Raw genomic sequence first — 576,716 nt, 5'->3', positions numbered from 1 at the left:
TTGGGAGGCGAGTGCTCTGGACTGCGGGGCAGTTTGGAGTTTTCGATTTTGCCAGGCATACTCGGACAGAGTGTCCTTTGCGACCGCAGCTGCTGCAGGTAGCGTTGCGGGCCGGGCAGTGCTGCCGTGGGTGTTGGGGCTGGCCACAAAAATGGCACACTGGCGCTCCGTAGTGGGTGGGTGGCTGCGTGGCGCAGACCTGGGCAGTCGCTGGTCGGGGGCCCACGATGGGGTCGCTTGGTCCGCGGGGAGTGAGTTCAAACTGCGGAACACGACCTCCATAGTCGTAGCTAACTCTACAGTGTCCTCCAAGTTCTGGGCCCCTTTTTCAAGCACTCGCTGGCACACATAGTTGGACCTGAGCCCTGCAACGTATACATCACGTACAGCGAGTTCCATATGCTGGGAGGCTGTTACAGCCTGAAAATTGCAGTCCCGAGCAAGGGCTTTTAAATCGCGCAGAAAGTCTTCTAGCGACTGGCGGCGGGTCGTGAAAATTTGCCACGCGTAGACCTCGTTAATCAGCTGCACATACAGTCGGTCGAGCATAGCCAGGGCCTCAGTATATGAGGTGGTACAATTGAGTTGCGTAGGGGTACGATGGCTCACCCGTGCGTGCAGAAGGCTGAGTTTCTGCTCCTCTGTAGTCTCGAAGCCTGTGTAGGAAGATTTCCTTCGTCTCTGCAGCCTGGGGGTCGAGTTCTAGGGCTGAGGGCTGATTCCATAGTAGTTTTCTTCAAGTTTTCTAAGACTATTAAATTGATGTGACCATCAATTGACTAGAGACACGATTGGAAGTAAACTGTGGTTTTAATAGTCTTACAACTGAGCCTGCCTGCGGCCAGAGGAACTGAGAGAAGGCTTACGGCTGCAGCACTTTATACTTCCGTTAGTGGGAGGGGTCATGGGCGGAGCCAAGGGTGGAGCCCTGTACAAGCTCCTCATCTCCCCTATGGGCAGAGCCATGCAACTGCTCACATACAGAGCCCACAAGGACTTAATACATTGCAATGCAATACAATGTGAATTACAATGCAGTATAATTAACCACAGTGGGTGATATGCACTAATTACATTTAAATGGATGCAAATGCCGGTTTTGCATGTCCCCCGCCAGCGCGGGGCATAAACCTTGTTATCGCCACCAGTGAGGGTCACCGGAGCATGGCACCCAAACCTGCTTTGGGCGCAGAACTCGATTTTGGATGGATGCCCGATTCTCCGCCCGATTACGGTTTGAGTTTTGGCGTCACTCGGCAGAGAATTTAATAATAATAATCTTGTCTCAAGTATGCTTACATTAACAATGCAATGAAGTTACTGTGAAAAGCCCCTAGTCGCCACATTCCAGCGCCTGTTCGGGTACACGGAGGGAGAATTCAGAATGTCCCAAGTTACCTGACAGGATGTCTTTCGGGACTTGTGGGAGGAAACCAGAGCACTCGGAGGAAACCTATGTAGACACAGAGAGAAGGTGCAGACTCCGCACAGACAGAGACGTGCCAACCCGCGCATGCACGGTTTCCGTCTTCCCCTCCACTGCCCCGCAAGACGTGGCGGCTTGATCTTGCGGGGCGGCGGAGGGGAAAGAGTGTGTCTCTTAGAGACGCTGGTCCGACGATCGGTGGGCACCGATCGCGGGCCAGTCCCCTCCCGAGCACGGGCGTTGTGCTCGATCCCCTCTCCGCCCCCCACAGGCCCCAAAAGTACCTTTCGCGCAATGTTCACACCGGCAGCGACCATGTGTGAACATAGAACATAGAACGATACAGCGCAGTACAGGCCCTTCGGCCCTCGATGTTGCACCGACATGGAAAAAAATCTAAAGGCCATCTAACCTACACTGTGCCCTTATCATCCATATGCTTATCCAATAAATTTTTAAATGCCCTCAATGTTGGCGAGTTCACTACTGTTGCAGGTAGGGCATTCCACGGCCTCACCACTCTTTGCGTAAAAAACCCACCTCTGACCTCTGTCCTATATCTATTACCCCTCAATTTAAGGCTACGTCCCCTCGTGCTAGCCACCTCCATCCGCGGGAGAAGGCTCTCGCTGTCCACCCTATCTAACCCTCTGATCATTTTGTATGCCTCTATAGAACATAGAACGATACATGTGTGGTTGCCACCGGCGTGTACAGGTCGGGAACGTCAGGCCGCTCGGCCCATCCGACACGCCATTTTGGTGGGGGGGGGGGGTGGGAGAATCGCGGGGGGGGTGCCAGAACGGCCCTCCCGCGATTCTCCCACCCGGCCTGGGGAGCGGAGAATCGCGCCCTATGTTTTGTTCTGAATGTAAGTCATTACAATCTCCCTTATTTCACCTGGCCCTGAAGAGAATTAGGATGATAGGAACAACAAGCAGTAGGTCATTGAAGGAGCCTGTTCAGCCATTAATTTAGATCATGGACGAACTGTAACTCAATCCCATTGATCGCACTTTGTTTCTTAACTCTCAATACCTTCACTTAACAAAAATGTAACCATCCCAGTCTTGAAAATTTCCATTGACCCAGCAGCAACAACCTCTCGCGGAGAGAGAGTTTAATTTCCAATAACCTTGTGTGAAAGTCTTAGCGTGTCAATTTCTTTGCAGCAAATCGGCCATTGAACAATTTAACATGCGGGACAGTGTGAACTCACCATACCAGACTGCCATTAGGCTGAAGAGGTTACACTGTTGCACAGGTTGCCAGAGTTACTAGAGGTTGTGAAAGTTTCCACTGTTTGAGAATTGCTTAATAATTTAACTGTGGCACTAATTCCTACATTTGTTGCGGCTACCGTCTGCTGTCAGTACCGTAAATACACATCCATAATCCAACAGGGCATTTGTTATCTTTTTATTAATTATTTTTATCAATTCACTGTGTGTGTTGCTGGCTAGATCAGCATTAATTGCTCATCACCAGTTGCCATTGAGAGTCTGCTTATTCTGTTTGTCTATAGGCAGTCTGTCGGCTGCTATTAAGTACAAAACCCTGGTGTATACTATACAGCCACATGGTTCTACCCAGTTAAACTGTACCTTCTATTATTTGAACATAAAAATTCAAAGCAGTCAGATCAGTATGAGAATCAACCATGGCTTCAATCAAGGTCTGGTTTATCAGGCAGTTAAGTTAATTACATCCAGTAAATCTGCTGATAAAACAAGTATTGACAATTGTTATAACACTTGAATCCTCCTTTCATGAGCCCTATAAAAAAAATCCGATGCATAATTCCAGCTGTTAGGCTAAGTGATACTATCAACGCGCAATTATAAATAGCTTGCTAATGATCACCCCAAACTACAGAACCGGCAACAAAACATTGCTGATATTGGCCAGCAGATGGCTCTGTTTGTTAACTTTATTTGTATGCGTTATTTTGTCAAGGACGGGGCCCTGAACATAGCCAAAACCCTGTGGAGCTGACACTGCTCACATTCAGTTGAAGCTTGGCAGAATCATCTTCTGTGTACATTACACACTGGTAATATTTAAAGATTTCATAATCTTTGTTTTGAAATCTGGCTGTTAATGATTTTAAATATAAAATATTTCTGCCTACTGCAGATTATGAATTTGAGTTAGAAATTAATTAATTGGTAAGATGGATTTATTTCATAGGGCATTTCTGAAAGTGATTTCATAAGAAGGTGATTTACATTAATAAATTATAGAATCATATTATCAATTTTAAAAATGTTAACAAAAGGAAGTTATGGCGATGAGTGAAAACTGCCATTTTATTGCACCAAATGCTTTAAAACATAGACTAACGTGCCAGGTTGATGTGTTAAATGATAACGTCCTTTGCCAATGTACAGGTGTTTGCTCTATATGCGTGTGTGTAATGATTGTTCCCCATTGGGATGCATTTTGTAAAGCCTTTCATTTATATAGCACCTTTTATGATCACCAGATGAAAACGACCCAAACTCCATCAATATCCCCATAATCCTATCCATAATCTCCACCAGATCCATGACGGATAACAACAGATTATCTCCATATGGGGAGCTCCAATACTCCATAACCCCTCTCAATACCCCTCCAATCGCCTTGCCCCAAAGCCCTAAGGGCCATTGTCAACGCAAAAAGCGATGGAGACAACGGACACCCCGGCCTCGTTCCCTGTGGCAGACGGAATTACCCCGAGCTAATGTTATTCGTGTGAACACTCGCCGTGGGGGCTCTGTGCAACAACCTAATCCAATCCAATAATCCTTGCCCAAAACCAAAGCATCCCAACACTTCAAACAAATAATCCCACTCAACCCAATTAAATGTCTTCTCTGTGTCCATAGACTCTATCTCCTCCATTTCCTGATTTCCTCCCCCCCCCCCCCCCCCCCCCCCAAGGGTATCATAATCACATTTGACAGCCTCCTAAAGTTAGCCAGCAACTGCCGCCCTGTCACAAACCATGTTTGGTCTCATCTATCACCCGGAACACAATCCTCCATGTGCGTCACCGGTACCTTAGCCAACAACATTGCATCCACATTTAACAACGACATTGAACAATACAATCCACACTCCTGGTCCTTATCCTTCTTTAAAATAAGTGAAATTGATGCCTGCGTCAATGTGGGTGGATGCCCCGCCACGGGCCAACCAACCTGTCAAACATCTCCACTCAAAGGGGCCCCAGTTCTGTGACATAGTTTTATAGAATTCCCCGGGGAACCCGTTGGACCCTGGATGTTCCCACACTGTGTGAACCCACACACCCTAACATTTCCCCCAGCCCAATTGGGGCACCCAACCCCTGCACCTTCTCCTCCTCCACCACCGGAAAATTCAGGCCATCCAAAAACCACCTCGCGCCTGAGACTAGAAATCCAGAGACCCCAGTTTAATGTTCTGTGACCCCTAGAATCCCACCATGGCAGATGGCGAGCTTTCAATTCCATAAACATAGAACATAGAACATAGAACATAGAACAGTACAGCACAGAACAGGCCCTTCGGCCCTCAATGTTGTGCCGAGCCATGATCACCCTACTCAAACCCACGTATCCACCCTATACCCGTAACCCAACAACCCCCCCTTTAACCTTACTTTTTGTACAACACTACGGGCAATTTAGCATGGCCAATCCACCTAACCTGCACATCTTTGGACTGTGGGAGGAAACCGGAGCACCCGGAGGAAACCCACGCACACAGGGGGAGGACGTGCAGACTCCACACAGACAGTGACCCAGCCGGGAATCGAACCTGGGACCCTGGAGCTGTGAAGCATTTATGCTAACCACCATGCTACCCTGGAATTAAAAGTATAATGATGACCATGAATCAATTTTCATAAAAACCCATCTGCTTCACCTGGAGGATGGAATCTGCCATCCTTGCCTGGTCTGGCCTGCATGTGACTCCAGACCTGCAGCAATGTGGTTGACTCCTAACCACCCTGTGAAATAGCCGAGCACTCAGTTCGAGATTAATCAGGGGTGGGCAATAAATGCTCAGACAGTGATGCCCACATCCCATGAATGAATATAAAAAAGGGGCTTCTGATGGAGGTGCCCCCTCCCCCTACCCGCCTGAGACCTTAACCTGATTATTTTCACGTTCCCCCATCACCAGGAACCCCTCCTGCATCCTAAATATTGATTAAAGTTGCCAAAAAACACAATTTGTTGTACTAATTGTGTTTAAAAACCCCAGGAAATGTGCCAAATAAATGGTCAAAAGACATATGGGGCCATGACGCCAACCCTTGCTGGAAAATAAATGCCATTCGTGGGGCACAGGATATGCACTTCTGAGAGAGAAACCATACTCCTGATGTTGCCTAGCAACATGTTATGATGCAAGCAATTTAGGAAATGTGGCTGCTCAGTTGGGGCAAGGGCGGGTGGCTTATCCAAGGCCTCTTCCACACCAGGATAAACTTGTTGAGCGGTCGTGGCTGGCGGGAACCCAGCGGGAAGCCCATCCACAATATTTCAGACTCAGTCCCTGCCTAAAAACCCACCAGCAGAGGAGCGTAAAATACACGTCTCCTAAGGTAAAGCCATTGCAATTACCAACTTAAACAGCAGTCCAACACCAGATGGCACTATTGAAACACAGCCTGGAACATCACAACCATCCCAGACAAATAATAAAAATTCCCATGCTGGATAAACTCCGGTTTAGCTTTTCCAGCCAGTATGAAGAAACTCTTTACAGTCAGAGCCACTCTACATCTTGTGTAAGTTTTATGTAATGTTAATTCCCTGACTTTAACTGGTAATACAAAGCTGCCTATCAGTGTTCTCATAGTGCAGCAATAATTTGTTTTTACCTACTATAATAATCTTGACTATAAATAAGAGTTGTGTGCAGACAGTGGAAATCCTCAACAGTCATCGTCTCTTTAGAGTGAGGTTTGAACCCATGACCTTCTGACTCTGAGGTAAGAGTTACTGACATTTAGGTCGTGCAGAGATTGGCCTGGATTTCAATGTACGCAAGGAAATCATCTGCCCCCTCATAACCTTTGATTCTCTCGCTCATCAAAAATCTAACACAACCTTGAATAATAATAATAATCGCCTATTGCCACAAGTTAGCTTCAATGAAGTTACCACCCCGTCACCCCACGGCCCCCACACCACCCCGTCACCCCACGGCCCCCACACCACCACGTCACCCCACGGCCCCCACACCACCCCGTCACCCCACGGCCCCCACACCACCCCGTCACCCCACGGCCCCCGCACCACCCCCGTCACCCCACGGCCCCCACACCACCCCCGTCACCCCACGGCCCCCGCACCACCCCCGTCACCCCACGGCCCCCGCACCACCCCCGTCACCCCACGGCCCCCGCACCACCCCCGTCACCCCACGGCCCCCGCACCACCCCCGTCACCCCACGGCCCCCGCACCACCCCCGTCACCCCACGGCCCCCGCACCACCCCCGTCACCCCACGGCCCCCGCACCACCCCCGCACCCCACTACCCCCGCACTACCCCCGCACCCCACTACCCCCACACTACCCCCGCATCCCACTACCCCCGCACCCTACTACCCCCACACTACCCCCGCATCCCACTACCCCCGCACCCTACTACCCCCACACTACCCCCGCATCCCACTACCCCCGCACCCTACTACCCCCACACTACCCCCCCCCCCCCCCAACCCGTGTTCTAACCAAGCGTCCTGTCTTGAATCTTTGAGGATCACCCGGCAACGAGCCAGACCCTTCTGGTGTTCCCTGCTTCCGGCCACAAATAACGAGGCAGCAACGGACAGCGATGCGAGCCCCCAACGCCAGTCTGCAACACCCCGGAGTACCAGCTATCTCCAACACCCTCCACCTTCCCAGAGACACTCTCCTCTGTTGACCACTTTAGTGAAGAGCCTCCTGGAGCACTAGCTGGTGCTCACCACACACATGGAGTTGTACATCAGGCGGAGGATTAAGAGTCAACTACATTTTTATTTGCCTGGTGTTAAATAATGGTAAACCAGACGAGGATGGCGAATTTCCTTCCCTGAAGGACACTAATGAACCAGATGGGTTTTTACTGGCAATCTGGTGGTTACATGGTTACCATTACTAATATTAGTTTTTTTTTTAAATTCCAGATTTATTTATTTAATTAACTAAATTTAAATTTCCTGGTTGCCATGTTGGGACATGAAGCCATGCCTGTAGATCATTAGCCAGGTCTCTGGATTACTCGTCCAGTAACAGATTCACATGCTACTGAACCCGAGGCTTCTGTCATGTGAGAGTACCTTTTAAGAATTGGGTGTTTATCAAATAGCTGTAGTGGGTGTACCTTTTAAGAAATGGGTGTTTATCAAATAGCTGCAGTGATGTCAGAGTGTGGGTGGAGCTGGGTTTTGGTCTGTGGCTTTTTACTTTCTCCTTGAGCTAAAAGCTGGTGTGTGTCTGTTTTTTAGTGTTGTTTTCAGAGTTGGAGCTGCATCCAGACAAACGATGTTTAATTTTGATCTCTCTCTCTCTGCATGTAAAGAATGTCTTCAGATCAGTTGCTAATTGAAAAGTGATAACTGCTCTCAGTAGAGAATTTAAACCTGCTGTCTTTGTTAAAGAGGGTATTTGTCTTATGGATGTTGCTAGGAAATATTAAGGGTTACTTATAGAGTACTGTATTCTTTGGGGGGAGTATTTAAGTTGATAGTTGCTAAGATGGTCACTGTGTGTTTATAACATGTTAACTGGATTATGGAATAAACATTGTTTTGTTTTTAAAGTACTTTAGATCTCTGGTGCATCACACCTGTAGAGTGGGCCCTTGTGCTCCCTATAACCAAAATCTATTAAAAGTTGTGGGTCAGGTGAACTCCATGATATACTTTGGTGTTCTCTAAACCCTGGCCGATAACACTTCAACAGTCCATGCCCACCTCTAAAATTCCCTTCCTAGCTTCCTCTGCCTCTCTACCTCCTTCTTTCCACTAAAACTCAAATCTTCAACCTCGCCAACCTTTAATCACCTCGCCTGACATCGCCTTCTGTGGCTCAGCCTTGTATTATCTGATTTCATTTCTGTGCAGCTCCTGGGGACATTTATCTACATTATTGGACTAAATAAATGCAAGTTGTTGTATTATTTGATACTAGTCAGATACTACAGGGGGAATTTTAATTCCAAAAAGCAATGGCTTTGGGTGAGGTGGGGTTTGAACTGTTAAATGTCTGAATCCCAATTCCAGCCTGATTCCAACCCACCTATGTCTGGTTCTAACAGAGGTGGAATGGAATGGTGGGGGTGGATGGCAAAGCTGCTAGAAGGAAGAGGAATGGCACTTTGTTATGTTAAGGCTGTGTACCTTATTTGTATTCACTGTGTGAAATGTAACTCTGGCTGGATGGGTTTTCGGGACTGTGGGAAACCCGTCAGCTAAACCGAGGTGAGGGACTGGTGGAGAAGAGGTCAGTTGCTTTTCACTTTCCTGCTCGATCCAGTGCCTCTATTGGGCCAACTCTACGATTGGACAACCCCCCCCCCCCCCCCCCCCCACGATTGGGCAACCCCCCCACCCAAAACCCTTCCAATCTCCCCACGATCTCACCCATGAGGTCTCCGACCATTCCACCACACTACCACCCCCCCAGGTAGTGGGGCAGACCTCACTCGTCCTGTGGCACTCAGGCGGGTAACCTGTTGGTGACAACACACTCATTCCAGGGTTCCAGTGCTCTACCAGCCTCACCCAACTCATGGCAGGTCAAGAAAGTTTTAATTTTCCCCGGTGAATGAACTTTCTCCTTACTGAGCCACATGGTTCTGTCACCATGTTATGTCAATCTCTGCAGGCTGGTCTCCAGATTCCCAGTCTCTGGATAGCTCCATAGGTTGTGTTGGGATCGTGGTGATCAAAATTGTTCACCCGACCACCGTTGATCCTGACTCTGGACCATTTAAAACTCCTGGTGATGGTTTGTAAATGCTTAAACTAGTTTTCTTCACTAATAGTGCTATCAGTACTGCAATTTAGTACAAATTGAAAGCTGATTGAACATATGGGAATGTTTACATAATTCTTGGTATAACATCTCAGCCCTTACTTCCTGAATTGCAAATAGGATACATAATCCTAATTCAAGGTATTTCAAAGTGCAGGTCACCGACCCATGGGCAGGTGTCGGGAGGGTTATGGAGCAATTGGTTACTCTGTTACCATGGTGGCCCTGATCATGGGAGACACGCCCAATGGCTGCTGCCGCCTTTTAAATGAAAGGAAATGAGGTGGTGTGGAGTCGTCCAGCCAGAGAGGGTGGCAGAGAGCAGGTCACGTGCCCAACACACACACCTGACATCAAGCGCTCTCCATGCTTTTGGCGCCAAATTACGGAGCACATTTGCTTCCATTTTCAAACTGCTGGTAAGAGGAATGTGACGATCGATCATTTTCTGAAATGTAAGAGATGGCCAGAGACTCAAATAGACAGTGTACCATTGGACAGGATCTCATAACAGAATCTGCTGGAGAGAGCTGCACAGGAAAGTCCAGGGCAAGACAGAGCAGTGCTAGTGTTAGCTCTGTACAGAGCTCCAGGGATTCTGGTTAACAGCCTACAGAGAAGAAACTTAACTCAGGAACAAAACAATATAAAGATGATTTCTTGAGGTATGATTTTGTCAATTGCGCCAATGCAAATACGAATGCAAAGCCCATATGCAGGGAAATACTGGCAAATTGGAGAAGTTTCAGATTTTGAAAGAATGGGTGGGTGAAAATTTAATTTTGAGAGACCCCAGAGTCAGTTATTAACTTAGAGCTGACTCCAAATTAAAAGACTACACTGCTGTAGCTGACCTGCGATACTGCATTTAAAAACACGCCGAAAATCCATGAGACTGTCAGCATTCTGGAACAGCATCTCCCAGAATTATCCAGTGCTGAGTAAAACACACATTTTGTTGCTATTGTCCTTCACGACGACCTACATGTGTGAGGTTGGCGGGAGTGTGTCCCGGGGGGAATTTTTTTTTTGAAAAACACTGTCCTAATGTCATGATAGGGAAATATTAGGAACTTGGGCCCAAAAATATGGGTCCAAAATGTAGCAGGCAATTTAGGGGTTAAACAGACTGAAAGAAAAGACTCGAGTGATACACCCACAGCCTGCGTTACCGTGTCCCATTCAGACGTAGCCTTGTTAGTGGGAATACACAGGATGATCCACTCAAGATCCATTGTCATTCAAGACGACCTTATTTGACCAGCTACCAGCCCATCACAGCGTCTGATGACCTATTTGTCCATTAATGGGAGGGTCAGTTGCATATGAATGGCGTAGCTCTCTTCTTTTGTGTAAATGGGAGTGGGCAATCAGCCAGGTTCAATAAGTGATTCACATCTGTCCACCTCACAGGAGAACCTTTGTTTGAGGGGTGGGTGGAGCTTAGAGAGAAAAATTATTTTTTGGACAGTTACAGCAGAAGGCTGTGGAGGTCACCCAGAGAGGTCATGAAGGAAGCTGATCAATATTACAGATTTCTGAAAAGTGTTACAGCAGAGAATTGCTTCGTAAATACAAGAATTATGTTTGCCTATGTAAGCGGAAAGAGAGCTCTTATTTAGAGTGATGTTTAATGGGAACAAATGTTAAGGTTAAGAAACTGTATGTAATCAGTTAGTTTTAGAACTGTGAAGTAAAAGTTAAAATATTGTTTTCTTTTAATAAAGTTTGTTTATAAAATAACCAAACCCTATTTCTTATATTATCACTCCTGCAATGAATCGAACATTTTGTATGGTCTTAAAACTTAAAAGTTACATGTCTGGTTCAGTATTTTAGCCATTGTTGAGGGCTGACCAGGCGTCCGTAACACTAATGTATACTGCTATGTCGATAATTTTACAACGCACCTTTTAAAGACTGTAGATTGTTACCATTTTGTAGACTTGCATCATTATAGAACATCTGATTTACTAAGAGAAAAGCAAATTACTGCGGATGCTGGAACCTGAAACGAATGAGAAAATGCTGGAAAATCTCAGCAAGTCTGGCAGCATCAAAGCTTTGTCAAAGCTGAGCTTTGACAAAGAGTCATCGGATTTGAAACGTCAGTTCTTTTCTCTCCCTACAGATGCTGCCAGACTTGCTGAGATTTTCCAGCATTTTCCCTTTCGCATCTGATTTACTAAATCTGTAGTCGAGAGAAGCTGGAATAAAAAAGTGCAGAAAAAACTCAGCATCTGGGGAGAGACAGAGAGGAAAGGTGGAGAGTCCAATATGATTCTTTTTCGGAATTAGAGACACTGAGATTGTTCTCCTTAAAGTAGAGAGTGTTAAGGAAAGATTGAAAAGGGTTTTGACGGAGTAAATAAGGACAAACTGTTTCCACTGGCATGGAGTCACTGTCTGCACATTCTCCCCATCTGCGTGGGTTTCCTCTGGGTGCTCTGGTTTCTTCCCACAGTCCAAAGATGTGCAGGTTAGGTGGATTGTCCATGCTAAATTGTCCTTTATGGTCAAAATGGTTAGGTGGGGTTACGGGGCAGGGTGGACGTGTGGGTTTAAGTAGAGTGCTCTTTCCAAGGGCTGGCACAGACTCGAAGGGCTGAATGGCCTCCTTCTGCACTGCAAATTCTATGTGGGCAGATGGCCAGAGAACGCAGATATAAAATAATTGCCAAAAGTAGAGAGAGAACAAGAAATGCTTTAATGCAAGTTTTTATGATCTGGAATTAAGGTCTGCCACTCGAGTCTGCACAAATCAAAGCTCAATCTCCAGGAGACTGCTGAATGGAACCCTGGAGAACTTCATGCCCAGTGCTCGCCTGCATATGGCTCAGCGTCACGTGAGCCACTCAAACCACGTGCTGCGGTTCCCCTCAGCGAGGTCGCAGCGACATGACGTAAAAGGACTAGTCCAAATAAGTGTGGGGGGGATTTGTGCGCTCGGCAAATAGTTTTTACAAAGCCGCAACTCTGACCTGACACCTGCTTCCATAGTTTACCTTTTGTTTCATGTTTTAATTGTAGCTGAAGTAACTGACCACATTTCCCCCATTGTACCGTGATGTTTCACATTTAATAACAGGACCAACATCCCCATCTCACTGCAAATAGAAGAAACCCTGAGCCTGCGCACTGAGTGATAGATGGACAGAGGGAGAGAGGAGGGAGTAGCTGGAGGGGAGGAGAGAGGGCAGGAGGGAGCGGCCGGAGGGCAGGAGGGAGCGGCCGGAGGGGAGGAGAGAAGGCAGGAGGGAGCGGTTGGAGGGGAGGACGGAGTAACGGCGACCACAATCACAGCAGAGGATCGGCCGATTCCTGTCAAGGCGCCGCGCAGACTCTCGGGGAATCTCTTCATTTGTTCTTTCGGCTGCGGAGCTACTTTCTCCAAAAACTGGCGGCTGCTGGCTCACCTGTGCAGGCACACGGGGGAGGTAAGAGCGGCGTGGCTGGGCACCCTGGCATGGTCTGGGCAGCTGGGAACAGTCTTGGGCTGGCCACCCTGCCATGGTCTGGGCATCCTGGCATGGTTTAGACACCAGGGCATGGTCCATGGCTGGGCATCCTGGCATGGTCTGGGCAGCCAGGCACAGTCCTGGGCTGGGCACCCTGGCACGGTCTGTGGCTGGGCACCCTGGCACGGTCTGTGGCTGGGCACCCTGGCACGGTCTGTGGCTGGGCACCCTGGCACGGTCTGTGGCTGGGCACCCTGGCACGGTCTGTGGCTGGGCACCCTGGCACGGTCTGTGGCTGGGCACCCTGGCACGGTCTGTGGCTGGGCACCCTGGCACGGTCTGTGGCTGGGCACCCTGGCACGGTCCGTGGCTGGGTGCCCTGGCAGTTCAGGGTTCACTAATCTGACTGACTGTTCTGAATATACACATTTGAGCATAATTACCCAACACCTGTTCACCTTATTACCTTAAACTACTGTGAATTTTAACATCTGTTGTCAGAACCTATTCGATAGTAACAACTGGCACTGGTCGGGCTCACTAATGCTTTTCTACTGAATGCTTTCCACAAGAATAACTTGATTTCATGCTTTTTACCCCCTGACCCCCGCCAGAAACCATTTTCTTGTGAATACGAGGGATGTGGTAAAGGTTTCTCCAGAAAAGGTCACCTTGCAAGACACATCCTGACTCATAGAGGAGAAAAGCCATTCAGGTCAGTGTACACCATACATTCTTAACTTCAGTGTAAGCTCTTTGTTTTCATATCCTCTTGGTTCTTAGGGTAATTACAGGTAAGAATCAACCAAAGTTTATTACTTTTCTAACTTTTGGTTTTATTGCTAATAAAATACAAGTTTTACAGAGGAGATTAATAGGAATGTTTTAGTGCAGGGGTGGGCAAACTACGGGCCGCGGGCCGCATGCGGCCCGCCAAAGGTCTTTATGCAGCCCACCAAGATCAAGTCATAAAAAAATTGTATTCTTTTTGAAATTTAAAAAAAAAATTTTATAAGGGGGGGGGGCTGTTTGGTTACTAGTATAGGGTGGATACGTTGACTTGAGTAGGGTGATCATTGCTCGGCACAACATCGAGGGCCGAAGGGCCTGTTCTGTGCTGTACTGTTCTATGTTTTATATGAGGCGCCCAGAATCATAACCGGGTGAAGCGCCATTTTTGAAAAGTAGAGAAAAAGAGGGCTAAATGCAGGATGCCGCCGGGGGAAGCGCTGAGGTATATGCCGCACGCTAATTGATTACAACCGGGACTATTAATTAATATACTATGCGGCCCTTTAAAATTGTGAATTTCTGAATGTGGCCCTTGTACGGAAAAGTTTGCCCACCCCTGTTTTAGTGGCACAACATGGAACTCAGATTGGCCAGTTCTTCAAGAGCCTAAGTGGTTAGTAATTCATCAACATCTTGCGTGGTGTTCTTTTGGACTGTCACTCCGAACTAGCTGCAATGGCTGGTTTATATCATTCTTGCTGGTACAAAACACGTTTCTAATATTTAATACGAGCTCATACTACAACATCTGATGTTAGTAGCAGCTCTCACAGATATTCAAAGTCGCACAAACTGTCTTCAGCCTCCAAGACATTCTGCTTAATGACTTTTCAGATATGGCCAATTTTCCCACTGTAAAGCTTTGAACAGTCCATTTCAAATAACTAATCCATGTTTCTCGCCAATCTTTTTAGTTCCTTCTTCAATATCTTTAATTTTTTCCCATTGGCAATATGCCAGAAACTGATGTAAATACTGTATTCTGACATTTCAATTAAATGAGAAATAGAAGATTACATTTAAATATTATTAAGTGTAACTTGTGGCGGTGGTTGCATTACACCTGATAGTAATTCAGCTCCTCTATCTTGTTCTATAAGATCTTTACCGTAACACTTTGCCTGTCTTTTCTCTGTATCCCTTGATACCTTCACCTATTGAAAGTCTATCAGTCTCGGTCTTGAAAATTTCTAATGGCCCAGTATCCACAGCCACTTGGCAGAGGGGATTTCACATTTCTATTACCTTTTTATTTGTGTATGGGGTGGGGAAAACGTCCTTATTTTACATTTTAAATGGGCTGGCTCAAATTATAGCTGCGTGCCTCCCATATTCTAGATTACCCCATGAAGGAAAAATTTCTCCATGGCTGAGCTATTGAATTATTTTATAATTTTGAACATTCTGTATAGATCAGGCTTCTAAACTCAATAGGATGCAAGCCAGATTGCAAACTGTTTTCACAATTTAATGCTTTAAGTCTGATTATCATTCAGGTGAATCTGCACTGTGAGTTCTAAAAGGTCAGTATATCTTACCTGAGGTGTGGTGCCCAAAACTGATGTCAACACTCCAAGTGGGATTTGATGAAGGCCTTATACAATTGAAGCAGCACTTTCTAACTTTTGTATTCCAGTCTTCTTTAGATGAAGTTAGCATCCTTTTAGCCTTTTTGATTTATTTTTATTTGTCAGCTTTTAGCGATTTTGAATACTTGGGACATTTAAATCCATTTGCTTCTCCATAGTTCCTAGTCTGTCACCACAAGGGAAATGTTTTGATTTGTCTTGGATTAAAAGTGGATGACTAGCCACTTCCTAACATTGCACTCCTCTGCCACAATTTTTCAAACAGTTAGTCTGGCTACGTACCTTTGTAATTTTGTCACCAATACAACTTACTATGCCTTCCTAACTTTGTGTCATCTGCAAATGTAGATATACAATTTCATCCTCCCGGGTCGGGTACAGGTGATTAAAATGAATATGTTGCCGCGATTTTTGTTTATTTTTCAATGCCTGTCGATCTTCCTGCCAAAGGCATATTTTAGAGAGATTGAAGGAATGATTACCTCATTCATATGGGGAGGGAAGGTGGCTAGAGCTAGAAAGGTGCTGCTACAGAGGGGAAGGCAGGCAGGGGGTTTGGGTCTTCCGAACCTGATGTATTATTACTGGGCGGCGAATGTGGAGAAGGTGCGGAGCTGGGTCAGAGGGGTGGATTCCCAGTGGGTCAGAATGGAGGAGAGTTTGTGTAGGGGGCAGGATTGAAGGCACCAGCAACAGCGCCACTCCCGATGGCCCTGGGGAAATACCCGGGGAGTTCGGTAGTAATAGCATCGTTGAGAATTTGGAAGCAGTTTTGCCAGCAGTTCAGGTTGGGGTCAAGGGAAATGCTGATTCGGGGGAATCATAGATTTGAGCCAGGGAAGTGGGATGGGAATTTTTGGAGATGGGAGGAGAAAGGAATTAGGGCATTAAAGGATTTGTTTCTAGGGGGTCGGTTTGCAGGATTCAAGGAGCTGGGAGTGAAGTATGGGCTGGAGCAGGGGAAAATGTTTAGATACATTCATGTTCGAGATTTTGCCAAGAATGAGATACAGAGCTTGCCAGTGGAGCTGGCCTCCACGTTGCTGGAGGAGTTGCTGACTACAGGGGGACTGGAGAAGGGGGTAGTGTCGACTGTTTACGGGGTTACTTTGGAAGAGGAGAAGGCACCGCTGGAAGGGATCAAAGCAAAGTGGAAGGAAGAGTTGGGAGAGGTTATAGAGGTGGGGGTCTGGTGTGAGGTGCTCCGGAGAGTGACTACCTTCACCTCGTGCGCGAGGTTGAGCTGATGCAGCTGAAGTTGGTATATAGAGCATACCTCACAAAGGCAAGGATGAGCCGGCTCTTTGAGGGGGTAGAAGATGTGTGTGAACGTTGCGGGGGGACCCCCCGCAAACCATGTTCATACGTTTGGGTTCTGTCCAAAACTGGAGGATTACTGGAAGGAGGTTTTTAGGGTAATCTCTAAAGTGGTGTACGTGAAACTTGACCCGGGCCCTCTGGAGGCCATATTCGGGGTGTCTGATCAGCTGGGGTTAGAAGCAGGTGCAGAGGCAGATGTTGTAGCCTTCACCTCGTTGATATCCCAAAGGCGGATCCTGTTGGGGTGGAGGTCAACCTCTCCACCCTGTGCCCTGGCGTGGCGCGGGGACCTGCTGGAATTCTTAACTCTTGAGAAGGTGAAGTTTGAACTGAGGGGGAGGATGGAGGGGTTCTACAATTCATGCACTTTTAAGAACTGGATGACATAGAGCATTTGTTTGGGGGTTGGGGGGGGGGGGGGGGGGGAGTTCGAACTGTGTATGTTGATGGTGGCTATGGTTGATTGATTCCCGATTTCTTTTTTTAATTTGATATTTGTGTTGACATGTGGGTTGTTGGGAAGATGGGATTGTTATTGATCAGGGGATTGACATTGTATTTGTTACAGTTGATTGTTAGTGGGTGTAAATTTTGAAGAAAATATGGAAAGGGAGAATTAAAAAAATTCTTAAAAAATACAGTTTCATCCTCCAAGGCATTGATTATATATGATGAAAAGTTATTTCTCCTACATCCCAACCAATTCCTAATCCATGTTACATGGTTGTCTGAATTGCTTGTCCAAAAACTTATTAGATGCCTTTTGAAAGTCCATATAGGTGACATATTGACACTCCTCATCCACCCTTGTCCATAATCACCTAAAAAAAAAACCTCCTCTTCATTCAACTAGTGAAAAGCCATGCTGAAGAATGGATTTTCTTTCCAGTGAAGCGTGTCACTTCAGTTGTCATGATCTTTTGTTCATTTACCAGTTTCTCAAGGGAAATGAATAAATATAAATTGAAATGAATATTTCATTCCTCCATGCTGCAAAATTAAGATTGCACTTGGTTTCAATGATGTTTTATTCTTTCATTTATTTCTGGAGTTTCAATGAATCATTGTTACAAAGAGAGAAAGAGGAAATCAAATTTCTTAAGATCCTATTTCTAGAAAATCATGCCCTAGAACGTAAACACTGACACAACAATCCCTCATGGCTGTGGAGAGGATTGTTTCATCACTTTGTGATTTAAGCATCTTATTGGGGCAGTGCTTTGAGAAAATTTACACTGAGCAAGAGGAGTTAAGAGATGACTGAAGAGAGAGTTTTGAAAGTCTTGAATGTGGGGAGCTCAGTGAATGATTTTGGAAGAGAATCTCTACAGGACCACGTTGGCTAAAGGTTTTGCAGCAGAAAGAATGGTATGCACAATGAATCAGAGTCCAAGTCAGAACGTGTAAGGTAGAAGATGAAGCTTGGAGAGAGTGCAAAAATAGGGTAGACAAGTCTATGAAGTGCGTTTCACTCCAAGATCTCAAAATCAATGTATTGGGAGATTTGGAGACAGAAACAATGGCGAACTAAGCGAACAAGGTTTAGTATAAGATGAATGAATAAGGTGTGGTTAACTAAGGCTCAAGCTAAAGCTGATCAGACACATTGGTCTCTAACCCATGCTGAACAGAGCTTGCTTCAGATACTGCTGGAAAAATGTCCCTTTCTCAATCAGGAAAGCACCACAAAATGAATTCACTTCTAGATTTCTTTTAGTTTTGTTTGCACTTTGAAGCATCGCAAATAGATTGTTCTTTAACTTTATGCCTTGCAGATGTACAGATGAAAGATGCAATAAAACTTTCACGACAAAGGACAATTTGAAGAAACATATCTCAAGGAAGCATGACAATGCAGAGAAGCTTTATTTCGTATTTAATCTTCCATCTTTTTTTATTCATGGAATAATGATGTCATTTGGCAGGACCAGCATTTATTGCCCATCCTTAATTGATCATGAATAATTTGTAGTGAGCACACTTCAACTGCTCAACCCTTGTAGTGAAGGTACTCCTGCAATGCTGTTAGGAAGAGGTGATTTTGACCCAGCGACTATGATGGAACAGTGATATATTTCCAAGTCAGGATGGTGTGAAACTGGAAGAGAACCTGCAGGCGGTCTTCCTATCTGCCTGCTGCTCTTGTCCTTCTAGACAGTAGAGATTCGGGATTTGAGATTGCTGTCGAAGAAGCTTTACGGTAGTGCATCTTGTAGATGGTACACACTGCAGCTATAGTGGTGGTGAGGGAGTAAGTGTTTAAAGTGGCAGATGGGTTGCTTTGTCCTGGATGATGTAAATCTTCTTAAGTATTGTTGGAGCTGCACGTGAAAAGAGTATATCCCACCATGCTTCTAACTTGGGTCTTAGAATAGTGCAAAGGGTTTGGGGAGTTCAGAGATGAGGAGCCATTGCAGAATTCCCAGCCTGTGATCTGCTCTTGTAGTCACAGTATTTTTCTGACTGGTCCAGTCATTTTTCTAGTTAGTGATGACCACATGAAGTTGATGGTGGGTGATTTGGTAATGTTGTTGAATTCCTGCTCCACGCTGTTCTCTAACCACCGACTCCATCCCTCTTCCTGGTCACTGAGACTGAACTCAACTGTTTGCAACAAGTACCACCTTGTTGATTGATTTTGAGATTCCAAAAACATTTGCATTATCCCCAAGTCTGCCTATTTACAGCTGCTAACATTGCTCATCTCTGCCCTTGCCTAAGATCATCTGCTGTTGACACCCTCATCTATCCCCATATCTATACACTTGACTATTTCAGTGCTGTCATGGTTGGTCCCCACCACCTGGAGGTTCCCCTCCAAGTCACTCACCACCCTGACTTGGAAATATATCGCCGTTCGCTGGGGAAGCATCCCGGAACTCCCTCCCTAACAGCACAGCGGGTGTACCTACACCTCCAGGACTGCAGCAGTTCACCACCACTTTCTGAAGGGGAAGTAGGGATGGGCAATAAATGCTGGCCTAACCAGCGACACCCACATCTCGTAAATTAATTTTTAAAAATACAAAACTTAAGAACATACTGGTTTATGTTAAATTTGATACTTGACTATTGACAAATTTTGTATTTTGCCATGTAGTGTGATTTTGAAGGATGTGGTAGATCATTTAAGAAGCATCAGCAACTCAAAGTGCATCAGTATGAACACACAAAAGTGCCACCATTCAAGTAGGTATCATACTCTGCTTTAATCACACTTTTTATCATGGGAAAATATTAAAGTTATTTAATTGCATCTCAATTTTATATTAGATGCAATTATGAGGGCTGTGACAAAGGTTTCTGTCTACCAAGCAAGTTGAAACGTCATGAAAAGATTCATGCAGGTGTGTCCTACTTGTCAATCTTTCTTCAAATAGATATTGCATGAGGAGAATGGAACACTCAACTATTCCTAATATTCTGTTACTTTTGTCAATGTAAAACCTGTTTTTAAGTAAATGGGGCTGACCAGTCTGCTGAAGTGTTTCTAACCTGTTGATTACTGTGTATGACTAAAACTGCTGTAGGGTTTAATTCTGTTAGTTGTTCTAAGTCAGGAATTGCCTTTGCTAGAGCCTTTATGGTACAGGTATACAATGCGACAAAATAAATGGTTGCAACAATGTTGTTTTTAGTACCTTTCACCAGTAGTTCTTTGTTTTACTCTACTTGCCACCTACCTCTTCAAATAATGTGTAGGATTGTTGCTGTTTAAAAAGCGGCTCCCATATTTGCAAATAAAGGTGGATGTAACAAAAGGGTTCATAGAATAGATTCTCTACAGTAGGTGGCCATTTGGCCCATCGAGTCGGCACCGACCCTCTAAAAGAGCGCCCTATTCCCAGAACCCCACCTAACCTGTACATCCATGGACAGTAAAGGACAATTTTATTAGTCAATCCACCTAACCTGCACATCTTTGGATTGTAGGAGGAACCCAGATGAAACTGACACGGGAAGAATGTGCAAACTCCACAGTCACCAAGGCCGGAATTGAACCCAGGTCCCTAATGCTGTGAGGCAGCAGTGCTAGCCACCGAGCCGCCCTATTTGAAAAGTTTTGTTTTAATGCCCCTGATTTTCTGCAAAATAATAATGAGTGCAGGAGGTGGTTTGATCAGGAGGGGTAGTCGGGTCAGTGGCTGGTGAGGTGCGGAAGTCGGATGGTGTGGTTAGTCGGGTCTGATCAGGGGAGGGGTGTAGTGTGTCCTGGAGGGACATGTCGGGGGGGGGGGGGGGGGGGAGAGAGAGGGAGGTACTATTCAGGTGAGTTGTCGGAGACTTTCGCTGAATGTCCTAGGGAGCTGGAGAATCGTCCTGATGCAATCTCATTCTAATACAAAGTTAAAAATGTATTAATTCCAACCTGGAGGAATGCTGTGTGACCAGTTATTGTTACTTTGTAGTTTTCAATAGTCCAGGACATTTCAGTAACAGTGGTTTAGGATATAAAAAGTACTCTTCGTTTAGCATTACCATAACTACCTCACAAATCAGAATAGATGGTTAGAAAGTACAAAATATCCAATAAAAAGTGAAAAGGGAAATAATCCCTGGGCCAATCTTCGCAAGCTGGATAAATAACTTTGATCCTGGCATTTTAAATCAGTTTTAAATTCCTGGAAGGGAAAGAAAACTTGGAATGACTACTGAACCACTGTTTTAAAAGAAATCCAGGAAAAGAAAAGAATATTAAATAGTTTTACATGTATGTAAAGAGCAAGAGTGTAGTCAGGGAAAGGGTTGGCCCACTCAAGGACAGGGGAGGGAATCTATGCATGGAAAGAGGAAATGGGCGGGATACTGAATGATATCTGAAGGACTTGGTGGATGATGAGTCTGGGGATGGGTGTATAGATAGTCTGGGTCACATTGAGATCAAAAAGGAGACGTTAGGTGACTTGAAAAACATTAAGGTAGATAAGTTCCCAGGGCCTGGTGGGATCTACCCCAGAATACTGAGGGAGGCAAGGGAGGAAATTGTTGGGGCCTTTACAGAAATCATTGTATCCCCAGAGGACTGGAGAATAGCTAATATTAATCCTTTGTTTAAGAAGGCTAGCAAGCATAATCCAGGACATTACAGGGCGGTGAGCCTTAGGTCAGTGGTAGGGAAATTATTGGAAAGGATTCTTCAAGACAGGATTTACTCCCATTTGAAGCAAACTTATTAGCAGCATGGTTTTGTGAAGGGGAGGTTGTATCTCACTAACTTTTAAAAAAAAAAAAAATGTTTTTATTCTCCATTTTCACATTTTCCTCCAAAATTCACACGCCACCCACAAACAGTAAACGGTAACAAATACAAAATCAATCCCCTTAACAATAACAACGATCCCATCCTCCCACCACCCCAAACAACGGCCCACCTGTCAAGATATGCATCCAATAAAACAAACCCTCCCACGGTGGAAACAAAAAACAAAGGAAAGAAAAAGGAGTCCGGGACCGCCCATGGTCACCCTCGAGTCCACCCCCACACACACACACACACCGTCCAACCTCTGAAAGAGTACCGTACGTGATACCCAAGAGTTGTAAACTCCCCCTCCCTCCCCTCCAACTCCTCCCGCCCACTGCCTCTTGTAAAACTCCTCCCCCCAACCTCGCCCGGGTCCCTTTCCCTCTTGCCCGGCCCTAGGAAAACCCAGCAATCCCCTTTTAGCACACACACCCTGCATATCCACCTACACCCCAAAGAGCCCTCACTTCCAGTGCAAGTCCCATCACTTCCCTTGTCCAAATATACACAACAGTGGCTCCTTTAGCCCGTACACCCGCACCCAGTGAAACAAAAAAGAAAATACAGTCCTGAGGTTACATCGGTTACATTCTCAATTTCTCAGTTCTGCCAGTCCTTCTGCCTTCGCAAACTCCGCTGTTCCAAAATAAAAGTCCTTGAGCTTATAAATCACCCTCAGCTTCGCTGGATATACAATGCCGCACTTCACCTTGCTAATGTACAGTGCCCTCTTCACCCGGTTGAAAGCAGCCCGCCTCCTCGCCAGCTCCACCGTAAAAGTCCTGGTATACACGTATACCAGCTCCAGCCCACTGCACCATCTGCTTCTCCTTGGCCCAGCACAGGACCTTCTCCTTCACACTGTACCTACGGAAGCACAAAGTCACTACTCTTGGCGGCTCACCCGCCTTTGGTACAGGCCTCCACGACCGATGTGCCCGATCCAGTTCATATCGGGAGGGATCCTCCCCCTGCCCCAATAGCTTCGCCAGCATAGCGGCAAAATACTCCGCCGACCTCGGCCCTTCAACTCCTTCGGGCAGCCCCACAATCCTCAAATTCTGTCGCCTGGATCTGTTTTCCAGGTCTTCCAATTTTCCTGGCAGATCCTTGTTCACCTCCATCACCTTCCGCATCTCCTTCCCCATCGAGGTAAGTTGAGACCGTGCTGCAACACCGTCTCCTCCACTTCCTTCAGCGCCTCCCCTTGCGCCCGCACCTCCGCCACCACTATCGCCACCGCCGTCGTCACCGGGGAGATCACCTCCTCCACCTGCACACTCAAAACCTCCCTCGTCCCCTTCCTCATCGCCTCCAAGTGCTTTGAAAACTGCCTTTCGAATTCTGCCGCCATCACCGTGGTTATTTCTTCAGCCTTGAGCAATGTGGCCTCCCCTGGTGCTCCAGCCTCCTTTTTCCCTGGTGACCCCGTGGTGGCCTCTCCACTACGGGCCCTCAGCTGCTTTCTTAACGGCCGTGACCCGTGACATCTTCTTCTGTTGTGCCGCCTCTGCGCCTTCTCCGTGCCTTTGACGCCTCCGTAGCCGCTGGGACCGGGCTTAAAGCCCCAAAAATGCCGTTCCGAACGGGAGCCCTCCGTTGCGCGGGCGCCTCCCGCCCGCCGTGATCGGAAGTCCCCGTATCTCACTAACTTGATTGAGTTTTGTGAGGAAGTGACAAAGATGATTGAAGGTAGGGCAGAGGATGTTGTCTACATGCTCTTCAGTAAGGCCTTTGACAAGGTCCCTCATGATGTGGAGGTGCCGATGTTGGACTAGGGTTGGCACAGTAAGACATCTTGCAACACCAGGTTAAAGTCCAACAGGTTTATTTAGAATCACTAGTTTTCGGAGCGCAGTTCGTTCATCAGGGGAGTGATGACTCACTTGATGAAGGAGCTGCGCTCCGAAAGCTGGCGATTCCAAATAAACCTGTTGGACTTTAACCTGGTGTTGTAAGACTTCTTGCAAGGTCCCTCATAGCAGACTGGTACAGAAGGTGAACTCACACGGGATCAGATGTGAGCTGGGAAGATGGATACAGAACTGGCTCGTGGCTCGGACATAGAAGATAGAGTGTAGCAGTGGATGGGTGTTTTTCCTGAATGCAGGGTTGTGAATGGTAGTGTTCCACAGGGATCAATACTGGGACCGTTGCTGTTTGTAACTGGTTTGATTAGTAAGTTTGCGGATGACGGAAAGGTTGGTGGAATTGCGGATAGTGTTGAGGATTATCAGAGGATATAGAGGAATATAGATTGGTTGGAGACTTGGGTGTACAGGTCCATAGGTCACTGAAAGTGGCAACGCAGGTGGAGAAGGTAGTTAAGAAGGCATATGGCATGCTTGCCTTCATTGGCCGGGGCTTTGAGTATAAAAATTGGCAAGTGATGCTGCAGCTGTATAGAACCTTAGTTAGGCCACATCTGGAATACAGCGTTCAATTCTGGTTGCCACACTACCAGAAGGATTTGAGGCTTTGGAGAGGGTACAGAAGATGTTTACCAGGATGTTGCCTGGTATGGAGGGTATTAGCTATGAGGAGACGTTGGATAAACTCGGTTTGTTCTCACTGGAATGACGGAAGTTGAGGGGTGACCTGATAAAAGTCTACAAAATTATGAGGGTATAGAGTTAGACAGAGTAGATAGTCAGAACCTTTTTCCCCAGGGTGGGAGAGTCAATTACTAGGGGGCATAGGTTTAAAGTACAAGTTTAGAGATGTGCGAGTGAAGTTTTTAGAGGGTAGTTGGTGCCTGGAACTCTCTGCCAGAGGAGTCTGTGGAAGCAGGTATGATAGTGATGTTTAAGGGGTTTCTTGACATATGCATGAATAGGATGGGAATAGAGGGATATGAACCCCGGATGTGTAGGAGATTTTAGGTTCAATGGGCAGCATGGTCAATGCAGGCTTGGAGAGCCGAAGGGACTGTTCCAGTGCTGTACTTTTCTTTGTTCTTTGTAGTCCTTAAGAGTTGGGATTTTTAAAGTGTTTTCATTTTATTTATTGGGTAGAAGAATGCTGACTTATTTGCCAACATGCTTTTTCAGAGACTGGATTGATATCCTGGGAAGGCTCTTTTCCCAAGTATGTTACCTAAAAATTAAATAATTGAGAGTTGGGGCTTTTCCTTCAATGCCCTAAAATGCAAGAACTTAAATAATCTGGGCTACGATTAGAAGAGAATCCAAACATTTAACAGGTTTTCTTTCATTGCCGTGCTTTGAAAATTTGAGAAGTGCATCAGAAAAAGTGTCTCCCATTTTTCAGAACTTTGCATACCATATTGCTATACTGGCTAGTTAAATACCATCAGTTTGGCTTGTTAAAGATCACATTACTCAACTGACAGGTGTTAAACTAGTATGTTGAAATGCTGACAAACAAAAGCATTTAAATTACGAGTCCTTCAACAAGAGTTGATTGCTTTGGGCATATAATTTAATTGCCTCATTTTATTTGGATTTCTGGCTTGTATCTTTACACAGAGGGAAATGCTCTTTCTCCATGATTAATGAACATATTGATTGTAAATCCAAATCTGTTCTACCCACACAGGCAGCAGGTATTAATGGAAATATTGGCTTGGATTTGAAAACAAAATCAGCTTTTGGCGTCAGGCATGCAACCTTCAGACTTGAGTTGTATCTTTCTTCTCTTCTGTTATATTCCCCAGTGGCAGTTCTGTACAGAAATGAACAGATTTAAAATGCCATAATTAACATGCCACATTTCTCTGCAGGTTATGTATGCAAAGTGGAATGCTGCTCATTTATTGGAAAAACCTGGACAGAGTTGCTTTGCCACACACACGAGCAACACCGAGGTAACCACAGAAATGAGAATCAGCAGTAAAGTAATTGAATAATGTTGATATAAGTGGGAAAAAAAACACTTATTGCTTAATTCTGCCATGCGCTTGACGATGTGCAATGCATTCTGTTTGACAAGAAAAATAATGGTGAACTTGTATTGATTCTATAACTAAAAGATACTGGAATATCTCTGACATTCTTTGCTTTGTTCAAAAAAAGTCTAGCCTTGTGGGTTAAACCAGTTGGAATTAATTATTGAGGATTATTTTAAGTAACATGAAAAAATATATGCTTGAAATAGGTTTTTAGAAGTACTGTTTAGATTGAATAACAATCGTTAGCAGTCGTAATAATATAGATGACAGAAATGCACCACATCATTCGGATTCCAGTTCAACTGTTTTTCATCTAAATCTTATCTCATGTCCATATCCTTTTTGCCATTTCTGAAATTTACACATTTTCCGGTGGAAAATTTTAACATTACCATTGGAGTTTTGGAGTTTTAAGGAAACTGCCCAGACAAGTGTCTATTATATGACAAGTGTCTTATATAACATTAAGATATTGTATTTACCCCTCGGTTTTAGCTGATTAGTATATCTAATTTATTTTGACCACTTACTGAATAAAATGCATCCATAACCAATGTATTTATTTTGCTTTACTTTAAAAAGTTGGATCACATTTGCCCTGACAAACCCTCAACTCTGCAACAATAATGTTGTGACTTTTGCTTTTCTTAATAGTTCCAGGTTTAAGTAACTGAGCCAAGCATTTACCACAAACTATGAGATTTTAAAACGCTTTTAAAAGCTGCTGATGAGAAGATTATCAAATTATTTTAAGATTCAAGAAACAGAATATCAGTAGTTACAGATGTCAAATGTGGGACTGTCACCTGTCCTGATCAAATGCCCTCTTGCAGATGTCTGGTTGTGGAATAGATATAAATAAATAAAAACTTAACTTTATTTGTTCTTGGTAGATTTAATTTAGTTTTCTAGAAGAGCTATTCAGTAAGCTATTTACAAAAAAATGAGAGAAGTGCTTTAAAGTGGTAATTAACATTTGTATTAAATAGGATTGCAATGTAATTTTGTTACTAATATATTTTTGAATTTTGCTCAGAAACCTTGGTTTGCAACCAGTGCAATAAGAAATTTGTGCGCAAAGCTTTTTTACAAGCACACCTAAAAACTCACGCTCAAGAGAGGGAAGTCTTCCGATGTCCCAGAAAAGGCTGTCAGAGAACTTACACAACCCCATTTAATCTGCATAGCCATATTCTATCATATCATGAGGGACAACGAAATTTTGTTTGTGAACATCCTGGCTGCGGGAAAGAGTTTTCCATGAAAGTAAGCTTAATTTTGCTCCTAGTAACCTTTTCATCCAAACCTACTACACATAATTCCACATAGTCTACCTTTCTTTACTGTGAACATTGTTTATATTGTAATTACATTTTAAAATAATTATGAATTTTAGAGATCCAGTTCCCTACATCTGCAGAATGTAGTACACAGTGACTGACACAGAATGCTTCTTTGGGATAAATGTATAGCTGAATACATTGTGCATGTATTGATTCATGGACAAAATCATTCTTTTGAAAATTTAGACTAAATAGACTAATGTTATAAGATACTTAAAATATTACCATTTACTTGTGTTGTAGCAAAGCTTGGAACGGCACTCCGTTGTTCATGATCCTAAAAAACAGAAATTGAAGGTAACTCGTGAAATACGTTTTTGTTTTTATTTGTGTGTTTAATGTGAATATATTGTATGCCAAAAAGTAACGAGAAGTGCTGTGGGCAAAACATTCTTGGTTTAAGGACAACTGCTTTTATTGAGTGCATTTGGTTCTTTTTGTTTTACTTCTACAATAAGTGTGTTTAAAATGTAGTTTTCCAAAATTATCCGATTGTGGCACAAGTCGGATACTTGGCAAGTCTATTTTTCATGGATAGTTATTCAAAACTAAAGCTGCTAATTCTGGAAATATACAGCGGATACAACAGTAATAAAACAGAAAGGCAAGTTAACATTTTAAGTATACAGATTGAGTACATCTGTGGAGAGAGAAACGGAATTAACATTTCATGTAAAAAGTAATTAACCAGTATGCAAACTTTATTTCTCGCTCCACAGATATGGCATGATCTGTAGAATCTTTCCTGCATTTGGTATTACTATTAAAAATTTCCAGCATAAAAATTTTTTATTTTCCACATTTTCATCAAATATGCACCCAACAACAGATAACCAACAATATCAAATACAAAAATCATCGAATTTACAGTGCAGAAGAAGGCCATTTGGCCCATCGAGTCTGCACCAGCTCTTGGAAAGAGCACCCTACCCAAGCCCACACCTCCACCCTATCCCCATAACCCAGTAACCCCATCCAACACGAGGGCAATTTATCATGGCCAATCCACCTAACCTGCACATCTTTGGACTGTGGGAGAAACCGGAGCACCCGGAGGAAACCCACGCACACAAGGGGAGAATGTGCAGACTCCGCACCGACAGTGACTCAAGCTGGGAATTGAACCCTGGAGCTGTGAAGCAATTGTGCTAACCACTATGCTACCGTGCTGCCCACAATAGCAATCCCCTGATCAACAGCCACTTTATCCTACAAACCCAAATCTCCTCCCTACATCCCAAATACAAAACAAGAAGAAAAAGAGAATCCACGGTCATCCCATACATAATCTCCAATCACCAGTAACTCAATCCCCCCCCCCCCCCCCCACCTAATGTTCAATGGCATCCAATTCTTGAAAGGGCATGATAAACAATGCCCATGAATTGTAGAACTCTTCCATCCTTCCCCTCAGCTCGAACTTCACCTTCTCGAGCGTTAAAAATTCCGGCAGGTCCCCCCTCCACGCCGAGGCACAGGGCGGAGAATCTGACCTCCACCCCAACAGGATCTTTCTTCAGGCTATCAACGAGGCGAAGGCTAAGACATCTGCACCCGCCTCCAGCCCAGGCTGGTCCGATACCCTGAATATGGCATCTAGGGGCCCTGATTGATTTCCAGCATCTCTACTGTTTGTTTTTAACGTTTCAAATTATTCCTTCATCAAAATAGATAAAGAAACATAGAAAATCGGAGCAGGAGTAGGCCATTCTCTCTTGCGCCTGCTTAGCCATTCAGCTAGATCCTAGCTGATCTTCTATCTCAGTCCTATTTTCCCTTGATGTCTTTACTATCAATAAATCTATAGATCGCTGTCTTGAAATCTCAAAAGACTGAGCTTCCACAGCTCTGAGGAGGGAGAATTTCAAAGATTTACCACCCTTGGTGAAGAGAATCCTCTTCATCTTAGTCCTAAATGGCTTACTCCTTATTTTGAGACTGGGGAGGTAGATTGTGGTGCTTTGTCGCTGGATTAGTATAGAGGCTCAAGCTAATGCCCTGGGGACATGGATTGAAAACTCACCATGGCAGTCAGCTAGCTCAGTTGGCTGGATGGCTGGTTCATGATGTGGGGCAACGGAAAAGGCTGTTCAATTCCCCTACCGCTGAGGTTATTCACCATGACTCCGCCTTCTCAACCTTGCCCCTCACCTGAGGTCCCTAAGGTTAAATAACCACCAGTCAACTCTCAAAGGGAGAGCAGCCTATGGTGCTCTGGGACTGTGGCAACATTTACGTTTAATTCTAGACCCCCTACCCCCAGCCAGGAGAAGCATTCTTTCTGCATCTGCCTTGTTGAGACATGGAAGAATTTTGTCTGTTTTGATGAGATCACCTCATTCTTCGAAACTCTAAAGAATACAGCCCCAGTCTCCTCAACTCTCCCTATAGGATAATCCTGCCATCCCAAGGATCAGACTGTTGAACTATGGTAAACTCCAAACTAGATGCAATATTCCTGGTCAGCTTCACCAACGCTCTATCCAATTGCAGTAAAACATCTTTGTTTCAGAACTCAAATTCTCTTGCAATAAAGGCTAACATACAATTTGCCTTCCTAATTGCTTGCCGCACCTGCATGTTAGCTTTCAGTGACTCATGATCAAGAATACCCTGTTTCCTTTGGACATCAACATTTCCTAATCTCCACCACCAGCTCTGAATACTTCCAGCTGCACAGAGACACAAGGCAGGGATGCCCGCTGTCCCTGCTCCTGTTCGCCCTGGCAATCAAGCTGTTGGCGATAAAATTGAAAGGGAATGCGAAGAGGAGACAGAGAGCACAGAGTCTCACTATGCAGATGACCTGCTCCTCTATATCTCGGACCCACAAAACAGCATGGAAGCAATTGTGAAGCTACTGAGAGAGTCTGGCGTCTTCTCTGGCTACAAGCTCAACTTGGGCAAGAGTGAAGTCTTCCCTGTGAACCCGAAAGCGGGAGGGGCAGAGCTGGAGGGAATACCATTCAAGCAAGCCCAGTGCAAATTCCACTATCTGGGGATCCAGATTGGACACGGATCCACAAGTGGAACCTGACCAATCTGGCTGCGGAAGTTAAAAAGGACCTACCGAGATGAGGCAGACTCCCGCTCTCCCAAGCGAGAAGGGTGCAGACGAACAAGATGAACGTGCTGCATAGGTTCCTCTTCCTGTTCTGATCCATACCGATAGGCCGCCTTTAATTCAGTCAACAAAATAATATGGCGTTTGTGTGGGAGAGGAAGAACCCAAGGGCCCCCAAAAAGGTCCTACAAAGAAAGGGTCTGGCCCTCCTAACCCTACAGTACTACCACTGGGCAGCCACAGCAGAAAGAGTGAGGGGATGGGTGAAAAAACCATAAACTGAATGGGTGAGGATGAAGGAGAGTTCCTGTACTGGGACGATCCTCCGAGCCCGCCATGGCAGCCAAGCTCAAGACCAGTGGTCGTAGCCAAACTCCGAACCTGGAATCAAATGAGACCGCAGTACGGGATACCCGAAATGTGCACTATGGCCCTCATTTGTCGCAACCATAGGTTTGTACTAGCCATGTTGGATGCCACCTTTAAGAGGTGGAGACAGGATGGGGAGGGGGGGAAAGAGATGCTGACTGTTAGTGACTTCTATACTGAGGACAGACTAGTGACTTAAGAGGGAGTGATAGAAAAACTACAACTATCCAACGGGAATGAACTGTGACACCTAAAGGTAAAGAACTTACTCTGCAAGGCACAAACTCTGAGACACTCTGTTAGCGGAACTACTAGACGTGGGCAATCTGGGAAGGGGAACTGCAGGGTCCTCTATATTCTGGGCATGCCCCAGACCTGTCGGGTTCTGGACAGCCTTTGAAACAATGGCCAGGAGTGGAGCCAAGCCCAAAAGTGGCAGTCTTCGGGGTATCAGACCAGCCAGAACAATTTATGGGGCAGGGGTCCAATGCCCTTGCCTTTGCTTCCCTAATCACAAGTCGAAGAATCCTGCTCAGCTGGGGACCAGCAGCACCACTCAAAGCTCCAGACTGGCTGGCCGACCTCTTGGAATTTCTCCACCTGGGGAAAATCAAATTCACCATCTGAGGATTGGAGGAGGGCTTCCACAAGACATGGAAGCCATTCACCAACTTATTCCAGGACCTGTTTGAAGAAAACAGTCAATAGAACATAGAACGTACAGTGCAGAAGGAGGCCATTCGGCCCATCAAGACTGCACTGACCCACTTCCACCTTATCCCCCGGAACCCAATAATCCCATCTAACCTTTTTTGGTCACTAAGGGCAATTTATCATGTCCAATCCACCTAACCTCCACGTCGTTGGACTGTAGGAGGAAACCGGAGCACCCGGAGGAAACCCACGCAGACACGGGGAGAACGTGCAGACTCTGCACAGACAGTGCCCCTGCGGGGAATCGAAGCTGGGACCCTGGTGCTGTGAAGCCACAGTGCTATCCACCTGTGCCGCCCAAATAGAGCAAGGGGGGGGGGGGGGCGCATAGGGGCTACGAAGACACTAAAGAACAGGAAGAGGGAAGGGGGGGGGGAATAAATAGGGGGCCACCAAGAAGGCCCCCACCCCCCGAGAAGTCCATTCGAACCTGCAAACTAATGGAACCAGTTACAGGGCCCTGCTGAGGCCAGCACAAGCAAATAAGTAAAACCCTACCAAGATGTAAAATAGACCAAGATGCCAAGGGAACACCTAAAAGGGGGTATGGGGGGGGGAAGAGAGGAGAGGGAGGATGGGGCTAACCAACAGTGGGGGGGGGAAGGGTGAGGAAGGAACTATACATATGTAATTACACATGATCACTTTTTGTAAACAATGTTAACATCTGCAAAATTCCAATAAAAATATATATTTTTAAAAACACTTCCTAATCTTTCTCCATTTAAAAAATAGTTGGCATTTCTGTTTTTCCTACCAGTGGATAACGTCACATTTTCTCACGTTATCTCGCATTACATTCCACCTGCCATATTCTTGGCCACTCACTTAACCTGTCTAAATCCCTTTGAAACTACTTTGCATCCTCCTCACAACTCAGATTCCCACTTTTTGTGTCATGAGTAAACTTTGAAATATCACATTTGGTTCCCAGATCCAAAACGTTGATATAGTTCAACAACTGATCCCTGCGGTACCATACTAGTCACAGCCTGCCAACCTCTGAGAATGATATGAATACTCTGAATCTGTTTTTGGTGTGTAATCAATTCTCAATTCATGCAAGTATATTAACTCCATTCTATGCTCTTTAATTTTATTTACTAAACTCTTGAGGGACCTTCTTGAAAGCCTTTTGAAAATCCAAATACACGACATCCACTCATCCCTCTTATCTATTCTGCTCGTTAGATCCTCAAAAATGCTGCAGCTGGTTTGTGAAACTTGATTTCCTTTTCATAAACCCATGTCGAATCTTCCCAATCCTACTGCTATTTTCTGTGTCCATTTATCACATCCTTTAAATAGATTCTAGCATTTTCCCTACTACTGATGTCAGACTAATAGGTCTGTCGTCCCCCGTTTTCTCTCTCCCTTGCATTTGCTACCTTCCACCCTTCAGGAATCATTGCAGAATCTTTTAGAATTTTGGAATATGACCACCATTATCTCTGCAGCCACCTTTTTTAACATTCTGGGATAGAGGTCCATGTCCAGGAATTTATTACCGTTCAGTTCCTTTAATTTCTCCACCCAAACTGATTCTATGTCTTGATTTTCAGATCTAAGAAACTCACTACAGTAATATACTGATCTAATCCTTTTTATCAACCGTGTTACCCACCTCTTTTTCCTTTTTGCCATCCGCCCTAAATGTTGAATACTTTTCACATTTAGTTCCTAGCCCTGGTCACCCTGCAGCATGTCTCTGTAATGGCAATTAGATCACACTATTTTCATTCTATATGTACTGTCAATTCATCTACCTTGTTGCGAATACTGTGTGCATTCAAATAGAGTGCCTTTAATTTTGCCTTTTAAACATTTTTCTTTGTACTTTGACCTTATTTGATGCTGGCCTTTGTTTTCGCTGCATTCTAATTTCACGACTTTTGTTCTTACCAGTTCTAGCTTTGTTTCTCGCCTATCTGAAATCTGTCTTTGGTTCCCATTCCCCTGCCAAGCTAGTTTGAACCCTGCCAAATTTGGCAAAAATCTTGGTCCTGATACTGCTCAGGTTTAATCCATCCGTCTTGTACAGGTCCCACCTGCCCCAGAACTGGGCCCAGTGCCTCAGAAATCTAAAGCCTTCCCTCCTACACCATCTCTCCAGCCATGCATTTGTTTGCTCTAACTCCCTGCTTTTTAATCTCTCTTAGCTCTCCCAAATATGCCTTCAGGACCGTATCCCTCTTTCTACCTACGCCATTTGTTCCAATGTGGACCATGCGGGTTTCAAATATTTTGGGCCGAATTAAATAACCAAGGAAGCTCAATCAAACAACTGAGGAACAAATTAAAGGGCTACTGCTTTAAAAAAAAAAAAAAAAAAAATCACAAATGAAACTTTAAACACCAAAACATGTTGAGGTAAGGCACCCCAGTCACCATGGCACGGAAGACATGCCAGTGGACTTGTGTGCACCCTGTCCAGGGACATCTGGCCGCAAATGCAGCGGGGCAGACAGTGGGGTTGGATGACCCCCTTGGTCACCCATTGCCTGGACCTGTTTATAGTGAGGTTGGCCAGACGCATGAGCAGGTTCACGACGAGGTCCTCCTTCCTCGCCCCCTCTGTGTCAGGTGCCTGTAAATCAGGAGGGTGGGGCTGAGGTGCAAACAAAACTGTAACAATAGGTTTTTTTAAATAACTGAGCATGGTCCATAGACTCTGCAGGGCCAGGAAAAGGGCAGGCATCTAGGGAACCGATGAAGCCTATGATATGGGACTGCTGCATGCAACACCCTCCACCCCAGGTCCCTGATGTTAATGTGGAAGACTCATCTGTAGATGGATCTCCACTGTCGGACGGCCACAAGGCATGTCCAGGCAACGGGCGAAGACAAGGATGTGCAGCAGCAGCCCATACAGGAAACCCCTCTGCGCAATGCAGTAGGATACAGAGGGCATTTCTGGACTACAGCTTGGGCTGTGGAGCTTTGGCTCCCGAAGAGTTTTCGGAAATTCTGTCAGAGATGGTGTGCGCTCTGACAGGGGTCAGTCAGATGGGAGTCGCAGCACATTTGTGCTTCCTCGAGACCACGAGTACCATTAGGTCCAAGCACAACCGTTTTGAGGTCCGGATGGCCGTTTGCAAGGTTAACCCATCTTTCTTGCCTAGCTGTTGACTAATATGCATTTCTAACATTTTCCATGGTTAATAAGGTTGATGTTTTAATATTTTGTATCCTAAATGTGCAAGCTTAGTTGTCCATGAAAAGCTAGTCCCAGATGCAATTTCCATCTTTTCCTATGTTGCGTTTTGAAAACCATTACCTGTTGGAGGAAAAAGAATGCCAAACCCAAAAATTCAAAAAGATAAATGAAACAGCAGAGATACAATAAGTGTACAAGTGATAAAAATGATCTTGGAGTTGCAAAATTACATTATATTTATTACTGTACTGGGGATTTCAATAATCACTGATGAAATAAGGTTTATTTAACATGAATTATCCTGTCTTTTGTATGTGGCCTGCAGGGCTCTGTAATAAGTACTAGCGTGTCTGATGTATTTAGTTCTAATGTATGAAGCTACAAATATGAAGGAGTAGGCTTTTTGACCCCTATTTTTAAAAGGTGTCCCTTAGTTGCAGTCTCTCCCATAAAGGGGAAGCATCCACCTTATCAGGTCATGTTGTTATTATTATAATTAACATGTTTTATTATAATTAACATGTTGCATCTTGTATCCTACAGGGAAAACGACCTCGTCCTAAGCGTGGTCTTGCATCTCATCTTGCTGGATACACTTCCAAGAAACAGCCAGCTGCTGCCTCGAGTACTTTAACTGAAATGCTTGAAAAAGCCACAATGTCTGTATTGGAGAAAAAAGCTGAGCTGACTGAACCAGTAGTAGCCAATTAATGTCAATTATAGTATTAAGGAGACTGAACTCTGAAATTATAGTATTAAGGAGACTGAACTCTGAAAGAGTGTTGCTATGGGGTATTTCTAATTTCTTCATTAACTTGCCTCAACAGTGTAGTGAGATTATGTACAAGCTTCAGTCAAGCCATGGATACATCAGAGCTTTTCCAAAGTGAGAGCCTACTGTTGTTTGAGCTTGTGAGGAGCTCAAATCGAACTCATCATCACGTTTTTGTGTTGGGAAGAAACGTGAAGCAGCTCCTCTTCTTACAAATTATTTATTTTTTATACTTCAAGTTCTTCCTAGTCAGTTTTATACTAAATTGTATAAACAATCAGTACAGTTTTGTTATTTGACTAAAAGATTCAGAAATTATTTTTAACTTTTTCTTAGCCATAGTGCTGCCATTTATCCAAGTGACCTTTAATTTGTGAAGCCAGTCTGATCCTTATTCTGTCAACTCCACTTTTCCAAGAGGACATAGGAATTGATATTCCAAGTCAACTTTCTTTGTTGATCATGGGTCTGACATGTAATATCTCAGCAATGTAACTTCTATTAAATGAAGATTCAAAAAATGTTTTGTGAACACAGTTCAATTAACATTGCTTTGAAATCAGAGCATGCGCACCTTCTGCTTCAGTTTTTCACATTTTGTTTGTGCTCTCTGTTCTTTTTCAGACAGATGCCGTAGAATGCACGTAGCTGCTTTCCCTTCTCTAATGACCTTTGGCTTAAACACGTAGGTAGCTTTGTCAGGCATGGACTGAACAATTTGTTCCAGCAGTATTTCCTTAGATAAGAGATTAATAGATTAGAAAGAAAGCTTAAAGCTGTTCTCCATAATAGTACCTGTTTATTCAAATAAAAGTGTAAATTAGTATTCTAGCTAAATCTAATAGTACCACAAACAGAAAACATTGAATAGAAAATCCATGTAAAATGTCATTAAATAAACCTCTCCTCTCTCTGACATTTGTTTGGAGAAATCTGACCCATCAACTCTGCAAAAACAGCCATAACCAGTGCTGGAATTGTCAAATTCTGTCTTTCTTAAAGTCATTATCCATTTATGATAACCCAAGGAGGAAAGCTTAAATAAACCACATGTTCAGAATGTTTTTGTTTTGCTAGGATGGTTTAGGATCTGTGCAATTCAACTAGTGTAATGAAGATTGTAGCTTTGCTGCATCTTAAAGTTGGGCTTTCTGATTTGGGCCATGTCAAAGCAAACTAATTAACAATGACAACTAAGTCAATCCTGAAAAATTCTGCTCATGCATGTGATTGACCACTGACAGATTGATGAAAACTCAGTGGGGGCAGTCAAGCCTATTTTAACAAGCTACCATATCCTCAGCAGAAACAACTTTGGAGTTTTTCATCAATAAGCCACACTTATGGGAGGTGTAATTTGCTACAAATTGTAAAAATTATTCCTGCAGAAAAAAGCTGGATGGGGTTACTTATTTGCATTCTCCAAGTAGTAAAGAAAATCAGTCCTTCCATGCCCTAATCTTCAGTGGAGAGTTGACTTAATAGCTCTTTGCGTTTGTGATCAAATCAAGCATTTGATTGCTTCAAAAACAGTGGCAGGAATTTTCTCCCCCTGGTCAACTAAATTAACTGAAAATCTAAGAAAATGAACAGATTTTGTGGCTGATTGGGAGAACTACTGAAGCCATTCGCAACGTACATGTTAAAATCACAGCTGCAATTTAGAGTTCCAGCTTCAAATGGAGATGGCCTGAATTCAATTACATTTTATTTTACAAGAGAAAGAAGAAATAACTCCCTCACCAGACGGGCACCAACATGATAAATTCTGTAGTCTGCTACATTCGTGTAGTCACCATAACTCTCAAGTCCTTGCAATTTCAACTATAGCTCAGCAATGACAGTTACTATAATATGCTCTGTAAAATTACTACAGTATTTAAATTTAAAAAAAACAAGGGTAATAACATTCTTTGTCGAGCACCTTTATGTAATAAAACATCCCAGGGTTTTCATAGGAACATTACAGAACAAAATATGATACTGAGCCTCGTAAAAAGGTATTGGGTAGAATTTTTTGTAAAATATTTTTATTCTCCATTTTCTTTAAGTTGACATCCCGCCAACAAGCAGTAAACGGTAACAAATAAAAGTAAATTCCCTTAACAACAACGATCCCATCCTCCCATCACCCCAAACAACGACCACCCTGGCAATATAAGCATCAAATAAAACAAACCCTCCCATGATGGGACAAACAAAAGAGAAAAAAAAGGAATCAGGAATCGCCTATGGTCACCGTTGACCGATAAGAGTCCCCCTCCCCCTAACATTCAATGCCATCAATCCCCGAAAGAGTACTGTACATGAGCCCCACACATTGCAAGCCCTTCTCCCCACTCCCCGACTCCTCCCCTCCACTTCCTTTTACAAAAATTCTCCCCCAATTTACCACCCCGGTTAGACTCATCGGAACCTGTTCTGCCAGGCTCCGATGGCCACAGCCCCTCCCCCCACCTCACTCCCGTTCACTGGCCAGCTTAAATAGGCCAGCGTGGCGGCCCCCGCCTGGGTCTCTTTTCCCCCTTGCCCGGTCCCAGGAAAACCAAGAAATCCCCTTTAGCACACACACCCCCCATATACACCCAAGCCCCAAAGAACCATCAGTGCAAGCGAAAGTCCCATCTCTTCCCTTGTCCAAGTATATACAACATTGGCTCATTTGGCACGTACAACAACCACAGTGAAAACATACAGTTACATGAGGCTACATCAGTACATGACCACTTCTCAATTCAGCCACAGTCCTGCCTTCGCAAACTCCTGCGCTGCTTCCACTGTCCTGAAATAAAAGTCCTTGGATTTGTAGGTCACCCTCAACTTAGCTGGGCATACTATGCCGCACTGCACCTTACTGATGTACAGTGCCTTCTTCACCCGGCTGAAGGCAGCCCGCCTCCTCGCCAGCTCCACCATTTAGTCCTGATATGTGTATACCAGCTCCAGCCCACTGCACCACCCGCTTCTGCTTTGCCCAGCACAGGACCTTCTCCTTCACGCTGTTCCTACGACAACACAGAGTCACTACTCTTGGCAGGCTCACTCTCCTTTGGTACAGGCCTCCACGACTGATGAGCCCGATCCAGTTCATATCGGGAGGGATGATCCCCCTCCCCCAATAGCTTCGCCAACATAGTGGCAAAATACTCAGTCGGCCTCGGGCCTTCCACTCCTTCGGAAAGACCCGCAATCCTCAGATTCTGTCGCCTGGATCTGTTTTCCAAGTCGTTCATTTTGGCTCGCAGATCCTTGTTGATCTCTATCATCTTCCGCATTTCCTTCCCCATCGAGGTAATTTGATCACTGTGCTGCAATAATGTCTCTTCCACTTCCTTCAACGCCTCGCCTTGCTCCCGCACCTCTGCCACAGTGCTCAATGCCGCCGCCCTCACCGGGGCAATCGCCTCCTCCACCAGCACTTTCAATACCGTCCCCATCTCCTTCCTCATCGCCTCCATGTGTTTTGTAAACTGCCTTTCGAGTTCCGCGGCCATCACCGTAGTAATTTCTTCAGCCGTGGGCAATGCGGCCTCCCCTGGTACCCCAGCCTCCACTTTCCTTGCCGTCCCCGAGGTGACCATTCCACTCCCCGACGGACTTTCAGCTGCTTTTTTCACGGTCGTTTTTTTAAAACTTGTTTTCGACATTTCCCTTCACTGTGCCTTCTCCCTGCTTTTGTTGCCTCTGTAGCCCCTGGGACCGGGCGTTAAACCCCGAAAATGCCATTCCCGAATGGGAGCCCTTCAACGTGCGGCTGCCCCCCACCTGCCGTCACTCGAAGTCCCGTATTGGGTAGAATTTAATCAAGCTATTTGTGGCTAGGCCCACTTCATCGCAGGAGAGCCTCTTGGAGGCAGCGGCTCAACCTCCCCTGATTAAGTGAGGGTGGACACAGATTTACCAGCCACCGCTGGCAGATGTTAATTAGGTTTAGTAATGAGCCAATTGATACTCATTACCCCTGAGCCTACCACAGTTATCTGGTGGCTGAGGGATTAAACAGGAGTCGCACAGCCTCCCAGTGGCAGTTCCTCATTATTGGGCTTTGTGTCTGAACGAGGGACCTGATATCAGGGTGGGGATCCGCTGAAAGTCACTCCCCTGTCCTCGCCTCTGACTCTTTGCTCTCCCACCCAACCCATGATCCCCATCACACCCTCACCTTTGGCTTGGAGTCCAATAGCAGAAGGGTAGAGTCAGGTTATGCTCCCAAGTGTAAAATTTGAAAATGTGTAAAGTTACCCTAGTGCACATTGCAAACGCACCAAATATGGGCCTCCACAAATGTCAATTTGCATTTTCACTGGTGTGTTAGTTACTCAGTTCAGTAAGAATTTCACTTTGCTGTCTTCCAACTTGTGTATGGAAGATGGAAATCAAGTTGCCGACCTTGATGTCATTATTTTCTGAAAGCAAACAATATCAAATCACAAACTCTTATCCCTTCATAACATCTGAGCGACTTATTTAGTTTCAATGAAATAACGTGCAGTAAGACTCGAGACGGGTCATGCCATGCACAGCATTGCTGCAGAACATTTGCTCTCATGTCTATCTACATTTGAATTTCAAAACAATGTCCTGGAAATAGGTGAACTTCCCAAAGTTAGGTCACATTTATGCAAGTCTCTGGCACGGGTTTATTGCGATAAATGAAGGACCCATCTAAAGGTGATTAGGACTATATTTCTTTTTTTTTTTTAAACGCATTTTATTCAAACTTGTAAAGTAAACACCCCGGGAAACATTCTTCCCAACAATCAGCTATACAGTTTGTACACATTTTTCTCCTTTTTCACCCACCCCCCACCCCCCTGCGACAAACAGCTCCTCAAACACGGCCACAAAAGTCCCCCACCTTTTCTCAAACTCCCCTGCTGAGCCCCTTAACTCATACTTTATCTTCTCCAAATGCAGGAAATCATACAGGTCACCCAACCATGCTGCTACCCCCGGTGGCGATGCCAACCGCCACTCCAGCAAAATTCGTTGCCGTGTAATCAGACAGGCGAAGGCCAAGACATCAGCCTTCCTCCTCTCCATGAGCTCCGGCTTCTCTGAAACCCCAAATATCGCCACCAAAGGGTCCGGGTCCACTCCCTCCTCCACTATCCTGGCTAAGACTACGAACACTCCCGCCAGAATCTTCCCAATTTTTCACAACCCCAAAACATGTGCGCGTGATTCGCTGGCCCCCCGCCCACACATCTGCTACAACCTGAAAGAACCCACTCATTCTCGTCCGAGTCATATGCACCCTGTGCACCACCTAAAACTGTATCAGGCTCATCCTTGCACAAGAGGAGGTCCCGTTTACCCTTCGCAGTGCCTCACTCCATACTCACCAATTGATCTCCATTTCCAACTCCATTTCCCGTTTCTCCTTGATCTTCACCACCCGCTCGATTCTCCCTGCTCTCCCAGCCACTTATATATAAATCCCCAATTCTTCCCTCCCCTTCCACATCGGGAAGCAGCAGTTGCTCCAGCAGTGTGTATCCCGGCAATCTAGGGAAACCCCTTCCAGTCCCTAACCTGTAGATACCTGAACTCACTACCCCTCAGCAGCTCTGCTCTCTCCCTTAGCTCCTCCAGATTGGCAAACCCTTTAAGGACAAATCCCTCACCTTGACCAACCCCACTTCCCTCCACCTCTTGTATACACTATCCATCCCCCCGGCCCAAACCCATGATTTTCGCACAGCGGTGTTAGCACCGACATCCCTTCCACCCTAAAATGCCTCCTCAGCTGATTCCATATCTTCGCCGTGGACTGCACCACTGGGCTCCCTGAATACCTACTCGGAGCCATTGGCAACGCTGCCATCACCATAGCCCTCAAACTAGACCCCTTGCAAGATTCCTCCTCCATCTTAACCCACTCTACCCCTTCTCCTTCCCACCACCGCCGCACATTGTTCATATTCGCCGCCCAATAATAATGAAGCAAGTTTGGCAATGCCAACCCCCCTGCTGCCTCTGCCTCTGTAGCAGGGTCCTCCCCACCCTCGGCACCTTCCCCGCCCATACCAAGTCAGATGATTGTATCCACTTTCCGAAAAAAGGCCTTCGGTATAAAGATCGGGAGAGCCTGAAAGATAAACAAGAGCCTCGGCAGAATATTCATTTTCACCACTTGGACCCTCCCCACCAACGTTAAGTGCAGTGTATCCCACTTCTTAAGATCCTCCTCCCTGGCCTCCTCCACCAGCTTCGTTAAGTTCTACTTATGGAGCCCCATCCATTCCCTCACTACATGAATCCCCAAGTACCTAAACCTTTCCCTCGCTACCGTAAATGGCACCCCCCCCTAAATTAGCCCGCTATGCCAGCTCATTCACTGGGAATACCTCGCTTTTCCCTACATTCAGTTTGTATCCCGAGAACCCTCCAAACCTCCCCAATAGGCCCATAATCCTTCCCATACTCTCCAACGGATCTGAAACGTACAGGAAGAGGTCATCGGCATAGAGTGACACCCGATGCTCCCTCTGTCCCCTCATTATCCCCTGCCACTCTCCCGACCCCCTGAGAGCCATCGCTCTATGGCCAGCGCAAACAGCAGCGGCAACAGCGGGCATCCCTGCCTCGTACCCCTGTGTAAGTCAAAGCTTCGTGAGCTCATATCATTCGTCCTCACCCTCGCTCTTGGCACCACACACAGCAACTGCACCCATGCCACAAATCTCGGCCCAAACTAAAACCTTCCCAAAACTTTAAACAAGTACCGCCACTCCACCCGATCAAATGCTTTCTCCGCATCCATGAACACCACCACCTCCAGAGGCACCAGAGCTCTCGACGGATTCATCACCACATTCAACAGCCGTCTTATATTAATCACGAGTTGCCTGCCCTTCACGAAGCCTGTTTGATCTGCAACCACCCCCGGGACACAATCCTCCATCCTCCCAGCCAACAACATAGCCAACACTTTCACATCCGTGTTCAATAGTGATATGGGTCTATACGACCCACATTGCACCGGATCCTTCCTTTTTTTTGGGATTAGTGTGATTACTGCCTGCTTCATCATCTCCGGCAACTCCCCCTTCTCCAGTGCTTCAATAAAAGCCCCCAACAGATGTGGTGCCAGGTCCACCGCAAATTCCTTATAAAATTCTGCCGGGTACCCATCCGGCCCAGGATCCTTCCCCCGACTTCATACCCCTGATACTATCCAGCACCTCCCTCAGCCCCAGGGGCTCCTCCAACACCTGCCTCTTTGCTTCCTCCACCTGGGGAAATTCCAGCTTGTCCAGAAACCACCCCATGTCCCCCTCCTCTCTTGGGTCTGCCTCAAAGTCCCTGGTAATACTCTCAATGCCTCATTTATCTTCCCTGGCTCTGACACCATATCCCCAGCCCCAGTCCGGATCTTCAATATTTCCCTGGACGCAGCCTACCTCCGCAGCTGGTGCGCCAGTATGCGGCTCGCCTTCTCCCCATACTTGTATTGCACCTTTCTTGCCCTACGCAGTTGCCCTTCTGCCCTCCCCGTTGTCAGCCTGTCAAATTGCCCCAGCAACTTTTTCCTCCCCGCCAATCCCTCCACGGTGGGCACCCTTGAATATGCCCTGTCCACCTCCACTACTTCGCTCACTAGACGGTCATTTTCCACCCTCCTTTCCTTATTCGCACGAACCGTAAATGAGAATTTTTCCCGATCCACTGCCTTCGGTGCTTCCCAAAAAATGCCCGCTGACACCTCCCCATTCTGATTGAACTCCACATAATCCCTAATCGCCAACCGCACCTTATCACAAAAACCTCCATCCGCCAACAACCCAGAGTCAAACCTCCACCGCGGCCTCTGCTCTCGTCTCGTACTGAACTGCATAAGATAAAGATGCATGGCATTAAGGGTAAAGTAGTAGCATGGATAGAGGATTGGTTAATTAATAGAAAGCAAAGAGTTGGGATAAATGGCTGTTTCTCTGGTTGGCAATCAGTAGCTAGTGGTGTCCCTCAGGGATCCGTGTTGGGCCCACAATTGTTCACAATTTACATTGATGATTTGGAGTTGGGGACCAAGGGCAATGTGTCCAAGTTTGCAGATGACACTAAGATGAGTGGTAAAGCAAAAAGTGCAGAGGATACTGGAAGTCTGCAGAGGGATTTGGATAGGTTAAGTGAATGGGCTCGGGTCTGGCAGATGGAATACAATGTTGACAAATGTGAGGTTATCCATTTTGGTAGGAATAACAGCAAACGGGATTATTATTTAAACGATAAAATATTAAAGCATGCCGCTGTTCAGAGAGACTTGGGTGTGCTAGTGCATGAGTCACAGAAGGTTGGTTTACAAGTGCAACAGGTGATTAAGAAGGCAAATGGAATGTTGTCCTTCATTGCTAGAGGGATGGAGTTTAAGACTAGGGAGGTTATGTTGCAATTGTATAAGGTGTTAGTGCGGCCACACCTGGAGTATTGTGTTCAGTTTTGGTCTCCTTACTTGAGAAAGGACGTACTGGCACTGGAGGGTGTGCAGAGGAGATTCACTAGGTTAATCCCAGAGCTGAGGGGGTTGGATTATGAGGAGAGGTTGAGTAGACTGGGACTGTACTCGTTGGAATTTAGAAGGATGAGGGGGGATCTTATAGAAACATTTAAAATTATGAAGGGAATAGATAGGATAGATGCGGGCAGGTTGTTTCCACTGGCGGGTGACAGCAGAACTAGGGGGCATAGCCTCAAAATAAGGGGAAGTAGATTTAGGACTGAGTTTAGGAGGAACTTCTTCATCCAAAGGGTTGTGAATCTATGGAATTCCTTGCCCAGTGAAGCAGTTGAGGCTCCTTCATTACATGTTTTTAAGGTAAAGATAGATAGTTTTTTGAAGAATAAAGGGATTAAGGGTTATGGTGTTCGGGCCGGAAAGTGGAGCTGAGTCCACAAAAGATCAGCCATGATCTAATTGAATGGCGGAGCAGGCTCGAGGGGCCAGATGGCCTACTCCTGCTCCTAGTTCTTATGTTCTTATGAATATCTAGCCAGTGGGGTACATGGTCCGAGATAACCATCCCCGCATACTCTGCCCCCTCCACCCCAACCAAAATCTCCCGACTCACTACAAAATAATCAATCCTCAAATACACCTTATAGACGTGTGAAAAGAAGGAATACTCCCTTCCCCCTGGGTTCTGAAAGCGCCATGGATCCACCATACCCATCCTCTCTGTAAACCCCCCCCCCCCCCCCCAGCTCCCTTGCCATTCGTACCCTACCCATCGACCTGGGACTTGATCTATCCATCCTCGGCTCCAGGACACAGTTAAAATCTCCTTCCATGATCAACTGGTACGTGGCCAAATCCGGGATTGCTGTCAGAAACTCCCTCATAAAACCTACATCATCCCAATTTGGGGCATACACATTTACCAACACTACCCGTGCCCCTTCAAATACCCCACTCACAATCACATATCTCCCACCTTGATCCCTCACCTCCTTCGCAGTCACGAATCCCATTTTATTTGCTCATTAAAATCGCCACACCCCTCGATTTCAAATCAAACCCGAGTGAAAAACCTGCCCGACCCACCCCTTCCTTAAGCTAACCTGGTCCTTCACACGGAGGTGTGTCTCCTGCAAAAAGACAACTCCCGCTTTCAAGCTCCTGAGGTGCGCGAACACGCGCAACCTTTTAACCGGCCCATTCAGTTCCCGGATGTTCCACGTTACCAACTTTACTGGAGGCTTGCGCCTCCAATCCCCTCTACCGTCCGTCATCTTCCCCACTTAACTATTGCCCCTTTAATTCCACTCTGTACCTTTCATCGCCCTGGACAATGTCATCGCTCACTCCCTGCTGTGTCGCAGAAATCCCCCCCCGGCCACCCCTCTTGGCCTTCTCCCCCACCACCTCACTTCCATTCACCAGCATAACCTGCTAGCGCGGCTGCCCCTAACCAAAGGCACATCCTAATGACCTCCCCTTCCCCCCCCCCCCCCCCACTCCTCTTCTCAAAGAAGAAGGCCTCCTGCTGGTCTTACCCTCCCCCACCCAAACAAGGACTTCTCCTGAACTCCAGGTAGCCTTCTCCAAAAGCAAACAAACAGATGTTAAACACAAACAGTTTTAGGACTATATTTCATCTATTTTGTCATTTAAAGTGGACATTGATTTATTCAATACATGTTTAGTCTTTGTTAAGACATACCATTTTATCTGCTTTGTCCACAACAGTTCCTTTTCTCACAGTAATACGAACATGGTGCTTCTTCTCAATCCACTGCTGGATCTGCTTAATTTTTGTTTGCAGGTCGTGCTTTGCAATGTCTGCTGAGAAGGTCTGCTCCTTAATTTGACATGGTCCTGCATTCAGAAGGGGAGATCACCAAAAAAGATGATACTTAAATGTTTTTTATTTCCTTCAGCCATATAGAGTAGACCTCATACACAAAGTCTGTCTCTAAGCCCCTTTGCCTATCCATCTTCTAGTCTTTCCTTACAACCCATCTCTTTAAACCAAGCTTTGGTTTCCACTTAGTAACTCCTGCCTTGTCTTGGTGTTCATTTTTGGTTAGACTGTCAGGTCTTTTCTGAGTTAAAGGCACTATATAAATGCAAACTTATTTGTACAGATTATCCTCGCCTTAATTTAACATCCCAACCATCTGACGATTTGCTTGGTTAGAATATAAAAATTGGATGAGAAAGTCTTTCAGCCCTACAAAGCATACCTCCAGTATATTAATCCTTCCACCACAGCGCAAGGCTATTTATCGAACATCACCTTTTTCTACTTATGATATTCTATTTAAAAATTGACTTCAAATATTTCTCACTGGGCAAAGGTGTTATTTTGTAAATAAATTTAAATTTGTTTTCCACTAATTTCTATTGTTGTCCTTTGTTTCTTTCCTTGTTTACTTTGAGGTAATACTTTGGATTTGTTTATTCAAATATATATTATGACAATGGCATATTGTTATCTTTCTATTCAGAAGACCTGCCAAGAGTGGGCTTGAGCTATTTAATTATATCCATATTTGATAGTACTTGTCATGTTTTTGATAGGATTTTTCTCATTAGTTTGACAGCCTTGCTGTTCCAGTTCTCTACCCTGGCCACTGGGTGGCTTTATAGAGACTCTGGGGACCCAGCTGTCTTGTGGAAATGAATTGTTCAGCTTTGCCTTCCATTTTTTTGCATCATTTAGATTTCTTTAACTGGCATCAATATCTAATAACCGCTAACGCCTTTTTAAAAATCAATAGGCTTTTTTGTTGTTATCTGGTTATCAAGCCCTCTTGGATCACTACCAATACTTAATATTAATTAATTTTCAGGTGAGATTGTGAATCTAATGTGTACCAGTATCACCGTATGTGCCAAAAGCAGAAATTCTGTCCCCTTTATATTATGAAAAGAAATTTCTTCATGATCACACTAGAGTACAAACGGAAGAGACATAAATTGCCATAACTATTTTTTGGAAGATTTTTACAATCTTTTTGACAAAGAAAATCACATCGAAAGGTACATCAATTGCCATAACTATTTTTGGAATTTATGACAAAAGTTCACGTCAAGTATCTGCTGAAAATATTCCCCCAAAACTTGTATTCATATTGAATTCTATCATATTAAGATGTCTCAAAGCAATTGACACAAAATCTATTGAGGTGTAATGATCATTATATAAATAAACATACAACTTCCAGTGGCGGCTATGAAGGAGTAGGTTGCACATTTGGTGGCTCCCACTCGGGTCGGAACTTTTGACCTTTTCTCCCGATTTTTTGTTGGATCTGATTTGGAAAATTGATGTTGGATGCAACTGTGACGAGGAATCCTACATCAGTGCATGGAGAGGCGAACCCAGAAGTGCTCGCAAAGGAATAAATAGGCTTGGGCTGAGGCTGAGCGGGAGAAAGAAAAGCGGATGAACGGAGTTATGGCTCGACAAACCAGCAGTCGACGGAGCAGCTGATGCAGTTCATACAGGAGGGCTTCGCCAAGCAGAAACAGGAATGCTTGGTCCTGATTAAGGAACCGATTGCGCGGCTAGAACTCAGACTGGTGCTCAAGCCAGGGCGATCCAGAAAGTAGAGAAGGCACTGACTGAGCAGGAGGAACACCAAGCTGCAGTGGAGTTGTGTGATGAATATCATGTTCGCTGCAGAGTTTGGTTTGAAATAAGGCAACCGAATTAAAATACTTGTCGTATTAATTTCTAAGTGGAATAAAACCACTTCAGCTAAAGGTCATCCAGAAGTCACCATTTGCTGGGAGAAACTTCTAGCTGACTTCAAGGATCATTAGGACATTCCAAACAAATACAGGATAAGGAAATCCTTGCATTGACACACTAAATTCTTTAGATCACTCCCTACACCTCTAATTATTCAAACCATGAGGACAGAACATTCTTCAGATAAACAATACACAAATCCTTCCTTAACTATATAACTCGACACTTACAATAACACCCTCAAAGAAGAGTCTGTTTGACTATATATCTAAGAAACATGGCAACACTGAAAAGAGACAGATCTCTATACGAGTCCCTCTTTGCCAATATATCTTGAGACACCGGACATTCACGCAGACACTAACATCATTAAAACATATATTGATGATAATACATTATATTAGCCGTTTGGCTATAGGCAATTAACCAACAATAAGTGCTAAGACAACAAAGACAGTCCTTGACCGATTAAAAGGTTGTATGTATAAAAAGAGGGGCATTTTGGCAGAGAGGTACGCTTCTCACTCCGCTGCGGGAGTGTCGGTCAAAGCTCGGTTCTTCAAGCTTGCCTTGTCAAACAAAGACCACCATGGTTTTGTAAGTATGTTTCTGTTAAACTTCTTAGAAATGTATTAGAAATTGATAGGAGATACTTTAGGATTTTCCATGTTTTAGATATCTCATTCTCTTAAGAGAAGTTAGTGTGTTAGCAGATAACAAAGGACTGTTAACGGGTTTTTATATTATTAACAGATAACTAAAAACTTAATACATTTATATTTATAACTCTGCAATTCTGTATGTATCAATTGAGAGTATTTTACATTAAAAATACTTTGATTAAAATTATACTGTGTAGACTTTCAAAGTTAAAATCCTAGACACTCATTTAAGAAGTCTTAAATTACTAGGATCCTCATAGAATTTATAGTGCAGAAGGAGGCCATTCGGCCCATCGAGTCTGCACCGGCTCTTGGAAAGAGCATCCTACCCAAGGTCAACACCTCCACCCTATCCCCATAACCCAGTAACCCCACCCAACACTAAGGGCAATTTTGGACACTAAGGGCAATTTATCATGGCCAATCCACCTAACCTGAACATCTTTGGACTGTGGGAGGAAACTGGAGCACCCGGAGGAAACGCACGCACACACGGGGAGGATGTGCAGACTCCACACAGACAGTGACCCAAGGCAGAATCGAACCTGGGACCCTGGAGCTGTGAAGTCATTGTGCTGTCCACAATGCTACCGTGCTGCCCATTCATGTGCTGCCATATCCACGACGATATCTGAACTTTTCCCATAAAAAGTAACAGATCTTGTTATAACTGTCTGAGACCCGGAAAATAATTCTCCCTTCATGAGATCTATTTTGAATCTTAACAGAAAAACGGATTTCCCTCTTTTGGTGGGTTAACCTAGAGCATAGGTTTATAATAAATTATTATCAGGTCCCGAATAACCTAAATCCTTCACAGTTGGAGGTGGGGATGTTGAGAGACCAACAGAAAAGGCTTCAGGAGAAGGTGGAGGATCTAGAGAACAGGTCCCGTCGGCAGAACCTGAGAATCGTGGGTCTCCCGGAGGGAACCGAAGGAACGGTCGCAGGAGTATACATAGTGGGTATGTTTAAGAAGTTACTGGGGGAGGGGACTTTCACCTGAAGCTTGGTGGACAGAGCGCACAGAGTTCTCGCGAGGAAGCCGCGTGTAGGTGACCCCCGAGAGCAATGGTGGTGAGATTCCACATGTACTTGGACAAGGAGTGCATCCTACGGTGGGCCAGGCAAACATGGAGCTGTAAATGGGAGAACAGTATCCTGCGTTTATATCAGGGTCTGAGCGCGGATGTGGCCAGGAGAAGAGCAGGGTTCAATCAGCTAAAATCAACCCTTTTTAAGAAGAAGGTTAAGTTCGGACTGCTGTATCCGGCCCGTCTTTGGGTCACTCACGAAGAGCAACATTTCTACTTCGAGTCGCCCGAGGAAGCGATGGACTTTGCTTGAAGGAAAGGGCTGGTAGCGGACTGAGGTGTTTGGACTGAACTTTGCTGCAGTGTTCATGTTTTGAAAAGTTTTTGTTTTTGGACGTTATCTGTAATGCCTTCTGTATTGATTTGGGGACTGCGGATGAGCTGTGTGAGTTAAAGTTTGCATTTGCACTGATGGGGGATGGAGGTGTGAATGTTAGATGTTGGATCTTCTTTTCGATTTTCTTTGTGTTTCTTTTGGGCAATTGGGTTGGGATTGTTTTCATTTCCATGTGTGTGTCCGAGTGGGGGTGGAGGGAGGGAACAATAGGTGGGAAAATGTCTGGCGCCATGGGCGGGGGCCACCAAGCTATCTGGGTGAGCTAGCTCAAGGAAGCACAGTGGGTGGTGAGCAGATGTCATGCTTGTTGTAGGGGGCTGTTTATATAGTGCTGTTACTGGGGGGGGGGGGAAATGTTCTGCTGACGGGAGGGACTTTTGCTGTGGGGCAATAGGGAGGTCGGGAACAGAGGCTGCCTGGGGGCAGGCCTGTGGATGCATGGGGTGCGGGCTGGAGACTGGCCCAAGAAAGGTGATGGCGGAGTGGGGGCGAGAAGCCCCCAACCAGGCTGATCACATGGAACGTAAGAGGGCTAAATGGGTCGGTTAAGAGGCCACGCGTGTTCGCGCATTTGAGGGGACTGAAGGTGAACGTGGCAATGTTGCGTCTCGCACCTTAAGAGTAACTGACCAGGTCAGATTAAGGAAGAGATGGGTCGGGCAGGTTTTCCACTCGGGGCTGGAATAAGACGAGAGGGGTCGCGATCCTGATCAACAAACGAGTGTCATTCGAGGCGGGAAGAATAGTTGCGGATGTTGGGGGGTCGGTACATCATGGTCCGTGGGAAGCTGGAGGGGCTGCCGGTGGTGCCCATGAATGTGTACGCGCCAAATTCGGGATGATGTAGAGTTCATAAGGAGGATGTTGGAGAAGATACCGGACCTGGATTCACATAAGATGGTTATGGGGGGGGGGGGGGGGGAGGAAAGAGTACTTCAACACAATCAGAACAATCTTGCTTTTCTTTGGACAGTGCCAAAGATTTATTTTTCTGCTTATGCCTTGGGCCCCAATATTCTGACCTAGACAGGTTTTTATGGCAATGGTCACCATTACGGAGATTACCTTTCAATTTCAGATTTTTTTAAAAATTGTTTAAATTCCACCAGTTTGGGTGGTGAGATTTGAATCTGTGTCCCCAAAGCATTAGCTTGGGCTTCTGGATTAATATTCCAGTGACATCACCACTACTCCACTGTCTCTCCCAAAAGTCCAATATCATCATAAAACTCCAAGCTGTTAATGTCTAATCCGAAGGGTAGATATATAACAGGTGGTCTTCAGTTTTTAAGAAAAATCAATCACGGTATTTTGAATGTTCTTTTTGTCTAATGGGCGAGTGGTAGAAGGAAAAGATTATCAGAAAAGGTTGAGCTTGATAAATATCTAATTTGTCCGTCCACTTACCAGTGTTAGTTTTGTTTTTTTGTTTTTCTCTGAGTTTCATTTGTTCTTCATGAATCTGTTTTCCTGTCATTAATTTATACACCGGAGGGTCTGCATTTTCTCTGAGAGGTACAACCTTGACTCCACGTTCATCCATCATCCGGATAACATTTGCTCTGTGCAAATTTCCCAGATTCTCTCCATTTTCATCGATCACCTGAATGATGCGGTGCTGAATCTTTCTGCCAATACTCCCTAATGTTCTTCGTGCTCTTGGATCCTTTTTCTCTCGGTGCTGCACTGTTTCAGACTCCCCATTGCCCTCATCAGTTATAAAAGTTTTTACTGGTGTAATGCAGAGGCCTGTTTTCCAATAAGGTATGATGTGTCTGGATTGGGGTATCATTACCTTTATTGTGATTTGTACCAACAAAGTAGTAAAATGCCGTGAACTCTCAGTACAAAGATACCAACTAGCATAACCCGGTTTAGTTTGCAGTGTTTGGAGAGCAAGTTTTCTTATGCAGTGTACAGCCATCCTGAAAGAAAACGCAAACAGAAAAATAATCATTAGTTTGTGGATGAGTGGGTGATTGGAGTAGCTTTATTTTGCTACTTGAATGAAGTTATATAATAGATGTGCGTTACTGTATCCGCATTTTATTTTTCTGTTGAAATATCCAATACATCACAATATTTGCAAAGTTAAATTAATGCCAGAAACATAAGGAGCTTCCTTTCAAAATTTCTTAAAAATGACCACTCGCAAATATTTTGATTTTCTAAACTTTTATACGTTCACCAGAATTCTAAAAAGTCAAAACGTTTAGGTGGAAAAGTTACACTATCACAAGATAAATACAGTGGAATATTGGGGCCCAAGGCATATATATATGTTTGCATAAGCAGAAAAATAAATCTTTGGCACTGCCCAAAGAAAAGCAAGATTGTTCTGATTGTGTCCTTGCAGTGGTCACACTGTGCAATAACTGATTGCTGCATCTGCCTTTATAACAGTGACTGCATGTCAAAATATTTCATTTCAGCTGTTTGAGATAACATTAGAATGCAAAAGATATTGTATAAATGTTTTTTTTTCCAGTAGAATCTAGTAGTGTTTGATTGCTAATTGAGAGAGGAAATAGCAGTAGATTGGAAACAGGTCAGTATGATGCCATTATTAAAAGGCAAAGGGGCGAGGGAGATGTGCAAAACAAAACTCAGGTAACTACAGATTAGACTTAGTATCATCCGATATAAAATAAATATCAGTGGTTAGGTATAAACATGTAAATCAAATGGGTAATATAACTTAAGTAACAGTTAGCATGGATTCAGAGAGATCCTCGTTGACCCACCATCTTGCTTCTAGCCCCTTACGAACTTTTAAATTTTTCATGAGAATACTGTACAGCCTCAGTCTCCTCATGTTATCCTCATGGGACAGTCTCACCAGCCCAGTTATTAGACTGGTGAATCTCTATGGCAAGTATATCCTTCCTTAGGTAAGGAGATCAACACAGCACAAACCATTCCAGGTGAGGTCAAACCAAAGCTCTATATAATTGCAGCAAAGCGTCTTTATTCTTGTACTCAAATCCTCTTGCGATAATGGTCAACATACCATTTGCCTTCCTAATTGCTTCCTGCACTTGCATGTTACCCTCAAGGGACTTAGAAACAAGGACACCCAGGTCCCTTTGGAAGACTTCTCAACTCTCACCATTTAAGAAATACTCTGCAACTCTATTCCTCCTATGGATAACCTCACATTTAACCACATTATTTTCAATCTGCCATGTTCTTGCCACTCACTAAGCCTTGAAATCTCTTTGCATCATCCTCACAACACATATTCCCACCTAGTTTTATGTCATCTGCAAACTTGGAAATATTACATTTGGTCCCCACACCCACATCATTGGTAAGAATTGTGAACAGCTGCTTCTTAAGTAAACTGAAGTACGCCTTACAGCATGCACCGTGGCCTCAAAAGACATTTAATAAGTTCTTAAAGCTGGTTTGACTCCCTTCCATTAATATGTTAGTATTATACTAATCATATAGTGATGCTGCAAAACAGCTTCAGTGTTACAGGATTGCACTACATCCTAACAGCACTGTGGGTGTACCTATCCCACATGGACTGTAGCGGTTCAAAAAGGCAGCTCACCGCCACCTTCTAAAGGCCAAACAGGGATGGGCTATAAAAATGCTGGTCTAGCCAGCGAGGCCCACATCCCGTAAAAGAATAAAAATTAACTGCAGGCATCTTGCTTTCTGTTCAGCATTTGGTGTTAGACCCAAGAGTACTTGGGAGGAGGTATTTATAGTCTTATACCACTTTGAGTGCATGCAAAGCCAACTTAATACATTTAAAATTAATGTTTCGCAAAATCGCACAGATCAACTGCTGACAGAGCTTTGTGCCTACACTAAGCAGATCTATTTTGTCTAAGCTGTGAACACTTCAAGTGACTATATAATTCAAGGTTGCCTAATAGTGATGCTCTGAAAATCAAATTGGTTAAAATAATTTGATGTCCTTTAACCACCTTTTAAATTAACTGTAGATGGTAATAACTTCCAGCCAATCCATCCATGAATGTTCCAGGTAATAAATAAAATGCTTGTCATAGCTGTTAGATTTCTGTAGAATGGGTCTAAAATATTAATGTTCAGTGCTCAACTTTCAAGCGGTTATTGGATAGGCACATGGAGCACACCAGAATGACAGGGAGTGGGATAGCTTGATCTTGGTTTCGGACAAAGCTCAGCACAACATCGAGGGCCGAAGGGCCTGTTCTGTGCTGTACTGTTCTATGTTTAAGCTACTTCAGTATCATATCTACAAGACACTGATAATAGATTATTAATTTCAGTAGATTACAATTTTTCATCTCACAGAAATCATGAACTTTTATTTTAGCATACACTTCAATTTTAACATTTCCATCACTCTTTTCCAATATCAAAGAACAAAGAAAAATACAGCACAGGAACAGGCCCTTCAGCCCTCCAAGCCTGCGCCAACTATGCTGCCCGTCTATACTAAAATTTTCTACACTTTTGGGGTCCGTACCCCTCTATTCCCAAGTACTTGTCCCTCTCCATGTCTGCAACCTCCTATACCCCTACAAGTCTCTGGGGTTTCTGCACTCGTCCAGTTCAGGCCTCTTGTGGATTTCAACACTAATTGCTACATCATTGGCAGTCATGCCCTCTGCTGCCTAGGCCCCAAGCTCAGGAGTCACCTCGCTAAACCTCTCTTTCTCTCTCCCCCACTTCAGGCAGCCCTGTAAACTGGGCTCTTTTACCAAGCTTTCGGTCACCTTTCCTAATAGCTCCTTATGTGACCCAGTGAAAATTTTGTTTCGTACTTTTGTGAAAAGCCTTGGGAATTGTATTACATTAGACACTGTAGGTGTTACAGATTATTTACTGAAAAAATAATTTTCAGAGTTTCATTAAGACGGCATATGAAGGAACACCTTGCATTCTGACAGTGGACAGCAGCTACAGTAATAATGTCAAAGAGTAGATGCTCAATCGCTCGTTAAAACTAAAACAGCCAACATTTATCCCTCAACCAACACAACCAAAAATAGATTAACTGATCATTAGCTGCTAATGGGACCATGCTGTGCACAAGTTGGCTGTTACAAATGCCTGGATAACAGCAGTTACTGCACCTTAAATTGTTAATAATTGGGCCTTCACCAAGACAGCCTACTTTCAGTTCCATAACATTTCACTTCTCTACCCCTGCATCAGCTCCTCTGCTGTCAAAATCCTCATCCATGCCTCCACTACCTCTACAACTGATTATTCCAATACTTTCTGGTCAGCCTCTCATCTTCCACCCCCCATAAATCTGAATGTATCCAAACTCTTTTGCTCGTAGTCTCATTCATCCATCTCACCTATTTTGGCTCCTTGGCTCGCAATTTTTCAACTTGTCATTCTCGTTCCCAAATCTGACCATGGCCTTGACCCTCACCATTTCTACCTTCTTCCAGCACCAGAATCCTCCAAGATCTGTGTAATCCTTTAATTTTGGCCACTTGCACAATCCTAATTTTATTTGCTCCACTGGTGTGTCAACAGCCCATGTTCCAAGGTCTGCAATTTCTACCCTAAACCTGTTTTCTACCCTAAATCTGTTTTCTCTCTTCCTTTAAGATGCTCCTTAAAATCTACCTCTTTGGCCAAACATTTGATCACCCAGCCCAATATCTATTTACATGGCTTCATTTCAAATGTTTTCTTTTGAAGCACCTAGGCATATTTTCCTACAATACAATACAATTGCAAGTTGATGTTTGAAAGCACTTGGGATGTCCTGAATATGCAAAAGTAATTATACATTTGTAAACACGTTCTTTAATAAAGCAAGACTTCTCATTCCAATTGGCTGAGTTACTAGAATTGACCCTCAATTACAGAATGAATCATTTATGGATTATCACATCGTTGAGGCTCAAATTAAGTTCCTTATGTGACATTCAATCTTGGCATAGGCCAACAAAATGAAAGAACTTGTACAAATACAAGAACTAGCCAACAACAACTTGAGGTTACCATAGATGTCAGAGCTTAAGTTTACAGTTGAAACCTCGAAAAATCAATCCACAAACGGGGCTAATATGTCGAATATAAAAGATGAATGGGAGTGTGAGAGGTTGCCACCTTGAAATTTGCAATAAAGAAATTCATACTAAATTAATGTGGCACAATTCTTGAATAAATTAATTGAACAGCACGGTAGCATTGTGGATAGCATAATTGCTTCACAGCTCCAGGGTCCCAGGTTCGATTCCAGCTTGGGTCACTGTCTGTGCGGAGTCTGCACATCCTCCCCGTGTGTGCGTGGGTTTCCTCCGGGTGCTTCGGTTTCCTCCCACAGTCCAAAGATGTGCAGGTTAGGTGGATTGGCCATGATAAATTACCCTTAGTGACCACAATTCCCTTAGTGTTGGGTGGGGTTATGGGGATAGGGTGGAGGTGTTGACCTTGGGTAGGGTGCTCTTTCCAAGAGCCGGTGCAGACTCGATGGGCCGAATGGCCTCCTTCTGCACTGTAAATTCTATGATAAATATACTTTTAACCACACTGAAAGCATTTTAAAACTGTCAAATGCATGGTCTTCGGCATCTGGTGCAAAGAGTTCATCGAATTCACTCTGAGTCACTTTGGCTACGGCATCATTGTAAGGATCCTACTCTGTAGATCAGATACAGTGTTTTCAGTTTCATAATTATCCCTCCATAACAAATCATCTTCCTCTCCATCAGCTAAATTGGGTAGTCTGCAGTTTTTGAATGATCTTATGACACTCTCTCACAGCACTATGGGTATACCTACACCACATGGACTGGAGCGGTTTAAAAAGACAGTTCACCACCACCTTCTCAAGGAAATTAGAATGGGCAATAATGTTGGCCTAGCCAGCGATTTCCACATCATATGAATGAATTAAAAAATCTTTTGCGCACTAACAGCACCCCTCAATTTGATGACAAAATCATCAGGAAGGTCACTACGCATATTTCCACTCTGTAAGGATTTTGTTTCCGACAACCACCATCTATTTCATTTGGTGAAAACGGTGATCCTGGAATGGTTTGTTGAGGTACACGTCCAAAGGTTAAACTACAGACGTTTGATCCCCGGTATAATTCAATCTGGATGTTATTTCTTCACAGACCACTTGTCATCTCATCAGTTATATATCTGAATGCGTACCACATAATAAGCTGTATTCTTTACACAGGCCATCAGGATGCCTACTCCACACAATGTTGATCCATAACCTTATTCCATCCCTCAAGCATCCAACTGTTGTTATGGACATGCATTCCTGCAGGGAATTTGTATTCCTGCAGGGAATTTGACTTTACTCCTTACGGAGCTTGATTTTCAGCAATGTATTACATTTGAAAATTACCATAGGCTTTAATTTATCAATGTTTCATTATCAATGCAGGCTAGTACCACCATAATTCTTGTCTTCCCTTCTCTTATCATGCAGTTTTCATTAGAACTGCTTTTGAACCGTTCTTCTCCACAGTTCAGATACTGGGCACATTGAAATTCGTGGATGTTGCCAATGTCGTATTATGGGCACTCCTGGTTTTGCCACTGTCTGGTGACAAACCAAGGCAAACTGGGAATCTTGGCATCAAGGTCTTTTGGTAGAGTTACGATCCCAGTTGGAGTTATAAGTGGATGGAAAGTTTTCAGGATGGAACCCTGGCTCAAAAGACTGTAACTTTTACTTTTGCTTATAAAATGTGGAGGAACAGACTGCTAATTAGTTTTAACAAAAAGAAAAACATTTATTAAACATGGAACAATTGGATTATAATACAATACTCCTTTACTCCCCTTAACCTAACAAATACACACAGATTTAAAGATTAACATGGATAACAAAGTACATCTTAAACTATAATGGTCTCATTAACACAAAGTCCCTTTTAAGCACACAAGGTGACTGTGGGTAAATACATGCACTCCACTCTGAACCCAAGTTAGTATCTGTAGATTTCTCCTCAAGAGTTCCCCAGATGATAATCACGAATTTCCAAATTCCACTCACAAAAATACACTTTAAAATCTTCCCTTAGTATTTTGCATTCTGAAATCCAGACCAGATTTTCCAAATAACACTTAAAGGAATCTTACGCTCCACTTTTAAGTGAATCCAGTCCAGGATTTAAAACCAACCTCTTTAGGAATTCTCTTAACTACGTTTACACAAAATCCCAATATCCAGCCACCAACTTCTATAGTTATTTCAACTCCCATTGGCCAGGCTGCAGTAAAATCTCACAAACCTGAAAATCACTTCAGATATCTTTCTGGCGTCTCTGTCTTCTTCTCAGCTCTATCTGTCTTTACTGAACAATGCTCTAATATTTAACCTCAGGCTTCTTGGAATAGTCTCTTCATTTCTCTAGTTTCCTTAACTAGCTGCTCTTCAGATCTCTTCACTTGTTTTCTTAACCAATACTCCATGGTATGGCTTTTCTTGTAGCAAATCTGAGAGACATGTACCCTCTCTAGCTGTCTAAACCAAACGGCTTCTAGCAGAACTGTGAGAGCTGTCTTCGCTCTCATAACCTATCTTCAACTGTAAAAAAATTAGCTAACCTAAAACTTATAAACTTCTCTTCCCTTACCAGGCCCCAGTTGCTAAGTAGTCACTGCTGGTTTATTTATTCTTCATGCTGTAGCCCTCTCTCAGCATAATAGAAACACAGTTGGAATTTAACCAATTTCACACGGACAGCATGAATCTAACTATAGGTTTTACCCCTCCAGGCACAGAAATATTAAATTAAATCCACTTAAACCATACATTATTTCTAATGTTTACAAATACAAATCCCTTAAAACTAGTTTTATTTTCCTGACAGTCTCTGAGTGATCTTGAACCTCTGCCCCAAACACTAGGGGCGCGATTCTCCCCAACGGCCGCCGCGACGAAAGGCTGCCACGAAAACGGCCGTGTTTTACGGCCGCCTCCGTGCCCCCGACCGGGAACCGATTCTGCTCCTCGATCGGGGCTAGCATCGCGCGGCCGTGAACTCCGGCATCGCGGGCTTAACGAATTTCGTTAAGCCCGCGAGCCAAAGTTAGCGACGGCTGACGCGTCATATGACGTCAGCCGCACATGCGTGGATTGGACGACTCCAACCTGCGTATGCACGGGTGACATCATCACGCATATGCGTAAAACCCGCGCATGCGCGGGCCGGTATGCCCCTCAGCCGCCCTGCGAATGGATCTAGCGGGGCGGCGGAAGGAGAAAGAGTGCGCGGGGTAAGTACCCGCTGCCCGCGATCGGTGCCCACCGATCGCGGGCCCATGGCACCCTTGGCACGGCCGTGGTATGGCCGTGCCAATCGGTGCCATGGTTCCCCAGATCGGGACTTTACTGCTGTTTTTACAAACGGTAGGACCAGGTGTGTTTTACGATCGTAAAAACGGCCGTAAAGGCCTTGGAAATCTGCCCGTCGGCCAGCTGAGAATCGCTGCTCGCCGTAAAAAAACGGCGAGCAGTGATTCGTGTCGGGAGGCGGCCGGGGGGGGGGGAATAGCAGGAGGGCGTCGGACCAGCGTCGCCGTAAAAATTTACGGCGCCCGCTATTCTCCGCCCCGGCGTGAGTGCGGAGAATCGCGCCCTAGACCTTTTCATTTTAAAAAACAGCTACACCAATTAGCTGTTATTTTGAAATGTTTGCTGGACTCAGGGTTTGATTTGGCTAACCTAAGTGCAGATATATGCATTGCATTTTTGTTGACAATGTAACTGTTCTAACAATTATCAAGGATCCATTCCAATATGTTTCTCCAGATTAAGGCAGCGGCTGGTCCCTCTTCTCATCGTTCATTTTGTCTTGGGAATCTTCTTCAAGGCAGATTCATCCTTCCATTCTTGCAACAGCCTTTTTATTGACACTGAATTCTCACGGCAGCACAGTTATTTGACAAATTAGCAAACATAATGAGTTGTAGATTGAAACAAACTGGAGCTGTGAAGCATTTATGCTAACCACCATGCTACCCTGCTGCCCCAAACGTTATACTTCAGTAGTTTTGTTGGAAGACTCATTTCTTTTTGCCACGCAGGGTTTCCTCTGTGTCGCGGTGTCTTAAACTCCTGCACACCTTTGCAACATAGCCCATATTACCTGCTCAATCCTCTGCACTAAGTTCTATATACCCGAGTATGACTGAACGGGGGGTTGTGGGGGGTCAACCTATATGCATAAACACAATATTTGGAGCCAGCAAAATGGGGTCATTGTTTATGCTGAGCAAACATATATGATACAATCTGTGGTATATAATGCTTTTAACTTAGAAACACATCTTAAATCACTTCTCGGAGATGTAATAAGGAAAAGCTACAATAATAATTTTTTTTAAAAAGCTCAGTAATATAAATCTGACATTATTTACAGTTCTCTCTAGCTTTGACAAAGAGTCATCCACACTCAAAACGCTAGCTCCCTTCTCTCTCTCTACAGATGCTGTCAGACCTGCTGAGATTGTCCAGTATTTTGTATTTTTGTTTCCAGCATCTGCAGTAATTTTATTTTATCTCAGTAAAACTATGGTACCCTGAATTATTTCATACTTTTATTTATACTATAGGGTCAACATATTGCTCCATTGTATAAAAGAACTGAAATCACACCCATTGATACCAATCAAATATGGTAATTTAATAAAAGTAGAATGTTACAGATGCTGGAATTTGAAACAAAAACAGAAAAATACTGGAAAAAAATCAAGGCAGTTTGGCAGCATCTTTGGAGAGCAAATATAGAGTTAACAGGTGGGATTTTCCAATTGCACCCACCTCAAGATTGGAAATTGAAGTTCCGTTGACCTCGGGTGGGACTGGACACCTATAAAATGTGTCAAATGTGGCAAGTGTCAAATATCTGTCCCCTTGTGCTGTATAAGATAGGTACGAGAAGAAGTGCCTAATTTGGTACTAAGTGTTGCCTATCTTCATCCTACAGATGCTGCCAGACCTGCTGAGATTTTCCAGCATTTTCTCATTGACAAATCAATAATTGGTTACAGTGCAGAACAAGGGCCAAACAAAGCAAATGCGTGAGCAAGAGCAGCATGGGGGCGTCGTGAATTATGAGGGTTATCGACAGAAGCTAGTCAGAAGCTTTTCCCCAGGGTGGAAGAGTCAATTACTAGGGAACATAGGTTTAAGGTGTGAGGGGCAAAGTTTAGAGGAGAGGTGCGGGGTGTAGTGGGTGCCTGGAACTCGCTGCCAGAGGAGGTGGTGAAAGCCGGTACAATCGTGATGCTTAAGGGGAACTTTGACAAATACATGAGTAGGATTGGAATAGAGGGATGCAGGCCCCAGAAGTGTAGAAGATTTTAGGATAGAGGGACAGCATGGTCGGTGTAGGCTTGGAGGGCTGAAGGGCCTGTTCCTGTGCTGCACTTTTCTTTGTTAAGTCCTAAATCATAGTACCAAGGTCTTCGTTTACAGGTTGAGATATATACAAATATAAATTAGGTACATTTTATAGGTGTCCAATCATAAATGGATGAATTCTAGATTGAAGGATAGCATGCTGATTGCACACCATTTTCCTGGGTTAGCTCATTTCCATAATTATTCAGTTTTGAATGCAACTTTGGCCTTGTGCAAGCAGCTAACCTAATGAACAAATGAACAAATTGTGCTGGAGGGAAGAATTAAAGTGGCTGCATGGAGGGGTTTGCAACCTTTGGAAAGGCTTAAATTACATTTCAATCAACCAGCAAACCTTGCCAAGACTAAAAAAAAAGGCAGCAAATATGAAATTAAGAAATTCAATATGGAGGCATGTTATGGGGTCTGAAATTGGGTTGCCAACCCTCCAGGATTGGCCGGAAGTGTCCAGAAATTGAAGATCAATCTCCATGACACTGCTACATGCAACTCTGGAGAAAAATCATCAGATTTTTAAAAGGATTTAAAAAAAAAAATTCTTTTAACATTCCTCTTTACCAGGCATAAAAATATGAAAAATGGGAAAAAGAAAGCTCTTTGGCTGACAGTCAAGCATCATTCAATTGGGTGATTCTTTTTGCCTTTCAATTAGTTTAAGAAAGAAGTCCGTCACAAGGACGGATGTGTTGGCTGACTAATGGCTGGGGCATGGGGCAAGCCATGTGATAACAAAACCTCCAGGAGCACATTTAATCACAGCTGGCAACCCTAGTTTGAAGGCAAGTGTCAAATATCAGTCCCCTTGTGCTGTATAAGATAGGTACAAGAAGAAGTGCGTAATTCGGTACTAAGTGTTGCCTATCATCAATAAATCCATGACGCAAGCTCTTCACAACTGTGAGCACCATTCGTGTGCAGGTGCCCTTGTCAGCAACTGTATGCTGCTGTCAGTGTGTTTGTGAAGGCTCTTGGTTATTGACAGATGGGTGTGCCAAGACATATAGATGCACAATGGCAAATACAGCTTGGGTGTTTACTGATCAATCTGGCATGCCTTCTTTCATTTTGTATACTTCAACTGTGAAATACTGAAACCAGGAACATCCAAACAAATCCCATCATTAAAGATACCTCCAAAGGTGACCACCACACAACTTTCCAGCTTCAAGCACGGTGAGTTTACGGAAGAAATACTTTCAACTGCGCCCTACTCTTACCAATTCTTGTTCTGTTGGAAGTTCTGAAAATGGTTCACTTTCCGGTGGTTTAACTGAACACTATGGGCTTTTGGGGGCGTGGGTTAAAACCAAACATAATGTCATGTGAGTAATTAATACCCTCCAAAATAAATTTACACATTCATGTTATTAAACTAGCCCCAGACACTCCAGAGAAGTCATAGTTTAATATGACAAATGGTTCAAATGTGTGTGACGGAGGTGACTGGAAGGTTTGGGAGAGTCACCCCGACCCCGGCCCTTCAACCCGGCTCCAGGCTCCTGTCCCCCGCCCTCACCTCGGCTCCAGGCTCCTGTCCCTCACCCCGGCTGCAGGCCCCGGTCCCTCGGCCTCACCTCGGCTCCAGGCTCCTGTCCCTCACCCCGGCTCCAGGCCCCGGTCCCTCGGCCTCACCCCGGCTCCAGGCCCCGGTCCCTCGGCCTCACCCCGGCTCCAGGCCCCGGTCCCTCGGCCTCACCCCGGCTCCAGGCACCGGTCCCTCGGCCTCACCCCAGCTCCAGGCACCGGTCCCTCGGCCTCACCCCGGCTCCAAGCCCCGGTCTGTCGACCTCACCCCAGCTCCAGGCCCGGACCTCACGCCGGGATATCCGTGTTTCTGTGCGGGTCAGACTCACCTGCCAGACGTTCAGTCCCAGCCGAAGGGACAAAGAAGCCCCGGACCTGAAGTCGCCAATAAATGGAGCTGCCAGTTTAACTTGTAGGGAGGCGGAGACTGATAAGCAGAGAGATCCTGAGAATCAGAGACTGAGAATCACTGAGAGATACTGAGAATCAGTCACTGAGAGATCCTGAGAATCAGAGACTGGGAATCACTGAGAGATCCTGAGAATCAGTCACTGAGAGATCCTGAGAATCAGAGACTGGGAATCACTGAGAGATCCTGAGAATCAGAGAGAGATTCTGAGAATCACAGAGATCCTGAGAATCAGAGACTGAGAATCAGAGAGAGATCCTGAGAATCAGAGAAAGATCCTGAGAATCACAGAGAGACCATGAGAATCACTGAGAGGTCTTGAGAATAACAGAGATCCTGAGAATCAGAGAGAGAGATCCTGAGAATCACTGACAGATCCTGAGAATCAGAGAGTGACCCTGAGAATCACAGACAGACCCTGAGAATCACAGAGAGACCCTGAGAATCACGGAGAGGTCTTGAGAATAACAGAGATCATGAGAATCAGCGAGAGAGATCCTGAGAATCACTGAGAGACCTTGACAATCACAGAGATCCTGAGAATCAGAGAGAGATCCTGAGAATCACTGACAGATCCTGAGAATCAGAGAGAGATCCTGAGAATCACAGAGAGATCCTGAGTCACAGAGAGACCCTGAGAATCACTGAGAGATCTTGAGAATCACAGAAATCCTGATAATCAGAGAGAGAGATCCTGAGTCAGAAAGAGATCCTGAGAATCACTGAGAGATCCTGAGAATCAGAGAGACATCCTGAGAATCACTGAGATCCTGATAATCAGAGAGAGATCCTGAGAATCAGGAAGACATCCTGAGAATCAGAGACATCCTGAGAATCAGGGAGAGAGATCCTGAGAATCAAAGAGAGACATCCTGAGAATCAGAGAGACATCCTGCATTCGCTGTGCCAAGAAACACAACACTATGTAACACGACTCCGGTTAGATACGGGGCATCAGCAGGGAATGAGCGGGCAAGGCTGCAATTAGCCCCGTTTCTTGCACTGAGGAACCCCGCTCGCCAAAACCCCACAGTGCAGGGACAGATGGGGATGCTGAAAAATAGCATCCCCATCTCCCGAGCCCCTGACGCAAACCCTAACCCCCAATTCACCTGTTATTTTTTTTAAAAATTAGAGTACCCAATTAATTTTTTCCAATTAAGGGGCAATTTAGCGTGGCCATTTGACCTACCCTAAACATCTTTGGGTTGTGGGGGCGAAACCCATGCAGACACGGAGAGAATGTGCAAACTCCACACGGACAGTGACACAGAGCCGGGATCGAACCTGGGATCTCAGCACCTTGAGGCAGCAATGCTAACCATCATGCCACAATGCTGCCCACCAAGTCACCTATTATGAGGTCCTCGGCTCCTCCCCTCACCCTAACTCACATGCAGATGGCACACCTGAGCCCAATCCACGTCAGTAAATAAATGCCAGCTGGCAGTGCCAGGGTACCAGGCTGGCACCAGGGTGCCATCCTGCCTAGAGGGCAAGCACCTGGGAACTTCCGATCCCCTGGGAAACCCCTATGAGGGGCAGCATGGTAGCATTGTGGAGAGCACAATTGCTTCACAGCTCCAGGGTCCCAGGTTTGATTCCGGCTTGGGTCACTGTCTGTACGGAGTCTGCACATCCTCCCCGTGTTTGCGTGGGTTTCCTCCGGGTGTTCCGGTTTCCTCCCATAGTCCAAAGATGTGCAGGTTAGGTGGATTGGCCATGATAAATTGCCCTTAGTGTCCAAAATTGCCCTTAGTGTTGGGTGGGGTTACTGGGTTATGGGGATAGGTGTTGACCTTGGGTTGGGTGCTCTTTCCAAGGGTGCAGACATGATGGGCCGAATGGCCTCCTTCTGCACTGTAAATTCTATGATAAATGAGTGCCATTCTGCCTGATCCCCGTTTGTTGAGTACTGAATGGCGCTCGCCTGAGGGCTCCGAGGCGAAGGAGATAGATACCAACGCCTCGGTTACCTCAGGGTACTGGATATTAGAGTGAGACTAGATGTCTCGCTCTAATATGCAGATTTGCCAAAGCGTGATCCCGCCCTCACGGCATTGCATTAGATATTGTGAGGCGTAGTGAACCCGGTAAATCCCAGGAGCGTGTCTACCGGCCAAATTGGGCCACGGTGCACTGACCTTCAGGCGCAACATGACCAGTAGATCGCGTCCTGAGAATTTCTGATAGATACTGGGCTGGATTCTCCAGTCCCCCAGCTGCATGTTTCTCGGCGGCGCACCGTTCGCTGGCGGCATGAATTCTGCCTTTCTGCCACTAGTCATTAGGATTTCCCATTGAAGCCACCCCATGCCACGGTAAACGTACCGGCGGGTGTATACTGCCAGACTCCCAATTCCGGCCAGAATCACTGAGAGGTTGAATATTACAGAACATTTTCATACTCAATGACCCGGCCAATGAAGGCAAGCATGCCATATGCCTTCTTGACTACCTTTTCCACCTGTGTTGCCACTTTCAGTGACCTGTGGACCTGTACACCTAGATCCCTTTGACTGTCAATACTCTTGAGGGTTCTACCATTCACTGTATATTCCCTACCTGTATTAGACCTTCCAAAATGCATTACCTCACATTTCTCCGGATTAAACTCCGTCTGCCATCTCTCCGCCCAAGCCTCCAAACAATCTAAATCCTGCTGTATCCTCTGACAGTCCTCATCGCTATCTGCAATTCCACCAACCTTTGCGTCATCCGCAAACTTACTAATCAGACCAGTTACATTTTCCTCCAAATCATTTATATATACTACGAACATCAAAGGTCCCAGCACTGAACCCTGCAGAACACCACTAGTCACAGTCCTCCAATCAGAAAAGCACCCTTCCATTGCTACTCTCTGCCTTCTATGACCTAGCCAGTTCTGTATCCATCTTGCCAGCTCACCTCTGATCCTGTGTGACTTCACCTTTTGTACCAGTCTGCCATGAGTGACCTTGTCAAAGGCCTTACTGTAGTCCTTACAGACAACATCCACTGCCCTACCTGCATCAATTATCTTTGTGACCTCTTTGAAAAACTCTATCAAGTTAGTGAGACACAACCTCCCCTTCACAAAACCGTGCTGCCTCTCGCTCATACGTCCACTTGCTTCCAAATGGGAGTAGACCCTGTCTCAAAGAATTCTCTCCAGTAATTTCCCTACCACTGACTCACCGGCCTATAGTTCTCTGGATTATCCTTGCTACCCTTCTTAAACAAAGGAACAACATTGGCTATTCTCCAGTCCTCCGGGACATCACCTGAAGACAATGAGGAGCCAAAGATTTCTGTCAAGGCCTCAGCAATTTCCTCTCTTGCCTCCTTCAGTATTCTGGGGTAGATCCTATCTGGCCCTGGGGACTTATCCATCTTAATATTTTTCAAGACGCCCAACACCTCGTCTTTTTGGATCTCAATGTGACCCAGGCTATCTACATACCCTTTTCCAGACTCAACATCCACCAATTCCTTCTCTTTGGTGCGTACTGATGCAAAGTATTCATTTAGTACCTCACCCATTTCCTCTAGCTCCACACATAGATTCTCCCTTCAGTGGGCCAACCCTTTCCCTGGCTACCCTCTTGCTTTTTATGTACGTGTAAAAAACCTTGGGATTTCCCTTAACCCTATTTGCCAATAACTTTTTGTGACCCCTTTTAGCTCTTTGCTTAAGTTGCTTCCTACTTTCCTTATATTCCACACAGGCTTCATCTGTTCCCAGCCTTCTAGCCCTGACAAATGCCTCCTTTTTTTTGATGAAGCCTACAATATCTCTCGTTATCCAAGGTTCCCGAAATTTGCCATATTTATCCTTCTTTCTCACAGGAACATGCCAATCCGGAAATCATTTCAAGTGACATTTGAAAGCCTCCCACATGTCAGATGTTGATTTACCCTCAAACATCCGCCCCCAATCTAGGTTCTTCAGTTAAATAAAAGCAAATTACTGCGAATGCTGGAATCTGAAACGAAAGGGAAAATGCTGGAAAATCTCAGCAAGTCTGGCAGCATCTGTAGGGAGGGAAAAGAGCTAACGTTTCGAGTTCGAGTCCGATGACTCAATGCTGCCAGACTTGCTGAGATTTTCCAGCATTTTCCCTTTAGGTTCTTCAGTTCCTGCCTAATATTGTTAAAATTAACCTTCCCCCAATTTAGCACATTCACCCTAGGACCACTCTTATCCTTGTCCACCAGCACTCTAAAACTTACTGAATTGTGGTCACTGTTCCCGAAATGCTCCCCGACTGAAAATTCTACCAACTGGCTGGGTTCTTTCCCCAATACCAGGTCCAGTACAGCCCCTTCCTTAGTTGGACTATCTACATATTGTTTTAAGAAGCCCTCCTGGATGCTCCTTACAACCTCTGCCCCATCCAAGCCCCTAGCACTAAGTGAGTTCCAGTCAATAAGAACTAGGAGCAGGAGTAGGCCATATGGCCCCTCGAGCCTGCTCCACCATTCAATGAGATCATGGCTGATCTTTTGTGGACCCAGCTCCACTTTCCGACCCGAACACCATAACCCTTAATCCCTTTATTCTTCAAAAAATTATCTATCCTTATCTTAAAATCATTTAATGAAGGAGCCTCCACTGCTTCACTGGGCAAGGAATTCCATAGATTCACAACTCTTTGGGTGAAGAAGTTCCTCCTAAACTCAGTCCTAAATCTATTAACCCTTATTTTGAGGCTATATCCCCTAGTTCGGCTTTCACCACCCAGTGGAAACAATCTGCCCGCATCTATCCTATCTATTGCCTTCATAATTTTATATGTTTCTATAAGATCCCCCCTCATCCTTCTAAATTCCAATGAGTACAGTCCCAGTCTACTCAACCTCTCCTCGTAATCCAACCCCTTCAGCTCTGGGATTAACCTAGTGAATCTCCTCTGCACACCCTCCAGCGCCAGTACGTCCTTTCTCAGGTCAGGTCCTTTCCCCAATATTAGGGAAGTTAAAGTCTCCCATCACAACAACCCTGTTGCTTTTACTCCTTTCCAAAATCTGTCCACCTATCTGCTCCTCTATCTCCCGCTGGCTGTTGGGAGACCTGTAGTAAACCCCCAACATTGTGACTGCACCCTTCTTTTTCCTGATCTCTACCCATATAGCCTCACTGCCCTCTGAGGTGTCCTCCCGCATTACAGATGTGATATTCTCCCTAACCAGTAGCGCAACTCATCCACCCCTTTTAAATCCCCTTCTATCCCGCCTGAAACATCTAAATCCTGGAACATTTAGCTGCCAACCCTGTCCTTCCCTCAACCAGTTCTCTGTAATGGCAACAACATCATAGTTCCAAGTACTAATCCAAGCTCTAAATTCATCTGCCTTACCTGTTATACTTCTTGCATTAAAACTTCATTATGATTGATGTCAGGGCCACCGGATGGTAGTCATTGAGGCACATAGTTCTTCTTTGGTACTGGTATGATGGTAGTTTTCTTGAAGCAGGTGGGGACCTCGGAGCGGAGTAGGGAAAGTTAAAGATGTCCGCGAACACATCTGCTAGCTGGTCCGTGCAGGCTTTGAGTGCATGACCAGGGAGCCCGTCCAGACCCGTCGCCTTCCGAGGGTTCACTTTCAGGAAGGCCGATCTAACTTCGGAAGCTGTGACGGTGGGTATAGGTGTATTTTGGGCTGCTGGGGCACTTGAAAGTGGATCGATGGTTTCCTGCTCGAACCGAGCATAGAATGCATTGAGTTCACCGGGAAGGGTGCACAACTGCGGAGATATTGCTCGGCTTCACTTTGTTGTTGAAAATACAGAAAAATGTGTCATTTGAAAGATGGAAGTCTGGCAATATCTGGTCTGAGAGAAACCTGAGAGGATACAGGGAAAGGTCCCATGAAAGGTTAATAGCAGCTACAAAGAGCAGGATTATAAAATGCAAATTCTTTCTCACAAGCAGGCTCAGCAAACACAGGATTCTTGTACAGTAGTCCCCCGTTATACCGCGCTCCGCAATACCGCGGTTCGCGATATACCGCGGGGGGGCTTATGGACCCCAACTGTCAGTTGTGTCAATTTCAGCGGCCGGCTGATTATTTCAGTGAGAGCAGCTTCCCTCTCTGGATCAAAGTGAGCCGGCCGCTGAAATTGACACTGCCGGCTGCTCTCTCCCTCCAATCAGAAACATTAAAACTTAAAAGTTGGATTGGAGGGAGAGAGCAGCCGGCAGTGTCAATTTCAGCGGCCGGCTCACTTTGATCCGGAGAGGGAAGCTGCTCTCACTGAAACAATCAGCCGGCCGCTGAAATTGACACTGCCGAGGGGGGGCGGGTGTTGGGGGGGAGAAGAGGGGGGGCGGGTGTTGGGGGGGAGGAGAGGGGGGGCGGGTGTTGGGGGGGGAAGAAGAGGGGGAGCGGGTGTTGGGGGGGGAGAAGAGGGGGGGCGGGTGTTGGGGGGGAGAAGCGGGGGGGCGGGGTGTTGGGGGGAGAAGAGGGGGGCGGGTGTTGGGGGGGGAGAAGAGGGGGGGCGGGTGTTGGGGGGGGAGAAGAGGGGGGGAGAAGAGGGGGGGGCGGGTGTTGGGGGGGAGAAGAGGGGGGGCGGGTGTGGGGGACGGTGTGGGGGAGAGGAGGGGCGGGTGTTGGGGGAGAGAGGGGGGCCCTGCGGGTGTTGGGGGACGGGGGAGGAGAGGGGGGGGGAGGGGGCGAGCCGGAGGGTGTGGGGAGGGGGCGAGCCGGAGGGTGTGGGGGGACAGGGGGCGAGCTGGACGCTGTGGGGGCGAGCCGGAGGGTGTGGGGGGAGAGGGGGCGAGCCGGAGGGTGTGGGGGGAAGAGGGGGCGAGCCGGAGGGTGTGGGGGAGAGGGGGCGAGCCGGAGGGTGTTGGGGGGGAGAGGGGCGAGTCGGAGGGTGTGGGGGGAGAGGGGTCTAGTTGGAGGATGTGGGGGGAGAGGGGGCAAGCCGGAGGAAAAAAAAGAAATTGACACTGCCGGCTGCTCTCTCCCTCCAATCAGAAACATTAAAACTTAAAAGTTGGATTGGAGGGAGAGAGCAGCCGGCAGTGTCAATTTCAGCGGCCGGCTGATTTCAGTGAGAGCAGCTTCCCTCTCCGGATCAAAGTGAGCCGGCCGCTGAAATTTTAATTGGATCCACGATGGGGGTTTTAAATTTATTTAAAAATCTATGCTAGCGCTTCCCATTGTGAGTCAACGGGGGTCTGACCTCTCCCCCCCCCCCCCCCCCCCCCCCCCCCCCCCCCCCCGTAGACTCACAATGGGAAGCGCTAGCATAGATTTTTAAATAAATTTAAAACCCCCATCATGGATATCTGCGGCTCGGATACAACGCGGGTGGCTGTCTTGGACCCCAACACCCGCGTTATAAAGGGGGACTACTGTAGAAAAGCGAAAACAATGGCTCACACCTTAATTGAAAGTAACTATCTTAGGAAGCATCTGGAAAAGCATTGATGAGAGTTTCAATTGAATTAAGTGACGAATGTTTAAAACAGGCAGGTCTTTCAAGTCATAACCAAGTGAAATTTTAGCATACAGCTAAAAGCAAAGGTTTCACACCTTCATTGAAATTAACTCTCTTAGTAAACAGCTGGAAAGGAAAGGATGATGTTCAGTTGAATTTGGTGTCAATTCTAAGTGTGAAATTCTACTAACATCAAGTGAATTAAAGAACATTGGAGACAACCTGTCTACGAGAAACATCATTTAAAGTCAAAATCAAAGGCAAAGTTATGAGCTGGGGACAATTGGAAAAATAATACTATACAAATGACAGGAATTAAAAGTAACACCTCTATTGAAACCAAAGCATATTTTGAATATCACAAAGGAACTTTGAACATCACAAAGGACAATGTAATCAGATCTGAGGGCTGAGGCCATGCCCAAAATGAATACTTAGTTGTATTAGAATGTTTAGATCAAAGATACTTTTTAACAATCAAAGTGAAATAAGTTAATTGACAATAAGGTAATAAAAACTTGATAATTGTTAGAAAGAGAATATAAACCCAGGGAGCAGAAGCAGATCAGAGAGAACAGAACTCAGAGAGAGGAGAGACGCATATTCAGCTTTCACAGCTCAGTCATGGCAAATATGAGACAAGCAGCCGAGCTTAAACAGCTATACATCTAAGGAAGACTAGAATTTAAACAGGAGTCAGAGTCAGCTGAGAGATAGCTAGCAGAGCTAGCTCTCGTAGCTCAGTACATGGGATCGACAAGACACAGCAACTGAGCTAACCAGCGAATACATCTCAAAAAGACCAGACTTTAAAGAAGTTTGATTGTCAAGGTGGGCCTGAAGGTCCCTTCAACCAACCAGCAGGATCCAGAAGCAAGATCTTTTTACCTTTCTGTAAAGAAAGTGTTTGCAGCTTTTAAAAGAAAAAATATAACAATAAAATAACTTAATTTAACCTGAAAAAGTGGTTATTCCTAAAGTCTACTTTACTTACTTAGCAATGCAGGACCCAGGACATCGATGCTACTAAGTGGTAAGTAGATAAAATCTTCAGTGAAGGTATGGGTTATACCGGGGGATAACTTGAAAATATAGTTTGACCTGAATAGCACCCACTGAAGCCTGCATCGGAGTCAGGGAGTGAGAATCTCTGTTCACCATTTAGAATGTCGGCCCTTTTTGGTATAGGGGGAATTCTAAGAATAATGGTGAGTTTTCAAAATCAACTTTAGCCCATTATGTTGTTTAGGCCTTGCCACAACCAACGAGAGGCCGTGACGTTAGTCTGTGACTCTAGCTTGGTCTGATATTCTCTCTTGGCATCCCGGATGGCTTTGCAGAGGTCGTACCTGGATTTCTTGTATAGATCAGGGTCGCCTGACTTGAACCTCTCAGACCTGTCTTTTAGTAGGGAGTCAATCTCCCGATTAAGCCATGGTTTCCGTTTGGGGAACGTACGTACTGCTTTCTTTGGCACGCAATCGTCCACACATTTGCTGAAGTCTGACGGTGGTGGCATACTCATTTAGGCTAGTCGCTGAGTTGTTAAATATGGACCAATCCAGTCACGTAGGAGTTCTTCTGTTTCCTCGGACCAGCACTGCATGACCTTCTTAGCCGGGTTCTCCTGCTTAGGTTTCTACTTGTATGCCGGCAGAAGGAACACCAGCTTGTGGTCTGATTTCCCAAAGTGCGGTCAGGGGATGGAACGGTAGACGCCCTTGATTTTTGTGTAGCAGTGGTCAAGAGTGTTGTCATCCCAGTGGGACAGGAGATGTGCTGGTGGAATTTTGGCAGTACAGTCTTGAGGTTGGCCTTGTTGAAGTCCCCGGCCACGATGTACAAGGCCTCTGGGTGTCCTGGGGTGGGATGTAGACAGCTGTCATCATGGCTGAAGTGACTTCCACATGCTATATGGTCCGCCCACCCATGGAATCCACTTGGGTTGTGGAAGTGCTCACTTAACCATGATTGTCAATTCCCTATTAGCAATAACCTTCAGCCACATGCCAGAGGCTCGGTAGTGGGTGGGGGTTATGGGTGGTGCTAAAGAAAAGAGGGACTACGATATCCTACAATATCTGTGGCATTCTGGAACAGGTTAGCTGATTCTATACCTGATCTGCAGAGCATCTTAAAGAAATACAGTAGTGTATTTGAGGACATACTGAGGTCCATGCAAGGAGTACAGCTGGCATTTAAAATCAAACAAAACAGCCAGCATAAGAGTCTCAAGGCTAGAGCAGTACCCTATGCCTTACATGCAAACGTAGAACCTGAACGAATTATATTTTTGGAATGCAGAAGTCTTGGAACCCATCACGACTAGTAACTGGGCAACCCCTATTGTGCCTGTAATGACGCAGAATGGAACTAAATGCATTTGTGGAGATTTAAAAACCCTCAATCCGGTTTTATGCGTGGATCAATACCTGCTACCGTTGATTAAGAATTTGTTCGCCGGCCTAGCATGAGGACAGACGTTCAGCTTACCTGCGAATGAATGTTGCAGCTAAGTCTCAACACCTGCTCACCAAATTTTGACATATAAAGGCCTAGTCCACTATAAGAGATTACCTTTTATTATAACATCAGCACCTGCTTTGTTTCAGTGGTCCATGGACCAGATCTTAAGCAGTTTGCAGAGGGTACAATGTTACCATGACAACATACTGATCACCATTACCAACAAACAGGAACACTTGCATAACTTAGAAGCCACATTGAAATGCCTTCAGACTCAATAGTCTTCGTCTCAGGAAAGATAAGTGTGACTTCTTTCAAACGTCAATACAATATTTAGGTCCTGTAATCGATAACTCAGGTTCACACATCGCACTCAAGAAGATGGAGTGTGCCACGGATGCCCCACAAACAACGAACGTAACACAGTTATGATCATTCCTAGTGTTAATTAACTACTATGGGAAATTTGTTTCGATCAGCGCAGAGGTGACGGGTTGATGGGTCTTTTCTGTGCTCTAGACCTCTATGACTTACATGACCCTGCTTAAACCATTACATAATTTGTCGTGCATAAAACAAGCATGGCAATAGACACCAGAATGCAATAAAGCTTATCAGTCAGTTAAAGAGGCACTAAAGAAGTCAGAAGTGTTAGTATGTTTCAACCCGAAGTTGCCACTACAACGTGCCTGTGATGTCCCGCTATACAGAGTTGGGAGGTTGTGTCACACATACCACCTTCAGAGGAGGAAGACCAATAACTAAAATGTGCCGAATCGCCCAGTTGGAGAAGGAGACACTGAGTTTATTTTTGGTGTGAGAAAATGTCACCAATACCTCTATGGTCGTCACTTCACATTGTTGATGGACCACAGACCCTTAACAACTATTTTTGGGCCACATAAGGTCAGCAACCAGGTTTATTATCTGCACATTCTTACGAGATCAAATACCATCAGTCAGAGAGCCACACCAATGCCGATGTGCTGTTACGTTTGTATTTGCCTGCTGGTCAGGTACCACCCAATAGTGAAAATAACTTGTATTTTTCGCAAATAGAGTACGTCCCAATGACTGCAGCTTAGGCCCAACAACAGAGTAGAAATGATCCATGATGGAGAAAGTACTGGACATGATGTTAAAAGGGAGGATAGCATGAATGCATCCCGAATTAAAGCCATATGTTTTGAGAAAACTCAAATTGACAGTACAAGGCTGTTGTGGGCGATGAGGGTAATAATCATTCCAAACGTGCAACGGAGAATATTGGAACAATCAGATGAAGAACACCCAAGTATGTTTCAAATGAAGGAACTCGCAAGATGCTACTTTTGGTGGACAGAAATCAATGCTCAGATTGAGGAACAAGCAGGTTTCTGCTCGTCATGTGAGCGGCCTAACATGTCTAGGCAATGTCTATTGACTTTGCAGGTCTATATGAGGGGCGAATGTTCATGGTTGACATAGATGTGCACTCTAAATGACTGGCGGTGGTCCTAATGAAGTCAACAACTGTGGAACAAACCATTGAAAAGCTCGATGAGATTTTTGCCAGATTTGGGAAACCAGAATAAATTGTGAGTGATATCGATCCACAATTCACGACTCAGGTGTTTGAGGACTATCGAAAGATGAATGGTATCCAACACATAAAATCAGAACCTTACCAGCCATCCACAAATGCTTTAGCTGAAAGCTTTGTCAGGTCCTTGAAGCATGCACTGAAAGCTTTCAAGGGTCAAAGTTTATTAAACGGCCATCTAAACAGTTTCTTGGCGACCTATCGCAACATCAAACACGCAATTATTTGGAGTTCCCCAGCTTTACTGCTACTGAAGAGGGAGCTGAGAATTACATTTGATCTACTTTTACCACAGGAGTCATCCATGATTGTGGAAAGCAATCAACAGTCGCAAATAATAAGGGAAGGTAATCCCAAATAATGTTTATTCCGACAAGAAGAGCAAGGTTTGGCACGCATCTGTACCACCAGAGAGAAGTGGTGTCCTGCAACTGTACTGGCTCAAACTGGCCCTGTCTCCTATGTGTGACGGGGACTCCACACCGAGTAAGAATAATGAACTTTGGTTTATTTACAGTTACGTTAAATACAACTCCTGGTAGATCCCTACCGGGTCTCTCCATGGTTGATGCCTTATTAACGTACTTATATACATCATAACTGAATGGAGTTCCCCTGCCCCTCAGAGGGGGAGCTCGTACTCTGTGATAACCATGGAGAAGATAATCATTCTCACCCCATAAGTCCCGTGCATGATATTGCATGAAGTTCCCAAGTAAAGAAAGTATTTCCAGTTATTTTTTTTAATAAACATTTATTGAAGTATTTTTGGTCTTGTAACAACAACACAATAAACAATGTACATTAAACTATAAACAGTGCAAAAGCCATCTCCCTTCCTTACAGGTCCAGCTTTATTTCTCCCCTAATCTAAGCTAAACTAACCCCCCCCCCCCCCCCCCCCCCCCCTTCTGCTGACGATTCATTTTCCGCAAAGAAGTCGACGAACGGTTGCCACCTCCGGGTGAACCCTAACACTGACCCTCTCAAAGTGAACTTGATTTTCTCCATACAAAGAAAGCTAGCCATGTCCGATAGCCAGGTCTCCGACTTCGGGGGCTTTGAGTCCCTCCAAGCTAATAGTATCCGTCTCCGGGCTACCAGGGAAGCAAAGGCCAGAGCGTCTGCCTCTTTCTCCTCCTGGATTCCTGGGTCTTCCGACACCCCGACAATCGCCACCTCTGGACTCAGCGCCTTGTTTTTAACACCGTGGACATGACATCTGCAAACCCCTGCCAAAATCCCCTAAGCTTCGGACATGTCCAGAACATGTGGACATGGTTCGCTGGTTCTCCCGCACATTTTGCACACCTGTCTTCCACCCCAAAGAATCTGCTCATCCGGGCCACTGTCATGTGAGCCTGGTGAACAACCTTAAATTGTATCAGGCTGAGCCTGGCACATGTTGCGGACACGTTGACTCTACTCAACGCGCCTGCCCATAGACCATCCTCTATCTCTCCTCCCAGCTCCTCCTCCCACTTACGATTCAGCTCCTCGGTGTGCGCCTCCTCTGACTCCATAAGTTCCTTGTAAATGTCCGAGACTCTGCCTTCTGCTACCCACCCACTGGAAACTACCCTGTCGTGAATCCCCCTTAGCGGTAGGAACGGGAAGGTTGACACCTGTTTACGTAGAAAGTCCCGCACCTATAGGGGCAGCAGGGTAGCATGGTGGTTAGCATAAATGCTTCACAGCTCCAGGGTCCCAGGTTCGATTCCCGGCTGGGTCACTGTCTGTGTGGAGTCTGCACGTCCTCCCCCTGTGTGCGTGGGTTTCCTCCGGGTCCTCTGGTTTCCTCCCACAGTCCAAAGATGTGCGGGTTAGGTGGTTTGGCCATGCTAAATTGCCCGTAGTGTCCTAATAAAAATAAGGTTAAGGGGGGGGTTGTTGGGTTACGGGTATAGGGTGGATACGTGGGTTTGAGTAGGGTGATCATGGCTCGGCACAACATTGAGGGCTGAAGGGCCTGTTCTGTGCTGTACTGTTCTATGTTCTATGTTCTATAGATACCTGAATTCTTTTCCCCTCACCAACCCAAACTTCTCCTCCAGCGCCCTCACACTCGGAAAGTTCCCCTCTATAAACATATCCCCCATCCTCTCAATCTTTGCTCTCCGCCATATCTGGACCCCCCATCCATACTCCCCGGGGCAAACGGTGATTATTACAGATTGGGGACCAGACCGATGCTCCCACTGCTCCCACCTGTCTCCTCCATTGCCCCCAGACTCTCAGGGCAGCCACCACCATGGGGCTGCTGGAGTACCGTGCCGGCGGGAACGGCAGAGGCGCAGTTACCAATGCCCCCAAATTGGTGCCCTTGCATGAAGCCGCCTCCATACGCTCCCATGCCGACTCCTCCCCCACCACCTAACGCCTGATCATGGCTATATTCGCCGCCCAGTAATAGTTACTAAAATTTGCCAGCGCCCTCTCCCCAACTCCACTCAAGCATTACCTTCCTTACCCGCGGGGTCTTGCCCGTCCAAATTAAGCCAGTGATCACTTTGTTGACCCAATTAAAAAAGGACTGCGGAATAAAGATGGGGAGACACTGAAATACAAACAGTAATCTCGGGAGGACCGTCATCTTCACCGTCTGCACCCCCCCAGCTAGTGACAACAGAAGCGCATCCCCTCTCCGAAAATCGTCCTTCATTTGGTCTATTAGTCGGGCCAGATTTAATTTATGCAGCCGGTCTCATTCCCGTGCCACTTGGATGCCTAGGTATCTAAAGCTTCTCCCTACTAATCTAAATGGCAGCTCCCCAATCGCCTCTCAGGTCCCCTCGCCTGGACCGCAAACATCTCACTTTTCCCCATATTTAGCTTATACCCCGAAAACCGGCAAAATTCCACTGGAATCCTCATGATTTCTTCCATCCCCACGATTGGGTCCGATACATACAGAAGCAGGTCGTCTGCATAGAAAATGAAAATGAAAATCGCTTATTGTCACAAGTAGGTTTCAAATGAAGTTACTGTGAAAAGCCCCTAGTCACCACATTCCAGTGCCTGTTCGGGGAGGCTGGTACGGCAGGTACGAGGCTGGTAGAGCGAGACTCTGTGCTCGACACCCCCCCGGACCAGCCCTTTGAAGCTCTCAGAGCAATTGCCAATTGTTCTATAGCTAGCGCAAACAACAGTGGGGAGAGGGGGCATCTCTGTCTCGTCCCCCGGTGCAGTCTAAAATAGTCCGATGTTGTCCTATTCGTCCGTACGCTTGCCACAGGAGACTGATACAGCAACCTGACCCAGTCAATAAAGCCCCGCCCAAATCCGAACCATCGCAGTACCTCCCACAGCTAATCCCATTCTACCCGATCAAAAGCCTTTTCTGCATCCATTGCGATCACTACCTCCATCTCCCTATCTTCCTGGGGCATCATGATCATGTTTAACAACCTTCTTACATTGGCCACCAACTGTCTACCCTTAACAAGCCCTGTCTGGTCCTCCCCAATAACATCCGGAACACAATCCTCAATTCTGGAGGACAAAATTTTGGCCACAAATTTGGCATCCACATTCAACAGGAATATCGGCCTGTGGGACCCACACAGCTCTGAGTTCTTGTCCCGCTTCAGAATCAGCGAAATTGCGAACTGTGACATCGTCGGGGGCAGCACCCCTCTTTCCCTTGCCTCATTGGACATCCTCATCAACACCGGCCCCAATATCCCAGAGAACTTTTTATAAAACTCCACTAGGTTCCCGTCCGGCCTGGGGCTTTACCCGACTGCATGGCCTTCAGACCCTCCGCTATCTCTTCCAACCTGATCCGGGCCCCCAGCCCTTCTACCAGCTCCCCATCCACCTTTGGGAAATTCAGCCCCTCCAAGAAGTGCCTCATCCCCTCCGGCCCCGTGGGGGGTTCCGACCTGTACAGCCTTATGTAGAAATCCATAAACGCCTTATTCACCCCTGCTGAATCTCCAACCAGGTTCCCATCTCCGTCATTTACTTTCCCTATCTGCCTGGCTGCCTCCTTCTTTCTAAGCTGCTGTGCAAGCATTCTGCTGGCCTTCTCTCCATGCTCATCGATTGCCCCCCTCGCCTTTCTCAGCTGCTCCACCGCCCTCCCTGTGGTTAACAAGCCGAACTCCGCCTGTAGCCTCTGCAGTTCCCTTAAAAGCCCTGCCTCTGAGATCTCCACATACCTTCTATCGATCTGCAGTATCTCCTTTACCAGTTGGTCCATCTCTGCCCTGTCCACCTTCTCCCTATGGGCCCGTATCGAGATCAGCTCCCCTCTGACCACTGCCTTCAGTGCTTCCCAGACCACCGCTGCTGAAATTTCCCGTGTGTCGTTGACCTGCAGGTAGCTCTGAATACATTTCCTCAGCCGGTCGCACACCCCTTCATCCGCAAAAAGTCCCACATCTAACCTCCAGTGCGGGTGCTGGTTACTGTCTTTACTAACCTGCAGGTCAACCCAGTGCGGAGCATGGTCTGAGATTGTGATCGCCGAGTACCCCGTGTCCACCACCCCTGCCAGTAAGGCCCTCCTGAAACTAAAGAAATCAATCCGGGAGTACGCTTTATGCACATGTGTGTAGAAGGAGAACTCCTTCACCCCTGGCTGCACAAATTCCATGGAAAGTATTTCCATTTATAGAAAATAGGTTTTGGGGTTAGGTGGATGATGAGTAGCTTCAGAAACTATGCTATTCTGGAAATTAATTTGATTATTTGGTGATGTGGAAGTGAATTTCCCAGGGTTTAGGGGGACCAATTGTTTTTCCTGTTTTTAAAAATCCTTTCCTTAGGAGTTTGCATGGTTAAAGTTCTGTCTTACCATGTTTGGATGGGCTGTGCTTCATGAACTGGAAGATCTTCACCAATCTGTTTGTAAGACTTTTCAAGTGAAGACTATGATTAAAATCTAATTCCAATTATTTTGAATTATAAATCTATAACACAAGCCTACATGAGTAAAACTACCACAGATAATTGCTTAAGTTTCTTCAGAATGCAATTGAGCCAGATAAGATACACTTCAGAATCATTCAGGAAATTAAAGGAAATAAATGAAGCTGTAGTTAAACAGGAGAATAATGAATTACACCCTGATCACAAAACCTGCAAACTTGGAATCTGAAACCCAGTTAGCTTATGGAAGAATACAATCAAAAATTATTCCAAAAGCACAAAAAGGGTTGTCATGATTTTCTGAGGACCAATAAGGCTTTAAGAAGCAGTTAGCCTGTATTTAGAAACCCAATTAATTGACTAGAGTTCTTTGAGGAGACTAGGTTAGAAGTCTAAATGTAATAACTATCAAGCAGGAATGATAACCAACTTGCCGGCAATCTGATATTTGAATGCATCGTTATTGTAACAGATGAAAATGATACCCATAAATTTTGATTTAAATCTATGAATTGTACATTTGCATTTAATGCTCTGTAATTCTTTTAATCCATTCAAAAAAAAGCATCCTAACAATAACTTGTATATGAATGATAGGTGGTTGTTTCATTTTATTTTTAAAAGAGATAAATTACATTGAATTACATAGAATTTACAGTGCAGAAGGAGGCCATTCAGCCCATCGAGTCTGCACCGGCTCCCGGAAAGGGCACACTACTCAAGGTTAACACCTCCACCCTATCCCCATAACCCAGCAACCCCACCCAACACTAAGGGCAATTTTGGACACTAAGGGGAATTTATCATGGCCAATCCACCTAGCCCGCACATCTTTGGACTGTGGGAGGAAACCGGAGCACCCGGAGGAAACCCACGCACACACGGGGAGGATGTGCAGACTCCACACAGACAGTGACCCAAGCCGGGAATCGAACCTGGGACCCTGGAGCTGTGAAGCGATTGTGCTAACCACAATGCTACCGTGCTGCCCAAATCTAATAAATAAATAAATCTAATCTAATAGTACTAAATTGTAGTTTAATCTCTTGATTTAAGAGTCAAACCCAATTAATCTGACGTCTACCCTTGCCCAAAGATGAATTCCAAAATTAATCCCACAAAATATGGAAACATGATAATTGTACACTCTAGTTCTGGTGCATCATATCCACTTTCTCAATTCATTCTTCAGTACTGTCCCGCAACATAATTCACCATCAATTGTCTGTCTTCTTGATATAAGAAATTCATGTTGAAGAAAATGTTGCTTGCCAGCAACTTTGATTATCATACACTGTGAAAACAGTTATGTTTGTTATTCAAAGTAACTTGTGTTCCTTTTCAACTTGTGAATTATGAAAGTTTTCTGATTACAAACATTCTCTTTTCACCTACAATACTGAAACTGAAAATCGCTTATTGTCACGAGTAGGCTTCAATGAAGTTACTGTGAAAAGCCCCTAGTCGCCACATTCCGGCGCCTGTCCGGGGAGGCTGGTACGGGAATAGCAGCTGAATGTATCAAAGTTTCTAAATTCTGAAATAGTAAACCCTGGAAACTGTAAGTCTTGGTTATACAGCCATATAAAGTGTACAAAAACACCTGCAAAAATGACAATGTGGATGAAATATGAATTTTTAAGCTGACTTTGTTAATAGGCCCGTGCAGATAGAAATCCAAAAGCTGACAAAAGCCCAAGAGGTTCAAGTCTCTCTTTTGCAATGTAAATCCTGTGATTTTATAGTCAGTTGAACAGCAATAGCTGTTCTGACTCAAGCAATCTTTCCTAAAGAAAGCCCAAACTTCATTTTGCTGAATGGTTTAAACCCTGACATTTAAGTTGAAAGGTAAAGACTATTAGGTCCAGTTAATTGTCATCTGCTGCCCCTCTATAGGTGCTGACCTTTTAGTCTACTCCCGTTCTTGCCTCATTGATGATGAATTGCTCAAGAATTGTGAGAAATCATGAGGGTTTTGCCTACAGATTGACCCTCTGTCATCTGCAGTCAGAGGAAGGAAAATAATAAAGAGGTTAATAGTCAGGCAAAGGGTGCATTTGGTTTTGATTCAGTTGGTATTAAAGGTACAGTAGCTGCTTTCACAAAGAGAAAGACTAAATTTAGTGGATTCCCAGACTAAGTGGTTTTACAGATGCATATTATGTATTTTTAAAGTAAATTTAATTAAAGGTTTCAAATTGAAGTAATTAAAGATGGTTTGATCAATATTAAAAAGGCTTTGAAAACTCTGGTGTATAAGGAAGCTGGTATATCCTTAAAGATGGTTTGATCAATATTAACAAGGCTTTGAAAACTCTGGTTTATAAGGAAGCTGGTATATCCTTAAAGATGGTTTGATCAATATTAACAAGGCTTTGAAAACTCTGGTGTATAAGGAAGCTGGTATATCCTTAAAGATGGTTTGATGAATATTAACAAGGCTTTGAAAGCTCTGGTGTATAAGAAAGCTGGTATATCTTTAAAGATGGTTTGATCAATATTAACAAAGCTTTGAAAACTCTGGTGTATAAGGAAGCTGGTATATCCTTAAAGATGGTTTGATCAATATTAACAAAGCTTTGAAAGCTCTGGTGTATAAGGAAGCTGGTATATCCTTAAAGATGGTTTGATCAATATTAACAAGGCTTTGAAAGCTCTGGTGTATAAGGAAGCTGGTATATCCTTAAAGATGGAGTGCAGCGTTTGGGAAAGAAGAGACAATTTTTGTTTTCAAAATGACATCATGAGAAAGCCTTTGTTGACCTTTTAGCAATGATTGGTTGTGACGTCCGGTGGCAGCCATGGAGTGAGTGGTTGCGTATTTGGTAGCTCTCCTTGTGGTGGACCTTTGAGACCTGGGGCGGGATTCTCCCTTCTGGGGACTAAGTCCCCACACCCGCCGGAAAACGGGCGAAACTCCCTCCAGACTTTTTCCTCGAACGTCCGGGATGATTCTCCATTTTCCTGGGGGCTAGCAGAGCCCCAGCATGCGCCCAGCAGCTCTGGCTGCCAGCAGGGCCCTGCTAGCCAGACCGTGCATGCGCACGGCGACAGCAAGCGGGTCCAAGCAAGTGCACAGCGGCCCACCTCAGCGCGGGCACCACTGACATGGCGGAGCCACACAGCGGGCCCGCGTGGAGGAAGGTAGGTCCCTCCCAGATCACGCTGACTCACCAATCGTGGCCCCCAATCGAGGGCCTGCCCACCCCTGAGGCCCAGCCCGGAGTCAGATACCCCGCGCCCCCCACCAGGACCGCCACTGCGGCCGAGGGTCCCAGCTCCCGTCGGCTGGTACCACATGTAAACCACGCTGGGGTTCGGTGGGTGTTTGGTCGATTGACTGCGGAGAATCGCCTAGGGGGCCTGTTCCAATGGCCCCCGACCAGCGCCGCGTCGATTATGCGCGCAGGACTGGCAGGTCCACGGAGAATCGCGGAAGCACCGTCGTGCCGGATTTCCAGCGTAAACGGCTATTCTCCGCCCCCGGGCCGGGAGCGATTCCTGTGCAGAGGGTCGGATAATCCCGCCCCCCTTTTCCCCCAATTTATGGGGGATTTGATCGGCAAAATAGGAGATTGGTGAGGCAGAGGAGAAGAATCCCCCACCAGTGTATGGATTCATGGACCAGAAGTGTTCTGAAAAGGAGATATTGGTGGGCAAAGAAGGGAGTGGAATCTGCAGCACAGAAAAACATGGCGGAGGCTCAGGGACTGGGATTGCCGGCCCAGTGGTCAACGGATCAGCTGGTGGAATTCCTCCAGGAGAGCTTTGCCTAGCAAAGACAAGAGAACCTGGACCCGATTAAGACGGGGATTGACCAGATGGAGCAAAGATTGGAAGCCCAGGGCCAGGCGATCCAGAAGGTGGAAGAGGCGGTGGCTGAGCACGAGGACCAGCTAACCGCGATGACGGCGGAGATGGAGCTGATGAGGGACCCCATAAAAGGCTGCAGGAGAAGGTGGAGGATCTGGAGAACAAGTCCCAGAGACAGAACCTGAGGATTGTTGGCCTCCCGGAGGGCAGCGAGGGATCAGACGCAGGGGCATATGTGGCGGATATGTTTGAGAAGCTGCTGGGGGAAGGTGCGTTTTCTCGGCCCTTGGAGGTGGACAGGGCGCATAGAGCGCTTACGAGGAAGCCGCGGATGAATGAGCCGCCGAGGGCGATGGTGGTATGAATGCACCAGTTCCTGGAACAGAAACAGATCTTGATGTGGGCCAGACAGACGAGGAGCTGCAAATGGGAAGATAACGAACTGCGCATTTACCAGGATGTGGGTGCAGAACTGGCCAAAAGAAGGGAGAGCTTCAATAAAGTTAAATCGTCTCTCTTCAAGAAGGGGGTGAAGTTCGGCATGTTGTACCCAGCTCGTTTGTGGGTCACTTACAAGGGTCAAGAATTTTATTTCGGATCGCCTGATGAAGCGATTAACTTAATTAAGGACAGGGGACTGGCAGGTGATGGAGGACATTGAGCTTGGGGGCGAGTAATTCTGTACCTATGCTGCTAAATTTCTTTTCTCTTTGGGTTCTGTGTGTATTGTTTTTGCACCAATCTTTGGACCTTTGCTCAGTTTGTGTGCGGGTTAACTTTGTTTTTATTGGGGGATGATGGGTGGAATTTCCTTCTTTGTGTTTGTTGGGGATTGTTATGTTTTGCACATGTATGTTCGAGCAGGGGGGAGGGAGATTAGTTGGGTGTAGGATGCTTGGCGCTATGGGTGGGGCCTACCAGGCTGACTGGGCGGGCTAGCTCACGGAAGTGCAGTGGGGGCGGGCAGGTGATAGTTTGTTGTGGGGGTTGAGATTGCTATTTTGTTATTAGGGGGGGGGGAAGGGAGGGGGAATTGTTCAGCAGACAGGGGAGGGACTGGCGCTTGGAGACAAATTGGAGGTCGATGATGGTGGACACCCGAGGGCGGGCCTGAGAAGGCGCGGGACGCGGGCTGGAAGCTGGCCTAAGAAGGGTGATGGTTGAACGGCAGGGTGGGGAGTGGCGGCCTCCCCCGACCACGCTGACAGGCTGATAACATGGAATGTGAGAGGGCTGAATGGGCCGGTCAAGAGGGCTCACATTTATGCGCATTTGAAGAGTTTGAAGGCAGACTTGGCAATGCTACGGGAGACACAGCTGAGGGTAGTGGATCAGACTAGGCTGAAGAATTAGTGGGTTGGGCAGGTATTTCATTCGGGGCTAGACTCTAAAACTAGGGGGTTGCCACCTTGATCAATAAGCAGGTGTCATTTGAGGGAGTAGAGTGGTGGACTTGGGGGTAGGTGCGTTATAGTCAGTGGGAAGCAGGAGGGGATGACGCTGGTATGAGTGAATATTTATGCACCAAACTGGGACGATGCAGAGTTTATGAGGCAGGTGTTGGGGAAAATTCCAGATCTGGACTCGCATAGGTTGGTCATGAGAGGTCTTTAATACGGTCATTGAACCGAGGTTGGATTGGTTGAGTTCAAGGACAGGGAGGGTGCCAGCTGCGGCGAAGGAACTAAAAGGGTTTATGGAGCAGATGGGAGGGGTAGATCCGTGGAGGTTCAGACGGCCAAGAGCGAAGCAGTTTTTTTCTCTCCCATGTTCACAAAGTGTACTCCTGGATTGATTTTAAAATTTTGAACAGGGCTTTGCTGGCGGAGGTGGTAGATGCCGTGTATTCGGCACTTGTTGTGTCGGACCGTGCCCCACACTGGGTGGATTTACAGGTGAGCAATGAGGAGGGTCAACGCCCGGAGTGGAGATTGGATGTAGGACTGTTAGCGGATGAGGCGATGTGCGGGCGAGTGAGGGAGGCCATCCAGAATTAGTTGGAGAGAAATGACACGGGGGAGGTTTCGGCAGCAACGGTGTGGGAGGTAATGAAGGCAGTAGTTAGGGGGAAGCTGATTTTGATACGGGGTCATAGGGAGAAGGTGGAGTGGGCAGAGATGGATAGGCTGGTGAGGGAGATGCTCCAGGGGGACAGAAGGTCTCTGAAGCTCCGGAGTCAGGACTGTTGAAGGAGTGGCAGAAGCTGCAGATGGAGTTTGGTCTGATATCCACAGGGAAGGCGGTGGGACAGTTGAGGAAGGCACGAGGGGTGATATCTGAGTATGGTGAGAAGGCCAGTAGGGTAGTGGGTGCCTGGAACTCGCTGCCGGAGGAGGTGGTGGAAGCAGGGACGATAGTGACATTTAAGGGGCATCTTGACAAATACATGAATAGGATGGGAATAGAGGGATATGGACCCAGGAAGTGTAGAAGATTTTAGTTTAGACGGGCAGCATGGTCGGCACAGGCTTGGAGGGCTGAAGGGCCTGTTCCTGTGCTGTACTTTTCTTTGTTCTTTGTTCTTTGATGCTAGAACACCAGCTCAGGAAAAGGGAGGCGGCCAGCGAGGTAGGAAGAGTGAAGGACAGAGGGGGGAACATTGTCTTGGACCCAGCGGGGGTGAACAGGTGTTCAAGGAGTTTTACAGTCGGTTGTATGAGTCAGAGCCCCTAGCTGGGGTGGAGGGGATGAGGCAGTTTTTGGAAGGATTGGAGTTTCCGAAGGTGGAGGAAGGGTTGGTGGAGGGGTTGGGAGCCCCGATCGGGACTGTGGAAGTAGTAGAGGATTGGAGGTAATACAGTCAGGTAAGGCTCTGGGACTGGACGGCCACCCGGTGGAATTATACAAGAAGGTTTCTGGAATGTTGGGCCTGCTGCTGGTGAGGTCATTTAATGAGGCAAGGAAGCGGGATGTTCTTCCCCCAACAATGTCACAGGCTTCAAACTCATTGATCCTGACGCGGGAGAAGGACCCAGAACAATGCATACAGACCAATCTCCCTATTGAATGGCGATGCCAAACTGCTGGCCAAAATTCTGGCCTCAATGATAGAGGACTGTGTTCCGGGGGTGATAGGGGAGGACCAGGCTCTTGAAAGTAATCATGATGCCCTCCGAGGGGAGGGAGGTGCAGGTGGTGGTCACTATGGACGCGGAGAAGGCCTTCGACCGGGTGGAGTGGAATTATCTGTGGGAGCTCCTGGGATGGTTTGTGTTTGGGCAGGGCTTATTGACTGGGTGTGGTTGCTGGACCAGGCACCAGTGGCGAGTGTGCGGATGAACCGGGTGAGTTTGGACTACTTTAGACTGCACCGGGAGACAAGGCAGGGATGTCCCCTCTCCCCACTTTTGTTTGCCTTGGCCACAGAGCCATTGGCGATGGTGCTGAGAGCATCAAAGGACTGGAATGGGCTAGACCGGGGTGGGGGGGGGTGGAAAACAGAGTCTCGTTATATGCAGATGACCTACTCCTGTATATTTCTGACCCATAGGGGGGATGGGGGAGATTATGCGGCTCTTAGGGGAATTTGGCCGGTTCCTGGGGTATAAATTGAACATGGGTAAGAGTGAGGTTTTTGTGATCCAGGCGAGGGGGCAGGAGAGGACACTGGGGGAGTTGCTGTTTAAAGTGGTGGGAGGGAGTTTTTGTTATTTGGGAATTCAGGTGGCACGGGGATGGGAGCAGCTGCATAAATTAAATCTGGCCCGGTTAGTTGAACAATTGAAAGAGGACTTTCGGAGGTGGGACATGCTCCCTCTGTCACTGGCGGGGAGGGTACAGACCGTAAAAATGACGGTTCACCCGAGATTTCTTTTGTTTTCCAATGCCTCCCTATTTTTATACCAGAGGCCTTTTTTATGCAGATTAATGTGGTGATCTCTGGGATTGTGTGGTCGGGTAAAACACCGCGAGTAAAAGAAGTGCTGCTGGAGCGGAGCCGAGGTGGGGGAGGGTTGTCATTGCCGAACTTTAGGAACTACTACTGGGTGGCAAATATAGCCATGATCAGGAAGTGGGTAGTGGGGGAGGGGTCGGTGTGGAAGCGGGTAGAGGCGACATCATGTAGGGGAACACGTTTGGGGGCATTGGTAATGGCACCCCTGCCGTTCTCGCTGGCCCGGTACTCCACAAGCCCAGTGGTAGTGGCAGCCCTTAGTGTTTGCGGGTACTGGCAGAAGAATATGGGAGTGGAGGGAGCGTCGGTGTGGGGTCCAATTTGTGGTAATAACTGGTTTGTCCCGAGGAGGTTGGATGGGGGGTTTCGGAGGTGGCAGAGAGCAGGGGTTGAGAGGCTAATAGCTAATGCCCTCCATACCAGGCAACATCCTGGTAAATCTCTTCTGCACCCTCTCTAAAGCCTCCACATCTTTATGGTAGTGTAGCGACCAGAATTGAACACTATACTCCAAGTGTGGCCTAACTAAGGTTCTATACAGCTGCAACATGACTTGTCAATTTGTATACTCAATGCCCCAGCCAATGAAGGCAAGCATGCCGTACGCCTTCTTGACTACCTTCTCCACCTATGTTGCCCCTTTCAGTGACCTGTGGACCTTTACACCTAGATCTCTTTGACTGTCAATACTCTTGAGGGTTCTACTATTCACTGCATATTCCCTACCTGTATTAGACCTTCCAAAATGCATGACCTCATATTTGTCGGATTAAACTCCATCTGCCATCTCGCCGCCCAAGTCTCTAAACGATCTAAATCCTGCTGTATCCTCTAACAGTCCTCATCGCTATCCGCAATTCCACCAACCTTTGTGTCGTCCGCAAAATTACTAATCAGACCAGTTGCATTTTCCTCCAAATCATTAATATATACTATGAACAGTAAAGGTCCCAGCACTGAACCCTGCGGAACACCACGAGTCACAGCCCTCCAATCAGAAAAGCACCCTTCCATAGTTACTCTCTGCCTTCTATGACCTAGCCAGTTCTAAATCCATCTTGCCAGCTCACCTCTGATCCCGTGTGACTTCACCTTTTGTACCAGTCTGCCATGAGGGACCTTGTCAAAGGCCTTACTGAAGTCCATATAGATAACATCCACTTCCCTACCTGCATCAATCATCTTTGTGACCTCCTTGAAAAACTCTATCAAGTTAGTGAGACACGACCTCCCCTTCACAAACCCGTGCTGCCTCTTGCTAATACGACCACTTGCTTCCAAATGGGATTAGATCCTGTCTTGAAGAATTCTGTGATAAGATCAGCTCTGTTATTCCAGTAGAGTCACGGTGATATTATGCAAGGGCCATAAATATTGAAGTTAAATCTACAAGTTATTTTATAGTAGTAGTAATTCAAATGGTTGAAATGCCTCTTACTTAGCAGATCCAAGTGACATCTGCTGCTACATCCCTTTATATTTAAATGTGATTAGCTTTCTCCTAAAGGACCTAACAAGTTATAATGCCTCAAAAGTACAATAGGCTAAAAAAAAGTTTTGTTTTCCTTTCCTAATAAAGTGAAACCCACAGTAGGTAATAATAATAATTATTATTATTTTACTGTCATGAGTCTTTTTACATTAACACTGCAATGAATTTACTGTGAAAATACCCCCCTCGTCGCCACATTCCGGCGCCTGTTCGGGTACACAGAGGGAGAATTCAGAATGTTCAAATTACCTAACAGCATGTCTTTCGGGACTTGTATTAATATTTTGAAACATCAGGCAGAAGAATCCCATTCAAAATCTTAAATTAATAAACAATGACTAAAATGTAGGGCAGCACGGTAGCATAGTGATTAGCACAATTGCTTCACAGCTCCAGGGTCCCAGGTTCAATTCCCAGTTTGGGTCACTGTCTGTGCGGAGTCTGCACATTCTCCCCGTGTGTGTGTGGGTTTCCTCCGGGTGCTCCGGTTTCCTCCCACAGTCCAAAGATGTGCAGGTTAGGTGGACTGGCCATGCTAAATTGCCCTTAGTGCCCAAAATTGCCTTTAGTGTTGGGTGGGGTTACTGGATTATGGGGATAGGGTGGAGGTGTGGGTTTGGGTAGGGTGCTCTTTCCAAGAGCCGGTGCAGACTCAATGGACCGAATGGCCTCCTTCTGCACTGTAAATTCTATGAATTCTATGTATCCCAGAATCATAATATCAGAAAAATTGTATTTTGAATTGTAGTGGCCTCATCCATATTTATTGTATGCACATTTAAAAATAAATCATTTCCCATTTACTTCCTTTGTTTCAGCCTATTGTATGACAGGGAAATGTGATTTTATCTTGTATTTTCTCTCATTAAACTCTGTGAACCTTCCTGAAATACTTGAACTTGGTTCAGGTGTAAATTTCCTGACCTAAGTTCATCTTGGAATCCTTTTTTCTGATTTATCATAGAATTTACAGTGCAGAAGGAGGCCATTTTGCCCATCGAGTCTGCACCGGCCCTTAGAAAGAGCACCCTACCTATGCCCACACCTCCATCCTATCCGTACACCTCCACCCTATCCCCGTAACCCCACCTAACCTTTTTTGGACACTATGGGCAATTTAGCATGGCCAATTGACCTAACCTGCACGTCTTTGGATTGTGAGAGGAAACTGGAGCACTCGGAGGAAACCCACGCAAACATGGTGAGAACGTGCAGACTGCACACAGACAGTGACCTGAATCGACCGGGAATCGAACCTTGGACCCTGGAACTGTGAAGCAACAGTGCCACCCACTGTGCTACTGTGCTGCCCATATGTGTAAATTGTTTCCCAACAGTGCATCCAGTTTTTTGAGCAAGCTCTTCCAGACAGCCATAAAGACTATTATTATTCACTGCTTCCTCATAATCTCCACCATGCCTTCAGAAGTTGCATACGTTTTGATCAAAAAGACTTTGGCAGTCGGGAATTGTACTGTGGCAAACATTTTATAATGAGAGTATTCTGGCTGTTGTTAGAAGCTGCAAATGAAGTGACATGCTGACCTTCAACTCATAGAGAGAGACCATTTAGGTCATGTTTTCATGCTGATAGGGAATTATTATACAGATACTAGTGTTTCTGAACAGGCAATTTTCCTATTACCATAGTACAGCTAGAGCCCTGCTGGCAAAATGCCACAGTTGATTTTCATTGCTGCTGCGATTCTGATACAATATCTGGCCGCTAGAGGAGGTTGTAAGTGCATCAATGCTCATGTTGATGATATTATCATTTTGGTTTATATTATCAACACTCATTTGCAGAAGAGAGGAAATCTAAATGTTCATGAGCATAAAACATTTGTCGAAATAGTTTGCATATTACTATATGTCCTCATCCACATCAGGAAAATATTAACAATAGAGAATCTCACCCGTCCCTTCTGTTCAGGGTGTTCATTTTCTTCCATTTTATGTCAAAATCCACAATGTGGTAAATTAGAAAAATGCAGCCAGCTATTTTTTCACATCAAACTGCCTCTTTTTTTTTCATGATATGCCCTATTATCAGTAGTTATGCTGTGAAATATCCCTTTGTCTCTTGCAAATGAAGTATTTGAACATTTTTTTAAATGACTCAATATTTTGAAACATCAGGCAGAAGAATCCCATTCGAAATCTTACATTTTGCCATTGTTTATTAATTTATCTAAGAGGCATTATATCAGTAAAATGGTATTTTGAATTGTAGTGGCCTCATCCATATTTATTGTATGCACATTTAAAAATAAATCATTTCCCATTTACTTCCTTTGTTTCAGCCTATGGTGTGACAGGGAAATGTGATTTTATCTTGTACTTTCTCTCATTAAACTCTGTGAACCTTCCTGAAATACTTGAACTTGATTCAGGTGCAAATTTCCTGACCACAGTTCATCTTGGAATCTTTTTTTCTGATATTTGTCAACTAAATGCCACTCACACAGATTTTCCTTCCAATCCCATTGCCATTTTCACTTAATTGATTCTTACTTATTTCTGTGACTGACTTGCCCATTTCTTGTTACTCTTTCAATAATTTGCAGCATTAACTTTCTGCATGTTAAGTTCCACCCTTCTCTCTACCGAGCCAAGTGATATTTTTCCATATACGTCACAGTTTAAATCCTGAACTGGTGCAGGATTTTCGAATTTAAGAAATGAAGCATGACCGATTCCAAGGTATTTAATGACCTGAGAGTCGGGTCTGAGGCCCAATAGGTGACCGAGATAGCAAGGGGTGGATGGACATCAGGCAAGTGGGACCACTTGTAGCTGCCGCTTGTGCATGGGCTAAAAATGACCAAGGCAGACGGAGCCCTAGTTGGCAGCTGGGTTAGGTTAGGGAAAGGTTCTTTATGAAAGTGTCATTGTTGTTCAGCAGTTTATTTTTGTCCAGACACGTCAGCAGAGTCAGCAACTGAGGTTGCAGACCAGCAAAGAGGCTACAAGTGCCCCACTTCGTTTAGATTGATTAGCCTATAGTTGCTGGGTTAGTTGCTGGTTTTTTTCAAAGTTACCAGCTTTGACAAAGAGTCATCCCAACTCGAAACGTTAGCTCTCTTTTCTCTCCGCAGATGCTGTCAGACCGACTGAGATTGTCCAGTATTTTCTGTTTCTGTTTTAGATTCCGCATCCATTTGACACCTTGTCCATTTCACACTTAACCTGGTTAGTGGGATACGCAGGATGCACCGGTCCAACGGGATGATCCACTCAAGATCCATTGTCATTCAGGACAATCTTGTTTGACCAGCCATCAGATTATCACTGTGTTTGAGAATCAAACTCCTAGATTTCAACAATAAAAAACCTCAGTCTGCTGAGAAACATCAGCCTTAAAAAACCCTTGCTTCAACACCAAAATGTTGAAACTATCTTGGAAACTGGAGGTTTGCCTCAAGGGAGACTGGAGACCACAGATCACAGACTGATATAATTATAAGCTTTAGAAGTAAATTACCTTCACCTATATCTAGTCTTTGTGTGTGAGAGAGGGAGTATGAGATGAGTGTATGAGTCGTCGTGTATACATTTGTAAGAATAAATAAGCTTCTTTAAAACTCACAAAAGCTGAAATTATTTAATTGACTTACAGGTACCATTGAAGGAACCTTGAATTTGGTTCCCCATCTTTCCTTCCCACTAGCAGTATTTGCAAGTTGAGAGATGCGGGTGTGAGGTTTACAGCTGTGCTATGTGTGTGAGCACGTGAATGTCAGTGAAGCACACGGATGTCAGGTATAAGTCCTCATTGATAGAGCTTGTTAGTAGGTGAGTGATGTGTGTTTAGTGATTTGAGCAATGTTTGAAGTTAGTGGTGAGTTTGGTAGAAGACAGTCTTTGCAAATGTACTAACTTGACCATTCATTTTTGCACCATTTTATCCAGCTCCTTGGGACATGATTCATGGTATCGACCTCCATGGCAATCTGCTCCCACTGCTTTGTTAGGGTGGGAGTTTCCAGCCCTTCCCACTGGCGGATCCTGCCGAAGTCGACCCTCGTAGCAAGTTCCTGGCGGTGGGGTGGGAAAGCCACGCAAAAGCCCGTAGACTTTGACGGGACCGAAAGATCACACCGTCGGCCAATTGTGCACTGCATCCACTAGGCTGGGGTGGGGGGGGGGGGGGGGGGGGGGGGGGGAAGTCCTGACCTTAGTGTGCATCTGGAGGGCCTACTGGTCCCTTTTGGCTATGTGACATTGCTTTTCCTTTCCACCTACTCTAGCAAGGGACGTGATCTACCGGCCTCGTTATGTTCTTACGCAAGCAAAATGAGGCTGGTGAATAATGGGAGAGGCCAAAAACAAGAAGCACGGCAGGGACCAAGCAGTTTGCGATGCAACTGGCCCTCTCCCGTAGGCAAAATCAGGATCTTGCCATACGTGGCGAGAAACCAATTATCACAACTTAGTCCCAATTTCATACAATTAACGAGAGCCACCCCATATCCAATGGCCCCCTGTCATTCAGCTCCCCCTCCTCCAGCAAGTGCTCATGCTGGCGCCGATTAGTACTCCTTTTGAAAAATGTGAACTGGCGGAAGGGCTTCCATGGGGAGCTGAGGAGGGGAGTAGCCATCTTTGCTCACAGGCAAAGAGCCCGGAGGCGCTGGGATTGCTGCCCCGGTGCTTGGCGGAAGGTGGGGGACCCTCGGCTGAGGGTGGGGGACCCTCCACAGGGGTGGGCCACCATGGGAGGGTGGGGGGGGCACTGGGGGGAAACCGCTCATGGCAACACCATGCCAACCCCTGGATCTAGGGGCAATGCTTGTCCCTGCCCGTCTGTGCCACCGACCACCCATAACCCCCACAGACTGCTGAAGCCTTTGGCCATGCAGCTGAAGGCTATAGCCTCCAGGGAATTGACAATCGTGGTTAAGTGAGCACTTTGCAAAAGCAAGTGGATTCCTGTGAGTGGGCGGGCTACATAGCATGTGGGAGTTATTGTCTAGCATCCCAATCAGACAGTGATACTTTTATTACAGTGTACCTGGACATTGCAGGAGGCAAAACCATACATGCAGCAGGCAACATCCAAACTCCCAGGGGATGGGACACAGCTCCGGAGACATGTCCACAGCCGGAGGGTGGGTGAGTGCTACGGGGAGAGGGCCAGCGCCCGGTCCGGTTGACGTTGTAAGTGGGTGTCCGGGGTACAGGATCTGAGGCTCGGTGAGGGTGGCCTGCTGCGGTCGGATATGCGTGGGCAGGGTGTTCCGGGTAGGGGGGTGGAGGGTATCAGTGGGGGAATGGAGGGTCCTGAGGTGGGAGCCACCACCGTTTGTCAGTCTAACACCCTCTCCCAAAGCCTTACAGATATTGAACACTATGGCAAGGATGTTGGATGTAGAGGTTGCCCTAGTGGTGCTGCTGCTGGGTGATGTGGCCAGACGCTGGAGACGGCGGCAGCAGTAGCAGCATCTGCAGATGCTCGAGGTGGCGGACCATATGCCAGCCCCGCTCCCCTAAAGACCCAGCTACTCATCAGGCTAGGGAGGAACCCAGAGGGGGGGTCCCGTGATGGCCCAGGTGTACAGGCATCGCTGGTCCTTTGAATAAATGGCAGACAGCACGTGCCCCAGGAGTCTCCGCCTCAACATGAAGACGGTGCAACACCTGTGCCATGTCATCGCAGACGTGGCACCAGGTTGAGGAGGACACCCGCTCCCGGGGGGCATTAAGGTCACCGCAACTCTGAATAGTTACGCCTCGGAATTATTCCAGGGCTCTAGCGGGGACTTGTGTGGTACCTCACAGGCCACATCCCACAGATGCATCTGGCCCAGAGGATAATAGATCCCATGCACGTTACCCTACACTCACCGGGCCATCTGAGGTGCCCCATTTTAACAAAAAGAGGTTCCACTCCCTCATCATATGCGACCACAAGATGAAGTTAATGCACGTGTGTGGGCACGCTTCCAAGGGAGCGTGCATGACAGCTACATCCTGGGGCAGTTGGTCATCCACTGACCTCTTCAAGGAGCACCCCAGGATGGGTGGCTGGCTCTTGGGGGATAAGGGGTATCTGCTGAGGACCTGAATAATGAGGGCAGTATGGAAGCCAGAAACCGAAGTGGAGACCCGATACAATGTCCATGAAGCCACCCGGGGCTCTCATTGAGTGGTGCATTGAACTCCTCAAGGTGAGGTTCCGATGCCTGTACTCTGGTGGTGTACACCAGTACACTGCCGGAGGGTCCCCCACTTTGTGGTGGTTTGCTGTGTACTCCACAACCTCGCACAGCAGCGGAGTGATGAGCTTGAGTTTGGTGACAAGGAATATGTGGCCACCTCTGAGGAGGAGAGGGATGAGGAGAAGGAGGTCTAGAATGATGAGATGGCGCCGGACCAGCAGGGGCTGGAGGACGAGGCCAGGGAGGAACCTGAGGCCCAGCCGGAGGCTGCAGGACAGACAGCAGTGGTGAGGGTCCGGCAAGCCCGGAGAGCCAGGGAGGCCCTCATAGTCACCCGCTTCTCCTAGGACGTGGCCTGGTCCATCAACGCAACCTTACCCACCCACCACCCCCATCTCCTACCCTACCAGGGTCTGTGTCACAACATTTTAGGGTGCTGGCACTGTGTCGGCACTGTCAGCGGTTTAATGTTGAGGACAGGGGTGTGCTGATAACCGGCAGAGATCTGAGTGCCAGTATCCTCAACACCATAGTCTGACCCCTCCCTGTCTGCTGAGTACCTGCTCAAACCCATCACCTGCACATGGTGCTGCATTGCGGAATTAAGTGAAAGAGGCTTCCTACTAGTTATGCACAAGGGTGTTTATTGTTCAATAGAGGTCTCCACTCTCCCGATGGTGCTGCCACCGCCCCAACTCCCCCCTCCACACACCCCCTCAACCCCTACCTACCCCGTTCCCCCCTCAACCCCTCCCTACCCTGTTCCCCCCCCTCCCCCCATGCCCTCAGTGATCCTCGACGTGCCTGCCCTCCGAGCTCTGCCAGTACATCTAGGTGTCTGCTTGGGAAGCACATCAGTAGTGGAGGCAGCCAGCTGCTTACCTCGTCCCATGGCCTTCGATGCCCCTGGTGGGCATCCTCTGGGGGCCCTGGGGACGGAGGGCCCCGGCTCACATATCGGCAGCACATGCACAACCATGCCACTCTGTCCTGTGTGCTGACCCCGGGACATGGCCTCATCAGAGGGGTGGAACTCAGGGAAGCTGGTGGCCACTGTCACCACCCCATGGGACAGGTACCAGGTGGCATTCAGCGCCCCTTCCTGCCAGTCGCTGCCCATAGGGACCAGGAGTTTACCTTGGGACGAAGGGGCAGCTGGTTTGAGCCCCGATGCTTCTGCATCATCTGGCTCTGCCAGCCCTGGCGGTTCCCCATCGTCCGCACCATCATGTCGTCGCCCTCGGCGATGCTCCTCAGTTACTGGAACACCTCCCCCTGTGACTGAGCCACGCTCTGCCATGCCTTGGCACTGCCCACCTGCGACTGGGACAAGCTCCGCAGCGCTGCAGCCATGCCCATCTGAGAGTGGGACATGTCCCGCAGAACCTCATCAAGGTCCGCTTGGTACTGGGCGACATCCCCCAGCAAGGCGGACATTCTGCCGAGACCCTCAGCCATGACTGTCACCGACTGAGCGACGCCTTGACACCTTCACTTATGGTGCCTACGTCGTGCACAAGGCTCTCCACTGCGGTCAGCATCCTATCAGTGATGGCTTCGGTGCGACTCATTGCCGGTGACCTCTCCTACGCCCGTTGCCTCTGGGACTTCTCCAATCGGCTACGGCACTGCTGGAGTGGCGCTGACATCTCCCTCTTAATGCCCCGGCCACTCCCTATCGTCTCCATCAGCTTCGGGTAACCCTGTTCCACAGGCTCAGCATCAAGCTGGGAGCTTTGGTGTCTACTCACTCGTGCTGCCCGGTGTAAGTCGTTGGCCTTCTTCCGCCACTGGTGGCCAGTCCTCCTGGTCACACTCCCTGAGGTGACTGCTGCCATCACCTCGTCCTGGGCAGCACTAGCTGCCTGTGGTTCATCCTCTGAGAGCCCCGGGGGAACTGGACATTCCTCCTGGCCTCCACTGCGACCAGGAGCTTCCCCAGGTTAGCATTCCCGAATCTTGGAGCTGGTCTCCTCAATGCCATTGTTGCGAGTTGGCTGGGGTTGGCTGAGAAAGTGCAGCTTAAGTGCTGCTCAACCTTGCTAGCGGGGGGCTGGCAAACGCAATCCCGGCGAATCAGCTGACAAGCCGGCATTTTGGACGAGAAGCCAGTGAGGCCTCGTTAAATGGACCAATTAATATTGAATAGCATTGACAGCCTCGCTGGGCCGAGCGCCGGGTAGCTCATGGCAATTCCCTCTCGCTACCACACTGAGAAGATTTTCCAGACTTTCGTGCCCAAGGTCTCCAATAGAGCATCTAAAATCCTTGGAGCCTGCAATCTCCCATCGTGAACCATTTTTCTCTATCTGAGATCAAAGTGATGACCCACTGGACCTGTTTCAACCATAATGTACCTCCCTTTAAGGGACACAGGCTAGCTTTAAGCAGTTCAGGCTATCTGAACACACTTGTGGATGGCCTCCCACATCTCCCCTCTGTAAATTTGATGTCATCCTAACTTGCACCAAATCCCATTTTCACCCATTACTCAGTGACCCTCCATTGGTTCCAGGTTAAGCAACAAATCAATTTTAAAATTATGACCTTAGTTTGCAAATCCCACCATGCCATTGTCCCTCCTTATTTCTGTAATTCCCTCCAGCCCCACAATCCTTTGAGATATATGTGCTGCTCTAATTCTGCTCTCTTTTTTTTAAAAATAAACATTTTATTGAGGTTTTTTTTGGCATTGTAACAGCAACAATATAAACAATGTACATGAAAATATAAACATAGTGCAAATACCACCCCCCTCCCCAACAGGTCCCACTATTAATTAACCTCCTAACCTACGCTAACCTTACCTCTCACCCCGCTGACTATTAATTCTCTGCGAAGAAGTCGATGAACGGTTACCACCTCCGGGTGAACCCTAACAGTGACCCTCTCATGGCAAACCTAATTTTCTCCAGGCAGAGAAAGCCAGCCATGTCCGATAGCCAGGTCTCCGACTTTGGGGGCTTTGAGTCCCTCCAAGCTAATAGTATCCGTCTCTGGGCTACCAGGGAACCAAAGGCCAGAACGTCTGCCTCTTTCTCCTCCTGGATTCCTGGATCCTGCGACACCCCGAAAATCGCCACCACCAGACTCAATGCCACCCTTGTATTTAATACCTTGGACATGACATCAGCAAACCCCTGCCAAAATCCCCTCAGTTTTGGACATGCCCAGAACATGTGGACATGGTTTGCTGGTCCTCCCGCACATTTTTCACACCTATCCTTCACACCTACTCAACGTGTCTGCCCAAAGGCCCTTCTCAATTGTCCCCCCAGCTCCTCCTCCCACTTTCGCTTCAGCTCCTCTGTCTGCGTCTCCTCTCATCCCATAAGCTCCTAATAGATGTCAGAAATGCTCTCCTCACCTATCCATCCTCTGGAAACTACCCTGTCCTGAATCCCCCTTAGCGGCAGGAGTGGGAAGGTTGGTACCTGTCTGCGCAGAAAGTCCCGCACCTGCAGATATTGAAATTCGTTTCCGCCGCCAATGCAAACTTCTCCTCCAGCGCCCTCATACTCGGAAAGCTTCCCTCTATGAACAAGTCTCCCATCCTCTCAATCGCCGCTCTCTGCCATACTCGGAACCACCCGTCCATCCTCCCCGGGGCTAATTCTGCTCTCTTAAGCATTCCCAACTTTAGTTGCCCCAACATTGGTGGCCCAATCTTTGGTTGCTCTAAACTCTGGAATTCGCTCCTCAAACCACTCCACCTGTCCATCTTGTTTTCGCCCAATAAGTGCTTAAGATCTATCTACTTGAGAAGCTTTACCTAATGGGCTGGATTTTCATGGACCTGATGGAGCCTCCTTGCCCCCTGTTTCAGGGGCCATCAAATTTAGGTCCAGAATATATCTAGCAGTTAAAGAAAATATTAAAGGCAACTTTATTTTTCAGTATCTCAAACACACTGGGCGGGATTCTCCGGCCGCGCCTGCCCAGCGACTGTAGAATCCCGCCCAAGGTCAATGGAGTTCTCCATTCTACATGACTCGCTGTGGCGTTCTTGCAGTGGGCGGGGTGGAGAATCCAGACCATTACCAAAATCTATCTGGAGCTCAGGAGCTATGGTGATACTCTTTGGGTATGGAATGCATGAGGAACTCAGCCAGGGAAATCAACTAACAATATAGAACAACTTGCACACATCAGTCCCAATTAAGACACTTCACGTCTCGAGACCTAAGCAACTGCAAAGAAGGGAAATTAGAAAAGATGACTAAAATCTTCACCAAAAATGTAAGAGGGAGGTGGCGAAGCAAAGTACTTCTCCAATGATAAGCAAATCTGGACCTATCAAATAGTGTGGCAAATTGAATGGGAGATGCACAAAAGACCAGTGTGAGAGTAATGGACAGTTTCGTGGAGAGGGCGAGCGGACAGGACTTGAAAAGGTTTGGAATGGGCAAGGCCACGGAGGGATTTGGACTTGATGCAAATTTAAAATCTGTGGTGTTGGGGAGGGGGCGGATTAGGTGCTGATGCAGCAAAGAAGAGATGATTGGGAAACATGATTTAATGTAGTACAATTAGATATGGGTAGCATTTTGAATGAGTGGAATGTGAGGTCAGTCAGGAGACATAATATCTAGAAGTTGAGGGTTTCAGTGGCAGGAACAGAGACAGCAATGTTATGGAAGGTGAGGAAGAAGGGGCATAAAAGATACTTCTCTGGGAAAGTCCAGATGTGGTAATTCAGGGGTAGGAAGAAGAGACATTGCTAGAAATCCTCTGGTTGTTTGGATAGCTAATATTTGAATCAAGTATGTCATGTCCCACTAAGGGGAGACAAAGGAGGAGAAGTATTTGAGGATGAGTATGATCAATTTTGATGAAGACAAGCTGAAAGGACAAGGAATCATGGTCACAGTCGCACACAGTGCTGTTATATATTGTAGGAGGACACCTTCTGAGAAAGAGTCAGTTATTGAATGTGTGAAGAGTTCATCAAAACAAAAATAGAACAAAATTCATTAGAACAGAATTCGCCCCAGTTTTCATTATTTCTTTTCTCAAAAATGTTGGCTTTTAATTGTCTAAAAAAGGCCAATATGTAACAGCAAGACAACTTCAAAAGTTGAACAAAGAATGAAGGTGAATTGTTTCATCGCTGATTGAGAATATAGTTAATGGTGGCATTCATATTTGTTCACCTTGCGATTGACATTTATTCAATTAACAATGAGTGGTACGTGTAAGGACTATCACAATATATATATATATTGGGGAACACATATGCTGGATTACAATATATATGAAAATATAAACATCACAATGTCTGCTGCCTGCAGGGGATGGATTTGAACCAGTCGTGGCACAAAACACGAATACCTCACCATAATAAGCATCTGAGCTTTCAGAACAATGGTTTTTTTACATCATGACAAGGTTACTTTAATTGTTCACACTGACGAGGTTCAGCACTGTTGCTACACAATATCCCATAATAAGGTATTTGTTTTTGCTCATGAAAGGACCAAGTATTTTTAAATGATTTCAGTGCTTAGTAACCAGCTTTCAGAGTGATTCGAGTTGTGAATGCAAATATCTGCAAGATTAGTGGGCGGGATCCTCCGTCCCATCGCACTCGCTTTCTGGTGCAGCGCGCCCCCGCCAGCAGTGGGATCCCGCGTCGCAGCAGCCGGCCAATGGGGTTTCCCATTGTGGGCACCCCCACACCATTGGGACATCCGTAGGCGTGAGTGCGCTGACGGCGAAGCGGAGGATCCCATCGACGGAGAATGCCGCCCTAGTGAATTTGAGTAATTGGGGCGCAATTTAACCAAAAGGTTTCTAAGTATGGTAGTGAGCGGGAACTGCCGCGAGCTTCCCGATGTTCGGCCTGGTGAGGCTGTCACCGCTATAAACCAGTAATGAGTCCACTTAATGAGGCCCCACGGGATTCACGGCACAAATGATGGTCCCGTTAGCTGCTTCGCCGGGGCTGTAGCCGCCGCCCCCCCACTAACAAGGGAAAGCAGCACTTAAACCCCTCCTGCACAGCCAACCCCACACAGCTCACTGCCATGCCACCGAGAAGACCAGCCCCAGGATTCAGGGTGCCGACCTGGGCAGGTTACTGGGCATGATAGAGACCAGAGTGGATGCCCCGTTCCCCTGAGGGTTTCGGAGTGTCAGCCACAGGGCAGCCAGTGCCGCCTGAGTGGAAGTGGCAGCAGCCGTCAGCTCAGGGAGTGTGACCAGGAGGACCCGCACCCAGTGCCACAAGAAGATCAACAACTTCCACCCGGCCACGTGGTGAGTTTGCACCGGACCCTCGACACCGCCCACCCCCAACCCTCCAACCACTGAACAGTGCTGGTATCACCCCCGCCCAGCACTGTTCAGTGCCCTGGCCCATCCATGCCCAGCAATGTTGCCCACGCACCTGGGAAGGGTGTACCAGGACCTGGGCGCGGACCTAGCGAAGAGGAGAGCCGGGTTTAATCGGGGGAAGGCTGCCCTCTTTAAAAAGGGGGTGACTTTTGGGATGTTGTACCCGGCCCATCTCGGGGTGACTTTAACAGTCAGAAGCACTACTTTGGAAGACCAGAGGAGGCGATGGAATTTTTAAGAGACAGGAGAAGGAGGACACTGAACTTTGGAGGAGGTGTGAGGACTTATTTGTTTTTTCTGTCTTTTCGTTTGATGCTTGTTGGAGAACCTTTCTCCTGTGAGATGTTTTGTTGGGTTTGGTGGAGGGATGCTTGGGGAGCATCGAAGGTGAGTGCACCATTTTTCTTGTTTCTTTGTTGTTTGGTCCATGTATGTATGCGAGCGGGGGGGGGGGGGGGCGGCGGGAATCAGTAGGGAGGATGTTTAGGCTTTTGATCGGGTGGAGTGGGAGTATCTGTAGGAAGTGTCAGGACAGTTTGGGTTCGGGCAGGGGTTTCTGGACTGGGTCTAGCTGTTGGACAAGGCACCAGTAGTGAGCGTGCGGACGGATCGGGTGAGCTCGGGGTACTTCAGGTCACACCGTGCAACAAGGCAGGGGTGCACATTCTTCTCTTTGCTTTTTGCCTTGGCCAATAGAGCTATTGGCAATGATACTTAGAGCGTCGAGGAGTTGGAGAGGGATTGTGCAGGGGGGGGGGGCGTTGAACACAGGGTCTCGCTGTATGCAGACGACCTGTTGCTGTATACTTCGGACCCAGGTGTCCAGGTATTCCAGATACAAGCTAAATATGGGGAAGAATAAGGTGTTCCCCAATATGGGGAAGAGTGAGGCAGCACGGTAGCATAGTGGTTAGCACTGTTGCTTCACAGCTCCAGGGTCCCAGGTTCGATTCCCGGCTGCGTCACTGTCTGTGTGGAGTCTGCACGTTCTCCCTGTGTCTGCGTGGGTTTCCTCTGGGTGCTCCGGTTTCCTCCCACGGTCCAAAGATGTGCAGGTTAGGTGGATTGGCCATGGTAAATTGTCCTTAGTGTCCACAAAGGTTGGGTGGGGTTACTGGATTACAGGGATAGTGTGGAGGGCTTAAGTAGGGTGCTCTTTCCAAGGGCCAGTGCAGACTTGATGGACTGAATGGCCTCTTTCCGCACTGTAAATTCGATGATTCTACAATTCCCGATCGAGGCCGGGGGCAGGAGAGGAGGTTGGGTGAGTTGTCGTTCAAGGTGGTGGGGACGAGCTTCAGGTACTTGGGCATCCAGGTGGTGTGGGTTTTCCAGCAGCTGCAGAAGTTGAATCTGGCTTGGTTGGTGGAACAGATGAGGGGGGATTTTAAGAGGTGGGATGTGCTGCCCGGGGCGGGGTGGGTGCAGAGAGTGAAAATGAGGGGGCTGCCGAGGCTCTTATTTGTCTCTCAGAGCCTCCCGATCTTCATTCCAAAATCTTTTTTAAGAGAGTCGACGCTTTGATTTTGGGGTTTATGTGGATGGGGAAAACCCGATGGGTTAAGGTGTTGTTGGAGCGAGGGTGGGGGATGGGGCTGGCATTGCCAAATATCATGAATTATTACTGGGTAGCTAATACAGCTATGGTTAGGAAGTGGGTGGTGGGGGAGAGGTCGGCGTGGGGGCAGATGGAGTTGACCTCTTGTAGGGGAATGAGTTTAGGAGCACTGTTGACGATGCCTCTGCCGTTCTCGCCAGCCAAGTGCTCCATGAGCCCAGTGGTGGTGGCGGCCCTGCGGGTGTGGGGGCAGTGGCGACAGCATCTGAGGTTGGAAGGTGCCTAGGTGTGGGCACCGATTTGCGACAATCAGAAATTTGCACCAGGGGTTGCTGGATGCGACGTTTCAGAAGTGGCAACTGGCAGGGATCGAGCGATTCGGGGACCTGTTTGTGAGGGGCAGCTTTGCGAGTTTAGAGGACTTGGAGGAAGAATATGAGCTGCCCAGTGGGAACAAGTTCCGATACTAACAGGATTGGGATTTTGTGAGGAACCAGGTGCCGTGCTTTCCTGGTTTTCTGCCCTTGGGATTGCAGGATAAGGTGCTATCGAGCGAAGGAGTGGCTGAGGGCAAGGTGTCCGAGATTTATAAAGAACTAATGGACTGGAAGGGAGCCACGCTAGAGGAAATCAAACGGAAATGGGAGGAGGAATTGGGGGTTGGAAATGGAGGCCAGGGAGTGGGCGGAGACCCTGAGGAGGGTGAGTGCATCCTCGTCGTGTGCGAGGTTCAGCCTCATCCAGTTAAAGTTGGTTCTTAAGGCGCAGAAGATGGTGGATAGGGCGAGTAGGTTTTTTGAGGCGGTAGAAGATAGATGTGAGCGGTGCACAGAGAGAACCGCAAACTGTGTTCACATGTTCTGGGCATGCTCAAAACTGAAGGGGTTTTGGCAGGGGTTCGCGGATGTAATGTTTGAGGTGTTGAGGGCCTGGGAGGGGTGGTGAAGGGAGGGCACCATTGGTGGATGGGAGCAGTTAGGGGCACATTTGTTAAATATTAAAAATCGTTGACCTCAACCAACATGACGCCTCTGGCATTTCCACCACAATGCGGGCTGAGCACCAATCCTATGCCCATCTCCTCGGACATGGAGGTCCTTCATGCCTCTTCTCCCCTTCCCCCACTCAGCCGGCCATGCCCATATACACCTGGCCGCAGCGGCCCCCTGCTCACCGGACCCCAGACTCTGTATCCCAGACCGCTGCACGTAATTTACCTGGACTGGGATCTGGTCCCCTTCCCAATGCACACACCCACCCTCCGGTCATGGCAATGTCCCCGGTGCTGGGGCCCAGCCCCTGGGTGTTTGGATGTCGGCCGCTGTGTCTGTGGTGTTGCCTCCCGCAGTGTTCAGGCACAGTAACTAGGCATCAGGATCTTATTGGGATGCTAGGCAATAACTCCCACATGTTACCCCCCCCCCCCCCCCCCCCCCCCCCCCCCCCCTTGCGCACCGGGGCAGAAAGCACAGTGTCCCTGTAAGCGAAGATGGTTACTCACCTCCTCAGGTCCTTGCAGCAACCCTTCCACCAGCTTCAAGTTGTTATAAAGGGGTACTAATCGGCGCGAATGTGACTACTTGCTGGGGAGGCGGTTAGATCACGGGAGGCCGTTAGATAGGGGGCTGTTCCCGTTAATTATATGGAGATTGGGCTTGAGTGGTGATTCTTGGTTTCTCGCCATGCTATGGCTGGATCCTGATCTTGGCAATGGGAGTGGGCCGGTTAGATTGCAAACAGATCGGCGCTCGGCGCGGTTTTCGATTTTGGCCTCTCCTACGATTTAACGGCCTCATTGCCGTCTCACTTAAGCGCAACGCGGCCATTAAATTGCACACATTATGCTCAAATTAGTTATTATAATCAGTTCCCAAAAGATAATTTTAATTTTAGTATTTGTCAATCTTCTTCAAATGTGTATTTAACCAAAAAAAGCATCCAACTCCACATCCTTCAATATCCTTGTCCCGTTTACAAGTTGCGTCCTAGTAATATGTAGGAAGTCACTAAACTACATGCTGTAAAAAAAATATCGAATGTGAGGAAATTGAAACAAAATGAAACAAATTCATTAGAATAAATTTTTCACCAATTTTCTCCTTTTCCTCCCTCAAAGAGGTTAATACCTTCCAGGATATAATTACCCTCCAGTACAACTTCCAATCGGCAACCATTTATTTGTGAGCCTTGGGATAAATGTTCGTAGACCATTTGGCTGTGGGAGAGGCTACCACAGCCAAACCTGATTGTCTCCTGAACCAATGTCCTGATGTATGGATTTCCAGAAGGGGTCACTCATTAACAGTCAGGGACGGGAACCCTTGCTGGTTTTTCTCTCCATAACAGAGGGATGCTTTGGTTAATTGTAACACCTCTACACTGCGGGAAGCAGCTAACTCAGCAGAGATCAGGGGAAAAACCTGGGGCTTTTCTGTATGGCTCAGCTGTAGTCTTGCTGGGCCATTGGTCGAACTAGGAAGTTCATTTTAATTAAAAGGTTCTACAATTATGTTAAACTTGTAAGTAAATCAGACACTAATAAGCTGTGCTTCCAATGCATCTCTTCCATAAAGGCAGCCGCAGCAAGCAATTCATGCTACTGAAAGACAGACAGGTGCCTTCAAAAGAGCTGTGGAATGGCTGGACTTGAGGGGGTGATCGGGTTGTGGGGAGAGGGAGACTGACAAAAGATGGAAGTCGCTGTTAATACACTGAATGTTTATACAACCAATTAGAAAAGACAGCTTTCATTAAAACCATGGGTTCCTTTCAAACAGGTGGAGCCACATGCATGGTTCAATGGATTTTAAAAGTTCAACCGTGGGACAGAAAGAAAGCCCATTCATGTTGGAAAAGAATGCTTCCTAATGCTTAGCCAGTTACTTCTATAATTGTGCTGTCGATGCATTGGGTCTATCATGAGATCTGCATTAAATGGCTGATACACTCAGATCTCCAGAAGAAAAACCTATCCTTCATCTTCCATTTTACATATTTCCGTGATTAGATTATCACATATGAGATTTCATCAGTTACCTGAAAAGGAGCTATCAGTCATCCATACTAAATGATATTGAATATTCGTCTGAAATCCACAGTCCATGCATTAAAATCTCTGCATTGTAGCCTGCTTGTAAATATTAAATCAATAAGCCCTGTACAGCAAAAGCACTAAATATTTTAAAAATGATTGTTAGTTAACACTTAATTATTTTCAAATTAAAAAAAATATTTTTCAATGTTAATTTGGCAGAAAATGTAGTTACCAGTTTTCAAATTTACCAGTTTCTTTCTATAATCTTCTCTTTTTCCGACTAAAAATTTGATTAGATTTGTTCTGTTTTATTATTTGTCTGTGTTCATTGCAATAACAAATATGTGTTTTGCTTCACGACTGTAAGACTGATTTGCATTTGTTATATAGGTCGGGTAAATTGTTCCCTTCTTTGTCTCTCTTTGCTGTAATGATACATGGTTTCGCAGAATGTGTACATTTGCTTTTTACAAAATTTATAATAATTTTTAAAATGTCATTTTGAACATGATTTTGTGTCATTAAGTAATTATTACAGCGTGCAAAACACATCAATGAGCTTTCATTCAACTAAAACATTATGTGGGGAACAGTGACACCGAGTGCTACCTGCAGACTGTTCTGTGTGCTAATAAGGTTGTTCAGCTGGAATATTGACAGCAGTGATTAATGGTCCAAATTTTACTTTAATAAAAATATATCCATTATCTTAAATGCAGATACCATGGCTTATCCTAATGTGTGATACACTCAGAGGCACTTGATGGAGTAAATGCTGTGAAAGAGAATTTAATTAGTCAATGCACAATGATGCTGATTGTGAGATTAGTTAATGCTGGTGTTTACTTTCTAATAAATGAAGCTGTCAGTGATGCGCTGCAAACAGTACACCCCAAGCTTTCTGGATTCCGTTCTGAATTTCAATGTATCACTCCTTTATGTAATACTTTCACTGTGCTTCTTAAAAAAAAAGTGACGACAAATAGTTGTAAAGAGAAGATCTACTTCTTTCAGCATTTGAACATGAGGCACATACCAGTGTTAACAATGTGTTGCCTGTCAATTAATTAAGTAAAAGAAATTGTGGCAGCTCCATTGAAGCTTTTGAGCCTATCTTCGCCAACAGAATAGATGGAATGACAGTAATTGTAGTGATACCACTTTCTGAGTCCTTTTGGTGACAGCTGACAAGTATACCCAGTTCATATTTAGTTCTGTATAAGAACTATCCTATGCACCATACTGGCTAGTCTCTAATGATACAATTACATGGAATCTAATTAAATTAACTTCCTTAGTAATCTTTGGTGGCAGTCAAGTTGCAAAACATTTCTAATTATACTTACAATTTCCTCCATCCGATATTACTTTCTCAGATGAAGAGTCTGTAGTGAAGTTAGGAATTTAGGGCGAGTTAAATTGTAACCTGTTTCATTTTATGTATTCTGTCGGCAGAGCAGATTGATGTAAATCTTGTCAATGTGGTGAAGAATCTTGCGCGTATCATTCCTCTGTTTAATGACACAAGAACCTGGTTCTTGTTTTTGCTTAGTTTAAACTAATGCCCTATTGACAGGCACAATAATTTGAAGCTGATACAAATACTGCCATTGATAAGGGTCGGATGTGTTGAAGTAATTAGAAAGCAAAGAGTCCAAATCTGATTAAAAATGAAACAAGAAGGGGTATAAACAGTTATTGAGGTTCAAATACATTTTAGATATGTGTTGTCATACATTGAAAGCCTCATGATGCATTCATTTTCAGTTACATTATTGAAATGTGGAAACAAGTGGCCATTTAAAAACTAGGTTTTTGATGCTAGGTTTTAATATCAAGCAGTCATTTCAAATGCAGCATCTCATTGTTCTAGCCTATTAAATGTGCAAAGTTTCACAATCTACCCCATTGCTGATTATTAGATGATTTTTTACATAATCACTATACCTTGAATATTATAGTAATTAGAAGAAAAGCTAAGATTGAATATTAATAATCATGAATGAATCAGTACATATAGACTGTTATGATAAGAGCTTTGTTACATGGGTGGGAAGCACACAGATAAAATAGCTGAACAGAAATTGGTCATTTTCAAGTTACAGCAGCTAGCCCCATACATGCCCTTCAGAATATGTACATGGATCTCTCTTCAGTGGCTATAAAGAAGGAAAACTGCACTGTAATTGCCCAATTAGGACTAATGCTGCATAATGTTGACTGTTAGTGTCCATATATTGTGTGTAGAACTAATTGTAGTGTAGGCAAATGAATGGACAGGAGACAAACAAGCTACTAGAAAATAATTACTTGGAGTGTTTCTTTTCAGTACCTGTACAGGCAATTTCATTATAGTCAACAGCCTCTAAAGCTGCTTGAAATGGTGGTATTTGTCATTTTCATAGAAACTTGATAATGACATTAATTTGTCTTAATGGTCTACTCTATTGTTATAAATAGTAAAATTAGCTTAAATTGTCTTGCTTCGGCTGGCTTTGGATGGCTCCAAAGGGCTTACAGCAGTAGATGAGTAGATAATTTGGTGTGCTTGTCAAATTTCCAATAATTTGTTATGTGGAACATGAGTAATGCGAGTACCATTAATGTTCATTTTCCACAAAATTCATTACTGCCCTTTTCCCTTTTATCTTTTTTAATGCTTGGGCCATTTTTATATGTTTCAAGTGCACCACAAAGCCTATTCATCCACAGCTAGCTATTAACATTCTGTACATAGTGAAGATGTAGTGGGAGTACTGACCGGGGTGTTACAATGAAGACTGATGATGGCTTTTGTGTTAGGAAACAGCACAAGAGGGTGGGAAATATTTGCACTTTGTTATTTTTGTGGATACTTTAATTTTCCTTCATATTGTTTCCTTTTGGAAAGCAACAATTACATAAATGATCAGAAGAAAGAAAGGTAGTAAATATTGAAAAGACAGAATTAAAATAAAATAAACGTATAAAGCAGGTTGGTCAGCATCTGACCGAGAAAGTTGGTTAACATTTCAAGTGTAGCTGTCCATCAAAAAAATAAATAAACGTCATCTATTCAAATCCGAGCAGAAATATTGAAGAAAATATCGGAAATTTCCGTTTTTATCGATGGTGACATGGGATTATTTGAATCTCTCAACAGCAAGTTAATTTTCTTACAGGGGTATCTTACATTTTTGTTGACAGGTAAATATTTCACAGTGTCAGAGTGAACTGCAGAGGCAAGTTCATCAGGCCAGTTAATTCTAGTAAGTGACAGGCAGAGGGATAACGATGCTGCAAAACAAATAAAAAGGATATAGCTGTTGTAAATATATTTGTAAGATCTTTTCATTAGAGATGATTCAGGCTGGGTTCTTTTTTGAGTAACGATCTCTGGAGCCTTTATTTCACATATTTTTGTCTGGATCGATGATTTGTCATATTATAATACTTGATGCCTCATTCCCTTCTAAGGTGGATGGAGAATGTTGCTTTCTGGTTATCAATGGTTAATTACCTTTTCATTGGCATTTTGGCCTGGAATTTCCTCCATTTGGTTGTTTAACATTGGAGTTGCAACTTCCTCCTGCCCAGTGACTCTTCAGCTTGCATCTTTTATTCTGGTTTAAAGCGGTTAAAACACAAGTTGTCATATTACTGGGAGGTAAGGAGGGAGGCAAATCAAGTGATGCTGCAGCACTTAAAATGTTGTAGTTGATTCAATGGGCATACACCCTTTCCTGACAGGTGTAGTCCCAACTTTAAGAGGACGAAGACAAGCTTTTGGATTGGGTGGGCACATGGCAGATGAAATTTAAGGCACAAAAGTATGAAGTGATATATTTTGGTGGAAAGAACAAGGAGAGGCAATAGAAAACAAAGGGGGCAATTCTAAAGGAGATGCAGGAACAGAGGGACCTGGGGGTATATGCATACAAATTGTTGAAGGTGGCACAGAGGCTGAGAAAGGCACACGGGGTCCTGCATAATATAAATAGGGGCATGGAGTACAAACAAGGAAGTTATGATGATAAACACTGGTGCATCATGTCCAATTCTTCGCGCCACAATTCAAGAAGGATGTTATGGCTTTAAAGGAGGTGCAGAAAAGATTTTCGAGAATTATTCCAGGGATGAGAGATGTGGGTTGATTGGACAAGCTGCGGCTGTTCTCAGAGACGAGAAAGTTGAGGTTTCGATAGAGGCCTTCAAAATCATGAACAGGCAGGACAGAGCAGGTAAGAGATACATAATTCCTAATGGCAGAAAACTCGTGTGAGAATCCCGTGACCTAAGTTTACAGTAATTAGCAAAAGAATCAAAGGCAACAGGAGAAAAAACCTTTTTAACTCAGTGAATGGTTAGGGCCTGGAATCACTGCCTGAGAATGTGGTGGAGGTAGTTTCAATCGTGGCTTTCGGAAGGGAACTGCAGAAGCACCTGAAGAGAAAATAATTGCAGGGCTATGGGGAAAGGGCTGGGGGATCTACTAAGTACTCTGGCAACAAGCTGGTATGGACTTGACAGGGAAAAATGGCTCCTTCTGTGCTGTAATTTTAAAAATGTATTCTTTAATTCATTTATGGGATGTGAGCTAGTTGCCCTTCAGAAGGTAGTGGTGAGCTGCCTTTTTGAATCACTGCAAAAAGGAAGGTGGTGATGTAGAGGTTTTGTCACTGGATTAGTAATCCAGATATTCAGAGTACTCTGGGGTCCAAGGTTCAAATCCCGCCACTGCAGATGGTGAAATTTGAATTGAATAACAATATGGAATTAAAAGTCTAATATGACCATGAAACCATTGTTGATTGCTGTAAAAACCCATTTGGTTCATTAATGTCCTTTAGGGAAGGAAATCTGCTCTCCTTACCTGCACTAGCCAATGTGTGACTCCAGACCCACTGCAATGTGGTTGACTCTTAATTGACCCTCAAGAGTAATTAGGGATGGGCAATAAATGCTGGCACAGCTAGTGACGCCCACGTCCCATGAACAAATTTTTTAAAAGTCCATGTGGTGTAGGTGATGAGCCATCAATTGCACGAGAGACGAGTTGCTATACAAAAGTTAGGCTTTAATAAGCTAGAACTTAGCCCTGCGGTTGTCTACAATAAAATGGACGACCGCCAGACGTTCCGACTATTTATACCTCGGTATGGAGGCATGGTTAACTCAGCCTCTCGACCAATCGGAGAGCTGTCACATGACTGGTCTCAACCAATCAGTCAAGAGGCACATGACCGACCAGGGCCAATGGTCAGCCGGTGTTCTGCACCAATGGCAGACAGCTATGCAAATCATATCACCACATTCACCCCTTGCGGAGAAAGAAGCCGGGGGGGGGGGGGGGTGGGGGAGGGAACTGGTGATATGAGTTGCAGCCGGGAGAACAAAAATTTTCTCTCCTTTTCTTTTATTACATTTTTGGCTTCCCACTGGCCCAGTCAATTTGCAATATTACACAAAGTCCCAACAAAGTCCATGGAGCTGTTGAAATTTAGATCGATTCGATCAGTCTTTTCGTGGCCCGTGACATTCTGGCAGACCGCCGCGGTGGAGTAGGTGACGTCGGTTCAGCCGATGGTGGTGGTTCCGCTGACGTCCTGGAGTCCGGGAGCGATGGTCCTTGAATAGTCTCCGTCACCCGAGCTGGCTGTGGAGACGCCATGGATGCGGAAGGGGTGACCTGAGTGGGGTGCTGGGGGGAAAAAAGGTGGGGGGGGTCTGTGGTGAAGGGGGGAAGGCCGCACGCCGGCGGGTGCCAGGTCCCTGAGGGAGACCGTGTCCTGCCGACCGCCGGGGTACTCCACATACGCATACTGCGGGTTAGCGTGGAGTAACTTGACTTGTTCCACCAACGGGTTGGACTTGTGCACCCGCACATGCTTCCGGAGCAAGATGGGTCCAGGAGCGGCCAGCCACGTCGGGAGAGGGGATCCGGAGGACGACTTCCTGGGGAAGACAAGAAGACGTTCATGAGGTGTCTGATTTGTTGTGGTACAGAGGAGCGAGCGGATAGAATGTAGGGCATCAGGGATAACCTCTTGCCATCGGGAAATAGGGAGATCTCTGGACCGGAGGACCAGTAGTATGGTCTTCCAGATGGTACCATTCTCCTGCTCGACCTGTCCGTTACCCCGGGGGTTATAGCTGGTCGTCCTGCTAGAGGCAATGCCCCTGTTGAGCAGGAATTGACGCAGCTCGTCGCTCATAAATGAGGACCCCCGATCGCTATGTATGTATGCGGGGTAGCCGAACAGGGAGAAGATGGAGAGGAGGGCCTTAATGACGGTCGATGTGGTCATGTCGGGGCAGGGAATGGTGAAGGGGAAGCGGGTGAATTCGTCAATTACCGCCAGGAAGTAAATGTTGCGGTTGTTAGAGGGAAGGGGCCCCTTGAAGTCAATGCTGAGACATTCGAAGGGGCGGGATGCTTTGATCAGGTGTGCGCGCTCGGGGCGGTAGAAGTGCGGTTTGCACTCAGCGCAGATGTGGCAGTCACGGGTTACTGTCCTGACTTCCGCAATGGAGAAAGGCAGGTTGCGGGCCTTAATGAAATGATGCATCACCCCTGGATGGCAAAGGTCCGCGTGGAGGGAGCGGAGGCGGTCTATCTGCGCGCTGGCGCAGGTACCGCGGGACAGGGCATCACGAGGCTCATTGTGCTTCCCAGGACGATACAAGATCTAATAGTTGTACGTGGACAACTCGATCCGCCAGCGTAAGATCTTGTCATTCTTAATTTTGCCCCTTTGTGCATTATCAAACATGAAGGCTACTGACCGTTGGTCTGTGAGCAGGGTAAACCTCCTGCCGGCCAAATAGTACCTCCAGTGTCGCACCGCTTCGACTATTGCCTGGGCTTCCTTTTCCACAGAGGGGTGGCGGAGTTCGGAAGCCTGGAGGGTTCTGGAGAAGAAGGCCACGGGTCTGCCCGCTTGGTTCAGGGTGGCCGCCAGAGCTACTTCTGATGCGTCGCTCTCGACCTGGAAGGGGAGGGACTCGCCGATGGCGCGCATCGTGGCCTTTGCGATGTCCGCTTTGATGCGGCTAAAGGCCTGGCAGGCCTCTGTCGACGGCGGGAAGGTCGTGGTTTGAATGAGGGGACGGGCCTTGTCAGCGTAGTTGGGAACCCATTGGGCGTAGTAAGCGAAGAAACCCAGGCAGCGTTTGAGAGATTTGAGGGTATTGGGGAGAGGGAGTTCCAGCAGGGGGTGCATGCGTTCGGAGTCGGGGCCTAACACTCCTTTACGCACTACGTAGCCGAGGATGGCTAGACGGTCGGTGCTAAACACGCACTTATCCTTATTGTATGTGAGGTTAAGGAGTTTTGCGGTTTGGAGGAATTTCTGGAGGTTGGTGTCATGGTCCTGCTGATCGTGGCCGCAGATGGTGACATTGTCAAGATACGGGAAGGTAGTCCGTAATCCGTACTTGTCGACCATTCGGTCCATCTCCTGTTGGAAGACCGATGCCCCATTTGTGACACCAAATGGAACCCTAAGGAAGTGGTAGAACATAGAACATAGAACATAGAACATTGAACACTACAGCGCAGTACGGGCCCTTCGGCCCTCGATGTTGCGCCGACCTGTGAAACCATCTGAAGCCTATCTGACCTACACTATTCCATTTTCATCCATATGTCTATCCAGTGACCACTTAAATGCCCTTAAAGTTGGCGAGTCTACTACTATTGCAGGCAGGGCGTTACACACCCCTACTACTCTCTGAGTAAAGAAACTGCCTCTGACATCTGTCCTATATCTATCACCCCTCAATTTAAAGCTATGTCCCCTCGTGTTGGTCATCACCATCCGAGGAAAAAGACTCTCACTGTCCACCCTATCTAACCCTCTGACTATCTTATATGTCTCTATTAAGTCACCTCTCAGCCTTCTCCTCTCTAACGAAAACAACCTCAATTCCCTGAGCCTTTCCTCGTAAGACCTTCCCTCCATACCAGGCAACATCCTAGTAAATCTCCTCTGAACCCTTTCCAAAGCTTCCACATCCTTCCTATAATGTGGTGACCAGAACTGCACGCAGTACTCCAGGTGTGGCCGCACCAGAGTTATGTACAGCTGCAGCATGACCTTGTGGTTCCGAAACTCAATCCCCCTGCTTATAAAGGCTAGCACACCATATGCCTTCTTAACAGCCCTATTAACCTGGGTGGCAACTTTCAGGGATTTATGTACCTGGATGCCGAGATCTCTCTGTTCATCTACACTACCAAGAATCTTGCCATTAGTCCAGTACTCTGCATTCCTGTTACTCCTTCCAAAGTGAACCACCTCACACTTTTCCGCATTAAACTCCATCTGCCACCTCTCAGCCCAGCTCTGCAGCTTATCTATGTCCCTCTGTATCCTATAACATCCTTCAGCACTATCCACAACTCCACCGACCTTCGTGTCATCTGCAAATTTACTAGCCCATCCTTCTACACCCTCTTCCAGGTCATTTATAAAAATGACAAACAGCAGTGGCCCCAAAACAGATCCTTGCGGTACACCACTAGTAACTGAACTCCAGGATAAACATTTGCCATCAACCACCACCCTCTGTCTTCTTTCAGCTAGCCAATTACTGATCCAAACCGCTAAATCACCTTCAATTCCATACTTCCTTATTTTCTGCAATAGCCTACTGTGGGGAACCTTATCAAACGCCTTACTGAAATCCATATACACCACATCAACAGCTTTACCCTGATCCACCTGTTTGGTCACCTTCTCAAAAAACTCAATAAGGTTTGTGAGACATGACCTACCCTTCACAAAACCGTGTTGAGTATCGCTAATCAACTTGTTCTTTTCAAGATGATTATAAACCCTATCTCTTATAACCTTTTCCAACATTTTACCCACAACCGAAGTAAGGCTCACAGGTCTATAATTACCAGGGTTGTCTCTACTCCCCTTCTTGAACAAGGGGACAACATTTGCTATCCTCCAGTCTTCTGGCACTATTCCTGTTGACAAAGACGACATAAAGATCAAGGACAAAGGCTCTGCAATCTCCTCCCTGGCTTCCCAGAGAATCCTAGGATAAATCCCATCTGGCCCAGGGGACTTATCTATTTTGACATTTTCTAAAATTGCTAACACTTCCTCCTATTGAACTTCAATTCCATCTAGCCTGGTCGACTGAACCTGAGTGTTCTCCTCGACAACATTGTCTTTCTCCAGTGTAAACACTGACAAAAAATATCCATTTAATGCTTCCCCTATCTCCTCTGATTCCACACACAACTTTCCACTACTATCCTTGATTGGCCCTAATCTTACTCTAGTCATTCTTTTGTTCCTGATATACCTATAGAAAGCCTTAGGGTTTTCTTTGATCCTATCCGCCAACGACTTTTCGTGTCCTCTCCTCGCTCTTCTTAACTCTCCCTTTAGGTCCTTCCTGGCTAACTTGTAACTCTCAAGTGCCCTAACTGAGCCTTCATGTCTCATCCTAACATAAGCCTTCTTCTTCCTCTTGACAAGTGCTTCAACTTCCTTAGTAAACCACGGTTCCCTTGCTCGACAACTTCCTCCCTGCCTGACAGGTACATACTTATCAAGGACACGCAGTAGCTGTTCCTTGAAAAAGCTCCACATTTCGATTGTGCCCATCCCCTGCAGTTTCCTTCCCCATCCTATACATCCTAAATCTTGCCGAATAGCATCATAATTGCCTTTCCCCCAGCTATAATTCTTGCCTTGCGGTATATACCTATCCCTGCCCATTGCTAAAGTAAACATAACCGAGTTGTGATCACTATCACCAAAGTGTTCACCTACATCTAAATCTAACACCCGGCCGGGTTCATTACCCAGTACCAAATCCAATGTGGCCTCGCCCCTTGTTGGCCTGTCTACATACTGTGTCAGAAAACCCTCCTGCACACACTGCACAAAAACTGACCCATCTATAGTACTCGAACTATAGTATTTCCAGTCAATATTTGGAAAGTTAAAGTCCCCCATAACAACTACCCTGTTACTCTCGCTCCTGTCAAGAATCATCTTTGCAATCCTTTCCTCTACATCTCTGGAACTATTCGGAGGTCTATAGACAACTCCCAACAGGGTGACCTCTCCTCTACTGTTCCTAACCTCGGCCCATACTGCCTCAGTAGACGAGTCCTCAAGCGTCCTTTCTACCGCCGTAATACTTTCCTTGATTAACAATGCCACACCCCCCCCTCTTTTACCATCTTCTCTGTTCTTACAGAAACATCTAAATCCTGGAACCTGCAACAACCATCCCTGTCCCTGCTCTACCCATGTCTCCGAAATCGCCACAACATCGAGATCCCAGGTACCAACCCATGCTGCAAGCTCACCCACCTTATTCCGGATGCTCCTGGCGTTGAAGTAGACACACTTCAAACCAGCGTCCTGCTTGCCGGTGCCCTCTTTCGAACTTTTAACCCTATCCCTGACCTCACTACTCTCAACATCCTGTACACTGGGACTACAATTTAGGTTCCCATCGCCCTGCTGAATTAGTTTAAACCCCCCGAAGAGCACTAGCAAATCTCTAGAGGCGCCCATCAGCCTCGAACACGGTGTACAGTCGGTCACTCGCGCGGATGGGGAGCTGGTGATAAGCGGACTTAAGGTCCACAGTGGAGAAGACCTTGTATTTCGCAATATCGTTTACCATGGCGGAAATACGGGGGAGAGGATACGCGTCCAGTTGCGTAAACCGGTTGATGGTCTGGCTATAGTCGATGACCATCCGATTTTTCTCCCCAGTCCGGACCACCAGCACTTGGGCTCGCCAGGGACTGTTGCTGCCCTCGATGACCCCTTCTATCAGCAACCTCTGGACCTCGGACTTGATGAAGGACCGGTCCTGGGCGTTGTACCGTCTGCTCCATGTCGCGACGGGTTTGCAATCGGGGGTGAGATTAGCAAACAAGGAGGGGGGGGTCCACTTTGAGGGACGCGAGGCTGCAGACAGTGAGAGGGGTATAGGGCCGCCGAATTTGAAGGTCAAGCTCTGCAGGTTGCACTGGAAGTCCAGTCCTAGGAGTGCCGGTGCGCAAAGGTCAGGGAGGACAAGGAGTCTATAATAAAATGGACGACCGCCGGGCGTTCCGACTATTTATACCTCGGTATGGAGGCGTGGTTAACTCAGCCTCTCGACCAATTGGAGAGCTGTCACATGACTGGTCTCAACCAATCAGTCGAGAGGCACATGACCGACCAGGGCCAATGGTAAGCCGATGTTCTGCACCAATGGCAGACAGCTATGCAAATCATATCACCACAGTAGGGACACCCACAGTAGTGTTATGGAGGGAGTTCCTGGATCTTGATCCAGCGACAGTGAAGGAACAATGATATACTTCCAAGTCAGGATGGTGAGTGACTTGGAGGTGAACCTCCAGGTGCTGGCATTCCCAGGTATCTGCTACCGTTATCCTTCTCGATGGTAGTGGTCGTGGGTTTGGGATGTGCCACCTAAGGAGCCTCGGTGAGTTTCTTGAGTGCATGTTGTAGATGGTACACAGAGATGAGGATGGATTGATTGGTTGTGGAAGGAGTATCAATCAAGCGGACTGCTTTGTCATGGATGGTGTTGAGCTTCTTGAGTGTTGTTGGAGTTGCACTCATCGAGACAAGTGGGAATATTCCATCACACTCCTGACTTGTGCCTTGCAGATGGTGGACAGGCTTTGGGGAGTTAGGAGGTGAGTTACTTGCTGCAGAATTCTTAGACTTTAACATGCTCTTGTTATCGCAGTATTTATATGGCTAGTCCAGTTCAGTTTCTGGTAAATGATTACCCCAGATGTTGATAGTGGGGGATTTAGTGATAGTAATGCTATTGACTATCAAGGGCAATGTTTAGGTGCTCTCTTGTTGCCTGACCCTTGTGTGGCATGAATGGAACTTGCCACTTGTCAGCCCAAGTCTGGATATTGTCCAGGTCATGCTGTATTTGGACATTGATGGCTTCATATCTGAGGAGTCATGAATGGTGCTGAACATTGTGCAGTCATCCACTAACATCGCCACTTCTGACCTTAAGATGGAAGGAAGGTCATTGATGAATCATCTGAAGATGCTTGCGCCTAGTACGCTACCTTGAGCAACTCCTGCAACCCTGAGAAACTCATTCAGTGATGTTCTGGAGCTCAGATGATTGACCTCCAACCACCACAACCATTGTGCCAGGAATGACTCCAACCAATGGAGAGCTTTCCTCCGATTCCCATTCACTTCAGTTTTGCTGGAGCTCCTTGATGCCAGACTCGGTCAAATGCTGCCTTGATGTCAAGGACAGTCACTCTAACCAAACTTCTGGAGTTCAGCTATTTTTTCTATGTTTGAATCAAGGCTGTGATGAGGTCAGGAGCTGAGTGGCGCTGGTGGAACCCAAACTGTAGCAGGTTATTGCTAAGCAAATGCCATTTGATGGCACTGTTGATGACACCTTCCATCACTTTATTGATGATTGAGAGTAGACTGATAGGTTGGCTTTGTTTTTTTCTTGATTACTGGACATAACAGCAATTTTCCACATTGCTGGGTAGATGGCAGAGTTGTAGCTGTACTGGAGCAGCTTGGCGAGGGATGCAGCAAGTTCTGGAGCACAAGTCTTCAGTGCTATTGCTGGAATACTGTCATGGCCCAAGTCTTTGCAGTATCCAGTGTCTCCAGCCGTTTCTTGATATCATGTGGAGTGAATCAAATTGGCTGATGAAATCTGTGATGCTGGGGATCTTTGAAAGAGACCAAGATGTATCATCCACTTGACACTTCTGGTTGAAGTGTTGTGAATGCTTCAGCCCTTTAAGGGCAACACAGCAGAAAAGAGTCATCTGGCTTGTGCGACCAATTGGGATTGAGAGTGGGTAATCACCCAGGGTGTGGGGTCGTCCCTTAGGCAAAAGACATCTAGGGGACGAGGGCAGCCAGTAGGATGCTCGAGGGAAACTGTGGGGCTGCTGGCGCCTGCACAACTTTTCTTATTAATACCTTTAATGTTTCTATTGAGGTCTGTTAATGTACATCATTACAACCAGGTTGACATCTCATTTTTAGGTATGCCTGGTGTTACTCCTGGCATGCTCTCCTGCATTCTTCATTGAACAGGTTTGATCCCCTGGCTTGGTGGTGGTAATAGTAGAGTGGGGGATATGCCGGATCGAAAGGTTACAGATTGTGACTGAGTACAATTCTGCTGCTGATGAGCCACACTGCCTCATGGAAGCCCAGTCTTGGGTTGCTCGATCTGTTCAAAGTCTGTCCCATTTCGCACAGTGGTCGTGCCACACAACACAATGGAGGATGCCTCTTTTTAAATGTATTTTGTTCCAAACATATTCAAGAGTATAAAAACAGAAATAAGTCGGAGAACATTGTCCACATCTCATGATTAACAGTTTGTGCAGGTTTCCCCCCACTTTTCTCCCTTTCACCCCACCCATAACCTCCCCCCAGCCTGTGATGAACAATTCCTCAAACACGGCCATGAACAGTCCCCACCGTGTCTCAAAGCTCTCCGCTGATCCTCTCAATTCAAACTTAATCTTCTCCAACCGGAGGCAGTCGTAAAGGTCCCCAGCCCGGCGGCATTGTTGACCGCCATCCCAACAAATCCTTTGCTGAGAGGTGAAGGCCACTACATCGGCCGTCCTCCCCTCCATCAGCTCCGGAATTTCCGATTTTGGCACCACAGGTTCCGGCCTGGCCTCTACCCCACAATCTTTGATAGTGTCCCGAACACCCCCGTCCAGTACCTCTCCAAATTCTTGCAGTCTGACAACATATGTATGTGGTTCATTGGGCCTTGCCCACCCTTATCACACTCGTCTGCTATCCCCTCACACAGGAGGTCGAATTCACCCTGTGCAGCACCTCACTCCACGTTCCCCATCCTATCTGCCCCCCCCCCAACTCCTCCTCTCATTTCTCCTTGATCCTCACCATGCACTCCCCCCTACTCCCCCAGCCACCCATATATGTCCCTGATCCCACCCTCCCCTTCCACGTCCGGAAGCAGTAACGTTCCAACAGGCCAGAATTTGGCTTCTTGGGAAACCCTCTCCATCTCTTCCGTGCAAAGTCCCTCACTTGCATGTGTCTTAATTTGCTTCTCTTCAGGAGCTCTACCCTCTCCCACAGCTCTTCCAGACCTGTAAACTTCTCCTCCAGATATAGATTCCTTGCGCTCACCAACCCCACCTCTTCCCACCTCCTATACACGCCATCCATTTCCCCCGGCTTAAGCCTGTGGTTCTCACATAGCGGTGTTAACACCGACATCCTCTCCATCCTAAAGTGCCTCCTCAGCTGGTTCCACAAACTAATCATGTACTGCACCACCGGGCTCTCCGTATATCTCCCCGGTGCCAGCGGTAGCGCCGCCCTCTAACGAACTCTTCCTCAATCCTAACCCATTCTAACCCCTCTCCTTCTCACCACTGCCTCACCTTCTTCACATTCCCCGCCCAATAATAGGGCAGCAGTTTCGGTAATGCCATCCCCTCTTTCTGCCTCTGTCTATGTAGCAGGGCTCTCTTTACCCGAGGTACCTTCCCTGCCCATATAAACTCCGGGATCGCTGCATCCAGCTTCCAGAAAAAGGCCATCGGAATGAAGATCAGGAGAGTATAGATTACGAATAGTAACCTGGGCAGGACGTTTATTTTCTCCACTTTGACCCTTCCCGCCAGTGTCAGGTGCAGTGTATCCCACCTCCTGAAGTTCTCCTTTACCTCCTCCACCAACTTTGTTAAGTTCTACTTGTGCAATGTTGCCCACTCCCCTGTCACCTGGATCCCCAGATACTTTAACCTACCCTGGCTACTCTAATGGCAACACCCCTAAATTAGCTCCCCGACCTGCCTCGCTCACCAGGAACACCTCACTTTTTCCCCACATTCTCCCTCGTAATCCCCTGCAACTCTGCTGACCCCCCAAATGGCGGATAGCAGCGGCAACAGCGGACACCCCTGCCTCGTTCCTCTATGCAACCGAAGCTCTGAACTCATCTCATTTATCCGTACGGTTGCCACCGGGACCACGTACAGTAGACACAGCCATGCCAAAAGCTTCAACCCGAACCCGAACCTTGCCAAAACCTCGAACCGTTACCTCCACTCCACCCGATGGAAAACCTTCTCCGCGTCCATAGATATCGCTACCTCCAGTCACTGTCCCCTCGACAGGGTCATGATCACATTTAGTAACCACATAATATTACTGGAAAGTTATCTCCCCTTCATGAAGCCCGTTTGGTCCTCTGCAACCATCCCAGGAACGCATCTTTTCATCCTCCCTGCTACTAATTTTGCCAACACTTTCACATCTGTATTCAACAGTGAGATGGGCCTGTATGAAGGAATACTCCCTCTCCCCCAGGTTCCTAAACCTCCATGGGTCCACCATACCCATCCTTTCCATAAACCCTCCCAGCTCTTTCGCCATCCTCAACGATCCTATTGACTTGGTGCTCGACCTGTCCACCCTCGGCACCAGCACACAATTAAAGTCTCCTCCCATAATCAACGGATGAATGTCCAAGTCTGGAAGTGTTCCCAACAACCCCTTCACAAACTCCAGTGTCCCAATTCTGTGCATATGCATTTACTAGCACCACCGCTGACCACCCCCCAGCACCCTGCTCACCATCACACCTCTCCCCCCTGGATCCCGCACTTCCTTGGCACTTGCAAACCCTGTCTATTTACTCAACAGAATGGCCACCCTCTCCTGACTTTGAATCAAATCCCGAGTGGAATACCTGACCCACATATCCCAATCTCAACCTAATATGATCCTTCACCCGCAGGTGCATCTTCTGCAGGAAGACCACCCCCGCCTTCAAGCTCCTCCGCAAAGACCCCAGATCTCATCACCAGCTCTGACACGTTCCACGGTATGAACGCTACCGGAGGCTTACACCTCCATTCCCCTCCACGTCCGCCATTCCCTCATTGCGATTCTTTCCCCTTTAATTTCACCCTAAACTGGGCCCATCCAAGATGGCCCCCTTCTTCATCCATGACCGCGCTCCTCCTCCAACACTGCCACATCGTATTCCCCCCCTCCCCCTTAGCCAATCCCCCCTCACCTCACTGCCATTCACCAGCATTAGCCGCCAGTGTGGAAGTTCCTGCCAAAAGGCTCCTCCTATCTGCCCTCCACCCCTCCCCCCACCCTTCCCTCCTTGGTCTGTGCAAACGGCTCCCTGTGGACCTTACCCTTCCTACCCAAACAAAGACACATCCAAAACCACAGGTCACCTGCTCCAAAAAATAAACACCACCGCAGAGGGGTGGGGGGGGGGGGGGGGGGGGGGGGTGGGGGGGGGGGGGGGGGCAACTGCCCATTTACAAACAAACATAACAAATAATCACAACAATAAAATCCACACCCGAGAAGTTCCAGCTCCTCCATTTCCCATCAACGTTCAGTTCTCCCCCAGTTTATGATGTCTAATAAAATCATTGGCTTTCTCTGGGGTTTCGAAATAGTACTCCTGGCCTTCAAAAGTCATCCACAGTTCCGCCAGGTACAGCAGCCCAAACTTGATCTGCCTTCGATAAAGGGCCACCTTGGCCCTGTTGAATCCAGCATGCCTGTTCGTCAGCTGCACTCCAACGTCTTGTTATTCAGACCCTGTTCCCCTTCCATTCAGAATTCCGTTTCTCTCTGGCCCACTGCAGGATCTTTTCCTTCTCCACAAACCTGTGGAGCCTCACAATCACGGCACGCAGTGGCTCCCCCGCTCTTGGCTTCTGCCTTAGGGACCTGTGCATTCTATCCACCTCTGGGGCCTTGTCCAGCAGCCCTCCGCCACCAGCCATTCCAGCAAAGATCCCCCAGGAGCCCCTCCTCCGCCTCCAATTCCACCACCTGATCACTGTGGTCAGACATCACCCTCTCCGTCTCTCGTACCTGCGACCCCTGTGCCTCCAAGCATTTCTCTACCCTCTCCATCGAGCCTTTTCAAGGGTGCTACCGCTTCTTCGATGGCCTTCGATCGGACTCCCTGCATCTCCTTTTGTTGCAGGCAGAACTCTTCTCCGATGAACGCCATCAAATGCTACATCTGGGGTTTTCCAACATGTGACAACCTTTCCCCCTCCGTCATCTTTCCAATTCACCAGGTCTTTCACTTTCTTCTGCCCGGTCTGTTAACTAGCAATCATCCACTCCCTCAGCGACACTTTCCCATCAAAATTCCCCTGTATTCGTGACTTTGTCTCCACAAGGACTGTGTGGTGGTCACTCCTACTGATACTGTCATGGACAGATGTATCTGTGGCATGCAAATTGGTGAGGATGAGGTCAGCTATGTTTTTCCCTTTTGTTGGTCCCCTCACCCCCTGCCACAGTCCCAGTTCATCAGCTATGTCCTTTAGGACCCGGACCGTCTAACATTCTATAGGTGGAAGAATGGTAGAAGGGAGAATGACAATGGAAGGGAATTGAAGGGGCAGTAGAAGCTTCAGTGACAGGAACAGTCCTTAGGCTCATTATGCATTCCTGGACTTTCATCTCACTGAAGTGAGAAGCAAATTAATCCTGGGGGCACCAAACAGAAAATGGTGACATTATAGAATGAGGAGGCAGAGGCAGTCAATACAACCTCCATGTTTCCACAAACTGCCACAGAAAGAGGTTTAGCATAATTGGTGGACATGCGCTGTAAGAATAATCGTGGCATTGCTCCCCTCATTACCTATCTCTGTGTCTATAATTAGGGAAAAGAAAATCTGCCCAATTCAGAAGCAGCTTCCCAAATCAATAATACATCTTGTTAACTCCATACCACTGTGCATAAACACATTGACTGCCACATGAGGGACCTGCTAGTTCTAAAAGAAAGGTGCTGAGAGGGAACCATCATCCTGAAGCATTAATTATGGGATAGCTGCAGTCACCTGGATGAACATAAATGATATTCCCTCTTAGGTTCCATTATCACTTGTTCTATCCTTGTAAAGGAAAATGTCACCTCAAACAGTGACAAAGAAACAGCGAATTAGCATTCACATTCCACAGTTTCAGTGGCTTGTTGAGGGAGTTTTGCAGCTATGATATCCAGGTGATATCGTGGGAAGTGGGAAGCAGGAGGTGAATTGCTAAGAGGAGGGCAGTGAAGGCAAGGCAAGGACCAGCATCACTAAATTCAGTTTTATGTACAAGGTCCAAGTATATAAATGGACATTTTCACAGGCCACTATATCTTCAAGATGCCACGTGATTCGTACACAGTGAAAATATAAAAATTAGAATATGTTTCTGAAACAATGGCTTGGAAGAAAAGAAGCAGTCGGAATGTCATGAGGGCCTTTCGAGCTTCACAACTCCTGCACCATCCTTATCAGCTCCTGAAGCACCATATGCACTCCAAAATGTTAATTAATGAGCCATCATTTAGACGCCCTTGGGAATACAGGATTTAAAAAACACGTTTCTTGAAATTTTACATAATAACAAACAACCAACAAGAATGCAAAAGTGCAAGAAATTACAAGCAAATGGAAAACCAAAACACATAATTAAACCCCCTGACAGCTGACGGTGTCTAAATCCTTATAAAAATGTAGTAACTAGTTGCGATCTCAGGTAGAATCTCTTTACTGACCCTCTGATGGCGAATCTAATTTTCTCTGAGTTTAGGAATGACATTGGGCGCAATTTAATGGAAATGCAATAAAGTGCTGTTTCAGGCATGTTTAGCAGTGTTCAAACGATATTAAACGGGACTTTGCTTCATTTTTGGGCCCCAGCGAGGAATTCCTCGTTAAGGCCACACTTAGGCTCATATCTTTCACTATGGAGCTCAGCTCGCAAGTGCAAGAAGAGCACCCTGAACGCTGGACCCCCCCCCCCCCCCCCAAGCAACCTGAATGCTGGACCACCTCGTCAATGCCCCAACTTACCAGAGGGTCCTTGAAACCCTCAACAACCCCTGCCCCGATCTCCAGCATGGGCAAGATGCCACCTGGTCACTGCTATCCTGGCATTGCCACTGCCAGCCTGGCAGTTCCACCTGGGCAGTGCCATGGTGCCCGGGTGGCATCGGGAGTACCACCTTGCCCAGAGCCTGACCACCTGGGGACCCCTGATCATCTGGGAGACCTCCCCAAGTGCTGGTATGCCAGGTCCACGTTTGTGGAGACCAGTGTTAAAGTTGGAGTCTCTGAGGCGAGGCCATTAGATCCCACGTCTTGGGTAACTCCGAAGCGAACCTATTTAAGTGAGCTTAACTGCTCTCTTGAATGTGCAAATCTGGATCCCACCTAAAGGTCTGATTAAATCACGCGAGGTGTAACGAGTGTCATAAATCTTGCTTGAGGCCTCTCACAAGATGTACCAGCCTTGCCGAGTCACGGGTTGGCAACGACGAGGCGTACATTAAGTCGTCCAACCAAGCAGAGGCACTGGGCGAAATGGGAGGCCTACAACCAAGCAATATTCACCTCCGTGGTATAATTGAGGCAAAGGCGACAACATCCGCCCCTACCCCAGAGTGAAACGCTGGTGAATCCGAAACCCCAAATATGGCTACCAGTGGGCATGGGTTTAAACACACCCGGATTATCTCTGACATAGTGCCCAGAAGCTGGCGAGTTTTGGGGCAGGACCAAAACATATGAGCATGGTTAGCTGGGGCAAGCGAATAGCGATCGCATCTCCTCACGTTTAGAAAAAACCCACCCACCCTCGCCTTGTTCAAGTGTGTCCTATGCAACACCTTAAACTGAATTCGGCTCAACTAGGCACATGAGGGAGTGGAGCTGACCCTGTAAAGGGCCTCCCTCCAGGCCTCACTAAGTAAGTATAGGACCCAGCTCAGACATGAAAATTTGACCATATAGGTTTGAAATAGGCCCTTGCTCAAATGAACCAAGGATAGAATCCTCTTCAGCAAAGAGGAAAGTGATGCCAAAGGAAAGGAAGGGAAAACTGTATGAGAAAAGTGGCAAACTTGAAATTAACGAAAAAGGCTCATATTGGATAGCTGAAATTTGTCAACCAGCTCTCTAAAACTGGCAGACCTACCGTCACAAACAGGTCACCAAAGTGCTCAAGTCCCTTCGCTTTCCAAGATTTAAATGTTGGGTCCAATCCAGCGGTAAAAACAGGTGATTGTTACAAATAGGGGCCAGTGAGGACAAGGAAAGGAGCTTAAAGTGTTGTCAAAACTGTTTCCAAATCCTGAGAGAGGGGACAACCACTTGAAACATTTTCCCATTGAAGGATATTGATCTAGTTTACTTTGGATTAATGATTTCAGATGACCAGTGCAGTATACCCCTCAATGTAATTAAGTTGCCCTTGTGCTTTGATATTGTAAATCATGACAAGTATAGTTACATTGAATATTTAAAAATAACCACAATTATTAGTTTGTGTGTGTTACAATGTTCAACTATCCCATTCCCATCTGAATGGTTGGAATTATTCTGAAAAGAGTTTAAAAAAAATCTTTTTCCAATTAAGGGGCACTTTAGCCTGGCCAATCCACCTACCCTGCATATCCTTGGGCTGTGGGTGTGAGACCTTCGCAGACACAAGGAGAATTATTCTGAAAAGAGTTGATGTAGGCCCAGTACAGTATAGTTGAGGGCCAGGATTATTCAGTTTCAACAGTGGTGGGTGTAATGGTGGCCAAGTAGGACGGGACAATTCGGGAGGAGCTGTAAAATTGGTTTCCGGCAAGCACAAAATAACGGCAGGCAAGTGCACTCCCGCCCACCCGTAGCTAATGTAACTCCACTATTTAAAAAGCCAGTAGAAAGAAAACAGGGAATTATAGACCAGTAAGCCTGATGTCAGTAGTGGGGGAAATTCTAGCATCCATTCTCCAAGATTTTACAGCAGGGCACTTAGAAAACAGTCGCAGGATCAGACAGAGTCAGCATGGATTTATGAAGGGGAAATCATGCTTGACAAAATCTAGTGGAATTCTTCGAGGATGTAACTCGTAGATTTGATGAAGGGGAGCCAGTGGATGTGGTTTATTTGGACTTTCTGAAGGCTTTTGACAAAGTGTCGCATAAGAAATTAGTTTGTAAAAATAAAGTGCATGGGATAAGGGGTAGTGTATTGCCATGTTTGGCAGACAGGAAACAAAGAGTAGGAATTAACAGAAATGTTTCAAATTGTCAGGCAGTGACTAGTGGGCTACCGCAGGGATCAGTGCTGGGACCCCAGCTATTCACAATTTATATCAATGATTTAGATGAGGGAACACAATGTAATATCTCTAAATTTGCAGATGACACAATGTTGGGTGGGAACGTGAGCTGTGAGGAGGATGCAGAGATCCATCCATGTGATTTGGACAAGTTGAGTGAGCAGGAAAATCAGATGCAGTATAATTTGGATAAATAAGAGGTTATCCACTTTGATAGCAAAGATGGGAATGCTGACTATTATCTGAATGGCCATATATTAAGAGAGGGGAATGTACAATGAGACATGGGTGTCCTTGTACACCAGTTGCTGTAGGTAAGCATAGAGGTACAGCAGGCGGTGAAGAAGGCAACTGGTATGATTGCCTTCACTGAGAGAGGATCAGAGTGCAGGAGCAGGGATGCCTTCCTGCAATTGTATAGGGCCTTTGTTAAGGCCACACCTAGAATATTCTGTGCAGTTTTGTCTCCTTATCTGAGGAAGGATGTTTTTGCTCTAGAGGGAGTGCAACAAAGTTTTACCAGACTGGGATAGTCTGACGTATGAGGAGAGATTGAGTCAGTTCGGATTGTATTTGCTGGAGTTCAGAAGAATGAGAGGGGAATCTCATAGAAACCTATCAAATTATAACAGGAGTAAATAAGGTTGATGCAAGAAGGATGTTCCGATGGTGGGGGTGTCAGGAACCAGGCGTCACGGTCTGAGACTATGGGGTAGATCATTTAGGACAGAGATGAGGATAAATTTCTTCGCCTAGAGAGTGGTGAGCCTGTGGAATTCGTTACCGCAGGAAGCATTTGAGGCCAAAACCATTGTATGTTTTCAAGATTTAGCGCTTGAGGCGAAGGAAATCAAAGGATATGGGGGAAGGAGGAATTAGTTATTGGGTTGTATGATAAGCATGGTCATAATGAATTGTGGAATAGGCTTGAAGGCCCGAAAAGCCTCCTCCTGCTCCTATTTTCTACGTTTGAAGGCACGTTTGAAGGCATAGTGACGTTTAAGGGGCATCTTGACAAATACATAAATCGGAGGGGAATAGAGGGATATGGACCCTGGAAGTGTGGAAGATTTTAGTTTAGACGGGCAGCATTGTCAGCGCAGGCTTGGAGGGCCGAAGGGCCTGTTCCTGTACTTTTCTTTGTTCTTTGTTTGTTCTTTGTTTCTATGGCAGGTCGCCATTCTTGCCAGAACCTGTTCTGCAGATAAAGCCCTGACCAAAATTTCCCACCTCCATCCAATTATCCTCACTGCCAGTGGTATATCACGCCGACCTGGAACACACTGGATGCGTGTGGCGCAGACATATTGGGACTCATCTGGAAGAAGACCTGGAGCAGTTTGTGGAGAGTGGGAGATGGAGGCCTCCAGAATCTGTGGACCCTGGAACACGACATGTGGCTGTGAGCGGGTGGAGCATCTTCCACATGGGTTTTCAAGCTGTAGGAGGTGGATCTTCATGTTGCAGGTGTTCGGCTGTATGGGTGGCAATTGTCAGTGCTGAGGGTGGGGGTAATAAACAGGAAAAAGGTGAATGAAGAGGTGGGGTGGGTTTGGAGGCCTGGGAGGTGGAATGGGTGGGGTATGTTGGGGTAGTAGGGGAAAGAGAAAGTTTCTGGGGGTGCGTGTCATGGAATGCATGTGGTGGATTAAGAAGTGGGAAAGTGGGAAGGGCCTTGGTGGAGGGGGTGGTGGGCGGTGCGCAGGTGTGAACAGGTATGGAGGATAAAGGTGATCAGTGGGAGAGGCATGTGGAGTCAACTGATGAGTCCGAGGAGGCATGCCGGAGGAATTATTGATAAGAAGGGATGGTGAGGGTTAAAGGGGGAAGTGGGAGTTGGTAAGGTGGGAGGGTGAAGATGGGTGAAGGGATACTGAAGCTTGTTGGAGGGTACATGGAAGCAAACCTGGAATCTGGGGGAGAGGGGGGGGGGGGGGGGTGGAATCTGGGGGAGGGGGTGGCAGGTGAGAGGAGACATGTCTATTGTCATAGAGATGGGCTCCTCAGGAAGGTAGGGGACCTGGACATTCACATGCACAGGAAAGAGCGTGATGGGGTAGGTTCTTGGGTGTCTGTGGGAGGTCAGGGGGTCACACCAGGAGGGTCAATGTTTATGGCCGCCGGGGGCGGGTGGGGTTTGGACTCTATCTGAAAAATCACACTCAGTCTTGGCGTGGAGATCTCCAGATGGTGTATAGGGGTTGGGTTATCAGGGGTGGGCAGAGCAGGTCAGCTTAACTAGACAACTGCACATGGGGTGCCCCTCTGAAGATGGTGTCGGGGCAGTGGGGGTGGGGGCGGTGGCGGAAGGGCCACACAGGCTGAGCAACTACGAATTGCAATTAAACCACATCAGACCTCATTAAAGTGCAAGTGTAGTTTATTATTTTTTAAGTGCAAGAACATTAACTCCCATTTCCTGTCCCTGCTGCGGGACCTAGGCCTGGAATGGAAAATCCTAGTCAAAGCCTGGACTTTCAAAGCAATAAACCATGAGGTATTTTTAGTCTGCAAGTTTCAATTATCTGAATTGCAAATTCCATTCAGATATATACTTTCTTCTAGGTAATTGCATGGACATTGATTTCTGCATTTAAAATAAAAAATCCAATGATTTACACAGATTGAACTGCACAGTTTAAGAGTTTCATAGACTGTTATGATAGATTTCATAGAATTTACAGTGCTGAAGGAGACCATTTGGCCCATCGAGTCTGCACCGGCCCTTAGAAAGAGCACCCTACTTAAGCTCCACGCCGCCACCCTTTCCCCTTTATCCCAGTAACTCCACCTAACCTTTTTGGACACTAAGGGCAATTTAGCATGGCCAATCCACCTAACCTGCACATCTTTGGACTGTGGGAGAAAACCGGAGCACCCGGAGGAAACCCACGCAGACACGGGGAGAACGTGCAGACTCCGCACAGCCAGTGACTCAAGCCGGGAATCGAACCTGGGACGCTGGAGCTTTGAAGGAACTGTGCTAACCACTGTGCTACCGTGCTGCCCAATGTTCGGAGATGTGGGCATAATGCAGAAGAGATGATTTTTCCGATCTTTAACCGTAATGGGGAAGCACCATTGTAAGGCAGGCTGAGAGCTATGGCTCATGAACAATCATTGCACAATTACCTTTCTGTAGATTTCTTAATGGCGAGATGAAATGAAAATCGCTTATTGTCACAAGTAGGCTTCAAATGAAGTTACTGTGAAAAGCCCCTAGTCGTCATATTCCGGCACCTGTTTGAGGAGGCTGGTACGGGATAAGGGGAGAAGAGGTGAATTGATTTGTTGGAAAGAGAATGTACAGACGACTGCAAGACCCAGGCCAGTCTTTGTTACCTTCAATTTTCATTTTAGAGAGACACTTCAGAACCTCCATATCTTGCAAATTCTGTCACTAGTTTGTTTCAGGGATTAAATTAAGTAGCAGCCATAGGAGTGGGAATGGAGGAAGGATGACCGAATGCAGATATGATTTAAATAGACAACGGCAGCTATTGCTGTGGTTGTGATTCCATTGAACCACTTATTATGGTACTGTTACTGATGCAGCAAGAGAGGCAGAGAACTGGAATCCCGAGCAGGGCGACTTCTCTGATGATGTGGACCTGGAGGTCCTCCTCAAAGCAGTAAGGGAGAGAGGGGAAGTCCTCTTTCCTGAGAGTGGCAGGAGAAAGTCACCCTCTCAAACCAAGCAGGCCTGCATCGAGGTGGCAGAAATTGTGAGCAGACAGATGATGATCTGCAGGAAGAGATTCAATGACTTTATTCACCCTAGCAAGGTGAGTGTAATGTCCGACCATCTGAACAGGCCTCTGGGTGTTCAACCTTCAGTGGGCACACCAGCTGAGGGTGCATGTTGCTCATAAACATGGGAGGAGTCTTGTCCAGCATACTCACTGAAACCTCAGAATGTTTCAGAGCCATAACACTATTGAATAAATGCCAGCTCTGGTACAAGAAACATCTTCAGGAATATGAGCTGTTGAAATCAGTCATAGAGGTTATCAGTGCCTTATCTCTCTCTCTTTGTCCTTGCTAGATAAATGGGCTCATAATAGCTACAAAAGGGGCCAGAGACGAGGAGGATCCCCATCTGTTACTATGTTGAGGAGGGAGCCTTGGACTTCGCCAGGGTCACTGACCATGACAAAGTTAGGCAAGGTGAGATGGGGATCTTTGATGTAGGTTAATGGGGTGCATTGCATCCAGCCTGTCCGACACCAGTCAAAGATTCAGCTGTATTGCGAAGCCTCAGCAGACAAAGGCTTCTGCTCTTACAAACCGGTTCATGATTTCTTTGTGTCTCTCCAACAGTTTCTGATGTTGAAGCACAAAGACGAATTCTTGAAGCATCATTGGGTTAAATATAGCTGGAGTAGAGCTCAGGTCAAGCATCATCACACCTTACAAACACAACCTTACAAACGTGGGGCAGCACGGTAGCATGGTGGTTAGCATAAATGCTTCACAGCTCCAGGGTCCCAGGTTCGATTCCCGGCTGGGTCACTGTCTGTGCGGAGTCTGCACGTCCTCCCCGTGTGTGCGTGGGTTTCCTCCGGGTGCTCCGGTTTCCTCCCACAGTCCAAAGATGTGCGGGTTAGGTGGATTGGCCAGGCTAAATTGCACTTAGTGTCCTAAAAAGTAAGGTTAAGGGGGGGGTTGTTGGGTTACGGGTATAGGGTGGATACGTGGGTTTGAGTAGGGTGATCATTGCTCGGCACAACATCGAGGGCCGAAGGGCCTGTTCTGTGCTGTTCTGTTAACACCCACTTCCAGCACAGGTACAGGTACAGGATGCTCATGCATGGTTCGAGAATGGGCAATGAGCATGTCACCAGCAAACAGGAGGAAGTGCAAGAGGCAGAGACAGCTGTGGACAGTCCCCTCAGAAGATGGAGGACAGAGTCCTGCTCAACTGGAAAGAACATTCCATCGAGACAAAAGGAAGGAGATGTGTTCCCACAGGTTGGAGTCCTTTGAGGCAGTACGAGGGTCATGGGCTGAGAATGGAGGAGTCCATCGTTCTCATGTGCACCATAATGGCTGAGAGCACAAGATCATCCAAAGAGTAAGTGCTCAACCTCATGGAGAGCTATACACAGCAGCACATGAAATGTACGCAGAGACTGCACAATGATGTTCACAGGATGCATGAGCCACTATGTAGCCAGTGGTGCTGATGGCGCAGAGATTTTTGGAGGAACTGCCAGTTGCTCTTTAACCATCTAACCATCTGGAGCACAACACGGTTGAGGCAGTCACTGAGGTGGATGAGGGTGGCACATGGAGTTGTTTTTTATTCAACAGATTAGTTGAATCATAGAATTTACAGTGCAGAAGGAGGTCATTCAGCCCATCGAGTCTGCACCAGCTCTTGGAAAGAGCACCCTACACAAGCACCCCCCCCCCTCCCCCCCCCCCTCCCCCCATCCCCATAACCCAGTAACCCCACCCAACACTAAGGGCAATTTTGGACACTAAGGGCAATTTAGCATGGCCAATCCACCTAACCTGCACATCTTTGAACTGTGGGAGGAAACCGGGCCATCTGGAGGAAACCCACGCACGGGGAGGATGTGCAGACTCCGCACAGACAGTGACCCAAGCCGGGAATCGAACCTGGGACCCTGGAGCTGTGAAGCAATTGTGCTAACCACTATGCTACCGCGCTGCCCTGAAAAGGGAGAAAAAAACCTGTATCATTAGTTGTGAATTCTTTACTGTCGGTTGTGAAAAATTATAGAACATTGCAGTCCAACACTTTGAGGCACCAACATGTTTAATTTCCGGTGTTAGAACATTTCCATTTCCATCCAGCCCACTCATAATGTCTGAATAAGAATTGTGTGTTATGATTTAGCATCAAGAATTCATTTGAGATGGAGTAAGAGGAAACCTTTAGGTTTTGGGATTTTTGATCAGTTTTCACAATAAAGATGTGGGATTGAGCCAAAATAATGAGTTTAAATGTTGTGTTTTAAAACAAAGTTAATTTGCATAGCTTTTTAAAAAGCTATAATCTGTAGGCATTGAGAAATATCACAGTTCACAGTCTACATCAAACTGTTCCAGTTGTTCATTCTCAGCCGATTAGTCAAGATGGCCGCTATTCATCTTGAGAGCAGAAGCAGATGGTTTCTTCAGATCCACATCCACTCCAGTTGAATCAATAGGTTGATGAACAACTGAGAATGGAGCTGAATACTCTGCATTTGATCATCATTTATATAGACCATGAAATAAGATCAGAGCTGGTTTATAATTCCCTGGACACCAAGAACATCTGGGGGCTCTCTGCACCAACACCCTCTCCTCAACCCAAAAAAGCATAGCATGAAGTAAAATGCATGAGGAAATAGGCCTGTAAAATGAGTACAGGTTGCAATAATAAAGCAAATAATGTCAGAGTATTACTACACGCACACAAAACATCAGCAGATAGTAAAGGCCACAAAATGTGGGTCCATAGCGCTAGTTTCAGATTTACAGGAGTTGACGCAGGAAAATAATGGTGGGTGGTCGGCTCCTGACCACGTCTGATGCAGCCATGTTAAGGGTGACAGGGTAGGCATTCCTTACACCTGTTTGACTTTGAAAGGTCATGAAATCAGTCAGCGCATATCATTGACTTGATATCCAATCTGTCATTTTAGACCTCGCCATTCTTGTTAACATTCTCTCTTAAACAAGCACAGCTGAACATGCATTCAGCAGCACAAGGGAATCCCCAACAGTGCTATTTAAAGGGATCACCATTCCACTTTCAAATGAGCTGCTCTTGACTATCTATTTGATAGTGAATACTATGTTGTTGGAGGAATTGACAGAAGTTCATTCAGTAAGAAGGGAGTGGTGTAGTTTGAATGGTCTCAGAGTGTGCCTGTTGCTGCCAGTCAGAATAAGAATCACGGAATACTACAGTGCAGAAGAGGCTCTTCGGCCCATCGAGTCTGCACCGATGTATGAAAGGCCCTGACCCGCCCACCTAATCCCAGGGCCGGCTCAAGGCACCGGCAACTCGGGCAGTCGCCCGGGGCGCCATGTGCTAGGGGGCGCCAGAGACTCGGGTCCCGCGCATGCGCAGTTGGGCAGGTGCCAACCAGCGCATGCGCGGTGGCCGCCCTCCCCCAGGGCGGCCCCCCCCTCGGTCCGCCCCCCCCGCTCGGTCCGCTCCCCCCGCCCCCACTTGGTCCGCCCCCCCCTCGGTCCCCCCCCCCGCCCCCCCTCGGGTCCGCCCCCCCCCCCCCCCCCCCGCCCCCCCCCCCCTCAGGTCCGCCCCCCCCCCTCGGGTCCACCCCCACGCCCCCCACGCCCCCCCCTTGGGTCCCCCCCGCCCCCCCCCCTCGGCCCTGCCCCCCCCCCTCGGCCCCCCCCCCCCCCCAAGGGCGCCGAAGTTCAGCTTGCCCGGGGCGCCAGCAACCCTAGGGCCGGCGCTGCCTAATCCCATTTGACAGCACTTGGCCCACAGTCTTGAATATTATGGCATGCCAAGTACTCATCCTTTTTAAAGGATGTGAGGAATCCTGCTTCTACCACCCTCCCAGGCAGTGCATTTCAACTGTCACCACTCTCTGGGTAAAAAGGTTTCCCCTCAAATCCCCCAAAACCTCCCACCACTCACTTTGAATTTGTGTCCACTCATAACTGAACAGTTGCTCCCTATCCACCCTGTCCATGCCCCTCATAATCTTGTACACCTCAATCAGGTCATCCCTCAGTCTTCTCTGCTCCAATGAAAACAACCCAACCCTCTATCCAACCTCTCTTTATAACTTAAATGTTCCATCCCAGGCACCATTCTGGTGAATGTCGGAGCTGGCAGAGGCATCTGATTGGATGGCCGTGATCTTAGTGACAAAGAATTCCATGAGTTCCTGACTATGGTTAGAGGTGGTGTTGGAAGAGACAGGGGAGAGGGGTTTAAGAAAACAGTTTGAAGTAGAGAAAATAATGCAAAGGCATTACCTTTGCATTCAATAATGATCCTAGAATAGTGACTAGATTTAGTAGATGAGATGGATCAGAGGCAGCAGAGTGCTTTGCCAAGTGAGAAGGAGGTGGGCTCTCAACAGCAGGCCTCACCCACCTCGGGTCTTCAGAGACACTTGTATCTGCACCTCAGCCAGGAGAATGTTTGCAGTGTCTGTGCATCAACAAGGTGGTGGTTCCAGGACACCTCCTCCAACTGGACCTGCAAACTTAGAGCATGGGCAGTGGCTGGCAAGGTTACCAAGACTGAAATTTCTATCCATATGGAACCATCCAGGCTTGAGCTGGCAATATCACTGACATAGTACAATTCTCCCTCCACCCCTGCATTTGGAAGGTATGCAATGACCTGTACACTAGGTAAGGGGATTTCATTAAGTAGAAGGAAGGAGGAATGGGCACATGGCTTTGCCAGGGTAGCAGGCTCCCTCCCATGGCAGAGGGAGCAATCAAGTACATGAATACGGCCTTCTGGATGTTGTATCTCAGTAGGGAGGTATACCACAACTTCAAGAAGTACCACACACAGACTATCATGTTGGTGAATTTTGACTATCTTTGAAACAGTCATGATGCTTTCATCTTGTGCCAGTCTGCTGTTCAATCTAATAATAATAATAATCTTTATTGTCACAAGTCGGCTTACATTAACATTGCAATGAAGTTACTGTGAAAATCCCCTGTCACCACATTCCGGCCCCTGTTCGGGTACACAGAGGGACAATTCAGAATGTCCAAATTACCTAACAGCATGTCTTTGGAACTTGTGGGTGCAAACCGGAGCACCCGGAGGAAATGCATGCAGGCACAGAGAGAACGTGCAGACTCCGCACAGACAGCGACCCAAGCCGGGAATCAAACCTGGGACCTAGGCGCTGTGAAGCAACACTGCTAACCACTGTGCTACCATCTTCAAACCACAAATTTGATCCAGCAGGTGCCTGCGCCAGGGGCTATCACTGTACATGTCGTTAATGACTCCCTTCTGCACCCCGGCCACATGTGGCCAATACTCCTACAATAAGAGTCATGGTGCAATTAGTAATGCCTTGGAGAAAACTATCGGTATTTTGAAACAACAATTCCATTGTCTGAATCCCTTGGGTGGGACTCTCCAGTACTCACTGCATGTCTCCTGATTCATGGTGGCCTGCTGCATCCTTCACAATCTGGTCATCATCGGTCACACAGGGTTAAGATTGAGGGAACAACAATGGATGGAAACCACTTGAGCCACATTGCTTTCCACCGCCCCAGTGATAGCTGCACCAAGAATGCTGAGCATTGTCTGCTCCACGGTCTGGGGACATACAGTTGCCGAGTCATTCCTGCTGCCAACTGGTCTGGGCCATCTTGTTCTGCAAGAGAGAGGGAAAAGTGCCAGTGAGTTTGTGTGATGTGCCTTTCATGGCTAAATTGCTGGCTGTATGTGAAAGATGTTGCAGTGTGAGGTGGATTATATGATTGTTAGGCATGAGTTTGAATTGCTGGTGATGGTTGACAGGTGAATGATGGAGCTGTGGTATATTTGGAAGTGAGAGGTTGATGGTGCCATTGGATGGCCATGACATTTGAAGAGGCATTCACTGACCTTCACCACTTGTGTGAAGCTTCCTCCGTTACTGCATCCAGATCTTCAGGGTTACACTGCTGGAAACCAATGCGATGGCTATCTGCTTCCACCAAACTGTCTGTCTGGAGGGACACATGGTTACCTGCGGATAGGTAATCTCTTTCCTCCTTTCAATTTCTGACATGAAGCTTCCAGCACTGCATCTGAGAAAGTGAGAGTCTTCTCTCTAGCCTACTACATAGAATATTACAGCGTAGTACAGGCCCTTCGGCCCTCGATGTTGCGCCGACCTGTGAAACCACTCTAAAGCCCATCTACACTATTCCATTATCATCCATATGTTTATCCAATGACCATTTAAATGCTCTTAATGTTGGCGAGTCCACTACTGTTGCAGGCAGGGCATTCCACGCCCTTACTGCTCTCTGAGTAAAGAACCTACTTCTGACATCTGTCCTATATCTATCGCCTCTCAATTTAAAGCTATGTCCCCTCGTGCTAGACATCACCATCCGAGGAAAAGGGCTCTCACTGTCCACCCTATCTAATCCTCTGATCATCTGGTATGCCTCTATTAAGTCACCTCTTAACCTTCTTCTCTCTAACAAAAACAGCTTCAAGTCCCTCAGCCTTCCTTCATAAGATCTTCCCTCCATACCAGGCAACATCCTGGTAAATCTCCTCTGCACCCTTTCCAATGCTTCCACATCCTTCCTATAATGCGGCGACCAGAACTGCACACAATACTCCAAATGCGGCCGCACCAGAGTTTTGTACAGCTGCAACATGACCTCATGGCTCCGAAACTCAATCCCTCTACCAATAAAAACTAATACACCGTACGCCTTCTTAACAACTCTATCAACCTGGGTGGCAACTTTCAGGGATCTATGTACATGGACACCGAGATCTCTCTGCTCATCCACACTACCAAGAATCTTACCATTAGCCCAGTACTCTGTCTTCCTGTCAGTCCTTCCAAAATGAATCACGTCACACTTTTCTGCAATAAACTCCATTTGTCACCTCTCAGCCCAGCTCTGCAGCTTGTCTATGTCCCTCTGTAACTTGCAACAACCTTCCGCACTGTCCACAACTCCACCGACTTTAGTGTCATCTGCAAATTTACTCACCCATCCTTCTACGCCCTCCTCCACCTGTTTATTCACCTTCTCAAAGAGATCAATAAGGTTTGTGAGGCACGACCTACCCTTCACAAAACCGTGTTGACTATCGCTAATCAAATTATTCCTTTCCAGATGATTATAAATTCTATCTCTTATAAACCTTTCCAAAACTTTGCCCACAACAGAAGTAAGGCTCACTGGTCCATAGTTACGGGGGTTGTCTCTATTCCCCTTCTTGAACAAGGGGACATTTGCTATCCTCCAGTCTTCTGGCACTATTCCTGTAGACAATGATGACATAAAGATCAAAGCCAAAGGCTCAGCAATCTCTTCCCTAGCTTCCCAGAGAATCCTAGGATAAATCCCATCCGGCCCAGGGGACTTATCTATTTTCACACTTTCCAGAATTGCTAACACCTCCTCCTTATGAACCTCAAGCCCTTCTAGTCTAGTAGCCTGTATCTCAGTATTCTCCTCTACAACATTGTCTTTTGCCTGTATGAATACTGACGAAAAATATTCATTTAGCACCTCTCCTATCTCCTTGGACTCCACGCACAACTTCCCACTATTGTCCTTCTTAGCTCTCTCTTTAGGTCCTTCCTAGCTAACTTGTAACTCTTGAGTGCCCTAACTGAACTTTCACGTCTCATCTTTACATAAGCCTCCTTCTTCCTCTTGACAAGTGGTTCAACTACTTCAGTAAACCACGGTTCCCTCACTCGACCACTTTCTCCCTGCCTGAAAGGTACATACTTATCAAGGATACGCAGTAGCTGCTCCTTGAACAAGCTCCACATTTCAATTGTGCCCATCCCCTGCAGTTTCCCTCCCCATCCTATGCATCCTAAGTCTTGCCTCATCGCATCATAACTGCCTTTCCCCCAGCTATAACTCTTGCCCTGCTGTATATATCTATCCCTTTCCATCGCTAAAGTAAACGTAACCAAATTGTGGTCACTATCACCAAAGTGCTCCCCTACCTCCAAATCTAACACCAGTCCTGGTTCATTACCCAGTACCAAATCCAATGTGGCCTCGCCTCTTGCTGGCCTATCTACACACTGTGTCAGGAAACCCTCCTGCACACATTGGACAAAAACGGACCCATCTAAAGTACTCGAACTATAGCGTTTCCAGACAATATTTGGAAAGTTAAAGTTCCCCATAACAACTACTCTGTTACTTTCGCTCCTATCCAGAATCATCTTTGCAATCCTTTCCTCTACAACTCTGGAACTTTTCAGAGGCCTATAGAAAACTCCCAACAGGATGACCTCTCCTTTCCTGTTTCTAACCTCAGCCCATACGACCTCAGTAGACGAGTCCTCATCAAACATCCTTTCTGCCATCGTAATACTGTCCTTGACTAGCAATGCCACCCCTCCCCCTCTTTTATCACCTTCCCTGAGCTTACTGAAATATCTAAACCCTGGAACCTGCAACAACCATTCTTGTCTCTGCTCGATCTATGTCTCCGAAATGGCCACAACATCGAAGTCCCAGGTACCAACCCAATCCGCAAGTTCACCCACCTTATTCCGGATGCTCCTGGCGTTGAAGTAGACACACTTTAAACCACCTTCCTGCCTGCCGGTACACTCCTGCAACCTTGAAACCTTACTCATGACCTCACTACTCTCAATCTCCTGTATACTGAAGCTACAATTCAGGTTCCCAACCCCCTGCTGAATTGGTTTAAACCCTCCCGAAGAGCATTAGCAAATTTCCCCCCCCCCCCAGGATATTGGTACCCCTCTGTTCCAGGTGTAGACCATCCCGTTTGTAGAGGTCCCACCTACCCCAGAATGAGCCCCAATTATCCAGGTATCTGAAACCCTCCCTCCTGCACCATTCCTGTAGCCACGTGTTCAACTGCTCCCTCTCCCTATTCCTCATCTCGCTAGCACGTGGCACGAGTAACAACCCAGAGATAATAACTCATGACTCCTACTCCTAATGTGTTACTTTTCCAGTTGAATGAACTGCTGCAGCTGGAAAGCACTTCTCTTTCAGGCTGGCTTTAAGGAGAACAGGGTACCATTAACTTGCAATACTTGGATGGACCTAGTCCCCCTTGATGAATGTGCAGCCATTCGCAGCACTATTAATGCTGGGCTGCACATCACGATTATGGACAGACAGCACAAGAATCATACCAAGATCCCTGTGCTATTAACATACCTTTGTGAATATTTAGCCCTAAATTTTTTAAGTAGAAAGGTTTGAGAATCCATTGTAACTAGGCAACAATACTTCTTGATTACATTCATTTCCAGCATCACACAGTCCAATTTATAGCTTTATTTTCATTTCAGATATGTTGGGGATCATTTGCAGGCTTCATGTTCCTGTCCTGGAACGTTGCCTGCTGGGAGCAATCATTGGAAATTTCGGTACCTGCGACATCTGATGAGAGGCTCTTCAAATTTATCAATAAAAATTGATGCACAACACATGCCTGATTTGCTGCTCCCTGTTTCCAAAAGACAAGGGTTCTTATCGGTAGCACAAAGTCAGAAAAGTATCCCTGTAATCCTCTGTTGGTTATTCACAGCTAACTTCACTGGAATCAGGCCAGAGTAATGCTGCAATTGTGCTGATATTTTAAAAAGGATGTGGTGCTAAATTGACAATATGAACATTCTGCTTTTAGGGCTCATAATATAGTTTATAAATAACCCTTTCATGTATATACAAAAGTAGGTAAGTGCCAGCTTGGCTCACCAGCAGCACTATCATCTGAGTCAGACGCTTGTGGGCCCAAGCTGTAATGCAGGACTTGTTGACTCTTGCTTCAGTGCAGTGCTGAGGGAGTGCTATATTGTAAGCTGGGTGCTATTTCTTTGGTAAGATATTAAACTAAAGTGCCAAATGTTTGTTCAAATTAATAATAATGATCCTGTGGCACTATTCGAAGTACAGCAAGATAGCTTTGCAATCAATATTTACTGCCAACTTGCACCAACAAACAGATTAACCAATAATTGATCTTAAATTGGCTGCCATCTTTGCCTACATAACAGCACAACTGCAGTTCAAAAAGTAATTAATTAACTATGAAGCTCTTTGAGAGCTGGGAAAAGCATTATATACGCTTTACACATATTTACATCCAGAAGCTACAATCCTTATGAAAGCATTGAGAAATTGTTGCAATGTATAAGACAGTTTGAGCTTTGGCTTATCAGTTACTTCAGTTGGTGGCATCTGCTAAACAATAATTGATTAATAAATAGAGCCTAAATTGTCGGCCAACATTAGGAGATTGTTAAATGTTGTGTTGTTGCCCTCCTTAGAGCACGAGCCAGAAGTTATTATTCTGATGGACACAGAGAAAGCGTTTGATAGGGTTGAGTGGGGGTACCTTTTAGAAATCCTTGTAGGTTTGGCTTTGATCCAAAATTTATATAATGGATAAGGCTTTTGTACAGGGCCCCACCACAAGTGTGCGTACTAATACTCTGGGCTTGGGTTAGTTTTGACTAAATAGGGGTACAAGGCAAAGGTGTCCATTTTGTTTGCCTTAGCATTTGAGCTTCTGACCAATGCATTGAGGTCATCCACTAGGTGGAGAGGGATACAATATAGAGGGTGGGAACATGGAGTGTCGTTATATGTGGACAATCTGTTACCATGCATCATGGACCCACTGTCAAATGTGGAGAGATAATGAAGGTACTTAGGGGTTTTGACTCCCTCTCTGGGTACAAGCTAAATCTGGGCAAAAGTGAATATTTTCTAATGAATCCCCCGGGGAGGGTAGTGGATCTGAGGAGATTGCCATTTCGTCCAGCCAGGACTAGCTTCCGTTATCTGGGAATCTGAGTGGCCCATGATTGGGCATCTCTCCATAAACTTAACTTGCTAGCCTGGTGGATGGGGTGAAGGCCGACATGAAAAGGTGGGAGGACGCCCTCCCTCTGACCTTTACGCTGAAGATGAATATTCTCCCGAGGTTTTTGTTTTTGTTCCAGTGCCTCCTAGTTTTTCTTCCCAAGGCTTTCTTTTGCAGGGTGTGGTGAGATAACCACTGTAGTTATGTGTACTGCAGTAGGGGGATGTATGCCTGTACCTGTAATACAGGTTCCTCCGGTCAGCCCCTGCCGGCTAGCTCCGCCCACAGGGAGCTTATGTATAAATGTATGAGAGCTGCTCAGACCCTTAGTCTACTGTTGCAGATGGAGGGACAACATCGTACAGCAATAAAGCCTCTATTGTACTAGTCTCTCGGCTTTGAGTATAATTGTTAGCGCCACAATTTATTGCTGTACGATTTCCCAGTCACCATGGACATCAGAGTCAAGCCTGACCGTCTGCAGCTGGATCCGCAGTCGCCTCACGCCAGAAAAGACTTTGATCACTGGCTCGCAGTCTTCGAGGCCTACATCTCTTCAGCAGACCCACCCCCGACGGAGGCTCAGAAAAAGCAACTCCTGTACTCCAGACTTAGCTCCAGCGTCTTTCCGCTCATTCGAGATGCGACCGACTACACCGCAGCTATGGAACTGCTCAAGGAGAACTATGCACCATCGGCGAACACCCTGTTTGCGAGGCATCACCTTTCTACTCGCGTCCAGCAGCCGGGTGAGTCGATTGAGGACTTCTGGAGGGCCCTTATACCTCTGGTACGAGACTGCGACTGCCGGGCCCTCACAGCCACGGAACATTCTGATTTACTCATGCGCGATGCCTTCGTTACAGGCATTGCATCGGACCCCATCCGGCAACGACTGCTGGAAGGGGTCGCCCCCGACCTCGCGGCCGCAAAGGCCCTGGCGCTCTCCATGACGGCCGCCTCCCGTAGTGCACACACTTACTCCGCTAGCCACTCGGCCCACCCGTCCTACCCCTCGTGGACCCCGCAAACGGCTCCCCAGGCCCATCCGTCCTACCCCTCGTGGACCCCGCAAACGGCCCCCCCAGCAGCCGCCCCCGCGCACTATGCCTGCGCTGCCCGCCGAACCGCACCCCCTGGGGGTCCCCACTGTTACTTCTGCGGCCAACAGAAGCACCCTCGCCAACGCTGCCCGGCCCGCACAGCGACCTGCAAAGCTTGTGGAAAGAAAGGCCACTTTGCAGCGGTGTGTCAGTCCCGGACGGTCGCCGCTATCGCGCCGCCGGTCCCCACGCCTCAGCCGCTCCCTCAATGGGCCCCGCCGTCCGCTTCCCCCGACCCCACGTGCGATCAGTGGGCGCCACCATCTTTTGCCGCCCCCGCCACGTGCGCCCCATGGGCGCCGCCATCTTCATCCACCACAGCCATGTGCGTTCCATGGGCGCCGCCATTTTGTTCCGACCCCATAACGTGCGCTCCATGGACGCCGCCATTTTACCCACAGGTACTGCGGATGCCGCCATCTCGTCTCCAGGGGCCGCCATCACGGGACACGGGTCGCTACCGCTCCTCGTCGGACTCATCTGACTCAACCGCCGACCAACCACTGCTCGCCTCCGTTACGCTCGACCAGTCCCGTCCTCGCAACCTGGCACCCTCTTCCACATCGGTGCTGGTCAACGGCCATGTGACCTCCTGCCTCATCGACTCCGGGAGCACCGAGAGCTTCGTCCACCCGGACACGGTAAGGCGCTATTCCCTTGTGATCCATCCCGCCGACCGGCAGATCTCCCTTGCCTCCGGTTCCCACTCTGTCCCGACCCGGGGTTTCTGCCTGGTTAAACTCACTGTACAGGGTGTGGAATTCGACCGTTTCCGTCTGTACATTCTCCCCGACCTCTGCACTTCACTCCTACTAGGCCTGGATTTCCAGTGCAATCTCCAGAGCCTCACCCTCAAATTCGGTGGACCCCTACCTCTCCTCACCGTTTGCGGCCTCGCGACCCTCAAGGTCGAGCCCCCCTCCCTCTTTGCTAATCTGACTGTGGATTGCAAGCCCGTCGCCACCAGGAGCAGACGGTACAGCACCCAGGACAAGGCCTTCATCAGGTCCGAAGTCCAGCGGCTGCTTCGGGAGGGTATCATCGAGGCCAGCAACAGCCCTTGGAGAGCCCAGGTGGTAGTGGTTAAGACTGGGGAGAAGCACAGGATGGTCGTGGACTACAGCCAGACCATCAACCGGTACACGCAGCTCGACGCGTACCCCCTCTCCCGCATTTCTGATATGGTCAATCAGATTGCACAGTACCGGATCTTCTCTACTATTGACCTGAAATCCGCCTACCACCAGCTCCCTATCCGTAAATCGGACCGTCCCTACACTGCCTTCGAGGCGGACGGTCGTCTGTACCAATTTCTGAGGGTTCCCTTCGGCGTCACGAATGGGGTCTCGGTCTTTCAGCGAGAAATGGACCGAATGGTTGACCGGTACGGATTGCAGGCCACCTTCCCGTACCTCGACAATGTCACCATCTGCGGCCATGACCAGCAGGACCATGATGCCAACCTTTATAAATTCCTCCACACCGCATCTCTCCTTAATCTCACGTACAACAAGGAGAAATGCGTGTTCCGCACAGACCGCTTAGCCATCCTTGGCTACGTAGTCCAAAACGGACTACTGGGACCCGATCCCGACCGCATGCGCCCCCTCATGGAGCTCCCAATTCCCCACTGCCCCAAGGCCCTCAAACGCTGCCTTGGGTTTTTCTCTTATTACGCCCAGTGGGTCCCGCAATACGCAGACAAGGCCCGGCCACTTATCCAGTCCACACATTTTCCCCTCTCGGCCGAGGCACAACAGGCCTTCGCCTGCATTCGATCTGACATAGCCAGGGCGGGGATGCACGCCGTAGACGAGACTCTGCCTTTCCAAGTAGAGAGCGACGCTTCAGATGTCGCCCTTGCCGCCACGCTGAATCAGGCCGGCAGACCCGTGGCATTCTTTTCACGCACCCTCCACGCCTCCGAAATTCGGCATTCCTCTGTCGAAAAGGAAGCCCAGGCAATCGTTGAAGCGGTGCGGCACTGGAGGCATTACCTGGCCGGCAGGAGATTCACTCTCCTCACTGACCAACGGTCGGTAGCCTTCATGTTCAACAACACGCAGCGGGGCAAGATCAAGAATGACAAAATCTTGCGGTGGAGAATCGAGCTCTCCACCTTTAACTACGAGATCTTGTATCGCCCCGGCAAACTCAACGAGCCCCCAGACGCCCTCTCCCGAGGTACATGTGCCAGTGCACAAGTGAACCAGCTCCGTGCCTTGCACGACAGCCTTTGCCATCCGGGGGTCACTCGCTTGTACCATCTGATCAAAGCCCGCAATCTGCCCTACTCCGTCGAGGAAGTACGGACAGTCACCAGAGACTGCCAGATCTGTGCGGAGTGCAAGCCGCACTTCTACCGGCCAGATCGCGCGCGCCTGGTGAAAGCATCCCGCCCCTTTGAACGCCTCAGCGTGGACTTCAAAGGGCCCCTTCCCTCCACCGACCGCAACACCTACATCCTTAGTGTGGTCGATGAATTTTCTAGGTTCCCCTTTGCCATCCCATGCCCAGATATGACGTCTGCCACCGTCATCAAGGCCCTGGATTCCATTTTCGCTCTGTTCGGTTTCCCCGACTATATCCACAGTGACAGGGGATCCTCATTCATGAGCGATGAGCTGCGTCAATTCCTGCTCAGCAGGGGTATCGCCTCCAGCAGGACGACCAGCTACAACCCCCGGGGTAACGGACAGGTAGAGAGGGAGAACGGGACGGTATGGAGGGCCGTCCAGCTGGCCCTACGGTCCAGAAACCTCCCAGCCGCTCGCTGGCAGCAGGTCCTCCCTGACACGCTCCATTCCATTCGATCACTACTGTGCACCGCAACTAACAGTACACCCCATGAACGTGTTTTTGCCTTCCCTAGGAAGTCCATATCCGGAGTGTCGCTCCCGACTTGGCTCACGACTCCGGGCCCAGTCCTTCTCCGTAGGCATGTACGGCACCACAAGGCGGAACCCCTGGTGGACAAAGTACGCCTTCTCCACGCCAACCCTCAGTATGCCTACGTGGAGTTCCCCGACGGCCGCCAGAACACAGTCTCGCTCCGGGACCTGGCTCCCTCAGGTGCCGATCCCATGCCCACACCCCTTCCTGCGCCAACCCCAGCGCCCCCCTATTCGTCCCCATCAGGTCCATCCCTCATCCCCCTGCCCACCCTGGAGGACACGGAAGATTTCGGCTTGCTCTCGGAGTCATCCCGCCAGCAGCCAGCACCAACACCGCCAGCACCTGCACCATCGGGGCCATCACCGCCTGTGCCGACGTCACCACCACAGCTACGCCGATCACAGCGGAACGTCCGACCACCGATTCGGCTCAACCTGTAACCTGCTAACCGGATGGACTCTTGATTTTCCTTGTTGGACCCTCTTGTAAATAGCATCCTTTGTATTAGAGTTACATGTCACCCCCGCCGGACTCATTTTTACAGGGGGTGAATGTGGTGAGATAACCACTGTAGTTATGTGTACTGCAGTAGGGGGATGTATGCCTGTACCTGTAATACAGGTTCCTCCGGTCAGCCCCTGCCGGCTAGCTCTGCCCACAGGGAGCTTATGTATAAATGTATGAGAGCTGCTCAGACCCTTAGTCTACTGTTGCAGATGGAGGGACAACATCGTACAGCAATAAAGCCTCTATTGTACTAGTCTCTCGGCTTTGAGTATAATTGTTAGCGCCACACAGGGTCAATAAATTGCTATCTACTTTTGTTTGAGCTGGTAAGACCCCTCGGGTTCATAGGATTTTTCGGCAGAGGGATAGGCAGTCCAGAGGGATTGGCACTACCTAATCTGTTATATTACTATTGGGCAGCAAATAGTGATAAGGTGCGGGGGTGGCACAGGGATCAGGATTTCCTATGGGTGCGGATGAAGGAGGGTTAGTGCATGGGTCGAGTCCGAGGACTCTGGTTACTGTCCCACTCCCATTTGTCCCAAAAAAGACTCACTTCGAGCATGGTGGTGATAGCCACTCCACTTTGAGGATTTGGAATCAGTTTGGGCAGCATTTTAAACAGGGCTCCAGGTCCCTGTTGCTTTGTGCCATTTGGCTTGGATTCATCGTTCAGGGGTGGGAAAGTGAGGGGTCTGAGAGGTTTAGGGACATGTTTCTGGAAGGTAGGTTCACTGGTTTGGATGAGCTTTTAGAGAAGTTCCAGCTCCCGAGAATGAACATATTCAGGTACTTGCAGGTTTGCGACTTTCAACAGAAAGAGCTTCCTTCATTTCGCCTGGTACCGTCAACCTCACACTTGGCCAGGGCCCTGCCCTTGGCCGACTTAGGGGAGCATAAGATTTTGGATATTTATGGGCAGATGATATCATTAGAGCAGGCTTAGTTGGAAGACGTTAAGAGGAAATGGTTGGGTGAACTGGGTTTTGTTTTTTGAGCGGGGTGTGTGGAATGAGGTTCATCACAGGGTCAACTACACTTCCTCATGTGCGAGGTTAAGCTTGATCCAGTTCAAGGTGGTGCTCATGGCGCTTATGAGTGGGTTCGTATTGGGTGTGGAGAATGGGTCTGAACATGTGGTCCACAAATCACATGCACATGTTTTGGTCTTTGCCCAAGCTTGTGAGCTTCTGGGTCTCCCTTTTGGACACTATGGGCGCGATTCTCCGAGCCCTGCGACAGGCCAGAGAATCGTCGCAACCGCGCCACGACACACCAACGGCGGCACGCAATTCTCCGAGGTGCGGAGAATCGGCGGCGTTTGCGCCGGCATGTTTGACGTAGCGCTGGCTGTGGGCCGCTGGAATCGGCGGGGCTGCCGATTCTCTGGGCCGGATAGGCCGAGCGGCCGCGTTTAAAAAGCAGAGTCCCGCCGACGCTACTCACCCTCCTGGTCACTGCCGGCGGGAACTCTGCGCGAAGGGTTCGGGGGGGGGGGGGGGGGGGGGGGGCTTGTGGGACGGGGAAAAGTGCTCCTTCACCGGGGGGCCTCCGATGGGGTCTGGCCCGCAATCGGGGCCCGCCAATCGGTGGGCCTGCATCTCCCCCCTGGGCCTACTTTGTTGCGCGGCCGGCCCCGGAACCCCCACGCCATGATGCGTAGGGGCCGGCGCGCTGAAGAAGTCCCCTGCGCATGGTGGGTTGGCGCGGCCCAACTGCGCATGCGCAGGTTGGCCCGGTGCCCATTTGGCGCCGGGAAGGGAGGCTGGAGCGACGTGAACCGCTCCAGCGCGTGCTGGCCCCCTGTGGGGGACAGAATCGGTCGTCCCCGTGCCCATTTTCACGACGGCGTGAACACTTGGTCTCCATTTTGGAGAATCGCCCCTATGAGCGCGATTCAATGAAATGGGAACAAAGTTCCGTAGCGAGCACAGTTAGCTGAGTGTTTCCTGTTGCTCAGAGCGCCGAGAAACACATGGCTATACAACGCCATTGGCATTAAATAAGGGGAACGTGCAACCGAGGCCACACATAGCCCCGTTTTCTATACCGTGCCCAAAGGGCATGCACCCAAGGGCCTCCAACCCCCTGGGAGACCACATGAGTGCCGTTCCATCTGGTCCCCACTGGAGATCAGTGGTGATAGGCGTGAGCTCAAGGTCTCCAAGGCGAAGGGGATAGATTCCAATGCCTCAGGTACCTCAGGAAATTGTATACTAGAGTGAGACTAGCTGTCTTGCTCTAATTTGCAGATTTGCCAAAACGTGATCCCACCCACAATGGGGCAGGATTTACATTGCAACATCTCCCAAGATCATGTTAGATCTCACAAGGCAATGATTGCCGGGCAGATACCAGGAGCGGTGTCTCCCGGCTTTTATCGACCATGATGCGCTGCGGCGAGTTGCTTTTCGGACGCAGCGTGGCCATTGGATCGCACCCTATATCGGGGATTTTGTGTGGTCAACTGGAGCTGTGCCTGGGAGTGGCCATTTTTGGAGAATCAGACTCACTAGTGCTGCAGACGGAATCGGAGCCTGGCGGAGAGTTCTGGTTGGGTGGAGGCCCCCAGTGCTGCCCAGGGCCTCTGCCTCATGGGGGACTTGATGGAATTTTTGTATCGAGAAGATCAAGTATACCATAAGCGATTGGTGGAAGTGTTCTACTCGAGGTGGCAGCCATGTATCTCCTTTTTCAGGGAATTGGTTACCATCAGCTGTTGGTGAGAGGTGGTGCTGGGATGTCTTTTTGGTATAGTTTTGTTTTCTTTATGGATGGCTGAGGAGGGAGAGGGAATATTGTTGTTACTTTGTTAGAATGAAAAATCTTTTATGAATAAAAATATTTAAAAAAATAGCGTCTCTTACAGATAATTTCTAAGTGAGCAATGGATTTCTGCATTGTAGATTATCTTTTTAATTCCACAATGCTTCTACTACCACCTGTCTGACAGAAAACAGCACAAAGGAATGCTGTGCAGCAGGACAAGGGAACCAAGAAGTAACTTCCAATATATTTGATGGAACCATCAATTCTACGGACACGTGCTTGTAGGATTAGAATAGCGGTTTTAATATACTTACAACAGAGCCAGCCTGTTAGCCGTTGAACTTTCGGTGAACTGGCCGGCTGACTCTGTGGCACAGATCTTTATACAGCAGCTCCAGGGGGAGGAGTTCTGGGCGGAGCCAAGGGGGGAGCCCAGTACAAACTCTCGAGTACTCCCAGAGCTACTCCCCTGGTGGTCAGGTAGTGCAACTGCACTTACAATATCGGTACATATATATACTGGGAAGAGAGTGACATTGGTAACTTATAATACCGTGTGAATCTCATTCACCACAATATTAAATAGCAATTTGATTCTCAGACACAAGAACAAGGACAAGGACAAAAGAAAGTCATAGCTATGGATCTAGATGTTTCAAAATCATGAAGGGGCTGGATAGAGTCGATAGGGAGAAACTGTTCCCCCTCGTAAAAGAATCAAGAATGAGACGGCACAGATTTAAAATGATTTGTGAAAGAAGCAAATGTGACACCAGAAAAATCTTTTCTACACATTAAGTGGTTTGGGTTTGGAATGCCCTGCCTGGAAGTCTGGTGAAGACAGATTGAATCAAGACATTCAAGGGGCATTAAATGATCATTTGAATAGAAACAACATGCAGAAGTACAGGGAAAGGGCAGGGGAATGGCACTACATCATAATGCTCTTTGGAGAGCTGATGCAGACACAATGGACCGAATGGCCCCTTTCTGTGCTGGAACAATTCTGTGATTAAGGTACATACTGTTTACATCAGGATAGCAACATAAATATCGAGCAATTGTTGCCAGAACAAATCGCAAGTACAGAGAAAATAAGAACTACCCTTACGTATGGATTAGCATCAAATATTACAAGTATTGTATTGACAATTTCCAATATTTTCTATCGAAAAATTATGTAAGTATAGATCGAGCAATATATGACTTTGAACGAAAGTAATACTTTTTAATATATACTTGGGTTCAGATTCAAACTATGCACAATTCTGTGTCAACTCTTCATAACAGTAGAAATAAACATTGATCATAAATTTCTCAATTTATATATTTTTATATACTTTTATATTTAACTGGCGTAGCATTTTCTGGAGCTGTTTAAAATACTTGATTATCACCTTTTAGTAGCCTAGTAACCTGTTAATGGATAGATTAGGATTTACCATTGGATTATGTTAATGGTACATTTGTTTCTTGATCAGTTTGGTTGTGTTCAAGAGATCTTTTGGCTAAATAGCAGGTTTATTAAAATAATCTGAAAACAATACTTACACCATAAGATGTAGGAGCAGAAGTAAATCAGTCAGCCAGCCCATCGAGTCTGCTGTGCCATTCAATGTTGTTGGAGGGATTACTGGATTTAAAATTGCATTAGTTTAAAAACTGGGTTTTCATGGTGTGTTGTTTTGTGACACTACATTCCACATCAAGCACCACTTTCAATTTCAATGGCACCCAGAGAACAGCTTTTCAAAACTGCAGGTTTATACAGGGAATTATACCGAATGGCCAGCCAGAGTGCATAAAATTCCTAATCTTTTATGAAACATGGACTTCTCTTACACACATTATTCTAGGACATGTTTTTTTATACACCAGTAAATGAAGCTGGACAATATGCAACACAATTAGAAGAATTCAAAATTAAGATTTCTACAAACTGGAGTTTACACTATTATTGTTAACTCATAAAACAACAATTCAATATAGTTCATTCTTAAATATTTTATTGGGTTGAAAACATGAGTGTGCTTAAAAGTCATTATGGCACAACATTTGAACATTTCAATCACTCGTTCTTGTTATTCAGACATTTTGGACCAGAATTCATTCCTCTATAAACACGGAAATTCTGTATACTTTATATCAGATATATATAAATTGTAAAAATGCATTTTAAAGTCAAGCTTTAAATGTACATTGGCTACTCAATAAACAACAGCCATCTTAAATTACATTCAGTTCATCTGTTCATTAAGCTCTGTAAAACTTTAAGGATGAAAAATTTGGTGCAATCTGAAATAATCAATTATGCTGCACCATCATTACAAGGTGTTATTTGAACATGGTAATATTAAGTATAAGGCCTTTCTTAGCTTCAATTACACAGATATTAATCTGTACAACACTGAATATATCTAACAGTTACAGTAATCACAATCTGTTTCCAGGATACAATATAACTAAGCAGCTATCAAGTGAAATTTCCTCAGATTTATCCGAGAATCATAATGTTTTCAATTACTGATGACGCTTTGACTACACCTTTAAAGTTTGGATATACTATAATTCAGGCCACATATAGCGCATTGGGAATTGGGTGTGATTAATTGCATTTTCGGTCAGTGTTTAAAAAATTGGCATGAGACAGACCATCATTGAGTGTGCAGTCTCAATACTCATACTTGCACTATAAATATGTGTAATTCAACCTTTTTGTGCATTGATGATTAAATAGCAAGATAATGTTGCACGCAAGTGTTTTTTGATAGTTTATGTGTTTCATTCACTTCCTTGATTACTGCTTATTGGTTATCTGCTAAAATTGTGGGTAAGGGTGAAAATACTGGACTTCAGCACTATGGAAACACCAGTCACAATGTTTGGAATGTGTGGAAAGACTCAGCTCAATAAATAGCTGCTCCAGACCAGAAGGAAGGAACCAAACTAATTATGAGAATATCCAACAGGGCATGTCACAGTAAAGGCCAAGGAGCATCTAACCATGTTATGGATGGAGAGCAGGGACAAATCTGGGCCATCTCATAGAATTTACAGTGCAGGAGACCATTTGGCCCTTCAAGACTGCACCGGCCCTTGGAAAGAGCACCTCATTTCAGCCCACACCTCCATCCCATCCCCGCAACTCAGCAGGCCCACCCAACCAAACCCTTTAGGACACTAAGGACAATTTATCATGGCCAGTCCACCTAACGTGCGCATCTTTGGACTGTGGGAGGAAACTGGAGCACCCGGAGGAAACCCATGCAGACATGGGGAGAATGTGCAGACTCCGCACAGACAGTCACACAAGCCAGGAATCAAACCTGGGACTCTGGAGCAGTGAAGTGACAGTGCTAACCGCAGTGCTACCGTGCCGCCTGTTCTCATTTTTCAACTTAACATTCTTGGTGGTTACTCTAATGAAGTCAAAGTCCTGTTCATGATTGCTGGACAAACTGTGGTTATACAGGTAAATCCATCCCAGAATTCCAAAATTTGTTGAAAGGGAAAGTGCACTGAATGGTGGCAGACGTTGGTTAATATGCATGTGAGTTGCCTTTGCCAGTATTGTGTGTAAGGTATTTTCTACTAAGAAAACACCGCTTAACTGGCGTTGCTTTCGACACGTCAGTAACCAATTAGCAATTTCTATTGGACAACACTGCTATAAATACTAGTCTCAGACTGCGGTAGTGTGATGCACAATTGGCAGGCCCAAATTATACTTTTGGCGTAGTTTGCAATTAATGCTGCATCAAAGGTACACTGTATCTTTGTGCAAGCATGTATATGCAGTGTTTTGTTCCCTGGGCATGTTAAGAGTAGGGAAGAGCAGCACAGTGGCGCTGGGATTAGCACTGCTGCCTCACAGCTGCTAGGTCACAGGTCGATCCCGACCCTGGGTCACTGTCCATGTGGAGTTTGAACATTCTCCCCATGTTTGCGTGGGTCTCACCTCCACAACCCAAAAAAGATATGCAGGGTAGGTGGGTTGGCCACGCTAAATTACCCCTTAATTGGAAAAAATGAACTGAGTACTCTAAATTTATTTTTAAAAAGTGGGGGAGACCTTCAGTTCTTTACCAGAATTGACCTGATTCAAAAGTGGGTTTACAAAGTATGCTTAAATCTTCTTATATATGACTTTACTGTTATACTATTTCTAATGCAAAACCCCCAAGTGGTCTAAAGCTTCCCACTGCGGTCCTTGGCCGTGATTCTCTGAAACCCCGGCCAAGTATTGATGCCGGCTTCAAAACTGGCGCGAGCAACACCGGCGACAATCGGCCTCCAGGCCCATGCATTCACCCCTTCCTAGGGGGCTAGAACGGCGCCGGAGTGTTGTGCACTGCTCCAGCGCCGAAAGCATGCCCGCCTACAGCTGGCGTGGGTCCGCGCATGCGTGCGACACGGCCACCACGGATCCGCGCATGCACACCACGGCCATCTCCACGAATGCCTGTGGGCAACATGGCTGGCAGAGCCCTACAGGGGCTCAGTGCGGAGGCACATACACGCCCCCCGAATGAGCCCGCCCGCCGATCAGTTGCCCCCAATCGCGGGCCTGGCCACCGTGGAGGCCTCCCCTGCCCCCCCCTGGATTCGGCTTCCCCCGCCCCCCCCCCACCAGGATGGCCCCCGCAGCCAGGAAGCCGAGGTCCCGCCGGGTAGGACCATGAGTAAATGACGGCAGCGGGACTAGGCGGAACTCAGCGGGCACTCGTACGTCAAGCGCGGAGAATCGCCAGGGGGGACTGCTTTCAACGGCCCCTGACCGGCACCGCAGCGACCGCGCCGGCGCGATTGGAGCCGATTCTCCGGTCGCCGGAGAATCAGCAGCCCGGCGTCGGAGCAACGTGGCGGGATTCGCGTGCTCCCCTGGCGAGTCTCCGACCCTTCGCGGGATTGGAGAATCCCAGCCCTTGTCTTTAGTGCCACAGAATCAGATTGGGAAATGTTCATGCATTGCTGCAGATCTAAAGCTGCTTTGTATTGATGGGAAAATGTGATATAATGGCACTATATGTTTGCTTCAATATATAATGACAGCTGTGTCCCACAAATGGCTGTTTCCAGTTTTATACAAAAAGCTGGTTTTATGGCCATCTAATCCAGGAAAGTGATAGGTGTCTGCATTCCAGATTTCTGACTTTACCTCCCAATCTGTGATTCATTCACACTACCAAACAGTTCTCTTGTCTTTCAATTTCCCACACTAATATTGAGCCTGCAGCAGAAGTATGGACTTGCTTTTTCTCTTTCCAGAAATTATTCACTCTTTTGTACTTGCATTATTTCCTAATATTATTTCTGCATATTATTTGGAATTTATATAAATCTGAATGTATCTAGAGAGAGTATTTATCAATTCAGCTCTTAATTAAATATATATGCCTCAAAGTGTGAACAATAAACTTATTCTTTCACACTTTATTCTTTAATGCTTAAACCATTATTTTCACATTATCTTTTAAGTTCAATTGTATTAAAAAAGCACAGCTGCAATGAAGGCTCAGCCACCAATATGGCATGTTCTTTTGTGCTAATCTTATGATTGAACGATTAAAGATGAAGAGAAAAATTCTGAAAATAGTGGGCAGGATTCTCCGCAGCTCTGCGCTGAAATTGTGAAACGCGATCGGCCGGAGAATCGACTCCGACACCAAAATCAGCTTTCGCGCCGGTTTTGCGCCGATTCTGAATTCTCCCGACCTCCAACTCGCCGAAACACAGTGCACGGAGAATCGCCTCAAGTGCAGTGCCCCGGCGACCGATTCCCTGGGGCCTCGGCTATTCTGTGGCGATGGGCCGAGTTCCCGATGATGTGGTTCTAACCATCTATGAAAAATTGTGACACCGGTGTACTAGCTGAGGTGGCTGCGGGAGGAGGTAGGAGTTGGCGTGGGGGGACTGCAAGCTCTCGGAACGGACACCGACCGTGCTTCCTGCAGGGGCGAGTGGCTGCCAGGGGAGGGGGAGGGGGAGGGGAGGGGGCCTGCCAGGGTCGGGGGGAGGGGTGGGGAAGGGGGGACAGTCCGAGCTCGGGGAGCGGGTTGCAGAGGGGCAGGTAGCAACCACTCAGGCTGGAGGCCCGCCTGCCTGACAGGCCGAGGAGGAGGGCGAGGAATGGGACGAAGGGGGGGGGGGGGGGGGGGGGGGGGAAGAGGAGGAGGTCTGTTAGTGTCGGGGGAGGGGTGGGGAAGGGGGGAAAGTCCGAGCTCTGGGAGCGTTGCAGAAGGGCAGGTGGCAGCCGCTCAGGCTGGAGGGCCGCCTGCCTGACAGGCCAAGGAGGAAGAAGAGGAACGGGACGAGGAGGGGGAGGAGGAGGTTGTGGTGGTCCAAGGAGGCGCCTGATGAAGCCCCGCGAGTACCGGTGTCGCATGTCCTTTGCCTGCGACGGGTGTGTGTGGGGAGAATTTTTATCTGGAGCCATGGCGCCGTGTCAATGATGGAACCGGCAAATCGGTGGCTGGTCCGTCACACATTGCACAACCCACCCGTGCAAGCCCACTGTGGGCCGCTGAATGGCTCCACCTGGGCGCACGATGACACCCACGGTTTTCACGACGGAATCCAGCCCAGTAATAAAAGTGAAATAAAAGCTGAAAATTCTGGAATTGCACAAGCTTATCAGCACCTGAAAATGAAAGAGGTTCAGTTTTTGAGCAGGAACCTTCCTTAGAACTTAAACCGATGATGACAATGGTTCTTTTTAGAAATAAATTTGGAGTACCCAATTAAGGGCAATTTGGCATGGCCGATTCACCTACCCTGCACATCTTTTGGGTTGTGGGGGTGAGACTCACACAGACATGGGGAGAATGAACAAATTCCACATGGACAGTGACCCAGGGACGGGATCAAACCCTGGTCCTCGGTGCCTTCAGACAGCAGTGCTAACCACATATCACCGTGCTGCCCTTGATGACAATGGCTCTGACGAAGGCCCTCATCCATATGTCAAGCTATGCTTTTCATTATTGACTAACCATCTCCGCATTTTCACCATTTTCTGGTTTATTGATCAATGGAAAGGGTCCTTTATTAGCGACATTTTAAATAGTAAGTTCAATCAAATAAAAGCATAGATGTCGTAAGAAATCCGGTTTTCTGGAACTGATTAATTTGGAGAAGCACTTATTTGAACATTTGGCTATGAAATCTCCCTTTCAATATATCAACAAATTAATACAGCTCATACCTTCAAGCCCACTATTGTGATAAGGTAACAAGACTACAAACACTTAAAAGATATTTTAAAATGTAAAAGGTAAACTTAAAAAAAAGATAAAAACAGGCACTCTTAACAACTTTTCAGCAGGTTTAGGACCTCAACCTCAGAAGTATTCTACATTAGGTATATTTGTGTATATGTGTATATTTGAATATCACAAATACACTCATGTTCTACTGCCAACAATATATGTTAGTGCTTTGGAAATTCATGTCCCCTGTGCTTCAAGTGTTGCTAACAGTTTCACTTCAACAAAAATTTACTGCAGTGGGAAGTAAGTGCACATACAAACATCAGCTTGCGTGGTAATTCAGTGAAATAAATTCAAACACAGTAGCTAAATTCTACTTTTAAAAGTCATTTTACATTAAAACTACATTCATGGTAATATGAGGTTCAAAAGTCACTGTAAGGCTTGGACTGTCTGTGGCTGTCTGAAACTTATCTGGTTGGTAAGGCTTTTTGATCTGAGAGTAATGATAATAGCTGGTTACATAATTTCTGATAACCTTGAATTAGCTTACCGTTACTAATCATGGATAAGGATTACTGATTTTAAAACTGTTGAATAGATGTGGATCACACGATTGAGCTTCAAAATGCAAATATTTTAAAATTTTTAGAAAAGAGTACATTATAGTTTTATATCTTGCCAGTCACTGATTAATAAAAATACTCAGTAAATCCTTTATTATTTGAATCCAATATTCTTGCACAATGCATCATTCTTAATCATTTGGCTTTATTTAAATAAGGCTTCCAGGCCATGATGTGACAGTTAGTGTAACTTTGTTTCGTGGCTCTTTCAGCATTGGGACGAGAGCAGAATGGCTCATGCCTGCTGTTGAGAGTCCATTCACTGCTACAATCATATCACCACACCTATAGAGAAGAGAAGAAATAGAAAGATAAGAACCTGTGAAACCTAATCATTTATCAGGAATGACAGGTTGTTGTATGGATATTTAACAATTGCACTAGGCTACAAAGTAGTATGATAATGTAACTGTATTTTCTAATTGACCATACTGGGATAATTTTGAAGCATAGGGGTGGATTTTGTGATCAGCAGATTCCCCTAGTTTACTGGCAGCCTTGTTCCAACCATACTGATGTCCTGTCAAAACATAGTCATTAATAACTGCATTCAGATTCTTACCTGCATATTGGTGACAGCAGATAGTTTGCATGGTGGGAAAAATTATTTCCTGAGTTCCTGCAGGTTCCTAACATACTATAGAAGCAGGATTGAAAATGCTAATATTTTTCCTCTTCCGTTTCCCCCTAACTGAAATGATAGATTAATCTTTAGATTTGGAAAGAAACATATTTCTTGGAAATACATGGAAGTTTACACAGAAGTAGGGAATTCAGCCAACCTGTCTAAGCTGGTCATTATGCTCCACACTAGCCTCCTCCCACCCTCTCCCTCTAACCCTATTAGCATAACCTTCCATTCCTCTCTCCCTGATGTTTCGCTGCTACTTGCCTCAATTGCTCCTTGTGGCAACACGTTCTGCATTCTAATTACTCTCTGGGGAAAGTTTCTTCTAAATTTCTTAGTGGAGTTGAGTGACTATCTTATGTTTATGGCTCCTACTTTTGTTCCCGTCCACAGACGAAAACACCTTCTCTACGTCTACCTTATCAAACCCTTTAATAATCTTAAAGACCTCTATCAGATCACCTCTCAACATTCCCTTCTCTAGAGAAAAGAGCCCGAGATTGTTAAATATTTCTGGAACGGTTAGAGACGTAATTGAGATCTTTTATGCAGTAGGTGTTAATTTGAAAACTGTTAATATGTGCCTGGATTGTAGTATTAGAAGGAAATGTAAGGATGACAGAAATAGAAAGTTATCATTACTCATCGGGACATGTACGGCTTCTGTCAAATATTACTGACTGAATGATGCGAATGGGAGAAAAGGTTGTGTAATTGCATAAAAAATGCAGAAAAAGTGCACAAGCAACAAAACTGATTGTTGAGTTTTATGCAAAGGATCAAAGGACCAGCTGTAAAGTTGCAAACATATTTAATGGAGGCATTTTACATTGTAATGCTTCATTTACTTTAGATCAACTGTAGAATGAACGCACAATCTGTAAAATTTTGGCAATCCTTTCCCATATTTCTTTCCACCGTGTCAGGCTCTGACTGAAACCCGACGGGTAACTCTCCAGCTGCACAGCCGAGTTCTTGATCCAGATTTTGAGCCACTCTGGAAAAAAAAATTAAGGGGGAGTGATTTTACGCTGTCACCGTGGCAGGGCGGGGCCTGATAGAGCCGGCAAGATCGGCTCCACAGAGATCGGGGCGCCCTTTCAGCACAGAAAATACAACCTCCACACAAGAAGCATCGGGGGCTCTCCCTCCCTCTCTGTCTCCTTCCCTCCCTGTCTGCCTCTTACTGCCCCCCCTGCAAGCATCAGAATCTGGGGGTTCTTTGAACTCCTCAGGCATGATTCTCCTGTACACAGAGTAAGTGCTCCCACTAGCAGGAGAACCGGAGTGATTCCTACTGATTTGCCATTCCATGCCACTGAGGATTAAAAAAAAAACTCAGATCACAGTTTTTTTGTGCCATTCCTGGCATATAACAGATTTTATTTTTAAAGAGGATTGGGGTTTTCGCTGGACCTGAGAGAGGTGCCCCGATCTCAGAATTTGGTGCAGCCGCCCCCTGATTGCTGGCAAGGCCATCCCCACCCCACCCTCCGCTATTTCCCCCACTCTTTAGCCTCCCCACCTAAGTGGATCGTTGGAAAGACGTCCCCCCTCAGTAACCACCCCTTTCCCCGCTCCCCACCCCTCCTCGTTTCCTGGGAAATAAACAGGAATGACTCTTGTAAAGTATAGGTATTATAATGTAGAAATTGCGGTAACTTTATTCCATCCAGCATGGTCCCACAAACAACAATGTGATCATGGCCAGGTCATTTGTTTTGCTGAATGTTGGTTTAGGAATATCAACTAATATGAATATTAGTCAGGACACCAGGGGACACAAGAATTTGATTCTTAAAAACAAAAATGCAATTGCAAAGCTAAGAGAAAACTAATGAGTTTGAAAGAGTTTTGTCTGCTGGTTGATGTATAGGCAGGAACCCAGCATTTCTTTTCTCTGGGTGGTACGGACAAGTACCAGGTAATCATGTACTTACCTGGACAACATCAGTCTCCCACTCGATCTTTATTTGTTTTTCTTTTATTTGTTCTTCGGATGTGGACGATGCAGTCTAGGCCAGCATTTGTTGCCTGTCCCTAATTGCCCTCGAACTGAGTGGCATTTTAAGAGTCAACCACATTACTGTGGATCTGGAGTCACATGTAAGCCAGACCAGGTAAGAACTGCAGAGTTCCTTCCCAAAAGGACATTAGCAAACCATGGTATTTAGGACAATGGTTTCATGGTCATCATTAGACTTTTAATTCTAGATTTTTTACTGAATTCAAATTTCACCATCTGCCTTGGTGGGATTTGAACCCGGGTCTCCATGGCATTACCCTGAGTTTCTGGATTACTAGTCCAGTGACAATTCCACCACTCCACTGCCTCTTTTAGGCCTGTAAAAGAGATCGTCATGGAATCCTAGATAAAGATGAGTGTGGACGGGATGGAGGTCATTGGCAGAATGGAAACAAGTGGCTTCATCCTCCTGCTCCGCCAAACTCCAAATTCGCCTCGGGGGGATCATTAAATTTCACATTCGTGAACGGCATTTACTGGACCCATAAAATATCCATAAAGCGTAAACATGCATGAAGTGTTGAAAGGGTGCGTTGCATAAGAGAAATAAGAGCTGGGCTTGATCATCACTTGAGTACAATCTGCACCTTATAGAAGGAAAGATCTGTGGAACATAAGTTACAGGAAGTGGTCATCTCACAGACAAAAGAGTAGTCAAGGACAAAAAAAAAATAGGTGACTACTCATATTTCAGAGACAGTCAAGAAGCCCCTATGCATCTGGAATTCAGTACTGTGCATCTCTAATGAAGCAGGATAAGAATAATGGGATGGTAAATATAAGCAATGCCATGGCACTGTGGAACAAGTGGTTACTCATGGCGATGAAAGGAAAGAGCAGAATAGGTCAGTGGTAGTGCTGGAAGAAATACATTATTAGAAAGATGGTTGTTTTTTTGTTCAGACACGTCATGCCAAAAGGCAAACAGCCTCCAATTGGGTCTGGTTGAAGAGCAGGGATGAGTCTGAGGGTCTTGTGCGAGTTAATATTCTCAGCAATCATTCTGATGAGGTTAAAGTACTCTTCGCAAAGGCTGGACAAAAACTTAGAAGTTGTACTAACATGTGGTACATACTGAAAAATTCATTCCATAATTCCAACATTTGACAAAAGAGGAAGACTGCAAGGTTTTGCAATAAATGGTGGCAGATAATTGTTAAGTAAATATACATGTGAAGTATATTTACCTGTATCGTGTATACTTAAAATTAAAACAGCGTTGCTGTATCCACATGCGTGGCTAGTCAGCAATTTACATCGAGTCGACTTCCGGTGGTGGTGATGTGCTGAGCGGATGCACATCAGGTGGCTCTCCTCCCAATTGGACTCAAAATAGCAAATTTTCCAGAATTCTTGGCTCAAAAAGCCACCCAAAACTCCTAAAAACCCAAAAGGTATTAGTAGCGAAGAAGCAGAAGAGAAGATGCCGGCAAACGGTAGCTCAAAGAGCCAGCGAGAAGGCACAAGCAGATGCAAGGGGCAGGAGAAATGAGCAGATGGACCAGCGGTCACAGGAGGTGAGGCGGAGGCCCCGGCGAAGCGAGAGAGGGGGCGACCGGCGACCCAAACAGGCAGCGACGCCCCCACTACACTCAGGGATGGATGGAAGACATTCCTTAAAAAAGAACTGGCTGCCATGAGGGAGGCGATCAAAATAGAACTCCAGGTGGTGATGAAAGAGGTGGTGAAAGAGGTGTTGATGGAAGCGATGGCCGCCCTCTAGCGCATGATAGATGGCCTGGGAAAGAAGGTGGAAGCTCAGGAAATGACGATTCTGGACCTGGAAAGGGCGGCAACCGACCAGAGTGATAGGCAGTGGCGGACTGGCCAGGGTGTCAGCTTGCCCGATGGCAAGTGGGCCCCTGATGAAGTGGGCCCCCTATATCAAATAAAAATGCAATAAAGAAACAAACACAGACAACTGTTTTAGTAATAAAAAGGAATAAGGGAAAAAAGAGAACAGGACACAAATAAGCAGTGCATGAAAAGGAACGAAGCAGGGGAGGTAGTGGAAGGATGTGGAATAGGGGGCCCCGGGTCGGGCATAATTAAGGAAATTCCACGTTTTCAGCAAGAGTGTGTGAATTTAAAGATAAAGTTACAATTCGTGATTTGAGATGGTCGGCAACTTCAAAGGATACCAAGCAGTAGTCTTGGTTCAGCCGGTACATCGGTCCGGGGCCCGGAGAGCCAAGAAGGGGCCCGTGAATCTCTGAAGGGCCCTTAAAAATTATAATTAATTAGATAAATAAATCTCCAACTTCTTTCCTGAGATTTGTATTCTAACTTAATAAAATATAATTGTTTTTAAAAAGAGCAATACCAAATAAAAATGCAATAAAGAAACAAACAAATAATCACTCAAGGTATGAAGGAACGAAGTAGTGTTAAACGGATGTGAAAAGGAGTGGGGGGGGGGGGGGGGGGGGGGGGGGGGCTGGTTCACCCGGGTCGGACATAGTTGGAAATCCACGTTTTCAGCAAGAGTGTGTGAATTTAAAGATAAAGTTACAGTTCGTGATTTGAGATGGTCGGCAACTTGAAAGGATATCAAGCAGTACATAGGGTCGTGAAGTCACCGAAAAGGAGAAGCGGTACCTTTGACTGTGAATCATGAGGTCAAAGATATTGAAGTGATAAGCCGTGATCGGTAAACTCAAAGGGTTGTGACTTGTAACACTACACTGGTATCAAACTGGACATGTTAACTTTGGTCGTGGGACCATTCTTAATGTCTCACTATAGTCGGACCAAACTTCTAAGTTTCAACAGTTGTCTCAGTTGCTTGCTGGTGTGAACATTGGACAGTGGATTGTCTCCTCTTCTGAAGCTGAATAGGCCACAGTAGTATTGACTAATGAACATAACTTACTTACACTTCAGAAGGTTATTTATCAAGTAGGGGTTTATCTGGCGTTCCTTCAAGTTATTCTTGCAATCATCAATATTCATTTTTCCCAATGTGGGCTATTTTTAATTAAGTTTTTATTTCAGGAATATTACCCCTACCAGCATGGAAAAGAAAATGCATAAATCTGGGTCACTAAAACGCAAAGAACAAAAAGAAGCAGAAAGGAAGGAATCAGCCAAGCGATGCAGGCCTATTACAGAGTTTATAATACCACAAGCACAATCCACATCAATATCCAGTTCTGCAACAAATAATCAAGAAGCAAGAAACAATGCTCATGGTGATGATGCAATGACATGTGAGTTACAAGAACAGAGAAGAGATACTTTGAATGTAGATACAAATACAAGTGCATCCATTACTAATCAACCCAGGCCCAATATTTCTTCTGGCTTCCTTGTTCCGGTATCTGTACTGCCTGTAGTTGCAACATCTGAACACATAGCTTCAACTAGTGACAGGGAATCAGATATTCCTTCAAGCATAAATGACTTGGTTTCTGAAGCACATCCTGTAAATGAACCTACGCAAGAAAATGAAAGATCAATTACTGGAATCTTCCAATATCCATCACGAGCAAAGCTAAAACAGTTTTTTGCTGAACATCCACTTCAACGACTTGATGATCTGCCATTTGATGCTCGTTTGTATGAGAGGAAAATTATGAATGACTCAGTCCCAAGAAAATGGCTAACATATAACAAAGAAAATAGATGCTTATATTGTTCATACTGCTTAGCCTTTGAGTTTCCCAACACTTGTAATCCATCACCCTTTGTACGTGGCTTTAGTGACTACAGGCGTATTAGCCAGAGCTTGACTTTACATGAATCGACAACAACACATGTCAGAAATGCTCAGCAATATATCAGTGTGGTTAATGATGGCACCTTAGATAAATTTTTTGCAGCATCACTAATTAAAAGGAAAGAAGAAGTATTGAAGCAGAGAAGTATAGTCATGAGGATTATAGACATCATAAAGATGTTAGGCAAGCAAGCATTTCCTTTTCGAGGTCACAGAAATGAATCGGCCTACACTCTAGATAATGAGGTTCTGAATCATGGCAATTTTTTAGCTACAGTGCAGTTGATGGCAAAATATGACCCATTATGGCAGCTCACGTTTCTGCAATGCAAAACAAGTCTAAACAAAGAATCAAACGATTAGAGCAACAAGGAAAGCTTCAAAGTAAAGGCCGTGGTGGACTTGTTACATACCTGAGTAAAACAACTATAAACATGTTAACCAAAATTATGAAGAATATGATACAAGAAAGAATTAGTCATGAAGTTTCTCAAGCAAAATATTATTCTATTCAGGTTGATTCAACACAAGATAATTAATCCATCGATCAGTTTAGCATTATTATTCGGTATGTGCTTAAAGGTATTATCTGTGAGTGACTACTTTCAGTTGTGCCAAGTAATGATGGTACAGGACAGGGACTTTTTGATCTATTGATTGAAACATTACAGCATCTTAAAATTGACCCCCAAAAATGTTTATCTGATAGCACAAATGGCGCTGCAAGCTACCATGGCCAGTATAATGGTTTACAAAGTAAAATTGCTGATGTGGCTGATCAACATGTTCATATATGGTGCTATGCCCATGTCTTGAATTTGGTGATAACTGAAACAAGAAAATGTTGTGTGCCTGCAGTTTCTTTTTTCAATTTGCTCCAGAATATAGCAACTTTTGTGAAAGCATCATACAAGAGAATGGCTGTATGGATAGAAGTTGTTGGAAAACATCTAGGACAAGAAAAAATGAAACAATTAAAGCTAATTGGTGAGACCAGATGGTCAGGAAAATCCAATGCAGCAACAACTATATTTGGACATTTTGATGATGCCGCTGCCAGTACTTTCGTAAATCTATTGACATGCTTATCAATGATACAAGATTCAGAAAAGTTTGATGCAAAAACAAAACATGAAGCAAATGTTTTACTTCAAAGTCTTCTAAAGTTTGAAACCATATTGACAGCATTTACTTACTTGTATATATTTGAAACTACAACCCCGTTATCAAGTTATCTACAGACAAGTGGTTTAGATATGTTTACTGCATGGAGTTTGGTAGATTCAGCTACAACAAAGTTGAAGGAACAGACAAGAACATTTGATAACGTTCACAGCAAGGCTTTGGAATTTGTAAATAAATGTAATGACAGGATTTCACAGATGAATATGGATGAAAATCAAACATTGGAATATCGTGTGTACTAAAAATTTTGGCATCCAACAGACTTCATGACAAGGCATATGATAACCTTTATGAACTTTATAAAGTCATCTGCACACTATCAGTTACTCAAGTCCAATGTGAGAGGACATTTTCAAAGCTAAAGACCATAAAGACAAGGTTAAGAAATTCGCTGTCTGAGGAGAATTTGGAATCATACATGTTGCTATCCATTGAAAAGGAATTGTTAGATGAATTGGATGCAGAAGCAATTATTGGCAGATTCGCACAATCATCTAGCGAACACAAATGATTGCTCTTAATATAGTGGACTCCATGCAATGCTCTATTGTGCTTTTGAACTATCTGTGAATGTGTAAATTGTGCAGCAAACTATTTAAAAATATCAACCAATTACTTAAAATAAAAAAAATAAAATAAAAAATTCAATTATAACATTCTGTATTTACATTTGGTATCTACTGCCAGTAATATGTACAGTACATGTACACTGTAATTACTAAGAAATACACATTTTTTCCACAAAAATTTTAATTGTACTCTTTTTTCCATATGTATTTTTTGAACATTTTATTTATTCGTTATGAAAATTAAATGATAGCATTGTAGTTGTGGGTGGGCCCCCTTTGTCTCCTGGCAACCAATATTTTTAGACCCAGTCTGCCACTGGTGATAGGATCGTGGCTCCGGAGATCGAGGTGAAGAGGTTGGTGGCGGCTCAAGGGAACCTGATGGGAAAGGTAGAGGACCATGAAAACAGGTCCAGGTGACAGAAGGTCCGTATTGTGGGACTGCCAGAGGGGGTGGAGGGAAGGGACCAAACAGCCTACATCACCCAAATGCTGGGCAACTTGGTCGTGAGGAACAGCTTCCCAAACCCCCCCCCCCCCCCCCCCCCCCAGAACTCGACAGGGCACACAGGTCGCTCTGGCAAAAACCCAAGACTGTACATAATGTCAAAAATGCCAATAAAAAGATTTAAAAAAAAAATTACATTGAGTCGTCAGCACAGCAACAAGCTATTCAGCCAATTTGGCATTTGCTGGCCTTTATACTCCACGTGGGCGTCCTCCACCCTCTCCGTGTCTGCGTGGGTTTCCTCCCTCTGTTCCGGTTTCCTCCCACAGTCAAAAGATGCGCAGATTAGGTGGATTGGCCATGACAAATTGCCCTTAGTGTCCAAAAAGGTTAGGTGGGGTTACTGGGTTACGGGGATGGGATGGAGGCGTGGTTTAAGTAGGTGCTCTTTCTAAGGGCTGGTGCAGACTCTATGGACTGAATGGCCTCCTTCTTCATTATAAATTCTATGATTTGCTTCAACTACCCTTTGTGATAGCACATTCCACATCCTGACCAGTCTCTGGGTAAATAAGCTTTTCCTGAATTTCCTATTGGATTTATTAGTCATTACTTAATATTTCCGACCTTTAGTTTTGGTCTTCCCACGCCAAAACATTTTGTCTATGTTTAACTTATTATTTTAATGTTCCCTGGGGCCTATTAAGTCACCCCTCTGTCTTCTCTTTCTGGAGAAATGAGCCCAGCCTGTTCATCCTTTCCCGAGGAGCTAATGCATTCGGTTCAGATATTATCTTAGTGGATCTTTGCCAATGATTCTTAATCCTGTCCATAATATGGAGACCACAACAGTGTACAGTATAACAAGTGTGATCTAACCAAGGTTAAATACAAATTTAATGTAACTTCTCTGCTTTGCAATACTAGAAATCTAGAAATGAACCCTAATGCTTTGTGGTTCTATTTTTTAATGGTCTTTTTCACCTGTATTGGCAATTTGAGTGATTTATATAACTGTACTTCTCGATCCCTATTTTCTACCCTGCTTAGACACGTATTATCCAAGTAGTATGTGGCTTCTATCTTTCCTGCCAAAATGCACCACCTCATACTTAACGATATTAAAATTCACTTGTCAATTACCCACCTACCTTTCAATTTTATTAATGCCTATTATTTTGTGGCAATCTTTCTTTGTGTTAACTACACCCCCGATTTGGTGTTGTTTCCAAATTTTGAAATTGCACTTGAAAATGAAAATCGCTTATTGTCACGAGTAGGCGTCAATGAAGTTACTGTGAAAAGCCCCTAGTCGCCACATTCCAGCGCCTCTTCTGGGAGGCTGGTACGGGAATTGAACCGTGCTGCTGGCCTGCCTTGGTCTGCTTTAAAAGCCAGTGAGCTAAACCAGCCCCTGTACTTTTGATTCAACTTTCGATTCAAGCCCAAATCTTAATAAAAGTGGTCCACTACTGACCTCCGCAGAACACCCACTTCCCTTTTTGGTAGTTTGCAAGATACTCTGTCAGGAAACAAGAGTTTTTCGGGGCAGCATGGTGGTGCAGTGGTTAACCCTGCTGCCTCACGGCGCTGCGGACCCGGGTCTGATCCCGACTCGCCGGATCGCTGTCCATGTGGAGTTTGCACATTCTCCCTGTGTCTGCATGGGTCTCACCCCCACAACCCAAAAAGATGTGCAGAATAGGTGAATTGCCCACGCTAACTTGCCTCTTAATTGGAAAAAATAAAAGTTTAAATTTTTTTTCTTTTGTAATATTTCTGTCACATTCTCATGTATTGGAAAAATGGTTTGCAGGGGCGTGACTGGAAATTGAATTCTCGGCCTGGGATGGGCCGAGCAGCCATCACAAAAAACCCGAGTCCCGTTGGCGCCGTTCTAACCTGCTCCTAGTCGGCGGGACCTCAGCGTGGAAGGGTCCGGGAGTGGCCTGTGAGGGGGGTGGCTCTGTTGTGGCCTGGATGCCCACTGATCGGTGGGCCGGCCTCTCGGGCTGGGGGCCTTTCTTCTGTGCCGGCTTGCGCTGGTCCCTACACTATCTTGCGTCGGGGCCGACGCGGAGATGGAGCCACTGCGCATGCGCGGACACCGCGGCAGGCAGTTGACGCCGGGATCAGCAGCTGGAGCGGTGAGCGGTGCTCCAGTGCCATGCTGGCCCCCTGTAGGGGCCAGAATTGCTGATCCTGAGGCTATGCTGACGCCGTCGGGAAATGCGACGGCGTTTCCGACGGCATCGACAGTTAGCCTCAGGATCAGAGAATCCCGTCCACAAAGTTGAAAAAAGGAGCGTCAATGATAAGTCGTAGCCTGGAGATTACCCTGAGCAATGGGCTCTGCAGTGTTTGCCCATTAAGTCTAATGTTACTAAAGGTTACATGTCCCATTGCCAATTTCTTCTTATGTTTGTGTGTAATCATTTCTCCCTTTTCCAATCATATAAAAATTAAAATGCTGATTATTTTATAAGCTTTATTATGCCACTTTGCATCCTAAAACAAGAATGCATGAGCATGCATTTGTTTTTGGTGGGGGCTTGAAAGGACTTTTTGCAATGTGAAAGATGTGTCCTGCTTTGTGATAGACACTTGTGCTCCTGAAAGATGGCCTAAAATCAAATGTGAATGCACTGCTACTATGCCCAATGTAGTGCAGGAGTCAACTTTAGCAAACCTCTTCAATATTAAATTTCTAAAGCATTTGGGATGTCAGCCTCTTGACTAAAGACACAACATTGGTCTGCAATCCATCTCTTCATCTGAATAGATATATCAGTCAATGGTGCAGGTAATAACAGGTTTATTGCACAGTTCTGTTTCCAGCTTTCTGACGACCCAGACACAATGCAAGGTCTGGGCATCAGGGTCAAACCAAGAGGGAGGGAGAGGAAACGTAGAGACGCTAGGGACAATGAAGGGAAGAGTAGAGAGCATTCCAGTGCTGCAAAGTGAAACACATGGACATGAGGGGCCAAATGGTTGCCTTATGTGAATGAAAATCGCTTATTGTCACAAGTAGGCTTCAAATGAAGTTACTGTGAAAAGCCCCTAGTCGCCACATTCCGGCGCCTGTTCGGGGAGCCTGGTGTGGGAATTGAACCCACGCTGCTGGCCTGCCTTGGTCTGCTTTTAAAAGCCAGCTATTTAGCACTGTGCTAAACCAGCCCCAAAAAATCTTCTATGGTTCTATGAAGTAAATCTTCTATGGTTTTACACTGGCAGTTAGTTAAGCCAAGTACTATCAGTGCAACTGTTTTGTAGAATTTATTTTGTTGGTAAAATTAATGCTTGTGGAATTTGATTGTTAAGATAAATAGAACTGAAAGAGAAGTAAAAATTATTTTAGCTAAATCCGAAAAAGAAAAATTGTCAACAAATATTGCTTGCTTGACAAACAGTGGACAAATTAGAAACATAAACTATGAGCCTATCAGAAAACTCGAACACAAGTCTACTGTTAACATCTCAATGGAATTAGTTATATAATAAAACTGCCTAGATTTCATCAATGAAACATTCTAAGACATTTTACGATGCAAATTTGATCAATATTTTTTGCAGTTTAAGGAATTTTAAATGTCATTAAATATTACCAGGAATGTGCCACTTTTCAACATTTAGCATAATGAAACAGGTGTATGATGTAACATTTCATAAAATCTGTGACACAATTAACTTTCATAAGACATACTGCATTAATTACGTTACAATCTTACAACCTTATAGGAATCAACACTGATGACTGTTTACATAATGCTTTTATCCACCAATTTTTGGACAACTATTTCATGTAAACAAAATATATACAAAAGATAAAGTGTAAGGAGAGGAGAGTCAATATTTAAAAACATGTAGGGGGCGATTCTCTGATATGGAGGCCAAGTATTCTCGCCGTCGTGAATGCCGTCGCGTTTCACGACGGCGCGAACAGGGCCCGGGCACAACCTATTCTGACCCCCATAGGGGGCAGGCACGGCGCTGGAGCGGTTCACGCCACTTCAGCCGCATTACGCCATGCCAACCCGCGCATGTGCGGGGAACTTCTTCTGCGCGCCAGCCCCGACCCAACATGGCGTTGGGGTTCAGGGGCCGGCCACGCCAGGATGTAGGCCCGGGGCGGGGTGGGGGGGGCGGTGGGGGAGGCCGGCCCGCTGATTGGTGGGCCCCGATCGTGCGCCAGACCCCATCGGTGCCCCCCTCCCCCCCCCACAGGCCGCACCCCGAGCGTTCCCATCAGCAGCGATCAGGAGTGAACGATGCCGGCAGGACTCTGTCATATTGGCGCGACCGCTCGGCCCATCCGGGCTGGAGAATCGGCGACCCCGCCGATTCCAGTGGCCCGCGGCCGGCGCCACGCCAAACGCGCCGGCACAAATGGTGCCGATTATCTGGACCTCAGAGAATTGCGCGCCAGCGTCATGGCGTGGCTGTGGTGATTCTCTGGCCCGGCGTGGGGCTCGGAGAATCGTCCCCGGAATTGTGTTAAATTTAGTCTTCATTATTCACTGAATTTTCAATTTTTGTGCCGCCATTTATTTCTAATTTGGTGCCTAAAAAGGTTCATTATATTTTGTTAGTCGATTATTCAGTAAAATGACAAACATTTGGGTCGCCATTCACTCTCAGCAATGAAAAAGCTAGTCACATGCAGAATTTCTCATTTTAAAATGAAGGCTTCCAAATAGAGACAAAATAAATGCTTACTTACCTCAGTCTTCCATCATAATAAGCTGGTGTCCCAAATACAATTGTTTTAATAAAAAAGGGCTGATTACAGTGATTTTCTTCATAACCACCAACAATACTAAAGCCCCAGCTTCCTGAGTTATTCCTCCGTAGGACAATGTCATGACTGCTATGAAGGGAACTGAAAAGAAAGAAAATATTATCATGAATGCTTATTGTAACTCCATTATGTTTTCATTTGATTGCTAAATATTTTTTTATTCTTGCCATTTACTTCACACTTTTGGAGACAGAAGAATAGCACAACCAGGAAGAGAAGAAAGAAGTCTCTTGAATGGGTGTTAGGATTCTGGCAACTGGAACAAATTAATCAAAATGTAGATCATCTATAGCTGAGTGATCTAAGCCATAATTCTTTCTTCTGGTGTGCAGATTACTCCATGTGGTGGCTTTGCAGCTGTTCCCAGTTGAGATCTACGTTAAGTCAGCTGAAATAACAAATCTTAAGGAGTACTCTTAACAAAGGCCTTCTGCCTGCCACACAATAGCAATGAAGAATAGATTGCACCATCTATTTTATCTTCCCTGTTTGGAGATAGTCTGACTCAGCCACATACCTCAAAACTTGGCAAAACTCACAGCAAGACTTGATATGATTTACATTAAATGCCAAAGGTTTGATGATCACCAACTGAGTAAAAACAGCAATTTTGTTTTGATTTGTGAGGAAGAGGTTTGCTGTTGGGATCTTGTTGAAAGGTAAATCATATCACTTCGGGCATCAACTTACAGTAAGACAGGGCCATAAGGACCATCAGGTCAAATTAATTATTAATGGTTGATTAATAATAAATGCTGGAACTTCACTACACCTCCTATCAAAAGATACCCATAGACAGAAAAATATGCGTTTGCAAGAGTTTAGAAATTCCAGTGCAGGATACATTATTTACAAAGATGAACCTAATTAAAGGATGAAATTGAGTTTACACAGCAGGTTGCTAATGAAAGAGAGTAAGAATGATCCCCAATAAAACTTGGCAAAAGATGATCATGGCAAGTTGCTCCTGAAATGCAATGTAAACATTAATAAAGGTAGAATGTGTAGGCACTAAGGACATAGCATAAGCTAAAGAACTAACCTCTTGGCAAACATAACTGGAGTTGATGCCAATACAAGACAAGTTAAAAAAGCATTTTGGTGTGTTAGCACCGGTCAGACTATCTCCAGTCAGTGCTCCTGGCTCCAGTCCTAACATGGAATCTTCAGAAAAAAACACTGTTGGAATTTGGAATCAGATATACCAACTTGGCAGCTGCAATCCTACTTTTGAGCGTTATTCTTCATGGGGAAAACCAAACCCAAAAGTCCTCAGGCTGGATTCTCCGGTCGCCAAAATTGCATTTGGCGACAGGCCGGAGAATCTAAGTTCCTGACAGAAACGGGGACGGCGCCGCTTCTGCGATGCTCCGACCCCTAAAAAGCGGCGTACTCGGAGAGTATGTTGCGCCACGTATCCAAGGCCTCAGGCCATTGCCCAAGATCCCGCCCCACCAATGCTCTGCCTCTGATTGGCCAAGTTCCTAACGGCGTGGTTCTCTCATGGTCTCACCATTCGGGAACTCAGCACGGTGGCTGCGGACTCAGTCCAGCACCGCCACAGTTGGGGGAAGGCTGATCCACAGGTAGGGTGTGACATTATATGGGGGGGTGGGGGGGCACTGAAGGAAGCTGGTCCGGGGCGCGCGAGCCGGCCGAAGGGGGGGAGGGGGGGAACTATTTTGCGGGCCGGGTCCGCAAACTGCATCCGCCATGAAGCATGGCGTGGCCATTGCAGGACGCCACTGTAGCGTGCATGGCCACAGATCCGGCAATTCTCGAGGCCTCATCAGAAGCTACAGCTGGGTGCTCTCCGCTGCCTTCCTTCTAGCCCCCAGCAAAATGTGGAATCAATGGCTGTTTTGCGCCTGTTTTCCTGGCGTAAACCGTTCCCACGCCGGCGTGGGGACATAGTCTCCAAATCGGAAAATCCAGCCCCTCATCTCTATAATGGATGATACTAATTTCTAAGCCCTCTTAATACATAGAAAACGAAGAACTAGAGAAATTTAAGCGATCGTACCCTGTTTGGCAAGTCACAATACCTTTTGAACAGAAATAAATTGATGCAAAATTTCTTTGGCTTTTCAGAGTTAACATTGAAAAAGGCTTAATGTCATCTGTTTCAGAAGACAGAATAGATAAATCACCTTGGCAATCCTAACCACATGACCCACGATGGTGACCAAGTGATCTCATATTCATTTTCATTGTTTGTGCTCAGTTGCTCATCTGCAGCTTGGCCCTGTTCTTCTATTGTTTGTACTTCCAATGCCTTTAGTATAACAACCGGTGAAGTAGCACTAGTTTTCAGTGTGTCCACTGCTTCACTGTGACTCAGGCAGGTCAGGTCAATACCATTGATGCTCAGTAGTACGTCCCCTGTTAAAATAATCAGACTTATTTTTAGCTTCCCATTAATCAATGTATTTTAGTTTTGGGGTGCTTGCATTAATATTTAATCTATTTTGACATTTTCACAAGATCACTGATTAATGTGAAATCCTCGGTGGTATTTTGGAACTTCATGAACAAAACTCAATTAACTATTAAATTTGGAAAACATTCCATTTACTTTTTTACTGAGACAGAAAAATAGCTGGTTTGTTGCACTGATTTCCCTCCCCACCATCCCAGCATAAAAGTTGAGGGGCCAGCCCACCGGCACTTGACTGGCTGGCTACACAGCCATTTACTGAGCGTCAGGCTTTTATTTTGTTTGAGGTGCACCTTCCGACCCATCAGGGAGGAGGTTTCACCTCTGGGAGCTTCAGTCAATTAAATGATTAGACGGTTGGCTGCTCTCCTCTCATCGCAATGCCACCAGGAGTGGTAACCTCTGCTGGCCTGAAGAAGTCTATCGATTCTAAATAAAGGTAAGTCCAGGGTCTTGCTAGGGCTGGGGAGTGTGAGGGCCTGGCATAGGTTGCTCAAAGAAGAGGGGGAGGAGAAGGCATGCCCCCCCCCCCCCCCCATTCCCCTGCAACACACGCTCACCAGCTTTTATTAAATGGCTTGAACACTTGTCTCCCCTGCCGCAGGTAAAATCTATTAATTGACCCCTTAAGGCTCTCAGTTGGCCCACAGATGAGTGGGACACCCAATGCCTTCTTTGCTGCGGGTAAAGTATATCCCGGGGAGCATAAAGTTCTCGCCATAATCTCAGTCCTCATTGTCAATGATGTTGTTCGCTGTTACAAAAGACTGTATATCAATCAGCCGATACACATCTCCTAAAAATTAGCAATAGCAAATGGAATGAAGTTAGAATGTCAACCATAAATAGCCATTCAAAAACAAGGCGCAGAGAATAATAATGTAGAACATGGGGAATTGTTGAAAGGGAGTATCCGAAAATGCATCAAGCAAGTTAACATTCGGTATCACCCAGATTCCACAACTCCTGTCATCTTCAAAATCTATAATTAGGCATGCTAATAAATGTAGACAGTAGCAAATGCTCTAGTTTATCTACTCGTTGTCAAAAGATGCTGTAAATTTAATTTATAATTAGCAAATATGATCATTTATATGAACATTTACTGTATTACATTGTCACAGTTAATCAAATACAAAGAAAATAATTTAGTTGAATTTGTAATATTCTACATAAAGTTAGTGACTATTGTTCTGCTTTGAGTTCATCACCTTGCTCCAACTATAAATCTCTAGTTCTAAAATACATGAAATGTACTTTGATGTGTAAATACAATACAATAGCTGGTCTACAGAGGTTACAGAAGATGAACGTCATTGATTCACAAAAGCCTTGGGAATAGGAGGTTTCGCCAGCACTTTAATTTTTCCCAACTGCATTCAAAGTCTGAGATGTCCCACACCAGGTACAATTGCTTCCCCACTCTGCATGATGAAAATATCTTACACTTTTTAATATGCCTCACGGAATCACCAAAGGAGCTCCTGTGGGTTCTGACCGATGTATAGCCTTACCACGTTTAATCCTCCCTTCTCTGTAGAGGCAGCCATGTGCCTGTACACTGGTGACAAAGATTGGCAATTCACCGTTTTTGCTGCCCCGGCCTCCTGCAACAGTCATTCCTAAAGATTCATGAGGTTTTTTCTGTACACTGATCTGCTTTTCTTGACAAGTAACACATTGGGATAGATCCTGAGGAAATAGGCAAAACTTTTGTTTTCATTCAATATTAATGCAATAACGGGGAGTCTTCATGAATATATTTACATGAATTATAAATTATTTCTATTTCACAACTTTTTCCCTTCAAAGATGATCATTCAAAAATGACATCCAATATCACTGTGACCATAATAAACAATGTCTAATGGCGGCCATTAACATGGTTGGTCACACTATCCTCCTCCAATGCCTCTCCTTTGTTGTTGACCTGGGTGGGACTTCCCTCTCCTGGTCCCATTCCAATCTATCAATTATAGCGAGAGAATGACTAGCAATGGCTTCCCTTTCTCTCATGCACTGATACCTCTAGGTTTCCCCAAGGATCTATCCTTGACCACCTTCTTTTTGTTCCTTGGCGACATTATCCAAAAACATTATAGCATCACAGGTACACTGACATCACCCAGCTCTAACTCACTGTTACCTTTCTTGAACCTGTCGCAGCTTCTGATTGTGTGAGACTGCTTAACTGCTACTACCCGCGCCCGTTTCATGCCGTCGTGAAATGCGACGGCATTCACGACAGCACGGACACTCTGTCCCGCAATTGGTGAATCGTGCCCAAGGTTTCAAGCCTTTATCAGCTGCATCATTAAGACTGAGTATTTCCACATCCATAACATCATGCGTCTCTACCCTGCCTTAGTTGATCAGCTGCTGAAACCTTCATCCAAACCTTGTTACCTCTTGACTTGACTATTCCAAGGCTCTCATGGCTGTTCTCCCAGCTTGCTTACTCTGTAAACCGGAGTTCATCCAAAACTCTGCAGCTTGCATCTTAACAAACACCAAGGGCACAATTCAGTGGACTCAAGTTAAAGTCCGCTGAATGGTGCATTAGGAACTTTTCTTCAGCTCGCCAGCAGGAAAGGCTCCTCGCAGACCAAGATGCCATTCTGAGCAACAGCCTCGATCTCCATTCCCCCCCCCCCCCCCCCCCCCCCAACCCTTTCTGGTGTATTTAGCCCCGCTCCCCCCCCAAACCTCAAGGAGGTCCCCGGAATCCCCCCTCCCCCCACAGGTGGAAAGGCCTGCCCTACCCTGACCAGGCAGTGCCAACCTGGCACCTGGACACTGCCAGGGCAACCGGATGTCACTGCCAGGGTGCCCGGGTGGCACTACCAGGGCGCCACCTTGCACTTTTCCCGATAACCTGGTGTTTTCAATGGATTGGGAACACTCCACGTTTGTGTGGACCAGTACCAAACAGCCCTTACGAGGTCTCCCAGGTGCAGCCAGTGAGTACTGGGCACCGGGTGAATCCAGCGTCTGGGTTATATAAATTCGCAATCAGGTTCATGTAAATCTCGGCCAGTGAAGGTGAAACTTAGATTGTGCTGCCAGAAGGAATCGACGACCTCGCCGCAAGCTTTCATGCCTGGCATGGCGCCTGATTTGGGGCTTGTACTCAATTCGCAAGTTGTGCCCAGATCCACGCCTGGCGCAACGGGGTCGCTGAATCGCACCTCAAATTCCGTTTGCTAATTTCTCTGTGTGCTTGTGTACTCGCTGACGCACACTGGCTCCTGGTCCAGCAATGTTTTAATTTTGAAAATTCTCATTCTTGCTTTCAATTCCTTTCCTGACCTTGTCCTGTCCTATCTCTGTAACTTCTTTGTGTGCTACAACCCTCTGACATCTCTGCGTTCCTCTAATTCTGGCCTCTTGCAAATTGCCAATTTTCTCTGCATTGGCTGCCGTTTCTTCAGCAGCCTTGACCCTGAATTCTGGGATTCCTTTTCTAAATCTCTCTGCCTCTTCCTCTCATTCTTTAAAATTCTCCTTAAAATCTACCTCTTTGGCTGAGATTTTGCTCACCCGTTCTAATATCTCCTCACACGGTTGTGTGTCAAATTCCATTTGACAACAGTCTTGTAAAGTGCCTTTGGACATTTTCCTGCATTAAAGGTGCTATACTAATGCAAGATCATGTTGTTATTCATTGATTTCCCTTCCTATATGGAAGCAGATAACTTTTGCTGGCCCCTCCTTCCTGTCAAGATTGGGAACACTCTGCCTAGAGAATTAGGTGTCATCATTCTTAGAAAACTTAAGAGTCCAAGAACATTTAATAAAAATACAATTAGCTTTAAGTTTGGCATGAGAGAGTGCATGATATGTTCAAAACTAATATTCAAGATCAGAGTGACATTCTATAGATTACTACAGATGCAACTATTTAAGTTATATGTGAGCAATGAAATGTTTCACATTGGAAACTGCAAAATTATTCCTAATGGATAAATAATATTATCTTGCTGATTATAAATCTGAAGTAAATAGTTTTAATTGAATATTTAATATCAAGTGATAGCCATGCATACTGAATTTAATTGAAGTTATTTCAGAACTATTTTTATAACAGCTAATTAGTTAACAGTGAATAGGCTCAAATAATATAAATCATGCATTTTAATGATATTCATTACTGAATTGCTTTCTAACTCACCTTTTGAGTACTGGGCCTGCTGTGGAACAGGAGCTGTGTATGTTGGGATAGTTGTTGGTTACTTGTCTGAGATCCCAGTTCTCGAATAACATTTGGGAGCTGCTCCTTTGCTGCTCTACAGATTACGAAATGAACTCTCTCACCACTGGCCTGATAACCATAAAAATAAAACATTTACTTATCGGTTACCTAATATGTTATTCATTAACACTTAAAATGAAAAATTTCAAAAGGGATTTAAAAAAAAGAAAACTGGGAATTGTTGTGGTCCAATAAGCTGGCTTTTGATAAAAATTGTGATGAAAATATTTTCTGTCTGCTGTAAGTGTTCTATTAAAAATGAATTTGGGCAGTACCAATTCAGCTCTTAATGGGTGTACGTCTACAATACAAAAGGTCAGAGGGGTGGCAGTGGTGTAGTGGGATTGTCACTAGACTACTAATTCAGAGACCCAGGGTAATGATTTGGGAGCTGGGTTCGAATCCTCCCACGGCAGAGGTTGGAATTTTAATTCAATAAAAATCTGGAATTAAAAGTCAATTATTGGAAAAACCCACCTAGATCACTACTGTTCTTTAAGTCTGGCAGTGCCTACCAATGCTATCTTCATGCTGGAGAGACCGGGCTAGAGTCAGGGAGGCCGCTTTCCGCAGCACTGCAGAGGCGGAGATGGAGATGGGCAGATGGTGAGATGGCCAGGTTAAAAGAGCCGCCTCTGTTTGCTGTAACATCATCTGGAGAGGAGTAAGCAGCCCCTAACTCTCTGTTCCCTCACCCGCAAACCCTCGCCACATCCCCGCATACTCTCCTCAATCCCCTTCACTCACATAAACCCTCACTTCCTATAGCCCCTCATCCGCCATACCTTCTTTATACACCTCTGACTCCCCCTATCCCAAACGAATCACTCTATATTTACTATATACTGAACTTACAGACACTATTATGACATTGGGAGGCCTATGCGAAGCTCATAAAGTTGTCAAAATAAAGTAGTTCAAAATCCACTTTAAAAATGTATTATTCTCCTATCGGCTTATAAAACTTACAAAATAACTCAGCTCACAGTTCCCATGACAGATGTATAAACAAATCCTGCTGAGCTAAATCCATTTGTGGGTTTGGAACTCAGCCAAGCATGCATAACAAGATTACATTGAACAACCGTCATCAACAAAACTTCCAGGGCCTAATGCATTAAAGCCTATGACGTCAACCAGAAGCTCGATCATCTGGCTAAACTTTGAAACATTCAAACATATGTCTGAGCTGAACTTCAATAAAACCATGGAAGTATGGAAGGCCGGACAACTGTCAAAATCAAATCTGAATTTCAATATTATGCAATTCAGAAGAGCATAATGATATTAATAACAATAATAATAATCTTATTATTGTCACAAGTAGGCTTACATTAACACTGCAATGAAGTTACTTTGAAAAGCCCCAAGTTGCCACTTTCCGGCGCCTGTTCGGGTACACAGAGGGAGAATTCAGAATGTCCAAATTACCTAACAGCACGTCTTTCGGGACTTGTGGGAGGAAACTGGAGCACTCGGAGGAAACCTGTGCAGTCATGGGGAGAATGTGCAGACTCTGCACAGACAGTGACCCAAGCCGGGAATCGAACCTGGGACCGTGGCACTATGAAGCAACAGTGCCAACCACGAGGCTACCGTGATATTGTATTCGAATGCAATTTAATGGTCGTTATATATGTAGGTTGTTGTTGTGTTGTTGCATGGCCACTTTAAGAGTTTAGTCACATGATAGTCTGTGAAGTAATTGGCTACTTCGCGGGCTTTCCTTCAGTTCAGATCAAGCCTTTTTGCAGTTCACAACCATCTAATAAACCTCTACTGGTTATTGCATTCAACCCATGTGCTTCAGCATTTCCATTCAGTACAATACATAGCAATGATAACTTACCTTTTTAAAATAAGTCCCTACCATCACTGTATTAAAACCATATAGTACTTACCAGACAGCATTTCATTATGACATGAAGTTGGCAACACCATTTGAACTATTTGTCATAAGAGTTCTGAACTCCAAACCAGGATTTTTCCCACCTCTGAGCTGGTGTGAACCATGTCACCTTCGATAACCCTCAAAATTAAAGGGATTCTGTAATGTCCACTTCCACAATGGAACTGGCAATGTCAGGATAGTGGGATACAGGCCCTTATCCCATACTGTTTAAAACTGCCAGTGAAGGGAATCGGTGTTGGAATTCCAGCATCAACTCCCATTTCTAAAGCCTGTGCGACGTGGCTGGCCCCACATTGAAGTGGGAAAATTCAGCCTAAAGTTTCCACTTAGTGTATTTATTATAGTTCTAACAATGGCTGAGATTCTCCATTGCCAGTCTATCCCCGCTACCAGTGTTAGCGAGGACAGAAAATCTGGGGCGCAATTCTCGGCACCCGCGGAAAATTGCAAAGTCGGCCGTCAAAACAGCCGACTTTTGCGACGGCCCGACACGGCCCAGTTCCCGACTTATTCACGTCCGGGAAATGGGCTAGGAACGGGGCCGCGTCAATCACGTGCGCGATGACACCGGAACGCGGCGACAATACGAACACGCCCACGTGACGCCGCCCGACGCCGTAAAGAGGCGTGGGCGAGCACAGAAACTAGGCCAGGATGTCGGAGCTCAGGAGAGCAGCCCCGCGATTCGTTGAGGCTGATGTGGAGACGCTGCTCGAATCAATCGAGCAGAGGAGGGGCATCATCTGCCCGCGTAGAGGGCATCGCCACCCTGCCAGCACGGTGCGCCAGGCCTGGCGTGAGGTGGCTGCTGCCGTCAGTGCTGTGGGGCAGACCCCTCGCTCTGCAGAGCAATGTCGGAAGAAGATGCACAACCTCACCAGGGCTGCCAGGGTAAGTGCCAAGAGGGTGCCCCCGGGTCACAACCATCCCTCCCCCCTTTACTTAATCACCCCCCCACCCCCCACGGGGGGTGGAGGGGGATTGGGGCAGAGTGAGTTGAGGGTGGTTCACAAAGTAGTCACAGACCCAGCGCTCTGGCCCCCGTGGAGAGATGCAATGGTCTTATTACAACTTCACCCCCAAACTGTGCCAGTATCTGAATGGACTGCTGATACCTGCCGTATTGTAATGATCTACCTATGCCCCCTCCCCCAACAGGACAAGACCGCTCACAACACTCGTGAGCGGAACAAGACTGGAGGGGGTTCGCCCATCCTGCACCCCCTCACCACGTTTGAGCAGAGGGCACTGGACCTTGTTGGGGGATCTGCCACCCGGGAGATCGCGCAATGCGAGGTTGGCGGAGCTGCAACAAGTGAGACAACCCTGCATGACAAACACTCTCCCATCCTCTGTCCCTTCACACCCTGCCCACTGGGACACCTCCCCATCCTCTGTCCCTTCACACCCTGCCCACTGGGACACCTCCCACATCCTCTGTCCCTTCACACTCTGCTCACTGGGACACCTCCCCCATCCTCTGTCCCTTCACACTCTGCTCACTGGGACACCTCCCCCATCCTCTGTCCCTTCACACTCTGCTCACTGGGACACCTCCTCCATCCTCTGCCCCTTCACACCCTGCCCACTTGGACACCTCCCCCATCCTCTGTCCCTTCACACCCTGCCCACTGGGACACCTCCCCCATCCTCTGTCCCTTCACACCCTGCCCACTGGGTCCGTCCAGCGCCCGGCCGAGCGTATCTAAATAACCCGGTTCACTCTCTTCCCGAGGACGTGATGCCGAACGACCAGGGCCGATTGCCTCCAGGCGGACAGAGGCATCTGCCCCCACCTCACCCAGGGCCGCACAACAGAGGGTGCCCAATCAGTGGGGAGTCCCATCCTCCCCAACCGAATCTGTGGAGCAGGACGCCCAGAGGGCGGCGACAGAGCAAGAGAGAGAAATGGCCCGCGAACGCCCTGCGGCCTCTCAGCGGGCCGGTGACATAGAGGAGGCGTCAACCCAAGATGACCTCAAACTTGCGGCACAGCTATCTCCCACACCATCCACCATCCCAGAGACACTCACCCCGGTTGGCCTATTTAGTGATGAGGCTCCTGGGTCACAGTCTGGGTCGCACATCATAGCTGAGCAGGTACAGCAGGTGGAGGTCGGAGCAGCCGAGGGCCCGGACTGGCGGAGGCCAGGCCAGGCCCAGCATGCAGCTGGCTCCCAGACGTTTTCCGAGTTCCTGGACTTTCTCAACCCACCCGCACAGCCGATGCATCAAAAAACCCAGGGATACAATGACGGGATGAGGGCTGTCTTCCAGACTCTGCAGACGCTGTTAGAGGAGTCGAACCGCGTCCACGAGCAGGGAGTGGTGCCGCTCATGGCAGCAACCCAGGCCGACACCGCATGGGTGGCATCCGCGGTGGAGGCAATGGGTCAGGTTATGCAAGGCGTTGGGCTTAATGTGCACACATCATCCTCGGCCCTGGACAGGGTTGCCCTCTCACAGGCAGCAATGCGCCAGAGCCAACACGACATTGCCGGCGCGCTGCGGGACTTGGCCGAGTCTCAGCAGGTCATGGCCCAGTCGCAGCACGCCATGGCACAGTCACATCACTCGATGGCACAGTCCCAGCAGTCGATGGCACAGTCCCAGCAGTCAGTCGCGGAGAGCATCAACCGCCTGACACATGTGCTGGAATACGTCGTGCACTCACAGGTTGAGATCGCACAGTCCCTGGCGGGAATGTCTAACTCCCTGGACTCCGTCTCTGCCAACCTTCGGATCCTGGTGGATACCGTTGCAGGCCTCCAGGACTGGCAGCGCCAGGTGTCAGTGGCGCGATGGGGCACCTCCCCGCTCGCACCTCTGTCCCAAAGTGAGGCCCGGGGGCCACTGGGTTCCCCGAGGGAGGAGGAGGTTTCGGGGCCCGTCCCATTAACTCCATCACGGGATGTCCCGGAATTCTCGGCCTCCCACCGTCCCATCCCTGGTGCATCGGATGGGCAGCAGGCAGAGCAGGGTGGCACAACGTCACCCGAGACGCCCGCAGAGCAGCCTGGCCCATCAAGGCCGGGTCGCCCCAGGAAACGCTTGCCGAAGGAGAAACAAGTCGAAGGGGGCGATTCGCAGCAGTCCTCCTCCACTCCTGCTGCATCATCTGGGGAATCACTTAGACATAGTGGTAGGGCCCGTAAGGCAACAAAGAGAGACACTGAGTAAGTTGGCACGGGTGAAGGGCACAGTTTAGTTGTAGGGGCTAGGGCACCTGTAAATTATTGTTCACATTAAACGCACTGTTCCACCTTACTTGTAATACCGCGTGATTGTTCCACAGCCACAGGAATCGTGATGGTGGCTGGGGTTGACGAGCGGTGAAACTTCGGTGCCGGGTGTGCAGTCCCTTCCCCCCCACCCCCTCCCACAGCTAGCCCACACGGGCACGTGATGGAGTGTCCGTGACGAACTCAGCGGCCACCAAGGTGGATGGTTCAGCTATTGCCATGGGTCAGACTCTCTCTAACGATTCTGAGCACACAGCTCATCGCAGAGCGAGCTGTCATCATTCCACATGGCACTGATCACACCCGCTGACACAGCCATCAATGTTGTGCTATACCGTCTGGACCCAGTGGTAAGGGTGATGTCGAAGTGGAGCAGTGTACACTGAGAGGGGGGTGGGGGGGTGGGGTGCGTGGTGGTGGCAGCTGTGTGTTGACCCTCTGCACGACTAGCGATGCAGGTGGTGGTTTGGTGTTCAGCGGGGACGTCGCATACGACGCGTGAACCGTGCTGCCACCAAGGCGTCGCGTGCCCGCCGTCCTCGCCGGGTCCGTCGTGCCGCCTCCTGGACATCACCAGCACCTGGGTCGTGTCTGCGTGCTGCGCCCGCCACTCCGCCAGCCTCCTCCTCCTCCTCCTCCCTCTACTCCTCCTCCTCCTCTGTGCTGGCACCACTGCCACTGGCTTCTCCCTCCGCCTCCTGCAGCAGGTCATCTCCCCTCTGCATCGCGATGTTGTGCAGACCACTACAATGCAAGCGACCCTTTCGGCCTGGTACTGCAGGGCCCCTCCGGAGCGGGCCAGGCACCTGAATCTCATCTTCAGGAGGCCAAGGCAGCGCTCCACCACACCCCTGGTTGCTGCATGGGCTTCGTTGTATCGTGTTTCCGCATTGGTCTGAGGCCTCCGTATAGGCGTCATCAGCCAAGACCTTAGCGGATAACCCCTGTCGCCTAGCAACCAGCCCCTCAGCCGGGGGGGACGTCCCTCAAACATCGCAGGGATGTACGACTGCGCCAGTATGCACCCTCACTCTCTTCTCCTCCCCCTCTTCCTCGTTGTATCGTGTTTCCGCATTGGTCTGAGGCCTCCGTATAGGCGTCATATGCTGCTCGACGACTGGCAACTCCTCGGCCCTTCCCTCTGCTGCTGCAGCTGGCCCTGCATCCACTGCGGGTTGTGGCTGTGGATGCTGCTGCATCTCCAAATGCAGTGCAGCGGCCCCAACCACTGCGCAGAACATAGCCGTTCTGTTCGCAAACATTGTGCTAACCGACAGAAGGGTGGTGGGGGCAAAGAAACGGGACATGTTAGACGGAGGTTAGTCGACACCTCGGCAGCCGCCTGCCATGGGATACCTGTGTGTCCCGGTGGCCTGGTCGCGCTGCTGACACGCGGGCAGCCTAACCCCAGGTCACTTTCTGCATCCAATGGGCAGTTAACTACGTCCTCTTCACCGGTGCGTCAGTGGCCTGTGGCCGTAAGCCACAGGGGAACCAGCGGCCGTGTCCTCGTGACCGGCACGCCATGGCATGGTGGCAGACATTTTGTAACCGGGGTTGGATGGGTCACTCGCTCACTCTCTCCCTACCCCCCCCCCCCCTCCCACTCCCCCCTCCGTCTCCCCACTCCCCCCACCGTCTCCCCCACTCCCCCGTCCGTCTCCCCCACTCCCCCCTCCGTCTTCCCCACTCCCCCCTCCGTCTCCCACACTACCCCCTCAGTCTCCCCCACTCCCCCCTCCATCTCCCACACTCCCCCCTTAGTCTCCCACTCCCCCTCAGTCTCCCCCACTCCCCCATCCGTCTCCCCCACTCCCCCTCCGTCTCCCCCACTCCCCCCTCCGTCTCCCCCACTCCCCCCTCCGTCTCCCACACTACCCCCTCAGTCTCCCACACTCCCCCCTCCAGTCTCCCACACTCCCCCCTCAGTCTCCCCCACTCCCCCTCCGTCTCCCCCATCCGTCTCCCCCACTCCCCCCCTCCGTCTCCCCCACTCCCCCCTCCGTCTCCCTCACTCCCCCCCTCAGTCTCCCCCACTCCCCCCCTCAATCTCCCCCACTCCCCCCCCTCAGTCTCCCACACTCCCCCCCCCCCCCCCCCCCCCCCGCTCTGGACCCCCCTCCCGTTCTCGGGGATGCCTTCCCCGTTGTGCCCAGACTCCAGCAGTGCGCTGAGCGGTGCGCACACCTAATCGAAGCTCTCGTCAGCCAGCACGACTGGTTGACGAAGTTGGAAAGCAGGTGTGTTGGCCGGCGTGAAAAGATGGCGTGATGACGTCGGGACTTCGGCCCATCCGGGCCGGAGACTAGCGGGGGTCCAATAAGTTGCGATTCTGGTCGTGTCGGGGGGGCTTTCGAGGCCTTTGCCGGGAATGCCGACGTGTAGTTTGTGCGGGGTTCGGAGAATAGCGGGAGGGCGTCGGACCGGCGTCGCCGTGAAAATAGGCGCGGCCCGCTATTCTCCGAACCGGCGTGAGTGCGGAGAATAGCGCCCCTGGTGCGCCGTCCGCTGGTGGCAGAATTCTCTACTCCAGCTGCGTGTTCGTGGAATTTTCCATTGAAACCACCCCACACCTCTTGGAAGCCTGCAAGCGGGGGTGTGCTTCCAATGGAACCAGAGAACCCTGCGGCCAGCGAACGGCTGTAGGATCCTGCCCAATATCTTTTGGCTAGTTTCCCAGGTATTTATGCTTCTTGAACCTTCACATTTTGAAACTGAAAGAAATAATACAATTAAGAAGAAGAGAAAGGAAGCTATGCTGCAGGCGTTTCAGAATTTAGCAGCCAGCACAGACTTATTGAAAGTAAATTATCTGAACCAGAGTGACCCAAGCAATTTGATCATACTTGTGCAGGAGTAACACTGCTGACGTTAGGCTGACGTACATTGTTGGGACAGAGGGGGGGAGAGGCTCACTCTGTATTTGGTTGCAGTAAAGCTTTTCTGAAAGTAGTTTTGTGTTACTCATAACCAGCAAGTACCTTACAACTAAGGCCTGAATATTTGTGGAGACAGAAGGGCTCTGTGCCTTAACCATTATGGAGCCAGAAGCCTGAATCATGGGGCAGAATTTTCTCATTTCTTTTTTTACAGAGTGTCAACTCGGACAGGAAACGCAGCGTGTAGCCCCGTCGGCTATGCTGTGGGCTTTTCCTGCTGAATTTTTAAAGGCTGGGGGTGGAAAAAAGAATCCTGGAGGTGGGTCCCATGCTGGCAGGGCGGGTTCCAGCAAACTCGCCTCCTGACAGATCAGGGGTGCAGTTTTTAAAGGACACCCCAGAGTAAAAAGGAAAAAAAGGAAACCCTTACCCCACAGAAACCACCTCCCAGAATCTCCACAACAGTGGCACTCCACCCTCCCTTCCAGAAGTAGGGAACTGCCCAGGCATGACCCCCACCCCTCCACCCTCTGAGGGCTGTACGTACCTGTATGCCCTTGGTGCGTTCTGTTCACCAGTTCCCCATTTGGATAACCCCAGCAGTGTGATGTCACTGATGGCACTGGAGGGGGAGAAAGGGTGATTTGACAGCAGGAAGGCCTGCTAATGATATTCAAATTATTTCAAATATGTTCCCGCCACTGACGAGAGGCCAGGACAATTGAGAGGGAAATCCTACCTGGGTAAAAGCCATTTTGGGACTTTCCTTTGATTCTCTGTCTCTTCCGCTATTCTCACCCACCGAAAACGGGGATGGAAAATTCTCACTGGGAGTCCCAGCCCATACCATTTCCACAGGCGAGTGTTGGGTGGAGAGTGGAACAGGGTGGATGCATTTAGCCTTTCATAGATCCGTGGTTCATGGAGGCAGCGGCACATTTAAAATTGCAGCTGCCTTCACTCAGAAGCAATTTTCATCACTGATTTTTCTGAAACACGACTTGTGGAATTTACAAATTTGAGGAAAATGTCTAAACCTACTAGAGTTCTTTGGAAAGGTCAGGTATCATTTTGGGATATTTAAGAGCAGACTCAAATGTGCCTAAACGGTGGATCAGGTCTATAGATCTGTCTTTCTGTCTCCTGCTCTTTAAATATTGAAAAGGAAAAAAACAGCCTGCAGTGTCAGTTGAAAAGAAACAGTGTTTGCAATTTCAATAACTGCTTGTTAACACAAGCCTGGGAACAATCATTATAGTATTCAGAGTTGCTTTGTAATCCAGAACTTGAATATTGCTGAAAGAAACAATCGGCTGCCAAAGTTTTTACTTTGCACGCACCAGGATAGATTCGCAAGAACACCAAGCCTGAGGCGGGGGCCGACTTCAGCGGTACAGGAAGATCATGCCGGCGGGAAGGGTTGGAGAATTCTGTCCTGAGAATTCCGTTCTGAGTTTTCCAAGGCTGGTTGAGTATGGTCAGTACTTTGTTGTGACCAGCTAAAGGGACATAGAACATAGAACATTACAGCGCAGTACGGGCCATTCGGCCCTCGATGTTGCGCCGATCTGTGAAACCATCTGAAGCCCATCTGACCTACACTATTCCATTTTCATCCATATGTCTATCCAGTGACCACTTAAATGCCCTTAAAGTTGGCGAGTCTACTACTGTTGCAGGCAGGGCGTTCCACACCCCTACTACTCTCTGAGCAAAGAAACTGCCTCTGACATCTGTCCTATATCTACCACCCCTCAATTTAAAGCTATGTCCCCTCGTGTTGGTCATCACCATCCGAGGAAAAAGACTCTCACTGTCCACCCTATCTAACCCTCTGACTATCTTATATGTCTCTATTAAGCCACCTCTCAGCCTTCTTTTCTCTAACGAAAACAACCTCAAGTCCCTGAGCCTTTCCTCGTAAGACCTTCCCTCCATACCAGGCAACATCGTAGTAAATCTCCTCGGAACCCTTTCCAAAGCTTCCACATCCTTCCTATAATGTGGTGACCAGAACTGCACGCAGTACTCCAGGTGCAGCCGCACCAGAGTTTTGTACAGCTGCAGCATGACCTCGTGGCTCCGAAACTCAATGCCCCTACTGATAAAGGCTAGCACACCATATGCCTTCTTAACAGCCCTATTAACCTGGGTGGCAACTTTCAGGGATTTATGTACCTGGATGCCGAGATCTCTCTGTTCATCTACACTACCAAGATTCTCGCCATTAGCCCAGTACTCTGCATTCCTGTTACTCCTTCCAAAGTGAACCACCTCACACTTTTCCGCATTAAACTCCATCTGCCACCTCTCAGCCCAGCTCTGCAGCTTATCTATGTCCCTCTGTAACCTATAACATCCTTCAGCACTATCCACAACTCCACCGACCTTCGTGTCATCTGCAAATTTACTAACCCATCCTTCTACACCCTCTTCCAGGTCATTTATAAAAATGACAAACAGCAGTGGCCCCAAAACAGATCCTTGCGGTACACCACTAGTAACTGAACTCTAGGATGAACATTTGCCATCAACCACCACCCTCTGTCTTCTTTCAGCTAGCCAATTACTGATCCAAACCGCTAAATCACCTTCAATCTCATACTTCCGTATTTTCTGCAACAGCCTACCGTGGGGAATCTTATCAAACGCCATACTGAAATCCATATACACCACATCAACTGCTTTACCCTCATCCACTGTTTGGTCACCTTCTCAAAAAACCCAATAAGGTTTGTGAGGCATGACCTACCCTTCACAAAACCGTGTTGACTATCGCTAATCAACTTGTTCTTTTCAAGATGATTATAAACCCTATCTCTTATAACCTTTTCCAACATTTTACCCACAACCGAAGTAAGGCTCACAGGTCTATAATTGCCAGGGTTGTCTCTACTCCCCTTCTTGAACAAGGGGACAACATTTGCTATTCTCCAGTCTTCCGGCACTATTCCTGTCGACAAAGACGACATAAAGATCAAGGACAAAGGCTCTGCAATCTCCTCCCTGGCTTCCCAGAGAATCCTAGGATAAATCCCATCTGGCCCAGGGGACTTATCTATTTTTACACTTTCCAAAATTGCTGACACCTCCTCCTTGTGAACCTCGATCCCATCTAGCCTGTTCGACTGTACCTGAGTATTCTCCTCGACAACATTGTCTTTCTCCAGTGTAAAAACTGATGGAAAATATCCATTTAACGCTTCCCCTATCTCCTCTGATTCCACACACAACTTTCCACTACTATCCTTGATTGGCCCTAATCTTACTCTAGTCATTCTTTTGTTCCTGATATACCTATAGAAAGCCTTAGGGTTTTCCTTGATCCTATCCGCCAACGATGTTTCGTGTCCTCTCCTCGCTCTTCTTAACTCTCCCTTTAGGTCCTTCCTGGCTAACTTGTAACTCTCAAGTGCCCTAACTGAGCCTTCATGTCTCATCCTAACATAAGCCTTCTTCTTCCTCTTGACAAATGCTTCAACTTCCTTAGTAAACCACGGTTCCCTTGCTCGACAACTTCCTCCCTGCCTGACAGGTACATACTTATCAAGGACACGCAGTAGCTGTTCCTTGAAAAAGCTCCACATTTCGATTTTACACATCCCCTGCAGTTTCTTCCCCATCCTATACATCCTAAATCTTGCCGAAAAGCATCATAATTGCCTTTCCCCCAGCTATAATTCTTGCCTTGCGGTATATACCTATCCCTGCCCATCGCTAAAGTAAACATAACCGAATTGTGATCACTATCACCAAAGTGCTCACCTATATCTAAATCTAACACCTGGCCGGGTTCATTACCCAGTACCAAATCCAATGTGGCATCGCCCCTTGTTGGCCTGTCTACATACTGTGTCAGAAAACCCTCCTGCACAAACTGCACAAAAACTGACCCATCTATAGTACTCGAACTATAGTATTTCCAGTCAATATTTGGAAAGTTAAAGTCCCCCATAACAACTATCCTGTTACTCTCGCTCCTGTCGAGAATTATCTTTACTATCCTTTCCTCTACATCTCTGGAACTATTCGGAGGTCAATAGACAACTCCCAACAGGGTGACCTCTCCTCTCCGGTTCCTAACCTCGGCCCATACTACCTCAGTAGACGAGTCCTCAAACGTCCTTTCTACCGCCGTAATACTTTCCTTGATTAACAATGCCACACCCCCCCTCTTTTACCATCTTCTCTGTTCTTACAGAAACATCTAAATCCTGGAACCTGCAACAACCATTCCTGTCCCTGCTCTACCCATGTCTCCGAAATCGCCACAACAAAATGCTGTTTGATACAATCCATCAGCTGTTGACAGTTAAGTATCACACATCTGGCATTATGTCAGCAATGAAATTCAAATGTCACATTACTCACTTGCATGATGATGGATGTTATTGTTTGAAATATTTTCGGAATACAATAGTATTCTGTGTGCTTGCGTGTGTGCGTCCATGATTAATTAAACTGGGTTGATAGACATAGAATTTACAGTGCAGAAGGAGGCCATTTGGCCCATCGAGTCTGCACCGGCCCTTGGAAAGAACACCCCACTTCAACCCACACCTCCGCCCCATACCAGTAACCCAGCAACCCCACCCAAACTCTTTGGACACTAAGGGCAATTTAGCATGGCCAATCCACCTAACCTGCACATCTTTGGTCAAGCTAGCTGTTTCACATTGTTACAATGCAGCAGCAGTGCCAGTCAATCCAAAATGATGTCTGCCTCCCAAGCAAATGAGTAATGTGGAATATGAATTTCAGTGCCAATTGGAACCAATGGTTGATGGATCGTATCTAACAGCACGTCCCTTCAGCTGTTCGCAACAGGCAGAGTTCACTGCATTCAACCAGCCTGTGCTTGTAAATCTCAGAACATAGTGTGCTATATGGGGGGATGGACTCTCCTTTTGGGTGCGATCTACCGCCCATATGGTACCTGGAAGTCAGTGCGCTGTGGCGCAGCCCTGCTCCCGGGATCTACCTGGCTCGCTGCCATATCGCGAGACATCACAATGTGAATTCCCCGAATTGTGTGCAGGATCACTTTTTGGCAAATCTGCATTAGAGCGAGTCAGCCAGACTCACTCTAATAACCGAGGCATTGGTACTTATCTCCTTTGCCTCGGAGACCTTGGGTGAGTGCCGTTCAGTACTCCCACAAATGGGGACCAGACGGAATGCACTCTTGAGGGTCTCCCAGGGGATTGGAGGCCTCCAGGTGCTTGACCTTTAGGCAGGGTGGTACCCTGGCAGTGCTGGTTTCAGCCTGGCGCCCTGGCACTGGTGTCAGCCTGGCACTGCTGATTTAAGCCTGGCACCCTGGCACTGCTGGTTTCAGCCTGGCACCGCTGATTTAAGCCTGGTACCCTGGCAGTGCTGGTTTCAGCCTGGCGCCCTGGCACTGGTTTCAGCCTGGCGCCCTGGCACTGGTGTCAGTCTGGCACTGCTGGTTTCAGCCTGGCACCCTGGCACTGCTGGTTTCAGCCTGGCACTGCCAAGATGCCCACATGGCACTGTCAGCTGGCAGGGGCACAGCCAGGGTGTCAGACGGACTCTGCCAAGGTGGTTGATGGGATCAGGCCTTGGGGTGCCATACACACGTGAGGTGGGGTATGGGGGGCGCTGGCAAGACCCCCTTATAGGTGAGTTGGGGCTTTGGGTGGGTTTGTAGTCGCGACGATAGCATTGAGAGATTGGGACACCATTTAAAAGTGGCGTCTTGATCGTTCCCTGTATTGAGGCGTTCCAGTGAGCGGAGCTCCTCACTGCAAGAAACGGGATTAAGTAAGGCCTCGGCCGTGCATTGCTTGCTGAGACCCCGTATCTAACACTATTAGATTGTGTTGTGTTTCTCGGCGCTGCGAGCGTGGGAAACACATGGCTAAACATGCTCACTATGGGACTCTGTTCCCATTTGGTTAGATTAGGCCCCAAATGTTCCGGAACTGAATAGCGTGCAATTCGCTTTTCTGTTGGGAGGGCTATTCATTCCCTAATTTAGGACATGCAAATGTGTCAGCGAGAATTGGAATCAATTCCCGGCCCAGCAGGCGGAATAACCGCTGGGTCAGAATTAGTGCTACAGAGTCTGCCAGCCGGAGCTGCTTTTAAGCGCTCCACTTACCACATGCTCACTGCAGCCACGAAGTTCGCCCAGAGAAGACCTGCCTCCCGATTTTAGGAGTCTGAAGTGGACCCACTTCTCGATGCCAATGAGGAGGGGAAGGACACCCTCTTCCCCATGGTGGGTCACAGACTCACGCTCGCCGTCCTCAACAGCACCTTGGAGGTGGTGTCAGAGGCAGTCAGTGCTGCCAGCCTCATCAGGAGGGGACAGCTCATGAACCTGAAGGCTGGGGGTCACTGGTGAGGCCTCCGTCCTCAGGGGAGCAGAGTACCAGAGATGGTTCCAGATGCCATGGTGCAGGTGTCCTTTGGTTGGGGTGAGTTTTTCTAATCCCCTGCTTCCTCTACAGTGGGGAAGTGCTTCTGAGAAGTGCCAACAGCTGGTGAGCTCCTGATTGAGCATGGCCACTCCCGTCTCCTTGATAATACGACTTGGATATGGGGGTTGCCAAAGGGGTGGCCTGGATAGGCTCCCACATTACCAGAGGCCCTCTGAGCATTTACAGGACACAGTAAGCAGTCAACACTGTGAATAGTGTAAATAACACCAAAATGGTACGCTTAAATCACATACTGCAGCAATGGTGGTCTAAGCTAGGCCACCTCGATCCCGAGGGGGACATCTTAAGTGCACAGACTTGACACCAAGTTGTTTGCTGCTACTCAACCCTGACTGGGCCCCCCCATCCCCAGCAAGCCCAAGAATATTTGAGAGTTTAAAAAAAAAAGTTTTATTAGCCTCTCGCTCCACCTGAACAGATATGACGCCCAGGCCCCACTTGTAAAATGGGCAGAGTATTGCGGAGTGTTGGAGCATGAAGTGTCAAACTCACTAATGAGATTTAAATCCATGCAAATGATGGTTTTGCATGGACTCGCTGGCATGAGGAGCCAACATCAATAATGCCGCCAGCACACACTGGGCCCTGGCTTTTGAAAACAGAAACAGCACGCTCACATATTGTGCCTTTTTCAACTAAACCAAAAGCTTTGCAGACAACCACTCCCATGAGCATTCTCCATGGTAATGTCTCCACCAATCAAATTTCACTTACTAACCAATCAGCACCCTCTTCTTTATGCTATATAAATTGTCATTGCCCTTTGAGATTTGGCTTTCTTATGCATCTGCCCTCTTAAGTGCATACAAAAAAATTTGATAGCATGTCTCCTTTTCAGCAATATTAGTATTGGTTCTGCTTGACTGCTTCCACAACCTGTCATTTTTATAGTGGTGGGTATGTAAGGTCAGAGTTTGACAAGTCCATGTTGTTAATGAGCTGTCATTAATGTGGAACATAAATATTTGTATTTATAAGGGATTAAGTAATTGAATGGACTTAAAGACATTGAATGGACTTTTATCAATGGAAATGTCTCTTATATATAGTGAAGCCTGTAATAGATATTTGGAACTTCACATATTTTCATCTCAACATAGCTTCTGAGGTGTGCCCATGGTAGATACCAGGCTTGTTGGCATGGGGGATGAAAGGGTAAAGAGTGGTGGGTGCAGGATAGGCTGGCATATGGGGCAAAGGGATGGAGAAGCATAGGTTGACATGTAGGGTAAAGGAGCATGGTGGGATAGAGGAGTATAAGTTGGCATAAATGGGGCCTGGGAAGCGTGTGGAGATGAGAGGGCCGTTAGCTAGAGGGCTATTTTTTGTTTTAGCATTTTTATTATAACTGGGCAAACTCCCAAAGCACTGTGACTGCCTTTGTGCTATTTAAGGGGGCAGCGGGCTCCACTTTAGTACGCTCCCTGAGCAAAAACCCGGCAGTTCAGGGCAGTTCTTACCCCAGAGTCGGATTCACAGAGTCAGGAAATTGGGTGTGAAAATTTGCATCTAACACTTAGTGCCAGGTATTCAGAGTTCCATCTGCTAACACTTGTATCTTTCAGCCTGATGAGCAAAAATACGCTAAAAAGAAAAATTGAAGATTAACACCTCAACAATCGTTGCATCGTGCTTTGCTCCATGTCAGTCCAATTTAAAATTAAGCCATATTTTTGTAAAGCTTCCAAATACACAAAATTATACGCTTAATTTTGATTGTTGTATTTCATCAAACTACACTACAAGTTGCACTATAGCATGGAGGCTATATGTAATTTCAAGCCAAATATTTAACTATATGCCAACGTTACTGATGCGCTAAAATAAATGCACCTGTATAATTTGAGCAGCAAGTTCAGGTGTTCCATGCTTCAGATCATGTCCGTTTATGGCAAGCACCTGATCATTGCTGCACAGTCTTCCATCCTGAGCAGCCAAACCGCCTTCCAGAAGGTCCAGTATGAAGATGCCTGCTTCATCTGTTCTACGAACCAATTTGATACCAAGTTGTTCACTAGAGTCCCTCTTAAGTAAATTCACATGAAACCCATCTTCTTGTGTACAGCTGGTTTCAGGGTGGATATTGGGTCGACCAAAGCGTCTCTCCCTTAGAACAGTGAGATGTAGAGAAAAGCAGGGTTGCGAAAACACGGATCTAGCATAGTTGTGAGGTACATTGCTGATATCAACACCATTCACCTGAAATAAAATAGAAATAATGCAGCACTGTATTTTACGTTAACAGGCATAATAAATATAGAATGATGAGCACAAAACACATACAATCCCTGATATTTATTGCATGACTGAGGCCATACATGTGTTTGAAGGCAGGCCCTTGGTTCATGGTCTGCTGATGCTTTGTCCAGAGTTGTTTTCTTGGCAGTTTTTGTAAGTGGTAGTTTGCCATTGCCTTCCATTCCCAGGAGCAAAGGGAGGAGACAGGTCCCAGGGTTACCTCAAGTCAGAATGGGAATTGAACCTGCTCTGTTGAAACTATTCTGAACCACGCACGAGCTATCTAGCCAACGAAGCCAACAACTAACAAAGCATTAGCAAATCTACATCCCTCAACTCTAAGTAAGCAGTTGTGGAGGATACAAAGAGGCTTCTGAAGGCAGGTTGGGTAAGTGGGCAAGAACATGGCTCATTGTATACAATGTGTCAAAGTGTTAAGTTAAACACTGTATAGCACAGAAAAAAATAACTGAATCTACATCAGTGCTAGCTGTCCGAGAAAGTAAAGTATTTTCTATAATGGCCAACCAATCTGCAACATCAGTTTTATAGCAGACAAAGTTATAAATTAATCTTTTGGATTCCTCAGTTTAACAGTGACCTTTGGATCCGAGTATTGTGTACGGGAAAATTAGAACTAATACAGAACATGCACAATTATACAGTATACATGCACTGTGAGGCACACATATAAACCATCAGTCCAGTAATGCTTATCAAATGCATCATTGCTATGGACTCTAGGTTGTTCTATGTGTTAAAATATCACATTTGATCTTATGGCGTCGTCAACATTTTCATTAGAATGACAATATCGTTGAAATAAATCTTTTGATCCGATTTCCTCAGGTTTGTGAAATAATATTTTCATTAGGTTTTAGGAAAATTGATTTAATGGCCACCATAATACTTTTTGGCAAAGTAGATTTAGGCATGCATAAGTGTGTGAATGAGATTAATTCTGTAGTTTGCTGGTATGGAGGTTTAATAATGCCTCTCACCTCCTGATGTTATTCAATAGCAGAAATAATCTAATCTGAGTCACTGCTTCACGTAACAATTTGCTGACAAAGTAATTTCCAACTGAGTAGATCCCTGGTAAGCCCAGCTATTCAAAATGGCAGCTGAGAAAGAAACTATATTAAATTTGCAATAATTGCAGCATTACAAGAAACATTCAAAGGAATTATTTTCCCTTACCTAGCCAGGAAATGGTGAGAACAGTTTGGATGGAGAAAGTATGCTTTACAAAACACATCAATCACGTACAGTTTATCGACATCTTATATAGCCTAAGATAAAAGCAAATTACTGCAGATGCTAGAATCTGAAACAAAAACAGAAAATACTGGAAAATCGCAGCAGGTCTGATAACATCAGTGGAGGGAGAAAAGAGCTAACATTTCCAGTCTGGATGACTCTTTGTCAGAGTGGGGACACAGACTGTTAGCAGAATAGGGACACAGCATATTACAGTAAAGCAATCAAGTCAGAGGGAATAAGTTTCAATGGAGTAAGGCAAGGCTGGATGGCCTCTACTTTAATACCAGGACTATTGCAGTTATAAATTAAGGGCGAGGATTGACACGTGGAGTGTGATATAGTAGCCATCACAGAGGCATGGTTGTGGGAGGGGCAGGACTGGCAGCTCAACATCCCGGCATATAGAATCTTCAGGGAAGACAGGGAGGGGTGAAAGTGGAGGAGGGATTGCATTACTAGTTATGAAGTCAGTTACAGGTGTAAGGAGAGATGATCTTGGAGGGAACATCAAATGAAGCTTTTTGGGTACAGTTTAGGAATAAAAAAGGGACAGTCACATTGCTAGGTGTTTATTAGAGATGCCCAGACAGTCTGCAGGAAATTGAGGTGCAAATATGTGCACAATTCGTAGAGGTCTGTAAAAATAATAATAATACGGTAATTATATTAAGTGATTTCAAATTTAACAGCATTAATTGGGATAGTCATAGTGTTAAGGGCTTAAATGGAGTGTAGTTCTTAAAAAAATGTGTACAGGAGAATGTTTTGGATCAATATGTAGAGGGTCCAACAAGGGTTGGTGCAGCGCTGGACCTAAATCTGGGGAATGAAGCTGGACAGGCAGTTGAAGTGTTTGTGGGGGAACATTTTAGAGATAGCGACGACAACATGGTACAATTTAAGCTTGTTATGGACAAATAAATAGACAAGTTGCAAAAAATGCTTTGGATTGCAGGAGAGCAGATTTTAGTAAAATAAGGCAGGATCTTGCCAATTAGACTGGGAAGAGTTACTTGTGAGGAAATCTACAGAAGAGCAGTGCAGGGCATTCACAAAGGAAATGGGGAGGGTACAAAATTGTTTCCCCTTGGGTGTGTAAAGATCCTTCCTGTTTATTCCCTTATTTCTCCTTTCTTTTGTTTTGCTGTTGCATTTTTGATCTATGATCATTATGGATGGGGTCGAAGAGTGTTTATTGATTAAATATGAACCAAATCAGCATTGACAATACTACTTGTAGTTTGGTTGTAGGAGATCTTCGAAATTTGGATAAACATTGATTGGACAATCAGAAAAGATTGACTGCATTACACGAGCGACAAAGAGACAGGCATAATAAAGATTGCAAAAGAGTATAGACAGGGTTGTAGGGAAACACCAGGGGGCACTCTTAATTAATCATGATGCTGACGTAAGAAACTCTGAACCAATAAAGCCACATCTGTCTCGACTAAAACCATGGAGACTGGCTCAGTTAGAAACTGACATACAATGCATGTTGGATGTGTTGCAGAGACAAGTGAAAACGCTGAGGTCCACGGAACACAAAGTTGGGTTTGGGCGATTGATGGCCATGTTAGGGGATGAACTGGTGCTTGCTGCCCCGGACATTTCCAGACCATAAACCGTTTGTGCTCATAGAGAAGTTTAAAATCCAGAAAGCACAATTATTCCTTTGGAGTCTATTATTACAACAGTTCAATGTTAAAATTGCACTCATTCCTGGAAAGGGAAATGTGATTGTGGATGCTTTGTCACACGTTTAAGGGCTGACTAATTACCAATGTAGTGACTGGGAAGGGAATTTGTATAATGGGAATTGTTTGGATGGATATGTGTTTATGTTTTGCATACCTCATGATGCAACGTCCGTGCCCTGAAGTTTCATTCTCTTGGGGTGGGGAGTGGTATGTAAGGTTCCTTCCTGTTTATTCCCTTATTTCCCCTTTCTTGTATTTGCTGTTGCATTTTTGATCAATGGATGATTAATGAACATGCCACTTTAAGAAACGCAGCTTGTAAGATCAATGTACCTTTAATACAGACAGAAGCAGCTGGGAGGCTGTGCTGATTTAAACTAGAAGCTGCAGACTGGCCGGCATAATTGAGAACTTGGGTTGATTGATGGGCTGGTGGCCAATGATTTGGCCTTAAAGGCTGTGCTCTGCCTAGTAACAGGTGGTGATTGGACCTGATCCCACTCATATGTTTTTCAGAGTCCCAAGGTTCCAGTTTGGGTTCAGTTTTGATTCTTGCAACCTGATAAAGAGAGCAAACTAACTCTCTCCAAAAGGTGCCAGCTAATTCTCTCCAGGAGGCCAGGGTGAGGGCTGACTCTCTCTTCAGAAAGTCTGATGCCGTTCTCTTGAGACTTTAGAAGCCTGAAGACAAACCACAAACGCAAACAACGTTTGATGTGAAAGAAAGTATCTCTCCAGAAAGAAAGTCCTGAATACGAACCTCAAGCTGAACGACAAATTTAATGATAAATAAGGTGCCTGCTGCTTGTGAGTACTGCATTTTCTAAACTACAGGGATCCTGACTGAATTACTCTACGAAGACGACCATTAATGACTGTAAACCAGGACTTTAATCAGCTAGCTTGCTGTGAAAAACGTGTGCACCATCTGAAGAAAAGACCCTTATCTGTTGATCTTTATCCGTATTATTTTTTACCCCTTTCCACCCCTCTGGCTTTGTCTGTCTTGTGTGGGTGGGTAGAGGGTAAGACTTCCCAATAATTGGCTTCCCAATAATTACAGTCACCAAGTTTATAAGTTTAAACACAATTACTGTTTATTTATAACAAGGACTATCATTAAATCAACAGTAAATACAACTGCTTAATGTCAAGCTAATAATTATTACCCACTTGAAAGCAAGTATAGGGGCAGCAAATCAGTGGAGGCATAAGTGCAGTACAGAAAGTGCAGGGTGGAGCTTAAGAAAGCAATTAGGAGAGCTGAGAGGGGATATGAGAAAGCTCTGGCTGGTAAGAGTAGGAAAAATCCCAAGATATTCAATAAGTATATCAATGGGAAGAGGCTAACCAGGGAAAGAGTAGGGCACATTAGGGATGAAGGGGGCAATCTGTGGAGGGAGCCAGAGGACATTGGTAATGTGTGGAATGAATACTACATATCTGTCTTCACCCAAGAGAATGAGGATGTAGGTAAGAAACTCGGAAAGAGAGACTGTGAGGTTCTTGATCAAATTGATATAAGGAGTGACAAGGTATTGGAGACGTTGGCATGCTTAAAGTGGACAATTCACAAAGTCTGGATGAATTGTGTCCCAGGCTACTGTGGGAGGTGAGGGAGGAGATTGCAGGACTCTGACCCAAACTTTTAATTTCTCTCTGGCCACGGGGGAAGTGCCAGGGGATTTGAGAGCAGCTAATGTGGTTCCAATATTTAAGAAGGGTTGCAGAGATAAGCCAGGGAATTTCAGACCAGTGAGTCTCATATCAATGGTAGGGAAACTATTGGAGAAAACTCTGAAGGAATGGGCGACACGGTGATGCAGTGGTTAGCACTGCAGCCTCACAGCGCTGAGGACCCGGGTTCGATCCCGGCCCCTGGTCACAGTCCATCTGGAGTTTGCACATTCTCCCAGTGTTTGTGGGGGACTCACCCCCACAAACCCAAAAGGATGTGCAGCATAGGTGAATTGGCCACGCTAAATTGCCCCTTATTGGGAAAAAAAATGAATTGGATACTCTAAATTTTCATTTCAAAAATCAATTGAGGCGCAGATTATAAAAGCAGGGAGGTCATGTTTAAGTTGTACAAAACATTGGTGAGGCCACAGCTGGAGTACTTTGTGCATTTCTGGTCACCATATTATACGAAGGATATGATTGTACTGAAGGGGATGCAGAGGAGATTCACCAAGATGTTGCCAGCGATGGAACATTTAAGTTATGAAATGAGGTTGGATAGGCTTGGGTTGTTTTCATTGGAGCAGAGAAGACTAAGGTGCGACCTGATCGAGGTGTACAGGATTATGATGGGTATGTACATGGCGGATAAGGAGCAGCTTTCCCCTTATTGAAGGGTCAGTCACAAGTACAAGATGAGGGGCAGGAGGTTTAGGGGGCACGTGAGGAAAAACGTTTTTTACCCAGAAGGTGGTAATGGTTTGGAATGCACTGCCTGGGAGAGTGGTAGAGGTGGGTTGCCTCACATCCTTTATAAAGTACCTGGATGCGCACTTGGCACATCAGAACATTTAAGGCTATGAGTCAAGTACTGGCAAATGGGAATTAGGAATGTAGGACAGGTGTTTTTCATGTGTACGTGTTGGTGCGAACTCGATGGACCGAAGAGTCTCTTCTGCACTATATTTTCTGTGATTCTGTGAAACATTCAATCTGTTCTCTCTCCACAGGCACTGTCAGACCCGCAGAGATTTTCAAACATTTTTTGTTTTTGGGTCTTATATAGCCACGTTTATTTTGAAACAAATCAAAATAGCTGTACAACAATTTCTAGTTTATTACCTGCAATATTTGGTCACCAGAAAGAAGCCTTCCATCTTTTGCAACAATGCCATCTCGATAAACTTCCTGAATTACAATATTTATCAAAGGAGTTTCATTTCCACCTACGATGCTCAAGCCTAGTTCCATATAGGGATTGGCCCTGTGGATGTCAATACTGGTAATCTCTCCTTCGGGCAGACGAGGTTGCTTTGGTAGTGCTGCAATTTTTAAAAATACAATACGTGCACTTAAACTATTAACACAAACTTCCAGTTAATTATCAATCAGTAATTCAGAAATTTAAAAAAAAATAATTGCTTTTGTGCTTATAGTTTAATTGCACAGCAAAGCAGGTTTTCTGTGATGGTGGGGAGGTTTGTGTTTTTCCACAATTTGCTTCCTCTTCTTAGACACGACCTCCAGAAATGTACATGCAAGCCTGATTCTTTTCCAAGAAAAGGTTAAAATGTAAATTATCAAACGAGGCAATCTATGCTCACGTGCAACAGTGTGTGATAAAGAATTCTGTTTGAGACAAGAGAGGTAGAGCACGATTAATAAGGCTATTGGAATAGAGAACCTAAGGTGAAATAAATAGGACAAAAATACCATTGGGAAGCACTTATGAGATGGTGAGAGATAGGAGTATGGTTTTAAAAGGGGCAAGGGATATCAAAAATTTAAAAGGGAACAGCCAGTTTGGAATAACAAGGGAAAGGTGCCAGAAAAATAGTATCAGAATTGAGTGGTAAGTGTGTGAATACACCGTACTTAAATGAAAATTGCTTTATTAACAATATGATATAGTAGATATAAATGAAATATGACAAATTTGGACAGGACTGGGAACTTAATAATTCTAGGTATAACACTCCAGATTCTGTGGTCAGGATCAAAGTCACCGCATTTGTGCTGACCTGAAAGAAAGCTGGCCACAATGATTTTGTGATCTCTGTGGCCTTTACCAATATTAGTTTGAATCTGGCGCCAAGTCAAGGGATCTCCAGGCATCTAGCAGCAGCAATGTCAGCAAGCAGGATATGTAGCCGATAACATTGAAGTATTCGCTCAGGCAGCAAACCAGGAAGTTAAAAATGATTGAATTTGTCACTTTTAATTAAAATTTTAGAGAGCAAAATAAATTATTGGGACTTGCACATGGGATTAAGGGAGAAACTAAAATAATAAACTTTAAAAAATATTTTCATGCAATTGTTATTATAACGGAGAAATTTAACATTCATAGAATCCCTGTCGTGCAGAAGCAGACCATTCGGACCATCGAGTCTGCATCAACCCTCCAAAAGAGCACTCCACCAAGGTCCACTCACCCGCCCACCCTCCTCTAACCTAGTGACCTAACCTGTACATCCCTGTACAATTTAGCATGGCTAACCCACCTAACCTTCAAATCTTTGACGGTGGGAGGAAGCTGGAGCATCCAGAGGAAATTCCCAGAGGAAACCCACATAGACGCTGGGAGAACGTGCAAACTCTACACAGACAGTCACCCAAAGCCAAAGCTTAGGTCCCTGGCGCTGTGAAGCAGCAGTGCTAACAACTGTGCCACCATGCCGTCTATCCACATATATAATGCAAGTTCTTCAGGTGCAGCAAGGCTGTTCAGGAGTAATTGTGAGACTCATAGTATAAAAAGCCATATCTCCTCAGTTTAGTGATTTCTACTTGATTGCGGAGTGGGCTTCAGCAGCTCACCTTGTGGGGAAGCAAAGAATAACTGACTTTTGGATTTCTCCATTTAACTGCATGTGACCAGAAGTTATTGTCAGTTTCAGAGGAGTAACAACAGCAAACACTGACTGCTTTGTGCCATCACTCTCACAGAATCTGGGCCAACATTTTCAGATTTCATTAACGTTTTTCTTGTGAGCTGTAAGTGCAAAACAGCCATTCCAGTAAAGCTCAGCAGTTTCCTGCAGCATGAAAATCAGTCATCTTTAGAAAGCAGTAGGCCAGTGAGTAAGATTCCATAAAGATGAAGGCGCGGGAGGGGGAGTGTAGTGGGAAAGAGTGAAACATCTTACTTTCTTTGGCAAGGAGAGCTGAGTACCCATTTAAAGGGTTACCTTAAAATTGATTCAGACAGGCAAATTGGTGCACATGGTGTGCACCAAATCTTCGCACCGACCATTTTCTATGCCAGAAATAAGTACCCAACAGTTGGAAATATCCAAAGAGGAAAGAAGCATTGCTTGCTTTAATCCTGGAAAATAATGTAGGGCAAATAACAGATGAGAGCTGGAGAACAATAGGGAGGTAAGAACAAGGTAGTTCCATGCAATGAGAATAGAAAAGGGCAGTGGTTCGCAGGTTTCGCAAGAAAAAAATAAAGTTCATTGATATAAATAATGATCTGAGCCAAATTAATTAACTATTTTATGATTTTAGAGCACAGGAGGCATATAGCTCGTCAAATCCATGCCAGCTCATTGGAAGTGCAATACATCTAGTGCCACGCCCTGCTCTTACCCCATAACCCTGCATTTACTTTTCCTTTACGTACTTACTTAATTACCCTTTGAAAGCCTTAATTAAATCTGCCACCCTTCTCTGGCAGTGCATTCCATTATAGCCACTTGCTCGTAAAAATGTTTTTCGTCTGTTGCCTTTGAATTGTCCCTCTCGTTTGTAAAGACAGAAAAACATTCATTAAGACATATGCCCATGACTTCGGACTGCACATTAAAATTACCTTTTTGGCCTTTTATCAGCCCTACTCTTTCCTTAGTTATCTTCTTGTTTTTTATGTATTTTTAAAACATCTTTGATTCTTCTTTGATTTCCCTCACCACAATTTTTCCTGCCCTTTCTTTGTTTTCCTAATTTCCTTTTTATATTCACCTCTGCACTTTCCATATTCTACTAGGCTCTCTGAAGTATTGAGCTCTCGATATCTAACCTAGAACCATAGAATCATAGAATGGTTACAGCATAGGAGGACACAATTTGTTACGGACGCCTGGTCAGATTCCAACAATAACTCAGATGCTGGACCAGAGCTGCAACTTAAAAAAAAAAAAAAAATTTTTGAAATATTTTTTATTCTCCTTTTTCACATTTCTCCCAAATTTACACCCACCTACAATAACCAATAATCAGTAACAAATGTCAATCCCCATATCAATAACAACGATCCAATTCTCCCACCAAACCCCAAACATTAGCCCGCATGTTCACATAAACAAATGACAAAAAGGAATCAGGAATCACCCATAGTAACCATTAACACACACCCCCCCCCAATGTTCGATATTATCCAGTTCTCGAAAGTGCATAATGAATAATGCCCATGAATTGTAGAACCCTTCCATCCTTCCCATTTTACTTTAATAAAACAAAAGAAAAATGAAATGAAATGAAAATCACTTATTGTCACAAGTAGGCTTCAAATGAAGTTACTGTGAAAAGCCCCCAGTCGCCACATTCCGGCGCCTGTTCGGGGAGGCTGGTACGGGAAGAACAATATTTAAACTTCAACCCTAACAATAATAGATTATATGTAGTTTCTTAATCCTAACACACAAATTCCCATCAAATAGCACTTAAAATGAACACGCAGCTCTCATCCTTACACAGGAAGCCAAAGGTGATATGAAAGCTGCCTCAGAACCCTTTTCAAAGCCTGTCTTTTCAATGACTTCCCTCTCTGTGGCTTTTCAAATCCTTCTCCTTATCTGTTCAAAGCAGGATTCCTTCTCACTTTCTCTCTGAGCTCCGCCCCACTCCTCAAACAACACTCCTGGAGTGTCCAGACATGAACCCATTATTGTTACCTTGTCTGTATGATTTCCCACTCCTGTGTATATATATATATATATATATAAAAGAACAGAATCATACTATTGATATGCAACTAACCTCCCCTTTACAGAAAAAATAAACCATCAGACTCTATAATGGGCTAACGGCTGGTCAAACAAGAGTGTCCCAAAGGACAATGAATCTCGAGTGATTCACCCTTGCTGAACAGGGCCATCCGGTGTACTCCCACTCACAAGTTTAAGTCTGAATGGGACAATGTAATTCATGCCAGGTGTGAGTTTATTCCTCTGACTTCATACTAGCTCCTCAGTCTGTTTAACCCCTAAATTGCCTGATGCATCTTTGATCCCATTTCTGGACCCAATTTCTTAATATCTCCCTCGCGTAACACATAAATTAAGATGATAGACAGAAGAAGTAATGACGACTTAGGAAAAACTATTTTACGCAGCGAGTGGTTAGGATCTGGAATACACTGCTGGAGGCTGTGGCAGAGAGTGATTCAGCCATTTGGTCCATCGTGTTCATGCCAGCTCCCTGCAAGAGCAGCTCGCCTAGTCCCACTCCCTGGCCTTTCTAGTAGCCTGCAATTTATTATCTTCAGATAATAGTCCAATTCTCTTTTGAAAGCCAGGATTGAATCCTCTCCACCACACACCTCAGGCAATGTATTACACATACTAACAACTAGCTGCATAACATTTTTTTTTCTCATGTTGCCATTGTTTTTTTTTCGTCAGTCACCTTAAATTTATGATCCTTCTGCCAATGAACCAGTTTCCCTCCATCTACTCTGTCAATGATGTCCTCCCGGTTTTCTCTATTCTTTAAGAGAATAACCCAGATTCTTCAATCTGCCCACTTATATAAAGGCTCTCATTCTTTTTCAGCACCCTATCTAATGCCCTCACATCCTTCCTAAAGAACAGTGCCAAGAATTGGGCAAAATACTCCAGCTGAAGTCTTTCCAGAGTATAATTCCAGAACTCATTCAATTGAATTTTTAGAATTATATGTTACAATAAGTTGAACATCAAAATAACTTTGAACAACATATTTGTGAAGGATGATTGGCTTGTATTAGGATTGTGGTCGATTGCAGATTGGCCGTTATGGAAAAAAATGAAGTGCAGAAAAGGTTATTTTATTGCCAGGTCGAAACCTAAAGAGTGAATAAAATAAATTTCAAAATAAATATTCAGGGGAACGGACAGATTCTTTTGTCTTTTGCAAATTGCTCATGTTGATTAATTCTTTTCACATGTTCTTAGTAGTTACTTATTTCCTGCTATTGATTTGTATATTTCCTACCTCTTGAGTTGTGATTTAGTTAACCTTCATTTAGTCAGGTAAGTCAATTGAGAACCAATCATCTACAATAATGACCAGGCTGGCACCACAGCAACAGAAATTACACATCAATACAATTCATTTAAACACTAAAAACAATCAAATGCAAAATTAGCAGTGAATGAGAATTGTCAGTTTAGCAAGTACAGGAATCCTTCGACAGAGCCTTAGCCCTTGAGCGAAAAGCAACCAGAGTAATCAAATTAGGTAGCTTCGGCTTTAGTTGTCCCTTGTTCCAGTCATTGGCAGCTGAAAACTGACAAAAGACTATTATCACTCTGTGATTTGTTGCCATTTTGTGAATAGACATTTTTTGCTTGACTAATTTTCAAGAAAGCGTATTCACATATTAAGAACTTATTGTACTATTTGATTGCATATTACTTATAGAAGGACCACATGGATGTATACCGTTTATTGTCAATGACTGTGGCTCTGATTCACTGTTCCAAAGCAGGTGCACAGAGTCAGGAGTTTTTCTTGGATTGCTGCATCAGCCTCTGGAAAAAGAGCCCCAAATGTCGGGATTTTCATTCCAATCAACTAGGTACATGGACTTAGCCCCACCCCAGTCCAACGCCGACATCTCCACATCATGTGTCAGTGTGGGCAGCAGGATCTCTTTAGACAGTGTGTCACCGAACATCTCCCTCAGGTGCGGGCCAGCGCTGCTGAGAATTTTTATAAAAGTCTGCCAGGAACCCAGCCGGTCCTGGCACTTTAACTGATTGCATGGAATTGATACACTCCATGATTTTGCATAGCCCTAGTGGTGCTTCCAGCACCCATTTTCTGTCCTCCCCACCACCAGTATATCCAGCCTGTCGAGGAACTGTTCTATCCCAGAAGCCCCCTTTGGGGGCTAGGAGGTGTATAGCCCTCGGTAAAAGTTAATAAAGGCCTTATTGACCTTGTTTAGGTCCGCTACTAGCCTACCGTTACTGTCCCTGATCTGCGCTCTCTCTCGCGGCAGCTTGAATTCTTAGCTGGTGATGCCTTCCGTGCCTGCCGGAGCTGGTGGACTGCCTTCCATGTGGAGAGGCCACGTTCCATCTGCAGCCTTTTCCTTTCCGCCAGCAGTTCCACGGTTGGGGCTGTGCAGTAGCGCATATCCACCTCCAGTATGGAGTTGATCAGCCTCTGCTTGGTTTCCCTTTTCTTATTGTCCCTGAGGACCCTATAAGCTATGATTTCCCCCCTGATGACCGCCTTCAGTGCCTCCCAGAATGTGCAGGGTGAGACCTCCCCATTCTGGTTGCAGGATACATAATCATTGATGGCTTGGGATATTTTAATGTTGAATTCCTTATCGGCGAGGAGAGCTGATTTAAGTCTCCATGGGGGGCATTGGGCCTGTCCCTTCTCTAGCCCCGCACTGGGGCTTTTCACAGTAACTTCATTGAAGCCTACTAGCCCCGCACTGGGGCTTTTCACAGTAACTTCATTGAAGCCTACTCGTGACAATAAGCGATTTTCATTTTCATTTCATTTTCATTCATTTCATTTATGTAATGTGGCTCATGGTCAGAGATTACAATGGCAGAGTATTCTGCCTTTGTTACCCCTGGGAAGCAACCTCTTCCTTCCACAAGAAAGTCTAACGTGAGTAGGCCTTATGCACATGGGAGAAGGAGAATTCTTTTTTCTCCGGTCTAACAAACCCCACCCCCCACCCCAAAGATTAGTCGGTGGGTGTCCAAGTCTGGGATTTCGGTCATCATTTCCTTGACGAACTATGCATCATCCCAGTTTGTGGAGAATACTTTTTTTTTAAATTTAGAGTACCCAATTATTTTTTCCAATTAAGGGGCAATTTAGAGTGGCCAATCTACCTATCCTGCACATCTTTGGGTTGTGGGGGTGAAACCCACGCAGAGACGGGGAGAATGTGCAAACTCCACACAGACAGTGACCCAGGGCCAGGATTCGAACCCGGGTCCTCAGCGCCGTAGGCAGCAATGCTAACCACTGTGCCACCGTGCTGCCCTTGTGGAGTATACTTTTACCAAAACTACTGGGGCCTCTTCCAGGGTCCCACTAATCATAACAATTCGCCTCCCTCGGTCCATCATTGTGCTCGTCGCCAGAAATGAAACTATGCTGCTTACTAATATGGCCATCCCCCTCGTCCTGGTATCGATATACGAGTGAAACGTTTGTCCCACCCAGCTCTTTCTTCTCCACTGTTGGTTCCTCTCTCTCAGGTGTGTTTTCTGCAGGAAGGCTACCCTCAGACTTAAGATGGGCGCAGACTCTGGAACTCTTCACCAGCCCATTGAGGCCCCTCACTTTCCATGTAACTATGCAAATGTGTGTGGGGGGGGGGGGGTGACCCCTTCCTCCTGTGGGGTTAACCATACTTAACTTGTGGGTCTGGTCCTGTCCGATTGGGTCTGGCCTCATTATTGGGCCATTCAAAATATCCGCCAACTGCTTCCCCTTTCTTGCCATCTCCAATTCTAGCCCGTTGCAACCAGTGCTCTAACCCTTCCCCCTCCTCCATCCTATTGCTCTCCTTCTCTCCTTATGTTTCCCCCTCTTCCTACCCCCCCAAGACACCCCTCTTCTTTTGCCCTTTGTTTTCCCTGAATTTCCATCTTTCTCCTTCCTTCTGCCAGGTGCACCCTCCCATGGGAGGCGCGCCACTGCCTCCTCTTTCTCTGTGCTCTCTACACCAGCTTACTCGCTAGTGGAGTGGCCCCCCTCTCCTCTTCTCGATCTAGTTCCCCTATTTAACCCCCGTCTGCCTTTCATCCTCCGACCTTGCCGCATCTCTGTCCCATGTTCTTTCCTATCTATCTTTCCCTTGGCCTTCGTACCCCACCTTTTTACCCATGTGCGCTCTTACTGCCTGCCTAAATTGTTATTTTGGACAAATATGGTGGCCTTCTCAGGTGTGTCGAAGTAATACTCCTTTGCCTGGTATGTGATCCATAACGTGGCAGAGTAGAGCATGCCGAACTATACCTCACTCTTGTAGAGGGTGGATTTTAAATTCAGCTGGTGCTTGGCAAGGTCTGCCCCATGTCCTGGTACAAGCGGGTGGGGTGTCCCTCCCATTTGCACCCACCCACTTGCACCCATTTCAGGATCCGCTCCTTACCCTCGTACTTGTTGAACTTCACAAACATCACCCGTGGAGGTGCCCGGCTCTGGGCCGCTGGCGAAGCGACCTAGGGCATGGTACATCTCCGAGGGCTTGGCGAAGCTCTCCTTGTTGACGAGTTTCCTGAACATCTCCGAGAAGTAATCTGTGGGATTTTTCCGCTTCATCCCCTCTGGCAGTCCCACGATTCTCGTGTTCTGCCGGCGAGATCTGCACTCTTGATTGTCCCTTAGGCCCTTCTGGGTCTTGATCAAGGTCACCACTTGGGTCTCCAATTTTCTGATCCGGTCCCCTTGGTCTGTGGCGGTTTTCTCCAGGTCTCTCCTTTTCGATTTCTGGGCTTCCGGCCTCCGCTCCATTTTGGGCATCGTCTTCCCCATGGGGGTCGTCACCGTCAGTGTATCCACCGCCATCTTGTTTCTGCACCTCTCTGTGTCTATGGAGCTTGGTGGAGATAAAACGCCTGGGTCTGCACTGAGAACTCCGTGGAGTCGGCCCTCCCCATTTCCGTGCCACCCTATTTGGCTGCCGGCTCCGAGGTCGAGGTTACCCTCCCCTCATCCTTGTTGGCTTGCTTGGTGGGCGGCTGGCTCTTTCCCATTCTTCTCTTTTTGGGTTCCTCTTCGACATGGTCTGCGGGGATTAGGCGGGGGAGGGATTGTAGATACTTTTGGTGCCCGTTTGATGGGGTTAAAAGTTTGTTTTCGCAGTTTTCACATGGGAGCCACCTTGCATGCGACCGCTCAGCTCATGGCCACCAGCGGAAGTGAGCCCGTCCACAATAATGACCATGCCATGTGGGTGGCATGGTGACACAATGGGCAGCATGGCAGCACAGTGGTTCGCACTGTTGCTTCACAACACCAGGGGTCTGGGTTCGATTCCCGTCTTAGGTCACTGTCTGTGCGGAGTCTGCACGTTCTCCCTGTGTCTGCGTGGCTTTCCTCCGGGTGCTCCGGTTTCCTCCCATAGTCCGAAGATGTGCAGGTTAGGTGGATTGGCCATGCTAAATTGCCCTTAGTGTCTAGAAAAGTTAGATGGGATCACTAGGATAGGATAGAGGTCGGGGCTTAAATAGGGTGCTCTTTCCAAGGGCCAGTGCAGACTTGATGGGCTGAATGGCCTCCTTCTGCACTGAAAATTCTATGATTCTATGCCCTCCTGATTCCCCGCACCCTCAGCTTACGCATTGCAAAGCACAGAAACCCAAAATGTTATCCTCGTTGCCCAGTCCGGTTGCTGCACTGCCAGCTCTCTCGCTCTCAGCTATGCTGCTTGACTGATCTATGGTTGAGTTGTCCCGCCCTCGCTGGCTGCTGTTCCTTATTCCCTAAGACACGATGCAGGCACTTGCCGAACCTTCTTTGCACAACTGCTCCTGTATGGCTACCTGGCTTGGCCTCTGCTCTCTCTCACCCTCGTCGCCTGGTCTGGTTACTGCCCAATCCAGCCCTCTACGGTCACCCCTGCCTGGCTGGCCTCTGACTAAGGTCGAGTTGCTCCACTCCCGCTGCTCCCGATTCCTCAAGGCACAATGCCGGCTCATGCCTGGCCTTCTTTGCACCTCCCAACTGCTGCTCTGCTCACCTCACGGCTATCGCTGGGGTGGTCGAGCCTCGAAGACCGCATGTGCTCCTGGCTCGCTTCCTGGCTATCTGGCCTGATGTCCTCTGTTCTTTTTGATCTCCACCCCCCACCCCCTCATCAGCCCTGGCCTGGAGGTCAGGAGTCGCCCCGCTGCTTCCCTTGACAGCTGTTTGTGAGCCCAATACTAGATGTTCCACCATTGATTCAGCAATGAAGCATTTCTGATGATTTAGGGTCATCAATGATTGAGGACCTGGTTATGTTTTATATCAGTCATTTTCTCGGAGTACAAAATACATATATGGCTTGTGTCTTACAACTGAAGCATCGAACGCTACTGAAAGCGGAAACTGCATGGAATACAGAATAATTGGTTCAAACTGTGCTAGTTTCAATGCTAATGAGTTTAAGTCCCGAAACAGGCAAGTGTGGCCGTACTAATGTCTTGTATAACTTCAACAAGACACCCCAACCCCTGCATTCAATGTTCTGATCAATGAAACCAAACATGCCAAATGCCTTCCTCACCACCCTGTCCACCTGTGACTCCACTTTCAAGGAGCTATGAGCCTGTACTCCTAGATCTCTTTGTTCTATAACTCTCCCCAACACCCTTACAATTAGGTCCTGCCCCGATTCGATCTGCCAAAATGCATCACTTCACATTTATCCAAATTAAACTCCATCTGCCATTCATTGGCACTCTGGCCCAATTGGTCAAGATCCTGTTGCAGTCCTAGATAACCTTCTTCATTGTCCACTATGCCACCGACCTTGGTGTCATCTGCAAACTTACTAACCATGCCTCCTAAATTCTCATCCAAATCATTAATGTAAATAATAAATAACAGTGGACCCAGCACTGATCCCTGAGGCACACCGCTGGTGACAGGCTTCCAGTTTTAAAAACAACCCTCTACAACCACCCTTTGTCTTCTGACATCAAGCCAATTTTGTATCCAATTGGCTAACTCATCCTGGATCCAGTGAGATTTAACCTTATGCAACAACCTACCATGCGGTATCTTGTCAAAGGCCTTGCTAAAGTCCATGTCGACAATATCAACTGCAGTGCCCTCATTTACCTTCTTGGTTACCCCTTTAAAAAAACTCAATCAAATTCATGAGACATGATTTTCCACTCACTAAGCCATGCTGACTGTCCCTAATCCTTGCCTCTCGAAATGCCTGTATATCCTATCTCTCAGAATACCTTCTAACAACTTACTAACCAGAGATGTTACGCTCACCAGTCTGTAGTTCCCAGGTTTTTCCCTGCAGCCCTTCTTAAACAAAGGCACATCATCTTCAGGCACCTCACCTGTGGCTGTCGATGATTCAAATATCTCTGCTTCAGGAGCCTCAATTTCCTCCCTAGCCTCCCACAATGTCCTGGGATATATATCATCAGATCCTGGGGATTTATCTACTTTGATGCGCTTTATGACTTCCAGCACCTCCTTCCCTATAATATGTATACTTCTCAAGACATCACTGTTTGTTTCCCCAAGTTCCGTAAAATGGATTGGCCACGCTAGATTGCCCCCAAAGTGTCCAAAAGTTTAGATGGGGTTATGGGGTTACAGGGAAAGGGTTGGGTCGTAGGCCTAAATAGAGTGCCCTTTCAGAGTGCCTTTTTCCCCCTGGAGTGTAGGAGGCTTAGGGGTGATCTTATCGAGGTCTATAAAATAATGATGGGCATAAATAAGGTCAACATCTTTTCCCAAAGGTAGGAGATGCAGACTCAATGGGCCAAAAGTATACATATTATAGGGAAGGAGGTGCTGGAAGTCATAAGGGGCCTCACGGTAGCATGGTGGTTAGCATCAATGCTTCACAGCTCCAGGGTCCCAGGTTCGATTCCCGGCTGAGTCACTGTCTGTGTGGAGTCTGCACGTCCTCCCCGTGTGTGCGTGGGTTTCCTCCGGGTGCTCCGGTTTCCTCCCACAGTCCAAAGATGTGCGGGTTAGGTGGATTGGCCATGCTAAATTGCCCGTAGTGTAAGGTTAATGGGGGGATTGTTGGGATACGGGTTACGTGGGTTTAAGTAGGGTGATCATTGCTCGGCGCAACATCGAGGGCCGAAGGGCCTGTTCTGTGCTGTACTGTTCTAAATGGCCTCGTTCTGCACTGTCGGGATTGCATGATTCTGCCATATCATATCAGCTTCCACAGCCCATCTCCACATCAAAAAAAATGTAGCGGAAAATGACAGAGCACAAGGACAGAGAAGGGAAAGTAGCAGAAAACAGAAAAAAAGAGTGAAAGAGAGACAGAGAAGAATAAAAGAGGCAGTAAGACATGAAAAACAGGTAAGAGTCACCACATTCTCAGTCTTATGATGTGTACAGTACGAGAGACTGATAAGTTAACAATAATAACAACACTATACACAGCAGCAGAACAACATTGAGAATGTGATTCTAGAACAGTTGTTTAAATTGCAAGCAAGGAATAAATGGGAAGATCACCTTCCTCTGTGGTTGGACTCTGGAGTTCAGTGTGGAGATCCCAGCTTGCATTGCTGTTTGCTCGGTGAAGAGGAATATTGGAATTTGTCAGCTGATTTTTAGGGAGAATTGGTTGAATGTCCATAGAATGAATACCTGCCGATTCAGAAATATATTCACTTAAAAAACAGGTCTACACCATTACAAATAATTTATAATTTAAATTTAATATAATTTAAATAAGAATCAAAAGGAATTTAGATTTTGATTTATTTTATTGCCCGTGTGCCGAGGTACAATGAAAAGTATTGTTCTGCGTACGGTCCAGACAGATCGTTCCATAATGAAAAGAAGAAACATAGGACATACATAAATACACAATGTAAATACATAGAATCAGGCAATTGGTGAGCATACGAAGTGTCGTACTACTCAGCAGAGATGTATGAAGGGATCAGTTCAGTCCATAGGAGGGTCATTCAGGAGTCTGGTAAAAGCAGGGAAGAAGCTGTTTTTAATAATTATAATAATAACTTATTGTCACAAGTAGGCTTCAATAAAGTTACTGTGAAAAGCTCCTAGTCCCCACATTCCGGCACCTATTCGGGGAGGCCGGTACGCAAACCTGTTAGTGCGTGTTCTCAGACTTTTGTATCTCCTGCCCGATGAAAGAAGTTGGAGGAGAGAATAACTGGGGTGGGATGGGTCTTTGATTATGCTGCCCGCTTTCCCAAGGCAGCGGGATGTGCAGACAGAGTCAAAGGATGGGAGGCGGGTTCGCATGGTGGGCTCGGCTGTGATGCAGTCAGCTGGGATGCTTTCTATGGTGCATCTGTAAAAATTGGTCAGAGTCAATGTGGACATGCCGAATTTCCTTCGTTTCCTGTGGAAGTAAAGGTGCTGTTGTCCTTTCTTGGTCATAGTGTCGATGTTGGTGAACCAGGACAGATTGTTGGTGATGTGCGCACCAAAGAATCTGAAGTTGTCAACCATCTCCACCTTGGCACCATTGATGTAGATAGGAGTGAATAGCTTCTTGAAGTCAATGAGCAGCTATTTAGTTTTGCTGACATTGAGGGAGAGATTGTTGTCGTCACATCACGTCACTAGGTTTTCTATCTCCCTCCTGTACTCTGACAGTAACGTAGATTTGGCTTCCCGAGATCCGACCCACTATGGTCGTGTCATCAGCAAACTTGTAGATGGAGCTGGAGCCAGATGGTGCTAAAGGGAAAACAAGTCTTGGAAAATAGTTTGGGCTGAGAGGACTGCCTTCTCTGCTTACGGTCCTCCATTAATTTCATTAACCTTTACACCTGGAGTGCTGCTCCATTTAGATTGTGGTCTCCTCACATGACAGGTCAACATCCGGATTCAGCATTTGAACGACCAACTGTTAAATAGTCTTAATCGGGACTTAAATATGTAGATTGGCTGTCCAACACAAGAAGCTGGGTTGCCCATCTGCTTCCAGTCCTACCATATGTAAAATAAAGGTGGAGCCATGTCAGGAAGCCAAATCTACATTACTCCCTGGAATTTTCCAACAATTTTCCTAGCTTACCTCCCATTCTCCTGGGGGCCGTAAAATTCAGCTATCTGTCTTCCTGATCATTATTACCTTCATCACACAGAATCATTTTGCTGTATCCAGCAGAGGGCAGCAGAGCAGAGCTTCTGATTGGCTGTTCCGGGGACATTTGCATACGTGCAGTGCGGTCAGCGTAAGTTGAAGGTGCACCTGCATCAGTGACCCGAGGAGTTCGACGGAAGTCAAGCATCCAGCAGAGGGCAGCAGAGGGGGGGGGGGACCGGGGACGACGACGACTAAAGGGGCTGCCGTTCAAACAAGCCCGACATAAATTCCGCTACCTGGGGATCCAAATAGCCCATGACTGGAAAGGGATCCACAAATGGAACCTCACCAGCCTGACGGAGGAAGTTAAAAAGGACCTGCAAAGATGGAACACACTCCCGCTCTCCCTCGCGGGGAGAGTTCAGACGATCAAAATGAACGTACTGCCCAGGTTCCTCTTCCTGTTTAGATCCATTCCGATCTACATCCCCAAGGCCTTTTTCAAAGCGCTGGACAAACTCATCATGGCGTTCGTATGGGGGGGTAAAAATGCTAGGATCCCAAAGAAGGTCTTACAAAAAACAAAAACCAGGGGAGGGTTAGCCCTCCCGAATCTACAATTCTACCACTGGGCAGCAACAGCCGAGCGAGTAAGGGGATGGATCCAGGAGCCAGAAGCTGAGTGGGTGCGTGCGGAGGAGGCCTCCTGCATGGGAACCTCCCTCCGGGCCCTCGCCACGGCAGCACTCCCATCCCCACCCAAAAAACACTCCAGCAGCCCAGTGGTGACAGCCACCCTCCAATCCTGGAACCAACTGCGGCAGCAACTTGGCCTGACCAAAATGTCGAACAGGGCTCCCATCTGCAACAACCATAGGTTCAAACCAGCACTGACCGACGCCACCTTCAAAAGGTGGAGGCAGGACGGGGGGACACTGACAGTCAGGGACCTATACACGGACGACAGGATCGCAACACTGGACGAACTGACAGAGAAATTTCAGCTAGCTGGGGGGAACGAGCTACGGTACCTGCAGCTCAAAAACTTCCTACGAAAGGAGACAAGGACGTACCCACAACCGCCACGACAGACACTACTGGAAGACCTACTGGACGCAAGTATCCTAGAGAAAGGGAACTGTAGCGACATGTATGACCGACTGGTAGATAGGGACGACACCGTACTGGACGCAACAAGGAGGAAATGGGAGGACGACCTGGGGATGGAGATCGGGTGGGGACTCTGGAGCGAAGCACTGCATAGGGTCAACTCCACCTCCACGTGCGCAAGGCTCAGCCTGACGCAACTAAAAGTGGTACATAGAGCCCACTTAACAAGAACCCGTATGAGTAGGTTCTTCCCGGAGGTGGAAGACAGATGTGAACGGTGCCAAAGAGGCCCGGCCAACCACGCCCACATGTTCTGGTCTTGCCCCAGACTCGTGGAGTACTGGACAGCCTTCTTCGAGGTAATGTCCAAAGTGGTGGGAGTGAGGGTGGAGCCATGCCCGATAGTGGCGGTCTTCGGGGTTTCAGAACAGCCAGATCTATTCCTGGGGAGGAGGGCAGACGCCCTTGCCTTTGCCTCCCTGATCGCCCGCCGTAGAATCCTGTTTGGCTGGCGGTCAGCAGCACCGCCCAGAGCTGCGGACTGGCTGTCCGACCTCTCGGAATCTCTCCAAATGGAGAAAATCAAATTTGCCATCCGAGGGTCGGACGACGGCTTCCACAGAACGTGGGAGCCATTCATGCAACTGTTCCGGGACCTATTTGTGGCCAATGTACAAGAGGAAGAATAGTCGGGGGAAGGTAGCGGGAGGGGGGGGGGGCTACAGGTTCGTTACGGGGGTTCGATGGCTAGCTAAGGCCCAAAACCAAACTAAATAAACATGTTGAGTGGGGGGGGGGGGGGGGGCGCAGTTACTACTACGAAGATGCTTACCTGTAAATATGTATGTTAATTTTTGCGTGTTTGTTTTTTTTCTTTTTTCTTTCTCCTAACAATTTGTAATTTGTTCAATATAAAATATGAAAACTGAATAAAAACATTTATAAAAAAAAAAGCAGAGCAGAGCTCCTGATTGGCTGTTCCGGGGACATTTGCATACGTGCAGTGCGGTCAGCGTAAGTTGAAGGTGCACCTGCATCAGTGACCCGAGGAGTTCGACGGAAGTCAAGCATCCAGCAGAGGGCAGCAGAGCAGAGCTCCTGATTGGCTGTTCCGGGGACATTTGCATACGTGCAGTGCGGTCAGCGTAAGTTGAAGGTGCACCTGCATCAGTGACCCGAGGAGTTCGACGGAAGTCAAGCATCCAGCAGAGGGCAGCAGAGCAGAGCTTCTGATTGGCTGTTCCGGGGACATTTGCATACGTGCAATGCGGTCAGCGTAAGTTGAAGGTGCACCTGCATCAGTGACCCGAGGAGTTCGACGGAAGTCAAGCATCCAGCAGAGGGCAGCAGAGCAGAGCTTCTGATTGGCTGTTCCGGGGACATTTGCATACGTGCAGTGCGGTCAGCGTAAGTTGAAGGTGCACCTGCATCAGTGACCCGAGCAGTTCGACGGAAGTCAAGCATCCAGCAGAGGGCAGCAGAGCAGAGCTTCTGATTGGCTGTTCCGGGGACATTTGCATACGTGCAGTGCGGTCAGCGTAAGTTGAAGGTGGTTTGTGAAGGGGCTGTTCTCGAGTGACAGCTCCCTTACTTTCCCTTACTTTAAGGTCTTTTATCAATTCTGGCTCATTACATAACACTAAGTCCAGAATAGCCTGTATAGCAGAATAGCAAAAACTCACTTTAACCCGGGGATCGAAGTCCAGTTTCGGGAGCCGTTCAGAGGAGGAGGAGCAGTCTCTGGATGAGTATAAAAACTCACTTTAACCCGGGGATCGAGGCCTAGTTTCGGGAGCCGTTCAGAGGAGGAGGAGCAATCTCTAGGTGAGTATAAAAACTCACTTTAACCCGGGGATCGAGGCCTAGTTTCGGGAGCCATTCAGAGGAGGAGGAGCAGTCTCTGGGTGAGTATACAGACCTAACGGTAACTTCCTGTTTTCCACTTTTTTTTTCAAAAGTGACGTCAGAGGGAAGCTGTGATCTGATTGGTTGATAACCAATCTGCCCCAAATTTAAAACTCGTAAATTTAAATTAAACAAATGAATTAATTAGAGATGGCTGGTCAGGTGATCTGCTTAAGCTGCTTGATGTGGGAGCTGGCAGATCCCATTGCGAGCTGCAGCGACCACATCTGCAGTAAGTGTTGGCTGCTCGAAGAACTCCGGCTCAGAGTTGATGAGCTGGAGTCTGAGCTTCACACACTGAGGCACATCCGGGAGGGGGAGGCTTACCTGGACACTTTGTTTCAGGAGGCAGTCACACCTGTCAGAGTAAATAGTTTAAATCCTGCCAGTGGCCAGGGACAGCAGGGTGTGACTGCAAGTCAGGCAGGTAAAGGGAACCAGCAGTCAGGAACTCAGGAGCCTCAGCCCTTGACCCTGTCCAACAGGTACGAGGCACTTGCTCCCTGTGTGGATGGCGAACAGGGCTGCAGGAAGGATGAGTCAGCTGACCAAGGCACCATGGTTCAGCAGGCCATTCAAGGGGAGGAAGTAAATAGGCAAGTTGTAGTCAAGTTGTAGTTGTAGGGGATTCTATTATCAGAGGGATAGATAGTATCCTTTGTGAGCAGGATCGAGGGTCCCGCATGGTATGTTGCCTGCCCGGTGCTAGGGTGCGGGACATCTCTGACCGGCTTGAAAGGATATTGGAGAGGGAGGGGGAGGATCCAGTTGTTATGGTCCATGTCGGTACCAACAACTTAGGCAAGTCTAGGAAAGAGGACCTGTTTAGAGATTATAAAGAGTTAGGATTCAAATTAAAAAACAGGTCATCAAGGGTCATAATCTCCGGATTACTGCCCGAGCCACGTGCAAATTGGCATAGGGAGGCAAGAATAAGGGAAGTTAACACGTGGCTGAAAGAGTGGTGTAGGAAAGAGGGGTTCCTTTTCATGGGACACTGGCATCAGTTTTGGGACAGGGGGGACCTATACCGTTGGGATGGTCTCCACCTGAACCGAGCTGGGACCAGTGTTCTGGCAAAAAGAGTAAATAGGGTGGTCAATAGGACTTTAAACTAGAGATTGGGGGGGAAGGGAAAGTCAGGGAACCAAGAGGTGAAGGAATCAGTGGGAAGCGTAGCTGTTTAGGATTACAAAAAATCACGAAAAGACAGAGCTCAGGAGAGGTTACGATAGTCCCCATCTCACAAAATATGACACAGTGTATGGAAAGGCTCAGTAAACCAAGGTCCACCACACTAAGAAAACAAAAAGGGACAGTCAATAGGGAATTAAAGGTGCTATATTTAAATGCCCGCAGTGTACGGAACAAGGTAGATGAGCTTGTGGCCCAGATTGTGACTGGCAGGTATGATGTGGTAGGCATCACAGAGACGTGGTTGCAGGGGGTTCAGGACTGGCAGTTAAACATCCAGGGATTTACAACCTATCGAAAAGACAGAGAGGTGGGTAGAGGGGGCGGGGTTGCCTTGTTAATTAGAAATGAAATTAAATCAATAGCACTAAACGACATAGGGTCAGACAATGTGGAGTCTGTGTGGGTAGAGTTGAGGAACCACAAAGGCAAAAAAACCATAATGGGAGTTATGTACAGGCCTGCTGACAGTGGTCAGGACCAGGGGCACAAAATGCACCACGAAATAGAAAGGGCATGTCAGAAAGGCAAGGTCACAGTGATCATGGGGGACTTCAATATGCAGGTGGACTGGGTAAATAATGTTGCCAGTGGACCCAAAGAAAGGGAATTCATTGAATGTTTACAGGATGGCTTTTTGGAACAGCTTGTGATGGAGCCCACGAGGGAACAGGCTATTCTGGACTTAGTGTTATGTAATGAGCCAGAATTGATAAAAGACCTTAAAGTAAGGGAACACTTAGGAAGCAGTGATCATAATATGGTAGAATTCAGTCTGCAATTTGAAAGAAAGAAGGTAGAATCAGATGTAAAGGTTTTACAGTTAAATAAAGGTAATTACAGGCGCATGAGGGAGGAACTGACGAAAATCGACTGGAAGCAGAGCTTAGTGGGAAAGACAGTAGAACAGCAATGGCAGGAGTTTCTGGGAGTAATTGAGGACACAGTGCAGAGGTTCATCCCAAAGAAAAGAAAGGTTATCAGAGGGAGGATTAGGCAGCCATGGCTGACAAAGGAAGTCAGGGAATGCATCAAGGCAAAAGAGAGAGCCTATAATGTGGCAAAGAGTAGTGGGAAGTCAGAAGATTGGGAAGGCTACAAAAACAAACAGAGGATAACAAAGAGAGAAATAAGGAAGGAGAGGATCAAATATGAAGGTAGGCTAGCCAGTAACATTAGAAATGATAGTAAAAGTTTCTTTAAATACATTAAAAACAAACGGGAGGCAAAAGTAGACATTGGGCCGCTCCAAAATGACGCTGGTAATCTAGTGATGGGAGACAAGGAAATAGCTGAGGAACTTAATAAGTACTTTGCGTCAGTCTTCACAGTAGAAGACATGAGTAATATCCCAACAATTCAGGAAAGTCAGGGGGCAGAGTTGAATATGGTTGCCATCACAAAGGAGAAGGTGCTAGAGAAACTAAAAGGTCTGAAATTGATAAATCTCCGGGCCCAGAGGGGCTACATCCTAGAGTTCTAAAGGAGATAGCTGAAGAAATAGTGGAGGCGTTAGTTATGATCTTTCAAAAGTCACTGGAATCAGGGAAAGTCCCAGAGGATTGGAAAATCGCTGTTGTAACCCCCCTGTTCAAGAAGGGAACAAGAAAAAAAGATGGAAAATTATAGGCCAATTAGCCTAACCTCGGTTGTTGGCAAAATTCTAGAATCCATCGTTAAGGATGAGATTTCTAAATTCTTGGAAGTGCAGGGTCGGATTAGGACAAGTCAGCATGGATTTAGTAAGGGGAGGTCGTGCCTGACAAACCTGTTAGAGTTCTTTGAAGAGATAACAAATAGGTTAGACCAAGGAGAGCCAATGGATGTTATCTATCTTGACTTCCAAAAGGCCTTTGACAAGGTGCCTCACGGGAGACTGCTGAGTAAAATAAGGGCCCATGGTATTCGAGGCAAGGTACTAACATGGATTGACGATTGGCTGTCAGACAGAAGGCAGAGATTTGGGATAAAAGGTTCTTTTTCGGAATGGCAACCGGTGACAAGTGGTGTCCCGCAGGGTTCAGTGTTGGGGCCTCAGCTGTTCTCTTTATATATTAACGATCTAGATGACGGGACTGGGGGCATTCTGGCCAAGTTTGCCGATGATACAAAGATAGGTGGAGGGTCAGGTAGTATTGAGGAGGTGGGGAGGCTGCAGAAAGATTTAGACAGTTTAGGAGAATGGTCCAAGAAGTGGCTGATGAAATTCAACGTGGGCAAGTGCGAGGTCTTGCACTTTGGAAAAAAGAATAGAGGCATGGACTATTTTCTAAACGGTGACAAAATTCATAATGCTAAAGTGCAAAGGGACTTGGGAGTCCTAGTCCAGGATTCTCTAAAGGTAAACTTGCAGGTTGAGTCCGTAATTAAGAAAGCAAATGTAATGTTGTCATTTATCTCAAGAGGCTTGGAATATAAAAGCAGGGATGTACTTCTGAGGCTTTATAAAGCACTAGTTAGGCCCCATTTAGAATACTGTGAGCAATTTTGGGCCCCATACCTCAGGAAGGACATACTGGCACTGGAGCGGGTCCAGCGGAGATTCACACGGATGATCCCAGGAATGGTAGGCCTAACATACGATGAACGTCTGAGGATCGTGGGATTATATTCATTGGAGTTTAGGAGGTTGAGGGGAGATCTAATAGAAACGTACAAGATAATGAATGGCTTGGATAGGATGGACGTAGGGAAGTTGTTTCCATTAGCTGGGGAGACTAGGACGCGGGGGCACAGCCTTAGAATAAAAGGGAGTCACTTTAGAACAGAGATGAGGAGAAATTTCTTCAGCCAGAGAGTGGTAGGTCTGTGGAATTCATTGCCACAGAGGGCGGTGGAGGCCGGGACATTGAGTGTCTTTAAGACAGAAATTGATAAATTCTTGATTTCTCGAGGAATTAAGGGCTATGGGGAGAGAGCGGGTAAATGGAGTTGAAATCAACCATGATTGAATGGTGGAGTGGACTCGATGGGCCGAATGGCCTTACTTCCACTCCTATGTCTTATGGTCTTATGGTCTTATCTACCTTATAAAACCACTATTATTTTAACCACAGCCATTAAACTGTCTCCCTTAACTATTGAAACCCAAAGAATGCAAGACAAAATATTGCAGATGGTCAGTATTGCCAAAAAAAAAAAGAGACATTTCAAAGCTTTTCATCTTGCACTCATCAGGACACTGCAGGAATCCCAGCGTTAAGGGGAAAACAATTGAGAAGATAATTCTGACTGGTTGGCAAGTAGAGTCAGATTTGTAGAGGTGTTGCCATGGAGAATGTACCAGTTGATGGTGACTAACAGATAACTGCCAAACATTGTTTGAAATTTAAACCAGGCAGTTTGACCCTGATTGGTCAAGGCATTGCCTTGAGGAATGAGTCAGTGAATGGTTGTCACTTGTTTTGTTCAGCTGACACAGGCGCAATGTCTGGTCATGTTCTTCCTCTCTACAAAGAACAGGGCCATGTGTCTTCATATATGTAGTTTCCAGTACAGCAAATGCGCCATACTGCGAGCCTGACTGACAATCTAAATTGGTTGCTAGCATAATTCTTGGCACACTGAGGGTTATTTAGCAACTGTTGCTCAATCACAGAACAATATCTAACCATCGCTGAGAGGAGGGGTCCTGCATTCACGCTTGGGCCTTAAGAGCTCGTGACTCATGAAAGTCAGATCTTACCTATGGACATCGGTGTCTGCTAATACGCTCACTCTGTCAACTTGAAGTCCAGCAAGGAAGCACAGTGATGTGAATCAGTGCTATACACTTCCTACATCATGTAAGGATGCAAACATTGCCACAAAGAAAATGTCGACAAGCGTTGGGCTCACATCCTAAAACAGACGGTCACATATGCTGCACGTTAGCAGAGTGGGTAGCACTGTTGCTTCACAACTCCAGGGTCCCAGGTTCGATTCCCGACTTGGGCCACTGTCTGTGTGGAGTCTGCACGTTCTCCCTGTGTCTGCATGGGTTTCCTCCAGGTGCTCCAGTTTCCTCCCACAAGTCCAAAAAGACGTGCTGTCAGGTGAACATTCTGAATTCTCCCTCTGTGTACCTGAACAAGCGCCGGAATGTGGCGACTAGGGGATTTTCACAGCAACTTCATTGCAGTGTTAATGCAAGCCTAAAAAGGATTATTATTATTATGTCTGATGAGCCCTCATCAGCCATTACTGCGCGGGATTCTCTGATCCTGAGGCTAAGTGTTGATGCCGTCGTAAACGCCGTCGTGTTTCTCGACGCTCCAGCTACCGATCCCGGCGTCAGGTGGGCGCATGTGCGGTGGCAGCGGCGCCAACGCGCGCATGTGCAGTGGGACTGCTGTGATTGCCGCGCATGCACGGTGGCTTCCTTCTCCGCGCCGGCCCCAACGTAACATGGCATAGGGCTATAGGGGCCGGCGCGGAACAAAGAGGAACAAAAGAGACCCCCAGCCACAGCAGAGGCCCCCCCCCCGCCCACAACCAGGCCGCCCCCACGCCCAGATGCATCCACGCCGAGGTCCTGCCGGGAAAGAGCAGGTGTGGACAGCACCAGCGGGACTCGGCTTTTTCAGCATGGCCACTCGACCCATCCCGGGCCCCCGACCGGCACCACACTGGCGCCAATGGCAGCGATTCTCCGCGCTCCGAAGAATTGGTGGACTGGCGTCAGGGCGGTGTGGCGCGATTCGTGCCGGTCCTGCCGATTCTCTGGCCGTGACCCGGGGTGAGAGAATCCCGGCCACTATCCCTTGTGGATGAAGGGTTATGAACTCAACATACCGTACACTTCAAATAAAGAATTACACACTTCTCCCACATAACACAAAAGGGCCCGGTAGCCAGTTGCACTCAGGGTGATATCACATGGATGTTAATCTTAAAAGGGATACTCAAGTGTGAGGAAGGCTGAACCTCAATACAAGATGATTGCTAAATCCAAACCAAAATGCCTTCCATCTGACCATCACATTCACATACCCATGGAATAGTTTTCAAAAAGTGCAATTCATTCATAGTGATAGAGCACCTGTGACCCTGAAGTAAATTGTTTAAATTGTCCATCACCATTCACAACTGGATGTGGCAAAGAATGGTAGAGTTTCAATCCTAATCAGTTGGTTGTGGAATCATTTAGCTTTGTCCATCGCTAACTGCTTATGCAAGCAGTCCTGTGTTATATATTTATAATCTTTCAGTATGGTTGACCTAAATTGACTGTGTGTACTTGGTGATTGCTTTCGTGCTCTCTGAAACGGTGTCTTTAACCAGTTCCCCTGGCATTGTGAGATAGATGGCATTCTGGATCTCCTGGGACAAGATGGTGTGCTGCTCGGATGGTGCGAGGGCTCGGAGATAATGTGCTTGAAAATGCCGACCACAAAGGAGTTGATGATGCTCATGGTCTTGAATGAGATCTGGATGGAAGGATGGACCTGGGTCAGCACTTGGTACACGTAGGTGGAGTAGCTCTGCTTATGGGTCTTCCTCCATTTCTTGGGCGGCTTCTTGGTCATTTTAGTCAGTGACTGCTTGGACGCCTTGCGAGACATCCCACCCTTAACCACAGCTTAGGCATTCCGTGTCACTTTGACCGGCCATGTAGCTTCACCAGGTTGACACCTCATTGTTAAATATGCCCGTTGCTGCTCCTGGCATGTCCTTCTGCACTCTCAATTCAACCAGTGTTGATCCCCTGGCTTGATGATAATGGGAGAGTGGGGGATATGCAGGCCATGAGGTTCCAAATTGTGGTTGCTACCTTTTCATGTACCAGGATATCAGCTCTCTCTCTCATACACACAGTGTTCGGTGATCTCTCTTCATTTAACTAAGATTCTTCTTTTCTATTTTTCCTACCAAAGTGGACAAGTTCACATTTTCCCACATATACTCCATCTGCCAAATTTTTGCCCACTCGTTTAACCTACCTATACATAGAACAGTACAGCACAGAACAGGCCCTTCGGCCCTCGATGTTGTGCCGAGCCATGATCACCCTACTCAAACCCACGTATCCACCCTATACCCGTAACCCAACAACCCCCCCCTTAACCTTACTTTTTAGGACACTACGGGCAATTTAGCATGGCCAATCCACCTAACCCGCACATCTTTGGACTGTGGGAGGAAACCGGAGCACCCGGAGGAAACCCACGCACACAGGGGGAGGACGTGCAGACTCCACACAGACAGTGACCCAGCTGGGAATCGAACCTGGGACCCTGGAGCTGTGAAGCATTTATGCTAACCACCATGCTACCCTGCTGCCCTTTACAGATTCCTGGAAGGTAAGACCCACACTGTTAAGAGTCTTTGTCCTTCTTTAAGATGAGTGAGATAGATGCCTATGGCAGCGTGGAGGGTGGGGGGAGCTTGCCCTCTTCCAGCACTTTGTTATACATCCACACCAACAAGACTCAGCAGCGACCCAAATCGCTTATAGAATTCAGCAGGAAATCCATCTGGGCTCGGCTTTCCCGGACAACATTGACTCCACACACTCCATCACCTTCCGCAATTCCACTGGAGCCCCTGGCCCCTTCGCTGTTGCCTGCTCTACACTCGTAAACTCCAACCTATTCAGAAAGCATCTTCTTCCCTCAATCCCCGGTGGAGGTTCTGACTGATATAGTTTCCGATAGAAAGTCTCAAAAATTCCATGAATTGTATTTGGGTCTGTTACCTCTTTGCCCCACTCATCCGTCAACCTACCTATCTCCCTCGCCACCACCTGTTTCTTCAATTGGGGAGCAAGCATCTTTCTGGCCTCCTTCCCAGATTCACATACCACTGCTCTTGCTTTACGCAGATGCCTCACTGCCTTTTTGATAGAAATCAGGTTAAACTCCACCAGGAGCCTCTGTTGCTCCTTAAGTAGCACCTTACAGGGCGACTCTGAGCACTTACGATCAACTGCCAAAATTGCCTCCATCAGTCTTGACTGCTCAGCCTGCTCCGCCCTCAACCAATATGCACGGATCGAGATGTGCTCTCCACTGATCACGAATTCAGTGCCTCCCACAACATACCGGCAGAAGTCTCACCCATGTCGTTCTGGTCCACATAATTACGAGTAGCCCCCTCTATCCTCTCACAAATCCCTTTATCTGAAAAATGTCCAATGTTCATCCTCCACCGGGACCTTTGGGGGACGCTCTCTCTGCCGTAGATCAACCCAGTGCGGTGCATGATCAGACACCACAATCGTCAAGTGTTCTGCACCAGCCACTTGTGTCATCAATGTCTTGTCCATAACAAAAAAATCTATCCAGTAATAGCCCTTATGGACATGCGAGAGAAAGGAGAATTCCCTCGCCCTACATCTCTTGGAGCGCCACAGTTCCCACCCCCCCATAAGCTGCATAAACCCCGACAGCTCCCTAGCTATTGCCGACATCTTATGGGTCAAGAGCATGCTCGGTCCTGCTCCGAGTCTAGCACTTTGTTAAAGTCCCCCAAAAGAATCAATCAGAAATCCAGAGAACACGCCTCATGGATTCCACATCATCCTAGTTTGGGGCTTAGATGTTGCCCAGCACCACTGGGGAACCTTCCAACCTCCCATTCAGTAGCACAAATCTACTATCCAGATCGGTCGCAATCTTTCCCGCTGTGAAAGGACCTGCTTGATGGTCGACACAACCTACCTCTCGCCTTCATGTCAAGCCCCAGGTGGAAGACCTGACCCACCCAGCTCTTCCTCTAGGAATATTAAGTCCATCTGTAGATTCTTCAAATGTGCGAACACGTACAACCTCTTAATAGATCCATTTAGTCCCCAAATTTCCAAGTCACCAATCGGGTAAGGGGGCACCCCCCCCCCCCCCCCCCCCCCCCCCCCCCAAATCAGTCATATTTCTGTCTTAGCCAACTGCCCCAGGTCGTCGTTTCGCACCTCCACTGTGCAAAGATGTCAGTGTTGCTCATGGTATTCAAGCTAGTTTAGCTTGTAACAATAGAACAATAGAACATTACAGCGCAGTACAGGCCCTGCAGCCCTCGATGTTGCGCCGACCTGTGAAACCACTCTAAAGCCAATCTACACTATTCCATTATCATCCATATTTATCCAATGACCATAAATGCCCTTAATGTTGGCGAGTCCACTACTGTTACAGGCAGGGCATTCCACGCCCTTATTACTCCTTGAGTAATGAACCTACCTCTGACATCTGTCCTGTATCTATCTCCCCTCAATTTAAAGCTATGTCCCCCTCGTGCTAGACTCATCCGAGTAAAAAGGCTCTCACTGCCCACCCTATCTAATCCTCTGATCATCTTGTATGCCTCTATTAAGTCACCTCTTAACCTTCTTCTCTCTAACGAAAACAGCCTCAAGTCCCTCAGCCTTTCCTCATAAGATCTTCCCTCCATACCAGGCAACATCCTGGTAAATCTCCTCTGCACCCTTTCCAATGCTTCCACATCCTTCCTATAATGCGGCAACCAGAACTGCACGCAATACTCCAAATGCGGCCGCAACAGAGTTTTGTACAGCTGCAACATGACCTCATGGCTCCGAAACCTAATCCCTCTACCAATAAAAGCGAACACACCGTGCGCCTTATTAACAACCCTATCAACCTGGGTGGCAACTTTCAGGGACCTATGTACATGGACACCGAGATCTCTCTGCTCATCCACGCTACCAAGAATCTTACCATTAGCCCAGTACTCTGTATTCCTGTTACTCCTTCCAAAATGAATCACCTCACACTTTTCTGCATTAAACTCCATTTGCCACTTCTCAGCCCAGCTCTGCAGCTTATCTATGTCCCTCTGTAACCTCTGTAACATCCTTCCGCACTGTCCACAACTCCACCGACTTTTAGTGTCATCTGCAAATTTACTCACCCATCCTTCTATGCCCTCCTCCAGGTCACTTATAAAAATAACAAACAGCAGTGGCCTCAAAACAGATCCTTGTGGTACACCACTAGTAACTGAACTCCAGGCTGAACATTTCCCATCAACCACTACCCTTTGTCTTCTTATAGCGAGCCAATTTCTGAGCCAAACCACTAAATCACACTCAATCCCATGCCTCCGTATTTTCTGCAATAGCCTCCCATGGGGAATCCTATCAAACGCTTTACTGAAATCCATATAAACCACATCAACTGCTTTACCCTCGTCCACCTGTTTGGTCACCTTCTCAAAGAACTCAATAAGGTTTGTGAGGCACGACCTACCCTTCACAAAACCGTCTTGACTATCCCTAATCAAATTATTCCTTTCCAGATGATTATAAATCCTATCTCTTATAATCCTTTCCAAGACTTTGCCCACAACAGAAGTAACGCTCACTGGTCTATAGTTACCGGGGTTGTCTCTGCTCCCCTTCTTGAACAAGGGGACAACATTTGCTATCCTCCAGTCTTCTGGCACTATTCCTGTACAAAATGACGACATAAAGATCAAAGCCAAAGGCTCTGCAATCTCCTCCCTAGCTTCCCAGAGAATCCGAGGATAAATCCCATCCGGCCCAGGGGATATCTATTTTCACACTTTCCAGAATTGCTAACACCTCCTCCTTATGAACCTCAAACCCGTCTAGTCTAGTAGCCTGTATCTCAGTATTCTCCTCAACAACATTGTCTTTTTCCTGTGTGAATACTTTCAAAAAATATTCATTTAGCGCTTCTCCTATCTCCACGGACTCCACACACAGCTTCCCACTACTGTCCTTGACTGGCCCTACTCTTACCCTAGTAATTCTTTTATTCCTGACATATCTATAGAAAGCTTTGGTGTTTTCCTTGATCCTACCTGCCAAGGACTTCTCATGTCCCCTCCTGGCTCTTCTTAGCTCTCTCTTTAGGTCCTTCCTGGCTAACTTGTAACTCTCAAGCGCCCTAACTGAACGTTCATGTCTCATCTTTACATAAGTACATCTTTGTAACGCAGCTTCTTATTTCTGCCAGTCACCAAGGTAAATTCTGCCTCCAATGAGGCCAGCTGGTCCATGTGGTTTCTCCATTCCTCCATTTTTTTGCAGCGATGCACCCTAGGCTTAAGGTTTTTCCTTCTTTTGTTCCACAGGCGCCCGGATCGGATCCATTATTCTGGCCAGATCTTCTGAGGTTTCAATCCTCTGTTTTTTGAATTGGAGCGCTAAAATGTCGACCAGTTGGTCTGTCAACCACTGTGCTGGAAGCACCACCTCTGAGCCCTCGTGCCTTCAACTGCGCTTATGAAAGCTTGCAGCTGCTTTGTTTTAGCACTTATCTTGGGAGGGTGGGTACCGGACATACTGCACATCCCTCATTGATGCACAATCATGTCTCATTTGGCCGCCTGATTGAAATGCGCTACTTTGCACAGGAGCCAGCAAGTACGCAACCATCTACAGCATGGTCGCCACTGGAAGTCATTTTTTTTTTTATAAATGTTTTTTATTCAGTTTTCATGTTTTATATTGAACAAATTACAAATTGTTAGAGAGAGAGAAAAAAAAAAAACACGCAAAAATTAACATATATATTTACAGGTAAGCATCTTCGTAGTAATAACTGTGGCCTCCCCCCTTTAGCCGGCATACATATTTTACATTCCCCAACATGTTTATAGGCATTTATTTAGTTTGGTTTTGGGCCTTAGCTAGCCATCAAACCCCCGTAACGAACCCGTAGCCCCCCCATCCCCGGCTACCTTCCCCCGACTATTCTTCCTCTTGTACGTTGGCCACAAACAGGTCCCGGAACAGTTGCATGAATGGCTCCCACGTTCTGTGGAAGCCGTCGTCCGACCCTCGGATGGCGAATTTGATTTTCTCCATTTGGAGAGAATCCGAGAGGTCGGACAGCCAGTCTGCAGCTCTGGGTGGTGCTGCTGACCGCCAGCCAAACAGGATTCTACGGCGGGCGATCAGGGAGGCAAAGGCAAGGGCGTCCGCCCTCCTCCCCAGGAATAGATCTGGCTGGTCTGAAACCCCGAAGACCGCCACTATCGGGCATGGCTCCACCCTCACCCCCACCACTTTGGACATAGCCTCGAAGAAGGCTGTCCAGTACTCCACAAGTCTGGGGCAAGACCAGAACATGTGGGCGTGGTTGGCCGGGCCTCTTTGGCACCGTTCACATCTGTCCTCCACCTCCGGGAAGAACCTACTCATACGGTTTCTCGTTAAGTGGGCTCTATGTACCACTTTTAGTTGCGTCAGGCTGAGCCTTGCGCACGTGGAGGTGGAGTTGACCCTATGCAGTGCTTCGCTCCAGAGTCCCCACCCTATCTCCATCCCCAAGTCGTCCTCCCATTTCCTTCTTGTTGCGTCCAGTACGGTGTCGTCCCTTTCTACCAGTCGGTCATACATGTCGCTACAGTTCCCTTTCTCTAGGATACTTGCGTCCAGTAGGTCTTCCAGTAGTGTCTGTCATGGCGGTTGTGGGTACGTCCTTGTCTCCTTTCGTAGGAAGTTTTTGAGCTGCAGGTACCGTAGCTCGTTCCCCCCGGCTAGCCGAAATTTCTCTGTCAGTCCGTCCAGTGTTGCGATCCTGTCGTCCGTGTATAGGTCCCTGACTGTCAGTGTCCCCCCGTCCTGCCTCCACCTTTTGAAGGTGGCGTCAGTCAGTGCTGGTTTGAACCTATGGTTGTTGCAGATGGGAGCCTTGTCCGACATTTTGTTCAGGTCAAATTTCTGCCGCAGTGGTTGCAGGATTGGAGGGTGGCTGTCACCACTGGGCTGCTTGAGTGTTTTTGTGGGGATGGGAGTGCTGCTGTGGCGAGGGCCCGGAGGGAGGTCCCCATGCAGGAGGCCTCCTCCGCACGCACCCACTCGGCTTCTGGCTCCTGGATCCATCCCCTTACTCGCTCGGCTGTTGCCGCCCAGTGGTAGAATTGTAGATTCGGGAGGGCTAGCCCCCCCCTGGATTTTGTTTTCTGTAGGACCTTCTTTGGGATCCTAGCATTTTACCCCCCCCATACGAACGCCATGATAAGTTTGTCCAGCGCTTTGAAGAAGGCCTTGGGGATGTAGATCGGAATGGATCTAAACAGGAAGAGGAACCTGGGCAGTACGTTCATTTTGATCGTCTGGACTCTTCCTGCGAGGGAGAGTGGGAGTGTGTTCCATCTTTGCAGGTCCTTTTTTACTTCCTCCGCCAGGCTGGTGAGGTTCCATTTGTGGATCCCTTTCCAGTCATGGGCTATTTGGATCCCCAGGTAGCGGAATTTATGTCGGGCTTGTTTCAACGGCAGCCCCTTTAGTGCTGCCCCCCCCCCCCCCCCCCCCCCCCCCCCTTGCTGGTGTACTGGGAAGATCTCGCTTTTGCTCATGTTGAGTTTGTAGCCCGAGAAGGCTCCAAACTCTTTCAGGAGCGCGATGATTCCGTCCATGCTGCTTTGTGGGTCCGAGATGTAGAGGAGCAGATCATCTGCACATCTGCATAGAGTGAGACTCTGTGCTCTCTGCCTCCCCTTCGGATCCCCCTCCAATTTTTTGCTGCCCTGAGCGCAATTGCTAGCGGTTCGATTGCAGCTGGAAGTATTGGGAGTTGGTATTATTGGTCCGTACACTCGCCATGGGGGCGTTGTATAGGAGCTTTACCCACGCGGTGAACCCTGTTCCAAGCCCGAACCGCTCCAGTACCTCTATGAGGTATTTCCATTCGACTCTGTCGAAGGCCTTTTCTGCGTCCAGGGAGACGATCACCTTTTGTGTTCTCTCCCCGGAGGGGGTCATTATCACGTTCAGCAGGCGCCTGATGTTCGAGGTGAGCTGTCTACCTTTGACGAAGCCCGTCTGGTCCTCTGTGACCACCTCAGGTACACAGTCTTCTAGCCTTTTGGCTAGGATTTTGGCCAGTATTTTGGCGTCTGCGTTCAGCAGAGATATGGGTCTGTATGACCCACATTCCGTTGGGTCTTTGTCTTTTCTGGAAGTCATTTATATAGATTGTAAATAGTTGAGGTCCCAGCACTAATCCCTGTGGCACTCCACTAGTTACAGCTTGCAAACTTGAAAATGGCCATTTATCCCTACTCTGCTTCCTGTTAGCTAACCAATTGTTTATCCACGCTAATATATGTTCCCCGATACACCACTTATTTTGTTACAGTAAATGTCTTAAAACGTGAAATCTTGTTGTGGCATTCTTTCAGCCAATAACTGGAAGTTTGGATTTTTTTTTAAAAAGTCATTGTGTCTTTATGGGGACTGTAACAAAAGTTACAGCTTGTGGCAAAAATTTCCTTGGGTGTTCTCCAGATCCTAAAAGCTCATATGGAGGGCCAATGCAATACCCAATACCAGCTCAGAAACACTAAGTAGTATCATTTACGTCGGTAATTTGGTACAAGTAAGTGAAGTTTCAGCCTTTACAAAGTTATGAATCAAAATACATGCATGGATAACATTGGAATAAATCTTACTTTGTTATTTAGGTGCAGCAGTGAATTTCCATTTAAAAGTGATCAAAACTCTTTTAGATATAATTTTCATATATTCAGAAATCAGAACAGAAAGCTCATCAGCTTTTTAATCTTAACAAAATAATAAAATTAATTTAAGATTAATGTAAAAATGTGGTTCTCAGTTAACCAGAATTGCAATTATTGTCAATTCAAATCTGCAACAACTTGACAACCTCAAATACTCACTGTTTCCCTCTGTACTTCCTTCAAAGGCAGGATTGTCTAGGCCATGTTCATCTACACAGGCAGGTGTCGCTGAAGCAATGTTGTATCCCACAGTTGCAGTTTCGATCTGCAATTGGTCTGTATCTGATAGTGCATGCATTGGTTGCCCTGCCACAGTGGACTTGCTCTCACCTCCGTTCTCAGTTTGTAATCCACAAGACCTGCATACCTCTAAAGCAGCTCTGTGGTTTGATGCTCCAGAACACCTAAAAAGAACAGAACCAGCCAGGTTTGAAAGATAGGAAATTCTGAAAAACACAAAACTCTTTAAAATTTCAATGATTTCAGAGAGGAATGAGCTGTAAAGTACACCACAATCAGTATAGTGTTTAAAAATTGTGAAGTGGAACCCATCTAATTTTAATAGCCAAAGTGCAATTAAACCAAGTACAAATTAGCTCATCTTTCGAGAAGAACCTAGGGTCCTTCCACGATTGCACCAATCTGCCTGTTGAAAGATTCCAGAACTTTTGACCTTCATTAACTTATCTGGAAGGCCATTCCAGACATTTTAGAAGGAAGTTAAACGATGATAACCTAGTTTTTATTAGGCATAGATCCAACCCAAAAGATGTGATGTGAGAACAGTACTGCTCAATCTGTAGTGTGTTGACCCTGCATTTGTTTCCTAGATCAGTGCACTCGATTAGGAGCATATATATTGGTTTGCATGAAATTGTGAGCCAGCTTAAAATGGAGGCATAGCTAGTTCACTTTTGAACAGAGTTCAAAAAAAGTACCAAATGTAGGAAGTGCAGGAAGCTAGAGTACCCTATGTATTGAGACAGGTCATTGAAATTCTTTTGCAGGAAGTGCTGCAGGGGACAACAATGAGATTCAAAATGAAAAGGGGAAATAAATAAATAATTTTGGGATAGACTATTTAAAAAAAATACATTTAGAGTACCCAATTCATTTTTTCCAATTAAGGGGCAATTTAGCGTGACCAATCCACCTAACCAACACATCTTTGGGTTGTGGGGCCGAAATCCACGCAAACACGGGGAGAATGTGCAAACTTCACATGGACAGAGACCCAGAGCCGGCATCGAACCTGGGACCTCGGCGCCGAGAGGCTGCAGTGCTAACCACTGCGCCACCATGCTGCCCCCTTTTGGATATATTATATCGCCTTGCAGAATTTAAAATTCCCCATTGGTGAGTTTCCAAACGGGGGATGGGGGATGCAAAATCAGGTAGTCTTCCCACAAGGTTCCTGCCTGCCCTGGCTCCTCTGTAACTTTACAGGTGAGTCACACTGCCCACCCTTTCCCCAAATGAGACCCTTAAATGGCCAATTAATTACCTGAGAGCCGTTTGCTGCCTGGCCTCAATTTTCAGACTGATGGGAGGAGTTCAGGGATAGAGGTGAAACCCAGAATGTGACCCTGTTCAGGCCTCTTGCAGGTAAGGGGGAGGGTGCCTCCATCAACAGTTTCCCTTCAACATTAGGCAGCCTTCCCATCCCCACAGATCTATCCCCTATGATGTCCCCTCCCCAGCAACACCCCCCAACTCCCTATCCCTGGTCCAACCCCCAGGCCTCATATCCTCTTCCGTCACTGAGACTCCGCACATACCTTGTCCTGGACTCTTGGGGCATAGACTCTGGGGACTGTTTGTCGTCCCAGTCTGTCCGCTGCAGCTGCTGGGACCACCAATCTGATTTGTTGGCAACTATCTCAGGCAGCATTTCCTCCCAACTGAGAAGAAAAGTCCTGCCTCCAGCCAATTAACACTCCTTGGGCAGAGCAACCAGTATGGGCGGCGATGCTTTTGGCAGTGACTCTTCAGGTGGTGGGGACAGGACTACGATCCTACAAATCCTGGCCCTTGTATTTTAAAATAATCTAGGGAAGAGATAGCAGAGGCATCACTACACATATTTACTAATTTGTTAGAACATGGTGCAGTGCCAGATGATTGGTGAACAGTTAATGTAATTTCTACATTTAAGAAATGGGGCAGAAAATGCAGAGTGAATAAGAAACCAGTCAGCTTAACATCAGTTAAGGAATGAAATCTCTACTGAAGTAAAAATTAGAAGAACATAAAGAAATAAAAAATATAATAACAAAATGGATTTCAAAAGAGAAAATCCTGCTCGACCAATTTTATTGAATTTTTGACGAGCTGACAGGGAAAGGTTTATGAGAGATGGCTTGCATACAGTGGATGCAAGGGGCGGGCCAAGTAATTGTTGGGGATCTGGTTAGGGTTCATGGTGATCAGCTGAGTCCAATTACATGGCAGAAAGCTCATGATGTGTGTTTGCCAATGACTCACATGACGGTGGCAAAGCCTGGATGTCAGGAAACCCACATCACGATGCAGGACCTGGCATCATATTTAAAAAGCATCCGGCCTTGTGTTAGCGTTGGAAACAATCTTACAGGCTTTAAATTCTGTAGTTTAAATCTCCAGCATTTGAATTTCTGTTGCACAAAAAAAATTCCAAGTCCAGGCAGAAGATTCTTCCACAAGATCATTCAATGGTATCAACGGAACTAAGGGGTGAAATTCTCCAACCCCACGCAGGGTCGGAGAATCGCCCGGCCGATATTCCCGCTCTCGCCATGTTCAAAATTCTCCCACCCGCCATAAAACGGAGTTCTTCAAATCCTGCCGCCCGCCTCGGAGAACGGCTGGCGCCGGCGGGATGCCATTGTTTTTTTAGGCTTAATTATTCTCCGGCCCGAATGGGCCGACGTCGGCGAAAATCAAAGTTGGTTTATAACGGCGTCTGGCGCCGTTCAGTTACCTACATCGAGTGCCGGGGGGGGGGGGGGGTTGTGAAGAGAGAGTGAAATCACTTACATCGCGTGCCGGGGGTAGGGGGGTAGGGGTAGGGGGGGCAGGGTAGGGGTAGGGGTAGTAGGGGTAGGGGGGTAGGGAGGGGGGGAACTCAAGGTTCTGCAAGATGGCATAATTAAGTTCAAACATTTGGAGTAATAAATAATGAGGATCACCAAGAGTGCAGCAAATTTTTTTCTCTCTCTCTCTCAGATAGGCATGCAGCACAATATACTCGCTATTTAAAAAAAAACACATCTATTCCAGCCGTGTTGGTTGCGGACTCTGCCACCCCTACCCCCCCTACCCCCCCCTTACCCCTACCCCTACCCCCCCCCATACTCCTACTCCCCCCCCCACGCCGAGTGGCGTTGATGATGTCGCCCGACCTCACACGACGCGGCACTTCCGCAGCGGGTGAAACTGACACGTACAGCGTCACTCCGCTGCTGGCCCTTTCGGGACGGGAGATTTTGGGCTGATAAGCGGGCCCCGACGCCCGAGTCACCAGCGCCGTTTTTGACCGCCGGTCAAGGGCGTCACGATGGACTTCGGTGAATTTCGCCCAAGGTGTCACAGTCCAACCGGTACAGTCCCTACAGTGTTCAAGAATAAAGGGCAGGGTGGATGATTCCCATGCTGCCACTACCTCATCCTTTCCTTGAAGACGGCCTCCTTAGGAACTCAGGTGTATGATGCCACTTTCAGGAGTGACTCCTCTGCACCTCGTTAGGGTGGCACGGTAGCACAGTGGGTAGCACTATTGCTTCACAGCGCCAGAGTCTCAGGTTCGAATCCCGCTGGGTCACTTTCTGTGTGGAGTCTGCATGTTCTCCCTGCGTTTGCGTGGGATTCCTCCGGGTGCTCCGGTTTCCTCCGACAAGTCCCGAAAGACGTGCTGTTAGGAGAATTGGACATTCCGAATTCTCCCTCACTGTACCGAACAGGTGTCGGAATGTGACAACTAAGGGATTTTCACAGTAACTTTATTGCAGTGTTAATGTCAGCCTACTTGTGACAATAGAAGATTATTATTATTCAATTGCATGCAAGTGAGCAATTAAGCACACCAGTGAGCTTCTTGCCACTAAAGGGTGAGTTAATCACCTTGCTGTCACTCTCAATGAATTACAGCAGGCTTGTCCAACCCATGGCCCACAAGTTGCATTGTGGCCCTCAAAGCCACTGTTCACAATACTGTTAAGGCAGGCAAATCTGCTCCTCCAATCAAAGACTGCTTCTCTTCCATGTTTGCCACTAAAAGGTTCACCCAGGAGCAAAGGTAGGAGAGAAACACAGTCTCTGATTGCAAAAACAGCAGACACCAGCAGCTGTGAATTTGAGAGCGAGACTGCTGGGGTCATGGGGAGGCCACTCTGCTGGGGTTGGAGATGGGGAAGTGGCTGGCTGGTGGGTTTAAATAGGGATGTTTTAAATGTTACATTTTCAAAACTTGACTATGTGAATGGTGATTGGGATTATTTTCATGAACTTTTGCAAGACAAAGATTGGATTGCAGTTTTTGTGCGATGTAATGTGTCTGGGCACAATATTTAACAACTATATGTGAAACAATTGGAGGAGAAAGTGTTCCAATTAAAAAATAGCGTCACAAATTGAAACCACTCTGGGAAACAGAGTAAGTTTGAGAAGCAAAGAGAGAGTGGCAGCAGGGTAGCATGGTGGTTAGCATAAATGCTTCACAGCTCCAGGGTCCCAGGTTCGATTCCCGGTTGGGTCACTGTCTGTGTGGAGTCTGCACGTCCTCCCCCTGTGTGTGTGGGTTTCCTCCGGGTGCTCCGGTTTCCTCCCACAGTCCAAAGATGTGCGGGTTAGGTGGATTGGCCATGCTAAATTGCCCGTAGTGTCCTAATAAAAGTAAGGTTAAGGGGGGGGTTGTTGGGTTACGGGTATAGGGTGGATACGTGGGTTTGAGTAGGGTGATCATGGCTCGGCACAACATTGAGGGCCGAAGGGCCTGTTCTGTGCTGTACTGTTCTATGTTCTAGAACGGGGGTTAATTGAGATGACTTAGAGTGCACAGGACAGATGAAAATAGTAATAATCATAGTAGATCTGCTAACAATCTCAAATCTGTCGTGTGGCAAGTGGTGCTGAAAATTGAACATACAGTTGCAGAAAGTCCAAACAGACCGTTAAAAACCTTACTGGCCCACTATTTAATTCAGTAACTTGGAGGGTCACTGATAATCACCAACAACGTGCTCAGGTATTGAGTGATTTTTATTCAACTGTCAAAGATTTAGATCAAGGGCGTGATGCAGCGACTGCACTGTGCTTGACGTGGATTGGGGCAAGTCAGGTGAATAGTGGTAAAGGGCAAAATAGAGATTCACGATGGACGTGAGCCATTTTGCAATTCACCGGCCTGCTCCCAGTGGTGAGTTCCGGATCACGCTCAAGAATGGCAAGAATATCGTAAACCCTAATTCGCATTCATTTCAATCTCATTAAGGAGATTGAAGTCGAATGCAGTGGATTCCCGTGAATTACCTGACTCTCCAGTGGGAAGTCACGAGTATGACGTTTAACATTCTTTTTCAAAAATGAGAGCACAGTGGAGGGCGACAGGGTAACACAGTTGTTAGCACTGCTGCCTCGCAGCGCCAGGGACCCGGGTTCAATTCTAGCCTTGGGTCACTGTCTGTGTGGAGTTTGTATGTTCACCCTGTGTCTGTGTGGGTTTCCTCTGGGTGCTCCGGTTTCCTCCCACAGTCCAAAGACGTATGGGGTAGGCGAAGTGGCCATGCTAAATTGCCCCTTAGTGTTCAAGGATGTGAAGGTTAGATTATGGGTTTGCAGGGATAGGTTGGGACATGGATTGTTCCAGACTTGATGGGCCGAATGGCCTCCTTCTGCACTATAGGGATTCTATGATTCTATTAATATTGGGAACCTGGCGCAATGGCTTCTGAGGGAATGTGAGGAGGTGAGTAGCCATTTTCATTTTCTGGCATGCAGCTCAAGGGTACCGGACCCGCTGCCCCACTACACAGGGGACCCTTCTGAGGGGTTGGGCTTGGTTAAGGGGCTGACGTGTTTCAGGTCGGGGGTCGACCCTGGTCTGGGGGTGGAGGGTGGGGGCTTTGCAACTGTGAGGCCGTCAAGCCATCTTTAAATATTTTGGAGACCCATAACAGTGGCATCCACAGCTTCTGCCTGTCCTATCAAACTTCCAGGACAGAGCCCTGTTGCGGCTTCTATTCTGAAAATCAATTACACTCCCTTTGACTGTGAGTAGCCACTAGCTTCACAGCTGAAGGCTACTTCAAATGAGGAATTAGGCTCGTTAGTTGTGAGAGCACATCACACTCCTCAACTCTCAAGTGCCCCCACGAAAGCACACGTACCGTGCATTGGAGGATGATTAACGCATGTCCAGCAAACTTTGATGCCTGACAGTGTGTCTATACTTGGGGAGCATCAGTACCATACGGGCCAACAATCAAACAATAAAGAGCAGGGCTTCACTACTGAGGATCTTCTCGAGAACAAATGCTAAGTGTGTGGATGAGAAGAGGGCAGCTGAGCACATCCTCCCTAATCTTCCCAGCAGAGGTCTGCGGGTCTAGAGGCACCGGATGTGGCCAGGGGTGAGTGTGCAGAGGAAGGTTTGTAAGCACAATTAGCTCACTGGATGGTACACTGAGAAGGGGATCAGTCATCGCCAGGGTGGGGGACGCCAGGGGGATTTTGGGAGTCCTGGGAGGACAGGCCAACGGATTGTTGGTCTCTCCTACTTCAGTTCCTTCCAGATATAACTATATTTGTTGGTGTCGATCCCGCGGAGGCTGCTCTCGTGTTGCGTGTGGTTGCCGAGGCGTGCAGTCAATGTTGAAGGCAGCAGTGACAATTCAGGCTGGAGACAGTACCTCATGTGCAGAGGGCCGCCTCACACCGTTTCGGATGGTCCCGCTGGCATAAATCAAACCAGGTCCGTACCAGCGGGACCTGGCTCTACGGGCGGCCTGCAGAGTCTGGGGGCGCGGGGGGATCTGGCCCGCGGGGGCGCGGGGGTATCTGGCCCGTGGGGGTGCCCCCACGGTGGCCTGGCCCGTAATCGGGGCCCACCAATCGGCGGGTGGGTCTGTGCCATGGGGGCACTCTTTCCCTCCGTGCCGGCCATGGCGGAGGTTGACAGCAGCCGGCGTGGAGGGAAAGAGTGCCCCCACGGCACAGACTCACCCGCAGATCGGTGGGCCCCGATCACGGGCCAGGCCACCGAGGGGGCACCCCACGGGGCCAGATCCCCCTGTGGACTCTGCAGGCTGCCCGTAGAGCCAGGTCCCGCTGGTACGGACCTGGTTTAATTTACGCCGGTGGGACCATCCATAATGGGCAACCGCTCAGCCCATCGTGGGTTGGCGAATCGCCGGGGGGGGGGGCGCTGCTCGCGGCCGCCGACCGGCATGGCGCGATTCCTGTTCCCGCCAAAACTCCAGCGCCTGAGAATTCGGTAGCCGGCGTCGGGGCGGGATTCACGCCACCCCCCTGCCAATTCTACGACCCGGGGGGAGGTCGTCACACCTAATGGTCTTCAGCAAAGGTTATTCAGATGCAAAAGTTTTGCCTCCCCTGGACTAGATAAGATTCCCCATTATGTTCTGAAAAGAGGGAGATTGGTTTTTATTGCATCTGCTTTATCTGCTCTTTAAATGTTATTTGGAAGATGGAGAAACACATAAAGAATGGAAAACTGCTCTTATTGTACCTATTTTTAAAAAAAAAGGAGCAGAAAGGACTCTGAGAATTATTGGCTCTTGAATGTACTTCCCCAGAGTCAACTCTATTATGATGCAGTGGTCCAGAGTGGCAATTTATCTTTAATGTGGCGAAGTGTTCAGCTTCCATTTTGGCTACAATAATCCCAAATCACAGGATCATATTGATGAGCAGCCTTGAGCACATTCAACCACTGAAAAGGATTTGGACGTGACTGTTACAAATAATTTGAAGTTTACGAATCATGTGACTCAGGCAGTACAGTGAGCAGAAAATGTTTTACGAGCGCTGAATGCATCCTTTTCAAGTTGGGATGTTAGTATTCATCTTGAACTCCAGTATGCCCACATTTGGAGTATGCATCCACAGTTTGGAATTAACACTTTCACAGAGATTATACATCTTGTAGAGAGAGTATTACCAGGAAAATGGAAGGCATGAGGGGAATAATTTATGAGGAATGTTTAAGAATTCTTCGATTAGAATCTTCTGAGAAGATTGATTTTTGATTTTGTTGGAAGTTTACAAATTGATACATGGCTGTACTATCTCGGAGCCTGTAAAGTTCTTTTGAAAGCTCAGTATGCTCAAGAAGGTAAGTTAAACAGTATTTAATAAACCAACATAAAGCAAAGGCCGCAATGCGGCTTACAGTCCCAACTGGGACTATCAATCATGTCGTACCCAATCCGGGCCTCCACCCATGAGTGAGGAAGCTTATATTACATGAGTCCCATGGGGAGAATAATTGTGGTTTCCCCATGGGTCGCATGAGGGTTATTACATCCCCCTCCCCAAAGCCCGAAGGTTACCTGCAGAGTGTAGAGGGGGTCTCCTTTGCAATTTCACCCGCAGCTGTGTGGCCTTGAAGAGGGACATGTATCATGTTGGTGAGCGCCTTTTTCACGCAGGACGCAGAAGAGGCCTTGTCAGAGGCCCATCTCTTATTGCAACATCCTCTGGGAGCACTGAGGAATCTGTGTCTGGCGCCGGAATGTGGTGACTAGGGGCTTTTCACAGTAACTTCATTGAAGCCTACTTGTGCCAATAAGCGGTTTTCATTTCATTTCATTTCCTGCTGGCTCAGGCATCGGTCTCTGGTGGGAAGTGCTTTCTGGCTAAAGGTTTGCAGCAGGATGATTGAGGTACAGATTCATCTGGTGTGGCTTGCTCTGGGGTAGGCTCCCTGCTCTCTCTAGTTCTGATCACGTTGTGGGTGCTCCTCATCATCGTCTGGGGAGATGTCCTGGAAGGCCGCAGTGGCCCTTGGCCAATGGATCAGCCTGTGACACTGTTGTGGTGGTGAATGGGTTATGTGAGCCCCATCCTTGGGGCGTCGCCATTCGGAATGGGGGCCGGCCATCGCTGTATGGATTATAATCCATTAAACCCTGGAGCTTCTGGACCCCATTTTCCGCATTCTCGCAGGAGAGTGACAGCTCTATGACCCTTTTCAGGTCCAAGGCTGGTTTCACTTTCAGCTTCTTTTGAGTCGCCACATTGTTAATGCCACACACCAAACAATATCTTAACATCTCAGGGAGGGATGGGCCAAAGACTCAATGTTCGGCTAATGTGCGAATGCCCGTCAGGAATTCCGTAACCGATTCTCCCGGGGCCCGTCCGGCCATATTGAACTGGTACATTTGCATAATTACCAGCGACTTAGGATCGTAATGATTTGCAACACGTTTCACAAACACGCCAAGGGTCCTTGAGTTTGGGACGCCAGGTAGATGAGTCTATTAATTACGCTGAAAGTTGGGGTCCCGCAGATGGTCAGTATTACCTTCTCTCGGTCGTCTCCAATGATATCATTTTCCTGGAAGAAATACCGCATCCATTTGGTATACTGGGCCCAGTCTTCTGCATCTGCGTTAAAAACTTCTAGTCTTCAGAAAATCGGCATTTTCAAACATCTGTTGACCTCGCTCCCATGCTCGGGTATTCTGGTCAGGGCATCCAGAATCATAGCCGCTATATACCTCATCACCAGTATCAAAGCTCAGGAGAGCCAGAAAGGTAAGGCAAACAGTATTTTATAAACCTACACTAAGTAAAGGCCACAACGTGACTTACAGTCCAAAGGTCCCAACTGGGACAACAGATCAAGCCAGTCCCAGTCTGGGCCGGCTTTTACAAAGCAGACGTAGGGGCCCCAGCTGGGCGGGCCTCCGCCCACTTGCAGGGGAGCTTGTATTCCACGAGTCCCAGAGGAAGATCCCTGTGGATCTGATGAAAGTTATCACAGTTCTTCACTCGCAGTACGGCATTCTGTGTGATCATCAGTGTAAACTATAGAAATTTGGTTGATGTCTTGATATTCATTTAAAAACTGTTGACACATAATGTGATTTCTACATATGTACTGTTTGATGTTCTTGTTTTGAATTCTGTGCCTTTGTGCTTCGTATTGTATGGCAATAAAGATAAATAAATAAATTGCTGCTCGATTCCTGTTGAAAGCACATGTGACGCAGTAGTTAGCACTGGGACTATGCGCTGAGGACCTGGGTTTGAATTCCGGTCCTGGGTCACTGTCCGTGTGGAGTTTGCACATTCTCCCCATGTCTGCATGGGCTTCACCCCCACACCCCAAAGATGTACAGGTTAGGTGGATTGGCCACATTAAATTGCCCCTTAATTGGAAAAAAATAATTGGGTACTCTAAATTTATAAAGAAAAAACAAAAAAAATTCTACTTTGTGCAAGAGGAAAGTCAGGATGTCTGGTTTACTTATCAACTACTTCCTCAAGACTGCCATACAATTCAATGCCATGACTGCGGTAGAAACTGTTTTCTGTATTTCAATCTGCTAACTGGATCCTTCCTTTTCCCCCCACTAACATCCTCCTCTTGCAGTGCATGAACAATTACCATGTAAGTCAGCAGTCTGGACATCAGGACATCCTTACCAACACCGACAATGGACTTAAAACTCATGTCTGTTGGCAATCGGAACAGAGAACTCATTAGTTCAAACAGGTTTGCTGCTTTACTGTCAATCACTTGTGCCTTTGTGGGATCTCCAATTGTGTTGGATGCAGCTGCTTCCTCTGCTGGCGGATTGAATTTACAGTGAGAAAAGCAGCTGGCAACATTTCTGCTTTTAGATGCAAGCACAACATGCAAGTGCCACAGTTGTCAACTAACAAGGAAACTTTGTTATCTTGCAATGTCAAGGTTCAAAAAAAGAGCAATAGTCATGCGTGCCTTTCTATTGTTTTGTTACACTACAATGAGAGTAACACTACCTAAAAAAAGAACAGGCTTTTTAAAAAAAGAATTCTCAATTATCAGCAGTATTTTTTCCCACCAGTCATGCCAAAAAGAGGATGGAGGGCAGCAATATAAAATGTAAACTAGAACAGTAAACTACATGTAAACTTAAAACAATATACATCAAAAGTCTTTGTCACACTTTGTGCCAACTTAAATATCCTTAATGCGCATATTTAATTAACTTTTGAACACTGTTCAGTAACTCAAAAGAGTAGCACACTTATTTTCATCTAAACATGTTATTAACAAGCATTAAAATTGTTTAAACTACACAAGCATATGCGATACAAATATAAGTACCGTTGCCACTACTAAGTGAGCATGTGGGTACTAATATGATTTCCCCACTGCATGCAATGTTCAGCTAAATACTATTACTACGAAACAAGACTACAGCAAATCACTATTGAGTAGACCAGGGTTTTTCAAAGTGCAGGGGTGTCAGGAGGATCGCGGAGCGATCAGCCACAGCGTTCGCGGGAGAAGCCCAATGGCCGTGACCGGCTTTTGAATCGAGAATGCCTGCCTCGACCGGATTTTAAATGGAACGATGCAGTCTTTCAGCCAGAAGCAGCGGCAGAGAGCAGGTCACATGCCCTGTACGTCCGTGCTCTTGGCGCAAAATCACAGAGGAGAAATTCCTCCATTTTCTAGCTGTGAATTAACAAGCCAAAAAACTGTGAAGAACTGAAAGTGGATCATTTTATTATAAGGAAGAAAGGGCCAGAGACATAAACAGGCAGTGTACCTCCTGGCCAGGAACGCACAACTGAATTTGCTGCAGAGAGCAGATCAGGAGAGTTCACTGCAGTACAAAGCAGTGCTAGTGCTAGCCCTGTATAGAGCTCCAGGGCCTCTGATGAACAGCCAATGCAGAAAAAACAAAATCAGGAACAAAGCAGTGGAAAGATGATTTCTTGAGGTATGGCTTTGTTGATTGTGCCAATGCAAATCAGGATGCAAAGCTCATGTATTATATCCAGGGAAGTACTAAGAAATGAGAGTTTAAAACCTCAAACCTCAGAGGCATTTGAAGACAAAGCATGGCGAGTTCAAGGACAGGCATCTTGATTTTTTTCAAATGATGCAGTGAGAACAAAATCATCAGCTGAAGTCCTTGGTAGAAATGTAACATTGAATGATAAAGCAAATAAGGACCAGGTAGGCTCACTTGTCGCGTTAAAGGTAAGCAAAAATGGGGTGTTATGAAGGTCAGCTGGCGTGGGTCACGAAGATCAGTATATGTTGTTTATATAGACTTCCAGAAGGCATTTGATAAAGTTCCACATAAAAGACTTAACTAAGTTAGAAGCCCCAGAATTGAGGGCAAATGACTGATGACGGACATGGCTGGGAAATTGGTTGAGTTGCAGGTGACAGAAAGTAGGGATAATGGGTAGGTTCGTAAATTGGTAGGATGTGACTAGGGGGGGATCTGTGTTAGTGCCTGATTGGTTCATATTATTCATTAATGACTTGGATAATGGCAGAGAAGATCATGGGCGGGATTCTCCGGTCGCCGAGTCTGAAATTGTGTTCGCCGATCGGCTGGAGAATACCCAATTCTGACCAAATCTGGGGTGGCACCGCTTTTGCGATGTTCCGCCCCCTCCGCGCCATGTATCTACAGCCTCAGGACATTGTCGGAGGCCTGCCCCCCCTGGATGCTCTACCCCCGACTGGCCGACTTCCTGACGGCGTGGGTCGCGTGTGGTTTTTAAGGTAAAGATAGATAGTTTTTTGAAGAATAAAGGGATTAAGGGTTATGGTGTTCGGGCCGGAAAGTGGAGCTGAGTCCACAAAAGATCAGCCATGATCTCATTGAATGGCGGGGCAGGCTCGAGGGGCCAGATGGCCTACTCCTGCTCCTAGTTCTTATGTTCTTATGGTCTCACCCTTCGGGTACTTGGCCTGACGGCTGCAGACTCAGTCCAGTGCCGCCACAGTCGGGGGAGGGCCAACCCGCGGGCAGGGGAGACATTATTCGGGGCTGGGGGCACTTGTGCGGGGTTGGTCCAGGGCACGCGAGCTGGCTGAAGGGGGGTATTATTTCGCGGGCCGGCTCAGTGAGCTGCCGCCGCCATGTAATGAAATAAAAATGAAAATCGCTGATTGTCACGAGTAGACTTCTAGAACTAGGGGTCAGAGTCTAAACATTAGTGGCAAACCATTCCGGAGAGATGTAATAAGCATATCTACACACAAAGGGTGGTAGAGGTTTGGAACTCCACAAATGGCAATTGGTGCTAGATCAGTTGTTAATTTATGTTTTTAAAATACTTTTATTGAAAACATTTCCAAGATAAACAAAATAACATAACAGATGCTTCAAGTTACAATGTAAAAGGAACACAATCATCAATCAAGAAACCCCCCAGCATTAAACTAAAACCACCATTACAACTAACAGTGATTAACTCTGAAAAAGGAAATGAATAGCTGCCATCTTCGTTAGATTTTCTTCAAATCCAATAGTGGGCTGAGAATCTGGAAGTACTTCAGCATTTTAAATTTAGCTCCATGTCGTTGTTGGCCTCTATCTGTAGTAATCATCTCTTGGAGTATACATTTAGGTCATGAGGGTTGAAGGGTTGGCAAGTTTGGGGACTTGTTTGTGGAGGGATGGTTTGCCAGTTTTGAGGAGCTGTCGGAAAAATTCCAACTCTCTGGGAACAATCTGTGTAGATCTTTCCAGATTCGCGATTTCTTGTGTAAAGGCTTTTCCTTCTTTTCCCTTGGCACCACCGTCCTCCCTGATGAAGAGGATTTTATCTTTGGCAGGGTCTGGTGGTGGAGTATTTAGGATATTTATGGCCAGATCCTATTAGCTAAGTCGGCTACGTTGAATGCTGTGGCGGTGAAGTGGGAGGGTAAATTGGGTCCTATTTGGATGACGAAGTGTGGAGCGAGGTTCTTCACAGGGTCAACTCCATGTCCCGTGTTTGATCCACTACAATGCGGTGCACACAGCTCATCTGACCAAGGTGAGGATGAGTATTTTATTTGGGGGATGGAGGACAGGTGTGAGCATTGTACTCGGGGGGGGCCGGCTGACCATGTTCCAATGTTCCGGGATTGTCTCAGATACTTAGAGTCAAGCTGGAGCCTTGTCCGCTTGTAGCCATTTTCAGGGTGTCAAACTCGCTGGTGATGCAAGGGATGAAGTTAGATATAGCACAGAGGGTGAAGGCGATCAAAGGATATGGGGGGAAAGGGGGATTATGCTGTTGCGTTGGATGATCAGCCATGATCATAATGAATGGTGGAGCAGGCTTGAAGGGTCGAATGGCCTCCTCCTCCTATTTTCTATGTTTCTATGTTAATGTCCCAGAGGTGAGTTCTACTTGGGTGGAACTCCATCCTACTCCACCCAGTCCTACCCCAACCAATGCCTCGGCCTGGTTGGGTAACCTCATGGCATTCCTACATTTGATGAAGGGCGATTACACAATTTTGGGATTGTGTTATAACCTGCCTGCATACCACTGGCTGGGGACTAATGGAAATCCGACAATCCTCAGGGAGTATGAGCTTCCACAATGAGGGCGGTGGAGAAATCATTAGCAGATTCCCTGCATAAATATAGCTGGCCAGTATGGAACCAGTTAGAGAGGAGCGAGCAGCAAGGGATTACTGCTGTTGGATTTTTTTGTGGCCCTCACAAAACTGGGGACGAGGGTTAAAGTGGATAGCTGTCTAGGCTGCTGAAGCCACCTCCCTGGATTTTTGTTGGATACAGGTTGGAAATGTTTTTCTCTTACACCATGCCTCTGTATCGACGTTTGAATGTCTTTCATGCTGCGCTAGAAAGTTGGAACCAGTACGCACAACGGATGCGTTACTATTTCCGGGCAAAAAATATCACCAAAAATGAACGCCAGGTGGTCATATTGCTCACCGCCTGTGGCCCGCATATGTTTGGGGTGATTAGGAGCCTTATGTACCCAGCTGTGCCAGACACCAAGACGTTTGATAAACTTGTGACCTTAGTGGGGCAACATTTTAACCCAATCCCGTCCACGATAGTCCAGTGTTATCGGTTTAATACCGCTGAGAGGACCCCAGAAGAATCCCTTGCAGAGTTTCGATCCAGGTTACGCAGGATTGCGGAGTACTGTGACAATGGTGAAACCTTGTCAGAAATATTATGCAACCATTTGGTTTGTGGTATTAACAATGCGGCCACCGAAGAAAGTTGTTAGCTGAGCCAACATTGACTTTTCAACAGGCCATTCAAATAGTATTGTCCCGAGAGAGTGCAGGAGCTACAGGGAATGGAGGTGCACGCCTTGGGGCGCAACTCCTTCCATCCAAAAGCGTCTCCCCGCACCCCTGTGGTACCTTGGGCTGGGCGGCGTCCGCGCCAGTGGCCGGCGGATGTTCCTCCCCGAAGGGAGCCTTCTCCAAAACCGATGGACGAGGAGCCATGTCAGTGTCGGACTTGTGGGCGCCGACCCCGTCGTGGACACCGGTCCTGGGGGCTCCTGAGGCGCCGTCGTTCCGACAGAAACTAGGGCCAGCCCAGGGGCCATACCTTTCATTTGGATGAACCTGCGGCGACTACCCCCGAGGACGTGGAGACGGAGGATGGCTGTCTGCAGCTGCATTGTGTGGCAGCTCCCTGTGTGGCCTCCATTAAGGTGACAGTACGGGTCAATGGTCACCCGCTTGAGATGGAGTTGGACATTGGCGCAGCGGTCTCCGTGATCGCCCAGAGAACATCAAGCAGCGTATACAGACCCTTACATTAACCGAGATACAGGCCAGGTTGGCCACCTACACGGGGGAACCATTGGACATTGCAGGAACTACGATGACCCCTGTCGTTTATGGACGCCAGGAGGGGTGTTTCCCACTTATCGGGGTGCGCGGCCATGGGCCCAGCCTGTTGGGTCGGGACTGGTTGCACCAATTGCGGCTGCAGTGGCAGCACATCCTCCAAAGAGGTTCTGGAGGGTTGACGGAGGTATTAGGATGGTACCCAGATGTATTCCAGCCCGGTTTGGGAAAAATAAAATGGGCCGTAGCCCGTATCCAAGTCAAACCAGGAGCAACGCCGCGCTATTTCAGGCGCGCCCGGTGCCTTACGCCTTGCTCGAGAAGGTAGAACGGGAGCTCCCTCGTTTGGAGTCCTTGGGTATTATCAGGCCCATCCGTTTCGCTGACTGGGCAGCGCCAATTGTACCCATAATGAAGCCAGATGCCACAGTTCGCTTGTGCGGCGACTATAAACCTACAGTGAATATGGGTTCCTGGCTTGATTGATATCCAATGCCTACCATAGAAGATCTTGCAGGCGAACTCTCGTTCACGAAATTAGATATGAGTCACACCTATCTACAGTTGGAGCTGGACCCTGCCTCCCGGCCATATGTAACTATTAATACACACCGGGGCCTGTAAGAATATACACGGATGCCCTTTGCGGTATCCTCTGCCTGCGCTATCTTTCAACGTGTCATGGAGGGCATAATGAGAGGTTTACCGTGTGTCGCTGTCTACTTAGACGACGTTTTGATTACAGGGACGTCGGAAAAGGAAAATTTGGAAGCTGTCCTTGGACGCTTTTCAGAGGCTGAACTCTGGTGCCGCACTCAAAGCCTGCGCAGGTCGTTGCAGAACTGCGTGGAGATAGGGAAGCCGAGATGACGGAGGCAGTGGACTCAGATGGAGACACAGGATGCCTCGGAGGAGGAGTCCTCGGGCCCACAGGCCGTGGATGTACAACCGTTACGCCATTCATCATGGAAGCGCCGTTCTCCATCTCGTTACACGCCGCCCGATCCAGCGCCTCGTGCAAATAGTGGCAAAACAAGTCCAACGCCCTCCTTTGTCAGGGTCTTCGGTGGATTCCTTGGACTTTTAATAGTCTGAACCCTGCCGCTAAGGACAGAGGGAGGTTATCTCACTTCTGCAAATCAGGTTTCACCCCATTCACCAGAGAAGCATAATTTAATTTATGGAGCAAGGCCCAATAGTGAGCTACCCAGATTCCCGGATAATGAAAGCTAGATCTGGCAAGGCGAAAATGCAACATCCCCACATAAGCTTCCCTCCCTGGGGGTTTAAACAAAAATAGTATTCACTCTTGTCCAAATTTAACTTATATCCAGAGAAGGAGCCAAAACTCCGAAGTAGCTTAATTATCTCATCCATAGTGGAAACTGGGTCCGTAATATAAAGAAGCAGATAATCTGGGTACAAGGATACCCACTTATGCTCCCGCCCTCCCCAATGTATTCATTTCCACTTACTGGAAGATCTTAACGCTATCGCCAGCGGGTCAATTGCGAAAGCAAATAAAAGTGGAGACAATGGACATCCCTGCCTTGTATTGCTATCCAGTGGAAAATAACCCAATCTCAAAACATTTGTGCGAACACTCACAGTGGGGGCCCTATACAGTAATTGAATCCAAGATATGAACTTTTGTCCAAAATCAAACCTCCCAAGAATCTCAAAGAGATGAAATGAAATAAAAATTGCTTATTGTCACGAGTAGGCTTCAAATGGAGTTACTGTGAAAAGCCCCTAGTCGCCACATTCCGGTGCCTGTTCGGGGAGGCTGTTACGGGAATCGAACCGTGCTGCTGGCCTGCTTTCAAAGCCAGCGATATAGCCCTGTGCTAAACAGCCCCTACTACTCCCTATCAAACGCTTTTTCAGCGTCTGTGGAAACAATTTTGGGCACTGGAGAGGGGCAAAAGGACAATATTTAATAGTCAACATCTACTGGCCGACAATTGCCAACCCTTGTCAAAGCTTGTCTGGTCTTCCGTGATCAGCTCAGGGTGCCTACATAAGTGCCAACACTTTTGCGAGTAATTTTAGCGTCTGCATTCAAAAGCGAAATGTGTCGAAACCACCCACATTCCGTAGGTTGCTTGTCCTTCTTCAGGGTCAGGGAAATAGAGGCTTGCACTAGTCTAACATGCAACGGGCAGGCCAAGGAGTCATTAAACGTATCTAATATTAAAGGGATTAATTGTCCTGCAAACATCTTATAAAACTCAATATGGAATCCATCAGGGTCGGGAGTTTTACCCGTTTGCATTAACCCAATGCATTTCATAATTTCCTCTGGACTCAAAGGGGATTCCAACTGATCCATAAACTCCGCCATGACCAAATTCTCCTCCGGGGGCTCCGATCTATAGAGATCCTGGTAAAATATTTCAAAAGCCACGTTGACGTTAGGCAGGGTGGAAACCAAACTGCCACCTGAGTCCGTTACCTACACTATCTCCTAGGGAAGTAGCCTGCTGCCTCAGCTGATGAGCTGAAAGACGACTGGCTTTTTCTCTGTGTTCATAAAATGCTCCTCTTGAAAGTCGCAGCTGGCTCACCGCCTTCCCTTTCGATAGTAATTCAAATTGCATCTGCAGTTTTTTCCTACTCCCAAGCAACTCCACGGTAAAGGGCAAGCGAGTACTGATGGTCTACCTCAAGGATGGAGTCCACCAGCCTCTGCACTCCACTCTTGCAGTCCTTTCCATGTGTGCTTTGTAGGAAATTATCTCCCCCCTGATGACCACCTTAAGGGCTTCCCACAATGCAGAAGGTGAGACAACTCACTTGTATTAAATTTCATATATTCCCAATGGCAATGGACTCGCTTTCGCAAAATCTTCTGTCCGTCAACATTGCCTTATCCAATTTCCATGGCAGATGTTGGAAGGGACCTGACTCTAATATCAAATCCATAAAATGTGGGTATTGGCCAAAAATTACAATCACCAAATACCAAGCACTCTTCAGTTGTTAATTTTAAATTCAAGGTGGATACATTTTTGTTAGCAACGGCATTAAGACATATGGGCCAAAGACAGGTATGTAGAGTTAGACCTCAGTGCAGCTATGAACTAATTGAATGAAGGGGCTGAATGGCCTACTCCTGTTCCTATGTTCCACTAGTTTATTGTGTGATTGCACTGATGTAAGGTCTTGATGGAAATCTGGCAGAGAATTGATGACACCTTCCCCCTAAGTTCTACCTGTGTATATCTTTCACTTTTATCAGTTGCCTCACCCACACCATCGTGGTGTGGCTCTTACCATCAAATCTCACCGTAAGCTGCCCCCCCCCCTCCCCCCCCCCCTACTAGCATTGCGATTAGCACTCTTTTCCCTTGGTTTCTGTGGCTTTGACTCATCTTTCATTCCCTCACCCTACAGTATAAATACCTCCCACTTTCTCTGTCTTTTAGCTTTGACAAAGGGTCACCTGGACTCGAAACGCTAGCTCTTTTCTCTCCTTCCAGATGCTGCCAGACCAGCTGAGATTTTCCAGCATTTTCTCTTTTGGTTTCTAATTGACCATAATGGGAGCGGAAAATTGGTAGCAGTTTTTGGATAGTTTAAGCATCAGTAGTTTCAGTGGTGGGAACTGTATTGAGAGTAATTACTTAAAGTCTATGACTGATATTACAATTGATCTTAACTAAATTCCCAATTACATTCTCCACAGCTGTTTCTCTGTACAATCTGATCATTCTGATAGCTTTTAATTTAGATGTAGAAAACTCAATCTTAATTACTTAAAATTACAACAGTGAATGTATCTTCAGGCCTCCATGATCATTCATAAACTCAAGAGCTGGCAGGATCAAAGGGACTCACCTACTGCAATATGTGAGTACCGAAATAGAGTCCTATTGGACTCAAAACGTTAACTCTATTTCTCTCCCCACAGAGACTGCTGGGGTTTTCCAGCATATTCTGTTTTTATTTCAAATTTTATTTAATCCGCAGCGTTTTACTTTAATTGCAACATGTGACATTTATTTGAACTAAATTCAGCTTATTTTTTTATAATAATCTTATTAGTGTCACAAATAGGCTTATATTAGCACTGCAATGAAGTTACCGTGAAAAGCCCCATTCAGACACCTGTTCAGGTACACGGAGGAAGAATTCAGAATATCCAATTCACCTAACAGTATGTCTTTCGGGACTTGTGGGATGAAACCAGAGCACCCGGAGGAAATCCACGCAGACACGGAGAGAACGTGCAGACTCCGCACAGACAGTGACCCAAGCCAGGTCCCTGGCGCTGTGAAGCAACAGTGCTAACCACTGTGTCACCATATTTAAGTAGCAGATTACGATTGGTTTGTATTAAAGATGGAACTTTGTGATCGCAGTGCTTCAATGTTGATGTGTGTTTTGTTCTCAGACTGGAGTTCTGATACATTATTATTATTATTACACAGCAAATCGTGATCTGGAGTGCCTAAAAGGTCAGTGGAAGCAGATTAAATAACAGCTTTCAAATTAGAATTGGGTAACTGCTTGAAGGGGGGAAAATACAGGGCTATAAGGAATAGGCAGGGAGTGAAAGTAATTAGATAGTCTGCCGAAGAGCTGGTATATGATTGATGGGCTGAATGATCTCTTGTGCTGTATACTATGATTCTATTAAAGCACCTAATTGCATAAACTGCTTTGAAGTTTGACAGTTATACAATCATATCGTAAACATTCTGCCCATTAAACCTTTTAGTATCAAATTTCATACCTACACTTCATTCATAGTGTTAAATATTAGTGAAGGCAAAGGTACAAGTTCCTCTCAAATACTTCAAAATCAATACTTAATTTATTAAGCCAGTGAAAAAACTTTTTTTTGCTTTTTGCTTTTGTAGTTTTGCTCCTAGTTCCTGGTGCAGTTTCAGCACTGGCTTGCTTCACAGCTTATGAACTGGAAGAAATTGAACAAGTTACCGCTGCAGAGCAAGGGTTCCCAAACTATGGTAATCCTGGGAGCACAGGGGACATCTGTGGGGTGTATGCAGATGAAATAGTCTAATGGGCGTAGATTCTCTTGCACAACCCATCCACTTGTGCGCTCTCACATGCTTCTTTAGAACCCTCAGGCCATTCTCTTTTTGCAAACTCCCTTCAACTTAATTTTTCTCGTTTCCTGCTTTAATTTACAATAGAGCACCATATGGAAATCATTCTGCAGCTACTCTGACATTAGAGTCCGATGAAATGACTGGGAAACTTTATTATCAGGAGGTGAAAACTGAGCAAATTTCCAAAACTCTGCATGAAATATCAGTTTAATATCACGGCATTCTGTAATGACCATTTTGAGATATTTTGTAATTTTATGAATAAAGTATATTTTTGCAAAAAAATAAATATTCATCTGGTTTTCGCCTGGGGAAGGATGGTGAAGGAAACAGGTTATTGCCCCTCACTTCATTGTAACATGTTGGAATTTTCATTAAACTGCAGACTGTTATTCACCGGCATTGACAGCACTGTATGCAGTAAAATAAAAGGGACTCTCCGGCTGCTGTTTCTCTTGTTAAGATAGTTTAGAATGAAAATAAAGACGTGCATTAAGAATATTACCAAGATCACTGACTAGATTTAATAGAAGGTGGTGGAGGCAGATTTCAAGTGTGCTCGAATATTCCTTTGGCTAATACGTTCAGTTTAAAAAAAGACAATCTTTGCTAGCTTTTGCCCAAGACTTTCTCCTCCTTCGGTATGCCCTTCCTCCTATCTTTCAATGTGCTAGTTTTGACTTTTACACAAGGTTTTTGGGAGGAATTCCAATTATTTTATGTTCTTGAAATCTGTCGTGATTTCAGATATCAATATACATGATCAATGTATGTAAATGTAGTACAGTCATTTCAACTAGATGGCTCACAGTCAGATACTATAAGAACTGGTTTCCCACCCTTTCTAAGTCAGATGATGATGTGATTCAGAACAGTGAACAAGCAAGACATAGAATAGAGTGAGAGAAGTTCGAACAAGTTTGTTATAATAGTGTATAGTTATATAGTTATCTGTATTGTACTTTAATTCTTTATTGTTAGTTTAGTGTTAAGTAAAAGAACTCAGTTTATTATTTTATTCATTTTACTCATTAAATAGTTCATCTTGCAAGAAGACTATTGGTCATTTTATCATCCTGGTGGATTCAAGAGTAATATATATATATTTTAGATATGTCATTATTTAAAATATAACAAAATCAACCATTTTATTGAGAAAATCGTGACAGTTTCACTTACTTCACAGACTGCCTGACCCAGTTTCCTAGTAAAATTGAGGAGTTTTACTAAATATGCACCAATTCCAATTTAAATCTTAAATGCACAACTTGACTGCTTGGAGATCGTGATCTACCAGCCACATTGAAAGAAAACAAAGGATGGTATCATACTACAGCAGTGTTTTCAAACTCAGGGTTGCGGGCAGTTACTGGGAGGCTTGCGGAGAGATCGGTTGTGGCGTTTCCGAGAAAAAGTCCCCAAAGGCCGCGAGCGGTTGTTAAGATTGCCGGGCATGGGCAGTCCCCGATTGGTTGCAGCGTGTGAGAGGGTGGTGCGGCGCAAGGCTGGGCTGTGTGCTGGTCGCTGTGTGTGCAGGGGGATGGGGACTGGGACTGACAGGCATCCGCATGGGTACATGATGCTAACAGTGGTGGCCCCAGCTTAGAGCTCCACTCTAGTGCTCGTCCTCTGCGTGCTGCTCAGCTCGTCCCCCACCACCGATCAGCAGCATGTGACCTGCAGCTCCGTGGTCAAGCTGTTCAACAGCCGGCACAACGCCGGCTTGCACTCCCATGACGTGATGTACTGGTCGGGAAGTGGTCAGCAGTCTGTGATTTGGGTGGGTGCTGCTACTGAACAGTGAGAGGGAAGCCAGACCAGGTTTGTTACCGAGGAATATTGATCAAACAAGGCCAATCAATTTGGCTGACACATGTTAACACTGAAAGAAGCCTACAGTCATCACTTTGTGCCCCCACTTTCTGGAAGCCAAGAAGTAAGTGCTTTTGGTGAGAATGGAGCATGAGATTACTTAATGTTTGGATCGTGCAATCCTGTTGAACCTGTAAGAAATATTGTGACATTGTATATGTTGGCAAGTTACTTCATTTCGTCTAAAGCCGTAGTCTGTGAAGTAAAAATAAAATTGTGCTTTTTTCTATACTTGTTTCAATTTCTAAATAAATGCGAATATATTTAAAACAAAGTTTGTGTGTAAATGTAAGGATGTGCATGTTCAACTGAAATTGTTTTAATTTTCAGTATTAAAAAGTCAAACTTGGAAAAAATTGCGTATTGGAAATAAAGTTTCAAAGTAAAATAAAGGCCGGAATATGAACAATGGAGTAATTCTGACAGAGGCAGCGGCAGAGAGAAGGTTACGCGCCCAGTATGTAGACTGGCGCCACACACTCTGTACGTCCATGCTTTGGCGCAAAATCATGGAGGAGAGATTCCTCCATTTTGTAGCTGTCAGTAAGCAAGCAACAGGACTGTGTGAAGAACTGAAGATGGATTATTTTGTAATAAGGGAGAGGACCCGAGGCACAAACTCGGCAGGATCTCACAATTGAATCTGCTGGAGGGAGCTTCACAGGAGAGTCTATGGCAGGACAAAGCAGTACTGGTGGGAGCTGTATCCAGAGCTCCAAGGCCTCTGATGAACTAACAATTAAGAAGAAACTGAAATCGGGAACAAAGCAGTAGAAAGGTGATATCCTGAGGTATAGCTTTAATTGTGCCAATCCAAATCAGGATGCAAAGTCCATGTGTGTTATATGCACGAAAGTATGGCAAATGAAAGTTTATAACCCTCAAATCTTCAAAGGCACTTAAAGACTAAGCATGACGAGGTCAAGGACAAACCTCTTGATTTTATTCAAGGGATGCAGCGAGAACTTAAGTCAGCAGCTGAAGTCCTTCACAGAAATGTAACATTGAATGACGAAGCAAGTGAGATTGTGAGCACCATGCAGACTCATCTGCCGCACTGAAGGTAAGCAATAACGGCGTGTCGCGAAGGCAGGCCGGTGTGCGTCGCTAAGGTTGGCCGGCGTGGGTCACCAAGCTCAGCCGGCGTGGGTCTCGAAGCTCCGCCAGTTGGTAAAAGTGGGTCACGGGAAAAAAAGTTTGAAAAACACTGTGCTTTATTGAGGGCGGAAAAGGAGAAAGGCAGCCCACATATGTAAAAGTGATAAGTGGGGAGAGGAAAATTAAGGAAAAAGGAGTGAAGAATAATGCTAGTCCACAGTTAAGTGAAAGATCAGCAAATATGTTAGTGGTTACCTTGTACATATAATCAACTGTTCAATGATGTGAGATTGTGCCGGTTGTACGAAACTTTGAAAATATTTCCCTTCCCCATGACAGTGTGCAAGAGAATACCAAACATTTTACAATCAGTTGGTGAGGAAGGTAAGGAAGATTTTCTGACTAAGAACTATGGCCAGAATCAATGGGAACTATGATGTTTAGAGAGTATGCTAGTGAAGATAACTAGACTAAAATTGGGAAAAGACAAAGGAAGGATGAAGGTTTTGGTGCTACAGTAGGCACCATGAACTGGGATAGGATAGATATCGAGGATATGTAGGAACACAATGAGGAGGCAGTGAATAGAATTCTATCAGAGTTAAATCAGGAGAACATGGGTATGATTCAAGAATTGACTCAATGCCCTGCCAGTCTATGAGATAGCCATGTTCTAACAGATTCAGGAAGCCTTTAACAGACTGAGGATAAGCGGATAAGCCTAAATGGACACAGTCATGGCCATGACATGCTCCATTTATAGAAGTAATATAACATCTTGACCAGGTAATGGCTGTACTTAACGATACGGAAAATAACACAATTCTAGTGTTTGTAAACATGGGGCTGGATTCTCCACTTCGCAATGCCAGAAGTGTGAATCGCGACAAGGCGGAGAGTTGCGCAAAATGGAAAAAATCCGTTTTGGTGCCAGTTTAGAACATAGAACATACAGTGCTGAAAGAGGCCATTCGGCCCATCGAGTCTGCACCAACCCACTTAAGCCCTCACTTTCACCCTATCCCAATAACCCCTCCTAACCTTTTTGGTCACTAAGGGCAATTTATCATGGTCAAGCCACCTAACCTGCACACCTTTGGATTGTGGGAGGAAACCGGAACACCCGGAGGAAACCCACTCAGACACGGGGAGAAAGTGAAGACTCTGCACAGACAGTGACCCAAGCCGGGGATCAAATCTGGGATCCTGGGGCTGTGAAGCAACAGTGCTAACCACTGTGCTACCGTGCCGCCCCCAGTTATTGTAGTTGAGAAAAGATCCAAGGAAGGGATTGCCCCTACCTAGGATCAGAAAAGTACAGAAGTCCGAGCAGAAGACGGAAGTTTGAACAAACCAGAAGATTGAGAAATCTACACAACAAATCCAGACCAGTTGCACACTCTGTTGCTGCCCATGGCCAAAATGGCCAAATGCGCAAGCGCCTTCATCATCTTTATATGGGACAATGTGCAGCCTTTTTTAAATATAAATTTAGAGTACCCGATTATTGTTTCCAATTCAGGTGAAATTTAGCGTGGTCAATCCACCTACCCTGCACATCTTTGGGTGTGGGGGTGAGATCCATGCAGACATGAGGAGAATGTACAAACTCCACACAGACAGTGACTCAGGGCCAGGATCGAACCCGGGTCCACGGCGCTGTGAGGCAGTAGTGCTAATCACTGCGCCACCGTGGTGCCCAATAGGATTTATTTTGTTTAATTCTTGTACATTAAAAGTTTGTGTTCAAACCTGAAATCTGTGGCCTAATTCTTTCAGTTAATAACTAGTAGTTCAAATTTATTTTTAGAAGTGAATGGTCTCCCTTGACATCATAACAATTGGTGAACGGTGTTTTAAGGCATTGCTTTAATCAGCACTTCCCAAACGGTGAGTCATGAACTCTATTGGGGGTCACAGAAACAAAAGATAGGATCACAAGATCCCCCTTCCTGCACTGGCACCAATATCCATGCGGCTTCCAGCCCTGCCCTTGTCCTGTTAGTCTCTCTGAAAGGAACAGCAGAGAAGAGTGATGGAAACAGCGGGTGGGAGGGAGGCTTCATAAGCATTTTGTGTAGACTGCAAAACCCAATGAGAAGCTAATGGTCCAATACCGGCACCAAGCTGGTGCAGCAGCTACAGGGCCTCTCCAGGAGACAAGCCTGGATTATGTTCACTATCTTTATAGGGGTATTGTGTTTCAGGGCAAATCACCACCACCATCTTTCTACAGGGCAAAGTGAAGCTTCTACCTTTTTTTTTAATTAAGGGACAATTTAGCGTAACCAATTCACCTACTCTGCACACCTTTGAGTTGTGGGGGTGAGATCCCGCAGATACGGGGAGAATGTGCAAACTCCACAAGGACAGTGACCTGGAGCCGGGAAGCCTCTATCTTTATATGAGGTAACATGCAGCAAAGCATATGGGGCGGCATGGTGACACAGTGGTTAGCATAGCTGCTTCATAGCCGCCAGGGGCCTGAGTTCAATTCCAGCCTCAGGTAACTGTGTGGAATGTGCACGTTCTCCACGTGTTTATGTGGGTTTCCTCCGGGTACTCGTGTATCCTCCCACAGTCTAGAGATGTGCAGGTTAGGTAGATTGGCCATGCTAAATTGCCTGTGTGTGTGGGGAGGATGGGGATGGGGAGGGGATGGGGATGGGGAGGGGATGGGGATGGGGAGGGGTGGGGAGGGGGTTGCAAGAATAGGGTGGGGGGATTGCGCCTAGGTAGGATCCTCTGTCAAAAGATCAGTGCAGACCCGATGGGTTGAATGGCCTTCTTCTGCACAGTGGGGTTTCTATAATTCTATGTGCAGCTACCATCTTTATAGTGTAAATGTGCTGCAGGGCGCATGCCCATTCACCATCTTTATATGGGACAATGTGCAGCAGGATGAATAGGTCGCCATCCTGGCCCAGGAAGCAGACTGACAGGGGCTTCACCGAGTCTTCTGTTGTTGGGGAAATAATACCATTTTAAAAAATTACTTTAAAACACAGGATAATATATAATACATTATATAAAGATCTATGTGAATTTTAATTGCATGCTGAATGCTATTGTGCTGCTTTAATGCTGTTTTATTTTTGTTGGTGTCTGGCATCTGGGGTCATGTTAATTATCAAGTGTTTAAATGGGGTCATGTGGAAATTAGTTTGGGAAGCACTGGTTTAAAGTGTTTTTAATGTGTACATTTTGTGGGATATTTGGGTATAAAATATTGTCATGGGAGTGTACCTTTAAGAAATTGGTGTTTATCAAATAGCTGCAGTGATGTAATTGTATGGGTTTAGCTGGGTTGTGTCTCTGGCTTTTACTTTCATTTTGAGCTGGAAGCTGTGTGTGGCTTTGTGTTGTGCTTTCGTTTTAGGAAATTGAAAGCCGAATTCAGACAAGGAAGGTTCATTTTGTCTCTCTCTCTGTATGTAAAAAGGTGTCCAGATCACTTGATAATTTAAAACGGATAACTGTCTTGTGTAAAGAATTTATACCTACTGCTTTGTTAAAAAAAGGGTGTTTGACTTATGGATGTTGTTAGGAAAGTTATTAAGGGTTCCATTTAGAGTACTGTATCTCTGGGGGGATAGTGTGTTAGTAGTTGATAAAGTGTTTACTGTGTGTTTCTAAAATGTTAACTGAATTCATAGAATAAACATTGTTTTGTTTAAAAATACTTAAGGTCTCTGTTGCATAACACCTGGAAAGTAGACCCTTGTGCTCCTCATAACCAAAGTCTATTAAAAGTTGTAGGTCAGGTAAACTCCATGTTATTCTTTGGAGATTTCTAAACCCTGGCCCATAACAATATTAAAACATGCTGGTGGGGTACAAAATTGCTGGTAGATCTGAAATGGGGTACACAAAATTTGGAAACCGTTGCTACATAATTTCTGACACTGACCTTAAAATGCATGTTTAATTTTCCAGCACTGGTAAAATTCACTTTTAGAGTTGCACAAAAATTCACCAAGAGGAACGGAAAAAACACTGTCAATGGGTGCCTATTAGCTACAAGAAAAGGATAAGAGAAGGGGGAAAAAAGTGGCCAAATTCTAATTAAAAAGAATATGGATTCAAAATACTTTTGAGCACAGAGAAAAGAACAAGAAATATACGGCTTTGCAGTATTTCCTTTATATCATGTGCAGGAGTGGTATGTTTGATGTGATACACTATCACAGCATCTTTAAATAGACACTAGGCTGCAGAACCCTATTGCCCTGATGAAATGGATGTTGGAAGCCTGCACTGTGTGGGGAATAGTTACTCGGCTGTGATTTTATCCATATTGGCCACTTAATTGCCAGAGAGCAGGTTCACTATCTAATTAAGAATGGCAGCTACATTCTTGAGAGCCAATAAGAGATTATTTAGCTAAGAAGCAGCAACAAGATACCTTTGGCATCGGAATCTAAAAATTCATCCCATGAAATTCATCTTTGGGAGTCAGGGCTGCTCTACGAGTGTATGAAGAAGATGAAAAATAATGAAGAATGTCCATTTAGGGAGAAGCTTTGTATAACGCAAATAAGAATTACACCAACACAGGTCTTCAGCAAGTGCTTTTGTGTGATTTGAGTTAAAGAGAAACATTGTTGGAGGAGGGAGGTTCACACTACTACTGGCCTAAAGCAGTTACCACCAGATGCTAATAATTTAGAAATCTGCACCATTTTTCAGTTTTGATATTTCTTACCTAGATAAGAACCGTCAAACATACTGCATACTCCGGGCATCTATTTTTGCTTCTTTCTCTTCTCAATGCAAAATAACACACTTTCACACAATAACCATAACTTACCAAAATTGGTATCTTTCGCACTTTAAATGTAAAACTAAAAATATTCATATCAGTATTTTACGAACATATTAATTGCAAAAACCTTCACGTTCATTGGTTTTCACTAAAACGTGCTGTCTTTCCAATACAAAAAGTTGGCAATACCATTAAGTTAGCTATCATGTTTCGTACTGCTGCCGTTTTTGATTATTCTTGATTTTACTGGTTGTTATGCTTCCCTCAGAAGCCAAATGTATATTGTATATGGTTTCACTCATAAACCTTGGAGTATGAACTCCCCAGGTGATAACCCAACCTGGGAGTAGGTAGGGGAGGGTGACCCTGCGGGGTGAGGAGCAGTGCAATTGTAGTATTTAGTGGAGTAAATAAACCTAGTTGCTAGCCTATCTACCTGGTGTCGTATGAAGTCCTTACCTTCAATTATCTACTCTTATTGAACATTGAAAGCTGTGTTGACCTGCCATTGTGTTGAATGGTATATCACAGAGGTATTCTCATCACAAACCATTCCCACAAACACTAAGAACTTGCTATTATATACAACCTTTTGTGTCCTCAAGAAATATTCCAGGAATGGAGTCACTGTTATGAGAGAGGAATCAGTCAATTTGCATACAGGAAGGTCGAACAATCACCAGTGACATAAATGACCAAAGCTAATTGCTTTAAACGCAGGATCCAAAGGAATGTGGGCAACAGAAGCATTGAAAGAAGGAAAGATAAAGATAACAATGTGCATTCATACCACAAATATCACATTCTCAGCACATGAAGCACTTCTGTTTAGCTACTGCTTAATGCAGGTAAAGGACAAAAAATTATGAGCATTACTAATCTAACATTATCATCCACACTTTACATGCTATCACTATTAGAATCCGGAACAAAGATTTGAAACTGTGCCCAAGCTGAAATGTGGGCAATGTTGAGGTTTAAAAAAGTGATTTAAAAATTGCACTTAAATTTATATAACAGCAAAGTTGACAATTCCTGTGCCTTAATATTGCTACTGTAACATTTAGAGATTGAGTTATTGGTCTATGACTTCACTAAGCTTGGACATAATTTTTTCATAAAATATTTGTATTAACCTTTTTCGGTTTATAAAGTACAAAAATGGACACAACAGTTTGTTTTAAAAAAACAAGCTAAATTACATAACCCCCCTCGAACCCCCCCCCCCCCCCCCCCACAATTAACATAATTGGTTGCCACACAAAAGGTTGCTGCATAAGATAAAAGATGCATGGCATTAAGGGTAAAGTAGTAGCATGGATAGAGGATTGGTTAATTAATAGAAAGCAAAGAGTTGGGATAAATGGGTGTTACTCTGGTTGGCAGTCAGTGGCTAGTGGTGTCCCTCAGGGATCCGTGTTGGGCCCACAATTGTTCACAATTACATTGATGATTTGGAGTTGGGGACCAAGGGCAATGTGTCCAAGTTTGCAGATGACACTAAGATGAGTGGTAAAGTGAAAAGTGCAGAGGATACTGGAAGTCTGCAGAGGGATTTGGATAGGTTAGTGAATGGGCTCGGGTCTGGCAGATGGAATACATGTTGACAAATGTGAGGTTATCCATTTTGGTAGGAATAACAGCAAACGGGATTATTATTTAAACGATAAATATTAAAGCATGCCGCTGTTCAGAGACTTGGGTGTGCTAGTGCATGAGTCACAGAAGGTTGGTTTACAAGTGCAACAGGTGATTAAGAAGGCAAATGGAATTTTGTCCTTCATTGCTAGAGGGATGGAGTTTAAGACTAGGGAGGTTATGTTGCAATTGTATAAGGTGTTAGTGCGGCCACACCTGGAGTATTGTGTTCAGTTTTGGTCTCCTTACTTGAGAAAAGACGTACTGGCGCTGGAGGGTGTGCAGAGGAGATTCACTAGGTTAATCCCAGAGCTGAAGGGGGGATTATGGAGAGGTTGAGTAGACTGGGACTGTACTCGTTGGAATTTAGAAGGATGAGGGGGGATCTTATAACATTTAAAATTATGAAGGGAATAGATAGGATAGATGCGGGCAGGTTGTTTCCACTGGCGGGTGACAGCAGAACTAGGGGCATAGCCTCAAAATAAGGGGAAGTAGATTTAGAACTGAGTTTAGGAGGAACTTCTTCACCCAAAGGGTTGTGAATCTATGGAATTCCTTGCCCAGTGAAGCAGTTGAGGCTCCTTCATTACATGTTTTTAAGGTAAAGATAGATAGTTTTTTGAAGAATAAAGGGATTAAGGGTTATGGTGTTCGGGCCGGAAAGTGGAGCTGAGTCCACAAAAGATCAGCCATGATCTAATTGAATGGCGGAGCAGGCTCGAGCGGCCAGATGGCCTACTCCTGCTCCTAGTTCTTATGTTCTTATACCATGGACACGGTAGGAACAAGCCCCCCATCCCTGGCTCCCTGGCTCCTGCACCCTCCCTGTTTGCATCTGTCCTATTGCCGTTTGAACCTCCTTCGGACTCAACGGCGCCTCCAGCTCTTCCTGCATTTCCTTCCCTACCTCAGGGAACTCCTCAAAAATATTCTGGACAAAAATATCCAGGGCAGAAACCAGCCTGCTCCCGAGTCCCTGATCTGAATCATCTCCCGAGAGCTGCCTGCTGCCTTAGCTGGTGAGCCAAAAGATGGCTTGCTTTCTCCCCATGTTCATGGGTAACGGCCTAGCAGTATGACAGGCAGGTCAAACTGTATTGCAGCTTCTTCCGAGTTGCCAGGAATTCCGGGGTTGTGTCAACCTAAGGCGTGATTCTCAGGTCTGGCGGAGTACTAGGGCGCGAAACCAATTATCATCACTTAAGCCCCATTTCCATACAATTAACGAGAGCCACCTCATATCTAATGGCCTCCCGTCATTAAGCGGCATCCCCAGCAAGTGCCCATGCTGGCGCCGATTAGTACTCCTAATCGCCACGTGAACCTGGCGGAATGGTTTCTGTGGGGAGCCAATGAGGTAAGTAGCCATCTTTGCTCACAGGCCAAGAGCCCGAGGATGCTGGGCTTCTCATGGGGGGGGGTTAGGGGACCCTCGACTGGGGGTGGGAGGGTGGGGATGCACTGGGGGCAGGCAACCGCTCACAGCACCACTATGACAACCCCTGGATCATGTTTACCCTTTCCTGCGGCAACCCTTGTCCCTGCCTGTCTGCCCCATTGACCACCTATAACCCTACCGAGGCCTCTGGCCATGCGACTGAAGGCTATCGCTGATAGGGAAATGACAATCGCAGCTAAATGAGCACTTCACACAACCCAAGTGAACTCCCGTGGGTGGGCGGGCCATGTACACAGAACATGGAAGAGTACAGCACAGTACAGGCCCTTCAGCCCACGATGTTGTGCCGACCATTTATCCTAATCTAAGATCAACCTAACCTACACCCCTTCAATTTACTGCTGTCCACATGCCTATCCAAGAGTCGCTTAAATGGCCCTAATGACTCTGACTCCACCACCTCTGCTGGCAGTGCATCCCACATACCCACCACTCTGTGTAAAGAACCTACCTCCGACATCTCCCCTATACCTTCCTCCAATTACCTAAAAATTATGTCCCTTCGTGACAGCCATTTCCACCCTGGGGAAAAGTCTCTGGCTATCCATGCCTCTCATCACCTTGTAGGATGGGACAATTGGGCGCGGCCGTTTTGGCGCGGCCGTTTGGACGCAGCCGTTTGGGCGCCATGGGACAATTGGGCGCAGCCAATTTGGCGCGGCCGTTTGGGCGCAGACGACAGAAAACCTTAAATTAGTTCATTTAGTTTAGTTCATTTGGTGATTACGAGCAAGGCTCCTCAAGTACTCAAATTTTCAAATTTAAGAACACTTTCATGTATTCTTTTATCTTTATTGTAAATTAAAAACCTTAAATTAGTTCATTTAGTTAAAAACCTTAAATTAGTTCATTTAGTTAAAAACTAAAGTTAAAAACCTTTAGTTTAGTTCATTTGGTAGTTCATTTAGTTAAAAACTAAAGTTAAAAACCTTTAGTTTAGTTCATTTGGTAATTATGAGCAAGGCTCCTCAAGTACTCGATAGCATCCATGTTTTCAAATTTAAGAACAGTTTCATGTATTTTATCTGCATCTCTATACTTTTTTAGTTTTTGTGGCGGTTCATGGCCGGCTAGTAACCTTTCATAATATGCATCTCTACCTTTCTGTACTTTACGCAGGCCATCAATTAGTTTCCATATGGTGGGATGATGCATGCCAAGTTCATATTTCAATCGACGGTGGGCTGCCTCCGCATTATTGTTTGTGCGGTCTTCCCCGTTTAATGTTCTCTGATAAAGGTTCCAAATCTCAGGGCGAAATAAAGGTGTTCGTCTACCATTTCCTTGTCTGTTCAGACGACCAACATATGTATCTTCAAACCAGTTCAGTAAATCTTGAAGTTCTTGCGGCAGTTGGGTCGCTAAAGCATCCAGATATTCATCGATTTTGTTCAAAGGGACAAAGGCAATGGCAATAATCATTTTAGCTTTAACGCAAAATCTGGATCAGTGTTATACAAACTACGGAACCCCATACTAGCTAGATGTTTTTGCATATTTTGAGCTAAATGAAAAAAACATCCTTTTATTTGAACATCAGGGAATATGTCTTTCATAGCACTGTGCGCAGCTTGTTCATAATCACAGACGATTGAACTGGGTTTCAAGTTGGGTTCGATTTCTTTCAATAATGCGAACATTCTCGTATATGTGGTGCGTTGCTTGTTGGGCAAAAGAGCATAAACCGTAGGAGTAACTCCTCCGTGTTTTTTTACCATAATTACATATATCTGAGAAAAGAGGCTGGGAGCAATACTGAATGTGCCATCTGCAAACCACATATCAGATGTCAATAAGTGCTGTAGCCAGCTCTGTCTTCCGAAGATTAATATCCGGTCGTGACCTGGTCCGCTATCACAAAGTAAAATTTTCTTCCACTCCTGGTTGAGGGACATATATCCTGTAGCATTCTGGCACAATCAATTGTTGTAAATCACTTGGATTGGTGGGGGCGTTCAATACATAATTACGCTTTCTGCTTATCATTCTCCTCAAAGCAGATATATTAGGAATGGCTGGTAGACTAGCTTGGGATATGTCTGTCAAACATTCATTAACAACTACAGTCGGTGCCTCAAGGGTTTCCTGTGCTCTCTTTTTTATTTTAGTTTTCACGAGTGCAACCTCTACTTGTGCAGCAGAAGCATCATGCGAATGGCTGTTCAGCTGCCTCACCACGTTTGCAGCTTTAGTATGGAGACGTGCTTTGCACCGGTTTTTTTGCTCACAACGCCAAAATTTCACTTCGCTGTCACCTTTGCTTGTTTTGTCAAAGACGTAAAGGAATCCGTTATGAACAAATTTTTCTTTACCACGTTTCGTTGATACTGCCTCAGCCATCATATGGGTATGCAATTGGTTTAGTTACAAAATATAAAAAGATGGTGATAGAACGCACCAGCACCCAACTCAACGCACCCGCACCAGCAGCCAACTCAATGAGGCTAATTCACAAATAAAGAAATGTTATTTTGGTGCCAAAACGTCAATAATGCCAATATATACGCCAATATATAAACAGATGGTGATAGAACGCACCAGCACCCAACTCAACGCACCCGCACCAGCCAACTCACCTGAGGCTAATAAAAGAAATGTTATTTTGGCGCCAAAACGTCCGGCGCCAAAACAGCCGGCGCCAAAACGGGTTGGCGCCAAAACGGCCGCGCCAAAACGGCCGCGCCCAAATGGCTGCGCCAAAAAGTATCTAACCCACCTGTACACCTCTATCAAGTCACCTCTCTGCCTTCTCCGTTCCAGTGAGAAAAGCCCTAGCTACCTCAACCTTTCTTCACAAGACATGCCCTCCAGTCCAGGCAGCGTCCTGGTCAATCTCCTCTGTACCCTCTCCAAAGCATCATGAGGCGACCATAACTGGACACAATATTCCAAGTGTGGTCTAACTAGGGTTTATAAAGCTGCAGCAAAACCTCATGTCTCTTAAACTCAATCCCCCTGTTAATGAAAGCCAACACACCATACATCTTCTTAACAACCCTATCAATCTGGGTGGCAACTTTGAGGGATCTATGTATGTGGACCCCAAGATCCCTCTGTTCCTGCACACTTCCAAGAATTCTGCCTTTAACCCTGTATTCAAATTCGACCTTCCAAAATGAATCACTTCACATTTATCAAAGTTGAACTCCATCTGCCACTTCTCAGCCCAGCTCTGCATCCTGTCAATGTCCTGTTGTAACCCGCAACAGCCCTCAACACTATCTACAACACCCCCAACCTTCGTGCCATCGGCAAACTTACTAACCCATCTTTCCACTTCCTCATCCAAGTCATTTATAAAAACCACAAAGAGCAGAGGTCCCAGAACAGATCCTTGCGGGACACCACTGGTCACCGACCTCCAGGCAGAATACTTTCCATCCACTACCACTTGCTATCTTCTTTTGGCCAGCCAATTCTGTATCCAGACAGCCAAATTTCCCTGTATCCCATGCCCCCTAACTTTCTGAATGAGCCGACCATGGGGAACCTTATCAAATGCCTTACTGAAATCCACATCCACTGCCCGACCTTCATCAATGTGTCTCGTCACATCCTCAAAGAATTCAATGAGGCTTGTGAGGCATGACCTGCCCTTCACAAAGCCATGCTGACTATCTTTAATCAAACTATGATTTTCTAAATAATCATAAATCCTCTCTCTCAGATTCCTTTCCAATATTTTGCTCACCACAGACATAAGACTGATGGGTCTGTAATTCCCAGGGATTTCCCTATTCCCTTTCTTGAACAGGGGAACAACATTCGCCTCCCTCCAATCATCCGGTACTACTCCAGTGGAGAGTGAAGTCGCAAAGATCATCACCAACGGCGCAGCAATCTCCTCCCTCGCTTCCCGTAGTAACCTTGGGTATATCCCGTCAGGCCCAGGGACTTATCTATCCTGATGCTTTTCAAAATTTCCAGCACATCCTCCTTCTTAATATCAACCTATTCGAGTCTATTAACCTGGTTCACACTGTTCTCATGAGCAACAAGGTCCCTCTCTCTAGTGAATACTAAGCAAAATGTTCATTTAGGGCCTGCCCTATCTCCTCAGACTCTCGGTACAAGTTCCCTCCACTATCCCTGATCGGCCCTACTCTCACTCTGATCATCCTCTTATTTCTCACATAAGTGTAGAACGCCTTGGGGTTTTCTCTAATCCTTCCCACCAAGGCTTTTTCATGCTCCCTTCTAGCTCTCCTTAGTCCATTTTTGAGTTCATTCCTGGCTACCTTGTAACCCTCCAGAGCCAAGTCAGATCCTTGCTTCCTCAATCTTACGAAAGCTTCCTTCTTCCTCTTGACTAGAAGCTCCACTTCTCTTGTCATCCAAGGCTCCTTCACCTTACCAGTCCTTCCTCGTCTCAGTGGGACAAAACTATCCAGCACTAGCAGCAAGTGCTCCTTAAAAAACCCTCACAGTACTGTTGTGCATTTCCCCAAGAACAATTGTTCCCACTTTATGCTCCTCAGCTCCTGTCTAATAACAGTGTAATTTCCACTCCTCCAATTAAATACCTTCCCATACTGTCTGTTCCTATCCCCCTCCATGCCTATGGTAAAGGTCAAGTTGTGGTCACTGTCACCAAAATGCTCGCCCACCGAGACGTCTGACACCTGGCCTGGTTCGTTGCCGAGCACCAATCCAATATGACCTCCCCCCTAGTCGCCTATCTACATATTGAGTCAGGAATCCTTCCTGTACATACCTAACAAAATCTGCTCCATCCAAACAATTTGCACTAAGGAGGTTCCAGTCAATATTAGGGAAGTTGAAGTCACCCATGACAACAACTCTGTTACTTCTGCACTTTTCCAAGATCTGCCGCCCAATCTGTTCCTCTATCTCTCTGCTGCTATTGGGGGGTCTGTAGAAAACGCCCAATAAAGTGACTGCTCCTTTCTTGTTTCTGACTTCCAGCCATACTGACTCAGTAGACAAACCCTCCTCAACTACCTCCTTTTCTGCAGCTGTGGTGCACTCCCTAATTAACAGTGCCACTCCCCCTCCACTTTTAGATCCCTCCCTATTCTTCAGAAAACATCTAAACCTCGGAACATCTGACAACCATTCCTGCCCCTGTGAAATCCATGTCTCCGTAATGGCCACAACATCGTAGTTCCAAGTACTGATCCATGCTCTATGTTCATATCCCTTATTCCTGACACTCCTTGCATTTTAACAGACACTTTAAACCCATTCCACTGAGTGCAACTTTGGCCTATCAACTGTCTATCCTTCCTCACAGACTTGCTGGATACTATTTCTGCATGTTCAACAGCTACCCTATCCTCTGATCCATAGCTCTGGTTCCCATCCCCCTGTCAAACTAGTTTAAACCCTCCCGAAGAGCTCTAGCAAACCTCCCACCCAGGATATTGGTGCCCCTCTAGTTTAGGTGCAATCGTCCTTCATGTACAGGTCCCACCTTCCCCAGAAGATATCCCAATGATCCACATATCTGACGCTTTCCCTCCTGCACCAGCCCTGTAGCCATGTGTTCAGCTGCACTCGCTCTTTGTTCCTTGCCTCACTTGCACGTGGCACCGGTAGCAATCTTGTGATCACTATTCATCTTGTCCTGCTCTTTAGCTTCCAACCTAACTCCCTAAAATCCCTTTTTAGATCCTCATGTAGCATTTGGGAATTATTGCCTAGGATCCCAATCACACCTTGATGCCTGGACACTGTGCGTGAACACTTCGGGAGGCAACCTGCACACAAAACAGCTAACATCCGAACACCCAGGGGATGGGACACAACTCCGGAGACATGTCCACAGCTGGAGGGTGGGTGACACGGGGAGGGGGAGATGCCTGGGGAGATGGGCCGAACGTTCGGATGACAGCCCGCATTACGGAAGAAAGAGACAGAGGCATCACATTGGTTGTGCACAAAGGTGTTAAATGTGTTTGACACTTTCTCACCCTACTGGTGGTGCTGTCCCCTCCCCCACCCAACCTCCCAACTAACACCCCCCCCCCCCCCCCCCCCCCCCCACACACACCCTCAGTGATCCTCGCTGTGCTTGGCCCTCCTAGTTATACCACTATGTCCCCAGGATGCATATTAGCAATGGAGGCAGCCAGCAACTTACCTCACCCTATGGCCTTCGATACCCCTGGTGGGCGTGCTCTGGGACCTCTGAGGCTGGAGGGGGGGCTATGGTGTTTACTCACTCGTGCTGTCCAGTTTACGTCACTGTCCTTCTACCTGTACTGGACGCCAGTCCTTCTGGTCACACTCTTCAGTGCTCACAGCCACCATCACCTCCTCATCTCAGGCAGCACTGGCTACTTTTTGGCTAACCCTCCTGGACCCTCGGGGGAACAGGACATCCCTCCTGGCCTCCATTGCATCCAATAGCCTCCCCAGGTCAGCGTCCCAAATCTTGGGATTAGTCTCCTTGCCGCCATTGTTTTGAGCTGGCTGGGGTTAGCTGAGCAAGCGCAGCTTAAGTGCTGCTCGACCTTGTGAGCGGGGGGCTGGCAAACACGATCCCAGAGAATTAGCTGGCGAGCCGCCATTTGCGGTGAGAGCCTGTGAGGTCTCGCTAAGTGGACCAATTAACTTGAATAGCATTGCCGGCCTCGCTGGACCGAATGCCGGGAAGCCCGCGGCAATTTCCGCTTGCTACAATACTTCAAAATCTTTCCGGAGAATCGCACTATCTACGGTCTACTTTCAAAGTGTCATCAACTAACCTCTGGTGCTCCTTCCCAGCCTTCCTGTCCCTGTGTGCCTTGTGTGATATAATCTCCCCTCTGATCACTGCCTTCAAAGCCTCCCATTGAATAGAGGGCAAAACCATCCCATTACTGTTGAACTACACATATTCATCTATGGTTCGCGAAACCCGCCTGCAAAGCCCCACATTCACCAATTGCCCCACATCCATCCTGCATCCCACGCAGACCTGGGAAGAATGTGCAACGTCCACACGGACAGTGACCCGGGTCCGCCTTTCGCACTAAATCTACAAAATGCTTTGGTCTGAGGTGACCATAGCTGAGTATTCGCCTTCCTCACACCAGGAAGAAGAAACCCACCTATCACAGAGTAATCTATTATAGAGTACACCTTGTGTACTGGGGATAAGAACTTAAACTCCTTACCTCCAGGGAGCTTAAACTGCCACATGTCTGCTCCCCCTGCCTCCTCCATAAATGCCAACAGCTCCTTCACCACCCCTGAAGGGGCCAAAGACTTTTGCTTAGATCGATCGAGTCAGGGAATCTAAGACACAGTTTAAATCTCCCCCTGGGCGGCACAGTGGTAAGCACTGCTGCTTCACGACGCCGAGGATCTGGGTTCAATGGCGGCCCCGGGTCACTGTCCGTGTAGAGTTTGCACATTCTTCCCATGTCTGCGTGGGTCTCATCCCCACAACCCAAAGATGTGCAGGGTAGGTGGATTGCTAAAATTGCCCCTTAATTGGAAAAAAAGAATTGGGTACATTTAAGTTTATATTAAAAAAAAAATGTAATCTCCCCCTAAAATCAGTTGATGAGTATCTACATCCGGTATTGCCGCCAACAACCGCCTTATAAACGTCACATCATCCCAATTTGGGGCATGTACGCTTACCAAGAACATGACTTTCCCTCCACGTGTTACCATCCTCCCATACCTAGCCTCCCAGACCCCGCATATTCCAGGGGTCCCTCACCCCCCCCACCTTTACCTTTAAATCAGCCATCTCCACCGCAATGAGTAATCTCGTTCTCATTACGAATTCATAGGTCCCAGGCCCACTTATGATGGCACCAGCCCCTTCCAGAGGATGGGACAAAGAAAATCCTCTGGTCACTGATAGCTCTCTGCCACCCGCCCACCCAATAACTCCTCCCCCCATCTTGGGCTCTCAGATTGTCTGCCGCCCCAGCTAACCCCGTCCCCCTGCCCCAGCTAACCCCCCCTCCCCGCCCCACCAAACAAGCAAACAAGACTCATTGAATCTCATCTAACCAGGTCCAACAAACCTTAGCAGCCTTGATGTACTGGTAAATTCAAACTGTGTTTCCCTCCTAGTCAATGTTAAGATTCCTCCAGGGCCACTCCAGGACTCCTTCCTCTGAAAGCTGTGGAAATGGCACCCGTGGCATCTGCCACAGTATCTAATGGAACTGATCCAACTCTGAAGGGACGAACACTTGACATCGCTTCCCCAACAACTTGGAGAACATCGCCGAAAAGTACTCCGTTGGCATCGGGCCCTCCACTCCTTCCAGCATCCCCACTATCCTGAGGTTGTCACCTGGACCTATTTTTTCAGACTTTTGTTCCTGTCTTCCAGAGCGGTATCTCGTCTTCCAGTGAGGCGAGCCGCCCTTCAAGCCGCTACAAGGTTTCCTTCAGTGTTTTGCCTTGCTCCTCCATGACTTTTGCTGCCTTTCCCAACTGTTGTTGGATTCGGCCCAATGCTTCCTCGATGGCAACTTTGAAGGACTCCTTAAGCTCCATGCCTTGCCGACCAAACAACTTGTCCATTTGTTTCCCAAGCTTCTCAAACTCCTGCACCAACACCACAGTCGGCCTGTCTACCGTGATGGGTGCGGACGCGCTTGCCATCTTATCTCCTTGCAATTCCCTCACTGGGCTATCGGCCTGTGGCTCCTTCGACAAAATGTTCGATAAAATTCGCCAGTAATTCTTCACACAGTTCGACAGGCTAGGTTTGACCACTGAAATTCCCCGAATACTAGGTAAAATTGATCGAAAAAGCAGGACTCCGGCGGGAGCGACCTTTTGTGTTACTTGCTCTCACATGACTGATATAACTGGATATAACTGATGACATTGTAACAACCAAGTCTGTAACAAGCTCAATATTGCCAACATTGGATGTGTTGAAAGCCAACTCAAAATACCTTGGAAATTATCTTAACTTTAATAGCATGCAGGTCTGGACTTGGGTTAAATTATCATAGCTTTAAAATATTGAAAGAAAAGTTGCACATAATCTCCAATTAGGTCATGCTGAAGTCAAAGCTGTCATCTTGAACAAGTTTTTAAAAAGGAATGCAATACAAATCGGTGTTGCTGCTGTTCCCCGGAGTTCTCTTCTTTCTTTTCCTATATTTTATCCTTTTATTTTACAGCACCATTGGATCTAGCCTCATCATTTCAAGCCTTCCAGTTAAAACTTGCATTCTTTTACTAAACTCAAAAGAAATGCTGTTTTTCAGTATGCTAGTTTTTATTTCTCATTTCTAGACAGTAGATCCATTTAGAATCTGTGTCAACGTCTCAGGGCGTGATTTAATGGCCGCGTTGCACATAAGCAAGAGGGTGACGAGGTTGTTAGATCGCGGAAGAGGCCAAAACAGAGAACCGCGCCGACTGGCAAAATCAGCAACCCATCGTGGCGAGAAACCAATAATCACCACTTAAGCCAATCTCCATACAATAACGGGAATGACCCCCGATCAAACAGCCTCCCGAGCAAGTGGTCACAGGGGCGTCGACTGATACACCTTTTTAAAGGGTGAAGCTGGCGGAATGGTTGCTGCCGGGACCAGAGGAGGTGAATAGCCATCTTTGCTCCTAGGCAATGAGCCTCACTTTGAATTAGGGGCCTGAGCGGGGAATGCGCAGCTGAGGCCGCACATAGCCCCGTATTTTACAATTGGGAGTTCTGCTCGCCAGAACTTCCCATTGTGGTGAGAGATTGGGATGCCATTTAAAAATGGCTTCCCGATATCCAAGGCCCCCAAAACAATCCCCGACTTCCCCACCAGCCTGAACGCATCATGGGAGGGTCCCCTGGCCCCTCTTCACATGCCCCCAACCCCACACTGGGCAATCCCCCACCCGATTGCGTGCACAAAAATGCCAGCTGGCATCCAGGCAGTGCTACCTTAGCAGTGCCAGCATACCCAAGTACCACCAGCAGTGCCAGGGCACCATCCCGCCAAAGGGCATGCAGCTGGGGGCCTCCGATCCCTAGGGGACACCGACATGTGCCATTCTGCCTGCTGCCCGTTTGTGGGACCAGAACTAAATGGCGCTCACCCGAGGTCCCCGAGATGAAGGGATTGAATCCCAAACCTCGGGAGTCTGCACATTAGAGTAAGGCTTACTGCCTCCCTCTAATATGCAGATTTGCTAAATAGACAATAATTGCCACCCTTGCAACTGACACATTCCTTCCACAGTTGTACAAGACAGGTTTAGAAAGTCTATTTCACCAAAAGGTTGTAAAATTTAAATTCTTGAATAATCAACTTATTTGGTTGATGGAAGCTTTTCAGAAATTTGCAGAGAAATAAATTTTGCTGTGAAAACATGTCAACTCATAGCTTGCTTTCAGCCGGCAATTGTTTAAAAATGCATGTATGGGACTAATAATGACCAGTCAGTGCCACTGTGCTCTGGACACTGAACATGCATGCAAAATATGAGCCAACCTTGAACGATAAGGCAAGGTCAGGTAATTTAAATATTCAGTGCACAGCACACAATTCACTGGAAATATGCTGCCAGCCACCAGAACTTCATAAACGCCTGACGGTCATTCTTAAAGGGAAACAACTTAAGATTTTCAAAAGCTATCATTTACAGTTTCAAGGGCTTTACTGTCTACAAGTTATTAGCAAATAAATACCGTGGGCTGGATTCTCCAATTTTACGGTTAAGTGCCGACGCCGGCATAGGAACTGTGGCGTTTTGCTACGCCAAACCCTCACCGATCCTGGGACCGGTGAGGCGCTAGTAGCCACGCCAGGTTAAACACCCGGCTCCCACGCCAAAAACAGCCATGGAATGGCCGGATCTATGGCCGCGCATATGCATGGTGACGACCTGCAGCGGTCGCGCCATACAACATGGCACCGGTCGTGCGTTGACCCGACCTGACAAATACTGCCCCTCTAGCCGCCCCCCACCAGTCTCCCCAGCCCTCGCGGAAGCCCCCTGTTTTGTTATGCTCTTGACGTAGCATAAGCTGCTTCCTTGATGTGCACTCTGACAAAGGAAGGTTCAGGTGATGCATATCACCACATCCCCCATTTTTCGTGTTACATAATTTCTGTACAGTGTTAAAGAAAATTGAACAAAAACAGGTAGATAAGTGATGCTATGTACAAGTTATGATGACTGTGATGACTATACAATAGTATACAAGACCAAATAACAATGACTTTGAGGATAAGACAATACAAAATAAAAGTTATGAGTCCAATAGTTCAGTAATTAACATGGTTGAGTGTCTTTCTTGTTTGGTTGGTGAGTTGGTGATGTTGATGGTGGCATGGCCTTGTGAACGCCATCAGTGTCCCTGTGCATAAGGAACCAAGAAGTGGTCAAATCACTCTGTTGTCTGATTTGGTGTCCTTCTTTCTTCCGGTGCTTGTGGTAGCGATGTATGCAATCTGTGTCGTCCTGCCATGGTTTGTCATTGTACTGAGCTGAGCAGTAACAGTGTCCCTCATGGGCAGAGTTGTACCATGCCAGACCAGTCGTAGTTCCATTGTTGTTGTTTTTGTAGTGCTTGTTGTCGATATAGTTGCCTTTGGTACGCTTCTCGTTATTGTCTTTGACGTTGTTGTTGAATTGGTTGGTTTTGTTGTCGTGTTTGCTGCGCTCAAGGACCACACTGTGGATAATACAAGTGCTTCACACAGTTACTCGTGTCAGCGTGCTTTGTGGCATCTGCTGTTTCCTTGAGCGTGCCGTCACTGAGTTCGCAGCGCTCCCCGTCCGGAGTCATGTCTGGCTAACTTGAATCAGCTTCGGCTTGTGGATGCTCCCCGTCTGGAGTCTGGTCTGTTTCACCTGAGTCAGTTTTTGCTTGTCGATGCTCCCTATCTGGAGCCCTTTCTGGTTCACCTGTGTCAGCTGAGGTTTCTTCATGCTCCACGTCCGGAGTCAAAACTTTCAGGAATGCATTTGCTTGTGGAGAGGCTCGAGTGAATGAGGTTTGAAGTAACGTGGTGTCACCGGAGTCACCAGTAGTCTCACTGTGATTGTCGAGTGCCTCTGTACACACTAGCTGAGGTCTCTCACAGTGCACGTCTTGTATGGGAAGTGGGATGCCCTCGTCACTTGTCGCACATACAGTGGGTAGAGCCACAGTAGCTTCTTGTCGTTCACTTGAGCTGGGTCAAGTCTTCTTCTGGTGGCTCAAACAATCTGGGTGGACTGTCATAGTCTTTCTGTTGTTCACTTGAGCGTGGCTGACCTGCATCGTCTGCTGCTGGTTGTTCAGGGGAAGTTGCTAGACCCTCATGGTCTTGTTCATGCAAGGACTGCGCTCTGGAGTCTTGCGTTCCTTCCATCGTTGTGGAGGCTTGTGTCACTCGAGTCACTTCTTGAGTGGAGACGTGCAGTTGTCTCGCTATTGAGTCTTTCATTGCTTTCTATGTGGAGGCTGGGACCCTTCGTGGTGCGTGGACCAATCCGTGTGTGGATTCGGGGACTCTTCATGGTACGTGGACCACTCTCTGTGTGGAGTCGGGGACCCTTCGCGGTGTGTGGACCACTCTCTGTGTGGCAGCAGGCCTCTCTCTGTCGGCTTGTACCGCTCTCTGTCTCGTGGCATCAGGCCACAGCATAATCCTGCACTCACGAGTCGGGATGTCATATATGCTGGGCTGAAGATTCCCCAATCCGAAGAACTAGTCGTCGGGGTCGTCAATGTACAACACGTCTAGTTGCGGTTCGGATTTGGTACTGGGGTAGCCACCTCCCAAGGTGAAATCTTCGTCTGACTCATTGTCTTCTATGACCATATCATCACGTTTTGTGTCGGAGTTGGCTTTGGGCTCGCGATGTCCAAAGAAGAATTCAAGGTCTGAATCATAGTCTTCAAGGACTGTATCATCTCTTTGGGCGGTGCTAACTGCTTGTTGCAGGGTTCTGCGGAGGTTACTTTCAGCTACTGGTCGAATTTCAGGCATTGTGCTGTCGCTCCAGGTGAAAGAATCGGGTTTTACGGCTTTAAATTTTTTTCCCGTGTTTTGGGACATTTCCCCTTTATGTGGGCATGGTCCGGGGCCTCTGAAGTCATGACGCGAGTGACGTAGGGTGTAGGAAGCGACTGCGCATGCGCATATCGCTGTTCCTTTACTTGGGCCCTTTTTCAAAATTGCGCATGCACGGCTTCTCGCGCATGCAAAAACGGACCTTCCCGTCCTGTGTGCTCTTCGCGCAACTGCGCATGTGCGGCAACTTTTCCAAGATGGCCGCCAATCAAAACTGTAGATTTCTTCAACGGAAAGCCTACCTTCGCCTCACGGCGACAAAGGAAGGTTCAGACTTGGAGATAGCTTTAACACATTTATTTAAACTGTTAATAATTCTCCTACTTTGATTGGACTCTCCTGTTAATCCTGCTATAGCTACTCAGACTGACGAACCAGTCTGCTACAATCCAGGTGGTGGGTGTGATGTGTTTCAAACCAACCCTGTGTACTCACTGAGTGTCTCCACTGGAAAGAGGAAGATCATGTGTGCTGTGTCCTTTTCTATGTTTTGGTGTAATACCCCCCTGTGGTAGTCACCTCTGTGTATCGTGAATGCCCACTGGTCGTGTCCGATCTTACTGGTCTATTGGGTGAATGTCTGTGTGTCGTGTCTCTGGTGCCCCCTCTAGTGAGTATCTAGTCTACGTGTATTTACATGAACCCCTTGTGTATTGCATATTACCTCCCCCCCCCCCCCCCCCCCCCCCCCCCCCACCCCCGGCCCCCCGGCCCAGCAGCAAGGCTCCCGGCTGACTGTGGTGGGAGCACATTCCGCTCAGACCACGCGTCCCCCGCCTGGTCGGAAACTAGGCCCATCGGGTGCGGAGCATTGAGGAAGGGCCTCCCGAAGACACGCCAATGCCATTCCAACGGCATGCAGCGTGCTATGCGCTGATGTCATTTCAGAGGGGGGCGGAGAATAGAAAACTGGTGTCAAAACAGCACCGCCCCGATTTGGCCATCAGAAGGGATTATCCGCCTAATCGCCGATAACGATATCGGCGTCAGGCAACGGAGAATACCGCCCCACGAGTTGTGACCAAAAGATTATTTATATGGAAAGTCTTCAATTATGCGACCCATTTTGAAAAAGAAGTCCAACTTTAAAAACAAAAGCGAAGCATACTTTCCACGCACTATTTGTTTTAAATTGGTGCTTAAAATCTATGGTGTTGATCACATGTTCCAAGATTCTTTCCAATTTGATTTAAATTTAGGCAAAAAAGGTTAGGTGGGGCTACTGTGTTATGGGGATAGGGTGGAGATGTGGGCTTAAGTGTGGTCTTCTTTCCAAGGGCCTATTCAGACTCGATGGGCTGCATGGTTTCCACACTGTAAATTCGATGATTCTATGAAAAGGAGATCTCTTGGTGTCCTGGGCAATACATACTCCTCAACCAACAACAGTAAATAGATTAACTGGTCATTTATCTCATTGTTGTTTGGAACTTTGTGTGTGAATTGACAACTGCAAATCTTTCTTTCAGGGAGCATCACTGGCAAGGCCAGCACTTGTCACCCATCCCCAATTATCCTTTAACTGAGTGACTTGCTGGAGACCATTTCAGAGAGCAGTTAAGAGTCAACCACTTTGCTGTGGGTCTGGAGTCACATGTAGGCCAGACCAGGTAGGAATGGTATTTTTCTTTCCTAAAGGACATTTGTGAACCAGATGGGTTTTTACAACAACTGATGATAGTTATCATGATCAGCATTACTGAGACAGCTTTATATTCCAAATTTGTTAACTGAATTTAAGTTCCAATTGCTGCTGTGATGCAATTTGAAGCCAGACCATTGACTTGGGTCACTGGATTAGAAGTCCAGTTGCCACCAAGCCACCATCTTCCCCAAATGGCACGATATGGAGAGTCTCTTAGTACTAAAGGATTTTCCAACATTATACGTAACACGTGGGATTTTCCGTGAAACCCAATGCATGTTTCATGGTGCTAGAGGTGGCCCACCATTGGCTGGTGCAGGGATCTTCTGATCCTACCCTTGTCAATGGGGTTTCCTGTTGAATGCACCCCTCATGCCGGGAAACCTGCAGCAAGGGGTGCGCCCTTGGCGAGACCACTTGATCCCACTGGTGCGAATGGCTGGAAAATTCTGACCTCTGTGTACCACAAATTATCACTTAGCCAAATTTTCAAGGTACCTGGGAATAAAGCAAATTGTTACACATTCGATTTTCATTTGTCCAAGATTATTATGCAACTGACCACAATTATGAAACATAGCTACATATAGGTTTCTTACAGAGAGCCTATATTGCTCTCCGCAGAGCAGAGATTAAGAGCTTCTATAGGTTGCAAAGTCATGAAGGGCTTTGATAAGAATTATATATTGCATGATGTGTCATTCTGTACAAGCAAAACACATCCAATAGACTACATGAACCTTGCCATTTACTGGAGATTATTCTCGTGAAACAAAATTTATCATTTAGGTGGAATCAATTGGTTCACAGGAAATGATAAGGAAATAGTGTTTCCCGGATGTTTTTCCATGACAATTCTCCGAGTTGCTTTCATTCTATTGTGAGTGTCGCAGTTACTGGATTTTGGAAGGGTTTGAACCCGCATGAAACCTACAGGGTTGGACCAATTAGTCTCCCCATAAGTCGTGTTGAGTTCTGAGCTTCCCTGCTGAGGGGCTCCCCATCGGCGGAGCCATAGACACGATGTATAAAAGATCGATCCGAGTGGTAACCAATCAGAGAAGTCCCGACTGGGACCGGTGTACAACATGTCAATAGTTTCTTCTTTCTTTTGAAAATATATTTATTGAGCTTTTAACATTTTATATCACAAATTCACAGGGCTAAACAAGACCAACAACTATACCAACAAAAGAAGTTCTGTCCGATAACTGTAACAATTGCCCCCCTTAACAAAAATACTTCTGTTGCAGACTTTGCATTGCCAGACATGGCCAAAACACATCTTTACAATGGTTTATGTACATTGTGGTTCAGGCATTAATTTGCCAGCAAACCGGTCCCATGTAGTTTTCCTCCCTTCTGCCAGTATTGGTGTCAACCTGGTGAAGCTACAATACAGGACTACAGGCATGCCAAACAGTGGAAGCAGCATGTGGGCATTGCTGGCTAGGCCAGCATTCATTCCCCATCCTTAATTGTGCTTTTATAAGATACTTTAAGAGTCAACCATATTTCTGTGGATCTGCCAGACCAGTGAAGGACAGCAGATTTCCTTCTTTAAAAGACATTAGTGATACAGATAGGTTTTTATGACAATCAATGATAGCTTCGTGGTTATCATTAGACATTTCAGATTTTTACAGAATTCAAAGTTCACTACCTCCCATGATGGGATTCGAACTCTGGTCTCTGGGTTACCTAGTCCAGTGACAGTACCACTATGCCACAGCCTGCCAAACCAATTGTCAGTGGTGGTGGCCAATTAAACAACCAACAGGAGGAGACTACTCCACAAATTATCAAATCCAACACAAACAATTTCTGGAGTCCCTCAAGGAAGTATCTTAGGGGATCTTTTATTTGTGGTTTATATGAATGAGATTGATGGCCAGATTCAGCATAGTACAGTTTAGAAATATGCGGATGACATTAAAATTTATTTGGGTGTTTAGAAAAATAATTCAAGGCTCTGGAACCCAATTCCCCAGAATGAACTCTCTACTATGGTGCAGTGGTCCAAGGAGTGGCAACTTACCTTTAATGTGCAAACTGTTCAGTTTTCCATTTTGGCCAGAATAATCCCAATTCACAGTACCATATTGATGGGCAGCCTTTAGCACATTCAACCATTGGAAAGGATTTGGGTGTGATTATTCCAAATAATTTGAAGTTTAATGAAGCATGTGGCTCAGGCAGTATAGTGGATAGAAAATGTTTTACATGTGCTGAATTCATCTTTCTGAGTCGGGATGTTAAACTCTATAAGCAGCTGGTATGCCCACATCTGGAGTATGCATTCACTGTTTGGAATCCACACTTTCGTAGAGATTTTACAGTTTATAGAGAGAATGCAAAGATATGTTACCAGGAAAATAGAAGGCATGAGGGGAATCATTTATGACGCGCGTTTAAGAATTCTTGGATAACAATCTTCTGAGAAGATTCGTTTTTGATTTAGTTGAAGTTTATATATAAAAATTGTACGTGGTCTTACTACCTCTATGCTGGAAAAGTCTTTACTTATAGTATTTTATAATATTTTGCTTGGTCGCCAGTCTAAAGTACAGAAACTTGGGTCGTCTTGATATTCGTAATTTTTTTCCCCCACATAGAATTGTTGATACTATATATGAAATGCCTTGAATAAAAATATTTTAAAAAAATTGTTGAGATTTGGAATTCTTGGTCTGATTTTGTTGTGAATGCCGAAAATGTGACTTTCAGAAGATTTGTTAGAAACATAGTATGGTTTCTATGAATGGTTGTCTGATGTTGTTGTTGATCTACATGTTTTTATTGTGCCTATATGTTTTGAACTGTATGGCAATGTAAATAAATAAATAAATATCTACTTCCTCAATGATAGGAAGCCCAGCACATCAGTATAAGGCATGGCTGAAGTATTTGTAGCTATTTTCAGCCAGAATCGCCAGGTGGATGATCCATCTGGGTTTCCTCCCGAGGTCCCCAGCACCACAGATGCCAACCTTCAGCCAATTCAACTTACTCCACGTCATGTTAAGAAATGGCTGAATACACTGATTACTGTGAAAACTATGGGGCCTGACAATATTCTGGAAATAGTAAAGACTTATGCTTCAGAAATAGCCATGCTCCTAGAAAAACTGTTCCAGTACAGCTACAACACTGGCATCTAGCCGGCAGCGTGGAAACTTCCCCGGTATGTCCTGTCCACAACTGGCAGGATAAATCCAACCTGGCCAATTACAGCCCCATCAGCCAACATCCAAACACCAGCCAAGTGAAGGAAGGTGTTATCGACAGTGCTATCAAGTGTCACTTACTCAGCAATATCCCGCTCACTGACATTCAGTTCCTGTTCCGCATGGGCCACTCAGCTCCAACAACACTCGGGAAGCTCGATATCATCCAGGACAAATCAGCACGCTTGACTGGCTTTCCATCCACCACCTTAAATATCAACTCCCTCCAGCATTGAAACATGGCAGCAGTGTGTGCCATCTACAAGATGCACGGTATCAACTCACCAAGGTTTCTTCAACAGCACCTTCCAAACAAACAATATCTACCACCTAGATTAGAAGGACAAGTGCAACACCACAACCTCAAACTTCCCCTTCAAGATGCAAGCGATCCTGACTTGGAACTATATTGTTGTTTCTTCACTGCCGCTGAGTCAAAACCCTGGAACTCCGTTCCCAAAAGCACTGTACCTACACTATCTGGACTGCAGCAGTTGAAGAAGGTGGCTCACCACTACCCTCTCAAGGGCACTAAGGGGAAGGGAAATAAGTCAGCGTCACCCACATCCCATGAACTAACAAATGAAAAAAATAAATAGCTGGTTGGTAAAGGATAATAGAACTGTAACAAGCTCAGAGGGTTCAGAAGCAGCAATGGAAATCTGGACTGGTGCTGTTTACAAAAAACATGAGGAAGCTCTAGAACAATTTATGAGTCCTTGCTTCTGTTTGTTAATAGCTGCAACATTAAACATGTTGCGATACAGACCAAATGGATTAGGTATCCACTGGATTAACAAAGGGAGATTAGATAAATAGACTCACTTTTATTGTCAATATAATGTGAAACCATTTAAGTAGTAAAAGTATTTAGGATGTACAACCCGACAAGTGGAAATTCAAGTAATTGGTTTCTAAGTAATACTGAACCTCTATAAACTATTGGCTAGCTCACAGTTAAAATATTTCGTCCGGTTTTGCGTCTTATATTCTTAATAATGTCAAGAAATGCATGCAGAAGAGATTGATGAAGATAATACCGAAGATGAAAGGCAAAAGAAAATTACGTTTACTTAATGGAACAAAGGTTCAGAGGTGAGATGATGGTAATAAATGTGGAGCTGGGGGAATAAAAAAAATCTTTAGTGGTCTTTAGTGATACTGGTAAATTTTTTTTTTTTAAAAACAGTGGCAGAATTCTCTGGTCGCTGATGGCAAAATCACGTTCGGCGATTGGCTGGAGAATCCCCATTTGCGCTGAAATCGGGGACAGCAGTGCTTTTGCTATGCTCCGCCTCCTCAGAAACGGCATACTCTGGGAGTACGCCACGTGCCGTATGGACGTCACCCGAGGCACTCCCCCGTGCTCCGCCCCTGGTGCGGAACACTTACGGTATTTTTTTTGTGGATCCCGCCTGGCGGCTGCGGACTGAGTCCAGCACCGCCACAGTCGGGGGGGGGGGGGGGGGGGGGGGGGGGGGGGGGGGGGGCGGTTGGAACCGTTCCGCGGGCAGGGGGGGCTTTGGTGAGAGCTGAGGGCACTGGTGGGGGGTGGTCCTGGGCTGGCGAGGCTGGCTACAGGGGGACATTATTTGGCAGGCTGCATCTGCATGCAGCTGCCGCCATGCTGCACTGTGCAGCCGCCACCGTACGCAACCGCGGCCACAATTCACCAGCCTTATCTGCAGGTAAAGCCGGCTTTACGCTGCGCGGCTGCTACCCCCCCCCCCCCCGGCACCGGATGGAGGATCAGTGCAGCTGTTGCACCTTTTTTTCTGGCCTAAAACGCCACTGTTCCTACGCCGGCATCAGCACTTAAGTCTGGAAATCAGAGAATCCAGCCCAGTCCCTTTGTGTATTTGGCTCTTTTAGAGTTTGATACAGGTAAGAGGGGCTGAATGGTCTTTTGTACTTTAAAAGTTATTCTTTCATGGTGTCACATGCTACAAAAACAAAATTAAGGTATTTGAAGTAAGAAAACAACAACATACAGATTTGCTATGAAAAAATATAAAGAAAAGTCCAAGACACACAATCTAGAAAGAAAGCAGTTGACGGTGGGAACCACTTCGAGCTTAGTCAGTCCACTGACAATCATTATTATAGTAATCGAGAAGCGAAACAGAGATCTTGGGTTAGATCCCACCAAAATCCCGAAAGTTCTAAACCCATTTAAATACATCTGGTACCTTGCGAACTAAGTAATATCAGAAAAATGAGCAAATAGTTATTAAAAACCAAACTGGTTCGCTAATGTCCTTCAGGGGAAGGATTATGGCACCCCAATTCAGTTCCACAGTACATGGTTTACTCCCGCAAGGTAACTAGGGTTGGTTAACAATTACTAGTCCACCAGTGTCACCCACATCTTACCAATATAACCCAAGAACCAAATTTTCCACAACCTTATACCGTATAATGGAATGGTCTGAATTTTCAATGCATTCACCGTATCCAGCTCAACTGTAAGCTGGGGCTCATGAATATGCACTGAATTCAATATAGAGACTCCTTGTATACTTATCCCAACATGTCGAGTTTAAAGAGAAGTCAATGATTACATAAATAAATGCCTCTTGAGCCTCATGTTTTTTGTGCCAGCTACTCTTCTGTTCACTCAATAAATGGACATTTAAAATCTTTTGTTACAATTACCTTCTTTTCATTTGCTATTTCACTGACCTGGCTATCAAACTATTGATTTAACCTCTCATTGATTTGTTGCTCTGCCACACAGAACTGACAACAAATCTGGTCTGCACCTCTTTCCCCATTATTTACTCCATTTATGCCAACAGTTGCAAAGATACTGCTGTTACTATATCAGAACTTGTAATTAATCAAAAGTTCTAAAACAATGCCAACTAATAGATGTTCCCTTCAGACCCAATCTCCAAACCCAAGTAATTATTCAATCAGGGTCATCAGTTCAAGATTTTCAAAACATAGAATTTACAGTGCAGAAGGAGGCCATTCGGCCCATCGGGTCTGCACCAGCCCTTGGAAAGAGCACCCTACTTAAGCCCACACCTCCACCCTATCCCTGTAACCCAGTAACCCCACCTAAACTTTTTTGGACACTAAGGGCAATTTATCAAGGCCAATCCACCTAACCCGCACATCTTTGGACAGTGGGAGGAAACCGGAGCACCCGGAAGAAACCCATGCACACACGGGGAGAATGTGCAGACTCCACACAGACAGTGACCCAAGCCGGCAATCGAACCTGGGACCCTGGAGCTGTGATGCAATCGTGCTAACCACTGTGCTACCGTGCTGTAAAAACAACGCAATAGGATCAGGAGTAGGCCATTAAGCCACTTGAGCCTGTTCCATCAAACAAAATGAAATGAAATGAAAATCGCTTATTGTCACAAGTACACTTCAAATGAAGTTACTGTGAAAAGCCCCTGGAAATGATCATGATTGATCTGATAATAGCCGTAACTCCACTTTCTTGCCTGCACCCCACAATCCTTCACTCCCTTGTCAATCAAAAATATATCTAACTCTTCGTTGAAAATATATAATGGCCCAGCCTCCAATGTTCACCAGGGAATAGAATTCCAAACACTAAAGGCCCTCAAGAGAGAAAACAAATTCTCCTCATCTCAGTCTTAAACGGGAGACTCCTTACTTTGAAACACCTTAAAATAATGGCCAGCATTCCATTTGCCTTCCTAATTACTTCTTGTACCTGCATGCTAACCTTTTGTTTACAAGGAAACTCTGGTCCCTCTGCACTGCAGCATTCTGAAGTCTCTATCCATTTAAATAATGTTTTATTGTTCTGTTCAACTTCACATTTGCCACATTGCAAGCCATCTGTCAAACCTTTGCCTCTCATTTAACCTATCAATATCCTTTTGCTGACTCTGTATTCTCCTCGCAAATTGCTTTCCGACCCACCTTCAGCAGATTTGGCTATAATACAGTATGTCCCTTCATCTAAGTCATTGGTCTGAATCTTCCCACTGGAGCTCTGCATTTCTGGGTGGGACCTTGAATCACAGTATCTCCAGAAATGTGGGGGTTGGGGGAGATAGCAGTCAGATGGTGGTGTCCAGTCAGGAGAGTTGCAGAGTCAGGGGTTGAGCAGGTGGTGAAGGCTAATCAGGTCATGTTGGGGGGTGAGATGGGAAGGGGGAGGGGGGATCAATTGTAGAGTTACCGAGGAGCTAGATGAGGATTTATTTTATCTAACATTTCCTTGGTAATTATCTAGATACGTAAGTAAGAACTGTCCAAATTCTAACTAGTTGGGGATTCGGAGAGTCCTGAGGAAGTTCAAACTTCTTCAGAATTCCGACTGAGACATTGCATTAGAACTTCTAAGTGGTACCGTTGCACATCTTCCGGGGTATGTCCGGTCTTTGACCATCCTAAAAATGATCCGTTATTCAGATTCTCAGGGCACGATTTAACAGAAAAAACAAACAGCGGGCGCGATCTACGCGAATGGGGACAGGGTCCCAAAGCACAAAATTAGCCAGGTGTTTCTGGGCGCTTGGGATGCTGAGAAACACCCCACTATCTAATGCCCATCCGGGTAGATTGGAAACCTCAGTGGGGAACTCCACAACGAGGCCACACTTAGCCGGAACTCTCAGTGCAGCGAAAAATTAGGACACCGTTTTTAAATGCTGCCCAGAGTCCCGATTTGGGCGCGTATAGCATTTCTTGTGGCATTCCAATAATTACAGTTTGTCATCCTGAAAATGATCCATTTATTCCATTCTCTGGCTGCAATTTAACAAAAAAAAACTAGAGTCCCATTTTGGGTGCACTTTGCAGGGTGTTTATCTTGGCACTAATGACCCCACTATCTAACAGGACTCTGGCGTTTTACTGGCCTTTGAGGTAAAGGCCCCACCAAGACCGCAACCTAATTTCCTGTACTAAAGAGGTCGGGCGCCATTTTTAAATGCCGCTCCACTGCCCCAACTTACATCCAAGGGGTCCTCGACACCCAGGGTGGTACTGCTAGGGTGACAGTACCAGGATATTACCTTGCCCACAACCCAACCACCCTGGAGCCTCTAATGGCCTGGGAGATCCTTCAGGTGCCTTAATGCCTGGTCCACGTTTGGGCAGACCAGTGCCAAATTGCACCATGGCAAGGTCTCCCAGGTATGGCTGTTACTTCCCAGGCCTCAGGAGACTCCAGCTTAGACATATTTAAATTAGCCATCTTGCTAGATGTCAAGAGGCGTTCCGAACATCGTGAATCTTGCAAGAGGCTTCTCATGAGATTAAATGGCCTCGTTGCCCTATTCAGGGCGACGAGGCCATCACATCGCACCATTGGTTTCCTTTTAGCAAATCCTCTATCTTGCTAATATGTCATCCCCAAAAGTAGGGGCTCCTCCAATCTTTGTGTAATGTTATGTCTTTTGGAAATCCAAATATACAACATCAGCTGGTTCCCCTTTACCCACCCTGCTTGTTACACCTTCAAAGAACTCTAATAAATTTGTTAAACTCAATTTCCCTTCCTCAAAACAATGTTGACTCTGCCTGATTGTGTTGTGATTTTCTAAATGTCCTGCAAATACCTCTTGATAATAGATTCTAGCATTTTTCCAATGACAGACATTAGACTAATTGGCTAGTAGTTACATGCTTTCCGTCTCTCTCTCCTTTGTTGAACACGTGTTACATTTACAGTTTTTCAATTAACTGAGACCTTTACAATAGGGAATTTTGGAAGATTACAACCAATGCATCCAGCATCTCTGCAGCCATTAACTTTTAACACCCCAGACTCAGGCTATTCGGTGCAGGGGATTTGTCAGCCTTTCATTCCATTGACATTCCTCTTACTTTTAATCTAATGATAGTGATTGATTTAAGTTGTTCCCATTTGCATCTTATTTTTTTTTTAATTATTCAATGTTTTTTGTGACTTTCACTGGGAAGATGGATACAAAATACTTGTTCCAAGCTTCCGCTATTTCCTCATTTACCATTATTAATTCTCCAGTCTTACCCTATTTTTTGTCATCCTTTGGTGGTTTCTTAAATGTTCACAATCTTCTGGCCTACTGTTTAACTTCACAGTATTTTTTGCCTTTGTTTTCAATTTGATAGCACCCTTAACTTCCTTAGTTAGTCATAGATGGTGAATTATTCTGGTAAAGCCTTTCTTCCTCGCTGAAGTATATCTTTGTTGGGAATTGTGAAATACCTTCTTAATGTCTGCCACTGACCTCTGCTGTCTTAAATGTTATGCTCCATAGATGCTGCTTGATTTCTGATTCTTGTAGCATCTACTCATGTTATGAGAAGAAAGTGAGTATGGGTCCAGGCTGAGTGGCATCCAGTTGGATGGACAGAAGCAGAAACATAACAGATCGATTCTGCCCATTTACATCTTGTGCCAATGGCTAGAGCTGCGAATGAGTTGGGTGAGAGGAAAACAGGGACAATGGAAAGAATTTTACCAGGTCTCTGGAGGCAGATGTGGAGGCCAAAAGCAGAAATAGACAAAATGCACCTGGCCAATTCGCCGACATGTTTCCACTTATGGTCTCTTTTCCCAGGGGCAGGCTGAGCGTGATGTTGGCAACCCGCACCTCAGCAGCAGGAAGCCAGCTAATGTTATTTAGGATGTAACAAACAGGAATTTCCTGAGAGTAGTGGCAATTTACCAGCATTCATGGGATTCCCACCATGTCTGCAGGTCATCAACTCATAGGAGGAGAGGACACAGCTGGGGTTGGAGCACATGACATCAAAATGCAAACTAAAAAATGAAAAATTACAAAGCCTGTGATCATCCACAGGCAGAGGCTTATAACTTCATTTTATCTACGAGAGACTGCAGTGACAAAAAGGGCTAAAGTGAGAAGTGGTTGTCATGGCCTTCTGCCATTTTGCAGCTCCATTTTGTCCAGTCTCCTCCTGCCCCATTCACATTAGCAGCAGTCGTACTGGGCACACAATGAATGAAGGCTTCTGGTCCAACAACTATATTCACTGAGTCACCCTCCAGCCACATGCCATCCGAATTGGATGGCGATCCTGGAGGCACTTTCTTAATTGGACTTCTCCTTGGAAGATCGTAACAGCAGTCCTGCTACTGTGGTGAGCGGGTTGGTTACCCAATAATGGCCCCTCCTTCAAGAGGAAAATTAAATTGGGAAAATTGTGTGGAACTGTCTCAAGAGGATACATGTAGATGGAAGTCAAGAAGAATACAGGATAGGAATGAGGCATGGGACAAAAGTAGCTAACTACTGGGGTGGGAGCTGGATAAGAAATCTATGTACTGTAGCTTTGGGCCACATGGTTCTCCAAAAAACCTAGTTAATATGAATAAAGAACAAAGAACAAAGAAAAGTACAGCACAGGAACAGGCCCTTCGCCCTCCAAGCTTGCGCCGACTAAAATCTTCTACACTTCCGGGGTCCATACCCTAAGGGGCTGGTTTAGCACACTGGGCTATATCGCTGGCTTTTAAAGCACACCAAGGCAGGCCAGCAGCACGGTTCAATTCCCATACCAGCCTTCCCGAACAGGCGCCGGAATGTGGCGACTAGGGGCTTTTCACAGTAACTTCATTGAAGCCTACTCGTGACAATAAGCGATTTTCATTTAATTTCATTTTTTCATTTTCTATTCCCATCCTCTTTGTGTATTTGTCAAGATGCCCCTTAAACATCACTATCGTCCCTGCTTCCACCACCCCCTCTGGCAGCGAGTTCCAGGCACCCACTACCCTCTGTGTAAAAAAACTTACCTCGTAGATCTCCTCCAAACCTTGCCCCTCGCACCTTAAACCTATGCCCCCTAATAATTGACCCCTCTACACTGGTAAAAGGTCTCTGACTATCCACTCTGTCTATGCCCCTCATAATCTTGTAGACCTCTATCAGGTCGCCCCTCAACCTCCTTCGTTCCAGTGAGAACAAACCAAGTTTATTCAACCTCTCCTCATAGCTAATGCCCTCCATACCGTGCAGCACAGTAGCATGGTGGTTAGCATAAATGCTTCACAGCTCCAGGGTCCCAGGTTCGATTCCCGGCTGGGTCACTGTCTGTGCGGAGTCTGCACGTCCTCCCCGTGTGTGCGTGGGTTTCCTCCGGGTGCTCCGGTTTCCTCCCACAGTCCAAAGATGTGCGGGTTAGGTGGATTGGCCATGCTAAATTGCCCGTAGTGTCCTAAAAAGTAAGGTTAAGGGGGGGGTTGTTGGGTTACGGGTATAGGGTGGATACGTGGGTTTGAGTAGGGTGATCATTGCTCGGCACAATATCGAGGGCCGAAGGGCCTGTTCTGTGCTGTACCGTTCTATGTTCTATGTTCTATACCAGGCAACATCCTGGTAAATCTCTTTGGCACCCTCTCTAAAGCCTCCACATCCTTCTGGTAATGTGGTGACCAGAATTGAACCCTATACTCCAAGTGTGGCCTAACTAAGGTTCTACACAGCTGCAACATGACTTGCCAAATTTCATACTCAATGCCCCGGCCAATGAAGGCAAGCATGCCGTATGCCTTCTTGACTACCTTCTCCACCTATGTTGCCCCTTTCAGTGACCTGTGGACCTGTACACCAAGATCTCTCTGACTGTCAATACTCTTGAGGGTTCTACTATTCACTGTATATTCCCTACCTGCATTAGACCTTTCAAAATGCATTACCTCACATTTGTTCAGATTAAACTCCATCTGCCATTTCGCCGTCCAAGTCTCCAAACGATCTAAATCCTGTTGTATCCTCATCGCTATCTGCAATTTCACCAACCATTGTGTCGTCCGCAAACTTACTAATCAGACCAGTTACATTTTCCTCCAAATCATTTATATATACTACGAACAGCAAAGGTCCCAGCACTGATAATAAGAGTAGTTGTATCATAATTGGGTGGCTGTTATAGCCCGCACGAGACATATGGGGATGGACCAATTAGCCTCCCCGTGAGCCTTGTGGAATAAGAGCTTCCACACTGAGGGGCAGGAACCCATCAGCAGAGTACTGGACTCATAAAAGCCAGCCCAAACGAGAGCCGAACAGAGATGTCCTGGCTGGGACTTGAGTGTAGCATGTATCATGTACTTAAGCTTTGCTTTGCAATAAAATAAGTTTCTTTACGTCTCTCGTTTTGGACTTCTCTGTGGCCAATAAAGTGGCATAGTGGGAACATCACTCGACTAGTAAATGAGGAGACCAGGCTAATGCTCTGGGGCTACGCTCTCAAATCCAACCACATCAGCTTGTGGAATTTAAATTTAAAGAATTAATTAATAAATCTCAAATTCATAGCTGGTCTCAGTAATGGTGACCATAAAACTATCATCACTTGTCATAAAAGCCCATCTGGTTCACCAGTGCTGTGGCCACTTTGGGAAGGAAGTCTGCCATCTTTATCCGGTCTGGTCTACATGTGACTCGAGTGCCATTTTGCTCTGAGTGCTGGGAGTTAAGGTAATTGTTTGGGGAAGTGGAGATTTAAAAAGAGCGGGAGTTGAGAGGGACACCTCTGGGCAGCGGGCCGAGTTTGAAAAACAACCCAGGAGTGACACGACAGGAAAACAGTAAGTTAATTGGCTGGTAAGTAACTGCTAATTTCTGCTACCTATTCTAAATTGCTTTCACATTGAAGGTAAAAAGGGAAATATTTTATAGTTTGAAAGACTAAGAACCAGCTGGTAATTTAAAATAAAAAAATTGAAAACTAATTTAATAAAACAAAGTTGCAAGGCCAGGCGATGTGTTGTACACCTGCCTGATGTGGAAGCTGGTGGATCTCATGGCGGTTCCTGGTGAACACATCTGCAGCAAGTGTTCGTTGCTTGAGGAACTTGGGTTCAAAGTTGATGAGCTGGAGTCTGAGCTTCGGATGCTGTGACACATCAGGGAGGGGGAAGCGTTACCTGGATGCTGTGCTTCAGGAGGCAGCCACACCCCTTAGATTAACAGGAAGGTTAAGGTAACACGGTGGCGCAGTGGTTAACACTGCTGCCTCTCGGCGTTGAGGTCCCGGGTTCAATCCCGGCTCTGGGTCACTGTCCGTGTGGAGTTTGCACATTCTCCCCGTGTTTGCGTGGGTTTCGCCCCCACAACCCAAAGGTGCGCAGGATAGGTGAATTGGCCACACTAAATTGCCCCTTAATTGGAAAAAATTAATTGTGTACTCTAAATTTATATTTTTTAAAAAAAGATCAACAGGAGGGTTGTGACTATGAGTGAGATAGTTAGAGGGATTCAGGAGGTAGGGTTGCAGGAGCCTCAGCCCTTTCCAACAGGTTCGAGAGTCTTGCTCCCTGTGTGGATCAGAGGGGGGACTGTGGGGAGGATGAGCAAACTGACCACAGCACCATGGTACAAGGAACCATTCAAGTGGGGGAAAGAGAGAAAGAAAATGTCGTCATAATCGGGGATAGAATAGGGGAGGAGGTTAATAAAGTTTCCAGAACAAGTAATAGAACAGAGAGTATGGAATGCATCAGGAATCCAACTTCAGGCATAACAGATAAGGGGACAACTATGAGAAGGCAGGTGGTCAACATATGACTGAGAGTGTTGTATCTAAATGCATACAGTATACAAAACAAGGTAAATGAGCTTGCAGCGCACATTGACAGTGGCAGGTACAATGCTGTGGCGATCACAGAGATGCGGCTGCAAGGGGATCAAGGTTGGGACCCAAATATACAAGAATATGTGTCTTATGGAAAGGACCAGCAGATGGGCAGAGAGAGCGGGGTTTTCTTGTTCGTAAGAAATGAAACTAAATTGATTGCAAGAAGTGATGTAGAGTTGGAAGGCATAGAATCCGTGTGGGTAGAGTTGAGGAATTGTAAAGGAAAAAATACCCTGATGGGAGTTATGTACAGCCCCACTAGTAGTAGTCAGGATGTGGGGTAGAAAATAAATCAGGAGATAGAAAAGGCATACAAGAAAGGCAAAATTATAATAATCATGGGAGAGTGACTTCACTATGCAGGTGGATTGGGAAATCAGGTTGATAGGTTGGAAAAATCTCATTTGGTGATGTGTAATGAGGAAAATTGATTAGGCAACTTCAGGTGAAGGAATCCTCATTGGGCAGTGACCACAATATGATAGAACAACCAAGACGGCACAAACTGAATCAGAACAATTATGTAGACTAATCAAAGTCAAGAAGAAATCACAACCGCATGTAAGCTGCATGGAATTTTGCAAGATGTTTGATTTGATTTATTCTCAAATGAAATATCAGGAAGGCCAAAGTCATAAACTAATTTTCGAGCCATCTGTATGCAACCTCATTGTCCTACTTGTCTGCATGCTAATTTGCATTATCCTGCTCATCCAGCACCCATGTACTTGATGACCGACACCAACTCCCAGCTCACCAACATTGCAAGTTTAAAATTCTGATCCTAGTGTTCAATTTGTCTGTGGCCTTACTCGTTCATAACTCTATAGCCTCCGCCAGCCCTTCAACTCAAGAACTCTGCATTTCTCCAAAATCTGGCTCTTATGCTTGCATCATCTTAACATTGGCAGATGTCATCTCAATCTAAAGGTCTGGAGTTTCCTCTCTAAACCTCACCAAATCCTTCCCACTTTCTCCTCCTTTGTGATCCTCCTTAAACCTACCTCTTTGATTAAACTTTTAACTACCCCTCATAATAACACTTCTTTGAGCCGTGGTGTCAGTTTATGTCTATTTACCTTGTGACATTTTCCCAAGTTACATAAATGCAAGCTGTTGTTATTAAAGCAGCCACCTTTTTTGTTGTTTAGGACAGTTGGGGAGGGAGACCTTGAGAGGAAAGGCTGCGAAGAAAGAAGAGGGGAAAGGGAATAAAAACGAATGAGAAAGAATGGGTAGCACAGTGGTTAGCACAGTTGCTTCACACCTGGCTTGGGTCACTGCCTGTGCGGAGTCTGCACGTTCTCCCTGTGTCTGTTTAGGTTTCCTCTGGGCGCTCCGGTTTCCTCCATAAGTCCCAAAAGATGTGCTAGTTAGGTGAATTGGACATTCTGAATTCTCCCTCTGTGTACCCGAACAGGTGCCGGTGTGTGACAACTAGGGGATTGTCACAGTAACTTCATTGCAGTGTTAGTGTAAGCCTACTTGTGACACTAATAATAATCATTCTTATTATGAAGAAGCAAAATATATACAAACAGACAAGGAAGAATGAATATCCTGTAATCCAGGTCTACAAAATGATCATTATTGTTATTAGGGGCTGGTTTAGCAGAGTGGGCTAAATAGCTGGCTTGTAATGCAGAACAATGCCAGCAGCACGGGTTCAATACCCATACTGGTCTTCCCGAGCAGGCTCCGGAATGTGGCGACAAGGGGCTTTTCATAGTAACATCATTGAAGCCTACTTGTAACAATAAGCGATTATTATTATCAGCAAGGTTTTCTACTGTTTTCTGGGATCAACCATTTGCAATTGCTATTACAAGTTGAAATCATTCTTAATACGCAAAGTATATTTAATCACACAAACTTTTATTTTTCATGCTTACACGGAAATTAAAAACTGCAATTCCTTTACACCAATCAATTTTCAGCTCACTTGTAACCCACTTATCTTCAGCTTTCCAAGAAGCACCCTCCCAATTTTAAACTTAAAATTATCGAGAAATAGTTCAGAAGCTAATCTGGCAGTGATAGTAATCAACATATTGGGAGTCTGACCAGATTCTACAGTGACCATTGACTGATTGTCTGCTTTACTAGATCAGTTTTGTTTCATCCTAATTAACCCTTTGAAATAAAATGCTGTCAATAACCACAGGTAAATTCAACAGCTAAAATTAGCTATAGATAGAATTTCTTCCTAAAATAATGTATTCTTCTTTAGAACAAAATATTATTTGTACAACACTTATCTAAATTGATGGGTAAACAAAGTCATATAATGCTCAGTGTATTTATGTCTGAAGTAATGTGCACTGCATTATTTTAAATCTCTTTTTGACTGAAAGAATGTCAACGTTTAATGAATTGGATGTCACATTGAAAAATGTAAAACAATACAAAGTGGCAGGCTACCAAGAATCTGAATGGGCGATGCCAAGTTCATTTCTCTAAGTAGTTGATGGAATATTGATGAAAAAAAAAAGAAACAATTCCAGCAGAAAATTGCTGGTTATATATGGTTTATTGTCGTCAATAACATTTGCAAGGTAATCCATATGGTTCTACAGTAGATATAAACAGTGTAAATAAACAAAAATCTTCATCAATGACCAAACAATTTCCTTGATTGGTTTAAAAGTATTGGCCAATTCATGCAATAGTGGCGTACATTTTTCAGGAGCTGCCATACTAATTAGTGCCGCAGCATGATTCATACAATCAAATATATTAAATCTGTAACATGATCAATTGCAATACTATGTACAACCAACAATTGTATAGCATGTAAATTCAGCCAATCAAAACCCAATTTCGCCATGTTCTCCTCTACTGCATGATCACTTTCCAAGCTAGAGTTTCAAACTGATATACACTCAACTGGATTCGACCCATTTCCAACACTTCTGTCCTCAACCTTTCCCCTCCCTTCCAGAAACATGACAGGGTCCCCCTTGTCCTAATTTCCGCCCCACTAGCCTCCACACCCTTGACTTAATTTTCCACAACACTAGTCTCCACATATAAAGGATTATCCTTTGCTATTTCAGCCAACTCCAGCATGATGCTACCATGTGACACATCTTTCCCTCATTCCCCTGTCAGCATTCTGCAGGGACTCCCTCCCTCTGTTACACCTTGGTCCACGCCTCCAATATGCCCATCACCACAGCTCCTTCCCTTGTAATCGCAGAAGATGCAACACATTCTCCTTTTCTCCTCACCATTCAAGCCCCCTAACACTGCTTTCAGGTTAAGCATCATTTCACTTGCACTTCCTTCAGTTTGGTTGATTGTATTTGTTGTTCACAATGTGGTCTCCTCTACACTCGGGAGACTAAATGCAGACTGGGTGAAAGCTTTGCGGAACACTTTCACTCAGTCTGCAAGCATGACCCCAACCTTCCTGCAGCTTGTCATTTTCACTCAGTACCTTGCTCTCATGCCCACATATCCATCCTTGGCCTACTACAATGCTCCGGTGAAGCCTGGCGCGGCTGGAGGAGCAGCATCTCATCTTCCAGTTGGCACGTTACAGCCCTCAAGATCCAACGTTGTGTTTACCAGTTTAGATTGTGACCTTTCTCTTCCATCTTAAACCACTTTCCTCAACAAAACATAGAATCTACCTATCTTCCCCCATGCCATTCAATGGCATTACAATCGCTGAATCTCCTAACAACATCCGAGAGGGTTAACATTGATCAGAAACTGGTCTAGCTATGTAAATACTGTGGCTCCAAAAGCAGGTCAGAGACTAGGAATTCTGAAGTATTTTGCTTACTGACTCCCGAAAGCCAGTCCACCATCTATAAGGCACAAGTAGGATGGAATATTCTCCACTTGCGTGAATGAGTGCACCTCCAACAACACCAATGGAAGTTCAATACCATCCAGGACAAAGCTGCTCGCTTGTTTGGCACTTCATCTACCAGCTTAAACATTAATTCTCTCCATCACCGACACACAGTGGCAGCAGTTTGTACCATCTACAAGATACACTCCAGCAACTTACCAAGGCTCTTTTGACAGCACCTTCCAAAACAATGGCCTCTACCGCCTAGAAGGACAAGGGCAGCAAATGCATGGGAACACTACCACCTGCAAGTTCCCCTCCAAGTAACACACCATCTTGACTTGGAACTATGTCGCTGTTCCTTCATGGTCACTGGATCAAAATCCAGGACCTCCCTCCTTAACAGCACTGTAGGTGTATCTACACCACATGGATTGCAGCAGTTCAAGAAGGCAACTCACCACCTTCCTCTGAAGGGCAATTAAGGATGGGCAACGGGTGCTGGTTGAGCAAGAAATGGCCACAAAAGGAAAAGAAAAAATGCCATTTTGGTAAAGCTTAAACAAGAGTCCTTTACCCACAACCGAAGTCGGCATGAGTCCATTTGCATGTGCAAATCAGGTGCTTAAGGCCTGCTTCTAGACCCTACTGCAACTTTGGTTTGCCTTGAAACAAATAAGTGCTATTGGCTCCAGGAAACCCATCTCTAAATAAAGTAGCACTTGTCATGATCATGCTGCTCCCAGTTCAGAGATCTCCAAATTCACCTTCTAGTGCTACATCACCCTGATCCTGACATCTGCATTCTGTCTTCAGGAGGTTATTGATCTTCCTACCCGATCTCAGCCTACAGCTCACGCCATCACCCAATCATATTCCCAAGGCCTACTCAACCCTTTACTGAAACAAAAATAGAAAATACTGGACAATCTCAGCAGGTCTGACAGCATCTGTGGAGAGAGAAGGGAGCTAAAATTTCTAGTCTGGGTGATTGTCGACCCTTCACTGAACCTTGATTACTGACTCCACTCATTCCTTCTCCAGGCCACTCTGATGCAATCCAATCACTAAATTACAGGCACTAACCTGTGCAGACTCCAACAGCAGCATCAGCTGTGATGAAGTCAGAGGTCCAAAATCAGCTGCTCCTCAGACCTTCTGACGAGCACAAGCTGTTAACATTGTGCAGGCGAGGAGCCCAAAAATTTAGGCCCTGATATTTAGTAAATACGTCAATGCATCTTTATCAATATTGATACAATTGTAATTTATGTACTTGGAATTTGTTTTAATTTAAACTTTTCATATATTGCTTACCTGTGTTTAAGATGTGCTTCCAAATCACAGCGCTGCATCACTTCCTGACAATCGTTTTCAAAAGGACATGACACCAACAGTTTGTCTAAAAGTTTGTGAACAAGAATGCTGGACCTTTTGCACAGTTTGAAGTGAAGCCTTTTGCGGTCCAATGGGCAGAAATTCTTCTCTCGCAAAAAATTACGGAGGCACTTGTGGCAAAATGTATGTCCACAGGGAGTATCTATTGGCTGCAATAGAGGCTGGAGACAAATGTGGCAGACAAGGTCATCATCCATTTCATGCTGGTAATTGTACAGATGGTTCTCCCTTGTCCAGTGCTGCTGACCACACTCAAAGCATAATGGGTTTAAAGGAGACTCCTGTTCCTCTGGATCAACGTCACCATTTGTAGTACTCATGGTAACTCACTTTGCACAGCTGCTCTAAATCAGTTATTCATCTACAGTTATCAGTCCATGATCAGATATTCAAATACAACGTATCCCGGTCCCAGCAATTTCAGAGCCTCATTGTTCTGTGAAAAAAGAAATCAAACAGTTACTCTTCCAACAAAGGAAAGCCATTTTATTCAATTGTTTTACCATTCTTAATTGATTGACGAACAGAAAATAGAGTTAAACAGAATCAAACAGGAATACTGACACTATAAAGACCATTCATTTTTTACATATATTAAGAGAACACGCCATTCTACTTTACAGCTTCTTTATATATAAAAGTGAAACCAAGCTCCAAATAATATTTACCTTTTTTATAAAAATGATTCACTTGATATTCAATTAAATAACCCATTAACAACCTATGGTTAAAAGCTCTCGTGTAACACTCACAAAATAGAATTATTTTGGGTAAAATGTTCAACTTGCTGCCTTGACAGAAAACTGGCACGACGGACCAGACACCAATTACACCAAAATCAGGTGGTTCACATACTGGGAGATTTGAACATTCGGTGCAGCATTAACCTGAACAAGTGAGTCTCCACTCATGAGAAGGCCACAATCCCTGACAATACCTTTCCCCACCTTCCCTCATTTCCTTCACCATCCTCTATGCCTCAAAAAAAACTATCTTAATCCCTCTTCCAATAAGTGTATCCATAAATCTGCTTAAAAGCTTTGAGTCCACTATAACATCTTGAACTGTATCTGATTCCAGATAAGCTCTCACTCCTACCACTCACTCTGGTAAAAGAGACATTTTTATGACCTCAATCCAGGTTTTTTTAGGCATTACTGGTACTAGAACTTTGGTCTAGTTTATCTGTGTACACTCACACAGTGGCTCCCTCTCAGTCAAAATCCGAACATAATCAATCGTAGCCTACCCAAACACTTCACTAAAAACTTCCACATCTCGTTAACTGGCTAATTTCATCTATATTTAGAGGGAATAGATTGCAAACATTGGTCCCTTTATCGATTATATATTACGCAGGTGAGAACATTCTCAGTTGATTTATTCCCGAAGCAACCTGAACCCTGAACAGGTGGTTTCCCTTGGGTGGGTGGGTGGGCTTCCAGGTGGTTTCCCTATGGGCAGGTTGGCAATACTGATGCCACTTGGGCATCTTGGCATTATGCCAGCCTGGGCACTACCAATGAGGCACTGCCCAGCTAGCAATTTTCATGCACCGCAATCGGTCCTGGGGGTGCCATGCCTATGTGAGGTCAGGTGGGGTGGGGGTGGGGGGTGCCCCCTCCCCTATAAGGTCATCCTTATAGGCGAGCTGGGGTGTTGGGGTGGGGGGGGGGGGTCTTAGGGTTGCGTTGGGTATTTGAGAGGTCGGGACACCATTTAATAGAAAGTAATGAATGAATACTTTTTTAAAATAATTTTCACACATGCGATTATTATATGTAGGGTTCAGTCGTTCTGTAGAGTGTGCATCTTAGATGAATGAGGAATGAAAGTGCCATAGGTTGGCTTGGAGGATATGAGTAGCTATTGGGCTGAGTTGAGGGCACAGATTGGCATGGAAAACATATTAGGCTGGTGGGGGTGGTGTGGGGTGATAGGTCACATGCAGCAGCATGAATGGGGGGGAGGGACGATGAAATAGAGAGTGGGTGAGAGAGAACAGGCTGTTTTATCAATTTATTGTAACTGGGATGCAGCTGAGAGCCGGGGCGGAGTTAGAGCAGAGATTTTAAAAGAGTGGAAGCGGAGATTTAAAAAAGAGCGGGAGTGGAGAGTCAGAACAGAGATTTAAAAAGAGTGGGAGAGGAGATTTAGGAAAGAGGGGGAGCCGAGAGTCAGGACAGAGATTTAAAAAGAGTGGGAGCAGAAATTTTAAAAAGCGCGGGAGCGAAGATTCAAAAAAGAGTGGGAGTGGAGTGATGCACTATCAATTACGCAAAGGCGGGAGTTGGATTCAATCGAGGCTTTAAGATGTGTGGCCTCCTACAGCAGCTGGCGAAGTGGCTGCTGTACTGGGAGCACACATATTTATACTCCACCTACTGGGCAGAGCCAGCAGGCAGGGAACTACCCCCGTACCTGCAGTACAGGGCCTTACCACAAAACACCTACACCGACATCCTCTATATACAATATATACATCAGTGGTGACTACCACATTCACCCCCTGTTAAGATTGAGTCGGGCGGGGGTGGTAGAGACCTATATACAGGTAGACTTTTCAAAGTACAGAGAGCAAAAAAAAATTGAATCCAGCGGAGGGGAAAATTATGTACAGAGGGATGGTGTTTTAAAAGTCCAGGTCATGTTACAGATTCAGTCGGTCCGAAGCCTTGATCTGCTGCCTGGAGCGCCGCAATGCTGGCGGTGATTCCGGTGTCGGTTTGGTCTTTGGTGACTCCAGGAGCGTGTCGAAATCCTCTTCATCCTCGGGTGTGGGCAAGAGGAGGACAGATTGTCCCGGAGCGGGGGCTGCGGTGGGGTGCACCGGGGAGGGGAGGGTGGCGCCGGGTCGGGGGGGGGGGGGGCGGTGTGTGGGGAATCAGCTCATGCCAGGTCCCCGAGGGAGGCAGTATCTTGGCAGCCGTCGGGGTACACTACGTAGGCATACTGTGGGTTGGCGTGAGGTAGCTGTACCCTCTCAACCAATGGGTTCCCCTTGTGGAGTCGTACGTGCTTACGGAGGAGTACGGGTCCTGGAGCTGCAAGCCAAGTCGGGAGCGAAACCCCGGGAGGTAGACTTCCTAGGGAAGGCAAAGTGACGTTCATGGGATGTTTCATTAGTCGCTGTGCACAGGAGCGACCGAATGGAGTGCAGGGCGTCGGGAAGAACCTCCTGCCAGCAGGAGGCTGGGAGATTTCTGGACCGTAGAGCCAGCTGGACGGCCCTCCAGACCGTCCCTTTCTCCCTCTCCACCTGTCCGTTTCCCCGGGGGTTATAGCTGGTTGTCCTGCTCGAGGCAATGCCCCTGTTGAGCAGGAACTGACGCAGCTCATCGCTCATGAATGAGGACCCCCTGTCGCTGTGGACGTGGGCGGGGTAGCCGAACAGAGCGAAGATGGTGTTGAGAGCCTTGATGACTGTGGCAGACATCATGTCGGGGCATAGGATGGCGAAAGGGAATCTGGAATACTCATCAACCACACTGAGGAAGTAAGTGTTACGGTCGATGGAGGGGCGGGGCCCTTTGAAGTCTACGCTGAGGCGTTCAAAGGGGCGGTAGGCCTTCACCAGGCGCGCACGGTCTGACCGGTAGAAGTGCGGTTTGCACTCCGCGCAGACCTGGCAGTCCCTGGTGATAGCCCTGACTTCCTCGATGGAGTAGGGCAGATTGCGAGCCTTTATGAAATGGTAAAAAAGTGTGACCCCCGGGTGACAGAGGTTGTCGTGCAGAGTCCGGAGTCGGATTTCGGAGGTGTGTAGGGTTCATGAGAAAAATGCCACGGGCCTGCCTGCTTGGTTGAGGGTGGCGGCTAGAGCGACATCTGATGCGTCGCTCTCGACTTGAAATGGTAATGTCTCGTCGGCTGCGTGCATCGTGGCCTTGGCAATGTCAGCCTTAATATGGTTGAAGGCCTGGTGAGTCTCGGCCGTCAGGGGAAACAGAGTGGATTGAATGAGTGGACAGGCCTTGTCCGCATAGTTTGGGACCCACTGGGCGTAATAAGAGAAAAACCCCAGGCATCGTTTGAGGGCCTTGGGGCAGTGGGGGAGGGGGAGTACTATGAGGGGGAGCATGCGGTCGGGATCGGGCCCCAGTCCTCCGTTCTGGACCACATAGCCGAGGATGGCTAAGCGGTTCGTGCTGAATACACACTTCTCCTTTTTCTAAGTTAGGTTGAGGAGAGTGGCGGTGTGGAGAAATTTGGCAAGGTTGGCGCCATGGTGCTGCTGATCGTGGCCGCAGATGGTGACATTGTCCAGCTATGGGAAGGTGGCCCACAGTCTGTACCGGTCAACCATTTGGTCCATTTCCCGTTGGAAAACCGAGACCCCATTGGTGACGCCAAAGGGAACCCTGAGAAAGTGGTAAAGGCAGCCATCTGCTTCGAAGGCAGTGTATGGCCGGTCCGCCTTACAGATGGGGAGCTGGTGGTAGGCGGATTTCAGGTCCACTGTCGAGAAGACCCGGTACTGTGCAATCTGATTGACCATATCAGATATGCGTGGGAGGGGATACGTGTCGAGCTGCGTGTACCTATTGATAGTCTGGCTGTAGTCCACGACCATCCTGTGTTTCTCCTTTTCACCACTACCACTTGGGCTCTCCAGGGGCTGTTGCTGGCCTCGATGATGCCTTCCCGAAGCAGTCGCTGGACTTCGGACCTGATGAAGGTCCTGTCCTGGGCGCTGTACCGTCTGCTCCTGGTGGCGACGGGTTTGCAATCCGGAGTAAAGTTTGCAAATAGGGAAGGTGGGTCGACTTTTAGGGTCGCGAGGCCGCAAAGGGGCCTGCCGAATTTCAGTGTTAGGCTTTGGAGGTTGCACTGGAAGTCCAGCCCGAGTAGTAAGGCAGCGCAGGAGGTTGGGGAGGACGTAGAGGCGGAAGCCACTGAACTCCACGCCCTGGACGGTGAGAGTGGCTATGCAGTACCCCCGGATTGCCACGGAGTGGGACCCGGGGGCTAGGGAGATTCTCTGGTTAGCGGGGTGTACCGCGAGGGAGCAGCGCCGTACCGTATCGGGATGAATGAGGCTCTCGGTGCTCCCGGAGTCCAGCAGACAAGAGATCTCGTGCCCATCGATTTTCACGTTGATGGAAGCAGTTGACAGTTTGTGTGGGCGAGACTGGTCAATCGTGACCGAGGTGAGACGCGGCTGGTTGTCGATGGTGGCAGGCGATGAGGTGCCCGGGGAGCATGGGTCCTGGTAAGATAGCAGCGTCCACGGGCCGCACGTGTCGTGAGGAAGACAAGATGGCGGCGCCCGACGATCCTGGGGAGAACAAGATGGCGGCGCCCACGGGTCGCACGTGGTGCAAGGAGGGGAAGATGGCAGCGCCCACTGGTCACACGTGGTCCAAGGAGGGGAAGATGGCGGCGCCCACTGGTCGCACGTGGTCCGCGGAGGGGAAGACGGCGGCGCCCACTGGTCGCACGTGGGGGGAGTCGGAAGAATAGCGGCGACTGCGCGGGTCTGGCACACGGCAGCAAAGTTTCCCTTTTTGCCGCAGACCTTGCAAAGGGCGCTCCGGGCCGGGCAGCGCTGTAGAGGGTGTTTAGGCTGTCCACAGAAGTGGCATTTGGGTCCCCCGGGATTGGTTGGCTGCCGCGCGGCCCAGGCGTGGGGTTGGCTGAGGGGGGTCGCTGGTGAGGTCCACAATGGGGTGGCCGTCTGCGGAGTCCAAGATGTGCAGGAGGGGTGGGCCGCGCGGCCGGGGGTGTGGCAACCGTAAGCAAGAGCACTAGGTTTTTAGTCTCCGCGAGGTCGAGCATGGCCCCTTCTAAGAGAAGCTGTCGGATGTAATCGGACCCGATCCCTGTGACAAAAGCGTCTCTCATGAGCAAGTTCGAGTGTTCCGTGGCCGTGATGGCCTGGCAGTCAGAGTCTCTAACTAGGGGAATCAGGACACGCCAGAAATCTTCCACTGACTCACCGGGAAGTTGACGACGAGTGGAGAGGATGTGCCTGGCCTAGAGCGTGTTAGTCCGCTGAGCGTTGTTTTCTTTCAGTAGCGCATGGCTTCTGCGTAGGTCGGCGCGTCCTGGATAAGCAAAAAGATGTTGGAGCTCAGCCGCGTGTAAAGGATCTGAATCTTCTGAGCTTCAGGAATTGGGTCTGGCGCAGACCGGATGTATGCTTTGAAACAGGCTAGCCAATGTTGAAAGACCTTTTTGGCGTTGTCTGATTGTGGATCCAGCTACAGGCGATCCGGCTTCATCCGGAGGTCCATCTTCTGAAAACTTAGTGTAATAAATTGATGCACGATCAATTATGCAAAGACGAGAGTTGGATGCAATCGAGGCTTTATTACACTAAGATGTGTGGCCTCCTACAGCAGCTGACGAAGTGGCTGCTGTACTGAGAGTCAGAAAGGAGATTTATAAAAAGCAGGAGCTGAGAGTCAGAGAGGATATTTAAAAAGAGCAGGAGCTAAGAATCAGGACAGAAATTTTAAAACAGCAGGAGCTGAGAATCAGAGAGAAGATTTAAAAGGAGCTGGTGCGGAGAGTCAGAAAGGAGATTTAAAAGGAGCGTGAGCTGAGAGTCAGAAAGGAGATTTAAATGGAGCTGGTACTGAGAGTCAGAAAGGAGATTTAAAAGGAGCGGGAGCTGAGAGGGACACTTCTGGGCAGCGGGCTGCGTTTGAAAAACACTTCAGGAGTGACATCATAGGAAAATGTTTATTTGGCTGGTAAGTAACTGCTAATTTGCATTACCTATTCTCAATTGTTTTCAGATTAAAAAGGTAAAAAGAGAAATAGTTTACAGATTGGAAAGGCTAAAAACCAGCTGCAAATAAAATTAAAAATTAGTTAAATAAAATAGAGATGCAGGGCCAGGTGATGTGTTGTACCTGCATGATGTGGGAGCTGGTGGACCCTATTGTGATTTCCAGTGAACATATCTGTAGCAAGTGTTTGTTGTTGCTTGAGAAACTTCGGCTCGGAGTTGATGAGCTGGAGTCTGAGCTTCGAATGCTACAACACATCAGGGAGGAGGAGAGTTACCTGGGTGCTGTGTTTCAAGAGGCAGTCACACCCCTTAGATAACTACCTCAAATTTGGCCAGCGGACAGGGAGAGGAGGATGTGACTATGAGTGACATAGTTAGATGGTTTGAGGAGGTAGGGTTGCAGTAGCCTCAGCCGTTGCCCATGTCTAACAGGTATGAAACTCTTGCTCCCTGTGTGGATGAGAAGGGGGACTGTGGGGAGGATGAGCAAACTGACCACAGCACCATGGTACAGGGAGCCATTCAAGTGTGTGTGTGCGTGTGTGTGTGGGGGAGAAAGAGTAAAGAAATGCAGTCTTAAATCGGGGATAGTAGTTAGGGGCATAGGCACTGTTCTCCAGAGTCCCAAAGTGGTGTTGCCTACCTGGTGCTCGGGTTCGGGATATCTCATCTTGGCTACAGAGGAACATGGGAGTGGGAACGTAAAAATCCAAATGTCATGATCCACTTAGGTATCAATGACATATTCCCAGCCCCAGGTCACTGTCCGTGTAGAGTTGCACATTCTCCCCATGTCTGCGTGGGTTTTGCCCCCATAACCCAAAGATACGCAGATTAGGTGGATTGGCCACACTAAAATTGTCATTCAATTGGAAAAATATAATTGGGTACTAAAGACATAGGTAGATCAAGGATAGAGGTGTTGCTGAAGAATATGAGCAACTAGGGGTGAAATTAAAAAGAACCAAAATGTACCTGAGCCACGAGCTAATTGGGTCAATAAGATTAAAGAGGTAAATACGTGACTCAAAGCTTGATGTGGGAGAAATGTGTTCGAATTCATGGGATATTGGCAGCTTTACTGGGGAAGGGGGGAGCTGTATTGATGAGATGGCAGTCAACGTAGGACTGAGGGTGTTGTACATAAATGTGTGCAGTGTACGAAACAAGGTAAATGAGCTTGTAGCGCACATTGAAATTGGCATGTACGATGTTGTGGGCATCACAGAGACATGGTTGCAAGGGGATCAGGGCTGGGATCTAAATATCCAAGGATATATGTCCATCAAAAGGATAGGCAGATGTGCAGAGGGGGCAGGATTACCTTGTTCGTAAGTTAAATTGATAACAAGAAGCGATGTAAGGTTGGAAAGTGTAGAATCGGTGTGGGCAGAGTTGAGGAATCACAAAGGAAAAAATACCCTGATGAGATTGATGTACAGGTCCCCTAGCAGTAGTCAGGGTGTGGGGTTGAAAATAAATCAGGAGATAGAAAAGGCATACAAGAAAGGCAATTTTACAATAATCATGGGGGACTTGAATGTGCAGGTGGACTGGGAAAATCAGATTGGTAGAAAAGGAATTTGCGGAATGTCTACAAGATGGCTTTTTGGAGCAGCTTGTTGTAGATCCCACTAGGGAACAGGCATTTCTGGATTTGGTGATGTGTAATTAGGGTGTATTGATTAGGGAATCTAATGTGAATGAACCCTTAGGGGACAGAGACCACAATAACTGCAGTTTGAGAGGGAGAAGCTGGAATCAGATGTAATGGTATTACAATTTAAAGGTTAGCACAAAGACATGAGGGAGGGGCTGGCCAGAGTTGATTGCAAGGGGAGCCTAGTGGGGAGGCGGTGCTGATGGCATACTGGTATTGTCGCTGGACTAGTAATCCAGTGACCCAGGACAATGATCTGGGAATCTGGGCTCGAATCCTACCATGGCAGGTGATTGAACTTAAACTCAATAAAATATCAGGAACTTAAAGTCTAATGATGACCATGAAACCATTGTTGATTGTTGTAAAAATCCATCGGGTTCACGAACTTCCTTTAGAGAAGGAAATGTGCCATCCTTATCTGGTCTGGGCTTCATTTGACTCCAGACACACAGCACTGTGGTTGACTCTGAAATGCCCTCTTAAATTGCTTAGCAAGCCACTCAGTTGTATTCAACCGCTAGGAAAACACAGTAAAGGAATGAAACCAGACGGACCACCCAGCATCGAACCAGGCACCGGAAACGACAACAGCAAACCCTGTTGGAGACCTGTTGACCCTGCAAAGTCTCCTTACTAATATCTGGGGGCTTGTGCCAAAGTTGGGGTAGTTGTCTCACAGACTAGTTTAGCAACAGCCTGACATAGTCATACTCACAGAATCATATCTTACTTACAATATCCCAGACACCACTATCACCATTCCTGGGTATATCCTGTCTCACCGGCAGGGCAGACACAGCAGAGGTGGTGGCACAGTGATGTACAGTCGGGAGGGAGTTGCTCTGGGAGTCCTCAACGTTGACTCTGGACCCCATGAAATCTCATGGCTTCAGGTTAAACACGGGCAAGGAAACCTGCTGTACCAGCCACCATCAGCTGATGAATCAGTACTCCTCCATGTTAAACACCACTTGGAGCACTGAGGGTGGCAAATGCACAGAATGTGCTCTGGGTAAGGGACCTCAATATCCAGTACCAAGAGTAACTCGATAATACCACCAGAGCGAGCTGGCCGGGTCCGAAAGTGGGCAGCATGGTAGCACACGTGGCTAGCACTGTGGCTGCACAGCGCCAGGGTCCCAGGTTCGATTCCCTGCTGGGTCATTGTCTGTGCGGAGTCTGCACGTTCTCCCTGTGTCTGCATGGGTTTCCTCCCGGTGTTCCGGTTTCCTCCCACAGTCCAAAGACATGCAGGCTAGGTGGATTGGCCATGCTAAATTGCCCTTAGTGTCCAAAAAGGTTAGGAGGGGTTATTGGGTTATGGGGATAGGGTGGAAGTGTCATAATATACACACAAGTATATGATGGTGCACAGACAGGCATTGGCTGACACACAGGATGACCAATGAACACACAGAACACAGCAGCCAATCACCAGACAGGACACGGCCACTATAAAGCCAGAGGGCACTAGTTTTCCTGCTCTCTTGGGATGCAGCCTCTGAGACAGTCAGAGCCTGTGAGCAACAACTAGAACATCCACCATGTGGTAGTAAAATAGTCTGGTCAGGTTAGCCTCAGATCTCCAGTCAACTCAGCATAGTGTCAATCCACAGTTAAAGTATGTATAATACTTGAGAGTTCAATAAAATAGAGTTGCATTTCTTCAAGTGTTGGAAGCCTGTCTCTCTCACTGCTACAGTAAACGCAGTCCTCGCAGACCCAGCATACCCAACACACCAGGAAGTGAGGGCTTAAGTGGGTCGCTGCAGACTCGATGGGCCAAATGGCCTCCTTCTGCACTGTATGTTCTATGTTCTAAAGGACATCGCTGCTAGACTGGGCCTGCAGCAGGAGGTGAGGGAACCAACAAGAGGGAAAACATACTCAATCTCATCCTCACCAATCTGCCTGCTGCAGATGCATCTGTCTATGATAGTATTTTTTTAATAAACATTTTATTGAGGTATTTTTGGAATAGTGACAACAACAAAATAAACAATATACATGAATCCATAAATATAGCGCAAAAGCCATTTACCTCTCGTACAGGTCCCACCCTTATTACCCCGTACTCAAATCTAAACTACCCCCCCCACCCAGTTTGCTGATGATTAATTTCCCACAAAGAAGTCGACGAACAGTTGCCACCTCCGGGTGAACCCTAACAGTGACCCTCTCAAGGCGAACTTGATTTTCTCCAAACAGAGAAAGCTAGCCATGTCCGATAGCCAGGTCTCCGACTTCGGGGGCTTTGAGTCCCTCCAAGCTAATAGTATCTGTCTCTGGGCTACCAGGGAAACAAAGGCCAGAACGTCTGTCTCTTTCTCCTCCTGGATTCCCGGGTCTTCTGACACCGAAAATTGCCACCTCTGGGTTCAGCGCCACCCTTGTTTTTAGCACCGTGGACATGACGTCCGCAAACCCCTGCTAAAATCCCCTAAGCTTTGGACATGTCCAAAATATGTGGACATGGTTCGCCGGTCCTCCCGCACATTTTGCGCACCTGTCCTCCGTCCCAAAGAATAAGCTCATCCGGGCAACTGTCACGTGAGCCCGGTGAACAACCTTAAATTGTATCAGGCTGAGCCTGGCACATGTTGTGGACGTGTTTACGCAGCTGGACGCGTATCCTCTCCCCCGTATCTCCGACCTGGTTAACAGGATCGCGCAGTACATGGTCTTCTCCACGGTGGACCTTAAGTCCGCCTATCACCAGCTCCCCATCCGCGCGGGTGACCGAAAGCACACCGCATTCGAAGCGGATGTGCGACTCTATCACTTTTTAAGGGTTCCATTCGGTGTCACCAATGGGGTCTCGGTCTTCCAAAGGGAGATGGACCAAATGGTTGACCAATACGGTTTACGGGCCACCTTCCTGTAAGTCGAAAATGTCACCATCTGCGGCCATAATCAGCAGGACCATGACATCAACCTCCAAAAATTCCTCCGTACCGCAAAACTCCTTAACCTCACTTACAATAAGGATAAGTGCGTGTTCAGTACCGACCGTCTAGCCATCCTCGGCTACGTAGTGCGTAACGGAGTAATAGGCCCCGTCCCCGAACGCATGCTCCCTCTAATGGAACTCCCTCTCCCCAACTCACTCAAAGCCCTCAAACGCTGTCTGGGCTTCTTTTCCTATTACGCCTAGTGGGTCCCCAACTACGCCGACAAAGCTCGCCCACTTATCCAGTCCAACACTTTCCCCTGTCGACGGAGGCCCGCCAGGCCTTTAGCCGCATCAAAGTGGATATCGCAAAGGCCACGATGCGAGCTATCGACAAGTCCCTCCCATTCCAGGTCGAGAGCGACGCGTCCAATGTAGCTATGGCGGCCACACTCAACCCAGCAGGCAGACCCGTGGCCTTCTTCTCCCGGACTCTCCACGCTTCCGAAATCCGCCATTCCTCGGTGGAATAGGAGGCACAGGCCATAGTAGAAGCTGTGCGACATTGGAGGCACTATCTGGCCGGCAGGAGGTTCACCCTCCTCACAGACGAACGGTCAGTGGCCTTTATGTTCGATAATGCACAGAGGGGCAAGATCAAGAACGACAAGATCTTGCGGTGGCGGATCGAGTTGTCCACGTACAACTACAATATCTTGTATCGTCCTGGGAAACTCAACGAGCCTCCTGATGCCCTGTCCCGCGGTACCTGCGCCAACGCGCAGATAGACCGCCTCCGCACCCTCCACACGGACCTCTGCCATCCAGGGGTAACCCGCTTCTTTCATTTCATCAAGACCCGCAACCTGCCCTACTCCATCGAGGGGGTCAGGACCGTGACCAGGGATTGCCACATTTGCGCAGAGTGCAAACTGCACTTTTACCGCCCCGAGCAGGCGCATCTGGTAAAGGCTTCCCGCCCCTTTGAACGTCTCAGCATGGACTTCAAGGGTCCCCTCCCCTCCAACAATGGTAACATATACTTTTAAAATGTGGTTGACGAGTACTCCCGCTTCCCTTTTGCCATTCCCTGCCCCGACATGACCATGACAACCATCATCAAAGCCCTCCACTCCATTTTCTCCCTGTTCGGTTACCCCGCGTACATCCACAGCAACCGGGGTTCCTCCTTCATGAGTGACAAGCTGCATCAATTCCTGCTTAGCAGGGGCATCGCCTCTAGCAGGACGACCAGTTATAACCCCCTGGGTAATGGTCAGATCGAGCAGGAGAACGGTACAGTCTGGAAGACCGTCCTACTGGCCCTTCGGTCCAGGGGTCTCCCGGTCTCCCATTGGCAAGAGGTCCTCCCAGACGCCCTCCACTCTATTCGGTCTCTCCTCCGTACTGCCACGAATCAAACACCTCACGAACGTCTTCTTGTTTTCCCCAGGAAGTCTTCCTCTAGGACCCCATTCCCGACCTGGCTGGCCACCCCCGGGCCCATCCTGCTCCGGAAGCATGTGCGGGTGCACAAGTCCGACCCGTTGGTTGAAAGAGTCCAGTTACTCCACGCAAACCCGCAGTACGCGTACGTGGAGTATCCCGACGGACACGGTCTCCCTTCGGGACCTGGCACCCGCCGGCGTGCGGCCACAACCCCCAGCATCAGCACCCTCCCCCCAGTTCCAACCGCCCCCAGCGCTCCCGCCCCTTCGGGACCTGGCACCTGCCGGCGTGCGGCCACAGCCCCCAGCATCAGCACCCTCCCCCCAGTCCCAACCGCTCCCAGCGCCCCCGCGAACAGGAACCCCCTTACCCGGCCCGACTACTGCTAGCTCCAACCAGGGGTACGGACACAGGACCACGTCCACCGCTCCGGAGTCACGGACGACCACTGCTGCACCGTCACCGGCGCCGCTGCGCAGGTCCGGCAGGACACCGAAGGCACCCATTCGGCTGATCGAGTCAATTTGATGGACCTTATGGACTTTCATGTTCGGCATATGTTCCTTGCCTGTGTTTTTTATTATTATTCCGGTTATTGTTGTCTTTTTTCTCTCCTGTACACTGTATATAGTTCGTTGTTATATAGTTTGTTGTTTTTCTTACACGTTCGTCACGGGCCAGTGGACAGCCATAGTTATCTCGGTGCTACTTGAGTAGGTCTTTAGTCATACTGCCAGTCTTATGGGACACCACCCCCCCGTCTCTCCCGTCTCTCCTTCCCACCCCCCCCTCCGCTTCTTTCTTACCAAGGGGTGAATGTGATAGTATGACTAGGGAGATTATATGACCTTAGAACCAAGCTGCCATTGGTACAGCAGTCCTGCTGCCCCTTGGCCCAGGCAAGTCATGTGCCTCTCTGCCAATTGGCTAGTCATGTGACTCCCCGCCGATTGGCCGAGAGGATGGTAGCTCTGCCTACAAGGCGGGGTATAAAAGCTCGTACCATGCGGAAGTCAGCCTTTCCTTGTACGACCACTGCCGGGCTCACATCTAGCTTATTAAAGCCTAATATTTGGATCCTCTACGACTCGTGTCAGATTGATGGTACATCACAAGGCTAGTAAATCTCGCGAGAGGCGTCTCGTGATTTATCGGCCTAGTCATGTCCAGGGTCGGGCAGGGCGAGGCCGATAGATTGCGTTTCCTGTGTTTATCTGAGTCAGGTGTGTTTTGTGAGGGCCAGGAAGAATCCAGCATGCGTTTGTAGAGTCAAACAGAAAGTAACTTTATTTACAACAATACGTATGCAGCAGTAGTTCATTACTGGTTCCTTCTCCGGCCGGTATTGCGCTGGCCAGCTCTATTTATAGAGCTGTAACTACGAGTGATTGTCCCACCGCCCTCATGGGGGAGTGCTCATATTCCCCAAGAATAATGAGGTAACCAATTGTCACCAGCCAACAGGTTATAACAGTGTGCCAAGCCGGGAAATTTCCCGACTCCCACTACGCAGCTCAAGGATGAAAATCCGCCCATTGTGTCAATACTGTCCAAAAAAAAAATTTTTCAGCCTGATTCCGCCTTCCAGCTCTTGCTCCATAGCCTCATGTATGTGCACTGAAGTGCCATAACCCGACTATTTTTAAACGCAATGAGGATTTCAGTAACTATTACCCTTTCAGGCAGTGAGTGCCAGACCCTCAACATGCTCTCAGAGTGAAAAAAAAATTCTTTAACACCCTTCTATTCCATCTACCAATTCCCCTGGTTATTGTCCTCTGGTAACGGAAATAGGTCCTTCTGAGCCACTCCATCCAATTGCTACATGATTGATCATTTTCACCACTCAGGTTCTGATGTTCCTTTATATTCTTCCCATGGTACTTAATTTCAGCATTTTAGTGACAACTGTAGGTGTTACTCACTTTAAGCATTTCCATTTAAAAAATATGCAATGAAGATCTAAAAGATGTTACTCAACCTCAAGTCTGCTGACATGGGCCGAATGGCCTCCTTGTGCACTGTAAATCTTATGGTAATTCTATTATTCAACCTTGCTCCTGCAGTTTAGTCATCTAAATTCTTGATTGAAATTGACAACCTTACAACTCCTTCCATTATAACTACATTTCTACTATTATTAAGAGTGCAATTTTTTATTTTTCCAAAATCATTACATTGTTGTTTGATATACACCCAGCTGTCATACCACCCACAGTAATGAATTAGCCTTCAAGCGATACATCGTGATTTATGCCTCCTACATGGAGTGAGTCACATCGGTGTGCTATGGCCGTATAATATGCAAGTGATACATGTGCAGGCTGATCCAAAGGCAGAAGAGATAATTGGGCACAGTCTCCTTGCTTGCTTGTTATTTTTGCAAATTAGGCACAAGTGAGCTTAAACAGTGATGTGTCACCTTCAACCGGAGGGGTTTAAAAACATACCGTTAAGATTACAGTTAAGCAGAAATTACAATGCCCCTCTGTTGATTTGTAACCAAAATAGAACATGAGCTTTTTCTAAAGCCACTGGATTCATTAATCCATATTTCAACCAGGATTTGGTTTCAAAATAATATTCTACATACAATTATATTGTTGTATGGCTATTTATTTTGCAGTCGTTTTTTGATGAAAAATGTAAAAAGAAACCAGATGAAACTGTAACAATGGGGCTGAAACTCCAATACACTTGTGGCATATTCCTGCTGTAAATCCAGCAAAAGTACCTTCAGACGCATTCAGAATTGTCAGGAATCTACAAACAGTCCTGTGTCACAGATTTCATGGGGCCGTGTGAAAGGAAACTGCCCTTTGGAGTGGTGTAGGAGACTGGTTTGGAATATTTCAAGTTCCTGAGTCCATGGCCCCACAGAAATCCACGACATCACTGGACCAGGCTTCGCTGAAGGCCTTGATCCATGAAGATTTTAAGGATGGTACAATTTTGTTTTAAAAATTTAAAAAGACTATCCTTTTTACAAAGCAGCAGTCTCATGTGTGCCCCTGATGCCTGCCATTTCTTTGCAACTGAATTGATCTCCACTTAATCGTGCTAACTTTGATTGGATTAGCAGCAGAGGTCCTGGTTGGGTCTTACACCATGGCACTTATGCAGGCATGCATCATTCCTCTGACTTTGAACTCAGTCATTAAACACCAAGTACATAGATTATTTTCATTCACAGCTCGTCCAGAACTAAAACACTATTGTTTTATAAAGCTCTTACTTCATGTGTCAAATTTCAAATCTGCCAATCAAGGGAGGCAATGGCGTAGTGGTATTGTCACTGTACTGGCAATCCAGAGACCCAGGTTAATGTCCTGGGGACCCAGTTTCAAATCCCACCATCGCAGATGTTGAAATTTGAATTTAATAAAAAATCTGGAAATAAAAGTCTAATGTTGTCAATTATTGTACAACCCCATACAGTTTGTTAATGCCCTTGACAGAAGGAAATCTGCCATCCTGACCTGGTGTGGCCTATATGTGACTTCAGATCTGCAGCAATGTGGAAATAGCCTTGTGAAATAGCCTTGCAAAACACTCAGTTAGGGATGGGCAACAAATGGTGGTGGTCTTGCCAAATTTTAAAAATTAAAGTAAGAAGTCTTACAACACCAGGTTAAAGTCCAACAGGTTTGATTCAAACATGAGCTTTCGGAGCGCAGCTCCTTCCTCAGCTGCGCTCAAAAGCTCGTGTTTGAATTAAACGTGTTGGACTTTAACCTGGTGTTGTAAGGCTTCTTACTGTGCTCACCCCAGTCCAACGCCGGCATCTCCACATCTTAAAAATTAAAATCATCATAAGTTTTCTGTCTAGCATTTTCAAAAATGTCATCTTTTAAATCACAGTACATTTGTTTGACAAAATTGTAATGGTTCAAATAACAACTTTTCTCTTGGGAGCAAACAAATATCTAATTTACCAAACAAGATCATTCATGAGTGGCAAAAAACGGTTAGTATTGAACAAGAAAGCAGCAGAGATACAAGTACCTTTCTAAAACTATCAGTAACGGAAAAGTAACCATGGCAATCTGACTAAATTGCGTAAATATGCTGTTCAATTTTCCTTTTTTATTCAGATCAACACTATCGAATTAGAAATAATATTCAGTGAATAAAAAGTTTTGCATTATTATAGTGTCTTTCAAGACCACCAGATGTCTCAAACCACTTCACAAAGTACTTTTGAACTGTAATTATTGATGTAATGTAGGAAATGCAGCAACCAATTTAGATATAGCAAACAGCAACATCATATGTCAGATAATTTGTTTTTGTATGTTGACTCAGACCAAGCATGCTATCAACTGAGCCACAGTTACGCCTCATCTGAATGCATAATACACACAAGAATTATATAAAAGAAAAAAAAATTAGCTACAGCTTTATAAATAGTTATTATATTAGAATCAGAAACATACAGCACAGGAAGCCACATTCAGCCATGGTTCTAGAAGTACCTGCCAGATGTTCCTCTACACAAATCTGTGCTTCATTTTAGGGAGCAGACTGAAGTTGGACATTTCACCTACACTTTTGATATTGGAGGATAACGTCATCAATGTAAACTAAATTGTTAATTTCAATAATTGCATGTTGAGGATGAATCAATCTGAAGTTAGCCTGTACCTTAAAACAGGTTGATTTCCAAGACATTCACTCTCCCGGTTCCGCTCAGACACCCAGAGTGAACTGGTTTATATACTCTTACAATGATTCCCTAATCCTTCCCTAACTGGGGGAATGCTGTGCTTACTTACCAGCTTAAAGCATTTATTTTATTGTGGCACAATTTCAACATTATTAGGAATCATGATATGATTCTCATCCTGTTCCTATGGAGCTTCATCACCAGATTGTATAGTGGCAACCAGACATAAAATTACCAATTGTGAGCAGTAAGCACGAGAAAAACATTTTTGTCAATTTCATATAATTTAAGACAGAGCAGGGCAGATTTCTCCCATGCCCCCGCTGGTGGGTTCAATGGTAAGTAGAGGGAGTGAGGAGGGAAGAGAATTCAGCAGGAGGCCCAAAGATCATTTTTACGCCACCATGAATTTCCCACAGGTAGTTCTGTAGGTGCCTTCTGTAATGTTCTTGTCGGATGGCCTGAATTATATTACAAGAACATTTGTAGCTAAAGCTAGAAACAATTTATTAATATTAACTGTGGGTCAACTATATATAAAACAACAGATGAATAACTGTATTAAGGACTTCCGGTGTGCACCATGGAGTGAGTGATCACACAGAGGCAGCTCCTGCCCAAGGTTACAGAAAAGAGCTCTTTTTTGGGCGGCACGGGTTGGAATTTCGATGAAAAGGCGTAGGTGAATGTTCGAGGAGTACTTTCCCCCAGGAATAGTATGTTTCTTGGTTATCAGACCATCAGAAACAGTGCAAGATTGGGCTGACGCAGCAGCAGACAAAAGCCTCTGCAAGCATGCAGGCGGGGGAAGGGCCAACTTAGAGGCCTCAAGCTGACTTGAGGGCCTTTATGAAAGCTGAATTCTAGCAGCAGAGGGAAGAACTGTGAAAAGATCTCACCAAGGCCATTGAAGAAGCGGGGACGGACTTCCGGTAGCGGTGATGCGGAGCTAAGCCGCACATTCAGTGGCTCCCGCTATTTTCGGACTTTGGGGCTCTTTTAAGGGCTCGTAGTGGTGCTGTTTGGACTTTTCCCCGTGTGGGAACACTACTTCTCAGATTCTCCACCGGTGGACGGCCTGGACTAGGAGTGGAGCGGTCAGAAAATCGGCTTCTGAAACTTGCGGTTGCGGCTATGCGGAGCTAAGCCGCACCGCAGCTCCCGCTACTTAAGGACTTTTGGGCCGATTTGAGGGCCCCAAACGGCGCTGTCTCGACGAATCCCGGTGGGGGAAGGTGTCTAGAGGAGCATTCCCCATAATTTATAGTGCTCACCCGGAGTGGGGCAAAGGAAAAAGCTGCAGTAGCTCCCCAAGAAAAGCGGGGAAAGAAGGACAAAATGGCGGCCGGCGGAACACCCGAGGACTGGTGGAAGTGGACGCAGGAGCAGCAAGCCTCTCTTCTGTGCTGTTTTGCTGGACTCCCTGAATGCGACTACCAACAAGCTGCTTGGGACCCAGGCGGCCCAGGAGGTGTCCATTCGGGAGTTGCAGCAGCAGGCCGCTGAGCGGGAGGAGGCCGTGGTCCTCGTGGGGAAAGTGGAGTTGCACGAGGCACTGCACAAAAAGTGGCAAGACCGCTTGGAGGAGCTGGACGTTCGCACGAGGCGAAAGAATTTGAGGATCCTGGGCCTGGCGGAGGGGTCGGATCTCCCGTCGTACGTGACCACGATGTTGAGCTCGTTGATGGGAGCGGGGTCCTTCCATTTGCCCCTGGAGCTTGAGGGAGCTCACAGAGTGCTGGCCAGGAGGCCTAAGGCAAATGAACCCCCGCGGGTGGTGCTATTGCGGTTCCATCGATTTAGTGACCGGGAGTGTGTGCTGCGCTGGGCCAAGAAAGAGAGGAGCAGCAAGTGGGAGAATTCGGTAGTGCGAATCTACCAGGACTGGAGTGCGGAGGTGGCAAAGCGGCGGGCCGGGTTCAACCGGACGAAAGCGGTGCTGCATGCCAAGCAGGTCAGATTTGGAATGCTGCAGCCTGCGCGTCTGTGGGTGACATATAAGGACCGGCACCACTACTTCGAGTCCCCGGAGGAGGCGTGGGCCTTTGTACAGGCGGAGAAGCTGGACTCGAACTAGGGTCTGGGGACACACTATGGCCGTTGCTGTTTTCGCTGTTGCTGTTCTTCAATTTTGACACGTGTTTTTTTTATGCTAGTTTTCTTTTTGCTCTGTTTCCGGGTGGGTTTTTCTGTTGGGTATGGGTGTGGGGTATGTGGGGAACGTTGGGGGTATGTGCTTTATATGTTCTCTTCTGTGCGTGGCTGGGGGTTGGGGTGAAACTGAATTTTGGGGAGCTGCGTCAGAAGGGTGGGGTGTGGCAGTGTCAAAGCGCGGGCTTTCCACTGGTTTCCCGCACTGTGGGGCGGGGGGGCGGAGCTGGAGGTGGGGGCGTGGCCTCTACTGGTTTTCTTTCCTGCGCTGAAGCGGTGCCAAGATGTGGCAAGAGGGGGATGACCCTATGCTGGGAGGGGATGGGTTTTGGCGGGAGCTGCCGGGTCAGCAGAAGTCAGCTGACTCACGGATGTACCATGGAGGGTGCGTTGCGGCTAGGAGGGGTCCTAGCCTGGGGGGGGGGGGGGGGGTACCGGGTTGCTGCTGGAATGGCCAGGAAGGAGCTGGTGTGGGCCGGGGGGGTAGAGGAGAGGCGTCATCGTCATGGGGAACGGGTCAGGCGGGGCGAGCTGGCCTGGGGTGAGCAGTCGATAAGCTATGGCTAGCCGGCGGGGGAGAGGGGCGGGTTGCCCTCTGATCCGGCTGATTACCTGGAACGTGAGGGGGCTGAATGGGCCGGTTAAGAGAACTAGGGTATTTTCTCATCTGAAGGGGCTGAAGGCGGACGTGGCTATGCTCCAGGAGACCCACTTGAAGGTGGCGGACCAGGTTCGTCTGAGGAAGGGGTGGGTGGGGCAGGATTTTCACTCAGGATTGGACGCGAAGAACCGGGGGGTGGTGATTCTGGTGGGGAAGAGGGTGGCGTTCGAGGCGGCTGAGGTGGTGTCGGACAAGGAGGGCAGATATATTATGGTGAAGGGTAGGCTGCAGGGAGAGAAGGTGGTGCTGGTTAATATATATATGCCCCAAATTGGGATGATGCCGGCTTCATGAGGCGCTTGTTGGGCCGCATTCCGGATCTGGAGGCAGGAGGCCTGATAATGGGGGGAGACTTTAACACAGTGCTGGATCCCCCACTGGACCGGTCCAGTTCAAGGACGGGTAGGAGACCGGCGGCAGCCAAAGTGCTGAGGGGGTTTATGGACCAGATGGGAGGGGTGGATCCCTGGAGGTTTGGGAGGCCGAGAGCACGGGAGTATTCCTTTTTCTCCCATGTCCATAGGGTCTATTCCCGCTTAGATTTTTTCGTCCTGAGCAGGGGATTGATCCCGAAGGTGCAGGATGCTGAGTATTCGGCCATAGCAATTTCAGACCATGCTCCACACTGGGTTGATCTGGAGATGGGGGAGGCGCGGGACCAGCGCCCGCTCTGGCGCCTGGATGTGGGGATGCTGGCTGATGAGGAGGTGTGTAGGAGGGTCCGGGGAAGTATTGAGGGGTATCTTGATACCAATGACACGGGGGAGGTCCGGGTGGGGATGGTCTGGGAGGCTCTGAAAGCAGTGATCCGGGGGGAGCTGATCTCCATCCGGGCCCATAGGGAAAGGAGGGAGAGGAAGGAGAGGGAGAGACTGGTGGGGGAGCTCCTGGATGCGGACAGGAGATACGCGGAGGCACCGGAGGAGGGGTTGCTGGGGGAACGGCGTAGTTTGCAGGCCAAATTTGACTTGTTGACCACCAGAAAGGCGGAGACACAGTGGAGGAGGGCGCAGGGCGCGGTATATGAGTATGGGGAGAAGGCTAGCAGGATGTTGGCGCATCAGCTCCTCAGGCGAGATGCGGCTAGGGAAATTGGTGGAGTGACGGATAGGGGTGGGAATGTCGTGCAGAAGGGGACAGAAGTAAATGGGGTCTTTAGGGACTTCTACGAGGAACTGTACCGGTCGGAACCTCCGATGGGGAGAGGGGGGATGGAGAGCTTCATGAACAGGCTATGTTTCCCAAGGGTTCAAGAGGAGCTGGTAGAGGGGCTGGGGGCGCCGATAGAGTTGGAGGAGCTAGTCAGGGGGATTGGACAAATGCAGTCAGGTAAGGCGCCGGGGCCGGACGGGTTCCCGGTGGAATTTTATAAAAAGTATGCGGATCTGGTGGGCCCCCTGTTGGTGCGAGCCTTCAATGAGGCATGGGAGGGGGGGGCTTTGCCCCCGACGATGTCGCGGGCACTGATCTCTCTGATCCTGAAGCGGGATAAGGACCCCTTGCAGTGTGGATCATACAGGCCTGTCTCGCTCCTCAATGTTGACGCTAAGTTGTTGGCGAAGATCCTGGCCACCAGGATAGAGGACTGTGTGCCAGGGGTGATACACGAGGATCAGACAGGATTTGGCAAGGGACGGCAGCTCAACACGAATGTGCGGAGACTGCTAAATGTTATTATGATGCCGGCAGTGGAGGGGGAGGCGGAGATAGTGGTGGCGCTGGATGCGGAGAAAGCATTTGATAGAGTTGAGTGGGGGTACCTGTGGGAGGTGCTGGAGCGGTTCGGATTCGGGGAGGGATTCATCAAATGGGTGAGGCTCTCTACGCGGCTCCAATAGCAAATGGAAGGAGATTGGAGTACTTTAGGCTCTACCGTGGGACCAGGCAGGGGTGCCCCCTGTCCCCCTTGCTCTTTGCACTGGCGATTGAACCTTTGGCTATGGCGTTGAGGGAGTCAGGGAGATGGAGGGGTCTGGTGCGGGGTGGGGAGGAACATCGTGTATCGCTGTTTGCGGACGACCTGCTGTTGTATGTGGCGGATCCAGAAGGGGGAATGCCGGGGGTGATGGAGCTGTTAGCGGAATTTGGGGGCTTCTCGGGTTATAAGATGAATTTAGGCAAGAGCGAGGTATTTGTAGTACACCCGGGTGATCAGGAGGAGGGAATTGGGAGACTCCCATGTAAGAGGGCAGTGAAGAGTTTCAGATACCTGGGGGTGCAGGTGGCCAGGAGTTGGGGGACTCTCCATAAGCTTAATTTTACCAGGCTGGTGGAGCAGATGGAGAAGGAATTTGAAAGGTGGGACATGGTGCCACTATCGTTGGCGGGTAGAGTGCAGTCTGTCAAAATGACGGTTCTCCCGAGGTTCTTGTTCCTTTTTCAGTGTTTGCCCATCTTTATCCCTAGGGCCTTTTTTAGAAGGGTGACTAGCAGCATCATGAGCTTTATTTGGGCGCATGGGACCCCGAGGGTGAAGAGGGTCTTCTTGGAGCGGGGTAGAGATGGGGGGGGTGCTGGCGTTACCCAATCTCTCGGGGTATTATTGGGCGGCCAATGTGTCGATGGTGCGCAAGTGGGTAATGGAGGGGGAGGGGGCAGCGTGGAAACGGATGGAGAGGGCGTCCTGTGGAGATACAAGCCTGGGGGCCCTGGTAACGGTCCCGTGGCCGCTCCCTCCTACGAGGTATACCACGAGTCCAGTGGTGGCGGCCACCCTCAAGATTTGGGGGCAGTGAAGGCGACATAGGGGAGAAGTGGGGGGCTCGATGGAGGCTCCGTTAAGGGGGAACCATAGGTTCGTCCCGGGGAACATTGATGGGGGATTTCAGGGTTGGCACAGAGCGGGCATCAGACAGCTGAGGGACCTGTTTATTGATGGGAGGTTTGCGAGCCTGGGGGAGTTGGAGGAGAAATTTGGGCTCCCCCCAGGAAGCATGTTCAGGTATCTGCAGGTAAAAGGCATTTGCTAGACGGCAGGTGGAGGGATTCCCTTCGCTTCCCGCGAGGGGTGTGAGTGACAGGGTGCTTTTGGGGGTCTGGGTCGGAGAGGGGAAGATATCTGATATCTACAAGGTTATGCAGGAGGCAGAGGAGGCGTCAGTAGAGGAGCTGAAAGCTAAGTGGGAGGGGGAACTGGGGGAACAGATCGAAGACGGGACATGGGCTGATGCCCTGGAAAGGGTTAATTCTTCCTCCTCGTGTGCGCGGCTTAGCCTCATCCAATTCAAGGTGCTGCACCGGGCCCACATGACTGGGACGAGGATGAGTAGGTTCTTTGGGGGTGAAGACAGGTGTGTCAGGTGCTCGGGGAGTCCAGCGAACCATGCCCATAGGGCATGCCCGGCACTGGAGGAGTTCTGGAAGGGGGTGGCGAGGGCGGTGTCGAGGGTGGTGGGATCCAGGGTCAAGCCAGGGTGGGGACTCGCGATTTTTGGGGCTGGGGTGGAGCCGGGAGTGCAGGAGGCGAAAGAGGCCGGTGTGCTGGCCTTTGAGTCCCTAGTAGCCCGGCGAAGGATCTTGCTACAATGGAAGGATGTGAGGCCCCCAAGCGTGGAGACCTGGATCAATGACATGGTGGGTTTCATTAAACTAGAGAAGGTCAAATTCACCCTGAGAGGGTCGGTACAAGGGTTTTTTAGGCGGTGGCAACCTTTCCTCAACTTTCTGGCTCAACGATAGGGTACGGGGACAGTAGCAGCAGCAACCCGGGGGGGAGGGGGGAGGGAAAAGGGGGGGAAGGGGGAGGGAAAGGGGGGGGGGGGACGACGACGATGACTATGTTTGTTTATTTAATTTAAATTTATTTTTAAGTTGTTTTGTTGTTCATTGGGGTTGGGGGGGTGGAGGGATGTGATATATGCGTCGATACGGTCTGGGGGGTGTTACTGTTATTATGGGTTATTTTGTTGCATTTCATTGTTTGTCGTTATGTTTTATATTTTCTGTAAAAAATTCCAATAAAAATTATTTTTAAAAAAGAATAACCGTATTAACATGCATAAGTGCGAGGTGATTCATTTTGGTAGAAAAAATTTGAATGCCGATTGCAGGGTCAGCGGCAGGGTTCTGAGGAATGTGGAGGAACAGAGAGATCTTGGTGTTCATGTCCACAGATTTCTGAAGGTTGCCACTCAAGTGGATAGGGCCGTGAAGAAGGCTTATAGTGTGTTAGCGTTTATTAACGGGGGCTTGAGTTTAAGAGCCGCGGGGTTATGCTGCAACTATACATGACCCTGGTGAGACCACATTTGGAGTATAGTGTGGAGTTCTGGTCACCTCATTATAGGAAGGATGTGGAAGCATTGGAAAGGGTGCAAAGGAGATTTACCAGGATGCTGCCTGGTTTGCAGGATAGGTCTTATGAGGAAAGTTTGAGGGAGCTAGGGCTTTTCTCTTTGGAGCGGAGGAGGATGAGAGGCGACTTAATAGAGGTTTATAAGATGATGAGGGGGATAGATCGAGTGGACGTTCAGAGGCTACTTCCTTGGGTGGATAAGGGGGCATAACTATAAGATTCAGGGTGGGAGATTTCAGAGGGATATCCGAGGTAGGTTCTTTACTCAGAGTGGTTAGGAATGGACTGCCTGCTGTGATAGTGGAGTCGGACACTTTAGGAACTTTCAAGCTGTTATTGGATAGGCACATGGAGCACACCAGAATGACAGGGAGTGGGATAGCTTGATCTTGGTTTCGGACAACGCTCGGCACAACATCGAGGGCCGAAGGGCCTGTTCTGCGCTGTACTGTTCTATATTCTATATATGCACAAGCAACCTCTTCCAGCTTCCGAGTCAGTCTGAGGTCACCTGACCCGAACATTAATTTATATACTAATGAGACTCGAATTAGTCAGTCGGTGAATTACAACACAACTATGATATCACCACACCTCCCATGGCAGATTGGGAAACCTGGTAATAGGATGCAGCGAAAGGCCCAACCACTCACACTGTTGCCTTTCAGAAGGTAGTTGTCAGCTGCCTTCTTGAACCGTTGCAGTCCCCGGTGGCGTAGGTACACTGTGCTGTTAGGGAGAGAATTCCAGGATTTTGACCCAGGAACAGTGATATATTTCTAAGTCTGAATGGTGAGTGACTTGGAGGGGAACTTCCTGGTGGTGTTGTTCCCAGGTATCTGCTGCTCCTGTCCTATTAATGGTCGTGTGTTTGGATGGTGCTGCCTAAAGAACCCTACTGCAATGTATCTTGTACATTGGTACACAGCTGCCACTGTTAATCACCAGTGGAAGGATTGAATGTTTGTGGAAGGGTTGCAATAAAGTGGGCTTCTTTGTCCTGGATGGTGTTGAGTTTCTTGAGTGTTTTTGGAGCTGCACTCATCCAGGCAAGTGGAGAGTATTGCATTACATTTCAGACTTGTGTCTTGTAGATAGTGAACAGGCTTTGGAGAGTCAGGAGGGTAAGTTACTCGCTGCAGGATTTCCAGCCTTTGACCTGCTCTGGTAGCCACAGTATTTAAATGGCTAGTCCAGTTCAGTTCCTGGTCAATGGTAACCCCAAGGATGTTGATATGGGGGGAATTCAGCGATGGTAATGCCATTGAATGTCAAGGGGTTGGATATTCTCTTGTTGGAAATGGTCATTGCCTAGCACTTGTAGGACATGAATGGTACTTGTCAGCCCAAGCCTGGTTATTATCCAGACCTTGCTGGGCAGCACAGTGGCGCAGTGGTTAGCACTGCTGTCTCACTGTGCCGAGGACCCAGGTTCAATCCCGATCCCGGGTCATTATCTGCGTGGAGTTTGCACATTCTCATTGTGCCTCTGTGGGTCTCACCCTCAAAACCCAAAAAGATGTGCAGGATAGGTCAATTGGCCACGTTAAATTGCCACTGTCAGCCCCGAGAATCTGGAAGCAGTGCAGACAGCATTTTAAATTTAGCTGCATGTTGCTGTTGGCCCCGATCTGCAGTCACCATCTCTTTGTGCCAGCGGGCCTGGACTCGACATTCAGGTCATGGGGGTAGAACTGTTTGGAGAAGTTGGGAACTTGTTCGTGGATGGAAGGTTTGTCAGTTTGGAGGAGCTGTTGGAAAATTTTCAATTTCCTGGGACCAATGAGTTTAGATATTTCCAGATTCACGATTTTTTGCACAAGGCTTTTCCTTCTTTTTCCTTGGCACCACTGTCCTCCCTGATTAAGAGGATTTTATCTTCGACTGGGTCTGGTGGGGGGAGTATTTCGGATATTTATGGTCAGATCCTATCAGTGGAGTTGGTTCTGTTGAATGAGGTGAAGGTGAAACGGGAAGGTGAATTGGGTCCTATTTTGGATGACGATGTGTGGAGTGAGGCTCTTCACAGTGTCAACTCCATGTCCTCTTGTGCTCAGCTTAGGTTGATCCAGTTCAAGGTGGTGCACAGGCCTTATCTGACCACGGCAAGGATGGGTGGTTTTGTTCTGGTGTGAGAGTTGTTCTCGGGGCCAGCTAACCTTATCCATATGTTCTGGTCTGTCACAAGTAATTAAATTTGGATCTCTTTCTTCAACACCACGTTAGAGATTCTTAATGTCAAACTGGAGCCATGTCTGCTAGTGCCCATTTTCGAGGTCTTCAGACATGCCGGCGCTTTGAGACGGGGGTGAAGGCAGGTTGTCCTCACATTTACCTAGTTAATTACCTGCGGAAGAGTTCTGCTTGGGTGGAGGTCTCCTCCTCTGCCCAATGTCTCGGCCTCGTTGGGTGAACTCACTGAGTTCTTACATTTGGAGAAGGCCAAGTGAAGAAATTACCACAAACTGAATTGTATTTTGAATTCAACCATCTGTATTTGCCTTGTACAAACAACTTTCCAGATTCTGTTTAAAATAAATAAAATTTGACTTGATTAATAGACTTTAAAACTGACATAAATAAGCTATACTTGACTTCAGCCAAGAAGCTCAGTCTCGAGCTTTAACACATAAATATATAAACAAAGTACAGATCCATCAGGGGGTTAACATTGGCCAAGTGTTCAGCTGTCAAGGCCTTAAGCAGTTGAATTCCTCCCCATACTTCTCTGCCTCTCCATCTCTCTTTCCTCCTTTAAGACATTCCTTAAAACCTAACTGTCTGAATACATTTTTGGCCATCTCTCTTAATGTTAGATTATGTGGCTCAGTGTGAAGTTTTGCTTTATACTGTTCCTGTGAAACATCTTGGGATATTTAATTATGTTAAAGGTAAATATAAACACAAGCTTTATAAATACAAGCTGTTGCGATTTCCTTTCATTGCTGAGGGCAACAGTCAATTGTAACAGGCAATAAAGTGATATTAAAGATGAGATTTGACAATAAACTCAGGGAATGCAGCTGGAGTTAGCCAGTCAAGACCGACCATAGGTTATGAGCAAGAGGTTGAAAGAACACTTTAGATTTAACTACTTTACACAGTCTGGTGAATTTATGGAATGGACTGCACAGGTAGCACGGTAGCATTGTGGATAGCACAAATGCTTCACAGCTCCAGGGTCCCAAGTTCGAATCCCCGCTGGGTCACTGTCTGTGTGGAGTTTGCACGTTCTCCCCATGTGTGCGTGGGTTTCCTCCGGGTGCTCCGGTTTCCTCCCACAGTACAAAGATGTGCAGGTTAGGTGGATTGGCTGTGATAAATTGCCCTTAGCGTCCAAATTGCCCTTAGTGTTAGGTGGGGTTACTGGATTATGGGGATAGGGTGGAGGTATGGGCTTGGGTAGGGTGCTCTTTCCAAGAGCCGGTGTAGACTCGATGGGCCAAATGGCCTCCTTCTGCACTGTAAATTCTATGAAAACAGATGCAGCATGATCTAACTGCAACATTAATTCACGAAAAAGTTACCTTCAGAGAAATTCAATAGTTAGGTATATGGGGCGGGATTCTCCCATTCGGTGGCAGAGTGTCCACGCCGTTGGAAACGCCGTCGCGTTTCACGATGGCGTGTACAGGCCACTGGGAGAACTGATTCTGGCCCCTACAGGGGGCCAGCATGGCGCTGGAGCGGTTCACGCCGCTCCAGCCTCCCATCCCGGCACGAACTGTGCACCGCGGGATCCGTGCATGCGCGGTGGCCTCTCGCAACTTGCCAGCCCCGACGCAACATGGCGCGGGAGTTCAGGGGCTGGCGCGGAAGAAAATAGGCCCGGGGAGCGAGAGTGCATACAGCGGCCCGATCCGCGGAGAATCGCGTGCCGGCGTCCGGGCAGCGTGGCCCGGTTGCTGGGATTCTCTGGCCCGGCAATCCTGCCAATTGGCCCATAATAGTCTTCTCTGGTTATCTGCATACCTATTCTTTTCAAATGAACTTAAACAGGATTCCCTCACGTCTGACAGCAGCTGTTGGAGAGAAAGGGAGCTAATGTTTCAAGTCTGGATGACTCTTAGTCAAAGCTAGGTAGACTAGGGGTATTTCTCAACAAAACTGTACAATTTGAACTTTACAAAGCAGGGGAAAATAAATCAAAATAGGTCAAAGGCTGGAGGGTGATAAACATTAGTCCCCTCTTTTTAAAAAAAAGGAGACCAGAGTAAGTCAGGACATTAAAGGCCAATCTGCCATTGTTCAGTTGTTGGTCAACTATCAGAGCATATAACATTGTTGAGGAAACATAGGTCTGATCTTTTGCTCCCAGATTGGGATCGCAGTGTCGGGACAATTCCTGGCTCCGCTAGCCCGACATGGTAGAAGAATGCCCCAAGATCGTCAAACGTTCATCCCAGGGATGATAGTGAACTGGGATTTGTGCCCACCACCTCCAGAAACAGTTTGGCAGCAACACAGAAGCTGCCAGGTGCAGAGATGAGCTAGGCAAAACGTCCTGCGTCAGTACACTGACACTGTGGCGGGGAAATAAAACTAAAAACAGCCCTCCAGTACTCACCAACATTCCCATTCAAGCCATCTCATGTCTCACACCCAGGCCCCATCCGACACTCCATATCAACCTATTCCCCTCAACCCACCCCATGGCGCTTTATAGCCCTCATGCCAACCAATGCCCATATCTACCCCATGGCCGCTCATGCCTCAATGCCAACTTATGCCCCTCCACTCATGATCCTTTACAGCCCCTATGCCAACTCATGATCCAAACCTTCACCCCTTTCCCTTACACACTGCATGCCAGCTCATCCAGTATCCAACATAGTCAGACATCAGGACTCAGGCTGAGATTACAAGTACCTTTTGATGAACTCACTAATTTTTTTTTAAGTTATGAAAACCATTCATTATATTTGAATTCCTTTAATCCCTTATAACAACAAACATTTGTATTCAGAGATTCAGAGTCCCACTTCAAAAGACTGTATAAGCACTTGGAGCTGTCAATCAAACTGTGAATGGACAGGCACTCCATTGTGATAATGATAGGTTGTTAAATCACATGCAGCACAAACCCTTTAATTGTAGCCCTCAGGCTCATGTCAGCAAGACAGTAACACAACAAGCAGTGATTTTTTTAACTGCAGAATTCTTTCAAATATTTAAAATTTAGGAGATTTAAATGCCTTGACAGCAGCTCCCTGGGAAATGGCAAAGAGAGCTGTTGATGAGCTTAAGAACGCAAGAGAAAATGCTGGAAAATCTCAGCAAGTCTGGCAGCACCTGTAGGGAGAGAAAAGAGCTAACGTTTCGAGTCCGATGACTCTTTGTCAAAGCTAACAGACAGAGAAAGTGGGAAATATTTATACTGTGGAGTGAGAATGAAAGATGATCTTGACAGTTCCAATGAGTTTAGCCACTTTTTCCACATATTCATGTCCACTTCTAACAATCCTGAAGGGCACTTGACCTCTCCCAAAAGTGTCCAGGGACCATATATGCAAGGGTAACTTACCTCTCCAAAATGGTTCCTTATCTCGCTAAAGAACTCTGATAGGTTTAAACATTCTCCTACCAGGTACAATGTGCACATATCATATTTCCCACTCCCTACTTGTGAAAATCAGATCGACTAAAAGCAGCTGCATTTTAACATGTGCAGCTGTGAATCATGAATGTGTAACAACCGACCCACCCTTGTGTCCCTCCCCATGAAACCATGGTGGGAGATCAGGTTCAGGCGTAGGACTTGTGGATTCAGGCCTCCGAAGCTATTTCCGTAAGACGAAAGCCTCTCCAACTGACAAATCAAAAAATTGTATTTATTTGTTATAATAATTCCAGGAGGCACAGAGTGAAAGGCCAAACTGGTTTATTTTAAACTGAAAATAAAGCCGCTACTGCGGTACACAAAACAAACACCCCATCCCAGGACTATCAGGAACGGCAGATCTGGGTCTGGGAGCCACACTTAAAGGTCCTGCTATTGAGCCCCAGCTTGCAGACCTCTGCCCGCCCACCACGGGAACTCGTACTCTACAAAGCCCATGGGGAGGTCTAGGAGTGATCCTCCCTGGTCCTTGTGAGGGTTACCACACTTTTGATTTGCTCTATCTACTTGCAATGCCACTTTTTAATATCCTGTCTTTGTCTGAGCAATGTTTCGCTCCTCAACTGAAAGCCTTGTGCTTTATTTCCAAAATTATTCACATTTTTCTGCCTTGACTTGGAACTGTAGCAATCTGTCTGTACCAGCCTATGTCCTCCTGTTGTCTTTCCCATTCTTCTTCTTAAATTATGGATTAGGCTAGTTAAAATAATCGGTCCAATTATTATGCCTCCTTTATCTGAGAAAACTAGTTATATACTAGAACTAATCACCAGGCAATGTTGCAAAAATAATACAAACCAATAGAGAAAGAAAGGGTCCCCACTAATAATGTGGTCACATGCTTCCATTTTCACTCTCTCATTTCCGACAGATTCCAAGGTTTCATCAGTGAACTAAATGCCACATTCCATCTATCCAGTTCTGCCAAATCCCAGGTTTCCATAGAGCATAGAACATACAGTGCAGAAGGAGGCCATTCGGCCCATCAAGTCTGCACCGACCCACTTAAGCCCTCACTTCCACCCTATCCCCATAACCCAATAATCCCTCCTACCCTTTTTGGTCACTAAGGGCAATTTATCATGGCCAATCCACCCAACCTGCACATCTTTGGACTGTGGGAGGAAACCCACGCAGACACAGGGAGAACGTGCAGACTCCGCACAGACATTGACCCAGCGGGGAATCAAACCTGGGACCCTGGCGCTGTGAAGCCACAGTGCTATTCACTTGTGCTACCGTGCTGCCCCTCCACAATGCTGTGGAATCACACAAAACTCCATACTGTGCTGTCATACTGGATCACAATCACCCCACCACTGCCAAACTCCAGGACCCACACAACATCCCAGAACTGCCCTCCAGTTCTACTAAACTAAACACTGTTGGGGAGGCTTTAAACTAATGTGGCAGGGGGATGGGAACCAGATTAGGAAGTTAGAGGTCAGTAAAGAGGCAGCAACTAAAGCCAGTAAGGTACTAGATAATAAACTCAATGTGTTGTCACATAGACAGGGAAGAGATGATGAACGCAAATGGACAGATGGTCTGAGGTGCATTTGTTTTAATGCGAGAAGTATAGCAGGTAAGGCAGATGAGTTTAGGGCTTGGATTAGTACCTGGGAATATGATGTTATTGGTATTACTAAGACTTGGTTGAGAGAAGGGCAAGACTAGCAACTAAATATCCCAGGGTATAGATGCTTCAGGAGGGATAAAGAGGGAGGTAAAAGGGGTGGAGGAGTTGCATTACTGGTCAGAGATGATATCACAGCTGTGATTAAGGAGGGCACCATGGAGGAGTCGAGCACTGAGGCAATATGGGTAGAGCTAAGAAATAGGAAGGGTGCAGTAACATTGTTGGGATTTTACTACAGGCCTCCCAAAAGCGAGCGTGAGGTAGAGGTACAAATATGTAGACAGGTTATAGAAAAATGCAGGAGCAATAGGGTGGTCATGATGGGAGATTTTAACTTCTCTAACATTGAATGGGACTCATGTAGTGTTGGAGGCGCAGATGGAGCAGAATTTGTAAGGAGCATACAGGAGAGTTTTTTTAGAGCAGTCTGTAAATAGTCCAACTCGGGAAGGGGCCATGGTATTGGGGAATGATCCCAGCCAGGTTGTTGAAGTTTCAGTCGGTGATTACTTTGGGAATAGCGATCACAATTCCGTAAGTTTTAGAATACTCATGGACAAAGACGAGAGTGGTCCTAAAGGAAGAGTGCTAAATTGGGGAAAGGCCAAGTATAACAAAATTCGGCAGGAGCTAGGGAATGTGGATTGGGAGCAGCTGTTTAAAGGTAAATCCACATTTGAAATGTGGGAGTCTTTTAAGGAAAGGTTGATTAGAGTGCAGGACAGACATGTCCCTGTGAAAATGAGGGATATAAATGGCAAGATTAGGGAACCATGGACGACGGGTGGAATTGTGAGACTAGCTAAGATGAAAAAGGAAGCATACATAAGATCTAGGCGACTTAAAACTGATGAAGCTTTGGAGGAATATCGGGAAAGTAGGACAAATCTCAAACACGCAATAAAGAGGGCTAAAAGGGGTCATGAAATATCTTTGGCTAACAGGGTTTAGGAAAATCCCAAAGCCTTTTATTCGTATATAAGGAGCAAGAGGGTAACTAGAGAAAGGATTGGCCCACTCAAAGACAAAAGAAGGAATTTATGCGTGGAGTCAGAGGAAATGGGTGAGATTCTTAATGAGTACTTTGCATCAGTATTCACCAAGGAGAGGGACATGACGGATGTTGAGGCTAAGGATGGATGTTTAAATACTCTAGGTCAAGTCGGTATAAGAAAGGGGGAGGTTTTGGGTATTTTAAAAGGCATTAAGGTGGACAAGTCCCCAGGTCCGGATGGGATCTATCCCAGGTTACTGAAGGAAGCGAGGGACGAAATAGCTGGGGCCTTAACAGATATCTTTGCAGCATCCTTGAGCACAGGTGAGGTCCCGGAGGACTGGAGAATTGCTAATGTTGTCCCTTTGTTTAAGAAGGGTAGCAGGGATAATCCAGGGAATTATAGACCTGTGAGCTTGACGTCAGTGGTAGGCAAATTGTTGGAGAAGATACTGAGGGATAGGATCTATTCACATTTAGAAGAAAATAGACTTATCAGTGATAGGCAGCATGGTTTTGTGCAGGGAAGGTCATGTCTTACAAACCTAATAGAATTCTTTGAAGAAGTGACAAAGTTAATTGATGAGGGAAGAGCTGTAGATGTCATATACATGGACTTTAGTAAGGTGTTTGATAAGGTTTCCCATGGCAGGTTGATGGAAAAAGTGAAGTCGTATAGGGTTCAGGGTGTACTAGCTAGATGGATAAACAATTGGTTGGGCAACAGAAGACAGAGAGTGGTGGAAGGGAGTGTCTCAAAATGGAGAAAGGTGACTAGTGATGTTCCACAGGGATCCGTGCTTGGACCACTGTTGTTTGTGATATACATAAATGATCTGGAGGAAGGTATAGGTGGTCTGATTAGCAAGTTTGCAGATGATACTAAGATTGGTGGAATTGCAGATAGCGAGGAGGACTGTCAGAGAATACGGAAAATATAGATAGATTGGAGAGTTGGGCAGAGAAATGGCAGATGGAGTTCAATCCAGGCGATTGCGAGGTGATGCATTTTGGAAGATCCAATTCAACGGTCAATGGAAGAGTCCTGGGGAAAATTGATATACAGAGAGATCTGGGAGTTCAGGTCCATTGTACCCTGAAGGTGGCAACGCAGGTCAATAGAGTGGTCAAGAAGGCATACAGCATGTTTGCCTTCATCAGACGGGGTATTGAGTACAAGAGTCGGCAGGTCATGTTACAGTTGTATATGACTTTGGTTAGGCCACATTTGGAATACTGTGAGCAGTATATTACCAGAAGGATGTGGATGCTTTAGAGAGGGTGCAGAGAAGGTTCATCAGGATGATGCCTGGTATGGAGGGTGCTAGCTATGAAGAAAGGTTGAGTAGATTAGGATTGTTTTCTTGGAAAGACAGAGGTTGAGGGGGAACCTGATTGAGGTCTCCAAAATTATGAGAGGTATGGACAGGGTGGATAGCAACAAGCTTTTTCCAAGAGTGGGGGTGTCAATTACAAGGGGTCATGATTTCAAGGTCAGAGAGGGAAAGTTTAAGGGAGATGTGCGTGGAACGTTTTTTTACGCAGAGGATAGTGGGTGCCTGGAACGCTTTGCCAGCGGAGGTGGTAGAGGCGGGCACGATAGCATCATTTAAGATGCATCTAGACAGACATATGAACGGGCAGGGAACAGAGGGAAGTAGATGCTTGGAAAATAGGCGACAGGTTTAGATAAAGGATCTAGATCGGCGCAGGCTGGGAGGGCCGAAGGGCCTGTTCCTGTGCTGTAATTTTCTTTGTTCTTTGTTTAAACCCCATGACCCCCCACGTTCCCCCCTTCCAGCGCTGCTAAATATCAGGTGTTAGCTTCTTACTGCTGTTGAGTAAAGAGTCATGAAATCTGCTCCTTTTCACAAACACTTTTATTTTCCTTGAACATAACTCTGTCCCAAAACCCTATCACCACACCGCATGTCACAAGAGCCCCCTGCAACCTCTTTCCATATCAGTATCAATTATTAGATACTTAACATCAATGAGACATCTAATTGAAATGTCTCATAACCCATTCCTTAACGGTCTCCCCTTCCTTGGAGAAAAAAAATAATTTGGTAAATATTGGTCCCCCCCTCCGAAAATACAAAATTCCAAGAAACTCAAAAACACATGCAAATCCTCTCCCCCCCCCCTTTTTTTTTGGAAAAATTCACAGAAACAGGCACCCTTCATTAATAATATCCAAAGGTTTCTGTGAACTAGCCCTTCTTTTCGTAAAACAATCAGACAATTGATAGCTACTGTCGACACATTGAATTTTTGCTATCTCCCCTCTGTCCAAAATATGCTTCAAACTTGCGATGTGTATCCTTAACCTTTTCTCATTCACACTTTTTGTAGAGTGCACATTTTGCCACAGGGATTTATTGTCAATGTGACACTGAATGGGTATGTTCCCCAAATCCTCTAATCCCAAAAAGTCTGTCAACATCTGGGATATATAAAAGGCCATATCCACTGCCTCTACTAGGCTTAACGTCTCAGTGGCCAAAGTGCTTTTGACCACTCTCCTTATTTTCTTTGTTTCCACACAAGAGGGCAACATTTACCATTGTTCCCCAAAAGGAAAATTATAAAACCTCCTGTGCTTAAAACCCCATCATCTAAATTTGCATAGGACGCATCACTATAACTATGAGTTTCAAGTGCCTAAAATCATCTAAAACTGGGAACCTAAAAACACACTCCTGCATTTTTAGTTTGACCAATGCTTTATTTGCTCTCATTAGGTCTTCCACTTTAGGATCATTCATTTTTGTACTCAACTCTAAGACATCAAAACTAACGTCCGGTCTAGTCGAACCAATTCAATTCTAGCCCAATTAAACTACACAGTTGCTCTTTTTCCATCTTTGAAACCACTGTGCCTTTTTGTGAAACCTGACCATGACTAATTGCTATTGGGCTGTGCTCTCCAAATAAGATTGCTGATGTAAAGTTGCCCCTAACTTAGTCTGTCCGAATTCCAGTCCAATATATTTAAATGCAGCAGACGCCTACCTTCCAACACGGAGTTCTTTCCTCAACCCAGAGATTACAATAGCTTCAAAATCACTACTCCCACCCCACAAAAAAAAAATCAACATGCATCATAAAGATGCTAGAAAAATTTCCTTTATAGTGCCAGCAAAACATTGCCGGATCCGCTTTCAACTGGCAGCAGCCTAACTTTAACAAAACTGACCTTACCGAAAAATACCAGTCTCCAGGCACATCATTTAACCCCTTCTATGTTGGTTGCCTCTTTAGGAGGATGGAGAAAAATGCCTCTCTGAAGCTGATCCCTCTGCAAAAAGGCAGCTTTTATATCTATAGATTTGCATGTCCATGCCTTTGTGGCTAAAAGACCCAAGAAGATCTTTAAAATAACCTTTCCTGCTGGAGGTGAATCTAACCTTAAATCCTGATCTTCTAAGTTTTCTTCAAATCCCCTTGCCACAAGCCTGGCATTTGCCTTATAAGTTCCATCCGGAAGAACCTTTTCCATGAAAATCCATGTGGGATAGAGCTCTTTGTCCCCTATCCGGTACTTCAGTGTATACCCCAAATTCACTCCAACTATGCAGTTCTTGCTGTTTGGCATCTTTGAAACTTTTTAATCCAAAAATTGTTGCCTTATCCTGTTCCATATCCAGTTAAACGTGTGTTTTCTTCATCGATGGTCTGCTCAGAAGCAAAGATATCTCACTTGATACAACATCTGTGCTAATGAAATGACCCACTCTGGCAATATTGCAAGGGATCACCACTCTTTTCAGCAACTTCAGAGTATTATCATCCCAAACCTGAAACTTGTGGAACTTTCAAATTCCTTAACCTTTGTTACGATTTTCAGCATTCAAGGAGTCCAGGTAACATTTTAACCAGTCAATTCCAGACACAGTAGATGTGCAGCCACTGTCCAATACAGCACAACTGAAGGATTCTGCAACCAACACTCTCATTACTGGAGTAAAAGTGCTCATTAATAGGACAATGCCTTCTTTCTGGTCACTATCTTTTTCCTCTTCCGACTCTTCCAGGTCATGTGTAATTTCAAACACTCTATTATAACGTGTTGGACAGTTGAAAGCATAATGGTATTGAGTGTCACACCGAAAAGATCAATTTATTGTACCCCGGGCATTTCTGGGGTTCATTTTCCTATTACCATTCTCCAAGTCCCTCCTCCTGTTATAGGTTTTAAAATCGGTTTCGGTCCTCATAATTTCCAGGTCCCGATCTCCTTCCATACTCTCGTAACTAGTTTGTAGCCGTACAATCTCACCATCCTGTCAGTATTGTATCCTCCATAGTCTGCTTTATTGCTGACTGACTCATTTTTGTCATAAGAGCCATTGGAATTGAATGTTTCCACCTAAACCTCTTTAAAGCTTCTATCATCTGATCGAATAAGATATCATTATCTGCATACTTAACTCACGTCAAAACTAGGAGCCTATCCATGTTGGTCACTCTAGCACAGTCCAGTAACTTAAATGCCAACACGGACTGTGTTTGTTCAGCCTTTTGTACAGTCTGCTAAATTCCATTATATAGTCTTCAATAGAGGTATCCTCTGTTTTCCAGAATCTATCAAATACTGACCAGGCTTTATACGCACTTAATAAGTCATCCTTTTGATAAATCGTATTCATAAAATGCAATAGAATCTCCAGACTTCTTCTGAGTCTAACTCTTCCAATTCCAGTTCAAAAAACATTTTGCTTTGGATTTTACTCTCATAAGGTAGAGAAAGAGCCAATGCCATACCTTGTTTTCTCTTTCCCAAGGCAGTTACCTTAGTCCACATAACTACTGCACTTCTCCATTGGTCGTACGATCCCCTTTCAGAAAATAATGGCGGATAGTCATATCCGGACATCTTTATCCTAAGTTCAGCCATATATGTGTTTTTTTTCCTTCTCACTCACTCCTTGGTTGGTGCAGAATTTTTTTTTTCTTCTGGAAAAGTTTTATCTTACAACTCTTTACATTTGCACAGCAACCTTTCTCTGCTACCATTGTTAGCTTCTTCCTGCTGTTGAGTCAAGAGTCAAGAGATCTGCTCCTTTTCACAAACACCTTTATCTTCCATGAACACACTCTGTACCAAAACCCTATCACCACATCACATGCCACAAGAGCCGCCTGCAACCTCTTTACATATCAGTGTCAATTATTAACATCAATGAGACATCTAATTGGAATGTCTCTTAACCCATTCCTTAACATCATCAGGTGCCTACCTAACATGGTGCACCTTCTCTATAATTTGGCTGTGCAACCTTAATTTAAAATATGTAAGTAATAAAATGTAAGTAGGCTACTTATTTAGAAACATCAGAATAATCAAGGCTTCAAATATAGCTGTCACAAAAAAACTGAGCAGCTTCTCAATGTAATCCTCAAATCACCAATATAAATGCCATGTAATAAAACTGAAATTGACTTAGTGGCACAAATCATTGGCCTGATAAGTATATTGTCTGTTACATGGCATAACATCTCTATTAAAAATAACATGCTCTGTCTGACTTCACCATGAAGAGCATCACAAGAAATCTGTAAAAATAATATATCTGGATTACAATTTGAAATCTTCACTCTCATCTTCAAATCCTTTCTAACTACAATCTCCTCCACGACTCAGATCCTGCCCAGCATCCCTTGATCCTCAGTCCATGGCCTTCTGCACATCCCTCTATTCCATCGCCTGACCATTGGTAGAAGATCCTTCAGCCACTTTCGATCTTCCTATTTAGGTCCTCCATCTCCCTAATTATCTCAATTTTTGAGAAACCCCTCTTAAGACTTGATAAAAATGAAATCACCTCTTAGCAGCATGGTTTTGGTTCGATTTATTTTGTACCAGCCATTCCCAAACCCCTTCTGTGAAGCTCCTGGGGAAATTTTCTATATTAAAACACATTTATATAAATTGAATTATCAGTCTTCACATCTATATTTTTAAAAAACGGTAGTTATCTGGCCCTGGAGACAAGAATGTTTCCGTAACCTTAACAAAAGGGCAGAAATGCAATAAAAGGAATAAATTAATCACCGATCTCAGCAAAATTTTGTTCTTTGGCCAACCAAACAGCAGAGCGTACGAGCCAGTTCCCTGGCCTTATTTATATGAGAAAATGCTGGAAAATCTCAGCAAGTCTGGCAGCATCTGTAGGGAGAGAAAAGAGCTAACGTTTCGAGTCCGATTACTCTTTGTCAAGGCTCTTTGAAGATTCCAGCATCCACAGTCATTTGCTTTTATCCACATATTTATAGGAGCAAAACAGTCATCCCAATCAAACTTGCTGATTAAAGCCTCAACATCAGGGCCGGACAGGCACCAGTAAGATAAGTTGAAGTAAGATAAGTTGAGGGGGAAATACAATTCTGGGCAGGTTTCTTTTTTTTACTGGCCTTCGTGTAATATCTTTGGACAGTATCTTTGGATATGCTGTCCTTGGAACTGGTGGGACTCTGAACAGCACAGTTCTGACCAACAATGATAACCAGGGTACTATAGAGAGAGAGATCAATTATGTTCTGAATGGTTCTGCAGATGCTTCTCACCAATAGTGATCTTTGAACAGTTTGCTATGGGACTTCAACAATCAACAAAATCAAAATAGGAGGTGGATACAATTAACATAACTAATACAATGCCTACATTTAAGAGTTAGTCATGTCCATATCTCTTGTCACACACCAACATAAAACCTAAACCATCTCAGATTTAATTTGTCAGCTAGTTAACCAGATCGCCGAAGCACATTCACTGCAGAAATGACAATTTTCCCCACGTGCTAAATCATTAACAAAAGGCAGTTGACAGTCTTGGGTATCATTGTTCAATAAAGTTTGATTCTCTTAAAAAAAGAATAAATGGAAAGTACATTGCGACATGAATATTACAATATGTACGCTGTAAATTCTACACAACTATGGGTTCAATTCAACTAATTGGGAACAAAGTCCCCAAGTGAGCGTGTCTACCCTCGCGCTTCCTGGCGCTCACAGCGCCAAAAAACACATGGCTATTCTACGTGATTCACATTGTAGAAGTGGCCTCAGCGGGGAACGTGCAGTCGAGGCCGCACATAGCCCCATGTGTACACTGGGGACTCCACGAGCTGGAACTCCCTGATGTGGCAAGAGATTGGGACGGCATTTTAAAAATTGCATCCGTATCTACTGCCAATCCTCGACTTCCCCAAGCCCCCCTGCACCTCCCCCCAACACCTATGCAGGGCACCCCCCCGGGCCGATCGCACCCATGAAAAAAATGCCACCCTGGCACCTTGGCAGTGCCAGGCTGCCCATATGGCACAAGCAATGCCAGGACACCGCCCTGTCCAAAGGGAATGCAGCTGGGGCCTCTGATCCCCTGGGAGACTTCCACGAGTGCCATTCCTTCTGGTCCCCGTTTGTGGAGACCAGTACTGAGCGGCGCTCGCCCAAGGTCTCCAAGGCGATGAGGATGAATCCCAAAGCCTCAGGTACCTTGGGAATCTGCACATTAGAATGAGATTTACCGTCTCACTCTAATATACAGATTTGCCAAAGACGAATGCTGCCCACAGTGCCCTCGTCCCAGGTTGCACTGGCTGTCCTAGGGCTAACCCTCCGGGACTCTCGGGAGAACAGGACATCCCTCCTGCCCTCCACAGCGTCTAGCAGTCTCCCCAGATCTGCATCCCCGAATCTTGGGGACGGTCTCCTGGCTGCCATTCTTGCAAGCTGGCTGAGGTTAGCTGAGCAAGTGCTGCTTAAGTGCTGCTCAACCTTAGCGGGAGGCTGATGAGTCCCGTGCCGGTGAATCAACTGGCGAGCTTTCATTTGCAGTGAGAAACCAGTGAGGCCTCGTTGAGTGGACCAATTAACATTGAATAGAGATGCCGGCCTCACTGAGCCGAACGCCGAGAAGTTTGCAGTAGTTCCCGCTCGCTACAACACTTCTGGAGAATCGTAACTATAATATAATGATGTTGAAGAAACTCAATTACTATTGGGGGTGAAAAGGCCTCAATGTGGGCACTATTAATCTTCCAGCTTGGGTTGATGCCCCAACTAGATTAAAATCAAGACCTAAACACAAGCTCAAGGACTTGGATTTCAAGTGGCTCTGTATTCCTCCTCCACCCCCCCCCCCCCCCCCCCCCCACCCCCCCCCCCCCCCCCCAACCTGACTGAGAAGTCAGCCACTCCCAGCCAAAGCCCAGCTGCCCCATATCTTGGAGGAGCCTTAATTGTTTCAAAGTGGGATTTCTATCCCCTTCTGAGAGGTGCTGCCCTAGACAGCTGGTCGCCAATAATCCCAGCATTGAACAGTGGCAGTGCTGGGACAACAGGCAGTCCTCGAGAAAGAAGACTGATTAAGTCAGACCTAAAGGGATTTTGAGCAGGCCTGGATGACAAACCCCAGTTTGGGTAGAGTCTGGGCTTGAGAAGCTGGCGGCAACAGTTAAAAGTCAGGGTATGATTATGAGCTTAGTGAGGGGGCTGCCTCCGATGGGTACAGGGAACTCCCCAAACAGGAGGTGCCCACCTTCCTGCCTGTTAGCAGCCCACACTGTGAAAGCTACCAGGTACCCTCCTTGCCTCCGTCTTCCCATGTCGCACATAAAATCGAGGCAGAGGCGAAATGATGCCATCAAGTGGCCATCATAATTCTTTTCCACCCATTAGAATATGGCAGACAGGTCAGGGATGGGAGGGAAGGCCATTTCATTTTCTTTACAACCTCAGCTGCCTTCAAATATGCCAGCAGGAGGCTGTAAAACTCAGCCCCTATACTGCAAATTTAACTCAAAGACTAAACAAAAAAGCTGACAACAAGAACATCGAACATGAATTAGATCGGAGTTCTGAAAATAGGACTACAAGTACAAACATTAAACAATTAAATTAAAACAGTGGAATTAAGCTGGATGATTAAAATAACAAAATCAAAAGATTGGAAGTCGATCTTAGCCTATGAACAGTGGTGAAACCATTTACTTTTCATCAAGGTTGGCTTTAACCCAGTCAAATATTCTTCAGTTGTCAGCTTTCTCCTTAATCAGTTCATAAAACTGGTCACACAGATCATCAAAAGATATTTCAGTTTTGTTTGACATTTCTACGGGACTAGATCGTTTCCCAGGGTAAATTCCACTTTCTTCTCAGTGACAGAATGATTAATGTCTTTTTCCTCAGGAAAGAATTCCTTCCAGCTCAAACCTCCCTTTCTCCATAAAGAATCTGCCTTCCTACAGCTCATTCCTTTGCAAAGTAAACTAAGATCAGATACAGAAGGCCAGCTTTTCCAATGGGGATAAGTGGCTTAGCCACCTCTCTGAAAAGCCCTCCCATTGGTATGCCTCCACCACGTGAACAATTAGTTCAGCAAGATATTGCCATATATGTGGGATATCAATTTCCATATAGAACATAGAACGATACAGCACAGTACAGGCCCTTCGGCCCTCGATGTTGCACCGACATGGAAAAAAAACTAAAGGCCATCTAACCTACACTATGCCCTTATCATCCATATGCTTATCCAATAAACTTTTAAATGCCCTCAATGCTGGCGAGTTCACTACTGTTGCAGGTAGGGCATTCCACGGCCTCACCACTCTTTGCGTAAAAAACCCACCTCTGACCTCTGTCCTATATCTATTACCCCTCAATTTAAGGCTATGTCCCCTCGTGCTAGCCACCTCCATCCGCGGGAGAAGGCTCTCGCTGTCCACCCTATCTAACCCTCTGATCATTTTATATGCCTCTATTAAGTCACCTCTTAACCTTCTTCTCTCTAACGAAAACAACCTCAAGTCCATCAGCCTTTCCTCATAAGATTTTCCCTCCATACCAGGCAACATCCTGGTAAATCTCCTCTGCACCCGTTCCAAAGCTTCCACGTCCTTCCTATAATGAGGCGACCAGAACTGTACGCAATACTCCAAATTCGGCCGTACTAGAGTTTTGTACAACTGCAACATGATCTCATGGCTCCGGGAACTCAATCCCTCTACCAATAAAGGCCAACACACCATAGGCCTTCTTCACAATATCTTCAGCTATTTCAAGGATTTCATGTAGCCCTTTGTAATGCTGTTCCTTTGATAGACTACCGGCTTTTACAAGCTGATACAACAGCATGCCCATATGTTCTCTTGCAATTGCACTGCTCTCCAAAGTTAACTCAATATCACTTTGAACAAAGATGTGCAGTATCTTAGGTAATTCAAGCTCTTGTACACACTGCAATGCTTCCTTCATATCATCGAAATGCAAATATTCTTCAATGATTGCCTTAGATTTCTTTTCAAACTCTTCCTCAGAGAGGGCAGGTTTATCAGGTGTCACAGATACAGGAACAGGTTCAAGCTTAATAGACTCTTTATTCCGATCTCGCATATGTCCTCGATCTCTTTCTTCTGTCATGCTTGGTACACGCCTGACTGGTTCTTGAGAGCTTTGTTGTTCCTGCTCACTGCTTCGGTCATCTACTTCTTTGCTGTGGCTTTTTAAAATAATTGGAGGTCTGTTACGATCACTTTTCTCTGGTTTCTCAACACGATCACTTTTGTCACTTCTTTCACTCCGATCATTCCTCTCATTTATGTCGGGATGTTCACTCCTTTCAAATCAGTCTTCTCGATCATGCTCACACTTTTCACTTCTACAACTACTTGAACTACGGCCTTCTTTTAAACTACAAGAATCTTCATCTGGTTTTTGAGAGTAATTACACTAGTTGAATAGCTGTATTTTCCTCCCTGATGAAGGGCCTCCAGTTGCTGAGCAACCCCTGCCAGTTCTATTTATTTTTCACATCGTAACCCTGTCTCAGCACAATAGAACAACAGCTGGAATTGAAACCAACCCCACACACCAATACAAACACCTTTGTCCAGCATGAATCTAACTATAGGTTTTACCCTTCCAGGCACCAAAACCAACTTAAAACTATACCTTATTTTTAATGTTCACCAATACAAATCCTTTAAAACTACCTTTGTTTTCCTAACTATATTTTAAATTGATACAAGTGAAGGTGCAGTCACTCACTGGTATAAGCATGCAAATACAATTATTGCAGAATAAAACTTGTAGAAAGCTACTCCAATCAATATCTTGGAGATATATAAAATATAGAAAACAAAAATGCTAGATAAACTCAGGCAGTCTGGCAGCATCTGTGGAGGGAAACAGAGTTAACATTGAGTCGTATGACCCAGACTCAAAACATTAACTCTGCTTCTCCCCCTCCCTACAGATGCTACCAGATCTGCTCAGTTTATCCAGCATTTTCATTTTTTTTAAGTTCAGATTTACAGCATTCACAAAACTTTGTTTTTATTTTAGATTTTTTTTTAAAAGGAGGTCAGACATCCCAGTGCAGGCTCATCCATCCAGCATTTAAGAGAAACAATTTTGACATCTTAATTCAGTCTCAATCACTTTATACTAAAATAGTTCAGCAGCAGAATAATTTTCTCTGTGGTCAGCCAATCAGGACTGTAACATTCAATCAGAAGTGTTGACTAGCTGCACTATTAACTGTAATGATGATAAATAAACTTTGACAATTCCTGGAGAAAATGGGCGCGATTCTCCGAGCCCCGTGCCATGCCGGATAATTACCGCAATCGCACCACGACACCGGCGCGCAATTCTCCGAGGTGCGGAGAATCGGTGCCATTCGCGCCGGCGCGTTTGACACGGCACTGGCCGCGGGAATCGGCGGGGCCGCCGATTCACTGGCCCGGATGGGCTGAGCAGCCGCGCGGATACGGCAGAGTCCTGACGGCGCCGTTCACCCCTGGTCGCTGCCAGCAGGAACTTTGTGCGAAGGGTCGGGAGGCGGCCTCTGGGGTGGGGAAAAGCGCTCCATCGCCCGGGGGGGGGGGGGGGGGGGGGGGGGGGGGGGGGGGTCGGATCGGCGGGCTGGCTTCTCCCCCACCCCCCGGGCCTACTTTGTTGCGCGGCCGGCCCCTAAACCCCGACGCCATGTTGAGGCTGGTGCGCTGAAGCAGTCCCCCACGCATACGCAGGTTGGCGCGGCCTAACTGCGCATGCCTGGGTTGGCGCGGCGCCGATTTGCCGTGAACCGCTCCAGCACCGTGCTGGCCCCCTGTGGGGGCCAGAATCGGCCGTCCACGTGCCCATTTCGCGCCGTCGTGAATCGTGACGGCGTTCACGACGGTGCGAACACTTGGTCTCCATTTTGGAGAATCGCCCCCAAGAACTTCCAGTTACTGGCTGAAAGAATGACACATTTTAAAACTTTAATTGTAGCCAATGACTAAAAGCACTGTTTACCAAACATCATTTCTTTTTTGGAGGCAACTTGTATTTTAAACTACAGAGGAACGTTTCTCTTTCATACTTATCACACATTGCTACAAGAACTGTAATTCCACGGACAACACAAACAGTTCATTTACTCCCAGGCAGCACGGTGGCGCAGTGGTTAGCACCGCTGCCTCACGGCATCGAGGTCCCAGGTTCGATCCCGTCTCTGGGTCACTGTCTATGTGGAGTTTGCATATTCTCCCCGTGTTTGTGTGGGTTTCGCCTCCACAATCCAAAGATGTGCAGGGTAGGTGGATTGGCATGCTAAATTGCCCCTTAATTGGAAAAATGAATTAGGAACTCTTAAATTAATAAAAAACAGCCCAGTTACTCCCAACTCCCAATGTATTGCCATATCCCTGCTTCACTGAATGGTAATGAGTGAGCACCAGGTATTTTCCTCAGTTTTCAATCATTTATTAAATCCACTATCAGCAGTAAAGCCAATGATCCTTCTTCTTCCAGTCATGCAGGAATAAATCGATCAAAATCAGTCGAAGGTTGGAAGAGGTGTATCTTCGACTTCCTAGATAGAGACCGTCTCATTCCCACATCTTTTTGCAAAGTCAAGCAGATTTTACTCACAACTTCCTTTCACCCAAGAAGTAAATGGACAGTTTACAGTAAGATTTTTCAGAATCTGATAGCAGTGACACCTTCCTGGTGACTTCAGAAGAGTCAGAATCTATTCACTATAATCTCAGAGACTGCTGTCATTGTCTCAAAGTGTAAATACCTTTGCACCTTCTTCCCCAATTTAAGCTTTTGATCTCTAACAATCAAACCACCCAGGTTTATTGTCAGGCAGATTACAGAACATGTCTCATGACTCTCTTTCAGTTACCCCAAATTTAAAACTGCAGTCTAAAATATAAACCTCATAATTGTATCATAGTCTGATGACCCCTCTTCGCCCATATAACTATCATTTGTTACCAGTGTAGAGTGGATGTGATTGATAGCAGAGGTGATGGCATACTGGTATTGTCACTGGGCTAGATACCCAGATTAATGCTCTAGGGACCCAGGTTCAAATCCCACCACTGCAGATGGTGAAATTTGAATTCAATAACAATCTGGAATTAAAAAGGTCTAATGATGACCATGAAACCATTGTCGATGGTCCCAGGTTCAATTCCTGGCCTGGGTCACTGTCTGTGCGTTCTCCCTGTGTCTGCATGGGTTTCCTCTGGGTGCTCCGGTTTCCTCCCACAAGCCCCCAAAGACATGCTGTTAGGTAATTTAGACATTCTGAATTCTCCCTCCATGTACCCGAACAGGCACCCGAATGTAGTGACTTGGGCTTTTCACAGTAACTTCATTGCATTGTTAATGTAAACCTACTTGTGACAATAAAGATTATTATTATTAAAAACCAAACTGATTCACTCATGCCTTTTAGGGAAGGAAATCTGCCGTCCTTACCAGGATTGTGACTCCTGACCCACAGCAATGTGGTTGACACTTAACTGCCCCCCTCAAGGGCAATTAGGGATGGGCAATAAATGCTGCCACAGCCTGTGACGCCTGCGTCCCATGAACGAATACAAAAAATAAAAAAAATAAGCTGGCAGTACTGGCAACAGCAAACACTTTGGGCCTTGACAATATCGCAACTATAGTACTATAGATAGTACAGCTCCAGGCTAGCCATGTTCCAAGTCAACCAGTTGAAATAAAGTTCCAACACTGCTACCCAAGAATGTGAATAACTGCTCAGTTATGTCCTATCCTCAAAAAGCAGGACAAATCCATTCCAGCCAATTTATGCTCCTTTCCGAATGGCATACAAATCATTGAATAGGAAGCAATAAAAATGTCACCTGTTAAAATATTTATCTGCAGTCTGATTGAAATAAATCATTTCTTAGATTTGAAATTGATCAATTTTTCACAGCACATAAAATAATTCAGAAAACCACCAATTATTCTTTCTTCAATTTACTTTTCATGGAATCCTTAAAGGGAATGCAATGGCATGATAGATTGTACAATGGGTCTAAATGGAACAAGGTTAAGCAGAATTGATATTTTAAACTGGCATCCAGGCAACATCAAGACTGCATCAAGTTTGGAATTCACAGACCCTGCAGAGCACTACCAGTTGTTCCAAGCAGCTAATTAATAGTATTGTTCACACTTGTCTAGGTTTTCAGCTTTGCAGCACGGGGTGAAGATAGAAATGGTTTGGTAGATAGGAACAGTTATGCAAACAAAAGGGACATGAAAACTTATTGTCACAGCAATATTCAATATAAAAGAGAGATAATGGACAGATTTAATAGTCATTGTCATTGGCTGAAGAGTCGGTGATTACCTTGCTTTTGTAAGGGCTTCGAAGAACTTATGGTTAAAAAACTTACTTTATTTCGCAATTCCTATTATACTCAGCTCCAGTAGTTCCCTACTGGGTCTTCTCTAATCAGTGGCTTATTGGCCGATTATTTTTAAAAATCCAAATATTGTTAAGGGTCCCCCACCTCCGGATAGGTGGCACTCGTATTCTGCAAGATCCACGGGGTAGTTAATCATCCCTACCCCGTAAGACCTGTGCAGGTTCTAACACTCACCTTTGCCATTTTGGTGCCTCAATTAAGCTCCAGATAGGAAGGCTGTCTCTTCTTGCCCTAGATTTAATTGGGAGAGCTGGGAAGGTAAAGTGGTCTCCAATCTGCATATTCTGCCGATTATATAGCCGCTCCCACCTCATAGCCCGCCTTCAGGTGAAACATTAAATTCCGCCTTCGGTCTCAGTTGGCATGGATTACATACATTCAAAGATCTTTTCTAAAAGATTCTCAAACAGTCCACAGTGAATGTTGGGGGTAATGGTCTTATATTGGGTTCACCTGCTCAACTTTTTAATTCTAGAAGAAGTGCAGACATACGTGCCTGATCTCTTCATGAACTAGGAGTGGGCAATTCAGTCCCTCGTGCCCGCTCCACCATTCAGTACAATAATGGGTGATCTCCTCTCAGCCTCATAGAACACATAGAACAATACAGCGCAGTACGGGCCCTTCGGCCCTCAATGTTGCGCCGACCTGTGAAACCATCTGAAGCCTATCTGGCCTACACTATTCCATTTTCATCCATATGTCTATCCAGTGACCACTTAAATGCCCTTAAAGTTGGCGAGTCTACTACTGTTGCAGGCAGGGCGTTCCACACCCCTACTACTCTCCGAGTAAAGAAACTGCCTCTGACATCTGTCCTATATCTACCACCCCTCAATTTAAAGCTATGTCCCCTCGTGTTGGTCATCACCATCCGAGGAAAGAGACTCTCACTGTCCACCCTATCTAACCCTCTGACTATATTATATGTCTCTATTAAGTCACCTCTCAGCCTTCTTCTCTCTAACGAAAACAACCTCAAGTCCCTGAGCCTTTCCTCATAAGACCTTCCCTCCATACCAGGCAACATCCTAGTAAATCTCCTCTGAACCCTTTCCAAAGCTTCCACATCCTTCCTATAATGTGGTGACCAGAACTGCACGCAGTACTCCAGGAGCGGCCGCACCAGAGTTATGTACAGCTGCAGCATGACCTTGTGGCTCCAAAACTCATACCCCCTACTGATAAAGGCTAGCACACCATATGCCTTCTTAACAGCCCTATTAACCTGGGTGGCAACTTTCAGGGATTTATGTACCTGGATGCCGAGATCTCTCTGTTCATCTACACTACCAAGAATCTTGCCATTAGCCCAGTACTCTGCATTCCTGTTGCTCCTTCCAAAGTGAACCACCTCACACTTTTCCGCATTAAACTCCATCTGCCACCTCTCAGCCCAGCTCTGCAGCTTATCTATGTCCCTCTGTATCCTATAACATCCTTCAGCACTATCCACAACTCCACCGACTTTCGTGCCATCTGCAAATTTACTAACCCATCCTTCTACACCCTCTTCCAGGTCATTTATAAAAATGACAAACAGCAGTGGCCCCAAAACAGATCCTTGCGGTACACCACTAGTAACTGAACTCCAGGATGAACATTTGCCATCAACCACCACCCTCTGTCTTCTTTCAGCTAGCCAATTACTGATCCAAACCGCTAAATCACCTTCAATCCCATACTTCCTTATTTTCTGCAATAGCCTACCGTGGGGAACTTTATCAAACGCCTTCCTGAAATCCATATACACATCAACCGCTTTACCCTCATCCACCTGTTTGGTCACCTTCTCAAAAAACTCAATAAGGTTTGTGAGGCATGACCTACCCTTCACAAAACCGTGTTGAGTATCGCTAATCTACTTGTTCTTTTCAAGATGATTATAAACCCTATCTCTTATAACCTTTTCCAACATTTTACCCACAACCGAAGTAAGGCTCACAGGTCTATAATTACCAGGGTTGTCTCTACTCCCCTTCTTGAACAAGGGGACAACATTTGCTATCCTCCAGTCTTCCGGCACTATTCCTGTCAACAAAGTCACATAAAGATCAAGGACAAAGGCTCTGCAATCTCCTCCCTGGCTTCCCAGAGAATCCTAGGGTAAATCCCATCTGGCCCAGGTGACTTATCTATTTTTACACTTTCCAAAATTGCTAACACCTCCTCCTTGTGAACCTCAATTCCATCTAGCCTGGTCGACTGAACCTGAGTATTCTCCTCGACAACATTGTCTTTCTCCAGTGTAAACACTGACGAAAAATATCCATTTAACGCTTCCCCTATCTCCTCTGATTCCACACACAACTTTCCACTACTATCCTTGATTGGCCCTAATCTTACTCTAGTCATTCTTTTGTTCCTGATATACCTATAGAAAGCCTTAGGGTTTTCCTTGATCCTATCCGCCAATGACTTTTCGTGTCCTCTCCTCGCTCTTAACTCTCCCTTTAGGTCCTTCCTGGCTAACTTGTAACTCTCAAGTGCCCTAACTGAGCCTTCATGTCTCATCCTAACATAAGCCTTCTTCTTCCTCTTGACAAGTGCTTCAACTTCCTTAGTAAACCACGGTTCCCTTGCTCGACAACTTATTCCCTGCCTGACAGGTACATACTTATCAAGGACACGCAGTAGCTGTTCCTTGAAAAAGCTCCACATTTCGATTGTACCCATCCCCTGCAGTTTCCTTCCCCATCCTATACATCCTAAATCTTGCCGAATAGCATCATAATTGCCTTTCCCCCAGCTATAATTCTTGCCTTGCGGTATATACCTATCCCTGCCCATTGCTAAAGTAAACATAACCGAATTGTGATCACTATCACCAAAGTGCTCACCTACATCTAAATCTAACACCTGGCCGGGTTCATTACCCAGTACCAAATTCAATTTGGCCTCGCCCCTTGTTGGCCTGTCTACATACAGTGTCAGAAAACCCTCCTGCACACAAACTGACCCATCTATAGTACTCGAACCATAGTATTTCCATCAATATTTGGAAAGTTAAAGTTCCCCCATAACAACTACCCTGTTACTCTCGCTCCTGTCGAGAATCATCTTTGCAATCCTTTCCTCTACATCTCTGGAACTATTCGGAGGTCTATAGACAACTCCCAACAGGGTGACCTCTCCTCTCCTGTTCCTAACCTCGGCCCATACTACCTCAGTAGACGAGTCCTCAAAATTCCTTTCTACCGCCGTAATACTTTCCTTGATTAACAATGCCACACCCCCACTCTTTTACCATCTTTTACCATCTTTTACCATCTTCTCTGTTCTTACAGAAACATCTAAATCCTGGAACCTGCAACAACCATTCCTGTCCCTGCTCTACCCATGTCTCCGAAATCGCCACAACATCGAGATCCCAGGTACCAACCCATGCTGCAAGCTCACCCACCTTATTCCGGATGCTCCTGGCGTTGAAGTAGACACACTTCAAATCAGCGTCTTGCTTGCCGGTGCCCTCTTTCGAACTTTTAACCCTATCCCTGACCTCACTACTCTCAACATCCTGTACACTGGGACTACAATTTAGGTTCCCATCCCCCTGCTGAATTAGCTTAAACCTCCCCGAAGAGCACTAGCAAATCTCCCCCCCAGGATATTTGTACCCCTCTGGTTCAGGTGAAGACCATCCTGTTTGTAGAGGTCCCACTTACCCCAGAATGAGCCCCAATTATCCAGGAAACCAAAACCCTCCCTCCTGCACCATCCCTGTAGCCACATGTTCAACTCCTCTCTCTCCTTATTTCTCACTTCGCTAGCACGTGGCACGGATAACAACCCAGAGATAACAACTCTGTTTGTTCTAGCTCTCAGCTTCCACCCTAGCTCCCTGAATTTCTGTCTCAAATCCCCATCTCTCTTCCTACCTATGTCGTTGGTACCTATGTGGACCACGACTTGGGGCTGCTCCCCCTCCCCCTTAAGGATCCCAAAAACACGATCAGAGACATCACGAACCCTGGCACCTGGGAGGCAACACACCAACCGTGAGTCTCTTTCGTTCCCACAGAACCTCCTGTCTGTTCCTCTAACTATGGAGTCCCCAATGACAAGTGCTCTGTTCCTCTTCTCCCTTCCCTTCTGAGCAACAGGGACAGACTCTGTGCCAGAGACCTGTGCCCCATTGCTTACCCCTGGTAAGTCGTCCCCCGCAACAGTATCCAAAACGGTATACTTGTTATAGAGGGGAACGACCACAGGGGATCCCTGCACTGCCTGCCGGTTCCCTCTCCCTCCCCTGACGGTAACCCATCTACTTTCTTCTTTTACCTGAGGTGTGACTACCTCCCTATAACTCCTCTCAATAACCCCCTCCGCCTCCCGAATGATCCAAAGTTAATCCAGCTCCAGGTCCCTAACGCGGTTCTCGAGGAGCTGGAGTTGGGTGCACTTCCCGCAGATGTAGTCAGCAGAGACACTCGAGGTGACCCTTTCCTCCCACATTCTGCAGGAGGAACATTCAACTGCCCTAGCCTCCATTCCCACTGAACTAACTTCCCAACTACTGAAAACTAAAAGAAAACTTGTTAGTTTAGCAATCCGACGGACAGAACTTTTTTTTTGGTTAGAGGAGGAGGATGGGTGGGAGACACTACGTAAGTAGTGTTGCGGGTAAAGCTGTCAGCTACACTTTCCTGCCTGTTCTCCATAATCCTTCAAACCATTAATAATTAAAAATCTGTATATCTCCACCTTAAATTTACTCAATGTCCTGGCATCCACTGCACTCTGGGGTAGTGAATTCCATAGATTCACAACGCTTGGAGAGAAGTCATTTCTTCTCTGTTTTAAATCGGATACCCCTTATCCCAAAACCTCTCATTCTAGGTTGCCCCACAAGAGGAAGCATCACTGTACGTCTACTTTGTCAATACCTTTTATCATCTTATATACTTTAATTAGATATCCTCTCATTCTTCTTCTAAAGTGGAGAGAGTAAAGGCCCAAACTGCTCAATCTCTCCTCACAAGACAATCCCCTCAAATCTGGAATCACCCTGGTGAACCTCCACTGAACTACCTCCACTACAACTACATCCCTCCTCAAAAAAGGAGACCAAAACTGTACACAGAACTCCAGGTACAGTGTCACCAATGCCTTGTACAGCTGCAGCAAAACATCCCTACTTTTACACTCTATCTCTTTAGCTGTAACGGCAAAATTCAATTTTCCTTCTTTATTACCTACTGTACCTGCATACTAGTTTTTTGTAATTCATGCACGAGGACATCCAGATCCCTCTGTACCAAACGACTTTGAAGTTTCTCTTCATTTAGATAATAGATTACCACTATTTTATGACCAAAATGGATAACCTCACACTTATCCACGTTAAATTCGCCAAATTTCAGCCCACTCAGCTAACCTATTTATATCCATTAGTAAATTTCTTATTTCCTCATTGCAACTTATTATCCCACCTATTTTAGTGTCAACTGCAAATTTGGCTACAGTACCTTCTAGCCCTACAAGGGGAAGTTATTAAATATACTTTTCTGAAAACTAATCTTGGATTTAAGCTCTGCAGTCAAATTCTATTGAGGTGCAACCCCCAACAGACAAATTAAGTTTGAGCACCAAAGTTGGCATCCAGAAAAGCTACTGGTCTGAATGGCATTTGCAAGTTTATGCTCAAGGCCCTAATGAGGGAACAGTTGTTTCCACAGGTCTACAATATCAAATTATGTTGCTCCATTTAGGTGGTAAGCAGAAAGTATCTTGCTTATTCACAAGCTGTTAGAACTTCTATCCTAATATCTTGATTATCACTATTAGTCCGGTCAAGCTTCATGAAAACTACTTTAAGATAACAAATCCAACTGGCAAAGGTTGCTTGGAGGACGAGTTAGTAAGGGTGTATTTTGGTTGGCTTCTTAGAACAATACCATCTCTAACTAACCAGGGAATGGGCTATTTTAGACCTGGTAATATGTAATGAAACAGGATTATTAATTAACTTACAATAAAGGATTTTTTTAGGTAAAAGTGATCATAAATTGCATATGAAATTCTAGCGTGTTCAGGGTGAGAAATTGAGGTCTGAAACTTGTATTTGCCTTCACGTTTAAGGCACAAGGGGATGAAGACAGAGTTGGCCAAAGTGAAATGATATAATGGTCCCGCCATTAGACAGTTCTTAACTCAAAATTATACTACAGCTTTGAAAAATCTCCCAGACAATGGATTACATTATATAAATGTTTTTGTAATCATAAACTATGCTAAACCAGTGATGATTGACAAATTAAATGGATCCCTGCGAATAATGTGTATACCTCCTCATTTCTGGATTTTCTTCTGCCAACAGATAGAAGAAAAGATACCAGGAAAATGATTGTGCAGAATACCTTGTCACAAAAAATTGCTGAAGATCACCTGCTCCACCTAATGCTTGCCTATGCCAGGGAAGGATGAAAAAATAAATTCTCTTTAAGTCAAAAGCTGCAACACTCCAGGAAAAGAAACAATTGTCCTGCCTTACACAGATAGGCAATTATAGAGCTCCAACTATCTGAAAGGAGTAGTATTTGATAAATAACCAAATTATACAAAGAATAAAATGTAACATTATATAATTGTATGGCTATCCGGCATGAAATTTTTTTTTGCAAAGCCTCAACCCTCCTATTGTCCCATTATCAAAATAAATCTACGTCCTCTATGTTAGTGTCTTTAAAAAGAACTTTTCTTGCATAGAATTTCAGAATATTTTGCTGTTCTGAAGAACTACAAAATTTTAAAAATCATTTTAATTAAATGGGGTTCGAGGAATTTTACAAATTAAATTTGATCAGGAGCTCGATAATGAAGAATATTGGACAATGAAAGACAATGGTTTAACATACAGTTTTGTCTGGAACCATTGATAATAAATCCACATTATAATGTCTTGGGATGGTTTATGGCTTTTCAATGCTAATAAGCTGTCATCAGTTCTCAATACGAATTGCTGACTAGCCACAGGCATGACTGTAGTGACAGAAAGTAGGTAATGACATAACACACTTACAACACGGGTAAAAGATGAATACTTAACATCCACCACTATTTAGTAACCAACACTCACCACATGCTTTACCATTTTAACCAAAAAAGCAAACATTATCACAGGCTGTGGGAATACGTGTATTGAGATCCTGGACCAATTATTTTCTGCCAGAATACTGGCTACAAACAGTGCAGTTTAGCCAGGGATTTATAGCAAGAAGTATCTGTCCCATTGAGTTGTGAATCACCACAATTTGCTGGCTGATTCGCACTGCTTCACAATAAGCTTCACAAAAACACCTCACACTAAACCCTCACGATTTTCTTTTAAAAAAAAAAAAAATTTACAGTACCCAATTCTCCTTTTCCCCAATTAAGGGGCAATTTAGTATGCACATCTTTTTGAATTGTGGGGGTGAGACCCACGCAGAAATGGGGAGAATGTGCAAACTCCACACGGACAGTGGTCGGGGCCGGGATCGAACCTGGGTCCTCGGAGCCGTGAGGTTTCAGAACCTTCACGATTTTCATCAAGTAGATGCATTTGCACATTAAACTCAGCATAGAAAGTAATTACCCTTTCAATTACTTAATAATTGTTAATGAAGTTGATTGATATTCCTTTGCCCATAAAGTGAACAATTAAAAGTGTGAAGTCTCACAACTTCAGGTAGTAAATTGTTTTTGCAGATTGTTAAAATATTAAGCTTATGATATATTTTTCTTTTGTCTTTTAATCCTATTATGTTCTGGCCGTAGTACAGATGCACACAGAACATCTAGTTCTTTGACTAGTAAGATAATTTATTTACAACAGTAACATGTGAAAGATAACTAACAAACTATAATACACACGGTGACTAATAAATGAATTCAGTGAATTCTCCTGGAGCTACTTCTAATGCGACTGTCCTCTAGCACGACTCACTACCAACTGCTGAATCTCTCAAGTCACATGGTGGATCTATATCGCCACCTGCCAGTCGGAGGTTTACCGATAACTATGTACATTGATAGACAACTATATACATTGATCTGCACATGCATATCACCACAAATCCTATTTTCTTTCCCACTCTCATGAACCAGTTTTACATTTTAATGAACTCTCAGTCCATCCACTATTTTTTTTAAAAGTCCTTGAAACTCATTGTCCCAGTGTTCAGTCCTTCCATTGTTATATCATTCGTAAAGAGTTAGGAACTAATTGTTACTTGAATATTGTCACGACCCTCAGGGCTACTGCGCACCCCACTTGACACAGAGTCACAACACAAGCAAAATTAGATATTATTTAAAAATGGCTTGACCTTGACCGAGCCCAATAAACTGCATCATTAAACTGACAAACATGTAACTGACCACCTAATACCCTTTTTCCCAACTCTCCCATTCTATATTACACACACGACACACATAGTAAAGATGTGTCAGCAGCAGCGAGAGCCGAGCGCAACCCTTCTTCCTTCAAGGTCTAATCATTTGTGTCCAGCTCCCTCATAAGCATCATGCAGGAACCAAATCACTGACTGTTGTCAGGCAGAATACTGCCCTGGCCAAATCACAGGTTGCCAGCCAGCCAATCAAACCAATTTCCTCAAAGCTGGTTCTTAAGATTCAGTCGGCACCAACGAGTCTGTTTTCTCCACTCCAAAATACAAAACCTGGAACATACTGTCCTGACTAGCTTGCTGCTTCCACTGGAATTCTCTGCTTAAAGACACATTCCAATTATGGGCCCATGGACCAGAAGAAAACAATAAAGATAAAAGAAATGGGAACAAAGGAACATAAAAAGGAAGGACCCTGATAAATGTATATCCTGGGGTGCTCTCACTATCACACTGCAGTTATGTGCCAAGTAACAATGCTTCCACCAGACACATGGGCCAGACTTTTCCGGCTATTCTTGCCGGCGGGATCTTCTCCCGGGGGGGGGGGGGGGGGCAGAAAATGCCCATGGAGAGCCGGGGGGGGGGGGGGGGCAGAAAATGCCACCCATGGAGAGCTGAAAGAAATTGTTATAACCTGCCCGCTTACCATTGACTGGGGACTAATGACAATCCCATGGGAGTATCAGCTTCCCCAATGAGGGGGGCGGAGAAATGATTAGCAGACTCCCTGCATAAATAGAGCTGGCCAGTTTGGAACCAGCAGAGAGAGAGAGAGGAGTGAGCAGCAAGGGAAGTTGCATATATATGTTATTGTTAATAAATGGCATTTCTTTGTATCCTGAAAACTCGTGCTGGATTCTTCGCGGCCCTCACAGAAATATACTTGATAACACTCCAGCATTTTGGAGTCTAATATGTGATTATTTCTACTGTATAGGAACCAGAAGACATAACATGGTGGCAGTGGTTGTTAGTGAGCAAAAAACAAACAATGTTGAATTAGGTTGCAAAATAAAAATTAACTTACATTACTGCCAAAGAAAAACTGAGTGAATCATGCAAGAACTAAATGGCCACCCATGATGAATTGGAAGGCTGATATCATAGAGGCATTTGGGAAGTTTAGCAAAAATGCAGACAAACATACAGTGGCTTTCTAAAAGGGACTAAGGAAGAAAGGGTCAGCTACGGTCATTTTGCGGCAAAAGAGAAAGAGTGGAACTGGGAGCTGAGCGAAGAAAACAGCAGAAACCCAAATAAAAAATGTTTGAAAAATTCAGCACAGATTTCCAGCCAAAGTCAATGATCAAATCAACTGATATGAATTTCAAGGCCTGGGGCAGGAATCAGGCAAACCAATTGAGAATTTCATAACATGATTGAAAAATATGGCTAGAAAATGCACATTTAAGGACACAGACGAAAGATTGTTAGATCAGCCCATTTGGGCTCACCTGAAGCACAAAAATAATTGATTGGAAAGGGCAAGTGTACAATATTACAGACCATAAATACTGCCAAAGCACATGAAGCCATGGAGGACAGACTACCCAAATGGCTAGTTTTTAATTAAACAAGAAAAAGACAGAAAGATTGACGCAGCAATACAGAGGCAAAAGAATGCACACCAGACAGAGAGAAAGATGTACAGAGCTATGGATGATCGAGTTCACAGGCAGAAGAAAATGTCTCGCATATGGATTAAAGTGCAGAACTGTGAAAGCCTGATCACTGGGAAAAGATGTGCAGAACAAAGAAAGAATATGATAGATGAGTTATTAAAAGACAGAACAACGACATGAATGAAAAGTAAAAAGAATCAAAATATCCACACCCTGCACAATGACAATGAGTTTGATGACACAATAGACACATGAACTGCTGAAATGGCTGGGTCTGACAGTTCCCAGAGAGAGAAAAACAAATCTCACAATCATTCAGATCAGGAAGAGGGTAATACAGAAGGCCACAACCATAAACCTGAAGCTGAAACTTGATACTGGAGCACAAAGTAACACCATCCCACTCAGATGATACCTGAAGATCTTTCCTGAAAGCTTGAAAGAAAATGGTTACCCAAGGAAAAGGTGCTTTGAAATGAAGCAACATCATGCTCATGGCATACGGGAGAACAGAGATTTGCCAGCTAGGAAAATTTAAATCAGAGGAAGACACAAAGGAAAACATGTTGACAAACTTTCTACCTCACTGAAACAGATGGTCCTGCTATTGTGGGTTTAGCAGTTGCAAAGAGCTGCAGCTACTTCAGTAAACTATGAGGAGATAAAAGGAGACAACACTGAGGGTTGAAGGTGGTACATACACCCTTTGAAAAGTCCTCTTCATTCAGAAGCAAGGAAGATCTTGTATAAATGAATACAGTGTCATGATCTTGGTCGAGATAATAACGTGTCTTTGAATTTTTTTTAAGAATCCAGGTATATACTAAAGAATGAAGCCACAAGGTTCATGGTTTAAATAAAATAATTTCACTCAACAAAAATCAAAGAAGTATTATAACTACAAATAATCAGTAAAATTAATGACAACATATTAACTCTACTTTCTTTCATTATCCATTTGACTTGCACCCCAAACACAGGTCAGATACGTACTTAACCTCCCCATGTCTGCATGGGTTTCCTCCGGGTGCTCCGGTTTCCTCCCACAGTCCAAAGATGTGCAAGTTAGGTGGATTTGCCATGATAAATTGCCCTTAGTGTCCAAAATTGCCCTTAGTGTTGGGTGGGGTTACTGGGTTATGGGGATAGGGTGGGGGTGTTGACCTCGGGTAGGGTGCTCTTTCCAAGAGCCGGTGCAGACTCGATGGGCCGAGTGGCCTCCTTCTGCACTGTAAATTCTATGATAATCTATGATTAATCTAGGACAAAGGTTTGGCACAACATTGTGGGCTGAAGGGCCTGTTCTGTGCTGTATTTTTCTATGTTCTCTGTTTAACACTGCAGGCTGGGGCACTGAATATTTTTAAGGCTTAACTATTTATAATCTTGATGGAGGAAGGTTTGATTTGGAGGATTCAAAGAAGAATTAGAAGGAAGAATGGCAACAGGCAAGTTACTCATTCAGAGGGTCGGTGCAGACACAATGGGCTGAATGGCCTTCTTCTGCATCATAACAATTCTGTGATTCTGTGACAAGGCGGATGGGAGGGGGGGGGTGTAAAGGTTATTGGTGTCGGAAGGATTGCGGATTGAGGCCACAGTCAGGTTGGCCATGACCTTTTTGAAAGGTGAACCAGGCTCAAGGGGCCAAATGGCCAACTCCTGTTTGTCATTTTTATAAATGACCTGGAGGAGGGCGTAGAAGGATGGGTGAGTAAATTTGCAGATGACACTAAAGTCGGTGGAGTTGTGGACAGTGCGGAAGGATGTTACAAGTTACAGAGGGACATAGATAAGCTGCAGAGCTGGGCTGAGAGGTGGAAAGTGGAGTTTAATGCAGAAAAGTGTGAGGTGATTCATTTTGGAAGGAATAACAGGAAGACAGAGTACTGGGCTAATGGTAAGATTCTTGGTAGCGTGGATGAGCAGAGAGATCTCGGTGTCGAAGTACATAGGTCCCTGAAAGTTGCCACCCAGGTTGATAGGGTTGTTAAGAAGGCGTACGGTGTGTTAGCTTTTATTGGTAGAGGGATTGAGTTTCGGAGCCATGAGGTCATGTTGCAGTTGTACAAAACTCTGGTGCGGCCGCATATGGAGTATTGCGTGCAATTCTGGTCGCCGCATTATAGGAATGATGTGGAAGCATTGGAAAGGGTGCAGAGGAGATTTACCATGATGTTGCCTGGTATGGAGGGAAGATCTTATGAGGGAAGGCTGAGGGACTTGAGGCTGTTTTCGTTAGAGAGAAGGTTAAGAGGTGACTTAATTGAGGCATAAAAGATGATCAGAGGATTAGATAGGGTGGACAGTGAGAGCCTTTTTCCTCGGATGGTGATGTCTAGCACGAGGGGACATAGCTTTAAATTGAGGGGAGATAGATATAGGACAGATGTCAAAAGTAGATTCTTTACTCAGAGAGTAGTAAGGGCGTTGAGTGCCCTGCCTGCAACAGTAGTGGACTCGCCAACATTAAGAGCATTTAAATGGTCATTGGATAAACATATGGATGATAAGGGAATAGTGAGGCTGGGCTTTAGAGTGGTTTAACAGGTCGGCGCAACATCGAGGGCCGAAGGACCTGTACTGCGCTGTAATGTTCTATGTTCTGTTAACAAAAATTGGAAGATTCACTGCTTAGATGGAGTAATGCTTTGATGATTTGTGTAAGGATTCAGATTTCTTGGATCTTGCTCTTACTCCCAGGAAAGTTTTCCCATGTAAACTCCCTGTTCAACACAGGCATATTATGCATAACCAACTTGGGTCAGAACTCAGCTGATTCTATCATTCTTGTTGGAGTATCTCTTGTTGGTGAAGTTCATCTCTTGTTGGAGAAGTTCCATACATATCTCTAGGGGAGAAAGTTCATATTGTAGATTGATCATCCACTGGATCAGATTAACAAGAAAATCTGTACAGAGCCCCAGCATGACTGTAGAGGTTATTTGAGGTTTCAGAGCTACAATTTAATGTGGAAATGCAAGCTCGGAAGAGAAATTGCTGCTTGCAGATGTTCAATCTCCATCATCAGCCTCCCCGGACAGGCGCCGGAATGTGGCGACTAGGGGCTTTTCACAGTAACTTAATTGAAGCCTAATCGTGACAATAAGCGATTTTCATTTCATCAACACAGCAGAAACATGATAAAAGATCTAGGTATAAAGATCCATCACCTGGACCACTGAAACAGAGTCAAATTAGGGATGAAGTCGACAAAGACAAAGTGTTACAGATGCTCTCAGTAAGTAATTGGGGGATCGTCTGATAAGCTACAGCAGAGTCAGCATACAGCAGAGTCAGCAATATGACAGTACTGGACCAAAGATGATAGATGTCATTAGATGTTTACAGCATGGAAACAGGCCCTTTGGCCCAGCTTGTCCATGCCACCCAGTTTCTATCACTAAGCTAGTCCCACTTGCCTGCATTTGGCCCATATCCCTCTAGGGGCAGCACGGTAGCATTGTGGATAGCACAATCACTTCACAGCTCCAGGGTCCCAGGTTCGATTCCGGCTTGGGTTACTGTCTGTGCAGAGTCTGCACATCCTCCCCGTGTGTGCGTGGGTTTCCTCCGGGTGCTCCGGTGTCCTCCCACAGTACAAAGATGTGCAGGTTAGGTGGATTGGCCATGATAAATTACCCTTAGTGTCCAAAATTGCCCTTAGTGTTGGGTGGGGTTACTGGGTTATGGGGATAGGGTGGAGGTGTTGACCTTGGGTAGGGTGCTCTTTCCAGGAGTCGGTCCAGACCCGATGGGCCGAATGGCCTCCTTCTGCACTGTAAATTCTATGATAATCTATGATAACGCCCTGCCCATGTAACTGTCTTAACTGTTTTTTAAAGGAAAAAGTGTACCCGCCTCTAGCAGCTCGTTCCAGATGCTCACCACCCTCTGTGTGAAGAAATTTCCTCTCGGGTCTCTTTTGTATCTCTCCCCTCTCACCTTAAACCGATGCCCTCTAGTTCTAGACTCCTCTACTTTTGGGAAAATATGTTGACCTTATCTATGCCACTCATTATATACAAGAAGGCTACATGGGAATGAAGAGTGCAGGTTCGGAGCTAGATCAGCTGTGTACTAGATAGGTATCTAGAATGTTCTTACATGCAACATATGCTAAAAATATAGAAATACACACAGAGGACATCTTAGCTACAGATAGCTACTAAAGACCAGACCATGACACGCTGTGGGAGCCAATTTATTCACATACTATCAACCAAGAATGGTATCACAGTTTGCAGACTATTCACTGTTGTCTACCCAAAAGGTGAAAAGACATGAGAGCTACAACAATCACCTCAACTGTACAAGTTCTGTTCATTAAGAAAGGATTCCTGAAAAAATATGTGAAAATGGAGCCCATATCATCTCCAGAAAATTTAAGAAATATACTACTACGTGCGAGTTCAACCATCATTACCTCATCAACCCACCCGTCAACGGATCACTCGTTTACAGAAATATCCAGACGGTAAAGAAAGCCTTCACAAAGTGCTGAACGACAAAGGAAGACCCGAACTGTATCTTATTGTCACTCTGATCTACAACGCTCAAGGCTGACGCCAAATCATTAACAGAGCTGCTGAATGGAAGAAAATATGAAACAACTCTGCCAAGCAAGGCAAGTCCTCCAAGTGGAGGACTTAAGACGACACCAATGATGCACAAGTAGAAGGAGATCAACACTTCGACATGCATGCCAAATCCCTGCCCATGTTGTTGCAAGGGCAAACTGTATATGTACAGGATTTATCATGAAAACCTGGAACCTAGCAAAAGTTGTTGGTGAAGCAGAGACTCCTCCATACATCACAGTCTGAAACCAGAAAACAAATGATAAGGAACAGAGTCCATATTTTCCTGCATCAGAACTGGAGAAGAAGAGATCATCAACAACATCACTAACCAGTGAGTCAACATCAACAGCATCACGAACAAACAGTGCAACATCAACAAACATCACCAGCAAGTAACACTTCAACAGCATCATCAGGAGCAACATGCAAAACATTGCCTGTGCCAGCTGATGAATGCCAAATCTACAAGATGGAGGCCCAACATTCTACCACCTAAGTGATACCTTGAATGTTTGTTTCCTGAGAAAACAAGCTATAAAAGACATAAGGGACTCAGTTTATTTAGTTTAGCTAATATAGCGCAAGTTAATGTTTGATATAGTTATATGAAATAGAGACTTTACAAAAAGAGGGATGTTATATTATTCGTAAGGAGCCAAGCACTAATTGTTATGTGAATGTATACCCTGGGGTGCTACGTTCACTGTCAAGGGCCGAGTAACAACCTATCAGTCCACTAACCACATGGAGGGCTCAAAGAACTATTCTGGATGAAGCTCCAGTATTGAGTCTAAAGTGTGATTATTTCTAATTTATGAGAACCAGAAGACATAACATCATATTAATTTCTTCGGTCATTTAATCCCGTTAGTTCAGGAGACGCCCTAGTGTTCAGCAAGGTACCAGTCACCCTGTTGTCATTGTCGGCTCGCACTTCCAGCAACTTTGTGGGCCAAGGAATTTAAAACCTAAACCTGCAATTATAAATGTAACTAATGTGACACACTGCAAAATGTCTCGCTCCAGCCTATCGAGCAATGATATTTTACTAATTGAGAAATAAAAGTAGCAAGATCGGGATTGCCAAATTAGTCACATGTAAATAACGATATGGCATAACACTGATATATTGTTATTACGGCTGAACAAATCAATTAGAAGTACTTCAAAGTATACATAAATTAACTTAGCATCCATTAAAGTCCCCGGTGCGTAAATATTTCGAATTATAATAAACCCAAGTCAAATCATTCAAAATTGCTCAGGCAGTCAGATATTACGCAATGCTCAATAATACATGTCCAAAACTCAACCTAGAATTTAATTAATAGTTAAATGTATGCAATAAAATACACCTTACTTTTGTTCAAATTCAAAAATGTAAAGCAATATGATTCGAGCTGCTCCTCGGCCATACGGCATACATTTAAAAATCAATAAACAGCCCCCTCACTTCGATAGACCAACGAAATACGAACGTATGTGCAACAAAATAAAAATCTGCTGATTTGAGCCACCCCTATTAATTTAAATGTAATTAAACACATTCCAAGTGTGCACATCAAAAATCAATTTAACAAATATGCAAACCGTAAATCAATTTCACAAGTCATGTTTGCAAAACGCAAGAACATTTGCTGAACTAAAAGATTCCACTTTAAACATGTGCAAGGTCAAAAATACTTGGGTCTATGTTTGTCACCTGGACACCAAAATTACCTGAACAACTGAGCAAATTAACAGATTGGCGAGAAAGATACAACGAACAAGAAATACATCAATAAGCAGTAGAAAATGGAAATTCGGTGACTTAAAAATCAACGCATTCTACACCTATACAAAAGCAAAATACTGCGGATGCTGGCAATCTGGTGGCTAGGTGGGGGCTGGGGAGAAATTATACATCTGTGTTTGTTAGTGCTGTCAGAGGTGGCAAGTTTTATATTATGCACACATCATATATCCCATTTGGAGAGCAATAATAACGCTCCTGAAAGCACGGCGGGATGTGCAGGCGCACGAAGTCAAACATCAAAGCAGCCTCCGCGCCCAATCCAAGAGGCGGCTCTGTTCACATCTCTTCATTCCAGTGGCTGCCCGAATATAACTGTCACATCAGCCGTGCGCTCGCAGAGATTCTGACACACCAGCGGTGCTCTGGCTGGGGATAAAAAACATTCCACTGAGGGCGACGATTTCACATGAAAAAGGCTGAATGGATCGAGAGAGGTGGGAACAGAGGTCCCCCGGCTTTCTCTCGGTCTCCCTCCAAGGTTCTTCTCGTCAAGATACCACTAGCAGCGAAATAAGATCAAATAGTCATTTCTTTAACATTTACTTTACCTTCCATCGGCGCAGATCGCCTCCACTAATCGTATGACGGCATATTATCGCAAGAAATCGTGCAAGTAACTGAATGTTTCAAGAGGACTGAACGGCATTTATCGTCGGGAACTTGGTCTCGGTGTTTAAGATTTGCACAAAAATCACCGGTCAAATTAACTTGCTTGGTTTAGGGGGGTGGGACTCCACTTCGCATTGACAGGGCAACTATCCAATTGAAATTCGAGTTACCTCGCTGATCCAGCCCCTGGGTGACGTAAATGACAGAGGAACCAATAAGATATGAGTATGTCAGAGATCCCGCCCCCCCTCTTCGGCCAGCAAGTTAGAATGCAACCGGTCTGAGGAAACCTTTCTGTCTTTGAACGTCGCCTGCGTGAATCGTGGGCGGGGGAAGAGACAGAAGGAGTAAAAAAGATATTTATTTGAGAAGTGCCGGTTATTTGCCTCTGATTTACACAACGTTTCATGTTTCAGCCAGCTCTTTCCGCAGACTGTTTCATTTGTTGGCAGCTTAGCGATCAGGCGGATGAAATGGGCCATGTGTGTGAAAGGGGCGTGGAGGAGCTGGTCTTCCGCGGTCCTCGCGCGCCGGCTTACTCCGGGCCAGGAAGGCCCTCGCTCTGAGACTCCGCTTTGAAAAGTTAACCGAACAGCTCGCGAGGTTGAACCTGCGTTAGAGGCGCGTGGGGTTGTCATGGAGAAAGATGGCGAGCTCGAGAGGTAAACACGGTGAAACAACCTCAAACCCTTCAAACTGAGACCATGTTAAAGGTGTGATCGTCGGGGCAGGGCTTGCTGGACCTGTCCGCAGTGTCTTGGCAACCAATTTAAAACACCCGCGATGTTTAAGCTTTTCTTGTTACCTGTTTGGGGTTGCCTCTGACACGGGCCTCCTCACGTTTGATGCGTGTATGTATGTAGGCTTGGAGGGGTTGGTGTGACGACGTGTTTCTTTCTGCGGTGATGCCCACCTCAAATCTGGGACATGTCATGCCCCCCCCCCCCCCCCCCCTCCTCCTCCCCCCCCCGGGGCAGTGGGCCTTGATCAACCAGTGCCTACATAAAGTCAATTTGCCCTCCGGCTGAATGCCGGAGAGTTGTGATTAGGGCAGGGGATGGGTGAGGGTTCAGAAGTCTGGCACTTTACACCGTGACATATCACCTAGCCAGCCTCACATTGCCTATGTACAGTGCTGTATTATTCATGATCTTTCAGTTACTGCACTGCTGATATTAGAACATAGAACAGTACAGCACAGAACAGGCCCTTCGGCCCTCAATGTTGTGCCGAGCCATGATCACCCTACTCAAACACACGTATCCACCCTATACCCGTAACTCAACAACCCCCCCCCCCCCCCCTTAACCTTCCTCTTATTAGCACACTACGGGCAATTTAGCATGGCCAATCCACCTAACCCGCACATCTTTGGACTGTGGGAGGAAACCGGAGCACCCGGAGGAAACCCACGCACACAGGGGGAGGACGTGCAGACTCCACACAGACAGTGACCCAGCCGGGAATCGAACCTGGGACCCTGGAGCTGTGAAGCATTTATGCTAACCACCATGCTACCCTGCTGCCCCTAATATTATTTTTAAAATGGAATAAAAATATGAAATGTCATCACAGTTATCATAATTATATACTTTGGAAATGCTCCCATTAATTTTCTGTTTTGATTTTGCCGGCATCACAAACTATCCGTATTCCGCCAACCTTTATATGATTAGCACCAGATGTAACTTGATATGGTAGCCATGATAATGAAAAACTGATTAATGTAAATAATCTGAGGCTGGGTCCAGAATATTTAAAGTGATGCGGGTTGTGACAATTTCCATTGGCAGTTTGTTTCTCTCTGGGATTATCATTGGGAAGAAAGATCTTTGATACACTGTCTTGGAAATAAATGGTCTTTGTAAGTTTGTGTGGATGCCCTGAATGTTAGTCATTGCAAGTGGGCACCAGGTTTTTGTTTCTGTTAATTCAAGGATGGATGGATGGATTTGTTTATTGTCACATGTACCGAGGTACAGTGAAAAGAATTTTTCTGCAAGCATCTCAACAGATTCATTCAGTACATGGAAGAAAAGGGAATTAAACAAAATTCAAGAAAATACATGAGAATACATAATAGGGCAACATGTTGGAAAATTCAAGGGGCAGCATGTTGGAAAATGGTTAGCACAGTTGCTTCACAGCTCCAGGTTCAATTCCTGGCTTGGGTCACTATCTGCGGAGTCTGCACGTTCTTCCTGTGTCTGCGTGGGTTTCCTCCGGGTGCTCCGGTTTCCTCCCACAGCCCAAAGATGTGTAGGTTAGGTGCATTGGCCATGATAAATTGCCCAAATTTGTCAAAAAAAAGGTAGGTGGGGTTACTGGGTTACGGGGATGGGGTGGAGGCGTGGGTTTAAGTAGGGTGCTCTTTCCATGGGTCAGAGCAGACTCGATAGGCCGAATGGCCTTCTTCTGCACTGTAAATTCTATGAATTCCAACTAGTGCGTCCTATATTTTGTACAATATGGTCAGTCTACTTTTCTCCCTCCTTTTGTTGTAGTGATTCCAGTTCCAAATCTTTGATCAAGGATATGACACCAGTGATTTTTCATACTGATTTGTGCAGCATTCCTTTAAATTTCTTCAAATCTTGTTTATATTCCTCGACATTTAAGGCGCAAACAGCTTGCATGCTCCACAATTGGATGAATAAATGTTTGAGAGTTGAAAGTTCAGAGGAACAGGAGTAGGCCATTCGGCCCTCGAGCCTGCTCCGCCAGATCATAGCTGATCTATGGCCTAATTTCACATACCTGATTTTGGCCCATATCCCTTAATACCTTTGCTTTACAAAAAATGATCTATCTCAGATTTAAAATTAACAATTGATCTAGCATCAACTGATGTTTGTGAAAGAGAGTTCCAAACCTCAACGCCCTTTATGTTGCCTTTACACTGTAGCGACTAGCAGAGTATTGACTATATTTTAACTGTGATGCAAGGTCCCATAAACAGCAATGTGATTATGTCCAGTCAATCTATTGTGTTAGCTCGATTATATGCAGGCATTGACTAACCATGATGCACTGCTGGAGCCAAAACACATCCAACGTTTGTGAGATGGGCAATATCACAGTAAGCAACAGGTCATGTCACACACCCTGTCCATCCTGGACCATAAGGTGATTTTTATACATATGTACATGGAAGTATGTAAAACATGAGCTGTAATTTCATTAACTATATCTGTTTCCTTGGAATGGGGCGCAGTTGGGGCCTATATGCGTGCACTCAAAAGCCTGCATTATCTCCATTTCCTCATGACCAACATAGATTTATTTCTCAATAATTCACGGAGCTTCTACACTTTTCCATCCAAACAAGTTGAAGATCTATTTTTCAGGAATCGAAAATGATATTTTGTAAAGTCATACTGTAGTTGGTGTAAACCAGAAGGAAACAAAGAGATGAAATTTCTTTTGAATTTTTTAATAGTTCTAAGTTCAAAACAGGAGATCCAAAGAGACTGTCTTAATTCCTCAAACAATAACCAACTGTTGTAGTCTGGAGGACGTTTGTAAGTTATTATCTGAGCAATTAAAAGACTTTCTTAAATTCACATCAACAGCAGTTATGATGGAAGAAAATGACCCAGAGGTCAGAAAGCAGTATTCTGCAGGCAGTGTCCATTGGTATTTAGTCTGTGATTGTTGTACTGTTGCTGAAAAGCTGCATCAGTAAATGCAATAAAGCACAAATTGCAGTTTCCTGAGATTGAAGTCAGTTATCTAAAATATTAAATCTGTTGCAGTGCAGTTCATTTATATTTATATTGTATAATCTCATTTGTATTGAATTGCATTCAATCGTTCAGTGATAATTGCTGTACCTCTTGATTAGATTGTATTGTGTGTCCTGGTTGATTAATTTATATTGATGGAATTAGGAATATTCTTTCTTATTGACAATATTGGAACTATTTCTTTATAATATAAGAAAAGTATTTTCAATAGTCGTCAGCAAGTAGCTCGAAGGGACAATTTTATTTATATCTAGATTTGTCCTGAATGTTAGTTTATTAGATGAGGCATGAAACCAATACCTCATCCACCCTCTCGTGTGGACACAAAGGATCTCATGACATTACTTCAAAGATGATCAGGGAGCCCTGGCCAATATTTATTCTTCATCCAACACAACTAAACATACAAATTATTTGGACATTATCACATTGCTGTTTGTGGGGTCGAGCTGTAACAACGTTTTCCGAGACTTGAGTATTGAGCTGGCTTTTAAGTGGGGATTCTCCCTCTTAGTTACAGCCCAACTAAACGCACAGAGCCGTGGAGACATCAACTCTGGTTAAGACGGCTTTATTTTCCAAGCTTAGTCAACGTATGAGGGAGAGTGATTTGAAATGCTCAAACCACTCTACTTTACATTGTTTCAGGTGCAACTGATATACAATTTCCAAAAATCAGTAGCCCACCCCAGTTGGACTCGATGCAATCCTTGTAGCTGTCCATTTTACCTTGACCAGTGAATTTTACATTCGGTAGCATGGTGACTGTGTGATCAGCTCATGATTTAACCCCATCCTGTTCCGTGGCCATTTGTTGTTTTCCAGGATTCTTGTATCCACTACCTCTTGTTCTCTCCTCCTCCCATTTTCCTTGTATCCGTGGTTCCTGCCTGTATCATTGTTTGTCTGGGCGTAGGATGTTGAAGCTGGTTCTTCTTTATATCATGGTTTGTCTGAGCACAGGATGTTGGGGCTACTGATAAGTACTGCTTATTGAGCTGATTATATTATTGCTGACCACATTATTTCTGTCTGATTCTCTTTGTCTTTAGGATATGGGCAGGTTAGCTAGCTTAAATCCCATCATATGTTGCAGCCATTGCTTTTAGCAAGAGTTTAAATACTTGTTACTGCTCTGTTCTAAGAATACATGTTTGATGGTTAATAATGATTACTGGCTATACTTTCTATGATTAGTCTCAATCCCCAATAAACTAACTTATGTGGAATTATTCTGGGGTTATCCTTGCTATCCGGTTTTAAGAGGTCTCATCTCAGGACACCCCCCTTCATGAGCTGTGCTGAAAAGTGGCTGTACATTTCCTACATTACAACACCAGTTATACTAGGAAGAAAATTCAAATGTACTTAATTGGTGTAAATCACTTTGGGATGTGCTGCGGATATTGTAAGGCGCTATACAAATGCAAGGCTTTATTTACCATGTGAAGCTTCAGCTTTTTCCTACTTGGGAGACATGAATGGCATTAGAAGTAAACGCCTTAATGTTGATTTAAAGAATTTCAATTGGGGTATGTGCTAATGTTCTCCCATCAGCAGTATAGCTGCCAACAATTAAGAGGTAAATAAATTGAAGGTGTCAGGCAAGGTAGTATCAATTATGTTTTTGCCTTGTTTGGTGCATAAAGGAATTATGTTATCTTAAACATTCAAATGGTTGCACAGAAAATGCAAAAGTGGGGAATTTAATGGCAGTGCAGAGAGAGAGAAGTAATGCTGTTCATTTCCATAACTTGGGGTTTGTGTAAGCTTAAAGCAGAAGTATTTCAACACTTTTGTCCAGTATATTAATATTTATGCAAGTTAGTGTGCAGGAAAAGGAAAAAAAAGTAAATAAAAATGGAACATCAGAAATAGGAGCAGTAGTAGACCAAACACTCATTTGTGCTACCCAAATTCAATATATTGGCTGAAGAAGACTAAAGATCTGTCCATCTTTGCCTGAAATATATTCAACAATGAAGCATCCATAACCCTCTGGGGCAGAGAATGCAAAGGATTACAATGCTTCGAAGAAAGTTCTCCTCATCTCAGTCCTAAATTATCTAAATGGTCTAAACCAGTGGTGGGCAACCTGCGGTGCGGGGACCACAAGTGGCCCATCACAAGACATTTTTATGACCTTTGCCCACTTGCAGGATTACCACATTCATCTGATTTCAGTTTTCATACAGGTATGACTGAAGTGATACGCACTGAAAGCAAGGGCAAGCTGATTGCACACAGCATTCATTGTGAGAGCCGTGTGCTCTTTCCATGCCCGAAGTGCTTATTTTTATTGATGCTAGCTCAATTAATATAAATGATTTAGCGTTTTCTATAACTTGTTACGAATTATTTGGTGTGTATTAGATGTATTTAATCTCATTCATGGAGTCATGATTAGTGAACAAGCCTAATTTCAATCTTGCAGCCCACTGAGATGAAGGACAACTCATGCGGTCCACTCACTAGTCTATTTTGCCCACCATTGGTTTAAACAAAGATCTGATGGAGCAGATTGAGCATAAAATTGCAAAGTGTTCAAACTAAGTGAATTTTAAGCAAAACTGGCAAATTAATTCTATTTAGTGGAAATTTGAGGTAATCTAATTTGGACCTAAAAATTATAGAAAAGGTTACTTTTAGAACAGTGAAAACTGGGCAGCACGGTGGCGCAGGGTTAACACTGCTGCCTCACTCACGGCGCCAAGGTTCCAGGTTCGATCCTGGCTCTGGGTCACAGTCCATTGTGGAGTTTGTATATTCTCCCCGTGTTTGTGTGGGTCTCACCCCCACAACCCAAAGATGTGCAGGGTAGGTGGATTGGTCACGCTAAATTGCCCCTTAATTGACAAAAAATTAACTTTAGTTAAAAAAAAAGTAAAAACCTACAAACAGTGGGAGTTGAAGGAAACCTGGGGGTCCAGGTACATAGATCATTATAATGTCATGAACAGATGCATAAAATAACCAAAAAGGCTAATGGAATGCTGGCCTTCTTATCTAGAACGCAAGGTGTAAAAAATGATGTTTCAGTTGCACAGAACCCCGGTAAGACCACACCTGGAGTACTACTGTGAGCAGTTCTAGCCATCACACCATAGGGAGAATCGATTGGGCTAATGATATCTAGACTCCCAAGTTACAAGGAAAAATTGTACTAACAAGGGTAGTATTTTCTGGAATTTAGAAGGCTATGGGGTGATTTGGTCAGTGTTCAAAATATTGATGGGATTAGAGAGGGTAGTTAGAGGGAAACTATTACCACTAGTCGAGAGTAGGACTGGGGGAAAAGTCTAAAATTAGAGTCAGAAATTTCAGAAATGAAATTAAGAAACACTTGTGCATGCAAAGGATAGAAATTTGGAACTCTTTTTTGCAAATAGCAATTGATGCTTAGATTAATTTTTTAATCTGAGATCGATTTTATTGTTAGTTAAAGATTTTAAGGGTTGGGAGCAAAGGCACGCGGAATTCAATGTCTGAGCAGCCATTATGTCACTGATTTGTAGATCAGGCTCACGGGACAAAACAGTCTACTCTAATCCAATGTAACACTCTTATAAAATTGGTGAATTTCAAATTTTACTTTCTGTTTGATTTCATTAAAATTAGGATGATCATATTTAGTTTTCTGTTTCATTTTTGGACATACTGATTTATCAGTTGCCCACATGTGATGCATGGCTAGATGCCAGTTAAAGTTAATTTTCCAGCAAGCCATGGGTACAATAGACAAGTACTTACTGTATTTAAATAATTCAGAAAATATGAGTTCAAATCCCATCTTGCAGCTTTAATATAGTTTTGAAATTTTAAGATTTTTAAAACAAAATTTCCAACACTGAAATTGACCATGGAGCTGTTGAATTGTTGTAAGTAACATACTGGTTTAGTAATGTTCTTTTGGGAAGGCCACCTGTCCTCTTTATCCAATCTAGCCGCACCAACATGGTTGACTCATAACTGCCCTCTGAAGTTACCTAACAAGCTACTGAATTATATTAAGCCATTACAGAGTGATTGAAGAAAAAGACCCACATTCTCCTTGTCGAGGACAACAATCTCCACATTTAAATATTGGATAAAAATATAAGTAAGTGCTTTGACCTTTATTTCAAAGAATACCTTCTATTGTAACCATGATAAAGACCTATGTAGGTTGTGTCCAACAGGTCGATATGATGCATCTAATATGTGGGAGATATGTGCTTGCCCACATTTTGTGTGCTAATCTGCAAGACTACCATTTACAATATCACACTCTCACACGTGGGAAGCAAGAGTGGCAAAATGCTGACTGATTTAAGGTTAACATCGCTGTGATGGAACCTGTCAATGAATCCAAGCTATCCACTCCACAAGAAGTAGCAAAGTGATAAGACTCCAAATGCACTAAGAGCTGCTCGAATTAAAGTTCAACAGAATGCTAGGTGGGTGTATCAATTTCTACTGGTTGAAACTTTGGCACGATATCCAAATGTCTTTCAATACAGGAAAAACTACTGGCATGTACGATGGGATCAAAAAGGCAACAAGTCTTTCAGTTTATTTTTTTTAATTCATTTTTTACGGAATGTGGGCTTCGCTCGCTCGGCCAGCATTTGCTGCCCATCCCTAATTGCCCATGAGAAGATGGTGATGAGCTGCATTCTTGAACCACTGCAGTCCATGTCATGTAGGTGTACCTACTAGGGAGGGAGTTCCAGGAATTTGACCCAGCGACATTGAAGGAACGGCGATATATTTCCAACTCCGGATGATGAGTGACTTAGAGGGGAACCTTCAGGTGGTGGTGTTCCCATGTATGTGCTGCCCTTGCCCTTCTAGATGATGGTAGTCGTGGGTTTGGAAGGTGCTGCCGAAAAGAGCCTTGGTAGATGGTACACTGCTGCTACTGTAGGTCAGTGGTGGAGGGAGCGAATGCTTGTGGAAAGAGTGCCAATCAAGCGGGCTGCTTTGTCCTGGATGGTGTTGAACCTCTTCTGGATGGTGTTGAACCTCTTGAGTATTGTTGGAGCTGCACTCACCCAGGCAAGTGGACAGTATTCCATCAAACTCCTGACTTGTGCCTTGTAGGTGGTGGACAGGCTTTGGAGAGTCAGGGGATGAGATATTTGCCACAGGATTCCTAGCCTCAGATCTGCTCTTGTAGCCACAGTAAGTAAATGGCTCGTTGAGTTTGTGGTCAATGGTAACCCCACAGGATGTTGATGATGGGGGATTCAGTGATGGTAACGCCAAGGGGCGATGGTTGGTTCTCTCGTACTGGAGATAGTCATTGTGTGGCACAAATGTTGTTTGCCACTTGTCAGCCCAAGCCTAGATATTATCCAGGTCTTGCTGCATTTGCAAGTCGACGAGTCCATTTAAAACAAAGATCGGGGAGGTCATTGCCAACTGCAATAAACATTTGGAGAGATGAGTAGAACACAACTTGGGTTGCACTTAAGAAAGCTCTAGATACCGTAGGAAGCCTGCCTGTCCCGGTTGGAAGAGCAGGAAATCGACCCATGAATGAGGAACCTAGCAAAGCTATTGATTTACGCCATAGGCAAAGCTCCAGATGCCAATACTATGCAATCTGGACTCATCAAGCATGAAAAACTGGCACTCCTGTAGCACCTGCATGAACATCTCTGCTTCTACTGGAAGAAGGGTGATCAGCCCGAGAAAATGCTTGATGAAAAGATTGCGACCCTATACAAGGACAAATATGCAGTGTGAAGATATCACCCTGTTGAGAACAGTGTTTGCCTATGTTTCCCTTGTCAGACTGCAGATCTTGGTGAAATGCATCTATCCTGAATCCAGGAGTTGTTTCAGAACTAGAAGATCCATGGTTGACATGATCATTTTAGTGTGGTAGCTGCAAGAAAAATCTCACCGGCAAAGGAGACAATAATATATTTCTCACCAAGGCACTACCTGAGCACAGGCGGTCTGTTTAAGCTGCTAGAGAGAATTGGCTACCTATTCAAAGCTGCTCAATGTGATCTATCTATGACAACATTGGGGCTGTACGGTGGCTCAGTGTTAGTGTTCAATTCTGACCATGGGTGACTGTGTGACATTTGTACATTCTCCTCGTGTCTACATAGGTTTCCTCCGGGTGATCTGGTTTCCTCCCACAGTCCAAAGATGTGTAGGTTAGGTGGATTGGCCATGCTAAATTATCTCTTGGTGTTATGTGGGTTACGGAGATGGGGCTGGGGAGTGGGCCTAGGTAAAGTGCTCTTTCAGAGAGTCGGTGCAGACTCGATGGGCCGAATAGCCTCTTTCTGCACTGTAGGTATTCTATGATCTCTGAACATGATCAGTTAGGTCAGCTGTGACAGGGCAACATTGGAACCTTTTGAGATCCATGGTGGGAGTCAAACAGGATTGCGTTCTGACACTAATTCTCCTTTCGGCTGTCATGTGCCTTCAGTTCATCTGCAGAGGGTGACTACTTACATACAGGAACTGACGGAAAGCTGTTCAGCCTTGCCTATCTAAGATCCAAGACAAAAGTGCCCCCAGTCCTTATCAAAGAGATATGCTACGCTGACTATGTCACTCTGGCATTCCATACCAGGAACACCTTCGACAGCAAATGGAGAGACTCTTTTTTTCATGTCAATAAGAGTTTGGTTTGATTATTAGCATCAGGAAGACTAAAATCATGGTCCATTGACAATGTGATATTGGAGATTGTTGATAGCGTCACAATCGCCAGCAACCTGTCAATTGATGCTGAAATCAAAACACTCTTATTCAAAAACTGCATCTGTTATGTCCAAACTGAGTAAGAGCATAAAACAACAACCTGCCTGAAAACACGACTGCGAGTCCAAAATGCCCAAATCCTCAGCATGCTCCTCTATAGTAGTGAGACCCAATCAACACAGGCTAGTTCTTTCGCAATCGTGGATACGGACATATCCTCAATATCTCTTGGCAGAACAAGACAACAACTCTTGAGGTCCTGGAGTATGCTAATTCCATCAGTCATACACTTAGTTCAAGCAAACAACATCTGCACTTGCCCAGTCATGTTCATTGGATGGATGCCAGCTCTATACCCAAAGACTTTCCAGACAGTGAACGGTCAGTGGGTAACTACCTGGGTGCCCATACCTCCAGTACTGGACGCCTGCAAGTGAGATATGAAAGACGGCAGATATTGATACCATAACCGGGAGACAGCTGCTGATGGCCATGACCTCTGAAGACTGACTCTTCGGCATATCAGAGGCAAGGAGAATTTGAAAACTCAGCTGGCAGAGAAAAGGACCCAACGAATCCTGCACCTTCTCAACTCACTGTTTTCCTCTGCAGCAGAGACGAAGTGGGGCTCCTGATCCCACCAGGCAATGTTTATTACAGAGTTGACTGCCGCAGTGCAAAGCATCATTTCATGAGATGGAAGACGACTAAAAAAGAAAGTGATTTTTATCACAGTCTGATGGAGAATTTTGTTTTACTGGCAGATCCACTATGTGATACTAACAGAGGGTCAAAAGATGTTTATGCCAAGGGCCCCTATTTACAATAACTAGAAGTCATTACATTTGTATTGAGTGGTATTCTAGGATTTCTTTAAAATTTAGAGTACCCAATTCTTTTTTTTTCCAATTAAGGGGCAATTTAGTGTGGCCAATCCACCTACCTTGCACATCTTTTTGAGTTGTGGGGGTTAGACCAATACAGACATGGGGAGAATGTGCAAACTCCACATGTACAGTGACCCAGGGCCAGGATTGAACTCGGGTCCTCGGCATCGTGAGGCAGCAGTGCTAACCACTGCACCACCATGCTGTGGGACTTTTACTGTTTTTTTCTGGGGGGGGTTCAAATTCAAAATGTCACGGCTGTCCGTTATTCTGTAGAAACCATAAATGAGTTGTGCCTGTGTCTTTTGCTCTTTACACATTTCATAACACCGAATAGATGGTATGGTATTCGAGCTATACCAGACTAAGATACTTGATATTTAATATTACTATCTAGTGACTGGAAGTGATTGTTGACAAGGGCAGTCATGCAATTTCATTGCACTGGAGGTGGTCCTAGAATTTGATTTCTCCCTGAATATTGTTTTGACCTTGATAGCATTGACCAGTATGGAATCTTGGAGTTTAGCAACACTGGATGATATTGCCGAGATTTTGCAGCATTGGAAGACTCTTGACCTCTTGCGGTGGGGGCACGGTAGCACAGTGGTTAGCACAGTCGCTTCACAGCTCCAGGATCCCAGGTTCAATTCCTGGCTTGGGTCACTGTGCGGAGTCTGCACCTTCTCCTCGTGTCTGCATGGGTTTCCTCTGGGTGCTCCGGTTTCCTCCCACAATCCAAAGATGTGCAGGTTAGGTGGATTGGCCATGCTAAATTGCCCTTAGTGTCTAAAAAGGTTGGGTGGTGTTGCTGGGTTATGGGGATAGGGTGGGGGTGTGGGCTTAGGTAGGGTGCTCTTTCCAAGGGCTGGTGCAGTCTCGATGAGCAAAATGGCCTCCTTCTGCACTGTAAATTCTATGATTCTAGTGTAATGTTTGGCAGAACTGGAAAAAGAACAAATTGGGTGAAAGAAATGAGAGGTACCTGATGGTACTAAGAAAATAGCAGTCCACGCTCTAGCTTTGCTGAAGGCTGAAGCCACTGAAACCATGATGGTGCCATGTTTATTTATATAAAGCTTTCTTGTTATAAAATATTGGCATGATTGGAAATTTGGAAATTGATTTCCCATTATATGTATTGTACAAGAAGTACCAGTATTCCAAAATTGGACTAGAAAATCCAAGATTTTTAATAAAAGGATCACTAATTTTGAATCATAATTTTTAACTAAGCAGTGTACATTTTGAAGTATAATTTTCACCTGTTTTCAGTTAATCCAGAATTAGTTTATTATTAGTAAGACATTGTACAATGAACTCGAGACAATATCTGTACTGGGCTGTTTTGTACTACTGCAGCCAGTGACATCAGTGTGCTAACCCCATCTAGAGCAGAACTGGGATATGGATGCAGATAAAGTGGAGAGAGAATTGTGGAAGAAGAAAAGAAGGAAGATGTGGGAAAGCACAAGAGAAGGGGAGAAAGACATGAAAGGGGTTAAAAAAAATTTGAAGAATAGCCAAATTTTACTCATGATACCAAACTTAGTGTGAATGATACGAATCAACAACAACCTGACAGAGGCTAGCAGAATGGGCAAACAAGTAGTGGATGGAATACAGAGACGTGTAAAGTGATGCATTTTGGCAAAGCGGATAGGGAGAGACAGTATAGACTTAATGACACAGTTCTAGACCGAGAAACCTAGGGATTCATGTGTATAGATTTTTTTGAAGTTGCCAGGATATATTGAGAGAGCAATTAGCAAATCATATGGGGTCTTAGACTTCATAAATAGAGGAATTGAGTACAAAAGCAAGAAGTTATTCAGAGCCTTTATGAAACTTTGGTTATGCTATCACTATTGTGTCCAGTTCTGATCGCCACACCTTTAGGCAGGATATGAAGATCCATAAGAGGTGTAGAGGAGATTCACCACAATTGTTCCAGGGTTCATAGAATAGAATCATAGAATTTACAGTGCAGAAGGAGGCCATTCGGCCCATCCCGTCTGCACCGGCCCTTGGAAAGAGTACCCCACTTAAGGCCACACCTCCACCCCATTCCCGTAACCAGCAACCTCACCGAACATTTTTGGACACTAAGGGCAATTTAGCATGGCCAATCCACCTAATATGCACATCTTTGGACTGTGGGAGGAAACCGGATCGCCCAGAGGAAACCCATGCACGCACTGGGAGAACGTGCAGACTCCGCACAGCCAGTGACCCATGCCGTGAATCAATCCTAGAACCCTGGAGCTGTGAAGCAACTGTGGTAACCACTGTGCTACCATGTTGCCCCATGATACTGTGCTACAATCCTGCCCCATATTAGCTACAGGGTTAGGATAGAGAAGCTGGGTTGTTTTCCATGAGGCTAAGGAGATTAAGGGGTAATTTCAATGAGGTACAATATTATGACAGATTAGAATAAGGGAGGCTATTCACATTTGCTGATGGTTCAAGATCCAGGGTACACAAATGTGAGGTTTTAGTATCATAGAAAAGTTACATCACAGAAGGAAGCCATTCAGCCCATCTTGTCCATGCCAGCTCTGGGACAGCCCTTTTTAATCCCACCTTCCTGCACCTGGCCCATAGCCCAGTAGCTTGGAGCACTGAAGGTACAGATCCAGGTTCCTTTTAAAAGAGTTTAGGGTCACTGCCTCCACCTTCGCTCGGGGAGTGAATTCCGGACTCCCACTACCCTCTGTGTAACAAGGTTTTGCCTCATGTCCCCTCTACACCTTCTGCCACTTATCTTGAATCTCTGTCCCCTGGTTCTAGAATTTTCTCCGAAGGGAGACAATTTTATCCTGTCCACCCTAACTCTTCCCCTCATAATTTTGTACACCTCAGTTAAGTTACCCCTCAGCCTTTTTGTTCCAAGGAAAATAACCCCAAGGTATCCAATCTGTCCTCGTAGCCACACTTTTATAGCCCTGGCAACATTTTTGTAAACCTCCTCTGCACTCTCTCCAGAGCAAGAACATCCATCCTTCCTGTAATGCAGTGACCAGAACTGCACACACTATTCCTGTTATGGCCTCACCAGTGTTTCATACAATTCTAACATTATACCCGTACTTTTATATTCTATACCGCTGCCAATTAAGGAGAGCATTCCATATGCTTTCTTAACAACCTTGTCTACTTGAACTGCTGCCTTTAGGGACCTGTGTACATGTACACCAAGATCCCTCACTTCATCTACCTCTCTTAGTATATTCCCATTTATTGTGTACTCTCTACAACTGTTCGACCCTTTCTTTCCCCCCCCCCCCCCCCAAATGCATGATCTCACACATCTCTGTATTAAATTCCATCTGCCACTTTATCGTCCACTCCACCAATCCGTCTTTATCGTTTTGAAGGTATAGCTATCCTGTACACTGTCCACCACTTGGCCTATCTTTTTGTCTTCTGCAAATTTCCCAATCATGCTCCCTACGTTCACGTCCAAATCATTAATATATAACACAAACAGGAAGGATCCCAACACCAAGTCAGTGGAACACCATTTGAAACAATTTTCTAATTGCAAGGGCAGCTTTCGACAATTATCCTTTTGTTTCCTGTTACTAAGCCAACTTTTTATCCAGTTTGTCACATTACCTCATATCCCATGGACTTTCACTTTCCCGACCAATCTGCCATGACAGACTTTGTCAAATACCTTGCTAAAGTCCATGCATACCACATTCACTGCACTACCTTCGTCAACCCTTCTTGTCACTTCCTCAAAGAAATTGATCAAATTTGTGAGGCAAGACCTTCCTTTAACAAATCCATGCTGTCTATCCATGACTAGTCCATGCCTTTCTGTGTGACAGTTAATCCTATCTCTCGGGATTGATTTTACTAATTTATCCACCACCGATGTAAGACTAACTGGCCTATAATTATTCAACATTTCCTTTTATCCCTTTTTAAACAATGGAACTATGTTTGCATTTCTCCAGGCCTCCGATACCTCCCCTATGTCTAGTGAGGATTGGAAAAACATCCTCCGAGCATGTGCTATCTCCTCCCTAATCTCCTTCAGTAGCCTTGGAAACAATCCATCTGGCCCTGGTGAATTTTCAACTTTCAAGGATTTAATCCTTCGAGTACTTCCTCTCTCTTTATGATTATCCCATCCAGCCTCACAATGTTCCTCCTGAACTATGAAATCTACATCATCCATTTCCTTTGTAAACATTGAGGCAAAATATTCATTTAAAACCCTTCCCACAGCCACTGCATCTACACACAAGTTCCACTCTTCATCTCTGATAGGTCCCACATTTTGGGGCAATAGATGCAGGGCGATCTGAACAGCAAATGATTTTTAAAAAAATAAATACATTCAGAGTGCCCAATTATTTCTGTTCCAATTAAGTCTCAATTTAGCATGGCCAATCCACCTAACCTGCACATCTTTGGGTTGTGGGGATGAAATCCACACAGACACAGGGAGAATGTGCAAACTCCACACAGACGGGCTGGGATCGAACCCAGGTCCTCAGCGCCGTGAGGGGCACTGCGACTGCTGCGCCACCGTGCCGTCTGTCTGAACAGCAAGTGATAATGACCTGGAACTCACTGCCAAGAGGACAGTGGAGACGATCACTGATGTCAAAAGGAAATTGGATGGGCGTTGGAGGAAATAAGTTTGTAGTGCCACAGGTATAGAGTGGGGGAATGGGACTGACTGGATAGCTCAACAGTAAGTCATAATGACCCTATCACTAACATCATAAAAGAGGAGGTTTTCACCAATTCACTGCTTGTGAATTGCACTCTGGAACACCTGAACAGAGCACACACTCTGGAGTAGCATAGAATCACTAGCAGTTATTTCAGGAATTCAGCTATATTCTGTGCATGTGCAGACTTTGAAGGTTTCTCACCGTGTCAGTGGAGTAATGAAAAATGCTGACAATTTTACTGTCATTACAAGTGCAATATCGGGGCTGAAATGTTATACGTTCCATCAAGGCAGGATATATTAGAAATCTGAAAACATAACAATCCCCAAGATCATGCACGTTTCAATAATAGATTACTGGAATACCATTCATTCTTCTAAAAATAAGAAGGTTGTGCGGCTGGTAGATGCTGGATGAGGCCTCCCACGGACTTCCCAACAGCCTTTACGGCTTGCAGGATATACCCAGTCCAGCAAGGCGTCAGAATTGGAAGCTCATCCAAAGGTGTCGTGACCAAATCTCAGTAGGGTTTAACCTACTTAGGCAAGCACACCCGAGATCTACCGGCCTCCCCAGTGAGGCTGTAGCCGGGTGCCATTCAGTATTGGTCCACACAAACGTGGACCAGGAGGAATGGCATCCATCGGGTCGCCTGAGCTGTCTGAGGCCCCGGGGTGGTCAGGGATAATGCAAGGTGACCACCTGGCATGTGGGCACCTTGGCACTGCCCAGCTGCCACCTTGGCACTGCCACCCTGTCACTGTCATGGTGCCTTGGTGGCACTGCCAAGCTAGCAGGAGCACCTCCAGAGTGGCAGTGCAAGGATGCCAGTGTGGCACTGCCAAGGTTCAGGGCTGGAGGGGGGCAAGTCCATGAAAGGAGGGTGGAGGGGGGGTTTGAAGGGTGGGGGTGTAGGACAGGTAGGTTGGGCCCTCTGGGAAATTGGAGGGATGCCGGGGGGGGTGTGTCTTGCAGAGGGACAGGTAGTTGAGGAAGTAGGGGGGGCTGCTGAATGACCTGGACAGGCCAGGAGAGTGGACAAAGAAGTAACAGATGGAATATAATTGTGGAAAAATGTGAGGTTATGCATTTTAGAAGGAGGCATCTGTTTTCTAAATAGGGACATAAATAGAAAATCGGAAGCATAAAGGGACTTGGGAGTCCTTGTTCAAGATTCTCGCACGGTTAACGTGCAGCTCAATCGACAATTAGGAAGGCAAATGTAATGTTAGCATTCATGTCGAGAAGGCTAGAATATCAGAGCAGGGATGTACTTCTGAGGCTGTAAGAGGTCTGGTCAGACCCCAGTTGGGGTATTGTCAGCAGTTTTGGGGCCCGTATCTAAGGAAGGATGTGCTGGCCTTGGAAAGTGTCCAGAGGAGGTTCACAAGAATGATCCCTGAAATTAAGAGCTTGTCATATGAGAAGCGGTTGAGGGGTCTGGGCCTGTACTTGTTGGGGTTTAGAAAGATGAGGGGGGATCTTATTGAAACTTGCAGGATACTGCTAAGCCTAGATAGAGTGGACGTGGCGAGGATGTCTCCATGAGTAGGAAAAACTAGAGCCAGTAGGTACAATCTCAGACTGAAGGGGCAATCCTTTAAAACCAATACGAGTAGGAATTTCTTCAGCCAGAGGGTGGTGAATCTGTGGAACTCTTTGCTGCACAAGGCTGTGGATGCCAAATCACTGAGTGCCTTTAAGACAAGAGATAGATAGGTTCTTGATTAACAGGGGGACCACAGGTTATGGGGAGAAGGCAGGAGAATGGGGATGAGAAAAATATCAGCCATGGTTGAATGGCGGAGCAGGCTCAATGGGCCGAGTGGCCTAATTCTGCTTCTAAGTCTTATGGTCTTATGGTGTCTCGGGGGAGGGGGTCTGAAGAGCAGGGGCACCAGGGACCTCATAGCGGGGCGTTCTCACTTGGTGGGGAGCGGGGAATGCCCTTGTGTATGGGGGGTGACATTGCCCATGGGTCAGGGTGGGGGCCCACAAGCACACTTAGAGATCGGGGCTCTGTTTCAAAATGGCAGCCTGATCTGAGTTCAGCTCCCAGTGCTAAAAAAAATTGTAAGTGTGAGCTAAATTGGTGAGCAACTCCCCAGCCCCAAAAATGTGACCATAAGTGTAATTTGATAGCGGTGGGGGACAAGATGGCAGAAGCAACGGGAAATTCCCTGCAAAATCAGCCACAAATAAGCTCAGAAATTTTTCCATTAAATTCCACCCATTATATCTTCCATTTTCATATCTGGGCTGTTTCCAGGAATTCCTTAAAGACAAGTTCCCATTTTTGAATTGATAATATTTCACGATTGCAGCTGGAGTCATTTTTTGAGGGAGTGGGAAGTGTGTCAGGAAAATAACGGAAATGTTACTGGATATCACATGAATATAACAGCGGCACGGTAGCACAGTGGTTAGCACAGCACCAGGGACTCAGGCTTGATTCCTGGCTTGGCTCTATGTGAAGTCTGCACGTTCTCCCCGTGCCTGCGTCGGTTTCCTCCGGGTGCTCCAGTTACTACCCACAAGTCCCGAAAGACCTGTTAGGTGCTGTTAGTTAATTTGGACATTCTGACTTCTTCAGTTTACCGAACAGGCGCCATAGTGTGGTGACTAGGGGATTTTCACAGTAGTTTTATTTCAGTGTTAATGTAATCCTACTTGTGACACAAATAAAGATTCTTACAGGTGGGCTATCAAAATTAAATTGGTTAATTTCATCATTATTTGTGCTTCAGACACTACAATATCTCAACTTGCCAGCCTCTAATTTATGCAGCAGTAATTCATTGGATCCCTACAGTGCATAAGGAGTCTATTTGGCCCATCAAATCTGCACCGAACCTCTGAAAAAGCACCCTACCTAGGTTCACCACCCCAACTCCACCCAACCCAAACATCTTTTGGACACTAAGCGGCACATCTTTGCACTGTGGGAGGAAACTGGAACACCCGGAGGAAACCCACGCAGACATAGGGAGAAAGTGCATACTCCATACCGACAGTCACCCAAGGCCGGAATTGAACCCTAGTCCCTGCCACTGTGAAGCACCAGTGTTGGGTAAGTTGGTAATTATAGATTCTAGTAATACAGTGGGTGAAAGAGTAATCATAACTGATATATATAACCAATCTACATTATGTTTTTTTATTTCAAAAAATAACTTTCAGGACTGCCCTGTACAATAATGAGCACTAATTTTCTTTCTCTTGGTTAATATAATGTAATCTTTATTAATGTCAAAAGTAGGCTTCTATTAACACTGCAATGAAGTTACTGTGAAAATCCCCCAGTTGCCACATTCCAGTGCCTGTTCGGGTACACTGAGCTGGAATTCGGAATGTCCAAATTACCCAACAGCACATCTTGAGGAAACTGTAGCACCCGGAGGAAACCCACAGACACTGGGAGAACGTGCAGACTCCGCACAGACGGTGACCCAAGCCGGGAAGACCGAATCTGAAAACTAATAGCGCTGACTGTTTTGAAAAAAAGAGCATTTATGGATCATTTCACAGAAACAGACCTTCAACGATCACAGGTAACTATTAACAAACCTGCATCACACTTGCTTTATTGGAGTACACAAATAATTGCTAGTGTGAAATCCATAAAGATAGGAACAGTTGATCTCAAATCTACAACTTTATTCAGACTGCAGACCTCCAAGGCTTAGATTTTCAAATTCTGTTCATCTTTGTTTTAAATATTTCAGCTAAAACATTCAGATCTTGTTGCCAAAATAGAAATCTATATTGTGATTCAGCATTTAATTCTGTTGAAGTAAACAAATTACCAGGCCTGAAAGCAGTTAGGCAAGATATCGTCGGCATGTGTTCTAAAAGATTTACAACTGGCTAGAATTAGAGGATATGTTTGAGGTCTGTTGGACATTGACTATTTCCTTACTGAATAGTGCCAATGACTTTTGTCAACACTAGATAATTCCAATGTGGAGTTTAATCAGTCCTTGTAAACCGAATAAACAGCACTCACTCAGTCTTTTGTGTCATCACCAGGACCAAGCTATTGCTCAACTTGATGTCAGAAAATAGTGGAAGCATTCAATGTTGTGAAGGAGGTACCATAAAAGGATAATCAATGGCAATCAGACCAGCCATTTATCAGTGTGTACATATGTCTCTTTGTTCTGAGGTTAATGTTTAGTTTTAAAATGTTCTGAATTTATCTTTTTCGATTATACATCGCATCTACAAAGATTCCATACAAGGATTAAGGGGATACATGGAGAGCAGGCGATGCCTGAATGAGACATCACTTGAGTGTGTAATTAGGAATTTGATTCACTTAAGAATTCAGTGCAGAGAGGCAATATGTGCTAATTTTTCAGCTTCCAGTAGCTGTAGAAGTTACAAGTTGCTGTCAAAAATAGAGAATAACATAAAGACAGTGAGAGTTTGGAGAGATTGAGAAGTGAATCTGTGGGTTCAGAGAACTCCAAAGAAAATCGGAGCGTGATAGAACAGCAAAGAAGTTAAGTGATTGATTGGTGAGCTTTTTCTCCAATCTAAACCAAGGAATTTTAATCGGTATAATGTTATATTGAAATAATATAAATAGGGGGAGCACAGTTGCGTAGTGGTTAGCACTGCTGCCTCATAGTGCTGAGGTCCCAGGTTCGATCCCGGCCCTGGGGCACTGTCCGTGTGGAGTTTGTCCGTGTGGAGTTTGCACATTCTCCCCATGTCTGCGTGGGTTTCGCCCGCACAACCCAAAGATGTGCAGGGTAGGTGGATTGGCCACGCTAAATTGCCCCCTAATTGGAAAAAATGAATTGGGTACTCTAAAATTATTTTTTTCAAAGATGTAATAAAAATATAACCACGAGTAGGACTAAACACTTTAATTAAGAAAGTAATTAATGAGCTAATTAAAACACAATAAGAAATTCATGGTAGGTGATGTGTTGCAGCTGTAGGATGTGGGTATTGCTGAATGAAATCACAGCTGCAGTAATTGTCTGTTGCTTGAGGAATTCCAGCTTGTGCGTCATGAGCTTGAGGCTGAGCTTCAGACACTATGATACATCAGGGAGAGGCAAAGTTACCTGGACACAAAGTTCCAGAAGGCAGTCCTTACCTTAGGCTAGGGTCTTCTGATTTGATAAGTTCTCAGCGATAGGAAGGTGTGACTACAAGTGAGGCAGGTATCAGACAAGGAAGAAATGGAGGAGCCTCAGCCTTTGTAATTGTCCAACAGGTTTAAAGTTCTTGCAACTAGTATGGAGGAGACCAGGGGCTGCAGGATGGATGAGTGAACTAACAATGGCACTATGGTGCAGGGAACCAGTCAGGTGGCGGGTCTAAGAAATGTAATTTTATTAGGGGGCAGTACAGAGAAGGGGATAGGCACAGTTCTTTGTAGTCGAAAGAGTGGGTCCAGAAGGCTGTGTTGTGTTTTTCGTACCAGGGTTCGGGACTTCTGCTTGGGGGAGGAATGTCATGGGAGTGGAAGGATACAGGTGGCATCGTCAACATAGATGGGATTCGGAAGGGGGTTCTCAATAGGGATTATGAGCAGTTATGGGCTAAATGAAAAGGTGAACCACAAAGTTAATAATCTGTGGATTACTACCTGAGTCACGAGACAATTGGCACAGAGTAAATAAGAGTTGAATGCATGACTCAAAGATTAGTGTCAGTGAAATGTGTTGAATTCATTGGACAATCTTCACCTGAACCCTACTGGGATTCGTGTTCTGGTGTGTCGTATAATTAGGGCAGTAGATAGTGTTAAGTAATGGGTTAAGAGACGTTCCAATTAGTTGTCTCATTTATGTTAAGTATCCAATAATTGACACTGATATGTAATGGGGCTTCAGGTGGCCTTTGTGTCAGGTGATGTGATGTTAGAGTTTTGTGCAGAGTGTTGAAGTAAATTAAAGGTGCTTGTGGAAAAGGAGCAGTACCTTTGACTCTTAATACAGCAGCAGCTAAATGTCGAACAAATGGTAGCAGAGGATGGCTGCTGTGCAAATGTGAAGGGTTGAGAGATACAACTTTTCCAGACCAAACCAAGGAGTGAGTGAGAAGAAAAAAAAACAAAGATATATGGCTGAACCTAGGATAAAGATGGCTGGATATGACTACCCCCCCCCCCTTATTTTCTGAAAGGGGATCCTACGACCAATGGAAAAGTGCAGTAGTTATGTGGACTTGGGAAAGAGAAAACAAGGTATGGCATTGGCTCTTTCTCTACCTTATGACGGTAAAATTCAGAGCAATGTGTTTTCTGAGCTGGAATTAGAAGAGTTAAACTCAGAAGAAGGGCTGCGGACTCTATTACATTATATGGATAAGATTTATAAGAAGGATAAGTGCGTATGAAGCATGGTTGGATTTTGATAGGTTCCGGAAAATAGAGGATTACTCCATTGAAGTCTATATAATGGTATTTGGCAGACGATATAAAAGGCTGCAGAAACGCGACTTGGAATTTCCACAGTCTCTGCTGACCTTTAAATTACTTCACTGTGCTAGAGTGAGCAACGTGTATAGGCTCCTGGTTTTGACAGGACTTCAGTTTGCGGATAAGGATGCCTTATTCGATTAGATGACAGAAACTTTCAAAAAGTTTCTGGGGAAACATTCGATTCCGATGGCTTTGATGACCCAAATATATCAGCCTGCAATAAAGCAGAATATGGAAGGTACACTACTAACAGGATGGCGAAATCGTACGGTCACAAACGGGTTCCAAGACAATTTAAGGAGATCGGGACCCGGACATTATGACGACAGAAATCCAGTTGGAACCTACAATAGGAAGGTGAACCCCAGAAATGCACGGGGCATGATAAATCGATGTTTTCGATGTGACTCTCAATATGCTTTCAACTGTCCAACACGGTATAATAGTGTTTGAAGCGAAACATGATTCGGAAGAGTCAGAAGAGGAAAAAGATAGTGACTAGAAAGAAGGCATTGTCCTATTAATGAGCAGTTTTACTCCAGTAACGAGGGTGTTGGTTGCAGAATCCTTCAATTGTGCTGTATTGCAGGCATTGTCAAACTCGGGGGCGAGACCCGCGGGTGGGTCTCTGGAGGGTCGCGGAGCCGTCCGTCGCGGCGCTCCCGATCGTGCAAATGTGCGCGAAACAGCCACAGCGGCCAGCTGCAAGCGGCCTTCAAAATGGCCGTGAACATGTTTTTAAAAAAAATATACGGCCGCACTGCGCATGCGTGCCAGATCATCGGCGCACATGCGTGCCGATGGTCAGGCACGCATGCGCAGTGCGACCCTTTTTTTTTAAACGGTCGCAGCTTTTTGTTTTATGATTTCCAGGGGGGTTTATTCGTTTTATTCATTTAATTTTAATTTTTTTCATTTATTTTATTCATTTTTATTTTTATTTCTTTTTTACATGTTTGGGGTGTTTGTATTTGATAAAATTTTACAGGAAAAAAATTCAGAACTTTGGACAGATGGAGACTCCATACTTTCCTACACCGGAAGGCTTCACCTTCATCCAACAGGTTCCATTGGAGGAGCAGGTACGAGGGCCAAAGGGACCCAAAACCATTTTCTCCATTTTTGTCAGCAGCAAACAAGGTAAGAGAAAATGGTGGGTCACGCAGGTCAGCTGGCTTGGGTCGCGAAGGTCAGCTGGGTTCGGTCCCGAAGTTTGGCCGGTTGGTAAAAATAGGTCCCCGGAAAATAAGTTTGAAGAACACTGCTGTATTGGAGAGTGGCTGCACATCTACTGTGTGTGGAATTGACTGGTTAAAATGTTACCTGGGCTCCTTGAATGCTGAAAACCGTGACAAGGTTAAGGAATTTGAAAGTTCCACAAGTTTCAGGTTTAGGATGATAATACTCTGAAGTTGCTGAAAAGAGTAGTGATCCCTTGCAATATTGCTGGAGTGAATCATTTCATTAGCACGGATGTTGTATCAAGTGAGGTACCTTTGCTTCTGAGCAGACCGTCGATGAAGAAAGCACACATGAAATTGGATATGGAGTAGGATAAGGCAACAGCTTTTGGAAAGACAGTGGACTTACAATTTACACAGTTGGGACACTATTGTATTCCATTACTGACAAAGAATATTTCAAGTACAGTTGTTAAAGATATGTTTCATATGGGCAGCAGGGTAGCATGGTGGTTAGCATAAATGCTTCACAGCTCCAGGGTCCCAGGTTCAATTCCCGGCTGGGTCACTGTCTGTGTGGAGTCTGCACATCCTCCCCCTGTGTGCGTGGGTTTCCTCCGGGTGCTCCGGTTTCCTCCCACAGTCCAAAGATGTGCGGGTTAGGTGGATTGGCCGTGCTAAAATTGCCCGTAGTGTCCTAATAAAAGTAAGGTGGTGGGGGGGGGGGAGGGTTGTGGATACGTGGGTTTGAGTAGGGTGATCATGGCTCGGCACAACATTGAGGGCCGAAGGACCTGTTCTGTGCTGTACTGTTCTATGTTCTATGTTAATGGCAGTTGAAAATGGGAATTTAGCTGATAAAGAGCTTGTTGTATTAAAACTGCATAGGCAATTTGCGCATCTGTCTCCTCAAAGGCTGAAACATTCATTAAAGGATGCAGGTGTGAGGGATGAAAACTATACTAAGCTAATAGAACAGGTTAGTGATCGCTGTGAAGTTTGTAGGAAGTACAGACAGACACCAGCACAACCGATGGTAACCCTACCTTTGGCCAGAGATTTTAATGACATTTTGGCCATGGGCCTTAAGATCTGGGATAAACTCATAGTTTATAGTGATGCATCCTATGCAAATTTGTGTGATGGAGTTTCAAACGCAGGAGGTTTTATAATTTTCCTTTTTGGGAACAATGGTAAATGTTGCCCTCTTGTGTGGGAAACAAAGAAAATAAGGAGAGTGGTCAAAAGCACTTTGGCTGCTGAGCCGTAAAGCCTTGTAGAGGCGGTGGATATGGCCTTTTTTATATCTGATATTGACAGAAATTTTGGGATTGGGGGATTTGGGTAATATACATATTGAATGTCACATTGGCAATAAATCCCTGTGGGAAAATGTGCACTCTACAAAAAGTGTCAATGAAAAAGGTTAAAGATAGACGACATCGCAAGTTTGAAGCAGATGTTGGACATAGGGGAAATAGCAAACATTAAATGGGTTGAAAGTAGCTATCAATTGTCAGACTGTTTTACAAAAAAGAGGGGCTAGCTCACAACCGTTGGATATTGTTAATGAAGGGCGCCTGTTTCTGTGACTTTTTTTTCCTTCCAAAAATGGAAAAAAAAGAAGGGGGGAAATTGCGTGTGTGTTTTTGAGTTTCTTGTAATTTTGTTTTCACCCAATTATTTTTTTCTCTAAGGAAGGGGAGACTGTTAAGTAATGGGTTAAGAGACATTCCAATTAGTTGTCTCATTTATGTTTAAGTATCCAATAATTGACACTGATATGTACTTCAGGTGGCCGTTGTGTCATGTGATGTGATGTTAAGAGTTTTGTGCAGGGTCTGTTGAAGTAAATTGAAGGTGTTTGTGGAAAAGGAGCAGTACCTTGGACGTTTAGCTGCTGTTGTATAAAGAGTCAAACAGATAGGGCTTTAGACTATATAGTGGTAGGTGAGGAAGTGGATGAGGAGATATTTGTTAAAAGTTAAAAAAAAAGGGCACGGTGATAAAGCAGGCTACTGACATGGGTAATAATGACCAGAGTGTGGCAGGAAGGAACAGTGCATATACAGAAGAGTGCATCAGAAGATAAAGCCAGAGTTGCAAGAATGGTAAAAAGTCATAATTAAAGGTTCTGCATCTGAATGGGAGCATCATTTGTAAAAACAAAATTGATAATACAATAGAAATAAATATCTACAAAGTGATAACTATTTCAGAGTTGCAAGGTGACCAAGGTTGGAACCTAAATAATCAAGGGTATTTGGCATTGGTTCAGTAGATCAAATGTAGAATCAGTTTTGATCGAGATAATAAATAGTGACAGTAAGAAGGAACTTACTTTGTGCCAGGCAGTAAGAAGGAGCTCGTTTCCAGGCCCCCTAACACTAGCTACACAGTAGGACAGAGTATACCAGAAGAAATAATATGGCTTGTAGGGAGAGCACTACAATAATCATGCTGATTTTAATCTTCATACAGATTGGACATGTCAGATTGGCACACGTAGTCTGGAAGATCAGATCATAAAGAGTATTCAGGACAATTTCTTAGAACAGAACATTCTAGTGCAAAACAGAGAGCTAGCTATTTTAGATAGGATTAATTAATCTCACAGCAAAGGAGCCACTCGACAACAGTGATCATAGCATGCTCAAATTTCACATTCAGTTTGAGGATGAGAAGTGTGGGTCTAAGACTGGTGTATTAACCTTTTATAGTGGCCTTTATTTAAGAGCATGAGGACAGAGTTGGTGAACTTCTTAAAAATTAATTTACGGGATGTGGGTGTTGCTGGCTAGGCCAGCATTTATTGTCCATCCCTCGTTGCCCTTACAAAAATGGTGGTGAGCTGCAGTCTTGAACCGCTGCAGTCCATGAGGTCTACTTAAACCCAGAGTGCTGTCTGGGAGGAAGTTCCAGGATTTTAACCCAGCGACAGTGAAGGCACAATGACATATTTCCAAGTCAGGATGATGAGTGACTGACACATTTGTCAGTGGTAGCGGTCGAGGGTTTGGAAGGTGCTTCCTAAGGAGCCTTGATGAGTTCCTGCAGTGCATCTTGCAGATGGTACACACTGCTGCCACTGTTCATCGGTGGTTGTGGAGGGGGTAAATGTTTCTTGAAGCAGTGCCAATCAAGCGTGATGCTTTGTCCTCAATGGTGTTAAGCTGCACTCATCAAGGCAAATGGAGAGTATTCCATCACACTCCTGACTTGTGCCTTGTAGATGGTGGACATGCTTTGGGGAATCAGGAGGTGTTACTCGCTGTAGGATTCCAAGCCTCTGACTTGCTCTTGTAGCCACAGTATTTATATCACTCGGCCAATTCAGTTTCTGGTCAGTGGTAACAGGATATTGATAGTGGGGGATTCAGTGATGGTAATGCAATCGAATATCAAGTGGCGATGGATAGATTCTTTCTTGTCGGAGGTGGTCATTGATATTACAAACAGCAGAGGTCCCAGTACTGATCCCTGCGGAACACCAATAGTTACAGACCTCCATTCGGAAGGACACCCTTCCACTGCTACCCTCTGTCTTCTATGGCCAAGCCAGTTCTGGATCCATCCAGCCCGTTCACCCCTGACCCCATGTGATCTAATATTTTACATCAGCCTGCCATGAGGGACCTTATCAAATGCTTTACTGAAGTCCATGTAGACAACATCCACAGTCCTTCCCATGTCAATCATTTTTGTCACCACCTCAAAAAATTCAATCAAATTAGTGAGACATGACGTCCCTCGTACAGAACCATGCTGTCTGTCGCTAATAAGACCATTCACTTCCAAATGTGCATAGATCCTATCTGTGAGCATCTTTTCCAACAATTTCACTCTCACTGACGTCAAGCTCACTGGCCTATAATTACCCGGATTATCCTTGCAACCCTTCTTAAATAACGGTTCAACATTAGCTATCCTCCAATCCTCTGGGATCTCACCTATGGCCAATGAGCACACAAAAATTTCTGTCAGAGGCCCAGCGATTTCATCTCTTTCCAAGATGTCATATCAAAGGTTACTGAACAAAATAAGAGCTCATGGTGTAGGGGGTAATGTGTTAGCATGGTTAGAGGATTGGTTAGCTAACTGGAAGCAGAGCGTAGAGATAAATGGGTCATTTTGGGGGTTGATAAGCTGTTACCAGTGAATGATTTGAATGAAGGGACCAAATGGATAGTTATATTTGCTGATGACACGAAAGAGAAGAAAGTTGTAAAGGGGACATAAGGAGTCTACAGTGGAAATTTAGATAGATTGTGAATGGGCAAACATTTGGCAGCTAGAGTAAGATGTGGGAAAATGGGAACTTGGTCACTTTTTTTAACCATAAGAATAGAAAAGCAGTATATTATTTAAATGGGGGAAACAGCAGAACTCTGCTACATAGGGATTTGAGTGTCCTGGTACACGAAACACTAAATGTTGATATGCCGGTACAGCAAGTGATTGGGAAGGCAATGGAATGTTGGTGTTTATTGCGAAGGGAATTGAGTATACAAGTAGAAATTCATTGCTGCTTATGAAGTACTGTATACAGTTTTGGCCTTACTGGAGAAAGGATATAATTGTATTTATGGTTCTGAGAACATTCACTCAACTGATTCCTGGGATAATAGGATTATCCTATAAGGAAACGTTTGGACAGATTGGGCTTGTTTACATTGAAGTTTAGAAGAATGAGAGGTTATCTCATTGAAACGTATAAAACATTTTATGGAGAATGAGAGGGTAAATGTGGTGGGGGGCATGTTTCCCATTGTGGGGAGTCTTGAACTTGGGGACACAGTTTAAAAATTAGGAGCCTCATTGAATTTATTGAAGGTACGAGTTAGATAGATTTTTGATTATGGGGAATGGACACGGAAGTGGAGTTGAGGTCACAATCCGATGCAGACTCAAAGGGCTGAATAATCTTTTCCTGCTCCCTCGTTCTTGGTTCAGAATCCCAATTTTTTTTTTTTGGCTTGATGTTTCTCCTTGTGTTTTAGAAATCAACCTCCTTTCCAAACAGCGGTAGGTATACCTACACAGATAGGCTGCTGACTACCACCTTCTCAAGGGCAATTGGGGATACACAAAAAATACTACATCCCATGTCAGAATTCTGAAAACATGGAACAGAGTACTTAAAATACCAGGACAGTTTTAACATGGCATCCTCAAGGGTGTACTCTGCTAATTTGGTTCAATTTAACAACCACTTCCATTTATATAGTGTCCTGTGACACTTCACAGGATTGCAATAGGCCAAATTTGACACCAGTCCAAAGGAGGAGATAATTAGGACAAGTGATTAAAAGCTTGATCAGAAAGATACATTAAAAGGAGCATTTTAAAGGAGAGCTGGTGGCTGGTAAAGGTTTAAGGAAGAAATTCCAGAGCTTTTAGCCTAGACTACTGAAGGCAAGTCCAGCAATGATGAGGCAAAGGAAGTGTGTGATGCACAAGAGTTCAGAATTTATTGACTGTTGCTCCTGAACAAGTGGCAAAGCCAGTATTTAATGCTCATCTCTAATTGCCCTCGAGGAAGTGATGGTGAGCCAACTTCTTGAATCACTTGGGTTTCGTATGCTGTAGGTAATCTAGCTGTTGGCAAGATTTCTAAGATTCTGACCCAGGAACGATGCAGGAGAAACAACCTGACTTGGTGGGGGACCTGCAGGTGGTGGTGTTTGCTTTCCATGTGTCTGCTTTCCTTGCTCCTCTGAGGTTGCTAGTTTGAAACATGCTGTTGAAATGTTAGCGAGTTGCTCCAGTGCATGTCACAGCAATGGAAGGAATTAATGTTTAAGGGGTTATTGCAGTGTTTTTCAAACTTTTTTTTCTGAGGACTCCTTTTTACCAACCGGCCAACTTTAGGGACTGACGCCAGCCGACCGTCGCGACCAACAACGGTCGACTTTCGAAACCCATGCCACCCAAACGTCGTGACCCACCACTTGCATATAACTTTAATGCGACAGGTGAGCCTTCTTGGTCCTCACAATCTCACTTGTTTTGTCATTCAATGTTGCATTTCTGTATGAGTTACTCATCAGAGGTTCTGGAGCTCACACCAGCACTGCTTTGCCCTGTTGTGGATTCTCCTGAGCCACTCGGTCCAGCAGGTTTGGTTATGAGATCCTGGCCTGGTTGAATCTCTGGCCCTCTCTTTCTTATTACAAAATGATCCATTTAAAATCTTTCAGTCCTGTTGCTTGTTTGCTGCTAACAAAATGGAGGCATTGCAATTGTGCCAAGAGCATGCAACGTTAGTGTTCAAGGTACGTGACCTGCTCTCTTGTCTAGCTTCAGACAGGAAGACTGATTGAATTAAAGATAAAATCTTCTCCTGAGTCATGGTGCTGACGTCAGGAGGAGGCGGTGCTTCTCGCTGGGCTCTGGGCCTGCGTACTGATGAGCCGGCATGCATGCGCAGCGCGATCGCAATTTTAAAGCCAGTCACGGCCATCACTTTTAAAGCCGCTCCCAGCCGTCATGAAAATGAAAATCGCTTATTGTCACGAGTAGGCTTCAATGAAGTCATTTTTAAAAGCCGGCTGCTGCGGCCATTGCATGTTAATTCCCACGATCGGGAACGCCGCGATGGATGGCTCTGTCACCCACCTGACACCAACCCGTGGGTCGCGGCCCCGACTTCGAAACTGACTGGGTTATTGGGACCATGCATTTGATTTTTTTTAAAAGAAGATTAACTAAGTTCTTGGTATTATTTGAACGTAACTTAAAATTTTGTTAATTTGTGACTTTCGCCATACAGGAAACAGTTTGATGAAGTAACTCATGAAATTTTAATAAGTTGTAGATAAATACTTATTAAAACAGGACAGGACTTTACTAATGTACTATGGCTGTTTTTTTCTGGTTCAGCCTTGGTGCAGGTTGACACTCAACCTCTGTCTCTCACGTAACTTCAGGTTCCCTGCGGACAGCAGGCTCTGTGAATTTCAGCTTCAAACTTGCGATGCGCCTTGCTCAGTAAAAACTGCTGCATATTAACTCTTTTCAAGTAACAGCCTGATCAATTATATTGCATTTTGATTAGCCTAAATAAGGCAAGGCTACCCAGCAGGGTAGCATGGTGGTTAGCATAAGTGCTTCACAGCTCCAGGGTCCCAGGTTCGATTCCCGGCTGGGTCACTGTCTGTGTGGAGTCTGCACGTCCTCCCCCTGTGTGCGTGGGTTTCCTCCGGGTGCTCCGGTTTCCTCCCACAGTCCAAAGATGTGCGGGTTAGGTGGATTGGCCATGCTAAATTGCCCGTAGTGTCCTATTAAAAGTAAGGTTATGGGGGGGTTGTTGGGTTACGGGTATAGGGTGGATACGTGGGTTTGAGTAGGGTGATCATGGCTCGGCACAACATTGAGGGCCGAAGGGCCTGTTCTGTGCTGTACTGTTCTATGTTCTATTTCTTAATTGGCTGAAGGGATACGTGATCAATCTGATGTTTGTCTAGGTGGTGCATTATCCGTTTCCGATTAATCTATTAATTTAATTTCCCACTGTCCTCTGAGCGGCCCTCTAGGGTGTCAATTACTTGTGGGAATATCCCTCTGATTAAAGTTTGTTTCTGTTACTTCTTGCTAAAATAAAATATTTTATGATATCTTCCTTGCCCATTTGTTCGGGATAGGGAAAATATGCTGTCATGCCCTCATAAATGATACATTGAGCCGATTATCTCAGAATTGCTTAATTGGTGCAAGATCCTTATTAAATCAGACAAATATTAGTTACTCTTGGTTTTGTACAGGCCATTTAATGGGTGATATTATTTCTCTCTGTGGTTACATGGAATGAGTTACTTTACTTTTAAGACTAACAATAAGAGTAGTAAAGTTGTTTATAAGCTTAAAACTAATAAAGAAGATTACAAAGTGGGTATACTTAAAAGTTATATAGGGTATGTGTAGAATATAAGTGAGAATGGTTTTGATGCCTGCTTTATTTAGGAAAAGACAGCATGTGATGTCTCAAAACATAGATTCATCAATCTAGATGTCTAATTGATCTCTAGGTATCAGTGTATCCTTAGAATTGCATTAGAACAACCATTCATCTGTGTTTTTGTTGTGAGAACAGCTTTGTCATTGTTTTTGTTGCAACTGTCACTGCTTGCTTAAGCAATTAAAAAATACAGAATTGGTTTTCAAAACTTACAAAGTTACAGAAATTGCACAAAGTCAATATAAAATATATAAAATCAATGGTTTTGATGCCTGCTTTTTCCCTAACTAAAGATAGCACAACACATTCAATTGATGCATATTAAAATTTAAGAGTTACAGAACTTAATTCTAACTTGCAAAATCAAAATGATTACATATTGTGAAAAAAAGTGACTTATTTTAAACATCACCAAATAAACTGCGCTAAATTGATGCACAAGGCTGAATGTTTTAACACCTGATTTTCTTTGCACAATAGGTCTTTGAATTTAGAGACCACAACTAATAATTTTCAATTGCCAGGGAGTTTGATGGTCCCATGCAAATACTGTTCAATCTTAATGTTTCCATCACTGGCTTAAAGGCTTGATGTTTTCCTCCCTTGTGACGTATGAATGTGATGCTAAGATCAAGTCAAGTGATGAGCTAATGTCCCAGATTTCAGCTTAAAATCATATTGGGTGAGGGTTGACATCCGTCGATTATTTAACTAGTGACCAAGTAAAAACTAATTGTAGATAATTATAAAACTCAAACTTTTCTACGTTGGGTGGCACAGTGGTTAGCACTGCTGCCTCACAGCACCAGGAACCGGGGTTCAATTCCGGCCTTGGGTCACTGGCTATGTTGAGTTTGAACGTTCTCCCCGTGTCTGTGTGGGTTTCCTCTGGGTGCTCCGGTTTCCTCTCTCAGTCCAAAGATGTGCTGATTAGGTGAATTGGCCATGTTAAATTGTCCCTTAGTATCCAGGGATGTGCAGGTTAGGTTATGGGGTTACAGGAATAGGGTGGGGTGGAAGGTGGAGTGTAAATGGGTAGCTCATTCGAAGGGTCGGTGCAGACCTGATTGGCGGAATGGCCTCCTTCCGCACTGTAGGGATTCTATGAAAACTATTGATAGACAAATTAATTAATTTTTTCAAAAGCCAGTTGCCATTTTAGCTGACTGAAAACTTCCTACTCCTGTGGAGAAAATTGCTCAGTTGTAGTAGCTCCTTGTGTGAACCACTACATAAGAACATAAGAACTAGGAGCAGGAGTAGGCCACCTGGTTCCTCGAGCCTGCTCCGCCATTCCATGAGATCATGGCTGATCTTTTGTGGACTCAGCTCCACTTTCCGGCCCGAACACCATAACCCTTAATCCCTTTATTCTTCAAAAAACTATCTATCTTTACCTTAAAAACATGTAATGAAGGAACCTCAACTGCTTCACTGGGCAAGGAATTCCATAGATTCACAACCCTTTTGGGTGAAGAAGTTCCTCCTAAACTCAGTCCTAAATCTACTTCCCCTTATTTTGAGGCTATGTCCCCTAGTTCTGCTTTCACCCGCTAGTGGAAACAACCTGCCCGCATCTATCCTATCTATTCCCTTCATAATTTTAAATGTTTCTATAAGATCCCCCCTCATCCTTCTAAATTCCAACGAGTACAGTCCCAGTCTACTCAACCTCTCCTCATAATCTAATCCCTTCAGCTCTGGGATTAACCTAGTGAATCTCCTCTGCACACCCTCTAGTGCCAGTATGTCCTTTATCAAGTAAGGAGACCAAAACTGAACACACTACTCCAGGTGTGGCCTCACTAACACCTTATACAATTGCAGCATAACCTCCCTAGTCTTAAGCTCCATCCCTCTTGCAATGAAAGACAAAATTCCATTTGCCTTCTTAATCACCTGTTGCACCTGTAAACCAACTTTCTGTGACTCATGCACTAGCACACCCAGGTCTCTCTGCACAGCGGCATGCTTTAATATTTTATCGTTTAAATAATAATCCCGTTTGCTGTTATTCCTACCAAAATGGATAACCTCACATTTGTCAACATTGTATTCCATCTGCCAGACCCTAGCCCATTCATTTAACCTATCCAAATCCCTCTGCAGACTTCCAGTATCCTCTGCACTTTTCGCTTTACCACTTATCTTAGTGTCATCTGCAAACTTGGACACATTTCCCTTGGTCCCCAACTCCAAATTATCTATGTAAATTGTGAACAATTGTGGGCCCAACACTGATCCCTGAGGGACACCACTAGCTACTGATTGCCAACCAGAGAAACACCCATTAATCCCCACTCTTTGCTTCCTATTAATTAACCAATCCTCTATCCATGCTACTACTTTACCCTTAATGCCATGCATCTTTATCTAAAGCAGCAACCTTTTGTGTGGCATCTTGTCAAAGGCTTTCTGGAAATCCAGATATACCACATCCATTGGCTCCCTGTTATCCACTGCACTGGTAATGTCATCAAAAAATTCCACCAAATTAGTTAGGCACGACCTGCCTTTATGAACCCATGCTGCGTCTGCCCAATGGGACAATTTCTATCCAGATGCCTCACTATTTCTTCCTTGATGATAGATTCCAGCATCTTCCCTACTAACGAAGTTAAGCTCACTGGCCTATAATTTCCTGCTCTGCCTACCTCCTTTTTTAAACAGTGGTGTCACGTTTGCTAATTTCCAATCCACCGGGACCACCCCAGAGTCTAGTGAATTTTGGTAAATCATCACTAGTGCATCTGCAATTTCCCTAGCCATCTCTTTGAGCACTCTGGGATGCATTCCATCAGGGCCAGGAGACTTGTCTACCTTTAGCCCCATTAGCTTGCCCATCACTACCTCCTTAGTGATAACAATTCTCTCAAGGTCCTCACCTGTCATAGCCTCATTTCTATCAGTCACTGGCATGTTATTTGTGTCTTCCACTGTGAAGACTGACCCAAAAAACCTGTTCAGTTCCTCAGCCATTTCCTCATCTCCCATTATTAAAACTCCCTTCTCATCCTCTAAACTAGGACCAATATTTACCTTAGCCACTCTTTTTTGCATTATATATTTGTAAAAACTTTTACTGTCTGTTTTTATATTCTGAGCAAGTTTACTCTCACACTCTATCTTACTCTTCTTTATTGCTTTTTTAGTAGCTTTCTGTTGCCCCCTAAAGATTTCCCAGTCCTCTAGTCTCCTACCAATCTTTGCCACTTAGTATGCTTTTCCCTTCAATTTGATACTCTCCCTTATTTCCTTAGATATCCACGGTCAATTTTCCCTCTTTCTACCGTCCTTCCTTTTTGTCGGTATAAACCTTTGCTGAGCACTATGAAAAATTGCTTGGAAGGTTCTCCACTGTTCCTCAACTGTTCCACCATAAAGTCTTTGCTCCCAGTCTACCTTAGCCAGTTTCTCATCCCATTGTAATCTCCTTTGTTTAAACACAAAACACTAGTATTTGATTTTACTTTCTCACCCTCCATCTGTATTTTAAATTCCACCATATTGTGATCGCTCCTTCCGAGAGGATCCCTAACTATGATATCATGAATCAATCCTGACTCATTACACAGGACAAGATCTAGGACTGCTTGTTCCCTCGTAGGTTCCATTACATACTGTTCTAGGAAACTATCGCGGATACATTCTATAAACTCCTCCTCAAGGTTGCCTTGACCGACCTGGTTAAACCAATCGACATGCAGATTAAAATCCCCCATGATAACTGCTGTACCATTTCTGCATGCATTAGTTATTTCTTTGTTTATTGACTGCCCCACCATAACGTTACTATTGGGTGGCAGATAGACTCCTGCTATCTGTGACTTTTTTGCCTTACTATTCCTGATTTCCACCCAAATGGATTCAACCTTGTCCTCCATTGCACCGATGTCATCCCTTACTATTGCCCGGATGTCATCCTTAAATAACAGAGCAACACCACCTCCCTTACCATCCACTCTGTCCTTCCGAATAGCTTGATACCCTTGGATATTTAACTCCAAGTCGTGACCATCCTTTAACCATGTTTCAGTAATCCACTAAATCATAGTTATTCACTTTTTAAAAAAATAATTTTTATTGAAAAATTTTGTATTTATATTACAACAACGAACCGCAATAAAATACCAACAATAACAATAATGATAAGTCATAAACATTCGTCCATCCTTAATGAACAACAAAACATATTAACAACAACTTAAATTAACACAATATTAAGTTAAATAAACATAGAAATGTTTTTAAAAATAGAAACAATAAAGAACACCACCCCCCCCACCCCCCGGGTTGCTGCTGCTGTTGACCAAGATACCTATCTTTGAGCCAGAAAGTCCAGAAAAGGCTGCCACCGTTTCTGATCCCCTCAGGGCAAATTTGACCCCCTCCAATTTTATAAATCCGCACATGTAGAGGAAGAGTTGACTCTCTCCAAGTCATCCGCCCAAGTCCCATCCTCTATCTGCTCCCCTAGTTCCCCCTCCCATTTAGCCTTCAGCTCCTCCACTGACGACTCCTCCCCCTCCTGCATTACCTTATAAATGTCAGACACCTTCCCCTCTCCGACCCACACCCCCGAAAGCACTCTGTCCATCGCCTCCCCCCCGCGAGGGCAGCAAAGGAAATTCCTCCACCTGTCGCCTAGCAAACGCCTTTACCTGCAAGTATCTGAACATGTTCCCTTGGGGGAGCCCAAATTTATCTTCCAGTTCCCCCAGGCCCACAAACCTCCCGCCAATGAACAGGTCCCTCAATTTACTGATGCCCACCCTATGCCACCCCCTAAATCCCCCATCAGTGTTCCCCGGGATGAACCGATGATTTCCACCTAATGGAGCCTCCATCGAGCCCCTTGTTTCCCCCCTATGTCGTCTCCACTGTCCCCAGATTCTTAGGGTCGCCGCCACCACCGGGCTCGTGGTATACCTCTTGGGAGAGAGCGGCAAAGGCGCCGTTACCAAGGCACCCAGGCTCGTATCTCTACAAGACGCCATCTCCATTCTTTTCCATGCCCCCCCCCCCCCCCCCCCCCCCCCCCCCCCATCACCCATTTACGCACCATTGACACATTGGCCGCCCAATAGTACCCCAAAAGGTTGAGCAGCGCCAGCCCGCCTCTATCCCTCCCTCGCTCCAGGAAAACCCTCTTCACTCTCGGAGTCCCATGTGCCCACACAAAGCTCAAAATACTGCTAGTCACCCTCCTAAAGAAGGCCCTGGGGATGAAGATGGGCAGGCAGTGAAAGAGGAACAAGAACCTCGGAAGCACCGTCATTTTGACGGACTGCACCCTCCCCGCCAACGACAATGGCAGCATGTCCCACCTCTTGAACTCCTCCTCCATCTGATCCACAAGCCTGGTGAAATTATGCTTGTGAAGAGTCCCCCAGTCCCTGGCCACCTGCACCCCCAGGTACCTAAAACTCTCCCCTGCCCTCCTAAGCGGGAGCCTACCAATTCCCTCCTCCTCGTCCTCTGGGTGCACCACAAACACCTCGCTCTTGCCTAGATTTAGTTTATAGCCTGAAAAGGTCCCAAACTCAGCAAGCAGCTCCATCACCCCCGGCATCCCTCCCACCGGGTCCGCCACATACAGTAGCAGGTCATCGGCATACAACGACACCCTATGTTCCTCCTTACCCCGCATCAAGCCCCTCCACCTCCCTGAATCCCTCAACGCCATCGCCAACGGTTCGATTGCCAAAGCAAACAACAAGGGGGACAGGGGGCAACCTGCCCTGGTCCCTCGGTAAAGCCGGAAGTACTCCGACCTCCTCCCATTCGTGGTCACACACGCCATCGGGGCCTCGTATAGCAGCCTCACCCATCTAATAAACCCTTCACCAAATCCAAACCTCCCCAACACCTCCCGTAAGTACCCCCACTCCACTCTATCGAAGGCCTTCTCCCCATCCAGCGCCACCACTATCTCAGTCTCCCCCTCAATCGCCGGCATCTTGATGACATTCAGCAACCTCTGCACATTCGTGTTCAGCTGCTTTCCCTTAACAAAACCTGTCTGGTCCTCGTGTACAACCCCTGGCACACAGTCCTCTATCCTGGTGGCCAGGATCTTTGCCAGCACCTTGGCATCCACATTAAGGAGAGATATGGGCCTGATGAACCACACTGCTGGGGGTCCTTGTCCCTCTTTAAGATTAAAGAAATCAGCGCCCGCGACATCGTCGGGGGCAAAGTCCCCCCTTCCCACGCCTCATTAAGTGTCCGCACCAGCAGGGGGCCCACTAGCTCCACAAACGTTTTATAAAACTCCACCGGGAACTCATCCGGCCCCGGCGCCTTCCCTGACTGCATCTGCCCAATCCCCTTAACCAGCTCCTCCAGCTCAATCGGCACCCCCCCCAACCCCTCCACCTGCTCCTCCTGCACCTTCGGGAAAGATAGCCCATCGAGAAAACTCTCCATTCCTCTCCTTTCCACCGTTGGCTCCGACCGGTACAGTTCCCCGTAAAAGTCCTTGAAGACCTCATTCACCTCTACCCCCTTCCGCACCACATTCCCACTCTTATCTCTCACTCCAGCAATTTCCCTAGCCGCATCTCGCTTGCGGAGCTGATGAGCCAGCATCCTACTCGCCTTTTCACCATGTTCATACACTGCCCCTTGTACCTTCCTCCACTGTGCCTCTGCCTTTCTAGTGGTCAACAAATCAAATTTAGCCTGTAGGCTGCGCCTCTCCCCCAACAATCCCTCCTCTGGTGCCTCCGCATACCTCCTATCTACCTCCAGGATCTTCCCCACCAGTCTATCCCTCTCACTCCTCTCCCTGTGTGCCCTGATGGCTATCAGCTCCCCACGAATCACTGCCTTCAGGGCTTCCCAGACCATCCCCACCCAGACCTCCCCCGTATCATTCACCTCGAGGTACCCCTCAATACTTGCCCGGATCCTCCTGCACACCTCCTCCTCCGGCAACAACCCCACATCCAACCGCCACAATAGGCGCTGATCCCACACCTCCCCCATCTCCAACTCCATCCAATGCGGAGTGTGGTCGGAGATTGCAATGGCCAAATATTCGGCCTCCTCCACTCTCGGAATTAGTCCCCTACTCGCCACGAAGAAGTCTATCCGAGAATAAACCCTATGTACATGGGAGAAGAAAGAGTACTCCCGTGCCCTCGGCCTCACAAACCTCCATTGGATTTGTTTATTGTCACGTGTACCGAGGTACAGTGAAAAGTATTTTTCTGCAAGCAGCTCAACAAATCATTCAGTACATGGGAAGAAAGGGGAATTAAACAGAATTCAAGAAAATACATGAGAATACATAATAGGGCAACACAATATATACAATGTAACTACATAAGTATTGGCATCGGATGAAGCATACATGGGTGTAGTGTTAATGAGGTCAGTCCATAAGAGGGTCATTTAGGAGTCTGGTGACAGTGGGGAAGAAGCTGTTTTTGAGTCTGTTTGTGCGTGTTCTCAGACTTCTGAATCTCCTGCCTGATGGAAGAAGTTGGAAAAGTGAGTAAGCCGGGTGGGAGGGATCCTTGATTATGCTGCCTGCTTTCCCCCGGCAGCGGGAGGTGTAGATGGAATCAATGGATGGGAGGCAGGTTCGTGTAATGGACTGGGCGGTATTCACGACTCTCTGAAGTTCCTTGCGGTCCTGGGCCGAGCAGTTGCCATACCAGGCTGTGATGCAGCCCGATAGGATGCTCTCTATACTGCATCTGTAAAAGTTGGTAAGGGTTAATGTGGACATGCCGAATTTCCTTAGTGTCCTGAGGAAGTATAGGCGCTGTTGTGCTTTCCTGGTGATAGCGTCGACGTGAGTGGACCAGGATAGTTTTTGGTGATGTGCACCCCTAGGAATTTGAAACTGCTCACCATCTCTACCTCGGCTCCGTTGATGCTGACAGGGGTCTGTACAGTACTTTGCTTCCTGAAGTCGATGACCAGCTCTTTAGTTTTGCTGGCATTGAGGGAAAGATTGTTGTCGTTACACCACTCCGCTAGGTTCTCTATCTCCCTCCTGTATTCGGACTCGTCGTTATTCGAGATCCGGCCCACTATGGTCGTGTCGTCAGCAAACTTGTAGATGGAGTTGGAACCAAGTTTTGCCATGCAGTCGTGTGTACACAGGGAGTAGAGTAGGGGGCTAAGTACGCAGCCTTGCGGGGCACCGGTATTGAGGACTATTGTGGAGGAGGTATTGGTGTTCATTCTTACTGACTGTGGTCTGTTGGTCAGAAAGTCTAGGATCCATTTGCAGAGTGGAGAGCCAAGTCCTAGGTTTTGGAGCTTTGATATGAGCTTGGCTGGGATTATGGTGTTGAAGGCGGAGCTGTAGTCAATAAATAGGAGTCTGATGTAGGAGTCCTTGTTTTCGAGATGCTCTAGGGATGAGTGTAGGGCCAGGGAAATGGCGTCTGATGTGGACCGGTTGCGACGGTATGCGAATTGAAGTGGGTCAAGGCGTTCCGGGAGTATGGAGGTGATGCGCTTCATGATCAGCCTCTCGAAGCACTTCATTACAACTGACGTCAGGGCCACTGGGCGGTAGTCATTGAGGCACGTTGCCTGGTTCTTCTTTGGTACCGGTATGATGGTGGTCTTCTTGAAGCAGGCGGGGACCTCGGAGTGGAGTAGGGATAGGTTAAAGATGTCAGTAGGGATAGATTAAAGATGTCCACCCATGGGTCCACCCCTCCCATCTGGTCCATAAACCCCCTCAGCACCTTGGCCGCCGCCGGCCTCCTACCCGTCCTTGAACTGGACAGATCCAGTGAAGGATCCAACACCATATTGAAGTACCCCCCCCCCACCCCACCCCCCCCCCCAAAGGCTAGGAACCCTCCTAGCCGCGGACCGTCCTCCATTGTACTTCCATGGGTCAGCTAACTTCTGCTGACCTCGGAAACTCCCGCCAAAAATCCGACCCCTCCCAGAGTGGGATCATACCCCATCCTGTCACTCCTCAAGACACCGCTGCAGCGCGGGGAGGAACCAGTTAAGGCCCCCCCCCCCCCATCATCTCCAGCCCCGCAACGCGGGAAACAAGAGGGAAGCCGCACTGCCCCACCACACCCTTCTGACGCGGCTCCCAAATACCAGCCCCACTCCATACTCCCAACCCTATACAAAATACAACAAACCCCCCAACCCCCCCCTCGCAAAATACATAACTCAAACAATGCCCCCCAACAAAAAACAGAACAACACCCCAATAAATAACCATATCAAAATTACAAAAGTACAGAAAAAACACAGCAACAGCAGAAACCAGCACTAAAGCATTACAACCGACCCCCCAACCCCTAGTTCGAGTCCAGCTTCTCCGTCCGCACGAAGGCCCACGCCTCCTCCAGGGAATCAAAATAATGATGCCGATCCAAATAAGTTACCCACAAGCGCGCAGGCTGCAACATTCCAAACTTTATTTTCTACTTATAGAGCACCTCCTTCGTCCGATTAAACCCAGACCGCCGCTTAGCCACCTCCGCACTCCAATCCTGGTAGATCCGTACTACCCCATTCTCCCAATTGCTGCTCTTCACCCTCTTGGCCCAGCGCAGCACACACTCCCGATCACTGAACCGGTGGAACCTCACCAGCACCGCACGCGGGGGTTCATTCTCCTTGGGCCTCCTGGTCAGTACTCTGTGGGCTCCCTCCAGCTCCAGGGGCAGATGGAACGATCCTGCCCCCACGAGCGAGTTCAGCATCGTGGCCACGTAGGTTGTCAGATCCGACCCCTCCAGCCCCTCCGCAAGGCCCAAGATCCTCAGATTCTTCCGCCTCAAGCGGAGATCAAGCTCCTCGAAGCGGTCTTGCCACTTCTTATGGAGTGCCTCGTGCCCCTCCACCTTACTCACGAGGACCACGGCCTCCTCCTCTCGTTCAGTGGCCTGCGCCTGCAACACTGGATGGCAGCACCCTGGGTCGTCTGAATCTCCGAAAGCTTTTTATTTGTTTCCTGCAGAGAGCTCAGCACCTCAGCCTTAAAATCTGCAAAATAGCGCAGGAGAGCAGCTTGCTGCTCCTGCGCCCACAGCCTCCACTTCTCTGGTGCTCCGCCGGCCACCATCTTGGATTCCTTCCCCCGTTTTTTCTGGGGAGCTTCTGCCGTTTTTTCCCCCTTTCCACTCCGAGTTCGAGTCATGAAATGTGAAGAAAGTTGATCACCACACCTCCCACCGGGAGACGTTGAAAAAAATTCAGTTTTGGGCTCTAAAAAGAGGCGAAAAGTCCGTTTGAATCGGGAGCTCCCAAATGTGCGGCTTCCTACGTCATCGCCGCCACCGGAAGTCTAAATCATAGTCATTCACGATGATTTGCGCCATCAACACATTTACTTTATTTCGAATACTACGAGCATTCAGGTAAAGTACACTTATGTTGGTTTTTTTACCTCCATTTTGAATCTTAACATCTCCAGTTTTATTCCTTTTACTATTACTGGGCCTATTCACTGAGCTCCCCTCAGTCACTGTAGCTTGTACTGTCGCCCTTTTTGATTTTGACTATGTCTTCTCTGCCTTGCACTTTTCCCCTTACTTCCTTTTGCTTCTGTCCCTGTTTTACTACCTTCCAACTTCCTGCATCGGTTCCCATCCCCCTGCCACATTAGTTTAAACCCTCCCCAACAGCTGTAGCAAGCACCCCCCCCCCCCCCCCCCCCCCCCCCGGACATCGTTTCCAGTCCTGTGGTGTGACCAACTCGCTAAACGTGCTATCCACGACCTCCTCAGCATCGCGGATGCTCCAAAGTGAGTCCATCCGCAGCTCCAGAGCCGTCAAGCGGTCTAACAGGAGCTGCAACTGAACACACTTCTTGCACGTGAAAGAGCCAGGGACAGTGGACGTGTCCCTGAGCTCCCACATCGCACACGAGGAGCATGACACGGGTCTGTGATCTCCTGCCATCTCTTAAACCTTAGGTAAACTTATACAACTACAATTTCAAAATAAAAATAAATAAATTAGACAATGAAAAGAAAAACTACTTACCAGTCACTTACCAGGGTTTAAAAAGCACCTCCAAAAAAGCACCTTCTCTCACTCTGCACCGAATTACCTCACTGCACCAAATTACCTAGTTGCAATTCCCACTCTGGATGTGCGTCACTCACTCAGGCTGTCTCTTCTTGACCTGGGCAAGCTTATTGAGTGCGCTTTCTGTCTGTCTTTTATGCAGACCTCAGCTAAGCGATGACTCAAAACTACCTAAACTTCAAAGAGAAGAATGCAATGTGCACCTTTGTGCCCCTAAACAGACCTCAGGTGACTGACAGATAACTGCCTCTCAGCGATTAGGGTGGGAGCAGCTTCAGCCAATCAGACACTAAACTACACACTGCACTTTTAACTGAAAAACAGCAGAATTAGATTTACCATCTGCTTATCAGAGGTGTCTGTCAGCTAATATGCAGTTTCCTCATAAATGCTGGTGTCTAGCAAAGCGGCATTGCTTGCACACAGAGCTAATTCACCAATTCATTCCTCAATTCCCAAGGGTTGTGAGAACCTTAAATTTCTGTTAATCCCTTTGCTGCCAATGTGGGCAGGTAGAAACTCGGTCCAAAACATCTGTGTAAAACAGAAACCGTCATTGTGTACAACAAAATTTGAATTCTGGGTTTTCCTTGGAGAATGCAAGTACTTTAGGTTGAAAATACTTTTAAGAAACACATCACTTGTATGGTTACAGGATGCCTTCCTGCAATGTTAAATAGTTACTATCCCAACACTTTACAACTAGTTAACCTGTAAAGATGGCTGCTTTACAGTGATAACACAGCATCACAATTCTTTGTAAGGAAGGGCAGTATGACTTGACTGTCAAAAATTCACTGAATTTCCAGGAAAAATAATTTTCTGTAAGATGTGCGTGGAGTCAGTGGTGTTATGTTGCTTTCATTGAAATCAATATACCCATTGAGAAGCAGAGGCTTGGAATATTCCTCAAATAATTAATGCTGAAAACTTTGGCCATGAAAAACAAATGAATGGCATGTAAGTAGAATAAATCCGTAATCATCAAGAATGAAAGGAGGTTATTGTAAATTAACTGTTTTAAAGTATTCAAATTCAGTGCTACCTAGGTTGGTTTTTATTAGCTCTTGTAAACATTAGTATAGCGGGTGTTGTTACTGTCATTTTAGCACAAAAAATATTTGAATAGCCATAGTACTAAGGACTGTTTCCTGAATCCTGCTTTTAGCATGGCTTTAAAGAATCTGGCTCTAGTTAGTTAAAATATCAATGTGAAAATGCATCATTATACATTGTTTATAATTTCATTTATTTCCATCTGCGCAGGTCTTAACCTTAAAACATACAAAAAGGGCTTTGTTCTTTGGAGACAGGTTTAGGTAAAGGATCTGAATCGGCGCAGGCTGGGAGGGCCGAAGGGCCTGTTCCTGTGCTGTAATTTTTCTTTGTTCTTTGACTTTGATTCAATCTGTGGTAAAGATTTTACAGTAGTAATGATGACAGGACTATTAGCATTAGTCGTCATTTCTCTAATGAAACATGTACCGAATAAGACAGAAATCCAGAAGTTTCTGTTGTGATTCTACGCTAGAGGATGCACCTCTGGATGGTGGGTTGCATGGTGGCACGGTGCTTAACACTGCTGCTTCATAGCACTAGGGAACTTGGTTTGGTTCCAGGTTTGGGTTACTGTCTGTGAGGTTTGCACGTTCTCACCATGTCTGTGCAGGTTTCCTCCCGGTGTTCCAGTTTACTCCCACAGTCCAAAGACGTTCAGTTTAGGTCGATTGGCCATGATCAATGTGCAGGAGTCCGGGGATAGGTCGGGGTGTGGGCCTAGGTGTAGTGCTCTTTCAGATGGTTGGTAGTTCTGCACTGTAGAGATTCTAAAGGTCCCCCAACATACCATCCCAAATCCATCAGTGATTTGACAAAACATCCATTTTATCTCACTGTGAAACACTTTTTTTTTTAAAAGGTATACTTTGTTGAAGATGATGTCACTGAGTTTTCAACAGTGTTCTAACTTCATAATTATTGCTAGACATCCTCACCCGCCCTGAAAATTTAATTTATACTCGTGGAATATCAAATTTCTCCATTATGATAAAATTTGATCTTTAATTTTTTTAATGGTACTTTAGCTCCTGTGTTAATCTAATCATTTATTTTGCAATCTGAAAATTTTATTTAAAATTGACAGATGAGCACTGCTTTTCACGTACTGGTTTCCTGTCTGTGAGAATGCTTCAATGTTATTGGTTACTTGCTCTCCTTGTTGATATCACTGCTGCTGGATGCTTGGACATACCCTTCACTTGGCGCCAAATTAAATCTGCTGTTGGGAACGGGGATACCAACGACACAGGGATCACTAGATCTTTGCAAGCAATATTCTTCAGCCGTTGCTTCGCTGCTGCCCACTAAACCCAGCCCTGTATCTTTTATTCAAAAACTGAAGAGTCACATCAGTGCTGAAGAATGAAGAAATCCAACAGCAAATATGCCAGGATTGTAAGTATAAGAAGGAGGGAAGATGGTAGGAAACTCTAGTTGTATATTAAGCTTCAATTTCCAACAATTAAACTTTTTATGTTTTAAAATAGAAAAGCTGTGGAAGAACTTCTTACAGAGGCAAAACGGGGAAAAGCCAGGGCTGAAGCTATGGGACCCATGGGCTGGTAAGAATATACTTTAAAAATTGCAAAATGATGGAAATAGAAGGATTAATGTAATGCAAAAAGATAATCTAATCTTGTCGTGCTGTATGACATGTTAACAAAATACAGGAACGTAAAGGCATTAGGATCAATTTTTGACTGTAGGTGCAAGTCATATCTAAGGTTTGCAGTGTTTTTAAGAACTGTCTGAATTTCAAATGCATATAGTGTTGTATTTTCTAGTTGGATTGGATTTGTTTATTGTCACGTGTACCGAGGTACAGTGAAAAGTATTTTTCTGCAAGCAGCTCAACAGATCATTCAGTACATGGAAGAAAAGGGAATTAAACAAAATTCAAGAAAATACTAGAAAATACATAGAAAATGAAGATCAATTATATTTTTATCCCCAACACCGGGCCCAAGAAAACTATCATTAGGGCACTAAAGAGGTATGTCAAAGTAGAGAGTGGGAACAATCCGAGGGCCTCAAAAGAGATCTTAACCATTAAGAACCCTACTGATGTTAAATGCAAGGGTATCCCAAAACCCAGAAATGTACCTTGCAACAATAGTTCTTAGTGGTGTATATTTTCAGTATACTGTGAGAAAAGATATGGAAACCAGGGAGGAATAGTAGTGTTTTGTGATCAGTCAACAATAAGTATTTAATAACTTAAAAGAAAAACACCCGATAAGAAGTGTTATAATTCATTGCAACAGTATACTAACTACACTGATGGCTTTGCACAAACAATATTACCTGTTCCCAACTACCTATGTTTTTGAACTCTGTGATGCCCTTGTTTCCAAACAGCATCCAATATTATATAACTCTTATGAACTAAATCCAGCATATAATTACCACACACAGATTATTTCTTCAATTTTACGAATGCAATCTTCAATTTCAGTGAAGGCACAATCATCTCGATTTGAGTTTATAATTTTAACTGGCTGCCCGTTTAGCAATAACTTTTCTGCAATTGGGTGTGACTGTGATATTAGCTGCCTCTACTGTGTCCCTTTCTCCAGGTATTGTGCTATGGATATATTGTGCTTTTCATTTGATGTTACCCACCCTGTGGACCTGGTTTTTAGCATATAAGTGCCGAGTCCCTTATCTCTCCACTTTGAAGTTGCCTTTTCCATACCCCATTGTTTTCCCCCAGTCATGTTGGTAAACACTTGCTTTTCATCAGTATGCTAATTCACATCTCAAAACACTGCTTCAGACAGCTACAAGCCCTGTGCTCATTCCAGATGGAATTGTTGGAGCCTACAGTAATAGTTGGTGTACCAGCTGTGGCAAAACAGGAAATGCCAACTTCTGATGGTAATTGAGGTATTTCTGAAAAACCTTTTAGCAGAACGGTTTGTCAAGCATTCACATTGCCCTGATACTACTAAGGGGTTGCTGCAGCACTGATTCAATTCCCATACCAGCTGAGGTGAAGGCCCTACCTTCTCAACATTGCCCTGGGCTGAGGTTTTGTGACCCTCTGGTTAAACCACCACCTGTCAGCTTTCTCTCAAAGGTGAGGTCTGCCTATGGGACTATGGCGACTCCCATTCATACATTGCATAACTATTTAATTCATCTAATATTGAACTCGTAGCCCTACAAGTGTGTTTGATTTCATACTTCATATTTCTCTGAAGAGATGAAAGCGTATTTTAAGATAAAAAAAGCTATGCCAAGGAGCTGTCTCCTGATTTTGTTTTTGGGTATTATATTTGTCAAAAGTAATTATCTTCCCTTTTCTGAAATGTATCTTGTGGCAGGCTGGGGGCTTTCTGTAATTGTTTTTAAATCACTTAATAACCAGTGACATTCCAGTGATGTATAAGGACCTAAAAACAAATGTAAATGTTTGATGAGTTGCTCAAGTAATAACGGGTATCTAGTGTATTATGATGATTACAAATATCCAGCTGAAGATTGGAGAAATAAAATTGGCATGATCCAATCTATTTTCTTTCTCCATTTTGATGAAGATGCAAATACAATATTACAGTACGTCGTCACTTAAAGTTGTGATTGTATTCCCTGCAGCCCCAGTTCAGCACTTATGCACCATCGGACCTCAGACTTCCATAATACCAGAGTTCCGGCTTTGGATCGGATCTGGATTTTCAACCAGAACGCAGGTTCAGGAGAGGGAAGTGGGACCAAAGGGTTGGTCGGAGAGGGGAAAAGGCCATAACTCGGGTCGGAACGGGGAGAGGCTTCAACTTGGAGATTGGGGAGGTGGGGTAGACCGCAGGTTGGGAAGGGGAGATCTACAAGAGTGTTGCCAGGGCTTGAAAATTGCAGCTATGATTGGATTGGATTGGCTTTTGTTTATTGTCACGTGTACCAAGGTACAGTGAAAAGCATTTTTCTGCAAGCAGCTCAATAGATCACTAAGTGCATGAAAAGAAAAGGAAATACAAGAAAATACCTAATTGGGGAACACAAGGTACGCAATGTAACTACATAACACCGGCATCGGGTGAAGCATACGGGGAGCAGTGTTAATGAGGTCAGTCTATAAGAGGGTCGTTTAGGAGTCTGGTAACAGCAGGGAAGAAGTTGTAGGGGCTAAGTACACAGCCATGTGGGGCCCCGGTATTGAGGTCTATTGTGGAGGAGGTGTTTATTCTTGCTGATTGTGGTCAGTGGGTTAGAAAGTGAGGAGTCAAGTCCTAGGTTTTTGAGCTTTGATATGAGCTTGACTGGGATTATGATGTTGAAGGCGGAGCTGTAGTCAATAAATAGGAGTGTAATGTAGGAGTCCTTGTTGTCGAGATGCTCTAGGTCTAAGTGTAGGGCCAGGGAGATGGTGTCTGCTGTGGACTGGCTGCTGTGGACTGGATGAGGAGAGATTGATTATGCTAGGATCATTTTCCTGAGAACAGAGGCAGCTTTGGGGAGGGAGATAGTTGGGGATTTTGGCACAAATTATTGCATCGAGTGAACTCAACCTCTTCCTGCGCAAGGAGAGTGTCTTATACAATTTAAGGTGGTGCATAGAATACACTTTAACTTAATGTAACGTAATGAAATACCCCAAGGCACAAACCTGTTTCTAGTTTTGGCCCTCTTGAGCCTGCATTTCCCACCCAGTTGCACATATATTTATATATAATATACATATGTATGTCCAGCTAAACAGTCCTGGATACTGACTATTTTCTGGACCTCCTTTCTTGTCCTGATTTCTTACTATGAAGTATCTGGATTCTGCTTGGTGCGTTTCCTAAGCCCATGCCCATGATTATGTGAGAAAATTGGTTTGGGAAACACTATCCTTGAGCTGTCAGAAATAGGCTCCGCACTCTACTTTCTCACTTGTGCTAATTTGTCATATTGGGAATATATGAACAACACTTAGACTAGCAAGAGGGATACATTATGCACCAGTGGAGAGCTGTACTCGCAGAGAATATGGTTGGGAGAACAATGTTCCAATATTGGAGCCCTATTTCCACCTAACAGTCACTTGAAGCCCAGCTTCCTCATTGTAAAGACAGAATTTAAACTATAATTATATCTCTGGTAAAAGCAAATTTAATGGACCTTTTAAAATCAATAATTTGAATATCTGTTTCAGGTGTATGGAATTTGGCAGTTTTAACCCAAAATAAAGTAGAACTAAGTGACAGGGGTATAACAATTACTGATCTAAATATAAATAAAAACTATCAATGCTTATTGTATACTTTGCATAAAACGATGGATATTGTTGCAGAAAAAACTTCCTGTTGGTGTAAGAACTATACACTCTGCGGATTCACGCCCTCACAGCGCCAGGGACCCAGTTTCGATTCTGGCATGGGGTGACTGTCTGCGTGGAGCTTGGAAGTTCACCCGTGTCTGTGTGGGTTTCATCCGAGTGCTCTGGTTTCTTCCCACAGTCCAAATATGTGCAGGTTCGGTGGAATGGCCATGATCAATTTGGGCGGATAGGGCAGGGAAGTGAGCCTAGGTAGAGTGTTCTTTCGGAGTATCAATGAAGACTTTATAATCATCTTTATTATCACAAGTAGGCTTGCATTAACACTGCAATGAAGTTACTGTGAAAAGCCCCTAGTCGCCACATTCCGACGCCAGTTTGGGTACACGGATGGAGAATTCAGAATGTCCAGATTACCTAACAGCACATCTTTCGGGACTTGTGGGAGGAAACCGGAGCACCCGGAGGGAACCCATGCATACTCAGGGAGAATGTGCAGATTCCGTACAGACAGTGACCCAAGCCGGGAGTAGAACCTATGATCCAGGTGCTGTGAAGCTACAGTGCTTACCACTGTGCTATCGTGCTATCCTAATGGCCTCCTTCTGCACTGTATGAATTCTACGGATTAGTTGAAAAGACCAGTTAAATGCAGTGCTAACCACTGTGCTACCCTCTGTCCTAATGGCCTCCTTCAGGGGCTGGTTTAGCACAGGGCTAAATCGCTGGCTTTGGAAGCAGATCAAGGCAGGCCAGCAGCATGGTTCAATTCCCGTGCCAGCCTCCCCGAACAGGCGCCGGAATGTTGCGACTAGGGGCTTTTCACAGTAACTTCATTTGAAGCCTACCTGTGACAATAAGCGATTTTCATTTCATTTCTGCACTGTAGGGATTCTATGGATTAGTTGAAAAGACCAGTTAAACACGATCACTGAAACTATATCAAATATACTGGTTTGTGGCAGACTGGAAAAATTACGCAGATCACTTCAGAATTGCTGTAGCTTTAATTTGACAAACCCAGTGATGGAAATTTGGAGCAAAGATACCTTTAAATTCTTTGACAATTCTCCGATAAGTAGATACACAACCATACCTCTCCGCTTATCCTAATAAAATCTTCAATGGGGTTTCCACATACAACAGATTCCATCCAAAGCAAACAGAATTCTTGGATTTCTGAGGAGGATTCTTTTATATTGCAACAAAAATATCAGAGTTACAGCTCGCCAAACATTTGTTCATCCAATCCTGGAGTATTCAAGTTGTGTGTGGGATCCTTATGTAGTTGTAGAAGCCATCAGTAGTGAGAGATCTAAAGATTGAAGAGATTCAAAGATGTGCTGGTACAATTCTGCACTAATCATTATGGGAAATACAATGGTGTCGCATCCTTGTTCAAAGGTTTGGAACTGGAATCAGTAAAGCAGACTTACCATGTTCTATAAAATATGGAATGGACTGGGGGAAATTGACAGAAACAAGTACTTAGTGTCCTTCGGCAATGACAAAACGCAAAGTTACCGTATACATAAACTACGAAAACTATCGTGAAACAAACTGCCAAAGAAAATAGTCACAATCCCATACTTGAAATTTTCATGACCCATCTTTAGATCATTTCCATTCGTACGTTTTTCATTATCATGACTACCACATCAGCAGATCACTTCTGGTTCAGTTGGCGCTAACCCCATAAATGTTAGTTATCAGAGCAGAAGAAGCATCTCTATCCCCACGCTTGCATCAGATGACCGCCCTCCTTTCTTGAATAGCTGTGTTTCTGTGGGCTCTGGTGCTACTCATTCATTAATCCTCTCACTTATTGCACTCTTGCAGCCCATACTTGCCTAATTCAGGAGTGAGAACTCCATACTATGTCCCTGGAAGATTTCTGGCTATACCTTGGTGACAAAATGACGAGAAATCCTAAGAAAATCGTTGACTAAAGAGCAGTCAAAAGCAACTGAGGTGTAGCCAACTGCTCAATATGGCAACTTAATCTTTGAATGGGCTCTCCATCCAGCACATTTGAAGGCATTACAGTTGATGACTGCTAATATTATTAATGTTAGTGATGAGAAACTCAGCTTGTTGGCGCAGAATATCAGTGCTCATGCTAAAGCATGGAAGAATACTGTCAAAAGGCTCAAAGAAGGGAGGAGAGAATCCTTTAATGTTGAAATGCAACTTCCTTGGTTGAGACCCACTTGCAATCCTTGGAAAAGCAGCTACATGGCATGTCAGTAATCCTAGACGATCTGAAAAACCTAGGCCGAAAGAAAAATGTCCGGGTTGTCTGTTTTCAAGAAGGATCCGAGAGCAGGTTCCCACTTTAATTCTTTAAGAGCTGGCTACCATGTTATCTTAATCGGGATACAAAAGCTGGGTGTAAGTTAGAAAGGGCACATTGTCCCTAGGCCTCAAGACAGGACACAATCAGCATCCCAAGCCTGTAATTATGCATTTTCATAATCTCTGTGGGACTGACATAATCAGCCAAATTGTTACATCAGTCAGGAATTTGAGAAGGCCTTCCCGTACCAGCCTCCCCGGACAGGCGCCGGAATGTGGCGACTAGGGGCTTTTCACAGTAACTTCATTGAAGCCTACTCGTGACAATAAGCGATTTTCATTTCATTTTTCATTTCAGAAGGCGAGACACCGACAGTCAGTTGGGTCTTCCACCCCAGGATCCTCAAATCCCTTAAGCCTCCCCCACCCTTGTGTGTCCCACCTTCAGAGTTCCATCCATCGAGCCAGCTGTGCTAGAAAACCTCGCTCTGCACACTCGCCCCTGGCCACATCAGAAGTCCTTAGACCCCAGTCCCCTGCCGGGAACATCAGGGAGACTGTGCTCAGGTGCCCTCCCCTGATCGGCACAATACCCTTTGGTCACAAGGATATCCCCAGTGCTGAAGCCTCGCTCTTGGATGTTTGATTGTTTGCTGTTGCCTTTAAGGTGCTGATGCTTCTAGAGCAGTCTCTTTACGAGAGCAGTCACTTTCAAAGTCGTGGTTCCGACTCACGAGTGGATGTCGGGCGGGTCACGGAGCCATTCATCGTGGTGTTTCTAATTGTGGGAATTAAAGCGCAATGGCCGCAGCAGCCGGCTTTTAAAAATGCTGGCTACAAGCAGCTTTAAAAATGAGGGCTGTGACCAGTGTTAAAATTGTGGGTGCGTTGTGTATGCGTGCCCACTCATCAGTGCGCTTCCCGCCCAGTGAGAAGCACCGCCTCCTCCTGCCATCAGCTCGATGACTCGGGAGAAGATTTTTTTAAAAATTCAATCAGTTTTCTTGCCTAAAGCAGGGCAGAGAACAGGTCATGTGCCTCAAACACCGACGTCACATGCTCTGGGCGCGATTGCGATTCCTCCATTTTGTCAGCAGCAAACCAGCAACAGGACTGAAAATGTTTTAATGGATAATTTTGTAATAAGAAAGAGAGGGCCAGAGACTCAAACAGGCCAAGATCTCAGAACTATACCTGCTGGACTGAGTGGCTCAGGAGACTCCACAGCAGGACAAAGCAGTCGTGGTGTGAGCTGTTCAGGAGAGTCCACAACAGGGCAAAGCAGTGCTGGTGTGAGCCTCGGGACCTCTGATGAATAACCTATACAGAAATGTAACATTTAAATGACAATCCAAGTGAACTCATTAGGTCCAAGCAGGCTCACCTGTCGCATTAAAGGCAAATGAAAATGGTGGGTCACGAAGTTTGGGGCGGTGTGGGTGGCTAAAGTCAACCGGCATGGGTCGCAATGGTCAACCAGCGTGGCTTGCAACAGTCGGTTGGAGTGGGTCCCGAAGGTTGGCCAATTGGTAAAAATGGGTCCCTGGAAAAAAGTTTGAAAAACAATGTTCTAGAGTTCATGCAAACTGTTCAGGCTTCGGTTTGATTGAAATGCGATGCAATAATCTTTGTTTGAGACACTGCACGTGTGTCCACAAATATCGACTTGAGAATATTTTGTTCACTAAACGGTCAACAGCAACTACATAAAATTCTACATATCACACTAGCCATTAAACAACAAGGAAATGCCGTGTTTGCATATTGGCACCAATACAAAGCTATATCAGCTCATTCTCACCCAAAAACAAACACACACCCCTCACGGGTTCTTCAACAGAAACTGAGGATAAGCCTGAGAATGTGTTATCAGGTCAAGAACTTTAATCGAAATGATCTGTCCATCAGTGTGTTACTTGTTCCACATATCAATGCCATTCTCTGTCCAGGAGCTGCAGCTGTGCAGGCCCTCCCACACTTCCCAGTCTCACCGGAACTAAATCCTGGCATCCACATATTCCACTGGCGCTCAAGGTGCAGTTGAACATCCGTGACTTCCAGCATCAGGTGGCCTATTTGGATCAATGTCACACACCAGATCCCACAGCATCTTCTTGCTTCAAACCAGATTGCCTTCTGGACTCGTACGTCCCTGTGAGCCTGGACCAAGGCATTTTAGAAAACATTGTCCTTCTTTCCGGCTACAGAAAAGGATTGAAACAACAACAAAAGCAACAGCCTACAGGTATTTGCAGCCACCAGCAAGAGCAAGCAGCAAACCTGCAGCTGTGAAGTGCTCTCACATCTAACACGGCCAATTCCTTATTAGCAATAGCCTTCAGCTGTAAAAATACATAGATACATAGAACATACAGTGCATAAGGAGGCAATTCGGCCCATCGAGTCTGCACCGACCCACTTAAGCCCTCACTTCCACCCTATCCCCATAACCCAATAACTTCTGACCTTTTTGGACACTAAGGGCAATTTAGCATGGCCAATCCACCTAACATGCACGCCTTTGGACTCTGGGAAGAAACCGGAGCACCTGGAGGAAACCCACGCAGACACTGGGAGAATGTGCAGACAGTGGCCCAGCGGGGAATCGAACCTGGGACCCTGGCGCTGTGACGCAACAGTGCTAGCCATGTGTGCTATCGTGCTGCCCAAGCTAGAGGCTGCTCACAATTAAAGGTAGTTAAAGTGACCATCGGCATTTCACCAAGGCAACAGCTGTAGTTGCCCTTGTTGTTGCCCTTAAAGATGGCTCACAAGACGGTAAGCCCCTCACTCTCTCCAGCCCGGGGGTGATCCCCAACCTGGAACTCCACTGCCCTTGAGCTGCATGGCCAAAAATGGAAACGGCTACTTACCACCTCAGTTCCCCACAGCAGCCATTGCGCCAGCTTCATGTTTTTAAAAAGGAGTTTGAAACTACATCCACATTATTTCTCCCTGGGGAGCTGGTGAATTCCCAGGTGGCCATTATATTCAACTTCAATCTCATGATCAATGATATGTTTGCCATATTTGAGATCCTGAACTCCAACAGGAGTGAGCGGTTAAAAGGCAAACTTATTTGTGCCTGGCGCGAATCTCTAGTTTGGCCTTTCCCACTATTTAACTGGCGTGCCCAGATCCACACTGGGCGCAATGCCGTGGTTAAATCGCATCCATTGTGTCAAAATTAAATCCCACTTGGTTGGTGTACTAGAGCTTCAGAAGATATTCGATTATAGCCTTTGAATTTGGTCCTTTGTTCTTAATTATGGGGCTCCCAGGTAGAAAGATAATTGACACTAATAAAAAAATGTTGTATCATTTCTCTGATCTAAATCTGATGCATTCCAAAAAGTATGGGGCCCCTATCTCAAATATATAGGTTCCGTAATGTCTAACTTACTCCAAGAGGTTTCCCATCAGCTATGTAGACTGCTTGGAACTATGATGTTGTTGCCATTTCAGAGACCTGGTTGATAGAAGGACAGGATTGGCAGCTAAATGTTCCAGGATTTTGATGTTTTAGGCAGGATAGAGGGAGATGTAAAAGGGGTGGAGGAGTTGCGCTACTGATTAGGGAGAATATCACAGCTGTACTGCGGGAGGACACCACAGAGGGCAGGGAGGCTATATGGGTACAGATCAGGAATAAGAAGGGTGCAGTCACAATACTGGGGGTTTACTACAGGCCTCCCAACAGCCAGCGGGAGATAGAGGAACAGATAGGTAGACAGATTTTGGAAAGGAGTAAAAGCAACAGGTTGTTGTGATGGGGGTCTTTAACTTCCCCAATATTGACTGGGACTCACTTAGTGCTAGGGGCTTGGACGGGGCAGAGTTTGTAAGGAGCATCCAGGAGGGCTTCTTAAAACAATATGTAGATAGTCCAACTAGGGAAGGGGCTGTACTGGACCTGATATTGGGGAATGAGCCCGTCCAGGTGGTAGAAGTTTCAGTAGGGAGCATTTCGGGAACAGTGACCACAATTCAGTAGGTGTTGGTGGACAAGGATAAGAGTGGTCCTAGGGTGAATGTGCTAAATTGGGGGAAGACTAATTATAACAATATTAGGCGGGAACTGAAGAACCTAGATTGTGGGTGGATGTTTGAGGGTAAATCAACATCTGACATGTGGGAGGCTTTCAAATGTCAGTTGAAAGGAATTCAGGACCGGCATGTTCCTGTGCGGAAGAAGGATAAATACGGCAAATTTCGGGAACCTTGGATACCAAGAGATATTGTAGGCCTCGTCAAAAAGAAAAAGGGGGCATTTGTCAGAGCTAGACGGCTGGGAACAGACGAAGCCTGTGGAATACAAGGAATGTAGGAAGGAACTTCAGCAAGGATCAGGAGGGTTAAAGGGGGACACAAAAAGGCTTTGGCAAATAGGGTTAAGGAAAATCCCAAAGCTTTTTACACGAGGGTGGTGGGTGCCTGGAACTCGCTGCCAGAGGAGGTGTTGGAAGCAGGGACGATGGTGACATTTAAGGGGCATCTTGACAAATACATGAATAGGATGGGAATAGAGGGAGAGGACCCTGGAAGTGTAGAAGATTTTAGTTTAGACGGGCAGCATGGTCGGTACGGACTTGGAGGGCCGAAGGGCCTGTTCCTGCGCTGTACTTTTCTTTGTTCTTTGTTTGTATAAAAAGCAAGAGGGTATCCATGGAAAGGGTTGACCCACTGAAGGACAGGGGAGGGAATCTATGTGTGGAGCCAGAGGAAATGGGTGAGGTACTAAATGAATACTTTGCATCAGTATTCACCAAAGAGAAGGAATTGGTGGATGTTGAGTCCGGAGAAGGGTGTGTAGATGAAGAGTCACATTGAGAGCCAAAAAAAAGAGGTGTTGCGCGTCTTGAAAAATATTACGGTTGATAAGTTCCCGGGACCTGATGGGATCTACCCCAGAAAACTGAAGGAGGCAAGAGAAAAAATTGCTGAGGTCTTCACAGAAATCTTTGGATCCTCAGTCTTCAGGTGATGTCCCGGAGGACTGGAGAGTAGTCAATGTTGTTCCTTTGTTTTTTTTAAAGTATTTTTATTAAGGTTTTGTAGAATTTTTCATAATAAAACAGTAGTAACCATAATAACAAAACAAACTAGAGTGAACATTAACGTAGTGCAAAAAGAGAATATACAATAACAATTAAATAGACATCACCCCACGCGACCCAGTCTTACCACACCATCCCAATGAAGCAGTCACCCCCCCCCCCAAACGGATTGCTGCTGCTGCTGACATTTTAATTTTTCCCGAGAAAGTCGACGAACGGCTGCCACCTCCGCGAGAACCCTAGTATAGACCCTCTCATGGCAAACTTTATTTTCTCGAGGCTGAGAAACCCAGCCATGTCAGTATCCCCAGTCTCTACACTCGGGGGCTTCGAATCCCTCCACATTAATAAAATCCATCTCCGGGCTACTAGGGAGGCAAAGACCAAGATGTCAGCCTCTTTCGCCCCCTGAACTCCCGGGTCTTCTGACACTCCAAAGATCGCTAACTCTGGACTCTGAAACACCCGTGTATTAAGCACCTTGGACATTGCCCTCACGAGCCCTTGCCAGAACTCTGAGCTCCAGGCATGCCCAAAACATGTGGACATGGTTTGCAGGGCTGCCCTTGCACCTCATACAACTGTCTTCTACCCCAAAAAACTTGCTCATTCTCGCTGCCGTCATGTGTGCCCGGTGGATCACCTTAAATTGAATTAGACTGAGCCTGGCACATGATGAGGAGGAATTAACCCTGCCCAGGACCTCTGCCCACAGACACGCTTCCAACTCCTCACCTAGCTCCTCTCCCACATGCCCTTGAGCTCCTCCACCAGGGTTTCCTCCGCCTCCTGTAGTTCCTGGTAGATATCCGACACCAACCCCTCCCCCACCCAGGTGCTGGAGACCACCCTGTCCTGTATCCTCAGTGGCGGTAGCGTCGGAAAGGCCACTACCTGTTTTTTCAGGCAGGCTCGTACTTGCAGATTCTCATAGAATTTAGGCGTTTCCTGGCGGCAGATTAAATTTGTCCTCTAGTGCCTTCAAACTGGGAAAGCTTCCGTCTATGAACAGATCTCCCATCCTTTTGATGCCTGCCCTCTGCCAGGTTGTCCCTTTGTTTAAGAAGGGTAGCAAGGATAATCCAGAGAACTATAGACCGGTGTGCCTTACGTCAGTGATAGGGAAATTACTGGAGCGAATTCTTCAAGACAGGATCTACTCCCATTTGGAAGCAAGTGGACATATTGGCGAGAGGCAGCACAGTTTTGTGAAAGGGAGGTCGTGTCTCACTAACTTGATATAATTTTTCGAAAAGGTCGCAAAGGCGATTGATGCAGGTAGGGCAGTGGATGTTGTCTATATGGACTTCAGTAAGGCCTTTGACAAGGCCCCACATGGCAGACTGGTACAAACGGTGAAGTCTCACGGGATCAGGGGTGAGCTGGCAAGATGGATACAGAACTGGCTAGGTCATAGAAGGCAGAGAGTAGCAATGGAAAGGTGCTTTTCTGGTTGGAGGGCTGTGAGTAGTGGTGTTCCGCAGGGATCAGTGCTGAGACCTTTGTTGTTCGTAGTATATATAAATGATCTGGAGGAAAATGTGGTCTGATTCGTAAGTTTGCAGACGACACAAAGGTTGGTGGAATTGCAGATAGCGATGAGGACTGTCCGAGGATACAGCAGGATTTAGATCGTTTGCAGACTTGGGCAGATAGATGGCAGATGGAGTTTAATCCGGACAAATGTATGGTAATGCATTTTGGAAGGTCTAATACAGGTAGGGAATATACAGTGAATGATGGAACCCTCAAGAGTATTGACAGTCCGAGAGATCTAGGTGTACAGGTCCACAGGTCACTGAAAGGGGCAACACGGGTGGAGAAGATAGTCAAGAAGGCATACGGCATGCTTGCCTTAATTGGCATTGAGTATAAAAATTGGCAAGTCATGTTGTAGCTGTGTAGAATCTTAGTTAGGCCACACTTGGAGTATAGTGTTCAATTCTGGTCGCCACACTACCAGAAGGATGTGGAGCCTAAGAGAGGGTGCAGAAGAGATTTACCAGGATGGTGCCTGGTATGGAGGGCATTAGCTATGAGGAGAGGTTGAATAAACTTGGTTTGTTCCCACTGGAACGAAGGAAGTTGAGGGGCAATCTGATACAGGGGCATAGACAGAGTGGATAGTCAGAGGCTTTTTCCCAGGGTAGCGGGGTCAATTACTAGAGGGCATAGGTTAAGGTGCGAGGAGCAAGGTTTAGAGGAGATGGTTTACACCGAGGGTAGTGGGTGCCTGGAACTCGCTGCCGGAGGAGGTGGTGGAAGCAGAGACGCTAGTGACGTTTAAGGGGCATCTTGACAAATACATGAATAGGATGGGAATAGAGGGATACGGACCCCGGAAGTGTAGAAGATTTTAGTTTAGATCAGTGCTTCTCAAAGTGTGGTACGGTACGCGAGCCATCGTCTGCCGGTACTTGGAGTGTTTCCAGAAAAGAAAAAGACAGTAATCCTGGATTGGCTTGTCTCGCTCAGCGGTCCCAGGCACATTGGAAAAAAAAACTGCCGGTCCCCCACATCAGATAGTTTGAGATGCACTGGTTTAGATGATCAGCATGGTCGGCGCAGGTTTGGAGGGCTTGAGGGCCTGTTCCTGCACTGTACTTTTCTTTGTTCTTTGCTTTTAACATGCTTTACCTGCAGGTATGCACCATGTAGCCATGTGTTCATGACTTTCTCCTCTTTTCTCCCAAGCACTCGCTTGTCTTTTCAGTGTTTCTTTTTGTAGAAATGGAAGCGCTGGGCATAATAACCAACTACGTTTGTGCCTTTCTGACTTTTTCTGCATTCATATTTGGAGAATTATTCATGCTGCTCTCTACTAGTTTTGAGAGTTTGCTGCGTTATTTGTAAAAATGGAAAATCTCTAATAAAAAATATTTTTTTAATAATGAAAATAGGGAGAGAGAAAGCAGGAAACTGTAGGCAGTTAGTCCAACATTAGTCCTTGGGGAAAATGCTGGAAGCCGTTATTAAGGATGTAGTAGCAAGACATTTAGGAAATCAAAATACAATCAAGCAGAGTCAGCATGATTTTATCAAAGAGAAATCATGTTTGGAACATACATGATAATTCTTTGAGAATGTAATTCTTTGAGAATTGTCATGCGAGTACCTTTAAGAAATGTACCTTTAAGAAATGGGTGTTTATCAGTGATGTCAGAGATTGGGTGGAGCTGGACTGTCTGTCAGCTTTTTACTTTCTGTTTAGTTGTTTGCTGCAGAGTGCGTTTTTAGTGTTGGAGCTGAAGCCAGGCAAAGCAGGTCTACTGTTGATCTCTCTGCCATGAAAAGACTATCTCTTGATTATTTGGTGAATTCAGAATTATAAATGTTCTCAGTAGTGAATGTAAACCTAATGTGCTTCTGTTAAAAGGTGTTTCTTCAGTCTTCTGGATGCTAAAAGGACAGCTTACAGATTACTTAGTATTGTATTCTTTGGGGGTTGTATTTAAATTAATGGTTGCTAAGATGTTCACTGTTTGTTTTAAAAAGGTTAACTTGAATTCATAGAATAGACATTGTCTTGCTTAAAAAAATACTTTTCCATTTCTGCTGTACCACACCTGTAGAGTAGACCGTGTTCTCCCCATACCACAATCTATTAAAAGTTGTGGGTCAGGTGAACTCCATGACACACTTTGGGGTTCCCGAAACCCTGGCCCATAACAGAATGTAACAAATGGAATTGATAAAGGGGAATCAGCACATGTAGTGTCTTTGGATTTACAAAAGACATTCGATAAGGTGTCATCTGGAAGTCTTGCAACACAAGATAAAAGCAGTGTTGGACCAAATGTATTAGCAAGGGTAGTGGATTAGACAATTAACTGGAAACCCAGTCAGGATAAATGAGTAATTTTCAGATTGGCAAATTATAACTCATAGAATGACGCATGGATCAGTGCTGGGACCATAACTACTTGCAATCTCCATTAATAACTTGGATGAAGGGACAGACTGTATTTTAGCCAACTTTGCTATTGATGCAAAGATAAATAGGAAAGCAGGTTGTGAGGAGGGCACATAATATACAAAGGGATATAAATAGGTTGAATTAATGGACAAACATTTGGCGGATGAAGGATAATGAGGAAAAAAGGTAAAGTTTACCATTTCGGTGGCAAGACTAGAAAGGTAGAATATTATTTAAATTGAGAGAATGTTGTGGTACTGAGGTATATGGGTGATCTTGTACATCGTTAAAAAGTAAGCATGCAGATATAGTAAGTAATAAGGAAGACAAATGTAAATGGGCATTTATTGCAAGGGGAATGGAGTATAGAAGTAGTGAAGTGTTGTTACAACCACACAAGGTATAGGTGAGACTAAACTTGGAATATGCATACACTTTTGGTTGCCTTATTTGAGGAGTGATATGCTACAATGTACATGTCTTTTTTTATAATGCTATAAAGGCACCAATCATGCACCAGGAATTGGGTGAACATGTGCATTAATTTATTGAGACCAGGTGCATGAGAACATAAATGCATGGATCGAAAGCTTGAAGACATCAGAGCTGTGCTAGGTTCTGCTCACAGCCCATAGTGAAACTGAAATTGAGTCACATGACACTTCCCTTCTTGTGGAGATGCCGGCGTTGGACTGGGGTGAGCACAGTAAGAAGTCTTGCAACACCAGGTTTGTTTCAGATCACGAGCTTTCGGAGCATTGCTTCTTCCTCGGGTGAATGAAGAGGTATGTTCCAGAAACGTATATATAGACAAAGACATACTCGTGCGACTCAGCCAACGTTGTCTACCTCATACGCTGCAGGAAAGGATGTCCCGAAGCATGGTGCATTGGTGAGACCATGCAGACGCTGCGACAACGGATGAACGGACATTGTGCAACAATCGCCAGGCAGGAATGTTCCCTTCCAGTCGGGGAACACTTCAGCAGTCAAGGGCATTCAGCCTCTGATCTCTGGGTAAGCGTTCTCCAAGGCGGCCTTCAGGACACGCGACAGCGCAAAATCGCCGAGCAGAAACTTATAGCCAAGTTCCGCACACATGAGTAGGGCCTCAACTGGGACCCCTTGGATTAATGTCGCATTACATTCATCCCCACTATCTGGCCTGGGCATGCAAAATCCTGCCAACTGTCCTGGTTTGAGACAATTCACACCTCTTTAACCTGGGGTTACCCCTATCTCTGGATCTGTAAAGACAGTTTTAAATTACCTGCAAATGCTCGCATTCAAAGCATTGTCTTGCATCTTTGACTTTGTCTATATGTTTCTGGAACATACCTCTTCATTCGCCTGAGGAAGGAGCAATGCTCCGAAAGCTCGTGATTTGAAACAAACCTGTTGGACTTCCCTTCTTGTGATGGCATGCTGTTGTCCCTCAAAGGCATATTACAAAATCTCCCTTTTTCTAGATGCTTCCAAAGGGAGTATAACTATTTACAGTATATGTTCCTGTTTAGTTACCATCTATGAATTAATCTGTGCCAAAAGTGTAGAGATAATCTGTTAGTAACTCAGAGCTTTTAAGGATAACCTTGTCTGGAGATTTCTTTAATTGCTCATAGTCTTTGTGTGATCTGTGGGTTTGTCATTATTGGATGTTGTTTCTGGTTGCATTTGGGATTCTGTCCTCGATACAATAGGACCGTACGTTGGCTGAAGAGCTGAAATGGATCAGATTTGTCCTCCGATACACCTGACCATTGTGCCTTTGTGTGAAATGACTTCATAGGATCTTGGTTCGGAACAAATCCTTGTCATTTTGGCTGATTGTCACCTACCCTCTGTGAGATCCTGGCAGCAATCTTGCTGTCACAACTGTAAACTTGGTACGTGTATTTAAATCATGGCCATCTTTATCTGCAGTTTTACAAGTTGCTATGTAGTTTCTGAGTAGAACGGGTAAGAATAGGTAATTTTTTATGCTCAGCTCTGCCGGTGATGAAATAGTTGCACACGGTGTTACTTTCAGATGTAACGTTGCAATATGTAGGTCGGTCTTGTAGTCTGTCTACATTTGAGAATTGGGGGTTTCATCATACAAATCATTTGTTCAGCTAGGCCTTTGGATTTAGGGTAATGAGAAGGAGTGTGATCGATATTCAACTTCTTACACATATCCTGAAACGGATTTCCAATGAATTGCGGATTATTATCTGCAATGATCTTTCTTGGCACACCAAATAAACTGACAATAGCACAAGTGTCCGTGACAGTTGTGCAATTGTAAAATAATGGTTTACTTGGCAAAGTAGCCATGGAAATGAAAGAGGTAGGGTGCAATTTTGGACTGAGAATCGGTAGAAACGTCACGTGAAATGAGTGGTTCTTTCTGCTGACTTCACATATGCTCCTGCCATGTATCGCATTTCTTGACGATGACTTCAATGTCTTGTTCACTGCCTCTCTTGCAGGTCTTCTCATCCAATCTATACCCATGTATGAGTGATTACGTTGTTGAAAAATATGCGGTCCCAAAGATTCTGGTTTGATGACCTGCCTGCTTTTAAAAATGACTCCCCAGGAGATGCCTAGCCCATCCAAGTCAGGCCAAAATGGTCTTCCGTGTTCGTGAATTAAATCTGGCCATCCTTTGATGGTTTGCCAAATTGCCCCTTCGTGTCCAAGGATGGGCAGGCTAGGTTATGGTGTTCCGGGGATAGGGTGGGGAGAATGGGGGAGTGACCATGGATAGAGTACTCATTCGAAGGGTTGGTGCAGCCTCGATAGGCCAAATGGCTCCTTTAGCACAGTCAATATTCCATGATTCTATGATATGATGCTAAAGCTACAATCAGATTAATCATCTTATTGAATGGCGAAGCAGACTTGAAGGACCAAATGGTCTATTCCTCTTATTACTTATGTTCTTATGGAATACACTCAAGTATTTTGAGAATTGCAATTATGTCTTTGTCTTTCGTGTTCTTATCTCCCCACCAAAGATTTAAGCTGGGAGAGGTTATGGAAATATGATTCATGCACTTCCGGTGGCGACCATGGAGTGAGTGGTCGCACATTTGGTGGCTCCCGCTCGTAGCTGTTTTTTAAGATCTTTTCCCCGGTTAACATGTGGTTGTGAGGTGGAATAAAGGTGCAGGAGAGTGAGGGGATGAGATTGACCCTCTGATGTAAGGTGATGAAGGCCAGAACCTGTCGAAAAAGAGGGGAATGAGTTGGTTGAAGCTGCTCCGGTGCCTGCGACGCATGTGGAGATGGCGGAGGGGCAGGAAACGACACTGCCGGCTCAGTGGTCGACGGATCAGCTGGTGATCTTATTAAACCGCGAGTTCACCCAGCAACGGAAGGAGAGTCTGGAGGACGTAGCCCGGCTGGCGGATTCGATCAGGGCGGTGGGCGACTGCATGGAAATTAAGCTGGCAGCCCAGGATCAGGCGATCCAGATTGAGGAGGTGGCAGGGGAACATGAGGAGCAGTTTGCCTCGTTGGCAGTGTAGATGGGGCTGATGCGCGTGATCAGCAGAGGCGGCTTCAGGATAAGGTTGAAGACCGAGAGAACCAGTCACGCAGGCAGAATATAAGGATCGTAGGCCTGCCGGAGGGGAGTGAAGGAGCCGATGCTGGCACATATGTGGGGAGGATGCTGGAGAAGCTGTTCGGAGCGGGTGCATTTGCACGGCCGTTGGAGGTGGATCGAGCGCACAGAGTGCTGATGAGCTAGCCCCAGGGGAACGATGGTGGTGTGGTTGCACCAGTTCCTGGATAAGGAGCGAATTATGAGGTGGGCCAGGCAGACGAGGCGCTGCACCTGGGAGGGAAGTGAAATCTGAGTGTACCAAGACCTGGGTACAGAGTTGGCCAAGAGGAGAACGAGCTTCAAGGTCAAGGCAGCCTTCTACAAGAAGGGTGAAGTTCGGGCTACTGTACCTAGCACATCTGTGGCTGACCTATGAGGCCGGGAATTGTACTTTGGCTCAGCGGAGGAGGCGATAGAATGTGTCCGAGACAATGAACTAGCAGGAGAAGGTGGGCATTGAACTTTGCTGGAGATGCTGTGCTGTTGCTGTTAACTTATGTTTGGGGCCATTTCTTGTTTGTCTTCAGGTTTGTTCTTTGTCCTTTGTTAAGGGATGGAGGGTTGGTTTCTTTGTTTGGGCTTGGGGAGGGTTTGTTTTTGGTTGTTTGCACTAATGTTTGAGCAGGGGGACGGGTATCAGTGGGGTACCAGGCTAGCTCGGCGGGATAGTTGATGGAAGCGCATGGGGGGGTGAGTGGAAGGGCAATGGGGGGATGGGAGCAGGGGTTGTTGCTGGGGAATCGTGGGGGGGGGGGGGGGGGGGGAGTATTGCTGACAGGAGATGGGTCTTTAAGTGTAAGGGAAGGAGGATCGATGATGGTGGGCACCCGAGGGCAGGCCTGGGGAGGAATGGGACATGATGATAATAATCGCTTATTGTCATTAGCAGGCTTCAATGAAGTTACTGAGAAAACTTGGGCCGGAGGCTGGCCCAAGAGGAACTATGGTTGATAGGCAAGGAATGTGCGCAGATTGAATGGGCCAGTCAAGAGGGTCTGTGCGTTCGCACACTTAAAGCGATTGAAGGCGGATGTGGCCATGCTACAACAAACTGAAGATGGGGGACCAGATTAGGCTGAGAAAGGGGTAGGTTGGGCAATTATATAATTTGCGGTTAGATTTTAAAACGTAGGGGGTGGCGATTTTGGTCAAGGAGCGGGTGGCATTCAAGGTGGGAAATATAGTGGCGGCTATGGGGGGAGGTACATTATGGTAAGCGGGAAGTTGGAGGGGATTCTGATGGTGTTAGTCAACATCTGTGCCCTGAACTAGGACAATGTTAATTTATGAGGCGGGTGCTGGGGAACATTACGGGCCTGGACTCTCATCGGCTGATTATGGGGCAGGGGGGACTTTAATATGGTCCTGGATCTGAGATTGGACCGATTGAACTCGAGGTCAGGGAGGGCGTCAACTACAGCTAAGGAGCTTTGGGGGTTCATGGAGCACTTGGGGAGGGGGGGTAGAACGATGGAGATTTGGGAGGCTAAGGGCGAAAGAATTTTCATTTTACTCCCATGTGCATAAGGTGTACCCCCAAATAGATTTTTTTGTGGTAGCCAAGACGTTGTTGGCAGACTTGATAGATGTCGAGTATTTGGCAATAGTGGTGATGGATCATGCTCTGCACTGGGTGGATTTACGAGTGAACAAGGGGGGTCCAGCGCCCACAATGGAAACTGGACGTGGGACTGTTAGCAGAGGAGGAGGTGGGTGAGGAAGGAGAGGAGGAGGTGTGTGAGAGGGTGAGGAAGGAGAGGAGGTGGTGTGCGAGAGGGTGAGGAAGGAGAGAAGGAGGTGTGAGAGGGTGAGGAAGGAGAGGAGGAGGTGTGAGAGGGTGAGGAAGGAGAGGAGGAGGTGGGTGAGGAAGGAGAGGAGGGGGGTGAGGAAGGAGAGGAGGAGGTGGGTGAGGAAGGAGAGGAGGGGGGTGAGGAAGGAGAGGAGGAGGTGTGTGAGAGGGTGAGGAAGGAGAGGAGGTGTGTGAGAGGGTGAGGAAGGAGAGGAGGAGGTGTGAGAGGGTGAGGAAGGAGAGGAGGTGTGTGAGAGGGTGAGGAAGGAGAGGAGGAGGTGTGTGAGAGGGTGAGGAAGGAGAGGAGGTGTGTGAGAGGGTGAGGAAGGAGAGGAGGAGGTGTGAGAGGGTGAGGAAGGCGAGGAGGAGGTGTGTGAGAGGGTAAGGAAGTCCATCCGGGGGTATTTTGAGATTAATGAAACCGGGGTGTTTCGTCAGGTACTGTTTGGGAGGCACTGAAAGCAGTGGTCAGGGGAGAGTTAATTTCGAGCAAGCGAGCATGGCTGTGAGTTGTCCAGCCTTGGCTCCTGCACAAAGTTCCAGGCCCACCCACTACCACTATCAGCACCTCCTGCACAAAGTTCCAGGCCCACCACTATCAGCCCGTGCGAATGGTCCCACATACCTTCCTCACGAACCCTACAGGGTCATGCACACTTGCCAACACCAGCCATCCCTCCTCCAATGCCCATGTTACTATCTCATATCTACCCCCCCTGGTCTGCCACCACCTTCTCCAGCTGGAACCTCGCTCTTACCGACCAACACCACTATCCCCTGTGCCCTGCTGTCAAACCCTGAATGAAACACACTTGGCTTACCCAGCCCTTCCTGCGCCTCACCTGATCTTTCACCCTCAAATGAGTCCTGTAGCACAGCCACAACTGCCCCCTCCCATTGTTATCAGCGAACCCCTTCCAAAATCCCCCCATCCACTTCCTCTCTCAAACACCTAAGCCCTTCGCAGCCTCACCATATTCCAATGCCCGCAGCTCCCCCCCGCCCTCCCTCCGTTCACCTGCTGACTTAAGGTTGCTAGTACGGGAGTCCCAGGAAAAACAAAAAGAAAATACATACCCACCTGAAACAAACATATCCAGTGCAAACATACAGACCCCAGAAAAACAGTTGCTACACAAAATAAAGACAGAACCCTCCTCTCAACCCCTCCCCCACCCCCACCCATCTCTCTTGCCTTACCCAAAACAACAACTCTACCCTATTTAACCCATATAACAGCATGAAGTAAAAACTAGAATTATATATACACTCTTCCAAGACCAATCCTCCGTACCATTCCTTCTGCCTTCACAAATGCCTCTGCCGCCTCCACCGTCTGGCAGTAAAATTCTCTGGTTATAGGTCACCCTCAACTTCTCTGGGTACACTACGCCGAACCACACACCGCTGTTATACAGAGCAGACTTCACTTGGCCGAAGTTCTTGTCAAAATCAATTTCATTCCTGCATTGGGCAGCTCCCAACCTATCTTCCCCACTTCCTGCACATTTTCCATTATTCCATTAATAAAGCGACTTTGAAATGTTCACATTGTTCAAAGTGCGATAAAAGTATAATTTCTTGCAGCAGATTTTGTTTCACTAATTTATTTAGAAAGAACTAAGCTGCTCCACCCAGTGGAGATTTATTCATCCAATGACTTAAGCAAAAAATTGAAGTCTTCGTGCAACAGGAAATTAAGTTAAAACTATTTGCAAATTAAATCTTAATTTCTTTTTTTGTATTGCTCCTTCTCTGAACAGTAAAATATTTCTATTTTTATTTTTTAACAGGATGAAGTGTCCTCTGCCAGGAGCCAACAAACGGTTTCTTATCAATACCCTTAAGAATGCTATACCATCTCAAAGACAAACATATGACCGTCGACAAAGAGAAGAGGATGAGGATTTAGATCTAAAAGAAAAGGAACACCGGAAAAAGAATCACAAAAACAGCTTTCAACCCTATAAACAAGGATCAAAAAGTAGGGTGAAAGCTAACCGGTCTCCTTCTCCACGGAAAAATGACTCAAAGAGAACTACTAAAAAATATAAAGGCACAAATGATTATTGAAAATCTTTTGCATCAACAGAGCACCAACAGTGATTAAACTATAAAAACAAGCTCAAGTTAGAACAGAGAATAATTTCTTGCTTTAATGAATTTCAGACATTGATCTAGAACAGGAACAACTGACAAATATCTTCTTCACGGGCAGTTTTCTAGCACACCAACCAGATTAACCAGATAACATTTCATGCAAACATTACACTTGTGACTATAATATAGTGTCATATGAAGAACTGTTAAGTGAATACAGTATTTGATGTACAAATCATAGTGTTCAGTTGATCCTCTACTTTCAATAGTGGAAAATAGAAGCAGGAAATGTAAAAATGAATGCAGAAGTATTCTGTATATAAAGAAAATTCTTAACATACTACAAAAATGGTGCAGTGGTCATTCAGAAAACAGAATTATTTTTGTAGTATCATTATGGAGTTTGTATATATACTTTGCAACTTTTTTGTTGTTTTAAAAAACTTTAAGTAGAAGAAACTTCCTGGTGTACATCCTGGTCGGGTTTTATGATATGCTAACCGGCCCACTATTTGTATCCCATTCATTTTAACGAACAGGGAAATTATGAGCTGGTTAGAGCAGAAGTGGAAAATCCTAGCCATTGACTACTTTTCAATTACTGGTAATGGGTTGTACTTTGCTGCAAAACTCTGTATGAACATAACTTTTGCCAGACTGGTAAGGTTCAGCGTATTGGTTCTGTTTACACTAAAACTGCATTACATATTTATCAATAAATCATTTCTTCATATAGTGTCATGTATCTTTTCACACAAACATGTAGTTGAAGATGTACAGTCTTCAGAGTGTCTCTGCCCCTGTGGAATTTGCTGCTGAAGTTGAAGGAACATAACATGATTTTATTAGGTCAAGCATAGCATAAGCAACTACATTTTTAAAAAGTGCTTTTGTGTCCATGTAACTATCAAACATTTGTCTTGGGGAAAATTAACCAGCATGTTTTTAATGAATTGGTTCTTTGCATCTGTTCGTATCATCTAGAATTAATATCATCCACATGTGTAGAATCAATGGCACAGACCTACTTTTATATTTAAGAAGGTGGAGGAGGAGGATCCTGTTCGAGTACATGTAAAAAAACAAAGCATAGAACTTAGAATGATGTCCTGTGGAGGGATTTTGAGGAGCTAGGTTCTAAATTAATAACTAGAACCCTGATTACTACTTGAGCCATGTATAAATGAGTATAAGGTTAAGCAGATCAATTAGTCAAATGCATGGCAGATTTATGGTGATTTTGATGTGCTGAGAAGTCGCACAGCAGGTTGTTCTCCTCCCACGAACATGAAAAATAGGCTCTTTTCACTCGAAAAAGCCCGCTGACACCAAAAATAAAATCCTCTCACTGCTACCAACAACACGACGCAAGGAAAATGCCAGCTAGCAGCCATTCCAGAGGACGTGTGGAAACCAGGAGTTGAAAAAGCCTGGACAAGCAAACGACCGAGCCGCGCAAAGCCCGGGTATCGCCAGAGCAGATGGGGCGTCCCGCCACATGAGAAGCTCACCCACACCAGGGGATGGGTGGAGGATTTTTCCTTCAAGAGAATTGAGAAAGCATAGGGAAGGTAAAAATCAGACATCCAAGCTGCAGCCAAGGGTGCGGTGGCTGAAGCTCTGGCGACCATGCAGGTGTACCCTAGGTGTACAAGGCAGAGAGCTGACTGGACGCGCAGGAGAAAATGATCAAGGAGCTGGAAAAAGCTGCAACAGAGCAGGGATTGGATTGTCGCCCTGGAGAAGGAAGTGGCAAGGCTGGTTGCGGCATGGGAATTTGAACGGAAAAATCGAAGACCAGGAGAACTAGTTGAGGTCAGAACATTTGGATTGTGGGCCTGCCAGAGGGGATTGAAGTTACGAACCCCACAGACTGTGTCCCAAATGCTGGGCAACCTGGTGGAAGGAATAGCTTCCCCAACCCACCAAAAATCGAGAGAGCACACCGGTCGCTTCGCCCAAAGCCGGGGAACAGCCACGGGCGAAAATCGCCAAAATGCACCCATACAAGGGCTGGGAATGATTCCTGTGCTGGCCAAGACAAACCAAATTCTGTAACTGGTAAGGTGACCGGATTCCCATTTATTAAGACATTGGAGCAGACCTGGCCAAGCACCAGGTGGAATTTAATAAAGCCACGGCTGTGCTGTAGAAAAAAGTAGTAAAGTTTGGGATGCTGTACCCAGCCAAGCTCTGGGTCACGTTCCAAGGCAGGAAGCACTTCGTCACGGCTCCTACGGACACTGACAAGTTAGTCTTGCAGAACGGATTAGAGAAGTGGCAGCAGGGCCACGATGAAAAGACACTTATTGTTTACTTTCTAATGTTTGAATTGCCAACTGTGAATCAACATGCTGACCACTTTACGAGGGCTTGCACTGCCTCATTCTGGGGATAAGGGAGAAAAAAGAGGAAGATAGGAACAAGGGCAGCAGAGCTTAGAAGAAGTTGAGGGGAATGGCGGAGAAGAAGCTCAGGGAACGGGTGATGGGAGGATGTTCAATTAGTGGGGTAGCTAGCACCGGGAACCGTGCAGGAAAGAGAGAGGCCGCACATCACCCGCAAGGGAGAAGGCGCCTGACTAGGGAGGCGGGGCTAGGGGAAGAAACAGGGAAGGGAGGGGCCTGGAATACAGAGGCCCACCCACATGGCGTACTCACAGTTGACAGCCTTGTTGGGTGCCCCCTGGACAAAGGGATACCCCGGAGTGCAGGGACCCAACCTCATGGCGAGAACGGCGACTGCTTCCATCTTGGATGGCCTCCTAACAAAGAGAAACTCGGGAATGCAAGTACACGTCCACAAGGTAAATACGGTTGATCCTGCAGGAGCGGGGGAGACAAAAAAAAAATCAGGATAGTCATCTGGAACATCGGGGTACTTAACAGCCCAGTGAAAGGATCCGGAGTCTTCGCCCACATGAAAAGTATGAAAGCCAGCATTGTCTTCCTCCAAGAAACTCACGTGAGAGAAGGACTGACTGCAGGTAAGAAAAGGCTGGGTGGGACAGACCTACCATTCTTACAACGGGACGCGGGCCAATGGGATAGTCATACTGTTAAACAAAAGGATGGTCTTTGCAGTGACCAGGGTAGTTATGGACCATGGGGAAGGTACGTCATGGTCAGCGGTGTCCTAGACGGGGCACCGGCAGTCCTGGTGAACGTGTGCACTCCCAACTGGGACGCCACTGAATTTATAAAGAAGACCATGATGGAAATCCCAGACATAGACACCCACCGACTAATCATGGGGGGAAACATCAACTGTGTACATGACCCACGGAGAGACAGGGCAAATCCCAAAATGGGAAATACCTCCCAACATGGCAAAATAACTCAGTACATTCATGGAGTAGATGGGGCAGTGGACTCATGGCGCTTTACTCACCCAGGGGAGGAGTATTCTGCTCTTACTAGCATCGATTTCCCCACTACAAAGATGTTCATCCTTGAGTATACATTGTGTACTTGGGAGAAGGAGTTCTCCCAAGCACCAAGTACACCACGTATTCTCAAGAATCAACTTCTTTGTAGTGGGGAAATTGTGATCATAATCTCCGACCAAGCTCCACTTTATATGGATGTGCCCAATGCCCCCATGGAGGTTGGATACGGCCCTCCAGGCCGATAAGGCTTTCTGCAAGAAAATATCACAGGCCATGAGTGAGTATGTTACTAATAACCAGAATGGGGTGGTCTCGCCTCCCACGGTCTGGGAGGCATTGAAGGCTGTGATCACACGAAATTATCACTTGCAAAGCAGGTGGGAGGGGGTGGCCAGGCAACAGCTAGTTAACTCCATACTGGAAGTAGACCATCGAAACGCCAAGGCCTCGACTGTAGAGCACATGGCGGAGAGGAAAAATCTAGATGGACTTTGACCTCTCCACAAGGAAAGCAGTGCACCACTCCACCAGGCACTGGGACTCAGTACGAACACAGAGACAAAGTCAGCCGCCCGCTGGCTCACCAGCTGAGAAAGCAGGCAGCCACGTGGGAAATAGCCCAGATTAGGGAGAGCAATGGCAATTTAGTAGTGCAGCCGGAAAAGGCAACAAGGCATTCAAGACCTAACGGGGGCTGTACACCTCCAAGGTCCCAGTTGGTTGAGGATGAGCTTGCCAGTCGTAGGGGAGGATTGGAGATGGGGCTTGGAAGCACCGCTGGAACTGGGAGAAGTCAGTCATGGAGAGTATTAACTCCATGCAGGCGCCAGGACCAGACGGTTTCCTGGTGGACTTTACAAAAGATTTGCAACAGCACTGGCCCCGCACCTGCAGGAGATGTTCACAGACTTGCTGGTGAGGGGCAGCCTGCCGTCTATACTCGCACAAGCTTCCATCTCGCTGATATCGAAAAATAGACAAAGACCCAACAGAATGTAGTTCCTACAGATCCATCTCGCTGCTATACGCAGACGGGAAAATACTGGCCAAGATCTTGGCAAGAGGCTGGAAGACTGCGTACCAGAGGTGGCAGCAGAAGACCAGACAGGCTTTGTCAAAGGTAGACAGCTAACACCGAACAGCAGAACGTAATCATGACTCCATCTGGGGAGAGATTGCATGAGGTGACTGTCTCCCTTGACGCAGAAAAGGCCTTCGACAGAGTCGAATGGAAGTACCTCCTTGAGGTACTGGAGTGGTTCGGGCTTTGAACAGGGTTCACCACCTGGGTGTAACTCTTGTGCAAAGCTCCCACAGCAAGTGTACGGACAAAAACCAGGTCTAAGTAGTTGCAGCTGCACAGAGGCACGGCACAAGGTAGGAATGCCCATTGTCCCTGCTGCTGTTTGCTCGGCCGATCGAACGACTTGCGATCACACTTGGGGCGGCAAAGAACTGGAAGGGGATCTGGAGAGGAGGCAAAGAACTGGAAGGGGATCCGGACAGGAGACAGAGAGCACAGAGTCTTGCTCTGTACGGATGACCTGTTCATCTACATCTCAGACTGTGAAGCAGCATGGAGCTCTTGAAAGAGTTTGGAGCTTTCTCGGTTACACACTTAACCTGAGCAAAAGTGAGATCTTCCTGGTGAACCCACAAGGGGGAGGGGCAGAGCTAGAGGAGTTGCCATTTAAACAGGCCCGACACAAATTCCGCTACCTGGGGATCCAAATCGCTCATGACTGGACAGGGATCCAGTTTGATGGAAGAATTGAAAAAGGACCTGCAGAAATGGAACACGTTCCACTCTCCCTGGCAGGGAAAGTGCAGACGATCAAGATGAACGTACTGCCCAGCTTCCTCTTCCTGTTTAGGTCCATCCCGATCTACATCCCTGAGGCCTTTTTCAACACATTTGTGAGGGGAGGGAAGAATCCAAGGATCCCAAAGAGAGTCCTGCAGAGAACAAGATCCATGGGGGACCTAGCCCTCCCAAACCTGCAATACTACCACTGGGCGGCAAACACGGAGAGGGTAAAGGGGGGATAAAGGAGCCAGAAGCCGCATGGGTGATTATGGAGGAGGTGTCCTGCAGAGGGACCTCCCTCTGGGCCCTAGCTACTGCGGCACTCCTAACCCAAAGAATAAATATTCAACGAGCCCAATGGTGGTAGCAACACTCCGGTCGTGGAACCAACTGCGACAGCACTTCGGGCTGACCAAAATGTCCGACAAGACCCCCATCTGCAACAACCACAGATTCATGCCAGCGACAATAGAACATAGAACGATACAGCGCAGTACAGGCCCTTCGGCCCACGATGTTGCACCGACATGGGAAGTCAAAAACTAAAGGCCATCTAACCTACACTATGCCATTATCATCCATATGCTTATCCAATAAACTTTTAATTGCCCTCAATGTTGGCGAGTGCACTACTGTTGCAGCTAGGGCATTCCACGGCCTCACCACTCTTTGCGTAAAAAACCTACCTCTGACCTCTGTCCTATATCTATTACCCCTCAATTTAAGGCTATGTCCCCTCGTGCTAGTCACCTCCATCCGCGGGAGAAGGCTCTTACTGTCCATCCTATCTAACTCTCTGATCATTTTGTATGCCTCTATTAAGTCACCTCTTAACCTTCTTCTCTCTAACGAAAAGAACCTCAAGTCCATCAGCCTTTCCTCATAAGATTTTCCCTCCATACCAGGCAACATCCTGGTAAATCTCCTCTGCACCCGCTCCAAAGCTTCCACATCCTTCCTATAATGAGGCGACCAGAACTGTACGCAATACTCCAAATGCGGCCGTACCAGAGTTTTGTACAGCTGCAACATGACCTCATGGCTCCGAAACTCAATCCCTCTACCAATAAAGGCCAACACACCATAGGCCTTCTTCACAACCTTATCAACCTGGGTGGCAACTTTCAGGGATCTATGTACATGGACACCGAGATCCCTCTGCTCATCCACACTACCAAGAATTGTACCATTAGCCAAATATTCCGCATTCCTGTTATTCTTTCCAAAGTGAATCACCTCACACTTCTCCACATTAAACTCCATTTGCCACCTCTCAGCCCAGCTCTGCAGCTTATCTATGTCCCTCTGTAACCTGCAACATCCTTCCGCACTGTCTACAACTCCACCGACTTTAGTGTCATCTGCAAATTTACTCACCCATCCTTCTGCGCCCTCCTCTAGGTCATTTATAAAAATGACAAACAGCAACGGTCCCAGAACAGATCCTTGTGGTACGCCACTCGTAACTGAACTCCATTCTGAGCATTTCCCATCAACCACCACTCTCTGTCTTCTTTCAACTAGCCAATTTCTGATCCACATCTCTAAATCACCCTCAATCCCCAGCCTCCGTATTTTCTGCAATAGCCGACCGTGGGGAACCTTATCAAACGCTTTACTGAAATCCATATACACCACGTCAACTGCTCTACCCTCGTCTACCTCTTCAGTCACCTTCTCAAAGAACTCAATAAGGTTTGTGAGGCATGACCTACCCTTCACAAAACCATGCTGACTATCCCTAATCATATTATTCCTATCTAGATGATTATAAATTGTATCTTTTATAATCCTCTCCAAGACTTTACCCACAACAGACGTGAGGCTCACCGGCCTATAGTTACCGGGGTTATCTCTACTCCCCTTCTTGAACAAAGGGACCACATTTGCTATCCTCCAGTCCTCTGGCACTATTCCTGTAGCCAATGATGACATAAAAATCAAAGCCAAAGGCTCAGCAATCTCTTCCCTGGCTTCCCAGAGAATCCTAGGATAAATCCCATCAGGCCCCGGGGACTTATCTATTTTCACCTTGTCCAGAATAGCCAACACTTCTTCCCTACGCACCAAGCCTGGGTCTCAGCATTCTCCTCCACAACATTATCTTTTTCCTGAGTGAATACTGACGAAAAGTATTCATTTAGTATCTCGCTTATCTCCTCAGCCTCCACACACAACTTCCCACCACTGTCTTTGACTGGCCCTACTCTTACCCTAGTCATTCTTTTATTCCTGACATACCTATAGAAAGCTTTTGGGTTTTCCTTGATCCTACCTGCCAAAGACTTCTCATGTCCCCTCCTTGCCCGTCTTAGCTCTCTCTTTAGATCCTTCCTCACTTCCCTGTAACTATCAAGCGCCCCAACTGAAACTTCACGCCTCATCTTCACATAGGCCTCCTTCTTCCTCTTAACAAGAGATTCCACTTCTTTGGTAAACCACGGTTCCCTCGCTCGACCCCTTCCTCCCTGCCTGACTGGTACGTACTGATCAAGAACACGCAATAGCTGTTCCTTGAACAAGCTCCACATATCCAGTGTGCCCAACCCTTGCAGCCTACTTCTCCAACCTACACATCCTAAGTCATGTCTAATGGCATCATAATTGCCCTTCCCCCAGCTATAACTCTTGCCCTGCGGGGTATACTTATCCCTTTCCATCACTAATGTAAAGGTCACCGAATTGTGGTCACTTGTCTCCAAAGTGCTCACCTACCTCCAGATCTAACACCTGGCCTAGTTCATTACCCAAAACCAAATCCAATGTGACCTCACCTCTTGTTGGCCTGTCAACATATTGTGTCAGGAAACCCTCCTGCACACATTGTACAAAGAACGACCCATCTAATGTACTCAAACTATATCTTTTCCAGTCAATATTTGGAAAGTTAAAGTCTCCCATAACAACTACCCTGTTACTTTCGCTCTTTTCCAGAATCATCTTCGCCATCCTTTCCTCTACATCCCTAGAACTATTAGGTGGCCTATAGAAAACTCCCAGCAGGGTGACCTCTCCTTTCCTGTTTCTAACCTCAGCCCATACTACCTCGGAAGAAGAGTCCCCATCTTGCATCCTTTCTACCACCGTAATACTGTCCTTGACTAGCAGCGCCACACCTCCCCCTCTTTTGCCCCCTTCTCTGACCTTACTAAAACCCCGGAACCTGCAACAACCATTCCTGCCCCTGCTCTATCCATGTCTCTGAAATGGCCACAACATCGAAGTCCCAGGTACCAACCCATGCTGCCAGTTCCCCTACCTTATTTTGTATACTCCTGGCATTGAAGTAGACACACTTCAAACCACCTACCCGAACACGGGCACCCTCCTGCGAAGTCAAATCTGTGCTCCTGACCTCTATACTCTCAATCTCCCGTACCCCAAAACTACAATCCAGGTTCCCATGCCCCTGCTGATTTAGTTTAAACCCCCCCAAAGAGCACTAACAAATCTCCCCCCATCTTCAAAAGGTGGAGACAAGACTGGGGGACACTGACAGTTAGGGACTTGTACATCGACAACCGACTGACAACGCTCGAGGAACTGACAGAAAAATTCCAGCTGGGGGGGGTGAACTAATATACTTGCAGATCAGAAACTGCCTACACAGAGAATGAAGACATACCCATGACTGCCACAACAGTCACTATTAGAGGACCTACTGGACACGGACATCCTAGAGAAAGGGAACTGTGGGGACATGTATGGGCGACTACTAAGGAGGCCTAACACCCAACTGGACGAGACGTGATAGAAATGGGAGGAAGACTTGCCGTTTAATGGGGTGGGGACTCTGGAGCGAAGCACTGCACAGGGTCAACTCCACCTCCACATGCGCATGGCTAAACCAAATCCAGCTAAAAGTGGTACACAGAGCCCACTTAACCAGAACCCAAATGAGCAGGTTCTTCCCGGAGGTGGAGGACAAATGCGAACGCTGCTAAGGAGGCCTGGCCAACCATGCCCACATGTTCTGGTCTTGCCCCAGACATGTTGGGTCTTGGACAGCCATCTTTGTGACAATGTCCAAGGTGGAGGGATGAGGTTGGAGACATGCCCCCAAGAGTGGCAGTCTTCGGGGTGTCAGAATAGAATAACCAGATCTATTAATGGGGAGGATGGCCGACGGCCTTGCCTTTGCCTCCCTAATCACCCGCCAGAGAAACCTGCTTAGCTGGCGGTCAGCAGCACCACCTAAAGCTGCCGACTGGCCGTCCATCCTATCGGAATTTCTCCAAATGGAGAAAATTTTATTTGCCACTCGATGGTCGGAGGAGGAGGAGTAGGACTTCCACAAAACGTGGACGCCAGTTACTCGGTTGTTCCAAGACTTGTCTGTCGGTAACAGCCAAGAAGCCAAAGAATAGGAGAGGGCAGTCACGAAACAACAGAGAGGAGGGGGGGGGGGGGGGACATGGAACCCAACCATGCCCAACAAAAAAACATGAGACACAACATCACACCAACGTAACGAGCAGGGTACAAGAGCGGAGGAGGGAAGAAGGCACAATAAACGGGGGGGGGGGGGGGGGGGGGGAAGAGAAGGGGAGGGGGAACAGGGGAAACACAGAATTGAATAACTAACGGAGAATGAAGAACAATAAATCGTAACCACCACTGTAAATAATGTAAGAAGGATGATGTAAATTACAGAAACAGACCTATGTGTAAATATTTTTCTTTATCCTCTGTCTCCTAATGTTTGTCCACGCTTATCCTTATTTTGTATACCACAAAAATATCAATGAAAACACTTTTTTTTAATAAAGTTAAATGCTCGGCTCAAATCACATAGAAGGATGGGGTTTCTGGTCGTGGGGCAATGGCACAACTACTGGGGAAAGAGGGAATAGTTCTGTTGGGACTTAAACTGGGCTGGGATTTATGTTCTGGAGAATTGAATAATGAGCGCTGCGGACATGACTTTATTCTAAAAATAAAGTTGGGAGGGTGGAAAGAAGTCTGAATGGGGAAATTAAGAAATCAAAAGAGAAAAAGGGACACCCAGACAGCTTCCATCATCCTTGCCACATTTGCTCAGCCACTGCTTCATGCTTCTCTGCTAATCCTCCCTTGGTTGTCGTCCACTCAACTTGCATTGCCACCTCCTGTTTCGTGCATAGCTAGCATTTACAGATACTCCCCATGGAGGACAATGGAGCAGCAACTCACCATTAATCAAGGAAGAGGTTTACTTCGCCACTTATCTGCAGTTGTGGAACTGAACGTTCTAATTTCTTGATGACAGAAAACTTAATTTTGCAGAGGAGATTAATTCTAGCCAAGTATCCTTTTAATGAGCATGCATGACATACTAATGCATGCAAAAGGTCTTCCCGACATTGGGAGCTCGACCTGCCTTTAACCCTCTTTTAAAATCCCAAGAACAGAATTTCTAAAGTTCATCAAGAACTGATTTTTGGTCTCACATCAAATTGAAGTTCTCGTGCCCACCAAGCTTCCTGCAGATATTCTCCTCTAAAAGATGCAGTTTCACACCTTCGCGGATCCATGAAGCGATGGGTTTCCAGACTGGGTTACCTAAGTGGTACAGTGTGGTAACTATTAACTAGATTTGACCTATAGTTATTTAAATAGGACTGTGCGAATTCAAGACCCTGACCCTCCCGTTGCTTGCCATTTTAACACAAGACCCTGCTCCCATGCCTCCATGTCTGTCCTTGGCCTGCTGCAATGTTCCAGTGAAGCTCAACACAAACTGGAGGAACAACATCTCATCTTCCGGTTGGACAAACCACAGCCTTCCGGTCTCCACAACGAATTCAACAACTTCAGATGATTAGCTCTACCCCACCTCGACCCATTTATTTTCATCTCATTTCATTTTAACTGTCTTTTACCATTTCTTTCTCTCTTGTCTTTCTTTATATATTAACCCCCTCCCCCTCATCTTATCCACCTTTCCTTACCCCTTCTCCTATTTACTTCCCCTTCCCCTCCCCCATATCTACATCTGTCACAGTTTGCCCTCTGATAGTATCTCTGCTGTTTGGCCTTTCACACCTTTTGTTCACTGAGGACTGCCATTAGCACTCTTCCCCTGCGGTGTCTGTGGCTATTAGAACCCCGTTCCCCGAGTTTCTGTGGCTATGACTCCTCTTTCATTCTCCACAGTATAAATATTTCCCACTTTCTCTGTCTTATAGCTTTGACAACGGGTCATCTGGACTCGAAAAGTTAGCTCTTTTCTCTCCCTACAGATGCTGCTAGGCTTGCTGAGATTTTTCAGCATTTTCTCTTTTGTTACTTAAATTGGATGTTTCTTGGCAAATGGGGTGCCTCGAGTGAGTTCAGGGAATGTGGGTATATTTTGAGAACAAGAGGTCAACAGAGATAAAATGGTTCGGAGTGTATATTCGTCTTTTGTCATGTGTGTTTTTTTTTACTTTAATAAATATTCTTTATTAATTGTTTACACAATGACTTGTCTGGTTCCTCACTGGGTTGTACATAATTCCTCACAAATACATCACTAAGAACCATTGTTTCTAGTTATCCTTCAAGGTTTCGGATTTTCTTACAGATAACATCAGCGGAGTTCTTTACAGAATTCGGGGATCTTGACAGGGATTTTAAAAGACATAATTCATTTTGAATGTAGGGGTTTTGTGAATTTTTAAATGTATCGAGAGTGAGGAAAGATGGAACCAAGTGGGAAAGTGTTATTTAAAATAAGGAGACTGCAAAGATGGCTCTTGCTCTAGCCCAGGCTTATTTGGAAGTAGAGTAAGAAGCCCAACTGGTTTATTTGGAATCACTAGTTTTCGGAGCATAGCTCCTTCATCAGGTGAGTGATCATATTTGGAAGTAGACAATATAACCGTCGTAAATTTGAAAAGTGTATCTAAAGCTAAATTGATGGAATTAGCAGATAATTTGGATTATTTATAAGGGCTAAGAAAGCTAAATAATTGAAAGCATAACAACCCATTTAAAATACCAGTGGTGATAGACAAACCCAGTGCTTCAAGAAGTGGGGAAATTGAATTAGCTAAAATTCAATTACAAAGAGAAATAGAAATGAAGAAATTAGAAATGCAAGAAAGAGACAAAGAGGAAGCTTTCCAAAGGGAATGAGAAGAAAGAGAAAGGTTTGGAAATTCAGCTTGCAATGGCAGAAAGAGAAAAAATAAAGAGAGAACACACCAAGTTAAAATGCAGCAACTTGTTCTTTGTTCACCCCCCTGCCACATTAGTTTAAACCCACCTGAACCATACGAGCAAACCCCCCAGCCAGGATATTGGCACCCCTCCAGTTCAGGTGTAACCCGTCCTTGTACAGGCCCCACGTTCCCAGGAAGACCTCTCACTGCTGCCTTTTAAATGAAAATAAATGAGACTTTTTGGCATCCTCTGGCCAGAAGTGGAAGCAGACAGCAAGTCACTTGGCACACTTGACGTCAAGTGCCCTCCAGGTATGTCGGTGCTTTTGGCGCCAAATATGAAGCAGTGTTGCTTCCATTTTCCAACTACTGGCAGGCAAGGCAAGTGGACTGTGAAGATGAATGGTTTTCTTTCACGTAAGAGATGGCCAGGCACTCAAATAGGTAGTTTACCTATTGGACAGTACTTCACAACAGAATCTGCTGGAGAGAACTGCTCAGGATAGTCCAGGCAGGACAGAGCAGTGCTAGAGCGGTAGCGTCAGCACGGTAGCATCGTGGTTAGCACTATGGCTTCACAGCGTCAGGGTCCCAGGTTCGATTCCCGCTTGGATCGCTGTCTGTGCAGAGTGCATATTCTCCCCGTGTCTGCGTGGGTTTTCTTCGGGTTCTCCGGTTTCCTCCCACAAGACCCGAAACACATGCTATTAGGTAATTTGGACATTCTGAATTCTCCTTCTGTGTACCCGAACAGGCGCCAGAATGTGGCGACTAGGGGCTTTTCACAGTAACTTCATTGCAATGTTAATGTAAGCCTACATGTGACAATAAAGATTATTTTATTTTATTTTAGTGTTAGCTCTGCACAGAGCTCCAGGGCCTCTGGTTAACAGCCTAACGTTTTTTAAAACGCATTTTATTCAAACTTGTATCAAAGTAGGTTACAGCAAATAAACACCCCGGGAAACATTCTTCCCAACAATCAACTATACAGTTTGGCCAGATTTTTCTCCTTTTTCACCACCCCCTGCGACGAACAGCTCCTCAAACACGGTCACAAACATCCCCCACCTTTTCTCAAACTCCCCTGCTGAGTCCCTTAACTCATACTTTATCTTCTCTAACTGCAGGAAGTCATACAGGTCACCCAACCATGCTGCTACCCCCGACCGCCACGGCAGCAAAATTTGTCGCTGTGCAATCAGAGAGGCGAAACCCAAGACATCGGTCTTCCTCCTCTCCATGAGCTCCGGCTTCTCTGAAACCCCAAATATCGACACCAAAGGGTCCGGGTCCACTCCCCCCTCCACTATCCTGGCTAAGATCACGAACACTCCCACCCAGAATCTTCCCAATTTTCCACAACCCCAAAACGTGCACATGATTCTCTGGCCCCCACCCACACCTCTCACACTCATTTGCTACCCCCTGAAAGAACCCACTCATTCTCGCCTGTGACATATGCACCCTGTGCACCACCTAAAACTGTATCAGGCTCATTCTTACACAAGAGGAGGTCCTGTTTACCCTTTGCAGTGCCTCACTCCTTACTCCCCAATTGATCTCCATTCCCAACTCCGCTTCCCATTTCTCCTTGATCTTCACCACCCACTCGCCTCCCTGCTCCCCAGCCACTATATCCCTAATTCTTCCCTCCCCTTCCACATCCGGAAGCAGCAGTCGCTCCAGCAGGGTGTATCCCGGCAATCTGGGGAACCCCTTCCAGACCTTTCGTGCAAAGTCCCTAACCTGTAGATACCTGAACTCACTACCCCTCAGCAGCTCTACCCTCTCCAGACTGGTGAACCCTCCCTCCAAATACAAATCCCTCACCTTGACCAGCCCCACTTCTCTCCACCTCCCGTCCTATCCATTTACACTATCCATCCCCCCCGGCTCAAACCCATGATTCTCGCACAACAGCATTAGCACCGACATCCCTTCCCCCCCTAAAATGCCTCCTCAGCTGATTCCATATCCTAACCGTGGACTGCACCACTGGTCTCCCTGAATACCTACTCGGAGCCATTGGCAATGCTGCCGTCACCATAGCAAGCCCCCTTACAAGATTCCTCCACCATCCTAACCCACTCTACCCCTTCTCCTTCCCACCACCGCCGCACCATGTCCACATTGGCCACCCAATAATAATGAAGCAAGTTTCGCAATGCCAACCCCCCCTGCTGCCTCTGTAGCAGGGTCCTCCCCACCCTCGGCACCTTCCCTGCCCATACAAAGCCAGAGAAGATTGTGTCCACTTTCTGAAAAAGGCCTTTGGTATAAAGATCAGGAGAGCCTGAAAGATAAAGAAGAACCTCGGCAGAATATTCATTTTCACCACTTGGACCCTCCCCGCCAACGTTAAGTGCAGTGTATCCTCCCTCTTAAGATCCTCCCTGGCCTCCTCCACCAGCTTCGTTAAGATCCACTTATGGAGCCCCGTCCATTCCCTCGCTACCTGAATCCCCAAGTATTTAAACCTATCCCTCGCTACTGTAAATGGCATCCCCCTAAATTAGCCCGCTGTGCCAGCTCATTCACCGGGAATACCTCTCTTTTCCCTACATTCAGCTTGTACCCCGAGAACCCTCCAAACCTCCCGAACAGGCCCATTATCCTTTCCATACTCTCCAACGAATCCGAAACATACAGCAAGAGGTCTTCATCATAGAGCGACACCCAATGCTCCCTCTGTCCCCTCATTATCCCCTGCCACTCTGACGACCCCCTGAGAGCCATTGCCAATTGCTTTGTGGCCAGCGCAAACAGCAGCGGCGACAGCGGGCATCCTTGCCTCATACCCCTGTGTAAGTCAAAGCTTCGTGAGCTCATATCATTCGTCCTCACCCTCGCTCTTGGCGCCACATACAGCAACCGCACCCATGCCACAAATCTGCCCAAACCCAAACTTTCCCAAAACTTCGAACAGGTACCACCACTCTACCTGATCAAATGCTTTCTCCGCGTCCATGGTCACCACCACCTCCGGTACCAAAGCTCTCGACGGATTCATCACCACATTCAACAGCCGTTTATATTAATCGCGAGCTGCCTGCCCTTCACGAAGCCTGTTTGATCTTCTGCAACCACCCCCCGGGATACAATCCTCCATCCTCCCCGCCAACAATTTAGCTAAAACTTTCACATCCGTGTTCAATAGTGATATGGGTCTATACGACCCACATTCCACCGGATCCTTCCCGTTTTGAGGATTAGTGTGATTACTGCCTGCTTCATCATCTCCGGCAACTCCCCCTTCTCCAGTGCTTCTTCAAACGCCCCCAACAAATGCGGTGCCATGTCCGCCGCAAATTCCTTATAAAATTCTGCCAGGTACCCATCCGGCCCAAGGGCCTTCCTCGACTTCTTACCCCTGATACTATCCAGCACCTCCCTCAGCCCCAGGGGCTCCTCCAACACCTGCCTCTTTGCTTCCTCCACCAGGGGAAATTCCAGCTTGTCCAGAAACCCCCCCATGTCCCCTCCTCTCCTCCTGGGTCTGCCTCATAAAGTCCCTGGTCATACTCTCTAAACGCCTCATTTATCTTCCCTGGCTCTGACACCACATCCCCAGCCCCAGTCCAGATCTTCAATATTTCCCTAGACGCAGCCTGCCTCCACAGCTGGTGCGCCAGCATGCGCTCGCCTTCTCCCCATACTCTGATTGCACCCCTCTTGCCCTACGCAGTTGCCTTTCTGCCCTCCCCGTCGTCAGCCTGTCAAATTGCCCCTGAACCTTTTTCCTCCTTGCCAATCCCTCCACAGTGGGCACCCTCGAATATTCCCTGTCCACCTCCACTATGTCGCTCACTAAACAGTCATGTTCCGCCCTCCTTTCCTTATTCGCATGAACCGTAAATGAGATAATTTCTCCCCAGACCACTTCCTTCAGTGCTTCCCAAAAGATGCCCGCCGACACGTCCCCATTCTGATTGAACTCCACATAATCCCTAATCGCCAACTGCACCTTATCACAAAAACCTCCATCCGCCAACAGCCCCGAGTCAAACCTCCACCCCGGCCTTGTCTCTCGCCCGTACTGAACCTAATATTCAACCAGTGGAGTGCATGGTCCGAAATAACTGTTCCCGCATACTCTGCACCCTCCACCCCAACCAAAATATTCCGACTCACTACAAAGTAATCAATCCTCGAATACACCTTATAGACGTGTGAAAAGAAGGAATACTCCCTTCCCCCTGGGTTCTGAAAGCGCCATGGATCCACCATACCTATCCTCTCCATAAACCCCCCAGCTCCCTTGCCATTCGTACCCTACCCATCGACCTGGGGCTCAATCTATCCACCCTCGGCTCCAGGACACAGTTAAATTCTCCTCCCATGATCAACTGGTACGTGGCCAAATCCGGGATTGCTGCTAGCAACCCCCTCATAAAACCCACATCATCCCAATTTGGGGCATACACATTTACCAACACTGCCCGTGCCCCTTCCAATACCCCAATCACAATCACATATCTCCCATCTGGAACCCTCACCTCCTTCACACTCACAAATCCCATTTTTTGCTCATTAAATTGCCACACCCCTTGATTTCAAATCAAACCGCGAGTGAAAAACCTGCCCGACCCACCCCTTCCTTAACCTAACCTGGTCCTTCACACGGAGGTATGTCTATTGCTAAAAGACAACCCCCGCTTTCAAGCTCCTGAGGGCGCAAACACCGGCCTTCAGTCCCCGTACATTCCACGTTACCAACATTACGGGAGGCTTGCGCCTCCAATCTCCTCTACCGTCCGTCATCTTCCCCACTTAACTCCTGCCCCTTTAATTCCACTCTGCACGTAGCCCATCCCAGATGGTCCCTTTCTTCGCCCTTGACCATGTCATCTCACCCTCTGCCGCGTCGCAGAAACCCCCCCTCGCTTTTCCCCTTCCCCTTCTTCCCCGCCCCCCCCCCCCCCCCCCACTTCCCTCAGCGTTTTACAAAGGTCTCCTAGGAGCCCCACCTCCGCCTTCAGAGCCACCACATGATCGCTGTGGTCCGCGATCACTCTTTCAATTTCCCGAATCTGTGACCTCTGCACCTCCAAAAACCTCTCCACCCGCTCCAAAGTACTCTTCAGGGGTGCCACAGCTTCTGCATTGGCCTTTGCATGATCCTCATGCATTTTGTTCCTCTGTTTATGGAATTCCTCCTTGATAAAAGTCATCAGTTCCTGTATCTGGGGCCTTACAGCTTGCCCCTGCCTCGCCTGCATGCTGGAAGAGACTGTTTCTACTTTCCAACCAAACCTCTCACTGTTTTCAGCCGGGTCCGGTGTTCAGACGACATACCATTCCAGGGGTAAACTACTCCTCTAACATTCACCTACGCCTTTTCATCAAAATTCCACCCGGATCTGGGTAAAAAGAGCCCTTTTCTGTGACTTTGAACAGGAACAGCCCTTTATGTGGCCAATCACTCCATGGTCACAAGCGGAAGTCAATAGCCTAAGTTAACTCGGGAAGAAAGCAGTATAAAGATGATTTCTTGAGTTTTGCTTTTGTCAATTGTGCCAATGCAAATCAGGGTGCAAAGCCCATGTGTGTTAAATGCAGGGAGGTGCTGGTCAATGAGAGGACAAGTTTCAGATTTTGAAAGAAGTGGTGGGTGAAAGAACCCTTTTGAGGTTGAGACTCCAGAGTCAGTTATAACGTAGAGCTAACTCCAAATTAAAAGACTATACTGCTGTAGCTGACTTGTAATACCACATTAAAAACACACCAAAAGCCCATGAGGCTGTTAGCATTCTGGTGTAGCATGTCCCAGGAGTACTCAATGTTGAGTATAACAGGAATTTCGCGACTATTTCCCTTCACAACGACCTACATGTGTGAGGTTGGCTTTTCCATTTTCATAAAGATGAAGACAGTACAAAGGAACTGGGTGAAGTCTCCATCTGAAATGCACATTGCCCTCTCCTCCTTTGAACCTGATTCAAGTGAGATCGTGAGGACCAAGCAGGCTCCCGTTTCGTATTAAAGGTAAGCAAATATGGAGCGTGTTGCAATGGTCGGTTGGCATGTATCCCGAAGATCGACAGGTGTGGGACCCAAACATCGGCCGGTTGACAAAAGTAGGTCGCGGGGAAAAAAGGTTTGAAAAATGTTGACTTAACTGTTTGACCACTTGAAAAGAATCAATCTCGTCATTAAATTAGCAAAAAGAGAATTTGCTAAACATACAAATTTCACATCTGGACATGTTGTGGGACATGGTCAAATGGCCCCAGGAGATGCAAAAATACAGACCATTTGGGATTTTCCAAAACCCACCACAAGAAAAGAGATTTTTAAGGTTTCTGAGAATGAACGAATTCTATTGTAAATTTGTGCTGAACTTTAATAGTGTGGAGCCATTCATAGAGCTTTTAAAGAAGAGCAAGCACTTTAATTGGACTGAAGACTGCTGAATGGCTTTAAAAGCTGTGTTTACAACAAAACCACTGTTAGCTGCACTAAACTACGACAAGCAGTTTAAAATGGCTGTGGATGTTAGTGACATTGATGTGGGAGTCATATTGTTATGGGAAGATGAACTTGGCATTGAGAAACCTGAGGGCTATTTCTTTTATTATTTAACAAAAAACATTTTAGAGTACCCAATTCATTTCTTCCAATTAAGGGGCAATTTAGCATAGCCAATCCACCTATCCTGCACATCTTTGGGTTGTGGGGGCAAAACCCATGCAAATACGGGGAGAATGTGTAAACTCCACACGGACAATAACCCAGGGCCGGGATCAAACTTGGGATCTTGGCGCCATGAGGCAGCAGTACTAACCACTGCGCCATCATGCTGCCCCACCTAGAGGCTATTTATAATAATAATCTTTATTAGTGTCAAACAAAGGCTTCCATTAGCACTGCAATGAAGATACTGTGAAAATCCCCTAGTCGCCACGTTACGGCACCTGTTTGGGTACTGTAGCCATCTAAGATGGACACCAGTGAATACAAAATGGAAGACTGCAAAGAGTGCAGGGAAAAACGGACATGGTCAAAAGCAAACAGCTTGCAGAAGCTTTCAGCATTGAGACACTTGCAAAAACCGGTTTCCCGACAGCTGCAGAGTTCAGGCAGCGCTGTAAATGGGAAAACAGTTTACATACTAATGAGGTGATACCGGGAAATCCCGGGCACAATAGATACACTCAAATCGATACTTTCAAAAGCGAAGCAGACACGATGGAGCCAGCGAAACCAGGACAATGAGTCCTAAGAACTGCCCCAGCCATCAAGGATCGACCCGATGATAGGGGGGTTCAAATCATATCGATTGGGAAAAGGCCCAATCGATCCCCAGCAGGTGAGGAAGCCCGCCCCAAGGGGCACGGACCTCCTGGGACCTATAAAAGAAGGTCCCGCACATGGTTCGGTCTCCTGTCTCCGGCCTCCGACTCCAGCCTCCAGACTCCTGTCTTTTACACCAGCCGTCAAGTAGCAGCCATCGATAAGTAAGTGCCAAAACGACGATCACTATCTTGACCCAGGCATTACTTATACCCGTGCCGACCAGTAGTAACAAGAAGTTGCAGACCAGAACGGAACGAAGGCCTTGTTCCCTGACCTTGCCTGTTCCTTTTTAGATAAGTATTAGTCGTTTAATGGTAGAAGTAAGTTAGTCTTTAGCGTGTGCATGAGTATTTATTATAATTGTTATAATAAACTCTAACTGTTTGGACTTACTAATTGGTGTATAGCTTTATTGCTTTGAACTTGACCTTGATACTTGTGACGGTGTCTCTTCCGGCACCTGGCGACTCCAGAGCATAGAAATGAAAAACAGAGCCAAGCGAGTGTTAAGCACACTTCCTCTGCTGGAGGAGTGTTAAACACACTTACTCAGAACGAGCAACAGTACACTGAGGGAGAAGTCAGAATGGCCAATTCACATAAGAAGCACGTCTTTCGGGACTTGTGGGAGTGTAGGGACTCTTATTTTATTTTCTAATAAGAATCGGTAGTCCAGTTGGGAGGTGTCAAAAGTACAACTTTATTGTTAGTTACTCACTGGTATACACTTGAACAGGAACTAAATAAAACTTAGAAACAAAATATCAAACAATACATAAAAAAGGCAAGCACATGGCAAAAAGCATGAGAACAAATCACTTTAAACATAAGCTTTCATTCACTTCTAATTCTCAGCTGAGACCTGCTGGTTTGTTCAAATGAATGTCTGTTACGTAGAGAATTACTTATTAATCAAACATTGGACATTACTTAAGATTGACTGGTGCCTATCAAAACTAGCTTAGTGTCAACGTGCGCAGTCTTGGGAAAAGTACTGGATATGTTTTCTCACACTTCTCATGTTTCACAGCATGGCAGAGATCTAGTTAAAATTGATTAGTTGATTAGACAGATAATAATCCATTCTCAGTACTGAATACAGTGCAATACAATGGTTAATTCATTATATGGGAAAATGACTAGGTTCCCACACTCAAGACACTTTAAATATTTTAACTATTAACTATATGCATTCAACTAGCCGCTATATGAATAAAACTATACTCTATCAGAGTGGAAACCAGAGCACCAGGAGAAAATCCACGCAGCCATGGGGAGAACATGCAGACTCCGCACAGACAGTGACCCAAGCTGGGAATCGAACCCGGGCCCTAAGAAGTAACAGTGCGAACCATGTGCTACCTTGCCGCCAAGGAAATTAAATTGTCACCCATAGAAAAATTCTACTATTGAAAAAGCGATGTTAAACTTGGTACTGGCTGTACAAAATTTTGAGATTTATGTTGCCAGTAATCCCGCAGAAAATTCATATAGACGGACCATAATACCGTAATATTTCTGGAGACCATGTTGCGATTGGAACACCAGGTTATTCCGACAGAGCTGTTCAATTTAAAAATCATTCATTTTTTTAAATTCACTTACGGGATGTGGGCGTCACTGGTTAGGCCAGCATTTATTGCCCATCCCTAGTTTCACTTAGGGAGGGGGTGGTGAGTTGCCTTCTTAAACTGTTGCAGTCCTTGAGGTGTACGTTCATTCCCTAGGCTGATAGGGAGAGAGTTCCAGCGACAGTGAAGGAGTGCCAATATATTTCCAAGTCAGGGTGGTGAGTGACTTGGAGGATAATCTCAAGGTGGTGTTCCCAGGTATCTGCTGTTCTTGTCCTTCTAGATGGTAGTGGTCATGGGTTCGGAAGGCGTTGTCTAAGGAATCTTGGTGAGTTACTGCAGCACATCTTGTAGATGACACACATGGTTACCAATGTTCGACGGTGGTGGAGGGTTTGAATGTTTGTGGAAGGGGGAGCAATCAAGAGGGCTACTTTGTCCTGGATAGTGCCGAGTTTCTTGAGTGTTGTTGGAGCTGCACTCACCCAGGCAAGCGGAAAGTATTCCATTACACTCCTGACTTGTTTCTTGTAGAAGGTGGACAGGCTTTGGTGGGGTCAGGAGGTGAGCTACTCACCATAGGATTCCTAGCCTTTGACCTGCCCTGGTAGCCACAGTATTAAAGTAGCTAGTCCAGTTCAATTTCTGATCTATGGTAACCCCCAGGATGTTGATTGTGGGAGATTCAGTGATGGTAATGCCATTGAATGTCAAAGGGTGGTGGTTAGATCCTTTCTTGTAGGAGATGGTCATTGCCTGGCTCTTGTGTGGCGCGAATGTAACTTGCCACTTGTCTGCCCAAGCCTGGATATTGTCCCGTTCTTGCTGCATTTGATAATGGACTGCTTCATTATCTGAGGAGTCACTAACGGTGCTGAACATTGTGCAGTCATCGACAAACATCCCCACTTCTGAACTTATTTTTTAAAAAAATATTTTTATTGAAGCATTTGCATAATTTTTATGACAATAACAAACAATAATAACATAAACATCAACATGGTAAACTAGACATTTCCCACCCAACCCCTTCTGTACATCCTTTAACCATATTGCACCTACCCGCCCCCCCTTCCCCCTCCAGAATGCTGCTTCTGCTGACATTTAAATTTTCCCCGAGAAAGTCGATGAACGGCTGCCACTTCCGAGAGAACCCCAGCATTGTCCCCCTGATGGCAAACTTTATTTTCTCCAGCTTGAGAAACCCAGCCATGTCACTGACCCAAGTCTCCACACTCGGGGGCTTCGAGTCCCTCCACATTAAAAGGATCTGTCTTCAGGCTACCAGGGAGGCAAAGGCCAATACGTCGGCCTCTTTCACTCCCTGAACTCCCGGGTTTTCTGACACTCCAAAGATTGCTATCTCTGGACTCGGCACCACCCACGTACCTAGCCATTGCCTTGGCAAACCCCTGCCGGAAACCTCCAAGCCTCGGGCGTGCCCAAAACATATGGACATGGTTTAATGGGCTTCCCACACACCTCGCACATCTATCTTCTACCCCAAAAAACTTGCTCATCCTCGCCGCCGTCATGTGTGCCCAGTGGACCACCTTAAACTGTATTAGACTGAGCCTGGCACATGATGAGGAGGAATTAACCCTGCTTAGGGCGTTCGCCCACAGACCCGCCTCGAACACCCCACCTAGCTCCTCCTCCCACTTGCTCTTCAGGTTCTCCACCGGGGTATCCTCCGCCTCCAACAACTCCTGATAGATATTCAACACTTTCCCCTCCCCCACCCAAGTACCGGACACGACTCTGTCCTGTATCCCCCATGGCAGGATCAACGGGAAAGCCAACACCTGTTTCCTCAGAAAGTCCCGGACTTGCAAATATCTGAAACCATTGCCCGGCGGCAGCTTCAGCATTTCCTCCAGTGCCTTCAGACTGGGAAAACTCCCGTCTATGAATAGATCTCCCATCCGTCTAATTCCTGCTCTCTGCAAACTTCGGAACCCACCATCTATCCTACCCGGCGCGAACCTGTGGTTATTGCAAATCGGGGTCCAGACTGACGCACCCTCCACCTTTTTATACCTCCTCCATTGCCCCCAGATTCTCAATACTGCCACCACCACCGGGCTAGTGGAGTACCGGGCCGGAGAACGGCAGAGGTGCCGTTACCAGTGCTCCCAAACTGGTGTCTTTGCATGACGCCAGCTTCATCCACACCCATGCCGACCCTGCGCCCATTACCCACTTCCTAATCATCGCTATATTCACTGCCCAGTGGTAGTTGCAGAGGTTCGGCAGCGGCAACCCGCTCCCCCCCCCCCCCCCCCCCCCCCCCGACTGCACTCCAACATCATTTTCATCAACCACGGAGTTTTATTCGCCCATACAAAAGCCCAAAATAATCCTGTTTACCCGCTTGAAAAAGGCCTTAGGGATGAAGATGGGGAGGCACTAGAAGACAAACAAAAATCTGGGGAGGACCGTAATTTTCACGGTCTGCATTCTCCCCGCCAGCGATTGCGGGAGCATAATCCCATCTTTTAAAGTCCACCTCCATTTGCTCCACCAGCCGGGTTAGGTTGAACCTGTGTAATGCCTCCAATTTCCAAGCCACCTGTATTCCCAGGTAGCGAAAGCTCCTCTCTACCATCCTGAGTGGCAGCTCCTTCAGTCTCCTCTCCTGCCCCCTTGCCTGGTTCACGAACAATTCATTTTTTCCCGTGTTCAATTTACACCCCGAGAACCTGCCAAATTCCCCCAAGATCTGCATAAGCTCCCCCATCCCCTCCACCGGGTCCGAGATGTGTAAAGAGCAGATCGTCCGCGTACAGCGAAACCCGGTGCTCCAATCCCCCTCCCCCGAACCAGCCCCTACCACTTCCTCGACACTCTCAGTGCTATGTCCAGCGGTTCTATAGCCAGAGCGAACAGCAATAGGGGGAGGGGGCACCCCTGCCTCGTCCCTCGGTGTAGCTTAAAGTACCCCGACCTCAGCAGGTTCGTGCATGCACTCACAACCAGCGCCTGGTAGAGCAATCGCACCCAGTCGATGAAGCCCTCACCAAACCCAAACCTTCCCAGCGTCTCCCAAAGATACTCCCACTCCACCCGATCAAAAGCCTTCTCCGCGTCCATCGCGACTCCCACCTCCGCCTCCTCTCCTTCTGATGGCATCACAATTACATTCAAAAGCCTCCAAACGTTAGCATTGAGCTGTCTTCCCTTAAAAAATCCGGTTTGGTCCTCCCCTATCACCCCTGAGACACAGTTTTCTATCCTAGTCGCCAAAATCTTAGCCAGCAGCTTGGCCCCCAGCCCCTCGACCAGGTCCTCCTCCACCCTCGGAAACCTCAACTGATCCAGGAACTGCCTCATCCCTTCTACACCAGGCGGGGGTTCCGACTTATATAGTTTGCAATAAAATTCTTTAAAAACGTTGTTCACCCCCCAGGTCCAAGACCATGTTACCCTCCCTATTCCTTACTCCCCCAATCACCCTGGCCGCTTCTCCCTTCCTAAGCTGGTGCGCCAACATCCTGCTTGCCTTTTCCCTATATTCGTAGACCGCCCCCCTTGCCCTCCTCAACTGCTCCACCGCCCTCCCCGTGGTCAACAACTCAAACTCAGCGTGTAGTTTCTGACGCTCCATCAAGAGGCCCGCGTCCGGGGCCTCCGCATATCTCCTATCCACTCGAAGTATCTCCTCCATTAAGCTCTCCCTCTCTGCTTGTTCCACCTTTTGTCTGTGGAACCGAATCAAAATTAGTTCCCCTCTTACAACTGCTTTCAGAGCCTCCCAAACCCCCGCTGCTGATACCTCACCCGTAATTCTGAATGGACTTATTCGCCCGCCCGCAAACCGCTTTGTCCGCTAACAACCCCATATCCAGCCTCCACAGCGGACGCTGCCCTCTCTCCTCACTCAATATGATCAGAGACTGCAATCGCTGAATATTTCATCCCCACCACCTTCAGAATTAGCGCCCTGTTTGGAACGAAAAAAAATCAATGCTAGAGTAAACTTTATGTACATGAGAAAAAAAACGAAAACTCCTTCGCCCTCGGCCGTTCGAACCCCCCCCCCCCCCCCCCCCCCCCCCCCCCCCCCCCCCATGATCAAGCCATGAGATTCCAGGTCCGGGATCTTGCCTAACACCCGTCTCATGAATCCCACATCATCCCAGTTCGGAGCGTATACATTTACAAGCACCGCCCATACACCCTCCAGCTTCCCACTCACCATAATATATCTACCCCCCCCTTACCTGCCCAATTCTTCTAGCCTCAAACGCCACCCGCTTGCTGATCAATATCGCTACTCTCCTGGTCTTTGAGTCCGGCCCAGAGTGAAACACCTGACCAGCCCACCCTTTCTCAATCTCGTCTGATCAATAATCTTTAGATGTGTTACCTGAAGCATTGCTACGTCTGCCTTCAGTCCCTTCAAATGTGCGAAAACGCGAGCCCTTTTGACCGGCCCATTCAAACCCCTCACATTCCACGTAATCAGCCTGGACGGGTGGCTGCCACCCCCACCCACCCGTCCCCTTGCCGACTAGCCATAACCTTTTTTTGGCCAGCCCAGAGCCGCGCCCCGAGCTCCCCCACAAGCAGAAACGGCCCTCGACCTCCCTTTCGTTCCCCGATAATAGTTCCTCCCCTTTCAGCGCTCCCCCACAAGCAGAAACGGCCCTCGACCTCCCTTTCGTTCCCCGATAATAGTTCCTCCCCTTTCAGCGAAGCAGCCTCCCCCTTGCCTCCTCCCCCCCACAACAGCCCCCAAAACCTAATTACCCAGGTCAAGCACCACCTTAGCACATGTTCACCCCCCACCACGCTTCCGAGAGTCAGCTGACCCATGCTGACCCCGACAGCCCCCACCCTTGGTGCCAAACAGTCTGGCTCCCTATTGTTCGACATGCTCTCCCGACATGCATAAACCATTTAAAAACATCGCAGTCCCCAGTAAGTAAACAACCTCAAGTAGAATACGTTAAAATAAACTAATGCAGAAACAATCGCTTGAAACTAGACCCGACGTCCCACAGAATAGGACCAACTCCGGGGCACCCCTCCCCCCTCCGCATCCAATCTCTGCAAAAACAAAGCACCCTCAAACCACCACCCGAGCCCAATACTTAACCGAGAACCACATACAGTCTGATTTGAGCCGATACAGGAATTACAAAAATTACAAACCGCCGCCACATAACTCCTTCAAGGCTTAAGTGTCCTTTAAGACGCTTCCAACTTCTTTTCTTTGATCAAAGACCATACATCGTCTGGTGCCTCAAAGTAAAAGTGCCGGTCTTTGTGCGTAACCCACAACCGCGCTGGATACAGCATCGCGAATTTCACCCCCTTCTTGTAGAGAATCACCTTCACCCGGTTAAACTCAGCAAGTCTCTTGGCCAGGTCTGCTCCCAGGTCCTGGTAATGCGCACCTCTCTGTTCTCCCATCTGCTGCTCCGTTCCTTCTTGGCCCACCACAAGACAAGTTCTTTGTCCGAAAAACGGTGGAAACGCACCACCATGGCCCTCGCCGGTTCATTCGCCTGAGGCTTCCTTGCGAGGGCTCGATGCGCTCCATCCACTTCCAGGGGCTGAGAAAATGCCCCGGGACCCATCAGCGTCTCCAGCATGCTCGCCACATATGGTCCCGCATTCAACCCCTCAATTCCTTCGGGGAGGCCAACGATCCTTAAGTTCTGCCTCCTGGACCTGTTCTCCAGGTCCTCCAACTTGTCCTGCATTCTCTTGTGGCGCTCATCCAACACCTCCACCTTTTGCTCCAGCACGGTTAGATAGTCCTCCTGACTGGACAACTTAAGCTCAATTTCTTGTATCGCTTTCCCTTGGGCCGCCTGATTCAAAACCACTTGATCGATCGCAGCCTTGATCGGGTCCAGCGTTTCCTTTTTCAGCTCAGCGAAACAGTCCTTAAAGAACTTCATCTGCTGCTCCTTAGACCACTGAGCCACCGCTCCCTGGTCCTGACCGGGTCCGCCCCGCTGCGCCGTGGTACCAGCTCCGACTGCTGCTTCACTCTATCCGGGTTGAGTCTTTTCACATAGCCACTTCTAGTCCAATTAGCCATACATCAGAGGGGGAATCCTTCTTAATATCATCCACTACACCGATCTATCCCCTAAAGTCCGAGAAAAGTCGGGAAAAAAGGTACGAAAGTCCGTTTCAGGCAGGTGCTATCGAATGTGCGATCTACTCCTCCATGGTCGCCACCGGAAGTCCCCACTTCTGAACTTATGATGCAAGAGAGGCACCAGGTTCAAAGTGGGCTGTTAGCGCTGTGTGCAGCTGCATAGCTGCCTTGCCGGCTGTGGCAAAGGTGCTCTGTGCCCATCCACTCCGACTCCACAACTCACCTCCTGGCCACCCCCCACCATTCCCCCCCAGCCTTGGCAGAAGCCCCCCCCGGCCAGCGGCACAACTGTCAGCAAACTATGGCGATGTTGGGCACCTTCCTTATTCCCTCTCCCTCAACACGCCAGTTTCATGATTTTTAAAAGCACAAGTGAATCACGTCATCAGGAACTCGGCCCATCGTATGCGGAGAATTGCGGAGACCCTGGAGATTATAGGGTCAGGCCCGCTAATGATATGCAAACAGTGCCTATTGTACCTGTGGGATGAAACAGGTTGATGCCGGTTTCAAGGTGACAAAGAATCACGATTTAGCATCAAATCCGTGCCTGCCACGATTTTGGCGTCGGTAGCTATTTTCCGCCCAATCGCATTTCCCGATTTCAGTGCTGGCTAACGGAGAATCCTGCCCTGTGTCTTTCAAATTTTCACACTTTAGATCTTCAGTTTTTGATCAGAACGTCTGGTACCATGTTATGTTTTCTAGTACGAAGACCAATGATTGAGTCAGTATACCAAAGAACATCTAGTTCTAGACTAGTCGAATTTATTATTGTATAATAATCTGTGGGTTGGAAATTAATACCAACAAACTGAAGCAATCACAAACACAACTAACCACAACAAATTCTCCTACAGACACCCCTAGGTTACAGTGTCACATGGTATAACTTGCCTGCCATTTAGTGGTCGGAGGTCAAACGTATTTATATGTACAATTGCTTATGCATATCATGAGGGATGTAATGATTAGCATGGGGATAAGGCAGGCCAACTGTTGGTGCACCAGCTGAGACAGCAGGTGGCCTCTCAGGAGATTGTAAAGGTCAGGGATTCAAGGGCAGCTTAGTGATCGCGCCAAGGGAAGCCTATGTGGCATTTGAGGCTTTTTGTTGCGATATTTATAGGTTGGGTTGCCGGACATGGTGGGGTTTCCAGACAGGTTGCCCTTTCCGAAAGTAGAGGGGGGAGAGAAGGGAGTAGTTGGAGGCCCTGCTAGGCTTAGAGGAGGTACTGAGGATGATTGGGTTGATACAGATGGGTGAGGCTCCGGGCCCTGATGGGTTCCTGTTGTGTTTCACAAAATATTTTCAGACCAGCTGTTTCCATTAATTGTAGATATGTTCACTGATGCATTAGCTCGAGGTTCCCTGCCTAATACCCTTCACATGCTTCCATCTCCCTTAACTTAAGGAAAGATGAGGACTCCATGGAGTGTGGTTCTTAGAGGCCATTTTGCTGCTGAATATGGATGACAAGGTATTGGCTAAGGTGCTGGTTTTGCATTTAGAGCCATGTGTCCGGATATAGTTTCAGAGATTTGTGAAGATGCTGCAACTGTCTACTAATATAAGGGGCTGGTTTAGCTCTCTCGGCTAAATCGCTGGCTTTTAAAGCAGACCAAGCAGGCCAGCAGTACAGTTCGATTCCTGTACCAGCCTCCCCGGACAGGCGCCGGAATCTGGCGACTAGGGGCTTTTCATAGTAACTTCATTGAAGCATACTCGTGACAATAAGCGATTTTCATTTTTCATATACGGCAGGTTCTGAATGTTGTCCTCTCACCTTCTTCAGCCTCTGAGCCGGAGGTGATTATGGATGCAGAGAAAGCATTCAACAGGGTGGAGTGGGAGTATTTCATTGAGGTGCTTGGGAGGTTTGGAATCGGGCAGACATTTATTTCATGGGTGCGGCCTCTGTATAGGCCCCATGGCTAGTGTTAGCACTAATGCGACAAGCTCGGAATGCTTCCCACTGAATAGGGGTGCCCATTATCGCCGCTTCTTTTTGCCCTAGTGATAGAACCCCTGGCGATACCATTGAGGTCTTCAGGGGGAATGGAGGGGCATAAATCGTGGGGCAGGGGGTGTGCGGCGGGGGGAAGGAAACATAGCTGGATTTTACGCACCCCGATGCCGAAATCGCGTTCGGTGACGGGGCAGAGAATCCGTTTTCCCGCACGAAATCGGGACCAGCGCCGGTTCTGCTATTCTCCACCCACTGAAAAGCAGCGTACTCGGGAAGTACACCGCGCCGAGTATCCACCGCCTTAGACCATTGCCTGAGGCATGCCCCGGGATGCTCCATCCCCAACTGGCTAAATTCCCGACGGCGTGGTTCTAATCTGGTCCTGCTGTTAGGGAACTTCGCGAGGCGGCTGCAGACTCCGTCCACGGCCGCCACAGTCGGGGGAGGGCCAATCGGAGGGCATAGGGGTCTTCATTCGGGACTGGAGGCTATGTGTGTGTGTGGTCCGGGGAGGGCGAGTGGCCGATGCGGGGCACTATTTCGCCGGTCCATGTCCGCCAGCTGAGTCCGCCATGGAGCATGGCGCAGCTGCTGGAGGCCGCCGCTGTGCGCATGCGCGGCCTCTGACCCAGAAGTGCAGAGGGCCATATCGGCAACTAGAGCTGCAAGCTCGACGACAGCTGCCTGCTAGCCCCCAGTAAGGCTGTGAATCTGTAGCCTTTTGACGCCAGTTTTCCTGCCGTAAATGACCATAGTTTTCACAACGGCGTGGGGACATAGTCCCAAAAACGGAGAATCCAGCCCTGTCTCTATAAGCTGATGACCTGCTATAATGTGTCACGGCTCTGGTCTCCTCCATAGACGAGGTTATGAAGCTGTTGAGGCGCTTCGGCTCCTTCTTGGGTAATACGTTAAACCTGGATAAGTGTGAATATTTTCCGGTTAATCCCCCAGTAAGGGGAGCCAATCTGGGTGTATTACCCTGACGCCGGGCCAGAGGGAGCTTCCAGTATCTGAGTATCGAAGTGGCACATGATTCATCTATGCTTCATAAGTTAAACTTTACAAGTCAGTTGGGTAGGGTGGGATCCAATTTGAAGAGCTGGGGTAGCCTCTCATTGACCCCGGGGGTGGAGTCCAGATGATCAAGATGTATACTCTGCCAATATTCGTATTTTTGTTTCAATTCTACCCTATTTTTCTTGCTAAATCGTTCTTGACGAAGGTGAGCAAGCTACTGAATTCCTTCATGTGGGCGGGTAGGGAACCAAGAATTTGCAGGGTGTACCCCCAGAGGGGCTGGCAGTCAGGGGACTTCCCCAATTTCCTCATGTATTACTGGACAGCCAATGTTGGCGTAGTATAGGGAAATGGGTACCATATGGGGAAGGATGGAGGCAACTTTGTGTTCGGGATCAATCCTCTGGGATCTAATGATCCCATTCTCTCCAGTGAAGATGCCCCATAGAAAGCATCCTATCTGGCTACATCACAGTCTGGTCTGGCAACTGCTCGGCCCAAGATCGCAAGAAACTTCAGAGAGTCGTGAACACAGCCCAGTCCATCATACAAACCTGTCACCCATCCATTGACTCCAACTACGCTGCCTGGGGAAAGCGGGCAGCATAATCAAAGAACCCTCCCCCCCAGCTTACTCACTCTTCCAACTTCTTCCATCGGGCAGGAGTTACAAAAGTCTGAGAACACGCACGAACAGACTCAGAAACAGCTTCTTCGCCGCTGTTACCAGACTCCTAAAAGTCCCTCTTATGGACTGACCTCATTAACACTACACCCTGTATGCTTCACCCGATGCCGGTGCTTATGTAGTTACATTGTATACCTTGTGTTGCCTATTATGTATTTTCTTTATTGCCTTTTCTTTTCATGTACTGAATGATCTGTTGAGCTGCTCGCAGAAAAATACTTTTCACTGTACCTTGGTACACGTGACAATAAACAAAATCCAATCCAATCCAAGTATACCTCGAACCCGGTGGTGATTTCTACATTAAAGATGTGGAGGCAGTTCAGACAACATTACAAGCTATATATGGGAAACATTTGATTGCGCCATCGGGTCTGGATTCGACTTTTAAGGTATGGGAAGGGAAGGGACTAGAATGCCTTTCAGACCTGTTTATGGAGGGACGGGTCACAAAATGGTAGGAGTTTTCAGCAAAAGTCCAATTATCCACTACTTTCAATTCTGCCAATTAGTTCTTGCCTTGCTTTTCCTTTAGCACCGCAACCCTCCCTGGCGGAGGAAATCTTACAGTTGGCAAGGGTTGGTGGAATAAGGGGTGAAATTCTCCCCTACCCGGTGGGGTGGGGGGTCCCGGCGTAGTGGAGTGGCGCCAACCACTCCGGCGTCGGGCCTCCCCAAAGGTGTGGAATTCTCCGCACCTTTAGGGGCTAGGCCCGTGCCAGAGTGGGTCCTGCTCCGCCGATTGCCGCCAAAACTGGCGCCAACGGCCTTTGGTGCTACGCCGATCGGCGTCGGGGCTGGCCGAAAGGCCTTCGACGGTCGGCGTGAGTCCGCGCATGCGCCGGAACGTCAGCGGCCGCCGACGTCACCACCGGCGCATGCCCGGTGGAGGGGGTCTCTTCCACCTCTGCCATGGTGGAGGCCATGGCGGTGCGGAAGAAAAAAAGTGCCCCCACGGCACTTGCCCGCCCGCCGATTGCCGGGCCCCAATCTCGGGCCAGGCCACTATGGGGGCACCCCCCGGGGTCCGATCACCCTGTGGCCCCCCAGGATCCCGGGGGCTCGCTCTCACCACCAATCCCGCCGGCACAGAGGTGGTTTAAACCACGTCGGCGGGAGAGGCCTGACAGCGGTGGGACTTCAGCCAGCGGTGGGAGAATCGCCGCGGGGGGGGCACGCCGATAGGCGGGGCGCGATTCCTGCTCCCGCCGATTCCTGGGTGGCGGAGAATTCCGGCCACGATGAGGGCGGGATTTATGCCGGCCCCGGGCGATTCCCCGACCCTGCGGGGGGTCGGAGAATTCTGCCCAAGATCTCCAATATCTATGAGCAGACCATCTCATTGGAATCTGTGCCGCTTGATCGGGTGAAGGTGAAATGGGAGGAAGAGTTGGGACTTATTCTAGATGGAATGATGCCCTTTGTAGAGTAAATTCCACCTCTTGCGCACAGCTCAGCCTGATACAACTCAATGTTGTACACAGAGCTCATCTAACCAAAACTAAGATGAGCGAGTTTTTTGCTGATGTGGGGGACAGGTGTGAGCAGTGCTCTTGTGGGTCCATCAATCATACCCACATGTTCTGGTCATGTCCAAAGAATGTAAGACTTGGATCTCCTTCTTTAGCACCATGTCAGCGGTTCTGAAGATCGATCTGGAGCCTTATCCTTTGGTGGTCATTTTCAGGCTATCGGACTTGCTGGGGCTGAGGACAGGCGAAAGCTATCGCCTTTGCTTCACTCATAGCCCAAAGGCATGTTCTGCTGGGATGGAAAGCTTCCACTCCACCTAGTGCCTCAGCCAAGTTGGGTGATCTTATGCACCTTTTATACCTGGAAAAGGTCAAGTACACCATTGGGGAATCGGTGGAGAGATTCTACCTGAGGTGGCAGCCATTTATCTCATACGTCAAAGAGTTCATTACCATCAGCTGTGAAGGGCGGGAGGTAGGGTTTAATTAGGAGGGTTAGGGGGGAGCTGCTGTAGCTGTTGTTGCTTGTTTTTCTTTTTTTCTGATCTTTTGTGTTATTAGCACAACAAACGTACCATGTTTGAACCATTTTCAGAGTTGTGTTGTAGTTTAGATCATGTGTGTTATCAATGAAATCTTTAATAAAGTGTTTGTTTAAAACTTGGGACCCCTGCTGAAGTGTGTAGTCACACAAATAGCATGTTTCATGCTGGCTGCATGAAGCAAGTTGCAAGGTAGCAGGCAGCACACAGTTGCCGTGCTGTCTGCATTGAGAACGAAGAGCAAGCATTAATCCCATAATCACCAACCATTTTCCCTTTCACTCCAAGATCTATATACTTTAGGGACGTGTTGACTTAGACAATTTTTACTAAGGTTTATTAAATAAAATACAGAGCAGATTGTGTCTATGAACCAATTATTTCAGCTGAATAAGTTACAGGGAGGTGAGGGTGGCCAGGAATCACGCTTACAAGTTAATCAGGGCAGAACTAGTTTAGATGTTAGGTAGTTATTTTTTCCCAGACAATAGTGAATCAGTGGAGCAGGTTGTCAGCTGATGCAGTGAATGCTGAATTTGTTCCTTCCTGAGAGAGCTGGACCCCTTTTTGACTGGGACAGAGATCACTCGTAGAAAAGGTTGGTACCCTGGAAGTTACATCAGTGTGCTCTCCTGTATTAGTTTTGATCGCCTGAAGGAACTGGAGAGAAATTTTCCAAAAATTTCCCCTTAAATTTCCTGAGTTTTTAATCTGGTTTCTCACTTTACTAAAAAGTTACATGGCTCTAGGTTTTAGTCCGAGGTGAGGAACTATCAGTGTTGTGATGCATTGGACATTGCAACAATGTAGGACAGACTAGATGAACTAGTACCCAGTCTACAACAGCAAATGGTCAAAGACAAACATGTATTCTTATCCTCCTAGTTAACATTATTTGTATTTAGCTTTTTAATAAACAACCAACATTATTACTTTACCAAGACTTGCTTACATTTATGTTGAATGGAAGAACGTAACTTTTACCTCCCTCTTCAATGCAAATGCAAGATCAGTTCTTGTTATACAAATGTTTTTGATAATAAAAATTTATGTTCACTGGCCAGCGTAGATCACTATTACTTACCTTGAACTAGCCTAGCTGAGTTTTACACTCCTTGGGTCAGAAGCAGTGGTGGAATTTGCAGCATCCCTACCTCTATTGTAACTTAAATCAGCTAAGACCCCCACGTCTAGATGATTTGTAAAAATATTTATTTTTCAAATGAGTGTCGCTGGCTGGGCCAGTATTTATTGCCTGTCCCTAACTGCCCTCCATTTCAGAGGGCATTTGAGATTCAGCCACATTGCTGTGGATCTGGAGTCACATGTCGGCCAGACCAGGTAAGGATGGCAGATTTCCTTCCCTAAAGGACATTAGTGAACCAAGTGGGTTTTTGTTTAACAACAATTAACAATAAGTTTCATGGTCATCTATTAATTCCAGATTTTTATTGAATTTGTATTTTGCCATCTGCTGTGGTGGGATTTACTCTGGGTCTCGGGATTACTAGTCCAGTGACAATACCACTACATCATTGCCTCCTCTATTAATCAATTGTTGCAAAGGCGAGTACATTTATTCACAGAAATATCAGGGAACAGGAACATCTACTCATATTCATTGCTTACTCTATAAATCTTTGTCATTATTTCCACTGTTAAAATTAATTTTCCAAATAATGCAAAAAATATAAAGTGTAAGTGCTGTGGACCTCATTCATGCATCACTTAATTAGTGAAAGGCCTGTATGTTAATGCATATTACCAGCAGGAGTGAGTTTGAAAACCACAAGAGCCAAGAGATTTTATTTAATCCATAGATGATTTGTTTGTGCATTAAATGGGTTTTGATCGTTCATTGATAAATCACTGCAGTACATTATAACTACATCAGTATCGCCAAACAACAACTACTGTTTACCCTACCAGCAAACAATTAGTTGGCAGCAAAAAGATCCTTCAAGGCTTTGGTCTCAAACACAAATTGGTCCTTACGATGCAGATTCTTCGGGTGGGAAATGGGCAAACATGCCAATTTTCCAGGTCTTTGATCTGCATCCCAACGGGGCATTTAGTACATCCAAATCTATATTCAACTTGGATGTTTATCAGGCAACCTAGACAGTTGTATTATGCAGGTATTAGCCGCTTTGCATATACTAAGGATGGACCCAACAGCAAGTTAAGGATCCATTTGTCAGTGCTGAGTGACCCGGCGCTGGGCAGATATTGGTGGCAAAGCCATGGTGTAACAAATGGTCGGCACAAAAACATAAGTTTTTTATGCTTACCTTTTTCATGAGAGCCGCTGCTGGTTCATGTTTGCTCCTCCCCCAGTTCCTCTCATCCACTCTACTCCGTTTCTTTCCCCCTCTCCCATTTCTTGCCTGTTCACACCCTCTCACCATCCACCCCTTCCCCACGTCTTGCTTGCTGCATTCGGTGTAACTGAATAAAATTACTATGTGATAATAATAATAATAATCTTTATTGTCACAAGTAGGCTTACATTAACACTGCAATGAAGTTACTATGTAAAGCCCCTAGTCGCCTGCTCAGGTACACAGAGGGAGAATTCAGGATATCAAATTCACCTTACTACCCGTCTTTCGGGACTTGTGGTAGGAAACCGGAGCACCCGGAGGAAACCCACGCAGACACAGGGAGAACGTGCAGGCTCCACGCAGATGATGACCCAAGCTGGGAATCAAACCTGGGATCCTGGAGCTGTGAAGCAGCAGTGCTACCCACTGTGCTACCGTGCTTCCAATCCAAGCTGATATTATAACTGTAAGGGAAGAGTCCAGAATGGAACCCTGGCTCAAAAAACCATGGGCGTGATTTTCCGGTTCCCTAGCCACGTGTTTCCTGGCTGTGCGCCATTTGCTGGTGGCGAGATTCTGTCTTCACACCACTAGACAGTTGCATTATGCAGGTATTAGCTGCTTTGCATATACTAAGGATGGGCCCAACAGCAAGTTAAGGATCCATTTGTCAGTGCTGAGTGACCCGGCGCTGGGCAGGTATTGGTGGCAAAGCTGTGGTGTAACAAATGGATTTCCCATTGTAATCACCCCACACCGCCGTGAAACCCGACAGAAAAAGTGAATTGCAACGACCGGAGAATTTCGGCCCTTAACTTTTAATTTTTTTTATAAAACGCGGAGGAACAGAGTCACAAGACCTCTAATTAATGTTAAAAGAAAGAAATAAGCATGAAAAAATTGGATAAGAATACAATACTCCTTTATCTTAACAATTACACACAGATTTTGGATTAGCATGGATTACAAAGCATATCTTAAACTGTGATGGTCTCATTAACACCCAAAGTCCCTTTTAAGGACATAAGATGATGTGGTCAAATGCACACTTTGCTCTGAAACCAAGTTTTTCCTTAGCATATCCCCAGATGATCATAATATGTGAGTTTCCAAACTTCAATCCCAAAAGCCTGCTTTAAAATCTTTTCTCATAACAATGCTTTCCTTTAGCAGTTTGCATTCTGAGATCCAGACCAGGTTTTCCAAATGACACTTTTAAACAAAACATCTGCTGCACTTTTAACAATTATTCCAGTCCAGGATTTTACACCACCCTCTTTTAGGTTTCCTTTGTCTTGGCTGCTTTTATACAAACTCCAAGGTTCAGCCACCGGTTTCCATATTTATTTCAACTCACATTCCACTGGCTGTGGTCAAATCTCACACACCTGAAAATCACTTCAGATATCTTTTTGGCATCTCACCCTTCTTCTCAACTCTGCCTGTCTTTACTGAATAGTGCTCTGTTCTAATACCTTTACCCTCAGACTTCTTGGAAACGTCACTTTGTTTCTCTAGTTTTCTTAATTAGCTGTTCTTCAGAACTCTACTTGTTTCATTAACCATTACCCCTGGTATGGCTTTTATTCCAGCAAAGTTGAGAAAGATATTCCCTTTTACCTTCTAAATCAACTGCATCTAGCAGAGTTGTGAGAGCTGCCTTATCTCTCACTACCTATCTCCAACTGCAATAAAATTAGCTAAACTACAACTTAAAAGGTTCTCTACTTTACAAGGCCCCAGTTGCTAAGCAACACTCACATGCTTATGCATTTTATTTGTTCTTCACACCAACTTTGTCTCTAAGCATAATAGAAACACAGTTGGAACTTAACCAACCCCCACACATACAAACACCTTTGTCCAGCATAAATCTAACTGTAGATTTTAACCTTGCAGGTACAGAAACATTAAATTAAACATACTTAAAACTATACTTTATTCCTATGTTTAGAAATACAAATATAAATCCCTTAAAATTACTTTTGTTGGGACTTCCAGTGACGGCGGGCGGGAGGCAGCCGCACATTGGAGGGCTCCCATTCGGGAACGGCATTTTCGGGGTTTAACGCCCAGTCCTAGGGGCAACAAAGGCGGTAAAAGCAGGGAGAAGGCACTGTGAAGGGAAATGTCAAATTTAAGTAAAAAAACGGCCGTGAAAAAAGCAGTTGGAAGTCCGTCGGGAAGTGGAAAGGTCACCGCGAGGACAGCAAGAAAAGTGGAGGCTGCGGCACCGGGGAGGCCGCATTGCCCACGGCTGAAGAAATGACTAAGGTGATGGCCGCGGAACTCGAAAGGCAGTTCACAAAACATATGGAGGCGATGAGGAAGGAGATGGGGGCGGTATTGAAAGAGCTGGTTGACGAGGCGATTGCCCCGGTGAGGGGGGTGGTATTGAGCGCAGTGGCGGAGGTGCAGGAGCAAGGTGAGGTGTTGAATGAAGTGAAGGAGACATTATTGCAGCACAGTGATCAAATTACCTCGATGGGGAAAGAGATGCGGAAGGTGATAGAGATCAACAAGGGCATAAGAGCCAAAATGGACGACTTGGAAAACAGATCCAGGCGACAGAATCTGAGGATTGTGGGTCTGCCTGAAGGAGTGGAAGGCCTGAGGCCGACTGAGTATTTTGCCACTATGGTGGCGAAGCTATTGGGGGAGGGGGATCATCCCTCCCGATGAACTGGATCGGGCTCATCAGTCGTGGAGGCCTGTACCAAAGGAGAGTGAGCCTGCCAAGAATAGTGACTCTGTGTTGTCGTAGGTACAGTGTGAAGGAGAAGATCCTGTGCTGGGCAAAGCAGAAGTGGATGGTGCAGTGGGCTGGAGCTGGTATACGCATATATCAGGACTTTACGGTGGAGCTGGCGAGGAGGTGGGCTGCCTTCAGCCGGGTGAAGAAGGTACTGTACATCAGTAAGGTGCGGTGAGGCATAGTGTACCCAGCTAAGTTGAGGGTGACCTACAAATCCAAGGACTTTATTTTGGAACAGTGGAAGCAGCGGAGGATTTTGCGAGACAGAAGGATTGTGGCTGAACTGAGAAGTGGTCATGTACCAATGTAGCCTCATGCAACTGTACTTTTTCACTGCGTGCTGGTGTATGCGCTACATGAGCCAACATTGTATATATTTGGACATGGGAAGAGATGGTACTTTCACTGGCAATGATGGTTCTTTGGGGCTTGGGAGTGTATGCGGGGTCTGTGTGCTAAAGGGGATTTCTTGGTTTTCCTGGGACTGGGCAAGGGGGGAAGAGACCCGGGTGGGGGCCTCCACGCTGGCCGGTTTAAGCCGGCCAGTGAACGGGAGTGAGGTGGGGGGAGGGGCTGCGGCCATCAGAGCCTGGCAGAACAGGTTCCGATGAGTCTAGCCAGGGTGGAAAGTTGGGGGAAAGGAACAGAGGTTGGGGGGAGGAGTTCTATAAGAGGAAGTGGAGGGGAGGAGTCGGGGAGGGGGGTTTTACAGTTCATGGGTATCATTTACGGTACTCTTTCATTGATTGGATGGAATTGAATGTCGGGAGGTGGGGGGGGGGGGGGGGGGGGGGAGCTCTATAGGTCAATGGTGACCATAGGTGATTCCTGATTCCTTTTTCTTTTTTTTCCCTTTGCTTTTCCCACCGTGGGAGGGTTTGTTTTATTTGATGCTTATATTGTCAGGTGGGCCGTTGTTTGTGGTGGTGGGAGGATGGGATTGTTGTTGTTGATAAGGGGATTGACTTTGTATTTGTTACCGTTTACTGCTTGTTGGTGGGGTGTACATTCTGAAGAAAATGTGAAAATGGAGAACAAAAATATTTTTTGAAAAAATAATTACTTTTGTTTCCCCAACACCTGTTCAAAATAAGTCAAAATCTTCCTTGGGGTGCTGATAAGGTTTCAAGTTACATTTAGTTCAGTAATTTTGAAATTCAAAAGAAATTAGATTATTGGCCTCAATGCATCATAAAGGAATGTTTGTCTTTTAAAACGTGTATTTTGGGGGATGTGGGTGGGTGGGGGGGGGGGGGGGTGTGGGGGTGGGTGGGGGTGGGGGGGGGCAGAATTCCTAAAAGTTACTTGATATTACCCCAAACATTTCTACTGCGTAATTTTGCACTTTTGCAATATTGCACAATTTTGTCCATGGAGATTAGATTGTATTTGAACATGTTTGTATGTTTAAATTGTATTTTCTGTGCTTTATAAAGATTATCACCTGTTCATTTAAAATCAAAATCCCTTCTCCGTTTATTTGACAATTTGGGATTCTGATCATGTCAAAGCTGGAGAATAATCATGAAATAGCCACTGAAAATGTTCACAAAGGATTTCAGGCATTGTAGGATCAAAAGAATAATGCAGCTGGAGGGGGCTACTGTTATGCGAAAACAAAGCTTTTTTCTACACAGCTAACAGCTCTTTTACTTGGAAACATATTTTAATTCTTATGACTCCTATTTTCTTTTTTGTTTAACACAGCAGCCCCAGCAACTTTAAATTAATGTTTTCTATTTAATCTAAGGTCATTTGCTTGCAGTAGGATGGCAATCTGATACAGCGCACGTTATCACGGAGTCTTGTTACTCCTTTGGAACTTAGAACTTCTGCTGACCTGTTACATGTACATCTTATCATCCTCTACCTCATGTTCTTCTGGAGATGGACGGATGAGCCTCTCTTTATATACGGGTCCCCAGGTCAGCGGAGTTGGGAGGGGAGATCAATTGGGGAGTATGGAGTGAGGCACTGCGTGGTGGCGTGGAAAAGGGGAAAAATCTGTACAGACTGTACAGTTAATTGCTGGGAAGTAGGTTTCCCGGGGTGTTTATTTGCTGTAACCTGTTTTGATACATGTTTGTAATAAAATACATTAAGAAAATATACTGGTCCCCAGGTCACATGACCTTGGGCTTGATGTGTGTCTGTACTGCTACCTGCTGGTTGGAGGTCTCTCACTATCCAACTGTGATATGGCCCATAGGCATATCACCGCAACAGGGACGAAGTTAAGCAATGTGACAGAGCTGCAAATAGGCAGTTTTAGTGATGGCACAAATGTGAGGTTGGAAGTTCATTTTAAGATCAATGCGACACCATGATTGCTCTTGGACTGGCGTAATCTCAAACTTTTGCCAGCGAGATGGGGTTTGGAACAGGGACTAAACACAATGGCTTCAGTCTTCCCAATATTTTATTCAGGCAAATTACTAGTATGCAAGGAAATATTTGTAAACACTTTTTTTCATTTCCATTTACTTTTATTTCCTTTTCCTTTTTTCTTTCATTTAGCTTTTTTTATTTCCTGGACTACCTCCTACACCCATTCTAACTAACTAACAGGTCAAATATCCCACCAGCCGACATCTCCAGTGCTGCTGAATTATTGACCTAGAAATTGGCCTTTGCGATGTTTTCACTGCTCGGATTAAAGTTCCCAATATTGCAGATAGGAAGGATGCGCACATTTTCTGGGAAAATGCGTGCACCGTGACAAGTGGTGTTCTTTATCCACACCTGACACAGGCACTAGGTCCTTTGCACATGCAAATAAGGGACCAAATATGTGTTTGAGATCCTTTTCTGTGAGATTACTTTACTGACTGGGGAGATGATCTCCCCTGGCATAGGGCAATTGTCATCCTGCTATCTAAGAAGAATGATCTCCACCTGCTTAAGAACTGGCACCTGGTCTCCCACTACAAAATCATTGACAAGTCCACGTTTACTCATCTTGGTACCATTCTTGCCCACCTGATTCATCCTACTCAGTCCTACACAGTCAGAGAGCGGACAATATCCACATGGTCCAGGAGCTGGGCCAACTGTTATCTCAGGGCAAGTCTATCAGTCACATTCATTTACTTCTATTGGGAGAATGCATTCAACATAGTGGATCATGAATATCACTTTGGAATTCAGCTCTTTTTCCAATTTCTTTACGCAGATGCTAAGTGTCTAACTAATGTTAATGGATCTTTGATGGTGCCTTTTTACTTCAGAACAGGAATTGGGAATTCCCCATATCCATTCAACTGTATTCCATCTGCATGAATCTTTCCTCTGCCTGTTACAGAAAAGATTGACAGGGTTTGCTCTGCAGAGTGAGTCAGAGAGATTGTCCTCTCAGCTTATGCCAATGACATCATCCTCTTAGTCTCTGATCCTGTTGATTTGAGGAGGATGTGCCAGTGCCAGCAGTCCACTGTGTCCTTCTCATGGGTCAACGATGATAAACATTCTGAAATCTTGATGGGTCTGCAGCAATTGTAGTCGCTGTTGGTGGAGCTGAGGAATTTTGCTGGGGCAGCACTCACCTTCTCTCCCAGGGAGTCTTCTTTAGCCCTGGCAAGAAATCCTGGCTGTCCAACTGGCAAGATGTGGAAGCCAAAGCCACAGCTCACCTAAGTCGCTGGCCAGGAATGTTCCAACTGCTGTTCTAAAGGGGTAATTTAGAGGTGTTTGCCTCTATGCTGTGGCAGTATTTGGTCACTTTGATTCCTCCCTCTGGGTCTTTTGCACAGATACAGAGAAAGCACATCAACAAGACAAAGAATTGGGTCATGACAGTGCCCCTGAGTCTCCTACCTAGATGGTGGGCCAAGCGGATGTGCTTTTGTGTCCAGACTGTGACTTCTGCCTTCACACCTTGCAGAGATATTTGTACATCAAGAATCCTTTTATATGATGTGCTCAGGTAATGTATTTCTTCTGCCACATGCATGGGCTCTAATTAAGATAAGCAGATCCTGTTTTAAAATCTTGGAGGAAACAATGCCTTAATGCAGAAGCTTCCTGTCTTTTAGGAAGAACTGATCAGAGTCTGGGACACAGTGACCTCGGCCAGAGTATTACCCCATCCTTCAGGAGGCCCTGCTCAGGAATCCACACTTCTTTTGAGCAGTTTCATGTGGCTGGCAGAAGAGAGAGCACTCGCTGGCAATATGCCCAGCACCAGGGACATACTGGATGGTGATGGAGCATGCTGCATATTGTCAGAGGAACTGGCATACCTTGTGTTCTAGTGCAGCATTCAACTCATTAGTCAAGCCATCGGGACACTAAAATATACACTTGACCCTGGTTCTGCTGGGCCTGTCAAGGATCTCAAGCTTGTTGAGTGATTCAAGCCAACCTGACCTTCCCTTTGGATGAAATTTCTTATCGGCAGAAGACTCCATAACCTTCTGCGAGAGCTAACGCCTCACAACTTGACCTGTTACTCAGAAACGTACTGTGCACCTTTCCATATTGCACAGAGGGAGTCCCTGCATAGGCTGTTCCTGTTTATCAATATCTGGTATGCAAACCCGTGGTGGCATACCACCTTGCCACCCAAAGGAGGACTCATTTTTCAGGAGTCCTCCCCCTTTTCATTGGGAATTTAGGGTGGAGACAATTTCTTGGAGCATCCTATGCAACAGAATTTTAACCAGAGTCACAGGGAGATGGACTGCCTCATAAGCTGCTCCTCGTTCTGGTCAAATTGCCATCAACAGGTCCAGGCACTGCATAGCCGAAGGCATCATTCAGCATGAGTTCCTGTCTCTCTTCTGCGGTTGCATTCATATGTCCATGGAAAGGGAGTACACTGAGTTTAGTGATACAATTGAGACCCTCCAAGATGTGCCAGAGAAATTGGACCTCGGACCAGTGATAATCAGAACCAAATTTTAACTTAATTTGACAAGTTTCTTTTCAATTTGGTTTAATTGACAGTTAAATGTTGGTGTATCTTTAATACAGCTCAATGACATTATTACCCTAATGGAATGTGCAAAAGAGGAGACCACCTACCCTGTCCCAGGTAGTATGCTGGCATGACATAACATGGTGGAGGATTCCTATGGGTGAAGAAAGTGATTTTTAGTATAATTGCAATGTTACTGGACTGTGTTGGACCGGGCCCTACTTTTGGGCTGCACGGGTATTGCAGCACTGCCCTCCTCGGTGTGCGGGGCTGGAGGTGTGTCGCTCACAGGGAGGGGGAGGTCGGATAGGCTGTACACATCCAGGGTCTCCTTGGGGGGAGGTCCTGGGCAGGGCTCCTGCTTATCCTCATCCCTTCAGGATCTCGGGGCCCCTAGGCTCCTCCATGGGATAGAGGGGCAGCCAAGAATGGAATGAGATCCAGAAACCAGCTCATCCTCTGACGCTGACACTAGTGGATTCTCACTAGTGCCTGCACATTGCAGTCGAAACCCTGTAACGTGGAGCTTATGCCCTTAGCCATGGGAGGTCATGAGCTGAACTATGAAGTGGAGATCCCCCGCCATGGACTGCACATCCTGTGCCAAGGCCGCCACTGTGGACACCGCCCTCACTGTCATGAAGGGCTGCTAAGACCTTTAAGTGACCCCATCTGCAATTGGCATCCTTGAAGGTGATGGCAATATGAGCGCTCACCTCCGATATCCCCTTTGGAGGTGAGGTCACCATGTTCTTGTTTTTATAAAGCTTCTGTAAAGTGCGCCAGCGTGATGTCACACTGGCACCCGATGAATATTCAGTGAGGGGGGAATGTTCTAGTGGCTCACTAATAAGGTGCTAATGTATTTAAGTGAGGTTCCCAACTTTCTGTGGGGGCATTCCTGTTACGTGAGGAGCCTGAAAATCAGAAATCATGATCTCACCAGCGAGAATCGCGTTTCCCGATTCTCACTGTATTTTGCATTCGCATCACCATTCTCGTTGATGGCTAATGCAGGCTAAAAATCGTCCCTGTATGTTTGACTAGAAAAAGCAATTAGAATTATGTTTTAAGCAATGGATGCTTTGCTTTGATCCTGCAAGTGGACAAACGAACAACCACCTTTAAATTGTAATTTAAATATACGTTTCATGTTGGAAAACAGCTCTATTTTAATACTCAGTGCAAATCAGGGTAACAGTTGGTCCACGTATTTCCCACATTGTTTATTCCAAATTAAAATTCTGAATCCCAAATTATACAAGCATTCAGAAATAGGAAACTATAATATGGTGGCTTGATTGCAAAGGCAAAAATTCACTGCAACATTAATAAACTGCATTTTCATACTCGAGATGTGGAATGGGTCAGGGTAATAAAATCAGAGCAAGGCAAATTTATTGAAAGGCAAAATTGCGTACTGGAAGAGTTCTAAACTTTCATCGTGTTGTAGGATATAATAATCCAAGCTATTTTAACTGCAGATAAATAAAATGCTCTTTAGCAGGTGTCTAATAAATTATAATTATGCGTTTTACTAAGAATTAACCACCACAGAGCCCTTTTCGACAATATAATTAAAAATTGAACAGACAGCAAAAAGAAAAGCTAATCATGTGAACTTTCGATTGAAATGTGCAGCTGTCAAAGCAATAAGGTAAATGGGTCTTATACTGCAATGGTTTTGCTGTAGAACTCCATATTCTTTTTTTAAAAAGGGGACAGTGAACTATAGCACCATCCTACTGTTGCTCAGTAAAACACCATTTTGGCTGACTGGGTGGTCTTAAGTCCATTGCCACAGTGGTTACATAGCCAATACCAATCAAGGCCCTGCAGCTGAGGCCCTCTGTGACCTGTTCCAACAGCTTGTCAAACCCCAATTCACATTCATTTGTGTGGGGATGCTTTTTTCTGGTGTTTTATTTATGGGATTACATAAATGAGCCATTAAAAATGTAAATCTTCAAAACACTGGGTGAATACAGCTTTAAACAATAAGCTTAGTGCAGTACAGTATATAAATGCATTAAATCAAGAGTACCACAACCCCGTGTCTATGGCAACAATACTGAATTAGAAAAAAATGACACAGCTCAGTGTCACATGAGAAATTGGGACGAGAGAAAGATTAGTTTCCAGCACATATATCTGAAAAAAATAATGCCTATGGAGTTGACAGAGAAGGCCAAATCAATCTCAACTAGTGCAGGTGCCAAAACAATCCATACATTCCCTTATTTTGAAAATAAATCACTTAAAACTAAAGGGCTTTTAAGTATTAACGGTCAATCAGATCCCATGCTTATGACGGTGAAAAATAATTAACTCCAAACAGTTAACTCCAAATTTAATATGCAAAATTTTTGGACTTGTTATCTTTCCTAAATTCAAAAGATCAGAATTGATAGCAGAAAATGAAAGTACTTTTACCCTTGTTTTTAAGTTCTAAAATTGAATTATTATACTTGCTTTACTTTAACAGCTTCTCTTTGCCCTACCTCATACAGCTCATTTTGAATCCAATGCCTGTGTGAAGATGATACAGATGTAAACTGATACATTTCTTAAATTCATACCATCATATCAACAAGGGCGACTCAGAGGTAGAAAAGTTCCATTAATATTTTAAAAGGTCTGCCGACAATGTTTCTTTATATTTATATATAAATAATTTTATTTGTAGTATGTGTCACTATCCTTCAATCATGAAAGAACTAACCCCCAGTAAATAACTTGCAACTTACTAAGTGGCTTTTTATATAGCATCTCATTTTTCATGTATTTATGTTTTGGCTATTACATGCGAGACATAATAGAATGAAGAAGATTAAATCAATGCATGAAACTAATTCAGAACTGATAAAATAAATTAAATGGGCAATTAAATTAAATTTTAATTTACTGAAAATCTTTTTTGGCTAATAAATGGGATAAATTGTTTCTCCTAGCCTTAGTAAATACTTATTCAATTACACCATTTCAATATTTGTCCATGCGCTCAAATAAGTTATTTAAAAAGCCGGGAAAGTATTTTTTTAGGCTAGATGTTTCCAGCCCTGTCACGGGTGGACCCACCATGGAAGATTCGGCAGCCCAGCCAAATGTCCATTGACTTTTGGTGGGAACAGATAATTCCGGTGGTGGATAGGGTTGGAAAATCTCGTCCTTAGAACGTATTTTAATTTTTTTATATATTTCAAATTTTCCAGATTTTGAAATTCTGATATTCCCATTTTGGCATTCCACTGAAAGGCATTTTTGGTTTTTTTGTTTGTTTTTCTTTTTTTTAATGAATTTAGAGTACCCAATTCATTTGCCCACTTAAGTTGCAATTTAGCGTGGCCAATCCACCTAGCCTGTACAAATTTGGGTTGTGGGGACGAAACCCCGCAAACACGGGGAGAATGTGCAAACTCCACATGGACAGTGACCGTGAGCCAGGATCGAACCTGGGACCTCGGCACCGTGAGGCAGCAGGGCTAACCCACTGGGCCACCATGCTGCCCAGGCATATTTTTAATAATAATAATCTTTATTGTGACAAGAAGGCTTACATTAATACTGCAATGAAGTTACTGTGAAAAGCCCCTAGTCGCCACATTCCGGAGTCTGTTCGGGTACACAGAGGGAGAATTCAGAATGTCCAAATGACCTAACAGCACATCTTTCGGGATTTGTGCCGGAAAACCCAGAGGAAACCCACGCAGACACGGGGAGAACGTACAGACTCCACACAGACAGTGACAGTCAAACCACTTTATTTCTGGGCGGTATGGTGGTGCGATGGTTAGCACTGTTGCCTCACGGCGCCGAGGACCCGGGTTCGATCCCGGCCCCGGGTCACTGTACATGTGGAGTTTGTACACTCTCCCCGTGTCTGCGTGGGTCTGACCCCCACAACCCAAAGATGTGTAGGGTAGGTAGATTGGCCACACTAAATTGCCCCTTAATTGGAAAAAAAACTTAAAGCACTTTATTTCTTTAAATGCTGTATATCCCTTCTACCTTTCTTTTCACTTTCTAAGCTTCAGCTTTAATGTGCAGAATTTGTATACTTCTGGGCTAGAATCATGGTGGTTAAATTCAACTTCGGCAGGGCCATAACATGGACAGTAGCTATCCATTGTACAAGATGCTTAATTTCCCTCCCCATCAAAGTCAATGGAAAGGAAAATTATGCAGAGCATTTATCAGTTGGCTAACCACCTTATCTGCACCCCTGCTGAAAATGCATTTTATCCCCATAAAATTTTAAAGCAAGTAGTAGACCATTTAGTCCATCACACCAGTGCTGGATCTCTTAAAAGCTGTCCTTTCATCAGAACTTTTAAAATACTCAATCTGATTAACTTCTTTGAACAATTAAGTTTCATGTGGAACTAAAAAATTAAAGCTATCCCAACCTTGTGTAAAAATACCATTGAGGCCCAGAACTTTAATGTTTGAGACTTATAGAATGAACTGAGAGGCCTCAAATTTGTACTTAGCCTTAACTAATTCCAGTAATAATGATCGTATCTCAACATTGCTATTCGATCAAACTTCTTATTGCTGCAGAGATCCATGTTTCAGGGAAACCTGACACAATTTTTCTAATCAGACCTCTGATTAATAATAAGGATCTTTCACTATTTTTCTGACCCTGTCCTTCTCAATTCATTGCATTGTAGCATAAAGGATGAAAGCAGATCATTATCAATTTGGGGCTTTGATGTGAGGGACAGAAACTATAATTATGAGGAGAGATTTGAGATACCTGCACTATTGCTGCAGAAAGGCTGTGAGTAAATTTTTTTTAAAAAATTTTTATTCTCCTTTTTCACATTTGCTCCCAAATTTACACCCAACAATAAACAGTAATCAGTAACGAATGTAACGAATGTTAATCCCTATATCCATAACAACAATTCCATCCTCCCACCAAACCCCAGACATTAGCCCGCATGTTAACATAAACAAATGATGAAAAGGAATCAGGAATCACTCATAGTCACCATTAACACATACAGTCCCCCTCCCCCCAACCCTCCCAGCCCCCCCCACCCTAATGTTCGATGTGATCCAATTCTCGAAAGTGCATAATGAATAACACCAATGAATTGTAGAACCCCTTCATCCTTCCCCTCAGTTCAAATGTGACCTTTTCAAGCATCAAGAATTCCAACAGGTCCCCCCCCCCCCCGGGCACAGGGTGGAGAGGTTGAACTCCACCCTAACAGTGTCCGCCTTCGGGAGATCAACGAGGCTAAGGCCACAACATCTGCCTCTGCGCCTGTTTCCAACCCTGGCTGATCCGACACCCCGAATATGGCCTCCCGAGGGCCCGGGTCCAGTTTCACGTGCTCCACTTTAGAGATTACCCTAAACACCTCCTTCCAGTAATTCTCCAACTTTGGACAGGACCAAAACATATGAACATGGTATGAGGGACCGGAAGACCCTCAAGGACCCACCTTCCGAAGGGAGTAGGAACAGGTGATAGGGAAGGTCAACCCCCGGAGTCTGACCCAAGGAGTTGACAGAAACACTACAAGAGGTCTAAATGCTTCAGGAGGGTGGTAAAAGTAAGTCAATGCATATTCACAAGACATCTTCTACCCACCACACCACAAGCCTCTCACATTGTTACATACCACACCCCCATCACTCACCCACCTGCACTCCCTGGCACTCAGATCGCTTGCCAGATATTCCACCTCCCCCTCACATATGTACCAATGCTGGTAGCCTCATACCCACCCCCACAAACCATCAGCTACTCAGCTATGGCACGATTATCACTCAAACACAGTGCTATACAACTACTGACATTCTGCTCTTCCAACATCCTGCTATCCGGCATGATTAGCAAGCTGCAGATTATGAGACCATAGACATCTTGCTTACTCCTCCATGCTCGTTCTTTCATCCAATGTTCCTCTCCTGATTATCTGCTTACAAAATTCAAGAACTGCCACCTGCTCAATAGCAGGTGCCCAATGGGGAGGAGAAAAAGGAAAGGCACAGGGCAATGAGGAAAGAGACCAAATTATACTATATGCATACCAAGATGCTAGGTACATTGGCTGGCCTGCCAGATAGGCTCCTATAAACATTGAGGAGTATGGAGGAGTCTAGCTGGCTCCAGCTTGGGAAAGGGCACCATGCAGACCCTCAGCAGCCTCTCTTTGTCATGTTGCAGATCCAAAGACACTGCCAGTCCTGTCCCATAATTGTTGCAGCTTTTATGTAGACTGACCATCTACTTCTTTACCATCTCTAGAAGGATATGCAACAGTCTCTGGCAAATGCAGATATGCATGAGACAACTACAGAAAATACTCTAGGGGTTTGTTTTTCCCACCACATTGTGCCCGGTGTCGATCCACGCGTGCCGGGTCCATCACGGGGATGACCCAAATCAGGCTTCGGTAGTGGCCTAGTGTGATCTGGATCACGCCCACCATTAAGCTTATTTAATCATGCTTTGCCTATGTGATGCCGCATTCTCCCAGCGCCCGGTAGGCACTGGCTGTACCGCCGAGGCCTCACCTGGGCGCTGATTAGTACCGGTCTTCACAAATGGGGACCAGGCATGATGGTCACTCTGGCCCACAGGTGGTTGGAGACAGGGCAGGGAAGTGCCCTGGAACCCCCCCCCCCCCCCCCGGGCATCCGGGTGCCCTGGCAGTGCCTAGCTGACACTGCAAAGGGACTCAGTTGGAACTCCTAAGATGTGAGTGGCAGTGCCCAGATTCCAGGCTGGCAGTGCCAGGTGGGCACTGCCAAGGGTCAAGACCTGAGGGGGCCATGCCCATGAGGGGGTATATAAAGGGGGCTCATAAAGTTTAGGGGGTGAAGGGAGGTCTTGAAAGGGGCAGGGCCCCAAAAAGGAGGGTGGGGGGGAATCTTATAATGGGGTGTCCTCACTTGGGGGTGGGATGGGTAATGCCCATGTCCGTGGGGTTGACGTTGCCCGTAAGTTGGTGGGGGGGGGGGGGGGTGTAGAAATTGGGCAACCTTTTCAAAAATGGCACCCTGATTTCTGAGGACCTGTTCTCGCCGGCGGGTTCAGCTCCCCACTGCTGAAAGAATGTGGACTAGACTTGCATGTGGGTGCATGCAGGTCTGGATCTCACCCAAAAAGCCGAAGGGACACACCCTGCCAAATATAATAAAAGTAATCTTTATTGTCACAAGTAGGCTTACATTAATACTGCAATGAAGTTTCTGTGAAAAGCCCTTAGTCGCCACACTCTGGCATCTGTTCGGGTACACGGAGGGAGAATTCAGAATGTCCAAATTACCTAACAGCACGTCTTTCGTGACTTGTGCGAGGAATCCGGAGCACCCAGAGGAAACTCACACAGATACGGGGAAAACGTGCAAACTCTGCACAGACAGTGACCCAAGCCGGGAATCAAAGCTGGGACCCTGACACTGTGAAGCAACGGTGCTAACCACTGTGCTACCATGCAAACCCACCCAAAATGACACAAGAAATTTCTGAGAGAATTGTGCCCCAGAGTTCTTTCATGCACTTTTAAATAGGAAGAGTTCCAAAAACAAAATTCTTGCCTGCAAACAAGGTGTCTTTAAATAATGGTATGGCAGGGCCCATCTTGCAGCTTTGCAGTTGTTCTTTCTTGAGTACACAACACAGATAGTGACTGGACATTGTTGCACGTTTTACTATGGGTGTAATACGCGTTTATTGGAGTGTATTAACACGCCTCCGTTTAAAGGCCGTGTGCTTAACACTGCTAGGCTCTATGTATGTATTTTCAGCTCGGGAGTCGCCAGTTGCCGTATCTAGACAACTCACAGATATTCCAAGGTCAGGTTCAAAGTAATAAAACGATACACCGATTAGTAAGTTCCAAACGATCAATATTTATTATACAGATATAATAAATACGCATGCACACGCTAAGGGACTAAGCTATGACTAAACTAAGCAATCAGAATACTTAACTAAACAGGAACAGGCAAGGTCAGGGAGCGAGGCCTTCGTTCCGATCTTGGTCTGCAACCTTCAGAGAGCGTGCTGGTCACTGGGGGTCTAGAGGGCCTGGTTCGCGTAGCGAGCGTCGTATTGGCACTTACGGTTCGGCGGCTGGTGCTCAACGGCTGGAGTCAGGATACAATTCGAAGTTCTTGGTCAAAGCCGGAGCACGAAACAACAGACAGGACCATGGGTGGGGGTCTATCTTTTTATAGGGGTCCCCAATGTCCTTGCCTTTTCTGGGCGGGCTTTACCTTCAGGTATCGATTGGATCACTCCCAATCGATATCTTTTGAATTCCTCCAATGTGAGGGTCTTTCTTGATGGCGGGGGCGGTTTCTATAGTGGATACTTCTGGTGCCGCTCTGTCTGGACATCCACTTAAAGTATCTTATTCAAACCCAAATGTTGCCATTGTGTGTGCCTAGATCTGGACTGCCTCATTAGTATGTAAAGCGTTTTGCTATTATCACCTTTGGTTTGAGATCTTCCACCTGGCCAGAAACTAGTTTTGCTGCTTGCAAAATGCTAATGAGTCTTTGCAGACTGCTGCCTTGGCTAAACTGCTTTTTCCCTGCAGTCTTAGCGATTCTCCATCTTGTTTAGTCCAGTGTCCATTTTAGGTGGCTACAGTGGCTACAACATTCACCACTCAAAACCTTACATTATATCAACCAGTTGGACTGTGTGACGGCAGGATAGCACTAAATCAAAGTTTTGTAGCACATAAAGGAGATACACCTTACTTGAACAGACATTCATGTGGGTCATGCAGGAAGTAGCTGGTGAGAGAGAGGACACAGTAGGGCAGTTCAAATTCTCTGTAGCACTGTCAATTTTGCATTCTATTTCCTCAAGTTACAAAGTCATGTACAAGGAGGTCAGCAATTTAAAATTGACAGGAAGACAGTGAGGAGAAAGGTTACACAAACATTTCTTCCACAGAACAATATGTCAATCGACTGAGGGAATATATGACAAATGGGAATATTCAGGGTTACGGGGAGAGAGCAGGACAATGGTATTAGTTCGGGATTTCTCTAGCAGAGCTGGCAGAAATACAATGGCTCAGCTATACAAGTGGCAGGAAGAAGATTGAAAAAGCATTAGTGATATTCTACACATAGGGGAACAAACAGGCATTTCTGCAACTGCAGATCTGCAGATACTGAATCCAGGATGGTGTGTTGCCTGCTTGGTGCCAAGGCCAAGGATTTTACTGAGCAGCTGCAGAACACTCTGAGGGAGGAGGGTGAACATCAGTTGTCGTGGTCAATATTGGTACCAACACCATAGATTGGGATCAGGTGCTGTCGGCAGGTTTTAGTGAACTAGGAAACTAGCAAGCATAACTTCAAAAGTAATACTCTCGAAATTACTCCAGGTGCCACTCATTAGCAAGTAAGGAAATAGGAGATAAATAAATAAGTAGATGAATTCATGGTTTGAAAGATGGTGGAGGAGGGAGGGTTTTAGATTCCTAGGACATTAGGATTGATTCTGGAAGAGATGGGACCTGTACATGTTAGATGGGTTGTATCGAAACAGAGCTGGGACCAACGTCCCTGTGGGGGTAGTTTGCTGTTGTTGATAGGGGGATGGAAACCAGGACATCACATTGGAGGGGAAAAAACAAGGTGCACAAAGAATTGGGAAGGCTAGATGGCACTGGAGTAAGAAAAATTATGTTTTAATTGGGGTCAAAGTAAGAAGGAATGCAATAAGATCTAAATTAGTGTATTTATGTGAACTTATGTGAGTGTGGTAAATACGTTTGGTGAGCTGCAGCCACAGATAATCAACTGGGAATATCGTGCTGTGATGATACAGAAACCTGACTGGATAATAAATATTCCTGGACAGAGAAGAAAAGAGAGGAGGAGTGGCAATATTGATTAAAGAGAAATTTACTCTAATGCAGAGAACAAAAGGAACAAAATTGCAAGGAAATTTCAGAGAGGTGCAAAAACTATGGAGTAGCTACAATGGGGAACTTTAGTCATCCTCATAAAGTCTGGGATAAGGAACAGTGTAAAGACAGGAGAGGAGGAGGAGTTCCTGAAGTGCGCTCATGAGAGTTTTCTAGATCAGTACATTTCCAGTCCAACGAGAAAGGGGACATTTCTGCATCTGCCTCTGGGGAATTAGGTGGGTCAAATGGATAAAGTGTCAGTAGGGAAACATTTAAGGTACAATGGTCATTCTATCATAAGATTTAGGTTAATTATGGAAAAGGACAAGGAGCAATCTAGAGTAAAATAATTAATTGCAGGAGGCCCAATTTCGGCGGAGTGGGATTGAATCTGGCCCAGGTCAATTGTAATCGGATTGTATGGCAAAACTGTAACAAAACAATGGACTGTCTTTAAAACATAAATGGATCGGGTACATTCCCACAAGTGGAAAGGTAGGACAAACAAATGCCTGTGATTTTTTATTCATACAGAGAGTCCCTCTGTGTCAAAACTGCAGCCAGAGGCCTGAATCTAGAAGCCTCTCCCCAGCCAGACCTCCCATTTTCACAGGGAGGGAATGAGGGCGGGTTATAAATTGCACATCCACAGCTCACAGAGGTATTTGTCAATACAAATCAGCAGCTGCTTCCACTCCGCTCTCAGCAGCCTCCGCACTTTTCCATGGGTGGTAGATCCAATTTATAATTCAGCCCACACAAGTAAATAGTAAAGTGGTAATAAAAGAAGGGGCGGGACTGATTAGTGACCAAAAAGGGGATTGACGCATGGCTGAGGTACTAAATGGTTGCTTCACCAGAAAGAAGATGATGCCAAAATCATCATGAAAGAGGATGTAGATCAACTGCTGGATGGGCCAAAATGTGACAAAAAGGACTTTTAGAAAGGCAAACTGTACTTAAAAGTTGGATCACCAGGTCTGGTTCAGATTCTTCCAAACATACTGAGTGATGTAATGGTGAAAATTGTGGAGGTACTGGCGCCACCTTCCATTACCCCTAAAATTCAAGGTGATGCCAGAGGACGAAAGAATTGCATGTGCTACACCCTCAATCAAAGAAGGGTGTAAAGATAAGCCAATCATGTTAACCTCGGTGTTTGGAAATTTTCAGAAATTATTATTTGCGGTGAAATCACCAGTTAGTTGGATAAATGAGGACTAATTAAGCAAGGCCAACACAGATTTATTGAAGCCAAATTGTGGACTGGATTTTCTGTTCCCCTGTCAGCAAGTTTAAAGTCTGACAGGGAGGGACTCGTAAAATCAAATACACGTCCGTCCTGCTGCCTTCCCAGCACTTGGAACCTGCCCCCAATTTTACGGGGGGCAGGAGTAAAGTGTTGAATGGACTAGCCTAGTGAGGCCCTTAAGTGATCAATCAATGGCACTTAAGTGTCTCATTCTGCCCCCTCTGCTATTTTACTTGCAGTGGTAAAGGTTCATGCCAATCCTGGCAAAATGTACTGGGCGACTGGTAGACAAGGGGGCAGGGGGTGATGTGACCATCAATTCACTCGAGACACTATAGGAAGTAAACTGTGGCTTTAATAGACTTACAACTGAGCCTACCTGCAACCAGAAGAACTGAGGGGAGACTCACAAGGCTGCAGCACTTTATACTTCCGGTAGTGGGAGGGGCCATGGGCAGAGCCATGGGCGGAGCCGAGGGTGGAGCCCTGGACAAGCTCCTCATCTCCCCCTGTGGGCAGAGCCGTGCAACGGCTCACAGACAGAGCCCACAAGGACACAATGCTATACAGTGTGAACACAATACTATACAGTGTGAATTACATGATGTACATTCACCACATTCACCCCCTGTAAAAAAATCAAGTCCGGCAGGGGTGACGGGTATACAGGTTGAGCCGGTCTGGTGGCCAAGTCGTCCTTTGGGATCGGCGGAGCACCGGGGTTACAGCCTCTTCGGATAGCTGAGTGGTGACAGGCGGTGTGGATCTGAGGGTGGACTCCGGGGTTGTTCGGTCCGAGCTTCGTTCCTGACCGGTGCGACGGGCGAAGGGGGGCGCAGGAAACCTGTAGGCGTGGGGGCGCAGGACGTGGGGGGTCGGGTGGGGTGTAGTGTGAGGGGTACCTCGGCAGTGGTGGTAGTGGTGGATCCAGCAGGTGCCAGGTCCCGGAGGGAAACGGTGTCCTGACGGCCATCGGGGTGTTCTATAAAGGCGAGCCGGGTCACCCCCGGGTGGCAGAGGTCGTTGTGGATAGCCTATAATCAGTCGTCTTGCGTGCTGGCACATGTGCCGCGGGACAGGGCATCTGGGGGCTCGTTGAGCTTCCCCGGCCAATATATGATGTCATAATTATAGGTGGAGAGTTCGAGCCTCCACTGTAAGATTTTATCATTTTTTATTTTGCCCCTTTGCGAGTTGTCGAACATGAAAACAACCGATATCTGGTCGGTGATGAGGGTGAACCTCCTACCTGCAAGGTAGTGCCTCCAGTGCCGTACGGCTTCCACAATGACTTGAGCTTCTTTTTCGACTGAGTAGTATCGAAGTTCTGAAGCGGAGAGGGTTCGGGAGAAGAAGGCGACTGGTCTCCCTGCCTGGTTCAGAGTGGCGGCGAGAACGACCTCTGAGGCATCGCTCTCCACCTAGAAGGGGACGGATTCATCCACCGCCCGCATGGCGGCTTTGGCGATGTCCTCCTTGATGCAGTTAAATGCCTGGCGGGCCTCTGCTGACAGTGGGAAGAGTGTGGTCTTAAATAGTGGGCGGGCTTTGTCCGCATACTGGGGGACCCACTGGGCGTAATAGGAGAAGAATTCCAGGCACCTCTTGAGGGCCCTGGGACAATGAGGGAGAGGGAGTTGTAAGAGGGGGCGCAAACGGTCCGGGTCGGGGCCCTTGACTTCGTTTTCCACGACATAGCCGAGGATGGCTAGCCTGTTCGTGCGGAAAAAGCATTTCTCCTTATTGTAGGTGAGATTGAGTTTCTGGCCGGTTTGGAGAAATCGGTGGATGTTGACATTGTGGTACTGCTGGTCATGGCCGCAGATGGTGACGTTATCCAGGTACAGAAACGTGGCCCGCAGCCCGTACTGGTCCACCATTCGGTCCATCGCTCGTTGGAACACCAAAACCTCATTCGTGACGCCAAAGGGGACCCGGAGGAAATGGAAGAGGCGGCCATCTGCCTCGAACGCCGTGTAGTGGCGGCCCTCCGGGCCGATTGGGAGCTGGTGGTATGCAGACTTCAGATCCACCGTGGAGAAGATGCGGTACTGGCCGATCTCACTAACCATGTCTGCAATTCTGGGGAGGGGGTACGCATCGAGGTGCGTGAACCGGTTAATGGTCTGGCTGTAATCAACCACCATCCAGAACTTTTCCCCGGTCTTGACGACCACCACCTGAGCTCTCCAGGGGCTATTACTGGACTCCCTCACGTAGGAGCCGCTGGACTTCGGCTCTAATGAATACCCTGTCCTGCAGGCTGTACCGCCTGCTGCGAGTGGCTACTGGTTTACAGTTAGCCGTTAGGTTAGCGAAGAGTGGAGGGGGGTCGATTTTTAGAGTCGCTAAGCTGCATATAGTGAGAGGGGGTAGGGGTCCACCGAAGCTGAGTGTGAGGCTCCTGAGATTACACTGAAAATCTAGCCCGAGTAAGAGTGGGGCGCAGAGGTCTGGGAGTACGTACAGCTGGAAATTAGAGTAGCCGGCGCCCTGTATCGTTAGGGTCGCAAAGGTGCGCCCTTGTATTTGGACCGAGTGCGAACCCGAGGCGAGGGAGATAGTTTGCCGTGCAGGGAAGATAGGGAGCGAACAGCGTCTTACCAGGTCAGGATGTACGAAGCTCTCGGTGCTCCCGGGGTCGAAGAGGCACGGTGTCTTGTATCCGTTGATTTGAACGGACATCATCGGGCTCCTGAGGTGCTTCGGACGCGACTGGTCCAAAGTGACTGCGTTGAGTTGCGGGTAGTCGGTTGCTTGATCAGCAGTGCTGGAGTGATGACTGTCCGCGGAGGTCGTAGTCGTCGAGGTGAACTTCGGGTGATGGCCAAGATGGCGGCCCCCGTTGATGCACGTGGCGGGCGATGAAGAAGATGGTGTCCAAGATGGCCACCCCCGTGGCTCACGCGTGGCAGGCGGTGAGGAAGATGGCGCCCAAGATGGCGGCCCCCATGACTCGCACATGGCCGGTCGCGTTGGGGAGGATTGCCAAGATGACGGCCCCCATGAGTAGCGCATGTCGGGCGGAGGCGGAGTCGGCAGACATGCTGCAACATTACGGGGTCTGCGGGCCTGTGAGTTGGGGGAGCGATTGTTCTGGACAGCGGGAGAGTTAGAGGGTTTCGATTTCGACAGGCATACTTTAGCATATGTCCTTTTCGACCGCAGCTGCTGCAGGTCGTGTTGCGGGCCGGGCAGTGCTGCCGTGGGTGTTGGGGCTGACCACAGAAATGGCACGCTGGCGCTCCATAGTGGGTGGGTGGCCACGCAGCGCAGGCCTGGGGCAGTTGCTAGTCGGGGTCCATGATGGGGGCGCTTGGTCTGTGGGGAATGAGGTGAGACTTTGAAACGCAATTTCCATTGAGGTTGCTAGCGCTACTGTGTCTTCCAAGTTCTGGGCTCCTTTTTCGAGGAGTCGCTGGCGCACATAATTAGACCAGACCCCTGCAACGTACACATCACGGACAGCGAGTTCCATATGCTGGGAGGCAGTTACAGCCTGAAAGTTATATTCCCGTGCAAGGGTTTTTAAAGCGTACAGGTAGTCCTCTAGCGACTCTGTGGGGCGCTGGCGGCGGGTAGCGAAAATATGCCACGCGTAGACCCCGTTGACAGGCCGCACGTATAATCGGTCGAGCATAGCGAGGGCCTCGGTGTACGAGTTGGTACTATTGAGTTGTGTAGAGATGCGATGGCTCACCCGTGCATGCAGTAGGCTGAGTTTCTGCTCATCTGTAGTAGCGGAGGTAGTCGACGCAGCCAGGTAGGCCTTGAAACACCAAAGCCAGTGTAGAAAGATTTCCTTCGCCTCTGCAGCCTGCGGGTCGAGTTCTAGTCGATCAGGTTTGAGGGCTGATTCCATTGTAGTTTTCTTAAGTCTATTAAATTGATGTGACCATCAATTCACTCGAGACACAATAGGAAGTAAACTATGGCTTTAATAGACTTACAGCTGAGCCTGCCTGCGACCAGAAGAACTGAGGGCAGACTCACAAGGCTGCAGCACTTTATACTTCTGGTAGTGGGAGGGGCCATGGGCAGAGCCGAGGGTGGAGCCCTGTACAAGCTCCTCATCTCCCCCTGTGGGCAGAGCCGCGCAATGGCTCACAGACAGAGCCCACAAGGACACAATGCTATACAGTGTGAACGCGATACTATACAGTGTGAATTACATGATGTACATTCACCACAGGGGGCAGAACCAATGCCTATCAGAGGTACTGCCTGCAGACCATACCGCCTACAGGTCATACCAGGGGAAATTAAGGAAGCTCCCTGCATAAAAAAAATACGCACTTTAAAGTACCTGAGCACATTCCTTCTCGGGAGCTGGAACTTCCCTAGCAACTCGTCTAGGACGGCGAACCTGCGCTCCAGAAACACGTCCCTAAACCTCGCCAACTCCTCACTGACCCCTTTGTTACCAACGGAAGCCTCCAGAATGTTGTCTCAAGCCACCACATTAGGTTTTATTAAAAGAGGCAATATATAGAACCAAATGCTTCATTCAACTCAATTCAATTTGATAAATTCTATGATTTGGGAAAGTTGCTGCACAAACATGCTGGATAGCTGAAGTGATGTTGTACATAGTTTTCACAGGCAATAGAAGGCAGGTATGGGTGCATGGGGAGAGTTAAATTATCTAAACGTGACTTTAGTTTGGGTACCAACATCATCCTGCCCTCTTTGAAGTTTTGCCCAGGTGGGTTTGAAGATGTGAGGTATGGTGGTGGTATTTAGAAAGGGGTCAGACGCAGGGTCAACCCTGCCAGCATCCTCAGTGTTTAGTCCTCCTGTTAGACCAGTCCCATTTAATAGTTCTTTGCAAGAAGTTGTCAAAGACCGCAAAAAGGAATATTGGAAAGAAGAGTAACCCTTCAATGGAGCTGGCGAGGTGCGGGGTCCATTAGGAGCAAAGATGGTGGAGGCAAGCTCGTTAAGTGGGTCTGCACCTATTACTGTGGATAAGCTGACGGAGGTGAGGGCAATGAGAGACAATTCAGCAAGCATTTTGAGAGGTAAGGGAGGGAGATAATGGGGACCCTCAAAGGGTCTGTGGAGGACATGTTGGGCATGTTAAAGGAAGCATTGGGAAAGACCTCAGAAACAGTGCAGGAGCATGGAGAGGTGCTGAAGGGGGTAGAGGAGACCATGATATAACACAGTGACCAGAGCACCTCACTGGAAGCTGTTAGTGGTGGAGGACAGAAACAAAGGCCTAAGTGCAAAGGTCTGGTACCTGGAGAACCTGGATGCAGAACCTCAGGATCGCGGGGTTGTCAGAGGGGTGGAGAGCTTAAGCCCGACTAAGTAATTTGATGTGATGTTCATGAAGTTGATGGGAAAGGAGGATCACAGATGCCCCCCACCCCTCACACCGTGCTGGACAGGGCTCAAAGATCGCTCCGGATGAGGCCATGGCGAATAAGTCATCATGAGAGGTGATAGTGTGCTTTCTCAGCTATTAGACGAAGGAGAGGATCCTGAAATGGGCCAAAGAAAATCGGGAGGTGCGGTGGGAAGGCAGCAGTATTCAAATATAATAAGATGTCATGACAGAGTTGGTACAAAGGTACGGCCTTTAACAGTGTGAAGTGAACACTGTATACGAACAGTATGCGTTTGGTGTGGTGTACCCGGCTGAGATTCAGAGTCATGCAGAATTCCAAAGATCACTTTTTTAAGAAGGCGGAGGAAGTGTCGGCTTTCATTACAGCATAAGGACTTGGACGGAACTGAGGGGGTTTGAATGGGAATTTAATGTTGGCTGGGATAGGACTGTTCGAGGACGTTGTAATCTTTTTCTTTTTTGTATATAGATTTGGTTATTTGAAATTTATGATTATGCATTGAGGGGTATATGTTTTTGGGAGTGAGGGGTTGGGGGGGCCAAGGAAGTTAGGGATATGGATCAAGGTAGGAATCCAAGTAATACGTGGACCAAAATGGAGGATGGGAATGTTCAAGGATTTGGATTTTGGTTATTCCTTTGCCGAAGTAGGGGTTTGAGGGTGTTTTGGTTCTTTTCTTTGACTCACTGGGTGTAGGCCCTAGAGGAGGGGTTCCCTCATTAGCAGGCAAAGTTTAGCTTGTGAATCAGAATGAGGTAGCAGGACCTGTTTAGGCAGGTTTCGATGAGACTTCAAGGTGTGAATGGTGGGGGGAAGGAGATGGTGAGGAGAGATTATAGTTTGAGAGGAAGTAGTTGGGGGATTTCTGGGATAGGGGAAGGGAAACAGGGAAATGGTAAATTGTTGATGGTGACCAGGGGCTTTTCTTTGTCTCATCCTATGGTGGCAATCATGGGTGAGCCCTGGTATTAGGAGCTTGGGCGATGGAGGGATTCATCCCTCATGATGGAAATGGCTGACTTGAGGGGGGGAGTGAGAGATCCCTGATTGGAATGATGTGGGGTTTTGGGGACCCAGTGAAGTAAGCGAGAGTTTTCTCTCATTTGAAGAATTTAAGGGCCTATGTGGTGCTTTTGCAGGAGACCCACCTGCGGGTGAGGGACCAGACTAGGCTTAGGAAAGGTTGGGTGAGCCAGGTGTTCCACTTGGGCTTCGATAGCAGGGCCCGGAGGTGGCAATTTTAATTAATAAAAGGGTCCAGTTTCAAGTGGGGGTGGGGGGTCGGGGTGGTCGCAGGGTGGTTGTGGCTGATCAGTGAGATAGGTATGTAATAGTTACTGGGGTATTGGAAGGTTTGTCAGTGGTATTGGCAAATGTGTATGCTCCAAACTGGGACGATGTCGCATTTATGAAGAGGATGTTGGCCACCATACCAGATTTGGAGACGCAGTTGATCTTGGGGCAGATTTGAACTGTGTTTTGAATCCAAAGTTAGGTCGGTCTAAGCCAAAGGTGTTGGCCACTTTGGGGGTAACGTTTATGAAGGAGATAGGAGGAGCGGAGGTTTCTGCACTGGGTGGGGGGGGGGGGGGGGGGGGGGGCTGTAAGATTGCTCTTTTTCTGTCGTGCATAATGTATATTCGTGGATTGACATTTTCATGACAGGAAGGTCTCTGCTGTCAGGGGTGAGGAAAGTAGAATATTCTGCGACAGTGCTCTTCAAAGTCGGGGACGCGACCCGCGGGTGGGTCGCGGGCGGGTGTCGGGAGGGTCGCGAAGCCATTGTCCACGGTACTCCCGAACCCGCAAATCCTCGGGCAGCAGCCGGCATTATGAAAAGGTGGGGTTTAATAAGAATGGCGAGGTTTTGCCCTCGGTTCTGTGGGGACTCTGAAGGCAGTGGTGGGAGGGGAGATAATCTTGCATAAAGTGCAGATATGAGGCACGGGAGGAGGGCCAAAAGTTGGTAGATGTGATCCTGGAAGTAGCTGGTAGATACTCAAGTGATCCCACCCAGAGCTCCAGGCTGTCAGGAAGAAGGTGCAGATGCAGTTTGATTTACTGTCCACAGATAAGGCGGTGCAGCAGCTACACGCTCCGGGGGGGAGGGAGGTTATGTACGAATATGGGGAGAAGACCAGTCGTCTCTTAGCTTGCCAGTTGAGGCGGCCAGCGCCCCCCTGAGGAATTATTTAGGTTCCAAACTCAGGGGGCGGGCTGGTGTCCATGCCAGATAAAGTCAATTGGGTGTTTGAAACATTCTATAAGAACGTTTATAGGTCGGAGCCGGCAGCGGAGGGGTCAGGTATGGTGGATGTTTTTGGAGGGCTTGGAGTGTCCCATGGTGGAGGTGGAAGAGAGAAGGGTTGGAAGAACTTTAGGGTGCAGAGGCGGTCCTGACAGCTATTGGGCAAATTCAGGCTGCTAAGTCCTCTAGGCCTGATGGGTTCCCGGTGGAATTTTATAAAACGTTTGCAGTTTGTACCATTACTGGGGGACTGGGGGAGATGTTTGAGGATTCGGTAACACGAGGCTTGCTACCCGAGACGTTGTTACTACGGTCCAGTTCACTTCTCTTAAAGATGGATCAGGACGCGGTGGAGTGTGGGCCGCACCGCCCAATTTCACTACTAAATGTGGATGCTAAGATATAGGCCGAGATATTAGCACTGAGGCTGGAGCAGTTCCTCCCTCAAGTTATCAGGGAGAAGCAGACGAGTTTTGTTAAGGGTTGTCTAATGTATGGCAGTTGTGAAATGTTCTGCTGTCCCCATCGGAGGGGACGGAACAGGAGGTAATTGTTGCACTGGATGCCTTTTGACAGGGTAGAATTCTGATATTTGTTGCGGTACTGCAAAAGTTTGGGATGGGGCCTAAATTTGTGTCTTGCGTATCATTGTTGTATAAAGCCCCAGGTCCGCACATGTAATATGAGCTTGAGGCATTTTCAGTTGAACAGGGAATTGTGGTGAATTATAAACCTAGTAATTCACACTGTGTTCTATTATATGTATTGTGTCCTTGTGGGCTCTGTATACGAGCCGTTGCGCGGCTCTGCCCATAGGGAGAGATGAGGAGTTTGTACTGGACTCCGTCCATGGCTCCGCCCATGGCTCCACCCATGGCTCCTCCCACTAACCGGAAGTATAAAGCTCTGCAGTCGTGAGCCTGCTGCCAGTTCATCTCGTCGCAGGCAGGCTCTGTTGTAAGATTATTAAAACCACTGTTCACTTCCAGTCACGTGTCTTGTGAATTGATGGTCACATTTGTTGCGGTACAGCAAAAGTTTGGGATTGGGCCTAAATTTGTGTCTTGCGTATCATTGTTGTATAAAGCCCCGAGTCCGCACAAGTAATATGAGCTTGAGGTATTTTCAGTTGAACAGGGAATGAGACAGGGGTGCTCTCTGTCCCCCCTCTTGTTTGTGTTGACAATAGAACATTTGACCATTGCCCTGAGGGCTTCAGGTAGGTGGAGAGGGATAATGGGTGGGAGGGGTGTAGCATAGGGTGCCCTGTATGCTGATGATCTCTTACTGTATGTGACATAGAACATAGAACAGTACAGCACAGAACAGGCTCTTCGGCCCTCGATGTTGTGCCGAGCAATGATCACCCTACTCAAACCCACATATCCACCCTATACCCATAACCCAACAACCCCCCCCCCCCCCTTAACCTTACTTTTTAGGACACTACGGGCAATTTAGCATGGCCAATCCACCTAACCCGCACATCTTTGGACTGTGGGAGGAAACCGGACCACCCGGAGGAAACCCACGCACACACGGGGAGGACGTGCAGACTCCACACAGACAGTGACCCAGCCGGGAATCGAACCTGGGACCCTGGAGCTGTGAAGCATTTATGCTAACCACCATGCTACCGTGCTGCCCCGTGACAGACCCGATCCCCACCATGGGCGATATAATAGTGCTGCTGAGGCACTTTGGCTCTTTTCAGGGTACAAATTGAACCTGGAGAAAAGTGAGTGATTACCGGTTAAATCCCCCACAGGGAGGGGAGTCAATCTGGGCGTGTTGCCGTTCTGCTTAGTGGATTCTCACTTCTCTGGGGGTTCAGATGGCTCGGGATTGGGCCCGGCCTGTAAGTTTAGCTGTACGAGCTTGGTGGGAAGGATCAGGACCAATTTGCAGAGGTGGAACAGTCTACCTCTGTCCTTGGCGGGCAGGATTCAGTCGGTCAAGATGAATATTTTGTATAGATTTCTGTTCCTGTTCCAGTGTTTGCCAGTTTTTCTAAAGAAGTTCTTTCTTAGGAGAGTCGAGAAATTGATTTTGTCTTTTTTTTGGGTGGGCAAAGTGGCAAGAATGTGAAGGTCAGACCTTCAGTGGGACCAACAGTTTTGGCCTTCACCTCACTGATTGCTCGAAGGCAGTGCTGATGGGGCGGAGGTCAGCTTCTCCACCCAGTGCATCAGTGTGGCTGGAAAATCTGATGGAGTTCCTGTACATCGAAAAAGTCAAGTACACCATGAGGGGAGCTATTGAGCGATCCTACCAAAGAAGGCAGTCGTTTATTATATATTTCAAAGAGCAGGGGCTGGATTCTCCCCTACCTGGCGGGGATCCCGGCGGGATGGAGTGGCGTGATCCACTATGGCGTCGGGTCGCCCCAAAGATTCTGATTTCTCCGCACCTTTAGGGGCCAAGACCTCACCTTGAGGGGCTAGGCCTGTGCCGGAGTGGTTTCCGTCCCGCCGGCTGGCGTGGAAGGCCTTTGGCGCCACGCCAGCTGGGGCCGAAGGGACTTCGCTGGCTGGCGGAAGTCCGCGCATGCGCCGGAGCGTTAGCGGCTGCTGAAGTCATCCCCACACATGCGCAGGGGAGGGGGTCACTTCCGCATCGGCCATCGCGGAGGCTATGGGTGGCACGGAAGGAAAATCGCCCCGCGACCCCCCCCCCCCCCCCCCGAGGACCCCGGAGCCCGCCTGCGCCGTCTGGTCCCGCCGGTAATAGAGGTGGTTTGATTCATGCCGGCGGGACAGGCATTACAGCAGTGGGAATTCGGCCCATTGCGGGCCGGAGAATCGGCGGGGGGGGGCCGCCGACCGGCGCGGCGTGATTCCCGCCCCCGCCGAATCTCTGGTGCCGGAGAATTCGGCGGCTGGCGGGGGCGCGATTCACGCCCCAGGTCACTGTCAGTTGCTAAAGGGGAGGGTAGGGGCAGGGGATCGAGGTTTAGGGTGTTTTTTCAGTTGGCAGTGTTTGGAGTTCAGGCGTTGTTTGGTGGGATGTGTTGTTTTGGTGTTATATATAAAACGGAAAATGCTTGAATCAAACTATTGTTTTTTTAAATTCAAAGAGGTTATTATGTTCTCTTATTTGTTCAATAATCCTGCAATTTCCAGAGATGTGTGGAATTTGCCAGGGTCACTGAGATGAGAGCAGTGTGGGAGTGCTTCTTCAGTGGAAGTGACTGGCTGGGAAGCCTTTGACCAATGAAACTGAAGAGCTTCAGCCATGGCCAGATGAGAGGCTGCTGATGAGATCACTCCTTCTGAAAGTATTTTCACTGCTTGACAGGTGATTGCCATACTCTTTGAAGTCACTTCAGCTGTCTTGCATTTCACTTACCTTCGGCTGCACTTACTTGCTGCTAGTCTTCAGCATGTCACGGAGGCAGCTTATGCAGCTCTACTTGCACCTTCGATGAAGAGCAAGGGAAGCAACACCGATACCATCACCAATATCTCCAGCAGGAACAGAACCAGCAATATGCCCCAGTTGTCACCTTTTCAGCTACATGCTGCTTCACAGGACAGATGGAATGGACAATGAGATCCAGATTGAAGGAGCTGAGATCCCAATACCGGGTCTACAGGCAAAGGATGCTCTCTCGACATGTGTGAGTACCAGTGCTTCAGGAGGCTGAAGTTTTCAGGGCACCTCATTGCTGACATCCACTGCTTTCTAGAACAAGACTCCCTCTTGGCTGGCCAGGTGGGCACAGGTTGCCATTTGCTGCCACGACATGGCTACCACCCACTTCACTCCCCCCAATTTTCTGCCTCTTGGCAAATTGGGTGCTTTCTTCTGCAAGGAGAAAAATAAATTGTAAGTGTTCAAAATGTCTTATGTGGATAGGTTAGAAGGACAACATTTGTGGGGGGTGGGGGGGTGTCAATGAGGCATGGGTGCAAGAGTGCACTCGGATGAGGGTATTAGGATGAGTGTGTTAGGTGTTCAGATGGAAATGTGAGGTGCTGCCTGGAGAAAGATAAATAAATAGAGTTGCAAGGTGTGTTGCTCTGAAGAGTGCGATTCAGAAGAATGCTGAGAAAGTCTTGCCATCTTTTAAGTGTTATGCCACTCAGCTGAGATCCTGGTTCCTCTTAGTGAACTATCTCCAGCATGGAGGAACCACACTTATGCTCCTGACCTCTTCAGTCACTTTTATCTATGCCAGCTCTTCCTCCTCTTCCTTTCCTTGGGAAAGATCACCACATTATCTGACCTCAGATCATATAGCTGGGCCTCCATTCTTGTGGTTTCTGTAACACATGCCTTGGTCCCTTTAATTAGATATCCTCCCTTTGGCAGGATGGGCACATCATCCCAGCCACCCTTTCTTGCGGAATAGTTGGTGAACCTGGAAGCATGTTGAGTTAAAGAGCCACAGCAAAGCCCATGGAGATTCCAAATGGGTTGGCAACCTACTAATTGTGCCGCTCTTTGACCAGGGATTTTTTCTTCTTGATTCTCTTCCTGCACCTGGAGACACAGAGGCGCACACAGGTGCACATGTCTGTCTTAGTAGTTAGTTCTTGCTGGAACAAGTCACTGCCCTGTCGCCAGAAGTGATAACTTGAGGGGTGCCATTCCACATCAAGCATGGCTGACCATTGAAGTTTGAGGGGCGACCTGATCGAGGTGTACAAGATTATGAGGGCAGGGACAGGGTGGGTAGGGAGCAACTGTTCCCCTTAGTTGAAGGGTTAGTTATGAGGGGACACAAGTTCAAGATCAGGGGCAGGAGGTTGAGGGGGTGATTTGAGGAAAAACCTTTTTACACAGAGGGCGGTGGCAGTCTGGAATGCACTACTTGTGATAGTGGTAGAGGCAGGTTGTCTCACATCCTTTAAAAACTACCTGAATGTGCACTTGCCACTTCATAACATACAAGGCTATGGGCCAAATGCTGGCAAATGGGATTAGGTAGGTAGGTCAGGTGTTTTTCATGTGTCGTGCAGACTCGGTGGGCTGAAGGGCCATGTCTGTGCTGTATTATTCTGTAATTCTGTGACCAAGGCGACTCTCCTGCTCTTACATTCTACCATAGCTGTATTGGAAGGATTTACTGGTTGATAATGTGTTTGATCACATTATGAATGCACCTTCAATGGTCATCAAGTCCTGGAGTAGGATTCAAACTCAGCGCTCTGGCTCGAAGGCAGGGATAGTGCCCACTGTGAAGCAAGACCTCCATTTGACTTGGGACGATCAGTTTAAAATTTCACCAATTATGTTAAAATAAATTAAAATACGAACGTTGAAATTTGTTATGACTGATGTTAACATAGGAATATTCAACCTGTTATTAGCAAATTCTTCCTACTATTATTTTTACCAGAGGTATTAACCCATTTAAAATTACTTTATCTGTAAGTTCTAGGATTCATTCTCTTTCGCTATGCCATTAAACAAACCCTTTATCTGAAAAATATATATCCACGGAGTTATTAAATTTAAAGTGTGAACCACAGTACATCATACAGTGGAAATTACAAAACAGTTTATTTCAAACATAATGATTTGATAATGTTAAAAATTTGTCAGTTCAAGTGTTTGAAATTATGTAAAAACATTAAAAACTGCAGTGTTTTTCCAAATGCAGTTCACCATCTGCTGCCTAATGTTAAAAGCTAAATGTATTCCGTATGTATTTGAAATACTAAATCTGTGGTTACAAGATTTCAAATTCTGAATTATTTAGAAATGTCAAAATGGCAACAAAATGTGTACTTGAGATTCATAACTTGGTCATTGGTAATTTCTAAGTTGTTGCATATTCTTTTTGAATATACCCTTGGTCTTTTTAAATACTATTAATATTCGTATTCCATATATTGGCCAACAGGTGCACAAGATCACTATTGAGTGTTGCAAAAGGTTTTTTTGAGCACAATTCCCAGAACCCTCCTAAATTCACCCCAATCTGAATTCTGAATTAAAGTGAATCCTGCTGGTAAACCTTTGTTGAAAGTTTTATTATTTGTCAGCATTTGGGTGAACTTAACATGACATGGCATTGTAAACTGCAAATGCACTTGAATACAGACAGAATATTGGTTTATTCAAATTATTTTAATGTGCTTTTTCATAAATCTTTATTTAATCATGAATGACAACAAGTTCCACATTTCAAATGAACTATTTAGAGTAGGCAAATAAGCATATCATTTCTCCAGTTGAATGAAAATCAGATCAAGATGTTCTTGTGCACCTCCTAGTGGTTGAATGCACTCTGGCCTGCACTCACAACTTCTGTTGCAGAGGAACTAAACTGGAGGAGAGAAATGTTGTTTAAAAAGTTGACAAAATGATTAACAGTAAAATATCTGTGTGCATACATCGCAAAAAGTGAAAGTATGGTGAGGATTAAGCAGTGAACATGTCATTATTTCCTATGTTGTACCAGTTGGATGGGAATTCAATGGCTAATTGTTTAACTCTTTGAAAAATTAACCACTGTATTCATTATTTCACATTTCAGTTGTGGGTGTAAAGCACATATATATACATTTCTGTGTGTGCATGTACCTACATTGTTGAAGATTTCCTGAGCTAAATTTAGATTACAAGGGCAACATTCTTTAATACATTTTCAATCTATCACATGATACACTGGTTTAACAACTGAACTTCAACTTAAAAGCAGCAGCTGTTTTATAGTGAACAAAATGGATACAAATAGGTATTATTTTAAGAAAAATGCTTGATTTTAATTGAAACAATCATATTGGCCTTTCTGTAACCCTATGCCACACAAGCCACAATCTCCAGTAGAGGGCTTGATTGCACAGGAAACTATATTAACTTGCTGTTGCCCACTTAAATGACAAGCAGTGGGTAATGTTCTAGTTACTATGGTAATCAGAAAATGGAAAGGTCTTTTCTTCTTTCCACATCTCTGCATGTTGCCACAGACTGCTCCTGAATAGTCTGCATCTGCAAAAAAAAGTTTTAGCATGGTACTCAATGAAGAAAGGAACCAAAAATGGGCACTGACCCGTTTCAAAAAAATGTTGCAAATTTTACATATTAGAAGTGAGAAGCTGTTCCACTTCGCACATGTTACGTCATAATGTGAAGAAAAAAGATAAAAGCTAATGAAGGCTATTGCTGTCAAATATAGAGGGAAAGAGGCAGCCGTAAATGACAGCTTTAATGCAGAAAAGTCAAAGATGGGTGACAGAAAGTTACCGATCGATGAATGTAGGACATTTTCAAATAAAAAGACAAAAGCCCAAAATACAATAAAATTTATCAAGATTGCAGAAGTATTGGAAATAAATACTAAAGAAGATAAATTGTCAAAAGATAATACAAATTTGTGTGCAATAGTGTACTCTATTGCTAATGTATTTTCTGTTGTAGAGATGTTGATGTTCCCTGAGGAAATACACTTGTTGCAAAAGAATGAAACCCATTTAACATGTTAACGTTTCTCACATTATTAAAGATAACAAAATATCTTACAATGTCAGTTATCCATTTTTAGATAATGATCTTTTCAGCTTTCACAATGCAAGAATATATATTTAATTTTGAAGGAACAGCTGGATGTTGGAAAGCAAATTTCCAATTATTTTAACACACACAGTGAATCATGTTTGGCTATTTAACAAACAAGTTAAATGATTTAACTAAAAACAAAATACTGCAGATGCTGGAGAACTGAAATAAAAACAGAAAATGCTGGGAAAACTCAGCTGGTTTGGCAGGATCTGTGGATAGAGAAACAGAATTATACGACTCTTCTTTGGAACTAAATTGTTTAATTACTCTTCTAATAGAGCAGAGAGAAATTTTGGATGAAGAAGCCACAAATTTCTATGTTCCAATTGCAGAATGTAAATTCAGCTCAAAATAGCCAGACTGAACGTCCCTAATTGTTTAACACAGTGACTACACTGATCACCTTGTAGCACAGTGGTTAGCACTATTGCTTCACAGAGCCAGGGTCCCAGGTTCGATTCCCAGCTTGGGTCACTGTCTGTGTGGAGTCTCCACGTTCTCCCTGTGTTTTCATGGGTTTCCTCCGGGTGCTCCGGTTTTCTCCCACAAGTCCCGAAAGACGTGCTGTTAGGTAATTTGGACATTCTGAATTCTCCCTCCGTGCACCCGAACAGGCGCCAAAATGTTGCGACTAAGGGGATTTTCACAGTAACTTCATTGTCGTGTTAATGTAAGCCTACTTGTGACAATAAAGGTTATTAAAATGAAAAAATCTGACCATTTAGCATAACTATTATAGACTGCACCAACCCATAGGAATGGAGCTGACACCTGGGAAGGCTGCTCTCCACAGGTCTCTAACACATACCTGGCAGTCCTGCTGCAGAATCTGAGGGGAGGAAGAGGTTTACCTCTGCTAACAAGTAGATGTGGATGGAAGTTGCCTGAGGAAGTCAGCAACAGGAATGTGCTCTCTCCAGCCTGGGCACAGTGCATCAAGAAGATCGAGGACCTCAAAAGGCAGGAAAGATGAGTAGCATAAAACTTTGACTTTTCCATCATTGCCCTACACAGCACTCCTCAGAATAGCATACATTGCAGTTCCACTCATTTATTTCCCTGCAGATGCCTCACATTCTGTCCACAGTGACTACAGTGACCATGCCTGACCATGTAACACCCACTGACCACCCTAATTGGACGGAATTTAGTGGTCATGATGGTGGGCCCATCCACCAACCGGAGAGCCAGTGGTAACCTCACTCTGTCCATTTCTGGAAGCTCTGTTGAGAATATATTCTCCATCAGGCAGTCTACTAGCTGCCGACAGTATTCCCGGCTCCTGCAAAGTGTATTTCCCACAGCAATTTTTCCTGCAGGACAAATGTCCAGCTTCCAAGAGCTGCCAGCCAATCAAAGTACTGAAAGCACCACGAGGAGCAGTGGCCATTGCCTGGTCCTGCTGTTGGCCTGAGGGGGAGGGTCATCCCTGGAGCCCCAGAACTCAGGCTGGGGCAAGTCACAAAGGCCTGGTCAATTGTAGGAAAATGGGGTGGGGTCTCTGTAAAGGACATGGATCTTGTAAAGGACAGGGGGTGTCCTCTTGTGGGTCCACTTTCTTGCCGCAAGAGGCTCTCTCCATTTGGCCCTACACAGGAAGGCGAGATAACCCCGCCAGGGTTTGCCTGGTGGTTTGCCGGCATAGTATGTCCACTTAATAATAATCTATATTATTGTCACAAGTAGGCTTGTATTAACACTGCAATGAAGTTACTGTGAAAATCCCCTAGTCGCCACACCCCGGCGCCTGTTCAGGTACACTGAGAATTCAGAAGCTACCTATCTACCTAACAAGCCGTCTTTCGGGACTTGTAGGAGAAAACCGGAGCAGCCGGAGGAAACCCACGCAGATACGGGGAGAAAGTGCAGACTTTACACAGACAGTGACCCAAGCGGGAATTGAACCCAGGGTCCTGGTGCTGTGAAGCAAGTGCTAACCACTGTGCTACTGTGCTGCCCATAAGGATCTCATAGGCCTCGGGACCTTTTCCACACTGGACTTAATTCGGGGGCATCAGAAATGTGACAGACTCTCCACCCTGAGCCTTCCTGTCCCATTATCCGACTCCACCTGCCTCCCAGTCCTCTCTTGGGCGTTCGCAGGGTGGGGCATTAAATTGTGCCCATTGTCTCTGATCATCGAACACATAGTAAAGATGCTGATTGTCTCTATCTAACACACAGTGACCAGACTGATCGTACCTGACCATTTAACGCACAGTGAATCCAATGACCATATCTGGCCATTTAACACACAGTGCCAAACTGGTCATGCCTGACCATTTACACATTGACCACATTGATCATGTCTGTTCATTCAACATTCGCTGATGCACTCACATTAGAGAGAAAGAATGTAAATGCCCCGAGTATAAATAAAGACTGATCTCACTCTGAAGAAATCATTTTAAATAATTGTTATTAAATGTCTCTATTAACATTAATTACTGGACTTTGAATAGATTTTTAAAATAATCAACTTTTTTGAAATATTTCAGACAATAATGGAAATGCAGAGTAGGTTTGCTTGCATTCAAGAAGTCTAATCTAGAATAATACTTTGGGTGCAGACTGTTTGTCAGACTCCAATGGTGTTTATTTTAAATCGCTTTGCTCTGAAGGTCATATTGAACAGAGATGAAGCAGTGACAAATGTCAGTTCATTATGGGAATGCTGGGCGGTACTCTCCCTCCCCCGGCCGGGTGGGAGAATCGCCGGGGTGCCGCACGAATCGCGCCACACCGCCCCGACACCCGCACACAATTCTCCCATCCCCCCGAAACCAGCACCGCGTGAATCGCACCGGGCCGCTCGGAGAATGGCCGCAAATGCTGTGTTGTGTTGGTAGATTATAATGCAACATTAAAATCAAAAATTCTGAAGAAATATGTAAGCTATCATGTATATAGAATATAAAATATCACAAATATGTTTAGCCCTAAGTCCCGCCCCACCTGTTTTCTGCAACATTCTGATGAAAGATCATTGACCTGAAATATTAACTCCGTTTTTCTCTCTACAGATGCTGCCTGACCAACTGAGTATTTCCAGCATTTTCGGTTTTTATTTCAGATTTCTAGCATTACAGTATTTGTTTATGGATTAGCACTAATAATCAGCTTTTAAAATATTTTACAGAGAGTGAAATAAAGATTGGACATACATATGGAATTAAGGTAGAAGCTAAAATATCAAGAACAATTTTTTTAAAAACTTGAAAAATTAATTTGAATAGCATTTCTCAAATATAAAATTATTTTTGTTGTTCTGCAGTGATTAGTATTCAGATTGGCGTTAAAACCCAGTCACTCATCATTGAACAATGCTTCACTTTCTTATGGGTTTTGTAACAGTGACAGGAAAGTGGCACAGGAGAGGTTCTTGCCTGAGGACTAGAACCAAAGGACACCATCTCAGATTAAAGGGATGATCCTTTAAAACAGAGATGAGGAGGAATTTTTTCAGCTAGAGGGTAGCGAATCTGTGGAACTCTTTGCCGCAGAAGGCTATAAAGCCCAATTCACTGAGTGTCTTTAAGACAGAGATAGATAAATTCTTGATTAATACGGGGATCAGGGGTCATGGGGAGAAGACAGGAGAATGGGGATGAGAAAATATCAGCCATGATTGAATAGCAGAGCAGACTCGATGGGCCAAGTGGCCTAATTCTGCTCCTATGTCTTATGGTCTTATGATCAATCGTTCACTGATTGTAACTTTGCAGAGGAGGGGGGTGGGAGGTTGGTCCACAGCGCTGCCTGTGGCGGTGCAGTGAATGACAGATTTCCACGTAAACCACCTCTTACGTTAAATCTTTAAGGTGCTGTCAAATTCAGAAGAATAACAATGACAACACTGACTGTTTGCCACCAAAAACCTCACAAGTTCCAGGTCATTATGTTTCTCAGTCTGATGAATCAATAAGGTGTTCAACTGAAGTAGTAGGAAAATAAATCCTACCTGGCTGGTGATATAGGTGAAATGGAGTTCAATGGCAAGTAGCCTGGAGGGAAAAGAAAACAACATGAAAAGGACGTAAGGTGGCACGGCGGCACAGTGGTTAGCACTGCTGCCTCACGGCGCCGAGGACGCAGGTTCGATCCCAGCCCTGGGTCACTGGCTCTGTGGAGTTTGTACAGTCTCCCTGTGGCTGAGTGGGTTTCACCCCCACAACCCAAAGATGTGCAGGTTAGGTGAGTTGGTCACGCTAAATTGCCCCTTAATTGGAAAAAAAACCTCTAAATTTAAAACAAAAAAAAACATAAAAAGGAAATGTTTAACATTAACGCAAAAACATGTTTTTATAGGTTAAGTAGCGCAGTGGTTAGCACTGCAGCCTCACAGCACCAGGGAACGCGGGTTCAATTACAGCTTTGGGTGACTGTAGCATTTATACATTCTCCCCGTGTCTGCGTGGGTTTCCTCCGGGTGCACCGGTTTCCTCCCACAGTCCAAAGAAGTGTGGGTTCGGTGGATTGGCCATGCTAAATTGCCGCTTAATGTCCAAAAGCTTATGTGCAGTTACTGGTTTACGGGGATAGTTAGGGTACTGTTTCAGAGGGTCGGTGCAGACTCGATGGACCGAATGGCCTCCTTCAGCAATGTAGCGATTCTGTGATTATAACTATTAACATGTTATAATTGAGAATGTTAAAGTGTAGTCACTGTTGTAATATAGGCAAATGCAAGCAACTAATTTACGCACAGCAAAGTCCCATCAACGGCAAATAAGTGAATAGATCATCTGTTTTTGGTGTTACTTGAGAGATTGGCCAGTACATTGGGAAAACCTCCTACTCTTCTCCGAATAGTGTAATGGGATCTTTTACATACATCTGACAAAGCAGATGTGGGCACAATTTAAGGTATCAACCAAAACACAGCACCTTCAACACTGTTCCTCAGTGCTGCACTGAATTATTAACAAGGAAGATAAGGATTCAAACGATAATTGTTGAAGTACATCCCGTTTTAATCTCAGTGGAAGATGCTTGATTAAATGACAATTCCAAAATTAGTCTAAAAGTTGAAAATAAACACAAGCATCCAAGAGAAAATGGGTCAATGCCTTTATCTAATTTCAGCCTTGATATGTCCCTGTAATTCAAACATTCATAGCATAAGACTAGGCATCAAATTCCAAGAATGTTTTCCGGTGAGAACAGTAAGTTCTGACTGTATCCCACTTCCAGCTGTCAAAGAATCTCCTGAATTTTTTCAGATTCAATAAAATTTGTGTCATGAATGTGATTATTCCTGAAGGATAAGAGTCTGATGAACCAATTATAATTATGCTGAACCCAAAATGTAAAGGCTTCATTATAACAATGGAAATAGAAGTAACCCAGTGCATATTCTTGATGCAGTTGATCAAAAAACCTGGATCCAGACCCCGGAGACAGTTTTCTGAATCATATTTGCATATCATAGACCTGATTTTATATCTATGAAACCGCACATCATACTTTATAATAACAATAATCTTTATTATTGTCACAAGTCGGCTTACGTTATCAATGCAAATAAGTTACTGTGAAACGCCCCTAGTCGCCACACTCCGCCGCCTGTTCGGGGACATCGAGGAAGAATTCAGAATGCCCAATTCACCTAACAGCACATCTTTTGGGACTTGTGGGAGGAAACCGGAGCACCAGGAGGAAACCCACGCAGACACGGGGAGAATGTGCAGACTGCACAGTGACCCAAGCTGGGAATCAAACCTGGGACCCTGGCGCTGTGAAGCAACAGTGCTAAACATTGTGCTGCAGCGCTGCCTTGAATTACATTACACAGCCTAAACATCATTTAGCCCTATTTTTATCTTTTAGAATGAGCAGTTTTCCAGTGGAAACATTCAGGCTGTGATGATGTGTAAAGCATTGTTCCATCAGATTCAATTTTTGCTTGAATATAAAATGGTGCTACAGTTGCTTTAATCTGGACAACCTTTCTTTGTCAAGACTGAAAGTTCCTGAGGAGGTGTGGGTAATTTTGACTTTTGAGACAGTAGAAATATATTTCTGAAGTTAAGTAAAATTGGTGGCTAATACTCTAAAACCTGTCTTTGCACTAACACACAGTGGAAATTACCTCCTGGGTCTCAAAATCTAAAACAGCATGTAAAATATGCTTAATTATTGAATCAATAGATCTGTTGAAGAGGCTGTGCTGTAAAAGTATCAGTATTTCATCAACAGTATTTATTATTAGTGTTGTTCAAATAATGCCTCAAAAAATAATTATCACTATATCTTGAATGTGTAATTCTGAATTACAAGACAGTTAGGACTGTTAGAGAATAGAGCACAAATACCAATTGAATGTGGAAAGGCCCATTGATTGTCACCTAAAATTTGGAGGAGAAGAAGCTAAAGAAGATCAAAGCACTCAGGAAGTTTATAGCGATTTTCTTAAAGGATCTTTGAAAACTTCCAAGACCTCTTGGATGAATGCAGATGAACAAAAAGGGAATGCTAAAGTTGTACTTCATCCAAGTTCAGCAGTGCAGTTGCTAAATACACATTTAACAGTGCGTAAATGGGCATGACAAGACTGAGAGATTCCAACCATTTTGTCTTATTTGTGTACTAACCACTTAAGGTTCAGTTAAAGCCTTCTGACCTGTACTGACACATTTAGTTATCGGGGTCAAAATGCTAGCCGCATCTATTGTGTTAATCTAGCTTCATTAAATTCATTGATTTGACCTGTATTTTGAAGACTAGAAGTCAATTCATTTAAGTGCATTGGTTCCCATGCAAGAAACCATTTCAGAACAAAGTACTTTACACCTTATTAAACTATGTAACATGTGAAGAAAGGGTATTATAAGGCTACTGTGAGCAAGCGTGTCGGTCACACAGTATTCTCGAAATTGTGGCTTCAGTCTCAGAAAACCTATTTGTTTCTGTAATCTTGTTTGAACCCCGGTTGAAAAAGTTAAACTGTACCAAACTAAAACCTTGTCCAGGTGCTAAGGCACGTCCATTTTTCTTAATATAACGGGTGACTTAATGCATTTCTTAACACACCCAGTGCAGACATTACATTTTAGGCATTAAGAAAGTGTTTTCTGGAACTAGTTCACAGGTATGTATTTACAGAAGTTTTAAAGTCTGAGGGTTACTTTGGCCAAAGAGTTGTGCATACATTACAGCTTACACATGCAGTTTTGTTCTGAAATTATTTTAGGATATGGCATCTGACAGCTTTATTGTGAGTTGAACCAATATTCTGAGTCTATAGGATGCCACAGTCATAGCTACACAAAACCAAAGATATTGGGTGGTCTTTCTCTTTCAGTTAATCCCCCTTAGATCAAGGGAATCAATTTCCAATAGATAAGTCTGCTAAAGGAGGCACATTGACTGAGAAAAGTAACTGATCTTTTGAGAATAAAGCAGTCACTTAAAAATGTGAAATGATATTCAGATTAGCTAGGAGAAGGCATGCCCTTTCCATTCATTTCAGAAATGACAGAGAAATGTGGTAAACCCGCTGATGAGCAAATTATTCTTTTGAATGCAGTTCATAGAATGCAGCTTTGGTTTTAGTTGACAATCCTCTAACTTCCCTCTCTTCCGGCAGAATAACATCATTTCTGAGCTGAATGCCAGACTTTGAAATGACAGTCACAAATAACAGGAAGAACGAGAATGTATTAGGAAGTGAAAGTGGGGAGTTTTTTCTTATTAACACAACCTCATTTGGATTTGAGTAACATTGGCCTATGATTCAGACTTCTCATGATTGATCAGTCACAAAGGTTAAAATTGAATCCTATTCCCATGCATTATTTTTTGAAATGCTAAATGATTCAATTTTCTCTTGCAGAAATCTTCCAAACGTCCCGAGCGTGACATGAAGAAAACTCCAGTGGTGAAGAGCTTAGGGAACCATTGATCCAAAGTCAGTGTTTTCCTCCAAGGAATACCATATCATGTCTTGAATTGCTTTTGAATGTCATCCAAAATTCTAATCTCTGGAAGAAATCATCTCTATTCCCGAGTATCAAAACAGCTCTAAAATATGAAAGTTATTGCCTTCCTACAACTGGAAGGCAAAACGGATACAAATTTACTGACAAGACGAAATGTTTTTTAAAAACCCAAAGGACCTATTGGTCCCTTTAGTGACCTCAAGTCTGAGTCTCATGTCAAGGTCATGAATCATGTCATTAAGGAGCCTGCACAATATTAATTATTAGCTCTAAATGGCTGGTGCAGGAATAAGTCCTAATAATGTCAGAAATCTAGTAACTTCATGATGGTCTTTAATGGTAAGGTTTATGGACTTTTGACAAGGCTACCAGCAGAATGGTGCAAATTGTCCAGCAGTTTGCAGAGAATCAGAACTCAAGATCAATCTTCCCTCTAAGCAGCACAGCCATACAGATGACTCCCCTCTGGGTTAATTGCCCAGAGGCAGAAACGCATCAGCCCCCTAATCTGACACAAATGTCCATGAAATTTCTCCTGGTCCAGCCTGAAAGCCCACCCTCTAACCCACTTCCCACTGCGCATGCCCTCCCCCTCTTCCCCCCGCCCCCACCCCAACCCATCACATCACCACCACCATGTTGAGAAATCTATATGTTCTAATTTACTTAAGCCCTAAAACCTTTTTCTGACTCTTAGAAACCCTTCCCCAAAACAATCTACTCCTTTAAAAAAAAATGAATTTGTGGAGAATATTTATGGTCTTTAAAAATAATGCTATTGATGTTTGAAAATGGATGACGTATCCATTTTTGACTCCTATGTCACAATTATATTTTCCCAGTGTACTCAACAGATTAGATGCTGAGTAATGGTACACCTCAGAAATCACCTGCATTCCCCAGTACTAACTTTTTTCATTTCTTGTCCTAACATTATTTGTGATCTTCCCAAATTTGAATAATATTCTGTTAAGTTTTGAACAATTTATTATTGTACATCCATGTCAACTAAGAATTGAGTTAAAAGCCCAAAGGTAGCAGCAAGGGAAGGATACTGCTCCATTCCGGTTTATTTTCAAACTCAGGTTCCAATTAGCCTAACATCTGTCATAGTGGAAATGTTAGAAGCCAGTATTAAAGATGTTGCAGCAGGGCACTTGAAAACTTTCACAGCAAGCAACATGGTTTTGTGAAAAGGAAGTCACGTTTAACCAAGTTTTGAAGGAGTCACATATGGAGAAAGAGGAACTGATGGATGTACTATACTTAGATTTCCAGAAGGCATTTGATAAGGTGCCACATGAAAGGTTATTGCAGTAAATAAAAATTCATGGGGCTGGATTCTCTGGTCGCTGAAATCGCATTCACCGATCAGTCGGTTAATCAAAGTTCCCGACTGAATCGGGGGCAGTGCCGCTTTCGCGATGCTCCGCCCCCTCCAAAGCAGCGTACTCAGAGGAAGATTGTTAGGAATACTTTCCATTGTGTCTGGTCTCTGTTGCTGTAGAAATGAGCTCCTGGGGCGGGAGATCTTTGGAAGTGATAGTCTTCTGGACCGAACATGGTTTACATGTTTGCGCTGGAGACGACTCTGGGCTTGCACCTGGTAAGAGATTGGGCCAGTTTGGCGAAAGATTATGCCAGGGACCCACTGGGCACCACCGGCAAAATTCCGATCGAACACTGAGTCACCGGGCGTAAACTGCCGAATCGGCCGATGCCGAGAAAAGCCATGTCCCTGCCATTCTTGTGTGCGGCATACTTTTGCGCCAATGTCCGGGAAAACCATGATAAGGTGCGTGCGAAGTCCCCGGCCCATTAGGAGTTCTGCGGGAGCTACCCCAGTCACCGCATGGGGGGTGATCCTGTATGAAAACAAAAAACGAGCAGTCTCGTGTCCATCAACCCGGAAGACTGCTTCTTCAGGCCTCGTTTGAATGTCTGCACTGTGCGCTCCGCCAACCCATTTGAAGCCGGGTAGTAAGGGGCAGTGCAGATATGGCGTATGCCGTTCATCTTCACGAACCTCGCAAACTCCTCACTTGTGAACGGAGTGCCGTTTTCCGTGACCAGCACCTCGGGGAGGCCAAGCGTACTGAAAGACAAATGCATCTTCTCGATTGTTGCGTAGGAAGTTGTGCCTCCCATCTTATGCACCTCTAGCCATTTAGACTGGTCGTCAATTAATAGAAGGAACATGGATCCTTGAAAAGGGCTGGAGAAATCCTCATGCAAGCGCGCCCAATGCCGCCCTGGCCATTCCCCGTGATGTAGGGGCGCGGCCGACGGAAGCTTCTGATACTCCTGGCAAATGGAGCAGTTTTGGGCCACCTTCTCAATGTCGATGTCGAGGCCTGGCAACCAGACATAACTCCGGGCCAACATTTTCATTTTGGTCACACCTGGATGCCCATTGTGCAAGTCTCTCAGTATCAGCTCCTGTCCTTTTTCCGGGACAATCACACGCATCCCTCACAAAAGGATGCCGTCTTCCACGCTGAATTCGGACAGCTTGGAGGAAAATGCCCGCAACTCGCCTGGGAGCTGTCTATGCTGCTCACCATACAGGACTATGTGCCGCACCTTTGACAGGACTGGCTCCGTCTGGGTCCGCTCACGGATCTGTGATGCCGTGACAGGCAAGGTGTCCATAAAATTTAGGGTTGCAACCACCTCACCAGTCGTGGGGGTCGACATGGGGCCGGTCGATAAAGGCAATCGGCTCAGTGCGTCGGCATTCCCTATCTGGGTTCCTGGTTTGTGCTCCAGAGAATACTCGTATGCAGCGAGCAACAAAGCCCAGCGCTGGATCCGTGCGGAAGCAATGGGCGGTATTGGCTTATCCTCTCTGAAAAGTCCCAGCAGAGGCTTATGATCAGTCACGATAATGAAGTGGCGGCCATATACGTACTGGTGGAAACGTTTCACCGCAAAGACCACTGCCAGGCCCTCCTTCTCGATCTGCGCGTACTTTTTTTCCGCTGCAGTCAATGTGCGGGAGGCGAAAGCTATCGGCTGCTCGGCCCCGTTCTCCATCTTGTGGGACAGGACGGCCCCAATACCATACGGGGATGCATCACATGTGACAAGCAAAGGCTTTCCAGGATCATAGTGGGTTAGTAACCCAGAAGACGACAATTGTTGTTTTACCCGCCGGAAAGCGGTTTCTTGCGGCTGGCCCCAAACCCAGGTGTGATTCTTCTTTAGCAGAAGGTGCAACGGGGCCAGCGTAGTTGCCAGATTGGGGAGGAACTTTCCGTAATAGTTTACGAGGCCGAGAAACGAACGAAGATGCGAAGTGTCAGTCGGGGCAGGGGCCTGTTGAATCGCGCGCACCTTCTCTGCGACAGGGTGCAAACCTTCGGGGTCCACCCGATAACCCAGGTAGACTACTTCCTTCGCCTGAAAGACGCACTTTGTGCAACGTAAACGGACTCCAGCCTCCGAAAAGCATCTAAGGACAGCCTCCAAATTTTCCAAATGTTCCTGCTCCGACGTCCCTGTGATCAAAACGTCATCTAAGTAGACAGCAACACGTGGTAATCCTCTCAAAATGCCCTCTATAACGTGTTGAAAAATAGCGCAGGCAGAGGATACTCCAAAGGGCAAACGTGTATATTCATACAGGCCCCGGTGTGTATTAATCGTTACATATGGCCGGGAGGCAGGGTCCGGCTCCAACTGTAGGTAGGCATGACTCATATCTAATTTTGTGAACGAGGGTCCGCCTGCAAGCTTCGCGTAGAGATCCTCTATACGAGGCATTGGGTATCGGTCAAGTTGGGAAGCCGTATTCACTGTAAGTTTATAGTCGCCGCACAAGCGAACTATGGCATCTGGCTTCATTACAGGTACAATTGGTGCTGCCCAGTCAGCGAAACGGACCTGATGATACCCAAAGTCTCCAAACGAGTGAGCTCCCCTTCTACTTTCTCGAGCAAGGCATAAGGCACCGGGCGCGCCCGGAAATAGAGCTCCTAGTTCAACTTGGATATGGCTACAGCCCCTTTTATTTTCCCCAAACCGGGCTGGAATACATCTGGCTATCGTCCTAGCACCTCGGTCAACCCTCCAGAAACTGTTTGGAGGATGTGCTGCCACTGCAATAGCAAATGGCGCAACCAGTCCCGACCCAACAGGCTGGGCCCATGGCCGCGCACCACGATAAGTGGGAAACACCCCTCCTGGCGTCCATTAACGACAGGGGTTATCGTAGTTCCTGCAATGTCCAATGGTTCCCCCATGTAGGTGGCCAACCTGGCCTGTGTGTCGGTTAATGTAAGGGTCTGTATACCCTGCTTGATGCGGTCGAATGTCCTCTGGGCGATCACGGAGACTGCTGCGCCAGTGTCCAACTCCATCTCAAGCGGGTCACCATTGACCCATACTGTCACTTCAATGGGGGCCACACGGGGAGCTGCCACACAATGCAGCTGCAGGCAGTCGTCCTCCATCTCCACGTCCTCAGGAGTAGTCGCTGCAGGTTCATCCAAATGAAAGGTACGGCCCCTGGGCTGGCGCCAGTTTCGGTCAGAATGACGGCGCCTCTGACGCCCCCAGGACCGGCATCTGCGACGGGGTCAGCACCCACAAGTCTGACACGGACATGGCTCCTCATCCATTGGTTCTGCAGAAGGCTCCCTTCGGGGAGGAATGTCCGACGGTCACTCGCGTCAATCCGGACGTCGCCTCACCCAAGGTACCGCAGGGGTGCAGGGGGATGCTTTCGGACGGAAGGGGTTACGCTCCAAGGCGTGCACCTCCATTCCCTGTAGCTCCTGCGCTCCTCGTTCTGCGCTCTCTCGGGACAATACTATTTGAATGGCCTGCTGAAAAGTCAATGTTGGCTCGGCTAACAACTTTCTCTGGGTGGCCACATTGTTAATACCGCAAACCAAACGGTCGCGTAACGTTTTTGATAAAGTCTCACCATAGTCACAGTACTCTGCAATCCTGCGTAGCCTGGATAGAAAATCGGCAAGGGATTCTCCTGGGATCCTCTCAGCGGTATTAAACCGGTAACATTGGACTATCGTGGATGAGGTTGGGTTAAAATGTTGCCCCACTAAGTTCACAAGTTCATCAAACATTTTGGTGTCTGGCGCTGCTGGGTACGTAAGGCTCCTAATCACCCCAAACGTATGCGGGCCGCAGGCGGTGAGCAATATGACCACCTGGCACTCGTTTTTGGTGATGTTGTTTGCCCGGAAATAGTAACTCGTCCGTTGTGCGTACTGGTTCCAGCTTTCCAGCGCAGCATCAAAAACATCCAAACGTCCATACAGAGGCATGGTGTAATAGAAAACAACTTCCAACCTGTATCCAACAAAAATCCAGGGAGGTGGCTTCAGCAGTGTAGACAGTTATTCACTTTAACCCTCGTCGCCAGTTTTGTGAGGGCCACGAAGAATCCAGCACTAGTTTTCTGGATACAAAGAAATAACATTTATTTACAATAGCATATATATACAACAGCAGCAGCAGCAACTTCCCTTGCTGCTCACTCCTCTCTCTCTGCTGGTTCCAAACTGGCCAGATCTGTTTATGCAGGGAGTCTGCTAATGATTTCTCCGCCCTCCTCATTGGGGAAGCTCATACTCCCATAGGATTATGGGATTGTCATTAGTGCCCAGCCAATGGTAAGCAGGCAGGTTATAACATCTGCCCTGCCATGAGACAGATGGGGAGAGTGTAGGTGAGAGTCCTACCAGGTCAGACGAGATGAAGTCTGGCACGCACAGGGTGTGAGTGGGAGGGGGGATGTGAGAAGCAGATTATCTACTGGGGGGAACATGGGGAACTGGGGGCATGGGGAAGAGAGGACACCATGAGAAGTGTTGGTAATGCGCAAGATGGCTGAGTGGGAGATTACTATGGAAGCGTAAAGGGGTGCGTGCAGTGGTACATATCAAGAGGCAGATTTACCCTACTTGCACTAAGATGTTAATTCATCTCGTTCCTGCGCTGTTGTCCTGTCCTCTTATGCAGTAAACTGGCACTCGGTATTGTGGTCACTGCAGTGACCTTGCTTGATGGATGTCTGTGCAAAGACAGATAGGGGATGCAAGGGCTCTGCTCCAAACCATCCAGGAGTTTGGTGCTGGTCCCTCTGAAAATCCTGGTGGTGTCTTCCTGTCAGCCATCCCTCCAACTAGACTTGGGAGCAGTGCAGGGGAGTCCTGGGGGGCCAGTAAAAAGGAACGCCCCACTGATTTCAGAGATTAGGTTTGCTCAGGGTGAGTAAATCAGAGGTTATCTGCCATGAGCACTGTGTGAATCACAAGGAGAAAAACATTTTGTTAAAGAGGGTGAATCTTTGGTGAGTTTCCGCCGTCATTCTCCCCAGCTTTCTCACTGAACCGACACTTTGAAAAGATATGGTTAGATTCTGCCCATTGTATCAATGTATCAGAGAATTAATTTTTAGGAGAATGATTGCAATCCCAATAATGAGAATGACTTATCTGAAACTAATTTTGGTGAATGCATATGCATTCTCTGTCCAGCGACTTCACAATTGCGAAATCCGATAGGGTGGAGAATTAAATCTGAGCCGAAAATCTTGGCCGGTGCCAGGCGCCCAACAGAATGCCATGCTCCAGTGCCTCTACAGCAGCGTCAATGCATTCTTCTTCATACGTACAGTAAACGTTGTTGACATATCATTAACGGGCCCAACCCAGTATTCTCCGGGGCTCCAGCAATGCTTTGCCTCCGCCAGGTGGAATTACCGACGACGAGGGTCACTTGTTTTCAAATTCAAAAAACAGGCCCCGTGGCTGCTGATAGAGAGAGAGGAGGGAGGTTGTGTTCCCAAAGGCGCAACCTCGGGCTGGGTGGGGGGAGGTTGCGGGAGGGACTCTGCCAGGGCCGGAGGGGGGAGTAGCGGGGGGCAACCGGGGGGCCGTGGGGTTGGGGCGACTGCCCCTGGGACCGGGGTGTCCAGGCACAGACAGCCATTGTCACAGCTTGTTCCACAGGGATCAGTGCTGGGACCTTTGCTGTTCGTAGTATATATAAATGATTTGGAGGAAAATGTAACTGGTCTGATTAGTAAGTTTGCGAACGACACAAAGGTTGGTGGAATTGCATATAGCGATGAGGACTGTCAGAGGATACAGCAGGATTTAGATCATTTGGAGACTTGGGCAGAGAGATGGCAGATGGAGTTTAATCCGGACAAATGTGAGGTAGGGAATATACAGTGAATGGTAGAACCCTCAAGAGTATTGACAGTCAGAGAGATCTAGGTGTACAGGTCCACAGGTCACTGAAAGGGGCAACACAGGCGGAGAAGGTAGTCAAGAAAGCATACGACATGCTTGCCTTCATTGGCCGGGGCATTGAGTATAATATTTGGCAAATCATGTTGCAGCTGTATAGAACCTTATTTAGGCCACACTTGGAGTATAGTGTTCAATTCTGGTCGCCACACTACCAGAAGGATGTGGGTGCAGAAGATATTTACCAGGATGTTGCCTGGTATGGAGGGCATTAGCTATGAGGAGAGGTTGAATAAACTCGGTTTGTTCTCACTGGAACGACGGAGGTTGAGGGGCGACCTGATAGAGGTCTACAAAATTATGAGGGGCATAGACAGAGTGGATAGTAAGAGACTTTTTCCCAGGGTAGAGGGGTCAATTACAAGGGGGCATAGGTTTAAGGTGCGAAGGGCAAGGTTTAGAGGAGATGTACGAGGCAAGTTTTTTACACAGAGGGCAGTGGGTGCCTGGAACTCGCTGCCGGAGGAGGTGGTGGAAGCAGGGACGATAGTGACGTTTAAGGGGCATCTTGATAAATACATGAATAGGATGGGAATAGAGGGATACGGACCCCGGAAGTGTAAAAGATTTTAGTTTGGACGGGCAGCATGGTCGGCGCAGGCTTGGAGGGCCGACGGGCCTGTTCCTGTGCTGAATGTTTCTTTGTTCTTTGTTCTTTGAATGGTCGCCTTCATCGTAGCCCTCGCAGCTCTAGGGTATGCACTAAGACTGTACGAGCAGGAGCTGCTCGCGGAGCACCCTGCAGCAGGGGAACTTGCCCCAGACGAACAGGAGACAGCCAGTGAAGATAGAGAGCTAACCACTCAACAGGCCAAGAAGGAGATGGGAAGGAGGTACCTCGTATGTACCGGCAGCTTATGTCGTTTGAGGACCTGCCGGACTGGGCATACCATTGAAGACTCCGGCTGAGCAGGGGGACCGTATGGCATATCTGCTGGACCATGGCACACCTGGCATCATGGGGTTATGGGGGAGGACACCACCTCCTGATGGCCTTCAAGGTGACAGACTCCCTGACGTTTTACAATATGGGGTCCATCGAGGAGCCGAATCTGGAATCTCACATACCTCAGTGCAGAGGAGCATCCATGCTGTCATGGAGGCCCTGTATGCACGGTCAGCACAATATATCAAATTCAACGTGGACCGTGCCCAACAGGATGCCCGGGAAGCGGGGTTCGGTGCCATCAGCGGGATTCCCGAGGCCTAGGGGGTGATTGACATGATCCATGAACCCCTACGAGCTATGGTGCATGAGGGGCTGGTCTTCACAAACCAAAAGGTGTCCCACTTGGTAAACGTGCAACTGGTGTGACCATGAGCTGCACATCTTGCACGTTTGTGCCCGTTACCCGGGCAGTGTGCACAACGCCTTCATCCTGGCACACTTCCCGGAACCTTCGAGGCGCAGCCCTCGGGTCCGTGTTTGGCCCTTGGGTAACAGGGGTTATCCAGTGCGGTCATTCCTGATGACTCCTATCAGAAGGCCACAGACCGACACAGAGAATTACTGCAACGCCAACCATGCAGTGACCAGGGGAATGATCGAGTGGTGCAGCAGCAGATGGTTCCAGTGCCTGCAGCACTCTGGAGGGTCCCTCCAGTATAATACGAGGAGGGTCTCCCACATCTTGGTGGCCTGCTGTGTCTTCAACCACATTGCGCAGCAGAGGGGCAACATGCTGGACGATGGGGATGAACGGCCGACAGGAAGGATGTGGAGGAGGATAAGGATGGGCTGGGCATGGGGCCCGGGCAGGCACAGGAGGCCTCACAACGTGTGCACCATGGCCAGCGAGCATGGGACACTCTAGTCCAGTGTTATTCAAACTTTTTTTCCGGGGACCCATTTTTACCAACCGGCCAACCCAGCTGACGTGCGCGACCCACCATTTTCTCTTACCTTGTTTGCTGCTGACAAAAATGGAGGAAATGGTTTTGGGTCCCTTTGGCCCTCGTACCTGCTCCTCCAATGGAACCTGGTGGATGAAGATGAAGCCTTCTGGTGTAGGAAAGTATGGAGTCTCCATCTGTCCAAAGTTTTGCATTTTTTTCCTGTAAAATTTTATCAAATAAACCCAAATTTATCAAATTTTATCAAATAAAAATTTTTTTTAAATAAATGAAAAAAATAAAAATTAAATGAATAAAATAAATGAATACAATGAATAACCCCCCATCGGAACTTGTAAAAAAAAAATGAGTAAAATAAATGAAAGAAATAAAAATTAAATGAATAAAATAAATGAAAAAAATGAATAAACCCCCCCCCCCCCCCCCCCCCCCCCCCCCACCGAACTTGTAAAACAAAAAGCTGCGACCGTTTAAAAAAATAGCGGCCGCACTACACATGTGTGCCGATGATCGGGCGCGCATGCGCAATGTGGCCGAATTATTTTTCCCGTGTTTGTGGCCATTTTAAAGGCCGCATGCAGCCAGCGTTATTAAACGCTGGCTACTGCGCAGGGATATGCGCGATCAGGAGCGCTGCGAAGGGTGGCTCCGTGACCCTGCCGACACCCACGTCGTGCCCCCGAGTTTGAAGAACACTGCTCTAGGCGCCTGCACAGTGTGTGCACCATGGCCGGCGAGCACGGAACACTCTAATCGCCTCCCAGTTTACCGAGTAGGAGCCTGGCCGACGACACGGATACCCCATCTTATTTCCCCCCCCCACAACGTTCTCCAGAACACTGCCCTGGGCACCGCACCCCTGACCCCATTGGTGCCTGGCTCTGTGGGGGCCTCAACCACAGCCCACACTGTGTGCCCCAGGCCTTGGACATCCGATAACTTCACTCCCAAGGCCTCCACCACGGATCCCACCCCTGCGGTTTTGGCCGAGGTGATAAGCATGATCAGCACCGCTTCCTGCCCCAGCAGGCGGTTGGAATCCTCCAACTGCATCTGCAGGCACTGACACTCCCTCATGTCGTCCCCGGCTCTGTGACTGCATCTCCAACATTGATGGGACCGCCCTTTCCAGAAGCCCAAGATCCGTTTCGATGGCAGCTATCTCTGGGTTCGGGCCGCCCTCCGAACATCCGCCCCCTCGGGGGTTCCTACCTCCACCTGATGTACTGCTGCATGTGTGTGGTGCACACCACCTAGTGCCCCAGGAGCCTCTTCACTAACATGACAATCAGGGTGAATGTCTCTGGGATGATGGAGTGTGTTGGTGACAGCTGTGATGGAAAGTCAGGATCCCCGGACTGATGTTCCGGGGTGTCTTGGACTGGCCTTTGGGGGCTTGCTTCGCTGTCCTTTGCCGACCCCTCGCTGGAATCCGCTTTGGGTTGGTAGCAAGGGCCCGCCGTGTCGCCAGGTGATCCTGTAAGACCCAAAACATGGCGCATGGTTGGATTGCAGGTTGGGGTGGTGTGTGGTGTAGGGCAGGTGGGGTGCTGTGGGGGTTCTGAGGGTGTGATGGAGTGGTGAGGGCGTGATGAGGGGGTGGTGTGGGGGTCATGCCACGAGTGCCATAGGGACACCGCAACTCAGCAGGGATCACTTGGTTGCCTGATGGTGACCTCCGCCTCGGCAACTGCACTCTCGCTGGGCCACCGACCAGGACCAGTGCCCGCTGCTCTACGACGGTGAGGGGCTGCTGATCCGGCAGTCCCCCTCCACTCTTCTCTCTCTATCTGCGGTCATGCACTGCCTTCTCCTGCAGGAGGAAGGCAGAAAGCTCACTGTGGTAGGCATTCGGATGTGTGCAGCACAGGGGATGGGCTGCTGATGGCGTTTGTGGACAGGGCACCCAGCCATGGCGGGTGGTATGGGTGCTGGTATCTGGTGCAGGTTGGGGAACGCGCACACTGCTGGCGGGTGACGTTCGGTTGCCCTCCGGGTAGGGGGCATGGTTTATGGGTATGTGGGATGGGGTATGGTGCCAGGGGCATCATGCTGGTTATTCACCCTGCCAGAGTGACAGTGCAAATCAAGGAGGCCATGCAGCTTTTTCCTATACTGCTGTCCTGTCCAGGTGATGGGGTGCATGGGGCACATGACCTCTGTCACCTGGGCCCAGGTCCAGTGCACGGTGGCTGGTGGCAGCCTCCTTACCACCCCGGGGAACAGAGTGGCCTGCCTCTCCTCCACAGCTAACAGCAGGGTCTCAAGTTCTGCGTCCATGAACCGCGTGCCGCTCTCGGTGCTGCCACCACGTTGGCTAGGATGAGTGTGTGGGGAGTTGAATGCTAAAATGCAGCTGCTGCTTGTCAGCCTCTCGAGTGGTAATCCCAAACCCGACAAATCGGACACCATTTTTAATTGGAATCAATCGAGTTCCACGTGCGCCAATACTATCTCATTAACGGGTCATGAATAGCTCCGGGACCGGCGGCAATTTAGCAGTCGCAGAAATCCACTGCTTCAGTCCTGGTGTCAACACTTAGGCCGGGATTCTCTAAAATCGTGTCTAAGTGTTGATGCCGGCGTGAATACCAGAGTGTTTCACACCGTCGTCAACGGGCCTCCGGGCCCAGCGATTCCGTGGCTCACAGCGCTGGCGCCGCGTCGATCGCGTATGTGTGCGCGGCTAACGACGATGCTCCGGTCGCCGGAGAATCGCGGTCGCTGGAGAATTGCGTCCCGGCATCGGACCAGCGTCATGGGCCATCTTGGCGTCAACTCCGATTCTCTGAGCCGGCGCTGACTCAGAGAATCCAGGGGTTAGTTTCTGAAACTGGGAATCCCATCTGATGTACGTGTTTCCTTCTGTAACATAGGCATTGCACTATGCTTCGTATATACTTTGGAATATATGTACATTTAATTGATTTCACTCAAAGTTATCTGATTCAAACATACGGGGTTGACTCTTCCCATAATTTATCAGAGTGTTGTTTCGGCGAGAAAACCAGCATGTAGCTCTCCAGCTGCTCTGTCAGATTTCTCTCCAGATTTTCTGACACTCTGTACTAAATCTGGGGACTTGGTTTGCATTGTCACTCTGGCAGGGTGGAGCCTGATAGAGTCAGCATGGCTGGCTCCACAGAGATCAAGGTGCCAGCTCCCCAGAGGGCCTGCCCCTGGAGGGGCCTGTCCTGGCAGTGCCAGGTTTACACTGCCAGTTTGGCATTGCAAGGGTGCTAGGACATGTCCCTCTCCCCCGGGGGTTATACCGATCTTTTCACCCCCGGCGGGTTCCCCTCGACAGCTACAAATTTTGCAGAAGGCAGTTGTAAACCTGGCTGACCTGACATCATGTCGATGAGGTATGAATATTCACTGAGATGGGGAACATATTCCGTGGGAGCCCTGTAATGTGATTTAAATGTATTAGAACGTATTTAAATGAGGTTCCCACCACCTCATTCCGTCACGGGCGAGGGAGGCGTGGAAATCGCCAGCGACAATCTCGTTTCCCGGTTTTCGTGAGATTTTGGGCCCATGTCGCCGTTTACCCTGACGGCTACCACAGACTCAAAATCGTCCCCATGGTAAATGTCTCTATGAACTTTGAATTTAAAAAGTCTTTCATGACTCTTCAACTATTCTCCTTAAAAGATTATAAGCGTTTTAAACCATTTTTATTCAAGTCTGAGACTTAAATACTTGCTTGCAGGTGGTAATAATAATACTAATAATAATCGCTCATTGTCACAAGTCGGCTTCAATGAAGTTACTCTGAAAAGCCCCTAGACGCCACATTCCGGCATCTGTTCAGGGAGGCCGGTACGGGAATTGAACCCGCGCTGCTGGCATTGTTCTGCATTACAAGCCAGCTAGTTAACCCATTGTGGTAAACCAGCCTCTAATTAAAAGGCAAGAAAGATAGTTGCAACTGGATCTTTCCACAAACCCAAAGCTAAAATATGTACTTGTCACAATTCAACTGCTTGTATCAAGAAAAATTAATTGAAATAAATATAACGTCACTAACAAGTGAATGTGTAACTATTAAGTCTTTCTGAACCATTTCCTATTATTCCTACATAGTTCAATCCCTGTGACTTGAGTTGATGCTCCTGGCTGATGTCCTCTGGGTTTTGGCACCAACGAGGACCTCACCACAGACTGTCCCAGATCCACTTGTGAAGGGGCAGACTCAATTTTCGGAGCAGGAGTCAATATGTGAGGCTGTGGTCGGTAGGGGGCAGGGGTTGGCATGGGATTGGAAGTGGGGCCACCTTGAGAGGAGCCCTCACACCCATGTGCCCTTTCTCAATCTTGGCTTTCATGGCCTAAGTGCACTTACCTACTAGGCAAGAGCTAGAGGCCACTTGTTGCATTTCAGGGAGGTGTTGAGCCACCAAGGTGAGGCTTTCATCCGCCTTATATAGAGTGGCAGTCAGAATGTCCAGGACATTGGTCTGGGCCAGCAGGCACAACCATCTGGTTGACCAGAGTGCAGGCAACCTGCATCTGGATTTTTCACTGGGGAGGGGGGGGGGGGGGAGGGCATTAAATCCAGCCCATGGTGTGTGCCTCAAAATGTGACAACATAGCTATTTATAATGCTGTACTTGTTGAGGTCTGTGTATCTGTGCTCGTGGAGGGTGTGCTTGGGTTGTGTGACAGTGCATCCTCAGAGTTCTCATCCTCCTTTAAGGACTTCTCAGCCTTCTGGGGGGGGGGGGGGGGGGGGGGGGGGAAGGGAATCGGACACCGGAGGGGGCCTTATAGGCGGCTGGAGTTAAGATCCACGCGCCTGATCCTCGGGCGCACGGCCGATCTGGGGGGTCAAATTTTTCGGTCTGTCTCCACGGTCTGAGTCCGTCATGGAGCTTGGCGCAGATGCTGGAGGTCACCGCTGTGCGCATGCGCGGACTCAAAACCGGAAGTGCGGGGACCCGTTTCCGCAGCTAAAGCTGTGTGAATTACTCCGGGTCCATGTTAGCCCCCTGCAGGGCATTGAATTAGCTGTACTTTTTTACATGAATCTCGAGAGTAAAACTCCAGCGTTTTACGCTAGCGTGGGGGACATAGTCCCATTTTGGGAGAACTGAGCCCCATATCCCTCTCATCTGACACCAATCAGAACCTCCAGGGAAAATTCCGAGAACTGAGAAATCGCATGTCATCTTGCTATAACCCAGAAGGAAAAACTAGTAAAACTTGGGAAATACCTGGTACTGGTCTGAACTGGTCTTGCATGTCTTAAAATGGGATTCCAGTTCAGACCAATGCCAGTCATTTCCAAGTGTTAATTGATTTTTCTCCTGGAATCTTCCTTTTTTTTTTCTGCCTTCAACAGCAGTACTGGATGCAGCCATTTTGACACCTGCCAGAGTTTCTTTAAATAGAAATCCTTGCTTTGACAGGGTGTGCGGGTCATCATCTCACCCATCCTCTATCGTTACTTTAGAAACCTGGAAGGCGGGTTAATGCTGTGGCTGAGTTACACAGCCTTGGCAAAGCCTGCTGCTGAAACAAACACACATGGATCAGCCTACATATCCAAAATCAGTGGGCGTCATTCAAATTTTTGTTTGGTGAAAAATGGGGATAGCAAATCAGCTTCTCATTTTACACAACTCCTGATTTAGTTTTCCGTTGAAGTCGAAGGCTGCTAATTCCCAATTGCCTGCTTTTTGACTGTCAATAAAAGTTAAAACTATCCCTAATCAGTTCAATGTGTTCAATTACATGGAAGCGTACAATTAAACTTTAATCAATAGAAATGCAAGTTGACATGAGTATATTTGTAGATGAAAGCCATCAACTAGACAGGAACAATACTTTCTTAAATCAGCTTATTTCATTACATTAAAGTGCCTCATAGCTTCAATTCTTGTATATGTACACATTTTCACATTCTCAGGGTATTTGATGTAACATTAACATTTCTGAAACGTGCTAAAGCCAGATACATTTTATTGCAATGTACATTTGTTACGAAAAGTGTTTAAGACTGGCAAGATAGATTCACAAAGAATTTTTCATGACAGACAGATAATAGCATATGTAATCCTTCTTCAGACCAAAAAGGGCTTAAAAAGATCAAGGGGTGAAAATTCTATCCAATGGGAATGAAGGATATACTTCTCTTTCTTCCTTGTTCATAGCGAGATGTTTAACAATGCCAATTCACATCAATTTATTTTCGATCAGTTCATTTTAAACCTAATTCACTTAGAGCATTGTCCTTTCATCTCTGGGACCTGAGTTTGAACCCACCCAGCATAGGCAGAGTGAAAGACTCTTCCCTTTGAAGGCTGTTAAGGATTGTGGCGTTTTGGGTTGCATCAATCTAGTTTTCAATAGACACGAGTCCACAGCATGAAGCTTCCTCCAAAATTGAACAATATTAGCACAAATATCAGTATCTCACTCAGAGGGCCCATAAAAATTAGTTTGGAACACAGCAAAGTCTTGCTTGTGCAGTAGGAGGTGCTTCTCTGAGGTTAAAGGTCAGGTACATTGTTAGGGTAATGATGAGGAACATTGCATTCATCTGTCCTGTGCTACACCTGATACAGTAAAGAGAAGATTTCAATTCTCACATTGTTTTGATAAACACAAATAAAAAAACAAGAAATAAATAACTGGTCTGTTTTCAGTTTGTGTATTTATCAGAATTTACCATAAATTACATGTTCAACAGAAGTTAAAATAATAGGAATTAGTCCATCTTCCTTCAAAGTTTTCCTTTCATATTAATATTGATCACTCCACAATTATATTTGCTAAAATCGCTATAAGACCTTTGGAAAAAGTTTTATTAACAGCATTCAGGGCCTAAATGTAGCCAAATGCATGTAAACAAAAATAAGTTGGTAAAAGACATTTTATTTTCTCCAAAAATCAAGTCTGTGCATTGTCATTGAGGTCACACAGGGGCCGTGATTCTCCTCTACCCGGCAGGGTGGGGGTCCCGGCCTGTTGGAGTGGTGTGAACCACTCTGGCATCGGGCCGCCCCAAAGCTGTGGACGTCTCCGCACCTTTAGGGGCCAAGCCCTCACATTGAGGGGTTAGGCTCGCGCCGGAGTGGTTCCCACTCCGCTGGCTGGCATGAACGGCCTTTGGCGCCACGCCAGCCGGGGCCAAAGGGACTTCGCCGGCTGGCGTAAGTCCACACATGCGCCGGAGCGTCAGCGGCTGCTGACGGCATACCGGTGCATGCGCAGGGGAGGGGGTCTCTTCCGCCTCCGCCATGGTGAAGACCATGGCGAAGGCGGAAGAAAAAGAGTGCCCCCACAGCAAAGGCCCACCCGCCGATCGGTGGGCCCCGATCGCGGGCCAGGCCACCGTGGGGGCACCCCCCGGGGTCAGATCGCCCCACGCCCCCCCCCCCCCCCCCCCCCAGGACCCCGGCGCCCGCCCATGCCGCCAATCCCGCCGGTCAGGTAGGTGGTTTAATCCACACCGGTGGGAGAGGCCTGTCAGCGGCGGGACTTCGGCCCATCACGGGCTGGAGAATGGCCGCGGGGGGCCCGCCGATCGGCGCAGGGGTCCTGCCGACCGGCACAGCCCGATTCCCGCCCCCGCCAAATCTCGGGGGGCAGAGAATTCAGGGCATGGCGGAGGCAGGATTGACGCGGGGGGTCGGAGAATCCCGCCCAGGATTCTAGAACAATTAAATACTACTTAGTTTTACTAAAAATTAATTTTGGTTCTGGTTCTCTGATATACAATGAAATGAAAACAAATGAATAACACAAGATTAAATATGGTTGCTTGCTTCAATTCAGGAAGCATTCTATTTAACATCACAACTCCTAAAAAGGTTCAATGACTATTTTTGGTACAGATACTTATTTTGGGGAGTACGATAAATTTAGTTGTGAGATTATACAGCTTTAGATAGTTATCCAAACTAAACTCAACTAAGAGTAGATGATGTGTTTTAGATAATAATCCTAAAATGTGCAGACTAGCTGGATTGGGCATGTTGAAATGCCCCTCCGTGTCCAAAAGATGTGCCGGTTAGGTGGAACGGCCATGATCAATGCGTGCGTTGTGGGTTAGGGCAGGGATGGGCCTGAGTAGCATGATCTATTGAAGGGTCAGCGCAGATTCGATGGGTCAAATGGCCTTCTTCTGCACTGTAGGAATTCAATGGACAGTACTAAATATATAGCAATTTTACAGCAAATTAACATTACAAATATACGATGCATCAGATAAAAGCAAATTACTGCGGATTCTGGAATCTGAAACAAAAACAGAAAATACTGGACAATCTCAGCAGTTCTGACAGCATCGTTGGAGAGAGAACGGAGCTAATGTTTTGAGTCTGGATGACTCACTTTGACAAATATCCATGCCGGGGAAACATGAACAGAAACACAAGTTGGACTGGCTGTCACCCTCTGTTTCAGTCTCCTGCACTGGCACCTGTTCCAACCCATTATAATGCAACCCCAACTCAATCACTTTCAGAACATTTCAGAGTAATGGAAAGGGAGGGGAGGGCTGATATCATGGCTATCCATTCTTATTTTTTGTCTTCAGCACCGGGGAATAAACAGCTGACAAGAAAATCAGCCCCCGGGTTGTTAACCAAATCTTGTCTATATACAAGGGTGGCACAGTGACACAGTGGTTAGCACTGCTGCATCATAGCACCCAGGGACCTGGGTTCAATTCCGACCTTGGGTGACTACCTATGTTTGCACGTTCTCCCCATTTGTGTGTGGGTTACCTCTGGATGGTCTGATTTCCTCCCACAGTCCAAGGATGTGCAGGTTAGGTGGATTGGCCATGCTAAATTGTCCCTTAGTATCAAAAGATGTGTAGGTTAGGTGGGGTTATGGGATAGGGTGGGGGAGTGGGCCTAAATAGGGTGCTCTTCCAACAGTGTCCAACAGTTAGTTAGGGTTATGGGGATAGGGCAAGGGAGTGGTCTTAGGTTGGGTGCACTTTCAGAGGGTCGGTGCAGCCTCGATGGACCAAATGGTCTCCCTCTGCACTGTAGGAATTCTATGATTCAACAGTTGGAGCTCAATACAACACTGCAATTTAATTCTTATTTGCTGGAATCATCACAGACTTAGTTGAACATAGAAATACATTACTAATGTTACGTTATTTAATAACATCTACTAATTATGATTAGTGTAATTATAAGAATTGGTAGCTATAATAAAATGGAACTAAAATCGTAATTGAAAACTACATCATCCAAATCATCAGGAGCGGAACAGTAAGTACCATAATATTGCAGCATGAACTGGGTTTTGATTCATTACAGGGTTATGGTCAATTTCTAGGATTTTGTTCAGTCAACATTCACTGGTAAGATGATTGTGCCTTGTGCTGTGAGCAGAGAGCAGACTCACTGTGGTGTAAAAATCTTCCTTTCCCTTCCCTTATGACACTTTGGATTCACCACTGCTGCAAGTCATCTTCTTTGATTGTCATCTTCTTCCTTCCATGTTTTTTTCACCCTAATTCTGGCTAAATTTGTACTGGTAAGTACTTTTTATAAATCTCTTGCTATTAAACTGTACATTTTTTGTACTTAGAAAGATATATTAATTACTAACCGTTGGAATGTGCTTTACATTTGCTACTTCCACTTAGATCTAAAATAGAATTTCTGAAACTCTCTTAATCACTCTTGCAAATTTCGAAGACCTTCTTAAGACTTCTCTTGTCCTTCAAACGCTTCATAAGATCTTTAAATGCACCTGGAATAGGTGAAAGGCATCATAAGACAGTTCCTACGTCAGGTAACCTGATCAATCAATTCAACTACACAAGTAATTTTTAAAAGGTGCTGTTCAACTAAACGGACACACCTTAGAAATTATAATTGCCAGAATTTAATTTTTTTCCCCCAAATTTTAGAGTACCCAATTTGCTTTTTCCAATTAAGGGCCAATAATTGGGTGGCCAATCTACCTATCCTGCACATCTTTGGGTTTGGCGGGGTGAGACCCACGCAGATTGGGGGAGAATATGCAAACTCCTCACGGACAGTGACCCGGGGCCAAGATCGAACCCGGGTCCTTGGCGCCGTGAGGCAACAGAATTTAATTTCTTTTACAATTTATTTATATTTTCCCAATATTGAAATCACCCAGGACGAAACATCATACTGATAGTGGTCCTCAAAGCTTGTTACTGTGTGATCAATCCAAGGACTTTGATACCTTGTTTCTTTAATTATGACAGGTTGCAAGCATAAGGATGCATAATGAATTGCACTTGGCTATCTTAGAATGTGTCTTATAATCTCCCATATCATTAAACAGGGTTAACTACTTATATGAAGCTGCTCTTGACAGTGTGTGGATTGGTCTGATTATTTTAAGAGTTAACAGAACTATTAGCTCATTAATGTAAATTAAAATTGTAACATAAAATAAATTGGAAAATGAAATTGGAACTGTGAGTTGACCTAAGGGGGATGCAAACATGAAAATGCTTAAGTCAGTTGTACCCTCCTCTGTTGTTTCAGCAGAGGCATTTACCTATTTGTGTTAAGTTCATTAATGTTCCACTAGTAGGAGAAACTAAAACCTGAGGGCACAGCCTCAGACTGAAGGGACAATCTTTTAAAACAGAGAGGAGGAGGAATTTCTTCAACGAATCTGTGGAACCCTTGCACGCGTATAACTCATGTACAGTTGTCTCATTTCAAATGTGGCCAGCTGACTATGAAGAGGATTAAACTTGGATTTGTGAAAATTGCTGTTTTCCAGTCCAATATACCACACATTTCACGAGTAACTGTGTCTCAATTGTGGCTTCCAGTTTCTTTTACATAATGTTTTGCTTTTTTATACAATACCGTTCCAGAAATGTTGCCAGTGAAGCTCAAGGCACTCATCAAAAGCCATAATGCAATTTAAAAATAGATTTACTAGCACATGTATTGACAATTAATTTTAAAACCACTTCTGCATCTAATGTCAACCATAATTTTGATTAATTCTGTGCTTACATGTTAAGTGCATTCATGATACAAGGGAAAATTTTACAGCCTGATCCGTTTGTGTCTTTTTTAATGCCAAGTTACATTATGTAAATAATATAAAATAGTTGGATGAGCTGTAGACTATTTCTGCTTGGAACATTTTTGTTTCACAAATAAACTGAACTTAGTTTTCTTTTTTATTATGCTCAAAAGCACTATGGGCGCGATTCTCCGCACTCCTGACGGTGCGGAGAATAGCGTGGCTCGTAAAATTTTACGGCCACGCTGTTCCGACGCCCTCCCGCTATTCTCCCCCCCCCCACGCCCGACACGAATCGCTGCCGCCGTTTTTTTACGGCCGGCAGCGATTCTCAGCTGCTGGATGGGCCGGGTTCCCAGCCCTTTACGGCTGTTTTTACGAACGGCAAACACACCTGGTCTGGCCGTTCGTAAAAACGGCCGTGAACTGTCGATTTTTAAAACCATGGCACCGATTGGCACGGCAGTACCACGGCCGTGCCAAGGGTGCCATGGGCCCGCGATTGGTGGGCACCGATCGCGGGCAGCGGGCCCGATGCCCGTGCACTCTTTGTCCTTCCGCCGCCCCGCTGTATCACTTCGCGGGGCGGCTGAGGGGCATCCCGGCCCGCGCATGCGCGGGTTTCGCGCAAATGCGCGATGACGTCATCCGCGCATGCGCGGGTTGGAGTCTTCCAATCCGCGCATGCGCGGCTGACGTCATATGACGCGTCAGCCGGCGCTAACTCTGGCAAGCGGGCTTAACGAAATTCGTTAAGCCCGCGATGCCGGAGTTTACGGCGTCGGGATGCTAGCCCCGACCGGGGACCAGAATCGGTTCCCGGTCGGGAAGGGGGTGCTGGCGTCAAACCCGCCCGGATTTGACGCTAGCCTTACGATTTCTCCCCATATGGGAGAATCGCGCCCTATGTTTTCTAAACTTTCACAATATCTATATTTTATCATCTCTTTTTATGTGTTCAAATTGTCAAGTCAATTTATTGATAGCATTGTGGTTTAATTCCTTATAGCCTTTCAGTGCAAGATTGTGATATATTTCATTATTGTTAATTAAGCTGCATTATTAACCATGCATTCAGCACCTTATTTAATTTTGTTAGTATTCATCTGGCAGTCTTAAAAAGCTGCTTGAGAACAAGATTGAACTTTATTAGGATGGCTATAGATTGAGGTTAACTACTTCCCAAAAGCTCATGAAGGTTCAGCCAAATTAATTATTCGAGGGATCTGGAAGTATGTGCATATAACTTCCCTCGGGTGTTTAAATGGCGCAGCAGACAGAAGAAGCAGCTTGGAAAGGTTAAATGGCCTTATTTAATTTCAAGCTTTCTTACAATTAAAATTTAGGCAGACAGTTGTGAAAACACTTATCAAATTAATAATCAACATTATCATAGTTTTTCCTGCAGTCTTTTGGCCTTTCTACATTATCTTCCACTCATCATTCCAATGAAACAGAAAGACAGCTAATTGCCACAATAAAAGCAGAAAATGTTGGATTAACTCAGCAGGTCTGGCAGCATCTGTGGAGAGAGGAACAGAGTTAACGTTTCCAGTCCATTGATCCTTCGACAGTACTGTAAAATATGATGAGTTATAAACTTGGAAGAGTGGGGTGGGCAGAATGAAACGTCAGTGATGGGTTGGAACTAAGGAGAGATTGGCAAAGCTGTCATGGACATGAGACAAAGGGGCTGTTAATGGTGCCATTAGGGATTGAAGAGTGTTAATACAAGTGGTTAGCACTGTGGCTTCACAGCGCCAGGGTCCCAGGTTCGATTCCATGCTGGGTCACTGTCTGCGCAGAGTCTGCACGTTCTCCCCATGTCTGCTCCGGTTTCCTCCCATGGTCCAAAGACGTGCTTGTTAGGTGGATTGGCCGTGCTAAATTACCCTTAGAGTCCAAAAAAGGTTAGGAGGGATTATTGGGTTACGGGGATAGGGTGGAAGTGAGGGCTTCAGTGGGTCAATGCAGACTTGATGGGCCGAATGGCCTCCTTCTGCACTGTATGTTCTATGTTAAATAGCGCCAAAGGTAGGATAGCAGAATGGTGAATTGCCATCCATCACTTCCTAGGATAATGGGAGAATATAAAAACATGCTATAAGAGGTAAGAAGAGGAAGTGTCCTAGTGATCTGTGATGCTGTGGTTGGTACATTAATGTGTTATATCACTCCTAAATTTTCCCCTAGACTTTTATCATTGCTCAGTCATGGTGAATTCCCTACCACAGTGGTCTTTGAGATAGCATTCTGGATAGTCCATGCCAAGATTGTTACATAACCATTATGCTTTCTGATTGACCAGCTGGATGCACAGTTCAAGAAGACAAACTGGACAAGATTGAGGTGATGATGAAACTCATTCAAATGAGGTAAGCAAACTTGAGTGATAAGCAGGTTCAGCATTCAAGTTAACAATAATTTGCTTCAGAGACAAACACTAAACTGCTTGAGTTAGCCAATAGGTATTCAAATTATTGTAGTACCCATTGATGAATAACTTAATCAAATACAGTCAAATTGAAATGTCTCTCTTGACTAATAAGGATAGGCAATTGAACATATGAAAATTAATCAATATAAATATTTTTTAAAACCCTTCCATCAAGGAAGTTTTGCAATTACTGTCAGAAGGAAATTTATAATCATAATGACAAAATAAACATGGGGTTAGAAAAAGAGAATTGAATGCAAAATCCTGGGCTGAATTCTCCGCCACCGGGATGTTCCGTTTTGCCGGCAACCCGGGGGTTTCCCGATGGTGTGGGGCTGCCGCACAATAGGAAGCCCCATTGACCAGCCGGCGAAACAGAGCATCCTGACGGCGTGCTGAACCAGAAATCTGGCGGGGCAGGACGGAGAAACCCGCCACCTCTTCTCTCTGCAATGTGCAATTTTCCTCATCAGAGATGCAATCCAGGCTACCATGTCCCTTGAACGAGACAGCCTATCAGAAGTAAAATATTTATGCAAAGAAAGAACTTTAATTTACCTAGCACTCTCCATGACCTCAGAATGTTCCAAAGGGCTTCACAGCCAACTGCTGCAATGTAAGAAAACATGGCATTCAATTTTCATACAATAAGGTCCCACGAAAAGGAATTAAATAAATTACCAGATGTTTTTTTGTGATGTTGGTTGAGGGATAAAAGTTGCTCAAGGTTTCTGTACTCCCTGCTCTTCTTCAAATAGGGCAATTTACATTCAGCTAAGAGGACAGCTAACATTCCATTCAAAAGGCAACACCTTCAATGACATAGCTCTCCCTCAACAATGCACTGATGTGTCACCTATATTATGGACTCAAGTCTCCAGGATAGAGCTAGAATGCATGATCTTTAGGCTCAGGGGCAGGAACACTATCACTAAGCCAAGACCGACACACTGGAAAGTTTCTACGGAATCAGAGAGTTTAATTTTTCATTAAGTATCCAATGTCTGAAATCATTGCAGAACAAATGAAAATTGATTTACATTCCATAGAGTCATAGATGTTTACAGCATAGAAACAGGCCCTTTGGCCCAGCTTGTCCATGCCGCCCAGTTTCTATCACTAAGCTAGTCCCACTGCCCGCATTTGGCCCATGTCCTTCCATACCCACCATGCCCATGTAACTGTCCAACTGCTTTTTAAAGAAAAAATGTGTACCCGGCTCAACCACTGCCTCTGGCAGCCCGTTCCAGATGCTCACTACCCTCTGTGTGAAAGGATTTCCTCTCTGGTCTCTTTTGTATCTCTCCCCTCTCACTTTATAGCTATGCCCTCTAGTTCTAGACTCCTCTACCTTTGGGAAAAGATGTCAACTATCTACCTTATCTATGCTCTTCATTATTTTATAGACCTTTATAAGATTTCCCCTAAACCTCCTACGCTCCAGGGAAAAAAGTCCCAGCCTATCCAGCCTCTCCTTATAACTCAGATCATCAAGTCCTGGTAGCATCCTCAAAAGTCTCTTCTGCACTCTTTCTAGTTTAACAATATCCTTCTTATAATAGGGTGACCAGAACTGAACTCAGTGTTTCATGTGTGGTCTTACCAATGTCTTGTACAACTTCAACAAGATATCCCAACTCCTGTATTCAGGATTCTGACCAATAAAACCAAGCATGCTGAATGCCTTCTTCACTACCCTGTCCACCTGTGACTCCATCGTTAAGGAGTACTCCTAGATCTCTCCCAACTCCCTACCATTAACTGAGAAAAGTATTTATATGTTGTACATATAGAGTATATGTGATGGACCAATTTATTGTGCAAAATTGTAACATTTATTGGTGGACACGATAATGTTACACAGTCAGCACTATTTTGTGTTTTATTTTGTATAAGCACCAGTCACGAGTGTTGTACTAGGTTGTGATGCTCATCTATATGTGAATATCTTTATAGAAAACAATTTCCTGAACCGAAAGTATATCACTATTCATAGCATTGTTCAAATATTGACATAATATAGAGGATAATAATCCAAGATTTTGCATCCTAATTCAATAGTTTTGGGGAGGGTTTTGTTATTATCTGTTGTTAAGAGAGATGTAATGGCACCTACCCTGATCTCTGACTGTAACATAATTACAATTCCTTGCATCTTTTACAATAATAAAACATTTAAGGCAATGGAAATTTATTTCCACACCCATGCTGTTAGGTAGAATCCATGCTTGTTGTATGAGGTGATATATTTCAATTCTGCCACCAATTCATTTAAGTGTCATAAAACCAGTAACTTAAAATCACACAAACTTCTGACAGCTGACACTTTTAAGTGTATAGATTGTCTATTATTTACCTGTTATAATACAATACAGTGGCCATTGAAGGTAAGCTAATCTTATACAGTTACATTATCAATGGCCAGGCAATGTCTCAAATTTGTAAAAAACAAACAAAAGGAAAGACATATTTCATATGAAAGACATACATTCATTGAAATGATGAACTTGTGATAAGGCAGTGGACACAGAGGGCTGGATTCTTCGATTTGAAGACTAAGTGCTGACGCCGTCATGGGAACAGTGACGTTTTACGCCAGAACAAATGGCGCAAAAGCTGCACCGATCCTCTGTCTGTTGGGGTCCAGCAGGCATGCCGTGTAAAGCCCCCGGCTTTACATGTGGATACGGCTGGATAATTGACGGGTCCGTGGCCACGCATGCACACAGTGACAGCCTGCAGCGGCCGTGCTGTGCAACATGGCGCCGGCCGCGTGCGGACCCTGCCTGCCAAAAACTGCCTCCCTTTGATCAGGCTCGCCAACCCGGACCACCCTCCACCAGTGTCCGCAGCCCCCACCAAAGCTCCCCCTGCCTGCGGAATGGCTCACCCACCCCCCGCCCCGACTATGGCGACGCTGGACTCAGTTCGCAGCCACCAAGCCGGGTTCACGAAACAAAGGATAAGTGTTCCACGCCGTTGGGAACCTGGCCCATCGGGGGCGGTGCATCGGGGGAGGGCCTCAGGTGACGTCCTGAAGCCGTCCCGACGGTGTGCGGCATACTCTCCGAGGAGGCTAAGCATCGCAAAAACGGCGTTGCCCCCGATTTCAGCGCAAATGGGGATTCTCCGGTCGATCGCCAAATGCAATTTCGGCGTCGCCGACTGGAAAATCCTGCCCAGAGTCTCCGAAAATGTTTAAAGCAGAGTTGGATAGATTCTTGATCAACAAAGGGGCAAGAGGTTAACGGGGTGGGAAGGCAGGAGTGTGGGGCTAAGGTTACAATCAGATCAGCCATGATCTTATTGAATGGCAGAGCAGGCTCGAGGAGCCGAGTGGCCTACTCCTGTTCCTAATTTGTATGTTCGTATGTATAATGTAATGCTACCTATTGATTGCTGCACCAATTCCAAATGAGCTGGTTGTATGCTTATCCGAGAATTGTCAATTGCACAGATTCATTTGCCATGGCTGGCATGAGTTGCAGCAGTTTTCGTGTGAGTCATTGTGGGCATCTCTGATAATACCAGACGACTGCATTGTAGAATGTGATCAGAAACTCACATCCCCCGCACTCTGAACTGCAAATATACCACTATTAACTGACCACATAATAATGTTGCTTTGGTAGTAGTTACAGAAAAAGCTGTTGTTCGAATCATCCATTGTCTTTGCGTACAGCAGTCACAAATTCAAAAGATACGTGGAGTGCGAGATTGGGGGTGAAAAAATTGAAACTTGTTATGGTTTCATGCAAGTATGCTTTTAAAAATCAACTGTAAAATATTAAAATTAGCTTTCATTGATTAAAATGGCAGCATAGTGCTAAGGTTCCTGGATTAGTATTCAAAACCTTAGACTAATGTTCTGGAGACATGAGTTCAAATCTCACCTCAGCAGCTGGTGGAATTTATATTCAATTAACGAAATAAATATGTAATTAAAAGCTTATCTCAGCAGTGATGGCTATGAAAATACTGGTTGCTGTAAAATTCTAACTTGTTCACTTATGCCCTTTAGAGAAGGAAACTAACCTTGTACATGGTCTGTGTTTGATCATAGCTGCTACCTGAAATTACCGAGTGAGCTATTGGATTGTATCAAACCTGAAGACCACCCAACACTGACCAGGCAACGCACATGACAAATGAACATCCTGCCCTGTTGATCCGGCAAAGTGTTCCCTACCAATGTCTAGAAGTGTGTCCCAAAATTGGGAGAGCTATCCCAAAGACTAGCCAAGCAACAGCCTGATATAGTCATACTCACCAAATCATGCCTCACAGCCATTGTCGATTGCTCCATCACCATCCTTAGCTATGTCCTGTCCCACCGGCAGAGATGGCGGACTCCAGTATTGTACTAATTGGAACAGATTCAGAATAGATGTAGCAACTCAAAGCCTGTCTTCCATGAAGCAACTTGAGCCATCAGCAGCGGTAGGATTATATTCAACTACAATACATAACTTTGAAAGCTTTTGATGAAGTTCCTCAAGAAAACCTTTTGTTCAAACTTCACTCATGGAATTAGGGGACATTATTAAATTGGATTCGGCATTTCCTTACCAACAAAAGGCAAAGAGTGGTGCGTCATAGGGAATCATCCTCTCTGTGACATGTCCTCTCCGGGATGCCCCAGGGAATAGCGTTGGGACCTTTACTCTTCTTGACCTAATTGAGGATCAGTGTTTCTGCATTGTGGGAAACTGAAGATTGAGGGCGGGATTCTCCGACCACCCCCCCTCCCCGCCGGGTCGGAGAATCCCCGGGGGGTGTTGTGAATCCCGCCCCATGTGTGAGATTTGCTGGCCCTTCCCACCAGTGGGACTCTCTGGTTCTGCCAGCAGCAACCCTCCATGGTGGGTTCCCCAGCGGCGGGATAGGCAAGCCACAAAAGACTCTGAAGACATCAGCGGGATCAGAAGAATCCACCAGTGGCCAATGGTGAGCTGTCCCACAGCTGTAAAGTCCACCGGGTTTTTTTGGGGTGGGGAGGGGCGGGAAATCAGTGTATGAGGACCTTCTGGATTAGTAAAAATGGCAGGACAATGCCAAAAATGCTAGGTCTTGTGAATTACTAACAGAAAGGATCCACTAACAGATAGCCTTCAGTTTGTAATCAAATTCTCCAACTAGTAGACACAGAACCATCCCTGGGGGTTCATCTTAAAAGCAATCTTCAATGGCTATTCTATATTGAACAGACAACATGGAAAGGAAACAGTGGATTTCAGAGGAGGAATCTTCTGTTATAATTTTCCAAACATTTTCTTGTCCAATTCTGCAGTAATAATCTATAATCTTTATTATTGTCGCAGTAGGCTTACATTAACGTTGCAATGAAGTTACTGTGAAAATCTCCTAGTCGCCACATTCCAGTACCTGTTCAGGTACACAGAGGCAGAATTCAGAATGTCCGGTTCACCTAACAGCACATCTTTCGGGACTTGTGGGAGGAAACCGGAGCACCCAGAGGAAACCCACGCAGTCACAGGTAGAATGTGCAGACTCCGCACAGACAGTTACCCAAGCCAGAATCGAACTTGGGACCTGTCCAGTTATGTGTGGAATCCTAATAAGACGAAAGATATAAATAAGATTGAAGAGATCCAAAGGCGTGCTGCACAAATCAGTATGGTGAATACACCAGTGTCACACCCTTGATCAAAGATTTGGAATGGGAATCACTACAGCAAAGGAAATATAGACTGACCATGGTCTATAAAATATAGAATGGACTGACAGGATTTGACAGAAATGAGTCCCTGGTGTCTTCTGGCAATGAGCCGCATAATAAGGGAAGTAGAGAGGGCTTTAAACTAAGCAAGCGATGAGGGATTAAGCTTGGCTGGATATAGAAAATCAATGAGTAGAGTCAAGCAGGAGACCAAAATATGTAATATGGGAAATGAGTGTCAGACAATGGCAAGGAGAAGCAGAGAAAATAACCTTAAGAATACACCTACATTCAAGACGTTACAAAAAGACAAAATTAAATGCTCTGTATCCCAATGTGTGTAGCATTCATGACAAAGTAAATTAATTCATAATTTACGGAGAATTGGCTAAAGAATAACTGATTTTTTTGATTTGATATATTATTGTCGCATGTGTTAGTATACAGTGAAAAGTATTGTTTCTTGCATGCTGTACAAACAATGCATACCATACATAGGGAAGGACGGAGAGACTGCAGAATATAATGTTACAGACAAGGATTTGTTCCTGATATTGATGAGTTTATGACATTCTAGAAGAATAAGAAACTAGGTAAAGATGGAGGGGTAGCACTGTTAGTCAAGGATGGCATTGGTGCAATTGTTAGAGATGACCTAGGTTTAGGAGAACAGGATGTAGAATCAGTTTTGGTGCAGATGAGGAGTACTATGGGAAAGAAGTCATTAGTGGGAGTGGTCTAGAGGCCCCTAAGAGTAAGCCACGATATAGAACAAAGTATATAAGAAGAATTTTTTGTGCTCATGATAAAGGGAAGGCAATAATCATGAGTATTTGTAATCTATGTATAAACTGGAAAAATCAGATTGGCAGTCGTAGCCTGAATGAAGAGTTCATAGAATATTTTGAGAGCTGCACATTCTGAAACCAACTTGTATAGTGTAATGTGACAGGATTCATTCATTACATCAGAGTAAAGGCACCCTGAGGTAGCAGTGACCGAAATATGATTGAATTTTTCATACAGTTTGAAAGGGAGAAGAGTGGGTCTCAGATTAGTATTTTAAACTAAATAAGGGCAATGATATGGGTATTAATGGTGAGCTAGGGGAAGTGAACTGGGATATTAGGTAAGTGAATAGATCAATAGAGAAGCAGTGGCAGACATTTAAGTGGATATTTCAGAATACGCAGAATAAGGACAGCATGGTGGAGCAGTAGTTAACACTGCAGCCGCATTGCACTGAGGACCTGGGTTCGATCCCGGCCCCGGGTCACTGTCTGTGTGGAGTTTGCACATTCTCCCCGTGTTTGTGTGGGTCTCACCCTCATAATCCAAAATATTTGCGGGGTAGGTTGATTGGCCACGTTAAATTTCCCCTTAATTGGGAAAAAAAAATTGGGTATTCTGAATTTATTTAAAAAAAAAGAATACTTAGAATAAGTATATATCTACTATAAATAAAAATTCTAGGGGGAGGACCCACCATCCGTGGTGAACTAAAGAAACTAAATAAATCAGCAAACTTAAGGAAAAAGCATCTAACTGCTCAAAGATGAGTGGCAGGTCAGATGATTGGTCAGAATATAAAGAACAGCAGAGGATGAGTAACATGTTAATCAGGAGAAAGGAATTAGAGTATGAGAGGAAGCTAGATAGAAATGTAAAAACAGAGAGCAAGAATTTGTACAGGTATTTAAAAGGAAAAGAGTAAGTAAAGTGAGTGTGGGACCTCTCGAGAGTGAGAATGGGGAGTTAATAGTAGATAATAAGGAAATAGTGGGTGAAATGAACAAATAAAAGATTTTATAAAATAAAACACTATAAAAGATACATTCCAGGAATAACTGTCAGTCAGGAAGAGGAAGGGGGAGAGGAACTTGGTGAAATTACAATTGCTAGGGAATCTTTACTGAGAAAACTGATGGAGTGGAGGGCTAACAAGTCTTCGGGTTTTGATAGACTTCACCTAGACTCTTAAAGGAGGTGGTTCATCAGATAGTAGATGCATTGATGTTCATTATCCTAAATTCCCTAGATCCTGGAAAGGTTCCATCAGACTGGAAAGTAGCAAATATAGCCTCTCTATTCAAGACGGGAGGGAGGCAGAATAAATGAAACTACAGACCAGTTAGCTTGATGTCTCTCTCAATCATTAAGAAGGTTATAGTAAGCATTTACAAGCTGTAGGTAATCGCAAAGTCAGCATGGTTTTGTGAAAGAGATATTGGGACAATTTTCAGGCACCATTGCATCAGGCATAGATCCTGTTATATCAGGAGAATTCTGGGAGAGGCCTGAAACAAGATTTGCGCTGGGCACCAAACAATTCACGATGCTCTCGGCCCTCCCAGCAGACGTAATCAGGTTCACATTCAACAAGGACATGAGAGGGAACCCTGTAATGGTCACAATGCCTCTGGCTCACTCAACCTGCCTGACTTGATCCATCCTGAAATGGATGAATGTGCTTACCTTCCTGAACAAAGCATCAGTCAACGGCTTGACTGTTATGTACAGCTGACTTGCAGACTCCGCAAAGATCATCCACTGACCCTTGGAAAGATCTGGAGGCAATGATATTAAGGGCTACTGTGGCCTTGAGAGCCACGGGCATTGGGTGTCCACCCACACAATTGGTGGCTACTTCCTGCCCAGTCACCTGGCAAATGGACATGACATCTTCCCTTGAAAGCCTGAGCCTCCTGCAGCATTGGACCATGGTCATTTCGAGGTTGTTGAATCACTGCCTGTACACCCCGGCAGCTGGATAGTGATGTCTTCTGTGGGGATGACCTACTTGCCCTCCCTGCTGGCCCTCAACACCCTGTGCCTGCACCTCTCCTCTGAGGTGATGCCTGTGACGATCTGGCCTCTCTTTGGCCCGTCTCGCTGAGTACACAATACACAACTGCTGAGATGCAGATGGGGCTGACCCGTGCACTGTTGCTGCCAAAGAGTTTGAAATCTCAGAGATATGTTACAATATTGAAATGCCCTGTAAAGTCCAGAAAAGAAAGCAGTGAAAACATTCACAAAATTTTAGTCTAACCCCACACCAAACTCTCACTAACTCTTACCAACACAGTCTGCCTTTGCTCCTGCCTGCTTTTATCCTGCCTTTACATGACAAAACGACAAACTCAGATTTGCTGCCTGCCCGAGTTGCCTGCGCACCGACCTAAAAGTCTCACGGGCAATGTAAAAGTCTCACTAGGTCAATTGGTGTCTAAATAATTTAAATTAGCTTCTTAATTGTCAACGGGCATATAAGATACTCGTTCTCAGGTCCGCTGACTAAGATGTCACATGAGTGCATGATGAAGTCGGGATGCATGCCCACGTCTACTCGTGTAATTTCACGCACTCCCAGGTCGGGCATCTGTTATAACCCTCCCGGGGACAACCCGATTGATCACTCTGTGGGACTCGTGGAGTAGGAACTCCAGGTGGAGGAGCAACAACTGGGTTTCGTTCATTACTCAAGATAAAAGCTGCCTCAAAAATGAGCAAACATTTCAGGATGGTCTCGGCTGGAACTTAGACAGTTGCTTAATTGCTGCATTTCCTAACTGTGAGTAGGAAATAAACTACTATTGACTCACCTTTTTGGGACATCTCATTGATTTCAATGGCATCCTGAACCTCGAACCCCAGCAAGCTCAACACCATTCAGGAGAAAGAAGCCCACTTGATTTGCACCTTATCCATCTCCATCACCTTAAACATTAACCCCCTTCACCACCAGTGCACAGTGACTGCAGCATGTGCCTTCCACAAGAAGCACTGCAGCAATTCACCAAGGCTCTTAAGATAACACTTTCAAAACCTGCGATCTCTACCACCTAGAAGAACAAGGGCATCTGGAGATTGGGAATAGCACCGCCTGCAAATTGCCCTCCAAGTCACACATCATCATAACTTGGAAATGCACTACTGTTCCTTCACTGTTGTTGGATAAAATCACGAGTATGATCTCCCCAATAATACTCTGGGTGTAGATGGAACACAGCCGTTTAAGAAGACCATTGGATCATAAGGCCATAAAACATAGGAGCAGAAGTAGGCCATTTGGCCCATCGAGTCTGTTCCGCCATTCAATTGAATCATGACTGATATGATAAAATAATCCTCAACCCCTCTTTCCTGCCTTATCACCATAACCCTTCATTCTCTAACAGATTAACAATCTCTCGACTGCAACCTTGAGGTGAGCGTCTCACCACCACCTCATCGAGGGTAATTGGTGATGGGCAATAAATATTGGCCTTGCCAGAGATGTTCACATCCCATCAATGGATCAAGAAATAACTTTCAAAGAGCATTGGATCTTAAATTAGTACAGGAAACAGGTAACATTGCAAACTGCGATCATTTGGAAACAGTGAGGCCTCTCTCAAAACTGACTTTAAACCTGATAGATTCAAAAACTTCTCAAGCCATGTGAATAAGTAAATAGGAGTTCAGAGTCTGATATAGGGAATAATAATCAATCATTTCAAAATGACTGGGGATCAATTCCATACCTAATATACTTTCATGCCTGTCTTCATTTACATCATTTAATTCTTACACTTGTTTCCAATTAAGACAGGTTCCCACCAGCAACAGCTCAACAAGCAAAAAAACCCACCACCTCTTTCATTAGATCAGCCTTTCTTCAGCTTCATTACTATTGAAGTCCTGGACTATTAAATTAGTTTTTCTAGCTCATTCTGAAATCGTGGGGAAATTATCTAAAAATCATGAAATCAATTCCCTTACGCTCTTTTAATCCTTTATTTTTTTTGTTGCAGAGAGGAATGGGCAAACAAGTGCAGACCGTTCAAAAGTGTGCACCACTAGACGGCTCAGCGGCCTTCGATCGCCTTTGTCAACCATCTGGGTCAATTTCCTTCCAACTAAATGAAATGCAAATAAAAATTCCAGCAGTTTTTCAGCTGCAGGGTGCCGAACTGATTAGCATAACAGAAGCTCAGAGCTGAGGCCTGACCCTGTGCACTTCCCCTCAATCTCATTAAGTTGTAACTCTACCATGGCCACATTCATGGTGTTTATTGACGCTGAAAGGCGTCTTTATCCAAAACTAGCTAAATTCACATTCAGAGTTTACTTGGAAATCTTGCTTGCTGTATGTCTGCGTGAAAGTAAAACTATTGTCCCAGTTCGCGTATCCTGCTGATTCTTATAAAACTCTGGATTTCAGAGTCCTCTGTGTCACACAGTAATGCCCCCAAATGGCTTAGCAAAGGCACCTACAGCTGATTGTTTCTAAACAATTGATTTTGTAAATTTTTGTAGTTGATTTTTGATTATTTTTCAATCTGCATTTCCCTCAGATACATCATAGCTATCCGGGAGTGAATTATAAGGCTGTTGGACTGATGTAGAGCAGGGAGTAATTCAGCCGACACAAAAGTTTGGGACTAGTTTACAAGCAACCTTTGAAACATAGCACTGAGTTATAGTCTAGAGGGTAGAAAAGCAGGAGGGGAAGCAGATCATTTGGCCCATTTTACTTGCCTTTCCCTGCCCTTCCCATGTGGATAATCATGGTGTCATGGTTCTCCTATTCCCAATTCCCTGTCTGTCTTTCCATATCCATTTTAGGGTAGTCAACTCTGGTTGGAATTATTCCTTAAAAGTGTGATCACATTACGTCAGATTATAGGGTTTCCGATCACATGACATTTGTAAAAGCCACAGCATTTTTCTTATAATGTTGTGGAGATAGATATAGGACAGATGTCAGAGGTAGGTTCTTTACTGAGAGAGTAGTAAGGGCGTGGAATGTCCTGCCTGCAACAGTAGTGGACTCGCCAACATTAGGAGCATTTAAATGGTCATTGGATAGACATATGGATGATAAAGGAATAGTGTAGATGGGCTTTGGATTGGTTTCACAGGTCGGCGCAACATCAAGGGCCGAAGGTCCTGTACTGCGCTGTAATATTCTATTCTTCTGTAGTTGAATGCCTTTGCTCATGGTTTGATGGGCGGAATGGTGGCACGGTGGTTAAAAATAAGTAAATAAATAATCTTTATTGTCACAAGTAGGCTTACATTAACACAGCAATGAAGTTACTGTGAAAAGCCCCTAGTCACCACATTCCGTCACCTGTTCGAGTGCATGAGGGAGAATTCAGAATTCTCAGTGTGGTGAATCATAATCCTAGTAATCCACACTGTGTTATATTGTATGTGTTGTGTCTCTGTAAGCTCGGTATACGAGCAGTTGCGCAGCTCTGCCCATGGGGGAGATCAGGAGTTTGTACTGGGCTCCACCCTTGGCTCCGCCCATGGCTCCTCCCACTAACTGGAAGTATAAAGATCTGCAGTTGTGAGTCTGCTGCCAGTTCATCTCGTCGCAGGCAGGTTCAGTTGTAAGACTATTAAAACCACTGTTCACTTCCAATCTCGTGTCTTGTGAATTGATGGTCACATCAATTTAATAGTCTTAGGAAACTTGAAGAAAACGACAATGGAATCAGCCCTCAAACCTGACCGACTAGAACTCGACCCGCAGGCTGCAGAGGCGAAAGAAATCTTTCAACACTGGCTCAGATGTTTCAAGACCTACCTGGCTGAATCAAGCACATCAGAAACTACAGAGGAGCAGAAACTCAGCCTACTGCACGCAAGGGTGAGCCACCGTATCTCTACTCAACTTAACAGTATTACCTCGTATACGGAGGCCCTGGCCATGCTAGATCGAATGTACGTGAGGCCCATTAACGAGGTCTACACGCACCATATTTTTACGACCCGCCGCCAGCGCCCCGCGGAGTCGTTTGATGAATTTCTGCGGGATTTAAAAGCTTTAGCTCGGGACTGTAATTACCAAGCTGTATCAGCCGAACAGCATATGGAGCTCGCTGTCAGAGATGTGTACGTGGCAGTGCTCATGTCAAACTATGTGCGCCAGTGGTTGCTTGAAAAAGGGGCCCAGAGCTTGGAGGACACTGTAGAATTGGCTACTACCACGGAGGTCTCGTTCCGCAGCCTCACCTCGTTCCCCGCGGACCAAGCGACCCCATCCTGGGCCCCCGACCAGCGACTGCCCCAGGCCTGTGCCGCGCGGCCACCCACCCACTACGCAGCCCCAGTGTGCCATTTTTGCGGACAGCCCCATCACCCAAGGCTGCACTGCCCGGCCCGCAACGTGACCTGCAGCAGCTGCGGTCGCAAAGGACACTATGCCCGGGTATGCCTAGCAAAGAAATCCCCCTCTCCAAACTCTCCCGCAGCCCAGAGCACTCGTTTCCAAAACTCACAGGCCCGCAGGCCCCAAAATGCTGCGGCCTGTACTCCGACTCCGCCCCCACCCGACACGAGCGACTTATGGGGGCTGCCATCTTGGCAACCCCCTCCACGCGGCCGGCCACGTGCGACTCATGGGGGCCGCCATCTTGGGCGCCATTTTCCTCGCCGCCCGCCACGTGCGATCCACGGGGGCGGCCATCTTGGGATCCATCCTCTTCAAACTCGGAAACTCACCTCGAAGACTACGAACTCAGAGGGCAGTCATCACGGGGCCACTCCAGCACAGCTGATCGAGCCGCCGACTAACCGCAACTCAGCGCGGTCACGTTGGACCAGTCGCGTCCGAAACACCTCCGCAACTCTCTGATGACCGTTAAAATCAACGGGTACAGGACACTGTGCCTCTTTGACTCCGGGAGCACCGAGAGCTTCGTCCACCCAGATCTGGTAAGACGCTGTTCGCTCCCTATCTTCCCTGCATGGCAAACTATCTCCCTCGCTTCGGGCTCTCACTCTGTTCACCTCCAAGGGCGCACCGCCGCGACCCTAACGATCCAGGGCACTAGCTACTCGAACTTCCAGCTCTACGTACTCCCTGAACTCTGCGCCCCACTCTTACTGGGACTCGACTTGCAGTGCAACCTCAAAAGCCTCACACTCAGCTTCGGCGGGCCCTTGCCCCCACTCACTATCTGCAGCCTCGCTACGCTAAAAATCGAACCCCCTCCACTCTTTGCCAATCTCACGCCGGACTGCAAACCTGTAGCCACACACAGCAGGCGATACAGCCTGCAGGACAGGGTGTTTATCAGAACCAAAGTCCATAGGCTTCTACGTGAGGGGATCATAGAGGCCAGTAATAGCCCCTGGAGAGCTCAGGTGGTGGTCGTCAAGACCGGGGAAAAATTCCGAATGGTAGTGGACTATAGCCAAACCATTAATCGGTTCACGTTCCTCGATGCGTACCCCCTCCCCAGGATTGCAGACATGGTGAATCAGATCGCCCATTATAAAGTCTTCTCCACGGTGGATCTGAAGTCTGCATACCACCAGCTCCCAATCCGCCCGGAGGACTGGCACTACACAGCGTTCGAGGCCGACGGCCGCTTCTTCCACATCCTCCGGATTCCCTTTGGCGTCACGAATGGGGTCTCGGTGTTCCAACGAGCAATGGACCGAATGGTGGATCAGTACGGGCTGCGGGCCACGTTTCCGTACTTGGACAACGTCACCATCTGCGACCATGATCAGCAGGACCACAACGCTAACCTCCATCGATTTCTCCAGACTGCCCAGAAACTCAACCTCACATATAACACGGAGAAATGCGTTTTCCGCATGACCAGGCTAGCCACCCTCGGCTATGTCGTGGAAAACGGAGTCCTGGGCCCCGACCCGGACCGTATGCGCCCCCTCTCAGAACTCCCTCTCCCTCATTGTCCCAGGGCCCTCAAAAGGTGCCTGGGATTTTTCTCGTATTATGCCCAGTGGGTCCCTCAGTATGTGGGCAAAGCCCGCCCACTATTTAAGGCCACACTCTTTCCTCTATCAGATGAGGCTCGCCAGGCCTTCACCTGCATCAAGGAGGACATCGCCAAAGCGGCCATGCGGGCGCTGGATGAATCCGTCCCTTTCCAGGTAGAGAGCGATGCCTCAGAGGTCACTCTCGTAGCCACACTAAACCAGGCAGGGAGACCAGTCGCCTTTTTCTCACGAACCCTCTCCGCTTCGGAACTTCGACACTCCTCGGTCGAAAAGGAAGCACAAGCCATCGTGGAAGCTATACGACACTGGAGGCACTACCTCGCAGGTAGGAGGTTCACCCTCATCACCGACCAAAGATCGGTTGCCTTTATGTTTGACAACTCACAAATGGGGCAAAATTAAAAACGATAAGATCCTACGGTGGAGGATCAAACTCTCCACCTACAAGTACGATATCATGTACCGACCGGGGAAGCTCAACGAGTCCCCAGATGCCCCATCCCACGGCACGTGCGCCAGCGCGCAAGATGACCGCCAGAAAGCTATCCACAATGACCTCTGCCACCCGGGGGTCACCCGGCTCGGCCACTACATCAAAGCCCGAAATCTGCCTTTCTCCACCGAGGAGGTAAAAGCCATCACCAGGGATTGCCCGATCTGTGCAGCGTGCAAACCGCACTTCTATAGACCAGACAGGGCCCACCTGGTAAAGGCCTCCCGGCCCTTTGAATGCCTGAGCACCGATTTCAAAGGGCCACTCCCCTCGACCAATCAGAATGTGTACTCCCTAAACGTCATAGACGAGTTCTCCTGCTTCTCCTTTGCTATCCCGTGCCCCGATATGACCTCCCACACAGTCATTAGGGCCCTGCATAGCATCTTCACCCTGTTTGGTTTCCCCAGCTATGTACACAGCAACAGGGGTTCGTCCTTTATGAGCGACGAGCTGCGTCAGTACCTGCTCGACAAGGGCATTGCCTCGAGCAGGATTACCAGCTACAACCCCAGGGGGAATGGGCAGGTGGAGAGGGAGAACGCGACGGTCTGGAAGACCGTCCTACTGACCCTCCGGTCCAGGAATCTCCCGACCTCCCATTAGCAGGAGGTCTTCCCCAACGCGCTCCATGCTATTAGGTCCCTCCTATGTACAGCCACCAATCAGACCCCTCACGAGCGGCTATTTGTTTTTTCTAGGGGCACTACCACGGGGGTTTTGCTCCCAGCATGTTTGAAGACACCGGGCCCGGTTCTCCTCCGGAAGCACGTCCGGACCCACAAAACTGACCCACTCGTTGAGAGAGTGCTCCTACTCCACTTGAACCCCCAATACGCGTTCATCGAATACCCTGACGGCCGTCAGGACACTGTTTCCCTCCGGGACCTGGCGCCTGCAGGATCCAACTCCGACACCACTAACGCCGAGGTGCCCCATACACTACACCCCACCCAACCCCCCGCGCCCGGCGCCCCCACGCCTGGAGGTTCACTGCCCATGCTCCGCGCCCCCGCACCTATGGGTTTCCAGCGCTCCCCGTCACCAGTCGAACCAGTCGGGTACGAAGCTCGGTCCGAATCACCCCCGGAGTCCACCATCGTACCCTCGCCGACCGCCACCGCCCGGCCACCAGAAGAGGCTGCAACCCCGGTGCTTCGTAGATCTCAGAGGACGACTCGACCGCCGGACCGACTCAATTTGTAGACCCATCACCCCCGCTGGACTTGATTTTTTTTACAGGGGGTGAATGTGGTGAATCACAATCCTAGTAATTCACACTGTGTTATATTGTATGTGTTGTGTCTCTGTAAGCTCAGTATACGAGCAGTTGCGCGGCTCTGCCCATAGGGGGAGATCAGGAGTTTGTACTGGGCTCCACCCTTGGCTCCGCCCATGGTTCCGCCCATGGCTCCTCCCACTAACTAGAAGTATAAAGATCTGCAGTTGTGAGCCTGCTGCCAGTTCATCTCATCGCAGGCAGGCTCAGTTGTAAGACTATTAAAACCACTGTTCACTTCCAATCTCATGTCTTGTGAATTGATGGTCACATCACTCAGCTGGTATGGGAATTGAACCAGCACTGCTGGCCTTGTTCTGCATCACAAACCAGCTGTCTAGTCCACTGAGCTAAACCAGCCCCTTCTGCGGCCTCACAGCACCCGGGACCCGGGTTCAATTCCGACTGTGGGAAACTGTCTGTGTGGAGTTTGCAGTTCCTCCCCGTGTCTGTGTGAGTTTCCTCTGGGTGCTCTGGTTTCCTCCCACAGTTCAAAGATGTGCCAATCTTTGGATTGCCATGCGAAATTGGCACTTAAGATGCGTAGGTTAGGTGGGGTTATGGGGTTACGGCGATAGGGCGGGAAAATGGGCCTGGATAGGTTCTTTCAGAGGGTCAGACCAGACTCTATGGACCGAATGACCTCCTGCACTGTAGAAATTCTATGGTTCTATGTCAGCACTTGTTGGTGGGATTCTCCAGGCCCCCCAGGCGTATGTTTCTCAGCACCATTCGCTGCCACGAGATTTGCACTGCTTGTCAATGGAATTTCCCATTAATGCCCCCCCCACCCACCGGCAAACCCATGGGTGGGGGTGCTCCACTGGCGGGAATAGAACATCCAACAGTTGTTCCAAAAATGTCTATTTGAGATTAAACAAAGAAGACAAATGAAGTGCAGGAAACAATGAAATAAAAGGTGGGGAAGGATTTGCAGGGAGATTACAGAGGTGGAAGAAATTTTGATTCCAGCAGTAGTAGTTGCTCACGTGTAGTAATACCATTAACACAGATTTCCCCAATAACCAACAATAACTCACTGGCAGCAATATTTGTTATTAATTTAATAATCTTTATTGTCACAAGTAGGCTTACATTAACACTGCATTGAAGTTACTGTGAAAAGCCCCCAGTCACCACATTCCGGCACCTGTCCGGGTACACAGTGGGAGAATTCAGAATGTCCAAATTACCTAACAGCACGTCTTTCGGGACTTGTGGGAGGAAACTGGTGCACCCGGAGGAAACCCACGCAGAACCAGGGAGAACATGCAGACTCTGCACAGACAGTGACCCAAGCTGGGAATCGAACCTGGGACCCTGGTGCTGTGAGGCAACTGAGCTACTCACTGTGCTGCCGTGCTGCCCAATACGCTGATATAGTATCTGTAACCTATTTGTCTGCTGTTATTTGTCCTGTAATTACAGTAAAAATCTCCCTGTGCAGCATAGTCATAGAATCAAAGAATCATAGAATGGTTACAGCACAGAAGGAGGTCGATCGGCCCATCAAGTCAGTGCCAGCATGTAGAAAGAGCAACTAACCTAGTCCCGCTCCCCTGCTTTCTCCCTGCAGGTATGCAATCTTTTTTCTCTTCAGATCATTAACAAATTCTCTTTTGAATAATACCTCAAGTTGAATCTGGTCTACCACACCGTCAGGCACTGCGATCCAGATCCAATGCGTTTGCTGCATTAAAAAAAGGTTTCCCTTGTGTCACCATTGCTTCTTTTGCCAATCACTTTAAACAGCTGTCTTCTGGTTCTTGATCTTTTCACCAGAGGAGACAATTTCTCTCTATCCTGTCCAGACCCCTCTTGATTTTGAATCTCCTCTTAATCTTCCCATATCCGACTTGTCTGTAACTGAAATTCCTTATCCCTGGAATCTTATTCCGTTTTTTTTTTTTTTTTTGCAACCTCTATAACGCCTTCACATCTTTCTTCAGGTGTCAAGCACAGGTCTGGACAGATTATTTCAGTTGAGGCTGAATATCTTATGTAGGTTTATCATAATGCCCTTGTTTTGCACTCTGTGCCCCTATTTATAAAGTTGTGTATTCTTTATTAACCACTTTATCTACTTCCGCTGACCCTTCAACGATATATGCTCATATCCCCACAGGTTCTCCTGCTCCTGCACCTACTTTATATGTAATTGTCAATGACACATTTAACAAATCCTATATTTTCCTATCACCTTTGATTCTAGTTCAATGTAACGAGTTGGAACAGGAGCCTCTATCAAAACCAATCAACACATGAATTTCATATGCCAAAACCAGCTAGCACAGACCCATCTGAACCATGCACATTCTTCTAAACTGAGCTCAGCACCAACATTTCTAAATGATCTCCTGGAATCAGACTTGAAAAGTAAAAATTTCTTAGATTCATAGTGCAGCACAGCAGGGCAAACCATTCCTGATATATCTATGCCACTGCTGGTGCTTCAACTGGAGTCTCATTTCTCCAAGATCCCTTTTATCAAATACTTTCTGTTTTATTTCTCTGTTATATTTCTTTGTTGCTGCAAAGGGAAAAGGTCTGGAGATGCCCACACTCTGGATTCTTGTAAAACACGATGAGAGGTTTATTAAGGGTGTTGCTCACACAGTCAAGATGGTGATCTGCCCAAATCCCGCGCTGATGTCACTACACATTACGTGATGCATAACTAGCAAGAATGTGTCTCCAGATACATAACACCCCTCCCTCTTTACTTCATTAGTGCAATGACAACAATGAACATTTATACAATAGATTCCTGATACGTTATATCTATACATACAATTCTCTGTGGTGGACACCTATTCCTTTTTGGTAGAATTCAGCATTCTTGAACTCAGCTCAGAAGTGTCCTCATGTCTTTCTGTAGATGGCACTTCTTGAGTAGTTATTTCAGTGTCTGTCACTTTCGGCTTTGAAAATTCCTCAGGAACAGAATCTGAACTTATCACTTTCTCTGGGCTCCATTCCAAAGTATAGTTCTTGAGAAGTTTCTGCAAACTCACTTTGTGCAGCAAGTAATGCATCAGCATGACGTCATCAAACCCTTTCATCGTCCCGCTGTATGGAGTATGATATTGGACCTGTCTTTGCTAGGATCATAGCTGGTACTTATTTCTCGTTGCTGGAGTAACTGCTAGCAAGCAGCCACTGTCCCTGGTTGTGTATTCACTTATTGGAGATTTTCTCCCTCCTAGCAAATTGCACTTGTCATTTGACAATCTCTGAAGTATCAGGTAGAGTTAACAAATCAAACTGTGTTTGTAGTTTCCTCTTGAACAACTTTGCATGGGAGCAAGAACAGCGTTCCAATAAGATATCAGAAATTTGTTTAATCTTCTTGATAATGTCCCCTGGTCCCTTTGATGCTTTGATAGAATGTTTTAATGATGGCACAAAATTTTCAGCCAATCCATTTGTTGCTGGATGATTTGGAGCAGATGTGTTATGATCTATAATGTTCCCTTTCAAGTAGTCCTCAAACTCCTTCAAAGTAAACGGCATCCTATTATCACTGACAATCTGCTCTGATCTTCCAAATCGTGCAAATATTTTGTCTAGTTTCTCAACGGTCTGCTCAGTCATCGTTAACTTAATTATTGCAACTTCTGGCCATTTTCAGTGCAAAATATTGACAACATTTTCTTCTGGGTTAAGCTTGACATGTAACAGCAATCGTAATAAAGCATCAGCATTTGCATTCTGCTCGGACTTGCGATACTAGATATTCTAAGTGTGTGCTGACAGTATTGTTGCTCTCTTTTAATGTCTATAAATATAGCGATTAATAAGGTCGCCTTTCTTAATCTTAATTATGAATATGCTTTCAGAGTCCCCAGGTATCTCTTGATACCGCCACAAGGTTCAACCGAATACCGATCAAAGAGCCAATACACCAGTTAGTTAGTTCAAAGTCAATGGTACTTTATTTACACACAGTATGATTTACTCATGTACAATATCACTACAGGTTAAACTATGTCTATCGCTAACACCTATACTTAACTTCGGGTGCCCACTTAGGTCATAGGAACAACGGCCCTTGTTCGGATCTGAGGCTGTTGGGTTTGAAGAGGTGGCAAGAGTACAGCTAAGGTCGTCCATCTGGTAGCGAGCATTGAACTTGAACTTACTTGCTTCTGGTGGTGCAGGTGGAAGGGTCTCTCCGATTGAGAGCCAAATCCAAGAGAGCGAACACATGGCGGGGGTTCCTTCTTATACTCAGGGGGCTTTGCGCGCTTTTAGGCGGGCCTTAAACTTGGTCCTAATTAATTGGGCAGCTTCTCGATCACTGCCATCGATCTGAGCCAATAAAGGGGCGGGTGCCTTGATGGCTGGGCATGTCCTAAGTGGCCGTTGGCCTTGCTTTGTTTGCATCTTCTTGCTGGGGTAGTGGTGCCGGAATGTCTGGGACAGTATCGGCTACCTGAGCACTAGTTCTTTGTTTATCGGAGATGGGCCATCAATGTGCAAATCGGCCAAGTGTTTTGGTTCCGTCTGTAGCCTGTCTTCCAAATACACATTCAGGCTCTGTGCCTGCTTGTTGCTTTGCATTGTCCATTTTTCCCTGTATGCTCTGCGAATGTCCATATTATATGCTGAAAGTGGCCATCCCAGATGGCTACAATATCAATGACCATCTTTGCAATACTAGCTGCCAAAGAAGGTATACAATTATTTTTTTAATATAAATTTAGAGTACCCAATTCATTTTTTTCAATTAAGGGGCAATTTAGCGTGTTCAATTCACCTACCTTGCACATCTTTGTGTTGTGGGGGTGAAACCCACGCAAACACGGGGAGAATGTGCAAACTCCACACGGACAGTGACCCAGAGCCGGGATCGAACCTGGGACCTCGGCGCCGTGAGACTGCAGTGCTACCACTGCGCCACCGTGCTGCCCTGAAGGCTTACACTTATACAGCCCAAAGATTGTAGTCAAGAGTAAATGATCCATCAAAAGGGTAAAATGATGCCCATAAAAGGTAATAGGAGACCTGATACCGAAAATGATGCTCAAAGTATTTTTTTTCTAGCTGAGCATAATTAATTTCTGTGCGAGTAAAGAGTGTGTGAAGCAAATGGCATCAGTCATTCATTTCCTAAAGGCACAATGTGTGAGATGCCTGCACTAACCCCATAGGATGAGACATTGCAAGCTAATAGCAACTTCATTTTTGGATTATAATGAACCGACAGCTCCAACTTCAATAAAGCTTCTTTAGGTCATTGTTTGCATTCTCACATTCTTCTGACCAGTGCCATGCCTGTTGACACATAGTAACATGTGTAAAGGCTTCAATCATTTGCTGAATTCGGCACAAATTTACCAGAATAATTGATTGATTCTAAAGACAACCTTATTTGTGTCACAATTTGAGGATGTGATGCTTCTAAGATTGCTGATATTTTCTTTGGTTAGTTATGTAAACCACCTTTGTTGATGATTTGACCAAGGTAATTTATGGATGACTTGAAAAAAATCACACGTTTCTTTTTTTAACTCTCAGGTTGTGTCTCTGTAAATGCTTCATGGTAGCTCCAAATTCTCCGAGAGTTCCTGTTCACTTGAACTGGTGATAACTATTGAATCTAAATAACATTGCACTCCATTTGACCCATTAGAATTTGATCAATGGATCTTTGAAAAAAAGAGCTGGTGCAGATGCAATTTCAAAAGGAAGTCTTCTGTAACTAAACATACGTTTGTGGGGCATTATAATGATTGATGACTGTGATTCAGCAGCCACATTCATCTACAGATATGCCTGTGAAAGATCTATTTTACTGAATTTTTATCCTCCAGAAAGTCCAGCAAACAGGTTTTCAATTAACAGCAGTGGATAATGATCTATGCACAGAACTGGGTTAATAGTAGTTTTAAAATCCCGCTTTAATACAGGAACAATTGGTGTTGCCCAATAAGTTGTAGCAGCAGGTGCAATGACTCCTGTCCTTACTAATCTTTCTGGTTCTTCTTCAACTTTAGGCTTGATGGCACATGGGATGGTTCTAGCTCTGAGACATTTGGGGGTGTTGTCTGGCTCGATTTTTAGGTGTAGCTCAACTCCAGTCATAGAGCCTAGTGAATTTTCAAACACCTTCTCATAATTCTTCAGAAGTTGTTGCAAGTTGCTCTTTGAATCAACTCATTGATTGACAGTTTCCCAGTTAAGCCAAATTTTAGCCAACCATGCTGTGCCAAATAGAGCAGGAAATTTTCCACTGACAATGTGAAGAGATAACTTCGCTGTCTGCCCATTTGCTTCTACTTTCACCATCATGCATCCTTTTAATAGTACGACATCTTCAGCATATGCCCTTAGGATCACATAGAACATAGAACAGTACAGCGCAGGACAGGCCCTTCAGCCCTCGATGTTGTGCCGAGCAATGATCACCCTACTCAAACCCACGTATCCACCCAATACCCGTAACCCAACAAACCCCCCCTAACCTTACTTTTTTAGGACACTACGGGCAATTTAGCATGGCCAATCCACCTAACCCGCACATCTTTGGACTGTGGGAGGAAACCGGAGCACCCGGAGGAAACCCACGCACATACGGGGAGGACGTGCAGACTCCGCACAGACAGTGACCCAGCCGGGAACCGAACCTGGGACCCTGGAGCTGTGAAGCATATATGCTAACCACCATGCTACCGTGCTGCCCGAACATCTGATGTTTTAAAGGCAGATACCTCAGTTTTTGACAATAAATTGTTTCAAGTATTAGTGATACTGTTCCACTATATCCTTTTCCATTTTAATTTCATGACCTTCAATTTTTGCCGAAAACGTTGTTGATAGGCCTGCATTGGCAAAACACCTAGCCTAAGCTCTTTCATTAGCTCGGTTTTACTGTCTTTTGAGTGACCTTGAGCTTTATCCACTAATTTGTACTCATGACTAGATTGTTTACTTGTACTGTTCTTCCTACACCAAAGGTTACTGAGCGCAACACACCTTGGTAATATGGCCCTTCTTGCCACAACCGGCCTGTTCCAAAACCTGCTCGAGGCCAGCAACAAGGAGTAAGCCAAGGAAAAGAAAAAGATGAAGACCCAGAGGACTGCGCAACCCGGGGGTGGGGGGGGGGGGTGGGACAAATGGGGAAACCACAAGAGAAGAGGAAGGGTGCTGGGGGGCGGGAGGTATTATAGACTACTGTTCTTCAAACTTTTTTCCGGGGACCCATTTTTACCAACCGGCCAAACTTCGGGATCAACCCGGCCGACCTTCGTGACCCACGCCGGCCGACCTGCGCAACCCACCATTTTCTCTTACCTTGTTTGCTGCTGAAAAAAATGGAGGGAATGGTTTTGGGTCCCTTTGGCCCTCGCACACGCTCCTCCAATGGAACCTGTTGGATGAAGATGAAGCCTTCCGGTGTCGGAAAGTATGGAGTCACCATCTGTCCAAAGTTCTGAATTTTTTTCCTGTAAAATTTTATCAAATAAACACCCCCTCCAAACTTGTAAAAAAATGAAATGAGTAAAATAAATGAAAAAAATGAATAAACCCCCCCTCCCGAACTTGTAAAAAAATAAAATGAATAAAATAAATGAAAAAAAAAATTAAATGAATAAAATAAATGAACAAAAACAAAAAGTTGCAACCATTTAAAAAAATAGCGGCCGCATTGCGCATTTGCGCATGCGCACCGATCATCGTGCATGCGCAATGCAGCCAAATTTTTTAACATGTTCACGGAATGCGCATGCGCGCCGATCATCGTGCGCGCACACGCAATGCGGCCGTATGTTTTTTTAAAACATGTTCGCGGCCATTTGCAGCCGGCATTATGAAAAGCCGGCTGCTGCGCGGGGATTTGCACGATGAGGAGCCCCCGACTTTGAAGAACACTGTCATAGACCGATCCAGATGGCAGTAAAATGTACGTACAGTTAGTCAAATGAAGGACAAAACAAAACTCTGTAAAATAAAGCAAATTAGCGCGGGCAAGAAAACTTTAATGTATAGAAGTAACAAATGTTTATAAATATGAGAAAAGCCAATAAAAAGATTTTCAAAAAAAAAATATGCGACAAACTGTAAAATGGTTTCACCTTCTTCTTCACTACGACAGTGGAATCTGAACCTTTCTGCAATCAGTAACAGTTTAGGAGTGAAGTACCCTGAGATTTTTATCAATTAATTGAAGAACTTGTCTCCTGGCTTTGCTGGGTGAACATGATTTGTAACAGCACAGCATTTTATGGACAACCGAGCTGAGAAATGTTGCAACCTTTAGATCTTCCAGTGTCTCTGATTAGCTTTAAAAAAAATTGGAACCTTTCTTCATAAACCAGGGGCTGGTTTAGCTCACTCAGCTAAATCGCTGGCTTTTAAAGCAGACCAAGCAGGCCAGCAGCACGTTCGATTTCCGTACCAGCCTCCCCGGACAGGCGCCGGAATGTGGCGACTAGGGGCTTTTCACAGTAACTTCATTGAAGCCTACTCATGACAATAAGCGATTTTCATTTCATTTCATTTCATTTCATGAATTCCATGTTTCAAAATTCTCATCAAATGTGTCCGTTTTTCCCGCCATTTTTGGATCCCGGCTCCTAGGGTCTACACTTCCTCCCTACATCACGGTAGCACAGTGGTTAGCACTGTTGCTTCACAGCGCCAGGCCCCATGGTCGATTCTTGCTTGGGGCATAGTCTGTGCGTAGTCTGCACGTTCTCCCCAGGTCTGCGTGAGTTTCCTCTGGGTGCCCTGGTTTCCTTCCACAAGTCCTGAAAGATGTGCTGTTCGGTGAATTAGACATTCTGAATTCTCCCTCTGTGTACCTGAACAAGCGCCAAAGTGTGGTGACTAGGGGATTTTCACAATAACTTCATTGCAGTGTTAATGTTTTGACAACAATAAGAATTAACATTATCATTACCGACTGTGTTGGAAAGTATAGCACAAACAATCCTTTGAACAAGCAACTGGGAAATCTTTCCCATTTATGCATGAGTATTTTGACTTTTCTGCCAAGTAGAGTCAGATGATTTTGAAATTCCCATTCCCTGCAGCCCAGAACCCATTCATTTCAACACAAACAAACTTTCCCCAACTGTCGGTCTTCTTACTCACATCGGTGGCAGTGCTTCGCTCCCGGATGCTTGAGTGAGTGGAAGTCCGGTCCCAAGAATCTTCTGTTGTGCCTGATGCCGTCCCACAATTAGTCAACGTAATGCTGCATTCCAACAATTCTTCTGCCACAACCTTCATCGCCAGTTTTCTCTCCTGTTATATTTCTTTGTTGCCGCAAAGAGAAAATGTATGAAGGTGCGCACACTCTGGATTCTTGTAAAACATGATGAGAGGTTTATTAAGGGTGTTGCTCATACAATCAAGTTGGTGATCTGCCCAAAGCCCCCACACAAACACTTTACTGATGGCTCGACACATCACCTGATGCAGAACCAGCAAGAATATATTCCCGGATACAGAACACTTCCCCATTCCATTTTAAATGACATTTTACATTCTGCAAAAACACTTACATGTGTGAAGTATTCCATAATCAAACAACTCTTTGCGCAGAAATCTTCTTTTCCCTTTTCTTTCCATTATTCCACGAGAATCCTTGGTCTACCTCACTTTGCTCCCCATTTGTCCACCAGTAAATGCAATCTTTCATTTTTTACTGACTGTAAATTCTCAGAATTCACACATCTCCTGACAGGCTCACCCTCACCACGCTGTTACCACCACCCCCCCCCCCCCCCCCCCCCCCCCCCACCCCCACCCCACCTACCGTGCTTCTGTTCCCACTACGCGGCCGCCATGCTGAGTTCCCGAAAATAAATACCACACACGACCGGCGTCGTTGGGAACTCAGCCCGTCAGGGGGCAGAGCATCAGGGGGTGGACCTCAGGTAACGTCCTGAGGCCATCCCAACAGCGTGCGGTGTACTCCTAGAGCATGCTGTTTTGGAGGGGGCAAAGCATCGCAAAAGCAGCGCAGCCCCCGATTTCGGCGCCAACGTGGATTCTCCGGCCGATCGCCGAACGCAGTTTTGGCGTCGGAGACCAGAGACTCCTGCCCTCATAGTGTGCCAGTAAAGTTGAGGGGAATGGAATCGGTGGTGAAGGTGCAAGTTTGTGTCAGGGTCAACATTGGCTTCTTACATCTATCCAGACTCCGGGTCACTGTTTGTGTGGAGTTTTGCACATTCTCCCCGTGTCTGCGTGAGTCTCACCCCCACAAACCAAAAGATGTGCAGGGTTGGTGGATTGGCCACACTAAATTGCCCCTTATTTGGAAAAAAAAAATTCAGCACTCTAAATTTATAAAAAAAACATTGGCTTCTTACTTCCAAATATGGAGAAAACTGTGGTGGTCCAGGACTAGATGTTGGACACAAAGAATCATAGAATTTACAGTGCAGAAGGAGGCCATTGAGTCCATCGAGTCTCCACCTACCCTTGGAAAGAGCATCCCACCTAACCCCACACCTCCACCCTTTCCCCGCAACCCCACCTATTCTTTTTTGGACACCAAGGGAAATTTAGCATAGCCAATCCACCTAACCTGCACATCTTTGGACTGTGGGAGGAAAGTGGAGCACCCGGAGGAAACCCACGCACACACGGGGAGAACGTACATACTCTGCACAGACAGTGACCCAGCCGGGAATCGAGCCTGGGACCCTGGAGCTGTGAAGCAACTGTGCTAACCACTGTGCTACTGTCCAGGATAAATGTTGGAGGAACTGGGAGTGCTTTTGCAAGGTAGTGCTGGGTGTCACCAGTATAGAAGTGGAAGTTGAGGGACTGTACGCCAAGGGGCTGGATTTAGATGATGAAGCTGCCGAGAATAAAATGTGAGGAGCTCAACAGTGTGGGGCAGGATGATACTCTGGCTACAATCAATCAGACTATGCCACTGAGCTAGACAATGAAGAAGAGACCTTGGAGGGTATGCTACAGCGACCTTGTCTAAAGCTGCAGGGATGGCAAGATGAATATGGTGGAATAATATGTCAGGACAGCATTCACAGAGCATGTCATTTATAGTTTCGGTTAGGGCTGCGGTTGCGGCAAAAATCTAGTTGTCAAAATTGAGACAGACAGTTCCAGGCAAGATGAACAAACATAGAAATCTGAAGAGTAGAGGGAGGCAGGAGATGAAGTGGTAGTTTGCAAGGGGTAGGAGGAATGAAGACAGTGGTTTTAAAAAGGAGGGGAAGAGTACCTGAGGAGAGGGAACCATTTACAGTGTCAGCTAGTGTAGGGTTCGTGAAGAGAGTTTAGAGAGATTGCAATTTATTGGCAATGGGATCTAAAGAGCAGGAGGGGAGTTTCATGGACAAGTTGAGCTTGAAGGCCATGAGAGGAAATTGGAGAGGAAAGGTGGTTCAAGACCAAGCCATGGAAATTATGTTGAAGCCTAAACTAGTCACATTTTTCATAAAGGGTAATTTTTGCATAAATAAAAGCAAAGTATTGTGGATGTTGGGAATCTGAAGTAAAAACAGAAAATGCTGGAAAGATGCAACAGGTCTGAAACTATCTGTGGAGAGAGAAATAATCTAGAGTTCTTCCCTCTTCACGTCAGTGGGATCCTTTGTCCTGCTGACGATGCACCCGCATCTCTGGTTTCTCAGCGGCATGGGGTGGAATCAATGGCAAATCCTATTGATAAGAGCGGGACCAGTAGATCCTCCCAGCCGCCTCCTGCCACCGGGGAACACACCATTGGAGAGGCCAGAGAACTCCACCCAGAGTTACCACTTGATTTGATTTATTGTAACGTGTGCCAAGGGACAGTGAAAAGTATTGTTCTGCGTACAGTCCAGACAAATCATTCTGTACATGAAAAAACATAGGACATACAAAAATACAAAATGTAAATACATAGACACGGGTATCAGATGAAGCATACGAAGTGTAGTACTACTCAGTAGAGAAGATGTGTGAAGGGATCAGTTCAGTCCATAAGAGGGTCATTCAGGAGTCTGGTAACAGCGGGGAAGAAGCTGTATTTGAACCCGTTAGTGCGTGTTCTCAGATTTTTCTATTTCCAACTTGCTGGAAGAGGTTGAAAGAGAGAATAACACAGGTGGGATGGTTCTTGTGTTATGCTGCCCGATTTTCCATGGCTTTCGGTTTCGCATGAAGGACTGGGCTGTGTTCACAACTCTCTCTATTTTCTTATGGTCTTGGGCCGAGCAGTTGCCATACCAGGCTGTGATGCAGCCAGATAGGATGCTTTCTGTGGTGCATCTGTAAACATTGGTAAGAGTCAATGTGGACATGCTGAATTCCATTAGTTTCCTGAGAAAGTATAGGCGCTGTTGTGCTTTCTTGGTCACAGCGTCGACATGGGTGAACCAGGACAGATTGTTGGTGATGTGCACACCTGGGAATTTGAAACTGTCAACCATCTCCACCTCGGCTTCCTGAAGCCAATGATCAGCTCCTTAGTTTTGCTGATATTGAGGGAGAATTTTTTGTTGTTACACCACACCACTAGGTTCTCTATCTCCTTCCTGTGCTCTGACTCATCGTTGTTCGAGATCCGGCCCACTATGGTCATGTCAGCAGCAGACTTGTAGATGGAGTTGGGGACAAATTTTGCCACACAGTTGTGTGTGTCTAGGAAGTATAGTGGGGGAGCTAAGTATGGAGCCTGGCGGGGCCCCAATATTGAGGACTATCATGGAGGAGGTGTTGTTCTTAATCCTTACTGATTGTGGTCTTTGGGTCAGGCAGTCGAGAAAATAGTTGCAGAGGCAGGAGGCAAGTCCGAGGTTTTGGAGTTTTGACATGAGCTTGGCTGGAGTTATGGTGTCGAAGGTGGAGCTTTAGTCAATGTATAACTCTTCTTCATAGCCTTCAGAGGTTATTTTTGCAGTAGATTTCTGGAATACTTTACCACAGGGAATGTTAGTGGTAGACACCATTGCATACTTTAAACAAAAATTTGAAACAGAGAGAGTTGCAGGGATTTTGGGAGACTGGAATTAGTTTAGCATTTTGGATGGCTGCAGTAAAAAGTCAGCGGATGTGATCTTCCGGCTGTTCACGCCCAGGCGAGCTTCCGGGCCCGCCGACGGTGCAACCCCGGCCTGGGTTTTCCAGAGAATCTGGCCCAAGGTGAAGCGGTCATCTTCTATAATGTAAATTTCTCTGGTTGTTCACTTTACTTACCTCAGAACAACACGAGTATAGATTTATACTACCATTGCACCATTAAGGAAAATCTCAAGGAAAATGCTAATTAATTAGTTGTTTCCTGGTTATTTTACATGACACTGATCATATATTGTGCTTGTTACATGCAGTTATGTGCATAATTGTCAGCAACATTAACTTTATGTTGCAGACTATAATCCCAATCCCTGTGTATGTTATTATATAAAGTCCTGTACCTAGTAAGTGACTATCGCACAACAGGCGATTTTATTACAGGTGCAAAGCTGGAAAAAGAGAACAAAAACCAAGCTTTCATCTAGATTGTTCTGAACACGAGCCTGGCATGTAGAAACAATTTACTGCCCTCTAATTTACCTCAGGAATTTACAAGCATCTATAATTATCAGGAAAAACTTGGCCTTAAAGGGACAGGTCAGATGAATTGTGATAGATTACAGCTATGCTCCAGATTCCAAATTAACCCTGAATAGCACTGCAGGAGATCTGTTATTTTACAGACCTATACAATATATTTAAAATATTAAATCGGCATATGTTTGCCATTTACAACAATCTTACTTTCTATTGCTTCTACTCTACTCAGTGTTTATTACAAATTTCTACATCCATATTTATAATGGTAATTACAATCCCAGCACTTACCCTACTGTACTGCCCCCAATACAGTATTGCTTTGCCTGGTCCTTCAGCCTTGATGCTCATATCATTTGTATTTCTATTTCCCAAATGATCATAGTCACTTGCTAGATCCAGGAGTTTATATAATAACATACACAGGTATTGGGATTATGGTCTGCAACAGAAAGTTAATGAGTAACCATTTTGCTTACAGGTGGGTGGGGGTGGGGGTGGGGTGGGGGGAGGAGGAGGAGGAGGGGGGAGGGGGAGGTTGTTTCGGAGACCTCGGAGATTGAGGCAGCATTTAAAAATGGTGTCCGATCTCTCGCTCCAATGGGGAGTTCCTGCGAGTGGAGCTTCCCATTGTACAAAACGGCCTCAGCCGCGCGTTCCCCGTTGAAGCCCCTTATTCAATGCGAGTCCCATTGAATAGCTATATGTTTCTCGGCACTGCAAGTGCTGGGAAACACGGAGCTAAATGTGCTCGCGTGGAGACTTCGGGCACGATCCTATGGCCACGCTGCGCCAGAAAAGCATATTGCCGCAGCACAGCGTTGCCAATGAAAGTCGGGAGACCCTGGGATCTATCTGGCTCGCAATGCCTCGTGAGATTCAACACAATCTCATGAGACGTTGGAAGGGGAATCCTGCCCACGATGGGAGGGATCACTTATTCACAAATCTGTATGTTAGAGCGAGGCTTTAAGCCTTACTCTAACCTACAGATTCCCAAGGTACCTGAGACTTTGGGATTCCAACCCTTCGCCTCGGAGACCATGGACAAGCGGCGTTTGGTACAGGTACCCACAAACAGGGCGTCTCCAAGGGGATTGGAGGCCCCTTGCTGCATGCACTTTGGGCTGGGTGGTGCCCTAGCACTGTTGGTGCCACCTGGTTACACTGGCAGCATCAGCTTGGCACCTTGACAGTGCCACCTGGGTGCCAGCCTCCCATATTGCATTTGGGCTGGGAGGGAGGTCGGGGATTCTTTTGGGAGGCCTCATCTGAGGAGATGTGGTGCTCCTCCATCTTATCCTGGTCTGCAGCACCAAGTTTTGAAGAGCACAGCAGACTACTATTGTGCAGGATGCCCTCTGGGGGCTGTTTTGGTGGGCACTCCATCCACTCCAGGTACCGGAAGCGCACCTTCAACTGTCCAATCGCCTGCTTGACCAGCACGCGTGTTGAAACATGAGCCTCATTGTCACGCTTCAGTTTGTGGCCTCTGCACTGGCGTCAGCAGCTAACTCCTTATTGGGTACCCATAGACCCCGAGAAACCATCCTTCGAGACGCTGCTCTCCTTCAAACACGTCTGGGATCTGCGAGCGCCCCAAGATGTAACTTTCATGGATGCTCCCCGGGAAATGGGCACACACCAGCCTGATTATTGTGTGGTGACAGATGATCTGGACATTAATTGAATGGTATCCCTTGCAGTTCATAAATGGTGCCGTATGATGCTATGGAGACCGTAGGGCCACATGGGTGCAGTCTATCAATCTCTGGACCTATAACATGCCTGGTAAATGGGGAAAGCCCATGGCCTTGGTGTCTTCGATCTCTGGGTCCAGTTCTAAGTTGATGTACCTGTGGGCTCTCTCAAAAAGGGCATCTGTACCTCGCTAATGCATTTTCGTGCAGCTGAATGTGAGATGCTACACAGATCAGCAGTGTGGCCCTGAAACAAGCCATTCACACAGAAGTTCAGAGTGGCGGTCACTCTAAGGCCATGAGCAATGGTGTCCTCCCGTTCCATGAGGTGCCTGCACTTGAAGGACATAGCAAAGGTGGTCCACCCTTCCCCAGGATAGGTGCGCTCTATCTTCGGCATTTGCAGATAGGATGTCCAATGTCAGAAGACCCTTTGCCAGTTCTGTCTCCAATCGGGATCTACTTTCTGTGGTGCTGCTCCTCGAACAGCAATGGGGCCCAACCTCCCCCTCTTCAGCAGGGCGCCGGTCCTGGCCCCATGCAGGGGCACATCTCTGTTGATGCTGCTACCGTGACAGGTTCCATGATTCTCTAGAATCATGCACTGAAAAGCGAGGAATAGCAGAGTGAGTGGTGAGGATTCCTGAGAAAGGCCTGACCCTCAGGCCTCCACTGCTCAGGACATCCACCCATGTGCTTCCCCCTTAGTGAGGGCTTCTCCACTGAGCCTCACACCATCCCCTCTTACACTGGCATATCCCCACAGCTGTCCCTATCAATTCCACCAGGATTAGGTACTTGGATCATCGAGAGTCTCACTGGACATTTCCCAAACGTTGTGGTCGGTAACTGGGGTATGAGTGTGTGGATGGGTCCTGCTTCTGCATCCTCACGGGGCACCTCAAAAATGCCCCGTCATGACCTCTAAGACTTCACCATGAAGCCTTGCATTGGGGTTCACATCAGTGTATCCTATGTGATGTCAACTCTTGAATGAGTAAGGACTCCAATCAGTGCAATGAAGTTTAGCTGCACAGTTTTCATTGACACAATTGACTTGACAATGAAGGGTGACCTAGCATATCAGGCAAATTACTGCCTCTTGATGAGGCAGAGCTGAGTAGAGTGAAACCTGTATGACTTGTATAAACGTAGAGGGCACCCTTATTCTGCCATTTCACAGACCGACACACTAATTCCTGACAGACAAACCTCCCATGAGAAGTTAAATAAAAATTCAATGGAGCTTAACCCCTTGGTCCTTAAGAGTGCTGTCTGAGTGTGGGGTTCTACTCACAGTTCAGTTGTGTTTCCCAAAGTGAGGGGGTCTTCATTCCTCTTGAGGCTATATGCAACCCATTCCTGTGAACTTCACTCTACCTTTGCAGTCTGGTCTCTCATGGAAGCCCACCCAGGAACCTCACAGTCACCCTAGTGCTAACCCTCTGTATTCACATCCTCCCGCCCACTTTGCAGCTCGCACTAAAGACGGGCATCCCCTCAGCAGTGTTTTGGCCAAAAGCCCAGCAAGGAGGATACAGGAAGTGACGCCTGCATATCAGCCTTAAAGCAAGGGGCACCCTAAAGTGAAAGGAAGGTAAGGTCTGCCAGCAACCCTCCCCCCCCCCCAAGATTGAGGGACTGAACCTCAGCCCCGGCCCCAATTTGAACTTATCTGTGTCTCCCACATCCTCGCTGATGCACCCTGGGCAGTGAAGAGCTTGGAGAATCATGGCTGCCTGAACGTTCTCCTCCGACATCCCCTTTGGAGGTTAAGCCGCCAGGTTCATGCTTTTGTAGACCTGTTGTAAATGACGCCGATGTGATGTCACTGCAGCGTCCGGTGAATATCCGTGAAGGAGGAAGGTCTGGAGAGAGTGGTCGCTAATGACAGGCTAATGTATTAAATTGAGGTTCCCGCGGCACAATTTGTGCTAATCCACCAGAGAAGGGGGTTGAAAATTGCAAATCCCAATCATGCCGGAGAGAGTCACGTTTGTCGATTCTCTCTGGGTTTTGAGCCTACGCCGATTTTCTCATGGATGAAATGTACAGGCTCAAAATCACCCCTGCAACATGTATAATTATCATTATCATACAGATTGCCATGCTGCACTATTTAGTCACTCCTTGTAAAATCAAACCAGGCCAACAGAAATATTTTAACTTCTTCAGTCTGTCCACTTTGATTGCTTTTGTAAAACAAATCTTTACTCAAACAAGAAGGCTATGATGCAATTCGTAAATTACTCATGAGGAATTGCTAAACCCAACTGACTCATTCAGTTGAAGTAACAAATAGTCTCAGAGGTCAGAGTCTTCACAGTGTGCCACAACATTTCATCAAAACACCAACCAAATCATAAGATACTAACAGATGAGAAAAGGCATTTTAATCCATTTTAGCTCATCCATCCAAAAAGACCTTACAGTTCCTCTAACATGGCATTGAGTTATTGTGCTGAATTAAATTCCATTAGGCTCTTTGGCAAATGTGCATCCTTTAAAACTAAAGGTTTGTACCTATGAGTCCCGACATTATGGATTATCGGAGATAGCGAGGGAAGATGGTACAATTCTCCAGAAGGAGGGAAAGTGAAGGAGCATATACATCCAAGCTTCTTTGTCACTATCTAGCTGTAACTTTACAGATATGTATTGCCAGAGATCTACATTTCTCTGAGAGTGCAAGCAGAATGAAAAAGAGGGAATATTTACAAATGCAAATACAGCAAACAATCCCATGATCAATAAAGAAAATCAAAAGCAAATCTAGGGCCTATATACTTGTGGTGAATGTAATTCACACTGTATAGTATTGTGTCCTTGTGGGCTCTGTCTGTGAGCCGTTGCGCGGCTCTGCCCACAGGGGGAGATGAGGAGCTTGTACAGGGCTCCACCCTCAGCTCCGCCCATGGCCCCTCCCACTACTGGAAGTATAAAGTTCTGTAGCCGTGTGAGCCTGCCCTCAGTTCTTCTGGTCGCAGGCAGGCTCAGTTGTAAGTCTATTACAACCACAGTTTACATCCAATCGTGTCTCGAGTGAATTGATGGTCACATCAATACTTACATTACCTGCTGACATAGATCTACCTGAAAACCGTCTTTTAACTGTTGTTACACTAATGGTTAACGAGCTGTAGTGTCATTCTCTATTTGTTCACTTTTCCTAATACATTTTGATACAAATCTCTTCTATACTGATCTGTCAAAATTGGAAATCACTAGATCTCCATATATTTAGTGCAGTTAACAGTCAATTAAAGTCTCATTTGCAGTGTCAGACAACTTTGAAATACAGGAGTGGTCATTTGCAAATAAGCACTATGGTGTTAGCGACAGAAAGCCACCCTTTTGCAAATGATTTCTAGTTGTTTGCCTTCTCAAAACAAAAATAACAGTTCATTGGGAATCTGTTGATGAGTCCTGTGGTCACACAATTAATTACATCTATTAAGAGAAAGGTAACCGTAAGCATCGAATTAAAATGATTACCTTCCCTGACCCCACTAATACTGACTTGTACTGAGTGATCTGTTGGGCAATTATGTGCTTTACTTTTTCTCAGCTACAGTTAATTTGCTGATGGAGTATTTAACAAAATTACGAGTAATTATTCATCTGGATTTAGGAGTCAGTCAATTAAATGTTCTTTCCGTGCAATGACTTTGGAATAAAAGCTCGTCACATGTTCCGGTTTTCTTGCATGAGTAATTCAGTGCAAACTTAAAAAAAAAATTATTCCTGCTTAATTTTTCCTTCCAGTGAAACAGACAAAGTAAGACATATTTATATATGTTACACTCTTCAGTAATGAAAAACAGGTTAATGAATTCTTGATACACATTTTTTTTGTTTTCTGAGGCTCAGGTACTAATGAGATTTTTCACTTCATTACTTAATTACTGTTAAAGGCCTCAGTTATTCCCCAAACACATCATTTATTTTATACTTTAAATTATATCTTCTTACCTGAGTATTCCAGGCTTTTTTAGCTCATGAACCATTTAGCTGCACATCGTAGAGACCCGCAGATCACATATAATTATAATGTAAAACAAAATGCCAATACAAGGACTACTTTAATTTAAATGATGAAATCTTCAATTATTAGAAAGTTAAATTAAAAAATGCTTTACAGAAGCATTGGTTGCTACATTATGCATTTTATTCTCACTGTCTTATTAGATGTAATTGATCGACATGCACATTTTAATTCTGGAATATGTAGTCACTATAGCCCCAGTTTATTTCAATTATCAAATATATGAATCATATTTGTTTGAAACAAACATGTTGGACTTTAACCTGGTGTTGTAAGACTTCTTGCTGTGCTCACCCCAGTCCAATGCCGGCATCTCCACATCAATCATATTTGTAACATTGAAAACTGTATTAAACCTTGCTGAGACCACACTTGGAGTACTGAGTACCGTTTTGGTTGCCATATTATAAAAAGGCACTAAGTGGGGTGCAAAAAAAATCCAAACACAGATGAAGCCATAACTGTAAGACGAAACCAAAAAGCTGAAGGGCGATCTAATAAAGGTATTTAAAATTATGGAATATTTTGATGCATTAGACACAGACTGAATTTTCAACTATGGAGAACAAAATTAGAAGCCACCAATATAAGAAATTCATCAGGAAATCAAATAGGTAACTCTGAAGAAACTTTGTTTTACTGAAGAGAGTGGTGAAAATGTGGAACTTTAATTAATTAATAATCTTTATTGTCACAAGTAGGCTTACATTAATTAACACTGCAATGATGTTACTGTGAAAAGTCGCTAGTCGATGCATTCCGGCATCTGTTTGGGTACACAGAGAGAGAATTCAGAATGTCCAACTCACCTAACAAGCACGTCTTACGGGTTTTGTGGGAGGAAACTGGGGCACCGGAGGAAACCCACACAGACACGGGGAGAACGTGTAGACTCCGCACAGGCAGTGACCCAAGCGGGACTCAAACTTGGGGCCTGGTGCTGTGAAGCAACTGTGCTAACCACTGTGGTACCGTGCTGTCCAACTTGCTACTGCAAGGAATATTTGAGGCAAATGGCATTTAAGGGGAAACTAGATAAGCAAACATGGAAGGGGAAAATAGGGTTTTTTTGCTGAAGTGATCAATGAGAAAGGATGCAGGAGGCACATGTGGAGCATCAATGCTGACATGGACTGGTTGCATTGAACAGCCTGTTGCTGTGCTGGATACTATGTCATTTTTCCCCCATTTTTTATTAATTCCTTCCAAACGATTGGTTGCTTTTATCATTTTATTAAATTCAACTGTTAAATTCATGTACCAGCATATAAAAACTGACTGGCAGGAAGAGACACTTTGGTCCTTCTAAGCATCCCAACATAATTGTGATGTCTTGCGCATTGCAATATATACTTTTATCCACAGCAATTTCATGGTGAAAGGACCATGTTAATGGTGTTATTTGTGGTAATGATATGTCACTTAATCTCGGAGGCCCAGAAAGAAGGCATTTGACATTGCGGAGTCTCAGTCCCGCAGGTGGTAAATTGTTCTTAGCAGTTCACCAAATAATAAACGTTAGATATTTTTTCTTACTCATACTTTTTGTCCCTTTGTTTTTTCTCTCTCTCTTAAGCCAATCTTTCTTTCTGTCTCTTTATTTCTCTTTCTAACACTAATTTCACTTTATTTCATAATTCACTCGATTTCCTTCCCTTTCTTTCTCTTTCCTTGAATTTCATAGGGTAAGGAGATAGGTTATTGGTCCTGCTATTCACCACAGTTGATCCGATGTTAATTCACGATTGCAGCAATTAGAGACACAACATTTAACGAGCTGAAAGACAAGGAAAAGTGTCAAGCTCACAGTGTTCATTTTGAGATGCCAAGTTTCAGTAATCCTGAGCCCTTTGATTCAGTTTATCACTGCACAACAATCCCAACATTAGAAATTCATGTCAACTCATTCTAAGAAGATTAGCTGTTCAGCAATACTGTTTCACATTAACATATATGATCAGAAAAACCTAATTGAAAAAACCAACACAAATATTGCCCAATCAATATATGTTAATCCCTTATATGTGTCTGCAGTTACTAAAGTTGCCGGCGAGAATTCTCCGTTTCAGAGTGCTGAAACCGGGACTGAATCGCATGAGGTCTACAGCCCCGAAAGTGGCGCCGGTCCCAGAGCAATTCAGGACATCCTAATGGGCTAGCACAGGTGCCATGTGGAACTAGTGCAATTCCAAAAAACACTGGTGTATGATTCGCCGGGGTCAGGATTGTCACTTGAGCTTGACAAGCAGGAGCTGCATATAGGCACTCCACTCCCCACACATCCTCCTCCCAGCCAAGAAGATGGCGCTGGATGCACTGGAGCACACCCATCCCGTTCATAGGTCAGCTGCGCCAGAGGTTACCTAGGGGGGGTGATCTGAAGAGGCACCCATACCACCTGTGGTGCTAAGTTCACAGTGGGCAGTCAGCAAGGTGCGCAGCTGTATGGCTGCTTTTCTGGCTGCGGCAATGGTGTTCCGTGCCCGTCCATCGTGACCCCATGGTCCCCCTCCTAGCCACCGCCCCGTTACTTCCCCCAGCCCTGGCAGAAGCCAGCAGCATAACTGTGAGCACACTATGGCGATGTTGGCCACTTTTCGTATCACCTCTCTCTCCCTCAGGAGCCATGGCACCTGTTTCCTGATTTCAATTACCACAAGTGAAACTCGCCGACAGTAATTCTCCCTGGCAGAGGCGGAGCATCGTGGGGGTCTCGGAAATTGTTGGGTCGGGCCTGTTCATGATATGTCAACGGTGTTTACTGTACAATTTGCATGCCCACACCAGTGTGTGGCGTGGAAAGCATTCACTTGCTGTCGGGGCGCCGGAGGATGGCATTCCTGTCAGGCACCCAGCGCCGGCCTCGATTTCTGGCTGACGCACAATTTTCTGCCCGATCGCATTTCCCAATTCCAGCGTTGCCGGACTGAGAATCCTGCCCGTCTTCTTTCCTCCGAATCGAACAAGAGGCAAGGTGTTTTTTCAAAAAACAAAATCACTTGAGCATGTAGGAGAAGAAAATCTGATTTCACGTGCAAGAAATGGGAAAGAGGTCTGTTTAAACATTCATAATTTTAAAAGACAGCAATGAGAAATAGCAATTTTACTGTCTCAGTTTTCTCAAGTAGACATCCTGAAACTGAACAGTGATGCTAGCAGGCAGCATTATATGTAAATACTGTAAAAGATTTTCTGTCACACATTTTGTTATGCAATGCCTTGTAACAGGAAACAATCCTGAGGTCTTTGGGGCAGTGGCATAATGGAGGTGGGTGACAGGGGAAGGTTGTGCTGTTTTATAATGGCTTCTGGTATTGCAAAAGTTGAGTTCACTCCACTAATACTAACTTCAGAAAATTATAGACTAAGTAATTATATTTTAAAAATTCTTTTGTGGCATGTGGGCATTGCAGGCAAGGCCAGCATTCGTTGCTCATCCCTTATTGTCCTTGAGAAGGTGGTGGTGAACTGCCTTCTTAAACCACTGCAGTACATTTGGTGTAGAGACTCTCACCATGCTATTAGGCAGGCGTATAGAGGATTTTAATTCAGTGACAGTGAAAGAACGGCGATGGTAGCACAGTGGTTAGCACTGTTGCTTCACAGCGCCAGGGACCCGGGTTCGATTCCCGGCTTGGGTCACTGTCTGTGCAGGGTAGGCATGCTCTCCCCATGTCTGCGCGGGCGCTCCGGTTTCTTCCCACAAGTTCTGTAAGACGTGCTTGTTCCGTGAATTGGACATTCTGAATTCTCCCACAGTGTACCCGAACAGGCGCCATAGTGTGGCCACTCGGGGATTTTCACAGTAACTTAATTGCAATGTTAACGTAAGCCTACTTGTGACGCTAATAAAGATTATTATTATCATCTAATTCCAAGTCAGGATGGTGTGTTTGGAGGGGATCTTGCAGGTGACAGTATTCCCATGCATTTGCTGCTTTTGTCCTCTAGGTGGTAGAAGTTGCAGGTTTGGAAGGAGTCTTGGTGAGATGCTGCAGTGCATCTTGTATATAATACACACTGCTGCTGGGGCAGCACAGTGGCACAGTGGTCAGCACAGCTGCCTCGTGGCGCTGAGGTCCCAATTTCGATCCCGGCCCTGGGTCACTGTCCATGTGGAGGTTGCACATTCTCCTCGTGTTTGCGTAGGTCTCGCCCCCACAACCCAACGATGTGCAGGGTAGGTGGATTGGCCGTGCTAAATTGCCTCTTAATTGGAAAAATGAATTTATTTTAAAAAATACACACTGCTGCTACTGTGCATTAGTGGTGGAGGGAGTGAATGTTTAAGTTGGTGGATGGGGAACTTCTTTGTTCTGGATGGTGTTGAGCTTCTTAAATGTAGTTGGTGCCAAAATCATCCAGGTAAATGCAGAGTATTCCATTGCATTCCCAACTTGTACCTTGTAGATGATGGTCAGGCTTTGAGGAGCCAGGAGGTGAGTTATTTACTCAGAATTCCCAGTCTCTGACTGTTCTTGTAGGTAGCCACAGTATTTGTATGACTAGTGCCGTTCAGTTCCTGATCAATTTTAAGCCCCAGGATGTTGATAAGTGGGGGATTCAGCGATGGTAATGCCATTGAATGTCAAGCAGTAATGGTTGGATTCTCTCTTGTTGGAGATGGTCATTGCCTGATACTTTGCAGTATGAGTGTTGTTTTCCACTTATCCACTGCTTCAGTATCTGAGGAGTTGCAAATGGTGCTGAACATTGTACAATCAGTGAAGATTGCCACTTCTGATCTTATGATGGAGGGGGGCGGGGGGGGGGGGGGGGGGGGGGGGGGGGGTCATTGATGAAGCAGCTGAAGATGGTTGGGTCTGGGATACTACCCTGAGGAACTCTAGCAGTGATACCCTGGAACTGAGATGATTGACCTCCAACAACCACAACAATCTTCCTTGGTGTCAGGTATGACTCCAACCAGTGGGGAATTTCCTTCTGATTCCCATTGACTGCTGTTTTGCCAAGGCTCCGTGATGTCACATCTGTCAAATGCTGCCATAATGTCAAGGGCAGTCAAAATCTCTCATTATAGACGGAGTGAAGTGAAGGTTTACAAGACTGGTCAATTGTAAGCCCCAGGAATGGATGGCAGGACCAACGTAAGAGGAGAGATTGAATCGGTTAGGATTGTATTCGCTGGAGTTCAGAAGAATGAGGGGGAGATCTCATAGGAACCTATAAAATTCTAACCAGGACTAGGCAGGGTAGATGCAAGAATGATGTTCCCGATAGTGGAGGTGTCCAGAACCAGGGGTCACAGTCAGAGGATATGGGTTAGACCATTTACGACAGAGATGAATTCATCCAGAGAGTGGTGAGTCTGTGGAATTTGTTACCACTGGAAGTAGTTGAGACCAAAACATTGTATGTTTTCAAGAAGCAGTTAGATATATCACTTGGGGCGACGGGGCTCAAAAGGATATGGGGGTGGGGGAAGCAGGATTAGGCTATTGAGTTGGATGATCAGCCATGATCATAGAGAATGCTGGAGCAGGCTTGAAGGGCTGAATGGCCTCCTACTGCTCCTATTTTCCATGTTTCACTTCACCTCTTAACGTCATCTCATTTATCCATGTTTGGAACAAGTCTGGAATGAGGTCACGAGCTGAGGTGCCCTAATGGAACCCAAACAGAGTGACAGTGAGAAGGTTATTACCGTGTAAGTGCGGTTGATAGCACTCTCAACTACACCTTCCATCACTTAGTTTTTAAAAATAAATTTAGAGTACCCAATTAATTTTTTCCAATTATGGGGCAATTTAGCGTGACCAATCTACCTACCCTGCACATCTTTGAGTTGTGGGGCCAAAACCCACGCAGACACGGGGAGAATGTACAAACTCCAGATGGACAGTGACCCAGAGCCGGGATCAAACCTGGGACCTCAGTGCCGTGATGCAGCAGTGCTAACCACTGCGCCACCGTGCTGCCCTTTCCATCACTTAGTGGATGATTGAGAGGAGACTCATGGGATGGTAATTGGCCGGATTGGATGTGTTCTGCTTTTTGTGAAGAGGACAAATCTGGGACATTTTCCACATTGCCTGAAGCTGCCACTGGTACAGCTTGCTTAGCGGTATGGCTACTCCTGGAGCACAGGTCTTTAGTACTTTTGCCAAGATGTTATCAGGGCCCATAGCCTTTATAGTATGCAGTACCTTCAACCGCTTCTTGATGTCATGTGGCTTTGATGCAGGCACCCTCAGGAGGAGCCCAAGATGAACCTATCCACTTGGCACGCCTGGGTGGTTGCAAATGATTCAACCTTGTTTTTTGCAGTTTCTCCATCATGGGGATATTTGTGTAATCTCCTTCTCTGGTTTGTTGTTTAATTGGCCACCCCCATTCACAACTGAATGTAGCAGGAGTGCAGAATTTTGATCTGATCCCTTGGTTACATGATGACTTAGTTCTGTCTATCACATGCTTAACATGCAAGTAGTCCTGTATTGTAGCTTCAACAGGTTGACACATTTTTAGTTGTGCCTGATGTGACCCTGGCTTACACACTCCTGCACTCTTGTTTGAACCATGGTTGATCCCTTGGCTTGATGATAATGGGAGAGTGAGGAATATGCCAGGCTAGGAGGTTACAGATTTGAAAAAAATGCTCAATAGTTAAACAAATGGAGTTTGATCTGTAAAATAAAACCATTGTGTAATAGGTCACAATTTGCTGATCTTGGTTTAATGGTGTCAAGGCTGTAACTTTGTCCTGGAGACTGGCGTGCAGCCATCTGGGGTGGCCACTTTCAGTATACAAAATGGACACTCGCAGAGCCTATAGGGAAATATGGACAATACTAAGCAACAAGCAGGCACAGAGCCTGAATGTATATTTGGAAGGCAGTTTGCAGACGGAATCGAAACTCTGAGTTGATTTACATATTGATGGCCCATCTCCGGGAAACAAAGGACGAGTGCTCAGGTAGCTGATACTGTCACAGACATTCCGGCGCCACTACCCCAACCAAAAGACACAAACAAAGCAAGGCCAATGGACACGCCCAGCCATCAAGGCACCCACCCCTTTATTGGTTTAGATCGATGACAATGATCAAAAAGCTGCCCAATTAATTGGGACCAAGTTTAAGGCCCGCCTAAAAGCGCGCAAAGCCCCACCAAGTATAAGAAGGAACCCCCGCGAAAACAGGCCACAGAGTTAGGTTAAGCATCTTGTGCTTCACATGAAACTTTGCACCCATGCATGACGTCAAATTTTGTAAGCTCAGAGAAATTTGAGGGAATCTGGGGGGCTGCAGACTGCACAATGAGCTCAAACCTCTGAAATTACTGTGTTGCCGAAATTAATATAAAAATCCAGCCAAAGGTACATAAAGTTGTTGCGAAGATATGTCGGGTTGGATTGAAACGTTAACTTGGTTCTCTCCACCCAGATACTGCCAGACTTGCTAAGATTTCCCAGGACTTTGGGCGCGATTCTCCGCTCCCCACGCTGGGTGGGAAAATCGCGGGAGGGCCGGGTGACTCATGACACGCCCCTCTGGCGCCCCCCGCGATTATTCTCCCATCCCCCGCTCGGAAGAATCGCCGCTTGCCGTTTTTCACGACCTGCCGCTTTTCACGACCTGCCGTTCGCGACCGGTTCACGACAGCGGCAACCACACCTGGTCGCTGCCGTCGTGAACATGGGCGCCAAATGCCCGTTTGAAGCTTGTGAGGGGCGGAGAGGGGAGTGAGCACCACAGCCCTGCTCGGGTGGGGACTGGCCCGTGATCGGTGCCCACCGATCGTCGGGCCGGTGCCTCAAAGCGACGCACTCTTTCCCCTCCGTCGCCCCGCAAGATCAACCCGCCACATCTTGCGGGGCAGCGGAGGGGAAGACGGCAACTGCGCATGTGCGGGTTTGAGCCGTCAACCGCCATGACGTCAGCCGCGCATGCGCGGGTTGGAGCCGGCCAACCTGCGCATGCGCGGCTGACGTCACTTAGGCGCGCCGGCCGCGTCATTCTCGGCGCGCTGCCTTGACGCAAGCGTCAAGGCCCGGCGGCTGAGAGTTACGGAGGGCCGCTCCTAGCTCCTGGGTGGGGGTGAATAAGGTGAGAGGAGCGGCCTCCGAGGCCGTCGTGAAACTCTGCCGAGCTGACGATGGCCTTCCCGATTTTTCGCGGGAGCGGAGATTTCCGCCCTTTGTCTTTATCTTAAATTTCTAACCTCAACAGTATTTTACTTTGACAGTGTTTTGCTGCTCTGTTTATACATGAGTAAAAAGATAATGGGTTGGGTTGTCCATTGGCGGGATCCTCCATTTTTCCAGTAGTGTACTCACGCCCGCGGTTTCCTGACGGCGTAGTGGTGCCCACAATGGGAAACCCCATTGACCAGCTGCCTGGATAGAGAATCTTGCTGCCTGCGGGGGCGCGTTGCAACAAAACGGGTGCAGCAAGACAGAGGATCACACCCAAGATAACGTTTTTCAGGAATCAAAAATCCTAGCAGGAAAATGTACGAATGACAACCCAAATAGCAATGCTGAGGGTTGTATGTTCATTTTGTTAAGGGACAACAAAACTATTTGTCCACAGTTAGCAAACAGAATTTTGCCTTCAACCTAGGGAATGAGAAATCAAGTTAAACATCTGTGGATTGCCACCTTGCCGTGATGGAGGGACTTGAGCATTCCGTTGATCCCAAGCACAATGCCATCAAAAGTCTTAAACTCCTGGCAGGATCGTCCATGATTGTCAGGTTGGACGGGAAGAACCAGACAGAACTATGGCTATTGTTAGGGGGTGTTGGTGCAGGGGTTATTGTATTTGGGAGTGTAATGTTTTTGTTTTGTTTTTTAACATGTTAAAATGCTACAAATTTGAACAAAAATACTTTGGGTGGTATCAAGGTCAGTGGATGAAGGCTGTAGCAGTAGGGAAGATCCCCAGTTGTCGAGGTTCTCTTGCCACTGGAACTGGACCTACCTTCTGTCAGCAACCGTGCATCTGCAACAGCAAGTTCACGTTGAAAGATGTCCTGCACAGGGTTACCTAGAGGAAACCAGCAACACGCCCCCCCCCCTCCACCACCACCACTGACCTCAGGGATGCCATCATCGGCAACACCTTCAAGAAAAGAGACAAAGTGATCTGTGAGAGCTACCAAGGAATCTCCTGACTCTCCCTCGCCTGGAACATCGTCGCTTGTATCCTCGCTAGCCACCTTCTCCCAGTCTCTGAAGAAATCCTTCCAGAAAGCCAGTGTGTCTTCCGACCAAACTATGGAACAACGGACATGATTTTCACTGCTGGACAACTACAAGAGAAAAGCCAGGAACAACATCAACCACTCTACATGGCCTTCATCGTTCTGACTAAGGCTTTTGATGGGGTCAATCGGGAGTGCTATGGAAGACCCTGTCAAAGGCCGACTGTCAGAGAGATTCATCCACATCCTCAGATTCCTCCATGACAAGATGTCGGCAACAGTCCTCACCAACGGAAATTAGGCAGAACCTGTCGAGGTCACGTTTGGAGTCAAGCAGGGTTGTGCCATCACCCCCACCCTTTTTGCAATCTTCATCACCACCGTCCTTCGCCTTGTTAAGAGCAAGCGCCCAGTGGAGTGGATATTGTCGACAGGATGGACAGGAAACCTGTCAACGTCAACTGGATGAAATCCAAGAAGAAAACATTGACATTGCTTGTGGGAACATCAGTATGCGGATGACAACATCATCACTACTATCTCAGAAGAGAATCTCTAAGCCATGCTTGACACCTTCGTGGAAGCATAGCAAAACATCAGTCTCAGCCTCAAGCTCAAGAAAACTCCAGGCCTTTACCATCCCAACCCAGGACGAGATCCAGTCTCTCGCTTCATCAAAATCAATGGTGAAACCCTCCCAAACATGGAACATGTCCCCTTCTTGGGGAGCCACCTCTCAGCTAAGGCTGACATCAATGCAGAGATCCAACATCGTATCCAATGTGTGAGCGCTGCCTTCGGACACCTAATGGCTAGAGTCTTCTACAACCGCGACATCTGTGTTGATACCAAGATCCTCATGTACAAGGCAGTCATCCTCCCAACTCCGCTATACGGCACAAAAACTTGGAATACACATAGGCCTCAAAGCCCTGGAGAAGTATCATCAATACTGTCTGAGACAGATTTTCTGCATCAGCTGAGAAGACAGACATACCAACATCAATGTCCTTGAAGGAGCCATGAGCACCAGCATTAAGGCCATGATCATCCAAAACCAACTCCACTGGGCTGGCCATGTGTCAGAGTCCCGACTGCCAAAGCAAATATTCTTCACCCAGCTCAAGGAATAAGAGGAAGACAAAGAAAGAGCTTCAAAGACAACCTGAAGGCTTACCTCAAGAACGTAACACAGACTTTGTTAGGATCCCATACCAGACCCCAACAGTGGCTCGGATACTGAACTGATATCCCAATATTTTAGTTTATTTGTAAGACTGTGTGAGAAGAATGATTCACTCCATGAGTGATTGCATGAAAAAATAGGGTTTGGATATTTTGAAAACAAAACTTTATTACAAATGCAATATTAAACTTTTTAACCTGAAAAAGAACAGCTTACAAGTATGCCTTAACACTACTACTCCACTTCCCATTGAACAACAAGAAAAGAAACATTCAGCTTTCAATCCGGCTGAAAAATCAGACGGGCATTTAGTTGCTTTACAGAACAGTTTCTGCCTCTTGTTAGAATACCTTCAGACTCTGGCTGAATATCTTCAAGTAGCTATCTTCAGACTGTCTTCCTTGTCTTCAAACAAGACTATCCTGCTTTTAAAATATTATTACTCTCTTTTTTTTCCCCAATCAGACTTCACTTCCAAAAGCCTTTCTCCAAAAACCCTCTCTCTGAGCTCCAGCCAGCACTGACATCATCTCCCCAAACTAAGAAATAAATGAACTTTCCAGAGACTTAAAGCACATTAACTCCCCAATAAAACTACTATGCCTTAGCCCAGACTGAAAAGCACATTCCTTTATCAATTTCACCTGCTGAAACCACCCAGAGCCTGCAGAATCAGGGAGGGCCTCCCGATGTTTTTTACACCCCCCCTGAACGGCGCTTCGCGGATGACATCAGCGCGCAGATGGCGCGAACTCGCGCATGCGCGGTGCTGTCTTTCTTGCCGGGCGGTGGAGCGATTCTCCCCCCCCCCCCCCCCCCCCGCTCGGAAAAATCGCCGCTGGCCGTTTTTCACGGCGAACGGCGATTCTCCGAGCCCGATGGGCCGAGCAGCCGGCCCTTCACGACCGTTTCACCATGGCAGCAACCACACCTGGTCGCTGCATTCGTGAAATGGGCGCTGGATGCCTGTTTGGGGCATCCAGGGGCCCGATTGGGACGGGAGCACCGTGACTGTGCTCCGGAGGGGACAGGCCCACGATCGGTGCCCGCCGATCGTCAGGCCTGCGTCCAAAATGGACGCACTCCTTCCCCTCCACCGCCCGGCAAGAAAGACAGCACCGCGCATGCGCGAGTTCGTGCCATCTGCGCGCTGATGTCATCCGCGAAGCGCCGTTCAGGCGTCATTTCCAGCGGCCGAGGTCGCAGCCAGGAATGACGGGAGCCCACTCCTAGCCCCCCGGGTGGGGGTGAATTAGGTGCGGGGAGCGGGCCCTGAGGCTGTCAGGAACCTCGGCCGAGTTCACGACGGCCTCCGCGATTTTTGGATCCGGCGGAGAATACTTCCCCAAATTCTTTAAAATAACATGGCCATTGCAGTCAAACACCTTCTAACGCCAGGCTTTTAACCCTTAAATTGTCCAATACATTTATAATCCAATTATCCTAAAATCTTCCAATTGTGACACCTCCCCCTTTAAAATAAATAAACCCGCAATGGAAACAGATGGCTACATTTTCCTACAACACTTTTTTAACATTCGACATTTCTTCATATTACATATAACTTATAATCTATTCGATATATCATTTTAAATTATTAACCAGGCAACCATCAACATGAATAGAGTCCACTTTAGTCTTCCCACATGTTGCAGTTGTGATAATGCATAGGTAATCACAGTTTCCTTCGGACAGACTCTTGCATAACTTCTGTCTGAGTAATCCTGGCATTGTCAAGCAGATCGGAGATCTCAGTACCTGTAATAGCTTCCAGCAATTTTTCATAAGCTGCATGATGACGGGTTCTCATATTTAGCACAAGCTCTTCAGCCTCCAGATGTCAACATTCCACCACAGAAGATGCTCCCTGTGAAACGATGAGTCAGCTCCAGTCCTTCATCTGTCCCTCCTGACCAGAGATTATTATCATCACATTTGGTGTCACTAAGACCTCTAAGACCACACATGGAATACTGTGGGCGGGATTCTCCGACACCTGCCAGGTCGGGATCAGGACCCACCGATCGGCAAGCCGGCCTCTTTGTCTCCCGGCCTCCTTTCTTCCGCGCCGGCGCCTCTACTCCTGCGCCATGTTGGGTCGGGACGGTCAAGGGAGACACCACGCATGCGCGGAAATCGCACCAGTGGGACCGCGCATGCGCTGGTTCGGCGTGAACCACTCCAGTGCCATGCTGGCCCCCTGTCGGGGCCAGAATTGCTGATCCTGAGGCCGTGTTGACGCCGTTGAGAAACGCGACGGCGTTTCCGAAGGCGTCAACACTTAGCCTCAGGATCAGAGAATCCTGCCCTAAGTTTCCCGGGGCGAGCAAAGCAGAGGCAAACCACCACAAGTGTGATGTGAAACATGATGGAACCATCAATTCACCAGACACGTGTTTCTGATGTGAATCTAGGCTTTAATCGACTTACTTCAGAGCCAGCCTGTTACCTGTTGATGAACTCGTAGTGACCCAGGCTGACACTGAGTGGCGCGCGCAGAGTTCGGGCAAAACGTAGAGTTTGAATTTCGAGTAACTAGCGCCTCGGATTGTGAGTGTCGCGGCGGTGCGCCCCTGGATCTGGACCGAGTGGGAGCCTGAAGCGAGCGCGATAGTTTGCTGCGCGAGGAAAACGGGGAGCGAACAGTGTCTTACCAGGTCTGGATGTATGAAGCTCTCTGTGCTCCCGGAGTCGAAGAGGCATGGCGTTTTGTACCCGTTGATATGGACCTCTCCCATCGAGTTTCGTAGATTCTTTGGTCATGATTGGTCCAGGGTGACCGCGCTGAGTTGCGGGTAGTCGGCGGCTCGATCAGCTGTGCTAGAGTGGCCCCGTGATGACTGCCCTCTGAGTTCATAATCTAATTCGAATTCCTCCGCTGAGTTGTCCGAGCGCGGAGATGCCGATCGGGCCCGTGGATTGCACGTGGCGGCGGCGGGGAAGATGGCGTCCAAGATGGCGGCCCCCATGAGTCGCACGTGTTGGGCGGCGAGGACGATGGCGTCCAAGATGGCGGCCCCCATGGGTCGCACGTGGCCGGCCGTGTGGTGGAGGTTTTCCAAGATGGCTGCCCCCATGGGCCGCATGTGGCTGGAGGGGGCGGAGTCGGGGTATAGGCCGCAGCGATTCGGGCCCCGCGGGGCTGCGAGTCAGGGGAGCGATTACTGCGAGTCGCTGGGGAGTTAGAAGCTGGGGTCCTTTTTGCGAGGCACACTCTTGCGTAATGCCCTTTTCGCCCGCAGCTGCTGCAGGTCGCGTTGCGGGCCGGGCAGTGCTGCCGCGGGTGCTGATTCTGGCCGCAGAAGTGGCA

The 576,716-nt window shown here is 46.2% G+C and overlaps 3 protein-coding genes and 2 long non-coding RNA genes across 9 annotated transcripts; 4 read left to right on the top strand and 1 right to left on the bottom strand.

The window, feature by feature from the left end:
* Nucleotides 1-12,579: 12,579 nt before the first annotated feature.
* gtf3ab (general transcription factor IIIA, b) lies at nt 12,580-35,684 on the top strand. The gene is made up of 9 exons (XM_038817937.1): nt 12,580-12,867; nt 13,503-13,603; nt 18,365-18,461; nt 19,690-19,778; nt 19,863-19,936; nt 25,577-25,660; nt 26,781-27,010; nt 27,331-27,384; nt 34,935-35,684. Exons 1-9 carry the CDS (start codon nt 12,580-12,582, stop codon nt 35,100-35,102), a joined length of 1,185 nt encoding a protein of 394 aa, XP_038673865.1. The 3' UTR covers nt 35,103-35,684.
* Nucleotides 35,685-61,611: 25,927 nt separating this feature from the next.
* On the top strand, nt 61,612-106,107 carry LOC119977276. Its single transcript, XR_005463149.1, has 3 exons — nt 61,612-61,991; nt 93,316-93,421; nt 105,139-106,107. It is a non-coding gene; the product is annotated as an uncharacterized LOC119977276 (long non-coding RNA).
* Nucleotides 106,108-155,931: 49,824 nt separating this feature from the next.
* On the bottom strand, nt 155,932-360,188 carry lnx2a (ligand of numb-protein X 2a). 2 transcript variants are annotated; one of them, XM_038818016.1, is made up of 11 exons: nt 360,030-360,188; nt 295,504-296,020; nt 230,387-230,631; nt 211,033-211,167; nt 198,754-198,953; nt 192,584-192,949; nt 176,170-176,319; nt 173,513-173,690; nt 171,712-171,943; nt 169,484-169,642; nt 155,932-156,471 (listed from the first exon to the last, which is right to left on the bottom strand). In XM_038818016.1, exons 2-11 carry the CDS (start codon nt 295,902-295,904, stop codon nt 156,336-156,338), a joined length of 2,202 nt encoding a protein of 733 aa, XP_038673944.1. In that variant the 5' UTR covers nt 295,905-296,020; nt 360,030-360,188; the 3' UTR covers nt 155,932-156,335. The 2 variants fall into 2 exon arrangements, with proteins under 2 accessions (XP_038673944.1, XP_038673945.1); XM_038818017.1 differs by lacking the exon at nt 211,033-211,167.
* Nucleotides 360,189-360,425: 237 nt separating this feature from the next.
* On the top strand, nt 360,426-428,548 carry si:ch211-140b10.6 (protein POLR1D-like). Of its 4 annotated transcripts, none has more exons than XM_038818020.1 (4): nt 360,470-360,752; nt 405,144-405,196; nt 405,289-405,363; nt 427,507-428,548. In XM_038818020.1, exons 2-4 carry the CDS (start codon nt 405,186-405,188, stop codon nt 427,784-427,786), a joined length of 366 nt encoding a protein of 121 aa, XP_038673948.1. In that variant the 5' UTR covers nt 360,470-360,752; nt 405,144-405,185; the 3' UTR covers nt 427,787-428,548. The 4 variants fall into 4 exon arrangements, with proteins under 4 accessions (XP_038673949.1, XP_038673948.1, XP_038673947.1 ...); XM_038818019.1 differs by having other exon boundaries at nt 405,051-405,196; XM_038818018.1 differs by lacking the exon at nt 405,144-405,196 and having other exon boundaries at nt 360,566-360,752.
* A 76,363-nt stretch (nt 428,549-504,911) lies between these two features.
* On the top strand, nt 504,912-538,966 carry LOC119977866. The gene is made up of 3 exons (XR_005463306.1): nt 504,912-504,980; nt 527,455-527,521; nt 538,060-538,966. It is a non-coding gene; the product is annotated as an uncharacterized LOC119977866 (long non-coding RNA).
* Nucleotides 538,967-576,716: the final 37,750 nt, after the last annotated feature.

The sequence above is a fragment of the Scyliorhinus canicula genome, chromosome 14 (genome assembly GCF_902713615.1).
Source record: "Scyliorhinus canicula chromosome 14, sScyCan1.1, whole genome shotgun sequence".
Taxonomy (NCBI): Eukaryota; Metazoa; Chordata; class Chondrichthyes; order Carcharhiniformes; family Scyliorhinidae; genus Scyliorhinus; species Scyliorhinus canicula.
This window is presented reverse-complemented; position numbering and strand designations above follow the sequence as displayed.

Coding starts and splice junctions, on each gene's coding strand:
- gtf3ab (XM_038817937.1), top strand. CDS start 12,580: ATGGACAGAGGGAGAGAGGAGGGAGTAGCTGGAGGGGAGGAGAGAGGG. Junction 18,462..19,689: donor ATGCAGAGAAGCTTTATTTC/GTATTTAATCTT, acceptor TTTGCCATGTAG/TGTGATTTTGAAGGATGTGG. Junction 27,011..27,330: donor GGAAAGAGTTTTCCATGAAA/GTAAGCTTAATT, acceptor CTTGTGTTGTAG/CAAAGCTTGGAACGGCACTC.
- lnx2a (XM_038818016.1), bottom strand. CDS start 295,904: ATGAGTACTACAAATGGTGACGTTGATCCAGAGGAACAGGAGTCTCCT. Junction 173,691..176,169: donor GCAGGCCCAGTACTCAAAAG/GTGAGTTAGAAA, acceptor CTATTTCCTCAG/GATCTATCCCAATGTGTTAC. Junction 171,944..173,512: donor AGAAGGGAGGATTAAACGTG/GTAAGGCTATAC, acceptor TTATTTTAACAG/GGGACGTACTACTGAGCATC.
- si:ch211-140b10.6 (XM_038818018.1), top strand. CDS start 360,727: ATGGAGAAAGATGGCGAGCTCGAGAG. Junction 360,753..405,288: donor AAAGATGGCGAGCTCGAGAG/GTAAACACGGTG, acceptor GTTTTAAAATAG/AAAAGCTGTGGAAGAACTTC. Junction 405,364..427,506: donor GCTATGGGACCCATGGGCTG/GTAAGAATATAC, acceptor ATTTTTTAACAG/GATGAAGTGTCCTCTGCCAG.